The following is a 572,721-nucleotide window of genomic DNA, read 5'->3' on the forward strand; positions in this document are numbered from 1 at the left end:
GCATGTTCCCTAATTACCATTTCTGTTGACCACCTTATAGCATCATTCATGGTTGCAAACTGCAAAGCCTTTAACCAAAACAAGACCCAGGGAGGCTTTCAAGGACCAGGGTAGCAAGTATGGGCTCAATAGGAAATGAGAATCATAACTTACCGTTCTGGAGTGCCTGAACTGGAGAGAAGGGAAAGCTATCAGCCATGGACTACCTATTTTCTTGTCTCCACGGGTTTGTACCATGCATAGTGGGAGGTGCCTGACCCCTCCCCTTCCCAGCACACGGACGTGTAATATTTATATTAATATCCACACATCCGGCCATTCAAGCATCCAGGCATATTTACACAAATAGAACACACTGGCACATAGACCGTGTGTGAGTTCCACACCACTGCAGTCTGTGCTTTGTCTCGCTTGGGGTCACCCATTACTCGAGTAAGCACCTGCCCCTGTGACCGCTTCCCACCCTGCAGGGGTTCCATGTGAGCAGAGAGCTGGCAGGGTCAGGGACTTGAGAAAGCCCAGCTTCCAGACAGGTCTAGGCTGCCCCGATGGAGGGGGCGGAGAGGTGGAAGAAAGGAAGGGGCGGTCCGCAGAGGACCACGCCCTTCTATGTCCAGGCCCTTTGCAGAGCCAGACTTGGATGTGGCCTGGAGGAGGTAGGGTGATCCTGAGCGGCCAGGTCCCGCTGCTTTGAAATGAGGAATCTCGAGTTGGGGTCTCCAGCAGGCCAAAGGGCGAGAATACAAACAAAATTACCGTGTTTTTAAAAATTAAATATTCGGTCGTCTGCCCCCCTACCCCGCCACCCCAAAGGGCCGCTTCCAATGTCTGCCTGTGAGCCTGGCTGTCTGGCCCTACCAGGCATTGAGGAGATCCCAGAGCCGGCCAAGTTTCCTCCTGATGCTCCTACTGCGCCCTAAGCTTCCCCTGGACCGGAGTACTGAGTGGGGGTAGGGGTCGGGTAGCCCTGCCTGGTGGCTTCCTGGAAGTCAAGTGAAGTTAACAGTCCGTCCCTGGCCCAGGGATAGGAGGCAAACTCTCCCCGGCAACCGCGGTTCAGCACTGAAAATCCTTGTCTCTCGGGACCGGACTCGGGGCACCGCCCCCAGGTGCGCAACGCATAGTCACGGCGACTAATTAAGGACGGGTGCCCTTTCCTTCACTCTCACAAACTCAGAGCCCTGACTTCCTCCAAGTACCCGCCCCTGGGGGTGGCTTTATCTCCTCCGACCCCGCGGCGCAGCAGGACCCCGCCCTCCCGGGGCGCTTCAGCCCGCCCCCGGGACGGAGTCGTGCGCCGCTCCCGCCTCCCCGCGCGCCGCTCCCGCCCCGCGTTCCGCTCGTACTCCAGCCACGCCGCCGCCGGCACTGCAGCACCGGGAGGAGGCGCAGGCGGAGGAGGGCAGGAGGACCGCAGCGTGTGAGTCGGGAGCCACTTTGCCGCCCCTCCTCTCGCTGCTGACACGCTTGGAGGAGTCACCACTCCGTGCGCTGCAGGAGAGCGTGGCAGACGGAGGCGGCCCCGGAGAGCGAGCCGGAGCGACGCCCGCGCGGTGGCGGCCGCAGAGCTGATTGCACCCAAGGCAGGGGGTCCCCAGCGGCCGGAGCGGTGAGTGAGGGACCCCGGCAGCGGTGGCGGGATTTCCCGCCGCTGCTTAATTTTCCTTCCGGACCCAGAGGCCAGGTGCCGCAGCCTTGGGAACTTTTGCAGCCTTGTGGAAGCGCAACTTTGCCCCGCCTGTGGGCGCCAGGTGCTGCCCAGCCGGGCACCTTTGCTGGGGCGGGACCGGGGAATCGGGGTATATACGGCTGGTGTGACTTTCCCCACCCTCCCCCCAGTTGCCTGGGGTAGGTCAGGGGAGGTGGGCTCGCTTTATCTCAGATTCCTGGGGGGAGTATGTGGGCAGCAGCGATGCGGGGGCCGCGCCCTCCTACTGTGGGGACCTACACGATCCTTGCTTGCCTGGTTCGACGGGCAGGAGGAGGCTGATTCCGCACTAGCAGCTCTAAGTCCCAGGCTGGGTGTTTGTCCAGTACCTCCATTCCAGCCTTGGGCTCAACTTTTCGGCGGGGATCCCTCTGCAGACGTGAGGGTGGCGGGAGAGCAGAGGCAGCCGCAGTGGGTACTGCGGGAGCCGAAAAGAACACGGGAATTGAAAAACTGTTCCAGTAAGTCCTCGACGCGCCTGTCTAGCGTCTAGGGAGGGACGGAGAGAGGGAAACGCGCGGGGCTGTGGCTGTAAGTGCCTGCGCGTCGCTACACTGCGCCTGCATTCAGAAAAACCCTACCGAGCGCCCGCTGGGCTCCAGGTGAGGCTGAAGAGACGTATTGGCGTGGGGCTCCGTGGGGGAGAAAAACCCATCACATGTAAACAAACTACCGAGATAATTTCCAGTTGTGGTGCGGGCTTTGGAGACGATCACCCAATCCATTGACCCCTGTCTTAGAGGGCTCTTTCCCCTGGCCTGGGTTCTAGAACTGGGAAGACATGTCTCCAGCGTGTCGCGGGGAGCCCCCGGGCTGGGCCCACGAGGACTGCGGAATACGGTGATGAACTTACGGGGAGGTGGGCACCCCGCCGCGAATGCACCACCCAGCGCATTTCTGTGGGCTTGCGGGGACCTCAGACGCCCGGCACCCGGGGACGGAGGAGGAGGGGCTGAGTCACTGGGCACCGGGGCCGGAGGTGCCGCCAGGATGGCCCGAGAGGGGGGTGCTCGCGTCACCCGCTACGTGTGCGAGTGATGCAAATGCAGACCCACGAGGGGCAGGCGGGGGTGGGCGGCGCAGGGGGAGGCAGGAGTCTCCGTCTGGGAGCGCGCGTGTGTGCGTCAGAGGCTCTCTGGTGATGGATGCCCGGTAGTGCACCGCTGCGACCCACGGGCAGGCGGGGGCGGATGGACTGCGGCCGGGAGGGGGGGGGAGCCGGGGGGTGGGGGAGTCCGCAGCGGGGGCGCGGGCGGCCCGGGAAGCCCCGCGGTCCGGGCTGCGGGCAGGTGGGCGGATCCGCAGTGCGCCGCAGCGCCGGGAAGGCGCCCCACGGGCCGGGCGCTCCCCCGGGGACCGAGGACAGGGGGCGTCTATTAAGGCGCCACCATAGGGACCCTATGGTCTCCTCTCTCGCAGGACCTCCTTCCCGCATACTTAGCTGACTGACAGCGCGAGAAAGTTGTTTTCCTTTCATTCTTATCCTTAATCCTGGAGGAGAATTGGCGTTAGTTAATCTCTTTGGCGTTCACTCGCAGGGGCAAATTACGGAAGGCCTCCTGCTGGCGGCGAGTTTTCCTGTGAAAGCTTCGGTGTTGAGGTGCATGGGATTCGGAGGAGCTAACTCGTTCCTTCACTGTTCTTCGGGCGTAAGCCTGAGAATGGCTTACAAAAAACAATGTGCTGCATCCTTCTTTCCTGACGTAAAAATATACGTTAACAACAGCACTACGAATGCATTCCCTGGTAGAAAATAAAAAGCACAATCCGAGTTTCATTCTGTTTACTAGTATTATAATTATTATTTTTTTAAAGACCACACTTTCTGGAAATCGAATGGCAAAGGTTTTTTCTGCTGGTTTTACTGAGTGAGCCCCAATCTGCAGTGTGTGTGGCAAAAGGAATGAAAGTGGGGGGCGGGAGGGGGGAGGGCAGAAAAGCAATGATCACACACAGTCCAGACAAAGATCCCAGTTCCCACTTTACCAGGTATTATGTTATGTCACTTTGGGCGAGTGATTTACCCTCTTGGGTTCATTTTGTACATGTGAGGAATGTGGAAAATAGCTCAAACTAGCTCGGATTACAGAGTTGTTTTGAGGACAAAAGAGATGGTCTCAGAGAGCTTTGGACGTGCAAATTCTTTATGAATGCAAAATATTATGAAACACCGTCTCTTTAAAGAAAAAGAAAACAATTTTATCTTTTAAAAAATTCTAGAGACTTTCTCCAGTACTGTTCCTTTAATGAAATTTGGCCTTCAGACTCAGCAGATGTAGACAATAGATTTTTCCTAATCGTCCAATATAACATCAAATGCCATTAGCTGCTGTCTGGAGAAGGAAAGGGGGGCGGGAAGGGAAGCTCTGGATTACACCTCAGTGTTGTGGTGATGTAGTGGAGAAATCGAATTTATTTTTAATGACCTAATGACAGTAAAAGTAGCTTCTCTGGTCCAACCAGCAGACTAGCCTAAGAGCTTCTAGGGGGAAATCCTACTCATTATTAAGTCTATAAGATTTCCTAAGTGTGGAAGGTGCCTCAGAGAACGGGATACAAGTTCTTCCCCCAGATTACCGCAAAGGGCATCACAATGGGCATCCACAATGGGCGTCACGTGACTGCAAGTACCAGAAAATCCATTTCCTATCATTAGGGATTATTAGTTTTTACTCTGAGGTAAGCAAGCTTGTTGACATATTTCATAAATAAAAACATCTGATTTGTCAAAATGCTTCCTAACCAGCTCGCTACGTAGTTATTCATGTTATTCATACATAATAACCAATATCTGTGAATAGTGAAAGCAGGAGGCTGCATCAGGGGAAAACCTAGCATTCGCCTCTGTGCTTCTTGGTTCTACATTGCTGAAATTTCTGTCTGATCTGGTTTAGAACATGTATTTCATGGCCAGTTAATTTCACACAAAGGTATCATTTCTGTAAAGTCTGTTTGTAAACTTAGGAGAGGCAGTTCCCCAGCTGTGTGCAGTTTTGGTACAACATCGCAAAATTGTTTTTGTTTGCTTTGTTTTTTTCAACTGCCAGCCCTACTGAGCAACCAGTGTACAATGTTGCAGTGGATAGAATTTGGAGCTTTTTTCTTTATTTGAGACAGCTGAGAGTATCGATGGGGGAAGAGCCACTACTTTAATTCTTTCTGGAAATACGTCTTAATGGGATCTACATACACCACTTAGTTTTATCCTGATGCCCCACTTAGGGACTATGATGATGGCTTCCCTGTTGGGAAGAATTGAACAAATGGGAAGGGGTGGATTTGGATGGCTTGGTCTTTTCTGGTCCTAATATTCTTTCCCTCCATGAAATGATGAAATATTTGATGAGTTTTATTTTAAACTTGAACTTTGCTTATAAGTAGAATGTAGGAAGTGATTTTGATGAAGTCGGATTGAAATTTTACTTGGAGCTATGGGCTCTGTTTCTGTAGAGGAAATGGTCTCTTGGGTTTTGTATTATGCCATTGGGAGCATTAATTAAAACATTTTAAAAGGTCAAATTTGAAAAACAATAATCCCAGCTTACTGTAAAGCAGATATTTAAATCAATTTAACATGACAACATTTAAAATGTTTTCTGTACTGCACACCATGCCTGCTCTATCTTTTCCCATGGACAGTATGTAATACAAATCATTAAGACCAGACACTAAGAACTATATTGATGAGCTTTTGTCTTCTCAGAGCACTTGGGCCCTCTTACAATTCAAGAGCACAGTGAGATTTAGGACAGGTTAGAATAAGTGCTTCTCTTGTCACTTGTCACTATTTGAAAACCCTATGAATTAGAATCTTAGAATTGTCAAATAGACCAGTGCTTTTCATATAGTTGTGTGTATCATCCCTTCCTGGGAAGCTTGTTCAAATGGAGATTCTGAGCCCTATCCAAGACATTCCAATTGAGTGGTTTTGTGGGTGGGCCCAGAATATGCTGTTTATCAAGCTCTGCCAAGTGGGTTGGATGCCATCGTTTTGGGACCACACTTGCAGGGACCCTTGACCTAGGCAGTGTGGCATAGAGCCAGAGCCCATGGACTTACTAAGCTATGTTGCTCTCTTTAACATTATCTCCTTGACGCCCTTAGAGAAGTCACATTCTAGCTGGCAAGACCGATTTGAAGATGACTAAATTCTTTGGTAAGAGTCAATAAGGCAGGGGATTGGAAAGGACTCTGGAGACCATTGTGTAGTAGATGACATCAAAGAAGGGAGGGCACAGGCAGGAAGAGCATCGTGTGTGACTGGCCAGTCTATTAGAGTAAAGACTGAAAACCTTAACCTACAAGGCCTGCAAGGCTCTGAACAGTCTGGCCCCTGCTCACTTCCATGACCTCATCTTGCAGAACCTCCCAGACCTTTCCCATCCTGGCACCCTTCACACGTCAGCCTCTTCCTGCTATGGCAACCTTATCACCTGCTCCAACCTACCTTCACCGTTTCAGCTCCTGTGTTCTTCAGATTCTAGGCCGGCCTTCCGTTTCTGGGTACGCCTCCCAAACCTCTCTCGTGAGGTTAAAATTCCCTTTCCTCTCACAGTGTACTTTTGCTTTTAGTAAGGCTGTCAGAGAAAAACAGGATGCTCAGTTAAATTTGAATTTAGATTATAAACAAACATTGTTCTTAAGGGTAAGTTGTTGTTTTGTCTTGCTGTGTTGTCTCTAGTGTCTAAAAAAGTATCTGGAACACAGCAGAAGCTCAATAAATGTTATGAGATAAATTAATGAGCTATTTGGGGAAAAATGGACAAGTTTCTTAACCTCTCTGAGCCGTCATTTTTCAGCTGTGTAAAGATGATTTTTGTGCCTACTTTTTAGGATTGTGTATGAAGACTAAATGGGAAAATATACATAAGCATGTTATTTTGTAGACACTGTACTTTGAAAAGTGGCTTTTCTTTCAATGTCTTGTAAAATGAAAGGATTCCTTCTTAATGTAAGAAATCCAAATTCCTTTTTATTATAATTAAGTCTTGCTAGCAGACAGGTGTTTCCTGAACATTTACCAATGCAGGGTGCTCTGAGATTTAGCTGGGCAGTTCTGGAGGAGTACCCATCTGCAGACGGTAGCACCCAGGGTCGGCTTCATGGGCTTTCGTCGCTGTGCAGTCACACAACCTCACATGCAAAAAGGACTCTGTGGCCCGTCTGGTGTGGCTCAGTGGTTGAGCATCAACCCATGAACCAAGAGGTCACTGGTTCGATTCCTGGTCAGGGCACATGACCTAGTAAGGGGCCTGCAGGGGACAAAGCAGGCCAATCGAAGTTTCTCTCTATCCCTCTGCCTTCCTTTCTCTAAAAATCAATAAAAAACAAAACATATTAGAAGGGCCCTGTGTTTGATTTATATGCTGCCATCACTACTTGAAATTCTTGGAACAGGGGCCCCATGTTTTTCTTTTGCTTTGGACCCTGCCAGCTATGTCGCTGGTCCTGGTGACCAGTACATGTTTGTATATAGCACATGCATTGGGAACATTATATTTAGTCTTCCTAATGACTCTGGGCCTCTCATTACTTAGAGAACTTGTGCTTTTCCCCCGATATGGCTTAGAATTGCCTGAACCAAATTCAGTGCCCTTTGCACTACACCAGGATGGCCCCCAGTGTATCTAAACCTTTGCCTGAGCATCAGGGGCTTCTAAAGGACTAGCCTTCGGTCTCTTATTTTAGGTCACTCCTCTGGATCCTCCCATCTCTGCTCCTGAAGTTGCTGAATGATTGGAGCTTGAAGTTCCAGGCTGCCTTTGTAGGAGCACCAGCAGTGTGTTTTAGACGAGATCGCCGCAGTGTTCAGGTTTTAAAATATGCGGATTTACGTAAGATAAATAGTGATCTTGAGGGGTTGAACTTTTCTAAGAGAAATATGAGATGTTTGTTCTTTGCTTTAAATGGCCCAGCTGAGTCATGCAGCTCGGGAGCCTCCGCAGCACCGAACGCCCTGCGCTTTGGCAGTGGGTAGAGAAGGTGACCCACTTTATCATTTCAGGCTTTGACGAGCTTGTTTTAGATGTACTCATTTTAATATTACTTTTTAGATGTTTTAAGTAAGCCATTTTTTATTCCATTATGCACTTAAGTGTGTTTGTATTTAAGAAGCAACATTCTAATAATTCCACGGGGCCATACTCATGTTTGCCCTCATACTGTTATTCTTTCCAACGCGGGAGAGTATGCTCTAGTTCATGCACATCCAACACATTAGGAACTGCATTGAACACAAAAGTAAGCTAAGTATAAGGATGACTTTTGAAGTATCCAATTAAATCTGCAGCCTGGGTTTCCTGTTGGCCAATCAGTGTGGAGGTAGAGAAACATAGACCCACCGTAGATAGCACCCAGTCATTCTCTGGCTCTATTCTTAGCCCAGCTGTGGATTCCCAGGCTGCTGCAGAGATTCCTCATGAGTTCTCTGAGTCCTCAGGGATCAGCTGCAGTCTGTGTTCCGGTTCCCTGCAGGGTTGATGGACTGCCTCTCACTGCCCAGCATGCCGTGGCCCCAGAATTGCAGAAACTGCTGATGCTACTGAATCCTCTCATATCCCCAGAGAGCTTAGAGGACTGCATGGAGACTGGTGAGAGGACACTTCAAGTGACACAGCATCCTGTATTTTTAATCAGCAGTCCCCTCTGGCCATTGTCCTAGGAGCATAAATAGTGGGTCTCAAATTGCTGTTCACTTGGGATGAGCCTTTTCTCAGGAGACTTCGTAGGTCCTCCCTTCCACACATGTTCAGAGGTATCACAATATTAAGATAAATCATCAGAATTTTGTACAGGATGTTTGTGGCATTATTATCTGTGGTAGTGGAAAGCTGGAAACATCCTAAATTTCCATCAGAGGGTAACCAGGTCAATAATGAAATACTACATAGCCACTGAAACGAATGAAGTGAACCCCTATATGCAATTAATATGAAAATATTTTGAAGAAATGTTATGAGTTTAAAATATAGCACTTTATTGACTAGAATATGTGCTATGCCTATATTTTTAAAAAATTAAGATATATTTAAAAGTCTGGAAGGATAAAGACCAGACAGTTATCTTGTGGGAGCAAGACAGAGAGAATCTTACACTTAGTACTTTATATATTTCTGAATTGCTTGAGTTTTCGACAATAATCACATATTACTTTTGTAATTAAGTCATTAGTAAAGGTGGTAAAAATTAATTTCAAGATGCTCCTAAGATGCTATTTTTCAAATATGTCTAAATATTATTTTAGTGGCTAAAAAACAGTGCTAGTTTTTCCCATGGAAAATTTTCTAGTTCATAATATGGGCAAGGTAATCAAAATTGTGAGAACATAAATTATATTGGTACTCAATAAAGCCATTTTCATTTTGAATGAAAAAAAAAAGAACCCACTTATAATCATTGAATGCAAGGACCCTTGAGAGGGACAGCTCATTGCTGACTTAGGTTATTAAAGCTTCCCCTACTCCCCCACCTCTGTTCTCAATAAATCTTATGTGTTCAATAGCTGTCAAAAGCCTGTATTACTACTCAGAATATTTTGCTTTTAGGGACATTTTTCATTCTGCTATGTCTGTGTATTTGAGGGAATTGGAGATGGGCAATTTTTTATCTTCTCTTCTCATGGGCCTAGAAAGTCCTCCCTCCCACTATTGATCCTCCCCCACTACTAACATTTGCCTATGGGAAAGGCTCCTAGCTGTTCTTCGAGCCTCAGCTTAAAATTTCATGACCCTCTATGGTAGAATTCAGGGCCCTTTATCTTTCTCAGTCCCTTGTAGCCACCACTGTGGGAGAGCTTCCCCTGCTTTGTCATCATGTCCTCTCTACATGTGTTTTCCTGCTGCATTCTGAGTCCCTTGAACCTCAGGGGAGAGCGCCAAGTCACTGAGATCTTTGTAACTCTCAGTGCTGGACATATAACAGCTAAAAATATTTTAAATAATTTTTAAACCTTTTAAATTGAAATCTAGAGGTAAAAGTACATGTTTTAAAAGGGTATATAACTCAATTGGTTTTCACAAACTGGGCATATCCCTTTAACCAACACCCAACTCTTGAGAGAGATTATTCCCAGTGCTCCAGAACCCTCTTGCATGTCCTTTCCAGCCATAATTCCCTTCCACTTTCCTGACTTCAGTCCTTTGGCAATGCCTAACAACGCTCTCCTGCTCCCATGGACTTTTTTCCTGCCCACTATCTGGGAAACTGGTTGGCAGAGCCTTACCACTGCTGATGGACATGACAATGCCCAGGATGCTGTCTCTAGATGCCCAAACTTCCAACCCACGAGGTGCCAGAGGCAGAGTAAAGGTCCCTAATTTATTCCATCCTCCTCTGGGCTACAGAGCAGCTCTGCTCCCGACCTTAGACTTCGTCCCTCATGAGCATTTCTGTCATTTGACTTTCACTTGTATCAGAACGGATGTTTCCTTCTGTTTCCAATTTACTAAAATTTCTTATGAATGTGTATAGAGTTTCATCTAATGCTTTTAAGTCTCTAATTACAAAATCATTTCTTTTTAATAGCTAAAGTCTCCAGAGTTTCTGTTTCTTCTTATGTCAGTTTTGGTAAACGACATTTTTAAAAAAGAAATTTGTCAATTTTTATCCAGGTTGTCAAATTTATTGCATAGTTATTTATAATCACTGTGTGTGTGTTTTTTTTTTATTCTGTGAACTCTGTGATTCTTGCATTGAATTGTGTTTTCTTCATTGCTTTAAATACTTAGAAGCTCAATCAATTTTTTAAAAAAATATATTTCATCGATTTTCTACAGAGAGGAAGGGAGAGGGATAGAGAGCCAGAAACATCGATGAGAGAGAAACATCGATCAGCTGCCTCCTGCACACTCCCCACTTGGGATGCGCCCGCAACCAAGGTACATGCCCCCGACCGGAATCGAACCCGGGACCCTTGAGTCCGCAGGCCGACGCTTCATCCACTGAGCCAAACCGGCCAGGGCTCAATCAATTTTTTTGTATAGACTCTAGAACTCGAGAGTCCTGTGGCATTACCTTACGACCTTTAAAAATGAATATGAATTATTTAAGATGTGTTACTTCCTACTTTGTAGGGACTGTAGTGGTCTCTTAGTTCTGGCAAAAGATTAATTTCTCTTTGAAGTCAGATAAGTTATCATGCAAGATACTTTCTCTAGGAAGCCAGAGAGCAAATTATCATGTTGGATATTTTTAGTGGTCCATAGAATGGCTTCTGTCAATATTCTCTTATGTAAAAAGAATGAGAACATATATCAAATGGTGTATCTTTGTTGCTCAATACATCTTTGATATGTTAAAAAAAAAAGATGTATTTTCTATTTAATTTGAACATGGAATAATTTCCTTTGGTTAGATGCAAGTTTTTAAACTCATTATTTCTTTATCATGGAATAACAGCTCTAATAATAACAGAACATTAATAACCAGATAGGATGACAGATAAACTTAATTAAAAAATATCTAAGTGAGAGAACCCAGGTTTGTAGATGATACCAATTTATTTCAAAGCAAAAATGTTTGATAAAAATGAAATACTCATGCCCTGGCCCATGGCTCAGTTGATTGGAGCATTGTCCTATATACCTAAAAGTTTCGGGTTCAATCCCCAGTCGGGGCACCTATGGGAGGCAACTGATTGATGTTTCTCTCTTACATTGATGTTTCTCTCTCTCCTCTTCCCCTTCTCTAAAAATCAATAAAAACATATCCTTAGGTAAGGATTAAAAATTTTTTTTTTTTTTTTTTTTTTTAATTAAATCTTTATTGTTCAGATTATTACATTTGTTCCTCTTTTTTTTCCCCCCCATAACTCCCCTCCTCCCAGTTCCCGCCCCACCCTCCGCCCTCACTCCCCACCCACTGTCCTCATCCATAGGTGCACGATTTTGTCCAGTCTCTTCCCGCATCTCCCACACCCCTTTCCCCCCCAGGAATAGTCAGTCCATTCCCTTTCTATGTCCCTGATTCTATTATAATCACCAGTTCATTCTGTTCATCAGATTATTTATTCACTTGATTCTTAGATTCACTTGTTGATAGATGCATATTTGTTGTTCATAATTTGTATCTTTACCTTTTTCTTCCTCTTCCTCTTCTTAAAGGATACCTTTCAGCATTTCATATAATCCTGGTTTGGTGGTGATGAACTCCTTTAGCTTTTCCTTATCTGTGAAGCTCTTTATCTGACCTTCAATTCTGAATGATAGCTTTGCTGGATAAAGTAATCTTGGTTGTAGGTTCTTGCTATTCATCACTTTGAATATTTCTTGCCACTCCCTTCTGGCCTGCAAAGTTTCTGTTGAGAAATCAGCTGACAGTCGTATGGGTATTCCCTTGTAGGTAACTGATTTTCTTTCTCTTGCTGTTTTTAAGATTCTCTCTTTATCTTTTGCTCTTGGCATTTTAATTATGATGTGTCTTGGTGTGGTCCTCTTTGGATTCCTTTTGTTTGGGGTTCTCCGCGCTTCTTGCACCTGTAAGTCCATTTCTTGCACCAGGTGGGGGAAGTTTTCTGTCATTATTTCTTCAAATAGGTTTTCAATATCTTGCTCTCTCTCATCTTCTGGCACCCCTATAATTCTGATGTTGGTACGCTTGAAGCTGTCCCAGAGGCTCCTTACACTATGCTCGCATTTTTGGATTCTTTTTTCATTTTGCTTTTCCGGTTGGGTGTTTTTTGCTTCCTCGCATTTCAAATCATTGACTTGATTCTTGCGCTCCTCTGGTCTGCTGTCGGGAGTCTGTATAATATTCGTTATTTCAGTCCGTGTATGCTTAATTTCTAGTTGGTTCCCCAATATAAGATCAAGGGTCTTATTAGTTTTCTTGTAGATCTCATTAAGTTTATCGGCGGCTTCTAAACAGTTCTTGAGAGACCTTAAAAGTGTGGTTCTGAACTCTATATCTTCCATTGACAATTTTGTCCTGTTTCTTTGTCTCCGCATTTTGTTATGCTTCCTTGGTGCACCCCCTAGTGGTCTTTGTTCGCAGTCTTATAGTTAAATCTTGATTGTTGTAGCTAATTCCAGGGAGGGTTTGACCTCCAGGCCAAGTGGCTATGAGAATCAGCTGTGTCAGCAGTGAGAGAACTTCTGTCCTCTAGGGAGGTGCTAATCTGGCGTTTGCCTGAGGCTATCTGGCAAATGCCTGTGTGCAGGGCTTGGGCGGGGCGGGTCACACAGGATCAACAGGGTGGGCCGGAGAGAGCAGTTATGGCGGCTCTCAGTCCTGTCCCCAGGGGCTCTGCCTCTCTGAGTCCCAGCACCCGCTGCAAAGCTCAGAGAGAAAGCTGCACTCGCTCTGACCGAAGCCAGACAGTCCTGCTTCTCCCGTTTGAGTCTGGGTCCCTAAAGACTTGCCCGGATCTGGAGCTCAGAGTCTGCGACTCCCTCCCGATTGAAAACGCCAACCGTGCCCTCCGCCGCCAGCCCGCTCCACGCACTCCGCACCTCAGAATCTGACTTCAGCACTGCGCCTCCTCTGAGTGTCCGTATGCGTTTCTCTTTCCTCCTAGTTGTAGGACTTCCACTCAGCCAGCGTTCCTATGGTTCTGGGTGATGTCCCTTCCGTTTTTTGGTTTCACTTTTGAAGTAGTTGTTCAAGGCAATACTCATGGGCTTGCTGTGGGTCTACTGCTTATTTAATGCTATATGTGTTTATAATCTGCAAGGGTAAATGAACCATGATTTGAATTTTGATGACAAGGGTTTTATGTTGTGACAACCATGGATCTTATTTAATCCTAATTACATCTCTGCATGCCTCTATATGAATCTGTCAGGATATGGCGAATTTTGCATATTCTGTCCTTCAAGGTGATTGTAGGGGAATCTGAGCTCATGGAATACCCATTGCAATGGCTTGTTGGAGGGCCCTTCTACATCTCAGCAACTCATAAGGCTAGTGACTCAGCATTGTATGTTTACATAGAACTGGTTATCTTCTGCCTTTTCCCTGAACCCCACCCATTCCTTCTTTTTCCTAATATCCAGCAATTCCCTGTCCAACATCATGAATTTCTCATTGACTTTTCTATTCCTCCTTTAACCATACTTGCCTCCACTGGGCTGGGTGGGCAAGTATTTGTCAGACATTTATTGCTACATCAAGATGCCTAATCAGACCCTCCAAAAGTTGCTAACTTAAAGCACTAATAATTTCTGTTCCCCCATGCACCTGTGGATTGGCTGGGGGCTGGATGGTCTAGGTGGAGCTTGCTGAATTTTCTCCAAGTAGCAGGTTAGGTTCAGGTTTTTAATCCTAGTTGGAATAATTGGCTGTCCAGTTCATGGTTTGTTTGTTTTTTGCATGGAGATGGCGGAAGTACAAGAAAGGTGGGTGGAAACATGTGATGCCTCTTAAGCCTAGGTTCAGAACTGGTGCCTGCCACTACAGCCCATGTTCCACTGATCAAAGATGTGCAAGGCATAGCACAGTTCCATAGAGCAAAGCATTGCCTCACTTACGGCACCGCTTTCCAATGTCCCAGCAGACGTTCATTTAGGTGAAAATTGTTTTTCTAATAAGTGAAGCCTGGAACTTTTTCTGTTTTATATATAAACACAAGTATTTTACTCATAACATTTTATATAGTCAAAAATATTTATTTTTCAGTAGTGAAACTACTAATAAATCAAGGAAAGATTGTGTTTTGTTTTGTTTCAAGTCATTTTAAAAATCACATCAGTGGTGACAAGCACTGTGATATTTAAGTTGCTAATAAGCTCACCTCTATTTGTCTGCATTGGTGTTTGTTGCATTCATGGTAAGTTTACATTTAGAAGCAAACAGCTGATGTCTTCACTTTGTATTCTATAGTTGTTCCATGGGATATTTACATATTTAAAAACATGATTTATTATTTCTTCTATTTCTCCTTATTACTGTTAGGGCATTATATAAGTATTTTGAATTTATGTCTGCAGGTAAGGTTATTTTATCTATGAAAATTATTTAATACAGCTTTGCAAAATACATGTTTTTGGTAGGGCTGTTGGCTGTTCTAGATTCTCCATTTTAGCAGCACGTGTAATGAGCTGACTTATGTTTGGGGGTGGGAAGGGGCAGGTTGTGATACAAGGAGGGCTTTTCCATCTTAGCATTGTGTCTGAGATGGCTGTGAAGGGAGGTAGGATGTGGGGGCAACCTGCCTACAGAAATGGTATATCTGTAGAGAATATACAAGCCTTTATCATACTTCTACCTCGAGGCGCACCCCTAATGCAAGCAGTCGTGGGGACTTGGGCTGTGAAGGCACTGAGTGTTTACTACGCTACTTGAATCTTGATTGTGAAGGGTGAAAATAGGGTAGCCAAGTGGTCGGCAAACTGCGGCCCCTTGAATGTGGCTCTTCCACAAAATACCACATGCGGGTGCGCATGTACAGTGCGATTAAAACTTCGTGGCCACACTGAAGGGGCCAAAGAGCCGCATGTGGCTCGCGAGCCGCGGTTTGCCGACCATGGGGGTAGCCAATTGTTCCAGGTAGAATTAGAAAGCTGAACCTAGCCTGCAACTGTGAGAAAACCCAGAAGAGAGAAGAAGCAAACGAAGTGTTCCAAGATGGCTGCTCCAACAACTGCGGGAGATGCCCAGTGGTAATCTGGTGGTTTCTTCCTAACCGTGTTTTTAAAATCCCATTATTCTCTGAGGTCACTGCCAGACAGTGCTTCCTGTGGGGTTCTCCTGCCAGAGTTTTCTGTGTATGAGGGTGGGAGCCCCCTGAATTGCTTCCAGAAGAGACTCTGACAAAAGAGGGAGTGAAAACTTGGCAACCTATCTTGGTCCATAGTTCAAGGATCCGAATATTTTCCTATCAACTGAAAATGCTGTGAGGGTAATTCAGAAGAAACAAATCAGAAGATAGTGAAAGAGGGATCCAGAAATAATATATGATGCTCTGTGTGCCTTTTAATTTGAAGTTGGAGTATTGATAAGGGCACACACTCTTTATCTATGGCAAGCAGAGGACATTGTTGTTGGGACAGGGCTTGCTTCATTTATTGGTAAATACATTACCACTGATTGTTTGCCCAAACATTCATTTCTGTGAACCTGTCTATGTAATGATCATGCCTGCCTTTTGGGATACAAATGTGCATGAATAAAAAGGTTTGATAATATTCAAAGGCAGTGAATTAAAAAAAATCCAAACTTATAAAGGTCAACATTCACTTCCCAGCAAGCCCAAGGAGAAAAGCCAGTGTTTAATATATTTGATGTGAGATGTAGGGATATAACCTATCTTACACCTACAGCTTTATCTAACATCAAAAGAATTACGTGATTCTTCTTAAGGGCAGACAGCAGCAAAACCTACTGGGAGATTTGGGGACATTTGAGCTCCACCCATGTTACACAGATGGAGCCTGAGCCAAGATTAAAGGGATATTTTATAATAAAGGTCTAATCCAGTTTAGTCCCAATTTTTTGGTATTATGCACTCCCTAATTGTTATCATACTAGAGGCCTGGTGCATGAAATTTGTGCACGGGGGGAGGGAGGGCGGGGAGGCCCATCAGCCCAGCCTGCACCCTCTCCAATCCGGGATTCCTCTCACAATCCTGAACCGTTGGCTCACCTGCCTGCCTGCCTGGTCTCAGGCAGCTATCTTGTGAGGATGTGAGGGTTAATTTGCATATTACCTCTTTATTATATAGGATTACACAATTGCTGTGCTGATTACCACATCAGGCATGTGGTGTGTAACATCATAGTCATTTAATAAAGCTTCTAAATAAGATGGAACTTAACATTTCGTGCTATATGCAGTTGCTGGGTTAGAGATTTTTTTTTTTTTCACTTAGACCAGCGGTTCTCAACCTGTGGGTCGCGACCCCTTTGGGGGTCGAACGACCCTTTCACAGGGGTCACCTAATACCATTGGAAAACACATATATAATTGCATATTGTTTTTGTGATTAATCACTATGCTTTAATTATGTTCAATCTGTAACAATGAAATTGGGGGTCACCACAGCATGAGAAACTGTATTAAAGGGTTGCAGCATTAGGAAGGTTGAGAACCACTGACTTAGACGATTTTGAAATTGGGTACTACAAAATTTTTAAAAATCAGATGATGAACTATCTTTGTCTAAAATTAAAGTGCAATAGAGTGTGCACTTGAGTACTTGGGGCCCCAGTGATTTTTCTGAAGTTACTTCTACCAACCTCCTACTGGGAATATTAGCACTTTCTTTTGCTGGTGTGTGTCCGTGGGAGAGTGTGTGTGTGTGTGTGTGTGTGTGTGTGTGTGTGTGTATGTGTGGTCTTCATTTCCTCTACTGATACTGATGGGTTGTGACATCTTCACTCAGGAAACCATGACAATGTTAAGTGCCTTCTCAGGGTCTTCTGACCGGATTGTATCTTTCTGGTAGGAGGGGTTTGCGCCCTCCCTCGAAGGATAACTGACCACTGATTTTCAGTTTGGCTGACATATGACAACACAAAATTCTCTTCTTAATGGTTTTCACTGTCTCTTTGACTGACAGTCTTGGAAATCGGTATGTCTAGTTTCTCAGGCGGCACTCTGCTTGTCCTCAGCCCAGAGGCCTTTTGGGTTTACATTCAAGAGTGTTCAGCTTACCTTCTATTAATGGAGAGAGCAATTTATGATGATCTTTTCTGATCATAAAAGATTTTCCTTCTTTTTATCCAAGCTGAATTTTTCATTCAAAATTCCAAACTTAATTCTAAGAATTAGCCTGTGTCTCTGTGTGTATATTTCTTTGGCTAACAGAATTCTCATGTCTTAGAAGAGATAAAATGGGGAGTTGGCAGTCAGATGTGAATTCTGGTTTTTAGCTGGATTTTTAAAATGTGCCAAAAGTCTCTGAATGGACAGCCCTGTCAGCAAATTGGCCATAATATTTTATTTGTAAAATGCTCAGCAAATATTTATAATGTCAATAAATTAGCAAATGCTTATTAACGTTGTTCAATGTTAGGATAATTAGAAAAGGAGGAGCTTTAGATAAATCCTGACATTTGTTATTTAGACCTGGTTCATGTAAATCTGCCTTTTTATTCATCAGGGGGCTAACGTTAACTATTAATTTATTTGTTTTGTTTGTTAGCTCAAAAGCTACAGATATACTCAATGAAATAAATGCAGCTTTATAGTACATAATGAAAACTGGCAGCAAAACTACTTTAATCCAATTTAGCACAGTTATTGGTCTTAAAGAGTACACTTTCCTATAAGATCATAAAAGGTACTTGAACTTATCTGGAGATAAGAAGACAGATATGTTTTCTTAATAACAGTCTTTGAGTATTTAAAAGTTAAATGCACAAAAGATGGTGCCTACCTTTTCTTTTCTTCTTAAGAGGAAACAGGAGAAAATAGACGAGTAGAAAATTGAAATATTTTTTTAATGAAAGAGAAATTTCAATTCAATTTTAGTCAACAAATTGACCATCTCCCTTATGCAAGGTATAGTCTGTGCTCCTTAGGAAAAATGAGATGGGTGGGGTATAGCCTGGGATCTCAAGCACATAGACCTGGGATGGGGGCTCAGATGGGTTACATAGCAGAACTGTGAAAGGAAGAGTGGGAGTTCAGTAAAAGCAACCCAACACGCTGTGGTGGTCAGGACATTTGCTTAACGAAGGGTTTCTCTGTCTCAGCTCTATTGACATTTGGGCCAGACAATTTCTTGTTGTAGGGGGCTGTGCCGTGCATTGTAAAGGATGGTTAACAGCCCCTCTGGCCTCTACCCATTAGATGCCAGTAGTCGAGTTATATTCTCATTTAATATCGGAAAACATTTTAAAAAATATTTTTATTGATTTCAGAGCGTATTTTCCCTCCAGTTTTCACAACCAAAAATATCTCCAAACATTGTCAAATGTTCTCAGTGTAGAAGAAGGTAGTGTGCAACATCGCCCCAGTGGAGAATCACTGATTTACGGAATAGAGATAATCTGCAAGAACAATCACATTTGAGATGTACCCTAAAGGGCAGATGCAGGTGTTTGGGCATTTTGATGGAAGGGAATTATCTTTATCAGAACTGCACATTTAGAAAGATGAATTTGAAGTCAGGTGTGCAATGGCTTAAAGTAGAGAGAGTCCTGAGGTAGAGATACCAGCTGGGAGTGGCCAGTTTTGGTGACAGCACATTGATGGACACCATTCTCCATTTGTTCTGTGAAGCAGCCCACACCTCTATTGTGCCTCCATTAAGTGGTAGGCACTGCTCCAGCTGCTGGAAGTAGAACAGCAAACAAGACAAAGTCCCTGTTCTCTGGGAGCTTACATTCCTGAAGAGGAGGAGACCAACACAACACATAAAAATGAAACTCAAAATACTTATAAAATTGTAAAACAGTTTATGTGATCATTGGTGATTAGAGAGGCTGCTAATATTAGTGACAAAACTTATAATTAAGATACAGTAACAACTTTGTTGCAGTGAAATTACATTTATATCAACATTTATTAGAAATCTCTTCCCTAGGTGACCAAAAATAGAGGTAAAATAGAATGTATTTCTTCCCTGTTGACCTATGAAAGTATCTGTTTTGAAGAACATTGTTTTCTAAGTTTATTCAATGGAAAGGGATTTTACTTGTGGCTATTGGACATTTGGACAATTCCTTTTAAAACAGTGTTGTCATATGTCAGCCAGGCTGAAAATCAGTGGTCAGTTATCCTTCAAGGGAGGGCGCAAACCCCTCCCAGAAGAAAGAAATTATCTACCCAAAATACCACTAGAACATATACCTGGTCAAAATAAAACTGATAAACAGTAACCATAGGTATTGCTTAAATATCTTAATTTGGAACAGTATGTTCTTGCTGATAAATATCACACAAAAAATCACTATATTTGGATATACTTAAAAATAATCTCATGAAGGGAAAAGAAAGACTTCTTATAGATTCTGTGTGGTGTGTGTGTGTTTAACATAACCATTTCCATTTGGTGATAGTTATCAACCTTCAGTGTAAGGTTATTATGGTTCCAGCACATGCCAAGCCATGCTTCTAGGCACTTGTTATTTAGTTTTTATTGCACCCGGAGTCCAGGCCACTATAATCTCTCCTGTGGAATACAGATTCCTAGGAGGCCATTAGTTTTGTCCTTCTTTAATCCATTATATGTTGTAAAGCACAAAAAGACCACATTCATTTTCATGTTAAAAATCATTAATGGCCCTAGCCTGTTTGGTTCGGTGAAAAGAGCATCAGCCTGCGGACTAAGGGGTCTTGGGTTCAGTTCCAGTCAAGGGCATGTGCCTTGGTTGGAGGCTCGATCCCCAGCCTGGGTCAGGCGCGTGTCTCTTTCACATCGATGTTTCTCTATCTCTGCCTCTCCCCCTCCCTTCCACTCTCTCTAAAATTCAATGAAGAAATATCCTCAAGTGAGAATTACACACACCCACAAAATCACTAATGGCCCTGGCCAGGTAGCTCAGTTGGTTGGAGGGTCATCCCAGTATGCCAAGGTTGCAGATTTGATCCACAGTCAGGGCACATACAGGAATCAACCAATGAATGCATGGGTGGGTGGAGCAACAAGTCCACGTGAATGTTTATGTAGGCTTTACTCGTGTCTCCAAAACTTGGAAACAACCCAAAGTCTTTCAGCTGATGAATGGTTAACAAATTGTGGTTTATTTACACAATGGAATACGAAATAATAAAAAAGGAACAACTACTGATGGGTGCAACAAGAAGGATGAATCTCAAATGCATTATGCTAACAGAAAGCAGTCAGACACCGAAGCTACATAGTGTATGATTATCGTTACTTGACATATTGGAAATGGAAAAAAATGGTTGCCAGGGGCTGGAGTCAGGGGAAGGGTTAATTGCAGATGGGCTTGGGGAATTTTGGGGGTGAGAGAACTTGTTCTATATTTTGATTATGATGTGTGTTTGTCAAACTTGGAACATTATATACAAAAAGGGTGAATTTTACTTCATGTAAATTATACCTTAACAAAAGAGCCTAAAACAATTTAATGTGTTGTGTCTCCAAGTAACTTTTACATATCACCTAGATTTGTTCCTGATTTGGTTTCCCTGTCCTTGGCGCCTCCTATCCTTGTCTTCAATAACTGGCTCGTCTCCCAGCTCCCCCGTTGCTCTCTGGATGGACTCTTGCTCCTGCTAATTGACTTTAGCTCCACCAGGCACTCTCCTCTGATCAATTACATAAAATTGACTTCCTCAGAGCTAATCCCAGCAAACCCTGTGTTTTGATCTCATTATATTCTGATCGGAAACCAGTGAATGCCAGTTTTTTACTCCTTACCCATTTACCTAGAAGAGCATAGATTCCTACCACCATTCTCCTTGGCATGTTTGCTTCCACTGGCTCACCCATGCCCCTGAATGATGGTGTCTGGCTTTATCTAGGTTTTCAATGGACATATGGATGAGTTTTTTTAGCAGATTATAACTTGGGTCATGATATAATTTATTGTTCAAATGAGAACATTTTAGTTTAAAAGGTGGTGGGGTACTATTAATTATTCTAGGACAGTGATGGCGAACCTTTTGAGCTCGGCGTGTCAGCATTTTGAAAAACCCTAACTTAACTCGGGTGCCGTGTCACATATAGAAATTTTTTGATATTTGTAACCATAGCAAAACAAATACATATTTTTGATATTTATTTTATATATTTAAATGCCATTTAACAAAGAAAAATCAACTAAAAAAATGAGTTTGCGTGTCACCTCTGACATGCGTGTCATAGGTTCACCATCACTGGTCTAGGATATCAGGTGTAAACTACAATTGTCTCAGGAATCTGGAACATATGGTCACAGTAATTACATGGCACAGATATACTATATAGGTATTCAACAATTATATTCACTTTTAAGGTTGTTAAGTTAAAAGTGGCTATATAAGCAGTTCTTCACCCATTTTTCTTCATGAATTGCATGGCACACTGCTATGGGCATACTCAGCTACAATTCCTGGTTAAAACATGTAATTCCGCTGCTTTTTATCCTACTCGAGGAGCTATGTCAGAATGCAAATCAATGTGAGTTGATACTTTAGGACAGTGCTTGTCACATTTTACTGTGTGTACAAATCATCCGAGGATCTTGTTAAAATGCAGATTCTGATTCAGTGGGCCCGGGTGGGGCCTGACATTCTGCATTTCTAACAAGGTCCCAGGTAATGCCAATGCTGCTAGTCCACAGAGCAGTCTTTGAGAAGCAAGGAAAACTTTGAAAGCACTGGCCAGTTTGGAAATTTGATTTGTTGATAAGGCAAAGCACCTGATTGCTTATCTGATGGCTAGGCACTCAAGTATCGAGACACTAAAACAAAGATCTGTTGATCCATTGTAATTAAATGTTTTGGTCCAATAAAAAAGCAGGAAAAAGTCACTCTATATTTCTTGATGAGGTTTATGCAGCCAAAGGCAGATGAGACCATTCATTGCTTCTCTTTAGTATAAGAAAGCTTGAGGAAAATAGCTATATTTTGCACACAAAAAAAGAAAATGAATGGATTGTTGAAGAAGTTTCTCTTAAAGTAATTTTTAAAGAAAATGGTTTTCTGATATTAAATTGAATTAAATTAAAATGTTTTCAGCCCAGCTGGTGTGGCTTAGTGATTGAGCATTGACCTATGAACCAGGAGGTCACGGTTCCATTCCTGGTCAGGGTTGCAGGCTTGATCCCCAGTGGGGGGCAAGCAAGGGGCAGCCAACAATGATTCTCTCTCATCATTAATGTTTCTATTTCTCTCTCCTTCTCCCTTACTGTCTGAAATCAATAAAAATATTTTTTAAAAATGTTTTCAGATATTAAATGAGAATATAACCTCCATTATAACCTTACATTGAAGGTTGATAACTATCACCAAATGGAAATGGTTATGTTAAACACACACACACACACACACACACACACACACACACGCACATGTGCGCGCGCCACACAGATCTATCAGAAGTCTTTCTTTTCCCTTCATGAGATTATTTTTAAGTATATCCAAATTTAGTGATTTTTTGTGATATTTATCAGCAAGCAACATACTGTTCCAAATTAAGGTATTTAAGCAATACCTATGGTTACTGTTTATCAGTTTTATTTGACCAGATATATGTCCTAGTGGAATTCTAGTTAGATAATTTCCCCACAGATTCTGCATTTAGTACAGTGTAGAAGAAGTTCTATTGGGTGGTTTTGATCCCTAAGAGATGAATCACAAATGTAAAAAATGAAATTATGGATGTATAAAAACTCAACACAAAGAAGTTAGGACTCTGTGTTTCCTCATAGAGCTAAATTAGATTAATGACCTGTCCTACATTGATTTATTATATGCATTCTTCACATTGTTGTCTTCTTTTATCAGTTTTAAGCATGTGCAGATATACACTAACTGCTTTCTGGTTCTGATTTACTATCTAGTTTAGACACATTAACTAGTTTATTTCTGAGAAAGTCATAGATGCCAAGTAAATAACAAGTAATAGATTTAAGTGAGGTTTTTTAAAATTTCACTTTCAGTGTTTTAGTTTTATATTAGCTTATAAATTTGTTGAGTTCTGTCACTTCTCTGTGAAAAATGCAAACCATTTTATAGAGCACAAAAGTAATAATTTATATATTGAAGTAAAATCCTCAACTAATTGCTACTCTCAAAATTCATAGTAATTGCATAATAACACTGATAACCATTCATGCCAACTTTAGTATCAGGTAATACAACTCAAAAGCTGACAGTTTTTTGAGATCTTTTATGCCACCTTTCTAATTAATAGGTGAAGGAAAACAGAACAAAAGCTGCTAAAACACTTACCTAACTATGTAACCAGTTAGTGACAAAGGCAGTACTGGAATCCAACATTCTTCATTCATAGTTCAGTGCTGTTTTTACATGGCCTCCTGTTTGTTTTCATTTTGTATTATGTGGGTTTTTTTTAATGTTCAACGTGTCACCATATTTGATAAATTTTAATTTAAAGAAAAGCAGAAATTATCTACAGAAAGTATCAATGAGGTATCAAGGATGCATCTAGGTCTCTAAAATGGGCATTGAGTTTGCTCAAGGTTTACCAAAATGATTTTTCTCTACTACTTTTACTTGCCTCTGTCACCCTCCAGAGAAATAGAGGAAAAGAACATGAACATCTGCTTTTAATCATCCATGGACTTCTTACTGAAATTAAGTAAGAAATGTTAACATCAAAATAGAACTCAGCAGGGGGGAGTGACAGGCTATGTGGTGGCTGTGGGTAGCACTGTGAGCATTTGTATATGGCCCCATGGACATAATGGCTATTCACTGTTGTCATGGCAGTCAAAATTAGACAGTTTGGAAAGGAGCTGGCCAGAGTGCTGAAATGCCTGCTTTTTTTGGGGGGGGGGGGGGCGGGGCCAACAACAACAACAACCCCTAGAACAGCACTTCCTGAACTTATTGATCATGGAACAGCTGGAACTAAATCCAGTGGACAGTTACCAACTCTTACCTTTTGTTACCCATCAGCAACTTTTGCCACAGTTGATCATTCCCTCCTTGTGCTAATTGTTAAGATACGGTCTCTCATTAGAAGTGACAGTTTCTTCCACTTGCCACCTATGATTCAGAGGGAGATGGCCTTGCTGACACCTTGCTTCCATGCTTCTAGTCTCCATCCGTACTGTGAGAGGATACATTTCTGTTGTCTTAAGCCACCAGGTTTATGGTAATTTATGGCAGGCCTGGGAAAATAATGCCCTGCCTCATCATTGCCCTGTCAGAGACATAAGCGCCAGGTGGCTGACAGCCCTTTTTAGAAAAGTGTTCCCAGACCTACGAGGTCCCTCCTTTTAGCTCAGAGACATGAGCACCAGCTGAGCAGCACCTGCTTCTCAGGTGTCTGAGCTAATCTCTGTGGGACCCTTCCTCTAGGCATATTTCATAATTCTTCCAGCCCTAGAGGTGCTTGTTTTTTTTTTCTTGCAGTCGCTACTCATTTTGGAGATCTGAGGGGCAATGATTACAGGAAAACATTAATTAAATGCTTTATAATTCTTAAGTAGAATCAAATGTAGGTTCATTTCATATACAGCCGGTTTCCTAATAGAGTGGGTGCTATGGGTTAAATTGCATCCAGCCCTAAAGAAGTTGAAGTCCTAGCCTCTGGTACCTGTGAATGTGACTACTTGGAAGTAAGGTCTTTGCAGATATAATCAAGTAAAGGTCATTAGAGTGGGCCCTAATATGACTGGTATCCTATAAGAAGAGGGACATTTGGACAAAGAACACAGGGAGACTGCCCTGGGATGACAGAGGCAGAGACTGAACCGATGCAGCTGCCGGCCAAGGAGTGCTGAGGGGTGGTGGCCACTGTGAGAAGCGAGGAAAATGCAAGGAAGGAGTGTCTTCTACAGATCTTAGTGGGAGTGTGGCCATTTTATAGAGACTGAATTTTGGAAGCCAGAATGGGATGAAAGCAGGCACAGTGTTGCCTACTTGCCATAAAGTTGCCGAGAGCCTGCACTTTGCAAGTTCAGCGCTGCTTGGCCGCTGAAAACCAGCACTCAGAGCCGGAAGGCTTGGAGTTGGTTTCCCATTTCTTAGAACTGGCCCTCGGTGGCCCTGGGCCATTTCCATTACATCTCTCAACCTCAGTTTCTAGATCCATAAAACCTACTCTAAGTACAAATGAGGATCAAGTGAGATAATGTATGTGAAATTACTTTGTAAATGTTATTGTGCTATACAGATGACACGCCATAAATGTATGTCCCTGAACACCACTGAGGGCTAGAAGTTGAATACTGCCTTACTGTGGTTTCCGTATTAAGCACCGAGTGAGGAAACATTGGGGGGAGCGGGGAGGGGAGAGGGACCAAATAAGCCAGATTGATTCTGCTTATATTTAGAGAACCTTTTAGGATCTTTTAAATCATTAGGACCCAAAGCTCTTACTTAAGTAAAAAATTCAATTTAGAGGAAAATAATCTACTTATTGCACTTGTTTGTTTTGTCCTTCCAGACATGTTGGCTCAGTCCTCAAACCCAGAGGTCCCAAGTGCTCTGTTAAAGCCCAAGTCACTGGTCACTTTCCTAATGAGTCTTTCAAAACTGGCTCACACACCTACTGGCAGTGCTTGAGCCCTTTTCGGCCCAACGTCGAGGCTGACTCGACAGACCAGTTTCAAAAGATACCACACTATGAAATGTTTTAAAGAATAAACTCTTTGATTGAACACACTTAATAATATAACCAGTGAATTTTTGGTTTAAACTTTAAAATAAGAACATTAAAAAGTTCAACATTCAATCGCATCAATTAATTTGGACCAGACTGTTTGAATTCCAAAAATAAAATTGGACCGCAAAGGGTTAAAGTAGCAGAATCAACTGGAAGGCAGCGTCTACTCTGAGCCCATAGGCCTTTCTGCCTTCCAGCAGGCTGGTGGAAGGACCCCTTCCCCACTCCTCCTGCCCTGGCCCCGTGTGTACAGCGTGCCCTGAAGCGTGGTGTGCAGTCCACCTGGTTATAATGCAGTCAGAGGCCCATGGGAAAGTGACTTTAGAGGAAATAAACTGCGCCCCCCTTCTCACTGATCTCCCACCCCCCCTCTCCTATCACCCGTCCCACCACCACTCAGCTGCTACTTGCCACAGGCACTTGTGAATATGTTCTGGTAAATGTCACCATGGCCAGGAGTTGTTTTTTGTAAAGGACCTTTAATGATAAACTCCTCCACTGACTCCTTTTTGTTAAAATCTAGGCCTGTCTTTCTTGACGAATCACATGTGATGTCCTTTGGATGATAGAAAAGGTGATTATTAATGATGAATACTTACAGTGACCACTTGTGAATTATGTGAGCTTGAGAGAGGGTAAAGTGAGGCCTTTTTCCAGAAAGGAAATGAATGTGTCCTTCTCCCTCCTCCCTCATATGTCCAGCAGTGTATTCCATTTGCAGAGTGACCTCTGGGACTGTTATAATTAGATCCCAGTGCTGATGGAGACTGCAAGACGAAGGCGAGCATCTCTCCATAGCCTGGGTGGCCATGGCAGAAACAGTTCACTCCTTACTGATATCATCAAACTGATTTGCCTCCCCTAGATTAGACCAGGAAACATCAAAATTAATTTGCTTTCCTGGGATCATACTAAGAGGCAATGGCGTCTGTCCTACCCCTCTCCTGTAGGAAGTGCACCGATAGCCCGTGCAGGCCTCTGTCTTTCTTGAGGGAGCCTTCTGCTCCCTGTTGGCGGCCCTGGCAAACATGTTTTCTCCCCGATGCGGCTCGCCCTTGATGAGGGTTCCCCAGCACTAGTCCTGGTAATGCTTGTTGTGGGTTCAGATGAGTTTCCTGCTTCTTGGAAGAAAGATGCACACAATGCCTGCTAGCAGATTGCAGCTCTGACAGGCCTTGTAACAACAACAACAAAATCCATTTTGCTTAATTTAGTGTTCCATTCAGTGATTTAACAAATAATTTTAGAATGGGTCAGGCATTCCTCTAGGTGCTGGGAATTTAGCCAAGAACCAAACAGAAGTTCCTTACGGAGTTTATTGTTTGTGGGGAGAGTCAGACAATAAAAAAGAACAACAAATAAAAATATATAATACATTGTGAGATGATGAAAGATGATAAGGAAAATAGCATAAAGGGTCAGAACATGATAAATGAGGGGACTGTCTTAGATAGTGTGGTTTAGGGGTCTACATGGAGGTGGGAAGAAACTGGAAGGAAGTGAGGGAGGAAGGCTAGCAGTTATCTGCGGGGGCGGGGGCGGGGGGGAGAACATTTCAAGCAGAGAGAATAGCAAGTGCAAAGGCCCTAAGGCAGAAGAGTGTTTGGCACATTGGAGTAGGCTGACGTGGATGAGGGGTGTGTGGTGGTGGAAGATGAGCCCAGAGAGGAGGTGGGCTGGGCCATGTAGGGACTAAGGAAGTGGGAAGGAAGCCATGGGGCTTCTTAGCATGGGAGTAATACTCTCTACCCTACCTTGGGGAAGGGTTTCTCTGGTTGCTGTGTGGATAAGAGCCTCTAAGGGGCAAGGGTAGAACCAGGAAGAGCAGCAAGGCGGCCATTGCAGTATCCAGGTCAGATAGGATGTTGGCAGGACCAGGTGGGATGTTTGTGGGGCCAGGTGATAGGCAGTAAGGTGGTGAGAAAGTGCTGGATATATCCCATCTTATTTGTCTATAAACTCTTTTTGAGGAACACTTTTTAATATCTTTTGGAATGCATTTTAGGAAACACTGTTGTAGATAATCAGAGGTTGATCATGTATTTCTGTCATACTTTCCTCTCTGCGCTATTTAATAGTGGATCACATGTCAGAGAGGTGAGATACCAGAAAGCCAATGGAAGAAACTGAACATTGTAGTTTTAACAAGTATGGTTCAGGTTGAGTTTGATGTTGGCCCCAGAGGTATGACAGTCAGAGAAAGCATTGGAAATCTATTTTTGTTTTTACTTTTGTTCTGGATCTCAGAAAGGTTTTTATAATTATTTCAACCGATGCTGAGTTGCTTGTATGGCCTTTATTAAGCTAAGTCCTTGGTGAGTAAATGCTTTCCTTGTTTATCGTTTGCCTGGTAAACACAGTTTAGAATCCACTCTATCCCATAATATCATACTACCAAGTGCCAGCACATATCTCTTTTCACATTTTAAGATACTTATCTGTTTGGTAGCTGGAGGTTACATCAAGTGGAAAATTCCTTGATGGCGAGGATGTGCCTTTAATTCATGTATGCTTAGAATCAGAGTCTACTCTAGACCCTACTGGTGAGTAGCTGAAATGTAGCTGTTAGTTGAATGAGTGAGTGAATGAGTGTCCGGCATTGCCTTGAGCACCAAGAATATGAGATGAACCAAAACAAGGTCTCTTTCTTTAAAGAAATGGCAATCTGGGGAGTGGATGGATGACTTCTGACTTCCCTTGTGACCATGGCTTTCGGCCCAGATCTGTTCTCATACACTGGTAGGCTATTCACTTGGGAGGATTGAAATCAAGAAGTCCCTCCTGTCCCCCAGTATCTCACTTATCAGCCCAATTACTGAGCTTGAAATTCCTCACTTTAATTTCCTCAGACTAAGGAAGGGTGGAGTATTTCCAGAACTCCTTAGCCCTTTGTTTGCATGTTGTATATGAATTCGTGAGCAGCTCTTTTCATCAATGACAGTAAAGGAGAAGGCTTTGTTACAAAAGAAACAGAGGAGAGACCAGAGCACCCATTCTCCCGTGGCTGCCTTGATCACGCTGAAGCATCTGGTTCCAAGGGAACCCTGGGCAGAACATGGAACACCGAGTCAGTGAACACTCCAGTTCTCTTGCTTGTGGGTCATGCTGCGGGGACTGCACCACTAAACACCTTGGTCTCTAAGCTGCACGGCATTCAGCCACAGAATGCTGGTGGAGGTGCTGAGTCTCTGGTACTGCCCTCTGAGAGGCCACAAGCAATGGGAGCAAGGAGCAGAGCAGCCCTTGGGGAGCATGCTCTGGGGAATTTATCTTGAGCTTGGAGTTGATGAAGTAAACAAAGGCAGCTTTTGTAGCCATCACCCTAGGAACCTTGCAAAAATGAAATATTTTCTAGGGAAGGCATGCACAAAGCAGAAAAAACACACATCATTTTCAGACACTAAAGGAAATACAGTACAGGCCTGGGGGGAGGGTGGGGAGAGAGGTGGGGCTCTGTCCCCTCATCCTGTTGACATCCGAGGGAGTTAATTAACTGAGGTCCAGGAGAGTGTTTTGCTGTTATCAATGTAATATTAGCGAGGCAGATTTGATAACTCTGGCTCTGCCTTTGAATTGCATTAAAAACTCTGCCAGCATGCTAATCACATTGCCGGACTTGCTCAGCAAAGGCAAGGGGACAAATAGGCATGCTTCCTGGTGTTCTCCTTACTGCTCAACCTCAGGGAGTGTATCTCTGGCAACAGCCCTAAACACCCAGGCTGAGCCTGTTCTGAAAGAGAGGCTGCTGCCTGGAGACTCCCAGCCTATGCTCCTGGCTACAGCAGAGCACAGCCAGCCCATGGTTAATAGTCATTTTTCCTTTCAGAAAGGGAGCTGGCCCTGTCACTGCTGGACGATGGATTATATTGATAAAGGACATTCTTCTATTCTTCTATAATTTCAAGCCAACTAATACTTACTGAGTTAGGTACCAGGTACCACGCTTTGCCTTTTGATGTTATTTTATTTAATCCTCCAAGAGCACTTTTATTTTCTGTTTTATAGGCAATGCCATGGAGGACTGACGTCCATAAATACCTTGCCTCGTGTCACAAAGCTAGTGAGTGGCAAAAGCAGTATTAGAACCCAGGTGTGTGAACAGGATCACTTTGTGTCTAATCATGCGGGTCATTTTAATATGTCTCGGACATCTGTTTGCTCAAGGGATGTCCTGGTGTTTCTGTATAAACTTAGGAATAATCACGTGTGTGCTCCCCCTGGGATATGGATTACACAGCTCTTTTGTGTTTCAGCGTTGGGTCTAAATAACTGCCCGACACCAGTATTTCACTGGCTCCATGGCCAATGTCTAAATACATAAGATATAGCTATCTCATTTATAAAATGCCTGGATCCATTTCTTTTCTCTCTGTGTCCAGAGATGGGCAAGCAGAGAAACTGAAACAGTCTCATTTTGAAATAGCTCTGATGAGAGAGAGAGAGTGAATGTGGAGTGAATGTGGAGAAGGATAAATGGTCACAGATCTTACTTAAAAAGGCATGTACAAATAAGACCTACCTTTTTCTCTTGATCACTTGGTCTATACTGAGGAACTTTTTTCCCGCTGTCCTTCTCCGTCTTCGAACCTGTCCTTAAAGGTATTTCACAAATGCTGCCTGTATTCTGAAGTTGTCATATTATCAGATGATTGTAATCTGAATAAAGATGTGAAGGAGCAGGGCTAATGAGAGTTAGTTAAAGATGAGGTATTTCCAATGTTCAGGTAAATAAGGCTTTATTAAGCTCCATTCTTCTAGATCCCTTACTGCAAACCCCTCTCACCTAGAGGAAAACCCAAGGCCCTTACTGTGGCCCTCAAAGCCCTTTATGATCTGTCCCCAGCCACTTCCCTGTGATCCCTCCTCAACTCTGCTCAGCCACTGGTCTCCTTGCCATTCTCCACTGAGGCCTTTGTTCTTGCTGTTCTGTGTGTCCGGAAAGCTCTGAGTCCCTGGGAAACAGCATGGCTTATGCCCTGGCCTTCATCAGGCTTCTACTCAAAAGGCTCCCGCCTTGACCACTTCCCTTAAATAACAGCATCTCCTGCACGCTCTGTCCCTGCGCTGTCCAGTGTGGTAGCTACCAGCCAGGTGTGGTTATTGAAATGTAAATCTCTGTCCTGCTTTTATTGGACCGAGGAGATATAGAACACCTCTGTCATCACTGGAGGTCCTGTGGGCCAGCGCTGCTCCGACCTCTTACCCCTTGATGTTTATCTGCAGCACTCAGCACGACTTGAAACTATGTATGTATTTGTTTTGTTATCTGCCTCTCACTAGAAAGGAAGCTCCCTACACTTAAGGACTTTGTATGATTTGTTCAATCTCCTCTTTTCAGCTCCTTGAAGAGTGCCTGGCACATAATAGGTGCTTAATAAATACCTGATGAATGAGTGAGTGGATCTTTTGGGGGGCTTTTGTTGTTGTTGACAGTATTACAGATGTCTTCCATTTTCTCCCCTTTTCCCCCCTCCACCCAACCCTGGTCCCACCCCAGGCCTTCCTGGGGGTCCTTTTATAATTGCAGGGGAGATGAGAGTTATTGAGGGAAGTCACCCTTCTCCTACTCTTCCTGCTCTGGAGGGCATGTGTGTTAACCCATAAGCTTCCAGGAAGGAATTCAATTCCTGGCTTTGTTTCTCTTTGAGTCTTCCTCCCATGCCTGCATAAGGCCCATGAGAGAAGAGGACTGACCACATTCACTCAGGGGGTGTTTACCACATTTGTAGATGGCCAGCCTCTGCAATGCCAGGGAAGTCATCTGTCAGAATGCCTTTGGCCATTTCAGAGAAGAGAGTATTTTGCTGCTACTTAAGAGTAGGAATTGTGCTGCCCTAACCGGTTTGGCTCAGTGGATAGAACGTCAGCCTGCGAACTGAAAGGTCCCAGGTTCGATTCCGGTCAAGGGCATGTACCTTGGTTGCGGGCACATCCCCAGGAGGAGGCGTGCAGGAGGCAGCTGATCGATGTTTCTCTCTCATCGATGTTTCTAACTCTCTATCTCTCTCCCTTCCTCTCTGTAAAAAAAAATCAATAAAATATATTTTTTTAAAAAAAGAGTAGGAATTGTGAAGGGCAGTTTTGTTACTGACGATGCTTAATGATGCAGATTGCTTCGCTGCTCAGGCATCTGATTTCCCCTTAGCGACTGGAATCCAAGAGCACTGCACTCCTTCGGGCTCCACTGAAGACACCCCAAGTCTCTTGCCAATTCTTCTGTAAAGTTGCTGCTTCTTTTTTTAAATTTACTTCCCCCCTTTATTTTATTTTTCCCATCACCATTTATCCCCCATATACTCTCTTCCACCTCCACCCATACTTCCCCCTGCAATCACCACACTGTTTTAACACTTTACCAGAGAAGGGTCGAGGTCAATAGAAGGGTCTAGAGAGGAAAGCTGGGCTAGCACTGTTTACCTGATTCAGAACTTTCCCTTTCTGAATTGTCCTCTAGTAAGTTAGTCCAACATATGCAGCTCATCTGATCTATTCCACCATCAAAATTCTCTGCCCTTGTTCCCCACAGCACACTTCCTGGCCCACTGAATGGATACAACAGAAACTAAAGTTTGTGGCAAAAATATATGGCATGGTTCTGAGAAACCAGTAAACAAATATACAAGTAAATAAAGAATTAACAAATATGTATATGTTTTTATATGTATTTGTGCATCTTATTTATTAAATAACTGGCATAATAAGAAGAAAACATAGTAACAGAGTCACATAAAAGATTTGAATAGATAGAAAGATACAGTTTTGGATGAGATGACTGTTGTAAGACTTTTACCAGTTCCCTTAAAATTGCCAACAGTACAATTCTCATTAAAATTCAAATGAAAATTTTAATATAAAATTCTTAGTATAATTTAATTAAAATTCTAATGAATAGTTCATTTGGAAGAGAAAATAGACAAAAATAAATATTTGCAAAGGATGAATCATGAGGTCTACAGGCACTAATAGATATTAAACTTATAACAAAGTGATAAAAATTAAAGCTAAATGGTAGGAAGGCAAGAGTAGATAAACATATTAGACAGAATTCAAAACTGAGGAGGTACTAATGCATATAGGAATTTTGTCTCTCATAAAAGGGGCATTTTAATGAGTGTTTCTGAGATATTTGATTACTCATTTTTTAAATTTCCCCTTTCACACAGTATAGCAAAATAAATTCCAGAACTAAGCATTAAACAATGAAACTAAAATGAATTAGTTTAGCTGGAAATTTTGGAAGTTCGGGAGGGCCTTAATAAATGATTAGGGCGGGACACATGAAAGAAGAACCTATAATAAACTCTATAATAATAGTTTAATAGCTTTACGTAGCAAAACCCCATAGACAAGTCCGTCTGAGAAAAGTATTTACAGCACGTATGACAAAAGAGTTTAGATCCTTACTATATAAAGAGCTCTTAAAATTCAGTAAGAAAAAGACCTTGTATTAGGTTCCTGAGTTTGCTTAACAAATTACCACATTGGGGGACTTAAAACACAGGCATTTTTTCCTCTCACAGTTCAAGATGTTGTAGGGCTGTACTCACTCCACAGAGGATTCTCCTTCCTTGCCTCTTCTAGTTCTTGGTGGCCCTAGGTACTCCTTGGCTTATGACTATACTAGAGGCCCGGTGCATGAAATTTGTGTGTGTGTGTGGGGGGGGGGGGGGGAGTGGTGTCCCTCAGCCCAGCCTGCACCCTGTCCAATCTGGGACCCCTCGGGGGGATCAGGCATAAACTGGTGGTCGGACATCACTCTCACAATCTGGGACCGCTAACTCCTAACTGCTCGCCTGCCTGCCGGCCTGATCGCCCCTTAAATGCTCCCCTGCCAGCCTGATGGCCCCCAACTACCCTCCCCTGCAGGCCTGATGGCCCCCAACTACCCTCCCCTGCTCGCCTGATGGCCCCCAACTGCCCTCCCCTGCTCGCCTGATGGCCCCCAACTACCCTCCCCTGCAGGCCTGATGGCCCCCAACTACCCTCCCCTGCTCGCCTGATGGCCCCCAACTTCCCTCCCCTGCTCGCCTGATGGCCCCCACTACCCTCCCCTGCTCACCTGATGGCCCCCAACTACCCTCCCCTGCCAGCCTGATGGCCCCCACTACCCTCCCCTGCCAGCCTGATGGCCCCCAACTACCCTCCCCTGCAGGCCTGATGGCCCCCAACTACCCTCCCCTGCTCGCCTGGTGGCCCCCAACTACCCTCCCCTGCAGGCCTGATGGCCCCCAACTGCCCTCCCCTGCAGGCCTGATGGCCCCCAACTGCCCTCCCCTGCTCGCCTGATGGCCCCCAACTGCCCTCCCCTGCTCGCCTGATGGCCCCCAACTACCCTCCCCTGCCAGCCTGATGGCCCCCAACTACCCTCCCCTGCTCGCCTGATGGCCCCCAACTACCCTCCCCTGCAGGCCTGATGGCCCCCAACTACCCTCCCCTGCAGGCCTGATGGCCCCCAACTACCCTCCCCTGCCAGCCTGATGGCCCCCAACTACCCTCCCCTGCCCGCCTGATGGCCCCCAACTGCCCTCCCCTGCTCTCCTGATGGCCCCCAACTACCCTCCCCTGCTCGCCTGATGGCCCCCAACTACCCTCCCCTGCCAGCCTGATGGCCCCCAACTACCCTCCCCTGCCAGCCTGATGGCCCCCAACTACCCTCCCCTGCCAGCCTGATGGCCCCCAACTACCCTCCCCTGCCAGCCTGATGGCCCCCAACTACCCTCCTCTGCCCGCCTGATGGCCCCCAACTGCCCTCCCCTGCCAGCCTGATGGCCCCCAACTACCCTCCCCTGCCAGCCTGATGGCCCCACTGCCCTCCCCTACTCACCTGATGGCCCCCAACTACCCTCCCCTACTCGCCTGATGGCCCCCAACTGCCCTCCCCTGCCACGACCCGCCTCCTCCGCGTGAGGTGGAGGAGAAGCCGGGACCGGCCTCCTCCATGCCGTGCAGAGCCGTGTGACCCCCAGGCCTCACTGTGTGGAGCGGCCACCGGGTCCGACCCGCCTCTGCTGTGCGTGTGGCCATCTTGTGGCAGCCGTCTTGTGACGCTGTCATGCGAGGGCGTGACGCCACCTAGGCTTTTATTATGTAGGATAACTCTAACGCCTCTGCCTCCATCTTCATATGGCCTACCCTTCTGTGTCCGTGTCTTCTCTCTTTTATAAAGACACTTGCCATTGGATCTAGGGTCTACCCAGATAATCCAGAATGACCTCATCTCGAGGTCTTCAACTTAATTACACCTCTTTCCAAATAAGGTCACATTCATAGGTTCTGGAGCTTAGGAGACATAGATGTATCTTTCTGGAGGCCAGCGTTAAACCAACTATAAACCTCAATACAAAAGTGGGCAAAAGATAAAAGATTTTACAAGGAAAGAGATGTTCAGTTTCACTAGTCATCAAATGGAACTTACAATGAGAAAACACCATTTTTCTCTCATTTGCCAGAAATTTCAACTTAGATAACCATTTGCCATGTTCCTATTGATCTCTGGGATGAGCCCAGCATTTTTTCATTTTTCCATTTACCAGGGAGAGACATAGCCATAAACTACAACTCCTCCCCTGAACTTGTCTGCCCACTAGCAAAGCAGCTTACACATTTTCCGAGATTGCTTAGTAAAGCTGGTGCAAACTTATTTTCTTGTTTCACATTTTATTTGGGTATCATTGTAGATTCACATGCAGTTGTAACAAATAATACACAGAGATCACCTATATCTTTCACCCAGTTTTCTCCAATGGCAACGTCTACAAACATCTGCTTTTACACAGACTTTTTAAATAAGTATTCATACCTGCCCTTATTTATACAGAAGTATGGAAAACTCTTCTTTGCTTTAATGAGACTACAAACTACAAGACCCAGTCTCTCTCATCAAGATCTGAGAATCAGCAGGCAGGGGTGGGAAACCTTTTCCTGTCAAGGGGCATTTGAATATCCATCCCTCCCTGCCTCCATCCCTCCCTCGCAGCCTCAATCCCATGGCTGCAGCCCTGGCTTCGTCTGGAAGGTTGTCCAGATGGGCTGTTTGGTCGATTTGCATATTACGCTTTTATTATTATAGATTAGCTTCTGGGCCACACAAAATTATCAATTTAAAATTTAACGTGCTATATTCGGTCAAACACTTAATTAACTCACCCCTAATTCCTTGGCAGGGCCAGGCCAAATGATTTCGTGGGCCTTCTGTGGCCTGTGGGCAGGCTGTTCCCTACCCACCCCTGACAGAGCCTGTGTTTGGGGCATGAGGAACCTCGAATCACAGAAAGAGCTTATACACACATTCCCTGTTTGGGGCCTGATCAAGACTTTCACAAGAAGTGTTTTTTCAAAACTGAAAAGTTGAATCATAATTTTTCTTTTTCTTTTTTCATTGCTCACATGATTAGATCAGTTAGGGGTTAGAATTATCTAATTTTCTGTCATAATTATGCCATTGGAGACAGCATGCCTGCTTTCTGTCTAGAGGTGGCCCCAGGACAGGGGCCTTTCGGGGGAAGGGGTGAGAACCCCTTTAAGCATGAGGTTAAAATATTTGTGACAGAGCAAAAGCAGGAAAGCCAGTGCAGTGAGTTTATTTACTATTGATTAGAAGAAGCAATTGCAGAAGCTTTCCTAGCCGGCACTGCCCCGGGGGTGGGGATGGGGCGCCTTAAGGCGGCTCGGCCCGCTCTCACACTGGCCAGGCGCCGGTCGCGCTCCGCCGTGTCCATGGTGCTCTGTGCACAGTCGCGCTCCGCAGTGTCCATGGTGCTCTGTGCACAGTCGCGCTCCGCCGTGTCCATGGTGCTCTATGCACAGTCGCGCTCCGCAGTGTCCATGGTGCTCTGTGCACAGGAAGCAGCTGCTGTGCAGCGTTTGACATGATCGTCCGTTTATGGGCAGTACAGCCGTTGGCTTCATTTATTGTGTGAAATGTTTTAATTTCACTTCCAATTTTTAAAGTAGAAAATGTCTCTCCTTCTCCAGCATTGTTCCTCATCGTTCTCCCTTCTCTTTTTCTTGCCCCCTTGAGTTCCTGAGCACCCCATCCTCACCCTCTTCTCACTGCCTTTCCTTTTTTTCTGACTCTCCTCGCGGTCTTTGCATCTCTCCCTTCTTCTGCCTCTCGGCTCTCCAAAGAGAAAGAAGGAAGAGAACAAAGAAGAATCCTTTAAGACACTGGGCAGAAAGCCTTGTAATCACATGTTTACTTTAATTTCATTCTGTTGTTTTCCAAAACACAGGTCTGCAGAGCCACGCCTCTGTCTTGCCTGTTACAGGGCATGTGTAGGGATTCGGCGGTAATGAAGCGCAGTCCATTTATAAACAAACATCTTTTTGTCTTTATTGTTGGGTTTGTTAGTGATGTCTGAGTGAGCAGTTTAAATGTATGTTTGTAATAGCCACTTACCAAGTATTTTATACAAAAGGAAGAAGTAGAAATGGCCATTATATAAATCGATGTTTGGAATGCTGCCACAGCACAGGGCTTGGGGGTTAATGATGGGGCGGCCCTAACTGGTTTGGCTCAGTGTTGCCCTCTGACTGAGTGGTCTCAAGTTCGATTCCGGTCAAGGGCACAAACCTCGGTTCAGGGGCATCTGCAGGAGGCAACTAATCAATGTGTCTCACACATCTGTGTTTCTCTCTGTCTTTCCCTCCCTCCCATTTCCCCCACTCAGTCTAAAACTCAATGGGAAAAATATCCTTGGGTGAGGATTGTCAGCAACAACAACAAAAAAATGGAACAGAATAACATTTTCACCTTTATATCATCTATGTACAAGGGTGGGCCTGACATTGGCTCACTTGGGCCACCGAAGGAGATAGCTCAGTGGGCAAGTGAAAGATTGGTTACCATGAGGTCAGTTCAAATGTAATGAGCCAAGCCCTAGCCGGTTTGGCTCAATAAATAGAGCATCAGCCTGGGGATTGAAGGATCCTGGGTTTGATTATAGTCAAGGGCACGTACCTTGGTTGCCGGCTTCTCCTCAGTCCTGGCCCTGGTCGGGGCTCGTGCAGGAGGAAACCAATCAATGTGAGAAACACATTGATATTTCTCTCTGTCTTTCCCTCTCTCTTCCACTTGCTCTAAAAATCAATGGAAAATATCCTTGGGTGAGGATTAAATAAAAATAAAAAACAAGCCACATTGTTAAAAAAAAAAAATGTAATGAGCCAAGACCTAGGAGGCTGTCATTGAGAAAGAAAACCAAGTGATGGGCAGGGCAGACCACTGACCCTGGTTTCCTAGACAGCAGTTAACTGGAGTGGCAGCAGGACAAGATGAGAGGGAGGGTGTGAGTGTGGGAGTGGGGCCAGGGTGTCCAGAGATGAAGAAAGTAGAGACAGAGTACTTACAGGGTGGGGATGTGCAGGGACATTGCATGTGGCTTACCTGCCCCGCTGTCTTGGGGTGGTTTCTGAAAGGGCAGACCTCCCACTAAACAAGCAGATGTTCTGACTCATTGATTACCAAAGGCGTCTGCAAAATCATTTGATGAACTCTGCCTGTTTCCTAAGGACATGGCTGCTATACTAGGGGAAAATGCTCATTGTCCGTTTAGGGTGCCCTGTGAATCTCTGATATGTTTATAGGAAGGAAATGCAATGAAAGTAGAGGGAAAATACATTTTACAAATATATATACGACTTAATAGCACTGTATATAGGGCTGCTTGCCTGCTTTTTTTTGTTTTCGTTTTTTTGGTGTGGGTTTTTTTTTTTTTATGTGAGGAATTAAGGTCAGATAGGATTATTCTCATATTCTGGTTTTGCTTTTGTAGTGTGTGTAGATGTGTGTGAGCAATATTATTTTTCTCAATCAGGATATATCTTTGTATTATTTTCAATATGTGTCATATACAATTTTTTTAATGTTTTATTGACTTTGAGAGAGAGAGGAAGGGGGAGAAATAGAGAGATAGAAATATCAATAAGAGAGGAACGTCATCGATCAGCTGCCTCCTGCATGCCCCCCACTGCAGATCGAGCCAACAACCTGGGCATGTGCCCTGACTGGGAACCAAACCAGTGACCTCTTGGTTCCTGGGTTGATGCTCAATGGCTGAGCCATACCGACTGGGTGCTGGATATATATTTAAATGTGACAGATGTCCTATTTGCATTCTATGCAAAGTTACCTCATGGTCAGAGTTCCTTAAAACAAAACAACAATAATAATAAAGACCCTAAATGCTCCAGGTGCAGAGAACCAGCATCCACTGTGCATGTGTACAGTGATATCAAAGAAAGGAAAGGCAAAGAATGTGTTTTAGCCTGAGGAGACAGTGAAAAGACAGCAAGAAATAGATGGTGAAAAAGACGTAGAAAGGAATAATAAATATCTCCTGTGGTTTTTCTTTTTTTGCAGTTCTGTTTTGAACCCAAAGTGGATGATGCTGTCGGACTGAGCCACTGACCAAAGTTTATAAAAAATTCCCATCTTCTCATTGGCTATCAGTTGAGACACGATGGAAGACTCTTACAAGGATAGGACTTCACTGGTGAAGGGTGCCAAGGACATTGCCAAAGTGGTGAAGAAACAAACAGTAAAGAAGGTGAATCAAGCAGTGGACCGGGCCCAGGATGAATACACCCAGAGGTCCTACAATCGGTTCCAGGACGAAGAAGAAGACGATGACTATTACCCACCTGGAGAAACCTACGGTGGGGAGGCCAATGACGATGAAGGCTCCAGTGAAGCTACTGAGGGTCACGATGAAGATGATGAAATCTACGAAGGGGAGTATCAGGGCATTCCCAGTACGAACCAAGGGAAAGACAGCATCGTGTCAATGGGGCAGCCCAAGGGTGATGAGTACAAGGACCGACAGGAGCTGGAGTCAGAGAGGAAAGCCGATGAGGAAGAACTAGCTCAGCAATATGAGCTGATAATCCAAGAGTGTGGTCATGGCCGTTTTCAATGGACCCTTTTCTTTGTCCTGGGCCTGGCCCTCATGGCGGACGGTGTGGAGGTGTTTGTTGTTGGCTTTGTGTTGCCCAGCGCTGAGACGGACTTGTGCATACCAAATTCCGGATCCGGGTGGCTAGGTGAGTGCTTCAGGTCAGAGGGACAAGTTTTGAAAGGGGTTTCTCTGTTGATCATAGTTAACAAATAGGATGAATACAATTCGTCTAGAGCACTGTATTTTTTCCCCCAACACTTTATTATGAAATATTTTAAACATACAAAGAAATCAAAAGAATTGTCAATGATGCCCATATATATATCCACCACTTAGATTCTATTGTTAACATTTACTATATTTTCTTTTTTAAATATATTTTTATTGATTTCCGAGAGGAAGGGAAAGGGAGAAAAAGATAGAAACATCAGTGAAGAGAATCACCCATTGGCTGCCTTCTGCACGCCCCCCACTGGGGATCGAGCCTGCAACCAGGGCATGTGCCCTTGACCGGAATCAAACCTGGGACCCTTCAGGCCACAGGCTGACGCTCTATCCACTGAGCCAAACCAGCTAGGGCTCCTATATTTTCTTTATCACCTATCTGTCCATCCATCAACCCAACTTATATTTTCATGCATTTCAAAGTAAGTTACACTATTTTAACTTATACTGTTATAAATGTAACATTGGTTTATCCTTTATCAACTTCCAAAGGTAAGCTGTTATATGAAACTTACTTGACATTTTCCTAAATACAGAGGTTAATTATACGAAATTCTGACAAATGTGATTGCAGATTCCAAATAGTTTGGTTAAAATACTTCAGGACCCTACTAATTTTTGTTTTTTCTGTAATTTATGTGTATGTTTTCATGTTCATTTTTTCAACTAGTCTTATTCATAGATTTTTCTCTACATTACTTTTTCTATCTTTTTCAAAGTTCATACCTTTGTGCCTAAACTGGAAAAACTTCATTTTTCTCAAAGGATTTAAAAATCTATTTAAAATCATATTATTATTTCAGTGATATGTGTTAAAAATAATATGACCCTCCTATAAAAAAACACCTAGCAGATTTGAATTTTATTATACAGTTGCCATGGACTCAAGGTTCATATTGTTAAAAGCTGTGGTTAATACTTTCACTTATTTCCATTGGGCAGTGAATGTAAGAAGTTAGAGAAATGTGTACACAGTGGAATATCCTCAACAACTTAAGAGTCTATTTCAAACACTTGTACATTTTGCTAAGCATGCCACAGGGAACATGCTTATGTGCGTATTAAATCTTTACGAGTTTCAGAGTCTGTGAAAGAGAGTAAGAATACCTATTATCTCTATTTCCAAGAGACTTTTTCAACTAAAGTTTGAAAAACAAAAATATGCAACTCCTTTTGTGGAAACCTTGCCACTCTATTAAGTAATGCTATAATCATGGATGCTGAGAAATTTTCTGTGTGAAAAACAATTAAAGACCGTTTCCTAACCTGCTCTGTGACAACACGAGAGGGATAGTCATGAGTGAAAGGATGTGTATCTTACTCCTTTCACGCTTGTTAATTTCTAGCATTGGCTTCTTTGAAAGAGATGGGACCATGAAAGAGGACTGTGAGGTGGAAGGTGTGAGAGGGGGGCATATTTTGCATAATTTTTGCCAGTAGTAGACACATTTGGATGTTCAACCATCAAAATGCACAACATGCTTCAAAGGAGGATCCTTAGTCATTTGTTAAATTGATATTCCAGCATATCTGTTTCAAATCTAGCACTTTATTTTTTTCCCTTTGGAGAGAAAGTAGACCCACTGTAAGCCTGGGCATCAACATAATTATCAAGATTTTGTTAAAGGAATATATCAGCAGAATGTTTTAAGAAGATAGATCCTTAGGAATACATCCACACATATATTTAATAATTGCAGGCTTAAGTTTAGAATACACAATCTTTTCATGTTATGATCCCACCTTTTATATTGGAAACATTTCAGGAAAATCTAAGCTGAGCTTGCCTTTGTGCCTTTATCTTCACGGTGCCGGATGGAAGCACAGTATGGCACATGGTTCTTATTTGACTGTCCTATAGCCTACCATCCCTGAGGCGGTCACCCCCCCAGGCGGCATTCAGAAGTGTAGATAATGCTGTGGAACAACTGGAGCGCAGACCTTTTGATTTCTCCATGCATGTTGCCAGCTTTCGGGAATTACAAATGGGTCCCCAGGAGTGTCGAGTTTCACTCAATGTTGTGAGTCCACAAAGAAGCATCTTAATGGTTTCATAGCTGTGCCTTCCAGACCTGGATTTCAGTTATTTTGCCATTATAATTTCACTTATAATTGCATACTAACCAAGTCCTTTTTCGACAGTCATTTAAATTATTTTGTCATTTTCATTTCATCGAATAATAGCTTTGTAATATAATTATCACACTAAGTCATAGCCATGGAATCAAAATGCAGGAAGGAAAGATTCATGACCCATGATTGGTGGCATTTTGAGGACATGGCTTTGCAAAATAATTTCTCATTTGTTACTAAGCATTGTGTCATTTTCCTCAGGGCCGGCCAGGAACAAAGAATAAGAACCAATTTATGCTTTCCTTATTTGGGAGATGGATCTCTTTGTGTTTGCTGGAAGATTAACTTACTAGTAAAGGTAGCTAAGGGCAGATCGTGTATGCATGTGTATGTGCGTATAGTCCGTTTGCATCTATAAGATTGTTAATTGTGCTGGGAAAAGAGGAAATATTTAATTGTCTAATGAGCTGCTCTTTGGGGGAATGAGTGCAGTCACTTTCAGATAACCCATTCTTTATTGCTAAAGTCTAGTTATTGCATACTTATTATGTGCAAATCCCAGGGTTACCACAGAGGAAAATTGGACAAAAAAAAAAAAAAAGACAAGGTTTCTGTATCTAAGGAAGTTATGGTTAAGTATGAAGAAATCACAAATCTCTGTGGATTACTAGTGTCCATAGCTGTAAAAAAAAAAAAAAAAGAAAAAAAAAGTGTCACTAAGGAAACTTCAGGCGGCGGGGGGGGGGTGGGGGGGGGGGGTGGGGGTGGGGGGGGGTGGGGGGTGGGGGGGGGTGGGGGGTGGGGGGGGGGGGGGGGGGGGGGGGGGGGTGGCCTTGCAGGAGAAGGGCCTGACTGAGGCTGTGGAGAGAAGGCGTGGATTAGAGAGCTGTCCAGGGGCAGAGGCAGTAAGGATTAGGCCGCCAGTGAGTTTGGAAAGGGGAGGAGGTGGGCGGTCAATGAAAGGAAGGCAATTCATCAATCTAGGTCATGGCAAGTAGAGGCTTTAGTTGGAGGAAAAAGATGGAAGGTTTAGTTGTAGACTTTCCACTTGGAGATCCTTGGGGACATCTGAAGAGGAATTCCCAATGGGCTACTTCCCATTTGGGCTGAAGCATCCAATGGTTGGGAGCCATCTCATTTACGATGAACCTGCCAATGGCCTTAGCCAGGGAGACGGTGGTTTCCTGCTGAGCACTAGTTAGGGACTGGTGGTGAGGAAAATCTCATTGAGGAGACTGGTCTGGCATTAAAGAAGTTACTGCTGGAAATGACATAAGATGAACACATTGATCAATGATCATGCTAGAAATTTTTTTTGTTTTGTTTTTGTTTTGCTTTTTATCCTCACCAGAGGGTGTTTTTTATTGATTTTAGAGAAAGAGGAAGGGAATGAGAGAGAGAGCGAAACATCAATGTGAAAGAGAATCATCATTTGGTTGCCTCTCTCTCATATGTGCCCCAATCAGGGATTGACCCGCAACCTAGGTATGTTTCCTGAGTGGGAATTGAACCTGAAGACTTTTGGTGTATGGGACAGTGCTCCAACCAACAGAGCCACCCGTCCAGGGCAAGGCTAGGAAGTTTTTAAAAGAAGGAGTCTGTGCACTGAGCGAAGTGACAGTATGACCTCTGACTCCGCATGCCCTCCCCTTTCCCGGTTCACATGGCAGGATTTCCTCAGACACCACACATTCTCCTGGTTGCTGTAACCTTACAGTGCTGGGCCTCACACCGAGTGCTCTGTGAGACCATATCTTAGCTCCCGTCCAAGAGCTGTTGGGGTTGGGTGGAGGGTAGGTTGAGTTCTAAGGCAGGAAGGATGCTGTAACCATTTTAGCCTCAAGCTGTGATCAGGCTCAGTCCCACCCCAGCTCTCACCTGTCAGAGCAGAATAAGCACCTCACTGTCTACTTTTCCCTTGTGTTCTTCCTTCAGAGGAGCTGGTTTCTCACTCAATGGCCTGTTTCCTCCTAAGACCCATCTAGTGAAGCAGGGAACCTAATCACTATTGGTTCAAATGCTTTCTTGCTGGGGGTTACAAAGCTTTAGTGATATTTAGAACCTAAAACATTATCATGGCCAACTGTTCTCTAAATTTTAAGACCCTAAAAGTGTACACTGCAGATTTCAGGGTCAGCAGCTCTGTACTCTGCCCAGTGCCCTGGTCCTTGACCATCTGCCTCGTTATCTCAGAGGGAGGTTTGGTCTCTGTGGTGGGTGTGCCCTGTGGCTCTGTTTAGCCTTTTGGCTGTCACAATGATCCTAATTGGAATTAGAAAGTTATTGGCTTCTAGAGAACATCCTGTCCACCAACACTAGCAAAATCTTATTTGGATTCATTATTGTCAAATTGGAGAAGACGACTCAGTAATTCATTATGTTCCTGGGCCTTGCTTCCTCCGGGCTCCCTCACTCTCCTGAGAGAAGAGAGGTTTCTGACACGACAATGGAGTTGAGCCAAGTAGCCTGAAAAGATGTCTCCATCCAAAGAGTGTGCGATTCATTTCCAACGGACAGGAGTGAACAGAACTCCCTGCCACATTCCTGAAACGTGCCAATAAGCAGCGTCCTGGGACTAGGAGCCTGTGGTAGTAAATGCCTTTCTGTACCCCGGAGGGTCACTGGGAGATTTCCCACTGTACAGCTTTGAACCTGAAGGCTGATTCTCGCTTGCTGAATCTCCATATCTACACTATGTGCTACACTCCTGGGTGAGGGTTCTGATCCACTGTTAGTACTGGCCTTGTGTGTCCTAAGTCAGTCTGGGATCCCCCTGAAGTCATGAGAACTGGGTGATATGTTGTCAGTCTGGAGGATTTGTTAATTTTGGACTTTGGTTTAAATAAGGCAATCTGAATTACTAAGCATCTGGTAACTGGATCAAGCCAAATACAAATTGTAGGTTTGAATTCCACACATCAAGATGCAGTTGCACCCTTTATGGGAAATCTAGCCCCTCAATAGTCTCAGCTAACAGGAGCTTTGCAGGCCGTCAGCTTCCTGCAGAATGCTACAGAGTCGAGAACCGTTGGATTATTTTCAGTTTGAGGAATCAGCCTCATAAATAACCTAAGTAAGTATTTCTAATTCACATATTTCCAACTGACAGTCTTACCTTAAACTTAGAAATTTCTTATTGGCCTTTAATATTGTAAGAGAGGAGTAAAAGAGGCCCTGAGATATACAGTTCTTACCTTCAATTTAATTTAACTATTTTTAATTGTACGATGGACTGACTTTAATTACCACTCTATCTTTCCAAATTTTTCATCACTGCAAACAATAACTCCCTATTTTCTTTCCCCGCAGCCCCTGGTAATTCTAATCTATTTTCTGTCACTATGAATTTGCCTATTCTAGATCATTTATATAAGTGGAATCAGATAGTCTTTTGTGCTTTTGTGTCTGGTTTATTTCACCCAGCAAAATTTATCCATGTTGTAGCATGTATGTAATTTTATATTATATGAATGTTGCCACAATACAAAAAGAAAAGAAACAATTAGAAGGAAGTGCTTCTGGAGATGGGTGGGTGCTCCTAGCTGGCTTCAGATGGAGTCAGCCTGTCTCCTGTGTTTGAGGAGATGCTGGAACTGGTGGTGTGTCCTGTGCAGTTGAAAATGTAATAACAGGGAAGGGCTCAAAGTTGCTGGATTGCTGATCGGGAATGGAGGTGAAGGTCCCTAGGAAGGTTATAAATGATATTCTGATTTTAAACAGTGGGAAGGGGGTTTTATAATGTAAGTGAGAGTGTTTTCCTTACTCACCAATATACAGTAACATGCATTACAAGGGAGCTTTTGGTATCATTTTTTGAGGAAAGGTTTTCTTTCCAAAAAGTAGATCCTTTATCAACAGCTGCAGGATGTGCATTTGGTTTTTTCCTACTGAAATGGGTATTGACTTCTTTAGGCTGGTCTTTCTCCTACACAGTGGGGGGACCACAGTCCCCGACTACATTTACAGCTACACATCCCAGAATGGACCCCGACATGCGGGGCACAGTGTGACTGTGATAGTGTCTCAATGCCGAGCTGTGCTGATAAAAGATAATCTGACTCCAGGTTTGTTTCTTCTTCCTGTCTACGTGAAAGTAAAAGGCTTTTCTGAGAGAAGCTTAGTTTTCTCAGTAGGATCTAGTTAAGTCAGAAATATTAAAAGTATTACTGTGTGAAAAGAACTAATTGAAAATGGAAAGAGGTAACTGACCTGCTCACAGGAAGAAAGACCTGCGGTTAATGCTGGCTAATTCTGTTTGAGGGAGGAGTGGATTTAAAAAGCCTTCAGGAGACTGTGGTAGTTGAGCCAGGCTTTGAACTGTGGGTGGAATTTGGACTTGCCAAGAAGAGGGTGGAGAAAGGATGTTTCTGGGAGAGAGGACAGACTGAGCCAAAGCACAAAGGCGTGAAAATCTTGAATTGAATATTGTGAGTACATTGGGGTTCAGGTCTGTTCAAGTGAAACATACATGGTGAGGAGCAGTTGCAAAGAAGGGCAGGCACCTACCTGTTCATGGAGAGCTTTAAATGAGCTTATTCTGGAGCAGGTGGGGAGCCTTTGATGTATGAGCAGAGAAGTGGTGTGGTGAGAACACTCCATTGAGAGACTGCTGTGCTCAGAATGGATTGGAGAGGAGCAAGCTGGCCAGAAGTTAAGGTTCATTTGCATTTGAATGATCTAGCCTGTGGGTGGTGAGAGCTGATGGCTGAGGGACTGGAAAGGAAAGAATTTTGGACTTTCACTGTGGATTAGCTATGGGAGCAGGGGAGAGGAAGCTATATGGCACTGAGGCTTCTTGCCCAAGTGTTGTATTGGGTGGCAGTGCCTTAAGTAGACACTGGAATTCTGGGGTTGGTCGGAAAGAGGGACGAGCGGTGCATGGGAGGAAGATGAGTTTAGTTACACCAGACTGTGAGCACAAGAACTGGATGTCTATTCACAGGCTACCCTTGGTACCTAGCACAGAGCCTGGGTGGTCAGTGCTGTACAGTGAATTTTTGTTGAGTTTGAGGTGGCAACCAGGATGCTCGGGAGAAATGGTCCAGGGGGGCATTTGGAGGTGGGTTCTGTGGCTCATGGGGAAGCCCACCCTAGCAATGGACATTGGAGAGGTCTTCGAATAGAGATGCAGAGCCCACAGGAGAGGACGGTGGGTTGAGGGGGGGAAACACAGGAAGAGAAGGGGGCTAATGCAGATCTTTAGTGACTGCTTTAAGGGATGAGTAGAGAAAAGTCATAAAATAAGTGATTGGAAAGATAGGAAAAGTCTCAGCTGCCTGGAGGCCAAGAGCAGGGGGGGTTTCAGGACAGAGGGGGTGGTCATAACTGAGGAGTGCCTCAGGGGGCATGGCCGAGAAAAGGACGTTGGCCATGGCAAGGAGGACTGCTCCAGAGAGTGGAAAGGATAAATGTCAGATTAACTGCCAAATTAAGTTTTAATGTATATTTTTAAAGGGGAGGACACAAATCAGTGTTTAAAAACAGGTTATAGGGTAGTGAGATACATTTGTCTGGGATAATACACCTAATAACTTAATTATACTATAGACTGGAGCAGCTGAAACAAATACTAACCATCTCTTCAAGGGGAAAATTGCAGATTTGTAGCCATTACTTCTGCGTCATCGTGTGCCAATAATCACATCCAGAGTATATCTGAGAGATAAATTGGCAAACCAGGAGCAGATTGGGTTAGCTGCTCCTATCTCATTTTATTTATTTTTCCAAATTGAAAACAGTGTTATTTACTGGTGCCTCTGGATTTAACAAAATAAACTTTGTTGAAATGCTTACATTTAAGCATAAAATAGCAATGATAAATAGTACAGAACTGCCCAGGGCAGGCGAGGTGAGGGGGAAAGGCAGCTCCCAGTTGGCCACTCCCTGGGGGTGAGCTGACTCAATCAGAGGGTCCTCTATGACCACACACTACAATTCTGTCCCCTAGGATTCTGCTGGATCAATAAAGAAGGCTCCTCTACGCACCCCCACCCCCACCCCACACTGGGGACACTAAATTTTGTTGTTGTTGTTAATCCTCACCAGAGGATATTTTTTCCCATTGATTTTTAGAGAAGGTGGAAGGGAGAAGGGGGGAGAGAAAGAGAGAGGGAGAGAGAGAAAAATATTGATGTGAGAGAAATACAATGATTGGTTGCCTCCTGCATGTGCCCTGACCAGGCTAGAGATGGAACCTGCAACCCAGGTACATGCCCTTGACTGGGAATTGAACCTGGGACCCTCCGGTGCACAGGCTGATGCTCTAACCACTGAGCACACCAACTAGGGTTGGGCATACTACATTTATAATGTAGGGACCCAGGCATGTGATGGTGGCTCCCGCAGACTCCTACTGTACATCGCACAGTGTGTGGGGTCCCAGGTCATGTTTTCTTGGAGTCACAACGCAATGCATTATAGTATATGTATACACCACATTTTAACAATTCATTCATCTGTCAGTGGACATTTAGGTTGTTTCCATGTCTTTGATATTGTGAATAATCCTGCAGTGAACATGGGAGTGCAGCTATCTCTTAGAGATATTGATTTTAATTCTCTGGAATATATACCCAGAAGTGGGGTTGCTGGATCATATGGTAGTTCTATTTTTAATTTTTTAAGGAACTTTCTCACAAAGTTAGAAATGGAATTCTAAGTCCATAAATAAACATATACCTAAGGTTAACTGATTTCAGCAAAGGTGCCAAGACCATCCAATGTGGAAAGAATAGTCTTTTCATAAAATGGTGCAGGGACAACTGGATAGTTGCATGCAAAGGGATGAAGTTTGACCCTTTCCTCACAAAGATTAACTCAAACTGGATCCAAGACAAATGTAAGAGGTAAAACGAATTCTGAAGAAAACAAAACCCTTATGATTTTTGATTTGACAAAGGATTCCTAGATATGACACCAAAACACAAGAAACAAAAGAAAAATATAAATTTGATTTTATCAAGATAAAAATGTTTGTGCTTCAAAGCACACCATCACAAAAGTGGAAAGACAACCATAGAATAGAAGAAAATATTTTCAAAACATATATCTGATAAGGGACTTGTATCCATCATATATACAGAACTCTAAAAAGACAAAAAAACGGAATTAAAAAATGGCCAAAGGACTTAAATAGACATTTCTTCTAATGATGGGCGGAGGTACTGTCAGATAATGATACTCTTGTCCCAGTATACCTCCCCCTGCCCCCGCCCACCAGCCCGAAATATTCCATGAATGCTTCGAAAGAAATGGCTATATATTTTAATATTGTTCTTATTTTTATAGTGTGGTGTTAGAAATACTGTAATGGACTTGAATGGTTCAGTAATTGTCATTTAGCACCCACAGTATGCTAAATGCTATGAGGAGTACATAACAGACAAGAACTTATTCTGTAGGGGTTTTGGGCGGGGAATCAGAGCCCAGGGTTTCTTCAGAGTCAGGTCGCTGATTAGCTTTGTCCAGACTCATCTGTAGAATGAGAAGATAGTACCAGAAGTTTCCCAACTTAACAGTTCCAGCTCTCTGTGATGCCGAGATTCTACGAAAGATGAATTATCTCCATGTTTCTTAAGCAGAAAGGAAGTTGGTTATTAACAAAAGGGCATTGCAGACATATCACATGGCATCCTATCAAATAATTGGATTATAGGGATATTTCTGGAGAGGTAGCTGGCTTGCATGGATTGAGCCCTGGAATGTTTCCTGGGACATGATCCTGTCTTTTCACTGTGGATGCCTGTGTCCCTCCACCTCCACCAGCCTGTAGTCCTGAGAGCAGTGTTGCTCAAACTGGTCCCAGGAAGTATTCAGATCTTTACTGCAGGACTTCTCAGAGCCTAGAATGTGCAAAAGTGACATAATCAAGATCGTATTTCCAAAGTGATTTGACTGTGAACCCCTTTGCTTCATAGAACATGTGTTCATACTTCACCAAGCAGGTATTAATACTTACTGAACTAGGAATCCAGGTCAGGGGTTGTTGGTTCGATTCCCAGTCAGGGCACATGCATGGGATGTGGGCTCAGTCCCTGGTGAAGGGTGTGCAGGAGGTGGGTGATTGGTGTTGTGCTCTCCCATGGATGTTTCTCTCTTCTCCCTTCCTCTCAATCTAAAAAACCAATAAGCTGTAAAAAAGAAATCCAACCACCTCCTTTCTGAAAGTGAGAACAATTACAAATGTTTAAAATGTCATTTAAAAATAATTCATTTCAGAGAGGAAGGGAGAGGGAGAGAGAGATAGAAACATCAATGGTGAGAGAGAATCATTGGGTGGCTGCCTCCTGCACACCCCCTATGGATGATTGAGCCTGCAATCCAGGCATAGGACCTGAATGGGAAATGAACCATGAGCTCCTGGTTCATAGGTTGAAGATCAACCACTGAGACACACTGGTCTGGCAGAACAATAAATTTTTAAGGTATCATGTTTTCTTTAAATATTCGAATCTTTTTTAGAATTATTAAGAGTTATTTTATTGGCTTCTAATACTTTTCAGGAACTCATAGATTGTTAGAGAATTACCCTATTCCCTTTCTAGATACTCTCAAGACCATTTCCATGCAATAGTCATGTACATTAGGGACTGTTGTTCCTATCCGAAAGAAATTTATAATCTGCACGTAGAATAAGAACTATATGGTGGAAAACACTTGCCAAAGGGAAAGCCAGCGGATTTGAGTGATGTGACACATCTAATTTGAGCATCACCTCTAGTTTATGTGCCTCCTGTTTGAGTTCTCCCAGCTGAAGACATACCACAGGTTAAATCAGGTGACTTACCCAGTTTGTTTTATTTTCCTTTTTAATGCCAAGTCATTTTCCACTTGACACTAAGTTCCATATATTTTCATTAAGAATGTCATGCAAATGAGTTACTGTTTTGGCATTCTGCTTGTGATTTTTTGTTCTTTCTTGGGATGCACTGTTGCTGGGGATGGAACTCACAGCCGTATTATTGGGGATATATATAGTTTAAGACTTGCAAGAAGTTGTAAAAATAGTACAAAAAGTTCCTATTTACCCTTCCCTCAGCTTCCCCCAATAATAATATTTTTCAAAACCTTAGTGTATTGTCAAATCAGGAAATTGACGTTGGTATAATACTGTTAATTCAAATACAGACCGTATTTAAATTTCATCGGTTTGTTTGTTTGTTTTTTGCATTCACTCTTTTAGAGGGTGGGTGTAGTTCCAAGAAATTTTATCACATATATCAATTTGTATCACCTCACCACAGTTATGGCCCAGAATCACTGTTCCATCACCATAAAGAAACTCCCACATGCTTCCTAACCCCAACCCTAACCCCTGGCAACCACAGACCTGTTCTCTATCTCCTTCATTTTGCCATTTTGAGAATTTTATAGAAATGGAATCATATAGTATGTAGCCTTTTGCTGTTGGCTTCCCCTCACTCCCCATTCAGCATAATGCCCTTGACATCCATCAGTGATTGTGTGTATTAATCATTTGTTCCTATTTATTGCTGAGCAGTATCCATTGAGCGTGGGGTTTTTGTTTGTTTGTTTGTTTGTTTGTTGTTGTTGTTAGGTTAAGATCAAAGTAAAAAAACCAAGCCAGTAGCTGGGAGTAAATAAGGTGAGGCCAAGGAGTGGGGGGAAGTGGGAAGGAGAGAGGCAGCAGGACAGACTGAGGTAGAAAGCGAGGACAGAATCAAGATCCAGAGTGAGAGGCACAAGGCCTTGCTGCCTAGCCCAGCCCAGGAAAGTGATAGCTGCACCTGAGACGCGTCAGGCTTAAACTCACATCTAGAATTGGGTGTGGCCAGAAAAAAAGAGTAGTGTGTGTATGTGTTGGTGGGGAGTTGGTGGGTGGGGTGGGCGACATAAATACCTAATGTCTCCTCCACCTGTCCCTGACTAACCCTAGGGCCTCAAACCCGCTATTCCCCAAGTCCACTGATACTGTTTCAGCCCTGTGGTATCTTGTGTTAATATCATGCCCAGAATAGAAATGAAGGTACAGCGTAAGGGTTCAATACTCTCATGGGTAACAGTTTTAGGCATTTTTTTTCAAAGTAAAGGAAATTCCTATCAGTTGACTTAGCACATCATGACACAGCAGCATCCCACATCCTGCACTGTGGGCTCTGAGGTGATTTGGCTCCAATTCCAAAGCTTTTTAAAGGCAGGGGAGAGGAAAGAAATAGAAACCGGGCTTCTTGATCCCAAGTTTATAGTTAGAATCAACAACCCTACGTGAGCTGTTCAGTATCTTTGCTTAGCCCAGGTTCAGCTGTAAAATGGTAGAAGAAATGGGACTCGCAACAAATTAAAATAAAAGGCACCTTCGTCGAAGTCACCCTTGGATATTATCGTCAATAAATCCTGCAAATATCTATGAGCTGGGGTCAAGCTAATGGACAGCGGTGCCAATGCATGCTGCCTCAGCAAATGTTTCATTGAGTTACTTTCCCCACACCTTCAGGTTTGGGACTGTAGCAGTGTGTGGGCCTGCGTGTGTGCTCCTTCGACAAAACGACAGAAGTTATTTGGATGGCATTGATTTACAACAGAGCCCTTGCTTTGGCACCCACAAACCTCCGTCTCTTCTGCACCACAGGCCCAAATGTTCTTCAGCAGAGCTCTTCTCCCATTTCAGTAGAATCCAGTGTTCAAGGTCAAGTTTGCCAGTGTAAAGCGTTCTTCTAAGATGGGATGCTTGGGCCTGGGGTTCCATGAAACAGAAGGTCTCCTCTCTACTTGACATACACCATGCAGAATTAGAACACTGAAAGAGAACACTTTATCAAGAATATGGTTATCTAACCACTATGCTGTACACCTAAAACTAATACAAAATAGTATTGAAAATTAAAATTTTTAAAAAGAATACTGAAAGGAAGTCCCCACTCTTAGTATAAGAAAATTCTGCGTAATTATATAGTGACCCTTTTCTGCAGAATTAAGGCATTTTCACATTTGATCATGGTACTGAATTACATTCTAATAAGCGTGCATTGTAAAGTCCAGAGAGCAAAGGTTCCCATTCAGATTTTCTTATAAAACATAAAACAATCTATCTTTTCTGAATATATGTGGGCTCCAGGAGTTTTAGTAGCTCCTCAGTGATGTTCCAGTGGCCAATTTAACCCTGAAAAGAAACCCCCTGCTCTGCTCCTTTGCTGTGCTCTGACTCTGCCCTATGGACACCATCGCTTAATTAATTCTTCTGGTGTGACATTAATCTCGAGAAACTAATTTGGTACTAACATAGCTGTCGTAAGTAAGCCTCCCTCTATTTTTCACCATTAATTAATGAACTGTTATTTAAAGTATTGCTGACTTAACTGGGTTCTTGTGTCAGGCAGTTCTCCTAACTCATCATAACAGAAAAACATAACAAAATAAGAGCATAAAATACATTTTACTGAACGAAGTAGATGAAGAATGAACAATTCAAGGGGGTCCCATCAACCCCCTTGGGGGAGAATTCTGAATGTATGTTAAGAATGAATTAATCCAGGAACAGTGGGTAGTTAGTTGGTGAAATTCAGCTAGTGATTCCATTTAGAAGCATGCTGGTCCCCAGAATCACTGTGGCAATATGATGACTGTCAATCCAATTTGCTGGTGTGACAAGATTAGCTCAGATCTCTGTGACTAGCATCTAAACTTGACATAACATTCAGAGGAAACTTCTTATTTGTGGCTGGAAACTGTGGCAGGGTGGTGAAAAACTAGGAATTAGGGGTATTACAGAGGCTTAAGTCGATGTATTTTTATCTCAGGCTTGTCAGTTAGAATTTTGTTCCTGAAGCTGAGAGACCTACTGGATCAAAGAAGATAGAACAAAAGTGGTAAGTCCCTCAGTAGCACCAGGGGAATCCATCAACTACATCAAACCATTACCCGATTAGCAAAGGTTTGGGTAAATCCTGTGTCAACTGCAGGTTGGTGATAATAATTAATGTTTTAAGCTAGTTTCTTTACGTGGAACCAATTAACGAAGCTGCCAGGCACTGCTGATGCTGCTTGGAAACCAGTCCCAGCAACAGTAGCACATGAATTTGGCTATGAAACCGTGCTGGTGGAAGAGCGGTATTGATTTGTGGAGAAATATTGTGGTTTGTAGGAAAGAAGTAGTTTTCCAAAAGGTCAGAGATGCTTCTGTAGGGCTGGATGGCGGCTGTTAGAATCTCACAGTTCTCAAGAGAAGCTGGCGGGAGGGGGATGGGGGGAGTGGGGAGGTGTGGGGACAGGAGATGTACATGAGAAAACACATGGAAGAGAAAAACGATCCAAATGAAGAGATAATTTCCCACTCCAACCACATTAACCTCATTTTGAAGTCTCTGAAGTTTCCCATTTTGTTCTACTCAGATTCAGAGTTCTTCCTTACTGGCAAAATGAGGGGGAGTCTTTGGCTCCTCCTAGAGGCTAGAGTTTGCCAATAACAGTTAATGAACCTAAACAAATTGTCATCTCTTATCACTCTTTGTTATAAAACAAAAGGAAATTTGACCATGACTAGATTTTATTCACATGGCCCAGGGATAACGTGCATAATTCAATAAAAGAGATAATTTACTCTTTAAAGTAGAAGAATATATATACAGTATATTATATAGTTTTAATAAGAAAAATTGACAATAAAATTGTGAATGTTTACACATTAGTGACAATTATTGAATTGCAGAAAACAAATTTGGTCTAAGAAGGGTTAAATAGTGCTAAGTTTTCCCTGTATTCCAGATAATTTCCTATGTGAGACTTGAGTTGCTGATGGGATTCTCTTAACCCTAATCCTGAGTGTGCTTAACTTTAGGAAAGTTACCTGTATTTGTCTTTTAAATTACTAAACAATTTAGACAGATCTAGAAACCTACATACAACTCATTAATTCTAAAAGCTGAAATAGGAACTTTTGAAATGAAAACTAACCATACAACCTGGAAGTTTAATGAGTCAGATTCTCTTTGGGAGAGAGACACAGGGTTGAAATCCTATATAATAAAAGCCTAACATGCTAAGTGTTCATTCTACTGGTTGACCAGTTGCTATCATGCACACTGACCACCAGGGGGCAGACGCTCTGACTGGTAGGTTAGCTTGCTGCTAGGGTCCAGCCAATGGGGACTGGGCGAGATGGGCCGGACATGCCCTAGAGCCTTCCCGTGGTTCCTCCCAGGCCCCGATTATGTACCCATGGGGTCCCTCTGCCTGGCCTGCGGGGATCGGGCTGAAGCCAGCTCTCCAACATCCCCCAAGGGGTCCTGGATTGTGAGAGGGCACAGGCCAGGTTGAGGGACCCCACCTGTGCACGAATCCATGCACCGGGCTTCTATCTGTAATAAAGGCAATAGTCAACCCTGTGAGATTTGTCCCACGGCATCCCTGCACCTCTGTCAGCATCTCTCCATCGGGATGGGGCAAGTCGCAGGTGGGAGGTGGTCGCACGGTGGTGTGAATGAGAACTGAATGTGGCACAAAGCCCTCTGATCCCTCCATGAGACACTGCTCTGCTTGTCTGCACACATAGCTGTGAGGCTCCAGCCTGGCCCCAAGGAGCAGTTTGTTACTTGTGCCAACCCTGTAGGCATCTGCTCTCTTTCCCCCAACCCCCTCCCGCCAGCGGTGAGTCAAAGTTCAATACATCTAGTGTAATTTGTGCTGTGAGATTTAAATGATCACTGATTTACCCCCTTGTGGAGACCCAAGATGGGAAAATGGGAAGTTCCTGGAGGATCTCAGCTCAGGGGAGGGCAGTTGTGCAGAGAAAACCATGATGGTGAATCTGCTCCCCAGTTTTCAAGAAGAGCTGCGATTCTGCTTCGTCTGCCTCCAAGCTTTATTAATCAGCCACAGTGCGGTTGGCATGCTCCAGAGCACACGGAATTTACGTCCTCATGCTCTTCCCTCTAGGAGCTAATGAATACATTTCATTGGGGAGAATGTGCTCTCTCTACATATTTCTTCTCCTTGCAGTCATGATCAAGTCTCCGATCTTAAAACCAATCACCCACTACCACCTCTACCCATAAAACAACCGCTTCTTCAATCCTGGCCCCATTTACTTAATTCCTCTCCTTCCACTATGTTTAAAACCTACCAGTTAAACCAAAACAGTACAAAACAGAAAAAGACTTGACAGTGGTCCCCCACTCACTGTTTAGTTTATGACTGGAATAAAGGTTGGGGGGGCGGGCTTAGTAGATTTGCCTATTATGGGGTTTTTTTGAAATGATATTCAGTAGTAAAAGAAGTATTAACAAACTATGTTGATCTTCCTTAAAACTGAAAATGAAGAAATATATGTGATTCTTAATATTGCATTTCTTATAGTCTGGGTATCCCAATGAATAAAATGTTTTAAAAAATGTCTTAAGGAATATGTTTTTCCAGACAAGTCTTATTGTGTAGCATATGTCTTATTGTGTTACTCAAGAACTTAGCGATTTTAAACAATACCCATTTCATAATATCTCACATTTTGTGGGTTGGAAATTGGACAGGGTTTGGCTGGGTGACCCTCCTTTATGGTGCCATCGGAGGCCACTCAGTGGTGTCTAGCCCAGTGGTCAGCAAACTCATTAGTCAACAGAGCCAAATAGCAAACAGTACAACAATTGAAATTGCTTTTGAGAGCCAAATTTTTAAAACTTAAACTATATAGGTAGGTACATTGTTATTAACTGAATTAGGGTACTCCTAAGGCTTAGGAAGAGCCACACTCAAGGGGCCAAAGAGCTGCATGTGGCTCGCGAGCCGCAGTTTGCCGACCACTGGTCTAGCTGGTAGATAGGCTGTTCTGGAAGGTAGGAGATGGCTGACACTTTGGCAGGGATTGTGGAAAGGCTGGGCTCGGCTGGGCATATTGAGGATGTAGCCTACCTGTGACCCCTCCCACATGGCATTCTCAGCTTCTCAGCGTAGTCAAAGTTCCTAGGTGGTGGCTTAAGGAAGGACCTAAGAACAAGTGTTCTATTGGGCAAGATGAAGCTGCATGGCCTTTTATGGTCCAGTCTTGGAAGTCACCTAGCATCTCTTCTGTCAGATTCTATTGGTCAAGCAGCTACCCAGAAAGAAGGAGAGGAAACATAGATTCCACTTCTGGATGGGTGGGAGGAGTGTCATGTAGAATACTCACCATTCATGCACGCAGGAGACATTTCTAATTTCTTACTCATTTTATGAGCTATGGTTTAGGAAATTTCTTTCCTTAGACTTTTTCCAGAATGCAGTATTTCCAAAATATTGTGTCCACCATTTAGTGTTTTATACTAGTGTCTCTCAGTCTTCTAGGTTTTAAAGTCCAATTTTTTTTTTTAAAAAAAAAAATGAGGATTGACAGAGGGAAGCCAACTTTTTATTTTACTAAGGAGCTTCATTTAAAAATAATAATTTCAATGACCCACACTATTCTTTATATCACCATCATTTCATAAAACAAAAGGCATGTTCACATCAAGAAATAGGAAGGACATATCCTTAGAATAAAGGACCTACCTTCAAGTTGAATAAGCTTATTTTTATGAAAAAGGTATATTATTTTCCTTGTGGTTTTTTTTTCTTCATTTCACTATACACTGGTGGAAACTTTTTTATGGAGCCTCTTCTGAAGATGTACATTTGGGAATTACTCTTCTAGGCCAAAGGTCTGAAGTATGCCGCTTATTGGACTTTTGGGGGACACTCAAGATTTTGTGGTAAAAATTTCAGATTTCTATTAGTTGCATAGTTATATGTGAGGACTAAGGTTTGAGTTGAACCTACTATGTCAATTCAAATTAAATTAGCTAGGTTTTACTCATTATTTAAAATATTCCTATAATATAGCCTATTATTCTATTACACAGAACAGTGGTCAGCAAACCACGGCTTGCGAGCCACATGCGGCTCTTTGGCCCCTTGAGTGTGGCTCTTCCATAAAATACCACGTGCGGGCGCATATGTACAGTGCAGTTGAAACTTCGTGGCCCATGCGCAGAAGTCGGTTTTCGGCTGGGCGAGTCTATTTTGAAGAAGTGGTGTTAGAAGAAGTGGGGGTACGTTCGCTGAGGTCGACCCCTCAGACTGAGGACGTTTTTAGCAAAGGCCAGCTTAGGAGTACCCTAATTAAGTTAATAACAATGTACCTACCTATATAGTTTAAGTTTAAAAAATTTGGCTCTCAAAAGAAATTTCAGTCATTGTACTGTTGATATTTGGCTCTGTTGACTAATGAGTTTGCCAGCCTCTGACATAGAATAATGTAGTCTCATGGAATTTCCTAGTAAGATGTCATAAAACATAGTTTCTATAGGGGTCAAATTACCAATTGGTTGTAGATATAAGACTGACAAATAATACAAGTCAGAATGTGGGTGAGAATCTGTAGAAGGTACCCACGAAAACTAGAGCAGTTTAGGGTGTTGTCACAAAGAATGTGAAAGTGAAATTCAAGTGGATGAAAGGTTAGAGAAAGATGCTTCTGGAAAGGTTATCTGGATAAGGGTTCAAAGATAAGAATGGCTGTAGCATGTTTAAGGAACGTCCAGAGATCTTTGGGTGGGTTGAATTTTAACATGCTTTGCTTTGGGAGTTTGGAGGAGAAAGCAAAATGGATTCAACATTCTCGGTTTTGTTTTTGAGCTGTAATATAATAATTGATTAGAATTCCTACTTGTTTCTTACTCTCAAAGCGATTCCTTTTCCTTCCTAATCTGAGAAGCAGATGGCTAACTGCTCATGCTAGACACAAACCAATTATAATCATAATAAAAGTAATCAGCCACTAAATAACAGCTTCAGTACTGTGGGTCAGCGCCTGATATTGGGCGACCGCTGTCCTCTGACAGTTTAGGGCTGAGGAGCCCTGGTGTGATGTTTCGTCACTAATGACAACATAGATCTCGGGTCAGGAAGTGCTGCCCTGAATTCACCTCAGCTTCCCGGGCAGCGGTGGACTAGGACCAACGTCCATTAGCCCAAGGCTGATCTCCGTCTCTACTCACTCATGCTCTGGGCTGGCAGCTTGGGTGTCTGCCTACTTAGGGAGACAAAGGGTCTGTTGGAGCAGCAGAAATGGGCGGCCCGTTTTCCCTTTAACATTTACTGGAACCTGTTACAATCGAATCTGCTTTTTATTGTTTTATTTGCCACCTAAACTTTAAAAATACAGCAGCAACAACAAAAAAACATATACATAGTTTTCCAAGAAAGGCGTTTTGGAGGACATGTGTCATCACCTTCCAGTCAGTGCTGATCAAGCTCGCTGTAATCTTCGCGTCCCCTTGCAGACCTGTTTGCCTGCCACACCGTCACATCCCCTGTGTCTGGAAATGGCCCGAGTTAAGCTGTAGGAGTCCTTCCTCTCCAGACCTGTCTGTTGCATAAAATATCGAAAGATATAATGTGGACATTGTCCAGAGATTGCTTTCTTACTCTGTTCCTCTCAAATACCACTTCCATTTAGATGTGTATGCTTTATTTGTTCACTGTGCTGATAGAAAAGAAAGTTCTCTGAAAAATAAACCGCCGTGCATTACTCACAGGTGCACTTAAGCTTAAGGAGATTAGTACATTTCTCATAAGCCTATTTTTCCTTCTTTTCTGGAAGCAAGACACATGGTCACACTGGGCTTCCGAAATAGCTCGCTCCTCCGTCCGCAGCCGCCTTCGCTGTGCTCTCTTGGGTCTGTGGCTGTGGTTTCAGGGCAGCGGTGCTCACGTCAATAGCTGATGTTTTCCTGTGTTCTCTGCTTACCGTGTTTGTCCCGGTGTCTCTTGCCGCCCGCAACCTTATGCCCCTTTGCGCCTGTGAATGGCAGTTGTACTTGGCCACACGCCCTGCCTCCATGTCCTCACAGACACTCTGCTTTAGTCTCCTTCTCTGCCTGTCATGGCTACTGTGCTGAGATGGCCCCTTCAGCCGCCACTGGTAACCTCTTCCCAGACAAGCCAAAGGCCTTTTCTCAGTTTCTGTGTCTGGGCCCTGCCGGGCAGCCTTTCCAGTCTTTCCAGTTCTCCCCTCTATCCAGGCCTTCTTCTCATCTCCTTCCCACACTTTCTTATCTCTGACTTATCTCAAGTCAGTTAGAATGGGGAAGTAATATTGCTCTTTAACTAGATACTGAACTAGGCTGTAAGCCCCCGAACTTGCCCACCTATCTTCCTTCTCAGTGTAATCAATTTTACATCTGTTAGCTTGTTAGTTAAGGACTTTCTCTTACTGATCCAGCTTAATTGTACTTCTCCACACACCTAGCCCAGCCACTCTTCTCAGGCCCCTACTCTCCTGACCTTCCCAACCTCACGCTCTCGCAGTCCATACCCCCCTGCCTGGACGGTGTGTGTCTGAGAGTAAGCGAACAGTACCATTCTGCCCATTCTCCTCTTCATATTCTCCTTGTGTGTTTAAGGCTCAGCTCAAGCCTTGCTTCCTTTATGAAGTGTTTCCTGACAATCAGCTATATTGATCATTGCCTTATTGATTTGCATGCATCGCCAGTCCTGCCCCATCCTGCCCCGTTCACATGTGGCATAGTGAGGGTTCCTGATGTGAACATCTTCCTCCCTTGTGAAGGCATGGGCCCTGGCAGCCTGCCCTCCTCTTGTGCCCTCTATTTTATCACAACCTGCCCCAAGCCTACATTCTCAGTGTCAACTTCCACACTTCCTTGCCTCGTCCCTCAGTTTACAGGAACTGTGGATTGGCCATGGAAACACTTCCAGCCTGGTGCCTCTTCCAAGGCTGTCAGCAGTCCTTCCTTGGGCGGCCGCGTTACCTTCTCGGTGACAGTCCTCCAGGTGGTCTTCTTCCCAGGGCCAGGACTAGGATGAGGAGAGCAAGGTGCCTGAGCACAGCATCGAAGGAAGCGCTCACTCACAGAGTCAAGCAAGTGCGGGGTTGGCACCTGAGAGAGAGTGCTTCCTTAGATTTGGCCTAAGCTTGGTCCCAGCCCTGCCTCCCTCTGTCGTCCCCCTGCTGGTTTTCCTCCATCTGGTTACTGAGATGATCTTTTCAGGTACGAACAATGTCCAGCCCGATTGTTAGTTTCCCAGAGGATAAAATTCAAGTCTTTGGGTTGACTTCCATGTATCTTCTAGCCTCATCTCTTGTCACTCTCACTGCCCCCACCAACGAACTCTACATTCCACCCACCCTGGCTGACCAAGAGTCCCTTTAGTATGCTGTGCCCCTGACCTCCCTCCAAACCTTTAAACTTGATTTTCTTCCCTCCTTTCGAACTCTCCCCTTTTTGGTGAATTCTTATTCATTATTCAAAACTCAGCATGGCCCCGTGTTACCTTCTATGTGAGGCTTTCCAGAATTCTCTGGGACAAATTAAATCATTCCTACCCCCCACCCCCACCCCTAAGCATAATGTACTCACTTAATTATAGCATATGTTTCATTTAGTGGTAAGTAATTTTTTGTATATTTTTGATTCCCCAGGAAACCAAAGGGTTAAAGTCCCAGGTTCATATTAGAATCGTTTGGAAGTTTTTTCTAAGTACTGCTGCAAAGTTCTACCCCAGAGCCGATTGTCTGGTGTGGCCTGGGCATCTTTGTTTTTTTTCTTAAAGCTTTTGGGTGATCCTAAAGTGCAGCCACTGACTAAAACCACAGCAGTGGGCTGTGAGCTGCTTGAGAGGGAGGGCCATGTCCCTCTCATGTCTGTGGACTTCTCTCCTCACTGCTCCATGTTCTCCCTCCTCCTCCCCTCTCCTCGGACCCTGCAAGAGGCCTGGCTTACAGCAGGAAGTCATGGAGAGCTGTGGAATTAGTGACCACTCACTTCATTGGTTGGCTCGGTGATTGGGGTTATTGAAAAGGGGGTTCAGTCAGCATGGGCTTTGGGGTGAGGGAGTCTGCAGAGACAGGGGTCCCGCCGGTGTGGAACTGATATGTGATATCCAGGCGCACCACCAAGTGACTTGCTCTAATGCTCTTGACTCCTAAGACTTGCCTTTCCTCATTGCTTTGAACACCAAGTGAGCTGTAATTGCCCTTTTTTGGTTCTGCAGAGCCATACATACAAAACATACCTTAATATCTCCTCCCCTATCCACTGGACGTGCAGTTTGCTAGCCATTGGAGGAAAAATTAGAGACCACGTTGCACTTCCTTATTAGGACTCCCCTTCTGCAGTTGGCTCACTGGACTCAGGGAAGGTGTCCCTGGACCTTTACAGGCTGTGTAACACCCCGGGGGACTTCGGTAACAAGTAATAATATTACTCGATATGGCATTACCTGCCTATATAAGCAGCTCCCTCAGTCGGCCTACTAGACCAACAAACTTAAATGTCAGACTTTCCAAATGTAACCGCCAGAGAGGTGCTATGGACTGCATCTGATATTTACAGTTCTTTCCAGCAAAGGTGAGCTGACTTTTGTTGCAAGTGTTCTCCATTGCAAATTAGAAAGGGCTTTTTTTTTTTCATTTGTACATATGCCTTTGATATTATTACTTTCTTTACTTTTATTTGATTTTTGTGAAAGTCCATAAATGTATTAGAACACATAATGGCCCTTAGCTGTGGCTGCTAAAAATAATAATTGAAAAAAGTGAGGGCTTAGTGTTTGGAGAAGCCTAAATAGTTTAAATAGTTTCAAGCCTGGCTGGGCATGTCTCTGGTTGAATGTCGATCTATGAACCAGGAGGTCACGGTTCGATTCTAGTCAGGGCACATGCTGGGGTTGCAGGCTTGATCCCCAGTAGGGGGCATGCAGGAGGTAGCCAATCAATGATTCCCTCTCATCACTGATGTTTCTATCTCTCTCTCCCTCTCCCTTCCTCTCTGAAATCAATAAAAATATCTCTTTAAAAATTTTGTTGTTTTAACCTAAAAAAAATTCTCTTATAAAAGGTTTGTGTGATCATCACAATGAAGATCATCATTGAACTCACAATACCACCACAGAATGTTTTTCATCGAAAATCACTTTGTAAATAAATGATGCCATGAATTATAGAATAATGCATTAGCCATAGGTAACTGCAATACTTAAGGCAATTTTTTAAAAAATGTATTGGCTAATACCAATGGACATGGACAACAGGGGGATGGGAGCATGAGTTTGTGTGTGGGGGGGAGGTTGGGGGTTAATGGGGGGGGTGAGGACACATTTGTAATACCTTAACTAATAAAAAAAAAATGTACTGGCTAAATTACTCTGAGAAAAACACTGTAGACCATTACTTAAAATTGTTCTGTTTAGTTTGCAGGTGGTTTAAAATGATGCTGGGGGGAAAGATGTGGCCCCTGAGGGATTGTCAGGAAGAATCAAAAGCGGCTTTAGCAAAGAGACAGATATGGAAATGTGATATTTGTCAGGGGAAATGAGGCTAGATTAAATAAAATGGAATCGGCCCCATGATAGGAAATGCCTTCATGGGAAATCATGCTTGAGGCCTCCTTTGTCTTCTGAAAGACCAAGAGCTGAGCGGGCCAACAATGGCCCGAAGCCCAGCTGTGGTGGGGAGTGGAGTGAGCCTCAGGTCCTGTTTGTTTCTCAGGTCAGGTTCAACCTCCTGAAAGCCCAGCTGAATTAAAATCTCCCTAGACTCCTCAAAGGCTCCCGGAATCACAGCCTGGCCTCTCTCAACATGGAGGGCTGCCCCCAGTCCTGAGGAAGACAGGTGCCAGGAGGGCCCGAAGTTCCTGCTTGCCCTTTAGAAATCTCCCTCCTGTGAAGGGAGATCTTGCTTGTTCTGTGTCTTCGGAATTCCAATATTCCATGGCCTGCATCTTCTCCTCTCAAACATGTATTAGACGAATACAAACTTTAAGTAAAAAAAAAAAGTATTGGCGAGGTTATGTGTTTCAGTGGAAAGCACAGCAGCCTAAAAGTGCTTTCAGATTCTAGGAGGCCGGCAAGGGTGCACCCAGATGGGGTGGGGATCTTGTTCCAATGCACAGTCTGTGTCTGCAGGTCCCAGGGGAGCCCTACCGGCTGCCTTCCTAGCGAGTTCCCCCAGGGAGCCTGTGCTGTTGGTCCAGGGCTTATAGTCCGAGGAGCAAGGATCTAGACCTCATTTCAAATACTGACTTCTCACGGCCTCCGTTTCCTGCCTGTAAAATAAGGGACTTTGAACTAAAATACCCTTTAATTCTGACCAACACCAGCAGCAGCAGGAGTAGAGAGCTGACAAGGCTGGCCCATGTCAAGAGCAGATCTCTGCTCTGAGTTTTCAAGGACTCCCCATTCAGCACCGTGAGAGCAAAGCGGAAATGGGAAAACAAGACAGGAAATACATACAGTTTTTATTCTGATGGTCCCAGGGTTTCCAGGTTTAGTCACATGGTGCCTTTACTAACATTGAAAAGTCTGGCTTTCATTAGATCATAGGATCAACAAATAACCTTCCAATTGTTTCATTTGTTTTAAGTAAGCTACTAGGTAGGCTTAACGCTCTCCACGGCATGCCCAATGGAACCCTAATTACCGGGCAATAACCCAACGTAGGCACACAAGGTTATCACCTTAGAATCTGAAACCTATTTTTAACCAGAGTAGAAGTGAAGATACAGCTTAATACTACCTTTTCTTCTAAACCTCTCAGGGGTGGAGGAATTTAATTCCTCAAAATCATTCTTATCCTTCAGGATTCTCTCAGATGTTCCCTCCTCAGTAAAACTTTCCCAGAGGCCACAGTCAGAATCAGTAGCCACCTCCCGCCCCTCGGGTCCCAGTTACGCACCCATCAAACCACACACCTCACCAAACCACACACCTCACGGTTGGGCTCATTCAGCTATCTGCCTATTGTCTCCCGCACTGACTTACAAGCCCTTTGAGCCATCTTGATGGTGTAGAGCAGTGGTTGGCAAACCGCAGCTCGCGAGCCACATGAGGCTCTTTGGCCCCGTGGCATGGGCCATGAAGTTTCAATCGCACTGTACGTGCACGCCCGCACGTGGTATTTTGTGGAAGAGCCACACTCAAGGGGCCAGTTTGCCAACCACTGGTGTAGAGACTTGGAGCCCAGGCACCTGAGTGAACTCTTCAGCACTGTTCTGTCTTGGTCATATGTCCTCAGGAGGCCATGGAAAGTTCTGGCCCGGATGCCCCTCTCTGTAGTGGCCATGATCAGATGGGGTTGTTGGAGGGTTGTGTGAAAATAATGGGTGTGACACCAACTCCCTCCTCTCCTGAGTAGGTGTCTGATGAACATTTGCTATGTTTTACCTTCTCTAAGGTCAGGGAACATGACTTATAATCCTTACATTCTCACACTTCAGGAAAAGTCATGTAGAGTGGGTGCTTAACAAATTCTTTAAAGTTGAATTTAATATCCTGTCATTTAAGGAGATGGAGTGTATTTATTTTAGGCACAGCAATAATACGAGATGGAAGCAGAACTGTTTGGTTTCCCCCTAATAGCTGGTAGTGATTGCGTTTCTGAAGTTTATGAAATGTATTTTGAAGTAGTTATTAAAATTCTGACAGAGATTTATTTCTGGTTTGCTTAGTTGAGAAATCCTGAACACAAGTGGAAAAAAGATAAACACTATACAGGAAAAAGAAACTGTATTAACAGGTAGTTCTTATAGGATATCCATTTTTATATATTTATATGTATAAAACTTCTGGAAGAGTTACAAAAAATTGGTAATAGTAACCTTTGGGAAAAGGGTCAAGGGTAGAGGAGAAGGAACGTTTTATTTTCATTTTATACGTTTCTATATGGTTTGAGTTTTTGGCCACGTAGGCATATTTGTTTGTTTAATAAATGTTAATAGGGATATCTGGGGGAATTGAAGGATGGGCCATTTTAATTTTGCTCTTTTGTATATTAAAACCCCTAATACATTTTAAAGTTTTATTTTTAAATGGCTTAAGTACCAAGTGCTAATGAGAAATGAGGGTTTTCTGCCCCTACCAAGTCCCTAAGCGTCTCCATCACAGAAGTCCAGGGTGAGCTCAGCATTGACTACCTCCTGGGATGGGCTGTGTCCTCACACTACTGCTGGGTGGGGGAGAACTAGCACCGAGTTAGGAGCCTTAACGTACTGAAATCATCGCTTCATAAAGCCATGCTCTGGCTTAGTGAATACGAGGCTAAGCGACTGCCTGGAAGAAGGGGGATGACAGGATGTGGAGACCAGTCCGGCAGGAGTATCATCCCTCCCCCACCCGAAAAGCAGGGGAGTTGCCCTCCTTGGACCAAAGCATGGAAGCCAGTACTTTTTAACAACAGATTGGATTTTCATTTTCCCTTTAGCACCACAGAGCTGTTTTCAGCATTGACCCCTGACCCCCACCAGGGTTGGGAATGTGCCCCTTTGAAGTGTCTTAGAAAGAGTAGTGCACCCCTTGTTCTATGCGAGGGTAGAATGAAGCAGCATTTCCCCCTAGCTCCTGTCAATCATTTTCTGTTACCCCCGACTTAGCTAACTCTACGAAGGTGATGCCCAGGGAGAAGGCACCTCAGACATATTGAGGTACTGCTTTCAATCCTAGGTGGTACCACCCACCACACAGGGGCCTGGACAAACTGGGATGTTTTCACAGGAGGCCAGCCAGGGTGTTGGAGGAATCATGACCACACTATACAATGAACTGCTGACCGACTGGAATGTAGTCACCACTCACTTTTCTGTGGTCAAATCGTTAACTTCTCTGTACCTCAGGCTCCCCCCCATCCCCCCTCCAGTGAACTGGGCTTCCATAGTATTAACCTCCAAGGGTCATCATCAGAGTAAATGAGTTCATTCATGTAAGCACTTAGAATTGGTAAGGGTTCAGCAAGTGCTAGTGATCATTGTTTTTGTTGTTGTTCCTGGGGCTGGGGCTCAAGAAAGACTCCCAAGTGCTCAGATTGCAGCAGCCACGGGCCACTCTTAATCTGTGGGAGCTCTCATTCTGATTCGTAGGCATTTTTAAAGACACAGACATTATTATGAACAAGCTTAGCTACTGAGTATTCTTCTGAGAATAAACGGAAGAGCAAACTTGAGCCTCTTATAAATAAGAGCTATTGCATATGCATTTCCCTGGGTGGGTCTGTCTGCTTTTGGAATCCCTTTGCCTTATGCTGATACATTCCTTTGCATTGTCTCCTGGACATGCATTGAGGCCCATGGTATGTGTAGTCTCTTTATTGAAAAGGATGATCTGTGTATGGTCAGCCCCATAGCTCAGAGACGAATATACCGTCCCACCCAGGCGAGGCTGGCCAGCCACCTCTGCAGTATCCGAGCCTAAAGGAAAGCAGCTTTGTTTTGCCTTGTTCTGCAATTGCTCCAACACTGGCCGTTCACTGTAGCTGTCTGAACTTGGCCGTCTGCAAAGCAGCATCCACATGTCATTGATGTGAGGGTCACCAGATTGTCAAGTGCTCTTTTTCTGGGTCTTATATTGATCCATTAATAGTGTGGTAAGCAAATGAATTCAGGACGAATTAAGTGGGCTATTTCCCAAATGAATCCAAAGCAATACATCAGCCAGTGGTTTGTTTGTGTGTGTTTTTAAGCCTACAACTTAGATGCTGCTGAGTATCTTGAATGTGCCTTTGAAAAGGGGCTGTTCAAATGGTGCTTTGGTGAAGCAAGGGAAAAGTTAGAAATAAATGAAAGGTGTGTTCGCAGCTTTTTACTACACATGATCTTAGCCAAAAGGCCGAGAAGCAATATGTTCGCAGCTTTTTAAACACCACATTCAGATATAACTAACTTTCATTGTTAACTATGCCCTTTCCCCTGGACACTGCGCACCCTTTTGGAAACCTCCCTGAAGTAACATTTGCCACATCTAATGTCATTAAATCCTGAGAAGGAACCTGGACAGGGTTTACGGGGCCGGGTCTTTAGAAGAAGCAAGTGAATTAGAAAATTCAAGTGTATATACTCACACTGATGCAACAGGGACATCTACCTAGCTCTTGGTTTTCCATTTGCTTCCTTATGGAAGTGAAGCCAACTGTGATGAGTGGCATCATTTCCAAAGTGCTGACAGCGATTTCCCCTTCTCCTTACACTCCAAGAAAAAGTTTCCTGTTATGCACGGAGCGTGAGACTATTTTCAGATTAAATCTTGTAATCTCTGAACTCACCTTCCCCAGCTTTCTTTCCTCCCTAAGAAAAAGCCAGGGCTTTCAGAAGAGACTAGAGAGAAAGCACCCATGGAATCCTAAAGGGTCCCTAAGGGTCTGACCTTGGCCCAGGTCATGTGCTACAGGCAGAGACTGGAAGCAGACTGGGAATCCACTCTGACCTGGGAGCCCTTGACTCAGTCCCTCATCGTGGCCTTGTCATGGAGGTAAGTCAGGCATTCCGACCAAAGGGGATGTAACTGTGAGTCACATTATAGACTTGTTCTGTGTGGAGACTCCTTATGCCTGCCCACTCTGTACCCATCCCCACAACTGGCGAGAAGGTGACTGTTGTGTTTTTTGCCCTTGCCATTGGTCATGGCAGCCAAAGGTAGCCCACAGAGCTTACCCCCCAACTTGAAAAGGCTGATCAGTGTGTCCTAAAGGATATGTTTTTAGAGGAAACTTTTGCCATGCAAAATGCTGGAATGTATTTTGCTCCTTGTTCATTTGCTGTTACATGTGTCGTTTACTCTCAATCGCTGACTGTTTCTTTGTTTTCTGTGTGTTGCAGGCAGCATAGTCTACCTCGGGATGATGGTGGGGGCGTTCTTCTGGGGAGGACTGGCAGACAAAGTGGGAAGGAAACAGTCTCTTCTGATTTGCATGTCTGTCAACGGAACCTTTGCCTTCCTTTCTTCGTTTGTCCAAGGTTATGGCTTCTTTCTCTTCTGTCGCTTACTTTCCGGATTCGGGTAAGGTTTTCTCCTTCATATTTTATAGTAAAGTGTTTATTCTTCATAATTATACGTGTTCTCTACTCTAGAGGACCTCATTACCAAGAAATCATCCCTTAACACATCTCCTTCCCTATCTTCATGTCAGCGTTATGGACCACAATGCTGGTTCTTAGAAATGCAATTACCAGCATTTACATCCAGAAGAGAAGGGAACATATGTCCATGTTCTCATGGCTGATTCTTTTAGTATTTTACTTCTAGGAAATGGGTATTGTTTTAAATGGAAAGCTGTTTCCATGGCAGAGCACATTCATAAATGTATTTTTCTTCTGAAAATTTAATTCAAGCAAGAAATAGCTCTGGTCCTATATTATGGATAATTAAAAGTTTGAACCATTCAGGCACTCTCTTAAATCCAGGACGAGAGTGTCTCCAGTAAATGTTGTTTTATTGATCTATAATAACAGCATATTTAACTAGGTAGGAAGCCTGCTTCCTGAGATGGAATAGGTTTTTTTGTTTTTTTTTTAAGTTCTTGACTTTCTGTTGAACTAACAGAAGTTGTGCTGTTAGCCAAGTGCAATGGCATAGTACAGCCAATGGTGTAGTCATTTTCGTTAAAGAACTTGAAGCACTTGCTACTACTAAGCCAGTCCAAGCTTAGGAACCCAGAAGCTCAATTAGGAGAGTCCAAGGAACTCTGCTTGAATAAGGAAAAAAAAATAGTAGAAATAAAAAATTTCTGATTTGTGCTTGAGCACTTTATTTTCATTAGAGACATTCTTTCTAAAGTGCATAGCATAAGATGAATCTATAGGAATCATAAAAAATAAAATAAATAAATGGAGAAAGGGAAGGAGACAGTGCTTGGTTATGAATTTGAGCAGCATATCAGTTGTGGTTGTTGATGGTAAATGTACCCACAGAGCAAAACATAGTTTTGCCAGAAGAGAAGGTCAGAGAACTACAACATGCTTTTTTATTAATTACATAGAGTAGTACTTTAAAATCAGAGCTAAGATTAGCAGGAATATAAAGCATCAGAGAGAAAGTGCATAAGTGGGTTACTTCAAGAGCACAAAGATTTCCCCATGCAGACTAATGGGTCACTTTTATAGCTCATTCAAAATAATTTTAAATTTTTATATGATTTTCTTCTACAAGATTTGTATACATACTGAGATTGGTGTATTGTCCACAAATTTTTATAAACTTCTTTTTTAATCTTCTTACAGCCCCTCACATGCTACATTCTGCACACAATGGGCACTTTGCAAATATGAGACTAAATTGCACAAATTTCAGGAAATTTCATCAGAGTCAATACATTTCAGTAAACCATTTGAGTAAACCTAGAGCAGTGGTCCTCAACCTTCTGGCCAAGTGCAGTGGCATAGTACAGCCAATGGTGTAGTCATTTTCGTTAAAGAGCTTGAAGCACTTGTTACTACTAAGCCAGTCCTTTAAATACAGTTCCTCATGTTGTGACCCAACCATAAAATTATTTTCGTTGCTACTTCATAACTGTAATGTTGCTACTGTTATGAATCGTAATGTAAATATCTGATATGCAGGATGGTCTTAGGCGACCCATGTGAAAGGGTCGTTCGACCGCCAAAGAGGTCGCGACCCACAGGTTGAAATCACTGACCTAGAGGGTTAGAAAGTTTGGGAAAGTATAAAAATATTTTCTCCTTGGAAAATAAATGATCAGAATCAATAATTTGCTTTGAAATGGTGGCGGAAAGGAGCTTTTCCTCAGTCTTTGATGTTCAAAGCTCTGTGTGAGACTGGCTTGCATACACCGCTGACGTGGGAAGGTAATTTGGCTCATGGATTCAAGGGCTGCAGCATTCCTAATTCTGAGCAACTTGAGACACCTGAGGAAGAACAGGTGTTATTTGCGGCTCTCTGTTAAAGGACCTTCTCAAAGTCCATGGGATAAGACAGTCTTGCCCCCAGGAAAGGCCACGTTTCCCTCTGCTTTCTACCTACGTAATAGCAATAGCCTGTCTGGAGAACGCTAATAGCCTAAGTTCTGAATTTTCCAGTCCTTTCCATTTGCAGTCTTATCCAGGAAATTCCAACCATATCCACAGACTCAAAAGTACCTGACGGTGGCCAAATTATTATGGCAATAGTAATTGCCAGTCTGATGTGATATGATCAGCCCAGTTGACTGCAGAGAAGAGGGCCATTATGGTGGCTGCAAAATACTCAAAATGAATGGACTGTCCAGAAGCTAATTCAAGGGCAGTACAGAGCAGAGACTACTTGGGTATATTCATGACATCATCTTCTCTGTTGCAGATAAATCATCCTTCTGCTAGCAGGATGACCTCTAAGTAACGTAATTTACCTGGCAAAGCACAGACAGTGTATTGATAACTCAGCAAGCTCTCTAAGTTGTGATGCCAGAGGCAAGTGCACTGTGCCTTTGCGAAGTTGGCACAGGACTTGGAGTCCAGAGGCCAAGTCCATCTACCCTGCCCTTTACTGTGGGCCTCGGGAAAGCCACTTGGGTTCTCCAGGCTGATTCATCTTTTGGAAAGCTAGTATGAGGACCAAGTGAGATAATGTGTTAAAAGTACACGGTAGAGGAGGAAGTGTGGGATAATGTTTAGGAACAGTCCCCTATGGTTTGGCACTTACTGTCCTTTGTTCTTCATCCCAGTCCTGCCTGTGCTCACTGCCTCTGGATGACAGCAGAGGGAGAGTAAAAAAAGAGGCCTCTTTCTGGCTTTGAAATTTCAAGTCTTGCCCATGAGGGAAATAGAAAGGAGGAACCATAGGCAAAAGACTTGGGAGAAACCAGGGCAAGTAAAGTGGCGCCTCCCTGCTCCCCAGAATAGATGGAGATCCGCTCGCCTGGGGGCAGGGCTGAGAGGGGCCGCCACCTGAGCTTACTCACCTGGCCCACGTGACAAAACTCCCACAGTTCTGTGAGATCCAGCAATTAAGGGGACCTGGGAAATGAAGTTAAAGAAAATGAAGAAAGATAGTGATCTTTCTTAGCTGAGTTTATGGGTCATGTTACCAACATGTAACATGTAAAGTCGATGACAGAGGATTTTTTCATAAGTTTTTATTTATGTATAGTTGGCATACAATATTATATTGGTTATACACAGTGTGGCAAAAGTAAGTTTACAGTTGTTTGTATGGAAAATAATACAGTAATTAATAAAAATGCAAGAATAAACTCCATATTACATGTATTTCAACTGTAAACCTATTTTTGCCCCACCTGTATTTCAGGTGTACAGTATAGTGACTCAACATTTTTATACCTTACATTGTGATCACCACGCTAATTTTAAGTGACTTGAGTTACTAGTAATCATCTGTTACCACACACATTTATCATAATATTATTGACTGAATTTCCCTTTCCCGTTTCACCCTCCCCCCCCAACTTCTCCCTTCTGGTAGCCATCCCTTTGGTCTCTATTTCTATGAGTCTGTTTTTGTTTTGTTTTATTTGTTCATTTGTTTTGTTTTATTGTTAGATTCCATATATAAGTGAAACCATATAGTATTTGTCTTTCTCTGCCATACTTATTTCACTTAGCATAATACCCTGTAGATCATCCATGTTGTCACAAGTGGCAAGATTTTCTTCTTTTTTAATGCTGCATAATATTCCACTGTGTGTACACACACACACACACACACACACACACACACACACAATATCTTCTTTATCAGTTCACCTGTCAATGGACACCTAGGTTTTCCTCAGTAGCTCTAGAGTTCATCTGGATACTCTATCTCTAAATTGCTGGGTGGTCTCAGCCAAGTCTCTTTTTTTCTCTAATTCCACTCCAGTTCACCTCAAAAACCACTTCAGCACCTGCTCTACCCCTGAAACCATGCTGGGTCTTTCATGGATGTAGGTGAGCCCAGGCCCCGAGAAAGACCCGGGGAGTTCTTTTTGTGTTCTTGGTAGCACTTATTGATGCCTTAAAATATTTGCTTTTTATGTGTTTATTTTCCTCTTCCCCCAGCATGTGAATTCCAAGAGGATAGGGATTGACAAGACAAGTGTGTCTGCTCTTTAACTGCTTAGTTGCCCAACGTGGGCGTGGTTACTATAAAGGGTGGAGTCAAAGCAGCAGACTGCACAGACCTATATGGAGGGTGCACCCAGAAGTGAAATAGATAGGAAGTGAAATAGATACTAATTCTTACTTCATCTGTATAAGCAGAAGAGTTCTAGTCAAGTGAACAAAAGTTTAACTTGTATAATAAAAACAGAGAGTTCAATTACAAGACTTGAGCCAGTTTATAGATGAAGAACCCCTTGGATGAAAGATCCCGGGTCCCCTCGAGGAAAGATCCTGGTATATTACTGAAAATTTATACTGTTAATCTTTCAGCCTTCCTCAAGATACCTACAGCCTTTTACCAGGTAATTGTGCATGAGGGAAAAGAAAATAATCAGACTTTTCAGGACTTATTACGGGGCACTGCTTCTGAACTGACACTCCAGGAGACCTAAATTGTTACTGTGGCCTGGCCAGTGTGACTCAGTGGTTGAGCATTGACCTATGAACCAGGAGGTCACAGCTCAATTCCCAGTCAGGGCATATGCCCAGGTTCCAGGCTCAATCCCCAGTGTGGGGTGTGCAGGAGGCAGCCGATCAATGATTCTTTCTCATCGTTGATGTTTCTATCTCTCTCTCCCTTTCCCTTCCTCTCTGAAATAATAAAAGTACATTTTTTAAAAGTCAGGGTAAGGATTTATGGAAGACAGATAATCATTGGAGTTTTAGCTCAGGTTCATCTCAAAGTGGGTTCAGCGGGTCCCTGAATCCATCCTGTGGTTATTTCCCAGGTCCCATTCTATCACAACTGAAAGAATCTTCACATTGGTACAGCACCTGCCTACTGGTTCCATACACTGGGAATCTCAGAGGAGGAGGAGAATTTCTGGGTCACAGTCTATTCCAGGGGTGGGCAAACTTTTTGACTCGAGGGCCACAATGGGTTCTTAAACTGGACCGGAGGGCCGGAACAAAAGCATGGATGGAGTGTTTGTGTGAATTAATATAAATTCAAAGTAAACATCATTACATAAAAGGGTACGGTCTTTTTTTTTTTTTTTAGTTTTATTCATTTCAAACGGGCCGGATCCAGCCCGCGGGCCGTAGTTTGCCCACGGCTGGTTCTAACCATCCAGTAATGGAACCAGGAATCCCCCAGCTAGGACTTAAGTTGCAGTTAAGTTCTTTTGAACTAGCTACTCTGTGGGTCCTAAAATCCAAGGTTAAGATGCCTTCATGTTGATTTTATTGAAAACACTGTAGGTTGTTCTATCTTATTTTATTGTTGAAACATTTGCAGCACTAGGTTATATTCCTGTTTCTGCATATAAGGAGACGGGATGGAGCTCTGGTTTTAGCCTGATGACTATCAGGGCTTATGGTTTCATTGCCTCTAACTGTGCTTTCTGCTTAATTTACCACACCAAGTCATGAATATATCTTCTTAGTAACATAAATATGTCCAGCTGCTATATTCTGTGTGACTTTCAATATTTATTCAGTGCCAAGAATAAATTTCCTGCCAGGGACAACAGTGTTTTTGCGGGAATGAGGAATAAGGCATCACCAATTATTCAGCTGTCTCTCACTTTCCTAAGTGAATCTCACTCCAGGGAGCAGACACTTCCTTCTCCTCTTTTGTTACAGAAAATTAGAAAGATGGAAAATGGAATTGACACCATTGATTCATTTTCATTTGCCCAGGATTAAATTATTTGCTTCCAGTCACTGTTAATTATGGGGATGATAATGCTTCAGATGCTGGGCGATGTCCAGGTTGGGAGCTGCTCACTGAGGGCCTGGAGCTGCTGAGCATGAAGGTCAGGAGAAAAATATAATAACAACAGGAAGTGAGATGCAATTCCAATGTGTCTGTCTATCATAAGTGAATGGATAGTCACTTCTCCCTCTGCATACAGAGCCTCACAAATGCATACTTCATAGCTCTTGGCAATGTCCATCCACTAGCTAGCTATATTGTTACAATAACCAGAACGCCTTTGTTTTGTAGAAATGATCACCATTAACTGGAATTCTTCAAAGTGTTCTATATCTAGCATCTCATTTATGTCCACAAAATTTTTAAATAATTAGGAATGCAAAAATATTATGCCTTTTTAAAAATATATAATTTTATTGATTTCAGAAAAGAAAGAAGAGGGAGAGAGAGATTGAAACATCAATGATAAGAATCATTGATCTGCTGCCTCCTGCACACCCCCTACTGGGTACCAAGCCTGCAACCCAGGCATGGACTCTTGACCACAATCGAAACTGGGACCCTTCAGTCCCCAGGCCAACGCTCTATTCACTGAGCCAAACCAGCCATGCATGCCTTTTTTTAAATTAGAAAATTGAGGCACAGATAGATTGACTTCCAAATGTTCGGTAGACCCCCACCCAGGTCTTCTGCATCTTAGTCTAATTCTAAGCTATAAGATTTTCCTTCAAAAGTAGTCTTTCTTCTCCTAACCGGTTTGGCTCAGTGGCTAGAGCGTCAGCCTGCGGACTCAAGGGTCCCGGGTTCGATTCTGGTCAAGGGCATGTACCTTGGTTGCGGGCATATCCCCAGTGGGGAGTGTGCAGGAGGCAGCTGATCGATGTTTCTCTCTCACTGATGTTTCTAACTCTCTATCCCTCTCCCTTCCTCCCTGTAAAAAATCAATAAAATATATTTTTTTAAAAAGTAGTCTTTCTTTTAAGATATGTTTTACTTCCTTATCATATTGGAAAAATACAAACCCATTAAAAAATTTTCAAAACTTACATAGTACTCACCCTGTGAGAAATGCTGTGTTAAGCACTTTATAAATATTGCCTCATTTAAACCTAATGGTGACCCTAGGAGAAAGGGACTATTTATTCTACCAACGTTATAGATGAGAAAATTGAGGCACAGAGAAGTTAAATAGCTGTCCAAGGTAAGTGGTTTCATCGTAGCCAGTCAGTCTGGTTCCAGAGCTCATGTTCATAACCACCAGACTGTGCTATCTCAGATTCAATGAGCAATGTCTCTGATTTCATAGGACACAATGCTCAATATATGATAGGCACTAAATAAATGTTTTTGAACTGACCAGTTCAGGAAGATTTCTGATTTAGAGAATCAAAATGGAAAGAACTCCCCCAATATGGAAGAAGAGGCAACAGACTAAACTAGCTTTAATCTAAAAATAATCATAAACCCAAATTGTAAACAGAGAGTCAGTGTTTTCTTATGCCTGTGTTGTCTGACAGGCCACATGTAGCAGCCAAGTACTTGAAATGTGGCCAAATTAAGATATACCGTAATTGCAAAATGCATAGCACTAAATTTCAGAAACTTAGCACATATAAAAGAACACAAAATATTTCATTAATTAATAATTTTATATTGATCACATGTCAAAATGATAATATTTGGATATATTGGGTTAAATGAATATATGTAAAAAATTAACCTCATCTGATTTCTGCTGTATTTTAATATCTTTTCTAGAAAATTAAAAAAATATATGTGGTTCATGTGGTATTCCTATTGGAAAACATTGTCTTAGACAATGACTTTTATGAGAATTTCCAACATAAAGTTGATCTTTTGGACACACTTTATTTCCTGTACACCCTTTCGTAACGGTGCTGCTGGTCTGAAGAGAGAAGTAACAGAGCAAAAGTTCTTTTAGACGCACAACCTGTAATTGTGAAAAATTAGCTATATGCGCTCTTTAGAATTGGCCCTGTGAGCTCCTGAGAGCAAGAACTTGTGATCTTCAAGCCTGTACTCCCAGCGCCTGGTGATGTGCCTGGCTGAGTACGGCTGGGTTAGGGGGTGGACGGGGAGATGATGGATGGATGGGTAAATGGTGGATGGGCAGGAGGGTGAGTAGAGGAAGGAATGAGTAGATATGTACAGGCTGGAAAAGTCTGCATATTTTTATCATCATTTCTTACAGTTCATCATAATGATCATCTCTATTCATGACACTATTTAGGTGCTGTAGGAATGAATGCATTCTTCCAGCTCTCTCAATAGGTAGATTAATTTTTTTCCAGGCAGCATTAGAATTCTGATCTATGACCATACCTATTCCCCCAGTGGTACCAGGTCTGCTGCTATCAACACATAGACTTCTGTAAGTTTGGGGGCTTAGGGCACCAATCTGATAGCAAATTGAAGCTACGTTTTCTTAGAAACACAATTGTGTCAATTTAATTATTCTTTTACATCTCAATCTTTTTAAAGTAATCACTTTCTACCAATTATTCTATTCATAGTTTATATAATATTGAACAACAGCAACTGCCCATATTAAAGACTATTATTCTGTAAACGGTGGCTTTGGAGATTGGAGGACAAAAGCTATCCAAACCACCCATCAGTTTAGCACTGCCACTGGGCCTAGGAGATCCCCACTCTTGATGTGCTGAGTGGTTTAGTTACTATTTAGTGTTCTCCTGTTACTATCTTGATTACTCACAATAGCCATATGACTTCTAGTCAATATAGCAAGCTCATTTTCTGTGCAAACCCAGCTCATTCAGAGCCCGTTAGATCTCTGTTCTTTCATCTAAGCCTCTGAACAACCTCCTCTGTGATAGCCTATTTGCTTTCATGAAGAAGTCGCTGAAAAGCCCATCCTTGGGGCTGCTGCTTTTAAATGTTATTTCTGTGTCCAATTTAAAACATAATTAATTGCTTCTGAATTGCTCTGCAACTTGCCTGTGTCTTCTTTCCTCTTTTGTTGATTCTGAGTAAGGATTAAAAGGGCGTTTTTCATGCAAATTATCTGTAACTGTGATTTCTGCATAGGCAACATCATTCACTATTCTTCTTATAAACCCATACTACTGTCTAGAGAGCCCTTGGTGGATTTTGCCCTCTGTGTTTCACCTGTATGAACCTGTGACTTTACAACAGTTATTCTTCCTTATTCATGTTCTCCCTTAATGCCCGTTTCCCAATGGAAATGGGAAGTGGAAGATTGAGGTAAGGGACTGTTTTGAAATCACGTGGTGAAATAAGTTAGAATGAAATTATTCTGTTACAGGCTCACTGGAGAATGAAAGCAGAGCAGAATTACTCAGTAGAATCCCTCCTCGGGACAGAAAGTCATCAGACATCCCATAATTTCTCCCCTAAGATGTCACACTTCAAGCCATTTTAAGTACAATTATTTTGATCTGCAACCTCACTCTTCCATTGCAGAAGCCCGAATTCCCACCCATCTCAATAGCCAGCATAAGTCAGTGTGATGAGGGGCAGGGACAAACAGTCCATCCCTAAGCTGCCACCTGAGCCGGAGGTGTGGCTGTGAAGTGTACAGGCCTTAGGACCACCAGGCTCCCAGTTTTTCCTCATGATTTGTGGAAACAGTGATATTGGTCGTTCTCCTTCCTCTTGCTGTGATAAACTGATTGAACTTACGTGCCTCATTCTCCCGACAGAGGAGAAATCCTGTCTGTAAAGCTGATACACCCTTTGCCTTACACAGTATCCCACTCATGAATTTGTCTTAAATTACTGAGGAAAATCTATGTTTCATGATATTCACCAGATGCCTAGTGTTGAGTCAAATACAGAACGTTTGAGGAACTTGTGTGTGTCTATGTGCATGCTCATATGTAGAATGGGGTGGGAGAGGTCTCCCAACTCATTCTAGGAATGTTTTGCTTTTGTTTATTGATTTCAGATAGGAAGGGAGAGGGAGAGAGAGAGAAAGAACATCAATGATGAGAGCGAATCATCGATTGGCTGCCTTCTGCATGCCCCACACTGGGGATCGAACATGTGCCCTGACTGGGACTTGAACCGTGGTTCATAGTAGATGCTCAACCACTGAACCACACCAGCTGGGCAGGAATATGTTTTAATACAGTTTTATTTAGTTTCTTTATATTCCTATAATTAAAGTTGTACAAACCTAAAATTAATATTATTAGGGTATAATCCCAATTCTGAAATGCCAGATATCAATGTTCTATTTCATTGTGTCAATTCAACTATTTGGAATCCACCTATGTAGAATGTGGATTTTCATTATTCCTCTGTGCCTCCTATTGCCAAGAATAATTGAGATTTGACCCTTTTGACAGCTAATGAAATAGACTTAATATCCAATTCTGAGAAAATTCCTTCATAAGCACCCTGATCTAATTGCTTCATCATTGTAAACATAAATTATGTAAACGACACATAAGCATTCTGATGGGGAATGGAATAGTAATAGTTAACATCATAGCACACTGTAATGTTTTTCTCGCCTAAAGGATATCACAGTAAGAAAAGGAGCAATGTTTTCCCCAAGAAATGTGAATGCTTGGGTTGTTTTATAGGTCTCTGAATCTGAAGGACTTTGCAAAGGATTTACATAGATTCCCTCCCTCATTTTCAGACTCATTCATCCACTGATATTGGAGTTCCTTGCTGTCTGTCTTACAAACATAATCTCTTGAAAAAATAATCTCTTGAAAAAAGAGGCATTGAATCAAAACCAGCTGGATTGCTCATATGCCCTTATAAGTTGGTAATCTCTTTTATGCAACATGATTTGTTTAAAACTAATAGGTGAGTCTACAGCCTTCCACTTGCCGTCTTAATCACCCTGGAGTACATTGATCTCAGTTCAGCATGGCCTGGCATATCCTGACATGCAATTGTGCCTTCACGAAGTGTGAGTTACTGCTCTTACATATGAACTGTCCAGAATCCTGATGAAACATTAATTAGGATGTGGAAAGTCATAAAAACTGGGACTCTTTTTAAACATTGAGAAGTGAGGCCACAGAAGTGGGACCTTATGGTGCAGAGAAACGAATGCATCACATCGAGTGGAAAAAAAAATAGTGTCAAATGATTCAAAATGCAGACATTTTATTTCCCATTAAAATTGTGTGTTGTCATGAAACCATTTTAAATCTGTTCAAGATTTTGTTGAATGTTTCAATTCAACTAGCTGTCCATGGTTTGAGGTCCTCAGCAAGCCGACAGAGGACTGTGTGCCTGACGTGGTGAGGCACCGAGCCAGCTCTGACAACTGCCACTCACACTTGTTTCTTGTTGGGGGTCTGGTTGATGGACTGGGAACTGTCTGGCTACCCTGGTGTGATGTCACTAAATTGTGCTGCATCTGAAGTCATGTGGAATCATATTTCTAGAAATTTTAGTACAACTGCCACATTCATAGCCCAAGGAAACACATATAGATGCTTTCAGCTAGTGATTTTTAAACTCTTTGAACAGCAACTCTCATTAAGAAACACACTGGGACCCTAGCTAGTGTTTCTCAGTGGATAGAGCACTGGCCCCCACACCAAAGGGTCCCGAGTTCAATTTCTGGTCAAGGGCATATACCTGGGTTGCCATTCGCACCTTGCCCCTGGTTGGGTTGCATGCGGGAAGCAACCAACCAATGTGTCTCTCTCATGTCAATGTTTCTCTCCCTCCTTCCCTCCTACTCTCTCTCTGAAAAAGCAGTGGAATAAAATAGACACAAGTGAGGATTAAAAAAACACCAAAAAAAGAAACACATTGGGACTCATTATACATTTTCATGTGTATACATACACATGAAACATTATAAATATGTCTGTAATGGAGACAAAAGTTTCATGAAATGATACTTATCCTAATTCTTGAGTGTACTCAAATATCTTTATTTAATTTTTTAAAAAGTTGCTTACAGATACTACATTAATTTTGTAGCCCACAGATTGAAAAATATTGGCCTAAGTGGTCTGCCCATACCCAGCAGTACCCAACTCCCACATCACTGTAAGCAGGGCACATTCATGAAATGGTGCCATATTTTGACCTACCCATTGAGGTGGAATGACATTACAAATCCTGCAGTCTCCTACAGATGTGGTCTTTCTCCACATTGCATTTGCTAAGCTCACTGCCAATACTTGTTGATCATACCAAAGGCTCCAAAGAAATCAGTTATTGCCAAATGGAAAAACACATATTTTACTTCTCACCATCAAATTTGCATGAAATGTCAATACCAATTTACCTTACAAAAATCTGAATGAATTTTTAAAATTATATCACTAGGTTTTGTCTCTATGACTTGCATACATTGTTCACATCTTTAAAAAATATTTAAGAATTCATATATTGTTTGGAATGATAGAAAGTAATGTTTTCTCATAAAACCTTGCTTTCTGAGAAAATGGTTATTAAAATTTGGGGGTCAAGACCTATTTGAAATTCCGAGAGATCAATGGCTTCTCTCCCTGGAATGAACAAAATTTCTATTCAGTAAACCCACATTAGAGAACCCTTACCCTGAGAAGTCATCGATCATATCTTCTCTCCAGAACTCAGTCAGCATCTCTGGTAATTACCCTGACTGGAAAGAAGCTTCATACCTCATTCTGTTGGTATCTAAACCATTAGCTCCTTAGCTGATTCTCTCAGGGCCCCTTGCACATGCATTCATTCAGCAACGAATCTGTTGGATTGGACCAGAATCATTCTAGGAAACAACCCTGTTTGTCAACACATCAGTCTGGTTGGGAGCAGCTGCTGTAGGGTAGCAGTGAGTTGGTATAGTTGGAGACAGCCTCCCAGAAGAGTTTGAATCTGTTTCCAAAGTCATCACGTCATGGGTGGGACATATCATTCTCATATTCTCTCTCTCTCTCTCTCTCTCTCTCTCTCTCTCTCTCTCTCTCTCTCTCGTTTTTGGCTTAAACAACAGACATTGATTTTCTCACAGTTCTGAAGGCTGGACGCTGAGATCAGAGTGCCAGCATTGTTGGCTCTGGAGAACTCTCTTTTCCTGGATTGCGGGCAGCTGCCATCTCCCTGAGTGCTCACATGACCTCTTCTTTGTGTGTTCTCCCCGAAAAAGCTCATCATACTATCTCTTTTTAATGCATTTATTAAAATATTCACTAGATTGTACCAAATATTGTAATTTTTGACAAATATGTAGAACATTCAAATATGTAGAACATTGGAATCTTAAACTGAGATCTGTAAGCCACGAGTAGGACACCACTGCCACCTTTTGGTAACCTGGCTTAATTGCAGGTTCAAGGCATTAGAGGAGCGGTTCTCAACCTGTGGATCGCGACCCCTTTGGGGGTCGAAGGACCCTTTCACAGGGGTCGCCTAAGACCACGGGAAAACACATATATAATTACATATTGTTTTTGTGATTAATCACTATGCTTTAATTATGTTCAATTTGTAACAATGAAATTGGGGGTCACCACAACATGAGGAACTGTATTAAAGGGTCGTGGCATTAGGACGGTTGAGAACCATTGCATTAGAGCGATAACAAAACTATATTACGTAGAAGTTATAATATTAAAGTTATAAAGTGATAGAAAGTATACATTCTCTGATATGCTGGGATAGAGAGCATGTGTTGTGAGAGCTTGCTTTGGTTCTGCCCTTTGTAGCTCACATGACGGCTCGGCCCTGACTTCCCATATTCTCTGTATCTCTTGGCAGGATTGGAGGAGCCATTCCCATCGTGTTCTCCTACTTTGCGGAAGTGCTGGCCCGAGAGAAGCGGGGCGAGCATCTGAGCTGGCTCTGCATGTTCTGGATGATCGGCGGCATCTACGCCTCTGCCATGGCCTGGGCCATCATCCCGCACTACGGTAAGAGGCTGGCCTCGCACAGCCGGTGGTCACCTTGTTTTAAATCGGCCTCCATTCCCATTCCTTTTCTCTCTTCTCCCTGCTGGTTTGAGAACAGCACTGTCTTCATCATGTTTCTCCCTGTTGCAATGTCTAAGCTTTTCCCCCATACAGAGATCTGTACAAGGTAAGACTGTGCCAATGGGTGTCTAGGGATATGATTGCATTTTGCTATGTGCTATCAACTCTGGGGTCCCTGCTCATATGGATGGGAGAGGATGCACAGAGCATACTCAGCATATAAGGCAACATGAGGTTTGGGGACTGTCATATACACCAGGCACACACAAGTGCCTTTATTGATCCCCTCTGGGCCCAGTCCAAAGCTCAGCCCCCATCAGCCCCACCCCTTCTGGCAGCTCAGACCTGGGATGGCAGCAGGGAGGATCCCGTCTTGTCGTGGGCTGTCAGTTTGCAGAGCCTAAGAGGTAACTACTGTCCTTGCTCTGCAGGTACCCTCCTCAGTTCCTCCTCAGTGCTTACTGCTCCTGCCCCCTCAGCAGACTTAACGGTTTCATGCTTCTGAGCAGAACTTTCCTGCTCATAGGCCACAAGCTCCCAAACAGCGCAATTCAGAGAGAAGTTAGCATTATCCAGGAACCAAATTCAATATATAAGGAAAGGGATGGGGAGATGTTCTGGGTGTGTGTGTGTGTGTGTGTGTGTGTGTGTGTGTACACAAACAGGCTCAAGTTTGCAAAATATGAATACTGTATAAATTATAACCACATGTGACTCAAAAACTCATTCTTTGTTCTGTCTAAAATCTAATCCATCTGAAATTAGATTTCAAAAATCCACTCTTTTACTCATTTTCTATTTTCCTGCCTTTTTTTTTTTTTAGAACAGAGAAATTTTTCATTATAGAGCGTAGTTCTGTTAGGAAACAACCTTAAGTGAATCCAAGTTCTTGTAAAATCAAAGACAAGACAGACTTTAGTATTCTGAGGCAGTGTCATTTGTTTTACTATACTGAGTTACAAAATTCTTGTTGTTGCACTCTTTCTTTTAATAACCTAAAATGTTGCATGCAAACCGAAATTATATTTTGCAAGAAGAACAATACATAAGGAATTGGGTACTTGGCCTGAAGAGAACTTGTCTTTGCCAAACATTTGAGTGTGGGGTGCCAAGCTCAAGGGATGGGCTCATCCTTTTAAGACTGTTCACTTCTGGGCCAGAGATGCCCTCATACAGGCAGTTCCCCACATCCATCACCAGGCTCATCTTCTACCACCACGTGAGGAATTAAAGGTGTTTCTCCTCATTCATCTGGAACATTCCTTTGTAGAGCTGCATCTGACTCCCACCTGACTCTGCGGGCTGTTGCGAATGGAAAAGCCACTTCTCTGTTGTGTAAGGAATTGCAACTATGTTTAGGAGCCAAAGAAGAGGTACAGAGCCTGGGCAGAGTCCAGCTGTACCAGCTTTGCTCCCAGAGCCACTGCTAGTCCATATGCAGCCTTTGTGCAAGTTAAAATAAGGTGCCTCGCTCAGGTGGACACAGTTGCAGGCCCACAGGGCACCCCCTGGCAGCTGCACTCCTTCTGAGCCAGCCTTGTCCTGTGTCTCGGCCTCTGGTGACAGACAGCACAGCTCCTTGACTGTGGCCACACGTTCCCCGGAGAAGCTTGGCTCTGGGTTTATTGCTGTCGCCTCCCTCATCCTCCCTTCCCATCACATCTCAGAATTTCTCCTGCTGGCCTTCCTGAACTCACAGCTCAGATTGGCTTCTGCCTATTTCCACCAGGCCTGGGCGTGGTTGCTCTTGTTTTTGTTTTGTTTGTTTTTTTCACGAGGCCTTCATTCCTCAGGCTCCTGCCTTTTATATATCCCTGCCCAGGAGCTGTAGGGGGCTCCAGATTTCATCTCTGGCCTTGCCGATTATCAATCAGTGGCTGACCCACAAATATTTAGCATGATCTCCACCTTTCTTTTTCTCAAGTACACATAAGATATTTTTGTTTATAGCTTAACAGGGCGGCTTCATCCATATATAACTGGGAAAAGGGAGCTTGTGGATCACAAACAATGCATGAAAAGTTATAAAAACAATCACAGTACAACAAAATTAAATGTATCTGTGGTACCATTAATTTCTATGTTGAAGGAACCTTGAAAAACAATGACCTGGTGAAGAAATCAGTAACAGTATTGGAGATTTTGTATGGCCAGAAGTGTGGCAAAAACAGCAAATTATTACAATCAATACAGTATGTATGTTAGAATCAACAGAGAAGGTTTCTTAAATGCCCATGCTTTCATTGTTAATACTCTTGCAACTTGAAGAGTTTTAATTTTTTCAAAATAAAAGAGTTTTAAGTTTAAAAATCCTGCGCTGAGGCCTCTGGATGATGATGTTCTATAACTTGATGTGGGGGGTGGGGTGGTGGAGTTTCAGATTTGTGCACATCACTGCATGGATGTTATGCTTTTTCATGAACACTTTTTTTTTAGTGGTGAAGCTAAGATTTTTTTTCTCTCTGAATATATATATATAAAAATTTCAGAGAGAGGAAGGGAGAGGAAAAAAGAGATAGAAACATCAATGATAAGAAAGAATCATCGATGGGCTGCCTCCTGCACGTCCCCTACTGGGGATCAAGCCAGCAACCTAGGCATGTGCCCTGACCAGGAATCTAGACATGACCTCCTGGTTCATAGGTCAACACTCAACCACTGAGCCACTGGCTGGGCTGCTTTTATTCTTTTTAATTAAAAAAATTTTAATTACATGTGACATTCAATATTATATTAGCTTCAGGTTTACAGCATAGTGGTTCGACATTAACATAAGTTATAAAGTGATCCCCCAGTAAGTGTAGTACCCACCTGGCACCACACATAGTTATTACAGTATTACTGACTACATTCCCTATGCTGTACTTTTCATCCCCATGACTATTCTATAACTACCAATTTGTATTTCTTAATCCCTTCACCTTTTTTACCCAGTCCTCCCCATCCCTCTCCCATCTGGCAGTCCCTCTCCCCTCAGTTTGTTCTGTGTATCTGTGAGTTTGTTTCTGTTTGTTTTTTTAAAAAACTTTTAAATAAATGTTTACCACTTCCGCCACCCCCTGAAAACACCCATGCTACCTCCCAAGTTTCTGACCAATTGGATCCGATTCTCTGGGCTGGGGCACTGGTGGTTCTTCCGTGCAGCGTGCAGCCTGGTTTGAGATTGTTCAGCTCCCACCCCCGCCCCGCCCCCCCCCCCCCCCCCCCCGCCTCTCCCAGCGGGTGATTCAGACGTCCCAGGTCTCCATCACATACATCAGGGAGGCTGTGAACGCAGCAAGGAGGAAGGCAGCCTGACCTGCAGGGTCGCCCTGTGTTGTTGATTTCATTCAGGCTAAAGGGCTTTCCCCCTCATGAGGTTTAAAGTCATGCTTTGGAAGTAACTGTGGCATCCAAATAGCTCTTCTTTCCCGTGAGACATCTTTTTACTTTACCCAAAATAGACAAGGGGTTAACACTCCATCTGCTTGCCATGCAGCCTCTGGAAGCATGCAAGGCTTTCTGTTTCCCTCTGAAATTCTGCAGTGTGTACTAGTAAGTGGTGCCTGAGCCCACAGGAACAAGAGCAGGCAGGCCCTGCCCCCTCCTCTCTCACTCAGGGGACCTCTGAGGCCATCACCTGCATAGTGCATTGAGCTCTCGCCCAGCAGGGGAAGCATTCCGCCCATAATAATACGACTGAGAGTCAGGTCCCGGCCCTGCTCACATTGGATTAGGATTTGCTCTTGAGGGAAGGAATCTATAATTGGCATCCCCATGGCAAGTATTTCAAATGACAAACGCCGCACGCGGTCATGAGGGAAGGATGCGCTCTTCCGTGCTTCTGGGTGTCGCCTTCTGCGTCTGTGGCCGAGTGGTCAGCGCACAAAGCCTGAACCCGATGCCACGAGACTTGAATTCTGGCTCCAGACAAGCACCTGATGCAAAGCAGACCTTGAGCCTGGGAGGGTCCTTCTGCAGTCAGACACGACAGCAGAAAGGGGGGCGAGCTGAGGCGTGGGCTGCGCCAGGAGTGCCTGAAGGGCAGTGGGACCCGCCTGGCCTGCGGAGGCCGAGTTTCCGAAGCAGCATCGGACAACGATGGTGCTTTATCTCCATGTCACCACTCTTGGGGCTGAAGTTTCCCTGGAGACGGAGGGCCGCCAAGACCTGAAGGTTCCCAACATAAAGCTACCTCGCCTGCTCTGACAAGACCTTAGGAGGGAGAGTGCTTGGATGTCATCATGCCGCGTCCCTGTGACAGGTCCACCCGTTCAGGGGCCCCCGGGCTGTTTCTCCCCCTGTGGCAAAGCGTGGTCCCCAAAACGCAAGGGAGGGCAGGAGAACAGTCAAGCCAGAGGAAGCACCTTTGCCTCAGGAGCCAGGTGCCTGCAACAGCTGAGGCCGGGTGTTTAGAATGTGGCTCTTCGAGACCCCACACCTATTCTCAAGCCCATGACGTCTGACCCACAGTGGGGATCAACCAGCGATTCACAAAAGAGCAAGCACTGTGTGCGAGAGCAGACAGCTGTGTATAAGGACGGTCCTGCAGCCTTGTCCCCTCCCCCACGCCCCCTGGTGATCAGGACACCTCAGCATTTACTGAAAGTCCCAGAGCCTTAAGGGGAAAATGGGGCAGGGCGCTGAATCACAGGCTCCTTCCTCCCTGGCTGAGAGCTTGCACTCAGGCCCAGGCTTTGGCATTGCTGCCGATGGCAGTGCTGTCTGTTCCATTAAACCCTCTGTCGTCATTTTCTCTTTTAAATCTGTGTGCGCATCGGATGAGGTGGTGGCCCCTGCCAGGATGCGCGACCGTGGGCAGCAAGGGCATTCCATTAGCTAAGTGGGAAGGTTCTCGGTTCAGCAGGAAGTGCCTCAGCTCTTAAAGCCCTCAGCTGATCAACCGAAGTGCGTGCCCTTGACCGGAAATCGAACCTGGAGCAGCCCCAGGGCCTCCATGTGGCCCGCCCTTCACTGCAGACCTCACAGGGCCAAGCTGGGGACACCCACACAGCCAGACCCAACCCAGCCCTCCCTCCAGCCACAGTGAGACGCCCGGGCTTAAAAATACACATATTCCCGAGGTTGTCTAAGGACCAAGATGTCTTTGCTCCCTTTAGTTACAAGATGTGCGAAGCTAATGCATTTCTGCTCCCTCATGGTGAGACTGGGGTGAAGGGAGGAGGGGGAGCCGAATAGCTGTCTGGCTAAAGAAAGAAGCAGGAAGGCCCTGTGGCCAGGGGAAGACCAGGCGGTGAGAGCTAGTCTCGAGTCCCATGGCAGCCCCTCTGCTTCTGGGCGTGTGAGCTGTGTCAAGCTTTTCGGCCTCCCCAGCCCCATTTCCTAGTCAGCACTGTGGTGGGGATTAATGATCACCCAGTGCACAATTAATGCTCAAAAATGGTAGTTATTATTGCTGTCAGGTTCAGATCTACGTCAGATACCAGACTCTGTCAGCAAAGCCCAGTGTGCGCTTAGGGCTCCAGGAAAGAAGGAAAATGAGCTGAAATGCCCAAAATGTGCCCACCTCGCCCGGAGGGTGAGAAGAGCAGAGTGGTCAGAGGAAAGTCAAAGTAGGATAAAAGTTAATGACAGAATCAAGGAAAAAATAATATTGTAATACCCTGATTACCTGGAACCCAGTGAATCAGAGTCTCTCATTCACTTATTTGTTGGATGAATTTTTATTCAAAGAGCACATCCTGTATAAAGACCTATTTTAAAGGCCATAGTGCCACTCTCCCAGGTAGAAAGAAGGAGAACCTGACACCCTTACCCCGTGGTCGGCAAACTGCGGCTCTTTGGCCCCTTGAGTGTGGCTCTTCCTAAGCCTTAGGAGTACCCTAATTAAGTTAATAACAATGCACCTACCTATATAGTTTAAGTATAAAAAATTTGGCTCTCAAAAGAAATTTCAATCGTACTGTTGATATTTGGCTCTGTTGACTAATGAGTTTGCCGACCACTGCCTTAGGCACATGATCATAAAGTGGAGATATGGGCTTTAAAGAGACGGCATTTTTCCTGCTCATGGGTTGATGTGAAGGAACTGTGGGGTCCTGTGCTGCTAGCACTGCTGGGCAACACTGCAGAGCTGGGTTAGTAATCCATCACCCTCAGGGGGCCAGGCCTCCTTTCAGAACAGCGTTTTTAAATGCAGAAAATGTAATAAACAGGATTATAAATTAAACCAATTATTTTAAAACATTGTTGTCAAAATGTATTAGCATATTAAGCAACAACATCTAGTAACAACATCTGTCATAGTCTAGTAGCTAGCATAATTTTGAAGTAGAAATGAGTGTAGAAGTGAGAAATTAACAAACTTTTAAAAAAATTCTAGGAAACCACTAGACCTTTGGTTGTCCCCAGAATCCCACATTCCATTTTTTCACCATCTGTATGACCTGATATAAAACATAAAATAAATTAACAAGCATAAATAGGATATAAAATTGTTTGCTGTAACATAAAAGAAGCCTGGATGGAGGCAGCCCAGCGCGTAGCCAAGGTGTCCTCTCACACCCGTCTATGTTCTTTGCACACCTCTCCCTTATTTTGGGACCAGAATTTTTAGACTTTCCTTTACAGCGTCAATGAATAACAACTCTAAGCAATTTCTGGAATCTTTGAAGCCAGAGATCAGGCTTAGTAATCTTTATAACCCCCACAGTACCAAACACAGTGCCTGACCCAGCCGAGCCCACAATGAGTGTGTTGTTGAACTGAGTCGAGAGCCGTGTGATAAATGACCTGCCGGGGCTGTTAGACCCCTCCACACATCCGATCCCCGTTCTAATTAGTTTTATTAAGGAAGCCTGTGCTGTGCGGCTATTGTTTCCTTTGTGAGTCAGCAGTTTTAGGAATGCGTTCCTACCCTGATGACGGTTGTGGCTGATGGAGTTTGGAGGGAGGAACTGTGGTCCCATCACATTTCACTTGTCTCAAACCTCCGTAGGAGCTGCTACTTAGAATAGCAGAATTGGAAGTAGCTTGTCCACTGCCCGAGATGTTGCCTTTGCTAAACTACGGCCGGGTTACTGTGATTGAAAGTGGTTCTCAAGCTTCTGGGTTGTTTTTCTTTCTTTCTCTTTTTCTCTCGCCTTTTCTTTCCCTGGCCTGGGACTCCCATTTCCATCCTACAGCACTGTATCGGGCCTTCGCTGCTGCAGGAGGGGGCCAGACTGCTGTGCTTATTTGCGAGTGTCAGGCACTCACTAGGCACTGAGCGCAGGAGACTTTCCCTGCTGGTAGGAATCAGCTCCAGCCGCATCAGACCCACCTGGCGCTTCTCAAAGGAAGGCCTGTCAACACGGTAATGTTTTGAAGAGCACCGAGCGCCTGATTGCGGCTGGCCTGCGGTGACCCGAGAGTGTGGCTCACAGCAGAGGAACCTCTCAGTGGAGAGGCCTCTGGAAAGTTGCTGTCATGCGAGGAGGTCCAGCTCGGGCCAAGGAGGGCTGGCCCCGGGCCGAGGAGGGCTAGATCAGACTGCACTCCAGGACTCAGCAGCAGATGGGGAGGATGGAAAACTCCAGAACTGAGCAGCTACAGTTAAGGCAAGAAAATTACCAGCTTGCCCTCCAGACTTCAGTGGTTTTATGTTTGAGGCTGAGGTTGCTCTCCCAAGGGGAGTGGAGGCCTGAGAGGTGGAAGCAGGGGGGAGATGCCCCCACTCACCTCCTGGAGAAAAGAGTTGCTGATTTGCTGTCATTCTCTTTACTAACATTTAACAAGCACTTATTCTGAGGAGTGAACATATGCTAATTCTTTAATTTTTACAACTGTCCCAGGAAGCAGTACTATTACCTCATTTTACAGGCGAGGAAACTGAGACCCAGAGAAGTTAAGTGACTTGCCTAAAGGTCTCCAGCTGGCAACGTGGAGGAGCTGGAATTCAGAACCACGCAGCCTGTCCCCAGACACCACACTTAGTGGCTTCACTTCACTGTCTCACATTCTATTGGTGTGACACCCAGAAGCCACTTATACTCACTCTGGCTCATGCCCAGCTTGCCATCGAAGACTCCAAATAAAGAGGCAATGCCTTTCCTCCTCTTCCCCCTCCTCCTCCTCCAGGATGGCTTGTCTAAATGGCCTAGCCAGGAGCGTGGAGAAATTTCTAGAACCAACATTAGTGTAAACTATGGCTGAAGTGGAAACTCCATTAATACCTGCTCTTTCCACCTTCATAGCCTATGTTTGCCGGCTGAGGATTCCCATTCTGATGAGAGAAAGCAACTCCCATCCCATCTGACTTTGCAGTGCTGTTTGTTGCTTCAGAGCCTGAGAATCTCCTCCGGTCAGGGGAGGTTTGCTCCTAGCTTCCAAGTCCCTCCCTCCTTTCCTCCCTCCCTCCCTTCCTTCCTTTGTTCCTTCCTTCCTCCCTCTCTTCCTCCCTCTCTTCCTCCCTCCCTTCCTTCCTCCCTCCCTCCCTCCCTTCCTCCCTTCCTCCCTTCCGGGTGGCAATTAGAAATGGGTAGAAAGATAGTGAAATGGACAAAAAGCAACTGCCCCTTCCTGTTAGTCAGCCCAGGCTCTTGCCTCTTATTTCCATTTGGACTTGGATTGCAAGCCTCCAGGAGGGTTGGATACTAGGAGCCATGTCCACTGACCCTTACTCCTTTCACACCCCCTCCCACCTTCACACTCACCTGCATGAAGTCCCTTCTCTTTCAGTTCCATGCTAATGTGTGGTCATCCCTTCCTTGCCTTATCCTGTTTGGAGAGGACAGGACGGTGCCCAGCAGAGCGGAGAGGATGTGTACCAAGTAGTGATGCATGTGAACAGGGCCCATAGCCCACAGGTGTCAATGGCAGGAGACAGAGCCCTCTCTCCTCTTCAAAGCCATGCTCAAGCTAGGGCCTTGATGACTAAGCACTAGCAGTGAGGGAGAGGGCAAGGTTTGGGATGTGGGGAGGGTGGCTTAAATTGGCATTCTTCTAAAGTATGTAGGGGTGTCATTCTGGAGAAAATCAGGTGATGTTTGTGAAAATATGTACACTCTGACCTCGCATACTTCACCCCTGGCATATACACAGAGAAATTCATATGTCAACCCATAAGGGACCATATCTGAGGATGTCCTCAGCAGTGTTGTTTGTGAAAGGAGAAGGTGGGAGCAATCTGTGTGTCTATCACTAGGGGAATGGGTATGCAAAAGGTGGTGAAATAGTTTGCATCCATTAGAAACAATAATGCTAAAAAAAAAAAAAAAGAAAAAAGGAAAAAGAATGCCATAAAAACAATGCTGAGTGAAAAGAGTAAAAAAAGTGAGGACTCTAGCATGTTGCCATTATGAAAATAAAACGATACATTACTTATTATATAAAGGTTTTATTCAAATTCGAATCTACAGTTAAAATACATTGGCAGAGGGCGTGGAAGGAAATGTTGATTAAAGAGGAAGATAAAGTTGTACATTTGCATGATGCTGTTGATATGTGGTGTCAGGGAAGTTAATTCAGCCCTCTGCACATAAGATAGAAAAAGAAAAGAAATGTCAAGAGTTTCATTGTCGCTCATGTTAATTATCCATTTACTAAATATTTTCTGAGCATGAGATATACAAGGAACAGAGAAAGTATCCCAAAGAGTCTCAGACTAAGACTCAGAGGCCATCTGACCTATCCCCCATGCCCTGGGGTTCTCCAGCCTCCTCCCTGACACACAAGCACTAGAAAATGCTACTACCCCCTTAATTCCCATTTAGCATTTTGCTGCCCTAGAGCAGTAGTCAGCAAACTATGGCTCGCGAGCTACATGCGGCTCTTTGGCCCCTTGAGTGTGGCTCTTCCACAAAATACCACACACAGGCGCGCACGTATAGTGCGAAGTTGACTTAAAACTTTAAGTAAAGTTTATTAAGTTAATTTTAGGGAACGTTGTGGAGTGAAAGAAGATGTAGTGTCGAGGATTGAGAAAGGTATGTTGAGATGGTTTGGACATATAGAGAGGATGAACAAAAGGAGATAGACGAAACAAGTATACAAGACTAGTGTGGATGGGAGAGTTGGAAGGGGTCGACCTCAGCGTTTTTAGCAAAGGCCAGCTTAGGAGTACCCTAATTAAGTTAATAACAATGTACCTACCTATATAGTTTAAGTTTAAAAAATTTGGCTCTCCAAGAAATTTCAATCGTTGTACTGTTGATATTTGGCTCTGTTGACTAATGAGTTTGCCGACCACTGCCCTAGAGCAAGTCCAGACTGAGGAATGGGTTAGGAGCTCTCTGAGTGAAATTTCTGTCCAGGGCAGTAATCTGCAGGGTGAATTAGTACCTGTGAACATGGCAGAGTTCAGTCCTTGCCAACATTCCCCAACAGCTGCCTTCAGTTCAGGTGTTTTTCTTCTGGTCTTCAGAGGTGCAGGTGTAATGTATTCAAGCTGCTGCAGCTCAAAGCTGATTTTTTTTTTTTGGTCTTGTGAAGTTTGTTATTGAAATAATTTTTATGTCAAAAAAATGAAACTGCTTTAATTCACAACATGGAGGGACACACTCTATTAGCAAGGCTTCTGTATATATAATTATTTTAAACAAATGCTGTTTTATTTCTTTAAAATGTTGTGCATTGTTATAAGCTAGGATGTAAATGGGCATATTAGTTTGATTTGTATGACATGACATGTTTACTTGGTAAATATTTAAATTGAATGGACCCAGTGATTTAGAAGCACCTATTTCCAGACCAGTCTAGCCATGGTAATTTAATACTTGTCCATTTTGCCTCCCCCCAAAATTAAGTGTGTGTATCAGGAATTCACACTGAGTAATCAGTCCCTATTATACCAGTCTATGCTTATTTCTGAAGAAAATTATGATTCAGTTTCTAAAGCACAATTCCAAATAGCATACCCATTTTATCACACTCAGTGCAGCATATTCAAGGTTTGCCTGCAATGGCCTTGTTTGAAAGGTACAGCAAATTTTTAGAGGAAAAATTTTTGGGGGGAGTTTAGCTCAAAAAGAATCAAGTGCTCTGTGTGTGGTACCGTGATTTCCAAATAAGTGAAGTTTTGTTCTGATCTATTGTCCTCCTTCCTCAATAAAACAGTGTTTTGAGCAGCAAATAAGAAGCTGATTTCAGGCTTCGGTTTTCATTGGCTGCCCGTAGCATCACTCACCATCCTGGGAGGCGGGCGCCCTGGCACCCTGTAAGAGCAGCATAAATCACAGTTTCATTTTAGGGGGAAGGTTATTGATTTGCTGACTTTTTTCTCTTCTCCCTCCGATGCAGACGTTAGTGGGAAATGGAAGCTTCCTTTATGCAGTTTATTATTGCCAATCAAAAGGGCGGCCTGTGCTTACCTGGTTTATAATGAAAGGTGATACGGGTGAGTGGTTTCATACCACTCATCTTGCAGTGACTGTAATCAAGAGATAAAAGCTAGAGCAACTACACATGCTGGCCAGACCTCATCAGCGTTATTTACCGCCTGTCCTACGGCTGGGGCGTTCAGCAGCGGAGAGGGAGGGACTGATGTAGGTAAATAACAGTGCATTCATGTTCAGTTTTGCTTTTAAAGCCAGCTAACATTCACTTTTCCTCTGGTTATTAATTTGGCCTTTCAGGATCAAAGCACCTAAATGTGATTTGATGTAAGTGGTATTTTTCCATAAAAGGGTTAGAAAAAAGACAAAACAAAGAGATTTATCCATGGAAAAAGGGACAAAAGAAAAAAAGTAAATTAAAAGGCGATGAGATATTTTATGATGTCTTAAAAGACACAAAGTCAAGGAATAAATGCTTTAGTAAAATGCAGATATGTCTTGGCAAGGTAAACCAGACTTGGTTAGATTTTTTCCCCGTTATGTTATGGATTTTTTAAAGACATGATATACATGAGTTGGTAAAAGGAAACACAGCAAAGCTTTCTGTATCACTGTGCTGAGAGAAAACATTTCTAATTTGGGACAATTGTAATATGATGCTAAATATATTTATGAAGAGAAAGATTGAAATTACAAAAAAATAATAAAAATTCAATCAATGTAAACATCTCAGTACAAACAGTGCTACAGTTTGACTTGGACGTGGCAGAAACTCAGGACATAAGATCTTGTCATTGAGGTGTGCTGTGAATGCTTATATCAGCTATCCCAGGCCATCAGTCTCACTTGGCATTTGCTTAGTGCAAAAGATGAACTAAGTTAAAAAAAACACAAACATAATAAAACGTCTTTCAACCCATTCTCAGGTCCAGAGAAAAACATGATTTTACAGATCCACATTTGTTTCTTTTCTATTTAATTTACAGATACATTTAGTGCATTTCATTAATTTTAATAACTTATTCATTTAGTCTAATAAATATCCAAAAATGTTATTTCAACAAGAAATCGATAACCAAAAATAAGATATTTTACATTCTTTTTTTGGTACTAAGTCTTCAACTCTAGTGTGTAGTTTCCATTTACTGAATATCTCAATTGGATGCAAATTTTTATTGGAAATGCTTGCTTTTGTGTTTAGATTTCATAAAGTTTACACACTTGAAAAAGTAGATTCATACCCAAGTTGTTCTAAACATATTTAAGTTTTCTAATAACTGAATCAAGCATCAATTTTTAAACTTAAATTTGTTAAAAATAAAACTAATTCAGTTCTGTTGTCACACCAGCACCATTTCAAGGGTTCAGTAGCCACATGTGGCTGCCATATTGGACAGCACAGGTCTCTGGTGGGATAGGTAAGGCATATAAATCCGGGAAGTGAACACACTCATGGAGAATTCATATAATGAGGAGACCCAAGGTCTGAACACTGCCTTTGCACACATTCTTTTTCTGACAGTTTACCTTTATCTTTAGGAATTAACCTTATGTCAGCTCTACCAGGCAGTCTTTCCTAGTACCCTCAAGTTGAATTGGATGCCCTCAGCTGTGAGCTCTTAGAGCTCCCTGTACATCTTTTATCATCAGTGTGGTGTGCTATGTTCTAATTATTATCAATATAATTATATTGGTATTTCCAACTAGTTTGTAAATTCCATGTAGCCAGGAAGCTGTCTTTGTTGATTTCCCAGTGCCTGGCCCTCAATATATATGTGTGGAATGAATAAATTAATTATGATGGAATTAATTGAATGGCCAAACCTTGGAGGAAAAGGCAGAAGGACTAACCCTGTTAGAACAGAGAAGCCAGGGTATGAGAGGGCGCCAGGATAGTGTGGTGATGGGGGGCAGAGACAGAAGCTCAGTTCGTGCAGGACACTGAGCCACCTGTCATATGCTTCTGGCGAGTCAGAGAGGATGAGAATTAAGGAAAGCTATTAGATTTGTAACCAGGAGATCATTTTTACGGGCGTCCACAGAGGCAGTCAGACAAACCTAAGCCCCACGTTTTTCCTGTAAGTTCACTGGCACCCCTGATTTAAGAGTGGTAGATGTTTTGCATGTGGTGAGCAGATTGGGTTCCAGGGCCATATCCAAGTCCTAAATGTTTGGTCAGCTGCGATGCTTCCAGTTACTGCAGTTCCCACTAATGGCAGCTATTAAATCTGTATGCTAATTGAAATTGTGAGGGATTCATAGCTGGCTGGGGGCGCTGTGTGATTTACGGGCCTCTGATCCAAAGATACTTAAAGCATGGAATTATTGGAGCCAGGAAGAGAGATGTGATTAATCAAAGAAGACAATTTACTAAATGGCCCACTAAAACACACTGCAGTAAAAACTAAAAAAGGACTCTAGTTCCGTCCATGAGACAGGTGTGTGTGTGTGTGTGTGTGTGTGTGTGTGTGTGTGTGTGTGTGTGTGTAAGATAAAGTGTACACACAGGACGTAACAGGATGTTTTCCCAGCACACAGAGATTGTGCTTGGAGGTTTTCAAGGGCATATATTTATCTTTTAAGTTTGTTTACATTGTGAGCATCACCATGAGCAAATATCAAGTTCCTGACTCCATGTTTGCATCATAAGAGCTCTTGGGTATTGGGGAATGGCTACCAAACCCCGCCCCCCCCCAAAAAAAAAACACAATTCCTTTTATTTACATTTAAGGCCCCATTGTGAGTCTAAGCCCGCCTATTCCCCTGAGTATTCCTTTAATTTTCTCACACTCTGAGGCCTGTGGTTCCCTTTGCCTAAATTACTGGCACTAAGAAATCGAGATGCAAGTCAAAAAATTTCTAGTATTTATCTAAATGGAAAACTGACAATAACATAAGTAATTGTCTTGAGTAATCACTGATGCATGCCCTCAGAGTTAGGTGGATTTTGTGTTCCTCCTACCAGTGGGCTGTCCTATTTATTGTTGAACACCTCACATGGACAGCCATTTACACATATTTTTTTCAGTTGCTACACTGTCAAAACAACTGGTCAAATTCAGTACTTTCAGGAGAAAAGTCTGTCAGGTTTGGTGGTTGAGTCTGTGCATCTTCTGGGTACATGCTCACAAATGCTGAACATGGACACACACACACACACAAGCACACACACACATACCTTGCATGCAACCCGGGCAGCATGGAAAGAATTCCAGACTGCAGAAAGGGCATTCTGCTTGGAAAATCAGGATGAAGAGGAGGGGGCCAAGGGAGTGCTTTGAAGTACTTTGTATGGATCCAAATTACCCAACTACCAACTAGGCAGGACATGGTGGTGCTGCCCCCCTGTTCCCTATAGACACTAAGACTCAATGTCTCACCATTGTCACACTTCTCCAACCCAAAATACACATGAACACACATACACACTTGTATTTTCTACCCTACACCACCTACCTGTGCCAGCAAAATTGTATTAAAATTAGATCCTGGGTTAGTGAAACACCCACAGAACTAGGACCCATGAATGGATGGTAAAGGTAGAGGCTCCAAAGAAAATCAAGTGGCATCCTCAATGTTCCTTTGAAACTACCTAGCTAGGAAATGATTAGAAATTATTTATTTGCTGAGAGGTATACTGGTGACCTTTTCAGAATGGAAATTGAAGAATTAGACCTTAAAAAATCAGAAACTCAGAATCATCTAAATACCAGTGTCCCGATTTCCAACAAGGATTCACTAGTAATCAGAGTGCCAAGTGAGCTAAGAAAAAACGAAACACGAGGGGAAATAACCAGGTGAGAACAGTGTGTCTGTGACCTGCTGTGTGCAACAGAGGTGACCCTAAAATTTTGCAGGCAAACACTGGTAGAGTAATGTTTTTCCATGGCATATGCTGCAACTATTTGTATCCATTCACCATGTTTACTTCTTATCGATCTGTAATTGTCACTCACTTAAAACCAACTTTCCTTTCCACATTAGGGATGCACGTGGGTACTAGGAGCTGTGGCAGAGAAATAGGGCAAAATCATTTTTACTGGGTACAGCTCATTTTCTCCTTTGAGGTGATTATTATCTGTGTGCTCATTGCAGATTATGAGTTAACTACTGCTAATGCCTGTTCCTTCTTCCAGTTGACACACACTGGCACGCATAAGCTGACATAAAAATTTGCTACATACACGGGGTGGGAGGGCAGTAACAACATCTGGGAACTAGGTCAATTTTGAAATCTGTTGAGCAGTCAATCTGTATACTTGAATTGTAAATTTAACTCAGAACTTTTAAAAATTGTGGAACAAAAGTAGTTTTTCTTTTTCTATTAAAACTGAAGTTTAACCATCCAAAGTCCTCACAATGTCATTATCATCAGCTTCTAAGATGAAATTTGAAAATCAAAGACTACATGCGTGTTGGTGCTTTATAAATAAGTAGATAGGAAAGTGTGCAATTTGAGGTGTCAGCCAGTCCCTCCTCACCTGCGAGGCAGTTGATGGCCGGATTGTTAAATGGCTGGAAGAAGAGATGCGAGGCCATCTCAAGGGAGAAAATGAATTGCCCAAAGCCTGGAGAGTTCTTGATGTAGAGCTACTGAGGGCGGAGTTATATTCATGACCTTGACTTCAAAAGGCTACGAAACTGGTGACATTCTTAAGGGAAGAATTCTTAAGGGAAGAATTCTGGACTTCAGCCTTCCACACTCATACCTTATCAAATGATCATCCTCAATCATTCGAATGCATAGCATGCATGTGCAGTGGGGCCTTGACTTATGAGTGTCCCGACTAACGAGTTTTTTGAGATACCAGCTGTCTCTCGGCCGATTTTTTGCATTGAGTTGATAGAGTAATTTGAGTTAACGAGCTCGGACGAATTAAACTCGTAAGTCAAGGCCCCACTGTATATAAGGCAGTGTATTTGTTTGCTAGGGATGTTATGACAAAGTACCACATACTGGATGGCTTAAAAGAAATGTGTTTTCTCACAGTTCTGGAAGCTGGAAATCTGAGGTCAAGGTTTTGGCAGGTTGATTTCTCCTGAGGGTCCTCTCCTTGGCTTGTAGAGGGCCAGCTTCCACGGTGTCCTAACATGGTCATTCCTCTGTATTGTCGGCGTCTGAATGTACATACTCCTTTTCTAAGGGCACCAGTCATATTGGACTAGAGCCCACCCTAATGACTCCATTTTAACTTAATTACCCCTTTAACGGCTCCATGTCAAAACAGTCATGTTCTGGGGTACTGAAAGTTAGCGCTTCAACCTTTGAATTTTGGGGGGACACAAAATTCTATAACATCACCCAACTGTCCAGCCCAATGCCCTGCACATAGTAGGTGTTTGATAAATAATTGTTGAATGACTGAATGAAGAACTATTAACCAGACGCTCTATGCTAAAAGGAAAGGGCAGGTATTAGAAGCAAAAGTATGATGATGCTGTGGCTGCAATTTGAGCCACTCAGAGAAAATAGCAATCTGATTTTAAAAAATAATTATATTGCTATTAAATCTTTAAAAATTAAATTCTAGATCAGCCATAAAGAGACAAGGATAAAGGACTGGTACAGTCTCTCTTTGAGGGACACAAATGAAAGTACACATGCAGGAGGTCTCCAAGATTGCTTGCATCATATATTATGATTCAAAGCTGATGGAGCAATGAACAGATGGTCCACGTTTATGAAAAGGTTAGATTGGAAGCTCCTGTAGTAGATGTTCTAGAGCAGCCATTCTCAACCTGTGGGTTGCAACCCCTTTGGGGGTTGAACGACCCTTTCACAGGGGTCGCCTAAGGCCGTCAGAAAACACATATATAAATACATATTGTTTTTGTGATTAATCACTATGCTTTAATTATGTTCAATTTGTAACAATGAAAATACATCCTACATATCAGATATTTACATTACGATTCATTACAGTTATGAAGTAGCAACGAAAATGATTTTATGGTTTGGGGGGTCACCACAACATGGGGAACTGTATTAAAGGTTCGCGGCATTAGGAAGATTGAGAACCACTGTTCTAGAGTCTGTTGTTATTTTTAACACACTCAAAGAAACTGAAAATGCAAAACATTTATCAATTTTTCATTCCTCTCATATTCACAAAGTTAAAAATACACCATGGGAAGTAAATTGTAGAAGATGCACGATGCAGTCCCACTGTTCATTAAATATTCAACGTTGGCATTGAAAAATACCGTAACATTATAATTTCAAGCCAGCTTGGGGGCATTTTAACAGTATCTGAGGCTTTTGAATAATCATGTTAATACCAGCAGCTACTTTGACTAGTAGCTACTTTGATTAGTGAGATGACTAATTTGATATCTTTAACAAAAATACCCTGAAAATATATTTACCTGGTGATTAAGATGTCCATTTGAACAGACTTCTTTATAAGACTTCTTTGTGAGACACTGCCTTACTCTGCTATCATGAAAATGATCCCAGGTAGGTATGTTAACAACGCCCGTGGCTGTTTTTGTGTGGTGTCGGTGGTAGCACTGAGCTAGGCCTAATCGATATCCCTGCAGAGCCAGGGGGATATAAATCTCCAAGTCTCAACTCAGTCAACCGTACAGCAACTCAATTTTGTGCCACAGTCCTTGTAATGAGATTTTTCAATGGCACTGGCTTAATGTTAGCCCTCAGTGGCATTAGCTGCACAATCGGAATGTTCTATTTTGATCACTTGGCCTGTAGAGTGATCTTCAGTTCTCTTTCAGAGTCACTTCCTCTGAAAAGTAGAAATCAGGTGTGAAAATAAAATGGTTGATGACTTCAATTTCTCTTTGTGTCCCCATGTTTCAAAGGTTACCTCCTGGGTAAAGAAATGTCAACAGATGCCCAATCTTTGTCTCACTCTCCACTCTGTGTTACGTTATTTTGGCTGTTTGTTTATTTGTTTGTTTGTTTGTTTGTTTCAACCCTGCTCTTTTTCAAGTATGATTTTTTTTAAAAGTCCAAACCTAGCTAGTTTAAAAATAAAATGCCACAGTTTTATTTAACTTGATTTTTTTATTTCTTACATGTATTGCTAACTAAAACCTTGTTATATTTTAAAAAGACTGTATTAGTCAACCTATCAGGGATGCTCTGAGGGAAAGCTTGCTTCTCTTCTCCAGTCCAGGATTGCTGCACCATTTTACTTTGCTTCCTTTGTATTAAATAAGCACCCTGTGGAAATACCATCCAAACCCCATTTGCATCCAGTGTTTCCGAACCACCCACCCCTTTGCCTTTGTTTTCCAGACGCTTTGAATAGATTTTATTCGAGTAAAGGAGCTATACATCTACCTGGACAAATAGCTACCCTTTTCCTCTATGAGCCATCATGGATTGGGTCCAGCCCTGCCACTCTGGGGGAAGCTGCTTTGCATGTGCTTGGGGTTGTTTGAGAGCAGACTTTCTGGGTCAGCGTCGGGACCCTGGCGGCTGATAGAGGAGGGCCAGGCTACCCTGGCACAGCTCTGAAACAGAAACCTATTATCCAGAGCAAAGCCCAGTTCTTCGTAGCCAGATGGGCACAGCTAAATCTCCCCTGAAATCTCAATGGATGCTCTTTGCTTCTGATCCTGTTTCTCTCTTTATAAAGGGAAGGCCAAATGGACTTCTTGTTCTTACCCACAAAAGGGAGCAGCCATTAGCTTGTGTATCATAAAAGCTCTTAAGTTATACTCTGAAAACTGCTGGGGAGTCCCCAAGTCCCCTTCCCTGAGGTTCTGGTGTTTCCCTATAATATGAAGGAGCACTCTCAATCTCTGGGCAATTCAGTGGCTTGTTGATACATAACTAATTCCCTTTAAATGCTCCTGCTGTGTTCTCATGCCACCCAGTCTTCAGGGAAATCCAGTAGGGCCCCCACACTTGGAGCTTCCTGAACAGCCTGTTCTAAGACTTTGGCATGTAGCAGAGTCACCTGGAGGGCTTGTTAAAGTACAGGTTCCTGGCCGAAACCGGTTTGGCTCAGTGGATAGAGCGTCGGCCTGCGGACTGAAAGGTCCCAGGTTCAATTCCGGTCAATGGCATGTACCTGGGTTGCGGGCATATCCCCAGTAGGGGATGTGCAGGAGGCAGCTGATCGATGTTTCTCTCTCATCGATGTTTCTAACTCTCTGTCTCTCTCCCTTCCTCTCTGTAAAAAATCAATAAAATATATTTTTAAAAAAAAAGTACAGGTTCCTGGGTCCCACCCTCAGAGTTTCTGATTCCCTAGGACTGGGTGGAGCCAAAAAAATGTGCATCTCTCTAACAGGTTCCCAGATGATATTCATGCTAATGTCTCAGAGACCACACTTTGAGTATTAGAACTAGCCACGAACCTATTCATTGTTTTATTTTTAGAGGTTCAGGAGACCAGTGTATTGAACTTAGCAACAAGGTTTCCTTATTCCAGGGATTGGCATTGCTGTGTACATGACCCTGGGTCTTACTGTTACACTTGGATTATTGGCATCAAAAGTGCAGTGAAAAAACAGTACCTGACATTGTCAGAGAATTTTACAATTTACAAAGCAGTTTTACTTCCATTACCTCCTTCGAGCCTTCAGACCACCCCTAAGGCTTATTATTACTATTGCTACAGAATGTTATTATTAGAGAAAACTGAGGTTCAGAAACAGTAGGAACCTTGTGTAAGGTCAATGAGGTGGTAGAATTAGGACTTTACCAGGCGAACTCCAGAGCCTTTTGTTCTTCAAACTAGGGTATGCAAACCCATTGTCCAAGGAGGATGCCTGCAATGATGGTTACAAGAAGCCAATTTTAAGAAGCTCTACTTCCGTCCACAGCCTTTCCTTAAATTGATCTACTTGAGAACACACCCTTCTCCTACACTGCGAGACAGGTGTAATGCCCACCAGGGTCCTCAGCTGGTCACCTCTAGATTCTGAAGAAGGGACGATTCAGAATGTCGGTGTACATGGTGAGAAAGTAAATGCCTCCAATGGGCTAGTGACAAATCCTTTTGCCATCAGGTGGCTTCTAATTCTTTGCTTTCAACAAAATTGAAGAAGATTCTAATCAAGTAAGCTGGCAGGTGATTACCAATGTTTGATAGGTAGCTAAGAGAACTTAGAGTTCATAAAATTGAAAGATAGAGCTATAAGTAAAACTCCCTCCATTCACATTTACTTATTAATATGAATAGGAATTAATGATAAATACTATCTCACTTTAGCAATAAGTAATATTCATCCATGGATAGAAGAACCAGTTGGGGGGAAAAATCCCCCTCCATTTTATGTTATTAAAAGATATACTTCCAATAAAACTTTATTTTTTATTTTAAAAATTGTCACAAACTTACAAACTATATAGTACATTTTTATACTGATGAATTATGTGGTAATTATAATAGCTCAAGAAATAATAATGTTTTTTATCACTTAGAAAGCTTAAGGTCACAGGATATTGTTTTACATTTAAATTTAGAATATATGTTTGTTGCAGAGAAGTATAATAGGTTGATCAATAAAATCACAAATGTATGATTCATACATAAATATATGCTTACATTAGGTTAGAATTCTGTGGGGAGAGTGGAATGAAATTTCGAGTTCAAGGACAAAAGGGAATCTTGTAAATTTCCTGTTTAATCAAGAGCTTTTCCCTGTGATTATTAAGTGGCCGATGATGATTCCAAGTTTCTGTGATATTTTGATGGCACTGGTTCCATTTTAAGGAGTGAGGTCATGGTTTTATTTAAAGTTGCCATTATTTACAATAGGCCAGAAAGTTTACCCTTAGCAATATATATATATATATATATCCAGAGCTAAGATTAAAATGTCAATGTCAATTTAGAAATCTGAGAGGGGAATAGGTTCTCAAAATTCCTTGGAATTAGATGAGCATAAAGTTGGGTTTTACATTAATCTCTGACTCCTTGGTGCGGAATGAGCTGCAGACATCCCCAGAGAGTTGCATGTCTCTGTTCTCTTTCTTTTCCCACCATATTTCCTTTCATCTGCCCCCAAATCTTACTGTTCTTGCCATGAAAATTTCATCTTTGTTAAGCAAATGTTTCTGAATTATTTATTATCACTGTGATATTGTGATTTATAATAAGAAATGTATATTTGGTCTTCAATCCCATTCCTGACAGGGTTCCTAAAGCCCTTGAAATTTCCTAAGTGGTGCATGATAAAGGTGTCTTCATTAGATTAGTGAAGTGAATTGGAAAGCCCCTAAGGATGGGGGCTGGCTGCAGTGGAGTAAACCTTGTGATTGGAACTTTGAGTCCCACTCCCCTCACCCCCAAACCTCTGGGAAATAGAAAAGGGTCTAGAAATTGAGCTTAATCACCAATGGCCAATGACTTGATCAGTCATGCCTTTGTAATGAAGCCTCTAAAAGCCCAAAGCTTGGGGTTTGGAGAGCTTCGAGGTTGGTGAACACGTGGAGATTTGAAGAGAGCAGTTCTCTAGGAGGGAGTATGGAAGCTCCGAGCCCCTTCCCCATACCGTGCCCTATGCATCTCTTCCATCTGGCTATGCCTGAGTTATAGCTTCTATAATAAACCAGTAATCTAGTAAGTGGACTGCTTCTCTGAGTTCTGGCAGCCACGCTAGCAAATTATTCAAACCCAAGGAGGGAGTCATTGGGACCTCTGATCTATAGCTACTCTGTCAGAAGCTCAGGTGACAACCTGGGCTTTCAACGGTACCTGAAGTGTGTGTGTGTGGGGGGGGGGGGGGGGATTGGGGGCAGCTAGTGTGACCGACCCTGAACCTGTGGGACCTGATGTTATCCTTGAGTAGATATTGTCAGAATAGGGCTGAATTGTAGGACACCCAGCTGGTGTCTAGAATGGCTTAGATGTGTGGGGAAACAGCCGTCCCCCCCCCCCACCTCCTCCCCCATCTTAGTTGGTATCAAAATCCTTAATCACCAAGTTTAAATCTTTAAGCTTTACCTACAAGCATAATTTACTTTAAAAACAAGCATTTCTGTGTATCATAAAAGGAAATATAAAGAACTTTATTCCTCTGTTAAGATGGAAAACTACTGCAGAATATTCTCATTGATTTTTTAAAAATCTGAACTGCTTTCCTCCTCAGATTTGGCAGGAGGTCAAAATGTAATGCACCTGCAAGTCGAGGCAGCTGTGTGGCAGCTGTGTGGCAGAGTGGCAGCATTCGCGCACCGCTCCCCTTTCTTTTTATTGTTTTTGTGACTGGGAGACAATCGGGAGCACTGGTGGAAGCAGGTTCTGAGAAGCCTGACTGGAGTGAGACGTTGGCAAGCATTACTCCGGGCTCGTGTGTAGCTTCATGAAGTGTCTCTCTTGATCTGACTCTCCCAGCCCTTATGAGCTGCCTGCGATCCATGGACATTTCCAGGTACACAGGCAATGTCCGATGCAGATAAGCCCTACTATTCAATGTGAAATACACACGTTGCCCCAAAGTATTGTGAACCAGCATTCATACATCAAATGTTAGTGAATGAAGTCCTTACTTTCCCTGAGCCTCCCACTATATCTTCTCATGGCTTAATACTAATAATTGTACTAAACCCAAAATGTAAATTATGTTTATCTCTGGGTGATAAAACTTGGGTGACTTGCCTCCTTTTCAGTTATAGTCTACGTTGCTTGCATTTGCTACATAAGCATGTATTGTTTGTATAACTGGGAAACAGCAACAATAACACAGCTGCTATTTGAGGGCCAAGAAAAGGATCAAAGGAATCCTAGGCAGGTAACGGTGACTCGAGCTCACCGGCTTTCCAGGCCCCGAAGGGTATTTGTCCCCAGGTGGGTGCCTTGCAGGCTGAGCTGAAGAGTGTGGCCAGCGGACCTAGCATGTGAGTGAACGAGGACTCCAGAGGATGGGCACGAGTCCGAATTGCTCCAGGCTTCCCCTCAGACTTGCAAATTAAAGTCACTGCAGAGGCTTTGAACGCACCTCATCTTTATGTATCTTATGGACCCAGGGTGCCCCCCAGTGTCGGTTAGGGTTAATCACAGCTCACCACTTGTCAGGACACTAAAATGGAGGAGACGATGCATTTTATTTAGCTTTGTGATCCCTGTCAGATCTAATTTTCTGTCAGAAGCCCCTCCTGTCACCTCTGGAAATTCAGCCGGGGGCTGGGGGGCCTCATGAGGTATTTTTTTTAAAACTCACTTTGGTTTCCCTTTGTGCAAATGGGGCTCTGCAGGAGAGCCGTGTCCACAGAAATTCATTTCTTGGCCAGGATCCCACCCACTCCAAAATCTTTTTCTAACCTACTTTCCCGTTAAAACGTCACTATACTTATCTTTTCATATCACTTTGCTCTCAAAAGTGAAGGCACTTATAAAACACACATGACCAACACGTTTTTCCTGTCATCAGACAGGATCCTCCATAATTGCACCTGGACTTCTACCTGCTCCTGCCAGATGGAAATGACTTCTAGATTCTGAAAACCTTTGTTCTTGTAATTTTTCTGAACCTAGCGTTACATTGAAGCCCCCTTCGTTTTTTCTTTTACCCAGGCCCGTTGTCAGACTTCGCAGCTCAAGGGTTCTATGTGCACCAAACTTCCAGAGCCACTGAATTAAGCAAAGAAATTTCTGGCTTTCCCTGCTTAATCCTATTAACTGTCATACAATGTTATTTGTTAATCTCACATTTATTACTGCCTCCGGAGATAAATATTCTCTAGAGCTCAAGTGGTGTGTGTGTGTGTGTGTGTGTGTGTGTGTGTGTGTGGTGTGTGTGAGAGAGTGTGTGTGTGAAGGAGTTTGGTCGTGAGGTAAATGGTGGGAGTTGAAGTACTCCGTCAGAACTACCTGTTTTGTGTCTTGAACCCTTAACAGCAACTGTGCTGCCTAACCCTTCTGTGGGCTGGGTGGTGGTCAGCAGGCTGTAGTTTGTATTTGATTCATAAAGATGACGACTGAAGTCCACTCGGAAGGTCGGCAGCCTCAGCAAATCTTCCTTTGGCCGAGAAGAGTGGCCTGAGCTTCCTAAGTGCCTGGGACTGGGAGCGCCCTCTTCAGGAGTTACCCTAGTCCAGGAGAGCTTGGTCAGGGGGTGGAAGGAGCTGTGGGATGGAACCTGAGCCCTGCCTGACCTTTGGTCATCTCGGGTGTGAAGAGCAAAAAGAATGTTTTCTGTTCAGATGCAATGAGTTGAAATAGTGCAAAGCCCAAAGCAATAGAATTTGAACACTTCCAAATCAAACCAGTGTATTAAGTGTCTTAGTCTGGTGCCTGGAGCATTGGTGTGTTGCCGGTAATGTAATCTTGCTGCTGCTATTGTCATCTGACCACTTGTTTTAAAATCGAGATTTTCGTTTACATAGAAAAAGATGCAAGAATCATAAATGGATAGTCAGTGGGTTTTGACAATTATATACACCCGTGTAACCACCACCCAAATCAAGATAATAGAACATTTTCATCTCCCCCCAAAATTCCCTCATGCCCATTTTTAGTCTCTCTGCCCGCAACCCCAGGGGCAACCACTGTTCTGATTTCTATCACCAAATATTAGTTCTGTCCTTCTTGAGATTCATAGGAAGTGTGGACCCTTCTGGCTTCTCTTGGTTTTATTAATTCACACACGTTGTTGCATGTATCAGTGGTTCACTCCTCTTTATTGTAAAATGGTATCCCGTTTATAGACACACCACAACGTGCTCCTCCATTCTCCTGCAGATGGACATGTGGCTTGCTTCCAGGACTTTTTGTTGCTTTTGTTTTGTTTTGGTTTTGGTCGGGGGAAAGTTTGAGGGAAGAGAGGGCTTAATTTTAATTTTTTAAAAGGCTGCTTTCTGATCAGTCTTATAAAGACTTTTGAGCAGCCTCAGCCCTGCTCATGTTTTTATTTTTTGGGGGGGTAAGTACCCAGGAGTAGGATTCCTGGGTCATAGGGTAGGTGTATGTTTAACTTTATAAGAAACTGCCCATTCTCTACAGTTGGACCATTTTACACTCCCACCAGTAATGCATGAGAGTTCCAGTTGCCCCCCATCCCTGCCAACACTAGGTGGGTGTGCAACGGCATCTTATTATGGTTTTAATTTGCATTTCTCTGAAGACTAATAATACTGAACAATGGTAATTAAATATTAAGGCTAATTTTTTAAATCTCCATTATTTCAATCTACAAAATGGCATTTAGCAGTGTCTGCGAGGAGGGCTGAGCGTGCATTATCTAAGCATATCTGAAAGGCTGGTGGGCGGGCCCATGAGGACTCTCACTGCTTAGAGCAGGGGGAGCCACCTGGGATAGAAGGATACTGAGGACAAAGAGAGAGCCACAGAGACCAGCCTGGCCCAGCGGCCAGTGGAAGAAGAGAGGGCCCATGGGAGATAGTGCCGTTTCTACTCCCTCAGCTTTTGCTCCTCCTTTTTTAGTATGAACGCCAGTGAGAGGAAACCGCAGGTGAACTAAAAATGAAGGAATCATTCGAACTTAATGGAGGTCAAGGTAGGAGAAAGGGAATTTAGTTACTGGTCAGGGGGCCAGGCCTGCGAGTGACGTTGGCAGGACCTGTGTCTGGCACAGCAGAAGCAACCTCATCGCTGCCCAGCACTGGTTATAATCCTTTCACATTAATCCTTACAGCAGCCCCATCATGCAGACAAGGAAACTGAGTCAAAATGGTAAGTCAGTGTGGTGGTTCCTCCAAAAATTAAACACAGAATTATCATATGACCCAGCAACTCGACTTCTAGGGATCTACCCCAAAGAATTCAAAGTAAGGAATTAATGAAATATTTGTATCCCAGTGTTCATAGCAGCATTATTAACAATAGCCAAAGGTATCCATCAGCAGATAAAAGGATAAACAAATGTAATATGTATATATATATTATTCAGCCTTAAAAAGGAATGCAGTTCTGACATATGATATAACATCGATGAATGGTGCTAAGTGAAATAAGCCAGATACTTGAGGAGAAGCAGGATGGGGCCAGGTTGCAAAGGGCCTTGTACTCCAGACAGATGCATTCAGCAGGTAGATCGAAGGGGAATAACTAATGGGCAAATTCTGGGAAAGGTGGGAGGAGGAAGGCAATGTGGAGGCTGTAATAAAGCATTTCTCTGTTGATACGGTTTTATTGAGCCATCCTCCCGGAGACTGGATAATTAACGAGGGGGTCCGAGGAGTGACCGTGCAGGAGGGGAGAAGAGGCGAGGTGTTCCGGATGGTGGGTGTGAGTGCTGAGAGAGGGCAGGGGCGCCATGATAGGTGGGAATGGAACAGAGAGGAGGACTCCAGGAGGCAAGAGCTGAGGTGGGCCCGAGAGAACACCTGCGTCCCAGAGTTCTAAATGCGGGTCCATGGGACCCAGTGCGGCCCCTCCCGCTGACCTGCCATAGCTTCGTTGGAGTAGCCTTTCAGGGACGTGTGCAGGTATTGTTACCAAGGACACTGCTTCCCCATTCCTGAGGATTAGCAGGGCATTTTAAGAGCAAACTTCCCCACCCTTATGAAATACGAATGCAAAAATATTTTAGGAAATACATGGTTATTACCTTTCTCGTGGTAATAACCGTTTATCAGCTGCGGGTGCTGTCGGAAAGCATTGGATGGAGAACGCAACATTCTACCAAGGCCCCGGGGGGAAAACATTTCTTTGCTGTTCTTTTTTTTTTTTTTTTAATATATTTTATTGATTTTTTACAGGGAGGAAGGGAGAGGGATAGTTAGAAATATCGATGAGAGAGAAACATCGATCAGCTGCCTCCTGCACATCCCCTACTGGGTATGTGCCCGCAACCAAGGTACATGCCCTTGACTGGAATCGAACCCGGGACCCTTGAGTCCGCAGGCCGACGATCTATCCACTGAGCCAAACCGGTCAGGGCTCTTTGCTGTTCTTGTGGTGCACCACCTTCACCTGTTTTTCAGGGTGCATTTAAAAGTATGTAAGGAGAAAAATGACAACCCTATTAAACCAGTTTTATAGCAAAAAATAATAATAATCAAAAGAGCTTATACCAACAAAAACTAACAAAGGATACATTCGTGCAGGAATGAAATCTAAGGTCTTCTGGAAGTCTGTTTCCAAACCTCTGTTTGAACACAAGCTTCAAAGTGTCTGGATGCATTAGCTCTGTTAACTGTGAGAACTCGTGACAGGTGCAGTGACTAACTTATAGCAGGAGCTCTCATCGGGGCACTGTTGAGCACCTGGGCTGGGTAACTCTTTGGGGGTGGGGGAGCTGGCCCATGCGTTGTCTGACATTTAGCCGCATCCCTGGCCACTGCCCACTAGATGCCAGTAGTAACCCTCCTCCCCTAAGCTCACCACAATCAAAACCGGCTCCAGACATTGCCAAATGTCTCCTGGGTGTGACTACCAGATTTAGCAAGTGAAAACACAGGGTACGTGGTTAAGTGTGAATTTCAGATAAACAACAAATAATTTTTTTAGTGTAGGTATGTCCCAAATATGAGACATACTTACACTAATTTTTAAAAATCAGATTTAACTGGTGGCCTGTACTTTATCTGGCCCCCCTGGGTGGGGGGATGGGAACTGGGCAACAGGACTGTTGATGTATTAAACAAGGTGATGTGTGTGAGGTACCTGGCCCATGGGGGAGGTGCTACCTGTGTTCTAGAAATCTGCCACAGACCTTGCATCCACTCCATCCTTGTCCTTCCTGGAGGCTACAGTCGATGCTCAAAGCTTCCTATCTTTTCCAAAACTGCATATTGAGTGGGTGTGCTGTCATGAGGGGGAAGGGGGCCTGCATGTGAATCTGTAAGGCTGGGAACCGGCATTCTGGTCAAAGCTGGGTTTGCAGCTGCCCCTGCTGGAGCTGCAGTCTGCCGGCTCCCTGGTGCTCTGTCCCTGTGGCCTCCCTGAGTTACTCGGTCCTTTCTCCCGCATAGCAGCCAGAGAAGGTGACATGGGATGAAAAACTGCCGCATCGTCCAGACTCAGGCACTCTGGGTTTGATTTTTCTGGCGCCATAGCCCTGGGATGCACCAGGACCAATCATGTCCACAGTTGGTAGCTGTGAGGAACGTCTTTCTGGGCCAAGATTGATGACCCAAACTGTCAGCCTTTCCAGAGAGCAAAGGTGAAATTTAACTCTGGGTGGATGCCTGACATTTTGCAACAACAGGGAATGGGGGGTGGGTGAGGAGAAATAGCATTTGTATGTCTCCTGCAGGGTCATAAATCAGCGATGGACAAAAGTGGATTAGGTTCTGCCAACAACTGAACTGATTTGGGCTCCTACATTTTATCTTCAGACATTCTGAAATGAAACATGCTTTAAAGATGTTAGCAGTGCCCCTATGGGTTACATACCAGCTTATTAACTCTTGAGAGTTTTATTTTTCCAAAAGGAAGTCTAATTCATGGGGGGAAGCATTAAGTTTGTCCATGAGAAAATACATCATTGCTCTAAGGGAGCCTGCTTTCCCATCTGGCTGCCGGTGAGACATAACATTAGAAGCTGGGGAAATGGGGAGATGTTGGCCAAACTTTCAGTTATAAGATGATTACATTCCGGGGGTCTAGTGTGACTGTAGTTCTATAGGTGTCATGGTGAGTATATTGATAATTCTGTCATGTATATTTGAAGTTTGCTAAGAGAGTAGACCTTGAAGTATTCCTGCCACACCATTAAAAAATGTGAAGGGTATATGTGTGAATTAACTTGATTATGGTAATCATTTCAGAAGGTATACAAATATCAAATCGTCACATTGTACACCTTAAGAAAACACAATTTTTATTTGTCAGTCATACCTCAAGGCAGAAAAAAGCAAAAATGGATCACACACACACTGTGCTGTAAAGCAAGTTCCAGTGTATTTCAAAAAACTGCCAAGCATGTGCATTTTTTCACAAGGAAATGAAACTGAAATCCTGTTACAAAACCAAACCCAAAATCCCCATATATTTGGAAATTAGGAAATATAACAGAGATATATTTCCAAAAACATAAAACTTTAATGTACTAGGCAGACTGGCTGGTTTAAAAGGAATCCAAGAATGGGTTATTTATTAATTAAGTAAGCATCTGTTGAGCGACTACTCTTTGCCAGTTTTTTTTTTGTTTTTTGGGTTTTTTTTTACTAAAGATGACAAGACATGACCCCTGCCCTGAAGGAACAGACTTGCGGATAATTACTCTCTTGTGTGGTTTTTCTCTGTGTCAGGCACCATGCTAAGGGCTGTGGGAATTCACAGGATACCAAAATAGCTCATGGGGAGAGTGAATACTTCTTAGTGTGTCCAGAATAGTTAAGGAGGATGTGCCTCTGTACTTGGTTGGTAGAAGACTGAATCTAGGAGTTGACAAGGGTGGGGAGTGTTAAAAATGCAAAGCTATTACACACCAGGTAGCACAGGTTGGGAGGAGGGATTTGTGGGGAATGGGGCTGGAGAGAGAGGCAGGAGCCAGGTCTTGGAGAGCCTGGTGACCACACTAAAGAATCTGGACTCTATCCTGAAGGGCCAGTGCAGACCACTGAAAGGTTTTAGGCTGGTTAGTGATGTGATTTTTATTACAGAAAGATCTCTTGAATGTATGTGGAACATAGACTAGAAAGGCAGATTGGAATCCGGGAGCTCTATTAAAGTGGGGTGGTATTAAAATTATTTAACAACTATAGGCCCTGGCCTACGGGGATTGGGCCAAAACCAGCTCTCCAACATCTCCCAAGGGGTTCCGGATTGTGAGAGGGTGCAGGCCAGGCCGAGGTACCCCACCAGTGCACCATCAGGGCCAGGGAGGGACCAGGGCCGGGGAGGGACCATGGGAGGGCTCCAGGGCGTGTCTGGCCTATCTCGCCCAGTTCCCACCGGCCAGACCCCAGCAGCAAGTTAACCTACCGGTCAGAGCATCTGCCCCCTGGTAGTCAGTGCACATCATAGCAAACGGTTGAATGGTGGAATGGACAATTAGCATATTAGGCTTTTATATATATAGATAAGGCCCTGGCCAGTCAGAAGAGAGGAAAGCCAACATGCTGGAGCCTGGTCCCCCAAGGCCCCCACTGGGCCAGGTGCTACCCCTTTCATTGCTAGATGGTGGCTCCAAGGCCCCAGGCCTCAGAGCAATAACCATGACATGCATACTTTAGTATTCCAGCAGTGGTCACAACCATGCAGACCCCTGCTACATTGTCATAATATTAATACTATATTATTGTCTGTCTACAAAAGAAAATGCCAAAGGACATTTCTTTAAAATGAGATGCACACACACATTTTATACTATCATTTTTTCAAACACTCAGACCCATCATTTTTCTCAGTGGACCCACACGAGGGATGGATGACAAGGGCATCGACTAAAGCAGGGATGGAGAGGAAGGAACAGGTTTGGGAGAAATACAGAAAATACAATTGCATTTCTCAGTGACCCACTGGCCAGGGAAGGGAAGTAGAGGCTGACTCCCACATTTCTGGTCTGGGAGGCTGTGAGGAAGGCTGGGTGTCTCCACTTGGGTTGGGGGCTTTGGGCAGCATCTGATGACAGTGAACCTCAGGAACTGGAGATGTTCTGAAGGCTGTTCTCTTGGTGGTTCAATTGCATACAAGGAGCAGTATCTGGCTCTAGGGCCAATAGAGTGGACCACCCCAGAGCTGTATTTCCATCCACTGTACTTGGAATGAGGGTGTGATGTCCCTTCCTTGAGGCACAAAGCCTGGAAGCCAGAGCTCCCAGGACATTGTGGTTGCATGCATTTCCCAGCCCATTAGAATGGAATTTCTTTGGCGTAAATGACAAAACTTTTAGGGTCATTTTGGGCCTGCATCATGGGCTAGGCAGCTGTTTCACTTGTCAAGTGTTAACTGATTTGTTCTGGATCAGAGGCTACAAGGCAAAAAATGAAGCTAGAGAAAAAGGAGCAGGTAGAGAGGTCAAAATCAGCAGAGATGTACGAGCGTGACCTTTGGTGTTAGCAATAAAGAGCGCTCAGGCTGACCTCTGTTGTCATAACACTGGAAATACTACAGCCCTCACCCAGGAAAAACTCTTTCCCTAAGAATGAATTCCATCGGCATTTTTGTGTCGTATCATTAAAAGTCTTCTGGGAATGGACAGAGCTTTTGTTGATCATGAGCAAGATCTTGCTGAGGCCATGTGCAAAGAACAAAGTGAAATCTTGACCTGGAGTAGAATAGAGACCATGACGTTGTATGGAGCACTGTTTAGGCCAGTGATGGCGAACCTTTTGAGCTCGGCGTGTCAGCATTTTGAAAAACCCTAATTTAACTCTGGTGCCATGTCACATATAGAAATTTTTTGATATTTGCAGCCATAGTAAAACAAAGACTTATATTTTTTATACTTATTTTATATATTTAAATGCCATTTAACAAAGAAAAATCTACCAAAAAAATGAATTCGCTTATCACCTCTGACACGCCTGTCATAGGTTCGCCATCACTGGTTTAGGGGGAAAAGTGTTTTCAGGACACCTACTTTGAAAGCAGATTGACTGAGTTGTTAATACACAGAATAAGTGTCATTTATCTTGCTACAAGTCCTCTAGCAACCTTTATGCACTTATGTCAGAACTAACTGCCATTTACCAGTTTGTTCTGTATTGTTAAATTTTGGAAGTGTTCCACTTCTTACCAGGGTTCAAGAGAGATTTGTTGCCTCATCTGCTCCAGACACAAGAACTTAGAATGAGCTTTAGAGGCTGTTAGTCTAATGCTCTACCTAATATAAGAATTCTCAGTCTTTACTTTTGTTGGTTTTCAGTGTCCTAAGACTATACCTGTTCACAAAATGAACGTAATTGGTTTATTATTTTTATCAATGGGCATCAGCTTATATAAGAGTTTATTTATTAATATAAATCTGCAGACATACACAGTTCATCTTAAATTATTATTTATGTTAGTAAAATAGCAAAGGAAAGTTAATGCATGCCCTTATGCTATCAGATAATAAATATGAATGTACACAAAGTGTATTTATAGAGTGATGAGCTGCCTTTACATTTATAAGTTTCATTTGTATATGGTCAAAATTGGACTGTCCTATAGGCTATTGTAGGATATATTTGTATAAAAATCTTTGATGAAGTTTTGACTGAGCTACATTATCATATTAATTCTATATTTTTGTTTATCTACAAAATAAAATTCTAAAGGACCCTTGTTTAAAACAGACGCACACACACATTTTATGCTATCATTTTTTCAAACACTTAGACTTATCATTTTTCTCAGTGGAGTTTGAAAGGCATCATGCTTGAGTGAGTTTTACTGCTGCAAAAAGAATTCTTTCTGGCCCTGACTGGTTTGGCTCAGTGGATAGAGCATCGGCCTGCGGACCGAAGGGTCCCAGGTTCGATTCCAATCAAGGGCATGTACCTTGGTTGTGGGCACATCCCCAGTGGGGGGTGTGCAGGAGGCAGTTGATCAATGTTTCTAACTCTCTATCCCTCTCCCTTCCTCTCTGTAAAAAATCAATAAAATTATATTTTTTTTTTACAGAAAAGAATTCTTTCTCGAAAGTTCCTCTCATTTGCTCTTTTCATACTTAGAGCACTCCAGATAATATTCCAGGAAAAAAAAAAAAAAAACAAATAAAAAATAAGCCCATGAATTTCTGAGTTTCAGAAGCCACCAGGAAATATGTTTCTTTGGAAGCATGGGTAAGGCCACAAGCCAAACTCCGCAGCCAGACGTATAGTGTGACTTCCTTCGTCCATTGACAACTAACTCACTGTGTGCATTCCGAATGGTAGGACCCGAGCTCGGAAACAGAGAAATTAGCTGGAAAGGTCGGCTTGTTGCTTGGGCTTTCTCTCAGAGACATGACTACTGCACTTGATTGGAATTTAACCTTAGACCTGTTCCCTGGGCTGTGTAATTCCAGTTGAATTGGCTCTGATTTCTTGAAGGCATGATTCTGTGCTGCAGGCAGATCCCTGCCAGTTTTTTGTTTTTTGTTTTTTTTAATCATGCGTGATTGCTTTGTGTCTCACTGTTAGCAATGGTGCTTACATGATTTTGGCTCAAGATGCAACTGGCCTCTGCCCCAAGAATCCACCATTAGAATGTGACTGGAGTTACAGGTTTAAAATGAAAGGCCTGTGAAAGTTTTGTTTCCCACCCAGAGAGATACCAGGGTAGACTCTGCCACTTCCTCATTGCTATCTCTAAGTGAGCCCTGTGGTGTCAGTGTTTACATTTGTCACAATCAGAATTACTAACAGTAGTTTAGTTCCGAAAATTGTGTGGATGTGAAGAGTGTCACAATTATCATTCCAGTTTCCTTATCCCCTCCCTTTCCCCATCAGACCTTGTATTTCAGAAAACCAAAGGCTTGCAATTCTTTGAAGAGATTTCCCCCCTTTTTGAGTGAAAGTAAGACAAGGTGACACAAAACTCAAAAAGTAAAGAAATCACGTCAGAAGTGAAAGCCCTGCTGGTCCCCACTCCCTACCCAAGTAACCATTTCAAGTAGTTTAGTGCAGTGGTCGGCAAACTGCGGCCCCTTGAGTGTGGCTCTTCCACAAAATACCACGTGCGGGCGTGCACGTACAGCGCGATTGAAACTTCGTGGCCGCACTCAAGGGGCCAAAGAGTGCATGTGGCTCGCGAGCCGCAGTTTGCTGACCACTGGTTTAGTGTATTTTCCTCCCACTTGTTTTCTAGTTATAATGTTATGTGTTATGTGTATATAAAAGTGCAATCTCCCTGGCTGGTTTGGCTTAGTGATTAGAGCGTCGGCTTGCAGACTGAGGGGTCCCGGGTTCGATTCCGGTTGGTGGCAGGTGCTCAGATTGTGGGCTTGATCCCCAGTGGGGAGCATGCAGGAAGCAGCCAATCAATGATTCTCATCATTGATATTTCTATCTCTCTCTCCCTCTCCCTTCCTCTCTGAAATCAATAAAAATATATTTTAAAAAATGCAATCACTACTACTATCCTGTTTTGAAAGGAGTTGTTTTCACTGAGTAATGTAACTTGGACAGTTTCTATATCAGTTCAGAGATCTACCTCATTCTTTGCCAATAGTTAACGTGGTATTCTGTTGCATGGCTGGACCATAGTGTGTTTAACTACAGTATTTCCCTCACACAAACTTTTTTTTTATTTTTTAAACAAATGAGAATGAGGCAAAAATCTCTGCTGACATCAGCTACAGGGACTTTCCAGCTGCATCTCGTTAAGACTTCTGGAGTCACAGACGATACTAGATGAATGACAACCTGAGTTTCCTGTCAAGGATTAATGTTTCATGCTGATTGGATAGTATTCATATTTTAAATCAGTGACATGTTAAGGGGATAAAATTTTATTTCTGTGAGAATAAAGTCAGAAATTCATCTAATCATGGTTCCCTTCCTAAGCTTATTGAGAAAATGGATTTTGAGCCACTTTTCCAAAGAGAATTTTAATTAGCTTTGTGTCTTATGATAAAGACCACCAACAGCCCTAGCTGGTTTGGTTCAATAGATAGAACATTGACCTGTGTACTGAAGGGTCCTGGGTTTGATTCCAGGCCACATGCTTGGGTTGTAGGCTTGATCCCCAGTAGGGGGTGTACAGGAGGCAGCTGATCAGTGATTCTCTCCTTCATTTATGTTTCTATCTCTCTCTCCCTCTCCCTTCCTCTCAGAAATCAATAATATATATATATATATATATATATATATATGTATATGTATGTGTTTTTATTTTTTTAAAAGACCACCAACAAATAAATAGGTTATTTACTTCTTAACTATTGAAAACTGATTTCACATTTAATATGTATTTTTATTAATGTTAATTAATATTATATTCATTGGATCTGTGTCTTGCACCTAAAATCTGTCTTCTTGCCAACGGTTGTCATGGATGATATCATGGAACTGGCAACCAAATATGTATAGATCAGTGAAGTGGGCGCTATTTCACCAGCGCATCAGGGACAGAACCGGGGGCCAGCGTTCTCCTGCAAGCATCACATACTCCTGCCTCTGCACCTTGAGAGAGTGCAGACAGTCAGGCAGCTGGGGAGGCAGCTGGTTTCTGCATTCAGAGCACATCAGCCTGAGGTTGTGAATGGCCTGGATCATTATGCAAGACTCACAGCGCTCTTATTAGCACCACACTGATTATCGCTGTGCAGTAACTGCTTTCCAGAACACCCTTAATTGAGGTCTTTCCTTGCATGGAGTTGACATTATGTTTAGATAAACCCTCAGTATGACATTTTAATAGGTATTTGTAACAAAGTCCAAAGGACAATTAGAACCACCATCCACGCAAGAAACCTCTTTTTTTTTTTTCCAAGACAAGGCACGGTGCTAACATATAAAAGGCTCATTTTACTAAATGCAGATGAGTGTCCTAGAGCATAAACCTGCTTTCCCAGTTACAGGCGGCTTGCTTTTACACTCCGTTCTTCACTTCATGTTGACGTCTCCCCTCTTCCTGAAGTTTATGGTTTATGTTTTCTGTCACTCTTAAATTCAGATTTAAGCCGTCTTGCAATGGAGCTGGGGAGGGGTCCCAAGCAGTCACAGCTTCATAGCTACAGTGGTCAGTGTTTCATCCCTTCATTCTTTTATTCGTTTTTAATTCAGATAAGGATATGCTTATTTACATATCCTTACATTACAAAGTATACATTACAAAGTATATGGTAGGCCATTTCTCAATACCCTCACTGTGTCCATCCTTCATTCAGGCCACAGGAAGGATATCATCCATCCGTCTCTGGCACAAGCACACACTCCAGGGCACGTCCTAAAAGCAGAGGAGGGTTGGACTCCCTCTGACCACTCTAGGGCTCCCCTCTCTCTCTCTCTGAATCACTGGGTTATAAAACAGGTGGAAAGAATTGGGGATCTGGTATGGCACAATCCATCCTGGCTGGTCTCATCTACTTCTTAAGAACTTACTTGAATTGTACCTCTAACTTAGATGTTAGATATGTAAAAGGGATTAAGCAAAAAACGAACAAATTAACAAACAAAAAACTCATGGACACTGGCAACAGCATGGTGATTACCAGGGGAGAAGATAGCTAGGAGGAGGTAGAAGAAGGTATAGGGGGTATAAATGGTGATGGAAGGAGAAAGAAACTTAAGAATTTGCTCTTTTTGTTCATGAACTGAAATCAGAAAAGAAATTTGGCTGTGCTTGTTGAGAGAGATACCTCCACCTCTTCTGTACTCCCAACAGACTTTCTTCATAACTTGTTATAGCATCAGTAATACCATTTATCATATCTATTAACAACTATGCCTCTTCCACTGGAGTCTAATCCTAGAGGGCAGGGGTAAGTCTTATTAGCCACCACATTACAGCATTATGATTCCATGTATATGACATTCTAGAAAAGGCAAAACTATAGGGACAGAGAACAGACCAATGGGTGCCAGGGCTTAGGTATAGAGGACAGGTTGACTCCAAAAGGGTGGCAGGCCCACTCACCACTCGCCCACCCGGCATGGCCGCGCTCTCAGATCCCATTTCGGCCCCCAACGCTCGGGGAAGGGCAATGGCGATGGCGATGGCGCGGCCCGTGTGGGTGCTGGTGGACATGGACGGCGTGCTGGCCGACTTCGAGGGCAGCCTCCTGCAGGCCTTCCACAGCCGCTTCCCCGAGGAGCCGCACCTGCCGCTGGAGGAGCGCTGCGGCTTCTTCCCCCGCGAGCAGTACCGAGCCCCATGGCCGGACCTGGCGGACAAAGTCGCTGGTGTGTATGAAAGCCCAGGCTTTTTCCTAGACTTGGACCCCCTGGAGCCTTGGAAGCCATGCATGGGATGCACACCATGCACGACACAGGTCTTCATCTGCACCCTGAGGAAGTATGACCACTGTGTGGGTGAGAAGTACTCCTGGGTGGATAAGCACCTGGGGCCCCAGTTTGTGGCTCGCATCATCGTGATGAGGGACAAGACGGTGATCTTGGGGGATCTGCTCATCGATGGCAAGGACACCATTCTAGGCAAAGAGGAGACCCCAGCCTGGGAGCACATCTTGTTCACCTGCTGTCACAACCAGCACCTGGCGCTGCCTCCCACAAGAGGCGGCTGCTTTCTTGGGGTGACGACTCGCGGAAACCGTAGCCATGGCCCCAGGGCGGTGGACAGTACTTAAAGGAAGGGAAGACAGGCCAGCAGGAGGGAAACCCAGCAGAGCTAAGTGACAGGGCAGCATCGTGCTGCGACCCCAGCGCTGGGGAGCAGGGAGACACAGTAACCTCTACTCTCACAGGCCAGCCACCTGGCACCTCCCAAGATGGCGGGCATGGAAACACGGTGGGAAATCAGTCAGGGACCTTTTAATAAAACAGTTTGGCTCAAAAAACAACAACAAAAGGGTGGCAGGAAGGACTGTTTTGTGGTGATGGAACTGGTCTCTGTCCCAATTATGATGATGGTTACATGACTCTCTGCATTTATCAGACTCATAGAACTGTATAACCAAAAAGTAATAATAATAATTTTACTGCATATACGTTACTAATTTAATGTGAAAAAGTTAATCAAGGTTATTTTGCTGTTTAGCATGAATTCAGAAAGAAAATGAGTTAAAGGGATACTTGAGTACCTACTGTCTTAGCCTGCAGTGATTTTGCAGATGTTCATGTACACACATGCTTAGTGTGAGCGGATCCATTGAACAAACATTTGAAGAACATTTGCTGTGGACCAGGACTTCTGTAGGCACTGGGGATACATTGGTGAGTAACCAAAGCAGAGTAGCTGCTCTCATGGTGGGTAGAGGAACAGATAGCAAAGGTGTAACTAATTCAATGAATATGACAGCTTTAGGCAGGGAGACAATAAAAGAGGCCTTAGTGACAGAGAGTGGGATTGAGGGTTTGGGCCTCTCTCAGGAGATAACCTTAAACTGAGACCTGGAAGGTGTGAAAAAGGCATCCATGTGTGAAGACATCCAGGCAGGGAAAATATCAAAGGCAGAGACCCTGAGGGGACTACATCAGGACAAGATGCACTGAAAAACCCTCCCACTTCAAATCTCAGAGAAAGACGGGGTAAAATACAACAAACAGCTTTTTAAATGCATCCTAGGCTCCCAAGGAGCTATGGCAAAGCCACTAGGATGGAATTAAGCTTTGTTATGTTCAAATAACTGACAGCGGGTCAATGGAACCGGCCCAGGCTGAGTGAGGGGACCCGTAGGAGATGAGCTCAGATGCATAGGTAAGAGTCAGCTTCTGTCAGCCATAGAGGCCACAGTAAGGCCGGTGGATTGATTCCAGACCTATTAGGAGCTGTTGGAGGCTTTCAAGCAGCAGAGTGAAGTGCTCTTGTTGACACTTTAAAAGGATGAGTCTGGCTGCTGTCAGGAGGGTGGGCTCTGGAAGACCAGGGAGGCAGGAAAAGGAGAGTTAGGCTCCTGCTGAAGGTCAGAGGCAGAGTGTTGCCAGCAGGAAGCTTTGCTGTGCCGTGGAAATTGGGAGACATGCTAACTTTGAGATATATCTTGAAACTGGAACTGGCTGAGAGATTGGACATTGAGAGTAGTGAGAGAGAATAAAGAGGAATCAAGGACGAAATCTTGGTTTGGGGCACGAATGTCTGGGTGTATCATTTGCTGAAATAGGGAAGATTAGGAGAGAAACAAGAATTTTGTTTGGTAGTGGAGTAAGAAATCCCAAGTTCCATTGTGGACACAGTAACCGAGATGCCCTTAGGCATCTTTGTGTAGATATAAATAGGATGCTGGAGCTCTGGGAAGAAATGGGTGGATGATACACCCTTTATACAAAGCGAAACCACCACATTGCATGTCTGTGAGCACACGTACACACATGCGTACACACAGCCCCCAAGCAAGGGGCCAGGAGACAGACTTCACAGCTAAGGAAGTGAGAGCGATCTGCACAGAGGCCAGTGGACTGACTTTCAGCCAGCAAACAGGAGTCTCCACCTGAAGAAACTACATCCCAAACTGAGGAGAGTGGACTCCGGACCAGCTGGTTCTCTTCTAGGTTTAGATCCTATTTGTCGTCTAGTTTTCTCTGTGGACTGAAAACTGCTGACCTGGCATCACACTGCAAACTGTCTCTCCACCCACGGATGTGATGTTTGGGAACAGGAAGAGCGAAGGGCAATATTTCTAAGACTATCAGGAAGGAGCGTGAAGTCCTTGGTGAGGCATCTGGAGAAGTCCAAAATCAAAGGGCCTGAGGTTTTATAGAGAATATAATTTCAAGTAAACTTATATCAATCAGATTAGCGATAGATCTATACCTACAAAGAGAGGTGTGTTGCATTCCTATTGCTGCTGTAACAAATCACCACAAATTGATTGGTTTTAAACAACACAATTTATTACCTTACCATTCTGGAGGTCAGAGGTTTAAATGGGTTGACAGGGCTACTGGAGGCTTGAGGGGAGAATATGTGTTCTTGCCTTTTCCAGCTTCTACAAGCCTCCTACATTCCTTGGCTTGTGGCCTCTTCCTCCAGCTTCAAAGCCAGTGCTGTAGCATCCTCAAATCTCACCCCTGTCTGACCTCAGCTCCCCTTTTTACATCTGCTCTCACTCTGACTATCCTGCCTCTCTCTTTCCCTCCTAAGGACTCTGGTACTTATGTTGGGCCTAGCCATATAATATGGGGTAATCACTTTATCTCAAGATCCTACACTTAATCAGGCCTGCAGAATCCCTTTGCCATGGAAGGTTTAGAGCATGAGGGTGAGGACATCTTTGCCAGAGAAGGAGCATTGTTCTGTCTAACACAAGGAGTTTTCTGCTATTTATTGGTGGGACTTTCTCCTTAGTTAAATAACTTCATTTAAAAAAACAAACCAAAACCCTCCCATTTTTGTTTATAAAACTGCATCTTCACAGCTAATTTATTTTAGCAGAGGCACCAGAGACCTTTCCCTCTCTTGTCTTTGCTCTTTCTCCGTGTACTGGGCTGTAGCCTGAAATTAAAACCCTGCATTTTGCCTCAATCAGCCATCTAAGGCTTTTATTTTTCATCTAATGTGTAAAATAATAGCATTAGGAGCTTTTTACAAAGAAATTCTATGACCCTCTCAGATCAAATTTGAACAAGGTATGTTTTCTGTTTCATCATAGAATTTCTTCTGCCTTTTAGATATTGGAGACGAACTTCTGCTGCATAAAACATTGAGAATAGATATCCCTTCCTAAAGTTTACGATGTAGTTAATTTAGCAATTCGCATCATCCTCATATATTAAGTTCCCAGAAAATGTTGATTAATCTAAGATTGATAGAGCGGGTTTCCATCATTTGTCAACAGAGTCTGTGTTTAAGAGCAAGTGTGCACAGAAAGGAGGCCATGTGTGCTGTAAGATTCTGCCTCAAATCCGGGTGGGGAAGCTTCTGATATGTAACTTCAGCTTTGTGGCCTTGAAGTTACATCAGCCCAGAATCTCGCTGGCTCCTATGTAAACAGCGATTAATTATACTGCTTTCCTGGGGTGTGGTGTAGACTATGACTTTGTTCACAAAAAAGCCTTATAATACCAAGCATTGCCCAAAATTAAATTTTTGCCTCCCATAATTCATCTATGCCTCTATAAATTTCCTCTTTTTTCAATTGGTTTTGATATGCCTCATTATTTCTCATTTAGAATCATGTTTGAATTTTGCTTTAAACCATTTTATATTCATTTAAATATAAGACTGTCTTTCTTTTAGTCCACGAAGAGATTTCTATTTGTATCCCATTCAGCTTGTTCCTATTATAATAAAAATGCTGTTTGGGAATTTAAAATTCTCTTGATCTATTGGATGACATGTGCATGTGGAGAGAGATACCGCAACTGGCAATTCTTAATAATTGCACTGGTCAGGGTGCCGGCAGGCAGTGATGATGCTCTCATGGGGGCCATTTGAAAAGAGTGATGTGGGAACGGTAAAGAGAAACCAAGAAGGAGTAATAAGCACCTGGGAGCTGGTAGCGGAAGGGCATCCTCTACCCACCTGTGTCTCACAGGGCAAGAGGAGGGAGGGGTTGCCAGAACCTGACAAGAGGTGTGGCTACAGAAGGTTCCAGGGGATGGGCATACCCAGGGTCAAACCTCCACCCAGCCAGGGAGATGGGAGAAGGGAAGCAAGGGAAATAAATATCCTGAGCCCCACTCCCACTCCCTGTTCTCCTTCCTCTTTTCAAACCCAAATGGAAGAGGAGGACATGGGAGCCAGTTGATGCAGTCCACAGACATCTGTTTCCTGGCACACGCTCAGTGGAGAGTGGAGAGTGATCTGCAGGAGCAAACAGAAGATACCCAGCAGAGTAGTCTATTGGGGAAAATATTATCCCAAGTTAATTTTTCTTGGCCTTCAAAATTTGGTTGTTCGTAAACATACTTAGGCCCTGACCCCTTTGGTCCCAAGCATCTTTCTTCTCAGCACTGCTATTGGCAGTCGTGTTGCCACGGGTGGTGCTGTTGGTGGTAATGAGGTTGGTGGTATTGAGCTGGTCAGCCCAGGTCAGCTCATTCTTCTGTGGGTCCAAAGGTCTGACGAATGAACTTGAGGTGTAGACTCCACAGTGACTGTGGAGTCCCCGTTTCTCAGCAGGCGGTCTGAGGGGCACTCTCCCTCACCCTCCCCTCCTCCTTTTCCAGGATGGAGCTTCAGCATGGGGTCGGCCTACCAGTTTCACAGTTGGCGTGTGTTCGTGATTGTCTGCGCCCTCCCCTGTGTCTGCTCGGTGGTGGCCCTCACATTCATGCCTGAAAGCCCCCGGTTCTTGTTGGAGGTAACATTTGTTATTACTGATACTCAAGGAAGCCACATACATTGGAGACAGTAGCTTGTTAATTCTAGAACAGCATGCCTGCCTCTTTGGGAGGTATTTTTTCCTTCCTTATGTGGAGGGTTTGGTGTGATGGGGACATGCTTCCAACAACCAGCATGTGAACAAGCTGCCTCGTGACCAGAAAGCACTCATGTTCCTCCTCAAGCAATTTACTCTTTGCTCAATGAAGAGAACATGGCTATTGTTCTATAAATGAAATTCTACCATCCAAAGGCACTATTTCTAGTTATAGGCACATCCATTGAACGGCTAAGGTATTCAAGGATATCCAAGTAGTCTGTATGTTCCAATGGGACACACCTAAATGCATTTTCACAATGGCACCAAATTTTATTTGGCAATTGAAGATGGTTATTGGAAAATCAGGGAGTGTGTTTCACCTCTAGCACTTCACTGTCTACTCACATTTGCTAGGTTGGAAAACATGATGAAGCTTGGATGATTCTGAAGTTAATTCATGACACAAACATGAGGGCACGGGGTCAGCCCGAGAAGGTCTTCACGGTGAGTACTGCTCCTCAGAGAATCATCTATGCCAGGGGTGGGAAACTGTTTCTGGAAAGGCCCGATTGTAAATTCCTCTCTCGCTATACCTTCCTTTCCTCTTTTCCTTTCCTTACCCCTTTTACCTAAGCCTGCCACACTGCTGCTGTATGTGCTGCTCCCTCTGCATGAACGTTCTTTGATTCTCTTGTTACAAAGTTTATTCTCAATGGGGAAACCAGTCTAACTTAACGAAAATTGGGTGCACAGAATTCTTTAGAAGGAACATGGTTTTAAAATCTTTTTTTATATGCAGCATATAGTTTGATGAAAAATGTTTTGTCTAAAATGGGTTTAATACATAAAGACAGAAGTGGAACAAAAGTAAGATCTTAAGTGTCATAAATGATAGGAATTATAGTTCTTAAAAGTGAAATAGTCCCTAATTAAACAGTCCCCTCGCATCTAACTTACTTTATTTTTATTTAGGAAATATATTTTCATAATGTAAAGATAGACTTCAGTATGTCATCTGTCCAAATTATTATAGATTCTTCATTAGCAAAATTTTTATGCAGTGTAATGGAGAAAGTAAGGTCAGTAATGGAGGGCCTGGAAGCTTTGAGTAGGACATTCTTTTGAGGAGACGCACAATAGAGGAAAGCTGTTTTTAAATTAAAGGAACATGAAGCTGGAGGATTCTCAAGACATTAGCTAGACACTGGGTATCACTCAATCCTTTCAGCCCGATGAGGGTAAACCGTTTACCAAAGACTCCTGAGAAAGTGTCTTTGTAGGGACTCATTGTCCTGCTTACCTGCTTTTCTTCCAGTAGTTGGAGTTGCCAAGTCCAGCCATGACCATTCATGGTAATATTATTATGTAAAAGGGGAATAATGTGGAAATGATCCAAAAGAATGGATAATCTCAAAATCATTTATATTGACTTTCAAAATCATGACATGATTCTACCATGACAAATCTGCCTTGTTCCTTGTTATACGAGTGTCCACCGCACAGTGAATATACATGGGTTCCTTCCAGGTCTCCTGCTTACGCTCTTTCTCCTATGCCCATACCTTAAATACTGTTTTACAGGGCTAATTTCAGCTAATTTTTCCTTTAAGTCTAGATACTCTCCTTAGCTGTTCTCATCTACTTCTGCATCTCTATTGCCTAATGGACAAATCTCCTGAGCTCCAGATATGCATGCTGAAGGGCTTTGTGGCCATGAGTCTATGAGCTATAGGCCCTTTAAGATCTGAATTTCTAAATCTTAACTTTCCACCTTAAGAGTCTCCAAGCCTCTTCCTTGTCCTAAATTCTATCAGCAAGTACCACCAGCACCACCTAACCTGGAGCCCTGAAAACTATTCTATTTCCTTCTTTCCTTTACCTTCATTGTATTAAAAAAAAATCACTCTGTCCTATTACTCCCCATCCTAAATATCATTCATCGTTATTCCTTACTTTACATCCTCACTGCCAATGATTTGGTTCATCCCTCATTACTCACTGCCCTTTGTTCTTGGACTATTCTTCAGGACTGCCAAACTCTTTGTAGTTGTCTAATAGAGTATTTTTAAAATATATACATTTTTTATTGATTTCAGAGAGGAAGGGAGAGGGAGTGATAGAAACATCAGTGCTGAGAGAGAATCATTGATTGGCTGCCTTCTTCATGCCTCCTACTGGGGATTGAGTCTGCAACCCAGACATGTGCCCTGACCAGGAATTGAACTGTGACTCCTGATTCATAGGTCGTGCTCAACCACTGACCCACACTGGCCAGGCTAATACAGTATTTTTTTTAATCACACCCCTTGATGTTTGCAGATAGTATTCCTCCTACTTGGAATGGACTCCAAATAGTTTACACAAATGGCAAATGAAAAATTTCTCCATAAACTCCAGCTCAAATTCTGTAGTCCATGAAGTCTTCTCTCTTCTCTGTCACACTCCCAGGTGAACTTGGGTGTTCTCTACAATATTTCTCTCCAATCTGATATACACTTCCATCAGAGTACTTTTTATTTTGTGTGGTAATTGCTTGATGTTTGCATCTCCAGGGTCCATTGTCAGGCCTGGCACCCTATGGGTGCCAATGCATTAATGAACAAACAAACACTGATGAGTGGAGAAGAGGAAGCCTCCCAAAAGTAATATATTGAGTGATAAGAACACCCCTGTGATTAAAAAAAAAATTAGGTAAAGCATCACAAAATACTGTCTACATGGCATGTTTTGATTTGACTCTATTTGGAATCCCATATTTAACTCAGACATTATTTGTGTTAAATATAGACATCTTTGTTTACATAGTCAGGAAAAGGCTACTGCCTACCTGGTATAATTTGAAAGATACAAGGGTCCTCAGAGCACCTCCATCAAAAAACAACCACGGTACCTGGATTTTCACAATAGAAGTGCTGCTTTGGATATTGGAAGAATCTCCAAAAAATATATATATATTCAAAATTTATCCCTGGCAGGGGTAACGTGTGTACATTTCTGTGCCTCTCAGATTTATCGAAAGCAAGTAAATAGTTATTCATAGGATAAGAAAGGACAGATCCATAAAGGATCCATTATTCCTCTTTTTCTTTCTCTCTCTCTTTTCAGGCTTCATTCTCGGTTTTGAAAGCATTACTTCTTTTGACTCTTGGTTCTTTTCCTTAGCAAAAAGAGGCTAACTTAAGTCATAGATACAGCTTTTCGTGCCAACCCTCCATCATTCATTCCCCTTCAGTGTTGATGCTTGCCATTGAAGCTCATTCACTTGACCTTGCACTATGGTCACCTGTAGATACTTGCTGACCAGTCACTGTGAGCTAATTAGGCTGTGGGAGAAGGAAGAGAGGGCAATAGTGATGCTCCAAGGATAAAAGTTTGATGGGAAAGCTTTCAGAACTATGGTTAGGGGCCAAATTCATCAAATAAGTAGGTTTCAAAGAAAAGTATGTACAACCACTTTAGTCCAAGCAAATAATTCTTAATCCAGAAGCTGACCTATCTGGATGTTTTATCTGCTAATGTGTGCCTTTGTAGTAATCATTCAGAGAAAGGCATTTTAATTTCACACTATTCCATTACTACTTGCCCTTCACCTACTTCCCTATGGTATTCCTTCCCATTCATTCTTTATTCAGTTCCTTTAGGTGCCCTTTGGGTCTCTGCACTTGCATCATCAGTCTCATATATGTATGACGTGATTATCAAATGCCTGCTCTTTTGTTGGAGTCAACTTTTGCTCCTTTAAAAACAGATGGTAGCCTTAACCGAGCAGCATCAGAAAAGAGAACTCAGCACTTGGCCCTCTGTTGCTCTTTACAGGTAAACAGAATCAAAACCCCAAAACAAATAGATGAGTTGATTGAAATTGAGAGTGACACAGGAACATGGTACAGGAGGTGTTTCGTTCGGATCCACACAGAACTGTATGGAGTAAGTAACAAGCCCTTCTGAATTGTTGGCCAATAGTCAATAGTCTATTGGTCAATTGTTGCATTTGAGGTTAGTCAGAAGCAGGGTTGACTGACCAGTTTCATGAATGGGTTTCTCACCACTTCAGACACCTGACTTCTGGACTGGGACCAGATAATAGGATCCCGTTGGGATCATCGGGGAAACTAAGATGCTTCATCTTTGGGAAAGGAAGGTGTTCGGTGGAGTCTTGGTAGATCTGGGTAGGCTTCAGTTACTTTGCCCATTGACCTCAGGAAGCTGGTAAATGAAATTTCCAGTATTTGGTTTTCTCTAGCCTCTAGCTTTTACATTTTAAGGTCAAATGAATCCAGTGCAAAGAAAACTCAATTTTTTAATAATTTGTTGGAGGGAGTGGGGTGTGGGGTTGACTAGATAACTGTATAACTAAACTAACTCTCTAATATTTTACAGATTTGGATGACTTTTATGAGATGTTTCCACTACCCAGTTAGGGAAAATACAATAAAGCTTACAATCGTTTGGTTCACCCTGTCCTTTGGGTAAGTGATATTTAAATTCTTGGTAAGTGAAATCTTTATATGTCCACACTGTAATTCCTAGTCATGCTGCTTTCTTTTCTTACGCTGTTTGATGCTGTTAACATTTAGGAAAGAATTTTATCCAGATTAGATTTGCTAACAGTTATGATTTTATAATCCAGTCATTTCACTTATCTTGTCATAAAGCTGTGCTGGCAAAACCAGTAATATTTGGAAAGCCCAATAAAACCCTGGGTGATTTGTCCCCCATGACTTCTCCTCCCTCCTCTCCTCTTGTGGTTGGCCCCAGCCACAGCAGCCTCTTTGCTCTTCCTTGAACATGCAAGAAAAGTATACTACACTTTCAGGTCAATAGGATCTTCGTGTCTGGTGGAGCCCCACATTCCTGCTTTAAGTTCCATGTCTTAACATCCCTAAATAAAAACAGGCAAGTGACCAGACATGACTGATCTTTCCCAGTGCTCTGAGTTGTAATAAAGGGACAAACAAGAAAAGTGACGGTCAGGACACCTAGCATCTTGTTCTGCATGTGACTTAGGGCATTACTGAGTTTTTATTCCTCATTTCTAAGTTGAGAGGATTGATTTAGAATATATAAGGTAACCCCCACCCAAGTTCTAGGATAACTACTAATCTATGAAGGATGAACATTAGCATGTATTCAGTGCTTGCTGTGTGCTAAACACTAAGCGAGGTGTTCAGTGAGACAACAGTTCTACTCTCAAGATGTGAAGAGTTACATGATAATAATTATCTGGTTTGTTTATTTTGTTTAACAATTTATTATTGACCACATCTTAAGCTTTATGATTTTCTTGCTGATGTCCCCATAACCTCAAATAGTGAGTAGCATTTAGTGGATATTCAGTAAATGTTTGCCAAATAAATGAAAACTGAGCTAAAACTCCTCCATGTCATTGATTACAGACACCCCAGGGTAGCATGCTTCCTCGCGGTTGCTATTTTTAAAGTTTTTTGTCCTGTGTATATGACTAGAGAGCAGTGCTATGGATGGTGCATCTCTGAGTTATTTCTTATTCAGTGGCCACCACTCATACCCTCACAGTAATTTCATTCATGATTTATGAAGAGAAGGGGTTGGAATCTGGGATCCTGAGCCAGTGATGTTTCCAGATTCCTGAAGACAATGATCATAAAACTACACACACTGTCTTCCGAGCACTCCCTGTGTGCTGGGTACTTTGCATCCCATTTCATCCAAGCAACCACCCAGGAAGGTGGGTGCTATCATCAGTCTGACATGAGAGATGAGGTACCTGAGGCTTAGAGAACGGGCTGAAGATCACACAGCTGGCAAGGCCAGGATTCGAACCTAGCATGTCTACCTGCAACAGGATAAACTAGAGCAATGATTCTCAAAGTGTAGTGTGCATCAGAAAAATTACCTGGAGGACTCCATCCCCTGAGTTCCTGATTCAGCAGGTGTGGATGGGGCCTGAGAGTTTGCATTTCTAACAAGTTCCCAGGTAACGCTGATGCTGCTGGCCCAGGACCCCACTTTGGGAACCACTATTTCAGAGGATTGTTGTTCAGTAGAAACATAATGGGAGCCACACGTGTCATTTTAAATTTTCTGGCAGCCACGCTATAAAAAAAGGTAAAAGGAAACAGGTGAAATTAATTTTAATGTTATATTTTATTTGACTCATTATGTCTAAAATGTTGTCCTTTCAACATATAGTCAATATAACCATGATTCTAAAGACTTATTTTACATTCTTTTTTGTTAGTCGTTCAATGTGATATTTTATACATACAGCACATCTCAATTTGGGCTAGCCACATGTCAGCTGCTCGGTAGCCACACATGGCGAGTGGTTGCTGTATTGAAGAGCACAGTATTTACCCGTTGGAATGACACATGTGAGGCCAACAGGCAGAAACTGGAAATAACCTGGATTTTCAGATAATCGCCTGCACGGTCCTTTTCCTAGCCTTGAACTGCTTTGAGAAATGGGGCTGTACCCGCAGGCCAGCAGTGAAAGAGTAGTGTGGGAACCAAAAAAAGATTCTGCCCTCATAAAAGAGGTCATTCTTTAAGGGCTCTCATGGTTTTTGGATACCAGGCGTGTGGCAGACTAGGTGATGGGGCTCCTCGGTGCAGCCTGGGGTGATGAGAAAACTTCAGGACCAGCATGCCACGTATGGGTACAGGGTGGGATTCTTATACAATGTCACCTCCCAAAGCACCGGCTTCAGGAATTATGTACCTGGGGTTCCCCAGGGAACCCTAGGCCATATGTCTAGGTTGATTTTTGCAGACTTAATTGTGGTGGGGAGAGAGCAGCGCAGATGACAGCGTGATGATTCATAATGTTTCAGGGAGCCGGTCATCATCAGAGCACCTCTCCGGGAACCGATACCTCTCTGAGCATGTCAGGGAGGCAGGCATGCATCGCCTCTCGTTGCTGGCACCTTTACAAACTCGCACTTCTTTGTCTTTGCAGGTACTATGGATTATCTGTTTGGTTCCCTGATGTCATTAAACATCTGCAATCGGATGAATATGCATTACGAACTAGAAATGTGCCGAGAGAGAAATATGCCAATTTCAGTATTAACTTTACCATGGAAAATCAGATTCATACTGGAATGGAATACTACAATGGCAGGTCCAGAAACTTTGAAATAATTTAGTATGCTATCTGTTCACAAAAACTTATTTCTTACTAGCCTTCACTGCACTGAAATATGTATAGTATTTTAGTTTTGTTTTTTAATTTGTACATTTAGTCATTTCTGGCTGAATATGAATACTTCCAAATGGGCGTTAAAGAAAAGGGATCTGTTACTTCACTTAAAACTACTTCTGAAACTGAGTTGCTTTGCATTTATTAAGTAGTGGGATTGACTGTTATGAAATGAAAGTTTAGAGAGACCCTGGAGAAAAATGAAAAAAATAAGTCACAGAAGAAAAGAATGAGGAGTATGATAAAATAAAATGGGTTATAAGGTTATTTAATTCAGAGAAGAAATCTGAAGTGTAATTTGTTGCCTGTCTCCAATTCCTGAAAAAGGGGACCATTTTTCAGAATTCCTTCTTTCTCCATGATGCTGAATCAAAAATTGAGGTTACATTGAGAGTTTCAATTAGAGTTTCAAATACAGGAATGATTCTCCACAGTTGGGGCTTTGGAAATACAGAATACGTTAGCAAAGGGTATTTTTGAGACTAGAACCTGGAATGGCTCTTGATGAGCACAGAGAACTGGCTCAAAAAGATTCTGGTTCATTCTTTCAGGAAAGCAAAGAATGGACAAGGTCATTATTTACATCCATTATTTGTTGTCTGAGCAAATAATCGTTGCTATGAGTTCCAGTGGTTTACATCATTCTTAGGAAATTGTCCTAATTTCAAAAATGTTAAAAGTAAAAAGCTAAAATAATCAAAGTTTCCCAGGGCAAAAAACCAATTTGGAAAGATGAAAAAGAATTTGTGGGATGTTTATGGTTTGTAATGAAAAGGAGAATTGCCAGCAGGAGATAATTGTTTGAACTGACAATTCAAGGAGGGGCCTAATCCTAATCCCAGCCACATAGAACCACCTGCACTCTCCCATAGGACACCCCAACTCAGAGCTGCACTTGGTTCTCTGTAATTCTAGATTGAAATTTACTTTGTTTATTTAAAAAAAAAAAAATACTCTTACTTGCCCTAGCTGGGTTATTTAATTCAGAGAAGAAATCTTCTAGGTTCGATTCCAGTCAAGGGCACTCACCTTGGTTGCAGGCTCCTCCCCAGCCTGGGCCCTGGTCGGGGCTCATGCAGGAGTCAACCAATCAATGTGTTTCTCTCACATCAATATTTCCCTCTGTCTTTTCCTCTTTCTTCACTGAGGATAAAAAAAAAATTCTGTTACTCCATTAGAAATTTCTAGCATGTTTGTATTTCTGACAGTCATATTTTAAATAATATTTGTTAAAATTTTAAGATGGGTATTCAATCATGACTAAGAAATATTTTACATTAGCAATATAATAATTAATAGTTTTAATAGTACTGAAATCCTTATAAAATATATATTTATTTTAGAAAGTGGTAGAATTTTTTTTTTCAAGGAAATTTGAAATACCACTAGCTAACTCATTTTTTAAAAAATAGCTTTCCTGTTCAGCATATAAATGGCACCTCTTTCTGCACTGATATGGAGTCCAAGGTAGACTACCAGGAGACAGAGCAAGTTATAGAATAACGTGTCTCATTTGCTAGCACTTTTCATAAAGAATGCTCCCGGAGAGCACCCAAAAAACTAACACAAAAGAACAGGGTGGTCTGAGAAGAGGTCAGAAAAAACTCACTTTTTCCCTTTTAAATTTTTGATTTTGTACCAGGTGTACTCTGTGTATATACTGCCCATTCAAAAAATTGTTTGCCCTTTCTAAATTCAGTTCCATTTCAGAAAAATTGATAATCTTAAAATGTCCCATTATTTACCCTCCTTTAAGTGGGTAAATTTACCGTTTAGATGGTTTTTCTCTGGACCCCTAGAGCAGGGGATTGACATAAGATTGTTTTTTAAGCCGGTTGTTCTATTACACCACAATGCACAGTCAATCCTTAGAGTGAGAACAGTTTTGAAAGTATTACCCAATAATTAGTGAATTGCTCTAGGATCAGTCCCTTTCTGACCCTAATAGGAGTGGCATTTGATATCAAAACTTCTTCCGTGGTTGAATAAGCATTTTCCTCCCGGTGACTGTATAAGTATATATTCATGCTCTCTTAATAAATTACTGAGACACTGTTGAACATTTATTCATGTCTCCTGAGATCCTTATCAACACAGATCTGAGTCATAGATTCTTCTACAATGTTAGGATAATTATGACTGTTATCATTTTTACTACCTAGAGTTTCCCCTTCAGCACCCAAAAGTGTGTATGAACAGATTTCATCATTCTACACATTTACAAAAATAAGCAGAGCTCTCATCATTCCATTTGGTTCAAGGAATAACTGCTGGCTCTGAGAAGAGAAGTATTCTTGGAGTGAGTGTGGCTATGAGTTTCTTGACCCCTGAGTCAGTCACTCCTCATGTCCTTTCTTCAGGATAATCCCTACACTGGAATGAAGAAACCTTGGGTTTTGGGCTTGGGGAACAGGCTCGCTTTAAAAGTGTGTTTGGGAGCACATCCTCCAGTTAGAGCCATGAACCCCAAATAGAGAATTTTCAAATAAAGGCATATGGGAAGGAACAAGAAGATAGGATTGAAAAATAAAGAATTAATAGTCACAAGTAATCTCCAATATTTCTACCTGCAACTGCCTACCCCACAAAAAATCTTTTACCAACATTGCAAAAAGCTAAGTGAAGTTATCTTGAATGCCACCTCTTCTTCGGATAGGAAATAATCTTGGCAAGCAATGGATAGCCAAAGAACAGGCTGGATGAGGAAAAGGGGGGAAAGCTAAGAGATTAGAAAACCCAGAAACCAATGTCCTTTGTAATTAAGAGTGTCCACAGAGGGGCAGCCCATCACTAAACCTGTTTGACTTACCTTTAAACCCTGGTGGACAATCATTGATATGAATTTTTTGTGTGTGTTGAGCAGATTCCTAGGGGTCAAGTTCAAATCTGTAACTTTCAAGGATTCGCTTTTTAAGGCCTGCACTTTTGAGGATGTGACTTCAGTCAACACCTACTTCAAGAACTGCACATTTATTGACACTGTTTTTGACCACACAGGTAGGTGTGCTACTTAGTCCTGCTGAGGCCTCCTCAGAGGGCCTGGCGCTGGGCGGAAATGGGATACGCATGTCACAGTGTGGGCAGAGACTTAAGGGGGAAATGGAGATTAAAGTATAAATTAACAGATTCCCTAAATCAGGTCGGATCAAAGTTACGCGTGTATTGTTTGTTTTGGTCAGATGTAATGCAAATGGGACTTGCAGAAGATCAAAGTTAAAAAATAAATGGTTTGGTGCATGATTTTTAAAGCAAAGCATTAACCTGTAGTTTATTTGTTTTGATAATCTTGGCTTCTAAATCTGGTGTTTCTTTAAGTCAGCATGTCTGAACTACAGTCAGCAGAGATGGCAAGCATATGGCTGATTCATACATATTTTGAAACAAATTGTTTTTGGTAATTGTTGTATGGAAACTATTAGCCCTATAATGATAGTCCTTCTATAACATGATAATTAGAACAAGCTAACATCATAAAGGAGTAAACAGGTAACGAAATTAGCAATGGCGAATCAAAAGAAATCGGAGGGTAACTGGATTCTTTAACTTAGCTTATTCCTTTTTCAACCCAGGTATTCCTTCATTCTGCAGCTGTGCCTCAGCACCAGGGGATGGGTTCCAGGACACCCATGGATACCAATCCCATGAATGCTCAAGCCCCTGATATAAAATACTGTAGTATTCGCATAACCTCTGCACATCCTCTGTACACTTTAATCATCTCTAGATTACCGATAACATCTAATATAACATAAATACTATATAAATAGGTGTTATACTCTATTATTAGGGAATGACAATAAGGCAAAACGTCTGTACATGTTCAGTACAGATGCATCCATCATGGGCCTTGCAATACAGTACACATCAGCAACAACATTTTTTTCCCCAATCCACAGACGTGGAATCCGTGTACATGGAGGGCCAACCATGCTTTGTAATGTAAAGTCCTAGACCTTGCACTTTGTCAAGGCAAAGATACTAAAAGTCAAACCAGCCCCGGCCTTGAAGCTCTCAAGGAGAGTAGAGTATCGTGATTCCTTTCCGTATTCTCCATAGGCTTTCTTATCCTGGTGTATAACTATTAAGAGCTTGATGAATTATCTTTCCTTATGTCCACAGATTTCGAGGAGTACAAATTCATTGACAGTGAATTTCAAAACTGCTCCTTTTTTCACAATAAAACGGGATGCCAGATTACCTTTGATGATGACTACAGTGCCTACTGGATTTATTTTGTCAACTTCCTGGGAACATTGGCGGTGTTACCAGGGAACATCGTGTCTGCTCTCCTGATGGACAGAATCGGGCGCTTGACCATGCTGGGTAAGTGCGTTGTGTCCTGTAAAATAAAGGAGCTGCCCTGCCATCTGGAGGGAGCCCACTTCCCACGTGCCCTCTGCCCCCTTGGGGATTTGCATCCCACAGAGGTGAGAGAAATCCCTTCAGACCTTTCATTAAGACACCATCTTAGTGAAAATTATGTCTAATTGCATTTCATTTGAGCAGCTTCCATGAGTTCACAGCCGAGAAAACTAATTATGTGTGACTAGTGTATACTTTTCCACTTAAGTAGCTGAATAATTGATGATGTGCGTTTCATGCTTGCTGTGTTCAGAAGGCAGTTAGAGGGACAAACCTTTCATCCAGGTGAGCAAACCCGCACCTGAGCTTTGCCAAACCCAGTCTGCAGCTTCCCCGTGGGATCTGTGTCGCTGTGAGACCTTGAAGACTCAAGGGTCTTCCTTTGCTCTACCAAGATGAGGGGAAACATCCCAGCCTTCTGTCTGCTTCATTGACAGGTGGCTCTATGGTGCTTTCGGGGATTAGCTGTTTCTTTCTCTGGTTTGGCACCAGCGAATCCATGATGATAGGTATGCTGTGTCTGTACAACGGATTGACCATCTCGGCCTGGAACTCTCTGGATGTGGTCACTGTGGAGATGTACCCCACGGACCGGAGGTACGTTGACATGGGTGTCTGGGAAGAGGTACTCTGAGCTCCACAGGGCCACTGAAAGTCATAGGAAACAAACCAAATTGTCATGCTTCCAAGAAAGTAGAAATCCAAAACTATCTGGCATATGAAGTTGTAGGTTTCACTTGTATACATTAAAAGGAAAGTGCTGGGGAATGTAGCTGCTAGTCGGCGTTAATAGGACAGTTATTACTGGCAATTCGGCCTCTCGGTTCTTGACTTTGTGCAGGAAAAATTTCACAACACAAGTCCAGGCGATTTTGAAAGTAGGTTTACCAAAGGTGGGGACAGTGAAACAAAGGAAGGGCTTAAAATACAAGAGACAAGATCATAGCAACAGGAGTGAACCTAGGCGGAGCTGCCTTGGCCCTCTGAAATGTGAGGGATAGTGGAGCCTGAGTGTGGCCGCGTTGGCCCTTTAGAAAGAAAGTCACAGAGGCAGACGTGAGCCCGCTGGGTTGGGTGGGCTCAGGAAGCAAATTACTGAGGCAAAAGAAGGGCCTTTGGAGAAAGAAAGCAAAGATACACCCCTTAGGAAAGAGGAGGCAGGGGGAGCCCAGGGAATGCTCTCGAGAGAGAGTGCACACTTATGCATGCTGGGTCCTTTGTCTTAAGGGTTTTTATCTGTTTTCTCTATGCAGGAATTTTGGGGGAGGTCTCAGGGAAGGATCTCAATAGACTATTCGTCAGCTTTCCAGGTGTGTCCTTTCAGGGTTGTGATTGGTCAGTGCTAATGCAGGGGGTCATTAGTCATTGCATCTGGTGCTGATGTCAGCCATGGCATGGCTTCATCCGGTTTTGCTGCTTTTCTGGGCCTGGAGCTGGAACACAACTGAGACCTAGATGTTATCTCTGGTTTAACCTAAACTCTGTCTCTGGGGTCAACAGACCCGAGGCTTTGTTCCTAAGATTATTTGATGCGGGTCAGAACCTCGTTGTTCTGAGGGCTGAGTGTTTAGGGGAGTGGGTATGCGAGAGAGAAGAAGGCAGAGAATCAGGGTGCTGGATGAGGCCAGTTTGAATCAGCCATCTGTCTCAATTCCTCCATTCCACTCACCGAGGAAGTTTCCTGTCTCCTTACTATCCTGCCTCACAATGAAGCCAGTGAGGGAACGTAATTGTGCCCATGACTTAGTTTGCTGACTAATAGTGTGAGGAAGCTGTAATTGGGTGGTGAGGAGTAGGATCAAATAGCCGGTTGTGGCCCCTGTTTGGAGCCACTACTCAATCCTGAGAGGGTCCTTATATTTGAAGTGTCTGCATGAGTTCCTCAGTTAGGAACCCCAAAGACGTCTCTAGAATTATCTCTTGACCTTCCTGGTCTGTTGGAGGAAAAGCCCAACGCATTTCCAGTTACCAAAAGAGGTTGCTATTAGAAGAAAATGATGCATCTTGTCCCAAAAGGGAGACACAGAGAGACTTTGTACCTCATATCAGAGAAAGGGCTAGAAGGGATTTGGGGTAGAGCTTCAGCAGATGAATAGTTAAAAGAATGGAAGTCCTGTTTTGCCATTTGACATGTGTGAAGACAAATGCTCTTGCCTTCTTTTATTCTGTGTGTGCTTTGTCACCATGGAAGCCCTCACTGAGGGAGGGTAGAGTCAGTATTGTCTGGACTTTGAAATGGAGGAGGGTTTTCTTGGGCTGAGGAGAAACATTTGGGATATCAATTTTCATCTGTTGTCCGAAAGGTGAAGTGTCAGCTAAGATAAAAACAGAAATTGCTGTTGATGTTAGCTCAGGTTTTCCAAGACGCAGAGGTCAAGATGGAACTAAACATGCACAGAGTGATCAGGGGAAGCGCCCGTGTGAGAGAAAATGGGAGAGGTGAAGTCTGGGGCCCCGCAATGCAAGCCTGAGCCCCAGCGAAGGCGCGAGGATGGGTGGTTGGGTGGAAACGTCCCAGACCAGCGATCTAAGGAAGGCCTGGCAAGGCTGCTGCGGGGGAAGAGGGTTGACAGTGTCCGCTTCAGAGGAGGCCTGCGGGTCCCAGGACCCAGCCTGTCACAGGGACCCTGTCATGTTCAGTTATTGCAACAGCGAAATGTGGTGATGAATTTCAGAGCACAGCAGCCGGACAGTGACTTGGAGGTCTGCAAGGTGCATTCTCACAGCTGCTGGCTGACATTCTCCAGCACGTACGCAGATGTTATCAGACAGCATGCAGGTCTCACTTCCTTCCATGGTTCAGAGATAACGTGTCCTCCAGAGCAGCATTGCCAAGGCCCAGGTGATGTAGCTGGTACCACCCACTCTGTTTCCGGCGAGAACCTTCTCTTCCGTCTCTGCCATGTTGCTGTAGGTCAGGTTGGGAGCCTCTGCTGACCGCAATGGTGTTGTGTGGAAATACCGAATAGTCTCTGTGTGGAGACAGGGTAGAAGGTGTCTTGACAAGGATTCTGGTGAGAAGCTGTAATTTTCACAGTAGAACTCCAGCTCTGCCAGCTCCTTGCCCAGTTTCTGGAATCTGTCCTCAATAATCAGAACAGAACACTGATGCCGGGCTCCCAGCTAAAAAGGAGCCTCTTGCACCATTTAACAGCCAACTTCTATCAAGAACCCAGTCAGAAGAATTACATTTGGGAAACATAGTTTAAGGTATAGTCTAACCACTACAGAAGTTGTAGCACTTGAAAGCCACATTTGTCAACCACATTACAGATTTTACCTTTAATGTTATACCTCTGACTTTTACTAGGGGTCACACTTGCATTTCCTGTGAAAACACCGTGAGGACAGGGCAGTGCCCATGACAAGGCACCTTTTCCTCTCTGCAGAGTCCTGCCCACTCCCCACCCCCCAACCTCTGGCAACCACCAATCTGTTTGTGTGTGAGCTCGGTGTGTTTTTTTGTTTTGTTTTGTTTTGTTTCAATTCCACACATAAATGTGATCATGCAGTATTTGTCTTTCTCTGTCTGACTTAGTTTACCGATCTGTTGCCATTCTGTATCCTCTTTCACTTTTGCCATCCATAGACTTCCGGGTCTTTCAGCTCTCAGCTCCCCTTCCCCATACAGCACAGACTGTTGGAGAATCTCTTCCTCCTCTTCCCCACCTTCTCCATCAGCAGCGTGGAGGAGACCAGAATTCGGGGGAAGGTGCTGCCAGGAAAGAGCTGGGTAACTTTAGGTTAGTCCTGTCACTTTTCTGGGACTTGGCCTTCCCATCCGAGAAATGGAGGGTGAGTCAGGCACTCTACTGAGTCTTTAAATGGCCTCATTTAACCTTATATATCCTTCTTCCAACCCTACAAGTGTAGGTAGTTTTATTCCATTTTCAGGTTACTAGACAGGGCTCATAACTTGGCCTGGATCACGTAGCCTCAAACTCAGATGGGTGACTCTGTGGTGCCGCTTTCCATACAGACAAATCTATCCCCTCCCAGTAGGTCCGGGGTGAAGGTCTAGGAATATGTTCCTAGGAAGCTCACCTGGCAGTTGGGATAGACAGCCATGTTCATGAACCTTGGCCTTAAATGAACTGCAATTTGCCTCCCAATGGTCACTTTCATTCCATCATTACTTACCTTGGCCCAGGCCCTCACTTCCAAGCTAGGTTTACCAGATAAATGATAAGACACAAAGGCTTTCATTATCTCCTGTCCATGAGTATTTGCATTTCAACAGGAATGAACACTGGGAAGACCTGTGATGGCAGTGGGGGTGGGAGGGGAATGGAGGGCTGCTTTGGGCCCAGAGGTTCCTCCCAGCAGATAGGTAAGGCCTTCTCCACTTACGTGTGAGTGAGGAGGGCCCTGCTTGTAGTGGTGACGGATGCCATCCTCCCCGGGCAAGGAGGGCACACACAGGCTGCACACATACCATTCGGCTACTGCATACTTGGATGAGACAAATGTCCCCTTTCTCTGAGGATCAGAAAACAATTCAGTCTTTTCTGACTTAAGAATAAAAAGTTAGATTTTCTTTCCTCTGAAAAAGCAAGATGATAGTCTGGCAACAATAAACAAATATGGCCCAACTAGTGCCCATTAAAATGTCCATTACAGAAATCTACTTCCAACCTATTTTTTTAAATATATTTTTATTGATTTCAGAGAGGAAGGGAGAGGGAAAGAGAGACAGAAACATCAAAGATGAGAGGGAATCATCGATAGAGCCCACAACTCGGGTATGTGCCCCAACCAGGAATCGAACCGCAACCTCCTAGTTCATAGGTCAACGCTCAACCACTGAGCAATGTCAGCCGGGCTACTCCAAACTATTTTAAAGATATCGGGAAATTCCTTAGTTCCCTTCACAAGTGTCATGTGCATCCCTGTGCCAGTCCCAAAGGAGTTGTGCTGAGTGACCGTAAAGACTGCATGGCCCCATTCCAAAGACGAGGCCGGGATCTAGCTGAGGCAAACTCCAGTCAGGGTGCCCTGCCCTCGACACAAGCCAGCTCTAAGGGGAGCAGGAATGGGGCCTGGCCCACCAGGGAAGGTCTCCGGGGCTGCCCCAGTCCAACCTACAGCTACTGAATAAGGGTTGAAAGAGAAGGAAAGGTTCAGGATGGGTGAGACACTGCCTCTGATGCAAATGAGCTGATACAGCAGGACACACACACACACACACACACACACACACACAGGAGAGGTTAAAGAGCGGGAGCAGAGAGGGAGGGAGAAGAAAGAGGCTGGTAAGGCCTTTGTACTGGATTCCTCTCCTGCGGCCACAGCACCACATCATAAACATTTTCCTGGCTGTGCAACACCGCCTGACCCTCCCTAACAAACACGCCCCGACCAAGGGTTATATGTGAAGGTGCTCACTGCGGCATCATTTTTGTCCCCCCAAGTTTGGAAAGCTCCTAATTATCTAACAGTGTGGTTACAGAAATAATGGTTATATGCAAAATCACTTCACTTTAAACAAAACATAAGTGACAGGGGACGAATGGTTATATTACTGATTGGAAAAGGCAGAATGCAAAATTCTATAAATTCTGTGATTTATAAAAATATGGCTGATTGGAAGCACACTAAAGGGAATTCAGAAATGAAAACCACTTGTCGGAGGGGTGGAGCGGATGTGTTGCTTTGGTAACTTCCTGTGGTATGTACCAGTAAATCCAAGTCAATTCAGAAACGCAGATGTCTCTGGGAGACTGCAGGGCTCTCAGCCCTGGGTACCCAAGTTGAGAACAGCTGCATGAGGAAGTGGAGACTTGTCTGGGGACTGGAGGGAGGCAGGCCATCTGGCACTTGAGAAGCCATTGGGGGGGGATGTCTACTAAGGCAGACCTGAGTGGGGTGCCACACAGATAAGTCAGGAAGATATGAGGATATTTTGAGGCAAAGAACACCTCTGCCCACATTTCATCCTTCACTTGGTAAGCTCCTCCTCTTCCTTCAGTCCAATTCTCTTCTCATCCATCCTCTCTGGGCCCCCATCATACTCCGTGGGTATATTTATCACTGCACTTAGTAGGTTGTGTTATCATGATCTCTTCACATCTGTCTAGTACCAATGGACACTTCATCTTGGTGTCCCTGGTGCCTAGTGCCTTACTGAAACGTAAAAGATGCTAATGAGTGATTGTTGAATGAGAAATACATAGAAGAATATGTAAATTAGGAGTTCAAGAAGGACAAATTTGCTTATTAGACAAATATTTAAGAGGTGCTAGTGTTCTTAGCATTGTAGTTTGATAGCTTAGATGGGTTCAGTATTAAAATAACTTTGAATGTTATTTAGTGTTATTTTAATTTTTTTAGCCCTGGCCAGTGTCGCTAAGTGGTTAGAGCATAGGCCTGAGACCCAAAGGGTGGTGGGTTCGATTCCCAGTCAAGGGCACAAACCTGGGGGTGTGCAAAAGCCAACTAATCGATATATCTATCTCATCTCTCTCTCTTTCTCTCCCTCTCTCTCTCTCTTTCTCTCTCTCTCTCTCTCTCTCTCTCTCTCCCCTTCTCCCCCTCCCTCCCTCACTTCCATTCTCTGAAAATCAATTGGAAAAATTTCCTTGGGTGAGGATTAACAAAAACACACACATAAATAACGTTTTCAGGTTGATCCAAGACCTAGTCATCATTTGTAATATTCTTTCTGTAAGAGAAATGAAATTTATTCTGTGTTTCAAATAGCCAACTTCCAGATGAGGCTTTAGATCATGATGTATTCCTGATTTAAGGACTGCCTGTACTTTCCAAAATGCCCCATGCTGAGGCACTTCCACCAATGATTGGACTGAGTTGTCCAGGGAAAGTTCCTTTCCAAAAGTTTAGACTAGAAAAAGGGAATGCTCACACTTTACCCTTTAACAGGAAAGTTCCATGAGCTCAGTCTGGATCTCCACCATTTCAGTCCTTTACAGAAGGTAGCATTTTATTTTCTCCCCTAACAATGCCGTCAGTCGATGGGGCAGATGTGTCAGCCAATGTTTAAAACATGACTGACACTCACTGCCTGAGTGCTGCCTCGTCAGCATCCCTGTCTGCTCCCCAGGAGCCTCACAAGACCCCAGCTGACCCTGCCCTGGAGTCAGAAAAGCAAAAAAAGAGGCTGGATGGGAGGGCAAAACTACCTCATTTTATTCAAAATGGAGTTTCCTTTTCTTGGTCACCAATTAGTACATAAAATTATATAAATGAGCTAGAACTTGCTAAATTGGAAAGGCCCTAAAGAAGGAGACACACTCCAGCTTCAGGGAGAGAAGCTCTGGTGGCCACATCCCACATCAGCTGCCTGCACCAGCACCGGATTCTCAGAGAGACTTAATGGTGCAGGGAGAAGGGCCTCCTTAATGGAACCAGGAACAAACAGGACTGCTGCCATCATTTAAAAGATTTAAATAAATAGGTTGAGCAATAACTGAAAACAAAGGATCTGGCTGAAGAGATGGGGGAACAAGGGATAGAGCTTATAGAAAGGTAATAGATCATTTCATTCTTTCCCTTCGGTGCTTGTTGGTCAAGAGGAGGCATGGGGCATTTGGGGGCTGATCAAGAATGCGGTAGCTTGCCTGGCTGCTAAGTTAGCAAGCAGGGGGCCCTGCAAGTTCTGAGCTCCCCACCCTCAAAGGCCTTTAGGAGCACAAGGTGACTTGTGTTTTGAGTGTCTGCAGAAGTTAATGCCCTTCCTTGAAGTAAGAACAAGGGAATGAATAAATGAGAAGCTTCTTTGCTTTACAAACAGATAACCCCCAAGGGAGGGCCACTTTGAGAATGATTTTTCTGAGACAGCTGTGCCTCCAATGCACAGAAAATCACCCCCTCCGGTATTTGAAGAAATAATTTACTTATTCAAGGAAAGGACAGTCACGTTTTCTTGAATGCCACCATTGATTTAAGGAGGCGATATGCTTTGCACCCAATCTGAAGAACCGCCTCTGCTTGGTAAATGGAAAAGGAGTTTCTTGGGAAGTAAGGATTTTTGACCATCGTGTTTTAGACGCTTCAGATACCAGATGCTCCTGATGCGTTTCTCTTAGTCCTGCACGGAAATCTCAGAAGCCATCCTTCCCTCCGTCACAGCTTCAGTGATACAAGGAAGTAGCCGCCTGTATTTCACACCTGTTCTGAGTTACACCAGAGGTTTATAGCTTGGGGAAAATACAGTTACTTTAACACAGATGTATAGTCCACGTGGGTCGTTCGGCAGGCTCAGTGTTGACAGACTTCTTCATGCAGAAGAATGTTTTTCTTTCTTATCAGCAACATACTTACTATACTTACTACCCAATTTTTTCCAGAACAATACAGCTTATCTTACTACCGCAAAATGTACTTGGTCATTTATGAAATGAAAATATAGTTTAAAAAAGTGAAAGAAGTCAGTTGAAAAGGCCACATACTGTATGATTCCAATTATATGACATTTTGGAAAAGGCAAAACTATGGAGACGGTAAAAAGATGAGCAGTTGCCAGGGGCTCGGGGGATGGAGGGATGAATGGGGGAAGCACAGAGGATTTTTACAGCAGTGAGACTATTATTCTGTATGATGCAGTAATGGGTACATGCCATTATACATTTATCAAAGCCCATAGGATACACAACATCGAGAGTGAACTCTAATGTATGGCTCATCAGTTATAACAAGTGTACCATATTAATAGGGAAAACTGGGGTGGGGGGAAAGGGGGTGCATAGGTACTCTCTTTACTTTTCACTCAGTTTTTTATAAAACTAAAACTGCTCAAAAAAGGGTTGTTATTATTATTATTATTATTATTAATTTAGAATAGTGCCTGGCACAGCACTATTGAGTAATTTACTGAATACATACATACAATTTCCCTGATGGGAGTCAAAGGTCCCAGTTAATGGGACTAAAAAAAGTCTATTTATTTCTTAAAACTTCAGCCTCATGGCATCATCTCCCTGGACATGGAGAAGGCGGTGAGGTGAGTGATGTTATTCTACGCTGGTAGCCAACATACAGCCTCCAGCAATTTCATTTGAAAAAAAGTTATCAGTATATTGAATCTTCTTATCTTTCTGGTGGTGGTGATTACTAGTCTCTTTGTTTAAAAACAAGCCAAAAAGAAAAAGAATACCAAGTCAGCTTACCTCTTCTCAAGAAGTTCCTGTTCTCTCAATTGGAGATTCCGTTACATCCCTTCCTTACTCTACTTTCTGGTGCTGCTGCCCTAGCCTAGGTCTGCCTGTCCTAATAGCGAAGTCACTGGCCCTGCACTCACTGTGGTGTGGGAAGGGGGATGGTTGGATAACCCCAATCAATATCCACACATCGAAGAAAATATCTCGAGGAAAAGCACAAGTAGTGATGAGGACTTGTTATGACTGGCCAGAGGAAAACCCACTCTTACAAATTTACACGTCAATCAAAGAAAGCTGTGTACTAAATGCTGCATTTTGCAGCATATAAAATGCATTTCCCTCGGGTGGGGAAAAAATGTACCTAACAATTACCCTGCATTTAATGTGCCCTTAACACGTGTGTACCCAGTGACAGACACCAAGCTGAACTGGCATAAAGCCGGGGAACTTCATATTATCTCATGATGTAAGTGGTGTCGGTGCTCTCATGAACAAAATTAAGCCTCCTCCCAGAAGACTACAGTAAAACCACACTCAACACACGTAAAGAAGCACAGGTTTTCTTTTCCAAAGACAGCCTTAAGGAATGGGATGTGTCTGAGTGACATACCACCTGTGCCTCTTAAATGCCAGCAGAGTGAGCAAGATCTCCAGGCCCACCGTCTGATTCTCCTCTGTAATTCTTCTCGGGCTTGATTTCCCACCGGAAGTCGGACGAAGATTGGGAAATGTGTCACTAGCTCACGGATGGACCGCCCCCTCCGTGTTCAGCTTCCGCCGGCCACCAAAAACAGTTGGGAAGACAGCATGAGAGTCCCCCTCCAGGGTACCGGAAAGATGGGGCATGCAATCCAGTCATTCCTAGTTTTCTCTGAAAATAGGCTTCAGTTATTTAAAACCTCACACATTAATTAAGCCAGGAAAAAAAATAGGGAGAAAAAAATCTAAGAAATACACTGTCATACATTTTCATTTAAATCTGGAAGAGAGTAGAAACTTTTCTTACTCCCTGAAATTTTTTCTTCATAAATGGGAACTGTTGGGCAGAATAAGAATCAGTGGCGAGAATGTCAACAGAGGGCCGAAGGAACAGTACCAACAGCTGGGGTTCTCCATCTCCAGATGTGCTGACAAGCGTTTAGTTATTTTCTCTAATGATACCCCAAACATGGAGGTCATTAGAAAGTACCTTATGGAACCTTTGTGTCTAAAGTCGGAATCTTGGAAGTCACTTTCTCAACCTTGTCCATGTCTCCTTCCTTCGCAGGGCAACAGGCTTTGGCTTCTTGAACGCACTCTGCAAAGCTGCCGCGGTCCTTGGGAACTTAATATTCGGCTCCCTGGTCAGCATCACCAAAGCAATCCCCATCCTGCTGGCCTCCACCGTGCTCGTGTGTGGAGGACTGGTGGGGTTTCGCCTGCCCGACACACAAACCCAGGTCCTGATGTAACGGGAAACAAGCCATCTGCCCGGTGTTTCTTTCTCCTGCCCTGTGTCAACTCTCCTGACCGACTCAACACTTCATGATTTTTCAGATATAAAAGGTGGTCAGATGTCAGAACACTAACTCCTGCTGTGACTGAAACTTAGATGCATACCATCTTGCCCCTTAAATGTGATTTTGCAGAGGGTCTGGGTTAGGTTTTGTTTTCCATGCATTGTCATCTTTCCTAACTGTGATGCTACTGCCTCCCCCAAATCTAGTGGAAGCATTTTCTTAAATGTCCTGGTCAGCCGGGCCTCCCTGAGGTTCTGCTCGCTGGAGGCCTGGGAGCTAAGAAGAGGACTGCGCAGCTATAAGGCATAGATCCTGCTCCTAGTTCAATGTTCACAGGAAGTATAAGTTGGCGTATTATTGCATTTGTGCTGAGGAGAGGGATTCTTTCTCTCTCTCTCTCTTTTTTTTTTTTTCAAACAGAGTGACATTTCCTGTTTACTTAGAAAAGGACACCCAGCAATTCTAGCTATAACAGCAGAGCCTTTCAAAGAAAACCATGTGGTACCAAACAGGGCTGGGTGGAGCCCTTTCAGGAGGGACAATTAAGGTGGCTCTACTGACAAGAAAAATAAAGGCTCTGCAGTTAGCAGCAACAGTCTGAGTGAGCTGCAAAAGCAAGATTTCTGCCAGAAAGCCCAATGAATTGCTGAAAATGTGAGGAAATAGTGTCTGTGATTGTGGCATGTGGTTCAGAATGTTAGAAAATGAGGGAGAGATCTTTGGCCTCCATTCATCCCTCCTCCCCCTGCCCCAGCCCCAGATACCAGTGATCTTGCCCGAAAACAGATTCAGGAAAAGAAAGCCTCTTTCTAAAAATTGGGTCTGCCTACCTGATTCTGCCGTTCATCTAAACTGTCTCTAGTCTGGAGATTGTCAGGCATCTGCATTGTTGTAAATTTTAAATCGGGGAGACATTCACACCTAAAACCATTTGGAAATGCAAAGTAATACCTTGAGGGACAGTGGCCCCAGTGACATTGGACTTCATAGCTGGCATCCCTGAAGCAGGTCCCGTCTTCTGTCTTCCTCTGGGCTGGGGCACCCGTCAGGGTGTTCTGTGTGGGATCACAGCCTGCCATGCCCAAGGGGCCCTCTGGCAGGCACAGCAGCCTCTCCGGGTGGTGTTTGGCTGCTCATTTCATCTGTGCAATCTGCCTGGGCCTGGAAGAGAGAGGTCAGCAGGACATTCCTAGGGGCTGTCAGCTACATGACCTTCTCACCCCTCAGGCCCGCCCCTCCTCCAAGCTCATGCTTTTTGCTCATCTTTGAAATCTGAAGCTTTCTTGTAGATGTGCAGCAATGACCAGAAGCCAGGAATAAATCCCATATTAAAACAATATTCCTTTTTTTAACTCTCTCTTTCTTGTGAGAGGGGTACCTCTTACTTATTATAGGCATTTCCAGCAGGCCTCAGCCCTGGGGCCTCACTAAGGAGAGCCTTTGTTTCCGATAGTCATTACATTCAAAGCTGTCTTAACCCCAGAGGCCCCTCTGCCTCCCTCTCCCTCCCTAATGATCCTGGTAGAGCTCCAGACTGTGGAGTTCAGACTCCCTGAAAAGCTTCTTTCATTAACATAAGCCATTAATCGACTCCCCCTTGAAGTAATTCTGGTCTGGGGGGGGAGGGGGGGGGGCAGCCTGGGGTTGGGGCTGGCAGGAAGAGGGTGGTTCCCTGGGGACAGAGCTTAGGGCCAGAACATCAGGAAAACTCAAACCAAAAACTGCTAAGGTGGCAGGCAGAAGGAAAATCAATAAAGACTAGATGAGATCTATTAGGCCGATAGCAACAAAGCCGGGAAAGAAACAGGACATACCCTCCCTTCTGCCTGTTGTAATATTGCGGGAGAACAAAGACAGCAGTCACAAACCAAGAAGGGACCCTGTGTGTTATTCTTCCGTATGGACTTGTTTCTCCACCTCTCTACCCCTTGATTCCTCTTCTTAGAAAAGACATATTTGGAGACCTGAGCAGGAGTTTTGTTTTTTTAGTTGAATGTAGCCTGTGCAGTAATAACAGCAAACGTAAGATGTGTGTCTCCATTGACTCATTCAAACGAAAAGCAGAGATGTGCATGGATGTCGTACTCTTGTCTTCTGTGACCCCTAACTTTGCTTGCTGGACCGCCTTTCCTTTTAGAAAGGTCTCCCATGTCCCCTGTAGCTCTGAATGCGTAAGCCATCTCCCGAGCTGCGGAGCTCAGTTTCCAGGGAATTTTATTGGAACGCTGGGTTGGGTCAGAATAAGGTAAACCAGCAGAACCCCACCGGCCATGAGACCGGCCATCAAACATCCCCTTCCTAAGGGCCTTTCTTGGCCTTCTTGTCACCTAATCCAAGCCTCCCAGGTGGCCCAAGAGGGACCTATTCTAATCTCCTGGACAGTCAGTGGTCACAAACCTTCTTGGTCACCACCTTTTCCACCTTTTGTGCAGTTTTCTCTGCCTCCCGTTGTTCCCACCCCCTGGATTTTCTATGAGAGCTCAGGTTCTTCCCAAGGTATGCGGTGTGGCCTGTCTGGCTTGTTCTGGGGTTAGCTAGCTTAAGATGGAGCCATGTGATTGAAGAGAAACTCTCCGCTCTATCAATGTAGAGACTGCCGGCACATGGACACACACCCAGCATCTCATTTCAGCTACAATAGAAGGAAAATGAGAGTGTGTGCGAAAGCAAAGGCCCGGGAAACAGCCCCACTTGCTCCTCTTTTTCTAACTTCTTTTCTACCTAAAATTTCCTCATAGCTGTTTAGAATCAATCCAGAATGTGCCTGAATCCTATTGTTATTGCTGGGTCCTCGCAGTAGGAAAAAAAAAACCCCAGCTGCTCCAAACTGTAAATCCTGTACCATGTTACAGCCCCAGCTCCCACGCAGGCCTGTGCCTTGGAAGCCAAACCCAGCAGCCAAGGGGCTTCTCAGGCCCAGAGTGCCAGCCCTGGGAGAGAAGATAGATGGGTCCTTGCCCAAGCTCCACCACTAACCAACAGTGAGACCCAGATCTTGATGGGGAGAATGGCAGTCATCGAACAACCCTAGTCCTCAGTTTCCTTGTCTATAGAGTAAAGGATTGGGACTAGTTGGCAATTGGGACCATTTCAGGATTCTAGAGAATCTTCATGAAAAGGGGGATTACCTACCTTTCGATGCTAAACTCATCTTTATACACACCAAGTAGGTTCAGTTTTGAAACTAAAACATCGGGAAATAGGCATGTATACAAGAGCTCGAGAAGTTGTTTGGGGAGCCCCCGTGGATGGGCCAGAGAACAGAGGTCTCATGTTGTTTGTGCTTCCAGCCTCGTAGGATCTGGAGCATTATCTTGATTTAATGCTGGTGCAACACTTACCTTTGCCCAGGAAAGGACCCACCCTGTCAGGCAGATGACTCTCCAATCACACTGCTATCGCAGAGGCTGTATCCTATAGTTACCTCTTCCCACTTCTCACTTTATTCTTGAAACTTGGTCTTAAGTAGATCTAGGCCTTCAGAAACAGAGTTATTAAGTGATTTCACCTAAGCTGGCAAATGTACCTTCATTTACAGATCTCACCAAATCAGAATTCAGGTTTATGCCAAAAACTACTGCGCTGCTCTTCTGAGATAACAAGGGAGAGATGAGAAAAGAATCGTAGTGACAGAAGGGAGAGTCCAAGGTATCATAGAGAAGGTTCCAGTGAAGGATTAGGGCACCCCTGAGACTTTCTGAACCCTGGGATCCTTTCCAAAGCATCTCATGGGCATGCCTTCTGATTCGCTCAGCCAAAATCGAATATGGTAGTCTAGGTTTTTTCTATTCAATATCAAAATGGCCTTTACTTAGTTCTTCACTAAAACACCTCACCTGTTTGTGCACTAAAGGCTCTGAAAGCAGGGACGTCTGAATTTGGCCTTTACCTGATATACCGAAAGATAGCTGGTTGGTTGTTTAGGTGCTTATCGGCTATATAATTGGTTTTCTTTTAACCTCTATATCATGTTGAACTTAGTCCAGCTACCAAACCCACAGAAACCCCAGTCACGTTGCGACAGCAAAAAGCAATCTACACAATGGGACACTCTAAAATGAACTGTTTGTTTCTGCCAAGCAAAGTATGTTTTGAGTAAAGCTTCTCTCGCAATCTGTGTAATGCAGACAAAAGAAAATTGTCAGGATCTCCTAGGTATTTCGTGTGTCCCTTCACTGTGTCAGGTGTGGAATGACAGCTCTCCACGAAATGCCCTTTTGCTCTAAGTATTGACAGTGTCTCACCTTTGGTCTTTCTCAGACAATGTCTAGATGTAGCTTAGTAATCCCAGGATTTTGAGTTCACAGGTCTGCTTAGGCCCGTGTGTTAGGCTAGCAGGGCTGGGGCAGGAGGGAGGGCTGGGCAGAGCATTCGCTGGTCTCGTGTCATCTCGTGTGATTATTCGATAAATATTTATTGAGCACCTCCCCTGTGCGTGGTTGAGGCACTGTGCTTCACCTCAGGAAGCTGTTTGGGGAGCCTCATACTGACCCCACTCCATGTTGGAACCCCCTCCTATAAACACAAAGTGTTGTTTTTTTCCAAATTTAAAAGAAGTCATTGCCTACAGTGGATAGTGCAGGGGGTCCTTGGAAATTGGAAATACCTCTAAGAGGAGGAGGAAGCCCTCAATGTCTGGACTTTGTTGAAGGGACTCCTACCTAGTACTGGAAAAATGGAGCCACGCGTGTGCTGTTTCTTTAAATGTCTCGGCAGGAAACCGCCCTAAGGTAATATCCCGGGAAAGGAATCAGCAGCAAAGATAGCCCCATCTGCATAATGATGTTCATTTTTAAAGTCCCAGTGTCTTCCAGGACATTCTTTTCATGCCCTGAAACTTGAGGGGGGCGGGCAGTCTGTTCCCAGAGGGCAGTGCTGGCGTTTTCTCCCCAGCGGAGTCAGCAAAGCCCTCAGCTGCTGTGAGTCCCCTGCCCTCAGCTTCCGGATGTTTCCTTTCTGATTTTGAGGACTTGTGACTGAGTCAAGTGTCTTTGCAGATATCCTAGAGCAGCTTTTCCCCTCCACCCTCCACAGATAAGCCACCCAGAAAATAAGTTCTGACAGTCCGTGGCAGGAGATTTTCAGATTTCAGTTTCAAACCAGTGCATGGTTGTGGCAAAGGGTCTTGGAGCTGCTAAGGGCCTTTGGGGCTCTGCGGGAAGGCGGAGCAGAGAGGGAGTTGGTCATGACCCTCCCTCTCCCCCTCCCCTCTGAGAGCTCTGATTCCTTTTTAACCCACTAGCACTGCTGTCCTCTCCACCTGCCCTAGGCAGTGCATGCTCAGCTTCCTTCCTTTCCCCTCTGTTCTTCCCTCTCCTTTCCTCCTCGTGTCACTCTGACTCCGGCAGTATACAAGGCAAGGCCCAGCCTGACTGGGGCTAAAGAATGTGCTGATCGATCTGCGTGCGGTGGAGGCCAGAGAACAGAACACATGAAGGACGTGAGTGGGAGCAGGGATGTGAGCTCTAGACTCTTGGCCTTGACTCAGCTCCCTGTACTGGGCCAGATGTCCCACTGCTTCTCAGTTCCTGTGGGCGATAGATAGATGGGCACCACTGGCGTGAAACCTCAGAGAGGCCCATCCCTCGGAACTCATTGGCCTGTGGCAGGTAGACCCGCCTCTCCATGCCCACAGAGGGTGCTACTTGGTGCAGAAGGCTGGGTGCTTTTCATTCCGATGTAAATGCTGATGTCGCAGAGCTTGCCTCTTCTCTGCCTGCCCTACCACATTCATGCTCCCCTTAGACTCAAGAGGGCCCCGAACTAGAAGGAGAAGAAGGCAGCCTCAGCCCTGTGTTCAGACTGAGACAGCGTTTAACGCCAGGCAAGCGGCCCACCCTAGAAGCAGGGATGCAGGGTCCTAAGCAGCTCTCAGGTGCCAGGAGAGTGGCTGGCCAAGCCTGCTCAGACCCAGGCCACAAAGTGAGCACCGTGGGTTTGCGGATCAGCATGGCCCGTAAGGCGGAAGGAAGGAAAGGCCTAGCAAGCTCAACCTCCTGCCAGCACACACAGGGTTTCTTGCTGCATTTGTATTGACTCAGAAGAGGACTCACAGTGCAGAGAATCCACCGCTGTCTATGGGAATTGTGCCTTCAGGGAGAACACACAGAAAATTGGCTATTTTATTATGTGCAAACAAACATAAATTTGTTTGAAGTTACAGAGTATCTCCCCTCTCACACCCAAGTAGGCGTCCAAGAAGGAAACTCCGTCCTTGCCTTTGACATTCGCCAGGCCTGTCTCGATAGAACAGGACAGATTCATGGCTTGATCTCATTTCCACCACTGTTGTTATACATTCATTGAACTGCATCTATGTCCTAAATCAAGTGGAAGAAAAAAAGAAATGTTCTTTCTTGCTATGTGCGTTCACAGCATCCAAAACGCGGCCGTGTGTCCTCGCCCTGACCCAAGACAGACTGAACGGATTATGTGTCCTTCATGGATGTCTAGATCCTGTAAATAAATTCCTGGAAGAGCCTTGCCTTTCAGGTGAACCCCCATTTCCACAGGCTGAACCCACAATCCTCTCTCCTTGCACTGAGATCTTGGCAATGGTCCTGTCCTTGGTTTTGGTGTTTGGGCGTCTTGTTTTGTCTTGTCTTGTGTCTTTTCTGTTTTTACTGCTCTGTAAGACCTCCTGCTATGAATGTCCCAGTTGCCCCAATTGTACTCTCTCTATATATGTGCTGCATGTGTGAACCCCAATAAATTCTGTTTCGGGTTTCTGGAGTCTTCCTCTTAAGTGCAGCTGGTCTTGTTGTGAACTCATCGTTCTGGTATGCTCCTCTGTGTCTGGTTCCTGATTGCCAAAACGTTTGACCAAGTGTGTTTTGACGAACATCCCGAGACAGCCATGTGTATCCTTGTGAAAGGGCATGCTCTGTGGGGCTGACTCATGTACAGCATAAACCCATCCAGTGTGGAAGTGTGTATACATTTGTATGCCAGATACTTAACATTCATGTAGCAGCTGCACAGATATGTCATGTACATCCAATTAATAAAAGAGCAATTTTTTTTTTTTTGCTCCATTATATTCAAATAAAGATTGCCAAGTGACTGGCTTCCCTTCCAAGCATGAATTGACCCTTAAAAAAAAAAGTCCTTTTTTAAATGGACAGCGTGAGAACCTGTTTCCCTTGCTTTCGGCTGGCTTGAATTGCTCCTGTGGGCCGGTGTCATATTGATGTATTGTTGACTTTACAGGAACACTTTCTGATTGTTAGCCAGGACCACTGGGAAGAAAATGTTTGCGGGGGAGTTTGTGGCAAAGCAGATGCTTGTGTTCTTTAGCCCGAGAGCAGGAATAGCAAACAGATTTGTAACTGGCATGTGGTCTCCAATTGATTGGTAGTGGCTGCTTGGAACATGCGTGTGAGAAGAATGATGAGAAAAAGTGCTGTTTTGTAACATTGGCATCAGAGGCAGAAACATGGACTGTCTGCCACGGATTTGCTGAGTACTTTTGACTTCATTTCAAAGAAGACCCAGCTTCAAACCTCTTTAATAATAAAGGGAATTGTTATGCACATAACAAAGAAGATAGGACAGTTCCAAGGTTGGCTATGATGTGGCTTGGCAACATTATCTAAGACCCAGGTTCTTTCTGTCTTTTGGATCAGCCATCCCTAGCTCACTGCCTATTGTCTCCTCATGGGCTTGAGATGGTTTCAGCAATTCTAAGCATCATTTCGTCACACAAATACCTTAAGGGCCAGAAGAGGTACCATCCCCTCTTTACGACCTTTTTTAAGGTTTAAGGGAATCATTCTCAAATCCTCCAGCAGACTGCCCCTCTGTCTCCTTGGCTAGATTTGCATCATTTGCCTACTCCTAAACCAGGCACTAGCAAGGGGAATATAATTCCCACCACTGGCTTAAACTAATCAAGATTCCCCTCCCCCAAGAGAACTTGAAAGGACCTCACCCTTCCTTGAAGCACATGGCTTCTGACTACGTGAACAAAAATTGGGGTTTAGCGAGCAAGGAAGAAGGGAGGTAGCTAGTGAGTAGGCTAGCAACCATGGGCTCCAGAACTGAGCCATTTCATGCTGTGACCACATGTCGCTATTTATATTTAAACTTAAAATAACTAAAATTAAATTCAGTTCCTCGGTCACACTTAGCCACATTTCAGGTGCTCAATTACCACGAGATTTCTTTGCCATAGAACATTTTATCATCAACGAAAATTCTCCTGGAAAACTCTATCCTGGCCTGGCCAGCGTGGCTCAGTGGTTGAGCATCGACCTATGAACCCGGAGGTCACAACTCAATTCCCAATCAGGGCACATGCCCAGGTTGCAGGCTCGCTCCCCAGTGTGGGGCGTGCTGGAGGCAGCTGGTCATTGATTCTCTCTCATCATTGATGTTTCTTTCTCTCCCTCTCCCTTCCTCTCTGAAATTAAAAAAGAAAACACGACGCTGGACATTGTGCATTCACACCCCTCTGCAGGCTGTCCCTTCTGCTGGGGCTGCTCCCACTTCCTCTGGCTTCTCTCTCCCCGCCCCCCAACGCGCCCCCCCCCCCCCCCAGGCCAGAGCCCTTATTTTTGCTACAGCAGCTCTGTTTCCTGCTCTTCCTCCAGCAGAAATGCCCATCACCCACAGTCTTCCCCCTTTCCCAGGCCCCAGCCCACCAGGTCCAGGACCTATTTAGTATTCAGGAAAAGTTACCATCTGCCTCCCTTTTCTGTCTCTCCTGTTGCACGATGAGGTCTTACATGAAGGGGGAAAGAAGTCGCCACAGGCAAACACCCCCAGGAGTGTCGGGGATGGCGGCAGGCATGGAACTCAGCAGATGCTGGCTGTGCCTGGCAAGGATCCCTGGGAGGGCGGAAGGACGCATCCACAGGCCTGGCCTGGACCCGCGGCTGCAAAATCCCAAATGTGAAATTCCTAACAGTCGGTGTGTTAAAACAAGGCAACAGAGGTCCTGAAGGAGCAGCTTTTTCTCCTGATTGATGTCCCGTGCAATGCAGTCACTAACATCTATGTTAGTTGGCTAGGGCTGCTCTAAAAAAGCACCACAGACGGCTACAGGCCACCACAGCAGAAACGGATTTTCCTACAATTCTGGAGGCTAGAGGTCCAAGACCAAGGTGTAGGCGGGGTTGTTGTCTTCTGTCTCCTTGGCTTTAGATGGCCGTCTTCGCTCTGTGTGGTCACATGACTTCTCTTGGTACAAGTCTGTGTGCTAATCTCCTCTTCTTATGAGGGCACTAGTCATGTTGGATTAGGACCTGCTCTAATAACTTCTAGTAACTTAATTGTCTTTTTAAAGACCCTGTCACCGAATTCAGTTACATTCTGAGGTACTGGGGTTAGGAGTTCAGCACATGAAGTGGGGGGGGGGGGGGTGCAAGATGCTACATGTGTAATTGTGTAGAGTGTGTTGTGTACATATACTTTGCACAGAATGTGGTTGAATATGCTTGTGGTCACATGGAAGAATATAGCACAGGCTATGTGTATTGTCAGCATAAGAACACCCAAACCTGTAGAAAATTTTTATAAAGGCTTATTAGAGCCAAACAGATACCAGGTCCGGAAGTAAGATTTCCATAGACTGAGAAAAATGCTTCTGAGAATTGTCATTTGCAGTTTTTTTTTAAACATTTGGAATGAAGGAGGGAATGTAGGGAAGATTACATGAAGATAGGAGAAAGCAAGGCAGGGAAATCTTTGATTGAATTACAGGGGCGTTAACAAGATGTGATGCTCTCTGGAGGACAGGGATCTGAAAAAAAGGGCATTTCAAAGGTGTATTAACACAGATGCACAAAAACAATGGACAGGGCTTGCATACGGCAAAGATAACATCTCACTAGGGAAGTTATAGGCCAGAGGCGTGACTGCTTACCGTGTCCTGCCCTGGAATTTATGGTCAGATCACCCTACTGGCAGTTAGAGTTATTTCAGAGCCCCCTTTTCATCTACAGTGTGTGTTAATTCTTGTGTGAGGAATAACTCTAGGGCCCTGCACTCATGAGCCAGAAACAGATAACTGGGGACAGCCCAGGGCAGCCAAGCCAGGCTGTGAGGTCCTGCAGGGCTGTTCTCAGACCAGTGATTCTGCATCCTTCCGCCTCTCTACGTATTAAATTCCAAACGAGACCTCGCTCTCCATACAACAATTTTATTTTATCCTCGAGTTGCTGAGTGCACTGTGGCCTACTCTGCACCACAGCCTCTGAGCAAAGCAGCCCTTCTGTGGCCTGTCCCTGGCGCAGCTTCCTCTGGACCGGGACCAGCTGTGCCCTGCTTCGATGCGAGCATAGGCAGGAGGAAGGCATTCCTGGAGCTTGGGTAGACAGCGTCAGCCCGTCACTACCGCCCTCTCTTTGTTGAGTGGGGAGAACAGATGCATCGTCATCTCCTGCAGTTTGCTGTCCAGACACCAGGGGGAGAAGTGAAAGCCACAAAGGACACAAGTTCCTGCAGCCAAGGCAGGTTCCAGGCCGGCAGCCACCTGGGCTCCCTGGGGCCAGAATGAATGAGGCAGTGTGGTCTGGGATCAGGGAGCACACAGTCAGCGCCAACCCTGACTCGTGTGCACCAGCGGCCACCTGCCTCCAGTCCTGTTTCTGGGTCCAGTGCCCCAAAGCTCACAGGAGGCAGAATAGACCCGAAATGCATCTTAGCCCTTTGGACTGAGATGTCCATGGGAATCTCAGCAAATTCCGTTTTGGATGGGCCTGTAAGGAAAGCTACTGCACACGGCAAAAGGATAAACAACTTCTGAGTTGCCCCCACCTCTCTCTTGGGCTTTGAAAACACAGCACATATCCAACCACAGGCCCACCCTTCGCTGCGGTGTCGCACCCTCTTCAGCCTCCTGCCTCCAGGAGAGGACTGGGCAGCCTCCCCCCAGAGCCCACCTGCAGCACTTCCGGAAGTGCAGGGAGCTCGGGCTCTCCAGGTCTCTGTCCACACTGAGGACAGTGGACCTTCCAGTGCAGGGGGCAGAATATATCCGCTGCTGCGAGTATGGCTTTGGGCAGAGCCAGCTCTAGGTTTGGGATGGGAGGGACCCTCTTTAAGAAAAATGATACAAAAGTATTTATTTGGAATGAGAAAAGAAGCTACCACAATTTATGAACTTTTATCATAGGCCATAACAAAATCCAGAAAAAGACAATACTAGTTTTTATTGAAGAACTAACTGCCTGACACACCTGTATAATTTTTTCCCTAAAGCATCCTCTTTGATTGCCTTTTTCTGTGACAACGGTTTTGCGATGTCAGTGTCACAGAATAGGAATATAAAATTAGTTTCGATTACTAAGCTGCTGTTTTTTTGACAGTTTCTTGTTTCTTCACTCCCCACATACTTCCGGTGCTGAAGTCACAGACCACATTGGACTTGCAGTCCAATCTCTGGCTCTGCATTTGAGACACAGGCGAGTGGGCAAAGTGGGCAGCACGAGTGTTCAGTGGGACAGCCAGCATAACTTCACCATCACAGGAGTGATTGCAAACCACAGAAACATAAACACACACTGAATATATCCCCAACTCCAATGCTTCTTAGCCAGAACCCCAAGTGCCCAGCTCCACCCAAAACCATGCTAACTTTGAGGAAAGGAAGACGGAGTGAAAAGAACCAACAGTTTTAACTGACTAAGGAAACAATCTATTCACTTGCAGGTTTTTTGGTTTGTTTGTGTGGGTTTTTTTGGGGGGCGGGGGTTGCACATTTTTAAAGACCATATGATCAGTGCCTTGTAAGGGACCCATGAAAATGGGCGCCCTGCCTCTTAAGCTTCATTAGTTTCCTGGTAACACTCCTCTGAGTTCTGGAGTCACACAGATGTGAGTTTGAACCCTGACCCTGCCACTTAGCAGCTGCGAGGGCATGGAGGAAGCTAAAATTAGTCTTTCTGAGTTCATTTCCACAACCATAGGTTAGAAAGGATGACAGTTTGTATTTCACTGAGGTTTGTGAGAAAATGTAAAGAAAAGGCTGAGCAAAGTGCCATGAGTCCTAAGGAAGCGGTAGCCACTGTGATGCGCATGGTCGGCTCGAAGCTGCTCCTTCACACTAGGATGTTGAGATGCACTCAGATGGGAGCCAGATCCCGTCGTCAGGCTCGGGTGGGGTGGAGTCCTGGCATTTCTAACTCTCGCAAGACTTGTGACAGGACCATGTAACTTTAGCTTCTATTGTCGTCAGCATGCATAGCAGGGACCTTGGCCTGTGGTGACCCTGGCAGCAACTCCAAGGGACTCACCCACAACCCCCAAACCCAGCTGCAGTTCCACTTCTCACAAAGGCAGCCTCACAGTGCCCTGCCAGATGCCCAGGTGCCCAGCTCCACGGGAGGGCCTCTGGCCGCCGGGAAGAGAAGGAGGAGAAGCAGTGGCACACACAGGATGCCGGGACCTTGCTGACTCCAGCCACCCATGAGTACCTGGTGCAGGGCTTGGCGGACCTGGAACAGCCCATCAAGAGCTGCCTCTTTTCCTGTTACCCGGGGCTCTGCCATTCATCCTGCCGGATCGGAGATGCTTCACAGAATGGCAGTTCAAGTCTCTCCCAGGTGCAGCTGTGGGGAATACACCCAGAGGAATCTTGCTTCCTTGAGACTAAGAAAAAACCCAAAGAGCAACTGTTCCCAGCGGGCACGCTTTCAGAACAGTGATGAAGGAAATGAATAATTTATAAGGAGAACAAGGGCCATGTTAAGTGATATCTGAGCACAGGAAGACACCATGGGAAGCCAATGGCAAGACGTGTCTGGAGCCCAACATTGTGCCAGGCCCCATGCTGGACACTTTGGAAATAATAAAGGAGCTAGGAGCTTGGTCTCTAGATTCAGCCAGACCTTACTAGTGCTTCTGCACTAGTAAGCTGTGTGGTCCAAGGCAAGTGCATTACCTTCTCTGAGCCTCAGTCCCCCATCTGTAATATAAGGATACCTATATCCCACTTCAAAAGGATTGAATGAGATAATGCAAATGCTCAGCACACTCTCTTAATGGAGCCTCTGACGCACAGAACTTCCTGATCTTAAAGTGGTCGAATTATCAACCTTTCCATTTGAGGTTAGTGTTTTGAGGAAACACTGTTATAAAGAAATCTTTGTCTACTCCAAAGTCATGGAGACATTCTCCTCACCTAGCTGCTTTATAGTTTTTCATTTCACATTTAGATTACATTCAGCTGGGATTCTTTTGTGTGTGTCTTCAGTATCCATTAGAGGACACCATTAAGGAGTGAAAGGGCAAGCCACAGAGTTGGAGAATATATTGGCAACTTGGATAACCAACAAAGGACTTTTATACAGAATAGAGGAAAGACACTATGAATCAATTTTAAAAAATACAGATAACCCAATAGCAAAGGAGCAAAGACTTAAATGGAAACTTCACAAAAAAATGTCCAGAACAACATTAAACATACTAGTAGGAAAACAATTCATGAGTCATCAGGGAAACACAAATAAACCATATTATGATATCACCAAGTATTGGCCTGGAGCTCTCATCAAGGAACTCCCACTGCTGGTGGGAAGGTCAATTGATGTGATCGCTTTGGAAAAGTGTTTGGAAATATCTGCTAAAGCTGAAAGCATGCATATCTTACGGTACATATCTTTGTAAATGCCCATCAGAAATGTTTGCATATGTGCACCAATGACATGTACAAACATGTTTGTAGCCAACTCTGGGAATGCCAGGGCAATACTGCCTTCCCCAGATCTCCCTATACTCACCCATTGATGATCACACCATTGATTATGCTCTCTCCCAGTCCACTTTCTGGCATTCATACATCCTTCTGAACTCCCCATGAACATTCTGATTTCTCCCTATTTACCAGCATTTTTATGATTTTTTCTAAAATAGATTTCACCCCTAGTTTTCTAAATAAGTATGATTTTAATACCAAGGTCACTAAAGATAATTCAGAAAAAGTAACTTGCACATAATGGTTACAAAGAAATTAATTTCTATGGGAAAGGGACATTCTCTTTTCCAAAACTTCCTTATAATACAATGGCTACCATTGGTTGAGCCCCATATATAGGGCTTAGTGCTTTATATACATTACTTTTATTAATTTACTAGAGGCCCGGTGCACAAAAATTTGTGCACTCGGGGAGGAGAGGGGGTCCCTCAGCCCGGTCTGTGCCCTCTCGCAGTCTGGGACCCCTCAGGAGATAACGACCTGCTGGCTTAGGCCTGCTCCCGGGTGGCAGACGGCAGGCCCAATCCCTAGGTGCAGCCCCTGGTCGGGCTCAGAGCAGGGCCGATTGGGGAGTTGGGGTGCCGCCTCCTGTCATGCACAGAGCAGGGCGGATCGGGAGGTTGCGTTGCCACCCCTAGTCACGCTCAGGGTACGGCCGATTGGGGGGTTGGGGCGCCGCCCCCTGTCACACTCAAGGCAGGGTCGATAGGGAAGTTGCGGCGCCACCCCCTGTCACGCACAGAGCAGGGCGGATCAGGGGGTTGGGGCGCTGCCCCCTGTCATGCACAGAGCAGGGCCCATCAGGGTGGTTGGGGCACTGCCCCTCGTCACAGAGCAGGGCGGATCAGGGGGTTGGGGCGCTGCCACTGTCACACTCAGGGCAGGGCCAATGGGGAGGTTATGGCTCTACCCCATCACACACAGAGCAGGGCCCGTGGGGGGGGGGGGGCGGAGGGGGGGTTGGGCGCCGCCCTCTATCACCCACAGAGCAGGGCCAATCAGGGTATTGGGGCGCTGCACCCTGTCACACACAGAGCAGGGCCGATCAGGGGGTTAGGGCGCTGCACCCTGTCACGCTGATCCTGGTGCTGGGAGGCCTCGCGGCTCTGCTGATCCCGGTGCTGGGAGGCATATTACCCTTTTACTATATAGGATAGAGGCCTGGTGCACGGATGGGGGCTGGCTGGTTTGCCCTGAAGGGTGTCCTGGATCAGGGTGGGGGTCCCGCTTGGGTGCCTGGCCAGCCTGGGTGAGGGGATGATGGCTGTTTGCATCTGGTCACACACCCTTTAGGGTGGGAGTCCCCACTGGGGTGCCTGGCCAGTCTGGGTGAGGGGATGAGGGCTGTTTTCAGGCTGGGACTGAAGCTCCCAACTGCTCCTTTTTTTCTTTTAATTCTGGGCCAGCTTTAGCTTTGAGGCCTCAGCTGCTGAAAACAGGTTTCTGGCCTTTGTATTTGATACAATGTTGCGGTCCGGCTGGCTGAAGCCGGGCTGAGTAAAGCAGGTTTCTGGGGGTTTGTTTATCTTCTATATTTGCAACATAGTTGCTTAGAGTTGCAGCTGAGAGGCCGGCAAGTCAGGCGTCACTGAAGCAAGCAAGCCTCCCTGTTCGCATCAGCTGCCTGGCTACCGGCCGCCATCTTGGCTGACAGTTAATTTGCATATCACCCTGATTAGCCAATGGGAAGGGTAGCGGTCGTATGCCAATTACCATGTTTCTCTTTTATTAGTGTAGATTTAAAAATGATTGTATAATTTATTATATTTATATTTTAAATAGTTTAATTTATTTAATTAACAATAAGTTATTTGTGCCCTAGCCAGTTTGGCTCAGTGGATAGAGCATCAGCCTGCGGACTTAAGGATCCTGGGTTTGATTCCAGTCAAGGGCATGTACCTCGGTTGCAGGCCCCTCCCCAGCCCAGTCTCTAGTCAGAGCTCGTGCAGGAGGCAACCGATTAATGTGTGTCTCTCATTTCATAATTTCTCTCTGTCTTTCCCTCTCTCCTACACTCTCTTTAAAAATCAGTGGAAAAATATCCTCGGGTGAGGATTAACAATAAATAAATAAATATTATTTGTAACTCATTATAATTTACTAGAGGCCTGATGCAGGAAATTCGTGCAAGAGTAGGCCTTCCTTCCCCTGGCTGCTGACCCCGGCTTCCCTCTGGCACCCAGGACCTGGGCTTCCTCGCAACTGCAGCTTCGTCCGGAAGGTCGTCCAGAAGGACATCCAGTCTAATTAGCATATTACACTTTTATTATTATAGATTGTATCTTAAGTAATTTATAATAAATTACTCTGTAATAATATTTTATAGTCTAATAGGTATATCATTATCCTCATTTTTCAGAAGAGGAAACTGAGACTCAGGGAAGTTAAGTAACTTGGCCAAGGACACACAGCTAGTAAATAACCAGCAACATTGCAACCAGGTCACTCTGATTTTAGAGCCCCCAATCTTAAGGACTAAGCTCTGTATAGGATTTGCATATTTACTAGTAGGACTGGCCTAGCATCCATGTTACTCATCCAATAGTCTCAGTTTTGTCCCTTAGGCATCACGTTCTAACAGGAGAAGGCAGAGCGTCGCATTCTGGCTTATTAGAGTCCATTCACTGAAGGGTAAGCGTGCTTTCCATGTGTCTGCTCCCACACGGGGCACAGGACAAGCAACAGTGTTTTAGGAAACCAGGCAGTCTCCGCCTTCACAGAGCTTTACCGAGAAGAGTCTCCAGAGAGGCAATAAGCATTCGTTTAGAATTATTTAACAGCGTTTCTTAAACAGTTGTCCTGTGCCTGGCACTGGGCTGGCTGCTGGGGACATGCAGGGTAGACATGCAGGACAGAACCAGTTCCTCTTCTCCCGGCCTACAGTCCAGCTGGGGAAGGCAGACAAGGAAACAGGCAAGGATCATATGATATGAATTATTACGGCAGACATCCGGGGCATAAGGGAACTTCGGGAGGAGAACCAGGCCCTGACAGGAGGGCTTGGGGAAGGCTTGCCATCCTGGCCTGGCCTTACGTTGGAGGAAGGCCTAGAGACTGCTGAGCTGTCGTGACTTGTCCAGGCTGCCAGGGTGACTTCCAAAGTGCTCTTTTATCTGCCAGCCAACTCAGAGATAATAGCTAAAAATTATAGCGTACTTAACGCATGCCAGGCACTGCTTTCATGCTTCACACTTATCTTCTTTACTCCTCACGGCAACCCCATCTGTTTACCTGAAACCTGCAGCACAGGGAGATGAAGCCGGCCACCCAATCACATGGCTGGAAAAGGGAAGAGCCGGTCAGCCCCGGGCAGAAGGCCCCTGCACTGCACCCCTCCACCACACTGAACTGCCTCTCCACCTAGAAACCCCCAAACACCAGGTGCTTAACATCACTGCTCAGAACTGTCGCTGCCCCGATGCTCATGTTTTTTACACAATAGACAGAGGGATGTAGCCAGAGGTGTGTTGGCAAATATTTAACATCCATCTCTCCAGATGTGTAGTGTTTGCAGGTTTCCTTGGTGTTAATACTCCCACCATGGCTGATTTCAAGCTACCAGTGTGATGGCTCTGAGTGTAGATTTGCAAATAAAGGCTCAATCTCATCCTTATACATAAAGCATTTGTATCATACAGATGCAGCAGCTGTCAATAACCTCAAAAGCATAGGTAATGGAAAGCGCAGTAAAATAATTAGGAAGTGATATGTTCTCAGTAGTTACGACCTTTGTCTTTAATATAACTTATTTAATTTTATGTTTATGTAATTTAACTTTTAACAAGGACTGTGTGCTTAACAACAGCTTGCAAAATTTGTGAACATTTGGCAATAGGCTTTTGCATGCCTGTACAACACACGCCAGCATTCCACTGGTCATAGCCACAGGTTCTCTGACTTGATTCTAAGCTCGAATTACCTGCCTCTGCCTCCTGTGCAGCCTTCAGTCCCCACCAAGCTACCACCAGAGGGAGAAAGGAGAAGGAGAAGGGAGAGATGTTAGCAAGTGCTAGGCACCTGGTACTGTGGCAGTCACTGAGGCCAGGGCTTTACTGCTGTTACTTACTTCACGCTCCCACTAACCTCAGAGGAAAGAGAGGAATAAATATCCTCATTCTGTTTCACTTTTGCCATGGTATCCCCAGTGCCTTGGACCATGCCTGACACATAGTAGGCACATCCTTACTATTTGTTAAATGAATGAGTGAACAATCTGAGGATGCAGTCAAACTCCTGAGCCAGCATACCAGGCTCTCTGTGATTGTGGCCCTGCCTCCCTCTCCAGCCGCCTTTCCTACCACGGCCAAGTGCATACATCTCACTGGCACATGGCATGCTGGGAGACACTGCCAAGACTGCTCATGCTGTCCCCTCGACCTAGGAGGCCCTCCCCTCTTACTTGCTTTCTCGAGTCAGGCTTCTCCAGAAAGACAATCTGGGAGACAGATTCTCATGAAGGAAGTGTTGGTGAGGGCTCTTAATAATAACACCATGAAGGTCCTCTTAGTAATAATAGCAGCCTTGAAAGTGCCCTCAGTGGTAACACCCACGAAGGGGTGAGGAAAGCAGGATTGACTGCAGTGTTGCTCTATGACACATCACTGTGAAACAGAACCACATTTACAGGTGTCTCTATTTCTAAAAATAGTGGAGAAATAATGGGGAAGAAAGAGCAGGGTGCTGGAGCCACATTTTCTGGATCCATTTCCTGGCCCTGTCACTTCTAGCTGATGACCTCAGACAAGTTGCTTAACTGCCCTGTGCCTCGGTTGCTTCATCAATAAAAAAGAAAAATAGTAACTACCTTTTAGGATTGTTGAGTTAATATAAAGCACTTAGAACAATGCCAGGTACATAGTAAGCTTCCAATAAATGCGAGCAATTATTACTAAAGACGCATATTTTCAGCAACTCAGTTTAAATGGTCAGGAAATGACTGACGAGGAGAAAGATCCTTGGCATTCTTGGCTCTCAACAGAAGCACAGAGGAAGGGGTGGATTTTTGGCCTTCATGTCAATCACTGCATTTTTTTCACCTTCACACACTATGAGGCATTGTGTCAGACCTTCCACAGCAATAACTTCAGGTAGTCAGTTGAAGACTTTCTTTAGCATGTGCTTCTAAGAGAGCATTTTCTCACCCACCCAGCAGGAATCAGCTCCCAGTTGATAATGGCACCACTTCCCATCGATGTTCAGATGCTAAACTCCAGTTTTGTGGGATGAAGGAAGAACATGTGTTATCTTCTTTGTCTTGAGCTATTTTGTGAGCCGTTTAAAATGATGTAAGAATTAAACAACCACCAGTCTTCATGTCCTGAGTGACCACATCCTCCTGTCCTACTCTCCATGCATTTAGTTCTCCTTTCTCAGGGCCCCACCGCTTCTAGGGCAGTGGTTCTCAACCTTCTGGGCCTTTCAATACAGTTCCTCATGTTGTGACCCAACCATAAAATTATTTTCGTTGCTACTTCATAACTGTCATGTTGCTACTGTTATGAATCATAATGTAAATATCTGATATGCAGGGTGGTCTTAGGCGACCCCTGTGAAAGGGTCTTTCAACCGCCAAAGGGGTCGCGACCCACAGGTTGAGAACCGCTGTCCTAGAGACAAACATATGGAGAACTTTCCCGCCTATCTGCCTTTGCTTACCTGACTGCTAGCCCTCATTCTCCAGAAGACGCAAAGGGAAGGACAGAGAGCAGGGAGAGGAGGGATATGGGAAGAGAGGGAATTCCCCAAGGAGGGGAAATGAAACAGGCTCCCCATTTTCCCCAGAGCAACCCTTTTCCTGGGGCCTGAGATGCTCCTGCTGAGATTCTAATGAAGCCAGCAGCCAAGTTCTGCTGCCTCATTCTCCTGTGTGAATACATTCGTTCACACCCAGATGGGCTGTGGAGGTCCAGAGCCCCTGAATTGCTGATTATTGCAAATTTGTTTATTAATTCATTAAATAAACACCAAGGAACCACTATGTACCAGAAATCATTATAGACACCAGTAGGAAATAAAACAGATGTCCCCATCCTCAAGGAGCCTACATGATAATGGGGAAAGACAGACAAGCAAACAAATGAACAAGGTTCTGTGGGATGGTATTCAGAACTCATACACAGAACACAAAACAGGGTGATAGCCCTATATCACTATAGCAGCTACCTTAGGTTGAATGGCCAGGGAAGCCCTCAATGACCATTGACAAGGCTATGTCTCAAAGCTCAGTCTGGACTAGATAGTGTTTGCTTTGGAATCTATAAGCCAGGCACCCCCTCTTCCCACAAGGAGACAACAGCAAAATTAGGTAGGGCTGCATCGGGAAGGGTGTGGGGAAGTGTCACAGCAAAGGGAACTCTCGGCTCTTCTGCACCCTGCCATGACGCAGCTGCAACTGCAGCTTATGGTCCAGCTGCCTCTACTCGAGCTGCCCTTAGTTTTCTGTCCCAGTCAGTGAATCTGTCTGTAGTGCAGACACTAAAACCATGACAAAGGCATCTTGCTGTTCCATAGCTCCAGGTGGGTGCGAGCCAGACCATGCCCCTGTGGACCCCACTTGCGTATTTCTCACTATTGCACAATGAGCTCAGCGCCTGCAGAACAGCTCTGTCCCACTCAGCGGTGTCATGAAGGGATGGTACTTCACAGGTGGTAAACCTCAACTTTAAAAAAAATCTGACATGTCAAGAACCATATGATTTCACTCATATGTGGGATACAAAACTGAAAAGCAACAAATGAACAAACAAGAGAAATAAACAAAAACTCATAGACAGGGACAACAGCATGTGGTTACCAGAGAGGAAGGGGGTGGGGGTGGGTAGTAAAGGATAAAGAGAGTCAAATACATGGTTACAGAGGAGATTTGACTTTGGGTGATAAACACACAATGTATCATAGAATTGTACACTTGAAACCTATATAATTTTACTAACCAGTGTCACCCTGATAAATTCAATAAAAACATTTGGAAGGATCTGACATGTAAGCCAAGTTCAGAAAAAAAATTAAAAATCCATTGTGAATGTAAGCAACTCCACCCAAAAAGAGAGCTGACTGGACACGTTCTTTTGTGTCCCTTCAGATTTTCTTTTGGTCTTTGTTAATGTGCAGCAATACCTTGTCTACAGTTTTGGTCAGCATAAATACACAGTTCTGTGTCCTTTCTTTCACTTTTTCATATAATACATTTTCCCTCATTAATATTGTCTCCATGGGTCATTTTAACAGCTTTTTGTTTTTCATCTTAACAGTTTTTAAGAATCTAAGCACATTGAAATTATTTTCATTCCATTTTGAGGATTAACATTGTCTAACATTTTTCACATGCATTGTACAAAGCTATAAGACCCTGCTAAGACCATTTTGGTAGGCTGGTTGGTTGTTTCCCCCGCTCTTGTGCCTTGTAGAAATATTCCACAGAGTGAAGTGACCATGTCAACGGGTGTGAACAGCTTTATAGCTCTTGTTAAATTTACTGGACTGCTCTCAGGAAAGACGGAGCCAGTTTATGGCACCAGTCAGTGGTGGGTGTATGCCTCTTTTCTCAGATCTGTTTCTAAGCTGGCTATATCAACAGGAAGAGATAAAGTCGTTGCAAACAATTTGGAGGAATTCTTTGTCTCATAAAAAATTCTCAAAGCCTTCCTTTAACCCCACTAGTAGGTATAAAATCTTAACCTTCACCCTGCTACTCTACAAAAAGGCCACTTTATGCACCTGCCTCGGCCCTTTGTCTTGATTTCCTCTAAAATGCTCTTTCCAGATCATTGCATGGCTTGCTTCCTTCCTTGAGTCTCTGCGCAGGTAAAATTCTAACAAAGAGGCCTTTCCTCTCCCTCCTACCTGAAATGCCGCTCCGCCCCACCTGTCACCCGCCTGTCACCCTCCTTCTTCCACACTCACATTGCCCTCATCGCCACCTGACATTATAGGTACCATTTTTTCTTTTATGGATATTGTCTGTGTCCCTCCACTAGCATGTGCATTTCATGAGAACAAGTACTTTGTCTCTTTTATTTGCTTCTCTATTCCCCGTGCCTCAGACATAGTAAAGGTTCACTAACTAAGAATGAGTGAGTGAGTGCCAGGTGTCTTATGGCGTCACCATTAGTTGCCTGGCGTTCTGAAAAGTAAGTGCTGGAAACCTGTGCTCAGTTAACTGCTGCATCTTAAAAGTCTGCAGGTCCTGGGTTCTTAACTCTCGTGAAATTTGAGTCATCTCACCCCAAAAATGTACACTCACAAAAGTTAGTGTGTGATTTCTGGGGGGTTTGAATCTGCTGAAGCTCCTGATGGGCCCAGAAATCTCAGCTTTAGAACTGCTGCTCCAGTGACTACAGTGTAACCCAGAAATCATAAGTGGGTGTCCCTGGAAACTACACCTGTTTCAGTTTTGCCTATACAAGATTGACTGGCAGAGTTTTGAGTTGTCCCCAAATAAGAAAAGCAGAATGTTTCCCATAAGAAAAAAAAACCCATATTTCATTCTCTTGAAAAAGCAGAAGACCTGGCAGCACTTAGCCCACACTCCTCACTGAAGATAAACAACAGCAGCCCCGCCTGGAAGGCCTGCCCTCTCAAGGTGACCCCAGTCCCCACTGCTCCCTGTGGCTTCTCTGGATTAGAAGTTGAGTGTTGGTGACCATTGCTCAGTGGGTTCACACTGTTATTTTTCTTAAACCTGAGTGAAGAATAAAGCAATGGACTTCTGCCTTGCTTTTTCTTAAGCCAGGTCCGCTTCACTTATCTATGTTGCATGCCTGGCCCCTTTAGGAATTTGACTTAAGACCCCTTATCTAACTCAATTATAAATCATACAGTTGAGGAGGTTAGGACCCCAAAAGGTTAAGAGACTTGCCCAAGATTACATGGGGGCTGACTTGAACTAAGGTCTCCTAACTCAATGCTCTTTCTACCACACTGCCTTCCCAGCTGAATAAAAAGCAAAAAAAAACTTAGAGTGTCATAGAGACCATGGCCACCTGCAAATCTGCCAGAACTGAGCCAGCTTTCAAAGTCACCTTCGTCTATCTGCCAGGTGCTCAGAGACATCCAGGCCATGCTTGACCCAGTGAATGAAAAAACAAGTGAATGAATCCGTTTCCAAATGATAGTTTCATCTGGGGGAACATAAGATTCATTGAAGAGTCACTTTTCATTGAGAGTTGAAGGTATAGTTTTATTTCTGACCATTCATTTTTATTTTCAATGGAATTGATTCTATCATATAAAATACATGGCTCTAGTTCACCAGGTGAGGTGGGTGCAGAGCAAACTGAGTAGGGATCAGCCACTCGTCCTCTGGAGGACACAAATGTGCTTCGTAACCCTCATAGGCTCATTTGATTTTAAATACTGCAGGTCCCTTTAAATTCCCCACAGCTCAAGTTTCAAGTCATCAAAACTCATGATTTGTCCTGATTCCAAGAGATAAGAAGCAGGTGACTGAGCCGCTGGTGCTGGGAACTGCTGCAGAGGTGACTGTGTTTCTCGTCTGATCATTGACGCTAACCAGGCTAGACATGGGCCCTAGTTTCCTTCTGAACCTCCATCCTCTCTGTCTCCAGCTAAGCACTGCCTCTCCTTGGGAAGTTGTTCTCATCCTGACCAGTGGCAATGCTGTGCCCTGAGTAATAAATGAGCGCCGCTTGACCTTTTCAGGAAAGTCATTATCATTATTATAATGTAATTTAAAAAAGCATTTCCTCCTGAATATTTACATCATCCAACCCCTGAAGACACTAACTGCCACTTCTAGGGGCCCCTGTTTCTGTTTTCTCCTTTTTTTTTTTTTAAGCAATAGATGCCCTGTGTTTAGCTAGATACATAGCCATAGAATAAATACCACATTTCCCAACTTCCCTTGTAGACAGAAGTAACCATGTCTAAGTTCTAGCCAAGAGGGTATAAGTGGAAGGATCATGTGTAACCTCCAGAAAGGTCAGGCTGCCTGGACTGTGGGCATCATAGCTGAACCTCAAGCAGTCGTCTCAGACCAGGGGGTGTAAGCCAACCTGGGGATGGCAGAGCAAGAGGCTAGAAGGAGCTTGACTTCCTAACGATGATGGAGTTTTCTGCCATTTTTAGCTGAGTCTGATGCTAATTAAAGCCACTAAAAATGGTGATGAAGACTGAGAACCATTTTTTTGAGAAGTATGCAGTTAACTATGCTTAGCTGGGAAGCCAGAGCCTACCGAAAACTTTCTCACTAGAGAAGAAGAAATGGATTTAAGGGGAGAATTAGTACGTTTCCACACCTTCTAAACTTTCCTGCCTCCTACCTGACCCATTGCAATGTGTTCTCTGTATTTTTCTAAAACACAAGTCTGATCATTACACAAGTCTGTTTAAAGTTCCTACATGGTACTTGATGGCCTTCAGGATAAAGGTTAAGTCCTTTGCTAAAAGCACGAGCTCCGCCATGGCTGCCCTCTGCCTACCTCCTCAGTATTATTTTCTGCTTCCCCCTACATAGAGCTGCTAAAGTGAGCAAACAAAAGTATACACGCTAGTTAAATTGGCAGATACTTATTCTCAAAAGTTATTTATTGTTTATCTGAAACTCTAATTAACTGGGTGTCCTGTATTTTTATCTGATAACCCCACCCAACACTCACGGTTACGTTAGCCATCGTGGAAAAGCATGCTTGTGATCTCCTGAACAGGTAGTGCATCGCAGCCCTGTGTTGTTCCCTTGGCCTCAAAGGTCTTTCCTCTGTTCCTTTATCTGCTTAATTCCAATTTGTCCTTCACACTCAGGCCAAGGGTAATCTTTTCTAAGAAATTGTCCTTGATCATCACCAGGCAGTGCCTGAAATCTGACTCAGCTGCCCCGCCTCCGCGTTCCTATATGACCAGGGCACACCTCTAGAATGGCACTTGTCGGTCTGTTTTGTCACCGCTCATGCCCTTGTCTTGTTCCCCCCCCCCTCAGCGACAAACCTCATGAGAACAATGTCAACTTTAAAGTTGTATACCCCCCACACAGAAGGTACTATGTAACATGTATTTCAACGGACGAACGAGGCAGCAGAGAAGAGCAAAAATGACCATGGAGATGGGAGAATGACCTGGGTCTAAATGCCGATTCTGTCTTCTACCAGCTGTACACTGAGGTCAGTTTAGTACGGGTGTTCTACGGACAATTGATATTTTGCCTGCACATGTGGGTCCTAAGCAGTATAAGTGTCCCTTCTCCCTCCATCTGGCACTGACGGTTATTAGAGGGCACAGAGCTGGTGCTCATGTGAAAACAGCAAGGCCACATTTCCGGATAACCATCACCATGACCTTCCTCTCAGCACCGAGGAATGCTGATAAGACCCCAAACCAGGCACAGGAGCTCCTGCATCTCAGTGAATGAAGGAGCGAACACTCACTAGAGTCTTTCAAACACAGCTTTCTTTTCTCATTATTGAACACCTGGTGTTTGTTTAACCACTGAGTTCTTTTTTTCATGGTACTATTCAACTTTTAAAAATTGAAATATAATTGACATATGACATTATATTAGCATCAGGTGTACAATGTGATTTGATATATGTATCTATTATGAAATAACCATCACAGTAAATCTACTTAACACCTGCCACCACACATAGTTTCAGATATTTTACTTGTGATGAGAACTTTTAATAGCTACTTTCTTAGCAACTTTCAACTATGCAATATAGTATTAACTGTAGCTGCCATAATGTACACTACATCTCCATTCTTTATTTATTTTATAATTGAACCCCTTCATCCACTTTGCCCACCTCCCACCCCCTGCCTCTGTTAACCACCAATCTGTGCTATCTATGAGTTCAGTTTTTGTTTGTTATGATTCCACATATTATTAAGACTTGCCTTTCTCTGTCTGACTTTTTTGCTTAGCACAATGTCCTCAAGGTCCATCCATGTTGTTGAAAATAGCAAGATGTCCTTCTTTTTATGGCTGAATAATACGTGTGTGTGTGTGTGTGTGTGTGTGTGTGTGTGTACATTTTCTTTATCCATTCATCCATCAATGGACACTCAGGTTGCTTTCATGTCTTGGCTATTGCAAATAATACTGCAATGAACGTGTGGATCTGCAGATATTTTTTTGAGTTAATGCTTTTGTTTCCTGTGGATAAATACCAGGAAGTAGAATTGCCAGTTCTATTTAAAAATTTTTGAGGAACCTACATACTATTCTCCCTAATGGCTATACCAATTTACATCCCCGCCAATAGTGCACAAGTATTCCCTTTTTTCCACTTCCTTACCAATCCTTGTTATTTCTTGCCTTTTTTATAATAGCCATTCTAACAGGTATGAGCTGATATCTCACTGTGGTTTTGTTTTGCATTTCCCTGACAATTAGTGATGTTGAGTACCTTCCCATGTACCTGTTAGCCAACTGTATGTCTTCTTTGGAAAAATATCTATTCGCATCCTCTGCCCATTTTTTAATCACATTGGTTTTGCTATTGAGTTGTATGAATTATTTTCAATACTGAAAAATTTTTTAAACTGGTAGGAAATGGGCAAAGCCAGAAAAACTGATTCTAAGGCTGTGGCTTAATCAGCTGGTGTAAAAGTAAAAAATTAGCTATTTCACCTACATAACATAGCCCACTTTATGGAGTCTGGCTCTCCAGTGGTAAGAAGCAGAATCCAGTAGGTGAGTGAGGTTTGTTGTAGGGGTACATAGAGGGCGAGGAAGGCAGGGTCTTCGACCCCACGTCCAGGCCTCAGAAGATGGAACTGTGCTTTGGGCACTGAAAGACCCTCAGAAGTAGGATTTGGGGGCCTCCTACATTGGCAGGGTTTCACCATCACATTGTCTGGGAAACTCGGCCTGATTCTCCTGCTCCTGTTGCTGTTGGCTGACTTTAACGCCTCATATTCAAATGCCCCAAGGGAGACACTTTTAAATATATGTTTTTATTGATTTCAGAGAGGAAGGGAGAGGGAGAAAAAGATAGAAACATCAATGATGAGAGAGCATCATCAATCGGCTGCCTCCCGCATGCCCCCAACTGGGGATCGAGCCCGCAACCCAGGCATGTGCCCTTGACCAGAATCAAACCCAGGACCCTTCAGTCCATAGGCCAAGGTTCTAGCCACTGAGCAACACCAGCTAGGGCTGTGCTTCTTTCTTAATAACTAACAATTATTTGTTTAATGCCTGTCTTTTCTATTGGATGAAGCTCAATGAGGACAGGAACTTTTCTTGGCACTGTTTCTCCTCAAATTGTCTAGCTCCAACTTATTCAGGGGAACATAATTATTCATAGAATGAATGACCTTTTGTTATCATGCTCTCTGGACAGAATGTTTTTCATTTAAGAAACATATATGCACCCCAGCAACCTCAATGTTGAGCAGAACCAAAATAAAATGGTTTCAAGTTTCAACGCTGTAGAAAAATTGATCTTCTATCTGGGCAGGTGCAAAGCTTTCCAAGTCCAATCTTGGGAAATGACTCAGGACAGTGAATGGCTGGCAGGCAGGTCAGGAGGGGCCAGGCCCTGGGGTGGATCAAGTAACAAGCTAGTGGGGAGCCAGGGGTGCTGGTCCTCCGCCTGCACAACATCCACCTCTGACTTTCCACCTCACCCCCACCGGCTTCACAGCAGCCGCTCCAGGCCACACCGGAATAGCAAACATGGGGTTTTGTTTGCTGACTTGACTAAGCAACAAGGCTTGCTCTGACCTTTTCCCCACACAGTAATAAAGGGAAAGGGTGCATTTAAAGTGGAATTGCACCAGCTTCCCGTAAGTATTGCCACACTTTCAAGCTGAGCATCGCTGCCTGGAATGGGCAAGGATGTCTACCCCAGCACCACCCTTGGCATTGCCCCCAGCGCAGGTGCCTTCACCACGGGGAGCGAGGGCCAGCACAAGCCAGTCCCTGGGAGCCTCTGCAGGGCCAGGGGGCCAGGCTGGCTTTTGTCTTCTATTGTCCAGCACCTTTGTTGAAGGGGCCAGAGAGCCCTCGGTTAGCTGATGGCAACTAAGATGTGCAAAGAACTAAGGGTACAGGACTCAGCCACATAGCAAGGCTTCCTGGCTGCCCAAAGCATCAATGGAGAGCAAAGAGCAGCTCTGCTAGCCCCACAGCACCTCTCGTATTTCACCTGCAGGCCTGGTCATCCTCTGAGACTGTCAGACTGAAGTTTCTCCTCTGTTCCGACAACTCAGTTCTTCTCTGACTCCACTTCCATTACTTCTTTCCCTGCTGACTAGTTCTCTCTGCTCCCTTCCTCCCTGCCTCCAGCTTCTGCTCCTTTTCACTGTGGCCCCTTTCTCTAATCCCATCCTCCTCCGCCCTCTCTGTGTCTCACCACCTCCCCAACAGTGGGCCCCGTGTGTTCAGCCTGTGACCATGACAAAGGTCTCATGTCAGACCCCCTTGTAGGCCATTGCCCAAGCAAATGGGAGGCTGCCACTGGGTTAGGTTAGGGGCCAATTCCTGGCTTAACCAATTGTAACTGGATCCATCCGCGTGGAGTCACATGGTATAAACCTCATATGCAGGCTCTGTCCTCGCAGGGAGAACACAGCAGTGAAATGAAAACACAAGCCTCTGCCTTCCTGAACCGCGAGTTCTATTGGAGGTTGAGGGGACTGACAAGAAAGAAGCCAAAAAGGAAAACATAGGACAGATGACGGCTGTGATGGAGAAAAGCAAAGCCAGATTGGTGCGTAGAGAGTGCCTGGAGCAGGGCCGTGTGTCATTTCAAACAAGAGTACGAATGAGACAGTGGCATTTGCGTCATTAGGGACATCATGAAGGGGAGAGGCCAAGAAGGAGCCGTGCAGGGCTCTGGCCTGGTAGACATGACGATGCTTCTGGACACACGGCCTTGACACATGGTCAGCACCAAGAATCATAAGAAGCGCTGCCCTCTAGGGCCTCACAGAAAACAGAGAGATGCCTCCATAAGGAACATCGTGCAGTGTGTGATGCTGACTAAGTCCCAGAAGGACCAGAGCCCAAGAGGCGTTGCAGAAGGGAAGCAGAGTGCAGGCACCCACTCTCTGTCTGCACCTGTCCTGCTGTCCCATCCTTACAAGCAAAGACGCCGTGAACGCCCCTTGGGCATGATCGGATTCAGTGGGCTTTGGGTGCGTCCAAGTCACGGGGGCTTGTGAAAGCAGCCCGCCAGGCCCAGCCTCCCAGCTCTGGCTCAGTATGGCTGGGCTGGGGCTGGGCTGGGGCTGGGCTGCTGGGCTGGGGCCGACAATTAGCATTTCTAACGTGTTCCCAGGTGATGCTGCTGCTGGCCCAGGAGCCACGCGGTGGGAGGCGCTGCTATCGTGGCACTCTCCTTGCTCCCAGCGCCTCCTATTCTTCCCTGGCTCTGCCCTCTGCAATGGCTGCTTCCTCTACCATTTTCCCTTCAAAGTCCAGCCGCAAGCCACTTGCTCCAGAAACCTGCACGGACTCTCCAAGGCCGAATCCTCGGTGCCCTCCTGAGAATTTCCCCCTTCCGTGGTCACTGCAGCTGCTTACTGAGCTCAGCCTGCCGCTCTGGATTGGGAGCCCTGGAGGACGGTCTCCAGTTCCCGCTCCCTGCTCCCTGGTATGTGTCCCTCTGCCCTCATCTCCCTGCCGTGTGAGAGGGAGGCCCTTCTGGGGGAGAGTTCCCACCTGCTCCTCCACGGGCTTTCCTCACCGTCCAAACCCCATCTCACCCTGGGCTCCCTGGCACCTCTGAACATCCTGGTTCCAGCAGGTTCGGGCCCACTGTTGTACTGACATCTGGCCATCAAACAAGTTGAAATTCTTTCTCTGACAAAGCAATATGCAGTGTGAAGTTTTTAAAAGGCCTGTTGTATCAAGAGGCTCAAATAAGCAAAATCAAGCCCCAGAACGGCAATGCACACAGCGGTGGGTCAGGGGCCAGGAGGCTCAGTGCTGGGATCCTGCCTCCACGGCCAGGTGAGTGGCCTTGGGCAAGTCACTCTGTTCCTTCCTGCGCCAGGGGAGGGAACTGGATACGTGATCTCTAAGGTGCTTTCCAGCTCTCAGATTCCAAGATTGCAGAATCCAAGTGCATCTAGAGATGCTCAGCTAGGATACCCAGACTTCTAGCATGAGACTGCCAGGTCTGGTGGGAAATCTGCTCTTCCTGTGAGCTGTTTTCTAGTTTTATCTCTGCATGTGGAATCAGAGGCAACTCCCTATAGACTCCAGGTGAGTCGAGTGATCGAGGTAGCTGCAGAAGGAAATGCTGGAACTAAATGGTAACACACAGAAAAAGGTATATAGACCAGGGTTTCAATCAGCATCACTACTGCGTGGCTTTCACCAAATTATTTAACTTCTCTGAGCCTCAGTTTTTTCATCTATAAAATGAGAGCAAAAAACAGTATCTACCTTATAAAACTACTATGAGAATTAACAGAAAAAAATTACTAGCAAATACCTAGCACAGCACAGATGTTCAGCAAGGGTTAGCTCTGCTCCCTCCGGACCCTTTCAGTCCATCTCTGCTGCTAGGCTGGCCCCTAGATGAGGAAGACATTTTTGACTCTGAACCCTACAGTCCTTCTGAGGAGCTTCTGGCCACTCCTATGGCCTTGCTTGTCATTCATTCATTCATTCATTCAACCTGTGTTTATTGAGCTTTTACTGGGTGCCAGATAGGATGAAAAGGGTAAGTACAGATAGTTAAGACACAGCCCCTGTCCTCAAGGAACAGGAGCTCTGCTTTAGTTAGGGATAGGGACAAATCAACAACTATGATATGGTGGGATAAATGTTACCAGGGCTAAGCACCGGGTCTAAGCACATAGGAGAGGCCAGAGGAGACTTCCTCGGCCGAGTTGATATCATAAGGGTGAGGAGTATTGGCCTCGCTAAGTGGTGACAGGGAAGAGAATTCTGGGAGGAGGGAAAATGAATCTTGAGAGGGGACCAGGATCATACTACCAAAGGTCTATGTCCTACAATATGGAGTTTAGTCTTTAACTTAGGAGCAATGCAAAGGCACTACAAGGTTTTAAGCAGGGGAGTGGCAGGATCAGCTTTGTATTTATAAGGACCACTCTTGCTGCCGTGCAGAGAACGGATGAATGGGGAGGCTGGCAAAACTAGAAGAACGGAGAGTAGTCCGGAGAGCTGATCCAAAATGATGCAACTGAAAGTGGTGACAGTAAGGAATTTGAGAGACGTGCACAGGACACTATCTACAAAACTCAGCAATGAATTGGATGACAAAGTGACAGACGGAGGAATCCAGAATGATGAGATTTCTGGCCTTGTCACACAAATGGGTACTGATATCATTAACTGAGACGAAGAACACAGGAGAGAAGGGGCAGACTTGGGCGGGGGGGCGGCTGGGGCGGGGGGTGAAAACAGTTTTAGGAGAGACAGGACTGGTAAGTCTGGAGGAAAGAACTGTTAAAGGTGGGGGATACCTGACCCTACTCAATATTGCAGAGAAAGAACCAATAGAGGAAAAGGGGGTCAGTAATCCGTGGCATGAGGCTCCGGAAGACAGTAAAGGGCATGTGACCCAAAGCAATGGGAGATGACAGCGTGAGGCCATCTCACCTCTTGGGATGGCAGGAAGGAGGCAGCCACAGGTATGCAGACACCTCAGGTCTTTCTTGCTCCAGGAGCCATGCCCTTCCCCTCGCCCATTGCCTCTGATCCATGCGGTTGGTCCTCATAGAGACCCTCAGGCAGTTGGTAAGTTAGTTCTTCCATTTAGTGAGACCACCTGGAACCAATAGCGGGTCTTAGATAAGTATACGTGCTTCTGCTTCTCATCTGTGAAATGGAGACAGACAACTCAAAGGGTGGGTTGTAAGGACTCGGTGAAGCCATGTCTGAACCTGTGAACGTGCCCAGAACAGTGCCCAGCACACAGGATGCTGTCCTCGCTGTTAGCTAGCCTCCTTCCCAGGCCCCCAGTGTGCGGTGCGCGCTGAGGACACTGGTTCACCTGGGGAGTTCCAGGGGCGCCTCCTCGTCCGAGCAGGCTTCCTGTTTGTCAGCCCCTTTCAGAGCCGGACTCCTTTTTCAGCTGCCCATTAAAGTCCTATTTCCAATTTTCTGTTCATTTGCAAATTCACTTCCACAGTACATGGCACCCATGGGTAGCCTCTTTGAACTTGAATCTTAACATTCTCAGATGCATTCTTATTTTGGGGTTGCAGTTTTTTTACCGCTATAATCCTGGGTTTGCAGGGCTAAATGCAGTGGCTTCCTACAGATAAAAGGACTCTGCTTTGCCCCCAGTGAACTCTCAAACCCTTGGGTTGCCTCTGTTTCTCCTTTACACACATTCATCTTGTATTCACTCCCTGCAGCCTGACTTCAATATCATGAGTACTCGTGGAATGATCAGTTGTTGGTTACTCCCCAAGCACGGAGCCCTCTTTATTTATGTTTTTATGCTTTTGAATGGAAGGACTGAGCTGAGCTCTCAGGTTCTCCCTCAACAGAAGGTCCAGCCACTCTGTCTTGTGCCTGTGTCGTTTGTTCGGGTCCAGCAGTCCTGTCGGCCACTGTTGCACCCAGTGCCCCGTGCCAGGCCCAGGGAGGTGGGCGTCAAGGATGGAGGGCGTCCTGGAAGCTCTGGGCCTTCAGTCCCATCACGGCCGCCAGGAGCCAGTGGGAAGCAGAAAGGAGAAAAGTGTCCCAGTGGGGTGGGAAGAGCCATCCTCATTTAGTATTTAGACTCTAAATTTTCAATTATTTATTCGCTATGAGCCCATTTTCAGGGTAGCCACTATGACCCTGGGTCCTTGGTGAGTGATGAAATGGAAAGGGTATGACCGCGCAGCCCCCTGGCAAGTGAGGCGACCAGATAATGTCATTCCTGGCTTAAAGCACCCCTGTGGCCTCCCATCTCCTTTAGGAGGAAATCCAAAGTCCTGCCCAAGCTGCCCCTCCTGCAGTGTCAGACTGTCCCTGGCCTTGCGCCTCCCACCACACCTGCCTAAGGCTTCTGCGCTCTCTGTGGCTGCCGCCTGGGCAACTTTCCCTTCTTGGGGAAAGTGTGTGTGAGACAGAACTTCCTACTGGTTCTGTTTCTCTGGAGAACCCCCAAATAATACATGCACTTTGCAGGATGTTATAGGACTCATTGTTACTAATAATCACCGTAATTTATTGAGTGCCACCCACCTTGTTAAGGGTTTACCATGCATTCCCTCATTTAATCCTCACCATGACTTTATGAGCTGGTACTATTGTCCCCTGTGTATAGTGAGAAAGCAGATACTTAGACTGACATCACTCACAGTTAGTAAAGGTGCAACCACAACTTGACTTTTAACCACCCCCTCATTCCCTCTCCACTGAGTGCCTAACTAAGGGATGCTTTTCCTGCTCAATAAATGTTTTTCCACCCCCACCCTAAATAACTGAAGCATGTTCAGTCACTTAATTCGGGCATTTGATTTTTAACCAGAATTTTGTTTTTTATTTTTTCCATCATCTGGTTCTATATTGCCTAGGAGCTTCCAGGAGAGGGATTGGGGAGGAGGGTGTGTGCAATCCTCAGACCACCTCACATAGACCCGACCCCCCCAAGACTCAAGTCTGCCTGCCCGGCAGGAACGCCCCAAGCAAGCCTGGTCTGCAAGGCCACAGGCAGCCCTGGGGCGAGGCCGGCAGAGCTCCCTGGAAATCAAACTCTCTTGGTTCCCTCAAGGGAGCCTTGTTGCTGCAGAATTTCTAGGTCCCCGGTTTCATGGGGAGCAAACAGGCTTGATGGTTGGGTTTATGGAGGAGAGAGATGTGTGCGAGGCCAATTACTCCGACTTTGACAGTCCCATTTCGAACCTGTCCACTTGCTTCTCTTTTTCCTGATAAGCTCAGACACTAAAGCGAGCTGCCCGAATGGCCTGCTTCCAGGGAAGCAGAAGGTGGGGGAGAGCTGGGGCCTGCAGGGTGCTGCGGCTGTGGGGCAGGTGCCAGAGAAATGCCGCTCAGCATTCACCACACGTTTAACCCCACCTGCCCTGGTGTCACCTGGGGTGGGGCCCTGGGCCTGCTCTGGGGAGCAGGAGCCCTCGGTGAGAGGCCACAGTCCTTCTGTAACGGTGCTCCTGACTCTTGTGCTACTGCATGCTTCCCAGAAAATCCCCTGCATCCATGAACGAACTCTTCTTCTAAGTCAGAAAGAGAAAGATGGAGTAGAGGTGTTGTTGTGTCTGATTAATAAAAGCTTTTGGGGACAGGTAAATATGCAATTTTCTTGTATGCAAATTAGAATGAATTGTACAGCAGCAGGTTCCACTTAGCACTTGGCTAAGAGCTTTGCCTCCATTGTCTCCTTGGACATTCCCACCGTCCTATGAAGCATGTACTGCTGGGCAGACGATGGCCCAATGGCTTGAGAGATGCAGGGACTTGCCCAGTGTCACATGGCTATAAGCAGCATAACTGCTACTGTAGGCTTGCACCAGCAAAGGAGCCTCAGCAGCAGTGATGTCTTGGCAAATATGGGGAGGGCTTGTGACTCTGATCATCATTAGCTTCTGCTGGGAAATGTGCCTAAAGAAATGCTAGAAACAGTGAAGTCATTCCCTCCCTCCCTCCCTCCCTCACTCACTCAGTCAACAAACACAGGCACTTACACTGCATGGGGTCTAGATGCTAGAAATAAGACCTAGTTCCGGTCTGACCAAATAACAGGCTGCCATTGTATGGGAGGTAAAACACTGTAAATGCCGAATTCAGCAAAACCTTCCCTGATGGATCTCTCTTCTCCTTTGTCCTAAAAACTCATAACACTGGTTTTTGTTTTTAAAATGTTTTTATTCTATGGACTTCTGACTTTGGTTAGCAGATGTTTATTTTGTTAGTAATCCTTCCCATGCCCCCTTAACCCATATAGACTGCAAACTTCTTGAGAGTAGCGCTTCTGTACTTACCAGCCACTCAGTAAACATGCTCTGGTGTCATGCAAATCCTTTCTGATACCTAATACTTTCCCTCATAGAATCAAAATGTCTACCTTTCAGGAGATCATCAGTTTCATTTCTGAGCATTGAGTTGCATGCTCTCATTTTTCCTATCACTTTTCTTTCTCTTGGATCTAAAGAATGATAATGTATAAGATGACTTGAAATTAAGCTCTTTAAGTCTTCTGTTCCTGCAAACCCAAGGAAATTAGGAATGTTTTTCAGGGATACATTAGCTTTAAGAATTTGTTTCCAAACTCTATATGTGTTCTCTCTCTCCACACCCCCACCCCTTCTTTCTCTTGCAGTCTCTCAGATCACAGTATGATTTTTTCAAATTCATACAGTTCCTTCTGGGCTGTGAACAAAATCTAGGGGACTGAGGGAGATCATTGCCCCCCACCTATTATTCCTTAGGGTTCTCAGGCCCTGGCTATGTTCTTATTGAAACCCAAGATTCATTAAGTACTTCCTAAAGCTAGAGGTTTGGAGAAGGAGAAGGGAAAGCTGTAGGAACTAAACCAGCTGCCAGTTTGATGATCATAGTACAGAGCCAATAGAGGGCCAGTCATGGGGCGGGGAAAGGCAGAGGTGAAATTGTAAGAAAAAGAGCTCCCTTCCTCCCTGGGCAGAGGGAGCCATGCCCATTGGCCGCCCTCCAGCCCAGTATGACCTTGGAGCTGGAGCTGCGCAGCGAGGGAGGAGCCAGTTGTTCCCCTAAGCAGTGCCTGGTACCTGGCCAGGAGGCCCAGCACCCCAGTGGCATCACAGGTGGCTCTGTTGGGCCTCTTACACATTTGATTCCTGGTCAGACTGGCCCGGCCTCAGAAAGAGGCCCTGGGAGCAGCTCCTTTGAGGGAACCTGTGGAGGTGGATACAGGGCGGAGAGCCCTTCGCTCCTGTCGCAGGATGGCTCTCAGGAGAGGTGTAACTGCTCCATCACCTTCCACCTAATTACAGTGCTCAGTTCTTGGGTCGGTCCCACTCTCAAGAAGGGCCAGCACAGCCCCGGGCTGGCACAACAGGCAGTTTGCCTGCACCAAAGCCTCTCTCCACCTACCCCTGCTCCCCGGTATAAAATTCATACCCCCGTACTTTTTCCCTCCAGACAACCCCTGTGAGGAGGAAGTGTCCTCTGAGAGGGTAGGTCTCAGCCTGGAATGTCTGGTGTGCGGATCCCACCTGGAAGGCAGGAGGGTGTTGGGAAATAGAGGACTCGCAGGGGTGAGTCTCAATGCGCAGGTGGGTTAGAAGAACCTGCAGCACCAGATGCTCCCTACACACTGAGGCAGGTAAAGGTCGGGGAGGAGAAAGTTTGCGAGAGTTGGCAAGAACAGGCAGGGCACGTAGCCCTGGGCAGCAGGGCCTGAGGGCTCTGGCTGAACTGGGAGCTTGTGTCCCATGTAAAGAGGCAGCCACTGACCCGTCCCAGGCCTTTGGTGCTGCGTGGGAACATGGGCCCCCCCTGCCAGGTTTTTGCTGTCTGCTTTTTGAGATTCTTTTTTTTAAGAGAAGAACAGAACCAATCAGTTTTTTTCCCCATGTTGACAACTAATTTAATCATTTTAAACACTGTGTGGCCCTGCAGAATACAGGCGAAGTGAAATAACTATGGGCCCCACTTGGTTACTAGGGAACACTGAAGGAAGAGTCCACTCAAGGCCAAATCTGCTTCCAGGGGCGCTGAAACACCACCCTTCCCAGCTCTAACACACAACACACAACCATTTAACCTGCAGGAGGCCCTTAATCAATCAAGCCAGGAGCAAAGTGCAACATTGTCAGCCTCTTTATACCTCGGATCCATATCTTCACCCTGAAAACAGTTCAATCCATTCTTTTTTCTTTTTCCTCTTCTAGCTGAAAAAACAAAACAAAAACAAAAAAACAACAAAAACAACAATAAAAACCTAAACCTGCAAATCTTTCCCCAGAAAGTTTCTCTGGAGAGGCAGCACTTAATTTTAGAGACCTTTGCTTCCAGGTCATTAGTCAGGAATGTTCCAGGTGGATCCCCAAGCCAACATGTTTTGAACTTGGACAAAAGCCCTGAATGACCTTGGGCAAGGTACTTAGCCTATCTGATTTCCTTCTTCTGCACGCTAAGAAAAACTACTGCAGTGGGAGGAAAGCACAAAACCAAGAGCTCTGATGGTTCATCTTTCAGACCCTGTGGGCCTCAGTGTCCCCTACAAAAATATTCCTGGAACAGGTCTAAGGCCCTTGGGGGCTCTACCAGGCCTCTGCTCAGAGCAGGCCCCTCTGGGAACTCAGGAATGCCCCCTGGCCAAAGTGTGAAATGGGTGATGTTTGAATTCTTTGAGCTTTATCCCACCTCCTGTTATCTGATGCCCTTGCTGAACTCTCCACACCCCAGGGACACTTCATTGATTCAACAGCCTGGTTATTTTACTAAATGACAAGCAAGGTATATGTATACAGACACATAAAGAAAATATTAGGTACATGTGAATATCACTTGTACCAAAAACTACGGAGTGAATTTGTGCCCCCCTTTTTTTCAAGGTTCAGGAGGTACCAATGCCCGCTTTTAGAGATCACATCCAGGACTTTCATGCTGAATGCCACGAAGTGTTTAGTGTTTGGGACTATCTCCTCATCCTGACTTGGAAGCAAGTTTATTTATTCAGCATAAAAGGAAGTATTTGAACTCACAGAGTGTGATTCTCTGCAACTTTTCAAAGCAGCAAGACTGGACAGACAACTTTTAGGACAATAAGACATATTTCCCTGTTCTGAGTACCACCTTGCTATTTGGAGAGCCAAAGATTTGCCACCCTGAAGCTGCCTTTGGGGATATTGATTCTAAGCTGTTTATTAAGAAACAAAAGACTCAGAAAGAACCTTTGACCCCCTCCCCTTTCCTGCCCAATAGATTCAGAGAGAAAACCCTGCTTCCGGAAGGCAATCTTAGGCTGTGCCTAAGCCTACTGTGAATTAAGTATGGCAAATAGGAAGACCTCAGGAAACAGCCTGTCCACTAAATTCCTACCCCCGTGTGCCATTGCTTCTGAGTTGCCCAAGAATTTGCCTGCCATGTGTGTTCCTTCTTCCTCAACTACCAGTAAATCACCCAGTCTCATTTCTGAAATTTTCTCCTTTGTCCAAAAATGCCAAATATACCCAATGTTGCCTCACCGTCTTTGGGGTTTTCATGCTTGTGTGAATTCCCCATGCACATGTACTGAAAATTTTAATTTTCTCCTGTTAATCTGCCTCTGTTAATTTGATTATTAGCCCAACTAGAAGAACTTAGAAGGTGGGAGAAAAAGTATTCATTTTTTTAAAACCCATACACTATCTTACCTAGACAATTATAGCTATATAGGAGATCAACATTAAAAAGGACATGAAGTTTAGTGAATATAGATGATATATATTTAAATGATAAAAATGAGCCTTTCCCCCCTAAAAGTCACTTCTATTGCATCTTCATTCAGTTTTGAACCACTCTTTCATGGAACTAAACATGTAAACAAGTTTTTGTGAATTTCACAATATTGCCTAGGTGAATGGAACCCTTTTCCCATCCTATTCTTATTACTTTCTTAGGTTATACCAGCCGTGGGCAAACTACGGCCAGCGGGCCGGATCCGGCCCGTTTGAAATGAATAAAACGAAAAAAAAAAAAAAAAAGACCGTACCTTTTTATGTAATGATGTTTACTTTGAATTTATATTAGTTCACACAAACACTCCATCCATGCTTTTGTTCCGGCCCTCTGGTCCAGTTTAAGAACCCATTGTGGCCCTCAAGTCAAAACGTTTGCCCACCCCTGGGTTATACAGACCCAGCTGGCATTTTGTAATGACAGATTTGCACACACAAAAAAGAATTTAGGGCAAGAACAACATGGGGCTGTAAGGTACTATAGGGCATGCATTGCACATGGTTTATATTTCTTTCTTTCTACCCCTCCTCAACATTTACATGGGACACCACCCCCCCACCCCCACCCCCACCCCCTCCTAAAGAAGGTGTCAGAGAAATTGCTGAATCTGCAGAAGAACTGAACAGAGGGCAGTCCAGCAAATGCTTTAGTACATGATGCATGAGAATTAGAATCAAACAACAGGCAGGTGGAAAGGCTGTCTGCAAGCTGAACCCCAGCTACTCCAGCTCTGGGCAGAGGGCACAGCAAGTTCCCTGCACCTCACCCGCGTTCATTTGCTGTATTGGAGCTCCTTTCTGATACTGTTTTCAGGGCACAGTTTCACTATGTTCCCAACTCATCCCCTCTCTAAGAAGTGAGTGATTATCTGAAAGCCCCTCCTGGCTTCTTTTCTCCCGAGAAGGTACTCATTGATCACTTCCCTCTGGATTCTCCCCTAATACTTACAGCCTTGCGTTATTCACTTAGACGCTGCTCATGGAGGGAGGACATGCAGAGTGAATTCCACGCAAGCTCTCTTCTAAGCCAGTGAATGGAAACCGGCACCATGCTATCTCAGACAGTGCTTGGTGGATGCTCAAAGCCTCCCATGACCCCTAGATTTTTTGTTTTTCTATTCTTAAGCATAACCCATCATTCATCCACCTTTATTTATGCAGCTTGCGTTTTTCCTGACCCTTCTTTTTTGCCCTGGTCCCTACCTAGACAGTGGAGCAATTAGAACATGCTAATGTAACTTTTACACCTGTTGTTCCTGGAGCTGGAGCCAGTATGACCCGCTGTTACTACTGGGTTTTTCCTCTAGATCAGTGGTTCTCAACCTGTGGGTCGCGACCCCTTTGGGGGTTGAACGACCCTTCCACAGGGGTCGCCTAAGACCATAGGAAAACACATATATAATTACATATTGTTTTTGTGATTAATCACTATGCTTTAATTATGTTCAATTTGTAACAATGAAATTGGGGGTCACCACAACATGAGGAACTGTATTAAAGGGTCGCAGCATTAGGAAGGTTGAGAACCACTGCTCTAACTGGATGCATTCTCACCACGTGGTCCTGTCCACCATGGGCAGCTCCTGGAAAAGACAAATCCATACTTGTTTTGTTTCATAGGACTGTTTCTAGGAATTGAACGGGTTGACTGGTTGGAGTGAAGGACCTTGCGTTGAAAGCATGTAAGTGACTTTCCAAGAGACTCCAGTGTCTTCCCTTCTCAGACATGTCACAGTTGCCACTCTCTCTCTCTGAACTCCATGCTAATATTACACCTATACGAGCTTGTTGTGCTGCTGCTCTGTTCTTTTCTGGGTGGGAGATACTGCGATGCAGGTATTTGTTAATTTACATTTAGGCCATTTGCCAACGTTTAGCTCCCTCCTGTAACCAGATGCTGTTTCACATATCTACAAGTTAGTGTAGAACTTCTCCTTCACAACGGGGCTTGTTGGAATCAAAGACCCAGGGAGAGGCAAGGAGTTGATTTTAGGACCCCAGTTTGAGGAAGGCAAGTGACGGAGGATGCACCACAAAATTAATTTTGGAGAGAATTGAGATTGAAGTTAGTAATTCATTGGTATAACAAATATTCATTGGATATATAAGCAATGAATAAAACTGGAAAGTGGACAAACTAGAACAGCAGACAATTAAGAACTCTAAGTCATGGAGACCCAAGAACTCTTTGAGAAGAAATGAAAACTATCTGGAAATAGAAATTTTATATATCAACTCTTTTCTTCTTTTTCCTTTTTTATGTTCTAAAATAGGATTCTTTCATCAGAGGCATCAGTGAAGCCTGATGGGGGCATCATAGGAGGAGAGTCAATGCTGTAATGCTGTCCAGGTACAAGGTTACAGAGGAGGAGGAGAGGGAACGTGTGGCCTCTTCCCGTGTGGCCCTGCCCACTAGATCCTGGGTTGTGTGTGTTGTTGTTTTAAGGGACTAAGAAACCATATCAAGGGAAGTCAACAGGAATGTAATTCCAAAACCTCATTTTCGAGGCCAAGTAACTGACCAAGACCCTGCCACAGAGTAGATACCCTGTGTTAGCTGAATTCTATTAAAATGTGTATTATCTATTATCACAAAGAAGCACTAACGTAAGTAGCAGAATTAGAAAACATTCTAATAATGCTAAAATAGAATGAAGAATGAGCAAGTCACTTAAGATTTAAAAGTGTTATTTATAAATTTGTTTAAAAATGAATTAGTGTAGAAATTTATTTTAAAAAATAGTGTAGAAATAAACTAAAAATGAGCTTAGAACTTCTGGCCCCTGGCGGGTGGGGTAGAATCTGAGGTGTATGCTTGGAATTTGCCTGCCATGTAATCTTGAAAAGAAATTAGCTGTGAATGGGCCACATTTTCAAAATTTTGATCAAATGTTTTATGGCTTATTGAAAAGGACTTCCCACTTAATGGACCAAATCCTTTCTATAGCATTTCCAGCTAAATGCTTTCTTCCTTTTTTTTAAAAAAGCACCACATACAATTTCAAGGAAGCATTATTTTAAGGCTCAAGTTTATACCAGTTAACAAATTTTCTGAGAAGATATAAACTCCAGACATTCAAAAGAGTTTAATGTAACCACATTTTAAAGGAAACTTAAAGTTAACATTATAGTTTGCTAAAGAAATTCCTAATTCTGTCCTATTTTGTTTAACTTTACCTCCTGGGATGTTTTCAATTATTTCAAGAGATTGTAGAATCCACTCTCAAAGTAAAAATAATTTAAATTCATTTAAAAATAATTTAAATAAACATTACTAGATAACATGTAGCACTTGGAATGGGAAGAAAGACTAAGGGTTTTGTGAACTTTAACAATAAACACTAAGGGTTTAAAATGACTGAACATTAAGCAGTGTTTTTCTGGTGACTGTCATGCCTCCCCTCCCCCGCTCAACCTTGTGACTGATCAGCGGAAGGTCCCTGTCTTACACTTCAACAACACCACCCTTACTCTATACGTGTTTGCTCATAGTAAATTCTCACAAAAATATGGACCATAATAACTCGGATACTCCAACATGCTTAGAATACAGAAATTTTAGGAAAACGAAAAGAAGCTGCTATGGACTGACTGTCCTCCCACCCCCCATCTCTCTCCCCTCCCCCCTAATTTATATTTTGAAGCCCAAACCCCAATGTGATGGAATTTGGAGGCAGGGCCTTTGGGAGGAAATTGGGGTCAATTTAGGTTCTGAGAATGGGGCTCTCATGATGGGATGAATGCTTTTATAAAACCCTGGCTGGTGTGGCTCAGTTGATTGAGCTTTGTCCCATGCACTGAGTTGTCCCATGTCCCAGGTTACTGGTTTGATTCCAGGTCAGGGCACATGCCCAAGTTGTGGGCTCGATCCCCAGTCGGGAGCGTGCAGGAGGCAGCTGATGGATGTTTGTCTTTCACATGCATGTTTCTCTCCCTCTCTCTCTAAATTCAATAAAAACATATTAAATTTTTTTTTTTAATAAACAGAAGACACAGGAGATTCTGTCTTCCGCCCTGTATGCATGCAAGCAGCAAAGAAAGGCATGTGAGGACCTAATGAGATGACAAACCGGGAAGAGGACCTCCTCAGGAACTCCATCAGCTGGAACCAGGATCTTGGACTTCCCAGCCTCCAGAATTGTGAGAAACAAGTGCCTGTTGTTTAAGCTACTCTGTCTGGTTTATGATATTTTGTTATAGCAGCCAGAGCTGACTGAGACAGAGGCCCTCACAAACCAGCTGTTTTTACTGACCTGGCTTAGAAATTGTAGAGAACAAATGATCATCTTTATATGTAGTAGGCAGACCCTATTTGTTAATGTCATTACTTGCCCGGACCCTAGATCTCTACTATGAGTGTCAAATCTTTATTGATCACCTACTTATTCTGGGCAAAGGTCAAATTCCAACTGTATGAAAGCTCTCAATTTTTAAACTACAAGTCTCTAGAAAAAAAATCCTAGCTTGGAAGATCAGTAGGGTTTCAACAGCTGTAACTCCCCACACTGCTGTCTTAGACCCTCTGGGTTACTTCTTTTATTTACTACTTGGGGTGTATACATGAAATCTTAGTACAGTACTCCAAGTGCTAACTTTTTTTAAATAATAGGAAAACATAAATATTAAATAAATTAACATTTGCTAAAGTCTCAAAGGAGGGCACGAATAAAGATATTTGATACAGAATTTCAGAGGAGGAAATAGTCAAGTTAAATTGGAAAAAGGAAAAAACAACACAAAAATAGCCATCCAACAGCCCAGGTAAGAGCTTGAACCAAAGTAGTAGTGGCGATGATGAGAGTGTAAAAAATAATATAAACAGAGCCAATCCAAGTGGAGTCAGAGCTGCCATGCCAGAGGATCTGCCTTCTACATCTTACTCCTCAAACCTTGGGAATGTTCAAACTGGACAAAATAACTTTAGACTGGGCCTAAAGAAGCATTGTTTGCAAAGATAGCAAGAAAACAAACATTATGACAACCTACTGAAAATAAAGACATTCTTTAGAATTAGCATCACTATGTTAACTTATTTGCACCTACAGAGATTTCTTCCTTAGCTTCATACCCATAGAAATTCCTTCTACTCCTGTCATTGATCTCCTTCCCTTTCTCATAAATACCTCCAGCCTTCACCTCCTATTCAGAACAGTACTCAGGTCTATACCTGAATCAGTGCTTCCCAAACTGCTATATATATATTTTTTAAATCTCAAATTCTTGTTGCTTCTCACTTTGGCCTTTTATTTTTAGGTTAACAAGAGCAAAGAAGAAAGAAGAGACATTAACCAACGATAGAGATATTCAAAGACCCACCGAGTCTTAGTGACTGAGTGGATGCTAAGGGATGGTCCTAGAGCAGTGGTTCTCAACCTTCTGGCCCTTTAAATACAGTTCCTCATGTTCCACATCTAAATTCCAACCATAAAATTATTTTTGTTGCTACTTCATAACTGTAATGTTGCTACTGTTATGAATCGTAATGTAAATATCTGATATGCAGGATGGTCTTAGGCGACCCCTGTGAAAGGGTCGTTCGACCGCCAAAGGGGTCGCGACCCACAGGCTGAGAACCGCTGTCCTAGAGGAATCCACAAAGATTGAGGTTTTGAATCTAAGAGACTGAACTGTATATACTAATAGGGTATGGCAATGGGAGGAAAGAGCCATTGGTAGATCAGGGGGTGAAGTGGAAGTGGATGATTCTGACTTTTTTACCTGTTGAGTTTGAGATGACAGTCATGTTTATAGCATGACAAAAGGCAGGCATTGGTGAGACCTGCTTTCCACACCGATGACTGGTGTTCCTTGGTTCACTGTAGCCTTTTATATTTGGGCTGAGCAAATCCAGATGTGAAGTTAACTCTTGACTAACTGAGCACCCGAACTTTAACAGCTGGTTAGCGACAGAAAGAAAAAAAAAAAAAGGAGAGGCTTTAAAATAAAACAGGTCCCCACCAAAATGTTTAAGCAGTACGTTGTGAAAGTGTGGCAATTTCTGCTTAGAGAATAGACCATCCTGTGGTCAACCTCTACCTATACCCTAAGTGAAGAGCTAAGAGAGCTAGGAGTCACTAGCAAATCCCCACATGGAGAAGCCAGTTACCAGGAAGTGTGTCCTAGCAGTCCCCGAGGGAGCCGCCGGGTTTTGGAGCAGAAGCCACAATCCCTTTATCATATAATAAGTACTTTCCTAGAAAGATGTGCATATTTGCACATCTAAATTGCTAGCCTATTATTTCAATGAGGCTTTGTTTTGAAATAATATAGATTTGCCTTAATCAAGAAAATTAAATGAATCTGAACTAAAAACTGGAAACCAACAACCTAAGACATTACTTCTATTTTGACTATATTAACAGGTTGCATGTTTCTTTAAAAAAAAAATATTTGAGCCCTGGCTGGGTGGCTTAGTTGGTTGGAGAGTCATCCCGTGCACCAAAGGGTATGGGCTCAATTCACAGTCAGGGCACATACCTGGGTTGCGGTTCAATCCACAGTTGGGGTGCGTATGGGAGGCAATTGATCAATGTTTCTCTCTCACATCGATGTTTCTCTCTCTCTCTCTCTCTCTCTCTCTCTCTTCCTTCCTCTCTCTCAAAAATCAATAGAAACATATCCTTGGGTGATGATTAAATATCTATCTATCTATCTATCTATCTATGAAAAGCATTGCAAACACAGAGAAAGTTAGAGAAGATAAAATATCAAATACTTAGAGTATATCTACTAGAGGCCCGGTGCACGACATTTGTGCACTGGGGGAGCGGGGGAGAGGGCGTCCCTCAGCCTGGCCTGTGCCCTCTTGCAGTCTGGGACCCCTCGGGGGATGTCCACCTGCCAGCTTAGGCAGGAGAGGCAGTAGAGGCAGTAGAGGCTTCCACCACCACCACTGCGCTTGCCAGCCATGAGCCCAGCTTCAGGCTGAGAGGCACTCCCCTTGTGGGAGTGCACTGACCACCAGGAGGCAGCTCCTGCATTGAGCGCCTGTCCCCTGGTGGTCAGTGCTCATCATAGCGACTGGTCGTTCTGCCATTCGGTCGATTTGCATACTTGCCTTTTATTATATAGGATCACTTGGATGCAACAAATGCCATATTTGCTTCAGTTTTTAAAGGGAAATTAAATGTTATAGATATATTTGATGTTCCTTGTCTACCTTCTCAGATTCTATTTCCTACCCTAGTTTCTCAGGGGTTATTGCTATTCTGAAATTGGTATGTTTTTCCTGTGCATGTTTAATGCATACATATGTCCCAATATGTACCCTGTAATATTATTTTATATGTTTGTAATTGCACATAAATGAACATTACATTGTATTTACCATTCTCTATCTTATTTATATATTTTAGTGTGCTTACCCATTCTGCCACTAAAGGACATTTAAATTGTTTCCAGTTTTTCCCTGGAATATCAGAATTCTTTCTTAGCCAAAACTCAAGGACTCAGGTCTAACATCTGGTGCCATTCACCATTAACATCTGTACGAGTTTTCCTCTGTGTGTGGGGCTTTTCTAGAGGATCTTAGTAGATGTGGAATTGCTGGGTTTCAGGAAAGGTACATCTGTCTTTACCTTAACTATTCCTCAAAATGATTGCTCAAAGTACTCACCTCCTGACATTGTGTAAGGGCTCCTGATAGCCTTCACTTGTTGAACATTTAAATTTTTGTCAACATAGGGGTGTTTTCATTTTTATTATCCAATAGTGAAGCTTCTTTCAAAATATCCAAGCTTTCCTGGGTCAGTTAGAAGTTTGTTTGCCTCTCGTTAACTAAGACAGAGGGTTCCAGAAGGGCAATATATGAGTCAGGCAGAGCAAATTAAGCTAGGACTAAGAGCTCCTGCCAAAGACAGATCAATCTGAGATTAAGATAAAGCATACTTGAAGTTAAAACCAATGGGAAAGAATGAATGATTTTTAAAAATTGATTCAGAACAGGTTTACAGGTATGTGGTAGAGCTCTTTATTGAGCGCCTTTCAGATCTTATCGCATCAATACCTATGAGTCCAACAAGAAACTTCCAGGAAAAATCAGTGAAACTATCATCAGAGCTAGTGCCTGGACACAAACTGGACCTGTCCCTAAAGCTTTGTGATGGCAAATAGATGGTGATAACTTGGGGCATTTGTAGTGGATCCTTTAGCATTCACCTGGGAGAAGAGAACACATATTTAATAGAAGGTGAACATATTGAAATTTGTAGTTCAGTTTATTAATCTAAAGAATAGGAGTTTGGCTTCTGTGCTGGGGAAAAAGTTGGGACTCAGATAAACAACAATTCCTAGTTAGTATCAGATATATTTAGTATTTAGTAAGTTCATAACTGTAACAACTAGCTGAGCAGCTACTACATTCCAGGCATTGCAGCAAGTCGTAGGCAAACAGCAGTGAAGAATTAGACCAAATCTCAACGGTCAAAAAGCTCACTTTCTAGCACAGGCTGGCGCGGCCTGTGGTTAGAGTATCGGCCTGAGCACCCAGGGTCGCAGGTTCTGATTCCTGGTCAAGGGCATGCGCCTGGGTTGCAGGTTTATACTTGGCCCCAGTGGGGGCACATTTGGGAGGCAACCGATCGATGCCTCTCTCTCACATCACTGTTTCTCATTCTCTCTTCTCCTCCCTTCTTCCTTTCCATTCTTTCTGAAAATCAATGGGAAAAAAATATCCTTGGGTGAGGATGTAAATTTTTTTTTTTTTAAAAGCTCACATTCTAGAAGGAGAAGACAAACAATAAATAAATAATCCACCATCTGGTGTGTCAGGTGATAGATGCAATTGAGAAAAGGCAGGGTAAAGGGGTAAAATGGGAAGTGAGCCGCCTAGTCAATGCTGCTTTCTCCTGCTCATTTCCAGGCAACGGTGGGGATCATCTTCCGAGTCACTGAACTTCTAACTTTCTTAAGCTGTGAAATGGGAAAAATAATAATGGAACTGTGCATGGTTTCACTTATTTGTGTGCTAGAATGCAGGTTTAAACAGTCTTTCCAAACTTTGATTTGTTTAGAACTTTAAAGCAGAGGAAAAGGCAAGATTGCTGGAAGGCTTGCCGATTTAACATTGACAAAATATTTGGAAGTCGTCCAAAATTATAGGCTTTAGTGAAATGAAAAGGGACTTCATTGGGAAATTACACACACACACACACACACACCTACGTACACTAGAAAAAGCAATGGGCAGAGACCCTCAGGAGGCTCAGAAGGTAGTTTAGGCTCTATTCTTCCATAGCCGTGGAAATCCTGCAATCTCTGTGCCTCTCTGTTTTCTTGTCCATCAAATGATGTTAAGAGGCCATCAGTCCTACTTTTTGTCTCCCCAGACACTGCTACTCCCGCTTTTGTTTTTGAGAACCGAAACACTGTTGTGTATATTTCTGTTGTGATTCTTTTTTTTTTTAAATCCTCACCAGAGAATATGTTTTTTTATTGGTTTTAGAAAGAGAGGAAGGGAAGGAGAGAGAAAAACATGGATGTGTGAGAGAAACATTGATTGGTTGCCTCCCATACGTGCTCCAACTGGAAATTGAATACACAACCTAGGTATATGCCCTTTCTAGGGATTGAACCCACAATCTTGGTGTATGGGACGACGCTCCAGCCAACTGAGTTACTAGGCCAGGGCCTGATTTTTTTTTTTTAAATTTATGTTGGACTGTAACAATTTCCTTTTTAGATATAGAAGTCTCCTTTGCAATAAAGTGCAGCCCTGTTCCTGCTCAGTGTTTCTCTGATCTGGGACAGGGAGAGAAAATCCTGACAACCCAAGGCTCCCAGGACTTTGAAAAAACCCTGATTCATTTCTTTCCTGTCGTTTCTTCATGCCTCACTTCTGGCGATGCTTTGAAAGCACACTGGTCACTATTCTGGTAAATATGTTAAAATGATCAATAACATGATATTATTGGAAAATCACCAAGTCATTTCAAAGGTAAATGGAATGTTAAAGTTGCATGCCAAGATTTCTACTCAAGCATACCTTTTTAATCCTGTTTGAACCTCTTGATATAAATAATCTGTTATTGTTATAAAAACAAAGCTGCATTTTTTCAAACACCTTCATGCTTATGTCAACTTATCAAAAGGAGAGAGATGGGCCTTAGGAAACAATCCTTTTTTTAAACAATATTTAAAAAAATGTTTTACCATATCTAGTAGTTTTCCAATGTCATCTTTTATTTTACATTAAAGAAAAATCTTTTTGCTTTATTAAAAAACATTTTTTCACTAGATGGCTTCAGTTTTTGCTTTTAATATGATGGCAAGCCCAGGGAGATGGCAAAATAAGCTGGCACATTGCCTTGTATCAACCTCCAATGTCAAACCTTAAGAGAAAATAGCCCAGAATTCTGCAGATGAGTTTCTTTTTTGAGATTCTGTGGAGAAATGATCTGTGAATAGTACCGTTGCCCAGTGAATGCAGACTGGATGGCGAAAGACTAATTTCAGCCCTTGCAAAAAAATGGGAACATTTGCTTTTACTTACAATGTCTTCTTAGTGTTAATTTCTCCATAGAAACATTAGTCATGATAGAGTCTTGAAAGCTCCCTAGAGCCTTCAGAGAAGAGCTGACCAACTAGAACATGAAGTTAGAACTACCCTCCTGCAGATCACACATATATGCTTCAACCTTCACTTTCTACTATGAACAGATAGTTACTCTCTTTATTACGATCTGTGATCTCTATCTGTGTTGATGACACCAACTTTGTATTAAAATTCCCCTTCATCACTCTTACTGGTGTCAACCTCATTGAAGCACCCCTTTGCTTTTCTCTTCTACCTCTGCCACAGCCCCTTCACCAGGTGTCTGAACTTCCAAGACGCCTCACTCTAATCCGCCCTATAATCTCCTGCAGACTCACCTTCCCTGAACTCCCTTGCATCATGCAGTATCCACGCCGGAACCCTTTAAGAACTCTCAACTGATCCTATGATAATGTCCAGTCTTCTTAGCCTGACGTTCAGTGCCCTTCATGGTCTGATACCAGTTTCAAGGCTTCTATACTCTCCCACTCTCATGCCCCATCCCTTTGTCACTTGTCCCTGCTTGTCTTCCAGGAGTGGACATTCTCCATCCAACTCATCCATTTTTCAAGGTCCACCTCAAGCCACGCTTTCAAATGCTATTACCTTCCTTGACCATTCTAATTCACAGTGATTTTTTACCACCTCCAAAAAACATAGACTACCCATTGATTTGGCCCTAAATCACACACTGTACTAAAAATGGGTATGTGCAAGTATAGGCTTGTTAGTACTTAATACATGGAATCGAATCATAGAGGTGGGATGAACTTTAGATATCATTCAAGTCAAGTCAACATCTCCTGAAATACAGGAAATTCTCTCCCTCTGGGTGAACACTGGCTGATGAGATGCTGTGCTTCAAAATGTGGCCTTTTCACCTTTGATTTGCTCTTAAAATGAGTGGCAACTGCTTTTTAAGGAAGAAAACACCCCACTCAACCCATTCCAACCAAGTGAGAATCTAATGCTTGGGAGGTTGGGGGGGGGGGGAATGGGTGGTAGTTAGAATCCTCCTGCTGTCACTCTGATTGAGATTTCCCCAAGTCCAACTGAAACGCCTTGTGCCTATTTTTTAATAACCACTCTAAGCACGGTCTGCAGCTCTTTGGTGTCAGCATCATCTGACCGCTTGTTAGAAATGTAAATTCATGGTCCCCGAACCAACTGAACTGGAAACTCTGAGGGTGGGGCCCAAGAATCTGAGTTTCAAGTTAGAGAAGGACTACACCGCCCATATGAAACGGAAAACAGGTGGCCACTTTCTGTGTCTTTGCATACTTAAAAACGGGGCCACTATGCCACCTTTTCTTCAGCTAAATCCCTTATCACTCTACCTGTTTCTTATTTTGCATCCAGCTGGTCACCCACACACTGCACCTTTGACAAGCAGCTGAGGGCACAGGCATAGAAGAGCCCCCCATTCCTCCAGACCTTATCCCTCTGAGGCACAAAGAGAAAAGCAGCTCCAGGTGACCGCACGAAAACCCCCCTTTTTAGACGGGCCCCATGTGGTTTAATTTCCTTAAAAGCCTCGCCGGAAGAGGTTTTGGTGTGTGCGACCCCAGCTGGGCTGGGCCGTAGTTTTTTACCGCGCGGGAGAGAGGCAGGGCGGGCCGAAGGCGAAAAGAGGGTGACTCCTAGTTGTGTTTTGAGTGGTTGCTTGGGTATCTCGCCCCTCCAGCAAACACTCTGTTTCTTGTCATGAAAGGGGAACCCTGTATTTTGTAGACAAGGAGGCAGAGAAGCAACTTTCGAAGGGGTAGGGGGGGGGGGGGCGGGGGAAGACGAGAGATCAAGGCTCCATCTCCCCAGAGGAAAAGGAACCGCGCTGTTTGTCCTGTAACAGCAACACGCTGGGCGACGGGGGCTGCCTGCGTCTTCTGCGGTTTTCCTTGCTCTGGCGCGCGGGGGTTCACTTCCACCCTCTAACGCTCCAGACGTGAAGCGTCAGGCGGGCGCTGCAGTCCTGGCCGCCAGCTCTGCCCCGGCCCCAGCTGCAGGGGATCCCGGCCCCGCGACCGCGCAGCCACTTTCTCCCCGGCCGGGCAGGGGCGGGTCCTCGCGGCCCGGGCGCTGCGCCCCACACGCGATAGGGGTCGCTGCGCCGCGGCGCGCTCGCTGCGCGTTGGATAACGGGGCCGGGCTGGAGGAGAAAGGAAACCTGCCGAGGGAGGCGGCGGCAGCCGAGAGGGAGCGAGGAAGGAGAGTTCACTTTGGCTCCGGTGTCAGCGCGCGGCGGCTGCACGGGCGCTGACGAGGGAGCAGCGAGGGAGCCGGTCGCCCATCCCGGGACGGCTCGGGGAGGGCAGCGAGAAGCCGGATACGAGCGCGCCGGCGGGGCGCGGAGCCGGCGAGCCTGGCGAGCGAGGGAAGCCGCGGGGGGCGCGCCCGGGGCGGGCCCCCGGAGCCGCGCAGGATGCCCCACGAGGAGCTGCCGTCCTTGCAGAGACCCCGCTATGGCTGTAAGTGCGCCGGGCGTGCGGGTTCCCACCGCCGGGGAACCCTCTCCCCGAGGAACGCGTTGGAAAAGCCGAGGGAGCCGGGTGCGCGCCGCGGGGAGAGCGGGAGGACAGCGGCTGTGTGGCTGCAAAGTTGGGAGGTGGAGTTGCAAAGGGGAGGAAGCGACGCCCTCCCACTCTCCCCACACATTTCAGATCCCCAGCTGGCAACACCTACGCTCTACCCGCACCCCCCCCCCCCCCTCCCACCCCCGCCCCGGGGCGCGCCGGCAGCGCTGGGTCTGCGCGCTGGGACCGACCAGGTTGGGGGCTTATGGGTATCAGGTGAGGAGCCCGCGGGGCTCCAGGCCGCTGCCCGCTTGGGCCAGGGGGTGGCGTAAGGGACCGGATTCGGCCGACTCGGAAGGAAAGGAAAGTTTGTTTGCTGCGGCTACAGGTGGGCGCCGAAGTGGTGTGCCCGCGCACTGCGCTCGCGTGGCCAGCGCGGCTTTTCTGGAAGGCAGGCATTTCCTCCTATCGCGCTCCCTCGGGCTTCACCTGAGCCGAAGGAGCCAGTTTGGGCCCCACAGATGTGAACCCTTTCGTGCTGCTGCCGAAGGGAACACCTCCGGCCCCAGCGTCTCCTCGCTCCCCTCTAACCCCGCGGGGACAGTGCCGTGACGCGGGAGGGCTGCCGCGGAGAGAGGAGCGCGCGTGACTAGAACGAGACGGTGTCCATTACCCCAGGGCCTGCCCTCTGAGAGAGGTTGCTTTAGAGGCGGGTCGGGGGTGGATGGAGCCAGATTAGCACCAACCACGTGGCTTCGTGTGCAGAGTTCAGAGTCTTTACTAAACATGTGCCAGGAAGTATTTCTTCTAAAACAAACAGAAAGTTGGCGCTCGTTTGCGCTCTCTCTCTCTCTCTCTCTCTCTCTCTCTCTCTCTCTCTCTCTCTCCCCCTCCCTCTCCCTCTCCTTCTCTCTCTCTCCAGGGTTGGTCCTATTAGTGAGGCTTGGCCAAGGACCACAGGTTAATCTTTGTGGAGGCTGGCCTTGGTGGCAAAAGTACCAGGTTTTGGGTAAGGTGGAGTCGTAGGGTTGTTTTTTTGTGGTTTGCCTGGTTGGGAGGCCCACACACTTGCCTAAGAATAAAAAGGGGAGTAGTCAACTTGTGTAAGTTCCCGCTCCCCTTCCTTGGAATGGAGTGTCAGAGATGGCAAGTTCATTTTCCAGCGTGACCCTGCTGGTGTCAGGCAGTGAGGAGGAGGCCTGGGGAGTCGGCTGAAGCCTCCGTGCTCTAGGGAAATGCATTCAGCAGTTAACCAAGACCCAGTTCTTTGCAGCCTTAGTTTGCACTTTGGTAAACCACACAGACAGCAGAGTTCCTTGGGTGCAAGGAGGCATGCTGGGCTCATCCAAATTGGAGAAAGCCCTTTATATATGTGACAAGCTCCCAGAACATATAGTAGCACAAGCATGTCAAACTCAAAGGCTAACACGGGCCAAACAAGGTTTGTTTATGTGGGCCGCAAAAAAAAACACAAAAGCTTCAATTTTCATAGAAACGTAGGTTTATTTGGATAGAGACATGCTGAATACGAAGGGCTGAAATAAATGAGTAATTGTTAACATAAAATAATAGAACATTTTAATAAAATTAACATTTTTTCTTGAACATTCACTTACCAGACACTGAATAACTGCACAAATTAATAAGTGTAACAAAAATAAATCTATTTTTCTTGTTCTCCGAGAGCAAAATATTTCCTGTTGCGCGCACCAAACAAATCAGTCCAAGACTAATGATGTGACAATCGGCTGCTAAAATATTTGCTGCTAGTATTAGTGGAGAGAAATGGTGCACCTGCATGTAAGGCGTGTAAGGGAAATGGATGCAACATTATCATAGTAATCAGTCATTAGCGAACGTTGTAGTTCGTTATTCATAATTATGTATAACAGAATATTGTAAAAATTAAGTTAAGACATTTTTATTAAAGCGTTTCTTACATAACATTATATTGGCTGGGCCACAAAAAATCCATGTGGGCCGCATGTGGCCCCTAGGCCGCGAGTTTGACATGCTTGTAGTAGCATCACTGTCAAATTATAAGATGACCACGAAGTCTGGAAACTGGGTGAATATGTCACCTTTTAAACCATGGTCTGTTCCGTGTGCGGCCCTTCACTAGTTCATTGTGGTGTGAAAAGTTGCAGTGAGTGGAGTGTGTTCATGCAGCTTTCCATCTGTCTCTGCATGTGCATCTGACATGTTGCTTCGTTTTCATTAATCACACCCCTCAGAAGCAGCAGTCGAGGAAGTCAGATCCCACGGGCATGAAGAGCGCTCCACATGGCCACTGTCTTAGGAAATCATCATCCAGCTTTCCTCCCGATTCTGGTCCCATAAGCCACCTTGTCAGAATCACTCCTGTTTCCCTTCCCCCAGGTCATGAAGAGCTGGCATTCTTTGGTCACTTCATGTAGTAGAAAGTGGGAAATATTTGCCAGTTTCCGGACTTTTGGACCGCCCTGAAATGTTAAAGCTTTAATGCCACAGCCTGTAAGGTCCTAAAATGAACATTTCTCTGATTTTGATACCAGTTGTGTGACTGGCACATGTTCGTAATCTATTTTGAAAGTATCTGGTGGCATATACATTAGTGTTAATAAGTGCTACCTAAGATTGACTATTGATGCAAAAGAGGATGATATGATGTCTTAGGATAGATCATTTCTGGTTGTTGTTGGCTTTCTGGGCTTCTGTCAACACAAGGACAAGGCAGGCTTGTCCTTGTGTGTTGCATGATCGGGCTTCACGTTTTACTTTTTGTGGGTTTGGTAAGTACAGGTTCAATAAAACCTCAAACTATACCAAACAGACTTTATCCCAGACATTTAAAAATAAGCAAAGTCCCGATACATTCCCTGTTCATTGTTACCATTTCAGTTCCAGTGTTGTACACTTTGAGTAAAAGGAACTTGAGACAGGGCTTTAAAAACAGCATTTTGGTAGTTTGAATTAAGTTGTTAGAGTTGTTTCAGGTCTGGTCTTCTGTTTGCCATCTCTCCTTCTCCCCTTGAAATGCCTTTTAATTTAGTAATTCTTGTACAGGGTAAATAAGCTCAGCTCAGACTGTTAGAGTATCTTTCCTCTCTGCCGGGCTGAGTGTCTGTAAAACACTGTGGAGTGAGCTGTACTTGAGAGATTTCTCAATGAGTTCTCCAGGAAGGCGCCCTTCTCAGATTTCTCTCTTTCCTTCTTCTTTTTTTCTGGCATGAGAGATTGCTGAAATCTTCCTGATTACACATTGGTGCAGTGAATTAAAACGAAAGAGACCACTTTCTGTTTAATTCCTGCTGCTTTCATGTTGGCCACATCCCCTGCAACCTGTGAAGTTATTTTGTGTGGTATTACTACAGAACAAACTTAAAATATCAGCTTTTCACTAGATGCAGTTCTGCAGGAAAGAATAAAAAAAAAAAAAAAGGGAAAGGTGGAAACTGCTGTACTAATTTAGACAAAACTAGAAGAGTATGTATTATAACCAGAATGTTTTTTTACACTCAAAACCAAATTTAAATGACACTTTAGGTATATGTTCAGAAATGACTTTTGTGCTGTTGTAATGAATTATGATGTATTTTCAAAGTAATTCTTAAAATAACATTTCTACCATGATCTCTCAAAAGTTTTGTTCTAGTTAAAATTGAGAGTTAAAAAGGCCAGTAAGGGCAAAAGTGGGGCTTTGGGACCAGATTTATCACTAACTCATTCAACATTTAAGTGCCTACTGTGGGTCTGTAATCAACGTTCATGTAGTAGGAGCTGTGGTTATCTACCTTTTGCATTCCTTTCCTCTCATGAGAAACATTGTAAAATTAATAGTAATCAAGGTTTCACTGTTGGTTTCTTTTAAAACGAGCAACATACACCCTGTGTGTGTGTGTGTGAGTGTATGTGTGAGTGAGAGTGTGTGTGTGTGTTGCAGAGGAAGGAAGGTTCTGGCCGATGCTTTGAGCTTTTGAATAATGCTCTTGTCTGAATAGTGGGATTTCTAAATCACCTGGTAACTGGAATATTGGAGTTGCCCACTCCAATAAGTAAACTTACCTCTTTACCAGCATCAGCCGGAGATGAAAAAATGTCAGTTCTGAACTAGTTAAACTTGGGTGTGTAAAACAGGATTGAATGCATCTGTGTTTAATGCAGCATGGCTCTAACATTCTGTTAGTGCTTTCATTCGAACTGCAGAAGGTTTGAGATGTGTGCAGTGTCCCTGTGATGCTGTCTTTGGGAGACAAAAAGTCAAGTCACTCCTTCATATGCTAATGTTTCGGTTGAGCATTGCACGAGGAGCTTTAAGGTCAACAGCTAAAGTGTTGTTTTAGTATGCTTTTAACTTTAATTACACATGTTGTTAGCCAAATGACTTGTTTGGGAGAGTTGAAGCTTGCAATACAGAGTTTGTTTTAGATTTTAGTGTTACTTAGGATGTTAGCTAACCCCTTTGCTGTTACCCCTCACCTTTCTACTCCAAAAGCTTTTAACAGCTCATTTTATTTAAAAGGTTAGTATCCACACAAAATAACCAAGAGAGAAACAAAGGACACTCCGCTTCTGATTTGGTAGTCAGATAAGTCGGACAGGGTGGTAGGCAGTTCAGCATGGGTGTGGAATTAAGGTGTGTGAAGTATTCCTAGCGGCTGCTCTTCCTGTGCTATTGTTATCAGCTGCTCATTATCTTTGAGCAGGCCACTAGCTTCCCCATTTCACAAAGAAGCTGAAATCCAGGATGTTGTCTCCTGCCGTTAGCAGGTTACAGTGGGAACTGGAAAGCCAGCGCTTGTCTATATTCAGAACCTGAAGCTCATGGGCTATGGCCAGTTCACCTCCCTTGAATGGACTGTAGGTGTTTCACCCCTTGTGTCTGTTTAAGGCGTTTGCCATGACTTCATCAAACTTCAGAAACCTGTAGCCATTTGGATAGTACGAGCTTAAAAGATGATGCATGGGATTCTCTAAAGTTGATCCCCCAACCCACCTGCCCCAAGGAAAAGCATAGAATACGTGGGCTTTTTACAGAGTACATTCAGGCCTCATTAAAGGATTGCACGTCTATGTAGAGACTTACCATCGCACTTCGAGGCACTGAAATAAAAGAAAGGCTTTTCCATAACATAATGGCATGCTCCAATGACTAGAAATACGATAATTTGTAAAACACACTTTATTACATACACTGACCATGCCTTAAAGTTTGAGGTTGATGAGAAATCAGGCAGAAGCTTGCAGTGAGCTGACTGACCGATACTTTTTCACCTTCCTGTTCTATTTCAGTTTTCTCCCTTGAAAGGCATGATGGTGTTGATGAAATGGCAGAAGCGTTGGAGTTGAGTAGATGTGGGTTCGAATTCAGACTTGGCCATTGACTGCCCTTGTAGCCCTGAGGGTTTCTCCTGTAGTTTGAAAGGTGTTTTATATTCCTGTAACAGTGGCTGTTGTGGGTTCCTGGCACATGTGTGAAACAAATAGCAGTCATTCAATTAATTGGGCACCTAACATGTACAGCCTACTATAGATAAAGGAAAAATGACTAAGATGTTTACAGCTTATAAGAAAACCTGGAAGGTAAAGAATAGCGCTTATACTAGAGGCTTGGTGCATGAATTCATGCATGGGTGGGGTCCAGCTGACCTGCCCCAATGGGGGCCCATCAGGCCGGGCTGGTGGGGATGGGCCGTCATAGCCACTGGTCATTCTGGTGGTTCTGGTCGTTCTTCTGGTCCGGTCGCTGGCCTTTTATATATATAGATTAGTGTACCTTCAAGATCTGTCGCAGTGAAGACATGAGAGTGATTGACCGGTTTAAATGGGGGCAATGGGGACTGCCACAAAAGTTTTGAGTTTGAACATGACCTTGAAGGAAGGTCAGAGGAAAACTGAAAGGCATCTCAGTGTATTTGTTGTGTGGGTAGTTTGGTGAGGTTGAAGCTCAGGGTGTATGGATGGTGCTGTGGAACAGAGTTGTAGCTGGAATGGGTTTATCATGGAATCCTTTATATGTAGGCAACTAAGGGCAAGTTGAGTTGTCTTGGGGAGAGAAGCTTGAGCCACTCTCTCACGGAAGCAAAAGGATCTTTTTTTCCTTTTAAACTTTTCATTACACTTCCATTGATGAGTGGTCCAGTGAAGTTGGGAATGGTGGGAAGGTTAGGTGTGGTTGGAGTGCATGGTGTTGGGAACTGAGGGAGGGTGGGTGGGGCTTGGGATGGGTGCCTTTGCTGCCCTCTTCTCTCTCTCTTTGGCTCAGAGGCATCTTAGCCATGCTTCTGGGTTTGGGAATTCTTTTGGATGGGCTGGTTTGTCAGGTAGTTCTGCTTAGGATAGACTAGAAGTTACTGTACAGTGATTATGCTTTTGGAATTGATGCCATTCAATGATACGAAGAGAGGTAGGGGTAGACTCTCTTGCTGGAGCCTAGCAGACTCCAGTCAGGGAGACAGACAACTAACCCTAAACTATCCCAGAAGGTAAATTCTTTGAGAGCAGGTAAGAAAAAAGGGGTAGGCAAGGATCTTGGCGAGGACCCTTGTGCAAGGGGGAAAAAACGCCTCTGTGTGGTTACCTCTTCACTGTGCTTGCAGGTTTTTGTCAAGTAAGTGTAAACACACAGCACATGCCTGCATGCTTATTTACTGAATTCACTGTGTTTTTGATTTGAGCATACACATGGACCACATCCAAACCCAGGCATTGATTTCTATACAGCTTTGTGTTTATTTTGGTATGGCTTTAAGGTTGCTTTTCTCCCTTCTGGGAAACAAATGTGATTTGGAAGATCAAGTCCAACATCCCCACTGACGAAGGGATTAAGTGAGATCAGCTCCTTAAGGATGGAGGTGGAGGTAGTGCTCTTAGGAGCCACTGGGAAGGCTAATGAGCTGGAGAGACTTTTTGTATAAAAGGGAGGCTCCAAGCCTGGCAATTCTAATCCTTGCAGGGGTGTCTGGACAGTAAGGGTTGTATAATGTCCTCTTCCTCCATTTTTTTTTTCCCTCTAGGACAACTTAAAGTAAGTGTTTCACTCTTTCACTTATTCACAGTTTTTGGAACAGTTGAATGTTAGCGAAATACTGTTTGATAGGCTTACGTGCACCAGGTCATCCCCACATTGCAGGGAAACTACAGATTGTTTATTCTGCTATTGCTTAAAGATAGAAGGATATCCCTATGATATTGCGTGGGATCCCCCCAAAGATGACTTTTAATTATTCTCCTTTTCCATTACTACTAAATCTCTGATGGAAGACATTTCATATCATTTAAAAAAAATTAAGGTAGATTAGTTCCTGATAATTTTGTCTCAATTCTCATATTTTACTGCCAAAATGAATTTAAACTTAAGCAGTGTCAATGCATTTCCTTAGTCATCTCCATATAAAAAAAAGACTTGACTTGAATGTGATTGAGTCAACATATATTTCAAATACTTAAGTAATGTTTATGCTCAGTAAGCAGCTGGTAGCCTGGTACCCTGGTACCGTGGCACCTAGAAGAGGCTTAATACTTTCTTTAATATTTGCTGTTATTACAGCTCTTCCTTAAAATATCTACACTGTACTGTTTGTGCAAACGAGGAACATGCTTCTATTATCTGTCAAATTAAAGATAATCTCAGTAGCTTTCAAGTGCCAGGCAAATATTTAATGTTGAGTTTAGGTTTACTTTCACTCTCTGTGGAACCTATGCGAGTTATTTTGATTTCTCTGTGCCTCCATTTTTTTGTTTGTTTGTTAGTTTTTGTTTATTTTTTTACCTATAAAATGCAGGTGGGAAAGTGCATGTTCAAAGGGTGAAATGGCTTAATGCATGAAAACATTAAGATGTGCGAATTGCCTGTTACAAAACAGTCACGGGGATGTCAAATACAGCATAGGGACTATAGTCAATACTATTGTAATAACTCTGTATGGGGTCAGATGGGTACTCTACTTCCTGGGGTGATCACTTCATAAGTTGTATAAATGTTTAATCACTGTGTTGTACACCTGAAACTAATATAATATTGTATGTCAACTGTAATTGGAAAAAAATCTTCTTTTTAAAGAAAGAAACTTTACTGTTCAGAATGTGCTTCCACAGAGTCAGCACTTAAACAGTGACGGTGATGACACCAAAACCACCCTTACCACCATAGCCCCTCACTGTCTCCCATTCCCGCGTCCCTTTCTCACTTTAACAGGAAGGATTTAAAATCTTGGCTCCATAGTCTCTTGAAAGCATATACGCATGGGGAAATTCTTCATCTATATGGCAATGGAGCCCATCTCAATGTGGGTGGAGATCAAATTTAGTATTGTTGATATACGTAAAAAAACACCCCAATGTAGATATTACTATTTCCAAAGGAAGTTGGATGGGGATTGAGTTTCTACACTGCTTTTTGGGTCATTTTTGAAATGATCGTGGTAGGTTTGGGTTTGATCCCAGGGCTGGGTGTGTGCCTGAGGCAATCGATGTTTCTCTCTCACATTGATGTCTCTCTCTCTCCGCCTCCCTCTCCTTCCCTCTCTCTCTAGAATCAATGAAAACCATATCTTCTGGTGAAGATTTTTTTAAAAAGAAATGGTTGTGGTAGTTGTCACTACCTTAGTGAGGAATTGTCACTCTGCAGTTACTAGCCATCCTGTTGCCTCCTTCATGGTTACATGGCTCATTGCTGCTGCTGCTGGTTTGAAAGCCCAAGGGTTCTTTTTTTTTTTCTTTTTCTTTATTGATCAAGGTATTACATATGTGTCCTTATCCCCTCATTGCCCCCACAACCCCCCACTCATGCCCTCATCCCCCTGGTGTCTGTGTCCATTGGTTAGGCCTATATGCATGCATACAAGTCCTTTGGTTGATCTCTCTTCCTTACCCCCACCCTCCTCTACCTTCCCTCTGAGATTTGATGGTCTGATCGATGCTTCCCTGTCTCTGGATCTGTTTTTGTTCATCAGTTTATGTTGTTCATTATATTCCACAAATGAGTGAGATCATGTGATATTTATCTTTCTCTGACTGACTTATTTCGCTTAGCATAATGCTCTCCAGTTCCATCCATGCTGTTGCAAATGGTAAGAATTCTTTCTTTTTTACAGCAGCATAGTAGTCCATTGTGTAGATGTACCACTGTTTTCCTTGTATAGATGTACCGCTTATCTGTTGATTGGCACTTAGGCTGTTTCCAAATCTTAGCTATGGTAAATAGTGCTGCTATGAACATAGGGGTGCATAATGCTATCAAAATGGGAAGGAGCTACTTGAGTAAGTTCATCTTTGTGCCTGGTTCAGATTGCAGAGCTTGACTTGGCTACCAGGATCAGCCAACCTTCTGGTCAACCTGGTGTTTGAAGGGAGGTGGGGAAGAGGAGGGGGAAGTACAGAGTTCATCAGACACCCCTTAGGGTTTACTACCTCTAGAAAGTTAGTGAAGTTTTAGTTCCATGGCCCCAATGAAGCTCAACTTACAGGAATAACTGGAACGTTGGAACCATTAGAAATAGAGAAACTGGGCTGCTTTTCACTTGCTCACTTTGATTCCTCATTCATTCTACCTCCCTCCCCTTTCTGCCAATTTGTTTGTTTAGTTCCGGCAAGTTTCATATAAATGTTTCCTGTTGACCTGTCTACTCACTTCCCCAAAAAGAGATTATTGGAATCAGCCAGACTTGGCTGGTTCCTACCTGGGTTCTTGGGTACACCCATCACTTTGGAGTTCTCTGCCTCAGCTCTGGGCTGACCAGGTAGGCTTTACAGGGTGTGGTAGGGGGCCTGGCAAGATGTCAGTCATACAGAGTCTGAGTTCTCTCTCCACCCACCCCCTAAGCTTTGGTCCCCCCCCCCCCCCCATATGATCCATTGTCTTTCCAGAGTCTTGCTCCTATTAGGAAGTTTGTCTGAGAAACGGTCAAATGCAAACATGTTTTCACTTTCATTCTATCTCTGAGTTTTATTTTCCAAAAAAAGAAAATACTCATTAAAAAATAGATATTAGATAGATACAGTTCTCTCTCCACGAGAAGCAGGGCCACATGAGTCCTCGCCTTGCGTAGGCACTGACTGTGTGACGGTCCCAGAGCTTTCTTCCTCAGTTCTCCAATACTAGAATGTTTGCTGTTGTCAGTTTGAATTTGCCAACAGTTCAGAGGATTGTACCTGCATGTTCCTCATTGACTCTGGCTATAACTTTCACATTCAATTAGGTGAACTCTGAGAAAGAAATGAAACTTTTAATGGGCTTCCATGTAGCAGTTTTGAAATCTCTGAAAATCTTTAATCTGTACAGTAGGACAAACAACATTTAGCAACCAAACAGGGAAAGTACACTTAACCTGTGTACCTGTGAATATCTCTAGAAGGTTATGCAAACATCTCTTTAAAGGTTGCCTTTGTGTGGGGGACTGAGGGCAAGGGTGGGAATACTATTTGAAATTGTTTTTTTCCATGTGTTACCTTTCAATAAAAACAAAGCCAGTGTGTTTTGAAAATACTACATGGATTGCCCTGAGGAAAGCACGGATAAAATAGAACAGCAATATAATCCCTGAGGGTGGGGACCGTGTCTTTTGGTCTCTGCTATAGCTCCAATGTCCGGGTACATAAGTCAGTCAACATGTCTGCAGTGATTCTTTCTAGATCAGTGACTTTCAACCTTTTTCATCTCATGGCTATTGTTGTGTTGGCTGTTGTTATTTTTTTTATTTGACAATCGAAGGGAAAAGAGGTCAGTACCCCTGACTAAATAGCCAGGCATTGCATGTTTTAAAAATTCTTGTGGGCCCTGGCCAGTATGGTTCATTGGAGTGTTATCCTCTATACTGAAAGGTTGAGGGTTCAGTTTCTGGTCAGGGCACATGCCCAGATTGTGGATTCCATCCCCAGTCGGGGTATGTTCAAGAGGCAACAGATCGATGTTTCCCTCTCACATCGGTGTTTCTCTCTCCATTCCTCTCTCTCTAAAAAATCGATAAATAAGTAAAATTTTAAGAATGCTATAAAAAATTCTTGCGGTGCACCAGTTGAAAATTGCTGTTCGAGATCGTTGATGAATGAAACACTTTTTTTCCTTCTCTAAATTTCCTACTATAAAAATGTGTCTATAGTTAGAAAAATTACAGCAGTTACCTTTTACTGCTCAAGATACAAAGTTCTCATTAGCTATAAACTGTGTCTTGGGAAAATTAAGGTCTGTTATTATTGGAAGGAGGTGTAATTTTCCAGGTGTATATATGTGTGTGTATGCATGTATGTGTGCATTTGTGCGTGTGCATGAGAGAGAGATTGAGAGACAGAGATGGAAAGACTGAAGTGTTGAAGGTCCAGGACTCTGTCTGTTACGCTGTATAGAGACAATGAGAGGTTCGATTAAAAACATAAGGAATCAACATAGTGAAGTTAGCAATGGTGACATACTCAAAAGCCCAGGTGCGCAGTAGCTACTCAAGGTTTTTAAAATTTGTGGAGAGAAAGACTATAGGAAGCTTATCTGTAAAAGGCAATAAGGAATCAAGAATAGTGTCCACATATAATAAAGGTTGCTGACATAAAAGGAGGGGATTATTCTCTGGACTCAAGGAGAACCTCAAGAGCCTGGAAGGACATAGAACACCCATGACTTCTCTTTCATGCATTAGGAGGTGCAGGGTGCTGTGTGTGCATGACAGGACTTACATGGGGTTTGCAGACCCAGGGCCTTCAGGGGTCAAGTGTGACTGGAGCCTTATATAAACATGATAAGGAGCTTTGGAGAGTCCCTCCACTGGAGATGGCCTTTGCTATCTTAGTCCCTCAACTTGGTAGGAAAATATTTGTGAACAGTGAACAGTCAAAACCAGATCCGTCTATGGCAGCCACGGGCAAACTACGGCCCGCAGGCCGGATCCGGCCCGTTCGGCTGTTCTATCCGGCCCGCGGAGCCGAAAGAGCGGAGGGTTCTCTTGCTCTCCCCTCCGCTCCTTCACCAGCAGCAGTGTTAACATGTATTAGTTCACACAAACACTCCATCCGTGCTTTTGTTCCGGCCCTCCGGTCCAGTTTAAGAACCCATTGTGGCCCTCGAGTCAAAAAGTTTGCCCACCCCTGGTATGGGCTTCTTGGCTTCTTGGAAGCTGCCATTGTCCCCTGCCATTATGTTGTAAACTCAGGTAGCTGTGATGAAGTATTGTCACCTTAAGATGATGAGAGACATGAAACACCATGATGGCAAGGTCAGCATCTAGCATCCGAAGTCTTAGATTGAGGTGTCACTTTGTGACATTGGGTATGACTTTTCTGAGCTTCCGTCTACATCTGAAAAAAAATGAGTTTATATTATTTGCATGACCATTTGATGTAGTCTTAATAGTGTTGGAAAGGGTTTATCACTTAATCACCTATCTCAAAATAGTGCCACTTTAGTTTTTGTGACATATGCTGTTTGGAATGGGACTTCTTTCCCCCTCCTCCAGCTTTAAAGGCAAGTTCTTGGCTTTTGGTAACAATTTGTTTGATATATCCATTTTCCAAATCCTAATATATAATCTTTGGCCAGGTCCTTCCTTGTCCATTGGAGCATTTCTCTTACTAGGAGTGTAAATGTTGAAAACACAGGTGAGTAATAGGATCCTGAAAATTAAAAAGACTTATCAAGAATTGCATCTTTGAGACTCTGCTAGGAGAATGTTTCGTGCAGGGAGACGTCTTTGTGACACAGGAAATCTGCTTTTTTAACAACTCAGCGATGAAACCTGGAAAGGTTTACCTTTTGTCTCCTACTCTGCTGATAGAACTCATTTCTTTATAAAGTTGAGGTTGTTGTGGTTTATTGTTAAATAAAAGAGGGGTGAAAGGCAGGACAGTTGGGTCATCTGGGGGCCCGAGAAGATTTCCCAGAGGGCCAGCCTCCCAGGTTAATTGCACGTCTTTGACTGCCATCCACACCATCGTCATGTCACATCCTGGCTTAGAGCTCTTGTAGCTTAGTTGTCAACCTGGTTGCCCATTAGAATCTCCAGAGGAACTTAACAAATAAATCTCTGATTTCCTAGGTCTCATCCCCAGATGTTCGGTGTATTTATTTTGGGGTAGGGTTCTGGCATAGGTATTTATGGTTTTGTGTTTCTATTAAATATTTTTGAACCCTCAACACCTCAAAGAGCAATACAGTGAACATCCATTCATTTCACTTAGCTTCACCAACTGTTAGCACCTTGTCACACCATTCCACGTGCAGACATTAGCAGCTCACCACTAAACGCTTCAGCACGTGTCTCAGGCACCGACAAGGACGCTCGCCTTCACAACCACATCCTCAGTACCCCGGGTTCAAGTTCACCATCCAACATAAATTCCACACCAAGATTTTCCCCATCTGTCCTTGGTTTGGATCCAGGGTCCAGTCAAGTTTCTCACGTTGCCTTTGGCTGTAATGTCCCTTTGGTCCACCCCTGGCTGGAGCTCCTGTATCCCTCTCCATTCAGTGACGTTGACTGTCCTGAGGAACCCAGGTCTGCCTCCTGGTATGAGTGCCTCCCGAGTGACACTGTTTCCTTTGGCTGCATCACATCGGGACCACCATGTCCACCCTCCCACTAGTGGCAATGAATAAATACTTTAAAAAATTCCCCTAGGATGCCCGGCAGGTGTGGCTCACCTGTTGAGCCTCGACCCAGGAACCAAGAGGTCACCAGTTCGATTCCTGGTCAGGGTACATGCCTGGGTTACAGGCTCGATCCCCAGTAGGGAGTGTGCAGGAGACAGCCGATGGATGATGTTCCTCTCTCATTGATGGTTCTATCTCCCTATCCCTTTTCCTTCCTCTTTCTCTAAAAATCAATAAAAAACATATTTTAAAAAGTTCCCTAGGAGATTCTAATGTACAGCCAAAGTTTGTAATTCGTTGAATTAGTCAAAATCCCTCACTCTGTATATGTGTGTTTATTGTAAAATATACATTAAAGTACTATTTTAACTATTTTAAGCATACAGTTCTGTGGCATTAAGTACATTCACATTGTTGTGTAGCCATCACCACTTTTTTGTCTTTATAACTCATTGAACAATAACTCCCCATTCCCTTTCCCCCCAGCCCCTGGCAACCAAACCACCCTTCTACTTTCTGTTTCTATGCTTTTGATTACTGTAGATATCTTACATAAGTGAAATCATACAATGTTTGTCTTTTAGTGACTGGTTTATTTCACTTAGTATAATGTCCTCAGAGTTTACCCAAGTTGCAGGATGTGTCAAAATTTCCTTCCTTTTCAAGGCTGAATCATGATCCATTGCATATATATATCACATTTTGTTTATCCATTCATCCCTCAGTGGACATTTGGATTGCTTCTATCTTTTGTCTATTGTGAATAACACTGCTGTGAACATTGGCGTACAGGTATACATTTGAGTCCCTGCTTTTACTTCTTTTGGGTATATACCCAGAAATGGAATTTGCTGGTTCATATGGCAATTCTATGTTTAATTTATGAAGAATGGCCACACCCATCTTGTGTGAATTGTGTGTGTGTGTGTGTGTGTGTGTGTGTGTTGTTGTTTTTTTTAAACCAGTGAAGATGACAACTCTAATTCATTCTTATACACAGAGCACTCTAGGGCTAGATGGGTGGAGGTGGCCAGAGGCCAGCATCCTCACTGGTCATGGGGCTTGGCTGGGTGATGAATGGGCCCAGGTGTCACAGCACAGGGTTTGGGGGGCAACAGACATGGGCATTAGGACACACACTCCTCTTATATTTCAATGGAGTGAGTTGAGGCAGCCTCAGAAGGGTGAAATATCTTTGGGTTCAAGTAATAACGCAGAATGCAGGCCTCCTGACTCCTGTTCAGATTACCTCCCCAGGGGCATGTGTGGATCCATTCTTCAAAAGGGACAATGGTAAAGGGTATAAAAATCTAGCTGTTGTAAGATTTACTTCTTTGTGACCTTAGGTGGTATGTAGCACAAGGTTTAGCATGTAGTATTTCATTTATATTATGTACAACTTTTTTATTTATTTATTTTTGCATATGTACAACTTTTTAAAGAGTTTAGTTTTGGGTTAGTAATTTAAATAGTATTAGAACATAGGCAATAAGTTGCTTTTGGTCTCTCTATAAACAGTGCTAATGGAGGTAACATGTTGCCTCTCTGGGGTGTATAGGATTTTAAAAACAGAATATTGTTTTAGTTGTAAACCTGACTCCTCCATATACTAGCTGTGTGACCTTGGGCAAAGTCTTAACTTCCCTGGTTGTCAACTGTAAAATGAGGATACTAATAGTAATCAGAATCAAATGAATCAATCTATATAAAGTCCTTGGTGCCTGGTACAGAGAACCTACTCATTCAGTGCAAGGTCTTAAATATATTTCCCATCAATTTCAAAGATATTACTTAGATAATCCCAATTATCCCATAGATAATCCCAATTATCCTCAGAAGTATTATTTGAAATGCAGGTACTTTTAAGTGAGTTATTATGGTTTTGCTGGACTTGGTATTTCTATTTGGCTGTCTTGTGACCGACTGGCAGCATGAAAGCTAGCAAAAGCATGAAAGCCAGGCCTCTAGAACATCTGTGGACTGAAAGTAAGGGAAAGGAGGAACTATTTCCTGTGGGTGGGTGTTGGTCGTTTTAAATACTGCTTAATCCGGGTCCAGATTAAGAAAGTGTGGAGGATCCCAGCTTCATTGTGCCCGGCCAAGGTGGACCCGGACTAGGGAGCCTGCTGTTTTGGAAAGCTGGTCATTCTTCTACCCCTGTTGGAAATGAGCTGAGAATTATAACAGTCTAACTCCACGTAACCAAGTTGTTGTCTCTTAATGATTAGTTTAGAAATGTGCTAAGTATTGTTTATGGAGTTTTATCAAGAGAAAATGTTGGCTCTGCAGAACAGCCTAGGAAGCACTGAAGCTGGGACAGTCCTACCTCAGTGGAAGATCCTGATCTGGGAGAGACACCCTGTAGTGCTTCATGCCTGGGAGGACGGGACAGGACCCCGAGAGGTGGCTGTTGTGTACACAGTTCTAAAAGGAGGGGACTGGTTGCTACCTTTGCTGTTAGTTTAACTCCTAGTGCTGATAATAACAAATACATGTAGTGCTTATATGTGCCCTATATATGTTCTAAGCACTTTACATGAATCACCTAATTTAATCCTCATAACAACCCTTGAGGTTGGTAATATTGTCTCCATTTTATAAGTGAGAAAACTGAGGTACAGAGATGTAAAGTAACTTGCCCAAGATCCCACAGCCAGTGAGCAGCAGATTTGAACCCAGGCAGTGTGACTCCAGGCTTTGTGCCTACCATACCTGTTGGGTACAAGGAAAAAGTCAGTTTTGGTTACTTGTACTCTGTCTTCTGGGTAAAGCATTTAGCCATTGTATTAGTTTCCTTTTTGTAGCAAATTAACACAAACTCTGTGGCTTTAATACAATAGAAATGTATTCTCTCATCATACTGGAGGCTAGAAGTCCAAAACCCAGTTGTCGGCTGAGCCGTGTCCCTCTGAAGGCTCTGCTGGAGGCTCCTGCCTCCCCTCTTCCTGGCTTCTAGTGTTACTGGTAATCCTTAGCATCCTTGGCTTTTAGATGCATCACTCCAATCTCATCCTCCATGGTTCCATGACATTCTCCTGAGATGTATGGTTTTTCTTCTTATAAAGACACCAGTCATTGGATTTAAGAATGCAGTGTGTCCTCATTTTAATTTATTGCATCTGTAAAGAACCCATTTCCAAATAAGTTCACATGCTGTGGTTCTGGGCACACATGATTTGGGGGGGATACTATTCAACTCAGTATAGCCACTACATTTGGGAAAAGGAAGAACTTTAGACATCCTGATTTTTTAGCCCTATGACGTTGGCTGATCATGAATAGTATAGCCATTGTGTATAGCCGTTGGTGAGTTAGCGGGGTTGACCGGTGCGTGCCATTAAGTCAAGGGCTCGGCATTGGCAAGGCTGAGACATCATCATGAAAGCAGATGAAAGAAGGGCAAGTGGGGAGAGTGCAGGCAGCAAATATCAAAGAAAGGATTTGGAAGCATCAGAAGGCAGATGCACCGTGGGCACAAACCGAGTAAGCGAGAGAGACAGACAGAAAGAGAAAGCGAGCAGTAATAGCATCACTGTGCAGGAGCAAGCCCCTCATAATGATCATTTAAACCCTCTCAGTGACCTCACGGCTATTCAGTGCATTCTGAATAAGAGAACTGGGCACTCTGTGGTTTTTTTTTTTAGAGCAGTTTCTATCAATTTACTTTGCAGTGCCTGTCCTTTAGCCAACAGTTAAGCAGAAAATAGGCTCATTTAGAAGTCCTTTGATCAGGCTAGATGGCTGAGACATACATTGTTTCCAACATAATTTCTATGGTAACAAGACTTTTTGACATAAATCCATAACTCAAGTTTATGAATATCCACTTTCTGTTTTTATGCTTTGGCTGATAGAAAGCACAGAACTAAATTTGGGGCATATATATATATATATATATATATATATATATATACACACACACACACACACACACATGTATATATATATTATGAAGGGCTTACTGATTGTTTTTTTTAAAATATATATTTTTTATTGATTAAGATATTACATATGTGTCCTTATCCCCACGTTACCCCCTATCCCCCCGCTCATGCCCTCACCCCCTGTTGTCCGTGTCTATTGGTTAGGCCTATATGCTTGCATATAAGTCCTTTGGTTGATCTCTCCCCCTTACCCCCACCCTCCCCTACCTTCCCTCCAAGGCCCGACAGTCCAATCAGTGCCTCTCTGTCTCTGGATCTGTCCTTGTTCATCAGTTTATGTTGTTCATTATATTCCACAAATGAGTGAGATCATGTGGTATTTTTCTTTCATTGACTGGCTTATTTCACTTAGCATAATGCTCTCCAGTTCCATCCATGCTGTGGCAAATGGTAAGAATTCCTTTTTTACAGCAGCATAGTATTCCATTGTGTAGATGTACCACAGTTTTCTAATCCATTCATCTGCTGATGGGCTCTTAGGCTGTTTCCAAATCTTAGCTATGGTAAATTGTGCTTCTATGAACATAGGGGTGCATATATCCTTTCTGATTTGGTGTTTAGGGCTTACCCATTGTTTTGGTATATTTAATATCCCTTCTGCCTTCATCTTTCTTCTCTACTTTCATTTTTCCATTTACCCTATTTATTTCTTTATATTTATACATTTTTTTCTAATATATCTATCTTTGTTTACCTGCTCCAACACTTTTAGGAAGGAAGTGAGATATATGTAAAGTTCATTCAACAAAGGAGCACTTTGGACTGATCTCACTGCCCTCTGAGAGTGGACCTTCTGGGAGGGAGATGGCACAGTGTTGCAAAGCTGGGCTCTGTTGCTTACTACCTGTCAGCCCTGGTTTCCTCTCCTGTGAAATGAAGTAAGGGAACCCATCTGATGACAACATTAGGACAAAGTAGGATAGCAAATGTAAAGCACTTATCACAGCGCCTCGCGTGTAGTGAGTGCTCAGTGGGTGGGGTAAGAAGCGTTCCAGAAGAGCCCGTGTGAGCTGAGGCCCAGGGTTGAGAATGCATGTGGGGTCGGTTAGAGGAGAGGAGGGCAGAGTGCGTGGAGGACCGTGGCTGCTGCGAGGGTAGGGATTTTGAGACACTGAGGAGGCCCTGACCATGCCTGCCTGCCTGCCTGGCCGCTTCTTCCCGTGTATGTATTAGCTTGTTCCATCTCACTGTGCAGTTAAGGCAGGAGCCTGCCCTCTTCCCTGATTCCAGCAGAATCCAAGGGGAGGTTCGAGACTGGTGACCAAGACTATTTTGGGAGATGGATTCTTCATTAAAATTTTATTGCTGTAGTATTTCTTTTCCCCATCCTCTTTATTTACTACCTTATGTTACACATAAACTTTTGAAGTCTGAGTAGCAGACAGCTGTTCATGTTACCATCGGAGAACCACAGACAGCTTAAAATAAACCGATTGGTTTCTAATGATGTGGAGAAACGCTTATATAATAACGTGGAAAGCAGGATACCCCGTGGGGAACTTAGAACTTAAATCCTGTGGGGGGAAGGACTGGAAAGACATGCATCAAATTGTTAACAGTTGTTTTAGAGAGAACCATGTTTCCTGTTCTGCAGTCGTCATTTTTCCTGAAGAGCCCTATAATCATTGTAGGGGGGGCTGGGGAGGGGGGAGCTCACCCGCACTGGTTTTCCTATTTTTCCTGCTGATTGTGAGAAATGTCAAGTCTTGCCCCATCTGGACTTGATTGACTTGGGCCAGTATAGTCTCAGGTAGAAATTGCTGGTGTGACAAAGAATTGCCAGTGACTCGTCTTGCCTGCCCTGCTGTGTGCTACCCTTCCCCTGAGCCTCTGAGCTCCATAAAACCTCTTAGGCCTCACAGGTCAGTGTGTGCGCCACACGGAAATTGGTGTTTTCCTTACGTGCTGGTGTTAGAAGTTGGAAGATCGACTGAGTTTGAATTGGAACTTGTTGTGTAACTAACTTCATGGGTCAGGTTGAGAGCAGGTTTTCCCAGGATCTGTGCCAATAACCTCTCTCTTGACACCCTCAAGTCCCAAGATTAGAGTGTGTGGGCTCGGTTCTGGGTTTCCCTTCGTGGGTGAGCAGAATTCCGGTCAGCTGGCACGTCACCGGCAAGAGCCAAATGAGACATAATTGCTCATGGGCTTAACTCTCACGTCTGCGGCTGACTGCTGGGCAGAGTACGTCAGGCCTGGAGCTCCGTTCTCCTTGGGAATAGCGTGTCCCAGAAGACAGCCTACAGTGTAATCCATTGTCCAGACCTAGAAACCTGGTGGAAGAAGGGGTGTGTGTGTGTGTGTGTGTGTGTGTGTGTGTCTATTCATTATGTCAAAGCAACGGTGTCAGCGGGGCCGTTTCTGGACAGACTGGGACGTGCGGTCTCCCTGCCCATCGGGATGAGTCTCTCTCTGTTCTGTGAAATGAGCTTCACTTTCCTAGACAGAACTTCACAGCAACCTTTGGAGGCGAGGGGAAGCCAGAGTGTTGGAGAGGATACTGGGGTACTGGGGGAAAGGGGAAGCAGGGTGCCTTTTCAGGAAAGATGAGCTAAAAATAGAGCCCTGCCATTCAACAGTTGCTTGGGCGCTTCAAGCACTGGGGTTTGTGCTATTGTTCCTCTCTCTGCGTTCCTGTGAGCCCGGCTCCTTTTCCTCTGTGTTACAAAGGAAGCGGGCTGCGAGCTGAGTGGCAGGCCAGGACGCAGCCCCTTTAACACGCCTCTGAGGGAGCCGGACCAGAGGATCAGTGAGGCCCCCACCCTGCCCATGATTTTATAATAGGCAACCTAAGGCCTGCAGTGCCTGAGTGACGAGGAGGGGCCGAGCGGGGCCCTTCCTGCTGAAAGGACAGGGCCCTGGCTCCTCTGTCCCTGCCTTTCTGAGGGAAGGGGGGGGGGGACCATTGAGCAAGGGGAGTGCGGCTTTTTTACTGGAGGTGGGGGGTGTCTTGGTAGGGGGAGCAGTAGGTAATGGGGGACACTGAGAGGGAAGAGCAAATGACACTATGGTTAAGTCTGAAGGCCAAGGTTTCTCAACCTCAGCACGAGTCACGTTGTAGACTGGACAGTTCTTGTTGGGGGCTGCGTGTTGTAGGATGTTCGGTAGCATCCCTGATGCACCGGTTGCCAGTAGTACCCCCCTCACTTGTGACAACCCAGAACGTCTCTAGACGTTGCCAGACGTCCCCGGTTGAGAATCGTTACGATGGTAAAGAAACAGAATTGTTTTCTGGATATTTCTTTTTGTGCTGTTGTGTTGTGTTCTGGCCAAGCTCCCACCGTAAGCCTTTATAATACCATTTACTGGACCAATTAGTGTTTGTGACCGTGGGAGGTGATTTAAAATGGAATAGCCTCACTTTCATGCTCTTGGCTTTGGCTCTGAAATAAAGTGAGCTGAGCTCTGCCCCCTCCCCTTTCAAGAGTGCATGAATAATGAGGTCTTTCTGCTGGGAATGCGATTATGCTGTTTCCCACCACTTAAAACTACCTTCTCAAAATTTCTACCGTGACTAGTGTAATGGGGTTTATACTGACAACACCGTTACATTGTAAATGAGGTTCTCCAGTGCGTGCTTCTCACACTTTGACGTGCTGTACGTGGTCTGAGGATCCAGGTTAAGCTGCAGGTTCAGGAGCTGGGCTGGGCCGGAGACTGTGTGCCTCGGTGGTGCCCGTGCTGCTGGCCTGTAAACCACACGTCCAGCAGTGAGGCTCTGATAAGGACCCACTCTTGGCGTTAAAGATTGGCAATATGTGCAGGAGGAGAATGGAGCACCCTGAGTGGGGGGCAGCATACGGCGCTTGGCAATCTGTTGTGAGGGGCTGCCCACAGACCTGTGTGTGGGCGGGACTTGAGCTTGAGCTTTGCAGGCTGTCAGGCAGCAGAAGGACCGGTGCTTGCAGCCGCTCACCTGGCGCTGTGAGGAGTTTAGCAGGACGGCCTGAGACAGATGGCTGCACCCCTTGAGTGGGCATCGAAGGGGCAGACTGGCTCCAGAAAGGCAGCAGATTGGACCATTTTAGACTCCGAGCTGTTTGCTCGCTCCCTGGGTTCTGTTTGAGCAGAGAGAGTCGCACAGGAGAACCAGCCCCTCAGAAGGGCTTTGGCACAACTTTGCAGTCACTCAGCTGGTCAGGGATGACAGGCAGCCAGGTACTCACTCTCTTAGCCTGGGGCTCTCTCCCGGGTATTGGGCAGCATGCGGAGCAGTGGCTACTCCTCTGGTTGCCCTTTGTGTCTGCAGGGCTGCTGGTCCCAGGGAAGGGCATGGGAGGTGCTACTGGGCAGTGTGGGAAGTAAGGGAAACATCTCAGACTGGGGATGCAGAGGAAGGCACAGAGCCCAGGCCTCCCACTGTTCTGTGGCAGGTGGCAGGTCCGCATGTTAATCTGCAAGGATAGCCTTGTCCTTACATTGCTTATTCAACTGATTTAAGAAAAATGTAAAATAATCTTTAATGTCATTATCCCAATACAACCATTGTGAGCATTTAGGCATATTTCTTTCTTGTTTTTATTCCCTCCCGTATGTCCTTTTGTTTACTTTTTGTCTGTCTGTATTAAAATTAGTTAATATTCCTATCACGTTGATGAGGATGTTAAATTTTCACTATTCGTAACTTTTCAAAATTAGAAGAGTGCCCATCTGTGAAAGTCTCTGTGGGAGAATTGAAACAAATAAAGTGCCTACATTCTCCATCCGGAAGTGAGATCCTGACTAAATCTTAAACCCCAAGTTCACTGGAGATTTGCATTTGAATACCTTTGCTCCGGGGAATGAAAAGGAACACACACACACACACACACACACACACACACACACGTAGTTCTGTTTGTTAGAGTTTTCACACATTTTTAGTTCTCACAGCATCATTCTATAAGAGGAAGTAGAGTAGATATCCCCAGTTTATAGGTAAGGCCAGGAGAGTTTATAATGGTTTAAAGACTAATCTGAGGACCTAGTCCAGACCTCAAAGTGTTTAGACAGTAATAAGATTTGGGATGAGAGAAATGTCACCTGCTTGAGCTAGGCATGCAGACCCATGTACCACTGATTCTCTTATATAGTGCTCTAGTATAACAAATCACCCAAAACGTAGTGAATAAAACCACCACCATCTTCTTATGCTTACAGATTCTTTGAGCTGGGAATTCAGGCAGGGAAGAGTGGAATGGCTTGTCTTTTCGCCATTTACTGGACCAATTAATGTGCTGGAAAGACCCAACTTCTGGGGGAGGTGGAATCACCTAAAAACTTCTTCATTCATATGCCGGGTACCTGGACTGGAGTGATTTACAGGTTGGACTCAGCTGGGGCTGCTTACCAGAGCACCCTCAGGTAGTCTGTCCTCGTGGCCCTCCTAGCATGGGGCTGGCTTCCAAGAGATGCAGAGGAAACTGCATGGACTTCGATAAGCCAGCCTCAGAAGTCAGGTAAAGTCCCTTCTGCCACCCTCTATTGGTTGAAGCTCTTGAGTGTTTGCCCAGATTCATGGGGATGGGGCATAGATCCCACCTCTTTTTATTAATTTTTAGAGAGAGAGGAAGGGAGGGAGAGAGGCAGAGAAAGAGAGAGAGGAGGGAGAAGAGAGCAACATTGATTTGTTGTGCCATTTACTTATGTATTCATTGGTTGATTCTTGTATGTGCCATGACTGGAGATCAAACACGCAACCTTGGAGTATCAAGATGGTGCTCTCTAACCAACTGAGCTACCTGGCCAGAGTAGATCCCACCTCGTAATAGACAGAATCAAAGCATTTGTAACCACTTAAAAAAGTCGCATCAACTATTTAGTCCACTCTATATTGTAGCACTGATTCAATAGAAAATTAGTGTGAGTAGAAGTCAGCAAAGCTATATCAAGAATGAGTTCATTATAAATGGGGAAATAAACGATGAGCTGTGTATATTGTAAAGAATTAATGAGCCCTGGCTTGTTTGGCTCAATGGATAGAGCGTCGGCCTGTGGATTGAAGGGTCCCAGGTTCGATTCTGGTCAAGGGCACGTGCCTGGGTTGTGGGCTTGATCCCCAGTAGGGGGCATGCAGGAGGCAGCCAATCAATGATTCTCTCTCATCATTGATGTTTCTATCTCTCTCTCCCTCTCCCTTCCTCTCTGAAATCAATTAAAATATATATAAAAAAAGAATTAATGAAAAAAACTAAGATGAAGTTAACTTAAGTGCCTGACAACTAGAGAGTGGTTTTAATAAATTGAAATATGTATATTAGGGGGGAAAAAGGAATACTATGCAGCCTTTAAAAAGAATGGCATAGCTCTCCATGTACTGACATGTATTAAGTGACTATTATTTATAGAAAAAAGGTATTCAAAAATTAATGTTTTAATATAGCATAAGCATATATGTAAAAATTTAGTAAACAATTTAAAAGGAATCACATCAAACTGTTAGTGGGGGTTTCTGGTGGGGAAAAGAGTAGGACTTGAGTGGGCATTAGGTATGAAGGAGAATTCACTTGTTACTCTATAATTCTATGCAGTTTAAATTTTTAAATGAATTATGTATTCCTAAATTGCTCTTATGAGTTGCTGTGTGAGATTTTAACTTTTAAAATATGTTAAAGTTGACTGGGTAAATATCTAAAAATTGGGATGTTGTTATACTTTACCTTCCTTGTATTTTATTATATGACCGTTATGGTAATAATGGTTTAATATTTGCACAAGTAGGCACTAGTCTGCTTAGCATGCACTGTAGTCGGCAGAGAGATGTAAGAAAACCAGTCTTTTTGTTGATTTGTTTGGTTTTGTTTCTCTTCTCGCTACTTCGCCTAGAAGTCTCGTTGGTGGCAGGCAGCATGGTTCCTGAAATGCGTGGTCATTCTAAGTGACCTTTGTTAATGGCTTTCATATTTACGAAGAGTGGGCATACTCATGTTGGGTTGAAACATTTAAGCTTGTATTATCTCCCAAATGGAATTAACTGTATTCATATAATCAAGTTGGGGAAGTTCTGCAGGATTAGAAAAGGCTTATGGCTTTAATATGATTTAACCCGGTCTATTTCTGAGCTAATATTCTGGGGTGGGTTTTTTTGAGCATCACACACCCCTTGAGCTAATAGAACATGGTGGAAGCATGAATGGAGATCTGGATCTGTGTTTTAAATATATAAGCCCCTTGCTTATTTCCTGTGCTGTACGGCAAACCAATCATGTTTCAAACAATGATATTACTTCAGTAATATCCTAATGAGAGGTAGTGAGAGTGACTTACCCAGTGTCAGTGACTGAGCCATGTCCTGGCTGGGCAGTGCTATAGGTAATACTTCCTGCCCACATCAAATAAGTGATTATGAGAGGACTGGCTCACAACTTTGTGAAACGCCAGGCAGGATGTCCTCTGCTTGCCCTTTCCAGTCCATCCTGCTCTGTGTCCCGGGAGGCACGCTGTTATAGGTATGGGCGCCTTGCCCTCCTGTTTTGGAAGGTAAGTCAAGGTATTTATTTTCCTTGCTCCATTCTCCCCCAGGCTGGGGATTGGAGATGATGTGGGTTCCTCTGCTGAAAGTCACAGCTCCTCTCTGGTCGCTCTCCCTTGCTAAATTCTTTTAGCAAATACTCCTTCTTCTTGTTCCTTCAGATCTGGAGAGGTGAGGGCTCTCTGCTTCTGTAGCTCCTGGGGACCCCACAATCCTTGCTCATTTCCCTGAACTGGTTTATGCCTCTATAAATAGTGCTTTCCTTAAACTCGTTTCCATTTTTCTGTTTGAATACCATTTCTTCCCTGCCTGTACCCTAATTAGATAATATCCCATTTTGCTAATAGAGAAGTTGAGGCTTAGAGATCAGTGAACATCAGAACTGGGATTAGTATCCAGGCTTTTTTATGTCAAGCCTCACCCGAGAATATTTTTCCATTGATTTTTAGGGAGAGTAGAAGAGAAAGGGAAAGACAGAGAGAAACAATCAACGTGAGAGAAATACATGATTGGTTGCCCCCTGCATGAGTCCCAGCCAGGGCCTTTGACTGGAATCGAATCCGGGACCCTTTGATCCATAGGTTGATGCTCTGTCCACTGAGCAAAACTGCTAGGACTCAAACGTAATTCTTAAATCCAGTGTTTTACTATTTGCCTATAGTGACTAGGGGTAAGTTCTCATTGTCATCCTCAAATTGAGGAAGGACTCAAGGGAAAAGTTTCTTACCTGTTAAATGGAACTATGAAGTTTGGAGGCTGGACAACAAACAAGGTCTTATACATTTAAATAAGCAATATCCTTCAAGTCAGCTTGTACTGTTTAGAGTTTTGCTACTTTCTTTTGTAATTGCTGGCAGAATCATTTTATCAGCCAGGAAGAAAAAAATCATCTACAGTCTGAGACCTTCATTTTGCCACCTTGTTTTCCAGACTAGACTCAAGTCGACTGCTGGTTGTTTTCAAACATTTGATTTCATCTCTGAAGACCAAGTTTCAGGATATTTGAAAGAAATGCATAATTGAGTTGAATTCCAAAAGAGGCATCTAAGAATGTGCTCAGTCACGGCAGCCAAGTTGGAATGAACATAGAGCTTCTCAGATGGCTATTTTGAAGGATAGAATACTTACTTCTCTGTGCAGTCTCTTGACTTATAAATACCAGAACTTAATCATGTTACTTGAGTCTCATCTCAACTGCATCCAGACTCCGGATTCATTTCCTTGACCTGCCGAGGAACTCTGGGCTAACTGGGATGACAGTGAGGACTGCCATATGATTGCTTTATAAGCAGAGCTGTCTTTGAGGCAACATAGCGTAATGGTGAAGAACTGGGTCCTTGAGCCAGACCACTGGTTCCAATCCAGGCTCCACAAGTGACCACTCCTCATTTGATAGGTGGAAATTATAATACCTGTCTCACGCAGTTTTTCTGAGGATTAAAATAATTATGTTAAGGACTTAGGATGACTATCACAGCTGTATGTGCTCAATAATGGCTAGCATGTTTTTGGTGTGTTTTTTAATCACTGTTTGTCATCATCACTCATCTTCAAGTCTGAGATGCCCATTGATTTTTCCTCCTCCTGTATAATCACATCCCTCTGTGGTCTCATCTTTCACATTTCAGTGAACTCTTTTTTTTTTCCTGGATAGAATACAGAAATTAACTCTCTAATGTACCTACTTTTGCAGAGGTGTGTCTCAGTGCTGGGATATGAGAAAAAGAACCAAAGAAGCAGGGATTAAGAGCCTGGTGGGAAAGTGAGCTTTTAGGGAAGAGAAGGGACCACTCTAAGAATGCTGTTTCTTACAAAGCCAGTGGTTATAATCTGGTGAGTCTCAGCCACATGTTTGGGCTGGTTTCTAGTCTGCTTCTGCTGTTAGTTTGACAGGTACCCTTTCAGTCACTACCTTTTGTGCCTCTGTGTCTTCAACTTGCAAAGTGTTAATCCTATTACTTTCCTACCTTCTATAACTTGGTGGACCAAATTGTTGCAGACAAGCATCCCTCTTACATCAGACCTGTAAAACACATCAAAATGAAAGAAATTTTGCTTTTCTTAAGGAAGCATTTCCGTGTGCCACAAAGAGAGTGTTCAAAAGCCCGGGTGTACAGGAGTCGCACACAGGAGGACAGCACATGTGAAATGAAGTCAGGCGTATGAGAAACAGGAATCTGGTACCCAGTTCTCTCTGCATCAACTCCAGGAACCATAAAGAGCTACTCATAGCATGGGGAGTCGGAAAAAAACTACCTACTGGCTAGGGAATGGCCATGGAAAAAAGAAAGGAACTGGCAATAAATAAAGAAAGAAATAATTAAATAAATAACAAAATAAAACAACCTGGGACTCAAAGCCTGGGACCCAAAGTTGGAAGTGAGGTGGTCGACCTCTTCTCCATATGATCTGAGCCCCTCCAGCTGAGATATTAACACAAAGTTGTCTAAAGCCAGTGGAGAAGGTTAAGGGAGCAATAAAAAGGGATTCGAGTATAAGGCACTCATTGATTATTTCTCAGATTTTCTGTAGGGGATGTTGTAATTCTCTTCTTCCCACCCTTCCTATTAAAATAAAACCCTATGGTATATTTATTATAAGAAATCTTTCTTAGCTCCCAATAGTCTGAACTCATTTCCTTGAATGAAAATGGTACCAAGGTAAGCTGGATAATAACATGTATAGTCTCTCATTATTAGACCAATGGATTGACTTCACCCACTAAGTACCTCTAGTGATGAATAAGTAAGCTGTGTGCATGGTGTGTGTGTGTGTGTGTGTGTGTGTGTGTGTGTGTGTGTGTGTGTTGGGGAGGGGAAGGAATGTGAGTCCTTTCCCACAAACTAAACTGACCGCAGGCCTGTGAGGAACTGTTGTGGAGCCACAGGGCAGATATGAAAACACACCTGGCCACTTATGTTCCCTTCACGTGGGACAGAGAGTTGAACGTTGAGTGTGTGTAAACATCTCACCTTGCCGGAGTCACTAAGTTGGAGCCCCAATTCCTTCTCTTTTCCCTTAAGTTGAAAACTGTCTAACAATATAACACCAGAGTAAATACCAAATTCATTCTGCATGTATGCCGAAGCAATTTCTTCACTGATACAGCTCTTAGGGCACTTGAAACTAAAGAAAAAATGAACAAATGGGACTACATCAAAATAAAAAGCTTCTGCACAGCAAAAGAAACCATCAACAAAACAACGAGAAAACCCACTGTGTGGGAAAACATATTTGCCAATGTCATATCTGATAAGGGCCTAATCTCCAAAATTTATAGGGAACTCATACAACTTAACAAAAGGAAGATAAACAATCCAATCAAAAAATGGGCAAAGGACCTAAATAGACACCTTTCAAAAGAGGACATTCAGAAAGCCAAGAGACATATGAAAACATGCTCAAAGTCACTAATCATCCGAGAGATGCAAATCAAAACAACAATGAGGTACCATCTCACACCTGTCAGACTGGCTATCATCAACAAATCAACAAACGACAAGTGCTGGAGAGGATGTGGAGAAAAAGGAACACTTGTGCACTGCTGGTGGGAATGCAGACTGGTGCAGCCACTATGGAAGACAGTATGGAGTTTCCTCAAAAAACTGAAAATGGAACTCCCATTTGACCCTGTGATCCCACTTCTAGGAATATATCCCAAGAAACCAGAAACACCAATCAGAAAGGATATATGCACCCCTATGTTCATAGCAGCACAATTCACCATAGCTAAGATCTGGAAACAGCCTAAGTGCCCATCAGTAGATGAATGGATTAGAAAACTGTGGTACATCTACACGATGGAATACTATGCTGCTCTAAAAAGGAAGGAACTCTTACCATTTGCAACGTCATGGATGGAACTGGAGAGCATTATGCTAAGTGAAATAAGCCAGTCAATGAAGGAAAAATATCACATGATCTCACTCATTCATGGATAATAGAGACCATTATAAACTTTTGAACAATAATAGATACAGAGGCAGAGCTGCCTCAAACAGATTGTCAAACTGCAGCGGGAAGGCCGGGGAGGGTTGGGGGGCAGGAGGTAGGGGGGTAAGAGATCAACTAAAGGACTTAGTTGATGCATGCATATAAGCATAACGAATGGACATAAGACACTGGGGGATAGGGGAGGCTAGGGGACTGTCTAGGGCGGGGGGATAAAATGGACACATATGTAATACCCTTTGTAATACTTTAAGCAATAAATTAAAAAAAACAACAAAAAACAAATTCATTCTGCATGAATCTATAGAGATATACAACGGAAGTTTAAATAGCCACATTCTAGCTGAAAATATTTTGCTGGAAGGAGCTGTTCAATGGGACGGCCATAATTTATGGTGAGAAAACATGTACAAGTTAGTCATTTCCAGAGTTTTAAATCATCTCATTGTAAAACATTTTAATATAATAGTTATCTGACATATAAAATGGATGGAAGCAAAGGTTATGGTAGATGTACAAGTTCAACTTGGTCCTGCTTAATTTATACAAGAGGACAGGGGCGTATATGGAAAGCCTGGGTTCTAGAACCTACACACCTGGATCTCGCCTCCCTAGCTCTCTGAGCCGTGTTTTCCTCCTCCGTGAGTTAGGATTGTCTGTCCAGCAGATCAGTAGTTACCTGTCAGGCTGCTAGCACAAAGCCTTGTAAATTAACGAATGGCAGCTGCTGTGGGACGTAGCATTTTATGTCTGAAATACACTCAGGGTTTTAACATAGAGCATGTTTTCAGCTGTAGACTTCATGGCTGAAGTTTTAGCACATAGATGGGCAAACTCTAGACTCATTTTGCATATCATTTTAACCCTTTCCCCGGCCGACCCGCCCTCTGGTCGAATTCCCAGAAGAACTCTAGTTGAGGGGACAGTTTGCATACTATGCTTTTACTATATAGGATATATTCTCAAAGTGTTTCCCTGCAAATTACTTTCTATTACAAAGAGAAAAACAGTAAATATAGAGTGGAGAAACTTGGCACACATCCCCTTAACCAAGTGATTAAAGTTAACATTACATAATGTCACATGTTGATACAAACCAAATTCACATGCCTCCTGATGGGAGTTTTGGGTAGTTTTAAGTGCCCAAAGTGCATGAACAGCATAGAATCATGGGGAAAGATCAGACAAATCTAAACTGGTGGGCATTCTCCATAATTAATGGTCTGTAATCTTCAAAACCATAAGCTCAACAAAGACAAGGGCTGATAACTGTTTGAGATTAAAGGAGGCTAGAAGGACAGCAGCAAAATGCATGGGACAAAAAGAAAGCTGTAGAGGACATGACCAGGACAAGTGGTGAAACTTAAATATGGACTGTGAATTGGATAATAGTGTTGTATTAGTATTAAATTTCCTGATTTGGATAATTGTTCCGAGGTCATGCCCTTGTTCTTAAGGAACAATAAAATAAAATATACTGGGGAGGAGGTGGGGAGGGAAATTGTAGCCTAGGGCTAGGGATCTCACATTTGTCATTATATTCTTAGCTATTGGTCTTCTTACCCTTGTCCCAGCATGCCCTTGGGAGAGGCATGGAGGCTAACAATAGGGACAGGCATTTCCTTTGAGCAGAGGTGGAATGCTAAGTAGAATGAGAATGTCTCATTATTACCTTTAGAATGGATGAGTAAGCATTGTAAAGAACTGATGAGGACCCTAGGAACAATGTTTGAGACCTGAATGTGGTAAGTCTTGACTTCTCTGTGGAGTATTTTATTCAGTTTTATTTTTAACAGCCTCCCAAGTGAATGGAAATATGAGAATAGCATTTTGCCTTTTTGAAAGTATTTTTCTATACTGAAGCTAATCTTAAGCCATTAAATACTGTTAAAGAGGAGGCAGATTTAAAAGTGTTCCCATTTAGGAGGTGAGGAAGTAAGACCCAGAGAAGATGAGTGAGTGACTTGCTCTAGGTGGTGCCTCCCAGACTAGACATTTATCCCTTGGCCTTCTAGGACCTTGGTTCTGTATATTTTTTTTTCTAGAAACTTAAGAAAATATAAAAAAGCAAACATACCTTCTCTGGTATAGATTAACAGTACTTCCCATCTTAAAAAGAGGATTAGACCAGAGAGATGCCATTTTTAATTGGAAACTCCTTGGTTCTATGAAATTGGTTAGCAAAGCTAAATTTGATTCCAGACCTATGTGCTGAGCCCTCTGGATATTCCCAAATTCACCACAGTCAGGCCTGGGTAGTCTGGTGTCTTAGGACCCTTCCCATGGTGTGTGAGCCACAGGGTGTGTTGTTCTGTTTCAGAATGAATTGAAGGGCGAGACCCTCAGACCAGTAGTCTCACTTGCTGGAAGCCGCTGTGCAGAATGGTGAAGGGTGAGGTGATGGAGCTGGAGCGCCAGCCTGTGCATCTTGGCTGTGCCACTTGCCAGCTGTGGACTCTGGGCAAGGATAATAATGAAGACCACGGTAAAGATAATAATAGAACCTGCCTCATAGGGTTAATATTTGGAATTAAGTGAGTTGATATTTGCAACAAAGTTAGGACAGTATCTGGCATATAGAAAGTGCTATGTAAGCATTTTATGAAATTGTGGTAAAATATACATAATTTTACTATTTTAACCATTTTTTTAGGTGTGCAGTTCCATGGAATTAAGTACCTTCACATTGATGTTCAGTCACCACCCATCCATCTCCAGAACTTTTCGTCTTCTCAAACTAACGCTTTGTACCCATTAGACACTTCAGTCCCTACTTATACCTCCCGGCAGCACCTGGCAACTACCACTCTACTTAACGTTTCCATGAATTTGAAATACTATTCCAGCCTGAATACCTCATGTTAGTGGAGTCATACAATGTTTGTCCTTTCGTGACTGGCTTATTTCACTTAGCATAGTGTCCTCAAGCTTCATTCATGTTGGAGCATGTGTCAGAAGTTCCTTCCTTTTTAAGGCTGAATAATAATCCATTGTATGTATTGTCCACTAATGGTCATTGGCATCAATAGGAGCCCCCGATTTGGGTTGCTGTGACAAAGGAAACTTTATTCTGCGCAAACAGTCGAATTGTGATACAGCAGTGCTGCGAGAATAGCACAGCTGTGGAACAGCTCACAGCATGGCTGGGAGGCAGCTTGGGAACAAGCAACCCTGGGGCCAGGCCCCTCTCCAGCTATACAGCCCTGCTGTGCTCTGGTCTCTCCACCTGCTCTGCACTGGTCTGCTCTGCTCCTGTGAGACATCTTTAGTGCTTCATTCAGCTCCAGCCAGGAAACAAAGTCTTTATTCTTTGGTGAAGAGGGAAAGTGCACTCTCCAAGCCAGAGGACCTATAGACAGAAATCGTTGCCCCTGGTCCCTGATTGGTCCCTCCTCATGCAAATGAGCATTCCAAATCCTCACACTTTGAATGGTTCAAAAGGCACTGACTGTCCTGACTGGTCAGAATGCAGATGCTCTGATTGGTCATTGAAGAGGGATGGGGATTATAACTGCACAGCTCCAATTGGATGGGGAAAGCCTCAGCCCTATTAATTGAAATACTGGTCTATGAATTCCTTTACAAGGACTGGCTCCGGTGGCAGGAACACAGAGCAGGCAGGCAGTTCAGAGTCTGAGGCAGGCAGCTTAGTGCTGGCTTTCCTCTGAATTATGGGTTGTGTGAGAGGCCCCTATTTAGGAAAGGCTACTAGGCTCTGCTTTTAAATATAAGCCCAGTTAGCCTCTGGGAGTCCTTCTTGGCAAGTGTCTTCTTGCACGGTCTATACCACATTTTATCTGTTTATTTGTTGATGGGCACTTGGGTTACTTCTACCGTTTGGCAATTGGAAATAATGCTTCTGTGAACATGGGTGTACAAATATCTGTTCAAGTCCCTGCTTTTGCTTCTTTTGGATATATACCCAGAGTGGAATTGTTGAGTCATCTGGTAATTTTGTGTTTAGTTTTTTTGAAGAATCACCATACTGTTTTCCACAGGGTTGCACTATTTTACTTTTCTACCAGCAATGTACACAGGTTCCAGTTTTTTCACATTCTCATTGATACTTGTTAATTTATGTCTTTTTTTTTTTTAGTATAAGTGTTCTTATATATAAAAATATTAGAATTTTTTTAACAACCAGTAGTCTAGTATTTAGTGTCTGTTAAGTTGTTGCCTTAGTCTTTTTAAATATTTTAAAAATAAAATATTTTTACTAGATAAGATTTGGGAAATCTGGCTAATCAGATACTGGTTCAAATGTTTACCAGCAAAACTTGTACCAGAACCCTTATTTTGTGTTTCCTGCCAACCCGCCACCCCCCGCAGTATATGCACTGCACTCTAGTTTTAAGGAGAAAGACAATTCATAATAAATAAGCTTATGGCAAGAACTTACTTAGAAACAAAGCACTTTTGGGTTTATGTGCTGTAGTCTGTAAAAGGTAGGTTTACGCAGTTTTATCTACCAGATTGGACCAAACCTACCTTCCAAGAGTTTTGTACAACCTGAGTGAAGAACAGACGTGGGGCACCCAGCGTAAAACCAGTCCATCCCTGAAAAAAGATGTGGAAAAACAGATGGGATGAGAAAGTTCTGTTCCTCTTTCCCTCTTGGCATGCTTTCCTACTGTGTCAGCGGGTGCTGTGGGCACCACTGCGTTGAGAGGAGTACATCCATTCCCGGTTCCAGAGAGTGCTGTGGGTCACAGCGAGGGGTGCTGCAATGGGGCATAGCCAGACCCTCCAGGGCAGCTGGAATAAGTGGGTGGAGTGCGTCTAATGAGATGCTTCCCAGAATGACACCTCCCAGCTGGTTCTCTAAGCTGCCTGCACATTTGTAGCCAACTGTGAGCTAAGCTGACGTCAGTGCCTGATACCCCCATACCACTGACTTGGTCACTGGTGGTATGCGGGCTGTGCAGCCTGCAGGGTACCCATGGACATCTGCTTGGAATGCCAATTCTACCAAGTCTGGAGGTGGGAACTCCTTGTATTTTAAATACCGAAACACAGTTCACTTGTGGAGAAGAATGCAAACTGGATGATCTTTTTTCAAGTATGAGACTGAAATGAGACAATTCATGTTTATTGGGCATTGAGCTGTGCCCCTAGATACTTCTCCTCACCCCCAGTTCTTTCTATGTGTTTACTCTCTTCTGCATTATTTTTCTATGGAAAGGCTCACTGATGTACGGCTTGGGAAGCCTGGAGGTATGTCAAGGTCAAAGAGGGCCCAGAAAGGCTGGTTTGCATCTGCTGAAGGCAGCGTGCTGGTTAGGAGTCCAACTACTGCTAGACTATGCTTTCTTTCTGCATCAATTTGTTATTTCACTTATATGATTGTATGTGCTCTGTTTCCTCCCGACATGATAAGAGGGAGGGAAGGCTGGGTTAGGGGAGGGTTTGGAGTGGCCCAAGACCATTCCTAAGGAATCCACACCAACTGTGTGCTGCTCAAGGCTCTCGGGTAAGTGGTAACATCCGATGGCAGTGGGTGGAGCACTGGGAGAGGGAATGAGGAATCAAAGATGGTGAGGAGCAGATTGAGGGCTGTTTCTTTAATCTTCATCCCATTTCCCAGGATGCAACTCTGAAGATGTTCCGAGGGAAAGCAAATCCTTGATGACCCTGAATACTGGTGACCTGGAAAAAGGAGGAACTTGGTCTGGGTATTTAGATTAACAGTTATTACAGTAATTGACGTCACTGATTTAACAACCTATGCCCAATGAACTCTACATGTTCTATAGCAATTATGTGTGTTATTCGATGTAGCAGGTTAACTTTGTTGAATGAGCTTTTAGCAATAAAAGGAACTCTGCCCAGCTTCTTGATTGTGAGCTATCATCTGGTCTATGCACTGTCATCAAACAACCTGTAGTCTTTTCAACTGCACTGCTGAGAAACAGCTGTGAAATGTCCTGGGCAGCCTGTCTGTTCTTCTCAAGAAGTTTAGAGACCTTTGGAAGGGTGGGGAGGGGAGGAGTGGAGACTGTGGGCTGAGGGAGGGGACAGGAGACAAAGCACAGAAATGCATCTTGAGGTGAGTGTAGTTTCCACATTCTTATCTTTACTTCTCTAGGTATGTTGCCCAACTTTCTCTCACCTTCTTCAACCCCCACTTCAAACTCTTAATCTAGAAAACTGGCTCTGATTAATCCCATCATGGAATAATCTTTCTTTCCCTTGGTTTTTCTGTTCTTTGTCCTATAATTAGTTTGTCTTAAAGGGGTTTTCTAACCTTTCTCCAGTGTTGAATATGTGTTTTGTTAGATGGTAAACTATTAGGGGCACAGAGTCTTTTCTCCCACCCATCTCATCTCTTCTTTCTACCCCTGACCTGCACTGCATTATTTAGCCATTAGTTAGAGACTTTGCCACATACCAAAAGAAACACATTCTGTTGTTGTATTTATTGGTTTTAATTATAAGACACTTGGAAGCATTTTAGGACTCTGCATCTCCATAATTCTCTGCCAGCATTTTGCACCTAGTGGATCAGTAATAAGAAAAAATTTCTTTCCTCATTTGGCTTTATAATCGTGGCCACTTCTGCTGCACAAATGCTAGCAGGGCTCTCATGGCTGGAGTAGAAACAATGACTTAATTCTGAAATTGTATTCAAATCCTCTAAGGAACTAGTGGCTGATGCACACATTGGCTACTTCCTCTGACCTGCAGGAGACCTGCGGGCCAGGGGATTTACCTACAGAACCATGGGCCATTCCCAGCCAGAAAGAAATGCCTGAAGAAGATCAATTACTTATTTGAATCTGAAGCAGAAGAAAATGAATTATATTTAAGGTCGTTGCTGTCCTGGCTGTTGTCTAAAGTTTGAGCTTTGGGCTAAAGAAAACCTTGGCATCTTTCATTGTGTTTACAAGGACATCCATTTTTCTAAACTCAGGACAATGTACTTTCTAAGGGCAGTGGTACTTCATGTTAGAACAAAAAGCTCACAGCAAACCAAAGCCAAAATGTTTCTGGCTTTGCTGCCCAATGGGATAAATTCTTTTGCACAAGAGAGCTCTTCCCAGGGTATTCTATACACTTTGCAAGCAATTTACAAAATCATGGTTTGTGTACATTCTCCTCAGCCTGCAGGCTTGATGTTATGTTAGCTTCACTCACTCTTGCCAACTCAACTCCCTTCCCACATTAGCCATTCCATTTCTTCCTATGGCTCCCTGTACTGTTGACATAAAAGAATAAAAATGTGTTTGCTCTAATATAATAGGGGACCTCCGAAAGTTCAGTAAAAACTAAACAAACACCAAGAGTTGGTTTTAAATACAAACAAGCTCTGTACTCTAGTTCTGGGGCCTTGAGCAAAGCCCTTACCCCGTTTTAGTCTTAGTCAAGTGGTCACAATAATAGTTGTCCATTTATCTGATGGGGCTGCTGTATTCATATGAGATCACTTACATGGTAGCACTTTATAAATGTACATATGATTTGTATGAAACAGGAGAGCCCGGCATTTTTGGTTCAAGTCCTGCTTGATGTTGGCACCATATGTGGTGTTTTATGGTTCCTTACAAGTCCCAATTCTCACAAAACCTAAATGTGTGAGCTGATGCCTGTCCTACTTAAAACCAGAGAAGCTTTTTTGTTCATGAGAATTGACCTATACTGCTTTAGTCCAAAGTCAAGTTGAATTGTATTCTTGATCCATGACTCTGTTGTCATCATTTCTCCATTTGCATAGCATGATCCACTTGAGAGCTGAGTTTTTGGCATTTTTTAAACATTGACTGCCCTGAATCATGTGTTAATTCACACTCACTAACAAACAGCATATGCTTGCATTAATAGTGTCCTTCTGTTCTACATCACAGCCTTTTAATTGAGTCTGTTATATTAGTTAAACTTCTCTTCTAATAGAAGTTTAGTTTTAAGTCAGCTCCCAAGTATAGCCCTAGGACAGTGGGGTGCTTCCATGTTTTTTTTTTCTCTTTAATTATATAGACACTTCTCTTTCTGGGAATTGGCATATTGGGGTGACTTCCTGGTGCTGAGCCATGTGCAGTTGCCACCTCCACCATCTGAAGTCACAAAATGAGTTGGCTGCAGTTTGTTGACTTCCCTTTTCTTCCCCCGTACCATGCTCTTCATCATCCTGTTCATTCTGTTGCCAAAGTCTGCCTTGCAAAGCATCACCGTGTTTTTCTCTCTTCTTCCTAATTCAGACTTGTAAGGTTTCATGGCATACAGGCTTGTTGCACCTTCTCTTCTTTTTCCAATTCAGGTTCCTACATTCATTCCATCTCACTTATGTCTTACCCTACCTGTTCTCTCTCATCAACTTATCATACCAAGCTCTTTACACTGTTAAGGCCTTTCAACAGAATATCAAGCATTAATCATATTCCCCTCTGCTGTCTTTGAACTGTTATTTTTTTTTTACACAATCTGACTATATATTCATTGTAAATCTTAAATGACTGATTTTTTTCTTAAAAGTTCAAATGTACCAATTAGCTGCATGAAAGGCCTTTTTTGCAATGGATATGGCATTAAGGCATACTCGTTATTTATATATAGAGGCCTGGTGCACGAAAATTCGTGCATTCGGGGGTATCCCTCAACCCAGCCTGCTCCCTCTTGCAGTCCGGGACCTCTCAGGGGCTGTCCAATTGACAGCTTAGGCCCAGTCCCTGGGGGATCAGGCCTAAGCTGGAAGTCAGACATCCCTTTGGCAGCCCTGGAGCCCTTGGGGGATGTCCGAATAAGGGAACAGGCCTAAGCCGTTAGTCAGACATCCTTAGCACTTCACAGAGGCGGGAGAGACTCCTGCCACCACCCCCGCGCTGGCCAGCCATGAGCCAGCTTCTGGCTGAGTGGTGCTCCTCCTGTGGAAGCACACTGACCACCAGGGGGCAGCTCCTGCATTGAGTGTCTGCACCCTGGTGGTCAGTGAGTGTCATAGCGACCGGTCATTCCCTGTTGTTCTGCCTTTAGAGTCAATTTGCATATTACCCTTTTATTATATAGGATATATAAATGTTAGTTACAGAAAATTAAAATATTTTTCTGTAATTGAACATTAAAACTAATTTAATCTTTTGTTACTTCTGACATACACATACTATGATATAGAGCAGTGATGGTGAATCTATGACACGCGTGTCAGAGGTGACATGCAAATTCATTTTTTTGGTTGATTTTTCTTTGTTAAATGGCATTTAAATATATAAAATAAATATCAAAAATATAAGTTTTGCCGAAACCGGTTTGGCTCAGTGGATAGAGCATTGGCCTGCGGACTGAAAGGTCCCAGGTTCGATTCCGGTTAAGGGCATGTACCTGGGTTGCGGGCACATCCCCAGTGGGAGATGTGCAGGAGGCAGCTGATCGATGTTTCTCTCTCATCGATGTTTCTAACTCTCTATCTCTCTCCCTTCCTCTCTGTAAAAAATCAATAAAATATATTTAAAAAATATATATATAAGTTTTTGTTTTACTATGGTTGCAAATATCAAAAAATTTCTATATGTGACACGGCACCAGAGTTAAGTTAGGGTTTTTCAAAATGCTGACACGCCGAGCTCAAAAGGTTTGCCATTACTGATATAGAGTATTTAGAAAATGGGTGATGGCCCTGACTGGTTTGGCTCAGTGGATAGAGCGTCAGCCTGCGGACCAAAGGGTCGTGGGTTCGATTCTGGTCAAGGGCATGTACCTGGGTTGCGGGCACATCCCCAGTAGGGGGGTGTGCAGGAGGCAGCTGATCGATGTTTCTCGCTTATCGATGTTTCTAACTCTTTTAAAAAAAAAGAAAAGAAAATGGGTGATAATCAAAAAAGTTAAGGAAAAAAACCTTGGAGTCCTCCTTTTGGAAACAAGTGCTTTAATATTTTGGTCTTTTCTTTTAGGCTCCCTCCCCCTGAATTATAATGCATATAATAACATACCCTTATATAATTATAATTAAGAATACACACACACACACATTCAATGTATGTATATGTGTGTGGAATTAAAATTGTGGTGCTTTTCACAGTTTAACTTCAAATACATTCAGTTTGCAAATTATATGGGAGATAGATGCTAAAGCCTCTAAAATTGAGTGTAATCAATTTTAGCTGATTATCTGTTATCTTTATTATATATAAATTTTATATTTTATAATGCTTAATAGTTGAATTAATTTAACTATTAAGTAATTTATAATATATATTATTTTAAAATAAGATTTTGAAAAATACTCATACAACAGATTACTGGAGTAGGTAGGATTATTCCCATTTTACAGATGAGGAAACTGAATGTGTACTTAACTCATCCATGACTGTGACACTAATTATAGTCACTGCCCTTTCCACTCAGCCAACTCTTTTATATCAGGTATTTTTGTCAGTTTAGGCAGAAATTCACCTTTTTTGGGGAAAGAGGAGGACGGCACAGATAACAAAGGTTAAATTTTCTCAAATGTGTTCTCAGCATTTATTGATCATATCACTTTGCTTATGATATACCATGTAAGTAGCATCATCTTTCTGCTGATTAGTGAGACATCAATAATAACTTTAATGGTGCCCTCAGAAGCGCCAAATGGTTGCCGGACCGATCATCCATTTACATGCAGGGAAGCTGTGGCACTTCAGTAGAGTAGAAAGATCAGAACCTTGAAATCAGAGTTGTTTCCTATTCCAACTCTGCCATTTAACTGTCTTTATGATCTTAGAATTACCTAAACCTAAGTTAGCTAACCTCTCTAAGACTGTTTCCCATCAGAAAAATGGAGACTGAAATTCCCATCTTAAAAGGGATTGCAGGTTGTTTATAAAATATCTGACACATAGTGAGTGCTTATTAAATGTAAATCCCTTCTGTCTGCTATTTTTCATGCATGCATCACACAGAGCTTACATTGACTAGAGAAATATGACGTAAGTGCATGAAACATATGCAGAAAAGAGTCCTATTCATAACCAAGAGGTTGTTTTGTTTTCTTACACCTACCTTTGAACTATTTGTGATTTATTGTGTGTGTCTTTTTTCTCCTAATAGGCAAGGAAAAATTAGGCCAACTATTATCTTTTATGGCTCCTAGCTTTGTAGATACAACTTCTGATATTCTGGCTTATTTGGGGTAGTTTTTGAGAGAATAGGGACAGTGTTAGCCCTGACTTACTGCTCTGTGGGAATAGCCCTGGGGACTGTCATTGTATAAATACACCTGCTAAGTCTGTTTAACAGTTGTAAAATATCATCATTCCCATGAGGTATTAAAGTTTAGATAAACGTCTGTGTCTTTAAAATATTCATTATCTATAGGGAACAGGGAGAATCATTGTAGGACTGGTTCTAAGTAATTTGAAGTCTTTTGCACTGAGCATCTTAAACACTAAAAGTTCACACCTAAGTAGAGGTGACTTGAATTCCTTTTCCTTTTAAAAATAGTAGGAGCTCATCTAGACTAAAGATATTACAATTGCATTCTGTAGTTTTAACTGTTAGACTTAAAAATCTTAAAACTGGTCTTAGAAACTTGATACTGTACTCCATTCTTCCTTATTGAGGTCTGTGTGGGATGATGGAGTGTGTAGGAGCAGGCAGTGAGCAAATGGAATTTCCCCATGCCTTCTTAGTAGCAAAAGAGATGAGTTTTATCCCTGAAGTGTTTTCTGAAATTATCATTGTCTAAGAAATCCCAAATCTAGGAATCATTGCCTTTAACTCTTCTCCCAAATTGAGCAAAGTCTTAGACCCCTTCCTCCCATCCTAATCTGCACTCTTGTCCACCTCTGTATATGGGCTTTAATATCCTATGGTCTGCTCTGAGTTTCTAGAAAAAATATATATATGTGTGTGTGTATATATATATATATATAATGTTTTTGCTATGATTAAGAATTTCTCAGACGGCCCCGGTGAGGTTGCAACGGCCCCAGTGAGGTTGAAACGGCCCCAGTGAGGTTGAGACAGCCCTGGTGAGGTTGAGACGGCCCCAGTGAGGTTGAGATGGCCCCTGTGAGGCTGAGACGGCCCCTGGGAAGCTGAGAAAAATACCACATGAACTCACTCATTTATGGATAATAAGGACCATTATAGACTGATGAACAAAAATGGATACAGAGGCAGAGCAGCATTGAGCAGACTCTGAAACTACTGTGGGAAGCCTGGGGAGGGTTGGGGGTGGGTGGGTAGGAGATCAACCGAAGGATTTGTATGCATGCATATGAGAATAACTAATGGACACAAGACACTGGGGGGTGGGGGAGGCCGGGGCAATGTCAAGGGGGAAAAAAAAAGGAGACATGTGTAATACTCTAAGAAATAAAAAAAATTAAAAAAAGAATTTCTCAAACTTATAACCTTGGCCTCCACTTTGACAATAGGTCATGAATGAAGGAAGGTGAGGCTAATGTGTGTAGTTGGAAGGACAGTGGGCCATATATATAATATGACAGACATTCTTGTTCAAATATATATTAGACATTCTTGTCCAAATTTTCACAGTAAACCAAAATTTGTTTTACTCTCATGTGTGTGATTTAGCAATGAGATCCCTGTTCTGAGAAGGTGTCCTGAGTTTTTTTTACCAGCTTGGTAGAAACAGGTGGCATCTTAGGTGCCCAAGCATGATCACATGATCATATTAAGGGAGATGACCAGCCCCTTACACCTGTGTATAACCTGAAAATCCTCTGAAGTGTGTATTGATTTACAACTTTGGAGAATTAGTAGGAATGTGTGATGGGGGAGAAGTTCCAGGAAAGGGGTGAAGGTCGGGCTTTAAATAAAGTTCACCTTCCCCTGGGACCAGGACTGTATAGCTGTGTTACCATCAGGGCATTGGGCTTGGGAGAACTAACCCTGTGAGAGAAACAACATCTTTGCCTTTCAAGCTGTGCACACCACTCAGCAGCCTTTACTGAGCACCTGCTATAACCTGGCGCTTGTTAAGGATGTTGCGATGGATGAGATGTGAGCCCCTGTACTGAATGTCTCATAATTTTGGTGACTTGATGAAGCCGCCTGTGTTTTTAACACATGAAGGAGCAGTCTCTATCGTTTCAGATTTTTTTCCGTGCCTGTGACTATGTATCCGGTTGCTAAAAACTTTTAGGTTTGCTCATTTTTCAAAAGAAATTCAGTTCAGGGAAGTTTGATCATGTGGTTCTTTAAAGTTTAAGATTAAGTGCCTGTGAGATGCTTGGGGAGGCTAGTGTGAAGCCAGAATATATTACAGGGCAAGTTTACTGAGTGTATCAGCTTACTGGAAATTTTGGACTTTGGATTCTCTCATTTTTATATTCCAGTCCCGTCTCCTGCCCCAGTTTTAGGGCCTTGGAATCAGGTTTTTTCCTTTTAGTGCCTCCTTTGGGATATACTGTATGCCATCTCCGGTAGCCATTTTTTAAGTAGTGAGAGGGGAGATTTTCATTTAGATATTTTTTCCCAGGTAAGAGCAGTTCCCAACTCTCAAATGGTTCAATACACGTTTGAATTGAATTACATACCCAAGGATATTCAGGGTTCCTTACAGAAATTTTGAGGCATACAAAAGAATAGTGTGTACATAAAATGCTAAATTGTGGCATGTTTCCATAAATTAGTGATTCATATCATATTCCTAATCTGCTTTTCCTTAAAGGGACATGCCTTAAATAATACTGTTTCATGAAACAGAGATTCCCAACCCTAGTTTTTGTGATTCTTGCTGACTCTCCCTCCATTGTATCCCCACCTACCTAAGCCTCCTGTAATTATGCCAAACTCTCCATTGTTTATAATTTTAAAAAACTTCATGAGGGACCTGGTGTGTCATTTCTATCACTTTGTGTCCAGGCCCTAGAACAGATTAGCACAAAGCAGCCACTGAAATATTTGTTGAACAAACAAAGGAATTTTAATGCAAAGGCCGTGGTGGCCTTGGTTTCTTTGTGTATAACCTGTGAAGGGAACAGATAGAATAGCTGAAATTAACAAATAACCATGCCACCTCCTTAATAAATGAGGTAGGTCTTGGGCTATTTTTACACTGGATTTTGTGGGTGTTCTTTGGGAGATGGACTTCTTAATGTTCCTTCGGTCTCTAACTTATATAATTCTATTTCAATACCTTCTCTACCAACTCACTCTCATTCTGCTTCTTAAACTTTGTGTAGTCCCTATATTGTGATTTCCATGGAAAGTTATTGTGCCCTGGCTGGTTTGGCTCAGTGGATAGAGTGTCCCAGGTTTGATTCCTGTCAAGGGCACATGCCCGGATTGTGGGCTCTATCCCTAGTAGGGGGTATGCAGGAAGCAGCCCATCAATGATTCTCTCCCATCGTCAATGTTTCTATCTCTCTCTCCCTGTTCCTTCCTCTCTGAAATCAATAAAAATACATTTTAAAAAAAGAAAGTTATTGCTTTAAAATACCATCTTTTAGCCAACATTAGCTAACATTACAAATGGCATTTTGTGAGTTGATAATCCTTCAGGAAGTTGTGTTCTTCACAATGTCCTCATGTTTCTTAGGATTCAGAGCAGCCAATAAACATGAAATTTGAGAGGAAATTGCAGCTAATTAAGTTGTTTTAAAATAAAAACAATTCTGAAGGCACTTAAATGATCTGACCTTAGGTTTGGCCTTGAGGAGCACATTCCCCGGCTCACTCAGATCTGGCAGTAGCATGGCACTGGGCAAAGCCGGGCAGCGGTGCGGAGGGACTTTCATCCCAGCCCGGGCTCTGCCGTTGACCCAGCAAATGACCACAGGCAGTCCCTTCCCCTTGAATGACCCCAGTTTCCCCATTTGTAAGAAAGAGATAATGCCTATCTCTCAGGGTGATTATGAGAACTACACAATAACATGGAAAAGTGCTTTATAGATGGTAAAGTCATGCTTAAGTGAATTCCTTTATCAGCTTCATGATGGCCCTTTAAATGGCAGGGTTATTATCCATACCTGTGGCTCTTATCAGAAGTTACTACTTAGTAACTCCTGAGTAATGCAGAAATATTTGCAGGCAACCTCTGTGGCTCAGAAGGAGCTGTGTTTGCTATGATTAAGACTTTCTCAAACTCATAACCTTGGCCTCCACTTTGACAATAGGTCATGAATGAATGAAGGAAGGTGAGGCTAATGTGTGTGGTTGGAAGGACAGTGGGCCAGGTATGTGATCCAGTGGACCAGATCAGAAGGGAAGGAAGGGCGGGAGGGTGGGTAAAAGGAAACCCCATGAGGGCAAACATGTTTTGTTTGTTGGTTCACTGGCCTATTCCTCGTGCTGTCACTCATGCCTAGTCCATAGAATCTGTGAATTAAACATTAGTTAAGTGAAGTCTGTGTAATGGTGCTATATTTGCTCCGTCAGTGACCACACCCTTATTTTATTCAGTGTAAATAGGCAATTAAAACTTCCCCACATAGATACTTTAGAGCCCTTTTATTAATCTTTCATAATAAGGAATTGTTTGGTCATTAAATATTTTTATGGAGCATGTAGCCTGTGCTGGACACCATGAGGACACAAATTTGTTTTCTAGGAGTTTATTTACTATTTAACAAGGCAATGCAGGAGGTGCCTGGAGGGAGGGCATTTTGAGCAGGAACAATGAGAAAAGACTGGGAAGGAAGTGGCCTTTGAGTTGAGTGTTAAACATAGGTAGAATTCTATCAGCTGTGGTTAGTATGTGCAATTGCAATTTAAGGTTTTGTGGATGTTTTAATTAAAACATTAAGTCAAATCTTCTCATTGGACAGGGTGATGTCAGAGTTTGAGAGCCCCCTCAGTCTCTCCTGGGCTAATAGAATCTTGCATAGGTTGCGGAATCTTACAGTCAAGAGCAGAGGCCTGGGGACTGAGTGCTGCTAGGGCTTCTGCCTCCTAAGGTGGGTTGGCTAAGGCTGGAAGGAGCAGCAGCTAAGAGGGAAGATGGCAGTGAGATTGCCTCCGTTGGCCCACACTTAACAGTTGGGGAGAGTAGACTGAGCACATGGACTCCCACTAAGAGTTTTGTATTATTTCCAAACTTAGATGTGCCAGAAGGTACTATAAAATGAAAATACCCTGTTAAAAATGGGAGACAGATTTGGACTGAAATTAAAATGAGAAACTGGAAGTCCTGGGGATTAACCATTAGGAACAGTGGAGATGGAGGATTAGGTGATACTATATGGGCATGCAAGGTGAGGTATCGTCTGAGAAAACACAGGATGAGAAAAATCATAATTTGCAAAGTATACTCATTAGCAGTGGTTCTCAACCTTCTGGCCCTTTAAATACAGTTCCTCATGTTGTGACCCAACCATAAAATTATTTTCGTTGCTACTTCGTAACTGTAATGTTGCTACTGTTATGAATCGTAATGTAAATATCTGATATGCAGGATGGTCTTAGGCGACCCCTGTGAAAGGGTTGTTCGACGGCCAAAGGGGTTGCGACCCACAGTTTGAGAACCGCTGCATTAGAGGGTGATGGTTAACTCATGTAGTGAGGATTCGCTGGAACATAATTTTTCAGCAAATATTTGTGTGCTCTGTGTGCAAGGAACCATGATTGATGTGAGAGAGATGTCAAGGTGAATCAGAAAGAATCCTTCCCTCTAAAGATTCCCCACTTTGGACAGGCAGACCTGACAGTGACAGTGGGGGCTTTTGTGATGAGTGATGTAATAAAAATACGAACCAAAGTACTCAGGAGAGTGGATGGATTTTGACTTTGAAATCCTCCAAGATGCTTGAGAAGATGTCAAAGATGTCACGCATAGAAGGAGGGACAGGGCTTTCCAGGCAGAGACAGGGTGGAGAGCAAGAGCACTCAAACCTGAAAGGTTGTGGTGTGGCCCTGAAACATGGCACTGCTTGGAAGGGGTGGCTGAAATGTCAGCTTTGTGAAGGGGTGGAGAGGGAAAGTGTTCTAGAACTTTGTTCTGTAGGAAATGGGGATCCATTGAAGGTTTGAGACAGAGAGTAGCATCAGTTGGACTATGTATTAGATGTTTCTGGTGGCCCTGGGGAGAATGGGTAGAGGAGGGGGTGTGGCTGGAAGGCTACCTGAGAGTTGTTGAAATTGAGTTCAGGGGAGAGGAGGCTGGAATTTTGCAGGGGAGGGGCAGAGGAGGGTTGTTTGAGAGCTTTTGTACTTTTCCTAAACCTGAGCGCTCTCTTCTAAAATTAAATCAGATTCAGTCTATTAAGAAAAAGAAGTTGCTTTTGACAAATACAAATCTTTGTATTGGTATCATTGGGCTGGGAGGAGGTCTCCCTGTTAAAAGGAACGGAGCCACATGGGTGGAAATTCCTGCTCTTGTGGGCTGGCTCTGGTTGTATCCCAGCCTGTCCGGGCGCTCTTCTCACCTCTCTCGGCTTCCGCTGGTTTCTTTTCCTCCTTATCCATAAACAGAGGCTTTCCCCAAAGTGCTTCCAGGCATTTTTATTTTTTTCATCCCATCCAAGTATTTCTAGCCCTGATGTTTCTGCCTTCCACCTGGGCAAATGAACTCTCAAACCTGTTGCCTCACCTGGAGGGTGGGATGAATTATCTACCTATAGAATCATGAGACTTGACTGAGAAACTGCATAGAAAACATTTTGCCTAAGGCTTTGAAACAAAATACATGCTTAACAAGTAAGTATCTACTACATATTTTAGTCCTTTGGGGGTTTGGTATTATTTTTAGTTCTTACGTGTTTAGCATTGTATTTGCTCCACTTGGAGTTCAGAATTCGATCTAAATTTCTTTCGACTGCCAAAATGATATTTTGGACTCCTCATCAGTAGGTCTTTCTTACGGATGGATGGGTGACCTTCGCATTCTTATCTCTTCTGCTTGGGACCAGGAGTCTATTTATGAAAATGGGTGACTGGAACTAGCAGCTAGGGAACAAAAAAGCAAACACTGACATTCCTACCCCATATGATTGTCCTGCTATACACACACATTGTCTTCCTCAGATGAGTAATCTGACAAACAAGGAACCAAATTCATTTCATAGCCATCAGTTGAGGGTTGAAGAGAGAAAGGGGGTCCTGTTTATGAGAAAGGAGCGTTGCCATGTAAAGAGACAGCGGGGCTCGCTGATGTGGCCATTGGCTGTGGTGGGTGCTGTTGAGCTTGTGGCCGGAGGAAGTGTAGTCAGGAAATGGGGAGGCTGCCTTCTCTACAGAAAAGCAAAGCTGCAGCATGGACTTTTATATACTAGGCTTGTGTTGGAATAAAGAGGGTGGGATTGAAAATTCTCTTCACTTGCTGTATCCATTGCTTTTTGCTCTGGATAGCTGTTGACCAGGAAAGTTAGTCTCAGAAAGGCTGAGAAATAAGTGAGGGAGAAATTTTAGAGCCTTTGGCATCTGTAAAATAGGATTTGGGTTGGAGGCGAAGCCTTAATTCCTTCTAGGAGTGGGAAAACACAGGTCTTTGTAGATTCTTTGTTCAATAACAGAATTTTCAGGATGGTCCCAGCTGAGACACTGGACCAATTCCACAAGCTTGTGAATGGAAGTTGTTTTAAGTAGACCATGGTCTAATTGATTTGAGGTTGTCTAACTCCTATGGCATCATGTTTGTGAAATCTGATAGCTGTTCTCATCATGTTATTTAGTAGTTTCAACCTGTACTTTAGTATTGCTTTTTGTTGTTGTTATTGTTAGAGATAATATAATATTGTAAAACTCAAAGCAAATTTGTTTCTATGCTTGGCATTACAGTACCCTGTGTCTCACTGTTCATTGAACTGCATGTGAGTTTTCTAGTTGATTATCTCGGGTGTTTAGCTGATGAACACTGTCCCGACAGTAATGCAATGTTTTCCTCTGTTTCCAGCTATTGTGGATGATGAAAGGCTCTCTGCAGAGGAGATGGATGAGAGGCGGCGGCAGAACATCGCTTATGAATATTTGTGCCACCTAGAGGAAGCCAAAAGGTGAGATCCAGACTTGGCCTATTTGTGTACCTTCTCTTGGAGATAAGCTTTGGGGTACTATACTTTTAATAACTCATCTGCACTCTTATTGGTAGGAGGGCAACGGAGAACTACCTATTTTTTGTAAATGATCAAGCAGAATTGAGAAAAAGTTACTACCACAGCCAAGGCCAAGCCACCAGGGAAAGAACTGTTCCTTTTCCTTCTTCAGGGCCTCCCAGGAAATCTCTGGGCAAGTTGCAGATTATTTCAAATTTCTCATCTTACTCGCTTGGATGTGGGGGAGCAGCAAAGACTTACATCAACTCCCTTTCCCCCAGAGCTTCCTCAGATCTTTTCCCCACCTTTACCCCAATGATTATACTAGTAAATGCCCAATAGGACAATAGCATTTTGGACTGAAGTCCATTGGTCACTAAGCTAGAGGGTAGGTTTATGACAGCAATCTCCTTTGTAATTCATGGGTGTGTGACTACTTAGGATATGTTCTCTAAACACACACTGACTCTTAGACTTCTTAGATTATAAGTAAATGTTGGGTTCTCCAAGGAGAAAGTGCAGATAAAGAAGATATTTGCACTTCGGCTTCTGTGCCAGAGGAATCGGAACTTTGTCCTTTGCATACTGCAGTGCTCATAGGCCATGAGTTAGATTCTGGTTAATGGTTTGGCCTGTATTGGAGCAACATTATTGTTCCACAGACAAATGGCATATTCCCAGCTCTCTTATCTATAGAGAAAATAAACATTTAGTTAATGGTCAGTGGTGTTAATTACCTCTGATCACTAATAAATAGCTATCTACAGAGCCAGAAGAATGAGTTTTTTTCAGTCAATGTTGTGTAGACCATTTAGTGACACGTGCTAATTTGACTTCAGAATTATTTAAAAGAGCACTTCCCAGGGTTGTTTCATATTTTAACAGTGTCTTGTAACTCTAAGCTCTAAAGACTAAATTTTAAAGGTTATTTAACATGTCTTTGAAATCTACAGTTAGGTTGCAGGTCACTGAAGACTCATTATCAGTCTAAGATGGTTAAGAACATGCTTTTAGTCAAGTTGCTAAAAAAGTTAGATAAGGAGAGTGATTCATAGACATTCAAAAATCAACATGTTTTCAATGAAAACGTTTAGGGGAGTTGGTAGAGACTTCCTCCTGACACACACTTTGCAGTCTAAGTTTTTGCCTCCTGTTCTTGGTGAGTGGGAAGCAGTGTCACACAGAGAAGGTGTGTCATTGGGAGTCAGCAGACTGAATTTCCCGGTCCCACCTTCAACACTTAGGAGCTGTGTGACCTTGGGTGAGTCATCTGTTCTGTGGAAACTTCAGTTTTGTTTGTTCTGTAATGGGATGATAAAGATGTTATACCATCTGACCTACTTACTTCATGGATTTTTCCTCCTAAAATCAACTAAAATCAAGAAGGTGTAAGTGTGTAAACTATAGTGCCAGTCAGGTGTATAGTTATAACATGAGCACAGTTTACGCCTGAGTGGTATCAGTATAGCTTGAAAGCTTGTCATATTCTTTATGTAGTTGAATATTGTTTTAGAAAAGTCAACTTAACCATTAGCCCGGGTTCTTTAAAGAAAGCTTCCTTAGAAATAGTTTCATTGAAAGAAAAGACTGTATACAGTTTTTCCTCTTAGTTTTTATAAATTCATTTTACAAGGAGATTTTGAAAAATGTGTACTTATGAATCTTTTATGGAGATCTGAACACTTTTTGTGACTTTCAGGAAAGCTGGTTTTTGGTCATAGGGTATGTAAAAACTATGTGGCTATTAATAGATGTATTAATATGTGTGCTATGATTTCAGAAAGCATAGTATACAGAATTCTGACAATGTTAATGCCTTAGGAATTTGTCATACTGAGTTTATTATAGTGCATGCTTATGTCTGTGTTCATATGACTATAGTTGGCTTAGAATATTGAGTTTGTGCTAAATGGTACACTTAGAATATGTAAGTTTAGCCAGGAATTCTTTCTTGTTTCTTATTTCAGTTGAACTGACTTTCATGTATTTTAACTAGAAATGTGTTGGTTCTGTCTTTGTGCCTCTTTTCTTTCTTTCCAGAAGTGAGAATGGAAGGATTTCTAGTTTATATGTATTAAAAATTCATAATTATAATAGTTTACATATCTTTAACTTTAAAAAAGAAATAAAAAAGACAAATACTATGAATAATTATATGCCAACAAATTACAAAACCTAGGTGAAATGGACAAATTCCTGGAAAGACACAAACTACCAAAACTAACTCAAGAAATAAAAAATCTGAATAGACTTATAACAAGTAAAAAGATCCAGTTAGTAATAAAAAAAAAAAATTCCCACTCTTACAAAAAATGTGAGAGGAGACTTTCCAACTTACTCTATTGAGACCAGATACCAATATCTTTGTCTAGTTTTGGTGTCTGATACTAAAATCAAATAAACATACTTCAGGAAAACTATATATCAATATTCCTTATCAATACAAATACAAAAATTTTCAGTAAAACACTAGGAAACCAAGTCCAGCAGCATATAGAAAGGATTATAAACCACCAAGTGGGATTTATCACAGGAATGCAAGCTTAGTTGAACCCCAAATCCAATTAGAACAATTCAATGGGGGAAAAAAGTCTTTTCATATACAAAAATTGTCTTAAAATAGGCTGTTAATCTAAATGTGAGAACCACAACTATACATTTCTTATAAGAAAACATAGGAGTAAATCTTTATGACCGTGGGTTAGGCAATGGTATCTGAGACTGAACACTAGAAGCATGAGCACAAAAAAGAAAATAAATTAGACATTCTAAAAAACTAGAGGCCCGGTGCACGAAATTTGTGCACTGGTATGTGGGGGTGGTCGGGGGGCACAGGGGGTGTCTCTCAGCCCAGCCTGCACCCTCTCCAATCTGGGACATCCCTCTCACAATCCAGGACTGCTGGCTCCCAACCACTTGCCTGCCTACCTGCCTGATTGCCCCTAACCACTTCTGCCTGCCAGCCTGATCACCCCCTAACCACTCCCCTGCCAGCTTGATTGACGCCTAACTGCTCCCCTGCCAGCCCGATCACCCCCAACTGCCCTCCCCTGCAGGCCTGGTTGCCCCCAACTGCCCTCCCCTGCTGACCATCTTGTGGCGGCCATCTTTTGACCACATGGGCACGGGTCATTTTGTGTGAGGGTGTGACGGTCAATTTGCATATTATCTCTTTATTCTATAGGATAAACCTTTTGATTTAAAGAATACTATCAAGCCGAAACCGGTTTGGCTCAGTGGATAGAGCGTCGGCCTGCGGACTGAGGGGTCCGAGGTTCGATTCCGGTCAAGGGCATGTACCTGGGTTGCGGGCACATCCCCAGTGGGAGATGTGCAGGAGGCGGCTGATCGATGTTTCTCTCCCATCGATGTTTCTGACTCTCTATCTCTCTCCCTTCCTCTCTGTAAAAAATCAATAAAATATATTAAAAAAAAAAAAAAGAATACTATCAAGACAGTGAAAAAATGCTTAACCATCAGTCATTAGGGAAATGCAAATCAAAACTACAATGAGATACCACTCAAACTAAGATAGCTATAATAAAAAAGGTTGATAATAACAAATGTTTACAAGGATGGAAAGAAATTGGAACTCTCATACATTGCTGGTTGGATTGTAAAATGGTGCAGTTATTTTGTAAACAGTCTAGCAGTTCCTCAAAAAATTAAATATTGAGTTACCAAATGATCCAGCAATTCCATCACTAGGTGTATACCCAAGAAAATTGAAAATCTCTGTCTATGTCCATATAAAAACCTGCACAAAATGCTCACTGAAACATTATTCATAAGAACAAAATTGGAAACAACTCAAATGTCCATCTTCTGATGAATGGATGAACAAAATATGGTATCTATAATAATAAAAGTATAATATGCAAATGGACCGAATGGCTGAACAGCAGAATGACCGTCCTGACCACCACGCTATGGCATGCACTGGTGCCAGGCCAGCCAAAACAGTTGCAATGTGATTGTTTGGGGGGGCACAGCCATCCCCCCATGATTGCCCTGCAGAGGGAGGCCCATGCCACTGGCCGGTGGGGCGATCAATCGGAGGTGGGGGGCTCCGCGATTGCCCCAAAGAGGGAGACCCAGGCCACTGGCCAGCGGGTTGTGGCGGGTGGGTGGGGCCTCTCTGGAGCGATCTATCGTGGCCAGGTGGGTGGGGCTTACCCCTTGTACAGGCCGGGCTGAGGCACTCCCCCGCCTCCCCCCCCCACCACCACCCCCAGTGCACGAATTTCGTGCACCGGGCCTCTAGTATCCATATAATGAAACATTATTCAGCTATAAAAAATGATATTAGCAAATCAAAACTAGTAGTGTATAGAACTATATAAATCATGAGTGAGATTTAGCCCAAGTATGCAAGGCTGGTTCAACATTTGAAAATCAATCAATGTGATCCATCGCATCAACAGGTTAAATAAGAAAAATAACATAATTATATCAGTAGATGCAGAAACACCATTTGGAAAAAAAATACAATACCTATTTATGATTAAAAAAAAAATACTTCATAAACTAGAAATGGAGGGAAACATCCTCAACTGGATTAAGGCTGTTTTACAACAAACATACAGCTAACATCATACTTAATGGTGGGAAACTCAAAGCTTTCCCACTAAGATCGGGTACAAGGTAAAGATGCTTCCTCTCACCACTCCTTTCCAGCATTATACTGGAAGATTGAGCTAATGCAATAAAATAAGAAAAGGGAACAAAAAGTATAGTTATTGGAAAAGAAGTTAAACTGTTTTTGTTCACAGGTGACATGATTATGTGTCTCTCTCACCTCGATGTCCCCCCCCCCCCCCCGCCGCCTCTCTCTGTCTCTTCCCCCTCCTTTCTACTCTGTCTCTCAAAAAAAAAAAAAAAATCAATGGGAAAAATATCATTGGGTGAGGATTAAAAAAAATCTCAGCAAGTTATTTTGTAGATATTGACAACCTGTTTTAAAAGTTTATATGGAGAAGCAAAAGAACCAGAATAGCCAACACAATAGTGAAGGAGAACAGGGTTGGAAGACCCAACTTCAAACTTATTATAAAGCTACAGTAATCAAGAGAGTGTAGCATTGTTGGAAGAATAGACAAATAAATCAATGGAACAGAATACAGAGCCCAGAAATACACCCTGGTACATATAGAAAATTGATTTTTTTTTTTTTAAAGGAGCAAAGCAATACAATGGAACAAAGCTGGTCTTTTCAACAAATGGTGTGGGAACAACTGGACATCCACATGTGAAAAATGAATCTAGACACTAACCTTAATACCTTCACAAAAATGAACTCCAGTAGATCAGACCTATGTATAAGATACAAAACTATGAAACTCCTTAAAGATAACAAAAAAAGAAAACCTAGAACTTAACTATGGCAATGGCTTTTAAGATATAGCACCCATGGCATGATTCATGAGAGAGAGAATTGATAAGTCGGGTTTCATTAAAATTAAAAATTTCTTTCCTACAAAAGACAAATATCAAGAGAATGAAAAAAGCTACAGACTAGGAGAAAGGAATGTTACCCAAAATATATAAGAACTCATAAAACTCAACAATAAGAAAATAACCCGATTAAAAAATGGGCCAAAGATATTTTACCTGACACCTCATCAAAGAAGACATACAAATGGCAAATAAGCATAGGAAAGAGTGCTCCATGTTCTATGTCATCAGGGAAATGCAAAATAAAGCAACAATGAGATCACTAAACACCTGTAAGAATAGGTAAAATCTAGAGTACTGACAACACCAACTGCTAGCAAGAATGTGGAACTACAAGAGCTTTCATTCATTGCTTGTGGAAATGCGAAACAGTACATCCACTTTGGAAGACAGTGTGACAATGTCTTACAAAACTAAACATACTCTGACTATATGATCCAGCAATTGTACTGTTTCTCTTTACCCAACAGAGTGAAGGCTTATGTCCATACAAAAAGTTGTACATGGATGTTTATAGAAGCTTTTTTTCATAATAGCCACAACTTTAAAGCAACCAAGATGTCCTTCATTAGGTGAATGGATAAATAAACTATGGTACAGGCAGAGTGTGAAATACTATTGATCACTAAAAAAGAAATGAGCTATCAAGCCATGCAAAAAGAAAAGACAAAGAAGAGCCTTAAGTGCATATTATGAAGTGAAAGAATCCCATCTTGAAAGGCTACATACGATATGATGCCAGCTATATGACAGTATTGCAAGAGGCAAAACTATGGACACAACACATCAGTGACTGTGGAAAGGAAGTTGAATGGACAGACTCTGGCAGTGAAAATACTCTGTATGATACCACAATAGATAAATATTATTATATATTTGTCCAAACCCATAAAATGTATAACACCAAGATGAACTATAGTGTAAACTGCGGTCTTTGGGGGATTAGGATGTGTTCATGTACGTTCATCAGTTATAACAAATGTTCCGCTCTAGTGGGGGATATTGATAATGGGAGATACTATGCTTGTGTGGGGGCAGGGACATATGGGAAATCCATTTAAATATATTTATTGATTTCAGAGAGGAAGGGAAAGGGAGAGAGAGATAGAAACATCCATGATGAGAGAGAGTCATTGATTGGGTACCTCCTGCACGCCCCCTACTGAGGATCAAACCCACAACCCAGGCATGTGCCCTTGGCCAGAATCGAACCTGGGACCCTTAGTCCGCAGGCTGACGCTCTATTCACTGAGCCAAACCAGCTAGGGCAGGAAATCCATGAAATGTCCAGAACAGGCAAATATTTAGATATAAAAAATAGATAATTGTTGCCTAATATTAAGGGCTAGGGATAGGTGGATGGGGGAGTGATTGATAATAGGTATGAGTTTCTTGTTGCAGGGACAAAAAGGCTCTAAAAATGACTGTAGGATGGTTTCATGATTCTATAAGTATAATAAAAACTACTGAATTACATACTTTAAAAGGATGAATTGTGTGGTATATAAATTATATCTCATTAAAGCTGTCATTTAAAGTTCCTTTGATCAGACTGACACGGAGAGGAAAATAGTAAAGCTGTGAAATAAGATTAAGTGGTATTGAGCAGATAAAATGCATATAGGAGGTATTCCTAAGATATGTGAGGTATCTAAACACTATTCATTTTACAGATGTTTTTGGAGCATCCATTGTAGGGTCATCTTGGAAGCTGAAGAACAAGCAACTAATAATGTTATGCTCATAAAAGCTCACTATTTGGTTAAAGCTTTTACTCAAGAGTTTCAGATTCTTTCCTTGACCTTTGTTCTGTTAATATCTCTGTATGTGCATGCGTGAGCATCTCCCTGTTTCTAGCCCATCTTCATCCTAATATCTCTCAGATGTTCACCTCTCTATCCCACCACCAAATTACTGAAGGCTTTTAACATCTCTTGGTAGATTACTGCAATGACCTCTAATTGGTTACCGCATTTCTCTGGTCCCCTTCAGTCTTTTATCTGTATCATAGTCAGATGACTCTTTTTAAAACCTGATCTGTTGTGGCCAATTACTTCTCAATATTCTTGGGATAAAGACCAAGCTCATTATTATGCTAAGTGAAATAAGCCAGGCAGTGAAAGAAAAATACCACATGATCTCACTCATTTATGGATAATAAAGAACATTATAACCTGATGAACAAAAAGATAGATACAGAGGCAGAGAAGCATCAAACAGACTGTCAAATTACAGCGTGAAGGCTGGGGAGTGTTGAGGGGGGTAGGGTAAGAGATCAACTGAAGGACTTGTATGCATGCATATAAGCATAACCAATGGACACAAGACACTGCGGGGGGGGGGGGGGCTAGGGGAGGGGGAGAAGGTCAATGGGGAAAAAACGGAGACATATGTACTACTATTTTTAATACTTTAAACAATAAAATAAAATTTAAAAAAAAGACCAAGCTCATTTATAGGTCCCACATAATCCAGTCCTCACAGCCTCTCCAGTTTCATGTCGTGCCCTGTTCTCTGTTCTGTATTCCAGCCACACTGACCCCCTTTCATTTCCATGTTCCCTCCCACACAGGACCTTTTCCTATTCTTTATCTAGTCGGACTCTGCTCAGTGTTCAGATCGCAGCTCACTTTTGTAGTGAGTCCTTCTCTCCCTGACATCCCCATCTAGGTCAGATACTCCTATTACATAAGGTTCATGACATCAGATCCTTCACATACTTGAATGAATTACTTAGTGCTCAACCTTGGATTATCATTTGTTACTAATAAGGATTTATTGTACTCCATTTCTCACGTTTTGGTTCTCCTGGAGGTAACAAGTAGAATATGGATTAGATTCATGGTAGACAGGATTCTGGGTGATTTGACTAGACTATCAGTCTAGAGGTAAAATTTAACCATTGTCTCAATGGAAAATTCTGTATTGCAGTTAGGTGATACAAGTCCTTCTTGCTTTGTATGTAATGGGTTATAAAGCTGAGAATCCTAGATAATTTAATGATCCCACAGTGAATTAGAATATATCCAGAGAATGGCATAGAATATTTTCCAGTGAATGAATGAATGAATGAAAAGAAGATGAGGTAACCTGTGTATTAATATGATTTATGGCTGAAATTATTGCTCATAGTTTATAAAATTATGAAGCCTGTGCATATAGATTTGTTAAGTATCACAGTACTAATATTAAGGGCAAGGAGGGGCAAATGAAAAAGGCATACTTTTATGGCAAAAAAAGAGAGAAAGTTGTTTTGTAAAGTGACTCTGCACCCTAGGGGTGTGTTCCTCCATAGGCAAAAGGGTTTAGATGATGTCATGAAGAGCTAATCATAATTGCATTGGGAGGGAGAGCATGTCTGGCATATGTATTAGTTATCCTTGACTGTGTAACAAATTACTCTAAAACTTAGGGGCTTAAAACAACAAACATTTATGTCATGATTTTGGAGGGTCAGGAATCTGGGCTTAGCCGTGGGTCCTCTGGCTCTCAGTCTCACACAAGCTTCAGGCAAGGCAGACGGGCTCCAAGCTCACTCATGGAGTTGGCAGGATTCCATTCCTGTGGGCGTTTGGACTGGGGACTTCATTTCTCGCTGCTGTTGGCCAGAGGCATTCCTCAGTTCCTTGACATATGGGTCTCTCTGTAGGGCAGCTCCCAACATGGTAGTGGCTTCTGTCAGAGGGAGCCAACGAGACCAAGAAAAGGCAAGTAAAATGGAGGCCAGAGTCTTTCTGTAATCTATTTTCAGAAGCGGCATTCCAAAGTCTGGTGAATTTTATTCATTAGAATCAAATTACTAAATACAGCCTATGCTCAAGGGGCAATTGTATAAGGGCATGAATTCAAGAAGGCTGGGCCACCTGGAGGCCACCTTAGAAGTTGCCTTTTACATGTTGTGTACATATCCTTTTGAAATTGACCCAGGAAAGGGTATTTGCTGGGGGGAGAAGGGGGTGGTGGAAATCCTTTTTGTTACTGTCAGAAACCAAATCAAGTCTAAATGATTAAGGTACTAAGATTATTTATGCTGTGATGTTTTTGAATGGTGAGCTTTTTAAGCTAAGCTTTTCGTTCCTCTACCATTTTAAATAACACTAAAAGTGTGCTTTTAAGTTTTCTTCTTGGGTAGGCCCTGAAAGCTAAGTTGATAGTTTCTTTGCTGTGGTGATTTTGCTGAAATGAGGCTGTGTAGACAAGTCTGCTACTCATATGGGCTTTGAAAGTTTCTCTCGGATGCCAGAAATTTCACTGTTTAAATTATAGGAGTTAATTTTCTAAAGGAATTAGTACTGCTGAGTAGATTTCACGTTAGCTCTGCAAAATATATTTGAATAATGAAAATTAATCTATTTTATGAACTTCCTTTGTTTAGACTTTTAGGACAACTGTGCAATTTTAAGATAGAGAGTTCTCTTTGGGAAAACTGAATTGAGGAAGGAAATCCAACTGCAGCTATTATGAAGGTCAGGGGATGGGAGAGGGATCTTGGCAAGAAATGGAGAGGGAATTTGTAAATCACAGTTGAGCGAATAGTTATGAATGAAGCTGCTATTGTGTTCCCCAAGGAAAGTTCCTGAAATATTATATTCCCCCCCTTTTTTTTAAGGAAAGAGAAAATGCATACAAATCTTTTGCTGTGCTTACTTTTTCTGTCCTACCTCTGAAAATAAACAAAGCAAAAAAGCCTTCCCTTGCTGATGGGCTTGTTTAGAAATATTATCTTCAAAGGGCTTTTTATGTGAGCCAAGCTATTCTCTCTATTAGTGAGTCTGGGACAGTTTTGTATGTACTCTAGAAAGGAAACAAAACAAGGGCGTGATTCCTTTTGTTTCAGTGCTTACAACTCAGATACCAAAAGGACACCTCATTGATTAGATCAGACCTCAAGCTCTGGCCTTACCTGGTACAGTTATGTGCCGCATCCCAGCGTTTTCATCAATGATAGACCACATGTACAATGGTGGTCCCATAAGACTGTACACAGTGGAGCTGAAAAATTCCTCTTGCTGAGTGCCTAGTGGCGTCAGAGCCTTGGAAGTGTCTTAGAGCAGTGATTACTGTGTTGTGCAGGTCTCAGTCTAGCAGTAGTAATGCGATGGCTAAAAATGCCTGGGGGCACTCACCTGTGTGGTTTCCACAGACATCTCTCCTTGCTAAACCAGTGTTAACACTGGACCGACCCTTGTGGTTTTTATTATGATTGCAAGATGCCCTTTAGTGATAGCCATTAGGAAGTTCTGAAGAAGAAAAAGTTTACTACTTACAGGCCCTAGGTCAGCCGTGGGCAAACTACGGCCCGCGGGCCGGATCCGGCCTGTTTGAAATGAATAAAACGAGAAAAAAAAAAGACCGTACCCTTTTATGTAATGATGTTTACTTTGAATTTATATTAGTTCACACAAACACTCCATCCATGCTTTTGTTCCGGCCCTCTGGTCCAGTTTAAGAACCCATTGTGGCCCTCGAGTCAAAAAGTTTGCCCACCCTGCCCTAGGTACTCCAGGGGGCACATGTCAAGGACGAGGGCAAAGAAATACATAGTGCAGGAGCCTGGGGTTCTGATTTTATTGGGATTGGGGGTAGGAGATGGCTGGGGGTTCCTGGGCTCTTAGTGATGAATTTAAAACAGAAGAGTGGGAATTTAAAGCATGGGAAAGGGAAAAACCTAGTAGCCCAAATGGTCAGTTATCAAAATCAACCAAGATGTTTAAACCAGAGGTGCCTCAGTGGGGTGCAGGGGTGCCGCCTGACTCTTTAGTGTGTGGCTGGCAATTGTATTTATTCTAGATAGTCTTCCTTGGAGTGGATGCCTTGCCAATCAAGACTAAAATCAGGCACTTGCATTACAAAAAGAAAAGCCATCTGTCAGGGCTGGTGTAAACAAACCCCCTGACTGCCAGCCTAAGAGAAGTACAGCACATCCAATTACAGCCGTAGGCTATACCTTCTAGGTTTGTGTAAGGGTGCTCATGGTGTTCCCAACAATGAAATTTGCCCACAGCCGAATGAATTTCTCAGGACCTATCCCCATGGTTAAGTGGGTGTGTGACTAGTGACTTGAGAATTGGATTTGAAAGAAGTGTTTGAAATGTTTCAGCAAATGAGACCCATTGAGTGTGGATTGGCTTACCACTGAGTATTTGTGATTACTTTAAGAAAAAGAATCTTATGACTGGGAAATTCTTTAGAGAATCCACTGGATTTCCTCTATGCACTGGGACTTCCCTGTCCTTATTTCCAAGTTTGCCGCCCAGGGCTGTGCTCATAAGCAGTGCTGATAGAAACTTGGAATTTGGAGGAAAATGTCTGTCTTAGTAATCAACTCATTAAGTAAGACATGTCATTGCTCTACACAAAATATTAATGAAATTTTAAGAAATTCTTAACTGCATCTTCTAAGCATAAATAGTTTTGCTGTTTCAAAGGTAACTGCATTTTTCTCCTTGCTCTCTTACTGCTACTGACCTCACTTCTGCTGTCCAAGGAAATAAGATGAAGTGTGGGGTTGTTCTGCACAGCGGCTGGCAGGCTGGTGGCATAGGGGGCATAGCTGGGTTGAGAGCAGGGGTCCTTCTCAGGGTTTGGCTCCTGGGCGAGCTTGCCCTGGGAGAACCATATGCCGGAGAGGTCTAAGACCTTTTGGGTGGGCCAGGGCTGTCACACTACAGGGACATCCCACCAGAAGGGACAGGGAGTAACCTTTAAGGAGAATGGGGTCATCAGGTGTAGCCTAGGAGAGGATGAGATGTGGTCTTAATGGTTGTCTCCATGGCACCCAAGGAGATATGGTACCAGCTAGCCAGGCTGTGGTGCTTGCAGCTGGGGTCTTGTGGGAAACATTGGTACTGAGGTCCAGCTGGGTGGTGACCAGGAATTGTGCCATGGAGCCTGGAGTAAAAGGGTCAGATATTATGGATGTAAAGGGAGAAGTCACAGCATTTGGCAAGGGATTGGATGTGGAGAACAGACATTGGGAGGTCAGATGCTTTGGGACAGATCCAGGCACTGCTTATCTGACTCAGTGGGACACACTGTGTGGTCTCCATCAGCTGAGCCTGCCGTTGGGAGACTTTTTGATCTTAGTTTCACATATTTTGTATTCTAGCCTTAGGTATGTGTTGGACAGGTACCAATCAGCTGTGATCTGACAGATAAAAGCTTAACTTCTTAGAATGCTGGTATTTTAAAATAATTGATATTGATCATCTCCAGCCAAAGAGTTCATATTTGTTTCTCAGGCTCTTCGAAGTGGGAGAGCTGAGAGAGGTTTGGAATTTTCCATGATTTCAAATGTACTTGACTACAAAGGTTATCACATGATTGTCCTTTCACCAGCCATGGTACCCAGGCACTCAACACAGGGTTATCCCCATTTTATAGACGGAGAAACCAAATCCTGGAAAAACTTAAGTAATTTATCCAAGATCACGGCCAACAGATGACTTCATCCAACCCAGGTCTGTCTGACTTCAAAGCCTGTGTACTTCAAAACTGACTCTTCTTGATGTGTTTTGATTATATCTGTATTGTAAATTCAAAACTTTGGTTTTGGTAGTCTTGGTTTTCAGATTCTGTATGGACTAACTTTGTCATGACTCTTGATCAGTTCTCACTACCTGAGTTTTGGGGAAATTAGCACATCATAACTATCCATTGTCATTTTTTGGTTTCCTTTTCCTTTTTCCTCCCCCCATCTCTTTTCTGTTGGTTGCTTGTTTGTTTTTGTTTTAACTGTCACTATAACTGGTAGTTCTGGGAAGAATTTGCCTGTGTTCTCCCTCCCTTCCTTCTGTCTCTTTCTCTGTCTTTTTTCTATTAGTCTTTTAAAATTTTTAGTAGGAATTTGCCCTTTTCCGTGATGTAGACTTTATTCTCTTTTCACCCAAGATACTTTTGGTGCTTCTTCTTGGTTAGCTCTGATTTCTACATTCAATTTATCCATTGTCTTTTTGGTTCTACCACTATTATGACTGGTTTGGAAGAATGCTTTGCTTTTTTGTTGAGACATCAAAAGGTATGAATAGCAAACACCACAGAGGTCTCTTCCTTCCTGTATGAACCTCACCACCAGATGCTGCTCCATGCTGAGATGCTTAAAAGTCATAAAACAGTGTCATTTTTTCAAGGCATAGAGGGACTGGAAGGGGGGGACTGGCAAGGGAAAAACATTTGTACAAGTTTTGTCACAGAATGATTTTTTTTCTTTCATTTGTAGAATGAAGAATGTTCTTCCATTGCTCTTTTGGTCTGAACACTTACTTTCCTCTCACAGAGTGCAAATCCCCATTTTGTGTATGGGTACACCAAAGCGCAGAGAAGTTCATCAACTCCTAATCCATGGAGTTAGTGGTAGATTTGGGATTAGAAGACAGGTCTCCTGACTGACACTTGCTCTTTGCTCTCGTGATTCTCTCTAAGTCATGTTGATTAGAAAAAGTATTAGTAAGAAGATCAATGGTGAAATTATAAAAAGAATAAAAATGTTAAACTTATGTTGTTTGGTAAATTCAATTTAAGTTTACTTTTAGTTACATATTGAATTCATAGTGTGGAGGGAGTTAGCCATTGTCATATATCTTTTATTTTTTTGCCAAGTAACTTGAATCTGTTTAAGTGCTAGGACAGGAATTCAAGAATGAACAGTTCTAGTCATTTTCTTACTCTCCTCATTCAGTCTTGTTTGACTTAAATGTTGAGGGGTTTTTTGCTTCAATAATTGTGATATACATGTTTCTGCCTCCGATATTTCACAGGGCAAAAGTTGAGACAGCTACGTCATCTGAGTGAGAGAGTGACTTCGGACAGTGATTCTCAAATTCATTCACCACCTGCATCAGGGTCACAGGGGTGTTTGTGCAAATGCAGGCTTCTCATGTTTACTCCAGCCCCTGCAAATCCATCTCTGTGAAGTGGGCTCTGGGGTCTGCATTGCAACAGATCTCTTGGGTAAACATTGATGCGCACTTAAGTGCAAGCATTACACTCTCAGGAGGGAAGGAGCAGCATCTACGACTGATGCTGTCTCAGCAGCTCCAGTGTTTCCACCCCAGCTCAGATGAAAAGAGCATGCGAGGAGGAGAGGAAGGGTACCGAGGATTGTCTTATGCTGAAGAGAGGAGGATGGGAGGATGGCGGAATGAAACAGCTGCTGTAGCAGAAATGATAGTGCATCAGCCAGGGTTGGATAGAAAACCTGGGCAGTTTTTTTGTTTGTTTTCATTTTTACTTATTCATTTATTTATTTTATTTTTAAGTATAGTTGGTATACAATCGTATAATGGTTATATTACTTTCAGTTGTACAATATATATCAATTCAGCATTTTTATACCTGACAATGTGATCACCCCAGTTGTTCTAGTAATCACCTGTCACAGTGTAAACTTACCACAGTATTGTTGACTATATACCCCTTCCTCTTTTCACCCATGCCTCTACCCACAAGCCTGAGCAATTTTGAAGATTTTTCCTTGAGGAATCAATCAGCATTCTCATGTGAGTTTTTCCAAAAAAATGAAAAAGGTGAATGGGGTAACTAACTAGGCTCAGCAGTTGGCTATTAGCTCTGACAAAGTCATGGAAACAAGGACCCTGGGGTGTTAATGTGAGCATCGCCTTGAGGTCCCATCTGCATAAGGAGGCTTGTGAAGCCAGATGAATAAAATGGAGTGGGGCAATGGATGGGGAATTAGGAACCACCTATGATGAGGATGAAGGGCAGGACCAATAAGAATAAGGAAGTAGAGAAGTGGGTAAATAGAAAGCTACAGTCAGAGATTTGGAAGCTTAGATCTCAAAGGTGGAGTATTTCTGGGAAGTGATAAGGTCCAAGGTGTGGTGGGGCTTGAAGTGGTGAAGCCTTCAAATAGAGGAGGAATTCTTTAAACTACACCTTAGGTGTTCCCAAGGTCATCCACATTCTTGAAGCCTCCAAGCAGGGGTCAGTATGGCAGGAGCACAGTGATTGTGGCTCTAAGAAAAGAGAATCCTGGAGGTCAGAAAAAGAGTGACAAGGTTTGAGTGAGATAGGAGTGAGGTGGGGGGAGAGGACTTGGAACAGAGGTGAAAGGGCATGGCCTGGAAGAAAGGAAGTCCGACTGGAATGGTTATGACCCTGTCTTCTTTGGGCTCTGAGTTAAGGAAATTTGGGGAACGACCATCCTTGGCTTATGAGAGGAAAAGCCAGATTTCCACTAAGACAAGTAGGTGGGGAAAAGTATAAACAAGAAGTTGAGAATATAGAAGAATTACATTTTTACAATAGGTCAAGAGTTTCAGAGGCTCATCAGAAGGAGGTGGTAGATTTGGAGTGTGTCTAGAGAGGAGTGAGATGAATTACTGTGTCCAAGAGTGTTTACTGGTCAGCACTTCTCTCAGAGTTAGTAGGAGACTGAAACCATTGCAAAAACAAGTTTAGATTTATTTAACAATGTAGGGTGCCCATTAGAGATCTTCTGTTACTAATTTATTTCTAACTCATTAGCTGTCCCGTACACTTTAAGCCCATGTGACCCAGAATAAAAGTTTTACATGTTCCCGGCTATCTGTGTGACGAAGTGTGCATGTATGTCTAACTACTATAAACAACAGAGATTCACAAAGCAGCACTTCACGTTACCAGTGCAGCATGCTGTGACAATTACTGCTCTGTTCTAATTTATTTTCTCAGAAAATGCTGGTTGTGATCCATGCAGTTGATTTCATGAAGCACACAGGGTTCCGCCTGCGGCCGGACAAACGTGCTGACACTGTCCTGAGCCTGCCTTGGTAATATACCAGGTGCTGTCTCCTGGTCAACCCTTGGTTGAAGAACATTAATTTTCTGTCTCCAGATCATACTTAATACTTAGGGGTCATTATATGGTCAGGGAGAAGCCAGGAAGTCAAGTTTGATCAAGTCTTTCCTGCTAAAAATCTTTACTGGCTCCACATGGCCAATAGGCTGGAATGGCACCTCCTGCCTCGCACAGCAGCCCACCCTTGTCTTACGCTTTTGAAGTCTTCCTGTGATGAATCATCCCTTCTCGGTTTTGCCTTAGGTCCTTGTCCCGCTTTCATTGTACGTAATCCCGTTTATGGTAACTTTTACTACATGCTGTCCTTCCCCAGCTGTCAGGGAGCTCTGACTGTACCCCCAGGACATGGCACAGAGTGGGCAGATGGATTTGCCTGACTGCATGGTGTAGTGATCTCAGAAGTTCATTGGAAGCAGAGTAAAGCTCTAAGAGGGTCAAAATGGAGAATTCATCAATGAGGTGAACTTGAGTTTATTCTCCCTTAATTTTCTTCCCGTATTCACATTTGGAACAAAAATGAACTTGCTAACAGACTTAAGGGAATACTAAGTGGCATGCAATTTACTCTCTCTTTCTTCTGTTTTTAATAATTTTTAATTGATTTGCTTTTAGATAGAGGAAGGAAGGGAGTTGGGGTGGAAAGAGAGAGAGAGAGAGAAAGAGAGAGAGAGATCAATTTGTTGTTACACTTATTTATGCATTCATTGGCTGCTTTTTTTAATGTGCCCTGGCCAGAGATTGAATCTGCAACCTTGGTTAGTGTATGTAGACAATGCTCTAACCAACGGAGCTATCTGTCCAGAGCCTCTTCTGTTTTTAGCTGTACATGCACCCTCCTCACCTTTCTCAAGGTGAGTGGATCATACAGCATCTTTGCGGGGCGAGGTTGTGGAGGAGAAATGGTGACACCAGCCACTTCATCCTCTGCCTCTGATCTCTTGCTTTGTCTATGAAGTTAAGTAACCAGAAAGGTTGCTGATAAAGTGGTGATCAGAAAGTCACCTCTGGTCAATAGGCCTTTCTGTGGGCAGCTTTTGTCCTTTTCTCTTACTTAATAAAGGACTTAATGATGGACTGGGACAAAATTGGCTGTCTTATTTTTAGACTCAACAGAGTTAAATGAGGACCTGTCCACAGTGCTTAATTTTAAAAGGGTGGAGCTGAAGGGAGGAGGAGGTGGGTGGTACAAACAGAGAGAAGATGGAAATGGGCCCGATATCAACATTTTAATACCCGGGACTAAACACAGTGTCTCTACAGTTACGAAGGCCCGGAAGGATGCTCACTTTCTGACCTGGCAAGCGTCTTCTAAATTTCATTCACAGGGAGATTCATTGTGTACAGCTGCAGAAACAAGAGAAAATGCAGAGCAACCTTATATAATAAAATGAGCAGGCTCAGTGTTTTCATTTGGCCTGGACTCAAAGTTAGGTGTGGAGGTGACATGCTGATTTTGTTCTTAAGTGTGTGAACCTCAGTTGATTCTCCCCCCATGCCCCCCCCCCCCCCGGCTCTGTTAGTACCTGAGTGACCTTGAGCAGAGCACAATCTCAATGTCTCAGCCTCCTTATTTGTGAGCCAGGTCCAGGAATACCTTTCACACCTACATCATAGCCTGATGTGAAAAGCTGGCTGAGAGTCGAGCACTATATGGGTGTAAATTATCAAGAGTTGAAACATGGAACAAAATGCCTCTTAAACTCCATTGTTTATTACAAAAACATTTTCAGTAGGTAGAAACAGCTGTGAGCCAGGCATCCCCAGCTTAATTAGAGTCAAAGAATGTGTGCCCTCAGCAGCCTTTTATTGACAGTTGGCGCGTTTACTTTCGTGTGGCATAAACAGAGGTGGAGTAGGTCTACGTGGGGAAGAATGAGTACATGCGAACAAGCGGGGCTGGACTCTTCTTTCTGTAAACAGAATTTTCAATTCCAAATGCAGGGTCCTCTTTTATAGCATAAGGAGAGTAGGAAATTGCTTTTTAAACCTGGACACACATGTTGATTAGTTACACCCTTTTACAGTAGGGCATCCATCGAGGAAATACTTTGATCACTGTTGGCAGAGCAAATCCAGGTTTTAAATATAATTCTTACTGAAAAGTTCATCATCTCCTTGAGGAAGAAAACATGTGGTTAGAAAGTGTTGACCTTTGCCCTGCCGCCTTGGGCAGGGCTGGAAGTTGGTCACTGGCTGTTAGAAGTGACTTGGGCAGCAGGTAAACTGGACTCCTTTGAGTCAGGTGCATAAAGCTGCATGTTTTCTCCTGCCACCTGGAGCACTGAAGCAGGACGGCACCTTTTCTGAAATCAGTCTCATTGAGGCTCATCTCAGTACCCCCTCCTCCACCTCCCCCCAACTGCCCCTTAGGTCAAGTGTAGATGTATGTCTGCTCTTCCAAAGGAGACAAATTGTGTCTCCTTGTCCTAGTCCTGATGGCTCTTCTCTCCCCCACCCACACATCCATCTCCACCCTATGTCAGTCAGCAGAATTGGGGTTTTGGAAATGACTCCACATAACAACTTTTTAGCCCTCAGAGGCCTGCCAGGAGGAGCTACAGGATGGGCAAAGGGTCAAGGGAATAACAATAACAGCTTTTCCATCCTCCTGTGAATCCTTCTGGAATTAGGAGTCATGATTATTGTATTGAGGTAACAGGGGGCTGCAGTGTGGGTAGAGGGGAGAAGGCCGCCTGACGAAAGGCTGTCGGGAGTGCAAGTTTTTTGAGGGCTGAGACTGTCTCATTGATTACAGTTTCTTCTCCTGTTGTTCTACAGGACATGTTTTCCAGCAGGTTCTTGTCAGAGGTGTGGCGGTTAAAATGACTTCCATCTTGGGCCCAGATGTGCCATTGGATGGGCCTTGGCTTTGAAACCTAAGTTGAAGTTCAGCCCCAAAGAAAGCAAAGTCAAACTTCAAAGAATCCAAAATAGAGGATGTGATTTCATGTGCTATAAAGGCTATGGGGGCTGCTTCACCCAGGTGCTAACCTTGACTTTGGTTTATAGAATAATCTAATCCAGCTGTTGTTACAGATGTGGGCAGGGCAGGTTGTGACAGGTGGCTCTGGAAAGCCCCTCAGGTAGTGTGGAATGTCTGGAGCTCTGACTGGTCTCTCTCCACCTGCCTGATGCTCTTCTTCCCACTCTGAGCACCATGTGTGCATTCCTTTCTGGGGTGTTTCTCCATCTCATTGGTAGGCATGAGAATATGGAGTGCGTTTTCTGCTCCACCCCATGAAGCAGTGGCTAAGTGCATCAGGCTTAATTAAAAAAAATGTTTTTATCTCTTTAGCACTCTAAGGTGGGATGCTCATGGGCAAAGAGGCAAAAAAACTAAAGTAATTTTTAGAACGTAGGCCAGAATCCAGTTCTTCAGATGATAATGCTTCTTGTGTATTTTTTGTGGAGTATTTTGAGCCCTTTTGATATGTAAAGATTTATCACACAGCATGCATGCATGCATATACACATGTACAAAAAAACACTAGCTGTAATAGCTTTGAAATGTTTTTATATTAGTTGTAGGTCCTGATTCCCTGTGGCAGTGATGGCGAACCTATGACACGCATATCAGAGGTGATACGCGAACTCATTTTTTTGGTTGATTTTTCTTTGTTAAATGGCATTTAAATATATAAAATAAATATCAAAAATATACATCTTTGTTTTACTATGGTTGCAAATATCAAAAAATTTCTATATGTGACACGGCACCAGAGTTAAGTTAGGGTTTTTCAAAATGTTGACACGCCGAGCTCAAAAGGTTCGCCATCACTGCCCTATGGTGTAAGGAAAGAATTTTCAATGGCTACATTTTAATAGTGAATTGCAATAGTGAATAAACAACTCTTAGAATCTGTGTGTGTGTGTGTGTGAAAATTCCTAGTATTAACATTTGCAGTGGTTCGTTCTTGAAGTCCTAAGTGTGGGGTCCTAGTGACTGGGGTTTTTATAGTCGTGTGTCTGTGTGGTCATAGGAGAAATGGCCAGAGTTGGGTGTCAGAGCAGCTCTGGGCAGATCCCTGAGCACCATTCTGCCTTGAGCCAGGCGCTCCTTCTCTTCAGTGCCCCCGGGTGGCTCCATTCAGGGATCGGATGTGTGCCATCAGGCAAGTCATATTCTCTGTGGCTTCTGGATTCGGAATTGGGGGTATGATCTTTTCCAATTGTTTTTTAGACCTTGAGTCTCAATTTTGAGTTTCTCATAGCCTAGTAGTAGGATTGTCAATGACTTTCTGAGAATATATGTACATTTTTTCTGGTTTATAACATTTTTGTAAAAACTTGGTCTGGTGCCCTGGCCATTGTGGCTCAGTTGGTTGAGTGTCTTCCCATGCACCAAAAAATCACTGATTCGATTCTTGGTCAGGGCACATCCCTGGGTTGCAGGCTCAATTCTCGGCAGGGGGCCTGCAGGAAGCAACTGATCGATGTTTCTCTCCCTTTCTGCCTCTCTCCCTCTCTCCTTTTTCTTCTCCCTCTCTCTCAAATCAATAAAAACATATTAAATAAAAAAAGAAAAACTTGGTCCTTAATGTTTAGATTTATCTTTTTCTCCCCTTAAAAATACAGTCAAGGCCAAATTTGTGGGAGTTGCTATGGTAACTTTGGAGAATTTGAGAGTGGATACTAATTCAAAGACAAAGATGCTTGAATTGCATTTCAATATAGAGGCAGAATTAGCTTTGGTATAAAAACATTCAGCTGAATCTCCATGGAAAATTAAGGACAAAAAATACAAAAGGTTTATAGCTTGAACAGCTTATAATGGGAATTTTTAGCCAACTTTTAAGTAAAATAAATCTCATTTGGTTACAAGTTCATCCTATGCAGAAACAGTATCAGTTAGATTCTGCTCAGGTCTACAAAACATGGATTTAAAATTCTGCCCAATTTATCTTCTCCCTCCAATACGATTTTACCCATAGATTAGCTTACAATGTGAGTTGTATTTTAGGATTACATTAATATACTGCTTTATGTTAAAATAAACTCACATTTTCCCCTGAAACATAAATTTCATCAATTTCATGCTCTGTGGCACAGTTATCAGCACCTCAGATGCTTCTTTATGTTTGTCTTTGACTAAGTATTGCTGAATACCTATCAATTAATTGCGTGGAAGTTTCTTAAATGAATATTTTGCCAATTATCTGAAATCTTATTGATCTTGGCAGCACAGAGGAATGTTCCAATTCAGTGATTAAAAAGAAAAACACAGTTGGGGATGGGAATGGCCAGGGAGAGGTCAGTGGGGGGAAAAGGAGACACAGGTAATACTTTAGACAATAAAGAATTTAAACACACACACACAAATACACAATAATATTGAATATAAACTATAATTTAAAAATTTTAAAAATTGCCCTAACCAGTTTGGCTCAGTGGATAGAGCCTCAGCCTGTGGACCAAAGGGTCCCAGGTTTGATTCTGGTCAAGGGCATGTACCTTGGTTGCAGACACATCCCCAGTGGGGGGTGTGCAGGAGGCAGCTGATCGATGTTTCTCTCATCAATGTTTCTAACTCTCTATCCCTCTCCCTTCCTCTCTGTAAAAAATCAATAAAGTATATTAAAAAAATTTTTAATTAAAAATACTATTTAAATTAAGGGTCTTAAGAGAGGAGATTTTCCTGGATTATCTGAGTGGTCCTCCCTGCAGTCACAGGTATTCTGGTAAAAGGAGAAGGCAGCCATGCCCAGAGGAAGGGACTCGAGTGATGTCACAATAATCTTAGTTAATCTTAGTTCTCTACTTCTCAGAAATTAAATTTCCTGACTTTCAGTTCTCAGAAAGCTCAGGGTTCATTCTGTATGAGGGCTGGGAATGGGAACACCTGGGTTGGGGTTGGCGACACATTTGCCAGACACTGTGTATGTTCTCCACTCTGTCCTGGTGAGGAGGCTGTGTGGAGCGGCCCCTTGGAGAACTGAAATCCCAAAGCTGAACGGAAGCAATGATTTAGAAAACACATCCGAACACTCAAACACATGGAATGTGCCCAGTGATTTCAAATTCAAAATGATGGAACCATATTGGGAAGCCCTACATGGGGAGGGGAGAAGGCTGTAGCAGGCCCCAGAGGAAAGGAGCTCAGAGCTCTGTGGAGGTGCAAGCACGTAGGAGCCTGGTCTCACATCTGGGGTCACCTTTTTCTAGGCACCTGACCTTGAATGATTACCAAACCTCTGGTTTCCTAACAGAAGGGTGGATAATGCCTACATTATAGGACTGCTGTAAGGACTAGAAGTAGCAATGGATATAAAATCTGCTGTAGCAGTTTGCACACGGTTTCTTTAGGGACTTGGTGTCCAATGTTTGTCAGTTCCTAACCCCCCTTTAAATTCTTATAAGTATGAGTTGAAAGGAAGGAGAAATTCCTGTGAGTGGCAATTACTTTATTCTTCAACATCACACTATCCACGGCATTTGTGTCTTATATCTGTTAATCCCAGCTAAGTTCAAACCTTTATTCTTTTAGAGACTATTCTCTTTTTAAGAATTATCAGTTGATACCATCGGGAGGAAACAATATACTGTATAGTGAATTCCTATCTTTTAAGACTGGCGTGGGTAGTAGGGTAGGATCTAACTTAATAATTGCCCTATAAAGGCTTCTCTGGTTCTGGATGACAAAATTATTCTAGTCTGCAAACATCCCCATTTAGGAAAAGGGAAGAGAAACTGAGATTCAGTAATTCATGTTTCTGGGCTCTATCCTGTTTGTGTAAAAAACATTTTGGGGAGCAGTTTAGAGTTTTGCTTCAGTAAGGGTGGCGTGAAGGTACAAGGTGCATGTTGCCTCAGAGGAAGAGGCAGTCGGTCTGCTCGTTCCCTTTCACGCCAGGTGACTCCATCAGCCTGTGTTAGGAGGATTAGCCATCTGTTAGTTTCAAAGCAAGCAGCAAAAGTCTCTGCTTCCAGATTCTCTTGGTGTGTGGGTTTGGGCAGGACGGACAGGAGTTAATAAACATCACATACCTTGAAAGGCAAGCTCCCAGCTACGTTTCATGTTCGTTCGTCATATCCAGTCCCACAGCAGTCCTGTGACATAGGTGTTATTGCTGACATCAGTTGGGAAGCCAATGAGAACAGGTTCAGTAATTGTTCAAGGTCACATGACGGGGAAAGAGTGACCTCCAGCTGTGAGGCCAGACCTCCGTCTCCGCGCTCTTCTATCATGTTCTAGGCTCCTTTCCAGCTGAGGCCTGATTCAGCTTCATTCCTGCCTCCCTCGTTGCCTCTTGGTGGCAGACTTGCAGGAAACACCCATTTTCACAGTCTGACCTGCGAACACGCTGTTCAGATGGAATGCCTGGTGGGAGCAGAAAGGGCCCTTCATTTCTACCACCACACACGGTCCTGCAGGGAGTGGCCCCCGTTCTGTTTTCCTGGTTTAAACTACTATATAGTTTTGCCTTATACCCCGCACCCCTTGCTTTTCTGCCACTTCTCAAGTCAAGAAGTCAGTTTGCAGGGAAACATCTTTTGCCAGTTAAGATGTCCTTTCATCTTTCTCTCTGACCTCTCCTACATACACAGTTTGAAAATAATACTCGATCTTGATAAAATTCAGTTGAGCCCATTAGAGGTTGAATTAAGCTATTGTTTTCATGAGTATTATTTCTGACTCCTATTCCTCATGTCCCTTATCACCCCCACTCCCTTTCACACACATCCACACCCCACATACACATACTGCACGCACACACCACCTATGATCAAGACTCGCTTTAAAATGAGACTGTGTGAACCGGGCTGCAGGGAAATTTCTTAGCTCTTCACATACCGTGTAAAGAGAGCTCTGTGGGCAGCCCACCCTGGTATTTCCCGTGTTTGCCTCAGTTTGTGCTGGATGGAAAGAACAGTTCACTCCAAGCAGTATTTTTCATTGAAATGTAAATCGCCTATACCCATTCTCATTCTGGTAGAATTCCCGAGGAGAAAACAGGTTTTGTGTTACAAGTTTTCTCCTCTAGTCTCTTTCTTTAAATACGTAACAAGATCGAAGGCGATTCATTTAGTCAGCTCTGATCCACTGTAGAGGTTTGCATATCTAACAATAGAAAATATTCACAGGATTTTACATAATATTATGGGATTGTTAGTAATTTAAGGAAGGAAAGGTGACTTTGTACCAGGATTTAATTCCTGAATTAACAAGCCACCATCACCCTAGAATGCCAATTTTCTTTTCAGTTCCTTTACCCACCTGTAAACTACGTTAAGGCATTTACCAAATAGTGGTTTAAATCTAAAAATAAAACAAATGCCGCAGGACTTAATGTCCTGTGTTTGGAGTGCTTTTAGAGAGCATTAGGACTTGTAAGCAGTGAGGTGGGCATGGAGGGAATGAAAGATTCGATAATAATGGCATAAGACCTCAAAGCACAACTCAAGTGGCCGAAAATGTGGCCAAAAGCATAATAGAGGCTGTTTAGAGAAAAGCTATTTGGTTGTCGTTGTAATAGCCAGCAGGTGCTGGATATATTATACTAGTAGGTCCTTTTAAAAGTTTCCTACTGAATACTATTTTATTCCTATTCAAACATGACCATTCCATTTTTAAAGTACTATGGAATCCGTGAAGCAGAATATATTTTAGATGCACAGATTACATTAAAAGGCTCGGGACCCAAGGATTGAACATCCTTGAGTATTTTTCTTTAAATACACAAGCTTAAAAGTGCATTCCTTAGCATCCCTGGAGGAAAAGCCCAGGAAAATGAATATGACATTTAGAATACATAGCATTCGACATTTGTATCCCTTATTTTTTAAGACCTGGGGCTTATTAGTTGGAAACTTTCAATGGCATTATCACATATTATGTGGTAGTGAGTGTGGGGTGGTTAATGTGCTTTGAAATGGCCTCACTTCCTCTACTTCTGCCAAGTTTGCTTTCTGTCTCGTGTGCTGTCCTTGCTGTGTTTTATGTTATGCATGTATGGACAAGAGGAAACCATTCATGTTATTGCTAGTTTCCCCAGTGGTCAGCACTGACTCTTTTTGTGTGTTGTAATTATTTGTTAAACCTTGGAAAGTCTCATTAGGTGGAAGAGAATGGGAGAGATTGGGAAGATGCATTTTTTCCCTCATACTTTTTTTATAGGGAAAAAAAGGAAACAATCTAATGTGATAAGCATTTCTGTAAATTGTTCTAAATTGAGTTAGTTACAGTACTGTAGTTCTACTAGAGGCTCGGTGCATGAAATTCATGCATTGGGGGTGGGGAGGCCTCAGCCCGGCCTACGTCCTCTTGCAGTCTGGGAGCCCTCGGGGGATGTCTAGGGAGTGGGCCTAAGCCGTCAGTCAGACATCCTTAGCATTGTCGTGGAGGTGGGAGAGGCTCCCACCGTGAGCACGGCTTTTGGCTGAGCGGTGCTCCCCTGTGGGAGCGCACTGACCACCAGGGAGCAGCTCCTGCGTTGAGCGTCTGACCCATGGTGGTCAGTGCATGTCATAGCAACGGGGTGTTCCGCTGTTTGGTCGATTTGCATATTAGCCTTTTATTATATAGGATAGGGCTTTTTATCTGTTTGTGAAGATTGTCCAAGATTCTATCTTATAAATGTTTCTTATGTTTCTGTAACTTAGTTCTTTTGTATCCTGACATGGACTTGAGCCTTGACGGTCCTCAATGGATACCTGGCTCCCATTGATACTCCATCCCCCTTTCTTACTCTCCCACATGCTTCCAGCCTTACGGCAGAGTGAGCTCCGTGTGGTTCCCTGCCTACTTTGTATGTCTCTGACTATCCTGTCCTCTCTGCTTTGAATATCCCTTCTCTGCTTGCATAGCTAACTCTGACATGGCCCTGAGGACGTTTGAGTTGGGCCTCCGCCTCCAGAAATTCACTCTGGTTTTCACTTCCCGCCTCCCATAGCTCCCCACACACTGTGTCTGCTTTGCTTCCTCTTAGATTCCAATGACACCTCATAGAGCTTTCCTGTCCCTTTCTGCACTGGGCAGTCGCTGTTCACTTGCTCACCTGCTAACCTTGCCCATTTCCGTGATCCCTCAAACACCCACATAGCAAAGTCTACAGTCAGACGCAGCCCTGGTCATTAACTTGAAATAACCTCACAAGAGCAGGTTGTCAGTAAAAACTACCAACTGTGTGACTTGTTGAGGCTGTGAAAAGGGATTCAGAGACATCTGAGCTACATTTGGCCCCAATCGTTCTTACTTGGATTGGGGAATAAGGCAGGGTGGGAGCAATCAGCTTGGTGGCAGAGGCAAGAGAGATAAAGTACCCCCCCATCCATGAGGGATACCTTTCAAGACCCCCTGTGGATGCTTGAAATTGAGGATAGTACTAAACTCTATATATACTATGTTTTGTTTTTTTCTATACATATATACCTATGATAAAGTTTAATTTATAAATTAGGCAGTTTCATGGATAGATTTGTTTTTAACTAGCAACATCAGCATATGATTTTTTTTTCTTATTAAGTCAAGAACTTCCACATTTTTGCTTAAAGGAAGCACTCTATGGCTTCTCTTTGGCATATCTGAATTGCCAGCATCACTACTCTTATACTTTGGAGCCACTGTTAAGTAAAAGAAGGGTTACTTGAACACAGGCACCATGATATCAAGACAGTTGATCTGCTAACTGAGATGGCTAACTAAGTGACTAACGGGCCAGGAGTGTGTACAGTGTGGAGACACTGGGCAAAGGGATGATCCATGGCTTGGGTGGAATGGAGCAGATGGTGTGAGATCTCATGTTACTGACAATAGCATGCAATTTAAAACTTAATAATTGTTTATTTCTGAAAATTTCCATTTAATAGTGTTGGACTTTAGTTGACCACGGGGAACTGAAACCATGGAAAGAGAAGTTGTGGATAAGGGGGGGACTACTGTATTGCCTTGGGATGAATAGGATTTCTATAAGCTGTGGGAGAGGATGAGGTGGAGCACAAGGGAAAGATTCGCATTGAGAAGGGACAAAGTATTTGGGCAAAAGGTTGGGACAGAGATTTCCTGTGGGAGGGAAGGTGGCAAGATATTCGAGAAGCTGGTTCTACAAAGCCTTCTCTGCTGGGCCAAGATGTCTGGGTGTTACCCTGGGATGCAGAAGAGAGTTTGAAGGTTTCAGAGCAGCAAAGTGATGGAAGCAGAGTTTTAGTGATAAGAGGGGTTCCTCTCATTACTAAACCAGTGGGGGTGGGCAGGGAACAAGGTTCTTGAATAGTCTAAGCAGGAAGCATCCCAACCAAAAAAACGCGAGTCCACTATTCACTCAGTCAATAAAACTGAGTCCTGTGTTTCAGGCAATAGGGATTCAAAGGTAGTAAAGGAGGGTCCCTTCACAACAAAGGGCTGTGGAAACAAAGCCACCTCAGTTATGTCAGGACCGAGAAAATTGCAACCTAAAGGAAAAATGCATGGCTAGTGACAGGTCTTAGTTAACTGATATGAGCCGTGGCAAGGTTGCAGGATGCCAAGATCACAAATTGCGGATTTGGCCTTTGTTCACAGTGAAAGGAATAGTAGCTTCTGCCAGGAGTCTTCCTGATGCTATCAGCTTCGGTCCCTTTTAACTGGTCTTCCTGCTTCTTCTCTTGTGCCCCACCGTACTCTGTTCTCAACACGGCAGCCAGCATGGTCCTTTTCAATTTAAGTCAGATAATGTTACTTCATCTCATGCAGGGTAAAAGCCAGGGTCCTCCCATTGGTCTAAAGGACACTCCCATCCCCGCCCCCGCCCATCACCTCTCTGTTCTCATCTTCTCCTGCACTGCTCACGTCACTGGACACACTGGCCTCCTTGCTGGCCTCAGATCTGCATAGGATGCTTGCCCTTGAGGCCCCACCCCTGCGTATCTCTAAGTCTAACCTCTCACCTTTTCAAAGTCTGCTCAAATGTCATCCACCCCCTATTTAAAGTTGCAACCTGTCCCCAAACTCTACCCTTGGCCCTCCTATCCCTCTGACACTACTCTACCAATTTTGTCCATGAAACTGACTGCCTTCCAACATGATGCATCATTTATTATTATTATTATTATTTTATTTATTTATTTATTTTGTCAGAGCCCTCCACTTGCCACCACTCTCCCCCCCCCCCCCCCCCGCCATATGTAGGCTCTTCAAAGGCAAGAATCTTTATCTGCTTTGTTCACTGATGTATCACAAAAACTTAAGTACAGTGCCTGGTAGGCCCGGCTGGTGTGGCTCAGAGGTTGAGCTTTGACCCAGGAACCAAGAAACCACTTGTTTGATTCCTGGTCAGGGAACATGCCCGGGTTTGGGGCGCCATTCCCAGGAGGCAGCCGATCGATGATGTTTCTCTCTCATTGATGTTTCTATCTCTCCCTCTTCCTCTCCCTTCTTCTCTCTCTAAAAATCAATTAAAACAACAACCACCAAAAACAAAACAAAACAAAACACACAAACAAAAACAAACAAACCCAAAAACAAAATAGGAACTCAGTAAGTATTTGATTTATGAATTGTGATTTAGCTGCTATTCATAAGACCTAGTTAACTTTTTTCCCTTCTAAAAAAATGGGTTTTGGCAAGTGATAGTTGATCCTGTCATGTCTAAATCCCCTGTATTTTACCCAGGTTTTGTTTGTTTTCTTCAAATGAACTATTTTCCCTCTGAGATTTTTAGAGCAAAGTTTTATGAAATATGTACAATAATTAGAGAAGAAAATTTGAAGGCAGCTTTTCAAATAAAAGAAACTTGGCAAAGGGGCCCAACCACATTATATCCTAGAGGATTTATGATCTGCAAGTCTGCAATGGACTTTGCTGTAAAAATCTGCCAATGCTAGAAAATAGTCCTCTGCTTCTCTGGGTTTTCTCTGAACACCTCTCAGTTACTCCTGACAGCAGGATGAGTTCTCCCCCAGAACAGTCCTGGGGAATATGTCAGTTCCCCCTGCAATTATGTATGCTCCTTACCGTTTCATTACGGCTTAATTCTGGAGTGAAACACACACATACACACACCCTGCCCCAAACCCCCCAAGTAAATAACAACGTAGAATATAAAATGGAGAAAGGATACTTGCAAGAAAAGGACAAGAGTTTGAAGGTTTGTATGGGGTTTTATTGGTCACCTGACCTATTTTTCTCCCATGCACACAAACACTGACACACTCACTTCCCTTCATCAAAAAAAGCGGTTGAAGCATCCCGAACTTCACGCCTGCCTGCTGTGAGGCTTAGGTGGTGAGTATGAGTGTGTGACATAGGTGAGCACTGCATCAGCGTCCCCATGAGCATCTACTTAGACAACAAATTTGAAGTATTGTTGAAGCTTATTAAATTAAAGCTTGTCTAATGCCTTAACGTCAGGAAGGGGAAAGGTATGTAGACTTTTTGAGTATCTCCAAGATGGCTCTTACAGCTCAGATGGTCTCTCTGCTGAGATTGTGAGAAGCTTGAGGGGAGAAACTCTGTTATTTTCACCTCTGTTTCTTCAGCACCTAGTACGGTGTCTGACACACAGAAGGAACTATTTCAGCAATTTTGTGACCTAATAGTAGTCTTGTGCATGGCAGAGAAGATTAGTAGTTCTGAAGATTTGAACATTATCACAGGGCAGTTGACACATTTCTAGTCCTTATGTTATACTTTATTTCTGCATCTTAATATTTAGTAGGTTACTTTTAAAGAAAATTTTCATAAAAAAATTTCTGAGCATTAATTATGAAAAAAAGATTGGAGGGGAAAATGAGTTTATGTAACCCATGTAAGACAAAGATGAATCTCCTTAACACATAAAGAGCCTCTTTCAAATAAGTCAATAAGGAAACATTCCTTATTTTGGAGCTTTTTTTGGCCTACTTAATTTTTTTTAAAATGTATTTTATTGATTTTTTTACAGAGAGGAAGGGAGAGGGATAGAGAGTTAGAAACATTGATGAGAGAGAAACATCAATCAGCTGCCTCCTGCACACCCCTACTGGGGATGTGCCCACAACCAAGGTACATGCCCTTGACCAAAATCGAACCTGGGACCCTTCAGCCTACAGGCCGACGCTCTATCAACTGAGCCAAACCACTTAGGGCTTGGCCTAATTTAATAGATAATTCAGCCCTACCCTGGCTCAGTGGATAGAGTATCGGCCTGTGGACTGAAGGGTGTCTGGTTCAATTCCGGTCAAGGGCACGTGCCTGAGTTGTGGGTTCGGTGCCCAGTAGGGGGCCTGCAAGAGGCAGCCGATCAATGATTCTCTCTCATCATGATGTTTCTATCTCTCTCTCCCTCTCCCTTCCTCTCTGAAATAAATAAAAATATTTTTTTAAAAAAAGGATAATTCACATTTAAAAAATAAGCATCTGAAACATGTTCAACTCATTAATCAAAGAAAGGCAAATTCTAAAAGCATCCCATTTTACCTACCAAATTGACAAGGATTAAAATCTGATTGCCACTGTTAGGGTTAAGAGAACAGGCATGCATACCTCTCATGTGGGAGTATAAGTAATATGTAATCTTTTGGGAGGATGATTTGGCAACAGATATTTTTATGACACAGCAAATTCTTCCACAAGGGTATTTATTGCCACATTATTTACAAAAGTGAGAAATTGTAAGCAACCTGCATGCCTAGCGATAAATGATTGGTTAATTAAATGTTCTAAATACAAATGATGGATTTGGGACATTAAAAATAAATTTTTGAAGTCTAATGATATTGTGTAACTGAAACTGAATCATACAAGATAATATCTAAAGTTTATGTTGTATTCATTTAAAAACATACATTTTCTTAATGTAAGTTTTATTCATTGCTGGAACAAACATTTTAGTTTTTTTCTGATACTTTTCAAAATTTCTTGAATTTTTATAATTACTTGCACAATCAGGAAAAATTATTTAAAGAAGCAAAGCACAGTATGTGGGAGTGAGAGCAAGTCTTCACTGTGTGTGCTAAGTGCTGTTGAGTTGGCTCTGGTTCCTGGCAGCCCTGTGAATGAGTGATGTCCACAATGTCTTTTCCTTAAGAGCCCTACTCAGCATCTGCAGGCTCATGCTTCTTTTATATAGTCAGTCCATCTCATAATTAATCTTCCTCTTTTCCTGCTACCTTCTATTGTCCCCAGCATTATTGTCTTTTCCAAAGAACCCTGCCTTCTCATGGTGTGCCCAAAGGAAGACAGCTTTTTTAGTCATTTTTGCCTGTAGCAATGCTTCAGGTTTCATTTGCTCTAGGACTCACTGTCTTTCTGGCGGTCCATGGTATCTACAGAGCCCTCCTCCGACACCATATTGCAAACAAATCAATTTCTTTCCTATTAGCCTTTTTCATTGTCCAACTTGCACATCTGTACATAACAATTGGGAATATGGGGGTGTAGATGACTGTGGTCTCCAAGGATGCATCTTTGCTCTTTACTTAATGGAATACACATCACTATAATGCTGTAATGATTACTTTTTCCCCCAAGGGTTCTTCCCCAGTGGTTAAACAAGGAAAAGTAGTTTGATAAAATGCTCCAAATGTTAACTATACTGTTCTACGGGTTATTCGAAGAGAGAAACAAGTAGAGGCAGCATGGAATAGCGGGAGTAAGGATTTCTCAATTAGATGATCCTGGGTTGGGACCATGGCTATAGCTGTGAAACCTTGGGCATTGGACCTGTAGCTTTCCCATCTATGAAATGGGTATATTGACCATCTCTTTCTTCACAGGACTGTTGTGGGGAATAATGAGGTAGTGCGTATGAAGCACTTTGCACAGAGTGTGACTCACTGAACAGGGGGCACTTATGAGGTGAAACCTCTCAGGAGGGGTATAGCATTTCCTTTAAGAGAACCAAACTTGAAAATCATGAATTAGGAAGTGATTGCTCACTTTACAGAGAATCATTGTTGTAATGGTGTAGTTGTTTTCTATTACTTAAACTTAGCAGCTTAAAACAACACACATTTATCATCTGATGGTTTCTGTGGGGCAGCATCCAGCCACAGCCTAATGGGGTCCCTTACTTGGGGTCTCTGGAGGCTGCCCTCAAGATCGTGACTGGGTCTGGGTTCTCACCCAGAGGGTCGATTAGGGAACCACCGACTTCCCTGCGCATGTGGTTGTTGGCATCATTCAGTTTCCTGGGGTTGTAGGACTGGTAGCAGTTTGCTTCTTCAGAGCCAGTAAGTGGGCAGAAAGAGAAAGACAGGTACAAGTGGCTAGCAAGACAGAGTCTTCCAAAACACAGCACAGTCATGAGGGTGACTGTCCCCTTTGCCAACCACAGGTCCTGCTTGCACTCAAGAAGATGATGCAAAGGTGTGAACCCCGTGATGGAGGGTCATGTCAGAGGGCTCTATTTGCTACAAGTGGTATTCACAATCACAGGTTTCAAACACAGTAGAAGCCAATGCACTATTTTAGGAAATGATTTGGTTGGGGGAAAATTTTGGCTTATATCTGAATAACATTGATTGGAAAGCAAGATGAAGCCACACTGTGCTGTAATATGAACTGTTTAAGGCCAATAATTCTGGCTTCTGCAGTGTGGAGCTTTAGGACATCGCTTTCTTCTTTGAAAACTGTGGTTATCTGAGATCTTCCGACCCAGGAAGTGTTTTGGGATCTCAAGAGTTACTATTTTGTAAGTAATGGGTAATTGAAATATCACTTCAAAGGTGATTTTTTTTCATCTCTAAAATGTGGGCGTATTTTCATTATTTGTGAAGTCTTTATAGTAAGTATTGACTTCAATGAAAACAAACATTGCTTGTCTCACCCAGATCCATTACGTTTGAAACTTTCATTTGTTCTCTAGATTTTTTAAAAAAGCCATTTGCTTTGTTTGTTTTTAACTTGGCATTTCTCAAGCAAGAAGTATGGCACTTGGTGTTCTCTGTTGGCTGTCCCTCCTCACACCAGTGGTATTACAACTCTCCTCTGGATAGGAAAATGATGACTCATGCTAAGAATTTTATGGGTATTATAAAAGCCCAAATGAGATTGCTGTTTGAGACAAGTACACTGAAATGCAAAACAATAATGTTTTAGAGGTACATTTGTAATCCAGAAGACGAGGCAGGATGAGTGATCACACCCTTAAACCAAAGGTTAAGAGGCCCTGATGAATATCGGAACTTTTTTCCTGTTGGGAACAGATGTGTTAGCTACCACATTATGGTGCTTCCATGGCTGCAGGTTGGGGGTGCTGGTGATTCAGCTCTAGGATATTTTATAATTTCCACTCTCTCATCATCTCCTGAAGTCGGGCTGATAGACCAACCTCAACAAGACAGTGTTAAGTCATCTTACACAGTGAAACTCCTGTACGTGGGAAAACCAAACCTCCCAGCTCTCTGAGCAAAGAGCCTCTGACTGTGCATGGTGTACCTATTAGATTTCAGAACGGAGAGATGCTTCAGCTTTCTCTTAGGCCAATTGTTTGCCAGAACATGAGGTTGGATAAACAAATATCTACACATTTCCATTTTTCTTAATGCCACATGTTTGGATAATGCTTAACTTATGGGAGCATTTTTATGTCTCTCTCTTTTTTTAAACTTGACTTTGAGAGAGAGAGGACAGAAGAGAGGGAAAGAGAGAAACATTGATGTGAGAAGGAAATATCTATCGGCTACCTCCTGCAGGCCCCCTACTGGGAATTGAACCCTCAACCTTTTGGTGCCTGAAACAAAGCCCAGTCAACTGAGCGACACAGGCCAGGGCAATGCCTCTTCTCAATAGGATGAGTTCATCCAAAGTTTGGAGGAGATGAGGAAACTAAGGCTCAACCACTTGATTTGCTGAGGACCATGTCACACTTTTGCAGCAGAGACTGAAATAGAGCCATAGACGACTCCTCATTCCAAACCTCAGGCACCTTATTAATAAATTGTGCTGGATCTCCATTTCTTTTCTTCATTCAAAAATGAAGCATCTCTAAGAGGAGAGACCCGTCCGCATTCCTATGTGTAGTTTTTCCAAGCATGTAGTCATCACACACATACACACATGCCTACCAGCGTTTGATGAAAGGCTACATTTTCAAGGTAAGATAGTAGCAAGGTGTCCAAACAAGGTAGTCTGCTTTCTAACCCAGTTTAACTCTTGGGTAAGTTGCTTAAACTTTCTAAGGTACCAGTGAAATGGGAGTAAGAAGAGGTGCCTCACAGAATTGTTACTGAGTAAAAACCCAAATGTTAATCTTTAAAAAAACAACAACAACAAACACAACAAAAAAACAGCCCTAGCTGGCATGGCTCAGTGGATAGAGTGTCTGCCTGAGGACTGAAGGGTCCTGGGTTCGATTCTGGTCAAGGGCACATGCCTGGGTTGCAGGCTCGAACCCCAGTAGGGGGTGTGCAGGAGGCCACCGATCAATGATTCTTATCATTGATGGTTTCTATCTTTCCCTCTCTGAAATCAATAAAAAAATATATATTTAAAAAAAATAAAACAACAGAAGCACTTGTTTCCCTTGCTTCTGTTGCATGTACCCCACTTCCTGAGTGTGGACAACTCCTAATTAATGAATGGCAGATGCAGATGCTGGTTAGAGAGTGGTGCCTTCTTCCCATAGCAGGACTTGTCATTGTAGCATTGTCATAACATAATTCGTTTTTTTATTACAGAAAGCTTAGAAAATATTGAAATGCATAAAAATACATTTTATTTGCAACCTTACCTTATAGAAATAATAAAACATTTTGGTGTCTTTGCTCCTTCTTTTTCTAACCTTAAATATTTTTGCGTGAGAAATATATCATGCTTATAAAAGTATATAGAATATATATGCATAACTTAAGGAATACTACTTATGTGGGCACCTGTCACCCAACTGAAGACCTAGAACATTGCCAGTGTCTGTGAACCCTGTGTGCCTCACTCTCCATTTATTTCATTTTCCAAAATCGAATTGTTTTACTTATGTAGTTTCCTATTGTGTTCTTTTTCTTTCTTCCCCCCCGTTTGCCCACCTTTATTATTATTTTTTACTTTTTTTAAAATTTAAATTCTTTATTGTTTAAAGTATTACATGAGTCTCCTTTTTCCACCATTGACCTCTCCCCGGCCACCCCCCAGCACATGCCCTCACTCCCTCTACTGTCTGTGTCCATTGGTTATGCTCATTTGCATGCATACAAGTCCTTTGGTTGATCTCTTACCCTCTCACACCCTGCCTTCCCTCATAGTTTGGAGAGTCTGTTCAATGCTTCTATAACTTTGGTTCTATTTTTGTTCATCAGTTCATGTTGTTCATTATATTCCACAAATGAGTGGGATCATGTGATACTTACCTTTCTCTGACTGACTTATTTCACTTAGCATAATGCTCTCCAGTTCCATCCATGCTGTTGCAAATGGTAAGAATTCTTTCTTTTCTATAGCAGCGTAGTATTCCATTGTGTATGTACCACAGTTTTCTAATCCGCTTATCTGTTGATTGGCACTCAGGCTGTTTCCAAATCTTAGCTATTGTAAATTGTGCTGCTATGTACATAGGGATGCAAATATCCTTTCTGATTTCTTGGGATATATTCCTAGAAGTGGGATTACTAGGTCAAATGGAAGTTCCATTTTTAATTTTTTGAGGAAACTCTGTACTGTTTTCCAAAGTGGCTGCACCAGTCTGCATTCTTTTTCTTACTTTATCATAATCATTTTCCCTACATTGGCATCATTTTAACCTGCTTTTTTATCTTGGTAGCTAAATCACAGACTATGGACTACCAGTGGTCAGCAAACTGCGGCTCACAAGCCACATGCGGCTCTTTGGCCCCTTGAGTGTGGCTCTTCCACAAAATACCGACTTCAGCTCATGGACCACGAAGTTTTAATCGCACTGTACATGCGTGCCCGCACGTGGTATTTTGTGGAAGAGCCACACTCAAGGGGCCAAAGAGCTGCATGTGGCTCATGAGCCACAGTTTGCCGACCACTGGACTAGCCTTATCCTAATGATAATTGCTCCTGGTAGCCTAATGTATACCAGATACTGTGCCTTGAATATTTGTCTTATTTAAAATTACAGCAAGCTTACTAGTAAATTGAGCTTCAGAAAGCTTAAACTGCCAAGGTGATATAATAAGCAACAGGACTGAGATTGGAGGCCACGTCAGTTTGTTTCCAAATCCCTTGCCATTTCTACCCACAGCAGGTTGCTTTCTGAGCTATGTATTAAAAGCACAACACACACTGGCCATTAAAAGTAGTATTTCTGGCAAATTCTAAGCAAGAATAACATGCATGACAAGGCTCTAGTTTTTAGATGGTGCTGGTGCCACAAAAATGCAAACAAGAAATGTGGGGGGGGAATTGGGATAATTTCTTGATAATGAGAAGAGTATTACATGTAAAAGTTCTGCTTTTATTTGAAGGGTCTACTTGTTGGGTTGTCTGGTCCTCCCTAGTCTCCACCCCCAAAAGCTGTGGAGTGGAGCCTGAGCTTTTGTGTTCTGAGCAGCCCTCCCGCTGTGTTTTCTACAGTTGTGCATCTGTGATTGTGGTGCAACCTGGGAGGCAGCTGCTCTCCTTTGCTTTGCCCTTGGAGACATTGCCCTGTCGTCTAGAAGAATGAAGTGGTTGCTATGGTTGCTGCGGCGGCGACAGTGTTGAGCTCTAAGTTGACTGGAGTCTGTGTGGAAAGAGCGGGATTCTATTTGGCACAGATGCAGTTGCTCATTATATTCTGCAGGTAGAGTCACCGTGGCATCCTTGGTTATATTCCATGGACTCTATGATGTGTATAGAAATAGAATGTGAATAAGAGGCTGTTTGTTTAGGTAAAAAACATCTTTCCTGTAGCAACTTTTAGTTCTTGGGTGATGCCAGGTAGCTCTTATTAAATTTAGTGAGGCGGCGTGGGTCAACTCTTCAAAGTTCATTTACATAAGCCTCCTTCAGCTTTGCGACAGTTTCTTTTTGAGGTCTGGATGGTGAATAGCAAAACATTATTAGGCGTTTTTCAAATGGCCATTAAATGCCAACAGCCACCGCCATTGGTGAGGACATAAGTGGAGAGGAGGGAGGCAGTCGCCACTTGTATATATGTTTGGATTCTTACACGGTGGGAGTCCAACCTAAGTAATGCTGTAATCAGTTTTAGTTCAGTTAATCAATCTTGAATTAAAATAGGTGTTTCAAAACTTTGTGGGAATAATGCAACATAAAAATATTTTGTGTCCTGAAGTATATCATGTCTGAAGTATAAAATAGTTTGTTTTATTTTTTAAAGTTGCACTTCAGAACGTCTTCTTATGAGAGGTCACTCAAATATAATCAACCTAATCTGAAGTTCAGATTGACTGTATTTTTAATTCTGTTGTTCAAGTTTTATTTCCTTATTTAATTAAAATCTTATATTCATTTTATTGTGGTAGAGATTGAATATTTTTTAGCTATTCACAAAAAAGCCAATATCTTATTATTATCATCATTAATATCGTTATTTTTATCTACAAATACTCCTTTATTCTACCTTAGAGGAAAATTGTTTTTTAAAGATTTATTGAGAGCTGTTAACACACACACACACACACACACACACACACACACAAAACTGAGATTAAAATGTAACAGTCAACTTATTGAATATTTATTTAAAATATTGTACAGACAGAACTTTCTAATGGGCTATAATTCTTATCACAAACACTCCAGAGCATTTTACCATATCTGGTGTTTGATGTATATGATTGTTTTTATGTCTTTTCCCACTTATGAGGCTGAAAAATCCTGATGAACATGGTTATCTTTGATGTTTTTATAAACGCAATAAAACCTAGAACAGTGTCTTGTATATACTGGCACCTGGAAAGAAGAAGATAGTAAACAAGGGCTCTAAAATAAGTATTCATTTAAATGCTTTTTTTGTAATGAATGTTAATGTGAGGTCATACTTTGCTGTTTCAAAGGTTGTTGTAATCACCTCTTGTTCCCTGCCTTTTTAAATTACTACTACAGAGTACCCAATAACACAAACTATTACCATCAGTGACAAGATAAGGAACTTGCACAAGGATATAAATTAGTCACTTTCTCAAAACATGGCTCCCTTAAGGGGTACACACACACACACACACACACTTCTACTAGAGAAAAGTCAGCTAGACCAAACAGTGTGATGAATGATAGGTGTTCTAGCACAAGTTCCTTAGCCCATTGTTGACCAGCAACAGTTTGCAGATGGCACAGGTCCATGGACCAAGCTTGGAGTACCATTGCCCTTTTTTTAATTTGTTAAATTTATTGGGGTGACATTGGTTAATAGGATTATATAGGTTTCAGGTATACATTTCTATAATACATGATCAATATATTGCTTTGTGTGCCTACCACTCAAAGCCAGATCATCTCCCATCACCATATATTTGGTCCCCTTTATCCTTTACTACCCCACCACCTCCTTCCCTCTGGTAATCATCATACTGTTATCTGTGTCTGTGAATTTCAGTTTTCTATCCCATATATGTGTGAAATCATATGGTTCTCAGCTTTTTCTGACTGACTGATTTCACTTAGCATAATATTTGTTGCAAATAGCAGTACACTTCATCTTTTCTTATGGCTGAGTACTATTCTATTGTGCATATGTACCACATGTTCTATTATATGGCTTTAAAGGGCCAGAGAGACTTTTGATACCAGGCCTTCCTATGTTGGTGTGGGGTGTTAGTAAGCATGGAAGTCTTACCATTGCTTTTCTCTCAAGCTAGGTATTTTCATGTGGGGCATTCTCCTATTAGTTAGAATCTTGCATTTCATAAGACTTTATCCAGTTGCTAGGTTCCTTCCAAATGCTCTGCTAAAGCTGCCGCATCCCTAAATGATCAGCGCTGGCACTGACTTCAGCAGTGGCCTTGACTTTTAGAGTATCATGTGCTGACAGAAGAGCATGCCTCACCAAAACAATATCAGGACAATGTTCAGGCGTCAGGCCTATGAGTGTGTTCCTCCCACGCAATCCTCCCCACACTTGCCTTTCATCTTCCTCTGCCACTGACTTCTGTCTGACAACTCATCCTGGTGAAGGGACTGGCAGAATAGTTGGGTGCAGCTCAGCTGAGTGCCTTCAAAGTGAGTGAGGGCAAGGGAACGCGTTACTGTGTCTCTCCACTGCTTGGGGTGTCTACTGACAAGGTCCCTTTCACCTGTCTGATTCATGTTATTACAACTATTCTCCTGCCACTCTCCCCCTATGTGTGCTACTCTGTGCAATCAACGTTTAAGTGGCAGTTCCTCAAGACTCAGTCCCTGGCTTGCTCCCTCCTCAGTTTGTTCTCCCTGCGCTGCAGATGGATGGAGGGGAGATTTCCTGAGGACTCCCAATTGTGCATCCCCAGCCCAGGCCATTTCTCTGAGCCCAAGATCTGTGTGTGTCATTGCAAATTCAATATTCTCCACATTTGTGTCCGATTTCACACTTTAAACCTTCGATCTAAACTCATGACTTTGTAACACCCCCTCCTCCCTTCTATAACCCTTCCCGCAACAACAAAATCACAGATTTGGTCTCCTCTTAATCCTCTTCATGTGAAAATCACCATTATCCACTCAATTTCACAGCCTGGGAGTCCACCACCTTCTCTCCCTCACCCTCTATACTTGAGTGCCCACATCATACCAGTTCTGACTCTTAAAGGTCTCTCCTTAATAAGGCTTTAAAGTTCCGGCATGATCTGGTTGTGCCTCACTCACTATCTCCAGCCATTGTCACCATCTGCCTAACCCCCAGCCATGTACAGTCACCTCTGTGTCTCTTGGGTGGACCCTTCCCACACTAAAGCCCTAACCAAAGATCCCAGTTGCTAAAGTGCCCTCTTCCTGGCTACTGCCCTCCATCCTTCTGATTTCATGTTGAGGCTCGTGTCCTTAGAGGAGCCTTCCCACAATGTTCAGGTGAGGTCAGTCTCCAAGGTATAAGCTCGTAAGGGCTACATGGCTCCCTCAGAAGAGCTTTGGTCCCATAAGAATAGGACCATGTTTTTGCTTACAGCCCAAGGCATGCTCTTGACAATTATTTGTCTAGTGAATGAATGACAAATAATTACCAGGCACTGTGTCAAGCATTTTACATATATTATCTCACTTAATCCTCAAAACAGTGCTCAGAGAGTTTAAGGAGCCTGCCACTCTGAAGCAAGGCACAGTGGGGTGGGGGTCACCCAACTTCCAAGTCTAGTAGAGTGCCTACTACACAGAAAGTGCTCAATTAATGTTTAACTAAACAATAAGGGTCTACACATTTTGTATAGTCAAGACCTCATTATATAACTAATGATGGTTCCTATTAAAAGTGTGGGGGTTGCTGAGAAGAGGGGCAGTGATGGGGAAATGTTGACAAGAGATAGGAAAAAAGCTTGGTCCCAGCAAAGGCTATTTCTGCTCCTATCACTGGCTTTCTCGAGGAAGAAATGGTTGCTGCTGTGTAGTTTTATTAATAATACAGTTGTGGCGATAAAAAGAGAAAGACACAGAGCTTCTTCTCATAAGGGAGATTCATGGAGAGTCTGAAGAGACTTGCCTTTTATGGGTGCAAATTTCCTTACCGTAGTTTCTTTTTTTAAAAAAATTCTCTTAAACTATAAGCTTGGGGAACTGTAGAATTGGATCAGCAGATTTTGCTGCCAAACCTCTTAAGTGACATTCCAAGTCCCTCCCTCCACTGCTTCCTGAGATGGGGTGCCCTCCAGAGCCACACAGGTTTATTCTCGATCTCCGGGGCTTACAGCTTTTAATCAAACTGCTTTCAGCTCCTTTCCTCTCTACCATTTTAGTTCTTTTTAGACCCCATTTATTCACTCAAGAAATATTTACTGAGCACCCAGTATGCTCCAAGAAAGTTTTCCAATGTAGTGTTGGTAATGGCAATAAAGAAATGTCTTCCTTAAATGAATGTGTAGAGATGGTTGGCCCATGTTCCTTCTACAGAAATCCCTAAGGCAAGAGCATATTACATTTCAGATCATCTCTAGGGGGCTTTGTAGATGGAGTCTTCTCATTCTCCGTCCGAGTTAGAAAGACAAACTATTTGAAGAAAGAAATTTTAGAAGAACTTGACCATTAGCCAAAAGGTAGAATTTGCTCTTGCTGGAGAGAATCCTGAATCCTATCTCAATATAGTTGCTGGATATCCAAGCACAGAGAGTGTAAGACAGATTTGAGATGTGTAATTCACACTTTGGGCAAGGCTTCTGTATCCTAAGCAACACGGTACTTCATATGTTCCCTATCCCTCCTCCATGCGGAGCTGACTCATGCTAACCTTTCTGCTTTAGTAGCTAACTTTCCATTCCATGAAATTGAAATCTTTTAATTGCATTCTTTATTGGTAACCTTTAAGTGATAACTAGGGCTTCTTGGTGTCAGTCTTTAAAGAAACCAACCTCTAAGATGTGGTATCATCTGTTGAATTAGGCAAGGAAAAAGCTAATTAGAAATTCAGTGCTACTGGAATGGTTCTCAAATGTTACCTAGCCTTCAGTCAGGATGTGGATATTCATTACCAGACTCATCAAGAATCTATATCATAATTTCATTAAAAATATTTTCCTAACAATGGCAGTATTTTGCCTCTAACAAATATTTGCTATGTATATGAGAGGGTTTTTTTGTTGGCTTTTTATTTTTGTATATGAGTTTTATAAAATGTTACCTTTAAACTGTCATAGCCTTGGCCAGTTTTTTTCTTCTTGTTGTTTTTTAATATTTTTATTGATTTCAGTGAGGAAGGGAGAGGGAGAAAGAGATAGAAACATCAATGATGAGAGAGAAACATGGATTGGCTGCCTCCTGCATGCCCCCCACTGGGGATCGAGCCCCAAATCCCTGGCTTGTGCCCTGACCGGGGCTTCCTGGTTCATAGGTCAGTGTTCAACCACTGAGCAACATTGGCCAGGTGCCTTGGCTAGTTTTAATGCTTCTTTGTTGATAGAAAACTCAGTGATCATGAAACAATTAATAGTTACTACTACTGAGTGCTTCCTCTGTACCAGGCACTGTTGAATATTTTGAGCATATTATCTTGGTTAGTTAGTCCTTAAAGCACTCCTTTAAGGAACATGGTATTGTTCCTAAAATACATTTTTTTTAAAACCTCTGAATTTTCAGAGTTTAACTTACTGAGAGTCAGAACAGGAACGGGAAGATTTGGACTTGAACCAGTTCTATCTGCCATCAAAGCATTACTCTTTATAGGATGATGTTCTGGAACAGTGGTAAAATCTTGCATATTAAAACGCTTGAATAGGTTTGTGAAGATGTTTAAAATTGCTAAAATTTCCTATAAAAACATATTTGTGACACTGAGGTTCACTAACTTCTCATCTTTCAAATAAGCCACAGAAGCATTGATCAGACATAATGAAAGAGTTAGTGGAAGCTGTTGGGCCAGCTGGCACCTAAAAAAGCTAAGCCCAAAAAGGCTGCATATGACATTCTGGAAAAGGCAAAACTATGGAGACAGCCGAGAGAGCAGTGGTTGCCAGGGACTCAGGGGAGGGACAGAGGAATGAATAGGTGGAACACATATTTTTAGGGCAGTGAAACTATTCTGTATGATACCGATGATAGTAGATATATGGCATTATACATATGTCAAAACAAAACCCATACAATATACAAGAGCAAGAGTGAACCCTGATGTAAACAGCGGACTTCAGTTAATAATAAGGTCTCAATGTTGGCTCATCAGTTGTAACAAATGTACCACCCTAATCTAAGATGTTAATGATAGAGGAAACTGGGGAGTGTGTGGGGGGGTATTTATGGGGAATATCTGTACTTTTCCTTTAATTTTTCTGTAAACCTGCAACTGCTCCAAAAAGTAATTCTCCAGCCTTTCCCTCCAATTTCAGGATTTCCTTCACTTTTAGAATTACTGACCCTAGGCCCTAAAGCATCCATCACATTTAAAATTTCACTGTCCTTCACCCCACACCTGATCTTTTGCTCTCTCTGTGTGTGACCTTTTCCATATTTGCTTTCCTTTTCCAGCTGCCAGTATGCAAGCTGCTGGCATTTGTTCTACCCACTCCCAGCCTGTCCTACATGTGGCCATCTGATTGCTCTTCTTGAAATGTGGCCTCGATTATATCACTCCCCTGGCCAAAAACCTTTGTCTGCGCCCCTCTCCCACCTCAGTTTCTCTGCCATCTGCATCAGGTGGCCTGTGCTCCATGACATTTTGTTAGAAGCAGTGTTCCTTGAAATCAGAAGTGACCTCTACTGGCACATTGTTTATCACTTTGTTGACATTCGTTCCAATGATCTTGTGTTGCACTGTACCGGTCTCTCCTCTCCCCACCCAATTGGTCTATGATGTTTGATGGCAAAGACTGTATTTTCCCTCCACCATTGTTTTAGAGTCACTGGAGTGCCTTGAATACAGAAGCAAACCCTCCAAGAATGCACTCAGCTGAATTCAATGTGTCTGTGTGCCCAGTCTCTTTATCCAGAGCTCTGCTGTTAGGTGAAGCGAAAGAGAAACCCATTGCCCATGTGACAGGCATTGTGAGACACAGCACAAAAGCTGAGATGTTCCTGACATTAGAATGTTATAATTTATTGGTGTTTGTTTGCTGGCACATTTATTTGCTGTGGCCACTACTTTGGCTGCCCTACTGTGTCTTGAATTAAGAGTTTAGATCAGCTTTACCAATTTTAACCAATACATTTTGAGCCAGACAGACATCTTTCCACATGCCTTTCCGAAAGAAATCCTTATTGCATTATAAATGGGTGCCTTTGCTATCTTTCCTGTTAGAAGATTGGAAATGACATATAAGTAATGCTGTTGCATTGATAACTGTTTATATTCTTTGAAGACTGAGGAATCTGGTGACTATTTTGTCAAGTAATTCTTCTGAAAAAATTTTTTTAAAAATATTTTATGACTTAATTCCAGTAAAAGATGTTCAACAGAATGAAAATGAATGGCATATATCTCCTAGGTCTTTATCTGAAGTAAAAGGTGCGATGAGAGAAATACTAAGTAGCTCAATTATTGCCTCCAACATTTCAGAATTCAGCTTGAAAAATAGTTGCCTGGAAAGATTATTGCTTGAGGACAGTGGTAAAAAGTATGCATCGATAGGACCAAATTTGTTTCTCATTTGCTTTCAAATTGTTTAAGCAAAGCACATTTCACCAAGTTGAATTTCAACTTGAGAGATGTCCAGATGTTAAATGGCAGAACTCCAAATACTGAATGTGCTGTGCTTTCAGAAAAATAGTCATCTTTTTGTTTTGTTTGGTTTTGTTTCTTTAAAAATAAAGGTCAAGAGAGATATCAGCAGGAAAGTTAGAACAGAAGTAGACTTATAGATGTGAATGTTCTCGTTGAGGAACAAGGGGGTGATCTTTGAAAAAGGAATAGTTCAGATTTCAGCTGACTATAAACTCAATAAAAAGCAATAATGCAATTTGGCTACCAAAGAAGTTACTAAAACATTAGGTTGTTTTAATATTTTATTGTTTTGAGGAAAGATAAGCATCGTATTACCTTCATATTTCAGGGGCCACATATTTTTAAGCTTTTATATTTGTTTGACTTACAAAAATCAGAACGCTGTAACAAGACTTAGATCATCTCATACTATTTGTCTCGTGAAATTGGATGTCTCTCATCAAATTTCAGGATTATGTTTGAATTAAAATTATTTGTAAATTCTCCAGGATGATAGATATGTTATTAATTTGTCAAAAAGCCCAAAATGTAATGGGAATTATGGAAAAGGTGTTGGGGGCGGGGAGGGAGAAGATTTGAGATGGAAAGTTGTCCAAAGATTCTTAGTGCTTTAAAATAGAGCAGAAAATAGCTATAGAAGATGTCAAGTGACTATTTGATATCTGTAATTAGATCTCAGAACATTACAAATGGATTTCCTTTGCAAGTGGTAGTGCTCTATAGAGAAGAAAATGATGTGGTCGCTTTTGGTTGTCTGGTTGCTTTTCCCAAGAAAAGTTGTCATCTTACCTTGAAATTTTGTTTCCAGGGCCAATTAAAAAAAAAATCCACTGCTGTTCTGACTTTCCAGCTGCTATCTCTCTTGACCTTTGTTTTTAAAGAACAAGATCTTTCCATTTGTAAAGGCTTGTTTAAAAAAACAACAACATACAGAAGGTAGGATAGTGGGCCCCCTTCCGTGTTAATGGAATTCCTAAGCAGCTGACGAGAGGGAACAGTTATTAAGAGTTGGTAAAGAAAATGGCAGCCATAGACCAAGTCTTGGTGAGCAATAATAATTTCAGTGCTCTCTTTAATCTATCTACCAAGCAAGATAAAATAAGTGTTTTCCCCTAAGGCAGGTTAACACTTAAAGTGTGAAGGAAATACATTAGGGATCTTTTATGCCTTTAGTCCAGAACACCTTATGTATCTCTGGATGCATCCTCTGTGTGATGGGATTCCAAGGAAGTGAATACACACTCATATACTCCTTTTGAACCTACTTCACTGTTATCTCAGATTTTGTTCCCTCTAGCTGGAATCACCTCTTTATTAAATAATTAGAAGATATAATATGCAAATACAAATAACAGTGATGTTTTTACTTGGATTTATATTCTAATCTGTTACAGTTCTGGGAAAATTTAAAATATTAGCTATATAAGAGAGACAACTTAAAGGTTTTTCATTTCTTTATCCATTACTGGAGGAGTTGGGGATTGGGGAAAAGGTTGGGTAGCAATAATTAGAAGTTAGATCTATCACTTACAGAATTGTGTGGTCACTGAATTATTTCCTGAACTGGAAAATGAGCTGTTACAGGGTTAAATGAAAAACCTATCTGAAACACCTACTTTATAGTAGGAGCTCACTAAAATGGTAGTGGCACACTAAGTGGAAGAAAGGATATCAATAGGGAGAATTTGGATTTCAACTTTGACATACATTCACACATGGTGGTTCTGCCTGCTGATGCTTAGTAGTAATTGGACAGACGTTATTTGCCCAAAGTCACCTTGAATTTATCAGCTATCTACTAAAAACTATTGATGGAGTTGGTGGAACCACAGAAAAAATTCATTTAGAATATTTACATCTGATTCTCAATTTTTAAGAAAATAACAAACATTATTTGAGAGAGCTTGAAAATTTTACATTTGCATTTAGTTAACCAACACATCATTTGGGTCCAGTGTTAATTTTTGTAAATTAAAATGATTGAATTTCAAGGTTTTGGTTTATACAAATTTTGTGAATTAGGAAATTCCTGTGAGAAATATAGCATTTTAAAACTAAGGTCCACTCACACACAGAGGTTATAAGATAATGACCCTGCTATCCCAAGAAACTAATTTTCATTATATTTTAAATTTGTATACACTAAAATTTTTGCTGTAAAGTTCTACAAGTTTTAACAATTGTATATATTGGTGTAACTGCCACCACAATAATGTTACAGAACAATTAATCACCCCAACAATCTCCCTTGTGCTTCTCCTTTATAATCAAATCTTCTCCTTACTCTAACCTTTGGCAACCAGCTCCTTGATCTGTAGTTTTGCCTTTGCAGAATATCATATGAATGGAATCATAAAGTACTAACCTTTGGAGATTGGCTTCTTTTACTGGGCATACTGCATTTGAAAGTCGTTCATGTTGTATATAACAATAGTTCGTTCCTTTTCTATTATAGGGAGCCAGGGCAATTTGCTTGGGAGACATTTGGGATGGGTGATTACAAATAGAGCTGTTATACACAATTACAAAGGAGTTTTGTGTGAATATAGGTTTTTATGTCTCTAGAATTTGTATCTAGGAGTGGAAATGCTGAGTCATATGGAAAGTGTATAGTTAACTTTATAAGAAGCTGCCAAATAGTTTTCCAGAATAGTTGTACCATTTTATATTTCTGCCTGCAATGTATGAGAATTCTAGCTGTTCTGTATCTTCCTCAGCACTTGATAGTGTCAATTTTTTGTTGTTTTGTTATGCTTTTTGTTTTAGCCATTGTAATAGTGTGTGGTAGTATATCAGTGTGATTTCTTATTTTGCATTTCCTAATGGCTAATCTTGTAATGTACTTATTTGGAAAAGTATCTGCTCAAACATTTTGCCCATTTCTAAAATTAAACTTCTTACTGTTGAGTTTAAGCATTGTCCTTTACACCAAAAGGTGTCCAGGTTTGATTGCCAGTCAGGGCATATACCCAGGTTGTGGGTTTGATCCTGGATGGGTCATGTGCAGGAGGCAGCCAATCAATGTCTCTCTCTTACATCAATGCTTCTCTCTCTCTCTCTCTCTCTCTCTCTCTCTTCTTTCTAAAAGCAATTTTAAAAATGTTTTTTTAATCTGATTTAATTTTCCTTTTTTGCATTAGGAACACCAGGAAACTCAATCATTTGTCCAGATTTCCATCTTATTTAGTGCTTGACCCAGGCCCCTAATTACAGAATGTCCCCTTGATAGGGCAGTGACCACATGTACCAATTCTACCGATCAAGCCATCTTCTCATAAGTTACAACAGAGCAGAGTGTGTCCTCTTGTCACTATTTCCTATTTCTCTCCTATTTTTTAAGTTAAAGTTTCTGTCTTTGGGGGAAAGCAGGCAAAATCTAATTTGTAATGGAGAACCAGTTGTCTATTAAACAATAGAAAACCGAGTCATAAAATCTGTCTTCATAAAACTCCTCCATACTTTTGGAAAATGACTCATTTTTAGGCAGCGTCTGCCATAGGAAGTTGCCAGAAAGTGATGTAACTTGGATAAGCTTGACGCTTTGTACAAGTTTCAAGGCCCCTGTAGAGAAAGCATTAAGAACCAGAGACCATTGTACACATGTCTGTGTGCCAGGTTATCAGTCCATCAGCACAAGTCAGTGTAGCACTTGGAATGTTCTAATTCAGCTTTTCTTAAACCTTAGCTGACTTCAGAATCACCCGGAGAGCTTGTTAAAGCACAGGTTGCTGTGTCCCATCCCCAGAGTTTCCAATCCAGTGAGTCTTGGGTGGGCCCAGGTTTTTACATTTCTCACAAGTTCCACGACTTGTTAAGGCTGCTGGTTTGGACACAACTCTGAGATCCATTCCTCTGGTTTATCTGTCTGAGTCACTAAAAAGAATTGATAATTTTAAAAAATGCAGCCAGCTGAATCTCCCTAAGATCTTACATGTTTACAATGAAATCATTCTCACAAGTGATGGCATGGATTGTTTCTCAGTCATCTTGGGTTATTGAATGGAGACAGAAGCTCCTGCACACAGGAGCCCTGTGTATTGCAAACGGGGGGTGAGGTAAGAAAAGCTATGCCATGTTGTCTGCCCTCGCCTTTTGTCAAACCAGGATGTGCGAGATCCCTAGAAATTGAACAGATTATTATTTTAAGATTGGATCACAGGTGCTCTTGCCTGTAGAAGCTCTAAGATGTTTCAGTTTATTTCTTTCATTTGGTCAAAGAATTTCATGCTAAAATTTATAGGTTTGAATGTAACTAACATTTGAATCCAACTTAACTTGGATGCAGGGAGAAGAGTTCAGTAGTATTCAACAAGAATTTGCAAGGTGACTCAGCACTGAATGAAAGGTTGACTCCACTGTGTCTTGATAGAACATAGAGAGTATGGTAGAGTGGAAAGATTGATCATTAGCCAGGGAAATCTGTGTTCTTGTTCCTTAGACATCAATGTAGTGGGCTTGGGTAAGTCATTTATTTGAGCCTTAGTTTGGTCAGGAAATAAGAATTTTTGGAATAATTGATTTTAAAAGTTCCTTTCTGGCCTTGGGATTTTATATTTTTATGTTTTTATTTACTTCCAACTAAGTAAATGATGCCTTTTTCCCACTTCACCACCATCCATACCCATTCTAAATTGAATGCCTGATAACTGTATAATACCCTGATATCAGAAGGAGAAAAAATATAATTAGCAAACTCACAAATTTCCTTTCAGTGTTATTTTTTCAGAAGAAGAGAAATTTCAACCATTCTGTGTCCTGTTCATTAAAGATCTCGCCGTATCAAATTCTTGCTACCTGTGTTGAAATAGGGAATTTGTGAATTTTCCTAAAAAGCACACACTTACTTTTGTCTGCAGATGTCTAGCAGCTGAGTGACAGATGAAAATGTAGCTTGTTGCAAGTGTAATATGGGGGTGGGGGTGTTTCTAATCACTTTCTGTGCAATCAGCTATGCAGTAATGGCTCAGTTTTCATCATCTAGCTCTGAGCAGAATGGGAGAATCATCAGCAGTCTATTCTGGAGCCTACTTTCCTAAAGTACTAGGAAGAGAAAATTTTTTATCTAGTAAGTAGTGAAGAGTTCCTGATTAATAATCGCATTTATTTTTACTGGCTTAAATTGAGATGATTAGGAGAGAATAAAGGTGGAGTGAAGATTCAAGATTTCAAAGACTGTGACAGCCTGATTCAGGTGGTTATTCACACCTTGGGCTTTATTTACCTGCTCTTTGAGGCAGACACAGTTAGATCCCAAATGCCCTTAACCCAGTGATCTCTTACCTATAGATTTAAGAAATCATATATTCAAGCAGGAACCTGCATACTGTAAGGTCTCTTTATGAATCTGTCAATCTGAGGCATCTGCTCTGAGATGGGTCACTGTGAGGAGGCCCCCCTGTAAGGGATCAGACAGCCCGCTCTCAAATTCACCTTGAAGCCCAGCAGAATTCTGGTCTTGATCATGTAGGGAGTCAAACAGCCGTTGGAGCTGAATGAAATGCAGTCCCTTGTCGAAAAACCTGACTCCCCACCTGCATCTGACTATGGTTTTATTATCCATGCTACCTGTCCTAAACATTTGACTTTTCAAGACTCATGACAGCTGGACTAAGTGATGTACGTGGTAAAGCGATTTGAGAGTCTTTTAATAACAAAGCTAGAGACCCTGCGAGGGCCTTCTGTTGCTGCTGTTCTCCAAAGGCACCTTGTATTTGAGAATCAGCTGGTGCTAATCCAGTGATGTGCAAACTGAACCTCTGTGATTATGAGAAAAGAGTTGAAGGCAGTGTTGACCAGCCAAGCCTTGTCTGGAATAATGGAGGCCACAATTTCTCACTTTGCCTTTAACATGGAACCACAAAGAATTTCTTTGTTAAGAATCAGAAAACATAGAACTGAACAAGCCAAAGGAAGAAATGATATCCTGGCCCAATTGAATCCACTAAAAGATATTTTTATATTGAAGAAATTCTTTAACCTTATAACCGCAGCATTCACATTCTTGAGTGTATTGAATGGAAGATCCATTTGATAAAGAACGTTAACATAAATGTCCTCATTGAAGATTTAGAGAATATTTTTAATGTAAGACTCACTATTAAAAATCTGAAATATGTGGGGTTTTTTCTCACTAATCTACAGGTCAGTGGTAACATCAGAATGATGACATCCCTGCAGCTGTACTATATCCTGTCACAAAGGTGTGCCTTGTGCCAATGCATTCAGCAAGGAAGCTCTCTTTTTCTGTGTTTTCTTTGAGGAAGCCCACGCCTGTCCATTATGCAAGTGCGTCTGGCATGTTGTTTAAGTGCACTCCCATGAGACTGCCCTTAAGTCTGGATTGGGGAGAGCTGTGTCTTTGCATTTTCAAATATAAGAGAGAGGTGTTGTTACCTGATACTCAGAGAGACTTGGCTGCAGTTGAGCATCCGTCTCTGGATTAGTTTACTGTTGTTTTATAATGCTACTTTTTTGTTTTAACCAATTGTGCCATTGTTTGCTGAGGGAAATTGTTTCATGCTGGCAGGAAATTGTTAGGCAGTCTTAGAATTGCCAATAAATGGAGTACCCATGTTATTCTTTGCATCAGCAAAATGATAAGTTGTTAGGTTTTTTTTAAATTCCCATCTCCCACCCCTCTCCTTTGGCAACCATCAGCTTGTTCTGTATATCTGTGGTCTGTTACTGTTTTGTTGATTCATTTAGGTTGTTTTTTAGATTACACGTGTAAATTAGATCATAGAGTATTTGTCTTTCCCTGTCTTGACTTATTTCACTTAGCAAAATTCCTCTAGGTTCATTCATGTTGTCACAAATGGCAAGATTTCATTCCTTTTGAGAGTTGTGTAATATTCTGTTGCACATATATACATCACATCTTATTTATCTAGGCATCTATTGATAGACATCTAGGTTACTTCCATGTCTTGGCTGTTACTAGGAATGCTACAATGAACATAAGGGTACATAATATCTTTTCAAATTAGTGTTTGATAATTACTAGTAGGTTTTTGACCATCATAGTTAAAGCTAATTTGAGACTAAAAATCTAGAGGCATGCAAATTTATAAATATAAGTGCTACTTAACAGCAAATAGTGCATTTGTTGATTCGACTGTTGAATTTTCAAGGATTGCTACTTTTTTAAAAATTTTATGTGAGGAACTATTTTTTTAATAGTATTTTTATTGATTTCAGAGAGGAAGGGAGAGGGAAAGAGAGATAGAAACATCAACGATGAGAGAGGATCATTGATTGGCTGTCTCCTGCATGTCCTCCAGTGGGGATTGAGCCCACAACCCAGGCATGTGCCCTGACTGGGAATGGAACCATTACCTCCAGGTTCATAGGTCAAATTGCTGATTCAATCCTTTGCTTTATCTGATCTACTGTTGAGTCCCTCTAATGTATTTTTCATTTCAGTTACTGTATTTTTCATTTCTGCCTGGTCCTTTTTATGTTTTCTAACTCTGTTTTTATGTTTCTATCTCTTTGTTAAAGTTCTCACTGAGTTTATCTACTTATCCCCTATGTTCAGTGAGCATCCTTATAACTAGTGTTTTGAACTCCTCATCTGGTAGATTGTTTAGTTCTTTTGCTGGAGTTTTGTTCGGCTTTTTTTTTTTTTTTTTTTTTTTCATTTGGGACAAACTTCTTTGTCTCCTCATTTCGGCTGCCTCTCTGTGTTTGTTTCTATGTAATTGGTAGAGCTGTTAACATCTCCTGTTCTTGGTAGAATGGCCTTACATAGTAGGTGTCCTGTAGGGTCCGGTGGCACAATCTTCCTGGTCACCTGAGTCAGGTGCTCCAGATGTGTTTTTACATGGGTTGTGTGTGCTCTCCTGTTGTAGTTGAACCTTGATTGCTGTTGGCATGTCAATGGGAGAGATTGACCTTCAGATCTGATTGGCTGGGAGGACTGACTGTGACAACAGTGGAGGAGCTATTGTGCAGGGGCTGACCCCCTGGAGCAGGATTCACTTTTGCGGGCCTCTGGTGCCTGCCAAGTCCACCCTTTGGGTAAGTTGTTTGTGGAGGTGTTCTGGTGTGATCTGAAGCTGGCCACCTGGTGTGTTGGTTCTGGGGCGTCTTGGGAAATGGTGCAAGCCCAGGTCAGTCACTGCCTGTGCCCAGCTCAGGCTGCCTGGTATGAGCTACAGGGTGGTCTGTTGATGGTTGCCACTGTGCTGGGCTTGGAGGCACCTGGGAGATGTTAAGGTACGAACCAAGGCCAGCTGCCACTACTGCCAGTTTTGGGGCCACTTAGAAAGAGGTACAGGGAATGCTGAGGACAGATGCTCTTATTTGGGATTGTGAACCTTTGAGATATTTTAGTAAAGTCTGCAGCCCAAGCCAAGATAGGCCATTTGTGTGGAAAAACTGTTGTAAGCAGCTTGGGTGGCCTACAAATTGAGTGGAGTGGGATTTCAGGGAATCACCAGGGCAAGGCGAATTGTGTTCGGTTGATGGAGACTCAGACTTGACGCCTGCCTGCCAACTCTGTGGGAACATGGTTCATCTAAGTAGCAAAATGACAGAGAGAACCTCCCCTCCAGCGCTGAAGCCAGACGATTTAGTTCCTCCCCATCTGTCTCTGGCACTTTTCAAGCTGCTGCCCCAGTGCTGGAGTTCGGACTGAGTGAACTTGTCAGCAAGGAAATCCATGTGCAGTCCTTTGAAAGGAACGCCTGGGACTCCAACAGCCCTCCGTGTCACTCGCCCACAATCTCCATTGGTTTTCACAGCCAGAAGTTATGGGGACTTTTCTTCCTGGCACTGGAACTCTGGCCTCGGGATCCTGGTGTGGGTCTGGGACCTCTCACTTCTCAAGGGAATCTCCACAGCCAAGATATCTCTCCTCGTTTTTAACTGCCACATGTGGGTGTGGGGCTTGCCTGTTCCGTGTCACCACCCCTCCTACCAGTCTTGAAGTGGTTTTTGTTTATCTAGTCTTCATGCAGTTCTCAATGATGGCTGTTCTGTAGTTTAATTGTAATTTTGATGTGGTTTGGGATGAGGTGAGCACAGCGTTCACCTATTCTGCCATCTTGACCAGAAGCTCCAAAGCCTTTACTTGCAAAGAAATAGCCTCTTGGTCATTATAAAGATTTTTACAGTAAGTAAGAGTGGCATTGTCACCCAGTCCATTTGGACATGAGCTTTTTCACTAGTCCAGGTCTCCTGATGACTTATTTGCCTGCAGGGTGTGGACATATTTTGGCTGCTTCTAGAAGGGCCAGGGACACCAGCTTTTCAGATGACACCTCCTGTACCTGCAATCATACCTTCTACACCTGTAGAGTGATTCAAAGTCAGGTTACTCTCTTAGTTTCCAGTTTAACATGTGAATTCTAGTCTAGTGTTATTACTTGATTTAGGAGAAACTCAGAAGGGTGGATACCCTGGTTTTCTATGCATAGTTTTTAAAGCAAATGTACCTATAGCACACAAGGGTTTGTCCTTTTTCTGGCTGGTTATATGAGTAGGTCTGTGGACAGTCCTGAGCAATCCTTTTTTCTCTCCTGGCTTTTAAAGGCCCAATACTGTAGGGTTTGATCCTTCCCTTTGGCAGGGTATAAAATCTGTGAGGCAATGGAGTTTCAGAGTTTCGGTGTCCCCTGGGTAATACTAACACCCCATTTAATGTCTCCTTTTCATCAAAACCAGATTTGTGTCTCACTTATTTCCCAGTGTCTGGCCAAGATAGTGATCTTTATGAAAACAAACTGGCAGTAACTCAAGCCAGATAATATGGGAGCCCTCTGCCTCGGCAGAGGGAAGCTGTTAAGGGGAACAGATGGAGACAGTGTCTAAACGTCTTGAAGAAGGTGTGTGCTTGCTAGTTTAGAGGTGCTTCCTGTCTCGCAAGGACTGTTTGTATCAGGAGAGCCGGTGGGGACCTGAAGGCCTTCCCAGCCTCCCAGGGGCCCTCCCATAGCCCCACACTCTGACCACACTTGATGCCACATCAGATGACACTTCTGATATAGAAGCAGAAGTGGGATGTAAAGAGCAAATAAAGTGAACTCTTACCTGGTGTGATTAGAAAGCCAAACCTGTGAAGAACTTTTATGAGTTTGAGCCCAAACTCTGATAACATATGCCAGGGAGCAAGATCTCAAATACTCGAGAGAATGACACCTTTGCAGTTTCTTTTATGCATTTGAAATTAGTGAGGGGATGTAAAGAAGATTACATGGAGGTGGGAGAAAGTAAGGTGGTAATTGGGTTACCTGATGGTTAACAAAATTATGTGCTCTTTTGAGGGTGGTTATGCTTTTTTTCAAAGATGTGTTAACTTAGATGCACAGAAACAATGGACAGGACTTGGTTAAGGCCAAGATAAACCTTTTACTAAAAAAGTTACAAGCTTTGGACGTGACTACCCATTATGACCTGCCCAGTTAAGAACTTATGATCAGATCACCCCGTGAGGTTAATTCTATAGAGCCCCTTTTTTATCCACAGAAGGTGTTGTACTTTCTAGAGAATTGCCAAATATACTGTGTACAGATTACTAATATTCTATGTGTAATAATTTATTTAACCATCAAGCATGAAGACTGTAATTGTCATATTAATCTCTGAAAGTATAAACAGGACTTTAGGAGATTTCTGTGCATTAGCCATCATTGTGATTATTTATTGTTACTAACCAGTTTCCTGGCTATGTGTGGATGGTAAGCATTCGGTGCAAGGGAAGGGAAGAAATCACTTATCTGCATTCACCAGAGCTCATGTCCTGGATGTTGGCAATTTTTTCCTCTTCTTTTTCTTTACTCTAAACTTCAGTGTATCTAAACTCATGGCTTATCATGTATTAACTTGCTGACTCACCTCCTTGTCTCATGGTTTTCTTTCTTCTGATTCAACTTGTGCCACCAGAAGAAAGATCGTATATTCTGCAAGTGTTACTTTCTTCATGTCTTCCTCTTCAGAGTCTTCCTTTTGCATCCCTCTCCAGTCTCAACTCTCTGGCCATCAAGCCCTCAGGGGATGTCCTTTTATCTTAGTCAGGAGTCAGTTCTCTGATCACCAGTGTGGATCTTTGGCTCCTTAAGGTGGCTTGTTTATTGTCAGATACCCCTTGTTCCTTTATGTCTTTGCATTTGTGGGATTTTCTCTCAGCCAAATTCTGTTCATTCTTCCAGGCTCAGCTCTGATTTTTTTCTTACATCCTGAAGCTGTTATATCTTGGCCCACACTGCCCACATCATCCTCGCGTTTTTCTCTCACTGTGTCTCACACACATTTTGGTCATTTGGTAGTTTATGTTTGCTTTTATTTTTAATTTAATTTACTTTTTTATAGGTTTTGTTGTTTGTTTGTTTGTTTTTGGTAGATATGGCTTTATATTGGTCTTTTGTTATTTCATATGTAACTTGTTTATCCAGCAAGTTAATGCTCCTCAATAGAGTAGACTCTGCTCTGTTTATTTTATATATATTACAGTTGCTGGCAAGTCACCAACACACAATGAGTGTTCAATAAATACTTAGAGGAAGCAGGTAAAATGTGCCATGAGTTAGATATGTTATAGGAGGAGATGGAGCCTTTGTGTGGTCACCAGCATTAAGTGTGTCTGTTTTACAAAACCAGAATCTCTATTTTCTCCTATTTTATTCATAGTTAATCCCGGCGGAGGGAACTGATTCATAAAAACAGGTCCAGTTAGTGATTGCCTATTTGTTCACAATGAGAAATCTAACTTCTGGACAACTGGAAGGTCTGTGTCAGCTGCTCAGTGCAAACTTGTCCTTTGGCAGAGTTTCCAGAAGGTTGCTCTAGGGCCATGGACAGCCAAGATGACTCATTTGAAGCAGCTCCGAAATCCTCGTGTGTGATCTCTAGACTCCAGGACACAGTGCCAGTTCTTGCTCTTCAGTTTCCTATCTTCCTTACATAGTAGATGACTCTGCTTTTTATGAATTAAAGGGCTGATCTCTGGACTTGGCCAGATTCAATTTGCTTGAGAAGCAAAGGGAAAGCCATTTAGATAGGAGCAAAACCACAATCACAAGGCTTTCAAACAGAATTGCCCGAGATATAATTGGGCATGTGACTAGTTGAGTTTCGTGGATACAATAAATAGTGTTAGTGAGCTGAGAGAATGGTTCTTCTGAGTACAGGCATACCTCATTTTTGTACTTTGGTTTATTGTGCTGCACAGATATTGCGTTTTTTACAAATTGAAAGCAAGACCTTCCACCAGCAAAAAGATTAGGACTCACTTTATTGCCGTGGTCTCAAACCAAACCCACAATATCTGTCTCTGAGGTATGCCTGTACACCTGTACAAGGGACAGGACAGTTTTGAAGGGGCAGGTGGGAGTGCTGAGTGATGCTGAGGGAAGTCAGAACTTTGAAAGAGAAGTATGACTGATGTCTGGTTAGTTTCTTTATTTTGTTTTTCCTAAAGCTGATTTGTGTGTAATTTACATGTGAATAAGGGATGCCATTACTAAGTTATTGTCAAACTAAATTGACTCAATAATTTTGTATGGAACTTAAGAGTATACAGAATAATAATACACAGTAATTCCCTCTTCCCCATCCTCAGTTTCACTTTCCACAGTTTCAGTTACTTATCAACCATGGTCTAAAAATATTAAATGGAAAATTTCAGGATAAACAGTAAGTTTAAATTGCACATGATTCTGAGTAGGATGATGAAATCTCACACTTTCCCGTTCTCTCCTGCCTGGGACACGAGTCATTCTTTTGTCCAGGTATCCACACGCTCCTCACCTATTAATCACTTAGTAGGCATCTTAGTTACAGATCAGCTGTCGAGATGTCACAGTGCCTGCATTCAAGTAACCCTAATTTTACTTAATACTGACCCAGAACTCAAGAGTAGTGATGCTGGCAATTCAGATATGCTAAAGAAAAGCTGTGATGTGCTTCCTTTAAGTGAAAAGTATGTATGCATGGGGAAAAAACATAGTATGTATAGGGTACCATAGTATCCACAAGTTCAGACATCCCTGGGGGTCTTAGAACGTATCCCCCACAGATAAGGGGGTATCCTATATACAGGCATAAAAGTGATTATTTTAAAGAATGGCTTCATGTGAATCCTAATGAGATTTCTTATACTAACAGGATAAAAGCTGTGAGGGTGTGGGGCATAATTCGTGGAATAAACACTGATCGATGGCCTGATGTAGGAGTTTATCATCTCTGAGCAGCTGATAACCACTCGAACATGTATAATAAGCTGAATGGCAGCTTGTTGCAGCTGTCAGTAATGAAGTTCACATAATGCCAATGGGGGTAAAGAGGGTTCAGTTGGTCTGGAACCCAGGTTGGCTCATTTTATTTCTGTAAAGGGTCAGATGGTTTTTGAGGTCCATGGGGTCTCTATTGCAGCTACTTATTTAACTCTGCCTATATAGCAGGAAAGCGGCCGTAGACAATACAAAAACAAATTCATGTGGCAGAGTTCCAATATGACTTTATTTATGGACTTGACATTTTTTTTTTTCATGAAATGCTGTGCTTTCAAAGTTTTCCAACTATTTGAAAATATAAAGAATATCCTTGACTCACAGGCTGTAATGCACCAATTCCTGGTTATAACATAGAAGTAGGATGGATTTAAGGGCAAAATGGTACAACATGCAGGCTGCTATACCTTTGCAATAGTGTGAAAGGGAATGTCACCATTTTCTTAGCAACTGGTAGTTTTTATACCGTTCAATTTCAAAACCCATTATTTTCTTAGCTTTTTTTTCCCCCAAACTAATTATTAGCTCTTCTAAGATAGTTGGTCTATAACCAAAGTACTGTTTTTCGTCTCTGGATTTTAGAAGCTGTGGTTAATTACTAGGTTTCCTGCTGTTTTAAAACGAATTGTGTGCATACACAAATGTGCATGCATATGTGTGTACACACACACACACACACACACACACACGAGGGCTTTACCTTAACTTCAAGTTCTCCTAATCTCCTTTTTTATTCACCACTCAGTGGTTCTTTGTTCTCCATGTTTCAGTTTATTTCTGGATGTTTTGGTTTTCTTTTGATAAAGTCCTGTTTCTTCCTACTCTCTCTGATAGAGGAAACCACGAGAAGGACTTCTTAAAATTAAGAACACAATGTAACTTCAGCTGTGAATCTTGTCTACTTTGAGGAGAACCAGTCTGAGGTCCATGGTTGACATCCTAGCCCCAGAGGCAGGATTTACGTCCATGAGAGCGTGGTGTAGGGAAAGCCAAACATTGTCAGATGGACATTATAAAACAGCCCCAAGGTGTGCTCGTCTCCTGAGGTGAGAACCTTTGCTGATCTGTGACTAGTAGATTAAGGCTGACAGATGGAATCTGTTCCTGGGAACAGTGCCTCCTCCTCCTCCTCCTCCTCCTCCTCCTCCTCCTCCTCCTCCTCCTCCTCCTCCTCCTCCTCCTCCTCCTCCTCCTCCTTTCTTCTTCTTTTTAATGCATTTAATTATTCAAGAAATACATGAATGTGTTCTTGTCTTTTCAAATAATATGGATGAATTGAATTCCTATTTGACACTGGCCACCCTCAATACTATTCCCCTTTATAGAGGTAATCATTCTTTTAAGTTCTTGTCTTTCTCATCATTTAGTGTGTATTTATGTACATAAATGTCCATGAAGTATATTTCTTAATATAAACTAGTTGTACCATCTAGATTGGAACAAAAGTTGTGTTCTCTTTAGTTAATTCATCTTGGAAAACACAGGTTGGCATCATTCTTTTGCCATGCTTTCCTGAGGATGGGGTGGGAAGATGGCAGAGGGGACAGGGAAATGTCTGTGACTGATACTATGGTAAGACAGCCTTTGTTCTCTAGACCTGGTGGAGTGTTAAAGCTGACTCCCTCCTGGGGTGCTCTTCAAAGGCCCTCATCCCTTGCTCCCTCTCACCCCTGGGAGCCCAGTGGTCCACCTCTAATTCTGCCTGCTCAGGTCATGTTGCCCCCTCCGGTCAGCACCAGAAGCCTAGACATAAGACAAGCCCTGCACTGGCTCATTCTTGCCTGCGGACCACCCCCGGCCCATGGAGGCATCTCCCACTCTTTTCTCCACAGATGCTGCAAAGATGAGCCAGTCCCAGTGCAGCCACAACGAACCTCCACTCCCTGCTCCCCAGGGCAGCTTGCCTCTGTGTTCTGGATTCTCCGGGCAGGAGTCCGACACCTGCTCTCAAGGACTCCTGTGAAACTCCCCAACTGGTCTCACCAAAAACCCTCCTCTGAGGCAAGAAGGTGATATTCCTACCCATCACCCAAAGAGGAGAGGGGGCTGTGTGGGGGTCTCTCAGCAGCTCTTTCCAAAAATCCCTCCTCAGAGCTTTCTCGCGACTCACTGTGGGAGAGAGACACAAATCCGGGTTTTTACCTCCCTTTGGCAGGGTTTCCCCAGTGGACTGTTTTATAACTCACTTTGATACCTGATATGGCTAGTGTTATAACAAGACTGTGATAGCCAGAACTTCCAGGGTAGCAGCATCCTGAATACAGGAGAGGGCAGGTTTTTCTCTTCACTAGAGACAATCAGAATGGTTAGACCGTAGGGGTTGTCATAGAGCGATGGCGAACCTATGACACGCGAACTCATTTTGTTGGTTGATTTTTCTTTGTTAAATGGCATTTAAATATATAAAATAAAGATCGAAAATATATAAGTCTTTGTTTTACTATGGTTGCAAATATCAAAAGATTTCTATATGTGACAAGGCACTAGAGTTAAGTTAGGGTTTTTCAAAATGCTGACACGCCGAGCTTAAAAGGTTCGCCATCACTGCCATAGACAGAAGACTGTCGAATTGTTCGCCAGCAGGGTGTCTGCTACATGCCACACACTTGCAACACTTTATAAAATTGATCTTTAAACGTGTTGCCAATCTATTAAAGAAAAAGTCTTACTACTTTGATTGTTTTTCTTTACTAGGCAGCTCTGCATATATGTTTCAGGCATTTTTATTCTTTTCTTTGAATTGCCTCTTAATATCCTTTGCTCAGTTTTTTTTTTTAATGTCTTTTCTTTATTGATTTATAGTTTTTTGGTGGTTTTTTTTTCTGTTTTTTTTTTTTTTTTTTTTTTTTTCCAGAATACTAATCCTTTGTTCTGTGGCAAATATTTTCTCGAAGCCTGGCCTTGTCTTTTAACTTTGGGCAATTGGACTACATCAAAGGCATCATAAATAATTTCCCTCTGCAGGACTGTTTTGTTGTGTCTGATTTAAGAAGGCCTTCTTTTTCCAAGGTTATAAACATAGTCCCCTATATATTTTTCTAATGTGTTCATAATTGACATTTTTAAATGTTTTAGAGCCTTAATCCATCTGGAATATTTTTGTGAACAGTAGGACTCTAACTTAATTTCTTCCCAAGTAGAGAGCCAGTTCTCTCAACACTCTTTTGTGAAAAGCCAGCAGCATGTTCTGTGGCCGTTGGCATGAAATTAATCAGAGTCCGTTAAGGGGATGGTGGGGAGAAAGACAGGTCCTTGGTAAGCATCCTAAGTGTCAAGATGAGGTGACCACTCAGAGCAGAGGATGCTGCTGACCTGGAAGAGCCCCTGGCGATGAGTGTTGCCAGAGCGTTCCAATAGAGGCAGAACCAAGGCCGCGAGTCTCTGCACATTGAGAGCTCATGAGCAAACAGTGGCAGGTAACTTGTTCATAATTGTCATTTGTTTCCAAGCAAAAACTTTTTTTTTTACTTGAACTTTCCTGTATGAACTTCTTATAGTTCATTGTCACCATTGGGAACACATCCCAAAGCAGGGTGTGAGTGAAAAACGTGTACTAAGAAGTGCAAGCCTTTGTAAACCCCTCTGTGCTTCTTTCATGATATTAAAGCCAGTAATGCAGCGGTTCTCACCCTGTGGGTCGCGACCCCTTTGGGGGTCGAACGGCCCTTTCACAGGGGTCGCCTAAGACCGTCGGAAAACACATATATAATGACATATTGTTTTTGTAATTAATCACTATGCTTTAATTATGTTCAATTTGTAACAATGAAAATACATCCTGCATATCAGATATTTACGATTCATAACAGTAGCAAAATTACAGTTATGAAGTAGCAACGAAAATAATTTTATGGTTGGGGGTCACCACAACATGAGGGACTGTATTAAAGGGTCGTGGCATTAGGAAGGTTGAGAACTACTGCAGTAATGATTGTTGGTTTGGGTCCAGGATTTTTGCTTGATTTTCTTTACATCCTTGGACATGCATAGATGGAAGTATTTGTCTCTAGGGCAGAGAGGACAGTAGGTGCAAAGGCTCTGAGAAGGATGGCAAGTGGCACATTCTAGAAACTGAGGGAGAGCCCAGGAGGCAGGGACACAGGAGGCCAGGAAGGGGTGAGGCCAAGCAGCAGGCAGGCTGGAGCTCAGGGCCTGTGGCCAGGTGAAGGCTTTGGGCCTATGGATGCCACTGAAGTATTTTAAGCAGAGTGACAGCATCAGTTTTGTTTGAGACAAAACTTTGATTGTATGAAGACAGATTGTCAGTAGGCAAAAGTGGATCCCAAAAAAGAAGTTTAGAAACTTTCTGCAGCGATCCAGGGGGAGGATGCTATGTTACCTTGATTTGAAACTATAAAAATATTGGCATCTATGTTGTCAAATAAAATCCCTGTAAGTTACAACTCTGGTATAAAATAAAACTTTTTTTAAAAAAGAACCTCATGCCGGGCAGACCCGCATCAGGAAATAAAACCCGAACGGACTTCCCGTTTGGTGTGCTTTGCCCATGTGCCCATGATTTCCAGTTGGCAACAGCACCCTTTTGCGCAGGAGTAAATTTGCCGTGCCGATCCAAAAAAACAACGACCAAAAAACAAACAAAAAGACCATCAATGCCATTTTTTAGAAATTAGATCTGCAACTATTGATAAGATCATGTGATTTTTATCCTTTGTTTTGTTAATGTGTTGTATTGCATTGATTGATTTGCATATATTGAGCCATCCTTGTGCCCCTGTAATGACCCCCACTGGATCATGATGTATTATTTTTTTAATGTATTGTTGTATTCGATTTGCTAGTATTTTGTTTAGAATTTTTGTATCTGTATTCATCAGATCAGCTGTCTCCTGCAGGCCCCCTACATTTCTAGGAAAAGGTCTTGTGCTTACTAAACCAAATCTCTTTCAATTTCCAGTGACTCAGAGCTCCGATATTTGCATAGTGATTCAACCAGCAAGGGACTGGCTGCAGAGATAATTTGGTTAAGATAAGTCTTCTGGTTAAAACGTGTGAAAGGTTAATAAAGGCCTTTCCTGAGCAGTGTCCTGTGCATGGCTTTCAGGAACTTTTGACTTACCTACCATGCTACCTATCAAGCTGGGTGCGATGGTGGGATGGAAATATTTTTTTTTTTTTTCCCAGAGAGACCCACAGGCCAGTTCTGGACAGTTGACATTAAACACTGCAAAATTCCAAAGTGCAGACGGCTTGGCAAGTTTGAGTTCTGTTCAGAACTAGTGCATTCTGTTCAGAACTAGCTTTTTTTTTTTTTTTTTTTTTTTCAATAGTGCTTTTGTCTTCCTGCTAAAGGTCACTCTGCTGTTGTCCAGGACTGGCGTTGTCCCGTCATGAGAGTTGCTAGGGAAGAGGGTGGACATACTGATTTAGTTTTTATATTTATAATAACTTAACACACCATCAGGTTTTACAGATTTGAAAATGTAAATAAAACGGTGTGCCTTTTTAAACTGCTGGTGAGCAGCCGTCGTTCTAAAATTGTTTTGGACACGTGAGCTCTCCTTTGGGCTCCTTTCAGCCCCCACCCCACCTTCGCTCTTCAGTGCAGTGGGATGGAATCAGCATGGATTCGGTTCAGTTTCAGGCTTCATTGGAATGTCATTTGGACCATGAATGTAACTTAGATGAGATAATCTCTGTAATATAGAAGTTCCACCGCTACCTACCAGAACTGTCAGGTAAAATAACCAGTGTATTGCCTGCTACAGAGTGGGGGTTCCATCCATGTTAATTTACCTGACGCAGCACCTAGGAGAAGGGATGGAAGTTCAAGTGCAGACCTCTGCCCTTCACTTCCCAGGAGCATGAGGTTGGCAGAGGCCTTAAGCTGAAGCCTGCTCCTTGGAGAGCGACAGGAGGAGCCTACAACTGACCCTGGCCTGCCTCGAGCTAGAGTACAACTTTGCTGAACTATTTTTCAACTGCACCGTTTATTTAGGGGGAGTTTGCAACTTATGTGTACTTAGCCCTACTGTTAGTGTGGCTGATTTCTTGAGGAGCCTCACTCAGTTCATTGGGGCTAACAGCATGAAGTGACTTTAATTTTTTCCAAGGAACTGCTTACAATTGTGCTCTGTCAGATCCCCCGGGCCAGCCGCTGGGCATTGGGTATGTTCTAGAATTCCTTTCCAAAACTCCTAATCTCATATCCAAGTCAAGCACCTTCCCTGTCTCTCTCTGGGCTCCAGCTCCTCCCAGTGTGACAGGAAATAGAATGCACAGCTCCAGGAGTTACTGAATTTGGCAAGTCGTAGTCGGTGGTGAGAAGGTACATCCACCTGGCTTACTCTGGTGCGGGTGATCACGTCACAGAGTTTGTGGTTCTCTGGGGCCATGTTAGCTTCTTCATAGGGCGCGGTGTCTCCCTTTGGCATTGCTAGGTGTTCATTCCCCGTTCACACTCCCGACTCCTCCTTGGAGTCGAGAGTGTCCTGCTGCCTGGCCCAGCAGCTGCCTGGCAATCCTAGGGCTCCTGCCTCATTAACCTCAACACTCCTTCAAAAGGCACTACTTAAGAACTGGGATCCCGTCACACTCTGTCCAGAGTTGTAAAGAACTGGCATGGAGCAGGAGTACTCCCATCTTGTTTTCCAGGGGTACTGCTCCTGGGTCACTTTAAGGTCTGCTTGCAGAGGGCTCCTCCAAGGGGGCTTCCCACCTTCCAAATCTCTAGCTCAGAAATGGTGTCAGCATCTGTGTTTATGAGTGTCCAGCTGATGGATGCCACCTTCTGTCAGCTCCCTAAGGTGCTCCATTCTGTTACAGTGTTAGCCCAGGGTGGCCTGTGAGGTTTGCAGCTCAGCCAGCACCCAGATAAGGAACAGGATGCCCCCTTCCACTTCTTGCAGGTACCTTAGTCTCTCCTTGAGATTCTCTTAGAAACCCTCCCATGCTCTTAATTTTTGGGGAAGCAGGTAGTAACTTGCATAGACACTCACCCTCCCCGAAAAGCCAGCATCAACCATTCTTCCTTTCCTTGGGGGCAGGGTGGAGGGAGGGGCTGCAGTCAGGCAGTTGGACTGGTCCTGTGATCTCTTGGTAGAAGTAGGGGCGATGTCAGCCTTACGTGTGTATGGCATTCTAAGAAGGGTTCTTGGTCCCATTGTCCTCATTGTTGGGTCTTGGCTGTAATTCTAAGAATAATAAAAAAATCCCATTCAAAACTATGTTTCTTTATATTAATAATATTCTTTTTCTTTAAATCCTCACCTTGCACTTCCTTGGATTTTGTTTTTCCCATGTATCCTTTCTTGCTCCAAAGGGCAGGGCCAGGTGAATGCTATTGGTACTTCTGTAGGATTTGAGTTGTGGCCTAACATAGATCTCACTTTAGGAAGGTAGGGGGCTTCCTGGCCAGTGCTGAATGTTTGTGTCGCCTAAGAATTCATATGCGGAAATCCTAATGCCTGATGTGATGGTATTAGGAGATGGGTTTGGGAGATAATTAATTCATGAGGGTGGAGCCCTCAAAAATGGGGTTAATATGTCCTTAGAGATGAGACCCCAGAGAGATCACTAGCCCCTTCCACCATATGAGGACACGGCGAGAAGGTGCCAGCTATGAAGCAGCAAGAGTGCTCACCCCTGACCAGCCCTATTTTTGGACTTGACAGCCTCCAGAACTATGAGATACCATTTTAGTTAGCTATAGGGATAGGAAGCCCAAGGTCCTCTAAGTTTTCTTCAGTTTCCATCTACTAACTCCTTGCCAGGAACGTGGAAATATAAAGGTGTGTTCAGCTGGAAAGAGGGTTTGAATTGCTGCTGTTTCTTCATACTCACCTGAGGAAGGGACAGTGAAGATAAACCGATGGTCTCGCTTTAGCTAGTAGAGTTGATTAGGTGTGAGTGAGCTACTTCATTGTACATTTTCTTTAACATACAGGAGAGGAAAGAGAAACCACTGAAGGTGTGTGAGTAAAATGGTGAGATTGATGTGGGGAAAATTAGTCTGGCAGCAGTCTGTAAACTGGATCATGTGGGAGGGGTACTAGATCAAAGGTAAAAGTTCAGACCCGAGGTCAAAGAGTCTCAGTGCGGTAAGTGGCAGTGGGAGTGGACAGGGAGGATGAAGGGTAACAGAAGCAGAGTTGATAGAAACCAGTAGCTGATTGGAATAACACTGTAGTTTCAATCTTGGATCGATGACAAGAGAGGGTACCATGAACAGAAACAGGGAGTTAGAAGGGAAGACCACTGTGAGGGGAGGGAAGATCAGGGCCACTACTAGTCTATAGGGCCTTTGTGAAAAGGGGAAGGCGTCCCCTCAAGATACAAGGCCTGGCCAGTGGAGCACAGGCTGGTCTCCTGGGCCTGGATGCTGTGCTCTGTGCCACCTGTACAGCCATGCACCATGGCCCTGTGGGAGATTTCTATCGGGCAACAAGATTCCTATAGTCACAACAGCCCATTTGGGCCATAGCCAGGCTGTAATAGCTAAGGGGTTGGGGTGGGAGCTGGAGGTCCGTGTACCTGAATTGGCTCCTGAGAAAACCAGCAAGTAGCAAGGCACCTCCCTTTGATTGTCTTCTCCATCTATATCCATATTATTCTTTCCCTTATTGTTTGTGGTATATATGACAGAAATTTACTATTTTAGTCATTTTTAATATACAGTTTCTTGGCATTAAATATATTTACAATATAATACAACTCTCACCACTGTCCTTCTCCAGAACATTTTTTCTTACAAAACTGAAACTACACCCATTATTAAACACTAAAAGCCTCATTCCTGTTCCCCTAGCCGCTGGCAATCACCATTCTACTTCCTGTTTCTATGAACCTGACTATTGTAAGGACCTCCTATAAGTAGAAGCATACAGAGTTTGTCCCTTTAGTCTGGTTTATTTCACTTAGCATAATGACTTCAAGGTTCATCCATGTTGTGGCATATATAAGAATTTTATTTTTAAGGCTGAATAGTAATCTATTGTACAGGTAATGCCACATTTTGTTTTTCTGTTTATCTTGAGTTGTTTCTGTCTGGCTATTGTGAATAATGCTGCTATGAATATTGGTATACAATTATCTGAGTCCCAGCTTTAAATTCTTTTGGGTATTTAACCAGAAGTGAAATTGTTGGATCATATGTAATTTCATGTTTAACTTTTGGGGAACCACCAAACTGTTTTTCACAGTGGCTGCACCATTTTACATTCCTAGCAGTAATGCATGAGGGTTTCAGTTTATCTATATCGTCCCCAACATTTGTTATTTTCTGTCTGTTGTTTTTTAAACAGCCACTCTAAAAGCAGTAACGTTTCTTTTTTTTGCCCTTCCTATTTTATGCTGCTTCTTCTAATGTATTTGTTATCATACATTTAGTAATTATGTAAATATAGTGCCTTGCTATTTTTTTAAGCTCTATTTTTTTAAAAATGTGCCGAGAAAGACAGCTGCTAACCCTGTAAATTCATGGCCAGCCTTTTACCCATCTGAAAACATATTCACGAGGCATATTTTCACTTCCCTTTCAAATGTTATAAAAGTTTAAGATGTGTTTCATTCAACAGGCAGAGTGTTTAACTATTTTTAAATTAGTTCTGAGCATTAAAAATCACAAGTGCTCATAAAAATACCTGGATTTCTCACTTCTAAGGAAATGGTGAAGGCAGGACCCCAGTGGTCGATGTTCCCACAAGACGGCAGTGGGGCTGGAGCCGGACAGCTTAGCCCTTTGCCAGCGTCTGCTTCGCCCCTGCAGGCATCTGTTTGCAAGCCCTGCTAGAGTTAGTCTGGATTTATTCCAATTCATATTAATAATTTAGGTATTTAGAAGTGACTAATACTTCTGCTCTACCTAGCTACTTAATACCCTCACTGACATTTTCTCTGCCGATAAAATCTGAAATCTCCTTGTTATCTATCCTTGCATGCCTCAGGCCCCTTGGGGACAGGTCTTGCCAACAGATTGGTCTCTACTGGTTAAAAGTCCCTTTAAATTTGGATTTCCCCTTAGCCGGAACATTTTAAACTCCAGTTTCTCTAGGTGCATAAGGCACCCTCGCTCTCTTCCAGCTCCGCCATAGCTGACTAAGTGGCGCTCAGCGTGTTGCCACCCAGTTCCGAGTCCTGCTTGTTTTTCTCGTCCACCAGGGATCGTATCAGAACATCTGCTTTTCACATATGCTCGCTGTATGTTTATGTAAGGACGGTGTGCCCATCCATTTCATATTCTGGGTATGTGCTAGAATTAAGCTCTGTTTCTGTGGTCTGGAAATACAGTTAGTGATGCCTGTAGATAGATTGTAGAGATGATAATTGGTCGGCTTCAGATCCTATGTCTTACAGATAGGCAGGCCTGGAAGGTGTTAGGTGAGGCTCTGGCAGCCCCGAAACGGAGGCCCGTGAAACCCAAGCCAGCCCAGCACGCCCTCGCTCCATGATTTGTTATTGCACCGAGCTGGCTGCACTGTCGGTCAAGCCACATTTCCTGAAACCTAAGAAGACCGGGGTGTAATAGTGTTCTCTTATAACAGCTCCTGTTCCCTAAAACCTTCGCGTGACTCTCCTTGCGGTTGGCAGCCTGTCTCTCTCTGTGTGGTCGCTAATGACTTCACTGAAGGTGAAACATTTACATGAGCGCGATGGTGGTCACAGAGGACGTGAGGGTGCACGTGAGTGCTTTCGGCAGCTCGCCTCCAGCCTCACCGCCCCTCCAGCAGGTCCCATCTCCGAAGCTGTCCTGGTGGTTTGTCCAGGCAGCCGAGCTGGAAACCTTGCTGTCAGTCACTAAGTCCGGATGATTTGTGCTTCCTGTCAGAGGGGGAAACTGTGGGAGTGTGTGTGTGTGGGGGGGGGGGGGGGGGGGGGGCGGGTCTCAGCCAGTTTCTTTTTGTGTCCATCACTCTTTTCCTGTCTTCTCTTTCCTAACTGGACATAATATTCAGCTCTGGAGTTTGAATTCTGATGTTCTTATTACATAGAAGTTTAGTTTCTGGCTTCTCCTTGCCCTTCCCCCTAAAGGCCCCACTTGTCCGTTGCTTTTTCCCCAAGGTGGGTGGGACGAGATTGCTTTTTATTCCTGTGGTCTTTCACTTCCCCCCTCTGTAAGGGTTTGTCACAGGAAAAAGGTTTTCTCTATTTCTGATGTCTATTTCAGTACAGAGCAATGATGAAGTTGTTAGACAAGTAAAATGGTACTTAATTATCTGTCTGGAAATTCTTACTCATCTCCAAGTCTCTCTGAGTGAGAAATCACTGTGGATGGCAATGAGGGTCCCCAATTCCCAAACATGCTGTAGGGTGGCTCCCTCCCACAGGCACCGATTTCCAGCCGGTCTGGTGGCCCCCTCTTCTCCTCGTCTTGCTTCTATGGCCACGCCACCCCTGGTAGCTGCTGTTCTGACCCAGGAGCTAGCAGATGGTCAAGAAAAGGACCTTAGTTTTAAAAGGTCTTAACTTGCCTTCTTTGGTGAGGTGTAAGGACTCTGGAGCACCCAGGGGTTCCTGTGTTCAGCTAGATCACAGGGGCGTCTGTGCTTCGCAGAGCTAAGAAACGTGGAGACTCACGTGTGGGGCCATTTGGCAGAGGCAGCAGTCCCCAGCGGCCTTTGGTGCTGGGAAGATATTCTGAGTGGCGGAGCTCTAATTAATTATTAACCTACATATAAAACCAGGGAAGCCCAGGCCAGCACCGCTGCAGAGACTGCCCCCTGGTGGGATGCTTCTGGTTGAGCAGGGAGAAAGGTATCTAGCCAAGGGAACCCCGGATATAGCTTTGAGGGAAGGGCTCCTTGGACTCCTACTGGTTCTGGTATAATTGGGACATTTTGCTTGGTAAGCTTATTTTGTAATAGTATGTGTACAGAGTGGGTGGTTGCTTAATTAAGTGCTTTAAAACTTGTATTTGGTCATATATGCACATGGTACAAAATTTAAAAGAAGAGTACACAGTGGCAGTTGTCTTCTTTCTATCCACTCCTCCGCCCCAGAGATAACCACTTTTGCAGATTTCTTTTGTAGCTTCCAAAGGATAATTTCTGAATAGTTATATTTCTGTAGCTATATATATATATAACTATACACACAAATGTATACAGGTATGACTATACAATTATTGTTTAATTGTGTAACACAGTGGTGTACACGACTGGCAACATGATGAAATATTTTTCAGAAGAGATCATTTCCTGCAGTGTTTTCATCTTGTTTTAAAACAGAGGAAAAGTAGAACCTGGGACTAAACAGAAATGGTTCTGTATGAAGCAACTTCTGCTTGGGAGCATGGCGTATATGATGGAGAGGAAATATCTGGCTGTCTGAAATGGTAGCAGTTCACTTCAAAATCTTAAAACTACGACTTGCCATCCTTGTGCAGAGGTTGAGTGCGAATGTTGAGCCAATCACACTCCCAGGGTATAGCACACGGTCTCACTAGTCACATGGTGGTTACTGGGTCCCCTAAAAGTTACCTCCTTTTATCCCTAGTTAACTTCCTCCCATCGGCAACCATTCAGATATGTATAAAGTGTTTCATTTAGGTTTGTATGTATTCTTGCAGTGTAGCTCGTCTTGTTAGTATTTTCAATTTATGCAAATGGTATGGCTCTCATTCTGTGCCTTAGCTTTTCCCCAGGCTCTGAGTGTTCCGTCTTTGGTGTTAGGTGTGCAGCTAATCTAGTTTGTTGCAACCTATACTTGTTCGGCAGAACTGAGACTTTGAAAATAGTTGAAGCATTGCAGTAACCTTTACTCCTATTTTTCTTTTATCTTAATTTTTGTTATCACAAACAACACTTCAACACAAATTTAGGAAACCCTAGAATTCCACCAACCTAATATATCAACTTTCATATGTGCGCACACCTGACATGGCTATAACAAAAAGTCCGTATATTTTGTATTATTCACCTTGTTACATCACCGTTCCTCCATTTTGCTAAGTTGTCCTTATAAATTTTAATAATTGCATAGTTCATCTATATTATGCACCCAGCTTCACAATCTTTTCTGTGAAACAACTTTAAGTCGTTCATTTTTAATATCACTGTGATTTAATACCCTCATGCATGTAGTTTTTTTGTATTTGTTGTATGTGTTTTCCTCTTATATTATTTAGCCAGAATAGATGTGCACTAGGGGATGATGGAGTTAAACAGAGAAATTATTCAATGGCTTATGATACAAGTTGCCCCTCACTATATTCCCAGAAACGAATGCAAGTGTCTTTCACTTAAAGCAGCCTTCTTTTATTTTTAGAGTGTTATACTTAGAGCTGTTGCCATAGGAATCGATTTACCAATTGTCAGTGGTCAGCAGAGAAACAAGGAACTCCTTTTTGCTGTCCCCAGAACAAGTGGCAGAGTGTACCATCTGCTACCTATGTTGTGCATCCTTTCTAGTCCGCATCCCTCCTGACATGCGTGCAGCGCTGGTTTACTCATCTGTCCTTCCACTCACTGTGGTCTGGGTGGGCAGGAGCCGGTCGGTGTGCAGCCCTGCTCCGGTGTGACCCGGGTCGTGTGTGAACTGTGAACTGTAAATATGGACACACATATGGGAAAGAATGGTGCTTGGGCTGCTTCTACTTACTGCTCGTCATCCATTTCCACTGAAGGGCTATTAAAACGTGGCTTGCTGCTTCTAAAGATTGTGTGCCGGTGGAGAGGAGGGGGAGTGGGAGTGGAGAGTGGGAGGCATTTGCGAGAACATATGTTGGGTTCTTTTCATTTTCCTCTTAGTGACAATGATTGATGGCATCCAGTGAGTCCTCGTTTGTCACTTTCTCGGTACAGCTGGTAGTAGGAGTGGGGGAACCAATAAGTGCTGGGCAGAAGATGGAGGTAGAGAGGAAGAGGCTCTTGATATGGTACTGAAATGACATTTCTCACAGTTAAACTTTCCAGTAGTGTCTTCTCCTGATGTTATTCACTACTAACTGCTGAGAGCTCTTTTGATCTTTTAGACTCTAGAAAAATCAGTCTTCCTATCTCTTTCTAATTCCCCATTTCCAGGAAAGGATCGCCTTTCAGCACAAGATACCTATAGTTTAAGGGGTGGAAAAGAAGAAAGGAAATCCATGCTGGATACAGCTTGTGCCCAGTTGGGTTGCTTATATTTTGAAATATGCCCTTAGCTATGGCATTCTCCTGGTGTTCCAGAACGTTCATTATTTACCTATTCCATATTGAATATTGGGTTAGAGGTAGGAAGGAGTCGTGGCAAATTAGTGACTTTACCATGGTCTTATCATAAGCTTGCTGCTTTCATTTTCTTGCCTCTGTTGGGCAAATAAATGTGTAAAAGTGCAAGAACAGTGATTACTCTGTGGTTAGATCATGTGCACAAACCCAGGAAGGAGAATCTGCCTCATCAAGCCCTCCGTTGTTATTTAGGTCAGAATTCATGCAGAAGCCTCAGATGAGGGTTGGTTTGCCAGGAAACTGCTGCCAACGACTTTCGGTTCATTCTTCTTCACTTTTTTCCTGCACCCCAGCTTGTGGTTACCTTGTCAAGCAAAAAGTGCTTTGCACTGCAATTGAACGTTACTGTCTTGCCACCGCCCCCCCCCCCCCCACTCCACCCACCACCTCCTTAGTAAGTTCTAGGGAAGCCAGGTGGACAGAGCCCACTCCAAGGCACTGTGGCCTGCTGGTTGTCCTGCACAGTGTCCTCTGCCCCACAGTCTCCACCCTGAGGACTTTGGACCTTACACGTTCATGTCAGTGTGACCGTGACCATGCTGCTGTGGAGCCTTACTCTTTAAACTGATGCTCTCCTGCCCAATTCATTTTCTTCCTATTTGTGAACAGTTGTTTCTTGAACACCTGCAACCAGGTGACTCCACACATGGTATCTGTTTTCACCCTCAGGACATCCCTGTGGGGTAGCTGTGTTGTACCCAATTTCCAAAAGGGCGAGATTGCGGCCCAGGTTGATGGTTGCATGCCACGGTCATCACAACTTAAAAGTTGCAGAACCAAGTTTGAAGCCAGGGTTTTTGGGACCCGGAGTCCAGTGCTCAGCTGCACCCCACAGACAGCTCTGAAAGGGCCAGCAGCCCCTTCAGCCAGTCCCAAAGAGGATGTTCACCGCATCCTGTATTAAGGCACAGGCGCGGCTCCCTTGGGAAAAGCATCATCTGTGAAGATCAGCCTGGCTTATTCTGCTTTGAGAAAGGGCTTCCCTGTGAGTTTCTGCTTACGAAGTGACCATTCCTAGGAAGTGAGCTGATGCCCTGTTCATCACATTCATCTTGAAGAATTTGTCCTAGCAGAATGGCGTGTGGAGGACGGGTGTGCTGTGAGGGGACAGCCTGCATTGAAACCTCAGCTTACCTGCTGGTCCTGTATTTCATTAATTTCTGTTATTGAAAATAATACTTGCTTATGATAAAAAATTATGAAACAGGACCAGATGAAGAGTTTCACCAATACAGTGAAGAACTTCACCAGGAAAACCACTGTTAACATTTTTTGCTACATGTTTTTCAGTCTGTGTACATTAATTTAAATACATATAATTTTAAAAATAAAATTATCTTCTTCTATAATTTTGTATCCCATTCTTTTCTCTTAATTTACCACAAGTATATTTTCCATCTTCTTGAGTATTCTATGAAAATAGCTCAAGTGACTGTATGACACTCTATCCAATAGATAAACAGGATTTTCTTAGACACTTAGGTGGTTTCCAGTTTTACTTTTACACAAAAATCTTCAGCCATAGCTGTGTTTATTAAGCTATATTCACAAAGGAAACTATCTAGCTTGTATTTTAAGTTTCCTAATGTGTTCTTTCAAGAAGCAGTAGAGTATGGTGGTTAATGGGCAGAGTTAAGAGTGCTATTTGGGTTCAAATCATGCTTTTTTTTCACTTATACATGAGCTTGGACAAGATATTTCATCTTTGGTATCTGGCTCCTTATTTTTCTAAAGGAAGATGCTAACTCATAGGGTTATGAGAAGAGTAAATAGAACTTTATATAATACCATGCCCTAGACGTAATAGGTGTACAGTGATTTTTTTACTGTTACCTCATCAGAGTGTTTTCCAGAAAGTTTGTACCAACAGTTTATAACTGTTCAAATATATTGGGGATGCTGTGTCGCTGAGAACTACAGGCACATATATAGGCGCATATATAATACACCAGCAGAGGGCGGAATACGGAGGATTCTCATCCTCACCTGGATCCCTGGACACTCCAAGACTGTTTTCCTATGTAAGCATTTCCCTTCAGACGTGTATATTTCTTCAATCATCACTTAGGTGTCAACTATCCTGTATATTCTTAGCTTTTGGGGTTTTTTTTCCAGTATATGAGTGTAATTTCAGAAAAAGACTTTAAGTGTTATTAAAGCACTATTAAGTATTTAACACTTAAACCAGGTCATCTAAGATATCCATGATATGGAACACATTAAATATTGTCTCTCCATTTTTTTTCTCTCCCAACCAAATGTTGAAGCTTAAGACCAGCTTTTGCTTAACATTAAAAATAAGTACATGTTTGTTTTTTAAAAAAATTGTTTTATTCTCTAGGCTCATTGCTTTATGCAATGTCTGCCTATCTAGAAATTTTAGCACATGCAAATGTATTCTTTTGTGGTTTGTATATGTTAAGCCAGTTGTCTCCCCAGGTATGTTGTAATAGTATAATACATCCCAGGTAGATGATTCGTTGGGCCAAACCTAATTAGAAGTACAGTAAGTATCTAATTGGCTCCTGGAGTTAGGAAGAATTATGAATAGAGCATGTATTTGAGCAACAGTGAATGCTGTGAAACATTTTCAATGTTTTTCAAAATTTATTTCAAAATTTCCAAGAATTAATTAGACCTATTACCATTGTGCTACAAAGTTTGCAGGCTTTCTTATATTTCAGGTGCCTCGGGCCATTCAGCTTATTTCTCTTTTTTCCTCATCCCATGGCTAAGGATGCTTTACATATCCATCTTTAAAAAGTTTCTCACCCAAAAAGATTCTTTGAAAAATTTGTTCCTTTAAAGAGAAGGGAACCATATGAGTGATATCAGGGGACCGGCTGTCTGCTGGGTCCTGCACTGGTACTGGGTCATTTTATTACCGGAAGCACTTTGAACTAGTGGCACCCTAACATCGGTAAGAATCTGAGACTTGCTGCTCAGTAAACTTAGGGGTGCTGCCTGGTGCACCACTCACAACAGTGTCTGGAAAGTACTAGATGCTCAAAGGTATTAGCTGGAATAACTGGTTAATATGTCACGGTTACACATCTGGTGAGGGGCTAGGCCAGGTTCACACTCGGAGACATGCTAATCATCGTGGTTGCTGGGTTCTTAATCAGTGTCGGGCACAGTGCTAAACATTTTACACAGATTCTCATTTACTCCTTCCAACAGCCCTCTACGGGTGCATACTTAAAATATCCTTATTTTGCAGAGGAATCACTAGTATTGTGCTAGAACTACACTTTGAGTCCAGAAAGAATAACCCCAGATGCTGTGGTTTCAGTCACCAAATTGTATTGCCTCTGTCAGTTCCCTGCCATTTGATGATACGGAACGTTACCAACCGGGTATTCTGGAGGAATGAAGTTCTGTGATCAAAACATTGGGGAAACTTCGGGTTAAGAGAATTTAAACTTGGTTCCCTACTTCAGGAATTCTCTGAGCTTTTAGGATGCTAATACAACTTATGAGTTGTATTAAGAGGGGATATAGAAGGTAGTATTTTCTAAACTTATTTGGCCTCCTTCTCCCCACCCTTCCCCAGGACACTGTTAGCATCTCACTGAACCAGCATTCTGTGGACGCAGGTTGGGAAATGCTTGCCAAACTCAACATATTCTGCTCTATCATCACCTCCTAACGAGAAATAAGTCCTCAGAAGTCTGCTCCATTCCTGTTAGGTCTTGGAGTCATATATTGATTCTTTTCGTGGTATTATGTATCTGTATTTTAAGGAAAATAATTAGCATCATTTTCATATTTCATGCCATTTTTTAATACTGAACCAAGTAAGTTTTGTATGAGAGAAGGTTGGGGACCTGAGGATGTCCATTCAGTGATGCAGTGTGGGTTCTCCTGCATCTCTGCTCCCCTGAGCTAATATGGTGACATTTTTGCAAGCAGCCTCTGGGAATGAAAAACGTTTCCTGTGAGAACTTAATGTAGTCCTCCTGACATTTTACCATCTAGTGACACAAAGGGTGACCAATTACACTGTATGTATAAAAATATCTGGTCTTTTTTTTTTCTTTTGTAAAATATTGCATATGCTGATTTTCAAAACATTTAGGGAGAGAAATTGACTTGTAACACTTGAAAGTTCATGGAACAGGGCACTGCATTAAAACGGTTTGTGCAGAAAAAAACACACTTTCTGGGTTCTGGCCAACAGTTCTACTTTCGGGACATTTATTCCATACGGCGCTGTATGATAGAGACCAAGATTTATAGTTGGTGATTTCCTGAATAACAACTGAGATAGCAAATGTCTCCGTGAAACAACTTTCATATGCTCTGCAAGGCACAAAGTAGCATACAAGCATGGATCGTTTGTCTTGGGATTTTCATGAGTTTGGTTTTGTTATCTCTTGTGAGACAAAATGACATTATTTTTCTTTTTGGCCTAAAGCATTTTAAAATTGGAAAAATTTCACCTTTTTCTCCCCTTTATCCTTCTCCCAGCATCCTCGCCCTCCTCCTTCTTCTCCCAGTCTCACTTGGATCAGACCTTGTACTTTCACACATAGAGCTACTTATGGAAACTACCTCAACTCAAAAAAAGGAGGGGGGCGGGCGATGATTGAAGACAGACTGCTTGAATGGTAAAAAGGAAATTTCTTTTACCTCCATTTTGTTTCTCTGTGCCTGGAAAGTGATCCAAATTTTCCCCACGGAGAGAAGAGAAACCTTGCAATACTAATAGGAGAAGTAGCCCCAGGACAGGGGAGGAAGGTGTTCTGCAATGACCATTAAGATGCTCATATGAAATGACTTTGACTTTTGTTTGGGGTTAGACATTACATATCGGTGCTGTGGTTCAGTAGGAGTGATCAATAGAAAGAATAGGGAAGAAGCAGTAAATGCAAGGTCAACAGGAGGACACACACAGCAAATTCTGGTTTTCTTTCCTGTGGATTTTTGGGTCAAATCTGAAGATGGGCTTTTGATGACATATGAAGTCTTTCCAGCGTGATTTTATGTATTCATACTTTATGTACTATCATACATAATTCATAGACATATGGATCATTGGGATAGAATTGAGAGTCTAGAAATATCTTTTCACATTTGCAGTCCATTGATTTTCAACAAGGGTGCCAAGACAATTCAGTGGGATGAAGTATTCTTAACAAGTGGTGCTGTGCTGGGACATCCGGATATCCACATGCAAAAGAGTGAATTTGGACTCTTACCTCTCACCATATACAAAAAATAACTCAAATTGGATAAAGGGCTTAAGCATAACAGTTAACAGTATAACAGTAAAGCTCTTAGAAGAAAGCATAGGTAAATATCTGTGAACTTTAGTTATGCAGTGGTTTCTAACTTTGACACCAAAAGTACAAACAACAAAAGAATAGATAAGTGGGACTTTGTCAAATTAAGACTTTTTTGTACCTCAAAAGATACCATCAAGAAAGTGATAAGCCAACACACATAATGGAGAAATTTTCAAATCATATATCTGATAAGGGGCTTTTACATAGAGTATATAAAAACCTCTTATAATCGATTGTAAAAATACAACCCAACTAAAATGTGAGCAATGGATTTGAATAGACATTTGTCTATAGAAGATATGCAAAAGGACCATAGCACATACAAAGATACTCAGTATCATTAGCCATTAGGGAGATGAAAATCAAAACATCTACTAGAACAGCTATAATTAAAAAAGACAGCTAATTGTTGGCAAGAAGGTAGGGAGATTGGAATCCTCATACACTACTGGTGGGAATATAAAATATTGAAGCTGCTTTGGGAAATAGTCTGGATGTTCCTAAAAAGATCAAACATCCTACTTCTAGGTATATACCCAAGAGAAATGAGAACATATGTCCATGCAAAAACTTCTATACTAATGTTTAAGCAATATTATACTAGCCAAAAAGTGGGGGAAACCCATATATTGATAAAATAACTGATAAATGGATAAATAAAATGGAATATCCCTATGTAGTGGAATATTATTCAGCAATAAAAAGGAATGCAGTACTAATACATCCTATACCTTAGATGGACCTTGAAAACATTGTGGTAAGTAAAAGAAGCTAGTCACAAAAGGCCACCTGAGATAGCAAATGTCTATTTGTGTGATTCCATTTATATGAAATATCCAAAAGGCAATTCATAGAAAGATTTAGTGGATTGGGAATCTGTGGGTAAATGGGATGTGACTGCGAATGAGTAATGGGTTTCCTTTTGGAGTGATGAAAATGTTCTAAAACTGGGAATAGTGATGGTCTCACAACCCTGTGACTATGCTAAGAAATCATTTCATTGTACAGCTTAAATGGGTGAGTGTATGGTGTGTGGATTATTTCTTTATAAAATTGTTAATAAACAAAACAAAATCATGTTACATAATTACACTGTCCTTGAATTCCATTATAATTTTAGACTCACGGACTGAATTGAATGCCCAGGGTTTCAAGTGACCTGTCCCAGTACAGTAAGCTGGGGACCACAGAGCCAGACTTCCTGAACATCAGGCCAGGTGTCTCTACACTGTGACTGCTGTAGGAAGTTTGACCCCAACCGACCATAAAAACCACACTTGGAGTTTTTATTGGTTTGTGTTAACAGATGAGCTACTGAGGTTGATGTTGGTAGGAGTTTAATTCTTTCTCATGTAACCTTATTGAGAAGATTCTTTGCAATCCTGTCTCTGTTTGCAGGAGTTCTTGAGGAGGTGCCTATATCTGGATCAGCTTTAAGCTTCCCATATCTAACTACTGCTTGCAACAGCACCCACTGAGGCAGTGCAGGCCATTTACTATTGCAGGGTAGATAGCAAAGAAGTGACAAGGAGGAACTTCTAAAAAAAAGAAAATAAGAAACCCCAGGAAATTTACTCAACTCTGAGAGTGACTATACTACCCTCTGACCTTACATTAGAAGAGTGATATCTCCAAACTATGGAACTCCTACTGCTGCTCCGGGAGTAGACTGGAGTGTTTGTTATCACTTTTGTTTTACACGGGGCTGTAGGACTGGACTGGAGGATTCGTTCTGTTTCTTGAGTTGTGAGAAGTTAAACGTTGAAATTGGAGCCCGGCCAGTATGGCTGGTTGAGTGTTGACCCATGAACCAGGAGGTCACTGGTTCAATTCCTGGTCAGGGCATATGCCTGGGTTGCAGGCTCCATCTCCAGTAGGGGGTATACGGAGGCAGCTGATCAATGATTCTCTCTCACTATTGATGTTTCTATCTATCTCTCCCTCCCCCTTCCTCTCTCTGAAATATACATATTTAAGTTAAAATAGGAGGAGCAGAAGCCCCTGGCAGTTTTTTTATATTTATCAATTACTAGATATGTGGCCTTGGGCTTTCTGAGCCTCAGATTATCTGTAAATGGTGACCCTAACAATACTTTTTCCTTTTGGGGTGCTCTTAAGGATTAATCCCCATAAAATATTAAATCCCAGTCCTAACACAAAATAGTACTTAATAAATACTAGTTATCATTGATGATAATAACATCACGTTTTGACTTTCAAGGCAGTGAAAAGGTATCTCCGTTGGTGCCTAAAGTTGAAAAATGCTGTATTTACAAATCCTTGGCCACATCCTAAAAGGTTTTAACTGTGATGCTTGAAACATTTTTCTTACGTAGGCAGAATCCTTTATTTAATAACAATTTATTAGGTGCCTGCTGTATGTAACCATGTTGGCAGGCACAAGGGATTATAAAGAAAAAGATGCTTTTCGCCTTGGAGCAGTTTGTACTGTCATTAGCATTAGCAATGGCTATATTCTAAACTAGAGGTGCCTGTGCACAACATTCGTGCACTGGGCGGGGGGGCGGGGGGGGGGGAGCCTCAGCCTGGCCTGTGCCCTTTCACAGTCGGAGAGCCCTCGGGGGATGTCCATCAGTCGAACATCCTTAGTGCTGCTGCGTAGGCAGGAGTGGCTCCTGCCACTGCCGCTGTGCTTGCCAGCTGTGAGCTCAGCTTCTGGATGAGCAGTGCTCCTCCTGTGGGAGCGCACTGACCACCAGGGGGCAGCACTTGCGTTGAGCATCTGCCCCCTGGTGGTCAGTGCACATCATAGCGACCAGTCATTCTGCTGTTCGTTCGATTTGCATATTATCCTTTTAATATATAGGCTATAGGATAGGCTGTAGCTAACCTACGTTTTTTGGTGTCATTGGTATTTGAAGCCAACTGCATGTCTATTCTAATATAAACAAAAATAAATGTGATTGTCTTTTTTTTTTCAACAAGTCCGTGTCTAAATCATCATACTTCCGTGTTGTTGGTATTTTAGTTTCCAGCCCCTGGCTTCTAATTAATAACTTATCTCCCCCGAATGCTGCTACCAAGTGTCCGTTTACCTGTCCCCACTCCTCATGCTTGTACCCCAATTACAGGATTGTTATAAAGCAATTATGTATTGCTGTGTAAAAAGACAATTTCCTAAAATTTTTAAGATAATTGTTTGAAAATACATTGTTAATGCTATAATTTGTAGTGGAGTTAGATTAGAAACTCAGTCTAGTGCAGTGGCTTTTAACTTGGCCAGATTTTTATTAAAAAGGCAACATTATTGATTTCTTAATTGTTTTTAAAATTTTCAAGTCTATGGCAGTCTTACTTCAGTTTCTTTGAAACAAGGCTCATATAAACCAAACATCCCTTTTTTACCTTGTGTATGATACATGAAAGCCAAGTTCGTCATCTCCTTTTACCTGTTCTGCTCTTCCAGTCTCATAGTCTTGCTAGAATGTTAGAGCTGGGGCACCATCCCAGCCTTCTCACTCTCCCCCGCTTTAGCAGAGGAGAAAACTGGACCAGGGCAGTTAGGGAATGCTCGGGGAAACACAGTGGACTGAACCGTGGTGTAGAGAGCTCCCTTCACACCAGGCCCCTTTCCCTGGCTGGTAATGTTTCTTTTCCTTCGACCCCCTTTTCTGAGCTGTCACCAAGTCCTGTTACTGTTTCCTTGAAGTGTTTCTTGGTCTCCTCCCCGTTTCTTCCTGTCTAATCTCGTCCCCCAGTTTCTCACAGTGGGGAAAGCCTGACAGAGCGCTTTGTCTCTGGGACATCCAGCACACAAGATTAATTTTCTCTAATTACCCCTGTCAGCATGTCGCCCCTCTGTTCCCAAGCTGCAGGAGCTCTGCTTCCTGTGGCAACAAATATCAGCACTTCTCTTACGGTGCTCCCTCCTCCAGGCCCAACTCCCCTGTATGTGCCCAGCTTCATTTCCTTTCTCCTCTTGAACCCCAAAGGCCCCAAGTCTTCTCTGGGTTCTCTCCATGAGGCAGCCATGTGTCCTTTATGCCCTTAGTCTGTCCTGCTCCCTGGCTCTGCTGTTCCTCCTGCCTTTCCAAATACTCATTTTTCTAGTCCGAATTGAGATTCCACCACCTTTGTGATGTTTTCCCTACTACTCCAGTGATAACCCCCCACACCCTGTTCCCCAACTTTTTCCTCTTATGAACCAACACGTAGCATTGAGCATAATTGCCTCTTGTATATGATTCTCGGGTTTTTCCTTGCAATATTTGATGCTTTTTGAAAGCAGGGCTTATGTTTTTGTTTTTCTCATATATTCCATGTTTTACAGTGCCTAATAAGTGGTTAGTAAATACTCCTTGCTTATTAGGGGCTCTTTGAGCTTTTAAAAGATGCTGTCCAGAGCTACAGGCAGTTCAGACATTGTACAGGGTCTGCTGCTTGGATCGGGATCACTTGTTAATATTGCAGAACAGTGCTCCCGTGTCCACCAAAGTTGATAGGATTGGCCGCTGTTGTGTTAATGATCCTCTGGGGGACTGGCTATATGGTATGGGGCTCACACTAGGAGTTTATGATTTGTTGGTGGATCGGTTGCAGGGAAGTGGGGGGCTCCCCCACTGAGAGCCTGTATACCTGCCTCTTGGATATTATAGTAGGGAATATAGTTCCTTGAGCATGGGTAGGAATGGCATTATCCTCATAACTGGCAGATTCTCGGCACACCAGTGTGAAATGGGAACTGGCCTGGCTCCCTCCCACTGTGTGTCCTTGAGCCAGTAATGACCGTGGTGCTCTCTTCTCTGCAATACTGGCTCAGTGTCCTAAGATTTAATCTGATCTTGTTCTGAATTTTTTTTTTTCAGAGCCCGGTAAATACTGTATCTTTCCAAAAAGGTTATGTAGTAGGTTCCTGGTATTAGAAAAAGGAATGTGTATGTTTTAAAGAAGACCAAGTCCGCTTTCTGAATTATAATGTTCCTTTCCCTTCCTATCTGTCCCGGTAGTCATTTCTGGACTGAGGCAATTGCAGGTTTCGCAGCACCTTGAATTATGCTCTCCCAGAGGCATAACCCCCTCTAAGAATCTCGTCCACAAAAGGCTTGTTAACTGGAATTATTTTTTTCTGTAATGTCAGCAGGACTAATTCCACCCATACAAAATGGTTTGGCCTTTTCCCCCTTTGGTACAAATGAGAATTAGTAAAAACTCAGACTAAAGTGAAGTTGACAAGCTCTGGCAGGCTGTGAGCTCAGAGCCTCTGGGCTTGGACCCCTTGTTCACCTTGTGCTCTGAGACCCTGCCCCACCCAGGAAGTCCTCTCTTTCCATCTGTGACACCTACAGCTGTTCCCTTTGTTACTGCCTCCATCACACCCAGGGAGACACTGCAGCTCTTCACTTTGGAAAGTCGCCCAACTGGAGTCACTGTAACGTTTTGTTGTGTTTTTTAATCCCTGTAGGTGGATGGAAGTCTGTTTAGTTGAAGAATTGCCACCAACCACTGAGCTGGAGGAAGGGCTCCGGAACGGAGTTTACCTGGCAAAGTTAGCCAAGTTCTTTGCCCCCAAAATGGTATCGGAGAAAAAGATCTATGACGTGGAACAAACACGCTATAAGGTAACTGACATCTAGTTGGTTTTGGTTTCCATCTAAAAGTGAAAGTCCAGTATTTCCTTTCCTTTCCCTTCTTTTAGTGTTTCTACAAGGATTTTGAGGGAGGCGTCCCGTCCTTGGTCTTTGAAGCCTGTTAATAATCATTCCTGAGGCAGCAGCAATTTTAAAAGCAAAGCGTTTCTGTTTCTGGGCTGAGGCTGAGAGACATCTGATTTGTGGGGCTCCCCCCATCATTCCTTCACGGAGGTCATTTTTATTAGCGCCAGTAAATGTAAAAGGGGGGGCACTCTACCCCTCCTTTGTTTCACTACCACACAGTTTTATTACTCCCCTTATTCTTATCAAGGAATAGAGTACCCAGCTGGGACTTGAACTTGTGGCCTCAAAGAGTTAGGGCCAGTGTGATAAAATGAGTAGTAATGTTAAATACTCAGGTAGGAATTCCTTTCCATTTGGCATGTAAAACAAAATAAGACTAACCTTTTTGTATGCAACTAGTTTTCAGAATTATTTCATAGCTAATTAGAGACAGCGTGTGGGGGAGAATATAAAACCAAAATAAACACCAATCGTATATCAATAAAAAAAATTCTGATATTTTAGAGAACATGTCTAAGTATTTACAGATAAAGTAATATATCTAGGATTTGTTTCAAAATAATTGGAAGGAACTTGGATAGATGATGCAAGACTGGCCATGAGTTCATAATTGTTAAGGTTGGATGATGGGTGCACAGAGATTCATTACACTATTCTGTCTACATTTTTAAAATTTTCTTTATTGATTAAGGTATTACATATGTGTCCTTATTCCCCCAGTGCTCCCCACCACCCCCCTTACTCATGCCTTCACCCCCCTGTTGTCTGGGTCTATTGGTTAGGCTTATATGCATACATAGAAGTCCTTTGGTTGATCTCTCCCTCTTACCCCCACCCTCCTCTACCTTCCCTCTGAGGTTTGACGGTCTGATCGGTCTGATCGATGCTTCTCTGTCTCTGGATCTGTTTTTGTTCATCAGTTTATGTTGTGCATTATATTCCATAAATGAGTGAGATCATGTGATATTTCTCTTTCTCTGACTGACTTATTTCTTTTTTGTTTTTTATTTCTACAATGCTACTTTATTTTTTTTATTGTTTTATTGCTTAAAGTATTACAAAGGGTATTACATATGTGTCCTTTTTTTTCCCCCGCCCTTGACAATCCCCTGGCCTTCCCTACCCCCCAGTGTCTTATGTCCATTGGTTATGCTTATATGCATGCATACAAGTCCTTCGGTTGATCTCTTACCCCCCTCCCTCTTGCCCCCCCAACCCTCCTCGGCCTTCTCGCTGCAGTTTGACAGTCTGTTTGAGGCAGCTCTGCCTCTGTATCTATTATTGTTCAGAAGTTTATAATGGTCTTTATTATCCATGAATGAGTGAGATCATGTGGTATTTTTCCTTCATTGACTGGCTTATTTCACTTAGCATAATGCTCTCCAGTTCCATCCATGCCGTTGCAAATGGTAAGAGTTCCTTCTTTTTTACAGCAGCATAGTATTCCATCGTGTAGATCAGCTGTGGGCAAACTACGGCCCATGGGCCGGATCCGGCCCGTTCGGCTGTTCTATCTGGCCCGCGGAGCCGAAAGAGCAGAGGGTTCTCTTGCTCTCCCCTCCACTCCTTCACCAGCAGCAGTGTTAACATGTATTAGTTCACACAAACACTCCATCCATGCTTTTGTTCCGGCTCTCCGGTCCAGTTTAAGAACCCATTGTGGCCCTCGATTCAAAAAGTTTGCCCACCCCTGGTGTAGATGTACCACAGTTTTCTAATCCACTCATCTGCTGATGGGTACTTAGGCTGATTCCAAGTCTTAGCTATGTTGAATTGTGCTGCTATGAACATAGGGGTGCATATATCCTTTCTGATTGTTGTTTCTAGTTACTTGGCATATATATTCCTAAAAGTGGAATCACTGGGTCAAATGGGAGTTCCATTTTTAGTTTTTTGAGGAAACTCCATACTGTTCTCCACAGTGGCTGCACCAGTCTGCATTCCCACCAGCAGTGCACAAGGGTTCCTTTTTCTCCGCATCCTCGCCAGCATTTGTCATTTGTTGATTTGTTGATGATAGCCCAGTCTGACAGGTGTGAGATGGTACTGCATTGTCATTTTGATTTGTGTCTCTCAGATAATTAGTGACTTTGAGCATGTTTTCATACATCTCTTGGCCTTCCTTGTGTCTTCTTTTGAAAAGTATCTATTTAGGCCCATTGCCCATTTTTTGATTGGGTTGTTTATCTTCATTTTGTTAAGTTGTATGAGTTCCCTGTAAATGTTGGAGATTAAACCCTTATCGGTGATGACATTTGCAAATATGTTCTCCCATGCAGTGGGCTTTCTTGTCGTTTTGTTGATGCTTTCTTTTGCTGTGCAAAAGCTTTTTATTTTGATGTAGTCCCATTTGTTTTCTCTTTAGTTTCTATTACCCTAGGAGCAGTATCAGTGAAGAAATTGCTTCTGCATATGTCTGAGATTTTGCTGCCTGTGGATTCTTCTAGTATTTTTATGGTTTCCCGTCTTGTGTTTAAGTCCTTTATCCATTTCGAGTTTATTTTTGTGTATGGTGTAAGTTGGTGGTCTAGTTTCATTTTTTTGCATGTATCTGTCCAATTTCCCCAACACCATTTATTGAAGAGACTGTCTTGACTCCATTGTATGTTCATGCCTCCTTTGTCAAATATTAATTGAGCATAGTGGTTTGGGTTGATTTCTGGGTTCTCTATTCTATTCCATTGATCTATATGTCTGTTCTGGTGCCAGTACCAGGGTGTTTTGCGAACAGTGGCTTTGTAATACAGCTTGATATCTGGTATTGAGATCCCACCTACTTTGTTCTTCTTTCTCAGGATTGCTGCAGCTATTTGAGGTCTCTTTTTATTCCAGATGAATTTTTGGAAATTTTGTTCTAGGTCTGTGAAATATGCCGTTGGTATTTTAATGGGCAGTGCATTGAATCTATAGATTGCTTTGGGTAGTATGGATATTTTAATGATGTTGATTCTACCAATTCATGAACACAGTATGTTCTTCCATCTGTTTATGTTTTACTCTATCTCTTTTTTCAGTGTCCTGTAGTTTTCTGCGTACAGGTCTTTTACCTCCTTAGTTAAGTTTATTCCTAGGTATCTTTTTTTTTTTTTTTTTTTTTTTTTTTTTTTTTTGTACAATGGTAAATGGGATTGCTTTTTTAGTCTCTCTTTCTGTAAGTTCACTATTGGTGTATAGAAATGCCATAGATTTCTTGGCGTTAATTTTGTATCCGCTACATTGCTGAATTCATTTACTAAGTCTGATAACTTTTTGATGGAGTCCTTAGGGTTTTCTATGTACAGTATCATGTCATCTGCGAATAAGGACAGTTTTACTTCTTTTCCAATTTGGATGCCTTTTATTTCTTGTCTAATCACAATGGCTAGTACTTCCAGTACTATGTCGAACAGGAGTGGTGAGAGTGGGCATCCCTGTCTTGTTCCTGTTCTTAGGGGAAATGGTTTTAGTTTTTGCCCATTGAGTATGATGTTGGCTGTGGGTTTGTCATATATGGCTTTTATTATGTTGAGGTATGATCCTTCTATTCCCACCTTACTGAGAGTTTTTATCAAGAAAGGGTGTTGGATTTTGTCAAATGCTTTTTCTGCATCAATTGATATGACTTTTATATGTGATTTTTATCTCTCAATTTGTTTATGTGATATATCACGTTTATTGATTTGCGGATATTGTACCAGCCTTGCATCCCTGGGATAAATCCTGCTTGGTCATGGTGTATGATCTTTCTGATCTACTACTGGATCCGATTTGCTAGAATTTTGTAGAGGATTTTGGCATCTGTGTTCATGAGGGATATTGGCCTGTAATTCTCTTTCATTGTGTTGTCTTTATCTGGTTTTGGTATTAGGGTGATGCTGGCTTCATAGAATGAGCTTGGAAGTGTTCCTTCCTCTTGAATTTTTTGGAATAGTCCAAGGAGGATAGGTTTTAGTTCTTCCTTGAATGTTTGGTAAAACTCCCCTGTGAAGCTGTCTGGCCCCGGGCTTTTGTTTGCTGGAAGCTTTTTTGATGACTGCTTCAATTTCTTCCATGGTTATCAGCTTATTGAGATTTTTAGATTCTTCCTGATTGAGTTTTGGAAGGTTGTATTTTTCTTATGCTTGAAATTTTCCATTGTAACATGAAGGAGGAAAAAGTAAATGCCGCCCTAAAAGATCCCTTCATGAGATGTGTCTTCAAAAGGTATGATGTTTCTCTTGGAATATGTGGTCTCTTGTCCACTTCAGATCAGGGTTTCTAAACTGTTTTTGAAATTTGATTCTTTATTTTCTTAATAAGTACTTTCTGTCAGTATTCTTTATTTGAAGGTTTTCAGGTATCCTTAAAAGTTATTTCTCTTACAGTTGTAAGGACAACATTAAATATAGTTGAAAATGGAATGAGTTCCCATTTATTGCATGATTCACAGTACCCTTCAGTTGTTATTGAGACAAAATTTATTTTTAAAATATGTACAGTGTATTGAATTCAGAGGAAATGTTTGAATAACCATGTAGACTAACAGTAGACAAGATGAATTGACAGATTTTTTTGGACAAGTCTGTTTTCATGGTCTAGTCTAAAAGATAAGTCTTAGTTTATTAAGTCATGTGTCTCACTCCAGAGTTTTCAGCCCCTTATAGCCTTCATAAGATTTTAATGAAATGATGACTTAGCCAACCAAAATTAAAGTTGTTTTTTTTAATTTTGAAAAATATTTTTAGAAGTTCATAAAAGCACATAAAAATTATTCATATAACCCCATCACAGAATAAATTAATATTTGTCCACATTTTAGAGTATGATTTTTCTTTTTTTCCTTGCTTCTACAATGGTTATTACCAAGATCCAGGCCTATTAGTATTAACAGCCATGTGCAGTTAATGACAGAGTTAAGGTGTAGTTGGGCTTGTCTCCGGCCCTCCCTGAAAGGGGACGGTGGGTATTTTGTTTTGACATTATGGTTGGTGAGAGTCAGGGAAGAAAGACAGACCTTCAGTGGAGGTGAGCCCCAGAGCAGGGAGTAGGCTAGTTCTTCCTCCTCCTGTCACATCAAACACCGTGAGTATAGGTGTCTCTTTTCAGTTCAGTTGTGGATACCTTCCTGGCAACTTAAACAGGTCCTGTGTCCTGCTGTCTTTAGAGATCCTACTATTTGAATAAGTAGCTACTTGTCTCTGGGATGGAGATGAGAAATATTTCCAACCTTTCGTTACAAAAGAAAATACCTGTGGAGCCTAGGCAGGTGAGTCATCCCTAAGTTGAACATGGTGAGAGAGGAAGGTGCTGGGTTTTGCCATCCTCCACCCAACCAGGCCCCTGGAAGGCTGGGTTGCCCAGAAGAAGAGAAGCTAGGAGAGGGGCAGGAGGAAAGGAAGAAGCAGAAAGAGGGGGTTGATGCCAGCTGTGATGTGGGAGAAAGCACAGGGACAGATGGAAACTACTCCTCTGTTAAGTCGTAGGAGAAAAGAGGTGTTTCTCTTTTTCCTTTCATTAAGTTCCTGAAAGTGCCTAATGTCCCGGAATGGAAATGTTTCATGATTTGCCATGCAATCATAAAATTTTATTTTAAGCCCATTTCATTTCTCTTACCAAAAATGAAAGGAGGCAAATATTAGTGAAGAGGAGACTTAATTAACTTCCTGCTCTTGTGTTCTTCAGGACTAAAGCCCTTCATGTGCGCCTTTCCCAAACACTAAATCATGGGACTGTGGCAAAGATGTTGAAACCCAAGGGAGTGCTCAGTAATCCGGGCCCAGTCCTTGATGTGCCATCTGGAAACCATGAGTTCAGTGAGCACGGGCTCTCCCTGCAGGATCTGCCTAGACTGCAGCTATAAAATATGAGCCGCCTGTCAGACAGTGTGTCCCTCAGCACGAGCTTCGTCCCGGGCTCTAAATTCTTCAGTTGGGGCACTGGCGCCGTTGAGTGAAGCTGATGAGAGCTTTCATGCTGCGCCACCTCTTTGCCAGCTTATATGTAATGTTGGCTCCTTTTAATTTAGGGTTAGAAAGATGTCCTAGGTATTAGCGCTAAGCCTTCCAATGGTGAGTTTTCTTTCTCTGGCCACCTCCACCCCTCACTCCAGGTCTGAGTTATGTGACCACGCCAAGTTCACAGTGGCGCCTGGCCCTGTCCCTCTTGATGATATGCTGTAATGTATATCATGGTATACTGTAACGATTGTCTTGTCACGAAGGCAAAAACCATGTGTCATCTCTGCCATATCCTTGGTGAATGGTGCAGGATCTGGCCATGGTCATTGCTAGAGAAACAGGTGCTGGGTGAAGAAATGAATGACAGTCCTTTCAAGGAACCAAAGGACTCCATTTCTTTTCTTGTCTTCTATGCTTTATTCAAAACTTAATCAAGGTGCTTCGAGTTTGACACCCTTCCTTTAAGTGTGATGCTCACACCTCCAGCAGAACCACTTGATGGTTGTGTATAAAAAGTGGAGCCTGGATCCCAACCCAGGCTTCTGCGTCAGGCAGAATCTCTTGAGTAGAGACCCAGGAAGCACTCAATAATCACTCCATGTAGTTCTTTTCTTATGTGCTACTAAGTTTTAAGAACCACTGCTCTAATGGTAGATAAGATGGATATAATACATTTTAATAAAGTTATAGGGAAAGGCTGTAAAGTTGTACTAAGATTTCTAACTAGGGTCAGACTCACTCATCCATGCAATATATACCAACACCTACTATGTGCTAGGCACTCAAGACAGAGTGGTGAGCAAGGCGGACATGGTTTCATGGTGCTTACAGTTAGACAGACTGCAAGTGAATATACATTGTGAATTGTGGTAAGTGTATGAAGGAAGAAATTGACAGCAACATACAGAAGATGAGAAGCCATTTAACTCAGGCTGGAAGAATGAGAAGAAAATCATCATGAGCAGAGTTCGGGGTAGAGAATGAGGAGAACAGTACAGAGAGAGGGGCCCCATTTGTGATCGGCTCCTCAAGGAAGAATAGAGCTTGGCCAAACTGAGTGGCTAAGAGGCTGCAGTGAGGGGTCATGAGGAGAACTGGACCAGGAGGGAAGCAGACATAGATCAGGAAGTCACACGTGGAGGATCTATGATTTCATACTAAGTATAGACATTGGGGGTGCAAGGAAGCCTTTGAAATGTGAGACAGGCATCACAGTGCAGTGTGCTTTAGAAGATCTGTCTGCTGCTCTGTGTGGGTCAGAATAAATTGGAGGGAGGACGAGGATGGAGGCAGAGTGTCGTAAGGGGGTTATTCAATCCAGGTGACAGTGGCCTGCGTAGCCAAGAAGTCAGTGGATTCAAGAGGGGGAAAAAGGGTGAATCCTGGCAAGAAATTGGAAGTGGGAGGAGGGCAGTGAAGAGAAGACAGCTGGGTAGACAGTTGGAGACAACCGAAAAGAGAGAGTGTTGCTTTCTAAAGAGGGTGGGGGTGCTGAAGAAGCCAGAGGTTTCTGTGGTGAAGGCTTGAAAGATGAGTGTTCCCAAGCAGACTAGGATGGCAAGGGGAAGAGAAGGAGAAGGAAGGCATTCCTTGTAGAGGACTCAGCCTGACAAGGCTCAAAGACAAAAAAGAGAAAAAAGAAAAAAAAAGGTGTTTTTCCAATACTGCACAGATCATTGTAGACTTATTATAAATGATTGGTGAACATTTAGTGAGCCTTAGGGGAAGGATATGCACCGTGGTTATATACACAGTAATATGAGTTGTGAATCAAAATGTTTGAGTTGGGCCTCACCACTAAGTTTGCCTCTGTGAGCCTCAGTTTCCTCACCTGTAAAGTGAGAAGAATAATCATAGTATCAGCCTTTGTGGAGATACTGTGAGGAACAAATGTGATCGTCCATGCAAAGCATTTGGCACAGTGGCTGATAGCAGTAAGCGCACTGTGAATGTTTGAGGTGGTGGTTCTGAGGCTCGATGTGCAGTTAATTGAACAGAATATTTGGATTTGGAGTCATAATTCTTGCAAATTAGAATAATTACTGGCTTCTAAGCTACCTCATAGTTCTAAAATGCTTTGATTCTACTATGTAGGTAGTTACCATCCAAAGAAAACTTACACAATTTCTTATCTACTCAGTTTAAGCAAGAATGGCCTTGCCCTTTCACCCCGAATGAAATCTCTACTAATTATGTAATGAATATTTATGATTTCAGACGTAATACAACCTATTATTTTTAAAAGATTAAAAAAAAAATAACCTTGCTTGCTGTTGTTGTAATAGTTCAGCAGTAGAAAATCAGCATACACTTCTAGTCTAATACCTGAAAAAAATTAGGTCGGTGGACAATAACAACCATTGGCTAAGTATGACCACAGGCATGCCTCCTAGTCTAGTGTCCATATGTAGGATGTGTGTGTGCGGGGGGGAGAGGGAGAATGACAAGCTAAAAATGGTTATAATGGACTGAGATAATTTGGAGCCTGTTGAGGAGACCATTTTTGTTCTAATTAAAGTAGATTAAAGATGTTTGATACACTTCGTCCTCTGAAGCTTCTTAAATATGCAGCCGTAGATCAAAGGCCTCAGGTATTTAAAGTGGATGAAGGAAAACATCTAACCACTGTGCTGTACACCTGAGACTAATATAATATTGAATGTCAGCTACAATGGGAAAAAATTTAAATAAGGTAAAATGGGTGAAGGATTTGAAATCTGTCCTTTTATTTACTGCAGGAATATAACCAAGATAACCACTCTTTCTTTCAGTGCCTCTTACATGAAGGGCTAAACATTTTTTCTGATGTTAAAGGTGAATGAGAGTTTCAAGCCCAGTGTTGTAGCGTAATAACTATAATAGCTAACATTCATTGCATTCTTAAGTGCGCTTTGCAACGAAGCACTCTGTGAACATTCTCATTTAATCTCTCCAACTCAAAGAAGCAATCCTACTTTTACTTTATGGCTAAGGAACCAAGGTTCAAAGACATGTATAACTTTCTTGAGGTTGCCTCGCTAATAAAACCACTAAATGGATGGAATACGCTTGTTACATGGTTTGAAATTATTGAAGCCCACCAGCCAAAGACTCTCCAGAAACACACCTGGGATCAAACAAAATTAGTTTTATTTCACTCATTGTAGTAAGAAAAAAATGCATACCCTTGGAGTCAAGAGGAGGAGAAACGAGGGGCTTAGTGTGGCTCTGGGCTTGTGCTGGGTGGTCTGATAAGGACTTAGGGAAGCGAGGACTGTCCCGTTTTCTTTGCGTGTCCTCAGGAAGCGGATCCATTTGGTGGCTTGGTAATTTTTATCTAGGACGTGAGAAGACTGAATAGAGACTAGATGGACATGAGTCAAGAGCAAGTTGTTCATCTTAGTTGGAAGAGAGGTGTTTTAGTTATTTTTGTGGCGCCAAAGGGCCTTTTCTCTGTCTTGACGAGATTGCGGGTTGTTTCCAAATTGCTCCTCCATGGCCACGGAGTGACCATATCTGAGAATTGTCTGGTTCTGCCTACGTTGTTTATGCTGAGTTACAAACCCTCAGATGCTGCAGCCTGGCTGGTAACTGTCCGGCTGCTCTTGCTCTCTTTCTTTCCTCTCACCCCTACCCCCTTGTTATTTCATAGCAACTAGCTTATTTCTTCCCTCTGAAGAATAATCCAACCACCATTGGGAACCTGTGCTCTCTGGGGGTTTAGCATAGGGAAGGCTTACAGATCTGGGGAGCCCTCATCTTGAATCCTAGACCAGCCACTTCACTGCCTTTTGACTTTGAGCAAATCACTTCTTTATGGGGGCGGGGGGAGGGTGCTACCTTTCTTCATCTCTAAAGTATGGGAATGATAATCACCTTGCTGGGTGTTTTGAAAATTAGAGATAATTTACATAAAGTGAATTTATCTAGTCACTTTAGTGACTATTTGAACTATTTGACACGCATAGTTCATTCTCAGTAGACAGTGACACCGGAATTGAACCTGGGACCCTTCAGTCTGCAGGCTGACACTCTATCCACTGAACCAAACCAGTTAGGGCAAATCATTTACTCGTAAGTGTCCTTGGCTTAGGGAAGATAGGATATACTAGATGGCTCCAAATTGCTTTTTAACCATCTCAGTTTCCCTATTCTACTTGTCCTGGTTTACTGGCCTGTGTCATTTATACAATTTCAACATTTCTCTTCACAAAATTCTACAACTTTCACAAACTTTCTACAAATGTTAATTTGCTTATATTTCTTAATTTCTAACAGCAACAAATATACTTTTTTTTGTTAAATAAGCTATTAAATTGTAGGTCACAGAAGATAGAAAGAACCAGACTTTCTGAATATAATTATTGTATGTTAGTCATATGATGACACTATACTCTCTACTTTTTTGTTTTCAAATAGATAACATTGTGCTATTCGTTTAACTAATTAAAAATACCAGACCATTTTAAGCTCTCAGTGGTTCATTACCTGATACAACTTCATGAGATAGAGGCAAGTATGCTGTATTTATAGAATAGGCAGAAAAAAATGGTTGGCCAAATAGGACTGTAAATAACAGAAGATATAGAAAGACTATTTTTATTACATGGGTAGAAAAGGTCTTGTAAGACATTCCCACAGAAGGTTTACTCTTTACACAAGGCCAAGATTAGGGTTAAGTTACAGAAGGAATAGTGACTAAAATTAGCTCCATGTTGTGTGTGGGTTTTTATCTTTGTATATTTCTACATTTTCCACAGAATATTACATTAACGATCAGAAAAAAATGATTTGGCAGAACCAGAAACCACACACACACACACACCATTCTATTTAGTCTTCTAAAACCCTGTCTGTTTTCCCTGAAGTCACTAGGCTTCTCAGCTGTCGTTGCCAAAATCTTAACACCGTATATGTGTGTATATGCGCACACACGTGTGCATGTTTCATACAGTACCCATGTGCTAGACATTAAGTGTCTTTGAGATTCTACTTCAGAGTTACCTCAAATGTGTGATTAATGGAAACTAGTAGAATGGTCTATTACAGATGGTCAGGGTGTTGCTGAATAGTGTAGTCTCCTTTACTGTGTCTTTAGTTTTTATGTGGGCTCTAATAATTTTATTCTCGGAGAAATACAATTGAAAAACTTTCCACTAATGACAAAATTATTACAAATGATTCACTTTTTGTGTGTTTCCTTCCCCCCCCATTAGAAGTCCGGTCTTCATTTTCGACACACAGATAATACTGTCCAGTGGTTAAGAGCCATGGAGTCTATTGGTCTACCCAAGGTAAGCCTTCAGATACTGGATCCTGAACCAGAAAGCCAAAGGGGGAAATGTACAAATTTCTTCTTATAAAAAACGAGAGGCCTGGTGCACGAAATTCATGCACTCGCCAGCGGGGGTTGGGAGGGCGAGGGAGCGGGGGGGTAAGGGGGACGGGGGGTAGGGGGATCCCTCAGCCTGGCCTGTGCCCTCTCACAGTCTGGGAGCTGTCATCCTTAGCCCTGCTGCAGAGGCGGGAGAGCCTCCTGCCACCACTGCTGTGCTCGCCTGCCTTGGGCCCGGCTTCTCGCTGAGCGGCACTCGCCTATGAAAGTGCACTGATCATCAGGGGGTAGCTCCTGCATTGAGCGTCTGCCCCCTGGTGGTCAGTGTGCGTCATAGTGACCGGTCATTCTGCCATTCAGTCAATTTGCATATTAGCCTTTATTATATAGGATGATTGGCAGACTGGGTATGTTAATGCAATAGATTGCCTTATTGCCTCAGGAAAGGCCTATACAAAGTAATAAATAGCAAGAACTCAGAATGAAGTATGTGTACAGGTCAAGAGCAGCCATGCAGAAGTGAATATAAATTAAACGAGGTCAGAACAAACTTTAACTGGTAGATAGTTGATTTAAAATAGCCACCTCCCTTTTTTGTTTGCTGTTTATACTTATGATTCCTAATCTCATTGCATCACTACAAATTATTATTACAAATATATTTTTTATAAATTATTGCTACAAATCATTGTATCACTATACATTTTAAAGGCCAGGGGGTTATAGCTCTTACTCCTGAAATAGATCATTTAAGTAAAACTCGTTCAGCAAATATTCAGAGCTTGTTAAATTCAAAGGGCAGGCACCCATCAGCCTGTGCGACAGACAGGCAAATAGGGGAAATGAAGAAATAATTACATTTGATAGAAATTGTAGAGCTATTTCTTAAACATCTTATTTTGAAATAATTATAGAATCACAGGAAGTTGCAAAAATAGTACATCTGCGTGTACTCTTTATTCAGCTTCCTCCAGCAGTGACATCTCATAACTGTAGTAAATCATAAATTGGCATTGGTGTATTAATGTTAACTAGACTACAGACATTATTCAGTTTTCACCATTTTATGTGCATTCATGTGTATGTATGTGGGGGGCTCCATTCAGTCCATGAACAGGTTAGTGTGACCATCATAAGGTGCAGACCCCACAGAGGAGTGCCCTTTATATTGTGTCCCTCTCCCATCCCTGTCCCCAGACCACCACTGATCCGTTCTGTCATTATGACAATGTTATAAAAATGGAATCACACAGCCCTAACCGGTTTGTCTCAGTGGATAGAGCCTCGGTCCGTGGACTGAAGGGTCCCAGGTTCGATTCTGGTCAAGGGCATGTACCTTGGTTGCGGGCACATCCCCAGTAGGGGTTGTGCAGGAGGTAGCTGATCGATGTTTTTCTCTCATCGATGTTTCTAACTCTCTATCCCTCTCCCTTCCTCTCTGTAAAAAATCAATACAATATATTTTTTTAAAATGGAATAATATAGTAGATTACCTGCAGCAATTGCCTTTTTTCATTAAGCATAATGCCCTCGCTGCCCTCGAGATCCATCAAGGGTTTTTTGTGGGGTTTTTTAAGTACATTTGTATTGATTTCAGAGAGGAGGGGAGAGGGGGAGAGAGAGAGAAACATCAGTGTTGAGAGAGAATCATTGATCAGCTGCTTCCTGCACATCCCATACTGGGGATCGAGCCCACAACCTGGGCATGTGCCCTGACGTGGAATCAAACTGTGACATCCTGGTTCATAGGTCAGTGCTCAACCACTGAGCCATGCTAGCTGGGCCGTCAGGTTTTTGTATGTATCAATAGTTCATTCCTTTTGTATTGTTTAGTATGGACAGCTATTTCAAAGAAACTAATTTGGAGTGGTTTAGCTTGAAGACAAATCAGTAGCTACTGACTAATTAAGACCTGTGTTCTTGTTGTTATTATTAATCCAGGTTTGCAATTTTAAAACACAACAACAACAACAAAACAAAAGATTCATTAATGTAAATTATACTTGGCTGTTTTTAATATATTTTTTGCTGATATCTATTTTAGTTCAGCTTATTTCATCTCAAAATAGTCAATAGGGATTTATTTTATTCTGCCATTTTTATTCTTTTCCCTTCTCCTAAAATGCCCAGAACATTAAATGCCATTCCATTCTAGGCACTAGTTATAATACAGAATTCATATTTCTAGATTGTGATTTAGCAAGTACTAACTAGGGATTAGGTGTAAACAGATTAATAAAGCAAGAAATTCCAATAGGATTTTATTCTATGTAAGGCAACATACTTTAGATTAGGGTAATTTCATTATGTTTGATAGATTTGATTAAAACCTTTTTCAATTGTGTATATGTAGGGCCAGGCTTCCCTTGATTTTAAATCGAGCAAGTAACCCACATAGCAGATTCTATTTTTATTTTAGAAGATTCTATTTTAACATTGATTTTTATTGTGAAGTCATTGATTCATTACATTGCAAGATGAGAAACCAACAGTGTACTGAATGAACTGATGCATTCTCTATTCAATCTTCATTTATCAGAATTAAGTGCCTACTCTGTGCTCAGCATCATGCCAGGTGCTGGGGACACAGTGCTGAATAAAACATTGTGAACCATGAACTGATCCCATCTCCTTGCTTTATAATGACTTTCCAGGAGAAATAAGTAGAAAAGTAATTATTTAAAGATATGGGAGGGACAGTTGTTGTCCTGTGCTTACATATAGAACTTTAAACCTGGTCACATTCTCCTGAATCGAGAGTCCTCCTCTCATTGGCACTTTGTTAGCAAATGTGTTAAAAGATAGTTGGAAAGACCTTTGAAATCGCCCAGGCTATAGGCATTTCTTTAAGTGCTCAGTGACTATACATTTGTATCTCAAGAAACTTTGCTTTCTTTCTTTTCTCAGCTTTTTTCCAATGTCCAACAGAACATTTCACTTGAGTATCAAATACCACCTATGGTACATGACTTAATTTTTATTCCAAATTTTATAAAATGTTTACTGAAAGCAAGTAATACCAATATGCTTATCTTAATCTTCGAAGCTTCGAGCCTCGTTATTCATTTTGTAGTGCTTAGGAACAGGTAAGTTTGGTGCCCCATTCTAAAATGTTTCTTATTAGGCTTTTAATTTCCAGCTTAAGAATATTGTAAACAGCCCAGCTGGTCTGCTTCAGTGGATTGAGCATCGTCCCATGCATACCTGGGTTGCAGGGGGGTTGGGGAGGAACATGCAGGTGGCAGCCAATCAGTGTTTCTCTCTCATCGATGTTTCTATCTCTCCCTTTTCCTTCCCCTCTCTCTAAAAATCAATTTAAAAAAAATTTTTTTTAAAGAATAGTGTAAATAGGTTTTAAAAGCCTTAATGTTCTAACCTTTCAATCTAGTAACTCTATATTTAGATGTTTATCCAAAAGAGCTAATTAGGTGTTCAGAAAACGCAGGGATGTTCATTGCAGTGACTTATAATAGAGGAAAAATTGGGGACAAAAAAAAGTGCAACCATGGGGAACTGGTTAAATAACAGTTAAAATATGAAAGAATCATGCATCCATTAGAAATAATATTCTTACAGAATATAAAAGGGGTCATGTTCTATGATGTGTTTTAAACAGGTTATGATATGTGCAATTTTATTTTAAAATGCATCCATGCAAGCATTAAAATATCAAAGACATATATAGAAAAAGGACTGGAAGAAAGTACCCCCAAATGCTAATAGTGACAGTCTGGAGGTAGGATTATAGGTATTTTTCCTTCGTATTTTACCTATTTCCCAGAATGTATTCAGTGAATATATTACTTTAAGCAGAAAAAAATTATCCATGTATGTATATGCATGTTTATAGAACTGGGTAGCTAAGTTCTTAACAATGTAATAAAATGCTGAAGAAGAACATCCTTCTCAAGCCAGTGGACCTCTGGGCAGTCACAGGAGTGACTCCATTGTAGAAAGTAGAGTCCAGATGGGCTAAAGCCTTGTTAAATGAAACTGCCACGGAACTAACCATGTGGACACAGCCTTCTTGGAGTGGCCGGCTGGGAACCTCCCAGTCCTATCACCCCATACGCACACTCTCTTGAACCACTAGGTGGCGCGCTGTCAGGCAGGGGACCAGATGCAGTGATTGGTCCTCCTGTAGATGAAGATGAAGCAGTAACTAAGAGATTCTTCTGCTTTTAAATAAATACAGAACATCAAGGACAATCAAAGTAGGATCGTTTGGGAGAAGTACAATAATTTTGTGAAAAGCAAAACATAATAAAAACATTGTTTCTTTTGTTTTCCAGATATTTTATCCAGAAACAACAGATGTCTATGATCGGAAAAACATACCAAGAATGATCTATTGTATCCACGCACTAAGGTGGGAAAATACACTAAAAGTCTAGAAAGTAAATTTAAATAAAACTAAAATTTTAATTTTAAAAGAGATCTTAAATTATTTTAATGACTCAAGAACTTTTATTAGGTTGAGTTATTTTAAATTTGCCAGTACAAAATTAAAATAATTGTCATGTAAAAACAGTCTTTGAACTTGAAAAATATTTTGATGATTTTTAAATCTACATCAAAATAGAAAACTAGAACATGAGTGAAAGACGTATAAGTATAATAAGAAAATTTAAGTAGAAACTTCTAGGAAATCTAATAGAGCGCTACAATATTCTTCAGATATGATTAAGTTTATATAGCAAAAATATATCAAATGAGCAGCTATAACGGTCATAATTTTGGTTTTGATACTCTTAAAATTATTAGTTTGGTTAAATTCTTTTCACAGATTAATAAAATTCCATATGATTTTTGTTTGCTTTGTTTGATACCTCTTGTAAGGGTAAAGAAGACACATAGAAGTTGCTTTAAATCAGTCAAAGGAAGATACATTCATTGTTTTTTTGTGTGTATCCATCTTTGTCTTTTGTTATCTTTAAATCTATTTTGTCAGCTATAAGTATGGCTACACCTGCTTTTCTGTGGATGTTATTTGCTTGGAGAAAAATTTTCTACTCTTTTACTTTGAATCTACCTTTGTCTTTGCAGCTTAGATGTGTCTCTTGTAGGCAGCATATGGTTGAGTTTTGTTTTTTGATCCACTCTGCTACTCTGTGCCATTTTATTGGTGAATTCAGACCATTTACATTTAGGGTAGTAATTGACGTATGAGGATTTCCTATAGCCATTTCATCTTTTGTTTTCTGGTAGCTCTGTGCCGCCATTGGTTCTTTTCCTTTGTGTTTCTGGCTGTTGTTTTTGTTTGGTGGTTTTTATACTTCTTTCCTCTGTTTCCTCTTTTTTTAAGATATGTAACCTGGTTTGGGGATTTTTGTGTGTGGTTACCATTAGTTTTATAAAAAATAAACTTGCCTATATATCATAGCTTTTTTTCTTTTGAGTGTATTTGGTCTTCATCTTCCTTTGCCAGTTCAGACCTTTACCCCTTCCCTTTTCATGTTTTGTTGTCACAAATTATTCCTGTTTATGCTGTAAGTTTTAGTGATCTTACTCATAGTGTTGTGACCTTGTATTCTTTGTTTCAGGTATAATAACTCCCTTGAGTATTTTCTGCAATGAAGGTTTTCTGATGATAAAAATCCCTCCGCTTCTGTATGTCTGGGAATGTATTTATTTCTCCTCCATATTTAAAGGATAATTTTGCTGGGTATATTATTCGTGGCTGGTAATTTCCCTCTTTCAGGTGTTTGAATAATTGGTCCCACTCTCTTCTGGCTTGTAGAGTTTCTGCCGAGAAGTCAGATGATATTCTGATGGGTTTTCCTTTGTAGGTCATTTATTTTTTTCCCCTGGCTACTTGGAAATTTTTTTCTTCGTCATTAATTTTTGACAGCTTTAATTACAAGTACCTTGGAGATAGTCTCTTTGAATTGAGGTAACTAGGTGTTCTGTTTGTTTTTTGGATTTGAGGATCTAGTTCTTTCCAAAGGTTTGGGAAATTCTCATCCACCATGTGTTTGAATAGACTCTCTGTTCCATGCTCCCTCTCCTCCTCCTCCAGAATCCCTATAATTCTAATATTGCTTTTTCTGATGGAGTCAGTTAATTCTCACTGAGCTCTTTCACTTTTTAAATGTTTTATGCTCAGGTCTCTCTCTTCTTCCCTCTGCATCATTTCAGATTTCTATCCTCAATATCACTCATTCTTTCCTCCATCTGGTTGACTCTGTTTTCTGTGCTCAGTAGTTCACTCTTAATCTCCTTAATTGCATGCTTCATTTCCAGGATTTCTGATTGTTTCTTTTTTAAAGTTTCAATCTCTTTGGTAAAGTACTCATTTTGTTCATTGTTTTGTGAGTGTATTGAATTGCTTCTCTGTATTATCTTGAGTTGAGTATTTTCAGAACTACAATCTTGAAATCTCTGTCATTAATATCACATATGTTTCAGCTTGCTTTCTGGAGATTTTTTATTTTCTTTCTGGTCATCCATGTTACTATGGTTATTCATATTATTTGCTGTCTTCCTTTGCTTATGCATTTATTTCTGAAGAGGTCTTTCTACTCATTTCCAGTAGATGGTGCTGAATCACAAGATTTTTTTACCTCTGTGCTCTTCCAGTCTCGAATCTCTGGAGCTTCGGGGGTGGGGTTTCTTTTGCCCTCACCATAATGGTGCCCCACCCCAAGCACCCCTCCTGGGGATCAGTCACAGAGGGAACAGCTATTCTATTGCAGCAGCTCTTGGTTTACAATAATATGCTCCTGGACCCAACTCCAAGGGCAACGGGAGGTGAGTTTTGTAAGTCCACATGGAGGCAGGGCTCTGTGGGTTCGTTTCTTTCTCTGAAACACCACCGCCTGGATCGACAATGGAGAGTTGCATGGCAGAACCCTGTGCTCTGTCAAGCATCTGCTGACTTAGACACTGTTCTCTCCCTTGCCACTTGCCCTGCTGGGCTGCCCCATCCCTGCAGCTCTCTGTTCCTCCTGGCCAAAGGAAGTGCCTGTGACAGCCGGCTTTCTCCCCTCTTCCGGCTAAGCCGTGACTCCCAGCTGCAGGGCTGCAGCCCATCTGCGCTTTGCTCCCTTCTCATCTCCCCCTTTATTCCCAATTGCCCACCTTTAGATGTTTCAGTGCACAGGTCTCGCAGGCATGCACCTGTGTTCAGCAGGGATTTCTTTGTTGGATTATAGTTGGTTAACTTGTTGACATTTCAGGGGGAGAGGACAAGGGGCTCTCTCATGCCACCATTCCTGTGACGTCACTCTTCCCCATTCATTGTTTAAAAGCAGTTGTTTGAGAAGTTAATTTTTGAAATGTTGACATTTCTGCTAGGTCACAGATCACTTTTTTATCTTAATGGCCTAGAAGAAATGTGATTTTTACATGGTAGCAAAAATGATTTTAAAAATGCATTTTGTGACTCTTGTCTTGTGTGTACACAGGTAATGGCTGGAAGGCTTCATGTCTAATTAAGTTCTAAATTTCTTTTGGAACATCTGCCTTATGTTTATCACACTAGAAGTCATTTTCCTGGCAGAATCTTCTGCCTAGAGGTTTATATTAACTTCTTCCTGGATCCTTCCTCTCCAAAGGAAAAGGTTTCTATAATAATTCATTGCAATTCTGGCCTACTAGAGAAGAATTTTAATTATGTCCTATAATTTGACTTTTCCCCGATCAGTACTTATGAGATTTCTTTGGAAGATGGCAGTTGCTAGAAAGATAGACCAAATGTAGGTGCCTTTTCTATGACTTCTTTTCCTAATAGTTTAGAACTGGGGGAAAAACACTTCTGTGCCTGCTTCCTCATCGGTGGCCAGTGTATCATTATGCCAGCAAGTTTTCTAAAAGTTTTTTTTGCAAAAGTGCTTATTTTGAGGTATATTTTCAAATGTGTTGTCCAACATTTTTTGTCACATATTTTTTCAGCACTTAGTATGGTCACTTATCACTATGGTTAGTACTGTTTTGTGACCTGCTAAGCCGGCCACCATTGGTTAATGTCATTATCATATCCACGCATCGTTGTGCTGATGTCCAAGTCTGCAGCATGCTCTTGGGGTGTCTTGTAGAAGCATAAATTGATGTCCTGAAGTGGACCCTGGGGCATTACTGTTAAGCAGCTTGTAAAGAACTGGTGTACTAAGTTCCTTTCTGGTGTTGTCGGTGTTCTACAGAAGTTATGTAGAACTGCACTGTTGCTGGCAGTGTGTTTGCCATCGTTTTAAAGATAGCGTGAACAGTTTGGTAAACAAAGACAGAAGAGCAGCTTCTTCCTTATCATTGCCAGTGGTCTGCTAATGTTGGTGTAATACGTTCTAGGACTGTTTTTCTCAGTTACTCAGTTACTGATCATGGAGTTTCCGTTACTGTTACTTATCCAGGAGCAGATGCCTGTTGAGCCTGTCGTTCACCATATCTGATGTTACGTAGGATCTCCTAAAGCAGTAGTTACTTGATAAACAGCATTCCCTGGGAGAATCTCCTTTACTTTTCTCAGCTCTAAACTTAATGTCTGGCTGCTTCTTGATATGGCATACAGATGTCTCAATTGTATCTGAATTGTTTTTAATCAAACCTTTTTCCTATGATGGTTGAGAATGCAGTCAGTTTACCCAAATGAGACTGATATCCTGCTCTGTTGGGCAAGACACACTTGGAGGCTGGGCAGCAGAGCCCTTTAATAAGCACGATGGATTTGCCCTTCCTGCATAATTAGAAGCAATGCTGGGAATGAACATTTATGTCTTCAGCCTTTATATCCTGGTTACAGATATAACAGTAGTGCTGGTATAAAGCATTGTTGTTATCTGATAAAAAAAATTAAACAGGTCAGAAGTTCTGATTATAGATCAGGAGCCAGGCAGGCAGAGCCCCCCGGAACCCAGGCACTGCCTTCCTCTTACCCCAGCCTGTGGGCCTTACTTGATCTACAAAGTTAGCTCTTGGCCCTACAAACGTGTCTCTGTCCCTGTCTTTTAGATTAGGATCTAACTGCTCATCACAACCCCCTGGCTTCCTGTTTGTATCTGCCTGCCCCTTCCTTACCTTTCTATTTTACTTCTGACCCCAGGCTCCTTGCCTGCCACTCATTGTACCTTTTGTCAGTTCAGCTGGGTGACCTGAGTCCAGACACCAGTGAATGTTAGCACAGGGGCCTCAGAGGAAATCCTCAATCTTTGCCTAATGTAGAGACCTCAGGCATGGGTGGCCTCGTTCTTTTCTCAAAGAAATGCTTTTTTATTTTCTTATTTAAAATATGCTCATTGGGGAAATATTAGAAAATTTTAAAAGAATATTAAAGAAAAAGCCAAAGTACCCATTGTTTAAACACCGATTGAGAACCACTATGTGTGATGGGGTATCTTTGGACTTAGAATGTGTATATGGCATGTTTTCCTTTTGTGGCTTCATTTGGAATGTTTTAAAGTCTGTGCCATCAAAAGGAGCCAGTTCAAGAAGTGAGAACCTTGCTAATACTATGGATTTTTTTTTCTAATACTATGGATTTTTAACTGTCTGGAGGCTGTTTATACCTGTGGAAGAACACTTTTGCATGCTGTTTATTTATTAGTATGTTGATAAACTATTAAATGTTGAAACCTGCGTTGTAAAATTTAATTCCTTTAAACAATTAAATTTAGTAGACCTGATTTTTTTGAACACTTCACATACCTGAAAGTACAGGTGAAATGCCCAGATACGTTATTACAGACTTACCACACTTCAACCTATTCTAAAAGATCCACTCTACAACTTTCACTCATTTCATTATACACTAATTTTGACTCATCCGAGGACTATAACATTTTGATACCTACCAAGAATTGACATGCTCTTACGGGCACCAAACACAAAGAAAACCCTATGAACTTGCCCAGGTTACAGAACATGGTGCCAGTTTGAGTTCCCAGGTGAGTCAGACCCTGGCTACAGTCATCGGGCTGAACTTGATTTGTGAAATCAATCAGACCTTTTTTTCTTTACTTTTCAGTATATGGCTTTCAGGTAGGTTCTTACCCTCCTCCCCCCACCCCCCCCCATTCCCCGTCACCCAGAAATGATTTACTTCCATGCCTTGTTTGGCCAGTGTTACAGAACCCATTGTCCTGTCATAATGATGCATTGGCCTGATCTGTTAACGTTATTAAAAGCTTATGTATGCCTTTTGAATATTTTCTCAAAATTAGCTGGGCTTTCTAGAGGTTTCTCCCTGAGGAGATGAGGGATGGACTCTACCTGATGCAGTTTGGGTCATTTGGCCGATCGATCTCAGGTCATGTTTCTGGATCCTTTCTCTGCTTGACCATCAGTGCCAAGCCCTCTTTCCACCCGGCTATTTTTGTCACCACCTGTGCTCCTCAGTCCTTATTTGGGACACTTCCATGGTTTTTTAAGACTGTTAGGCTTACTCAGAGTTCCCGGTTCTTACTCTTTTTGTAGCGTATATGTAGTGTATACCGTATAGAAACAAGTATATATCTATACTCTGAGGACAGAAAGAAGCACCCATATTTTAATAATACTTTACAACTTGTAAAATCAATGTAAGTGATAATGTGTGTCTTATTTTTATCTATTACAGCTTCCTTTTTGTGTACTTCATACCGTTCTCTTTTGATTGGCTTTGAACTGGCCTTTCCTAGACTTCACCAACATGCATGTTTTCTTTTCCGATGGACCACACTGGTCCAGCCTGGTCACCCTTTGTTTTTGGAGCACTGTCCCTGACATTCCTTGCAATATCCTTGCTTTGTGCTCGCAACGGGCTGCTCCTGTCCTGTCCTGATTATTCCTGCTTTATAACGTGGAATCAACTACTCTCCGAGGAATCCTTTGCAAGTCGTGTATCCAAAATGATTTTTCTGGTGTAATTGATTAGGGTTCTGGATTCTGCTCTTTTTACTACATAAAGTTTATTTGACCATTAAGAGTCTACTCCACGGACGACAACAAGCTGAAGATGTGTGTCTCCCCTCTGTGTAAGGACACTGCTCCTGCTGCAGACTTGGGAGCTGCTGTCCCCGCAGTGTTTTCAAATGCAGCGACGATGCCTAAAGGGCACATTCGGGGCTTGCATATCTGAAACTGGCTGTGGCAGACTCACTTCTGGTTGGCCAGTTCCTAAATACCCGACTGCTCTGTGAAGAAGGGCTCCTCTACCCGCTCTCACAATGCCAAATGGCTGCCTTGATTAGCAGGTTGCCTTTGAACCCGTTCCTCAGGCTAATGTTATTGCATAACTTCCCTGCCTTCTCCCTTCTTCCCTTAAGACCCTTTCCTAATAAGAAACTGATGGCTACCTTTTGCCAGATTGATTGCATCTCTGAGAGGGGACATATTTGCATGTATAAATAAGCTTCCTAAAGATAGTGCCTTAACCCAAAGGATAGACTCCTCTCAGGAGGGATATCTGCAGGTGGCAGTGTTTGGGATTAGGGTGTGGAGGGCAGTTGCACCTTCCATATCTTTCAGGTCACTTCCTGTTCATACTTCTCTTCATGCTTTGCACCGTCTCTTCTCTTTCTATCTCGCGTTAGTACGGTGGCTGGCTATCTGTCCTGCTAAATGCCAGGCTCGGTGAGGCTGTGAAGCATGTCTCTACCCAACACAGCACATACACCACTGACTCCCACTGACGCCTCTGCGTCTGTATCTTTAATTTTCCAGTTGGTTTAGCTGATTTCCCAATGATGAGTCTGCCTCTGGATTTCTTTGATTTTTTTTTTTTTTACTGAACATTGGATTTTGACATGATACTGGCAGTGATGTATGTAACTAAGATGGGAAAATAATTTGGTTCAGTAGATAAAGCCATTTCAAACATGGAGTCAGTGAGGGGAAATAGTCAAAGGTTCTTAGTATTGAGAGTGGGGAGACCACTGTGGTGGGTTATTAAGTGTATAGGAAGGACATTTATTTAACGGGATAATAGTAATAATAAAGACAAAGGCTAACACTTACTGAGCTTTTCATTATATGCCTGGCCATGTTCAAGGTGCTTTACAGGTGTAATCTCATTTAATCCTTCTCACATACCTATGATTACATACTGTTGTTAATCCCATTTTATAACCCAGACAAATAAAGCACAAAGAGGCTACCCATGGTCACACAGCTAGTAACTGGCAGAGTCGAGACTGCAAGCCAGGCTGTGACACCAGAACCTGCACTGTTGCTGACTCAGCCTGTCATTGGCTTCAGAGGGGAGTCAAGTGTTTCCTACTGCGAAGAAAATAAAAAAGAGCAGTGGCATCAGACTGGAACTTCAGCAAGGGTCTCTAAACTGTTATATTTAGGATTAGAGGCCCAGTGCACAACATCTGTGCACTGGTGGGGGCGTCCCTCAGCCTGGCCTGCTCCCTCTCACAGTCTGGGACCCCTTGGCACTGCTGAGGAGGCGGGAGAGGCTCCCACCACCTCCGCTGTGCTCGCCAGCCATGAGCCTCACCCTGTAGGAGCGCACTGACCACCAAGGGGGCAGCTCCTGCATTGAGCATCTGCCCACTGGTGGTCAGTGCATGTCATAGTGACCGGTCGTTTGCTGTTCAGTCAATTTGCATATTAGGGTTTTATTATATAGGATAGTTTTTAATGAAGACTCACTCATGGAACTTAGAACTGGAAGGACCTTGGGAAGTTATTTTAGTCCAGATCCTTCACTTCCTAAATGAGGGGCTGAAAGCTTGGGCTCTGTGATTTGCTGAGAGTCGCACATCTAGGTATTGCCAGTCTTGGGGCCAGGATCCCGGGCTTCTGATCCCAGTCCTGTGCTCTTTCAAGTCAGCCATGAGGCTTTCATTTACAAACATCTCACATATTATAGCATAAAATGAAGTGCACATGACGTGATCCAGAAAAGCTGAAATAAATTCAGCTCTTGCCTTTTAAGTTTGCATTTCATTACTATAAACCTTTTAATGTATACATTGAAGTACTAGAAAAAACCCTAATAGAACTTTTTAAAAAACTTTCCTGCTTCCTGGATTTAAACTGATATTATTTGTACCAAAAGGAGCACATGGGCCGGTGCGGCTTAGCCACCTTGGGAGCACTCCCCTGTTGCTGCCTCACTCAGCACACAAGTGCACTACCTTGTTGTAGGATAGGAGGGTCGCCGTTTCACACCAAGTGTTTTCCTGTACGTGGGGAGGGATGCTGACGTTAACTCCACAGCTTTCTTTGAAATGCTCTCAACCTTTTGTGTTGGCTGTTAGGCACTAAAGGTACTTAGTAAGTTCAGTGTTGAAGAGCTACAAGAAGTTGGTGCTTTTATATTGGATGGTGTGTGTGTGTGTGTGTGTGTGTGTGTGTGTGTGTGTGTGTGTGTTTAAGATTAAGACACTGAATTTACTGTATGCTTCAGGTAATGAATGGCTCATCTGAATGTGAATGCTTGGGAAGGGGCCAGCTGCTGTTGCTGATTCTTTTCAGCCTGGGAACAGTGTCTAAGTACAAGTTTCCTAGTAAACGTTGCCCCTTTGAGTAATCTGCTTGAAAACACCTCCCATACAGAGATTTGGTATAAAACCTCCACACTGTGAAAAGCAGTCTTTTTAAAGAATAGTTTAAACCTCAACATTAGAGACAATGTTGAAAACTGAAGCCAAATAAAATATATACATTAACATTTGTAATAACTTTCGTTGGTGAAAGTATGTATATGCAAATGAGATTTCTACCTAATCCATACTAGTTTAAGAAAATCTGATTTTAAACAAATTTAAAAGCGAAGATTCTTCCATCTGAAAGTGGTAATTTCTCAGCACCACCTAGTGGTAATTTTTAACTAAACCAGAATATTTGCTGATTGTGAGATTTATATTAGTATTACAGTGTTCAGTGGAGAAGTAAAGAGTATAATTGGAAACAGTCCTAATAGCTTTATTGCCACAGAAGAAAATGAACACTTTTGTTTAGTAAATTGTTTAGTTCATTTTACCAACAAACCTATGTTTTGTGGGAGTCTACTAGTAAGTACCTTTATTTTAGGGACATCATAGTAGAGAAAAATATTTTTTATATATAGTAGATATTCCATAACTAGTATTAAAAGAATGACTGGATAAACAAAGGAGATAATGTGAAAAAACAGTCATGTCAAGATCACTGAGCATAGTTTTATTATTCCCTTTCCAAACTGATATGAAATTACTAATGTAGTAATTTTAAAAAGTAATAATTTGCCATCAGAAAGAATGCCATCCACCGACCAGGAACTCATCTCAACGAAAGCAAACAGATAGGATTGGATTGATGTGGGAACAAAGAATGAGAAGACCGTAGCCCCCAGAAATCACGGAGGATGCAGCAGAGCTAGGAGCTGTTGTGGGGAGAAGGAGACCCTCAAAGCCAGGGTTGTGAACAATGAAAATACATCCTTCATATCAGATATTTACATTATGATTCATAACAGTAGCAAAATTACAGTTATGAAGTAGCAACGAAAATAATTTTGTGGTTGGGGGTCACCACAACATGAGGAACTGTGTTAAAGGGTCGCGGCATTAGGAAGGTTGAGAACCACTGGCTTAGACCAAAGCGGCAAGTGCAGATGCTGATGGCACCCTCCTGACATCAGCCCCGTGATCCCCCTAAGGGTGGCTTTTGTTGTGAGGACCTGTGATCAGAAGTGACAAATAGCAAATCTTGAAAGTCCAAGATGAGCCCAGATTAGGAAATGCCAGACATTTGAGGGAAACCAACACTACGAAAGAGGCATTAGATTGAATGAACAGAATCAACAGCCAAGGAACAAATGAAAATATTAAAATATGTGCAATTACCCTGGCTGGAGTGGCTCAGTTGGTTGAACCAAAAGGTTGCCGGTTTGATTCACAGTCAGGGCATGTACCTGGGTTGTGTGTTTGATCCCTGGTCAGGACATATACAGAGGGCAACCAATAGATGTTTCTCTCTCACATCTCTCTCTCTCTCTCTCTCTCTCTCCCATCCTCTCTATAAGCATGTACTCAGGTGAGGATAAAAAATAATAACTAAATGAATAAATAAATGGTTAAAAATAATAAAATATGTGCAACTAGTGATTTATTCAATTTATATATTTGGTTAATATTGAGCACTTATATACAACAAAACCAAAGGTAAAGCTAAGAAAGGAAAATTGGATAGATGAAATTAGGAAAACACTAATAGAATGTATAGTTATCTAGATTTTTGGTACATAATCTATATAATAAAAGCTTAAGCGACCATTATGGCGGAATGACCAGAACGACCAGTCACTATGATGCGCACTGACCACCAAGGGCCAGATGCTCAATGCAGAGATGCCCCCTGGTGGTCAGTGCACTCCCACAGAGGGAGGACTGCTCAGCCAGAATCCAGGCTCACAGTTGGCGAGCACAGCGGCAGTGGCAGGAACCTCTCCTGCCTCCGTGGCAGTGCTAAGGAGCAGCAAGCCAAGCGGTAAGGAGTAGTGAGCAGACAGGTGGTAAGGAATGAGGGGTCCCGGACTGCAAGAGGGCACAGGCCAGGCTGAGGGGATACCCCACACACACACACCAGTACATGAATTTCATGTACCAGGCCTCTAATATGAAAAATAAAAGCTAGTGTGTAAAATTCTAGATGATCTCAATATTACATAGGTGGGGGAGTAGAAGTGGAAATTTATTAAAGGATAATAGATATTTATTAGCTTAGTCTTTTATACAAGAATATAAGTTTAACATCTGTTAAAACTTTGGCAGAATGCTAATGTAAGTAATACAATATATAACACATTACTTGAGGCCCTGGCTGGGTAGCTCAATTGGTTAGAGTGTCATGCTGATAGGCCAAAGTTGTGGGTTCAATCCCAGGTCAGGGCACATACAAGAATGAACCAATGGATGTATGAATGGGTAGAACCAACAAATCTATGTTTTTCTCTCTGTCTATCTCAAATCAATAATTTTTAAAAATAACACATTACTTGAAATAATTTGTGTTAAAAGACATTTTATAAGTGTCTCCTACTTAAATTTTACTGTCACATTTTCAACATTTCTCCCATTGAGTTATTTTTATAGTTTTCTTTGTAGATGAGTTCAGGTATATTTTGTAATGTAGTTATCAAAAGGGAAGAGGAACAGTCAAGTACTGTGAAAGGAATTGTAGTGATACAATAATACATTTTTATTGTTTATGAAAAATATTCATAAGGTCTGTATGGCTTGATTTTATTTTCTTCAAATTCTTTTGCAGCTTTACCATACCTACCTGTTTAATTCTGTTGATTTTTTTTTTTATTTCCTGTTACTAGAAAGGAACAAATGAAGAGGTTAATATTTCATTTGTTCCACATGATATGAGTTTCCTTTTAACTGGAATCTTTTCCCCATGTAATAATGAGTTGAGAAGTTCATAAAATATTATGGTTTTGAAACTTTCAGCATACAAGTTTTAATTATAGTGACTTGTTTAGCATCAACCTTGGGTCGTAAAGTCTTTCAAGGCTGTGCAAATAGCTTCATATCCCTGATAATCTCTAAAGATCTAGAATTTAATAGGAATGTATCCTGTCTGTCTATGAATTATGAATACATAATGCCTATTTTACATTGAAGATTGTTCAGAGTCTAATATGTTTTTCCTTTGTGGATCAGATACGAATATCATGTTGGAATTTAATATTCACATTTCCATATGGTTAAAATGTCATTTGTTCTTTGTATTTTGGTTGTGGTTTTGAAGGAAAAGTGGGGAAACCAGAGAAAAGTAAATGCCCCAAAAACAACCCTAAAAATTCATTAATTGGTATTTCCTGAAGAAATAGAAATGGCCAATACATATGTGCATGAAAAAATGTTTATACTCACAACTACTAAAAGGAAATGGAGACTTGAATAATGGTTTATTACTTGTGTTTCTTATTCTGCCTATACGTGGATGATAGTCAGTTTAGCCTATGGAAGTGCTGTGTACTACAGAAGGCCAGTTTTGGGGACTTAAACTGGGTTCTGATTCCAGTCCCACCAGGGACTTTGTGACTTTGGGGCTCAGTTGCCTCATTTATAAAATGAATGGATTAGATGAGACAATCTCTTAGGTCTTTCTCAACTAAAAAAGCCTTTCAGACTTAAGCAATTTCTAACTCTTAAGATTTATAATAATAAAGTTTCTGATAATTTTATGTTTTCTCTTTCAGCTTATATCTGTTCAAACTAGGAATAGCACCCCAGATCCAGGATTTGTTGGGCAAAGTGGACTTCACAGGTACTACTGTGTATCTTCATTATTTTTTACAATGTCTAAGAAAATGGACCGTACTTTTTTTTTCATTGTGACGGTATTGACTTCCTTTACTCCTCTATGTGGGGCAAGGGAAGAAACATTATTTTGTACTCAACCAGTTCCTTTCCCCCATGTTTGGCAAATGAGAAGCTAAGGCTGGCTTCATCCTAAGGTTCTTATTTAGAAATGGCCCCACCTTCTTGATAAAGACATTTTTTAATAATGACATGCACTTTTTTATTTTCTTTAATCAGAAGAATAAGCTCCACGTATCTGGGAACAGGTCTCTAGGATGAAAGCATTTCTTGATACGAATATACTCCTTCCTGCCTCCATCTCCGTGACTCTCTCTAATTTGTTGTTCTTTTTCAGAGGAGGAAATCAGTAATATGAGAAAGGAACTCGAGAAATATGGAATACAGATGCCATCTTTCAGCAAAATAGGGGGTATTCTGGCTAACGAACTGTCTGTGGATGAAGCTGCACGTAAGACTTTAAAATCTGGACCTGCCATTCACATCAGACTGACCTATACTTTGTTGGTTTTGGTTACAAGAAACAGAATTTTTAGATGATACTTTAAACCTCTCTGAAAGCTTTTATTATATGTATTGTAGATGCTTAATTTGAGCATATCAGAATATAGGTAATTAATTGATTTGGGACTTTAAACAGCCGCTTGTGCAATGTGGATTAAGGGGTTCTGGAGATATCTTCATTCTTCAAAATATTTCTTTACTCTCTTTGTCCTTAGATTTTAGTGGCAGGGCACATTGTCTTTTAGTGTTGCAAGTTAAGTTGCAGGCATCTCTTGGAATCAACCTGCTACTTTAAAAGTGTCCATGTTACCTTTCGAGCCCCCACGTGGTTGTCATAGCACTTGGTTCACTTGAGTCATTTAGTGCAGGTTGAATAAATGAATGGGGATTATGTAACAGATGCTGAGGCAGGACCAGAGACAGATGGGCAGGTGGAGAGGCTTTCAGAGGGGTGCTCTGTGATGCGTCTGAGGCCTCTTTTTTGGTATGTTTACTGGGAGCCAACGAAGAAAGTAAACCAACTTAAGTGTTTGCAGTGTCAGTGCAACTGTCCGTGTTATCTTTTGCTGGTAAAAATCTTTTTTTCTCTCTCTCCTCAGTGCATGCTGCTGTTATCGCTATTAATGAAGCTATTGAAAAAGGAATAGCAGAACAGACCATTATAACACTAAGAAACCCAAATGCAGTTTTAACTTTAGTGGATGAGAACCTTGCACAAGAATATCAGAAGGAACTCTGGGCAGCCAAAAAGGGAAAAGAAGAAAATGCAAAACTGAAGGTATTTAATTAGGTTCTCAGTAATAAATATGGTTATGAGTAGCTAGTTTGAAAAGGGGCGATATTTTTAATTCAACTGTCTGTGGTCTCTGTAGCCACAGGCAACTGGTTTGGGAGAAGGGTAAGGGTGAAAAAAGATCTTGCACTATGGATAGAAATTGGGTTTCCTTTTGTGATGAATATTGTAAGTTGCAAGGTTTTTAAGGTTATGCCATAAACTTCCTACCTCTCTGAAAGGTGTGAAAGTAGCAGCTAAAGCTCTTTCCTCGTTAGCACCACCTGCAGACCTTGTGTTGGCTGAGTTACCTGTAGGTTTATTAGTAGAGGTTAATAATTCAGTGTGGTGAAGTTTAGAAAGGATGTTTTGAGTCCACTCTCTTTCTATTTTCCCAATATCCACCCTCAACCTGGAGGAAGATGTTTTCTTCCTTAGCAAGGCAGCCTGCTCCTGTTCCGAACTCCGCACCCCACTTCCTGCCTGGCTTGTGTTACTGAAGACTGTCTGCACTCAGCTTCCACTTGCTGCTCCTGTTCCGAACTCCGCACCCCACTTCCTGCCTGGCTTGTGTTACTGAAGACTGTCTGCACTCAGCTTCCACTTGCTCCCAACTCTCCTCTCCTTAGGCTCTTGCCATGTCAGCTTCTGCTCCATTACCAAAAATGTGGCTATGGTTCTCTGCATCAATGAGTGTCTCTTCCTCCTCCCGCTAAGTGCGGGGATTGACATTGGCATTGAGTCACTCCTGTCTCTGTTCTTCCTCAAGTAGGCTCATCCACTTGTTGAAGAAATCGCTCTCAGCTTCATAACAGGCCCTGTAATGCCCCTCCGGATAACTTCATCTCGGTCCCTCCGGCCTTACCGTTCACCGTATCAGAAGGGCGTTCATCTCTACCCTGCCCTTCTCCACATGTGCCCTTGCTGACTTCCCTTTGGAAGGACTTTCACACTGCTTCGGAATGCTTTCCGTGTCCCCTGTGTCCTATCCATCATTGCATTCTGTGGCCTTTTCTTGCCAGGCTTACATCCATCCACCTACCTCTAGTCTCATCACTCTTGCCTCAGCCCTGCCTCGCCTGACCTGGCCTCAGGACTCCTGCAGCACCTTCCTCAGGGGTCTCCGTGCTTCCTGTCACTCTCCAAGCCAACCCTTCTCAAAGCTAGAGGTTGCAAAATTAATCTTTAGCTACAGATCTGGTGTCATTCCACTGGAAACCTCCCCTGAGTCCCTACTGCCTACTGGGTTAAGTACAGGTCCTTTTCTTGTCCTTAAAAGGCCTCTAGGATATGCACTCTACCTCACCGTGTTTTGGACTGGCCCTGGACCCCCCCCCCCCCAATTCTGTTTGCAGCCCAGTGTGCCAGGCTTTCCCACGTTTTTCACCAAATCCTGCTGACTATACCCTGCTCCCATTCTGCCTTTAACATGACTCTCTCCCTCCAGCACTTCCTCATTTGCTGTCTCTTTTTAAAATTTTCTTTCCAACTACGCATGTACCTCTCCTATAGAATGTATTCCATTGTACTATGTATATTCACTATTTGTGTTCTTGATTTTATTATTGAATCAAATGAAATTGCCTATATTTAACTGGTTTTGATATTCAAAAATGGCAATATTAAGGGGTCCAACATAATGTTTACATTAGAAAATTGGGCCTTTGCAGAAACTCACAGGGTCTGTTCATCTTTGCATTCCTTGCTGGGCATATCTAATCATAGAGCCCTGCACAAAGCAGACGCTCTGAAATGCTTCTGTTGTGTTCACGTGGATGTTAGTGAATGGTTTTTAATGCTCCTTGCATTTTTGCTTTTGAATATCGAGCTTTGGAAACATTTAGCCTCAGGAATCAGTGAAGACTTTGTTTTACAGAATAACTGTATTTCAGAAGAAGAAAGAGATGCGTATGAAGAACTGCTGACACAAGCAGAAATCCAAGGCAATATCAATAAAGTCAACAGTAAGTAATGGATTCTACGAAAGAAATGGATACTTATCTATAAGATATGAATATTCCTTGTCAGAGTCTCAGCAAAACTCTCAATTTGTACCCTTGTAAAACTGCCCTTGCATGATGAAAAATCCGCTAAATGTCAATGTTGCCCTTAATTAAGGTGTATCATCTGACAGTTTCCTATGGAGCATTTTTTGGTGATCTTGTCCCCAGTCCGTGCAGAGTAGCTCAAGGTGTTTCCTCGTAGGTACAGTGTATGTCATATTCTGCACCTTTCCCTGATTGGTATAATACTGGAGGTTATTTAGTAAAATAGTGTGACTTAAAGACTGTCATTCCTTGCCCATGATTATGTGATGGCATTCGATTGGAACTATAAAAGGTATTATTAACAGCTCTACTCTTTATTACTTCCCAATTATTAGTCTACAGTTTGTAAGAATGATTTTCTTACATCTTGTGTAGCTTTTATCCAAGTGAGTGAACTTGACAGACCAATGAAATTGCATAGTGACAGGTTTACATCCATGTCCCTGAGACTCTGTGGAGTTGTACAGTTCGTTCTTCTTGTTACTTGGTGCAGTTGTATGACCAGAAAATGCGGGTAATTAAAATAAGCATATGCAAGTTTAGATACATTCATCTCTTTATTAGTCTTTTCCCCCTTCTAATAAAATGTACTTTTACTTGAACCAGTAAGGAATTGTATTTGACATTTATTTCCCGTAGGTTAACCTAAATAATCCATATATATTACAAAATGAATACATGAAAGACCATGTAGCCCATTTAGTAAATCATGTGAAATGTCTGCCAAACCTAAATGTGGAGTATTTCCTAATCACAACAGTCCTAAACCTTTTCCTTGATTTAACATCCTCTATGAGCTTTGGAGGTTCCTTATCGCTCTTAACACCTTCAAAACAATGTAGACCTACCTGTAGGTGTAACCCAGACATTTGCTCCTAAGTTGCTGGTAGAGACTTCAAACAGTAATTAAAGAGGCCCAGAGAACCCTGATGTAAATATGTAGGAGTTAACAACTGAGTAGGTTTGAGAAGTTATCTCACACATACACTGCTAAGAGCTCTAGGGTAACATTTTTTTAAGGGAATATCTTAACCATGTGGGATGTGTATTTCTATTCTTATTAAATATTGAGCATGTTGGTGATGATACATGAAGCACAATTTTAAGTTTTTCTGCTCTGTTTAAAAGCTGACAATTTCATTATGCTTGACATAAATGAATTACAGGAAGAAATTAATATTGCCAGTAAGACATCTGAGGTCCATAAGCTTAGTTCCCATAACCGTTCGCCATCCTTTATTTTGAAATGTTTATATCCACTAACATTGATTTATTTTTCATGTTAAATAAAATGCCTTATGTAAATGTTTTAATACTTTACTCCATGACAAATTCATACTTATTTTCCCCATTTTTAAATAAAAAGCCAAAGAGCTGATTTATACTGATATGATTTATAACCAGCTGAAATTATGAAGGGCATTGCAATGTTTGGTGGTTTTAAAGGTGCAGAACATGATTATTCTGAAGTTTTTTATCTCTTCCCATCTGAAAATGTATAGTCCAGTAGAACTAAACATAGTCTTGGAAAAAAAACTCAAAAGCATGTTTTAGTCCATGACATGACAATGAGACAATTGTATGCTTTAAAATATGTACGTTTACAGCTACTTGACAAGCTTCTCCCCAACCATTGAGGTTATGATATTAAAATGTTAAGGTGGTCCACATTCGTAGCAGCCATAGTTATGGCATAAGTGACCGCTTTGACGGTAATGCCACCAGCCCTGTTGTCAGCTTTGTTTGAACTACAGTTATTTAACTTTTGGGTTTGGCATTCCATTCATTACATGGCCTATTTTGTTAAGGTCGGGGCTGGAAATTTTGTTAAATGCACCATGTAAAAGAGTGGTTAAGCTTACTTCATTTTCTTTTTAGAAGTACTGATGCATTAAGAGTGCTTTAAGGGTGTAATTTTCCCGGTAATATTTTACCCTCCAGTTGTGTAAATTCATCTAATAGAGTTTTCAGAGGTGATGCAGGATCCCGTCTAAAGTAATCAGAGACACAGTAGAAAGGTCTCAGATAACGTTAACGGGACAGCAGACATAACAACCAACCCCTGACCCTCCTTTCTGGAATTCTTTCATTTGTCACATTCATTCTAAGAATAGAAACAAGTGTTTGGGTTCTTAGGATCCTTTAGAATAAGTGTATGTTTTCTGGGATTGTGGCATGAAAGATTGCATTCGTTGTATTTCCTGATTTTGAATGATGTCTCTTAGTTGAAAGGTTATTAAGGGTAGCTCCTTGAAAATTTAGTTAGAGAAGATAAATGGTTATCTGTTGGAAAGGGTTAGAATAATCTTAGTTGTGTATTAGGGAGACAGACAAACCCTTGAAAAGCTCTAGAAATGTATGGGGTCTGTGTTTTTTCTACTACCCTGACGTCTTCTTTATGGGGCAAAATCCTGCCTGTTCTGTCTGCTTTGCTGTTGCCTGGTGGCTGAGTTCACTACTCATCCTTCCATTTGGTCAGCAATTCCTTTCTGTTTTCTGAAAATGACGCTGAATCTACTGTTTCAAGCACCCTCATTTTGGTCACTAAAATTCAGGTCTTGTAATCTAAACATTGCAGCTGGAAGAGACATCACAGAACTTACAATTCAGGCAGCTCATGTCCGCCAAGGCATTTCTGTGACCAAGGCCTTTTTATTTAGATTAACTGATACTAGCATAGACTTATTCAATCATATGGATTTTTATTGTAATATTTTTAAAAAAACATACCTGAACTATTTTTTCTTAAGAATCACAATTCAGCTCGGCCAGAGTGGCTCATCCTGTGCGCCGAAAGGTTGTTGGTTTGATTCCTGGTCAGGGCACATTCCTGGGTTACCGGTTGAGGCATGTGCAGAAGGCAACTGACTGATGATTCATTCTCTCTCTCTCTCTCTCTCTCTCTCTCTCTCTCTCTCTCTCTCTCTCTCTCTCCCCTCCCCCCCCCTTCTCTCTCTACCCCTCTTCCTTGCATCCCCTCTCCCTCCTTCTTTTCCTCTCTCTAAGCCTTGGGTGAGGCTTTAAAAATAAAGAACCATAATTCATAGAGCATGCAGTTGAGGGGGAAGCGGCTATTCTGAGAACTAATACCATCAGTCTCAAGCAGCAGCGTGTCCGAGTGCTGGCTGCGGGTTTTCCATGGTTCTGACTCAGAGGAAGGATACAGCAGTAGGGCAAGGCTTCCCATAGCTTCAGTCTCCCCAGGGAGGCTGAACACATAAGGAGCATTAAAGAGCAATGCCTGCAGGATCTGTATGGCCCAGCTCCAATACTGTGTGGATTCCCAAGGTGCAAAATCCTCGGGACTAGAACCATGTGAAGGCTTCATGGAAGAGGTGCGCCCACAAAGGGAGAATTTTGTAAGGAAGTCATGCTAGGCAGGAATGCCCTCTAACTCCAGCTCCGTCCGTGCAGACGTTCTCTTAGGTCCTACCTCCAAGCATTGGACCAACTTCCAGTCACTCAGCTACCGTTTCCAAGGTTTGGCCTGTCCTCCAACTGCAGCTTCTCCGAGTTCATGGACAGTGACTCCTTTGGTTCTAATCCTTGGACAGCTGGGCTGGATGGGTCAGGCCACAGTGGGAATGTGGACATTCTGACGGTGTGACTCCCACCCTCAGGGCTGGCTGCAGTGGACCACATCAATGCTGTCATCCAGGAAGGTGACCCCAAGAGCACACTGCTCGCACTGGAGAGACCGGAGGCCCAGCTGCCTGCTGTTTATCCCTTTGCAGCTGCGATGTATCAGAACGAACTTTTCAACCTTCAGAAACAGAACGCTGTGGTGAGTCAGAGGAGACTGCAGTTGTGGAGATGTTCGGTATGGGTCCAAGCCATGAGGAAGGCTGTTTAGGAGGTGAACAGGGGTGAAGAGTCTTTAACTTGTTCCAGTCCCCATCTTGTAGGCCTCCCTGTACCAATTTCATGGCTGCCTTCTCCTTTAACCTGCTTTTCATCCACGTAACGAATCTAAGAGCATAGTTAGGAAGTGCAGACAGAGCTCTACACAAATACCCACTGAAAACGGGTGTTTCTTGTTCGCTGTGATTTTTTAAAGTTTTTTGGATCATTTTTAAACTTTACTGAATTTTTAAATGTGTTTTTTTTTTTTAATTTACCTTTATTGTTGAAAGTATTACAGATGTCCCCTTGGTTTTGTTGGTGGTGTTGGTGTTTTTCCCATTGACCCCTCTACTCTGCACCTGCCCCTCCCAGGCCTTCACCACATTATTGTCTGTGTCCATGGGCTGTGCATATCTATAATAATAAAAGCATAACATGCAAATCAACTGAACGACCAAACAGCAGAACGACTGTCCGGACAACCTTCCGGACGACCACGCTATGACACATACTGGTGCCAGGCCAGCCAAAGTGGGTGTCATGCGATTGGTCGGGGGCCGGGGGGGCCTCGCCATTGCCCCACGATTGCCCCACAGAGGGAGGCCCAGGCCACCCTCTGCCCTGCGATCGATTCGAGCCCTGGCCAGGTGGGCAGGGCCACCCTCTACATGGTGATGGATTGCAGAGCCCCCACTGGGTGGGCAGGGCCTCCCTGTATGGAGCAATCGATCACAGAGGCTGAAATGTTATGTTTTTTTAATAGAAAAATAAGCTCAAAATCAGCGTTTATAGAAATCTACAATTAGAACATTAGCACCATGGCTTTAATTTTTGTAAATGTATGCGCCTTAATATGTGAATAGTATTAAACAGTAATATTCACATAAGGTTAGAGTAATTAAGAGCATGTGTACTACAAATTCAGCTAAACAGTGGAACAGAATGAGAAGTACTGGAACAGAGCCAAGAATTTAATATATGAGAGAGCTAGTATTTTAAAGGTGGGGAAAGGAATGAAACCCTTAACAAATATTTCACCACTTGGAAAAGAAAACATTACCTCACTGCACATATCAGAATAAATTTTCAATATAAAAGGTTAAATGTGAAAAAAAATTATCTTAAATTAAAATTTTAAGGAAACATAAAAGGACATTGGCTCTTAAAAATTAGAAACAGTACTGATCCACCAAAAAAATGTGGGAGGGGGGCAAAAGCATAAAAGGGCAATTCACAAAATATCTGATATTCATAATGACAAACACACAAATAATGTTCAAACTCAACCAGAAGTAACTAAATGTAAATTAAACCAAAATACAGTTGTTTTTAGAAATCAGGCTGGTGGGGAGAGGAGAGATCTAACCTAGTGCAGGCACGGATTTGGGGCAGCAGGCACCTCTTACACAGTTGACAGGAGCATGAGTGGTGCAGCCTTTCTGCGGGGTGATCTGAATGGTGTGTATCGAAGGCTCTTACCCATTTCCCTGAAAATCACATTCCTAGGAAAAGAATGTGAATCAAAAGTTTGTAGCCACAAGGCTGTTTCATAGCATTGTCTCTAATACTGAAAAGCAGGAAACAAATGACATGTTTAAGATTAACTGGAAAATTAGATTAAAATAGATTAAAATATATGGCATTATCTTGGGTTTTTTTGTAATTAGAAAAATAATAAGTTGGTTTCAAAACACTTCTGTAGTCCTGGCTGGTGTCACTCAATGGTTAGAGTATTGGCCTGTGCACTGAAGGGTCAAGGGTTCAATTCCTGGTCAAGGGCACGTAACTGGGTTGCAGGTTTGATCCCCGGCCCCGGTCAGGGTATGTGCGGGAGACAACCAATTGGCTCTCACATCGATGTTTATCTCTCTCTCTCTCCCCCCCCCATATCACCTCCCTTTCTCCCTTTCCCTCTCTCTTAAAAAAATAAAATCAATGGAAAAAATATCCTTGCATGAGGATTAACATAACAACAACAAAAACACCTCTATAAATGTTTGCATAAATTAAAAATAAATAGAAGAACATACTGGGGTGGTAGGACTTGCTTATTAAGACTTTCTATGTTGTCTAAATAGATTCTATTTTTTTAAGTATATTTTTTATTGATTTCAAAGAGAGGAAGGGAAAGGGAGAGAGATAGAAACATCAATGATGAGAGAGAATCATTGATCAGATGCTTCCTGCCCGCCCCCTACTGGGGAACCTAGACACAACCACAACCTGGGCATGTGCCCCGACCAGAATCAGACCATGACCTCCTGGTTCATAGGTCAGTGTTCAACCACTGAGCAACACCAGCTGGGCAAAAGATGCTATTTTAAAATAAAAGAAAAATAGGTTATTTCCTCAAATTGCATTAATATTTCCTGCTACTTCTCTAGCTTTGAAGCCCAAGGCTACTGGAACTCTACACAGTCATTCATCCCCGTTTGGTCAATAGGCAACTAATGACTATTTCTTTATCTTCCCTTATCATTTCTGTTGTGTACCACTTTAGATATTTGTGGATAGTTCACTTGAAAGGGTAAATAGGTGAATCTCAAATGATTCCATTCTACCTTTTACTTGTAATTTTATACTTTCCCTATGTGTTAAACTTATAGTCAATATAAGATATTTAGATAAAATTTAGTTACATGTTCCCTATAATAACCTCTTCTTCCCATTTGCTTTGGAAGGGAAAATTACGCTTTGTTACTCTAAAATCATTTTGTTGCAAGATTTCTGTGGATATTCAGAAATCTATATTATAAATATTACATACATATAAAATACATATAATATCCTAGATGTAAAGATATATATCAGATTTTTTTATTAATTCATTTTTATGCCCCCTTTGTGTTCCTTCAGTATATGGAAGAAATAACCTTTAGGAAGTTAGGCCAAGTTAGTATAAAATGGTTTAATGGAAGATAAAATTGAAGAGGAAAAGTGTTCTAAAATCTAAGATGTACTTTTTAAATAAGCCAAATTCAGATTTGTAAATCTGGAGATTCTTATTTATTTTGCCAAAAGATAAACCTCACATTTCTTTAAACATCTAGATGTTACAGTACATTTTAAAATGTTTGCCTAGTTATAAATATGTGACTAACTTTTTGAAGCTGGAATCAATATTCTTACCTTAAATATTTTTATTTAGTTTTCTGGGGCTATAACTTTTAGGTGAAATTCTATCCTCTTTCCCTTACCCTTAATTCAAATTGAAAATCATTGGTTATCCTAACATCTTACCTCACACTCTCAGACAGTGACAACATTCTCTAACGCTTGGCTCAATTATTTGGTGAGACTGAGCCTGTGAGCAGCCAATACGGCTGGGAGTAGGAATCAGCTATGGGAATGCAGTTGTTTTCTGAATCATAAATGTCGGTTGTAATGAACTCAGTTGCCAAAACCACCTAAGAAAATCCCGGAAGCCAATTTACTTCTTCTTTAAAGTCGGTGAAGAATAGGTGACCGGGGAGCTCTTTTTCTCCTGGGTTGTCAAAATCTTTGACTTTTCATCATTTTTGAAATGTGCATTCTAAACCCCCATCGTACCCACAAGGTGTGTGAACTTACTGCCATGTTTCCCGACAGAACCACTTGGCCCACGAGGAGCTCTTGATTGCGGTGGAAATGCTGTCTGCGGTTGCTTTACTAAACCAGGCCTTGGACAGCAAGGACCTGGTATCTGTGCAGAATCAACTTACAAGCCCAGCGATAGGCTTCAACAATCTGGACGAGACGTATGTTGAACGGTAAGATGTTTTCCAAAACTCTTCTCAACGCAGAAATGTATGTTTGGCAGATCTCACAAATAAAGGATTTGTTACGTATTGAAGAAATCCATATAGCCATGCTCATTTTCTTGAACGTGAATTACCTAACTTACTTTCAAGAAAATGAGAGTTAGTCTACTTTGTTTTAAGAGTGCAATATTATAGTCCCTCCTGTACATTCTTCCTTTTAGTGAAGCAGAGGTCTAACAATGATCATCCTATGGAAATTGCTGACTGACTTTGTCATTAGCAAAGATTATATTTGATAGGCTAAAAATGCAAGAAATGTTGAAACCATACCTTCTCCATACCTTCCTTTGGGCTTCTTTGGGAGATGACAATATATAGAAAACTGGGAAGGAACCTTAATAATCCTCTGGTTCAATTCTCTTTATGTTACTGATGAGGAAACTGAATCTGGATTTATCAACCCAAAATTTGGCAACTGGGCCCCAAATCTCATTTTTCTGGTGGTTAAACCAAAGGAATGCTGAGATCACAGTGGACCATGGCAGTGGGTAACAATCTCAGTTTAGTATTTTTTGTTTCGTGTTCCTTAAATATGGTACTAGATAATACAATCGACAGTATTATAAAACACTAGAGCAAATCCAGAGAGAACATTAAGGGCCTGGAATAGGAACCCAATGAAAGATTCAGGCAAGACAAAAGCCTAAATAAAAAACCAAGTGATTTTCCATCCTTGTGACCACCAGGGGGAGATGTCTGCTTAGATCTTGACAAAACTCAACTATTGTTTCTGGAACTGCTCAAATAGAAAGGTTGAGTAATTCTCCTGAGTCAATATAGTTGTACAGGAAAAAAAATTATTTTAACTTGGTGTTTGACCACTTGTCCATGTAGAGAATAGCCCAAAAGTAGGAGGACACTGGATTTTCCTTGTTTTTAGTCTTTTTGGAGAAACTGATGCTCTTACACTACATATATTTGGCCACCTGGTTCTTTATGCCTCAGAGTCTCTTTCCAAGGTAATTTATTTCTACTATTTCTACTGTTTCTGTTCATGACACCACCCTCTCCTCCATGCTTAGAAACCTCAAGTTCAGCTTGAGTTTTCCCCTGCCCTCTGCCAGGCAGCCTCCTGCTGTAAACAGCCCACTCACTTCTCCCCCTGTCAGTATCCAATCTGTGTGCAATACCTCTGCAAAGTGTCTCCGTTTCCCAGCGACCACCTCGTTTTCACTTTTGCTTCTATATATAATAACCTCCAGATTGGTCTTCCTAGATCTTATCTGTCCCTATTCTTACCTAACCAGGCTTTGCTCTGCTCTCTCTTAGAGTTGGAGTAGAAGACAGAGCTGGTCACTTCCTCATGAAGCCTAACAGCCTACTGGGGCACTCATGGGGAATCTGGCTGAGAGAATTGTCAAGGCTGTCCCACAGATTTAGCATCCCTGGCCACGCCCTCTAAAGGACAGTCCCCCCTCCCTCCAAATCACCCATTTTGATTTTCAAAAATCTTCTCTTTCCCTATTCCAATTGACAAATAACCCATTGAGGAAGAAGTCCCACATTCTATTTGAGAACCACTTTTACACCTGTGGTTTTCAACTAGGGCCTACAGATACAGCCTCAGCCTCAGAGTTCAAGTATTCTGTATGTTTTAATAATATTTTTAAAAATTCTTGAGGGAGCTCACTGCCAACCCTGGTGTGTGGTGTCATGTGACTAGGTGCACTCCTAGCTCTCCCACTTGCATGTGTCCCAGGAGGCCACTGACGGGTTTGCGTTTGTGCCGAGCGAGGTGGAGAGGTGGGATGGAGAGCTGCGGGGTCCCATGAAGGGGGAAAGGGGAGAGAGGGCCAACTCCGGGACGACGGGGACAACACACGCAGTGAGCACCCAGGACCAGTGGAGGATGCTGTGGTTCCAGGGCGCCATCCTGGCCGCCATCCTGTTGGCCAAGAGGAGCGCACGGTCTTCATGGTGTTCATGGGAAGTGATGGCTGCAAGTTGGGAAGATGAGCAAGTGACAAAAGCATCTTCAAACAGTTTTTTGCTATTAAAGTCAGTACCAAAAGTAAAGCCTACCTACAATTTTCACAAATCTATCCTCTAGTACAGCTGTGGGCAAACTACGGCCCTCGGGCCGGATCCGGCCCGTTTGAAATGAATAAAACTAAAAAAAAAAAAAAAAAAAAAAAAAGACCGTACCCTTTTATGTAATGATGTTTACTTTGAATTTATATTAGTTCACACAAACACTCCATCCATGCTTTTGTTCCGGCCCTTCGGTCCAGTTTAAGAACCCATTGTGGCCCTCGAGTCAAAAAGTTTGCTCACCCCTGCTCTAGTATGTATTCCACCCAGTTTCTTTATTTTAAAAAAAAGTGTTTTTAACTGATTTTTAGAGAGAGGGAGGGAGAGGATTAAAGAGAAACATTGAGGAGAGAGAAGAATCATCTCATCAGCTGCCTCCTGCCCATCCCCCACACTGGGAATCAAGCTGGGAACCGGGCATGTGCCCTGACCGGGAATCGAACCAGTGACTTCACGGTTCATGGATTGGTGTTCAGCCACTAAGCCACACGGGCTGGTTCACCTAGTTTCTTTATTGGAGACAGTAGAATTCCCTTGGCAGTAATAGAAGGAAGTGTTTCTGCAGATGAACTTGTTACCAAAATTCAAAGTCCAGCAGATGCACTCATTAAAAGGAGAAACTTCAATGGCAGATGGCAGCCAGTCAACAAGTTCAGTCTCTACTCCGTCCAGCTCATTCAACCTAACAACACTTCTGAAAACTCTCAGTCCAGAAATGGGGAGCTTTGTGGGACACCACCCGCTTCTGCTACAAACTCAGATTCTGCAACAGGAGAAAGATCCAGCCATGCCCTTCCGTCTCAGGACCTAGTGGGTGTTCACATCAGAGACCAGCGGAGGACCTCACTGCCAGAGCAGAGACCAACCCAGACACTTGAAAGGAAGTGAAGAAAGAAGGAAAGAGGAAGAACACAGAGAGAGGTTAAGAAGGAAATTGAGAGGAGAAAAACTGGAAAAGAAATGTTGGAGTATAAAAGAAAACAAGAAGAGGAATTAGCAAAAAGAATGTTCGAGGAAAGAAACGGAAAAGTCAGAAAGAAGATAGGGCAGCTTGAGAGCGTACAAAACATCAGATTGCATTGGACTGTGCAGAGAGCTACTCATTTTCCAAGTACACAGGAAGAAGTAGAAGCTGCTAACGCTGCTGCCTTGCTGGCTACACAGGCTGAACTGGAAGTTAAGAGGGACGCTTCTGCAAGAGAAGGAAGCAAAGTTGCAAGAATTCAATTCCATCTTTCTGGTGGTTCTCTCTTTACAAATCAGTTCCCTTCTGAGGTTCCTCTAGAAGAGGAAAGGCAGTTTGCTACACAGGCTGTTGGCAACATTTATTGTAATTTTTCATCAGCAACCATTTTCCCAGGAAAGAGTTTACCAAAGAAGTGTATAAAAAGAATTTATTGGATGTGAAACTTGCCCCCAGTGCGTCAGTGGTACTGTTGCCCAGTAAGAAGGCCAGCTACATCCCTGGTACATTTTCCAGTGCAGACTTTTGGACACTGTTGGGGAGAGTATTTTGCCATTCCTTGCCATCTGGGGATTGATTAGCAACTTCTTGTTCAGTAATCCTTCCTCTGCATGGATCTCAGTGGGAACAGCATCTTGGGAACCTTCAACCCTTGCATTGGTTAGCAATTCAGGGGAAAGCATCAGAAGGAGAGTGCTTGAGAAATGGGGGGAAGATTTTTTTAAAAAAGGAGGGGAAGATACATAGATTGAGGGGCCCAAGATGATGGTGAAGATGAAAACATTTGGGATGGAAATTCTACTCAACAGGTGTGGTGTGACAAGTACATTAGGTGCAATGATCATTGTTTCTTATATGGTTTAATTAAACTAAAATTCTACTGGAGAAGTGGGACTGCTTTATGTCTTCTAACCAATCTATAAAATGTCTCTTTATTCCTGCTTAGTGGGTTAAAGTTGTTTAACTCAGACAAGTCAAGAGATAAAGTAACTCACTGCTATAGTAACTCAGTTGCATATAGTAACCAATTGCTAGAAACCTAAAAGAATCAAAAGAGCTGCCACAACCTCCCTTTATCAGATTTCTTATTCAGTATTTCATATATCCATTCATTGGCCCTGTGCTCTCAGATAATACGTTTTGTTTAGAGCTATTTTACTCCTAAGTCCACACGAAGTAACTGGTATGGCACGGAGTAATTTGACTCTAAGTTAGAGCATTTTAACTAGCCAATCAGGTGATTAATGGTTTATTTTTCTCTTTCCGCTCATCAGCTGCAAGCAAAATCTTATAGTTTTTAATCTTAAACACTGAATAAATATTCTTTTTTATTTAAGCATTTTCTGAGTCACCTGGACGACCCAATACCGATTGCGTTTCAGGGCCCACTTTGGTTCCTGTGTTGACAGTTGCATTGGCCTCCGTGAGCTGCCATAGCCTCAGCAGTTCACTTTTAGTGTCAGCTTTTCACCCAAGTTCTTGGAAGCCCGGTTTACAGGTTTTCAAGTTTAAGAAACGTTGCTGGGTCTGGGCCACTCCTTGTGGCTGTGCAAGTTCATAGCACAAGAGTACGAGCATGGCCGCCTGGATGAATTCTTAGAGCCTGTAGCTATTTATCGTGGCTCCCCCCCCCCCCCCCCCTTGGGACTGTGTTTTCCCAGAAAGATTCTTTTGTCTAATTCTCAAAAAAGTGATGTAGGATTGGCATGGCTCTAGGTGTGTGCTGTTCCCAGACTAAATGTCCTAAAATGTAGCTGGGTTTACAATGCTTCTATGTTTAAGTGTTCCCAGCTCTCGTCTGAATTAAGAACAGACTCACTCTAAACGTGTTCTGCCCTTAGCTGCAGCTGCATCTTTCCTTGCATTTTGCCGATCGGCCAAGCTGGGTCCAAGCACACTGTACTTTCCAGCTGTCTCCTCCTGTGTGTGCTCCTCTCACCGCCAGGAACATACCTGTCTGCTGGCACGGTATTGGAGCTGCCAGGCCCTGCCTACCATGGATTATACGTCCATGAATATTTCCATGCTTCTCCCCACCCCCGCTAATGTCATATCATATCTCCTGAGAATCAGCATCATGTGGTGAGGAACACAGTCTTGGAACCAAAAATAAAATTTTTATTCTTCCTAGTGAAAAACTTCCTTGGAGTTTTTGTTGTCTTATCCACTAGGCTGGTAGCTCCTTGAAGTATAAAGGCTGCATCTTGTTCATTTTAATATCCCTGTGATGCCTGCAACATATTTTATATATAGTATGTGTTTAATAAACATTTGCTGAACTCAATTGGAATTTTAATCTCAAAACTTTCCAGTCTGTTAGAAATATATTGTTACTAGTTGGCTCATGGGAGATGGTGAAGAGAGCTCTGAGAGAGGTGGGGTAAGCCGCAGAGCACTTTCCAGAGTTCACGCCTTTAACTCTCAGATGGAAAAGCCTGCGGAGCTATGTCTTACCCCTAAAGTCGGTTCCCTTTGATTAGTGTTGGTTCATTGCTAAAGAAATGATGGGTGATTGCCATTTTTTTCTGTGTTTTTCCTCATTTTATTCCCACTGGACTATCATTTAGATATTAAGCATGTGAGATGCCCACAAGGATTCTGCACTCTTTTTTAGAAGGGATGCTAACTACTGGGAGTTGCCATTTATCCATATTTTTTTTATGCTCAGTATTATATGTTACTAGTGATGCAGAGTATCTTCGTAGGCTTATAATTCTTGGTAAGGGGAAAATCTCACACGTGACAGTTAACCATTTTCAGGCCTGCATTTGGTGATGTCTCATTCGGCGACAGATAATGCATCATCACCACTGCTTCCTATTTTGAATGTTTTTCTCTCTCAAGCTACTCCGTGGAAGACACCTCAGTGTCATCTAGAGCAGTGGTTGCCAACCGGTGGTCCACGGTTAAGGGGCTGGAATAAGGAGCCCAAAGAAAGATTCAGGCAGAGGCATGCAAAACTTTAAGAAAATTTGTCACAACAAGAAAACAGTTTTAGGCTTAATGCAATGTTCATTCTTTAACCTCTGTTAGGAAATCTGCAGGTGCTATTCAGAAGTCAAACTGCATAGTAAATCAATAGGCACCTAGAGGATTGGTCTTTATTTCCCTGGAGTAATGCAAAAGCCAGCTAAACTATGGCATGTCATTACTTTGGGCTAGACTGGCTCCTGTTAGCTTATGGATCTAACACTGGTTCTATAAATTTTAAATAGGAAAATTGAGTATTGGGAAATGAAAGTTCCTTAGTAATATATCCAGATGGGTGTCTTTTCCTCTAAAATTTCTCCAGATAAGAACAATAACTGGAGTGATTGGCCAAACTCTATTTTCCAGAGGACTCCGCTGAGTGAGGAGGGCCAGGGGCCAGGACTGAGGTGTGAGAGTGCCGTGGCCGGGAGGGGACACGAGGGTTTTGAGTAGTTGCTCTGAAGCCTTAGGAGCAGTGGACAGGTGAGGAGGAACTTTAAGATATTCTGATTCAACTCATGCACCACCTCTTCAAGAAAACATATAGTGAAGATGTGTGTCATTTAGGAGGGTTTTCTGGAACTACATTTGCATTTTATTTGATTCCTCAATAGGCATATTAAATCTTAGGGTAACCCAGCTATGTTAGGGTTACAGTAGAAAGGACTCTTGCAGCTCACATTGTGGGAGGAACAAGAGTAATAAAAAGAACGCTTAATGGAAGGGTTGAGGGCCATGGTCCTTTAGAGCCAAGATGTGCAAAAGGGAAGAAAATTAGTAATTAGACAAAAAGCAAAATCACAGGCTTGAGGACATCTAAGTTATTTTTGTTTTGTTTTGCTTGAGTTAGGTACGAAGCTGGGTTTTGAGGAACTTTCATTAAACAGCATTTGTACATAAAGTATTTCTAAGAAAAAGAACACCATTAGTATACATGAGCTTGTTGTATGTTGACAAAGCTGCACGCCAGTTTTAGTTGTCTTTCTACTCTTTGTCTCACCTCCTAACAAACACTTTTGGCCCCTCGTGTCAAATAGAAGAGGCACAACTTGAACAAAGAATGAATGTCTCTTTGTTATTAGTGTCATGATCCTTCTCTCTTCCACAGTTATGCAGATGAACTACTCTCCATTAAACTGGACGTTTTGTCCCAAGGGCAAGAGACCTTAAGCTGGAATGAAATTCAGAATTGTATTGATATGGTTAATATTCAAATTCAAGAAGAAAATGACAGTAAGTATGGAATACTTTTTTTCTCTAGGTTAGTGGGAGAATAAGGTGTCCCGACACCTTCTCTAGATTAGGGCTACAGATTTTGCTCATGGAGCCTTATGAAAGCACACTCCTCTAACATGTATGTATGTATTTATATGTAAATTGTATGCTTATACTATTGTACCAACATATTATAACGTTATAAAAATATATAAAAAGACATGAAAGGACAGACTAAAAATACATGTAAGCGGGGTGTGGAGAGAGCAGAGCGCCTGAAGGACGGCTCCTCTGTGTATAACACATCCAACAGCAGCCTGGGCTTATTCCGCACGGGTGGCAGGATGCTGTGGCCTTCCTGTGACATTACGCCCTATACATGAAAAAAATACAACAACAACCATACATAGAGGTCCTACTAACTTTTATTTATTGACACTTCACAGTTGACTGCTCTACATAACTCAGTTGTTTAGGCACTCAACTTTATTTTGACTTTTCATTTGGACATTTTCCTGAAATATGACACATGTTCCTGCCCTTGGAAGAAATTGGAACATAATCTAACTGTCGCCTTATAATCAGAAGTCATGGTGATTTGTTGTGTTTCTAGAAATTATGAACTATGAGCATGAAAGCAGGCAGTCCCAAGAGGCTATGCCCTGAAACATGCTTTCTTGAGTGTCAGCTGCTTCCTTATCATTTGCCTTTTGCATATAAAAACAGTGGGGAATAAGGAGCTGTGTAACTTTAGCAATCAGTTATTCACTAATTTCTGTAGCATGAATTACCAAATTCAAGCTTTAAGCAGTTTTTTCCATCATAAAAACCAGCAGCCCTGGCTAAGGTGGCTCAGTTGATTGAGCATCGTCCTGTGCACCAAAAGGTTGCTGGTTCAATTCCCCGTCCGGGCACATGCCCCAGTTTGGGGCTTGATCCCTGGCAGGGGGTGTACAGGAAGCAGCCAATCCATGTTTCACTCTCACATTGATATTTCTCTGTCTCTCTCCCTCACCATTCCTCTACAAAATTAATAAAAAAAAAAAAATACTTTTAAAACAAACAAAACAAAACCCTGGTGTTTGTGTCCTGTTACAAAGCTCAGTGCCCCAGCCCTCTGCCTTTCAGCCTTCCTCCTTGATCCCCCGCTATAGCACTTGGATTCTCCTGCACCAATGGTTTGAGTGCTTTGGCTAATGCCACCCAAGGATGGACTCTTTGGGTAAGCAAAATAAAGAATCATGTCTCATCTTTGTTTTCTAGCTTTTTCCCAATTCTTTATTTTCTTCACTCTTAAAATTTTTTTTATTGAATTTATTAGGATAACTGGTTATTAAAATTATAAAGATTTCAAGTGTACAATTCTATAATACATTACCTGCATATTGTATTATATATTCACTAGAGGCCCGCTGCACGAATTCGTGCATGTGTGGGGTACCTTGGGGTGGCCTGTGGGGATCAGGCCAAAACCCACAGTTCAATGCTGCCTGCAGCTCCTACCTGCCGCTCCCACTCATCCCGGCCCCACTGCGCCTGCCGTGGGCTTGCACCCAATCAGTCCCGATCAGGAGAGGCTTGCAACTGCCTGCAGCAGTGCTCACCATCCATAGCCCTGTGTCTGGCACCCTCCCCTGGGGAGTAGCCTGCGGGATTAGGCTGAAACCAGTTCTCTGACATCCCTCGAGGGGCCCCGGATTGTGAGAGGGCACAGGCCAGGGCGCAGGACCCCAACGGTGTTGACAGTTACATTGGCCTCCGTGAGCTGCCATAGCCTCAGCAGTTCACATTTAGTGTCAGCTTTTCACCCAAGTTCTTGGAAGCCCACTTTACAGGTTTTCAAGTTTAAGAAATGTTGCTGGGTCTGGGCCACTCCTTATGGCTGTGCAAGTTCATAGCACAAGAGTACGGGCATGGCCGCCTGGATGAATTCTTACAGAGTCTGTAGCTATTTATCGTGGCTTCCCCCCCTTCCCCCCAGTGCAGGATCGGGGCCAGGGAGGGACCGTGGGAGGGCTCCAGGGCATGTCTGGCCCATCTTGCTCAGTCCTGATAGGCTAGACCCCAGCAGCAAGCTAACCTACCGGTTGGAGCATCTGCCCCCTGATGGTCAGTGCACGTCATAGTGACTGGTTGACCGATTGACTGTCTGCCCCCAGTGGTCAGTGCACATCATAGCAAGTGGTTGAGCGACCTTAGTATATCATTAGCATATTACGCTTTGATTGGTTGAACAGTCAACCAGTCACTGGATGACCAGACACTTAGCATATTAGGCTTTTATTATATAGGATTACCCACAGTCAAGGCTCTTCCCCTTACCATTTATCCCTTTACCCTCTTCAACTTCCCCTCACCCCCCTTTCCCTCTGGTAATCACCACACTGTCTGTGTCTATGAGGTATCTTGGGGTTTTTTTGCTTATTCCCTTCACCTTTTCACCCAGTCCCCTAACCCCTCTCCCCTCTGACAGCTGACAGTAGTTCTCTGTATCTGAGTCTGTTTCTGTTTTGTTCATTTATTTTTGTTTATTAAGTTGCACATATAAGTGAGATCATATGGTATTTGTCTTTCTCTGACCTATTTCACTTAATGTAGTACTCTTCAGGTCCATCCATGCTGTCATAAAAGGTAAGATTTCCTTTTTTACAGCTGAATAGTATTCCATAACTTTTCCCCAATTCTTTCTGACAATACCTGAAGTCCAGTTCTGCTTTGGTGATTGTAGTGTGTGTTGCTTATGAAAGTGAAGGTGTGTGAGTTCTCAGTGATAAACAATTGTAGTTTTACTCTCATCCTTGACTTTGATTTTACAAAGGGGAGGGAATGCCATTTTTGTCCCAGAATATCTTAAGAGCCTTTACTTTTATCAGGAAAAGGGGGGGAAAGTAACCTGTGTATAACTTCAAAAGAGAGAGGTCTTTTGTAGGTGGTTATCATTTTTAAAGAAAAATCTCTTTGGATTGGTATGACATTTCTCTAGTTAAACTGGAATACTGTCATTCTCCATGAGATATGTCACATGGCCACTATCATATTTCTTTTAAACATCTTGTCATGAAGGGCACATGCAATAACCGGCAGAGTTATTTCAGATATTCTATATCATATTTCCTTTCTAGTATTTGAGGAGTTTAATACAGAACATTTAATTTCTTTCTTTTGGCTTGTTCTGTTATTCTGTCAAAATGAGGTATTTTTAAAGTTATTTTAAGTATTGAGCTTGATAGCATATATTTAGGTGATTGCTTAAAAAGCTAAAGTTTAAAAATACACCATTGTGTATTCCATGGCAGGAATGTTACAGTGTAGTAATTAAATCATCTGAAAACGCTGAGAATTTTTCATGGACATCTTGAACGTGCTTTACTCTCCCCAGCCCACCCCTGCCTCGTGCTCTCAGGTCTCATCCTCTGACTGATTTGTGATGTGGATAAAGGTATGCAGCTAATGGGAAGTGATAAATGTGGAAGGCGAGTTTAATGGAGAAGCTGCTAAATGCATTTTCTTGACTTGGATGCTCTCTTGGTTTCTCACTAGAAAGTTCACTGTTCCCTGTAGAGCCCCAGAGGAGCATTTATGTAGCAGAGACAAGGAAGTTCTCTTCTTTGAATTGCTTTTTACATTTGGTAGGTACCATTCTTTGTAGGGTACCTCCTCTGCTGTCTCAAATACACAACCTCTAAGAGAATTCCTGCCCACTCCCTCATTCTGCCCACATTCTCGTGCGAGATGTTATAGTCTCACATGATGACTTAAGGAAGTGGGCCATGAACTGAGTGAGGCTCAGCAATCTTTGTTAAAATGGGATTTCCCCTGGATTCATAAACAGAGGCAGTGATACAGATGCACTGGCAGCCGGGGGGGGGGGGGGAGGGGGACTGCGTAGGTCTCTCAGCTCCTATGAGGTCATTTACTATGACCTCAGCAGCTTGAGTCTTAGAAGCATGCCAAACAAAACTTAAGCAGGTGATTTCAATCAAGTCAGCTGGCATGCACTCATCCTCAGGTGAGCAGCCAATGGGAACACACATTCTTACAGTGTCATTCCGATTCTTTTTGGATGGGGTGTTTAAAAGATTTAGAACAGTCTACCCAAGGTAGGTGTCTAGAGAATGAAATGAAGTAGTCTGTGCTCTCCAGTTTATAACTGCAACAGGGTAAATGATAATACCTTGCCCTGGCCAGGTGGCTCAGTTGGTTGGTGTGTTGTTCCATACACCAAAAGGTTGTGGGTTTGATCCCCAGTTGGACACATACAAAAGGCAACCTACTGGTCTCTCTCTCTCTCTCTGTCTCTCTCTCTCCCTCTCTAAAATATATAAAAAAAACATATCCTCAGGTGAGGATCTTTTTTAAATGATGATACCTTGTATATAGATAGTGCTTAGACTTTCCTGAGTTCTTCCAATGTTTTGAGGTAATGTAACTTGCATGTTAGGAAAGTACTTTTACTTTTTCTTCAAACATATTTAAGTATGTACTATAATCAGGAATAATTTCTAATCATTTTAGATTGTCCCTTCCATCCTCCAGATAATTGTTTCCATTCTTAGCAAGGTGGTATTTATGGAGTCATCTATTTGGGGGATACTTAGCTCAGTATTTTACTTTAATTTCAAATATCTCAAGATGCAGATACTCATTAAAAATTAATAGTACGTATTCTGTTTCATAGCATATCACATTTTTAAAGTGAATTGTGATTGTTTTGGTTGAAAGATATGTAACTGACAAAATAAGAAGTAATAAGTTTGGCTTTAAGAATGTTTATTTTCTAAGCTTGCTGCTTGTTTATGTTTAAGTTTTGTAGTAGTTCTGGTCCATCAGCACTAAGCTGGGAAGCAAAAGCCCCCTGTTAGTATATATGTATGTGTGTACAATGTTTATATACACATGTATACACATATTTGTACATATACTATAGTTTTATAAGACTGGTTGATAGTTTATTTTTAATAACAAGGCAGTGTTGAGAAATGACCTCCAAATGGATCCCTTTTGCTAGTTTCAAAAACTCTCCAGATTCCATAGCTTGGTTTCTGTGCTTTCCATTCCTGGACCTTATACTCTATGTCCTAAGATCCTATGCTAAGGTAGAGATGGTGGAAGGTTAAACTGGTGGAATGCTTATTCTTCCCTTAGTACCTCCAAGACTTAAGGCTCCAGGTGTTATCTTACCAGGTGGCATTACTGAAACAATGACATTCAGTAGCCATACTTGAACCTTAACAATATCCCCAAACATGCATGACTATGGAGTTTTCCTATACTTCCAAGAAAGTATGGGTATCTTAACTGAAATTAAATAAAATTTCAAAGTATGTTTTTCACTTACACTAGCCACATTTTAATGGCCTAATACTTACGTGTGGGTAATGGCTACTGTATTGGAAAGCCCAGATACAGAGCATTTCCATCGTCACAGAACATTCCATTGAACATCACTGGGACTATATTGACCTGGAAATTCACTGTAACACTGTAGGGAATTGTTTGCTTTTGGAACTCTCTGTTTTGGCATTTTTTACAGAGTGGTGAAGTAGAATAATCCAAAGAATAGAATATATATCCAAATGTGTTTGCATTTCAGTTTTTTTTTCCCCCTGTATATCTCTACATTAAATTCTTCCAGCACTGGTATTCTGTGATTCCATCATCCACTGTCTAAGTGAGGGTTGCCTTAGAAATTAGCATTCCTGCTGCTACTTGTATGTAAAGCTAAACCCTTTTTTTATAGCAGCTTCATTGAGACATAATTCATATACCATAAAATTTACCTTTTTATTGTTTTTATGTATTTAAAAGTTGTATAACAGTTAAAAGACTCCTGTTCAGCTAGTCTTCAGATGGTTATTCTGGTTGATTTTTCTGTACTTTAGCTGCAACCTGATATGGTGCTGGGAGGAGGTGAGTGTGAACCTCCACCTACTTCACCACCATCTTGTTGTCTCACCACTGTCTAAATTCACAACATTTCATCACCCCAGAAAGAAGCTTCATACCATTAATATCCCCGCCTCCCATCCCTTAATCTACTAATCTACTTTGTTTCTCCGGATTTTCCTGTTCTTGACATTTCATATAAATAAAATCATGTAATATGTGGCCTTTTGTGTCTATTTTTTTTTTTCACTTAGCCTAAAGTTTTCAAGGTTCATCTATGTTGTATCACATTTCAATATACTTCATATTCCTTCCTAGGTTAAATAATATTTCGTTCTATGGGTAGACACTTTGTTTATTCATTCATCAGTTGATGGACATTTGGGTTGTTTCTATTTTTAACTATTATGAATACTCATTCTGTAAATATTCATGTTAAGCTTTTGTGTGAACATATGGTTTCCGTTCCCTTGAGTACATACCAAGAAGTAGAACTGTTGGATCATATGGTGGTCTGTGTTTACTATTTTAAGGAACTGACTGTATCATTTTCCATTTCCACCAGCAATGTATGTCCAGTTTCACCACATCCTCATACCACCTGTTATGGTTTGTGGGTATGAAGTGGTATCTCATTGGGATTGGGTTTTGCTTTTTGCTAATAACTAATGATATTGAGCATCTTTTCATATGCTTATTAGCCATTTCTGTACCATCTTTAAAGAAATGTCTATTCAAGTCCTTTACCCACTTTAAATTGGATTTTCCTTTTTCCTTTGAATAGTAAGAGTTAGTTGTATATGTGGCCTACCTGTGTAGAAGGTATACAAGTCCTTAATCAGATACAGGACTTGTAAGTATTTTCTCTCATTCTGTAGGTTGTCTTCATTTTCTTTGATGATGTCCTTTAAAGCACAAAAGTTTAAAGTTTTATAACATCCCATGCATTTCAATTTTTCTTTTGTTGTTTGTGGTTTTGGTGTCATAGCTAAGAAGTAGTGCCTACTTCAAGGCCACAAAGATTTATTCCTATGTTTCCTTCCAAGAATTTTATAGTTCACTAGAGGCCTGGTGCATGAAATTCGTGCACGGGGGCGGGTGTCCCTCAGCCCAGCCTGCACCCTCTCGCAATATCCCTAGGACATCCCTCTCGCAATCCGGAACTGCTGGCTCCTAACCGCTCACCTGCCTGTTTGCCTGATCGCCCCTAACCACTCTGCCTGCCTGCCTGATTGCCCCTAACCCCTCTGCCTGCCTGCCTGATAGCCACTAACTGCTCACCTGCCTGCCTGATCACCCCTAACCGCCTCTGCCTCAGCCACCGCTGCGGCAGCGAAGGATGTCCAGAGTGACGTCTGGAAGGTTGTTCAGCTGTCTGGTTTAATTAGCATATTATGCTTTTATTATTAGAGATGCTTTTACTTCTAGGTCTGTGATCCATTTGAGTTATTTTTTGTGCATGGAATAATATAGGAAATTTAATTTCATTCTAATTCATGTGGTTATCCAGTTGTTATAAAAACTATTATTTACCTGTTGAATTGTCTTGTCATCCTAGTCAAAAATCAACTGACCATAACTGTAAGGGTTTATTTCTGAATTTTAAATTCTATTCCATTGATCTGTATATCCTTACCCTAGTACAATGCAGTATTAACTGTAGCTTTAGTAGTAAATTTCAAAATTGGGAAAAGTCCTTCAACTTTTTCTTTTTCTTTTTTTTTCTTTTTAAAAATTTTTTTATAGTTTAGATGCACTAATATATATATATATATATATATATATATATATATATATATATATATATATTTCAAAGAGGAAGGGAGAGGGAGAGAGAGATAGAAATATGATGAGAGAGAATCACTGATCGGCAGCCTCCTGCATACCCCACGCTGGGGATCGAGCCCACAACCCTGGCATGTACCCTTGACCAGAATCGAACCTGGGACCCTTTAGTCCACAGGCCGATGCTCTACCCACTGAGCCAAACCAGCTAGGGCAACTTTGTTCTTTTTTTCAATATTGCATTATTTTATTCTTGGTCTATTGCATTTCCATATGAGTTTTAGAATCAGCTTGGCAATGCCTGTTAAAAAAAATAGGCAGCTGGGATTTTGTTAGGTGTTGCATTGACTCTGTAAATCCATTTGAGGAGTAGTTCCATCTGAACAATATTAAGTCTTTAGAGCCATGAACGTGAGATGATTTTTCCATTTACTTAAGTCATTTTTATTGTTTTTCAATGATCTTTCATACCTTATGCTTTTTTTGTTAAATTTATTCTTTTTGTAATTATACTGTATTTGTAATTAGAATCTATTATATATGGATTTTCCCCTTACTGTTGTTTCAGATTGCACATTGCAAATATATAGGGATACAATGGATTTTTGTACACTGATCTTATCTCTCACAGCCTTACTTGTTTATTAACTCTTATAGGGTTTTTTTTTGTGTGTGGATTTCCCACCCCACTTCCTAACTCCATCTTTGCAATTGCTGATTCTAGAGAACTTATAAAGTACTGTGGTTTAAAAGAAAAACTTTCTTCATTTTCCAGGAATTGTGGCTGTAGGGTGTATCAATGAAGCTATAGATAAAGGAGATCCTTTAAAGACACTAGAAACTCTGCAGTTCCCTACAGTTAAGATTAGAGATGTGGACCCAGAGCATGCCCAGCACTACCAGGATGTTTTATACCACGCCAAATCACAGAAACTGAAGGTAAGTCTCAGTAAGTTCATTTCCTTCACATTTACAGACTAGATAAAGGAAAAGGTTGAAGGGAGGATTTTTTTTTTTTACCCATCTTTTCCTAAAACTTATGAGCCTCTTTTTCCAGCAATTGCCTATGAATCAGAATGGAAGTAATAGCGCTGTCATTTCCAGGCGTCAAACAAGCCAGCTCCGGAGCTGATGACTGCTTCCACTCTTTTCCTAAAAACTCAGTTGTGAGAGAGCTTTTGTTCAGAGTCCAAGTTCTTGGATATTTTCTGAGCACATACTGTGTGCATAGTGCAGTATGTAGCATCTGGTCCGGGAAAAGGGATCCAAGGAACACGTGACACCATTTGAATGTTCTGTGTCCTTATCCTCAATGCTGAAAAATTGATTGAGGCAGTGCGCATTCTCTGATAGAATAGTTAAATAATAGTAGAGATAGGCATGTGGCCAAGCGCCAAAATGAGGAGTGCACAGGGTGACTCAGAGGTGGTTGGGATTGTTGCGGATTAGAATCCTAAGAACATTGCAGTGGAAATGGAATAGAAGCTGTGCCTGAAAGGTAAGGAAGAGTTGGTTAGGTGGGTGGAAAGCAGGATGATTTAGGGAGGAACCAGCATGCTTTGTTCTGGACATAGGACACTGACCTGGCCAGAGTCCCCATAAAAAGCAGACGGTTTATCTGGCTGTGGAGCTGGTACTGATATTATAAGGAGTCAGACAGACACTGGCCACTATTATAAGGGTACTGGGCTGAGTGTTGAACCTGTCACCTGAGAGAGGTAGTGATCCTACCTGGGTGCTAGCCATTCATACCTTTCATGTCCCCATGTACTAGCCAACCCAAAAGAGGTGAGCATCTCCTCTATATGAGGCTTTGGAACCAGGAACTGCCTTATCTGAGATGGGAAATACATCCTTGGTTAGAGCAAACATTTATTCATCACCTGATATTTGCTGGGCACAATATTAGTATCTAATATTCTCACATAATCCTCATAACAGCTCTCCAAACTATCGTTATCATCTTATAGATAATGAAGCTACGACCAAGTTGTCCAATGTTACCCCCAAAAAGTAATTATTTCTGGAACTATGCCCCAGTCTGTGTGACTCAGAAACATATGTTAAGGCAGATAGAAAAGGATGTTTATTGCAGCATTGTTTGTAATAGCAAAAGACAAAAAAAAAAACTAAAATGTCCATCAGGAGGGGCTGGTTAAATTGCAGAGTATCCATACAGTGAAATACACAGAAAAGAATGAACGGTCCTATATTGGACAATATTTAATATGTGTGCTAAGTGTTTGTATGCTTCCACATACACACACAAATGGCATACACACCCATATATATGTGGGCTTATATGTGCGTAGAATATTTATGAAAGAAGACACCATCTGGAAGGTGAACCAGATAGAAAGTTTGATACTTCTTTTTCTCTCTTCTTGTACTATTTGGACTTTTAAGTTTTTTGCAGAGTGCATGTATTACTTACTCAATGTTTCTAAACTTTCAAAATACAAGGTAAACAACTCACGAAGGGCCAATTCCCCCAGGAACTTAGTCTAGTTTCTAGAACAGGACTGCTCCAGTTCAGGTGTTCCCTTCAAAGTAACTAACTTTGTCTCAAAGCGTTAGAAATATTTTGGCATCATGTAGTCTCCAGCAGCATACAGAAGTGGTTGCCTCTGGAAGAGCACTGAGTGACTAGAGAAAAGGAGGGAAAATTTCCTAATCTTCTAAACTTTGTACTATGTATTACCTGTGCCAAATAAATCTTTAATAAATAAAAATTCACTAAAACTAGAAAAAAAAATAAAACAGTGTAAATCCTGTTCACTCCTCATTAAAGGTGAAGAAAACTGTTCCCTAGGGTGGGGGCCTTCTGTGCTGTTTGCCCTCTGATTGGCACGGCGGTGACAGGGCTTACCCCTACCTACGCTGTACAGGTGCCCTTACGCGGATCTTCATTTAAGCCCCACAGCAACTGGGGGGCGGGGGGTGCTCTCTCACCTGATGTGAATGAACCTGAGGCTTGGGTTGAATGCCAGGCCAGGGAGTGAGAGAATGAGACTCAGATCCAAGCCTTGTGTTCCCACATCTCAGGGGAGGAGAGTAGACCTGTCAACCAGGAAGGGGAGCTGCCACCTGCTGTTGCCACTGATGTAGCTGTGGCCCTGGCACAGGGCACACTTACTGGCATTTTAAGATAAAAGTTGTTTGCTTTGGACACAAGGCACCATTCAAATCTTGGTTTTCCCAAAAATTAGGGATTTTAGTCAAGTCACCAAAATTCTCTATGCTTCAGTCTACACATGTAGTACCTATCTTACAGGGTTATAAGGTAATGCCCTGCCCGCAGCCACTTGGGGGTTTGTCCTTGAGGTGAGCCTGACTCCACAAACGTTTCATAGCGTTTCATAGGCAGGCGGTGGAGGTCCCCCCCAGAGCATCCCATTGTGAAGGTTCTGAATCAAGGCAGAACCACATAGCACCCTCCAGAGCACCCCAGAGCCTTCCCTGAGTGATCATGAGGTGCCAGCTCTCTGTTGGGCATCCTTCCTTAGTGTGAAAGCAGTGGCTTTAATAGTGTGATTAGAGCATTACATATGAGCCTAGAGAGCTGGGTTCTAGCTCAGGCATTAAAGTACTCTGGCCAGCCCTGACCGGTTTGGCTCAGTGGATAAAGCGTCGGCCTGCGGACTGAAAGGTCCCAGGTTCGATTCCAGTCAAGGGCATGTACCTTGGTTGCGGGCACATCCCCAGTTGGGGGTGTGCAGGAGGCAGCTGATCAATGTTTCTCTCTCATCAATGTTTCAAACTCTCTATCCCTCTCCCTTCCTCTCTGTAAAAAATCAATAAAATATATATTTTTTTAAAAAGTACTCAGGCCAATAAAATTAGGGGCTTGAACTGTATTGGAACAGCTAACAGGCTTAAAACAATTCTACGCAATGAATCCGATTTGGTTAAATTCCTATTTTTTCAACATTTTTCTTTCTCTGCCCATTAGTTTTGAAACTTTCTTTTCTCAGCCTGATCTCTTTCCCTGGGGGCGGGGGGAGGGGGGATCTGGTTCTGTTTATTTGGTGGGGTGTCTGCATTTCTTTTTCTTTTCTTTTTTTAAAATATATGTCTTTATTGATTTCGGAGAGGGAAATAGAGATAGAAGCATCAATGATGAGAGAGAATCATTGCTCAGCTGCCTCCTGCACACCCCCTACTGAGGACCGAGTCTGCAACCCAGGCATGTGCCCTTGGCTGGAATCGAACCCAGGACCCTTTAGTCTGCCGGCCAATGCTCTATCTATTGAGCCAAGCCAGCTAGACCTGCATTTCTCTTTTAAAACCTCTCTTGTTTTGATAGCTAGAAGTTTCCAGTTGTGTTTTATGGTGGTATTTCTGTGCCTTGCCTTCCCAAGGTCCAAACATGGAAAATAATAGAAGAAAATATATTACTTGTATTGTCAGTATAAAATAAAGCTTGTAAAATATATAGTGTTAAAGGTCTCAATGATAACATCTTCAAAGAATGGGTGCTGAGTTTTATCAAAGATAAGGGACAGTGATGTAAGTTGATGAGGATTACTTGGCCATATAAAATATCCTTATATGGTAAACATTACTTGGTAATAGTATTTCAAGTACAACGTTGAGTAGGCACCAAATTCCTTTTGTCTCTTGGGGAAAGTCTGGGTAAAGGGCATGTTGGCATACACTTAGCAGAGAACACACTTTGTTCACCAGAGGCGGTGAATTTTGAGCTATTTTTAAATTGAAGGCTTTGCTTGAGAACATATGAATTATATCCCCACAAAAAGTTCTGTTTTGCTACGTGTAATTTATTGCATAAAAATTAAGTGTGCTTTTAACAAGTGAATATTGTTTCATGTTTTCCATAGATAAAACTGTATTGCATTTGATGACTTTATTTGCAAAAACTAGTTACATACATTTACCTTTTTGTCATCTTGAGACTTATTGTAGATTTGTTTTTCTTGCTTGCTTTATTATTTACCTGATTTTTGTTCTTCACACAACTGCACACATGCTATAAAGGGCCTTTATGGGCATGTGTGTGTGTGTGTTTTAACTTCAGTCCAATGAAATAGGAAACTCTTCACATTAAAAAGTATGCATTTTAAATTTTTTATTGTTTTGATGGTCACTACAAGTATATTGGTCAATGCACATTCTTACAGACTTGAAAACTCATGTCAGCAATATTTCATGCCCTTAACGACTGATATCCTACCTCCTGTCTAATCCCTTTACCTACAGGAAGATGCTGGGCGTCTATATTTAAGCCACAAAAGTAATGGAGGCATTTTAAACTTCTATATGACTTTGAGTATATTCATAGCTTAGCTTCCTGATTTTTTTTATATGTCCAACTAAAAATGGTGTTGCCCCTTGTCATACAGAATACCTTGCTTTCTCTGTTGGAATTTAATGGACTTTCATGCTGCTAAGATGCTTTGGGATTTTATTCTTTCATTCAGCCACATGACAATGTACTAGTAAAGTATGGAGCTAGGCCCCACAGACCCTGAAAAAACTTGAGCCTGGGGTTGCCATAAAAAGCACAAAGAAGGGACAGAACAAGCCCCTTCTCTCCTATACATGGTGCTTAAGTGTTTATGGAACTAATATTTGTATATAAATGAACTATATGTAAGTACTATAATAAAAATACAATAAAATGCTTTGAAAGTTCAGATTAGAAAAATGAACTTCTAGCTTGAGAATCAGGGAAGAATGGTCCTTTGGGGGCTTTAACAGATGGAACGAATTAAGGCAAATATGTTAGAAATAGCTTTCCAGTTAGAGACAAAGGCAAAAAGAGGAGAAATCACATCACAGCAAAGCAAGAAGCTTGGCTAGTGTCTACATCACAGGCAAGGTTTACTGGGAAGTGAAATAGAAAGTTAGCCCTGAATGCCAAACTAAAGATTAATCATTTATTCTAAAACAGTGGAGAGTCCATGGAGGTTTTCGAGCTGTTTTGTGTGTGTGTGTGTGTGTGTGTGTGTGTGTGTGTGTGTGTGTGTGTTGGTTAGACAATCATATTTTATGTAGTGCTCCCCATGATATTTCCAAGTACCCCACTGGCACCATACATAGTTATTGCAATATTATTGTCTGTATTTCCTATGCTGTAGTTTACATCCCTGTGACCATTCTATAACTACCAACTTGTGGTTCTTAGTCCCTTCACCTCTTTCTTCCTGTGTCCCAATGCCCCCTTGCTCTGGCAACCACCAATTCTCTCTCTGTGTCTATGAGTCCATTTCAATTCTGTTCGTTTGCTTATTTTGTTCTTTAGATTCCACATACAAGTGAAATCATATGGTATTTGTCTTTCTCTGGCTTATTTCTCTGAGCATAATGCCCTCTAGGTCCATGCTGGCCCAAATGGTATGATTTCATTATTTTATACGGCCAAGTAATACTCCATTGTATATATGTATCACAGCTTTTTTATCTGCTCATCTATTGAGGGGTACTTGGGTTGCTTTCATAGCTTGTTTGTCATAAATAATGCTGCAGTGAGCTTGGGGTGGGGGGAGGGTTGAGTGAGGTATTCAAACTGATATTTGAGGAAGAAAAATCTGGCAGTGGCCTGGTGAAGTGGAGGATAGGCTGGACAGGAAGAGAATGGTTGGAAGGCAAAGATGGGACTAATGGATCCTAGTAAGAGATATTACAAAGGTAGAATCAGCTAATGAGGCGGCCCCAGCATGCAAGTGGAAGAAGGCAGAGGAATAAAAAATGACACCAGGTACCAAAAACTGAGATATTAGCTTCTCTCCATGCTGTATCATTGTCCCTTGTCCCATTCCCCTTCAATTCATCTAGAGTAGAAAGCTCATAGAAGGAGGGATGATAGAGCTATAAAGAGCTTAAAGTACCAGTCAGGTAAATGTATCCACTGCCATGAAGAGAGTGATGATATCTTTTCTCCTACATTGATGTTCTTAAAATACTGATAGTGTTGTTTTTGAAGCACTATCTCTTAGGAGCTTCAAAGGGAGCTAGAGAATGGAGCTCCTTGCACTTACGCGCATGTGGTCCCAAGCATGTATGTTTGCACAGATAGCTTCCATTGTTCTCTAAGGTGATTTCACTATTGTAAGATAAGCTGTGGAGTTATCTGTGATTTTTGACATGAGAAAATAAAGGAATGGATCTAAGCAACTATTCAGACTACCAAGGCACAAAGCTATGAGATAGATAAAGTATAAACTGTCGGTGTTGTAGTAGTAGTTGGCATGGTGAATAATAAGTATAATATTGCTGGGAGCAAAGCAAATGGTAAAAATCACAAGAATGAGGAGACTCGTCTTAACATACCACAACCACCTATGATCATATGCATTAAGTGTCCGAATGATGACTGTGTAGCAGTAGATAATGACCACAAATGGAATTAAGAATCCAAAGAATGCCAAGGAGATGAAGTAGTAGAGTTGGAAGAGTGATGAAGACTCGCATGCGTTGTGGACATCATGGCAGGTGGTGATGTCCCTGTGGACAAGATAATACTCTTGCTTCAGAATGAAAAATGGCAGCATGTACAAGAACACGGTTGCCCACACCAATCCACATGTGATCAAGGCATAGGTACGCCTGGGCAGCCCCCGGTAAGTAAAAGGATGGACAATGGCTAGGTAGCGGCTGATGCTGATACAGGCGAGGATCAGAATGGAGCAGTACATGTTGCCATAAAAGATGACTGTGGTAGCCCGGCACATGACCTCTCCAAAGACCCAGTTGTTTCCATTGAGATGGTAAGCTATTTTAAAGGGCAGTGTGGCACAGAAAAGAAAGTCTGCAGTGGCCAGGTTGATATAGAAGATGGTCGTACAGATGGATCTGGTCCTGAAGAAGAGCATCCACAAGGTCACAGCGTTGGCCGGCACACCCACTGCAAACACCAGGATGTAGATGGCAGGTATCAGTTTGGTACTTAGGGAGCTGCTCAGATACCCCATCGTAGCATTATCCACATGGAGATTTGAAACACTTTCTTCAGGGCACTTTATTTTTACAGTTGTGCTTCCTGTCCAGCCGTCTATAGCAGAAAGGGGGATCTCTTCAAAAAAACTTGTGGGAGCTCCACGGAAGGTCCTAATAGATAATGTTGGCTCTGCCAAGTCGTCTGCATCATTTTCCATACCTGTAATTGAAAAGAAGTATTAACTTATGATATTTTGCTGAGCCATATCTGTGATTCAGAAGACATAAAATACACTGTGTGTAGGGTCATTTATGTTGTTTATTTAAATATATTTTTATTGATTTCAGAGAGGTAGGGAGTGAAAGAGACAGAAACATCAACAATGAGAGAGAATCATTGATTAGCTGCATCCTGCACACCCCAAAAGGGTACCAAACCCGCAACCCAGGCATGTGCCCTGACTGGGAATTGAACTGTGACCTCCTGATTCATAGGCTGACACTCAAACACTGAGCCAGACGGGTCATTTTTATTTTTAAAAAATCACTGTAGATCAGGCAATCAAAGGTTTATCATATGCCTAGCACCATGCTAGCCAATGCGGGAGCAAAAAGTAGACGTAAGAAATTTATAATATTCTTAGAGGAAGCAAAGTAGCACATCAGACAATGTCATATAATTATAAACTGTATAAGCATTTAGTCAGTAGTTGACAGTTGTTTGAGTAAAATGTCAATGAAAAGATGAATGTAAACAAAGATAAGCAAGGTTCATAAAGAGATGGAATTTAATAGAGGCATAAGCTTCTATAGATTATGAATGGGCAGAGGCATAGTATGGGCTGTCATGGGATCTAGGAATGTCAGATAAGTTAATTCAGCAAATGTTTATTGCCTATTTTACTGCATAAAGTTTTAAATAAACTCTCTCCCTGTCTTCAACTCTCAGACAAGTGAGAAAGGTTATACAAAAATCCACTGTCTTATACTAATAAAGTTCATCTGAGAGATGAAGTTGAAAGATTAGGTTGCAGCCAAATCTCTGAAGGGCCCCTAAACTGTCCTACGGAATCATGTGCCCATTGATAGATGCTGGAATTGTACACATAAAAAAATTATGAACAGAGGGCTGACCATTGTAGTAGACAGCATAGTGGCACCTCAAAGATTCCACCTGCTGATGCCTGGAGCCTGTGAATGTGTTACCTCACATGGAAAAGGGACTGCAGGTGTGATTAAGGATCTTGAGATGGGGAGGTATCCTGAATTGTCCGGGTGGCCCAATCTATACTAATAAAAGGGTAATATGCTAATTAGACCAGGTCAACCGGCCATCTTCTGGACATCTGACTTCCTTCTGGACAAAGCCATGGTGGTGGGGGCTGAGGCAGAGGCAGTTAGGGGCAATCAGGTCAGCAGGGGAGGGCAGTTGGGGGCGAGATCAGGTCGGCAGGGGGTTAGGGGCAATCAGGCTGGCAGGGGAGGGCAGTTGGGGGGTGAGATCAGGCCAACAGGGGAGGGCAGTTGGGGGTGAAATCAGGCCAGCAGGGGAGGGCAGTTAGGGGCAATCGGGCAGGCAGGCAGAGAGGTTAGGGGCAATCAGGCAGGCAGGCAGGCAGAGAGGTTTGGGCAATCAGGCAGGCAGGCAGAGGCAGTTAGGTGTGATCAGGCAGGCAGGCAGGTGAGCGGTTAGGAGCCAGCGGTCCCAGATTGCGAGAGGGATGTCCGACTGCCAGTTTAGGCCCAAACAGGGATCGGGCCTAACCCGGCAGTCGGACATCCCCCAAGGAGTCCCTGATTGGAGAGGGTGCAGGCTGGGCTGAGGGACCCCCCCCCCCTGCACAAATTTCGTGCACCGGGCCACTAGAGTAATCATAAGAGTCCTTAAAATAAGGAGGCAAGAGGGTCAAAGTCAGAGCGAGATATTTGAAGATGCTATGCTTCTGGCTTTGAAGATGGAAGGAATCATGAACCAAGGAATGCAAGCAGCTTCTAGAAAAAGGCAAGAAAACATTCTCTTCTAGAGCCTTCAGAATGAACAACTTGACTTTAGGACTTGTGACCTCCAGAAATATAAGATAATGTTTTATTTAAACCACTGATTTATGATGATTTGTTATAGAAGCAATAGGAAACTAACATAACCATGATTTTACTTGTGTTTGAGAAGACCTTGGTGACAGTGTAGAGAAGAACTGAAAATGAAAAGATAAGAAATTGGACGCAAGAGGGGCAGTTTCAGAGTCTAGTGTAATCATTTAACCTCAGGATGGTGAGTTACAGAACTAGAGCAGTGGCAGTGGACAGGGGAAGATGAACACACGAGACTGTGATGGAGACTCAATGGGACTTGGCATCTATTGGGTACGGAGTCGGTGGGGGAGAGGCAGGAGGCAAAAATGACTTGGAGGAGGATGCTCCAAAGGAAAGGGGAGAACACAAAGAGAAGCAAAGATCTCGGTGTTGAGTATTCCTGAGTTTAGGTTGCTGCTGGGATATTAGAGTGTAAACTGTCCTAGAACAGGCAGAAAGCCTTAGGTGTGGAGTCCTAAATTTCAAGAATCTAAATGATAAGTACAGACTTTTTAGTCCGCATAGAGGCTGTGGTTTAATTTAGTAGGAGTGGCTGAACAGCCTAGTGAGAGATGTGAGAAGAAGAAAAAAATTCAAATGTCCTATTTTTAAGGGGACAGGAGACAAAGGAAGAAAAATCAGAAGATGAAATCAATATGATGATCTGAAAAGTTGGAAATGGGGGGGGCGGAAAGCATCAAAACACGACCACATACTATAAATATTTGGCATTACATGTCCTGTTGATATTACTAACCCTAATTCTTGAAAGTGCAGTTTCAAAAACAGAATAAACCTCAATACTCAGACCTGTTTATCATTAAAGAAGTTTTCCATAAATTAATCTTTGACATGGATAGAAAGTAGATCCTCTCAAATTTGTTACCCGAGGCAAACTTTTATGCTGAATTTAAACTTCATACTTGCCAATTTTAAAATGCTATTTCTCTGCCAGTTCCTTTTCACATGACCTCTGAATTCCTATGTGTTGAATACTTGAGGTTAGTGTTCAGTAACCTGGTTCTCATCCTGCTTTCACGTCTGTCATTCGCCCCAGGTGAAATTGAAGCCTTCCTCATAATCCTCAGATTGCACAAACGGAATTAATTCAGTGTGTCACAAAAAGGGAGAATTTTTTCTGAACATACGGGGGCAGGGAGGTGCTTGGGTGCTATTTAGGGGAGAGTAGATTAAAGAAAAGAAAGAAAAAATCTGAGAAGTGGCAGTGGTTTGTGCCTGTTGAGAGGTGAACTGTGAGGCAGGTTGAGGCACGTGGTGTGATACTTGAGTTTAGTCACACAAACCCTTTTGCTCAGCTTGCATTTCAGAAAATTTCTGTACCTGACAATCCCCCAAATAGAAGTGCCTTCCCAGATAAGCGTGAAGCTGGTAAATGGTGGCTGAAGAATACGTCTTATGGGTTGTTGGCCTTGGGGATCTGATAAGAGAGCTTTTGGAACCAAGTGTTTGTCAGTTTTCAGAAAATTCCTGTGATTGAGCAAGACATCAGGCCAAAAACATGCTCAACACTGACTCTGAAAGTCTGGATTCCATTTTCCACGAGAATGTCAGCTGATCTGATTCAGCTTGAGCAAGTCTTATATGGTTTTCCTTAAGAACGGTACTCACTGTGAAAACAAATTTTAATTGATTTTAGAGTGAAAGAGGGAAAGAGATTGATCTGTTTATTCCACTTGTTGATGTATTCATTGGTTGATTCTTGCACGTGCCCCGACTGGGGATTGAACCCCCAACCTTGACATATATTGGGAGGACGTTCTAACCAACTGAGCTACTCAGCCAGGGCCAAATTTTATTTTTTTAATTTGCTGAATTCTTTATACAGGTTTCCATTTAACAAAATGATTCTAAAATGTTTGCCAACCCGGGAAAAGGCCTGAAAGAGGCACTGGTCCAAAGGGAGTGGACTTGAGTCACGTCTCGTTTCTCCCCCACCCGATTGAAGAAAGTCAACTTCCTGCCTTTTACTTTGTCACATTTGAATTCTTCCCCCCTTTTCACTTCCTCCAAACCCCACCAGCATCTTGAAGGAACATCCACAAGCCTCATTTTTCTTATGATTCCCCTGCATTTTGGTTCATCCACTCCTAGAAAGAGCATTCACTGAATCCTATTCATAAACCCCACATGTGCTACCATCCACTAATTCTCTTAGGGTTCTCCTACAACCACCTCAGTGATTCCAGCTATGAATGTTAGCAACATTCCTTAATAGAGGTCTGGGGGTTTTATTTAATTTTGGGGTTTCCCCCTCTCGTTGTCGTTTCTCTGCCCAGCTCTCCTGTTCCTAACAATGTTGACTATATTGTGACCTAATGGTAAGAGTTGCAGATGCAGATGTACCCTGAACTGGTGTTGAATAAAATAGAAAAACGTTAAGAGTTAAGTAATAGTATTAGGGAAATTTCATTTCTAAAATTTAAAAATCATATATGAGGGCAGGGAAAACTATAACTCTCTGATACACTGAAAGTAAAAAATGGTATATTATTAAGAAACACTAATTTATTAGCCTTGTTGATTATTGAAAGCAGACCACTTGATCTCTGAGAATATTCTTTTTCCCCCTTTATGCCTCACCAGAAAGTAGAAACATAGGATTTTTTTTAAAGTGCTATCTTTGCTGAATCAGAGGAAATGCTTAGAAAATCAAAAACTTCTCACAAAGAAAATTCACTATTGAATTAATTGTAGAGACCAGCCCTCCCCTCCCCCCCCCCCACCCCGGACCCCATAAGAAAAGGGCTTACCGCTTTGACAGAATGTGGGTGACAGAAGCATGGCTCCAGCCGCTGCAAAGATGAGAGCTTTCATTTTGACCACCTGCATCCTGTTTCCCAAATGTTATCAGACGTATAAAATTAGGGAGCACGGTTTCACCCCAATTCCATGTGGGTAACAGCAAACGGGAGCTGTGCTCTGTGAAGCTGCTGCTGTGCTCTGCAGGCAGGAAACGCCAGTCCCAGGACCTCTTCAGGGAAGGAGTGTGACAGCACTCAGGTTTCAGTGCGTATGACTCAGAGGGAGCCCTGGGGCACGTGACACTTAACTCTCACCCACCCCTAGTAGTCCATTCTGCATGGGTGCTGTAAACCCCTCCCACATGCTTATGTGCATTGAAGGAATGCAGAGCGTGTACAGCCCTTTACAGAAGTAAGAGAAAAATACAGCCGACCAGCGGTTAGTTCTCACGCTGTCCCCTGTCTCCTTTTATCCATTTTAAAAATGGGTTTCCATCGCTTCTCGGCCTTTTGGCTAAGATCAAGTGTAGTATCCGTTCTTATCAGTTTAAAAATGGGTTTCCAGAGTGCGATTTCTACTTAATCATTAGCTTTTAGAAATCATCCTTTTCTTTATCCTCCCAGCTATTTCAAATCTTAATTCTGAAACTCATTATGTAATTACAAATTAAATACATTATGGAGAGCAAACATTTTTTTATGAAGTTAAAATTGACAAAGCTCCGATTACTCTGAAAATTCTTCATCAATGTCACAATGACCCGAAAGTGTCATCAGTGGTTGGCCAGAACTTTTGCCATAGCTCATCATATTCTGAGCCATTCAGTAGGGTCAGATAATGTGTGTGTGTGTGTGTGTGTGTGTGTGTGTGTGTGTGTGTGTGTGTGTGTGTGGAGGGGGGCGGGGGCGGGGGGGTGTCAAAGTAAGGGGGTAAAACCACACTATTTGATTAAACACAAATCATAATACATTGAAATGCAGAGGACTCCCTTTATTCCATGGGTGTTGGTGAGCAGGTCTACAATAGGCTTTGATTTTTTTTTAAATTGTCATGAAATATACATAATATAAAATTTACCATCTTAACCATTATTTAAGTGTTATCACATTAAATTTAACACCACTCAGTAGTCACATTGTTGTGTAACATAGAAGCTTTTATGAGTAGTTATATTCTGAAGGATATGATTTAATATTTAGAAAAAATACTGCCTTATAACAGATTTTTTCTATAATTAACAAAACTTAAGGTTAAATGCTAAGCCAGGCAACCCAACAGCCTATTGCCTATAAAATGCAGCAAGAATCAGAAAAATGCAAATTTCACATGAAACTTAAAGGCTTAAGGGATAAGCTAAGAAGGAATTGATCTGCGCAAACTTTTCACACCTTGATAAATTTCACCCCACCAAGTTTTGCAATCAAAAATCAGTCTTTACATATCTCTATATGATTTCAGAAGTATATACGCATTTCGTAGTAGAAATCCCCAAAGTGTGCTTTGTACAATTTTGCGTTCTCTATATATGTTACATAAAAGATCTTTTAACAAATAATAAATATTACCTCTGTGGAGGAGAAAAAGAAAGTCTTTAAGATTGTCTGGTGTGGCTCAGTGGTTGAGTATTGACCCATGAACAAGAAGGTCATGGTTTGCCCTAACCAGTTTGGCTCAGTGGATAGAGCATCTGCCTGTGGACTGAAGGGTCCCAGGTTAGATTCTGGTCAAGGGCATGTACCTTGGTTGCGGGCACATCCCCAGTAGGAGGTGTTCAGGAGGCAGCTGATCGATGTTTCTAACTCACTATCCCTCTCCCTTACTCTCTGTAAAAAAAAATAAATCAAAAAGAAGGTCATGGTTCGATTCCGAGTTAGGGCACATGCCCGGGTTGTGGGCTCAATACCCAGTTGGGGGCGTGTGCAGGAGGCAGCTGATCAATGATTCTCTCTCATCATTGATGTTTCTCTCCCTCTCTCCCACTCCCTTCCTCTCTCTGAAATCAATTTTTTTTAAGTCAGTCTTATAACATATGATAACACACACTGAGATAGAATGCTATTTTATTGTAGAAATAATAACCAAAAGACCACAAAATATTGAGGAGAGAGTACTTTTTTTGTTTCAAATTTCCCAGGAATCACCTAGGTTCAGGAATGTATGCAGATGGCCGAGTTTCTGTTCACTTGCCTTAATCTATTTGTTACTCATATGCTGAACCTGGCTGTTTAGCTGAAGGTGGAGCCATGGCCATCCTGTAAATATAATAATTCCAATCTTCTACAGAGCTATTAAAAAGAGGATGTTCCATTGGTAGGATTTGGTTTTCACTCTTGGTTTTGCATGTAACTCTAGCAACCTTTATTTCAAGAAGACATGATTTAAACTGTTGGCTTGAATTTATTTGATTTGCAGAGTCTCTCTTCTGTTTAGCTTTTAAAACAAATACCATCAGCTTTGAAGTGGGATTATAACTTCCTTTTCATCTGGGTAAAAGTTTGTATGGTTTGTCTGTTACACTGGTAAGTTATGAAGGAATTTGGTAAATACCCACACAAAAAACCTGAGACACACTTCAATGAACTTGTATGGAGCTTTGTTTTTAGGCTGTACCTTATAGGTTCCCTTTGGTCTTAGAAACAGAAAAAAAAAAAAAATAGCTCTTGTTCCCCTGTCTCTTTATTCCTCCTCTAGTCTTCAACTTGCCATCGTACTTCCTGTTTGAATCTTCCCCATTCATTCTGCCAAGAAATGGGAAATCTTACTAACAGCTGAGGGTTCCCATATGGCAGATCCAGCTAGAGAGGATTGGGGAAGCAGGCGCCAGGCCTTCCTCGGCAGTCTCCGTTAGCCCAGACGCTGCAGGATTGAAATAAAAGATAGTGTTTCATTTTCAGAACCCCTTCCACCTACATTATCTCATGTTAGTGTCTGAGAGAAGCAGGGTTGAAGCCTGCCAGAGGAGCTGGTAAATGTTATTTCTCCTACCTGCTTCTCGCCATCTTGAGTCCTGATTGATGAAGCTGGTTCTCCACGGCTCCAATGAGCTGCCTTCTCTTCATCATAGCCTTGCTTCAGGATTTAGTACATGACGCTTATTTCTACACATAGGCAACGGTTCCACCCCCCCTTTTTTTTTTAATGGAACATTCATCCTTTGCCACAATATTTAATTTCTACTGATAAAATTTTACTTACAATCTTAGACAAGTTTATAGAAAATACAGTTGCTACCTGGAAGTCCCAGTTAATGAGATGCCAGCACTAAATTTGTAGCAAGAGCATAAGAATCAACCTCCAAATTAAAAAATATTAAATGTAATTCAATACCTTTTATTGCTTCCATCACTTCCTTTCTGAGGCTATTCTTTACCTGGCCTTTTCTCCCCCTGTAACTCAACCCCCCCCTCTTCCCCCCCCCCGACTTACTATGTTAATCCCATCTTGGCTATTTCTAGATTGTGCTTCTACAGCTAATGTCCTCATCACATTGTATTATAATTATTTTTTGTATATCTGTCTCTACTAAACCATCAGCTCCTTGAGGGCAACCTCTGTTTTTGTTTGATTTTTTAATGTTTGTTTTATTTTTGTCTCTGTATCTGATAAATGGTGTCATTGTGTTTCCCTCAAATTTAAAGTATCCCATGGCACTCTGGGCTGCCTTGGGAACCACAGTTACTGAGTGACCAAAGCAGAGAGTTTGTGGCGAGGGTGGCCAGAGAAGTCTTTTTTGGAGGGCGTGGCAGTTGGATTAAGGCCCGAATGATAAGAAAGAATCATAGCCATTTTGCTGGGGTAGAATGTTGTGATCTGAAGGAGGCTGGTGTGAAGGTCAGGAATAGAGAGTAGAGGAGTGTGAGGTGAAGCCAGTTCATTAAATCCCCACAGTCCGTGGGAAGGGAGTTTTGTTTCCTCCCAACTTCAGGGGAAAGCCTTTGGAGGAGTTTAAGCCAAGGAGTGTTGTCATGAGATGTCCATTTTGAAGAGATTATTTGGTTCTCTGTAGAAGACCACTGTGGTAGAGGGCAAACTTGAAAGCAGCAAAGCAAATAGGAGACCAGTACAGAGGCTCAGTTTTGAGATGCTGGTGGGCTGAACTAGAGGGGTGGCAGGGGAAGGGAGAAGTGGTTGTGTTGGGATCTACTTCATTAGTAGCTTGTAGAGTGTATTGGCAGAACTTGGTAGTTGCCGAATAAGAGCTTATGAAAATTTTAATAAGCTGGTTCCTTAAAAGCAGTTACTCTGTTTCATCATTATTCACTATGTTTTTCTTTTATTCTATTCCCAGGACCCTGCTTCTAAAATTCTTTGGCTGGATGAGATACAACACGCAGTCTATGAGGCCAACAGGGACAAGGACAAAGCAAAACAATGTAAGCCCTCACCTCCTTTTGCTGGCCCATCTTGCCTTGCTTGTATCTGCTTATGCTTCTGAATTTTTATTTTTATTCATAATTTTTTAATGCATAAGTTGTAATTTCTGAAAAGGTTGGACTTTTCCTACCAATTTGAGTTCTTGAATACATATGTATACAGCAATAGGATTCATTGGTTGCACTATTTTCAATGACTTAGGTGCTCTTTCCAGCAAAATCTGAGAATGTAACCAAACAAAACCCAGGAAGCAAAAAATGGTTTCTAAATTTTCAAATTTATAGTTCAGTCAAGTCCTTTTTTACCTTAATCTTTAAAAACTAGCCCATTTTTGCTCAATAAATGTTCGTCCTCCCTTCCAGGCCTTTCATTGTATTAGTCAGGGTTTTCCAGAGAAAGAACTACATAAATATTTTTCTCTGGAAAAAACCAACTACAAAGATAGATAGATAGATAGATAGATAGATAGATAGATAGATAGATAGATAGATACGTAGTTAGTTCTGTTTCTCTGGAAAGTGTATTGTATGTATACATCTATCTATACTGCACATACATATATGGAGAGAGAAAGGGAGATTTCTTTTTAGGAATTGGCTCATGAAATTATGGAGAGGCCGGCAGAAGCTGGGTGGCAGCACTTAATCACCCAAAGACAAATGGATGCAATTTATAATGAACAGCAGAGTGAATGCAGTAATCAGAACAGTGTAACTCACAGAGACCTATGGAATTGGCTGTTTGAACATGGTGCTCCTAGAATGAAATAGACAGCCTACTAAATTCTTACTTGTCTAAGCGAAAGAAGAGTTCTAGGTCACGTGAATAGAAATATAACTTAGATTATAAAAACAGGAAGTCATGGCTCCTTAATCGGTTTATAGACCCAGAACTCCCTGAGGAAAGGGAAGGCGGGGTCCTCTTGAGAAAGAACTCTGTTACACTGACACATTTTTATCCTGTTCATCTTTCTCCCAGGCTTTCCCCAAAGAGATCTATGGCTTTTTTCATGTGATTGTGCTGGGAGAAAGAACATAATCAGACTTTTCAAGGGATTACTGAATCCTGAAGTGACACTAATTCCAGGAGACCTAAAATGTCATTGTGATCAGAGTAGTGGCTTATGGAGGCCAGCTGATCAATGGAGTTTCAGCTCAGGTCCGTCTCTCAGGGCCCAGTAGGTCCTCAAACCCATCGTGGGATTTCTTCCCCAAGTCCAGATTCATAATTGGAATGGACATACTCAGCAACTGGCAGAATCCCCACATTGGCTCAAATGAGAACAGTTTTTTTATGCTATGCCTCTGTTTCATGGAGGAATAGTATGAAAATTCACATGGCAATCTAAAATAGCTTCAAGATTGATATACTAACACTTTACATATATGAACAACCTAGATAAAATAAGATTCCTAAAAGGCTCGTTCATTGAGCTGTCCATTCATGGTATAGCTAGAATCTATCCTGAGCTATCAGGTCATAGATTGCTATTGAGATGCCTTACTCTTGTTCCAGAGATAGGCTTTTAAACTTTGGAAGCATCTGTGAGGAACATCTGGTTTTTATTTCCTTAGCCAGGAAAAATATGTGTATTTCTCCAACCTGAACTTTTATAGCCTTAGGATCTTTGAAGTCTTTTTGCTCTAGCACTGTAATTGTTAAGAAAAAGAAAACAAAATTGAGATGTGTACATAAATGATTTAAATATAAAACTGAAAGCAATGTAGTTTGAAGAAAGACTTTCAAGAAATTGGATTATAATACAGGTACTCAAGTAGCCTAGAATTTTTCTCTTTTATTCCTTTTATTCTGTGTTCTTCTTACATTTGGCCTGCAAATGTTGATTCTGTTTTTCACATGAGACTCAAGGTTCTATTTATTGACTATGAAAGTAAGAGGTTTCCTCAGATGTATGGTTTTGTACTCTGCACTTGCACATTTAAAATCCTACCTTCTACCTCGGTCCCGTCCCTCAGAGGAGCTGATACAGTTTCTTCTGTGTTGTATGACAACAAAGAGATGTTCTGAAGATAAAACCGCTGTCTATTCTGACACTGAGATGAGAATTTTCCAGTTTCTTAACAGGAATTTAATCTTACTTTTAAAAGCATTTTTTTTTCAGCCTTTGTATGAAGACTTGAAACAGATTCTGGTCACATTTTATAAGCATCAACCCCACTCCCAGATAATTTGATCAAAGAAAATGTGTTGGCTCATATACTTTACCTTGGGCAAGATCTAAAAGGGCAGAGGAACTCAAGTCTCTTCATTTTGGCCCAGTGTTCATGTTCACTGAGCACCTTGCTTTCTTAAAGTAGGTTTCTCTACTTTTGACTACCTTTTCCATTATTGCACCCTAAGGAATCTTTCTAGACATTGGTTTCTCTAATTGGACCTCACCATGAAATTTTTTTTCCCACCAGGAAATGGTAATACCACAGATACATTGTATATATGTTTATATGCCATATGTAGATCTGTGCTTTATACAAAAAAATATTTTTTTTACCTTCTTCCCCTAAGAACCAATATTTGTTCTACTGGGTGTTATATCACTTCTCTTTTGAGAAAGGCTGCTGGTATATGGCATCAGATGTAAAGCAAACATGTTTTTGGATTTCTGACATGATTCGTGGGCGGTTTCCTAATTGTTTCTTGGTAGAAATATGCCTGACGTAATGGAGATCCTTTACCTGACATCCTCAGCTATCTGGAATTTAACCACAACCCACAGATTAAGCCAAAAGGCCATCAGAATAGATATCAAGAAGCCTGTGTCCTGGAACTGATTTACTCTACTCATTGGGGACCTCTTGGACACACACTTTGAGCCTGTTTATTCTTATCTCAGGCATAATGCTGATATGCTTGGTTGTTTCTCTTCCCAACTCCAAGCACATCAGGAGCCATGAATTAATTACCAAACAGTTAAGTTTGGGCTGCCGTCTGCAGGCACACAGCAGCGAGAAGTGATAGCTGACAGTGACAATAAGGGAAAAACTAAAAAGCATGGGAATTTGAGGCCATTTAGTGCAGGAGCAAAGAAGCCCAAATACCCCTGTAGTGCTTGAAAGCATCCCTCACTGTATTATAGTACCATGCAATTGTAATGACATGAGGGACTCTTCTGGCAGCTCTCGGCAAACATTAAGCACCTTCTGTGTACCAGGGACTGGGGGTAAAATGATGAGCCGTGTACAGACTGTTCTGTTAGGGTTTTCTCCAGGGCTTTAGATTTTCATGGAAAATGGTTCTGTTAAGATTAAAAGTAAGCTTCAGTTAGCTGGAAAGTTAAACTATGGACCTACTCCTTGAACATAATTACTCAATAATAAAGCGCATTACTATATGCAAGAAATGTATGACTTTAACACCCATCTTTCAAGGAAAACAGCATTTTACTGGGTTGGATGAAACTATCAGATGTAATTCATGTAACAATTCTTTGACATTTACTTGTTCCTTCTGCTGCTCTCAGACCACAAACTTCTCAGACACTAGTACTGCATTTTTCTCATCCTACAAAGACTTGCTGGGGTAGAGGAGAGGGGGGCAGCTCCCCCATTCCTGTTAACTCCAGCACAGGAACATATTGCTATACCTTTTGTTTGGCAACAGTTGGGGTCTGCCACGGAAGTTCTCCTTAATTTTTTCCATGCTCCTCCAGATTTGCGTGACTTTGACTCCAGGCTGCTACAAGTCAAACTCTGTGTTTTTTTGCCCTGTCAGCCTTTTTAGTTCTATACACATGTGGACATAATTTGATAACAACAATATACCATTTAGCATTTGTATGGTAGAGTTTGATGTGCATGTGTTTTAAAAAGTAAAACAAAACATATCTCTCTCTCCTCTTTTTATCAAGATCATTTTCCACCTAAACAGTATTTTAAATTAGTTTCTTCCATTTTTTTGTTCTACATTTCTAACTCACTGCATTTACAGGTTGTGAAAATAATAGTCCATTTGGTTCGGCCAGAATATTTTTTTTTAATCTTTATTGTTGAAAGTATTATAGATGTCTCCTTTGTTTGTTTTTCTCATTGATCCCCTCCACTCTACATCTGCCTCTCCCAAGCCTTCACCACTCTATTGTCTGTGTTCATGGCTTATACATATATGCATATAAGTTCCCTGGTTAATTAGTTCCCACCCTACCTTCCCTCTGAAACTTATCAGTCTGTTCCATGCTTCTATGTCTCTGGACCTATTTTATTCATCAGTTTATTTTGTTCATTAGATTCCACATATGAGTAAGAGCATGTGATACTTATCTTTCTCTGGCTGGCTTATTTGGCTTAGCAGACAGAATATTCTTACCTGGAACTAAAGTGGATAATAAAGAATCTACCATGTTGTTCTGACCAGATAGGTCAATAACTATCCAGCCAGAGCAATATGGTAAATTCTTGGTCCCAGTACACCAAGGTTGTGGGTTTGATCTCTGGTCAGGGCACATATAAGAAGCAACCAATGAATTCATTAGTAAGTTTCTCTCTCCCTTCTCTCGCTCTCCATTTCTCTATATATAAAATCAATACACTTTTTAAAAAAATTTAAGAATTCACCATGCTAACTTTCTTCAGACAACCCAGAGTTCAGTGTGGTTTTATTTAAGGAAGAGGCAGAAATTTAAAATGTGATAAAATGCTTTATAGGTCTAAATTGATTTCAGAATTAAGTTTCTGGACTCCATTGCATATATTGACTAGCTGTGCCTGTTGCCTCTCTAGAACATTTTTTTTTTTGCTTGCTAAAGACAGTCTTGGAAGTATACTTGCACTATACAGAAGAATATCAGTATTTCCAAAGCTTAAATAGAATTTTACTTATTCTGAAATAAGTAAGTGTCTTCATAAAGCTAGTTCTCAAATACCAATTAATGACGTGTCTATTGATTTGCATTAACCCAATTTCAAAGATTATCACAGTGAACAAAATGATGACCACACACGAGTAACCAGGAGATGCTGTGATTTTTAATAAACCATGCTTCCATGGGATCTTTTTTTTTTTTAATCTTCACCTAAGACATGTTCATTGATTTTCAGAGAGAAAGAGAGGGAGAGAGAGAGAGAGAAAAAAATAATTGATGTGAGGGAGAAACATTGATCAGTTGCCTCCCACACAGGGATCAAACCCGAAACCCAGTTATGTGCCCTGACGGGAAATTGAACCGTGACCTCCTGGTTCATAGGTTGATGTTCAACCACTGAGCCACGCAAGCCAGGCTGGGATCTTACTCTCACAGCCTACTGTTGGGTGAATTGATGACTGTCTTTTGGGCATATGTGGTTCATACTCTCAAAGGGTAATAAGGTTTGATACCAGTGTATTCCTAAAAGGTGGAATTATAGCTTTACATGCCTGCAGGGTAAATAGAAGATAAACTTTAACAGAAATACTTTTTTATTATTATCCAGGGGTTACACTGGTCGTTGATGTTAATCAGTGTTTGGAGAAAGAAAAGAAAAGTGATATTTTGTCTGTTTTGAAATCTTCTGTTGGTAATACAAATGATATAATCCCCGAATGTGCTGACAACTACTATGATGCCCTTACGAAGGCAAAAGAGCAAAAATCGAGAAGTGGTAAGCATTTTTGTCATTTAGCACAAGCTGAATATCATTTTGATTATGACAGTTTCTGTGGTATTGTATATTCTTAATTTTAAGACAAATATTGCTTTCAAATTGACATTTCTAAAATGATTTTTATCATCTATGGCAAAGGGAATTATTTAGATGTTTCTTTTCCTTTTTGTGTTTTAGAAAGTGTAATTAACTTGGTGGCTATACATGGTGGCATTATAGACTTGAGAAAGTACAGTATTTAAGGAGATTTTATATAGGTCTCGCTTGTTGATTCATTCCTCCAGTGGTAAAAACTGATGTTTTGCACTAATGTTTCTCTCTATCCTTTTTGACACAAATGATACATGATTGTACAATATTTAGTAGGGGTAAAGAGTAATTTTGAAAATATGGAATAAAGCGCAGTGAATTGGTCTCTAAGGGATTAGAGATCTAATCATTAGATCAATAACCTTGGCAGATATTTATGTCTGTTCAAGCCAATGGCAGATCATGAAATGTTAGCTCTGGAAAGTATTTTTGAGAGCATGAGTTTAATATTCATTTTTCAGATTTAGGAACTCATATTCATGACATCTTGGACAGAAGGAGAAAATGACAAACCCAAGGAGATAAATTTTGGAGAGTTAATCTGTCATTTCTTTAGTAGCTTTTTACTGAGCACCTCTATATCCAGGATCCAGGTAACTCCTGGCTGTAGCTGGTGTTTATTTGCACCACCGCTTATAGGTCAGGTATATAGTACTTTTCACCTTTAGGAAACCACTGTGGAACTTGAGGGGAAAACATGTTTTGTTTGTTTTTTTTGTTTTTAATATATTTTATTCATTTTTTAAAGAGAGGAAGGGCGAGGGATGGAGAGTTAGAAACATCGATGAGAGAGAAACATCGATCAGCTGCCTCCTGCACACCCCCAACTGGGGATGTGCCCGCAACCAAGGTGCATGCCCTTGACCAGAATCGAACCTGGGACCTTTCAGTCCGCAAGCCAACGCTCTATCCACTGAGCCAAACCGGTTAGGGCGGGAAAACATGTTTTTAGTTCAACTGAAAGTCTGTTCAGTAGTATCCTATGTACTTACTTTATTATTTTAAGGTTCAAGACTGAAGGCTTTAATTTTATTTTTTTCTATCATATATGTTTTCTCTCTCCTTTTTTAATTAATTTTTTTAAAATTTCTCTTTATTGTTGGAAGTATTACAGATATCCTCCTATTTTTATCCATTGACCTCCCCTTCACCCGCACCCACCTCAGGCCTACCACACTATTGTCTGTGTCCATGGGTTATGCTCATATTCATATAAGTTCTTTGCTTAATCTTTTCCTGCCCCCCACCCCTTCCCTTTGAGATTCATCGGTCTTTTGCATGCTTTTATGTCTCTGGATCTATTCTGTTCATTGGTTTATTTTGTTCATTAGTGTACTTACTTTTTAAAGTTTGATATTTTTCCAGTTGCAGATTAGACCCTCCAATTCAGCAAATTTCCTATTAATGAGATGTGAGGAGGGCTAGTGGCTACTCTCTCATGGCATCTAGTCACTTTTGAGCCCCTCTCTTCCTTTCATATCTCTTCATCAGGAGTTACCATAGTGTCCCCTACCTTATCCTCCATGGGAAAGAACTGCACAACATTGTTAATTCAGGGGTTGAGTTCCTAGAAATGACCCATCATAATTTCAAATCCATCCTGGCCCCAAATTAGTTTATCCTCTCTTCCTTAAACTTGCCTCTTTCTCTTCCTATTGCTGTGTTTTGGTGAATGGAGTCAGAATATCTCACGGTATCCAGTTCAAAAACCTCCGATTCATTTTTTTTTCCCAAAACAATTTTAAAAAGTTCTGGGGGTTTTGTTAGGGATTGCATTAAAACTGTAAATCAGTTTGAGGAGTATTACCATCTTAACAATATTAAGTCTTCTGATCCATGTACATGCAATGTCTCTTCTTTACATTAGGTCTTCTTTAAGTCTTTCAACAATGTTTTGTAGTTTTCAATGTTGTATAAGGCTTGCATTTCTTTTGTTAAATTTATTCCTATACGGTACTCCTACTTTTGTCCATCCCTATATATTTAATTATGTTGATGCTATTATAAATGTTTTTCTTAATTTCATTTTGGAGTTGTTTATTACTACTATATAGAAATACAATGATTTTTTTATTGCGATATAATTTACATACTATAAAATTCAGTTTTAAGGTGTGCACTTCAGAGGCTTTTATATTCATAAACTTGTATAGCCAACACCACTAGTTAATTCCAGAACATTTTCATTACAGTAAACACCCCCCCCCATGTCTATTAGCCATTGATCCCCACCCCTCAGCCCCAGACAATCACTAGTCTACTTTTTATCTCTATGGTTTTGCTTGTTCTGGACATTTTATATAAATGGAATCATACTGTGTCTGGTTTCTTTCACTTAACATACTGTTTTCAAAGCTTATCCATGTTGTAACATATATCAGTTCTTCATTCCTTTTTGTGGCTGATAATATTCCATTGTATAGGATATGCAACATTTTGTTTATCCATTCATCGGCAACATTTTGGTTATCCATTCATCGATGAATGGAATTTGGATTTTTCACCTCCCACTTTTGGCTATTCTGAAAAATGCTTCTGAGAACATTTGTGTACACAGTTTTACATGGACACATTTTCATACAGTTGATTTTTGTATTTTGATCTTACACAACCTTGCTGAACTCATTTATTCTAATAATTTTTTTAGTGGATTCCTTGGCCACCACCTGTCTGTAAATCAAGTTTTACCAGAACCCAGCCACCCTCATTGCTTTCTGTATTTTCTATGGCAGCTCTTATGCTGCAGTGGCAGGGTTGGCCAGTCTCAGAGACCTAGAACCCACAAAGCTGAAAATATTTACTCTCTGGCCCTGTATAGGAAAAGTTTTCCAACTCCTGTTCTAGAAGGACGAGGAGACACTTTCTAGGCAATTGAAGACTGACTTTCAACACCAGATAAACCTATGAACATTGTTTGGATCGGGGGTGATCAGGGTCATTCTTAATCTCTTTCACCTCTGGTTCTAGGATGTGTGTTCTTTCCCAAACTGAAGTGACCGCTCCTAAGTGGATCACCGAGCCTTATAACTCAGTTTAGCTCTTATATAGAAGTATAATTTTGGTCTAGAAGGCATCTGGAAAGTATACTTCCTTTTAGATTGCTACCACCTCTTAACTAACTGGAATCTTTCTTTTTTATGGTTTTCTCCAAGGTTCATAATTAGTCTTTTCTCTTAGTAACAAGCCAACTACATTTCTTAGGAAAAATACTTGGACCATGGACTGGAGACACCCTCTTCTGCCTCTTCTCTGACTAAATTCAAACTTAATTTGAAAATGATAACAATTCTCTTTTTCTATTATCCACTGAGACCATCCCAACCCAAATCAAGTCTTCTAATGCCAACTAAGGCCTTTTTACATCTCACTTCTTATGCAAATAAGAGAATATATCTGGGTGTGTTCGTTTGTTTTTACCACTTTCACTCCTTCTTTCCTTCTCAATGAGAGAGTTGCCTTGAAAAGCATTTGTGGATCTGACAGCTACTGGTAATTGAAAAAATAATTACTTGTGATCATCCTAATTTGACTGTACAATATGTTTTTGAGGACACCAGTACTTCTAAACATACAACAGCTGTCTGACTGTCCATTTGAAAAGAGACACATCTCTCTTGCTGAGCACTGACAAATAGAACAGTTGAGGGCCACTTAGAGCCAAATTAAGAATCAACACATAATAAAGGGCCTTAACCTTAACTCTGCTTAGTCTAATGTTCACTTGGCAGCAGTTGGTTTAGCTTGGTCTAGGTCAGAGCTTTTTTATTTTTATTGTTGTTTTTAGCTCTCTGGTCTGGGACAGCAAGCATGACCATTCATTTAAATAAACAGATTTCTAAATAGAAAGGGTAGCCCATGGATTGGTGAAGAGGAGATATCCTTCTTGACCAAGTTAAGCCATGACTGCCATAGCATTTTTCCTAGTACACCCCTACCCCCAAATTAAGTTCTTCCAACATTTTTCCCTTGTTTTGTGTGGTTGTATAGAGCAAAGTGAGTCAGAGGAACCAGAATTTTCCTTCTCCCTGCTTAGTGACTTTCCATATGCCATTGTGTACGTTGGATGAGTTGTCAGCAAAGATGAGTCACTGCTGCTTTGGTTTAATGCAGATCACTGGCCTTCTCTAAATAATGGGCTACAGTCCTTGCAGGTCACTTCTCATAAAAGTTGTGGGAGGCTTTCTTGCTCATGGGCCTCCTCTGTCTGCTGTGATGCTGTTCACATTTACCTGAGATGCATTCCTGGTTCGCTTATCCTTCTTTTTGGCCATTTGTGACTCCCACCATCCTCATGAAAAGCTTGGGATCCAAATCTGGCATTAGACATCAGTCTTTCCTTCATCTTGGCTTAGCAGAGAGCTGCTACTAACGTACATAGCATTCATCCATTTTAGTGAGTCGTTTCTAACGATTTTAACTTTGACTATCTGAGTGCTTGATGAAAAGCATCTTCATTAGGTTATATTACACATTGAAGAAACAACATTAAAAAGCTGATGGTGTTCAGTGCTCCTCTCTAGAATGTAACACACTTTTTTCTTTAGTGTCTACTGAAGGTCCATGGCTCAAACTTACCCTGCAGGAGAAATATGATTACTACTACAACATCGACTCAAAAGAGAGTTCCTGGGTCACTCCGAAACCTTGCTTGTGTAAAGAATCATGGCTCATGGAAAAAGAAATTAAGGTAGGATGTTATTGTTTGATGTAAAACTAGACTGTATAAAGATAAGTGTGATTTGTTTTTCTATTTTTTAATCATGGACGTGGTGGGAGGAACTAATTGATTTATTTGAAGGCTGGATGTAGAGCAAAGTCTTTGTGAACTACAGGTGGAAGTGGCAGCGTGGTTAATAACTTTAAGAATTTTTTCCATGTTGGCATAACACCATCAAGCAAATCATTCGTGGCTTATAATCAATCAATCTTCACGTGTTCCTTGACATGAAAGTTCAATTAGGGATAATTCCTTGGTTGTCAGTATTCAAATGTCATTTCTTTCCCCCTCTCAGCCTACAACACAGCTATGTAAGATCCTTTAAAAAGTGAGTGATGGTTCCTGGAGGGAAATACTCTTGAAGGAATGTTCACCAAGATTACTTTGGACTTAAGAACAAAAGCTGTTCCTAAAAGATGTGAAAATTGCTGTTTGAGCCAGGCATTGTAATATATTTAAAGAGAAAAATCTGAGAATAATTGAGCTCCATTTTGAAAACATAAGTAGATCTCACAAATGTAGAGTTTACAGAATTGTTCAAAGTCACAGCACCAAAGATATAGCAGTACTATGGACAGAATCACCAGTACTGTACTTACTAAAACTCAGAGAAGACTGTGGCCTGGGACTACAAGGCCACCAGAAATCCTGGCTGATAAGAAGATAGTGAAGAACATAGTTTATTAACTGATTTCAAATGTTCAAAGTTCCCCACAATTTACAGGAAAATGGCATTGTGGCAATGAATTACAAGTGCTACTTTGTTGGGGGGAAAAATAAACTGTGGGCAATATTTAAAATCCATATGCTATAAATGAGAAGATGTATCAAACTGTGAAGAAGCAGCATCGAAGGGTTAAAATTCAGAGCTGAAAACTGGACATGTGGCATCCAGAGACACCCTGGGCTTACCTTTGTGAAATTGAGCATCAGTCTGTTAGGATTATTAAAAAATGAGGGCCTACACCATACATTTAATTTCTTCTACACAATCTAGAATTACTAATTTTATTCAATCAGCGTGCATATATGTCTTCCCTTAAAGGTATTTATGCATCTTTTATATGATTTCACTTTCAATTATTTTAAATTGAGCACCCATTGATTTCAATCACACTGAATAAGAGGCATCAGCCATGAAGTGAGTCCAGTCTCTGCTTGCGTCTCTCAGAGAACATAAAGGTACAGCCAGTCACAGTCCACATAAAGACTTCTCATCTTCCTCCTTCTTCCTTTTTTCTCATTCATCTAGGTTTTTCCTATCTGCCCATAATGGGGCTTGTCTTTCCTTCTGACACCCAGTCTTTTATTTTCCCTCAAATTTGAGATTTCCTCAAGTCATTGCAAGGGTCTGTCTTCTCTGTCGTGGTCGAGAAAGGCAGCAGAGAAGCCTACGGACCTTGTGGGCACTGCAGTCCTTTCCTTGGCAGCTTGAGGGAGAGCGGAGAGGTGCATATGCTTACTGTAACCTTTCCTGTCCCTTTTATACTCTGTGGAGCTCAGGCCTCACCGCTAGCCAGGGCCAGCGTCATCGGTACATCTCCACCTCCAAATCCTGCGATCATTCAACACCGTTCTCATGCCAACTCAACACAACGTTTAGAGGATTCCAAAATCATGTTGCTAGAAAGAAACTAAGCCAGCTCATCCCTCGGCTCTGGTCAGATCTGTTTGTAAACCAAGCCAGAAAGAGCTATCCGTATCATTTTCTGAAACATAAAATTTCCAGCAGCTGTTCTGTATGCTTCTTTCACTTGATGTGTGAGGAGTAACCATAAGAAATGTCTCTTGCCAGGACATTGTTGAGGAAGTCACAACAGGTTACATCCGTGAGAAGATGTGGTCTGCTCCCGAGGATTTCCTCCTTCGCCTTCAACACACACGCTCAGGAGCCCTCCTTAGGAAAGAGTATGAAGCTAGGAAATCATTTTTGTATGAACAAGAAGAACATGTGGTCAAAATACAGGTATGTGACTCACCTGCCACTAGTTACAGCAAACTGTTCTCCCCCCTGAGAAATGTTTTCTTTGATAATAGGACAATCGACTGCCAGCATTCTAATAAACAAATCTGACTTCAGATTTTTTTCCTTAATCAGTGCCCCCAAGGCTGCTTTCTGAAGGCTCCAGAATGGGAAGGATGTTGAATGACTTCTCACCTGTGGTTTTCGAGAGAGGATTCGGGGGCCCCGTGGATCCCACAGGTCCCCCTGCCACCAGCCTAGTCAGAGCCAGAGCAAACCTCAGATCAGATTTGAAATCCTGTTTCTCTTAACAGCTGGATCTCCTTGTGTCACCTACTTTGCTGTCTCGGTTTCCTGATGAATTGGTTTTTTTAGTGGTTAGTGGATGTTGAGTGGCATCTGAAAAAAACAGAAGAACTAATGAAATAGATTTAGCATCTCCAAGTGTGCCCTCTCCCTTATATAATCTGTCATTCCTCCTTTAGGTCTGCAGGAAAATCCTTAGTCCAACCTGTTTGTTGTGAGTTGTTCTTACCCTTGCATGACTTGTCAGGACTTGCTGGTTGGCCAGAGAGGACCTTGCAGATGTAGATGTTTCTCCTCTGTATTCCCCTGCACCTTCTACCAGCCACCATGCTGGCTTCCAAAAGGCTGTGTGCTTGTCCTTGTTGTTGCATCCAAAGTGATACTGTTATTGATGGGCAGAGTTTGATGAATTTTTGCTTTGGCCAATAACTATGACATTTCCTAACTTGAAAGTTTTTCGTTGAGCTTCTTTTGTGAGACCATTGGTGTACTTATCTGCTTCCCCCACCTAACTATAATATCATTCAGGACAAAAAATGAGTCTTTAAAACTTGTATTCTAGTGTCTTGCATATGATAGGTGCTCGAATGTGTGAATTTGTCAGAGCATAAGATATCAGAAGGCAGAAATGATTAATTTTTTAAAAGCAATTTCTCCTATAAACCTGATACTCCAAAGGAGTTTTCTTATTTTTCAATACGTTTTTCAGTTTTTCCTTCTTTAAACAAATGGCAGGCAAAACACATAGGAAGTGAACAAAAGCATAAAAAGAGAATCATCTACACTGATGCTAAGGCTCTACTTTCATACAAAATTCAGAGTGTCGGATGATGTGACACAATTTGGACCAGCCCTAAGCTCTCCAGTCTTGGGGCATGAAGCAGTGTTGCAGTTGGAAGAGATTCTGAGGAGCCCGCCATGTAAAATCCATCTGATATTAGGACTCAGGGCTAAAGTCATGAGAGGGCTGGGGAAGGACAGAAACAATTATTTGGAGCCTTTTTCCTCCACCTCAGCTGAGGCAGCAGAATTGAAGAAGCCAGCGAACTATGCCCTGCCATGCCTTTCTTCACTTCTCTGACAGTTTTCTAACAAGGAAGGGATGAGGTCTAAAGGCAAGCTATAGACTGGAGATGAATGTGTAGTCAACAGAAACCTGCTAACCCACAAAACCAAAGGACCATGAACCACAGGGGATCATGCTAATCTCATTTCTTGCTAAAGTGGCTGATTGACCCTGAATTAGGGGAAATGATCTGAATGAAATCTAAAGACTTCCCTCCACAGAGCAGCTCAACATTGCCAGCTGGCTGAATCAGCCCCAGACGCAGTAGTCTTAACAAATTCAGAGAGGAAGCTCCCAGGCTGAGGAAAGGACACTCCAGCTCTACCACCCTCCCCCCCCAGTCTCCTCCCAAGAAACTGAATAGTGGTACAGAGAATACATATCCTCAGTAGCTAATTTTATCTCAAGTGCTTATGGAACAAATCAGAAGGTGTCCACGTAAACATGGAAAGTCAAGAAGAATCTATATGGCCATTTTGGGGGTTTTTTCTTCTTTTGTCTTTTAAATAATGGACATTTTTGTCTCATTCTGATTTTTAAAGGGAATAGCTCTTTCATTTCACCATTAAATATAATATTATGATTTTTCTGAGATAGTATTTTTCTGAAGGTTAGGTTAAGGTTAAGAGTATCCATTTATTTTTAGTTTGTTTAATTTATTTAAATTGAAAAGGGGATATGAATTGTATCAAAAGTGTTTTACACCTATTGAGATTATTTTTTTTTATTTTAATTGATTAATTCATGGCTAGGCTTTTTATTTATAAATCTTTGTGCAAACGCAGCTTTGTGTATCTGTTTTCAAACACATTCCTACTTGCATTATATGTGTGTGTATCTAAAAGTACATAGAATTTATATAATACTTTACTAATGTTTTAAGATTTTTGTTTCCATATTCATTGGTAAGATTGCTTATGATTTTACTCTCGTGTCTTCTTTTTGTGTTTGTCATTCTTACAAAAAGGTTTGTCGATCTTATAGGTCTTTTTAAAAAAAACTAGATCTTTGTTTCATTGACATTCCTTACTTAGCTGATTTCAATGTCATTAGTTTCTGCTATTGTTTTTATTCTATTTTCCATCTATTTGCTTTGGGTTTATTTTACTCTGTTTTTCTAGTTCTTGAGGTGGAACCTGAGATTAGTGATTTGAAAATTTCCCCCTGTTCTAATGTATGCATTATTGCTCTGGCTTTTTTTTTTCTTCTGTTTTCTTTTTCCTGCTTACCTGTGGATTACTACATTAATATTTTTAAATTCCATTCTAATTTAGCTATAATGTTATTGATTGTATTTTTTGTATAGCTTTTTTAAAATGTGTTTCTGTTATTTTAGAGAGAGAGGAAGGGAGAAGGATAGAAAGAAACATCCAATCAGCTGCCTCCTGCATGCCCCCTACTGGGAATCAACCCATGCATGTACCTGATTGAGAATTAAACCTGAGACCCCTAGTGTGCAGGTGGACACTATAACCACTGAGCCATGATGGCCAGGGCATGGCAGATTTTTTTATAGCAACCTAAACGCACCAGGAGAAAGAATCACAACATGTATTTTAAGTGCTGAAAGGAAAGAGCTATCACCAGAGAATGTGTTATCCAGCAAAAATATCCTTTAGGAATGAAGGGAAAATCAAGGTGTTCTCAGATGAAGGAAAACTAAAAGAACTTGTTACCAGCATACCTGCTTAATGAGAATGGCTAAGAAAGTTCTTTAAACAAACAAGGAAATGATAAGCAATGAAATTTTGGAACACCAGAAAAGAAAAAAGAACAACCAAAAGAGTAAAAATATGGGAAATATATTTTCCTTTTCTTATTGAATTTTTAAAATTATGTTAAACAGTTAAAGCAGAAATTATAGCACTGTCGAATATGATTCTAAATATGTGGAGGAAATATTTTTAAATATATTTTTATTGATTTCAGCAAGGAAGGGAGAGGGAGAGAGAGATAGAAACATCAATGATGAGAGAGAATCATTGATCGGCTGCCTTCTGCACACCCCCCCATTGGGGATCAAGCCCACAACCTGGGCTTGTGCCCTGACCGGGAATCAAACAGTAATCTCCTGGTTCATAGGTCGATACTCAGCCACTGAGCCACACTCAGCCAGGCTGGAGGAAATATTTAAGACAATTGTATTATAAATGGGGGAAAGTAAATGTATGTGAAGTCAGGTAAGTTTTCCACACTTTGTCAGAGGCCAAGATATAAGTAAAAATGAGGCAGCAGTTTTCATCTATCAGTTTGGATATCAATCTTTTTTTTTTTCTTATATATACCTGTTCAGTGAGACCTTTGAGAAAGAGGTCTCTATCATACACTCTTTGTAAGGCAACCTGACAGTAACTATCAGTTTTAACTTATCAACTATTGGCACAGTAATCCTCTATGTCAGCGATTCTCAACCTGTGGGTCGAGATCCCTTTGGGGGTCGAACGACCCTTTCACAGGGGTCGCCTAAGACCATCCTGCATATCAGATATTTACATTACAATTCATAACAGTAGCAAAATTACAGTTATGAAGTAGCAACGAAAATAATTTTGTGGTTGGGGGTCACAACATGAGGAACTGTATTTAAAGGGCCAGAAGGTTGAGAACCACTGCTCTATGTATTAATCTCTCAATGGAAACATTTATAAAAATGTACAATAATGTGTGTACTAGGTTATTTACTGGAAAAAAAAAAGATAACAATGCCTACCAACAGAGGTATTATTAAGTCATAGTAAAACTGTACTACGGAGTACTGTGTGGTCATTAAAAGATAATGGGGAGGATCTGTGTTTTTATTTGAAATAATATAAATGCTATATATGATTTAGAGGGAAAATAAAGCAAACCTTGGCATAAGACTGGATCCCATGTTGTCAGAAATAAAGGATACATAAACATTTATACACACTTATATGTTTATAGTTTTGTGTACAACAATAGAGTGTATATGTATGCATATATGCTTTACCTATTTCAAAGGGTACATAAAAATTGGGAATTCCTTTAGAAAATAGCCGGGTCGAAGTAAGGCTAGGTACATAGGCACGTTTTACCTCATGCCCTTTCTCTGTGCTTGTTGTTTATCCTAATAGATCTTCTAGGCATTGAGTACAGATTGTTTGCATAGAAATATGTACTATTGCTTTATGTTTTCCTTTTTTGTCAACATGTCGTATCATAGTGTGTATGGTGAGGTACAATTTCCTCTTTGGCTTATGTTGGAGATTTTGCTATTCCTCACGATATAGAACATTTTCACAGTCAATATATAAGACTCTCCCTCATTCTTAACTGTCATGTAACATCCCTGAATATGAGTGCAATCACAGTGTATCTAATTGTTCCTCTATTTGTAAACATTCTGCTTTATTCATATATCTGTTTTAACAAACAGTGCAACAAAAATTCTTATATTTACTCTACACAGGTGCTTGTATTTCCTTAGGCTAGATAAATTGGAAATTAGAAACGCTAGATAGAAAGCTAAATAACTTTAAATTTATATTGCTCAATTCGCTCGAAAAAGGCTCTACACTCTTGTGCTTTTCCTAATTCCCCTCTCCCACCTACGCTTTTGATTCACTGCTTGGCAAGTAGATAAGGTGATAACTTCCCCAAAATTATTCTGACTGTAGTCCAAGGCTTTTTCAAGCTTAGTACCATCCAACATTTTTTGTAGATGTTCCCACATTTTCGTAGAATTTTTTTCTGTGGTTCCTCCTTTCAGTCCAGTGCCAGCTGCCTTTTCTCTTCCAGGATCCCTCTTGGTTTCGGATCCATATGCCTTCTCATTTTTTAGCATTATAGTAGATGTCCTGAGAAGATGTTACCATTGAGGGAAACTGGGTGAAGGGACTCACATAAGACATAGAACTCAATGTATGATTTTTGCAGCTTCCTATGAGTCTATAATTATTTCAGAATTAGAGGTTTTTTTAAGGCACATGTGTCATTTCTAGGGATTTGCATTGAGAGGGGAAGTCTGGAGCTGGTACTCAGTTAATCATTTTTATTCCGTCCTGACTATTTTGTTTTGAATTATTACAAAAATGTATATTATTTTTTAAGTGATAATAAATTCCACATATAATTTTAGAAGAATAAGATAGATTGATATATGCAACCTATTTTTTTATAAAAATCGTATAATGTTTCTATTTGTCCTTTTTAACAAGAAACTTGTATTTCATTTCTAATTTGAAAAATCAGAGAATTGGAGTAAGTTACAAGGATATGCATCAATAAAAAGAAACTCATAAATGGCCTGGAATAAACTTGGAATTGAACAGCTGTGGATTTGATCCTTCTACAGATCTCAGTTTGTGTCCAGCTTTTTTAAATGTTTCCTATAAAAATTATCTTTAATGCTGATAACCTAGTAAAGCTCTGTTGCTGGAGCACCAGTACACTTGGTGCAGGAATAGATGAAATAATGCCTGTCCCATCTCAGCCCTCCTGTTTTCAAGGATCCAGAGTCTCAAGTTGGGAGAGCATCTTCCTGTCCAGTCTGGGCCACAGTGGTCACTTGTTGGATTCAGATATTTATTAGTCATTATTTTGAAGCATCTATATTGTTACCAAAAAAAAATACCAGCACGCAGTTAATCTCTTTGTATGTTTTGGGGTAACTCCGATTTTTTACTACTTCTTGTCACCCAGGGCCTTGGTAAAATTAAGCTTTTGGATGGGACACTGGGCTTCTCAAGCTTGGGATAAGCCTCACCTGTGAGCTGGTGCTCTCTGCTCAGTTTAATGTCCACCCCAGAGATAGTGTTCAGATGCGATTTCGGGGGGAAGGGTCCCGACAGCATTCTCACTCAGTGTCTTGAGAAATCCTCTATTCTTGTGCTTTCTGAAATAAACTGGAAAAGTGTTGTACATAATTAATTCTGTAGCTCACTCTCTTCCACAGGCTTTTTGGAGGGGACATAGACAACGGATGTCATATGTCAGCAGGCGGCAGACATTCGCTGATCATCTTCCCTCTATTGTGAAGGTAAACATCCTTTCTTACCTTACCAAGTGCTTGACTTAAACATTTTCCTTCTGTTTAGTTTTGCTTGTGGAACACAGACTATGGAAGGAGTAGGTATGAGCCTTGAAGCCAGAAGCAAGTCCTGAGTTTGAGTCCCATCTCCACTACTCACTTAGCTGATCATCTACAAGCAAGTCCATTAAACACAATAGCTGGCTTGCGTCCTTTATGTGGTTATGAGAGTCAGATGTGCAAATAACTGGGAAATGCTCTTTCTCCAGAAAGTCCAAATTGATTATTTAAAGTCTGGCAGAAACCCAACTTTATTTCATGTTCCTCTTATCATATTTTCTAATAGTATTTACAGTGCTCAAACTTAACAATACGAAACCTTCATGGGAAGGTAAATGCAAAAGTTAGGATCTGAATCTGGGTGGTGAGCCAGTCCCCCTCAGCTTTGCACCAGGGTGATTGCTCTGACCTCAGAGAAGGAAACGGCACTGTGATGGCCACTGTCTCGGAGCTGGAAACCAGGGGCCCAGGCAGAAGTGGACGGATAGACAACTTAGGACTCCTGGTGAAAGTCAGAATGGGGGCTGGAGAGAGACTGGGATCAGATGAGGTTAGTTTAAATTGTGAGGACACAGAATGACATTTTCTAGATCCATGGTGCTGCAGCTCCTTCATGTCCTGTGCTCTCCATGGAGCATAGGTCTGCTCGCTCAGAAAACTCGTATTCACAGTTGGTCCCTCATGAGAACGCGTTAAATGTTTCTCTGTAAAGACCTCAAGTATATTGGATATATTTAAGAAATGTTGGAAGAAACCCTGGACTTAGTTTCATTTGATTCCCTGACCCACTACAACTTTCAGCAACATGCTTTTCATTTATGGGGATGAAAGCAAAACAGCACAAGGCTACCTTACCTTCCGTACCATAAAGTGTAAAATGTTTTCAGCCCTTAAGAGAAGAAGCAGTGAAAGAAGTAGGAGATGAAGATCAGGCTTTAGGTGTTTACTATGTGGCAGGCTGCTAATTTTTACTTTTTTATCAAATAAAGTATACATATTATTTTTTTTAGAGAGACTGCATAAAAAGACATTAAAGTTCTTTGATTTCTCTGTTTAACGTATTTTTAGATTCAGTCCTGGTTCCGGATGACCAGAGCTCGGAGGAATTACCTTTCACGGCTGCAGTATTTCAGAGATCATGTAAGAGACGTGCATGTGCATTTTTATCCCGGCTGAGCATGAACTAAACGAAGCTTTGTTTCATGTTAGCCTTGAATGATTTTTGTTAAATGGTGAGAATGAATACTAGGACAAAAAAAAATAGGTCTTAGAACACAATGTGATAATATTTGGAGACGTAACAATTTTTATTCAGAACTCAAGTTCAGAGTGAGCCTTCACCCACCAGACTGGTTAGGAAAAACAGAAGAGAGCAAACTGATGTGGGCTAGTTGCCCTAAGAGAAAAGATCCTAATGGAATCTTTTCCAACATCACTAGAACAGTTTTTCCAACTGGTAACTGATTAAATTAGAGAGAAGCCCACAAGGAGGAATTCTTTCAAGATCTTTACAGAAGAGCCAGGTGAACATGCATTGGATCATCTAGGTTTGGTGGTAAAATTCTTTTCCCTTTTTAGAGCTCTTTAACAGTCCCCGTACAATCTTGTTTATACTTTTAGCTGACTTTATCTGACCCTTCATTCAAAAAAAGTGGAAAAATAAACATTGAATCCACCACATCAAAATACTATTATTTCTAAATAGTGTCTATTCTTAAATACCATCAGTTCTTAAATAGGTCTGAATCCTAAAATAGTGGAGTAGATGGGACTCTGGAAGGCCATGACCGGTCTCATTCTTTTGCAGAAAAGTGAAATCGTGAAAATACAGTCACTACTGAGAGCAAGCAAGGCAAGAGATGACTACAAAACACTGGGTAAGTGGGAGTATCCAGAAACAAAGTATGGATCCCTTATAAGCCAGGGGAGGACAAATTATTTCCAACTTAGTCACTTCAGAGACTGCTCCAAGAACAGAGATGCCCATTGTGTCCAGAGGATTTGGGTCACCTTCAGCCCCAGACTCTGAACTGGTATACAAGGGAACGTAGGGTGACATGTTTCCTATTATAAGTGTAAGGGGTAAGTGGAGTGGATGTTATTTCTTCTTCAGAAAGAATGGGGTTGGCATAAATGCTGATATTTTTATATTAAATTTGAGCTGGAATCCAGAATACAATGCAAAAGAGTTAGCCAGAAGATAAGCTTACATTTCAGCTGTTTATTTGCTGGCCTATGATTTTCCCTCCTCACTATAAGAGTAAAACATATCGCTATAAGAAATTTTTGAAATCATATAAAAAGGAAAAAGACATGTACTCACCTCCCAAAGATAACTACAGTCATCTTCCTGTAACTTTGTTCTGGACTTTTCACAGTAGCTATGGTTTTTAAAATAGCTTTTCTTATCTATATATATAAAAGGCTAATATGCTAAGTGTCCCTTCCACCGTCTGACCGGCCGCTATGACACACACTGACCACCAGGGGGCAGACACTCAATGCAGGAGCTACCGAGCTTCAGTGACTTGGCAGTGGCGGTTCTTGGGTGATGCACCACCCCCAAAACCAGAGAGGAGGGAGCCCGATTCCTCATGGGGCCACGCGATTCCACCTTTGGCTGTAGGTTATGTTGTTGCTGGGGCACTGTTGGCCCCAGATCTGGTTTACTGCACACTTGCGTTTGGGTTCCACACCCTGTATGACAGCAACTTTGCAGAGTGCCCTCTCGCACTCCGGGACCCCTGTCGGAGAGCTGGTTTCAGCCCAATCCTCGCAGGCCAGGCCGAGGGACCCCACCTGCCGGAGGGACCCCGGTCACTCCACAGAAGCCCTTTGAGCCACGGTACTACCCCAGGTGCAGCCAGCCAGAGAAGGGACCACAGGAGGTTGGCTTCAGGGTGTGTCCAGGCTGTCTTGCCCAGTCCCACCCCACCGGCCACCTTCTAATTAATTTCCTTTCAATATGCATGAGTCCGTGCACCGGGTCACTAGTAATAGTATAAAGTATTTGTAGAAAGTTTGAAAAAGCAAAATAAAATAAAAAGTCACCCAAGAATAGCAGTCACATTTTGTGCTCTCTCTTTACAGTTCCAGCTCTACATATGTTTCTCACTGGTTTTTACATAGTGAACATTATTGGTTTTTACATAGTGAACATTATTCTTTACGTGCTGAATTTTCAACATTCTAATTATCGCAAGAACATGCGATAAATTAAGAACATGTCCTAGATTAAGTCGAAAATAGTTTGTTAATAAATTTATGAGGATTGCCCAAATTTTTTAAATATTTGACTTAGGCCCCACCAGCGTGGCTCAGTGGTTGAGCATCAACCTGTTAACCGGGAGGTCATGATTCAATTCCTGGGCAGGGCACATGCCCAGGTTGCAGGCTCATTCCCCAGTGTGGGGCATGCAGGAGGCAAGCTGATCAATGATTTTTCTCTCTCATCATTGATGTTTCTATCTCTCTCTGCCTCTCCCTTCCTCTCTGAAATCAATAAAAAATATTTTTTAAATAAATAAATAAATATTTTATTTAGGTCATTCAAAAATAGCTTTGAGAGTGAAAAAAAAAAAAATCATTGCTTGAGTATCTTAGTAATGAAACTGGCCATTGTATTTTCTCTAACTCTGCCTTGTTTTTAAATTTGGGGTTTTTTTGGAGAAAAGTAAAAAGCTGTTTAGAAATTTTCCTAGCATATGCCTAGTAAGTAGTTTAGCCAACACCCTTTATTGCCTAAAGTCTATCTGAATTATGAGAGGAAGTGCATGGCTCCAGAAAGATCTTCCCTGGTCCTTGTTAAGGAAAAGTCTTGGGAAGCTTTAGAGGCCAGGCTCCGCCCCCAAATCTACTGGATAATGCCTATTCCACTAAGTTCCAGTAGGCAAAGCGGAGTAAGGGTAGGTCAGCCAGTCTCTTCAGTGGCATACTTCTCCACTTTGAATTCATGAGATTCAACTCTCAGTGGGTATCTTCAATGTTTTTCATGAGAAGTCTAAGTAGAGGGTTTGTTTTCTGAACCCTTACACACTAAAATGGGCTTGTTTTTGCCTTTGCATGTGAAAGACCATTTAAGTAAAAACAGATCCAGAGACAGAGAAGCATTGATCAGACCATCAAACCTCAGAGGGAAGGTAGGGGAGGGTGGGGGTAAGGGGGAGGGATCAACCAAAGGACTTGTATACATGCATATAAGCATAGCCAATGGACACATTCACGGGGTGGGGGGCAATGGGGGGATAAGGAACATTTGTAATACCTTAATCAATAAAGAAAAAGAAAGGATTAAATTCTCCAAATGAACACAGGCTGATTTTCATTCTAGGTAACATGTTTTTGTGGGTAATGCTTTTCATTTACTTACATTTTTTAAATTACAAAAACAAAAGTAATTCCAGTTTAAAAATCTGGGTGATTTTATTTAACCTGTAGAGGTGGATGAAAACTATGTTAGTGAATAAGTTAGATCTGAGCTTCTCTGGCCTTTGGCAAATAAGGTGGTTTCATGGTAACTGAAATGTAAATTGTCATTTCTTTCTCAATTATCTTTACAAAGCTAAGGCATTTTTTTTCTGTTCTGAAAAAGACCACTTTTCTTAGTCATCCTCCATTTTCACCCATTCCCTCTGGAAAGATATTGAATGAATTTAAGCTTGGAAGTTGCTAGAACTGCAGTGAAGCCAGTAAGTGCTGACCATGAAAGTCTTTGATTTTCTAACATTAAACCAGCACAGGGTGGTATGAAGACGCCAAAAAAGCCTACTGTTGATTGGAGAAATATTAAATGTGAACCAAAATAATTGGTAATGCTAAAATATTTGTTTCTAACTGGCCTATTCGAATATGAAAAGATACACAGTCCTTAGGAGCAGGGATAGACTTTAGACACGAATGAGATGGCCCAGTTCTCTCAATTTCTCCACATGAATGAGTTCTGGTGCATCGCGCAGGCTTTCTCAGGAATGGTCCTGTCAGCAGCAACATCTTTGGTAGAAATGAGAGGAAAATAAATTCACAAAGGTCCTCATGATCCAAGGTAACGTCTCCAAAAAAGATCATCCAATGTGGCAAAATAGTAACCCAGACGTCTCTAGATTTGGTGGTTCATGCCATGCTGTTAATTGTTTGTGGTGTTGGTTGAGCGCTTTTTATTTTTTGAGTGTCAGAACAGCACACAACCACGCTGGGCATAAAAAAAAAAAAAAAAAAGAGATGGGCTAGGGCCTTCCATGTAAAGGAGAGGATGGCTGTTGAGGTTGCCATGACTGGGCTGGACTAGCAATCATCATTGAAGGTCCAGTTTATTCTCACAGTTTACCAAGATCTCACTAAACACCTTAAGAAATATGCTTTTTAAAAAGTCTGTGCCAGCATAATTAACGTTCAAGGCATGAAGGGAAAGGCCCTTTAGAATTTACATAGATGCCTCTGTCAGCGAGAGAGAAGCTGGTCTCCTGGGCACTGAGCGTCTTCCCTTGGTCCATGAAGAAAGAACAAGAACCAAATTTCAGTTATTAAAATCTTGTTATTTCTGCCAAGTAGAACCTGTATCCTCCTTGTCATTCCAGTGGCTTCTGTTTGGCCTTATAGTTAGTTCTCCCTTCAGCAGCCTTTTCTAATTCGCCTATCACCTAGTTCTTGCTCCTTTCCAGAGGTCTTCTGGGCTGAGAGAAACCACATTCTGCTTCCTGCAGCAAAAGCACAAATCTCTTATCTGGCTGAGCCACAGGCCCTCAGAACCGAGGTAACTTAAACACTGACATTCTTTCCCAGGCTCCTCATCAGTAAGGCGCTATCTTCTCAGTGCATGAGTCCTGGAAACAGTGTAAGAGGCGGCTGATAAGTGAGTGTTAGTAACTGGAAAGTAATGAGGCCAGACATTACCAGTGCTTTGCTTTTATTTACATGATCAGTTTTCTTGTCCAGATTTTACATGGGACAGAACAATTCATTCCAAAGCCCAAGTCATTCCATTGCTGTATTTTTCTGGTAATGCTTTATTTAAAGACCTGGTTTCTTTCCTATTGGTAGTAATCCCAAGCATGCCCAAATAAAACATGCCTGTTCTTTTCCCTGCAGTTGGCTCTGAAAACCCACCATTACCGGTAATCCGCAAATTTGTGCACCTATTGGACCAAAGTGACTTGGATTTCCAGGAGGAGCTGGAGGTTGCACGATTAAGGGGAGAAGTGGTGACCAAGATCAGGGGCAATCAGCAGCTGGAGAAAGACCTGAACCTAATGGACATCAAGATTGGGCTCCTGGTGAAGAACAGGATCACACTGGAGGTGGGTAGGGGTTGTGGGACTGCCGGCTCCCAGAAGAGGGAAGATGCCTGTGTACTGGTCCACAGCACTCTGGTCCAGATGAGCTCATTTGAAATCCAGAATGAGTAGTTCAAAGTTCAGTTCCATTTGCATTACAGAGTAGTGGTTCTCAGACTGCGAAAGTCTCCTGCCCCCTTTATAGCATTTCGTCAGGCACCAGTCGGAAATGAAAATTCTATGAAATTAAACCTACTTACATGTGTACCTTCATAACAAGACTAAGTCCTTTATATAAGTAAAAGAGATAAATAAGAAGAAAGTAATTTACAATTAACACATACTTCCAAACAAAAGCACACAGGCCCGATGCCGTTAGGAGATGTGATGAAGTGGCTGGAGGCTGGGGCCTCTTCCCAGAATAACCGCAGAGGGAGCTGCAGAGGAGCCTGGCCCATGGGGTGGTGGGGCTTTCGTTTTCCAAAATGGACATCAACTCTGCAAAGTTCAGAATAGGCAGAGTGTTTATGTAGAATTATGGTCCTAGAAAATTAAGTGTACGTTAAAATTGTGGAGGATGTGTGTTGTGCTTATATGTCAAACAGTTAGGTTCTAGGCTCAAATAATTACCCGGAGAATGTTTGCCTGTGAATGACTGGCCAGCAGTACATTCAGACTCCAGCCATGCCAGATGTGGGAAAGTTATCTACGCAGGACAGCAGGGCACCTGTCATCCCTCACCCACACCTGCTAGAAGCCTATCGTGCTTTCCAGTCGTTAAGTTATTAAAAAATATTTTTACACATTTCCAGAATGGTCCCTACAGAGTGGAACTGCCCAGTCATAGACTCTAACTAAAGAATTCTGTGCTTTCGGGTCTGTGTGAAATAGGACCGTGTCAGAGCTCCTGGAAACAGTGAAAAGCTGTGTCCCTCTTTCTGTGCTGCATTCATTTCCAGGGAACTGATAGGACCTTCCTGAAGCTCTGAGCAGGCTGCCCTGGGGCGGATGGGGAGCTGGCTTCAGGGGCCGAATATGTGCTTCTGGAAAAGTGGGAGGCAAGCAGCCATGGGAGCTACAGGCTCATGGAGATAACAATGACATAAATAGTTGAAGAGGAAATAAGGAAACTAGATTTAATGTTCTTCATTTAACTCTATTTTCATTATTTTATCCAGAAAATCAGCAATACTGTTTTTCTTATGAAATGTTTATATTGTCTGACGTAAATGAGAACTTTTAAAGTGTCATATAATCCAGAAGGTCTGTCGGAGAATGCCTTTTTTAGCCATGAAGTTGTAAACAGGAAGTGCCTTCCCAAAAAAAGACTTACTTACAAAACAGAAAACAGTAGGGATAATATGTAGTTGTGGAAATACAATCATAACAGATTGTCAGATCTTCATGAATGTTATAAGTTTTTTTAAGTATTTCTAATTGATAAAGGTAATTTTCCAGCTTGCGTTTTCAAACACTTAGTATTTATCAAACACTTATTAGAAGTTAAACTAATGATTATTGAATATGTAGTCGTTAGCCTTATCACTGTGATAGCATGTTTAGTGTTGATGACATTCAGAATAGTGCAGTTGAAGCGTGATTATAGTGGTGAAGCAGTGAGGAAACAACCTAACACAAATAGAATTCGTTTAACATGCATGTTATGCAGTGTCTAAAAATAATTTTTTTGAAGAACATTTAAGGGCAGGGGAAACAGTTCGCAATATAATGGGGGGAAAATAGTACCCAAAACAGGACAATTTCATTTATTGTACTATATTTTATATTTCAGAAAAGCCAGAAGAACAAAAGTTAAGTGATTTTTCTTTGGATGATAGAACTAAACTTACCTTCTTTATCTTTTTTTAACACTGAGCATGTGTTTAGTGAGAAGAAAAGATTGTAAAGGGAAGTAGACTAGTTCTTATAGAGCAACTCCAGCTCTCCTAGTAACAATGTGTCTTACAATACTTTTAAAATTTGCATTCCTCCTAGAAGTCTGAAAAAGTCAATCATATTTAGTATTATCACAAAATTGTGCAACTATCTAGTGCTAGAACATTTTTATCACCTCATAAAGAAACCCCAAAGAAAATGTTCAGGAATTAGATAGTATTGATGGTTGCACAACGTTTTGAATGTACTAAACACCACTGAATTGTACACTTGAAAAGGATGAATTTATAAAGCATGTGAATAATATTTCAATTCAAAAAACAAAAGAAAAAATACCCATATTCATTCACTGTCGCTACCTATTATTCCCTTCCCCAGCCACACAACCAATAATCTGCTTTTTGTCTCTATAAATGTGCCTGTTCTGGATATGTCATATTAATGGATTCACACAATATGTGGTCCATTGTGACCAGCTCTTTCATTTAGCATAGTGTTTTTGAAGTTCACCTATGTTGTAGCATGAGTCAATATTTCATTCCTTTTTCTTCATGAATAACATTTCATTGTTATATACCACATTTTATTTATCCATCCATCAATTGATAGACATTTGAGTTGTTTCTTCTTTTTCACTATTATGAGTAATTCTGCCAAAAGCATTCATGTACACGTTTTGTGTGGACATATGTTTCAGTTCTCTTGGGTATATACAGTGATTTTCAACCTTTTTCACCTCATGGCACACATAATTACTAAAAGTCTGTAGCACACCAAAAAAACATCTTTTTTGCCCATCTGACCAGAATATAGGTATAATTTTGATTCATTCACATTGGAATAGCTATAGTTGTGTTGGCTATTGTCATTTTTTTTATTTGACAGTCTAAGGGGGAAAAGGTCAGTGCTTCTGGCTAAATAGTCAGGTACTGCATGTTTTAGAAATTCTTGCCGCACACCAGTTGAAAATCACTTGTATATACCTAGAGTGAAATTAGTGGGTCATATAATAACTCTGTGTTTAACTTTTGAGGAACGGTAAACATGTCTTTCTAAGTGGCTGTATATTTTACAGTTTTACCAGCACAGTATGAAGTTTTCAATTTATCCACATATCAACATTTGTTGCTGTCTTTTCCATTGTAGCCATTCTAATTAGTATGAAGTGGTATCACATTATAGTATTGATTTGCATTAATTTCCCTGATAATCATTAATATTGAGCATCTCTTTATGTGTAGATCTTCTTTGTGAAAATGTCTGTTGTCATCCTTCGTCCACTTTTGATTGGGGTTTTTGGTCTTTTGCTTTTTTTGAGATGTAAGAGTTCTTTATATATTGTGGATCAAGTCTCTTATTTGATATATGATTTGCAAATATTTTCTCCCATTCTGTGGGTTGTCTTTTTACTTTATTGATAGTGTCCTTTGAAGCACAAAGGTTTTAGTTTGTATGAAGTCCAATTTATTTGTTTTGTCACTAGTGCTTTTGGTGTCATACCTAAGAAACCATGGCCTAATCCAGGGTAACAAAGACTTATACCTAGGTTTTCTTTCAAGAGTTTTATCGTTTTAGCTCTTACATTTAGTTACTTGATCTCTTTTGAGTTAGTTTTTGCTTATGGTATGAAGTAGGGGTCTGACTTCTTTCTTTTGAATGTGCCCATCCAGTTGTCCCACCATCATTTGTTGAAAAGACAATTTTTTCCTTATTGAATTGTCTTGGTGCCTACCTTAACGCTTAAGAGCAAATAAGTGAAACTTTGGAGAATAAATATTACAAGAGCCAAGTTCACCTGCAAGCTGGATTTCCTTAATTTGTTTAACATTCTCTATTCCCTTGTTTCTTCATAAGGGAAACATGGAAAATTAATCTTTTCAACTATGGGTATGTCTGGTGTATGTGATGGGAAGAGGTAAAGAGTATCAAAGTATAAAAATATTTTTATAAAAATTTTTTCCAGGATGTAATTTCACACAGAACGAAGCTGAATAAGAAAAAAGGTGGAGAAATGCAAATACTGAATAACACTGACAACCAAGGAATCAAAAGTTTGAGTAAGGAGCGGAGAAAAACACTAGAAACATATCAGCAGCTGTTTTATCTTTTACAGGTGAGAACACTTTATTTCACTACTAGAGGCCCGGTGCACAAATTCATGCACCAGTGGGGTCCCCGGCCTGCCTGAGGGATTGGGCTGAAACTAGCTCTCCGACATCCCCCGAGGGGTCCCAGATTGCGAGAGGGCACAGGCTAGGCTGAGGGACCCCACTGATGCACTATTAGGACCAGGGATGGACGCGAGGTTGGCCAGCCAGGGAGGGGCCGTGGGAGGGCTCCAGGGTGTGCTGGCCCATCTCGCTCAGTCCCAATTGGCCGGACCCCAGCAGCAAGCTAACCTACCGGTCGGAGCGTCTGCCCCCTGGTGGTCAGTGCACGTCATAGCAACTGGTCAACCCGTTGACTGTCTGCCCTCTGGTGGTCAGTGCACGTCATAGCAAGCGGTTGAGCTGCCTTAGCATATCATTAGCATATTACGCTTTGATTGGTTGAACGGCCAACCAGATGGCCAGACACTTAGCATATTAGGCTTTTATTATATAGGATGAGTTTTGGGTAGATACTGTGTTCTATGTTTGTGGTTTATAGTGGATCTTTCCCCATGCTAAAACTGGAATAGAGTTTAATCTTATATGCTTTGAAAGCCTAAGTACCAAGTACTATTCTAGGTTCTTTACATACATTATCTCATTCAATTCTTACTGCAACCTTAGAAACCATTAGGAAGTAATTGCTGTTGTTTTTCCTAAATTACATATGAGAAAACTAAGAGAGCCAGTAAGTGGTAAAACAAGGGCTTTGGGACCCAAGTAGTTTGTTTTCAGAGCCCATTAGCTTCATGACTATCTTATACTACAGTTATCTACAGAAACGGAATAAATCTGATAATAATATAAGCAGATGCTGATAACCATGAAAAAATTAACTATCTGAAAAACAGGTGTTTACCAGAATCAGTCTGTCCTTCTTCTGAGCAAAGAGCCAAAGAGTTTGGATTAGGGAAATAGTGTATCTTTTTATTTCATTGATTTCATGGCATACCTCTAATCTGAATGAACAGTAATTCTCCGTTGCTTCCAGAGTGCGGTTGTGAGCTGATAAGCTGAACTGATTATGGTTGGACTCTGGTGGACCAGTTGCTGTTTTATTTGACCATTGATTCAGCTTATCTGCCCAACCACAAGGTGCTAAAGGAAACTGAGTAAGCGACAGTGATAGATGTAAACAAAGCCTCCCCTTCAGCAGGAAAACTTTCCCACAAGACTTGGATCAGCAGTTCTTCCTGGAGAGTCAGGTGTTCCTCTGTGTGGGCAGCTGCTGTCAGTGGTGATGCCTGAATCTGTGTGTGAGGGTGCCACTGACATGAGGTGTACACAGAACATGTTAGCCAAACCATAAATAAGGGGTGACTAGACCCAGTGAGAGAAGAGATGTTAATTTTGATAATTCTCTATTTCGAATAATAGCTTGGAAAAAGAGATGTAGTGCCACAGAGGGCCACAGTGTGGCAGCATAGAAGGGGAAAACAAAAAAACACACACGTTAAAACAGAATTGTCCATGGAATCCAGGGCTTAATACCAGCAGCCTTTCCAGAAAGGAAGGGGGTTCACACTCAACAGGGAAGGGTTTTTGGCTGCCTAAATCAGGTTAGTAGTTATCCACCAGTTGGAAATTTAATCTTAGACATTTGTCATTTTTCACATCCACAAACTTCTAAGTGTATGAAGCTGCTTTGATAGAATTTGTGTCACAGGGAAAGTCATAATTTAGTCATTAGCCTACGGCTTGTATTGTTTACCCTGTTACATAAGTGGAGGCAGATGAATGGAAAAGAGGAAAGACACAGGAGCATGTTTAGATTAATTCTACCAAATTTTATTTCCCCCAAAATAAAAAAACTGATAGTCCCAGGACACGACCATTTGGTTGAACCCAGTGAATTGTCTCTTCTAATCATGTATTTTCCTTCACCTTTTCTTTCTCTCCTTTGGAGACCTTAGCCCAAGATCATTGAAGAAACCATATAACAGCAAATGACCTGGATTCCTTTGGCCTTTGGATTATGCCTTGGCAAGAATTATTAGCCACAGTAACCAATCAGCTAATATAGGTTGGGTTTGTCTCTGCAGTGTGAGCCTAAATTTAAAGGTTTTAGGGCATCTGAGAGCAATGAGCAGTGGGCTTCTTTAGCTTTAGAGTAACTTTCTCAATCTCATATGCTTTGCGTGGGAAAAGAATCTCTACAGAGCTATAAAGAAACAGTTGTCCTGAGCTGCTTATGCATAACATTTCAGCCAATTTGTTATAGGCTTGAAAGTAAATCTAGGTAGTGAAGTAAGCTAGCATTTGGATTTTCTTTAAAACACTAAAGCCAAACTGCTTGAGCAGAGTTGTCTCTTGATGTCCACCAGGGATTGATTCCAGGACCCCCAAGGTTACCAAAATTCACAAATGCTCAAGTCCCTTATATAAAATGGGGTAGTACTTGCATATAACCTAGGCTTATCCTCCCGTATACCTTAGTCATCTCTATATTACTTATAATACCTAATGTAAATAGTTGTTATACTATAGTATATGGGGAATGATAACAAGACAGAAGTCTGTACATGTTCAGACTGTATATGGCCATCATGACCTAATTATAGAGTTACACGTCAGCAACAAAGTAATGTTTTTCCGAGTATTATGTATCTGGTTGGTTGAATCCACCGATGCGGACCCTATGGATATGGAAGGCCGACTCTATTCCAGATGAAAATTAGTTTCTGTGTATGGAAAATGTTCCTTTCTCATCACAAGGAAGATGAAAAGTGCCGGGGTCCAACCCCAGCATGTCCAGGGGTCCCCAAAGGTGTGGATGGAGTCAGCGAAGAAGGAATGACACAGAGACAGCGTTCAGTTGATCAGCAGCCTAGCCAGGATCTCTAGCCAGGATCTCCAGCCAAGTTCTGGTCTGGATCTCCAGCGAAGTTCTGCTTAGGATCTCCAGCCAGGTTCTGTGTCCATGTTCTCTTGCTAGGTTCTCCAGGTTCTCCAGCCAGGTTCTGTAGCCATGTTCCCTCGCTAGGTTCTCCAGCCAGGTTCTGTCCAGGTTCTCCAGCCAGGTTCAGTCACCAGGTTCTAGTCAGGTTCTCTTGCCAATTTCTGTAGTCAGGTTCAGTCCAGGATCTTTTGCCATGTTCTCTCGCTAGGTTCTGTCTCTAGGTTCTGAGGCCAGTTTCTGTCCAGGATCTTTTGCCATGTTCTCTCCAGTGAAGTTCTTCTGTCTCTAGAGAACGTTCTGTGTAGGTTCTGTGCCTAGGTTCTGTCTCTCTTCGTTCTGTCTTCTTACATCTGTATTTATACCAGTTGATTCCAATCCTATCAATCTCTATTTCAAAGGTTAGGGCGTTTCTTATCTCCATTCCAGGGAGTAAAGATTATGTAGCTTAAGCATGATTGTTCGTAGTTAAAGTGATTAATTACCCACCTGGCACTTAGTTAAGAGGTTTTATTCCCTCCCTAACTTCAGGGGAAAATCCCTACCTGGGGAAACAACCTTTCTCAGAGACCTTGGTTAAAACACATAGTGCCAAGAAGGTGAGCAAACATATTAAGAACAGTATACCATATATGCCAGGTCCCTTGAAACAGCAAGCATGGACCGGCTCCCGGCAGAAAAGGAGGAGGATTTCTCTGTAACCTAAGATTTATTTTTTTCTCTGCTAATTACCTCCATCTGGTTGGTGTAGCTGCTGGAGAAAAACCCTATGACTGGTACTACATCTCACAGACTCCAGCTGAGCACTCAGGGCTCCATTTCAGTGTTTTTTAAATTCTTGTCAATATTTAAGTTTTCTTTTTTTCTTTGTTAATTTCTTCTGGCATTTCCCCCATCAGCTGTCCTGACCTTCACCTCTTTCTTTAACCTGCCTGCTTCACGCCTAAGTTCTCATTCCTTGTAACGCATTATGGCCATCCCACTGTCTTCACATTCAAACATATCCTTTTCTTTTTTATTTTCAGTCTCAGAATAGGGGGTGTTTCCTTTTATTCATTCATCACTTCTTCTAGGACAGTCTATTTAGCTGGGCCTTTTCAGATACCAGATTCTATTTGCCACCCCCTCTCTCTTCTGTGTTTCGAAAATAAACATTCATGTGTGGCTCAAAATGGGTAACAGTGTAAAGTATGTATGTTTCATTAAATATATCACATAGCATATAAAATTTAAATCCTCTCATAACTTTCTAATGTAACTTCCTATATTATTACTATGATTACTATTAATATTAGCTGATAACTTTTAAAGTCTTACTTTGTGCCAGATACTCTTCTGTTTGCTGTATACACATTAAGTCATTGACAGGGAACTGGATATTCTTCTCTGATTTAATAATATATTAACATACAGATTTTAGATGGTTTTTTTCTTTCTCCCTCTTTTGTTTCAGACCAATCCTTTATACCTGGCTAAGCTGATTTTCCAGATGCCACAGAACAAGTCCACTAAATTTATGGATACTGTTATTTTCACACTATACAACTATGCTTCCAATCAGCGAGAAGAATATCTACTCCTCAAGCTTTTTAAAACCGCTCTGGAAGAAGAAGTAAAGTATGTATATAAATAATCCTTAGAAGTTATTTATACCTATTAAATATATCAAGTTTCTTAAGAAATTTCTACATCATTATAAGTTATGCAGGTACAACTTTCCTCCACCAGCGATATCTTTTCTAATGCTAAACTAACTTTCGATTCTATACAACTGAAAATCTAAAGCTTTTTTGAAAGTCAGTAAGAAAATTTAGCTTAATTAAAATTATGTAAGTAATAAAGCCACAAGATAAGGATCTCTGCTAAATAGTGTTCCCTTCTTACTGAAACTTAAGCTTATTTTTGCTAATTTGCTAATTTGTTTTCTCAGTAAATGTAAAAAAATAAAGTGTAGGTAACTATAATGAATGGACAAAAAATAATAATAATAACACACACAAAAAAAAAATCAACACATGAGGAATGCCCTTAGCCAACTAGATGGACCTTAACTTTCTTCCTGACTTCTTGACACCTAAAGCATATTAGCTAGGCCCTCTGCCCTCAGGGTGTCTATAAACCAGCAAGAGAAATAGAATTCATGAGAAATAGTAATGCTGGGCCGAAGAATAAGGTAAGAACTAAATGAATAAAGCATACAGTGTAACATCAGAGGGATGGTAAGAAGTTTCAATTCGGTCAGTTGATAAAGATATTATGGAAGGGGAGGTAGTTGGCCCAAAGCCTTGAAGAATACCTATAGTTTTATAAGAAGAAATGGAAAAAGGAAATAAGGCACAGTGATGATAGAAGCAGCATGGGCAGAGGTACAAGAAAAAGAAGATTAGTCTCTCCAAGATGTGACTTAATTAGTGACTATTAGTGGTTGAGCCAGATCATGGAAGATAGTGAGGACAGGACCACCTGATGAGCCTCTTACTCCCCAGGAAGCTATAAGGTTTTAGAGAAGGGATGTGGACATGACCACATTGGGTTTAGAAGATTGACCAGCTGGCCATGTATGAACAGGGTGAATTGGCACTACACAGATCAGAGAATGAGAAGGAGAAAGATAGTTTGTGCTTTTAACATACTCAGTAGGACATGGATGAAAATATTCAGCAGAAAACTGGAAATTCAAGACTAACTCCCAGGAAAGAGATGGGGAATAGATATCAGATCAAAGGATAGGCTGCAGAGATATGGTCATTGCAGTTGTGCCTGAGCGAGATCTGAGGAGAGAACATGTAGAAGGTGAAGGAAAACAAGCCAAAGGTGGGAAGAGGAGACAGCAAAAGAAACAAAATGAGTGACTAGGTAAGACCCTGGCACTCTGAGACCCTAAAGGGAAAGCCAGTGGAAAAGGGAGACAGTGGTCCAGTGGGAGGAGGGGGAGAGGTTGCTCAGAGATGGAAGGTTGGAGAGAGGGAAGGTCAGAGAGTTGGCAATCAGAAATAAAGATTTCTCGCAGCCCTGTGATGGAGCCAGAAGCCACATAGCCTAGAATTTGAGTGGGACTTAAAGAAGTGGAGATAGTCCATTCAGTCAAGAAAGTTATTTTTGAAATTTGGTAACTAGAGAGGACACAGTACTTGTACAGTGTCCCCCAGTGTTATTAGTCTTGGTCCATTTTCAGTTCCTTCCTGCCTCCTAGATTGAGATTACGGCGGAGAACCTATTTTTAAACCCTTAAATTTCTCAAATCAGAAACGTTCATCTTATAAATGATAGCTTCCTTTTAAGTCATACTATCTTTGATCGTCAATGGAGAAAAATATAGCCCCAGGAAGCCCTCGCCTGCCCGAGAGAATATACATTGTTTAAAACTATCCACAGAGGCAAACCATTTTGTTTTGGGTTGGGCTTTTTTTAGATCAAAGGTGGACCAGGTACAAGACATCGTTACTGGGAACCCTACAGTCATCAAGATGGTCGTCAGCTTCAACAGAGGCGCCCGTGGGCAGAACACGCTGCGCCAGCTCCTGGCTCCCGTGGTGAAGGAGATCCTGGATGACAGCTCCCTGGTCATCAACACGAACCCTGTGGAGGTGTACAAGTCTTGGGTGAACCAACTAGAAACACAGACTGGAGAAGCCAGGTAACAAAGCCAGGAAGATGTTGTTTTCCAATCATGCTTCATGATCATTTTTACATGTGTATTACATATATTCTTAAACTCTGTCAAGCTCTGTTAAAAGAACAAAACGTACTGTACAAATTCCATTCAATCCAAGATGTTACTACCTCCCTTTAACTTACGGTGCAGGTCACATTCTTAGAGTACTGCTCATCTTGATAGTACACTCTGTTGTAACATTTCAGTACCAGTTGATCCCCCATAATCCTCTCCCTTGGTTATTCTTTGTGTGTTTCTAAACTAGATCTAGAAATGGTACACCTGACAATACATACTTTTTTAGACTTACCAAGTGAGTAACTTTAACGCGTAAGCATCAACAAGCCAGGGGGTTTTTTAGATCTAAGCAATCCCAGTTTTTATTGCCTGCAAAAGGATGCCTTGTGAAATCATGAAGATATGCACAGAGAACTCTGGTTGTCATAGCAGCATTTGTAATAGCAAAAGTTGGGCAAAGTCAAAATATTTAGCTTTGGGGAATTTGTTAAATAAAGGTTTGTGTGACATAATGGAGTAGTCAGTAACTATTTGGAATCATGGCACAGAAATCTATTTATTGGCATGGATAAATGTTCACAATTTAGTTTTCAGTTGCAGTTAAATACAGTGACTCATTTTCTTTAAAAGGAAATACTTGTACACACACACAAATACACAAGTACACATAGGATCTGTATGGGGAGTGTATGTACACGAACTGCATTTTTCCCATGAGTGTGAGAGGCCCATATACACATGTGCATAGATGGAGGACCCAGAAAACTGTGGACTAAGATATGAAAAGTAGTTTTCTGTAAATTGGTATTTTTTTTCTTGTTGGCTTATATGCAGTTCTTTTCTGTAAAGGAATTTTTAAAAAGAGGAAGAAAGTTAACTGGATCTGCCAGTTACTTTGCCCGAAGAGCTCAAAGGGAGAGCCTGGAATGCCCTGCTCCCCTACTGGCATGTGAGGCTTCCCCTCACTTAGCAAACCGTTCGTCCCTGGAGTCAGTGGGCAAAGTCCAGTTCACTATACAAAGCTTAACTATAGGATCAACTTGGCAAGGATACAAATGCTTGTACCTACACCCCATAAAATTGCAAGCCCTTGTGTTTTCAGCAACCTGCCTTACGATGTGACCGCAGAACAGGCTCTGACATACCCCGAAGTGAAAAGTAAACTGGATGCATCCAATGAGAGCCTGCGCAGGGTCACCGACAAAGTCCTGAACTCCATCATTTCCTCCCTTGATCTACTGCCGTAAGTTCTGTTATTAGCAACTTTAGCATTCTTTGCTGAAAGTTCTTGAAATAATACGTAAAATAAATCCCAGTAGTGAAGATAGGAATTTTCTCTCATATTATATTTACCGTTTTAAACATTTGCCTACATTTGCATTTTAAATTCATGACTATTCTCCAAAGAGGAAAGTGTACAAACCCGTATTAAGTTACTGTCATCCATGGAAGTCCTTTGATTCTGTTACCATCTCATGTTATGTTTAATTTTAGGAAAATGCTCAGCTTTCGTTGACTGGAACAATTGCTGTGTATTCCTTTCTCACTTAGGTTTTTTTCCATTACTTTCTTTTGTCATCTGTTTTACATGTAGTTATGGATTGAGGTATATAGCCAAAGTACTGAAGAATTCAATCCATGAGAAATTTCCCGATGCAACAGAAGATGAGCTATTAAAGGTAGATGTTCAAGGGTAATCTCACCATAGCTTCTCTTGGGGGTATGAGCCAAAATTACCAACACACCATTTTGTAAGATTTCTTTCACCTTCTATGACTATTTATAATAAGCTGCAGGTCTATTTCTAACAATTATTGTAATTATTGATTAAGGAGATCTTACACATGATTGAGATTCTTTATATTAGATCATTTTGGGGGCAGTAGCATATTTTTCACCAAAAATAATTTTGTTAGCTCTATTAATGAGTGATTATATTCACTACCTTTATTTAACTCCTTGTATTAGAAAATAATTTGCTTTCTTGGGAAACGTCAATCAATGTTTACTTTCGAAAAAAACCCAAACCCTTGAGTTTTCTCTCTTAAAATAGTCTTCTCCATCACTCCAGATTGTTGGAAACCTCCTGTACTATCGGTACATGAACCCAGCTATCGTAGCTCCGGACGGCTTTGATATCATCGACATGACGGCCGGTGGTCAGATCAATTCTGACCAGAGGAGAAACTTGGGAACGGTGGCCAAGGTCCTTCAGCATGCGGCCTCCAACAAGCTGTTTGAAGGAGAAAATGAGCATCTCGCATCTACAAACAATTATTTATCAGAGACGTATCAGAAGTTCAGGTGAGAGGGGTCATTTTGGAGAAACTTGCAAAGTGGTGCCAAAGAATAATGTATGTTCTGTGTTCAGAGCTAGAGTTGGGGGGCAGGAACCTCGGGTGGCCGCGTGCACTTCTACAAGTGAGCGCTGAGGGGAAGAGGAAGAGGGGCAAGCAGGCTGGGTCACTTCTGTCTGGTGCTCCACATCCCACCTCCAGAGCCCTGTTACATTGATTTATCCCCCTATGTATGATTTTCACTCATTGACAAAATGAAATATTTACTCTTGGTGGCATGCTATAGGCCAGTGATGGCGAACCTTTTGAGCTCGGCGTGTCAGCATTTTGAAAAACCCTCACTTAACTCTGGTGCCATGTCACATATAGAAATTTTTTGATATTTGCAACCATAGTAAAACAAAGGCTTATATTTTTGATATTTATTTTATATATTTAAATGCCATTTAACAAAGAAAAATCAACCAAAAAAAATGAGTTCGTGTGTCACCTCTGACACGCGTGTCATAGGTTCACCATCACTGCTGTAGGCTTATAGTAGTTAGAATTAAAATAGCTGATTTTTGCTTTTTTGAACTTGAGGGTTTTGTTTGTTTTTAAGAACTTGTTCAAGCAGGAGAAACTTGCCTTATCTTCATCAAACAATAAGTAGGAAACTGAGTAGTTGGTTTGAATGGTTGGGGAGGTCCAGCTTTTGTGCTTGTGAGGGTCACGTGTGTGGATGTGTTCTGTTCTAGTCTCAGACCTTTCCTAATTATTCACGTAAGACTGAAGCCTGTTGACTTTCAAAGCAGCTCCAGAGCCCATCACTGGTTATTGCACAGGGACATGAAAGGAGTGAGAGTAGCAGGAAGAGCCCCTCATGTGCTGCTCTCTGAGGAAGCATGTTCATCTTGGCCTTCAGTTTTCTCTTGTCTGCCATTCAGTCAGAGAAGCATGACATAACTGTGGCCTCTTCCACTCCTCACTTGGAAAATGATAACTTCCCATTCCTCAGTTGTGTTCTGGGTCGTGATTTATCTCCTGACAAAGATCGTTGCTGATTATTGATCTCTATTTGGAATTTGTGGCCTCCTATTAAAAACATCCCCCAAATCCTCCCACTATAGGAAGTTTCGATTTCTCAAGCTGCTAAGGTTAGGTCTTCTCACTGACCGAAAAAATAATATCCATTTCCCTGCAAACCCTTACTTGCTGTGTCAGCGTCCCTCTACTTTTTTCTCAGATTATACCTGTTAACCATCTATGCTCCCAACTCTTCAAAACCCTCCCCTCAACGCTTAAATTCCTCTGTTTTTCCCTCTTCCTCTAATACTTGGTCTTTATATACTTCAGCAACTCGTGATAAATTATAGACAAAAAAGTGCAGAAGACCAGTTGTCAGATGGGAACATGCTCCTGCCCACCCCAGCATGGCTGCCTGCCATTCACCTCCCCCAGCCTTGGGGTGGGAAGGCAGAGGTCAGTTCTTGTGCACAAAAGCCTCGGGTACCCTTAGGATATACACCAAGGATCCTTTGAGGCATCTGAAATATTTCCAACTTTATGGACTAGAACACCTACTCTCCCTGTGCAGAGGATCACTCCAAAACCGTGATGCTAGCACACCTGGCTTTCTTGCTCTCTCTGTCTAAACTTCCCATAGCTTAAAATAGCAGACGTTTTAGAGTCTGGGTTCTGGAGGAATGGGGCACTGTACGCAGTTGTGTGTCTATCCTTAATAGTATTTCCATCAGCCACAACTGTTGTTTGGATCAACTGAGTAGACAAGACGTAACTCAAACTTTTGTCAAATTGATAACAGAAGCTCTGAAGGGTTGTTAGAGTATTGAAGGTCTAGGACAGTGATGGCGAACCTATGACACGCGGGTCAGAGGTGACACGCGAACTCATTTTTTTGGTTGATTTTTCTTTGTTAAATGGCATTTAAATATATAAAATAAACATCAAAAATATAAGTCTTTGTTTTACTATGGTTGCAAATATCAAAAAATTTCTATATGTGACACGGCACCAGAGTTAAGTTAGAGTTTTTCAAAATGCTGACACGCCGAGCTCAAAAGGTTCGCCATCACTGGTCTAGGAGCTTGTGACCTTTAAAGTAGAAAATTTGAACTAGCAGGCATGGGTCAGTGGTTGAGCGTTGACCTATGAACCAGGAGGTCACGGTTCGATTCCCAGTCAAAGCACATGCCTGGGTTGCGGGCTTGATCCCCAGTGTGGGGCATGCAGGAGGCAGCCAATCAATGATCTCATCACTGATGTTTCTCTCTCTCTCTCTCCCTCTCCCTTCCTCTCTGAAATCAATAAAAATATATTTAAAAATAATAAAGTAGCAAATTTGGTTGTTTTTTGAATTGTTTTCTGTAGGGAGTCTTGATTCTTAGATCAAGGATTAGTAGTCTTGATATTTTTGTTTAAATTTTAGGGCCATTTTTAAAATAATATATATTAAATGACCTGCCCATAATTTGATTATATTGAGTCACTAACAGGGCCCATCTGAGGAGCTGGGTTAAACATTCAGAAACATGGACTCGGCTTCCACGGTCAGGAGCCATCCTGGAAGATGCTGTAACAACTCCCCCCTCCCTCCCCCCTCGCCCCCCTCACCACCACCACCACCAAGACAACAAAGAATTAGTCATCATTCAAGATTTTTTCACTATTTATGAGACTGTTTAACTCACCGATTTGACTACCTTAAGACTTTTTTTTCTTTATTAGGAAATATTTCAAAGAAGCATGTGATGTCCCCGAGCCAGAAGAAAAGTTTAATATGGATAAATACACAGATGTGGTGACAGTCAGCAAACCCGTCATTTATATTTCAATTGAAGAAATCATCAACACACATTCAGTAAGTGGGGTTAGAAAAGGCTCTGAGTTCTGACGTCTGTGTCTTGAAAATGCTTAGTCTTTCTGGGGGCCTTATGTAAGCATGTGCGAACGCTCATGTTCTTAATTCTACGAAACATTTGATTATTTATTCCCTGACTCTTAGGCATTAGTAAAACTCCTTCTTCCAAGAAAAGTTTACTTTTTCCATGATCTGTTTGCAAAGTCAGAGTGTGAATGTGCTGTTTAAGCCCTGAGCCGGGGCAGGACCTGGTATTTTCCCCACCCACTAAGGCCACACTGCCTGCACCGCCATATACTGTCTCTCTCCCTTTCAGGAATCCTCTCAGCTTTTCCAGAAATTCCATGGGAAAATGAAAATGTTTTCTCCATTCTAATTTTGGACATAAAGAGGAAACAGACAGACTACTCAAAGTTAGGGAAAAGAAGACACCCCACCCCCCACCTACCCACCCACCCACCCACAAAAGCCACCTACCAAGAATCACTTCTATTCTGGAAACCCTCATTTCTTAGAAATGGCAGTTTTAGTCTGTGCTGTGTCACAGTGTCTCCATCTGGTTCTGCAAACAGCAGCACCATCGCCTGTGTATTAAGTGCCTGTTGGGGGCAGGGCAGTAAAGAGAGGTTAAGCACTGAGAGTGTTTGGTGGGGGGCTTGGCGTTTTCTTTTGCCTTTTTAAAAACAAGTTTGAACTTATTTCCTGAAAATTCTAAGTTCTTAAAAGGTAACCTTTTCGAGATTAGTTTTGCACCTTGCCACTCCAAGCCAAGTTGTGGAGATGAGTTCCAGATGTGCCCCAGACCTTCCAAGTCAGAACCTGCATTCTAACAAGATCCCAGGTGGTCCAGATACACACTAAAGGTCAAGAAGCCATGGTTGAGGATACACCCAGCTTGGGATGCTACACACAACTAGGAGGAAAATATAACAAATACACACTTCTTAGAGGTCCTACCCCTGCCCCCATCAAACAAGCTATGCTAACAAGTGGCAACATTGGCTGCTCAAAATTCAGTCATTATTATTAAGCTCTTCTAAGAAACTACAGCTTGAGGTTTGGAAGAAAGATTGGATCTACTTTTGATTTCTCTTTTTCAGAGTTAGAGCAGGGAACCTCCTCAACATTTCAACAAGCTCTCCATGAAAACTGTGAGTGACCCCAAACAAAGGCAGGTCTGAATGGCCAGCTGCAGGAGTGAGTTGGTTGATTAAATGAAGAGGCTGTGCTTCTTTTCTCTATATACAAACACCCAAAATCACAAAGGAAACATGTCCACATCCAGCAGTGTATCATTTGCAAAAGTGACTTTCTAATAAGCAGGTAGACTCATTCATATTTGAGCAACACCCCATTTGTCCATTTCTACGGTAGATCATCCACCTCAAAGAAAGTGTCCACATGGTGGCTCACTTTTCTGAGGGCATCGCCCTCCTGCAGAAAGTGTTGGGAGTCCTATTTTAGAAGGAGGGATTCTTTCCCAAGGACAGCAGAGAGAACACTGTTACTGTATTCATTTGGGCAGTTCCTTTTTAAGGAAAATTAGTCTGTTCCTTTTGTGATCGAAAATTGAAAACAGAACCCAATCCTGGGAAACACAGCGCGTGACTGGAGTCCCTCCATGCGTTAGGCTGGAAGCAGACATAATAACGTGGGAGTAATGTCCTTTCAGAGGAAGACTGTCCTGTTTACTGTCTGTCTCAAGTGAGGAGGTGTCCACATGCGGACACAAGCACGCAGCAGCGTGACGTGCCAAGCCTGTGGCCACATGCCTGCCCCTTGTTCTCTAAGGAACATGTACACAACCTCAAAATAAGCTCTTTAATGAGACATTTTTAGTCAATTCTTGTGTTCTGTAAATATCAGAATAGAAGGTAGCAGCTGGCCCCCCTTCCAGGGACAGTAGCCAGATCACCTGTCCTGTCTCATCAGAAGACAAGAACACAGATTTCTCCAAATTGCTTATTTTGTTCTTGTCTCTAACTTGTCTTCCCCCAAACATATCCTATATGTGGTCCTTCCATATTTCACTGTGTCTTTATATTGCCTCTATTATTTATATAATGTCTTTCTTTAAATCAACTCACCTTTTTTTTAAACATAAAACATATATCTTTGCTTTAAAACAAAATACCTCTAATTATAGCGGGAAAACTATCGTGCCTTACAATAAATAGACACTTTAAAAGTAAATTAATGCAATGAAAACTGAGGAGTTGGATATAGTTGCTTCCTTGAAGCTGTGCACCTTGAGACCTCCTCTCCCTTTCTTAAAAATCCAATTAGCAAGTGTCACGAAATGTTAAGGAAAGCTCAGCATTAAACAGACACTGTCTCCCCCACTGATCCTACCGACTAAAAGAGATTGGAAAAGGAAGTAAGCAAGGCAGTGTGGAACTGGCATAAGGATAGACATACCAGTCAATGGGATGGAACTGAGTCTAGAAATAAACCTTCAACTTTACGGCCCATTCTGTTTTCAACAAGGGACTAAAACAGTTCAGTAGGAAAATAATGCTCTTCAACATATGGTGCTGGGGCAACTGGAAATCTATATGCCAAGAATGAAGTCGGACCCCACCCTTCAAATCTACTCAAAAATGAACTCAAAATGGATCAGAGCCCGGCCAGTATGGCTCAGTGGTTGAGCATTGACCTATGAACCAGGAGGTCACAATTCGATCCCCAGTCAGAGCATATGCCCAGGTTGTGGGCTCAATCCCTAGTAGAGGGCCTGCAGGAGGCAGCCAATCAATAGATGTTTCTCTCTCTCCCTTCTCCTTCTTCCCTTCCTGTCTCTCTAAAGATCAATAAAAACACATTTTTTTAAAAAAAATTTAATGGGCAAATGATCTGAATAGAGATTTTTCCAAGGAAGATATATAGGCATACCTTGCATTATTGCACATTTTTTACAAATTGAAGGCAAGACCCTCCACCAGTGAAAAGATTGCAACTCACTTTATTGTAATACTCTTTATTGCGGTGGTCTGGAACTGAACTACAGTCTCTGAGGTTTGCCCGTAGTCATGGTCAATAAGCCCATGAAAAGATGCTCAAATTCACATCAGGTAATGTGAATCAAAACCACGGTGAGATATCAACTTCGCACCCACTGGGATGGCTAGAGTAAAATCAAGTAATAATACGGATGTGGAATAATTGAAACTCATATACTGCTGGTAGAAGTGTAAAATGGTACGGCCACTTTGGGAATCAGTTTGGCAATTCCCAAATATTAAACATGGAGTTGCTGTATGATGCAGCAATTCCACTCGTAGGTATGAACTCAAGAAAAATGAAAACATGTTCACACAAAAACTCATACATGAATGTTCACAGTATCGTTATTCATAATAGACAGAAAGTGGAAACAAATGACAATCAACAGATGAATAATGTGTGATATCTCTATATAATGGAACACTGATTATTCAGCCATAAAGAGGAATGAAGTACTGATCTATGCTACAACATGGATGAACCTTGAAGTCATCATGCTCAGTGAAAGAAGCCAGTACAAAAGGCCACAGATTGTATGATTTCATGCACATGAAGCAGCCAGAACAGCCAAATCTAGAGAGAGAGAGAGTAAATGAATGGTTTCCGGGGACTACGAGGATGGGGTAATGGAGAGCGACTGCTAATGGGTAGTTTCTTTTTTGAGTGATGAAAATGTTCTGAAATTAGATAGTGGTGATGGTTGCACGATTCTTTGAATATACTAACAATCATCACATCATACATTTTAAATGAGTAGATTTGATGATATGCTAATGATATCTAAATAAAGCTTTTAAAAACAGGTTGAAAATGGAAAAGATGAATTTTATCATTCTGACCCAGTTTTGTAAGATAGTTATGCAAAACAACTAAAATTATTTTCTGTCACCAGGGGTACAAGTCCCGTACTTTGGAAACATTGTTTTAATTTAATTCTGAATACAAACAAAAGCAGCTGTGCTGTTCTTCAGTTTTCCCCTCCAATGCTGCTGCTGCTCCAGGTTAAGACTGTTTCTTCTAAGACTTGGCAAAACACCCAGCAGTGTTACTCACCTTTGATCTTTTTGGAGGGGGTGGTGAAAGGGAGAACCAGCTGGTACGTCTGGGTCTCAGGCCAAAGAACCATACGGGTATTTCTGCCATCCCGACCCGTGAAGGATCTTCAGGGCCATTCAGATTAAAATAGCTAATAGTGGTAATTTTTTTCTATGTTTTTATTGATTTCAGAAAGAGGGGGGGAGAGAGAGAAACAGCAATGATGAGAGAGAATCATCAAGTAGCTGCCTCCTCACGCCTCCTACTGGGGTTTAAGCCGGCCACCTGGGCATGTGCCCTGACCAGAATCAAACTGTGACCTCCTGGTTCTTGGATCTAGCTCAGCCACTGAGCCACACCAGCCGGACAACAGTGGTGATTTTTTCAAAGTAGCTGTAGTGTTTGATTACTGCATGATTCTTCTCTGAAAAGATACGGAAATGCCCTTCCAGTTGGCTACCAGTGTTAACCACCTCGACTCATTTTAGAATGTTTCCCCCAACTTTGACTTTCTCTATAAAGGAGTGGAGCACCGGGATCAGGTGGAAGAAGGCTGCCGCTCAGCAGACCCTGCTGAAAGGGGGTTTATGAGCACCTTTCACAAAGCTACAATTTTTTGACAAGAAGTAGACACTTCCCTCTAAGATAAAATAATAACTGTACCTCTGTGGTCTCTAATTTTAATAAATATCAGACTTGTAATTAAGATTCAAACAATATCAGAATAAAATTACCATGAAAAACTGGAAACTGTATCAATATGGTATCAGCTAAGAATTTACTTGTGTGTGTTGCTTTCTCTATACAGCTCCTGTTGGAACACCAGGATGCTATTGCACCTGAAAAAAATGACCTACTGAATGAACTGTTGGAATTGCTGGGAGAAGTACCTACTGTGGAATCTTTTCTTGGTAAGAGCGTATCCCTTCTACTTACTCTCTGGCTTGCCTAATTGTTTGTTTGGTTGGTTGGTTGGTTGGTTGACTTATTGTCTTTCGGATCCTAGATCAAAAGTTTTTTTAAATTTATCACTTAAGCTTATTTAAAGAATAATAAGTACAGTAGCTACTTCCTACATTAAAGATTCTATAACTTGTAGTATCCTATAGTATAGAACACTTTGATATTCTTGAAGGTAAGTTCTAAATACATCATAAATAATATCTGTCAACCTATTTCATAAAGAAAGAAAAGAGTCAAGTTTATTAGAAATTTCTTGCTGTATTTTCAAAATCTCTAAGGATTTTGTTAACAATTCTCCCTTTTAGTAATTTTTCATATTTTGAATATCTGTGTCCCATGTTGTTTTAACTTAAAATCTAAGTTTTTTTTAATCCTCACCCAAGAATGTATTTAGAGAGAGGAAGGGAGAGAGAAGGAGAGAGATAGACATCCATGTGAGAAACATCAATTGGTAATTGGTTGCCTCCTGTACGCCCCCTAGCCGGGGATCAAACCTGCAACCTAGGTATGTGCCCTGACCTGGACGAACCGGCAACCTTTTGGTGCATGGAATGATGCTCCAACCAACTGAGCCACCTGGATAGGGCAAAATCAAAGACTTTTTTTAAAATATATTTTTATTGATTTCAGAGAAGAAGGGAGAAGTAGAGAAAGAGAGAAACATCAATGATGAGAGAGAAACATTGATTGCCTGACTCCTGCACACCCCACACTGGGGATTGAGCCCACAACCCAGGCATGTGCCCAACCAGGAATCAAATTGGGACCTCTTGGTTCATAGGTCAAAGCTCAACCAGTGAGCCATGTCAGCCGGGCAAAATCAAAGACTTTTAAAAGCCACTTTCAGTGTATTGGGATGTGGGGGTTTTTTATGAAGACTATGATCTCCTGTCTAACTACTGAGCCTACCTTTCCCATGGAACCTTTATCTTACATTGTTGATGCACCATCACAATGAGTGAATTGGGAGAATAACAATTTTTTTTTCTACAGGGGAAGGAGCCATTGATCCCAATGACCCTAACAAGGCGAATACACTAAATCAGCTCTCAAAGACTGAGATTTCCCTTTCCTTGACAAGCAAGTACAACTTAGGGGATGGTGAAGGTATAGATGGCCAAAGCCTCATGATAAAGTAAGTTTGGGGCTTAAAGGGCACATGTTCCCAATTATGCATCTTAAACCATGCAAATTCAAACAAGGCTAAATCCCCAAATAATTCATTTCAAAATGTCTACATATTGAAATGCATTATGGTTACCCATCAAACAGTTAACCAAATGACAATAGACTCTTTATAATTTAAGAGGGAACTAAATATTATAATAGTGTATGAAGCCTGTCTTTTTTTTTTTCTTATTGTAATGTGATTATTTTCCTTTAAGAAATGAAGTGATTAACTCAGCCTGTAAAAGTCTTTAGCTAACCCAGGGGAAATATCTGTTTCAGAGTGGTCAGAAGATTAGTGAGGAAATACCATGAACCAAATTTGATTTGTGGTATAAAATAGTTATGTAAAAGGCACACACATGATATGACATAATGGCATCATCTGATTTATTAGCCTTCTTTTCTATTAAACTAAGCCTGGATACACTTATCAGCTTTGACTTAATTTTTACCTTACTTTCCACTCCCAAAGATTTCAAATGAAGCATTCAATTTTTAAATAATAGGGTATTCTTTCCCTCAAGGCTTCCTAGATATTCCATACCAGTTCTTTACCACAGAGTAAGAAAGAATGAGATCCCTGGTGGCAGCATAAATTCAAACATAAACCAGGAATACTTGCTCACAAAACAATACAGTTTTTAAGAACTCACATAAACCAGAGGATATGTGTTTGCACATTAGAACAGTTGCATATTGGGGTGAGATGGAGACTGGACATGGAAATAGAGACACAAGAAGTAAATGTGTCTTTAAATAATACTTCACACAGACTTCCAAACCGCATGCCCTGAGTTATGAGGTTGCTTTCATTTGTGACAGGAGCGTCTATTCTGCCCCTGACATGCTTCAGACAGCACTCATTTCCAGTTGATGTTTTTCCAGATATTCAGACCATGGCCATAAAAGTGTATTCGGTGTGCTGTGTTGTGATGTGTGCTGCTTCCATTACGCTTACTTATTTTATCCTCCTATCACCTAAGGCTCTATTCGTTCATGTAGCAAATATCTGAGTACTGATGCTGTGTCCACAGCACTGAGCTTGATGCTGGGATACAGCAGTGAGCAAGCCAGGACAGGTCCCTGCCCTCCAGAGTCTGAAGTCTGATGGTGGAGAGCACAGCTCAGCTGCAGGACAGAGGACAAGATGCAGGACTCATGCATAACCTTGGCCTCAGCGCATTGAGTGCAGTTCCTTTAGACTACTGATGACCCAGGCAGATTAAAGTTGTGCAGCCAGAACACAGGGCAGAGCAACAGAGCAAAGGGGGGAAATGGTGCAGTCTACTCCCTGGGTTCCTCTGAGCAAGTGGCAATTATAAAGGTAACTGGAAATACAGATTGTGTGTTCCCGCCGTGCAAATTAAATTAGGTCAAGTATCCTATGATCTCATAAGCTTTGTGCTTAGAAATAATGCAAAGACATTTTTTTTCATGATTGGTTTTGTCTGGTATTTGAACATCATTTTCTAAATGCGCTCAGTGAAATGCCTGCATTCATGAGTGTAAATCACAATTTCAATAGTCTAAAATATTAAATAATTTAAATATCATATGTACTTATGCTTATTTCTGAATGTGAGTCCCGTGGTCCTGCCAGTTTTGGGAATTCGCGTTTTTAAAAGCAAAACTAAAAAAGTCGGGCCCATCTGTCTTAGTCAGGGAAACCTGGGCCTTGTCCTGCTTGCCCCAGCCCTGGAGGGGTTCCCTCCCAGCTCCCCACTGTGTGCTGAAAACAGATAGTCTGTCCCTTTAATATCCATGCTAAGTAGAGCCAGCCAGTGGTTTTATTTCAAGATTCTTTCGGCTACTTGGGTTCTTTGCAATTCCATGTGAATTATAGAATCTTTTCCATTTATACAGAAAAGGCTGTTGGGCCAGTGTCTTAATAGACTTGATAATTCACTGCTTTCCTAGACCTCTGGGGGTCTAGTGAGCCTTTCTTTGGGCATGCTTCAAGATCCTGTTGTTGGCATACTTCACTAAATAGCCCAGTGATCAATGAGAATATTGACTTGAAGATTGGCCAGTCAGCTGTCCCTGAAAGTGGAATTTGGGTATTGCCCAAAGATTCAATAGAGTTAGCTCCAGAGGTTAGGCAAGCCTCACTTCCAAATACATTATATTTTAAGCATATATTTTTAAATCTTGCTACTAATAGATAATTATAAAATGTGTCATGACAGGGAGCTTGGAGACCGTCTAGTCTGAGTCTTTATCTTTGAGGTGAGGAAATTGAAGTCTAAAAATTCTAAAAAGCAAGTAGCTAGTCACTGACATGCTTTAAATTCATTCAGATCATTGAAGTTCTATTAATATACACTTTGAAATGCTGATTTATGGGGATGATTTTTTCCAAGCTAATAAGCCAAATTCCTAACTCAAACATACAATGTAGTTTTTGAGACTCTTCATTAGAGAACCAAATTTAACTAAAATCTGACAATGCCTTCAGAAATTACTATGAAGTTTATAATCATGGAATGTAAATAGTTGGAACATGAAAATACCTGACTTTTCTCTATCAGAAATTATTTTGCTTCCTTGTTAAATGAGTTGTGTTTTTCACTTTTAGAAATGCCCTTTTATGATTCATTACAAAATCACTAGCTTTCCAGTAATGAGAAACTCGTATTTTTGGGGGTCTCTACAGTAGCAGAATTTGAGGCATTGTTCATCCTTATGCCTATAAATTTAATTCCATGCTAGTTGCATAATTCTTACTAATTAAATGAGGATGAAAATGGTAATGCTAGCAAATAACCTGCATAGGGACTGTCCTATAGATATAGATAGATAATAGCATAAATAATATAATAACATATATAATGACATTTATGTCATGTAATACTCTCAACAACTCCAAGAAGTAAAGGTTATTAACTATATTTTACAGATGAGGAAATTAGGCACAGAACAAACAAATAAAACCTTTTCTAGGGAGTGTAGCTAGTCAGTGGATCATAGATTCAAACTTAAAAGATCTTAAATCTTCCAGGGACCATTTTCTTGGTCACCAGGTTTTACATTCTTTGTTCTCTCAAGAATCTTAGCGTAAATATCGAGAGCAATAGCAGAGCAGTTATTGCATTCCTGATGCTGGGGCATCTTTCCAGGCCGAAGAGAAGGAGTGACTGACAGATGGGAGGGACATGAAGGCATGTAACTGGAGCAGGAAGAAACATTTGATTGTCTCCCTTCTGTGTGTCTATGGAATAGGGAGCCTCAGTTTTGGTGATTGCCATTTTGTCAGTGCTAGCAAGCATGGTGATAGTAAAAGAATCAGCAAAAAAAAAGGCCTGGTTGAGGAATCCTAGGAAAACCTGGGATTACAGGGATTACAGCCTCAATCTGTCACTTATTAGCCATGGGACTCAGAGCAAGTCACCTGACCCTCAGTGTCCTCAGCCATCAATCAGAGAAGAGGGGGAGGAGGAGGAAGGGCTATGATGAGCAAATGAAGTCATGCATTAACACCTTGTAAATTAGAAAAAACTACCCAATTGTAAATCTCATTATAACTTATAATTCATCTTAAAATATGTGATCCGTATGGCCTTTGTTATTAAACTTCTTTTTCTACAAAAGTATGTGTATAAGTAGAAGGAAATATTTGTGGTTTTTAATCATACTTAGCTGTCTGAGTGCTTAAGTTGTCATCTCTTAAGAATTTTTTCCTGTCACATGATTCTGTTTAGGCGTCCATCATCCCAACTGAGAGCTTTCCTTGCTTTTTGTCCAAACTGGCATGAGAGCTTAAATAGCTAAGGTGATATTTGAAGTTGGGCGATCAAATGTGTAATCATGTTATTAGAATTTTAAACAACTGGAAATACTCCTGAGCTTCCTGAGCTTCCACGACACAAATTTCTTTTCAACCTTGGGTGCACTGTAAGGCAGATGGCAGAAGGGGAGGCTCAGAATGCTACTGGTCAGAGTGTAATACCAGATGCTGTATGAGTGGAAAGGCCAAACCTAAGGGGCCACACCAGTTTACAAGCGTCATGTAGTCTCATGTACCGACAGTGGGATGTGAGCACAGCTATGATGAATAAGCAGCCTGGTGTGTGTGTGTGTGTGTGTGTGTGTGTGTGTGTGTCTGTCTGTCTGTCTCTCTCCTTCCCCTCTCTCTCTTCCTCTCTCTTCCTTCCTCTCCCCCTCCCCCCTCTCTCTCTTTCTCTTTCCCTAATTCTTCCTCAGAGTTAATACCTCCCCATTCAGATAGGGCGCCAGAGCCTTTGGTTTTGTCAGCCTGCCTTACATATCGTTTGAAGTCATAGGGCCAGTACTCTAACCAGATGATTTATGGGGTCAGACCATATCGAGAATATTGTGCTTGCATTGGGGTGGGGAGCAGGACGCGCCTTTGGCTCGCTGGCAAACTGAAATGTGAGCAGAACTGTGAACTATCTTTAAATTCAGTTGTGAGGGGCTTAAGGAGCTGAGGGATTTCACTTGGGAAAAGAAAAGTGGTGGGAAGGGGATGGGACACAGTCCTGGCACCCCACCGTGAGGAAAGGGAGCTCAGCTTGTTTCCCGCAACTCTCGGAAGCAGGGTGACCTTTGTAACCACTGGCCCTCTTAGGTCTTAGTCACCTTATTTGTCAAACCAGGGATTAGAGTCTTTCCCAAAGGTGCCCCCTTGTGCTGAAGTCCTGAGACGACCAGGCCCAGGGAGTGGACATCACGGGAAGGCAGGCCTCAGAGAGCTTCCCGTTTAAGAAGGGAGCATTCCAACGCTGCTCACCAAAGAAATTGAATGTGAGCCACGCAACTAACTTTAAATTTTCCAGAAGCTACATTTTTAAAAGAAACAGATGAAATTAATTCTGCTTTAACCCAGTATGTGCAAAAGTGTTGTTTCAATATGTAATCAGTGTTAAAAAAATGTTAATACATTCTTTTTTCATACTAAGCCCCGAGAACCCGGTGTATGTCTCACACTGGCAGCACGCCTCCGTTTGGACCTGCCACGGGTCAGGGGCTCGGGTGCCCCGGTGGCCAGTGGCTGCCGTGTTGGGCAGCACAGCTTTCGTGCTTGCGACATGTCAGACCCCAGTGAACCAAGGGCTTTACGTAAGCTCTTCATTTACTCCTTGCATCAGTTCTCAGGGAGATTCCCATGATATCAGGGGTTTTTAAGTATAGGGATAATATAATTCGCACAAGTGCACACAAGCCACGGGAGCCCCAATTTGACCCCAGATCTGTCTCATCCCTGTGTTCTTAACCAGTAGGCATACGGGGGGGTTGGGGGGTAGTGAGTCCCCATCATGAAGCTGGATGGATGGCTACTTCCATGTAAGATGGCAGGGTTAGAACTTGGCAGTGGATTCCACAGGCCTGACATACAGCAGGCGTCGAAGGAAAGGGAGGCTGTATGTGCAGCTTATCTTCCAGCATCTCCTGGACAAATAAACATTCGTTAGCCCTGGCGGGCACGCTTGAGCGGCCCCAGTCATTTCGGTCATAGATAGCTTCTCTGCAGAGATGAGCTGGGAGTTTCCTGGAAGCATATATCATTAAGTAGTTCCTAGAATATTACTTTAAATAAGAAATGTCACTGTGCGTGTGTTTTTAAAATCATCCAAAGGTTTTATTTTTAACCCGATGTTCCTGTTTCAGACAGTTATAATGATGATTGGGGGGAGGGCTTGTGTGGGGAGCCAAGGCGGCCTCAGGAACAGCGCCATCTCCCACGTGGCTATAATTAGCTGGGTGCCCACCTTTGACTCTTGGCAGCGTGTTTATCTGTGCACTCCCAGACAGCCCATAAATCCCCAGCAGGGAAGGGTCATGGGCCAGAGGAAATGGCTGTGATCATTCTTCTGGTACAGACTTGCAATAAGTTAGAAATGAGAAAAATGATGTTTACAAATGGCTTATTGGATTTTACCCTATTTTCAAAAATAACATGTTTGGAATTAATTTGGAGGGTTTCCTCTGTCGTTTGCGAGCAGTTGCCCAATGCTTTGGAACGTGAATGTGGTTTTGTTTTCGTTTCCATTGTCCATGCTGTGTGAACATTTCCTGCTGCAGTTGAGAAGTTCAGCGTCCAGTGAGACCATGTAATGCCTTTGAAAGAACTGAGGTCCAATGCAACCGTAGGACCGCACGAAAAGTGAAATTTCAGACAGTGACTAGACCTGTTTGTAACGTCAGGCAACTTCTCTTGCTTCCTTTGTTTGGAAGGGACGCTGTATCCAGTAGCACTGTCCCCACTTAGGGAAAAGTGAGCCAACTTGACCATTTGCCTTTTATGTTAAAACTAGAGGTCCGGTGCACGAAATTTGTGCAAGGGGCTTGGCCCCCAACCGCCACGGCGGCTGCCTCAGCCTCGGCCCCCACCACCACGGCTTCATCCAGAAGGTCGTCCGGAAGGACATCGGGTCTAATTAGCATATTTCACTTTTATTATTATAGATCCGTGTACATAATTACATAACCTGATCTTTAATTAGGATGGGGTGGCCGAATACCATAAAGAAGGCACTTCCAGAGGAGTTTTCTAGGTCTTAACTCTTTACTGAGCAGCTCTTCCATTCTCCACCACCTGAAGACAGGAACCCAAGCCAGTCTGTTAGTTCCTCCACCAGATGAGAGGTTCTTCAACACCCGGCTGCTGTGTCGGCCAACAGACAAATCATGTTCCCCCACTCCCACCCCAACCTCACCCCACAGCCCACACAGGACGCCTGCTCACACTGGCCTTCCAACCATTTCAGAACTTTCTCAGAGCAGGAGAGATAGCCCTTGGGCTGGCTTCTAAAGTCCTGCAATGTATTCAACAGGCTCCGAAGTTTTAAAGTTATTGAAGTCAGGAAAGGGGGATGTTAGGTGTCATTCCCGCACCCTCCGTGGTAGCAGCCAGATCAGCAGCACTTTTTCCTCCTCCTCCACAAAAAGTAGCCTCACTCTAAAAAGGAGGAAAAATATTTAGATAAGGAATCGTTCGGCATACTTGTGCCCATGTTACTGACAGTGTAATCCTACTCTATCAGGCATAGAAAATCCAGGCTTCGATTATCAGGCGCTCACAAACTTTCCGGAGCCTTAGAGCAGATGTGGTGAATTTCTGCGAGACGGTGTTATTTAAAGGATTATCTTCGAAGCTTTATTTCTGTATGTGTTGTGCACTCCCTCGGAGAAGCAGATTTCTGTACCTTAGGGCTGCTGTCTGAGTCTGTCTCTTCTCTCTCTGTTTTGAAAGGACCAAAAAACTGATCATTGATGTGATCCGGAACCAACCAGGAAACACATTGACAGAAATCTTAGAGACACCCGCAACTACACAACAGGTAATTGGTCTTTGAGTGTAAAATAATAAGTACCATAGATATGAGTTCATTTTATTAATCTTCATGCCAAATGTTTACAACTATCTCAGAGCAACTATATCTAAAATGATTTGGAAGTAAGGAATTTTTATCTATTACTCTGGCCAACTGAGTTCAGCTATATAGGAAATCCATATGGAGAATCAAGGAAGTAGAAAATGCAGCGCTGAATTTAGGCTGAAAGTAATTTTGCCCTGGACTAGGAAGATAGTTCTGGGTTTTTCAAAGCATCTGAATATTCATCATAAACTTTATCAGTCAGTAGCTAAGCGGATAAGTCAGTTAAGAGATAGTTCTGGTCGGCAGGATGTAGACAAATACCTTTCATATTTTATGTTTGCTAACTCGAAGAAACGAAGTGTCTCACATTAAAACTTTTCGAATTCTTCAGAAGCAAACGTCTTGAGCCTGTTGGGTCATGGTACCATTATCCTGGTGTAAGTAACTGAAGTGTCATAACAATCTTGCATTAAAATCTTTATCAGCATCTTTTAAAATGCATCAGTGCCCTGGCCAGGTGGCTCAGTTGGTTCCAACGTCATCCCACGCACCAAAAAGTTTTCAGGTTCCATCCCCAGTTGGGACACGTATGGGAGCCGACCTACCTATGTTTTTCTGTCTCTCACTCTCTCCCTGCCAATAAACATATCCTCAGGTGAGGCTTAAAAAAGAAAAACATAAAATGGATGTTGTTCAGTTAGTTCTGAATTAATTTCAGTGTTGCCTTAGTATCAATAATTGCCACTCCCTAAACAAACGTTGACAAAATTATTTAATTAGTTCTTTCATAGAAGAACTACACATAATCTTCCTGAATCATTCCTAATTAAATTGGTTGCCAAGAAATCATTCTGTCACAGTTTTTAAAAATATAAAATAAAATTAAGTTATCTGATGTTGGTTAATGTATGGATATTTTTAAAGCAATGTAGGTAGAACATCCTACTAATTTAATATGAGAATTTTAGTCCTTATTCATATTTCATTTTTCCCCATATGTAGCATAGTCACTAAGAACACAGACTCCCAAGGTCAAGTATAGCTCTGTACCTCCTAGCTGTGTAACCCTAGGCACCTAAAAATATTTCCGTACCTCGCTTTCCTCAGTTGTAAAATGGGAAGAATAATAATAGTACCAATTCACAGAGAGGAATAAACGAGTTAAAACATGTTAAGAGGGTAGAATAATATCTGGCACGTACTAAGTGCTCAATAACGTTGGCTGCTACAGCTACTATTGCTGTTTACTGCCGGCCTGGTAAATTGTTCCTGTGCCCATAATGGTGACCTGTGCACTGTGTGTCTAATAGCATTTGTGTCCTTAGACTTTATCTACTATGTCAGTCAATTGTCTAGCACAATGAAATAGAAAGATTGCAGTCCCTTTTATTACTGTTTTTTAAAACTATCCAAATTACATTCATTCATTTACTTATCGTTTATTTAGGAACTTACCACTTGCTAGAATATTTTTATTCCCTTTGGTTCAAAGAAAGCCTGTAACTTTTTCAGAGATGGAAGTTTGAGAATGATTCTCTCAGTCTCTGACTGCCTTCTCGGCTTATGAACCTCCATAAATAGGGCTGATGCGTGAGGGTGTAGCTGAGTTCTACATGTTCAGAGTTCTCACAGCCGTGTGTGTTGTTGTTTTCATGGGTAATTTAGTTTTAATTTCTTCAACTGGACTATCCAGGAATTCTAATCCTTCCATCCAGGGAATTACAAATATCAGTTATCCATTGTATTATGTCCATGATGAGAGCGATTTGTTACCTTAGCAGGAAAGTAGCTATTGGACTTTGTCCCCAGAAGGCCTGACACCACTGCTATCCCCCAGAAGGCCTGACACCACTGCTATGTTTCTCAAAAAGGTGAAGTAATTCCTTCCCAAAGACCTACCTCAAGACCCATGAAGAACACATCTGGTCTCTGGACTTTGGTTTGAGGACGTCTTTCATTTTGACATTTGCTTGCCTTGTGCAGGTTCTAAATCTGTGGGATTAGGGAGTCAGAGAAAAAGCAACATCTTGATATTTTTCGCTTTCCAGGAAACAGCTCATGCCACGGACATGGAGAGCCGTGCAATTAAAGATTCCAAGGCTCCAGAAGAAATGAAGGATGGACAGTCTATGATGGAAGATGCACAGCTGCCCCTTGAGCAGAAGAAGAGGAAAATCCAGAGGAATCTTCGGACATTGGAACAGATGGGACACATGTCATCCACAAATAAATACCAGGACATTCTCAATGAGATTGCCAAGGTTTTTGGGAATAATATTCTTTCTTAGCAGACATTTGCTAACCATGGGTCACATTCTGAGCGATCTGGGAGGTGACACGAGGGATTCATACTTGTATATGCCATGGTCAATATTACAGATTGTTAAGGTTTCAAAGCAGTTGATGACTTTTAATAATGATCATAATTCCCCCAAGTCAGTATAAGAGTTGACACATACGGGAAATAAATGCTCCGGAAATGTAATAGACACGTTTCATCTTCTGAGCAATACCTCCTGGTCCCAAGGTGACCCTTTTAGGAGAGTTCTCTCTGGAGCTGTTAGTTGTCTTATTGCCCACTTGCTCTTAGGACCTGCTACTGGGGTGGTAAATTTACGTCCCGGAAAATGTGCCTCTAAATGCAGTTCTGACTTAAAGGTTAGCTTCTGTTTTCTCATCCCGTATTTTTACAGTTGAGAAACTTCCTGAGCAGAGGCTCTCAAATTAGTGCAAGGAAACATCACAGGAACTGGCTGAGATCTGTTTGCCAAGGATAAGAAAGTATATGGTTTCAAAGGATATTTGGGTTCAAAGGACATTTCATTCTTTTTATCCACACACGCTCTTTAAAATGGGTCTAGAGGTTAAGAGCAGTTACGTGACCAGAGAAAAACATTTCTTACTCCTGGGAGGGAAGTGCACTCAGCTCCGTGCTTCCGTGGAACATCATGGTCAGTTCTGGCAGCGGCTGTTTTCTCGCAGCAGATGACTCAAGGGAAGCAGTGCTTCTTTCTGTAGCTCTGGGTGGGAAATTTTTCTCTGTGAGAACGTGTAGTAGAGAAACCAATGCTTCTTTGCTTTTCCATCAAGAAAAAAATAAACCTTAGCAACTCTCTTAAAGTGAAACATGGGCACTTGCCAGTTCAGAAGTGAAGAGGGAAGGGTGTGAGAGATTACAATAAAGTCACTGAGATAAACAACAAGTTAACAGTCACAGATTCCGGTTTGATACTTGATGCTCATCTTGTCTCAAATTGGCAAGATTGTAAAGCTCACTTCTGCTTAAATCTCACATAGCTTTTACTTGCTTTAGGATATTCGAAATCAAAGAATCTATCGTAAGCTTCGAAAAGCTGAATTGGCCAAGCTGCAGCAGACCTTGAAAGCACTTAACGAGAAGGCAGCATTTTATGAAGAGCAAGTTAATTATTACGACACCTACATCAAGACTTGCTTGGACAACTTAAAAATAAAGTAAGTTAAAATCAGACATTCACTTGCAATGTCACAAGTTACATGGGATGTCAATTCTTTTATAGTCTTGCGCTGTTGGGTTGGGTTTGGAAGCATCTTTTTGCTTTATTTTATAACCAGAAACTAGAATCTCAATTTTATGAATTGGCACTGTGAACTAAGATGTCAGGACTGAATTTAGAAATGTTGTAATTCCCCATCAACATAATTTTATACCTGAAATTAAAGTAGCTTAGCTTTAACACTTGGGGAAGAACTTTCATTATTTTTTTTTGTGTCTTTTTTAGTCAAAAATGTCTTTTAAGCACTTTTATAAAAAATAAAGCCTACTCTTGTTTTTTGGAATGTTTACAATAAACAATTTATACTCTTGGTAATGTTAGATAACACCAGATATTTGCTAATTGCATAGCAGCCTAATGATTTTAAATTGCTTAGAGGTTTTAAAAAATCATTATTTATACAAAAGACAAAATTTGGCAGTTCTCTATTATCCATTAGCATACATAGCATAGATTTTCGATATGCATTATAGCTATTTTTAATGAGTATTATTTGTTCATAATTATTCTTATCATTAGACTAAGGTCAGTACTTAATAAAATTTTAATTACCCTTTTAAAAAGATAATACAGGCCGAAACCGGTTTGGCTCAGTGGATAGAGCGTCGGCCTGCGGACTGAAGGGTCCCAGGTTCGATTTCGGTCAAGGGCATGTACCTGGGTTGCGGGCACATCCCCAGTAGGAGATGTGCAGGAGGCAGCTGATCGATGTTTCTCTCTCATCGATGTTTCTAACTATCTCCCTTCCTCTCTGTAAAAAATCAATAAAATATATTTAAAAAAAAAAAAAAAAAGATAATACAGTATTTTTGTGTAATGCTTGTTGTCAACCTGACAGTAGGAAATGGTTCTGTAGGGAAAAATATATTCCATTAATCTTAGAAGCTTGATTAAGGGAAATAACCAAATGTCAGCCACACTCATGTGGGCCCCACTAGTTCTGAATTTTAATTCATTTGCTTGTGGCCTGTAAATTACTTTTACTCTATCCCTGGGAGGAAAAAGTTGGTCAAGTTAATATTCAGTAGAAATATTAGAAGTTTTAGAAACTTAAGAAATGTTAGAGGTTTTCTTTACATATTTATTGCAGACTATGTCAGACTTCAGTTTGAATTACAGACTAAACTACTTGAAGGCATTTTACAAGCTCTGCAGCCAGATGAGCTGGATTTGGGTTCTGATTCTCTCGCACATTGTGTGATCTTGAACCTGTCCGATGAACTTCTCTGGAGCCCCAGGTGTCTCATGTAAAGGTGAATGAGGAGTGCCAGCCTCAGAGCTAAGTGGCATAGCATATAAGAAAGGAATTTTATTTCAGAGCATTATGGAAATGTTAATCTTGCAAATGTGAGGCAATACCTATAAAGCTCTTAGAACAGTGCTGGCTACAGAGTATTTGTTGAAGGAATTAAAGCAGCCCTAGGGATACATTTATTCAGGAGTACACAGTTCATGTGATTGCACCAACGCTGCTTGCAAAATGACTTAATAGGGCCGCTTCGAGATGTCTGAAAAATAGAGTGCAAGTTTTATGAAAAATATTAGTCTGTAATTCAGACTCCGTCACTTTGAAAATAGTTTCCCCTTAAGCAGTGCATAGTGAGGTTTTACTGCACGGGGAAAATTGTTGCCTTCTACCACAAAATAGAAAGTTGCATATCCGGGGCCATGGGGGCCAGTCTGCACAGTGGTGTACACCTGGGGCATGGTTATTGCATTGCCAGAAACATCCGGGTTTGCCATCATGATGACAGACGTCTTGTTCTTCTTTTGCTAGAAATTCTCGGCGGTCAATTAAAGTAGACGGGAAAGGAGAGTCCAAGGGGATGAAGAGGGCGAAGCCAGTGAGGTACACGGCTGCGAAGCTGCATGAGAAGGGTGTGCTGCTGGGCATTGACGACCTGCAGACCAACCAGTGAGTGTGATCTGGAATCCGCACAGAACACGCACCTTCTAACCGCCCCTAACATCTCACTCACATTCCTTGGGTTCCTGTGGCCTTAGAGGAGAGCTTCATTTGGTCTGTCAAGGCTTACCCTTGGTGACAGGTGATGGGGAGATACATGTATTGTCATCTCTAGTCTTCCCAGCCGGCCTTGAGCATCTGGTGGGTTGTATGAAGGGCTTATCAGGTTGTGTTTCCCATGGCCTGGCCAGCGTGTCTGGATTTGCCAGCCTCCCTGATCCCTCCAAAAGAACAGAGTCATAGCAGTGAGAATGAAGGCTGCCTTCTGGTCTCGATAAATTAGATCAGGGGTCCTCAAACTATGGCCCGCAGGCCACATGTGGCCCACCGAAAACATTTATCCGGCCCACTGGGTGTTTTTCCTGCCGCTGTGTGCATAGGAATTTGTCCATAGTTTTTTTTTAAACTATAGTCCGGCCCTCCAACGGTCTGAGGGACAGTGAACTGGCCCCCTGTTTAAAAAGCTTGAGGACCCCTGAATTAGATGATTTACCATTGGAAAATAGTGCCTTTCTAATTTCAAAGCCACGGACTGTGTGCCAACGCCTGGGTCTGACACGCCAGCCCCATGCTATTCGGGGGTGCCTTTGGCGTGGAGGAGAAAACCACACCCTCTGCATCCCCACCCCGGGTGCCATCAGGTTTTCCATTTTGAAGGGACCTGGAAAGCACCAAATGAACAAACAAGACAAACACAAAAAGGCATGGACACAGATGACAGTATGGCGGCTATCAGGGAAAGAGGGACCCAGGAGGTAGTAAAGGGTAAAGAGGGTCAAACATACGTTAACAGAAGGAGATTTGACTTTGAGTGGTAGGCACAGTGCAATATACAGGTCATGTATCATAGACTTGTACACTTGAAACCTACATAATTGTATTAACCAATGTCACCCCAATAAACTTAATTAAAAACAAAAATATAAAGGGACCATGAACCTGATGCCCCATCACTCCCTTGTTCTTTGTCTGAGGGAAGCCAGATTCACTGCTCCTAACTCCTCACCTTCCTTCAGGGCCTGGCTTCTATTCCATTTCTCCCATCAAACCTCCTGACTGCACTGACTCAGAGAAAATGCTTCTTCCTATAAAATGTACCCCCTGAAATACTTAACTAGCCTGTCAGTGCTGTAAGTCAATATTCAGTTCTCATATTCTGCGAATCCCCTGTATTTCCAACTATATTGTATGCTCTTTGAGAGCAAGGACCATAGTTTGCATTTCTTTTGTCATAAAACACCTGCTCCGGTGCTCTGTGAGTTACCTCAACAAGAGCCATGAAGCATCGTTCTGGTGAGCAGAATGGGGAAAGGATGGGGGGTTTGGGGTGACTTAGACCATTCGCCGAGAATGATAACTGAGGATTCCGTTCATGTGTTTCAGCTGTAAGCATGTATTTGTAGTTCCACCTATGTGACTGTCCCTTTCTTCATTAGGTTTAAAAACGTTACATTTGATATCTTATCCACTGAAGACGTGGGCATCTTCGATGTCAAATCCAAATTCCTGGGTGTGGAGATGGAAAAGGTGCAGCTCAATATTCAGGTAAGCTGGGATTTCTGAGAACGGAGGGTGAGCCCTGAAATTGCCTCTTCACGATGACAATGAACTTCAGCAAAAAAGGCCAGTGTAAGCCTTATTAGCCAACATTAGCTTTGGATGCATTGATTATTTTTTAAAGGCTGTGATTTTTCAAATTATTGGAATTTAAAATGCTTTTAGGTGGTAAAACCATGTTTCCATTTTGAAGCATAGAGAATAATATGAAAGCATTCGGAGCTATTCGGTGGAGGCTGGAGAGTTTCCTTTTATTAGGAATTTGCACTTCTTTCTAAGACTGAGTGTGCCCAGGATTGGAGATTTCCCGTTTGCATTTCTCCTCCTTTCTCCCTCCTCCCTCCTCCTTCCTCGAGTGTTTTTTACATGTTTTTTAAATCTATTCATTTGTTTGGGGTCATATGAATGAACGACTTTGTGCAAAACAGGTCACTATAAATAGAAAAATGACATTTGCAGCCCGAGTTCTTGTTATTTTCTCATAAGAACTACATTTAAGCCAAATATACTTGAACAGAAACTGAGAAACCCAGTCTGTGTGTCACCGTCCTCCAAAAATGAAGGGAGGGTACAACCAAACATTTAAGTTCTTCTGCTCCCAACTTTTTAATTCTTAGCACAGAATCAATTTAGAGAAATAAGTGAGTTTTCTTTTTTGTATAAGAATTTTTAAATGGCAATGACGCCTATTTACCTGGGTCCCAAACTACTTGTATGAAATGGTTTTCAGGTATTCTACATGAATCATCTTGACAAGCCCCTGGGTATGATGTATGTCCCAGCCTCACTGCCCGCCCAGCCCAGCCCAGCCCTGAGAGCCCTGACATTACCTCCCTCCAGGGAGTAGATACCAGAGCCCTCTTTTCTATCTAGCTTTCTTGTAACTTAAAACGAAAATGGGAGCTAAGTGGGCATGATAAAAACAATGAGATAATGGAGTAAATTAGAGTATAGAGAGAGAAATAAAAGACTCTATGTAATTATGAAAAGTATACTTAAATAAACAGTATTGTTTTCTAACTGAATTTAAATATCACTAACTGTATCCATCTAACACTTTGACAAATATGGGAAGAGAAAAGAATGCTCTTTGGTTACTGATTCTTCTCCAGAGATGGCAGACATACCATGGGATTGCCAGGCAGGCAAGGACCCAAGACCAATCAATATCAACTGGACGGATGAATGCCAAGTGACCAAGAGACCCCTGTTTAGAAAGGCCTCAGAAATTCCATGCCATTTCCTTTGAACACGGGTGCAAACACCAAATTTTGTTAACGATTTAGTATGCAGTGGGATCAGCTATTCATACCATTCATTTATCCACATAATTGTGAAATGTTACTCCTTAGCTAATAAGCCCCAAATTTTTAAAGTCATTACCATATCATCAAGACCACCTATAAGATTTGCAAGGCTCGATGTAAACTGAAAATAATATTCGTTTTTATAATTATTGAGAATTTCAAGATGATGGCAGCAGCACATTAAAGTACAGGGCCCTTCTGATGATGAGACCCTGCACAGGATGAATGTCCAAGGAGCTGGCCCTACACATATTAGCTGTCAGACATAAAGTCGGGCTTCTATACGTATAGCTTTCAGACAATCACATTATCAAGTGAATTACCAAGAGAAACATGATGGCCAGATCTTTTCTCTGAGTCAAGAAGTTTCTAACAGCCCTAGCTGGTTCTGCTCAGTGGGTAGAGCGTCGATCCAAAGGCTGAAGGGTCTCGGTTTCCATTCCAGTCAAGGGTGCTTACCTCAGTTGCAGGCTCAACCCCCGGGTCTAGTCAGGGTGCATGCGGGAGGCAACCAATTGATGTGTCTCTCTCACATCGATGTTTCTCTCTCTGTGTGTCTCCCTCTCCCTTCCACAAATCAATGGAAAAATATCCTCAGGTGAGGATTAACAAAAAAAGAAGTTTCTAACAGGTCCAAGGAAGAGGCCGTGTAGCATTGTGTCTAGGTTTACTTCAGCCCACTCTTCCCTTAGTTCCTAAAGGTTATATCCTATAGCTATAGGCTATATACATAACAGGAGGGTGAGATTTACATGAAGATGTTCTGCTTATACAAATAGTGGCTTGTGCTTACTGAGGCTGCAGGGTTGGCATTCTCCCTTTCCCAGTTGAAGAACAGAGGTGCAGAGAGCTGATTAGGGAAGGGGCAGCTGGAGTCCACGGTCTTCATTGCTCTGCTCCACTGCCTCTCTCACAGGTTCCAGCCGATCCCGACAAGAAAAGGGTGTGCAGATACCTTGATCTCATATGCCCAGTAACTCTCCTGTGAGGTTAAGAGCGTTACCCTCAGTTTACACACAAGGAAACAGGGGTTATGTGACACTGCAAGATCACAGGATAGCAAATGGTGGAGCTAAGACTAAAATCTGGTCTTCCAATGGCAAGTGTAATGATGTTCTCTGCTCCCCACCTGGGGGGCCCAGCTAATTCCCCTGCATTGGCCATTCCTTCTCAACTTAATTCTATTGATTTCTCTTCTAAGAGATTTGGATGAACAGACTTTGCCTTTCCCAAAGGAAGAGTGAACCACCAGTACACTTTAGTAGGTAAAAGCATTCTTGATGGAAGAACTTCAGTTCCCTATGGAATTTCCGTCTCAGACGCATATCTAAATAATGTAAGGGTTTAGTTGAGTGCAGTTGGAGGTAATTGAAGAAGTAGAGGAGGAAGCTAACAAGAGCCAAGTTCTCTCAAAAATTATTTCAACTTCTTCAGGTGGCCTTCCTTAAGACATTGTCATTAAGAACCAAGAAATTTCCAAAGCTAGAAATAAGAAACGAGACCTGGGTATTAGTCTGGGGCAGTTCTGTTTGGCAAAGGTCTCCTGTCCTGTGTATTTTGAAATGTTACTGCTTAGTCTCATGCATATGGCTGGTGGGACCCAGTTATGAATTTTAGCAGGTGATTTTATTTTCTTTGTTATATGGTGGCAGGGGAACACAGAATGATAGACTGACTTGGGAATGAGGGCCTGTTCTCAGTGTAGGAACAGAAGTAGTCCGGGTCAGAAGGAGTTAACTTTGTACTGCAGGTCTCCAAATTTCAATCATACAACTTCAAAAATAAATAGCATGATCATCTCACCCCATTTGTACATATTTATTTATAAAGTATACTTGTATCTATCACTATACTAAAAATATACTTTATAAAATATATACAAAATTTAAATGTTTAAAAAGTAAACAAAATAAATAGTTCTCTATTATTCTTTTTACTCCTTAATGAATTGTGTTGCTCAGTTCACTTTAGAAAACACTGTTGTTCTAAAGGATATACCCCATCTTGCTGGAACATTGGTTTCGAATTTTTCAATTAAAAATTAAAATTATATATCTGAATTAACTTAATCATAATGGTTTTCTTCCAATGGTCTTTATCAGTTCTAAAAATCTATTTCCTTTCATTTAGGTAAGTGATTCTCAAAGTACGGTACCCGGTACCCTGGCCAAAAATATAATCATCATGAATAGGCACTTGTTAAAATGCAAATATTGGGGCCCCACCCCAGAGCTACAGAATCAGGAATTCCTGGGTGTGGGGCCCAGCATGTTTTAACTAGCCCCTGTTTTAACCAGATGATTCCGACACACGTTAAAGTGTAAGAACCCCTACCTAGGTCATTAGGTCACTTGAATCTTATTTTTGTCAACAAGTTGTTCTGGAATGTTTTTTAAATGTGCTAAATGTCAAGTTTGAGATTTAATGATGTTCCTTAAATTTCAGGATTTACTTGAGATGCAATATGAAGGAGTAGCTGTAATGAAAATGTTTGATAAGGTTAAAGTGAATGTAAACCTTCTCATATACCTGCTGAACAAAAAATTCTATGGAAAGTGAAGTGCCTGCAGAAATTTCGTGGATTCGGTATCACCTGGATCGGGAAATGAATCTGTTTCGTATTTTTGTTTTTAAACATGATTGGAATCACTGCTCATAAACGTGTGATTTTTTTTTTTTAAAGACCAAAACTGTTCCGAAGAATGTACCCATTGTGCCTTTTTGATAATTTGATACTATACTAGAATGACACACAAACGAATTAATGTAAACACTTCCACATTATACTGTGGAATAGGTACTCTGATTTAAAACTTTGGACATTCTGTGATTTGTGTTAAAGTAGGGAGAAATGAATTTAACTGACTAGGGACAAATGTGTAAACCTATTTTCCTATGAAAAAATTTTAAGTGTCCCATTTGAATAATGTAATTCTTCATAGATTTTTTTTTAATCTGTGAAGAAATGGAAACCTAATTATTTGTAATGAATTATTTAGACAGATACTTAGTTCTAAGCCCTGTCTTCTGGGAGTTATCAGTTTTAAAGAGAACTTTTGTGCAATTTTAAATGAAGTTTTTATAAGTAATTGAAGGTGACAATAACACTTTCTGTATAAAAGTATATATTTTATGTGATTTATTCCTACTAAATGACGTGCACTAGTGCCTCATGGTAAAGACTCTTGTACCCAGAGCCTGTAAGTGACTAAAGAACATCGTGAATAGCGATTCTTAGGCCCCCACCTCTACCCTTCACAATTTATTTGAATACTTCAATTGTGCCTCTCAATTTTTGTAATGCAATAAAATCAGTATTTAGATGGTTTTTAAATGTATTCTTTGAAAATTGTTTCATGTAAAATAAATGTTACTGAATTCATTAATTTGGCTTTTTAGTTGTTTCAATAAATCCAAACAGTTTAGTGGAGAAGTTTCGTGGTGGGGCTTATCAGGGAAAGAAGGAATACACCTATAGTTGTATGCATTAGGGTACAGAGTAAGCTGCTGTGACCAAGAGATCCAAAACCCTGTGGTTGAAACAAGATAGATGTTTTTCTCAAATTCAGTACCTCCAAGGCTTTCCGGGGATCCGGCTCTGTCCTTGTCACTGATTCCTGGCCAGCAGGAAGAGGGGAAGAAGTCCAGGGCGAGCATTGTAAGTTACACATGTCACCTCTGCCTATATCCATTGACCAAACAAAACTTTAGTCATGTGGCCAGAGCTAGCTGCAAGAGAGGCTGGGACATATGGTCCCTAACCAGGCAGCCAGGTCCCCAGTTAGAGCCTGGGGTAGAGAGGGCAGTGGTTCTATTATTAAAAGAGAGAGTGATTCCTGGGGACGGTTTAGCAGTCTCCACCACAAAACTAATTCAGACTTTCGGGTTGGAACCTCCCTGACACTTCGTATTCTGTTCATTCACTCAACAGGCTTTATTTTCAACAGAGATTACCAAATATTGAGAAAATGGGCTAGCTTTTGCACACTTGGCACAAATGAACATTCAGTATTAAACCAATAGAATTTGGAAAATCAAAACTTTAAAAAGTAGAATCTGCTACTTTAGTGATTGTTTCAGGCTATACATATTTTTGACAAAAAGATAAACACTTCAAAACAATGCTCATTGTCTCATCAATTTGTGGGTGTGTTTCATTGTTGTTGTTGCATTAACCTTAATACAAACTTCTGTAAAAGGAATCAAATGAACAGTTAAGTTTCACCTTGAGAATAAACCTCCTTTTCCCCTACAGCCAGTATTAGCTGAGGAACAGGAGCTGCGGGATAGTAGGAGGTAGGTGAAGCTTCCTTGTTCATGCTGCAGAAAGGACTTTTTGTGGATAAATGGTAAAAGCCAAAATTAGGGAAAGATATCTGGAGGCAAAAGCTAACTTTTGTAGCCTCTCTAAAAGGTGCTTGTTGCCTGGCTGGTGTGGCCCAGTGGTTGAGTGTAGACCCATGCACCCAGAGATTGCTGGTTTGATTCCTGGTCAGGGCACATGCCCAGGTTTTGGGCTCGATTCCCAGTAGGGGGTGGTGCAGGAGGCAGCAGATTGATGTTTCTCTTGAATTGATGTTTCTATCTCTCCCTCTCCCTTCCTCTCCCTGAAAACAATTACAAATATATAATAATAATAATAGGGGCTTGTTAACTTATTCTAACAGTGAGTGACCTGCTTGAGTGTTATTTGTATGACTAAAGATCTTTGTGTATTGCCAAGCCCTACAAGGAAAGCTGTGACTGTTTTCTCTGTTGGCCCCCAGATGAGGTTATTTTTCAGGGTATTACAATGGCTGGTGAATGGGTGGCCCGGAGGAGAAAGCATTCGAAGAGGAGGAGCATGAACAAGAAGCCAGTGGAGGCACGGAGACTGTGCCTCTTCCAGGAGGGGGGAGCCACTTCCCAAGCCAGGGACCGTTGTTCCTTATAACCCTGAGCTAGGGCTTCTGATCGATGCAGGGAGGAGAAACAATTGTCCCTCTACCCTTCTGAGTTCTAGGCTGAGATCCCCTACAAAAACAAAAACACACTAGCAGCAGAAAACACGTAGAAGTTTATTAGCCTGTATGCCGCATGTGCAGCGGGAGGGGCAGTTGGTGGGAGGTAAGAGAGAACCAAGGCTGCCCTGCCATGTGGATGTCCCCCGTTGCGACTGTGGTCTCATAAGAGCTCTCTTCCTGGAAGAGGCCCCCTTTCTACCGCAAGTTCCCTTACCAAAGGGTGACTTCTGCTCTGTCCTCCGCGCTTCTCCTGTGTTTGTAGTTTCAGAATAATCAGCTAAAGGTAAGACCTGGCTAAGAGGCATATTTTGGGGTGATACATTTTGCTATCCTTGTCCAGCTTCCTCCACTTGGCAATTGGAACAGTAACTTGATCTTTACATAGCTTACTCCTGTTTTGATATGTGTTTCTCATGTTTCCACTGTTACAAAAACGGCCTTTGGTCTGAAGGTACAGAGGGTCTACCCTCCCCTGAACGCTACTTTTTAGCCCCTTGGATGTAAAAAGGCAAAACAGACTTTAGGAGAACTCTAGCTACTATGAGGGAAGAAAAATAATTTTCCTTTGGTGGTTCCCTAAGAATAGGGGACACCAAGGCAAATTGGGCAATTGAAGCTTATACACAGTTCTGGACTAAGGAGAGAAAGGCAGGAGTCTGGGACTTCGAAGAGGAAGTAGACCGTTCACGGAGAGAGGAGAAAGAGCAGATGTTTGGTAAACAACCTCTTGCTGGGGCCACTGGGAAACAATGGGCACAGAGGCGGAGTTTATCAAACAGCTGCTGGGTTCCTTCCTGTCTGCACCACTGATTCAGGTTAAGCTGAGATGTTCCTTTGAGGCAGGTTTCTATCTGAATTCCTTTTGGCAGGTAAGCGGGAAGGTTCTTTTAGTTTTTTGTTTCTTAAAAATAACCAACTTAAAATAATCAATATCCCAAAAGGCATATTGTGGGGTGGCAAACTCAACTTCCCTTTGTTGGTGGTGAAAACGACACCATTGTCAGACACGTGGAGTCAGACCAGACCTTGGGCCAGCAACCTCGATCCAGCAACCTTGGTACTTAAGTTCTGGCTAAGAAATAATTCAGGTGGGGCGGGGGGAGGGGTAAGGGGGGATATGGACACATATATAATACCTTAATCAATTACAAAATTGAAAACAAAAAAAAAGAATTCAGAGCCAAGACTCAAACTATGAGAGAGAGTTTGCTTAGAAAGTCACAGAGGTTGAAGAAGTGAGCAGTAGAAGTAAGCTATAGAAGAAATGGACTCAGGAAACCTATTACAAAAGCAAAAAAAAAAAAAAAAAAAAAAAAAAGGAGCTTAGGAGAAACCAGGAAAACACCTGGGGGATGGGGCGGGGACAGGCACAGGTGCACTCCATAGAAAGAGCTGACCTGGCTCCTCTGGCTTGAGGGTATTTATCCCGGAGGTCTCGGGAGAGGATTCCAATAGAACATTCATCAGCTTCCCAGGCGTGTCCTTCAAAGTCGTGATCTCTACTGATGGTCTGCACCAGGGCTGGGGATCATTAGTCAATGCAGCTGGTCCTGATGTCAGCCGTGGCTTCCCTCGTTTGGTTTTGCGGCTTTTCTGGACCTGGAGCTGAGACACACTGAGGCCTAGCTGTGCTTGATGCAGGTCAGAACCTCATTTCTGTGGGGGCTTAATGCTTACGGGCTATTCTCAGGCCCCTTTGTCAGTCCCCCCCCCTAAGGGGACTAACCCGCATGCCAGTGGGGAAAGGTCAGGGGCGGGTCCTAACCGCATGAAACCAGTGAAATGCTGGGGTAAGAAAGGTTACCCTGGGGGAGAGGTCCTTGTTTTCCCAGTTTTGCCTGTTGCTAGGCACCTGGGGCTTTCTGTCCTGGTGCCCTTCTGCACTTGGCCGATCATTCTTTCTCTGCTCACGTCTAACTGCCTCCCACACCCTCTCAAAGGATATGCTCTAGTGATCTCCGAGAGAGGGAAAACCAGTGCACGCTGGAATAAAGAGGACAACTCCGTTTTCTGACATGCACCACTCCCTTATGTCACTGAAAAAACAGAACCATAATGTGTGTGTGGTTGGGTAGTAATTAGAGGTGCTATTCATGATGTACGTTTTATGTCTTGGACTGCGGTTTAGTAGGGATTTGTGGTACTCCTCTAACATCCCAAGAGGCAAACCACAGAACTCTAAGTGGTGAAAGTTGTCTATATTTTGAGAGATTCTAGTGAGCATTGGACGGTCTTACTGCTGATCGGTGCTTTGAAAAATCTATTGCCTCTGTTACTGAAACCAGGACTTAGTAAGAGGTTGAGATAGAATCCTTTTAACTAGTCTGTAAGCCACGGAGGACAGAAACGGTTTCAGTCCCTCTGTGAGTCCAGAGCAGAGGTGGAGGCCCCGAAGGCAAGCTGAGGAGGAGACAGGTGGTCTTACTGTCATTTTCCTTAGGGTACAAAATCTCTTTAATCCATTGGAAGGTGTGATGGTTCATTTTTCTGTGTCGACTCGGGCAGGCTAAGGGGTGCCCAGACAGCTGGTAAAACATTATTTCAGATCTGTGAGGGTGTTTCCAGAATAGATTAGCCTTTGAATGAAGACTGAGTAGAGAGATCGCCCTTACCAATGTGGGCAGGCATCATCCAATCTACAGAGGGCCGGTTCTCTCTCCTCTTGAGCTGGGACATCCATCTTTTCCTGCCCTGGACGTCGGAGCCCCTGGTTCTCAGGCCTCCAGGCTCTGGCAGTTCCACTGTCACTGTCCTGGTTTTCAGGGCTTTAAACTCACACAGAATTATGCCACCAGCTTCTCCAGCTTGCAGACAGCAGATTGTGGGGCTTTGCATCCTCCACAACCACATGAGCCAATTCCTATCATCTTCTCATATATATCTACATATTGGTTCTGTTTCTCTGGAGAACCCTCACCAATGCAGAAGGAAAATGAACAGATACTGGAAGTAAAAGATATCAAGTTCACTTTATATAACTCAAAAGCTTTTTCACTTGACCTTTACCTAGCATAGGGATAGTCTAGCATCCTATCCATAGTATGTAATTAGTGGAAATACTGTCGTTGACCCATTATGAGATTAACTGCTAAGCCCAAAATACCAGTGCAGGTTTATAACAGCACAAGGCAGAAACAGGTCTCCTGCTGGGTAGCTTGTAACTTCATTACAGACCATCTGTTTACTTGCAAAACAACCGTGGCGATAGCTGCACTGAGTCTGGAGTATCGCACAGCTGCTTTGAATACAACTTGATTTCATTTGAGTCCTGGTATCGTTGCCATCAGCTTCCACAAGGAAATGACCAGGCAGGTTCTTGGGAGAGATACACTGTTGTCCTTGCAGGGCTTGGAATAGAGGAGTGGTGGTGAGAATACCTGAAGCAGGTAGATCATCTGTGGGTTTAAAAGAAACTGCTTGCATGTCTGGGATTTAATCTGGGATTAAAACTCTCACAATTGTCATGTCATGTTCAGTCATAAACACTACTAAATACCACAAACACTATGAGCGGGTAGTTAATGACTCATATTATTTAATGCCAGGCAAGTTCAAACAGAGAAAACGTAAACTGACATCAAGTGGTTCCAATACAAATGAGAGTTCCTTTCTGAGGAGTATCAGTGTGAGGCGACCCGCTCTGGTTGGGCAGACTGCCTGCCCTGGGTAAACCACCCAGGCTTGCTCTAAAACTGGCAGCGAGGAGGTTTTTGTGTGGGTGACATGGAACAAATGAAGTAGAGAGCGATAGCTTTTTCAAGAAGCTCTAAAGAGCATACAAATATTGTAAGAACTTTGTAGAATCTGAGGGGAAAACAACAAACAGAAAATAGAAGGTCACCAACAGACCACAGCAAGAAATTAGAAATCACAAAAAAAGCCAGTCAAAACCTCCAATAATTTATGAGTTGAAGAACATATAATGAAATTGACAAAATATTTAGACCTGACTATACACATCAAAACTTGCAAAATGCAGCTGAAGTGGTCATTTGAAGGAGGAGTGAAAATTAATAAGCTAACCTGTCAGTTCAAAATGTTAGGAGAATAAAACATGGGGAGAAAGTTAGTCCCCTGGGCAAGAAAAAGAATGGAATTTAAAAAGTGTACAAAAAAGCTTAACTGGTATAAGATGTATATGTTATACTTACATATATATGTTAACGCTGGGTTAGGCTGTGTGAAATATTGGACTCTGTACTTTTCTATGCTTGAAATATTGTGTCATTTACTATATGAAATCCTGTTCAGTTCTTTTACCTCTCAAAGCAGTAGTTTTCAAAGTGTGTCCCTTCCACTTGTCACCACCACCACCACCATCCCCTCAGCTTCAGGAATCTGCACTTGTGCATGAGAAAGTTAAAACCACTGATTTTGAAGGTGGCCACTCAGTGAGGTAACCACACCCTTTTAGAAACCCTACAGCAGTGGTTCTCAACCTTCTGGCCCTTTAAATACAGTTCCTCATGTTGTGAACCAACCATAAATTTATTTTCGTTGCTACTTCATAACTGTAATGTTGCTACTGTTATGAATTATAATGTAAATATCTGATATGCAGGATGATCTTAGGCGACCCCTGTGAAAGGGTCGTTCGACCGCCAAAGGGGTCGCAACCCACAGGTTGAGAACCGCTGCCCTACAGTGAAGAGGACATACCTCATTCTGTACCACTCACCCACCTTGCTCATTGTATTTCAGCCCCAGTCTAAAGAAACCAACTCAAGATAACATAGGCTGTGTGATTCAGTTTACATTCCTAACGGGTCATTCATGAAGGCTCTATTTTAGAGAAATAACTATACTCGGCATTCTCTGTAGTTAATATGCAAAAAGAAGTTAAGCATTTCATTGTTTCAGCAACCCTCTTTTATGTCAGTAGAGGTACATTCTGTTCTGATAACTAAACAAAAAAATTCCTTTTAAACTTAACAGTTTTGTAAAATGGTTAAAAACATTTTCCACCAATGAAGCATAACATTTTAAAGTGGTGTAGCCAGAGTATTGTTCCATTCTTATTTTAAGGATTTACATGCTTAGATGCCTATGCCTGTATGTGGTTACAATATCTTAAATGATGAACAGAAACTTTTAACAGTGGCCATCATGGAGACGTATGTGGTTCTTAGAAGAGCAGGTGGAGATACTTTATATCCTTGATCTGTTACAATCTCTTGCCAAGTGTATTGATTATGTTTATATTTTACACTGTAAAGCCCTTTTTGATGTTTAAACAATCCTGAAATTGAGCTGTTACTTACAATCAATATGTCACAATTTAATTGACAGCATATTTTCTTATTTGTGGTACATAAATGAAAAGGATGAGTCTTTAAATCAATGGCATCTTTTTTTAAAATCAATGGTATCTTAAGATTGATGACAACAGTATCCCTTAATAGGGAGTGGAGAAATGCACCATTTTAATGGTTGACATCCACTGGGAGAAGTGAATGATGGCACTTGTGAAGCAGCATTCTATCATTGGGTTATGCAGTCACCTACTGAGCTGCTTCTATATCTATACACAACAAGGCGCTGTGCTCTGAGGAAGATGGGGGACATGGGGAAGAACGAGCATCTTTACTGTATTTTCTTCACTGGTTTCCGTGTCAGGGCTCGTGGGGAATGACCCCCTCCATGCGCAATTCCCTTTATAAAACGCTCAGAAATCTGATCAGTGACTCAGTGCAGTTTATCGGCCACGGGGTGCAGCGCACACTCGCACATCTGCGAGGAGAAGGGCTGCGGTGAACTTTCCCAGAAGCGACGGGTGGAGGGGACCCACTTCCCGCTGCGGTCGGAGACGCGCTCACCAGAGACGCGCTCTAAGCAAAATAAGCTGCGTGCTCCTCCCCACGGGCCGGCCGGCCCGGCGTCCTCCTGGGGCCCTCGGAGGGCAACGGGAGAGTCCCCTGCCCTGTGACCTAAACTGGCCCAACTCTATGAAATCCATGGCAGACGGTCCAAGAAAATGGGAGCACCCCTTCACCAGGGCACGTCGTCCTTTGGGCATCCGCCTCGCAGGCGGCGCCAGGGACTGTCCCAGGCACAGGGGGTGCCCAGCTGCTCTTCTCCTGGGAAAGGCTGCGCAGGTGGTCCTAACGGCCCGGGGGTGGGGGCCCAAGGGCGATGCCGTGCGGGCGGGCTGGGGCAGAGGCTGCCCTCGCAGCCACGGAGCCCGTGAAACAGGTGCTCTACGTGTGAAACGTCTACCTTCACCGAATGAGCATCCCTGGGGCAACCTTGTCACTCCAGCCTAAACCTTTAGATCCGCTATTCCTAAATTACCACAGTATGAGTCACTTGCAGATTTTCAGCTAAGTCGCGAATTTTCCCGCGGGCCGCAGCGCTCAGCCTGAGGTCCGAGGCTCTGCTCGGGGCTAAGGGGCGGCGCCCTGGGGCGCATTCCTGACCTGGGGAGTGGGGGTTGGGGGGCCTGCACGCGGCTCTGCTCCCCGGAGGATCAGGAGAGACCCAGAGGCAGCCGCCCAGGCCACGGGGCCCACTTCCAAGGCCCCCGCCAGACTGAGTCACTGAGTGCGCGAGTCAAAGGCTCCCAAAGGAAACAATGTCTCGTCTGGTTTCCCCCGTCGGGCAGTGGCCGGCAGCCCGGGGCGGGAGGGCGGGGAAGACCCGGCTCGCTGCGCCGCTGGGCGGGACCTGGGGGAGCGAGGCAGGCGCCCTAGGGCTCGGGGTCGCCCAGCCTCAGGAGCAGCTCGGCAGCTGTGCAGCGACCCGCGAGAAGCGGGGCCCGACGACTGCGTCGAGGCGCACACCTGGCGCCGGGGGGCGCCCTTCCCTCTCGCGCAGCGCGGCGCCCGGCCCCGCCCCTCCGCGCCCCGCGCCCTCTTAGCGCCACCGACCCGCCGAGCGAGCCGCGGGCGACGCCGACCCTCCGCTTCTCACCCGCGGAGAGCGCTCTGCCGGCCGCCCGCACCTCCCGCGGCTGGACCGGGCGGGAGCGGGGAGAGTGCGGAGCTCCAGCCTCCCGCAGGCGGGACCGTCTCCGGAGCGCGCCGCGCGGTGCGCGCCCAGCCTCGGACAATGGGGCTGCGGCGGCTGCTGCTCGTGGCGGCGGGGCTGAGTCTGTGCGGCCCCCTGCTGTCGGCCCGCGCTCCAGGCCGCATGCCAGGTGAGCGCTGCCCGCGGGCTTCCTCCGGCCACGAGCCCGGACCCCCTCGGGCATGGGGAGGGCGGGCGGCGGGGCGTTGCCGGGAGACCCAGTGGGTACAGGTGGCGCCTTCTCCTAGAGGGGGGTGTCCCCGGCTGGCCCTCCGCCTCAGTTTCCTTCAGAAGCCGAGCAGGCGTTGGGGCTGAGGTCCACAGTCTCCCCGTCTTATCCAGGCCGGGCGTGCGCATCACCCACCCCGCTTCGGGGCTCAGCTGAGGCCCCTTGGCCCTGGGTTGTGGAGGGTGCCCCGGCCTGCGAGCTGGGTGCTGGATAGGGAGGAGTAGGGGCCGGGTGTTCCTGGGGAAGCTTGCGCTGCTTCATTGCATTTGTCGTCAGTGTTCCTCCCAGGACCCCACCCAAAAGAAAGTCTCCCGTTGCCCCAGTGAACTTTCTGCCCTTTTCAGTATCAAGTGGAGACCCGCTCCCGCTGAAGTTTAGTTTTGCTGGAATTGTGTTTCTTGAACATTTTACAGGTGAGGAAAATGGTATAGAGAAAAGCTCAGTCGCTTGGCACGTTTAGGAGAAAGTCAGTACCAGCAGCCCCTGGCACAGGCCTTGAGTGCTAAAGGGGCTGGTGTCCAGGTGGGGTGGTTTGTTACCTAGAACCCAGTTCCGGGGAGAGTAGAGGAAAGAGATCACAGCTCAGCTCCATCAGACACCGTGGAATTTCGGTATTTCAGTGTCTGGTCTGCTGCAAGGTGGAGGTTGCGCACTAGAATACATTTACCAGGAGGAGTGTGTTTTCAAGTATCTGGCCACTTGACCAAATAAATGTATTTTCCAACCTCTGCCCCCTAAAAAAAAGCAGCGCAGAGAGGTTGTTTGTAGCCTGTAAAGACAGTAGTTACAAAGTGAGGGGGGAAAAGATGTAATGTCTTTATAGTAACAGTGCTTTATAAGTTTTCAGCCACTTTTCTTCACACAGAAACAAATCCTGGCTGGTTTGCTTGTGGTCTGTGAGAGTGTGCACCCATTGTTTCCACACTAGGAACAGTTCAGAGGCATCAAGATTAAGAGGTGACAGCATCTTCTCTGCTGCCTTTGCTCAGAGTAATATTGAGGTGATGCTTTTAGGAAAAGTAAGAGTCCCAGACAGGAGCCCAGAGTTTTGCAGCAACTGGCGGGCCTGCCTGTGGCTAGCATGAGCATGATCTCTTGGAGTGTTTGGGGAAACAGGGAGAGCTGAAACATTGTGTATGCTGATGTGTGATGCCCGACAGCACTTGGTAATTGTATTTTGGGACAGGCTCTTAAGAAGACACATTTTTGTTGGAGATTGGGATGGTGCATCCACCTTAGTCTCCTTTCCTTAGTCAGTGGTTCTCAACCTTCTGGCCCTTTAAATACAGTTCCTCATGTTGTGACCCAACCATAAATTTATTTTCGTTGCTACTTCATAACTGTCATGTTGCTACTGTTATGAATCGTCATGTAAATATCTGATATGCAGGATGGTCTTAGGCGACCCCTGTGAGAGGGTCGTTCGACCGCCAAAGGGGTTGCGACCCACAGGTTGAGAACCGCTGCCTTAGGTGGAAGATGTTTGGCCTGCTGGGAGGGAAAGTAAGGCTGCTGTTTCTGCCATGCCTCTTGTTTTCTCATCACCTTAGATGGTGCGTGCTAATAAGATGCCCAGAGCTGATGTAGACAGAAAGATAACTGAACAAACACTGGCTGAGTTATCTACACTGGGTCTGGAACTGTCTGGGGAGGAAAACAAGAAAGGAGGATGACAGGCGACAAGGAACACATGTCAAGCGCCATATTCTGTGTCAAACTTTGGGCCAGGAGGCATTTTTACTTCAGATTATCTCATTTCACACTGTTACAAAGTGAGGAGGGGGGAGATGTTTTAATGTCTTTATAGTAATAGTGCTTTATAAGCTTTCAGCCACTTTTCTTCATGCAGAAACAAATGCTAGCTGGTTTGCTTGTGATCTGTGAAAGAGAGTGAACTCATCGTTCTCAGAACACACTGTTAGGTGGGTGTTTATCCCCATTTGCCAGTTCTGAAACTAAGGCTCAGAGACAGCGTACGAAAATTCCAAATGGAAGACGGGGCCCTGGGCGCAGGCAATAAGTGGGGCCTTGACTTTAGAGGGTTTGAAATCACTGAAGGTCTGCTTTTTATCCTCTCTGTACATTGGCAGTTCTAGTGCCTGTGACAAGCAGCTCTGTGAGACCCAGCCATAGATACCCCCCAGGGCTGGCTCTGCCCGCCAGTCTGAGCCTTGCCAAACCCCTGTCCCACTTTTTGTCCCCACTCCTGTGGCATTTCCTGCGCTGTCACTCTGTGGGTCTGTCATCTCCCTGGCTAAGATCATAAGCTGCCGTTTATCCCCATGGAGCCTGGAACAGAAGTTCACCCAGCAGATATTTACTGAGAAATTCTTAAGTTGATAACCAACCAGTTCACAGTCCTCTGTCCAGACAATTTAAGTGAGATGACTTGCCTTCATCCAAGAGGACCCGTGTCCAAGAGGTGATGTTTGTCAATTTTATAAGGACCTGGAGGGTGAAAAGGTTCAAGAATAATGATGGTGACTGTAGCAGAGGGGATTGGGTGGGAGACTCCACTTGCTGTCCTCCTGCCCACAGGGTCAAACCCAATTTCTTAGCCCAGGGTGAGGCCCCCTCCCCTTACAGAATGGGTCCCCGCCTCTGCCCAGCCTCATTACAGATCCTCTCCTATTACGTACCTATTATATTACCTGCACTTCATCCAGCCCCCTCTTTAGTTCCTTCCCCAAGAGCTATGCTTTCTATGGCTTCTGCCCTCCTGCCACTCCCTCTGGCCAGAATGCCCTCCCCACACCCCACATGTTCACATGTAATTTAAAACAGCTACCTTATATCGAGAACCCATTACAGCCAACACTTGCTTAGGTACATTACATATCCTACCTTATTTATTCCTCATAACAACCCTCTGAGTTAGTGTCGTCCCATTCTACAGGTAAAGAAACTGAGACCCAGAATGGTTAAGTCACAAGTCCAGTTAGAAGTGGAACTAGGATTTAACCACAGGCCTCTCTTAAAGGCAAGCTTTCTCTACCACCCCCTATAGAGAGGAAGCTTTCCAGACCAGAAGCTCCTCTTGCAGTAGAGAAGTAACTCCACTGTGCTCCCCAAACCCCCTAGAAGGCAAAGACTGTGCCCCATTGACTTGGTAGCCCAGGCCTAGCACATGGAGGAGTTTAGTAAACATTTATGCTCAGACTGTGGTATCCTGCCATTTGCCTTAAAAAACAGATGATAAAACAGGCTATAAATAGATCCCTAGCATGAATATACTAATTAATTGACTGTTACTGAGAGGTTGTGGTCTTAAGCCCAAACAGAAGACATAAAACTGGCCCTGGCCAGTGTAGCTCAGTTGGTTATGATTGTCCCATGCACCAAAGGGTCACTGGTTTGCAACAGTTTGACTCCTGGTCAGGGCACGTGCTGGGTTTTTTTGTTTTCTCTTTCTCTTTCCTTCTCTCTCTCTCTCTCTCTCTCTCTCTCTCTCTCTCTCTCTCTCAAAAAAAAGGACACAGAACTCAATAGCGATTCTGCTTAAAGTAGACCAAAAACCTTGAAAGTCAAATTTCTCATTAACCAGCAAGCAGTTCTCTAATATTTATCTAAATTCTTCCTTCCCTCTCTCCCTTTTTTCCTTCTCCCTCCATTCATTCATTCCCTCCTTGGTGGTTTTGGCTTTATTTTTATAGGGCATATTAAAATAGTAGGTTCACTCTTCCTTGGTGTGAGGGCATTTTTGAGGCATTCCTATCCCTTTGTCAGGAATATTCTCATGTTTTTTCTGCTGGTCACCTTTCTACCCCTCCATCTTTCTAATTCAGCATTTCTCAGTTTCTTACATCTAAAAGGAGCAGTGTGGCCCTAGCCGGTTTTGCTCTATGGATAGAGTGTAGGCCTCTGGACTGAAGGGTCCCAGGTTCGATTCTGTTCGAGGGCACATGCCCAGGTTGCGGGCTCGATCCCCAGTAGGGGGTGTGCAGGAGGCAGCCAGTCAGTGATTCTCTCTCATCATTGATGTTTCTAACTCTCTCTCCCTCTCCCTTCCTCTCTGAAATCAGTAAATATATGTATATATTAAAAAATAAATAAATAAATAAATAAAAGGAGCAGTGTGCTGTGACCCTAACCTACAGCTTTTCAGCAGCTCGGAATCCGCTCCTTTTCCGAAGTGCTTCTGTCCAGTCTCCTTCCCTGTGCCCTTCTCCTCCTCCCTCAGTCCGCTCACCTCTGTCCTTGTCACCCTCAGAGACTGGAACTCAGGGGAGCCTGGAGCTGGAGTTCCACGGAGACAGTGGAGCCACCAGCACCCTGGGTTCCTAATCTTCCTACTCCTCATGTTGGACACACATCCCTTTTCCCCCTTGAAATTCTCTCTTTCTTTCTCTCTTTCTTTCTTTTTTAAATCGAGGTAAAATTTACATAGCATAAAATTAACCACTTTGAAGTATGCAATTTTGTGGTGTTTATACATTTGCAATGTTATGCAACTATCACCTCTGTCTAGTTCCAAGCCATTTCATCACCCCAAAAGGAAACCCTGTATTCATCAAGCCCTCGGCCCTCATTTTCCCTCTCCCTCGAAACCACCCATTTGCTTTTTATCTCTGTGGGTTTTCCCTCTGCTCAGTGGTTCATATAAATGGGTTCATGCAGTGCGTGGCCGTTTTTGTCTGGGGAACTACCCTTTCGTTTTCCTGAGAGCCTGGACTCCCCTTCCTAGAAGAGTCATTAGGAACCACGGCCTTAGTTTATTTTTGACCATGATGCTAGGCCACAGTTTTAACATTCAGAGTTTTCTGGGTTTGGTTTTGTTTTTCCTATTTTGTGGTTTCTTTCATTTTGCTTTTTGCCCTCTCTTGCTTAGACCTACCAGGTCTGGGGAACCTTTTTTCTGCCAAGGGCCATTTGGATATATATAACATCATTCCTGGGCCCTACAAAATTACCAACTGAAAAATTAACCCTCTATTTTGGTCAGGCATTTAATTAACTCACCTCTAAAGCCTTAGCAGGTCCAGACCACATGATTTCTTGGGCCTTATACGGCCCGTGGGCCGGACATTCCCTATGCCTGTCTCTGTAGGCTCAGGTTGTTATTTCTGGATTTGAGCTTCTACTTCCCCCAAATACCCTCTCCCATTGACCTTGTGATGTGGGTGGAGAAACCCACTGTAGTTACCTCCTCCCCCTCCATCCCAAGGTATCCAATGACGTTTACCACAAAAGGTCATCACAGGCCTTTGCACATTCTTTATTTGCTTTCAAAAGAACCTGCCTTTTTAAATAACAGGAATAATCTGCATTTGCACTTGAAAACAAACTTATTTAGCTTTAGGAAATTTATTTAGACACTGCATAATCTGTATTTCAAGTTTGTGATAAATTAAAAGGCAGATATTAAATTATTATAGAAGAATGTTTTCCAGTATTTCCTTTTATTGCTAAACACCATTAAGAACTATAAGAAATACACTTTTTCTTGTGACACAATAGCTGTATGCGTGTGTGTGTGTGTTTAATAAATATGCATGGACAATCATAGTATATATACAGATATACTCAATTTTACCACATACTGTGCAACCTGATATTTCCTACACTATTCTGTTTTTTAAAATGCGTGTTACAACTCTGTAAATTGATTTCATAACCACTGTGAAGTTTTTACCATCTTTTTTTTTTTTCTTTCTTTTATTAATTCTCACCCAAGGATATTTTTCCATTGATTTTTAGAGAGAGTGGAAGGGAGGGAGAGAGACAGAGAAAGAGAAACATCAATATGAGACACATCAATTGGTTGCCTTCCACTCGCTCCCCAACCAGGGCCTGGGATTGAGCCTGTAACTGAGGTACGATTCCTGGACCAGAATCCAAGACCCTTCAGTCTGAGGGCTGAAGCTCTGTCCACTGAGCCAAACTGGCTAGGACACTACCATTTTTTAAAACCTAGCACAGCACGTACAATGAATTGTCCCCGGTTAGCAGAATGGAAGGCCTTATTTGCTGTGAGAGAAAAGTTCCCTCTTCCAGGAAGTGTTGTTAATGATTGTTTCTCTCATTATCTGGAACCTGATTTGCTTGAGTTCAGGTTTACAAAGTGCAGTAGCACTTGGGTGGGGTTGGAGCTGGAGACAGCTTGATATCGGGAGGAAATGGTGATTATGACCAACTTTTACGGTAAATTCGTTTTCATTTTAACTGGAGGTTTTGGAGGGCAGAGAGCAACACTCCCAGGACACTGAGCTCAGGGCCTGTGACTTTGGGTGAGCACTGGCCCAGGGAAGTGTGGACCACTGGGGAATCCGAGTAGTTCCCAGAGTGGCCAGATGGTGTCTTGGCCCCCTGTGCCAGGCCCTGGCTCCCCGGAGGTTCCAGGCAAGCCCCCCCCCCCCCCCAACACACTTCCCTTCTGTCATCTTTGCACCCCTCCCCCAGGTCTTGGGTACAGGGGCATTTACATTTTCCCTTTGTCTTTACTTTGCACTTCCCTGTAAGGCCTCTCTCCCAGCTTCGTCCTAGGTTTGCTTTCCTGTGCTTCCAGCTGAGTGGGATGTGGGATGGGAGGATGCAACCTCTGATACTGGCAACCTCTTACTCTGCACGGCAGTGTGTCCCACTTCGTCCTTTAATTCTGCCTCTTCCACAGCCAAGATTTTTGTTCCCTTTCTGCTCTTGCTTCTACTCCATCTTGAGCAATATTTTAAAGGTTTGTTTTTCTGTTTTGTTCTTGAATGTCTCTCTAGGACATCTGTCCTGTCTGTGAGGGCTGGGCTGTTGGTATGTGGTCGGTGGGCAGCAAGGGTTAACAGGACTCCTGAGTTCTCCAGCAACAGCTGTGGGCATCATTGACTTAAGTTACACATTCACATGGCCATGTACTCCCTGCTATTGTTAAAAGGATGGGCAGGTTCATTTGCTGGGTGAAATTCTTAAAAAAAAAAAAAAAAAAAAAAAAAGTACTCTTTTAGGAGGAGGTCCTGAATTCACAAGTTGTTTTTTGTTTGTTTGTTTGTTTGTTTTAAAGAGACTGGGTAGAGTGGTGTGGCTCAAAGGGATGAGCTTTGGAGCCAGGCAGATCTACATTAAAATCCTGGCTCCTCCGCTTACTAGCTGTGACTTTGGACGAGTTACTCAGTCTCTCTGTGCCTCCGTGTTGCCCATAAAGTGAGAGTTACAATGCTTATGAAAAAATGTTAGCGCTACACGAGGTGAGGTAAGGAAGTGCCAGACACACCGTAGGTGCTCAACAAATGGGAAGTGTTTTTCAGACACCAGTTCCTCTGCAGTCCAGGAAAAGCCGTAGGAGTTGCGATCAAATTCTCTACATGTAAAACTGTGCTCAAACAAATGTTCAAGAACCTCTCCCCCTTCAAAACAAAAGAAAAACGAAAGCAAAAACCCTTGCCTTAGATTCCAGTGGCAAGTAAATATGCAAAAAAAAAAAAAAAATTGGGGGTTTTACATGTACTTTTTATTATGAAATTTTCAAAGATACCCAAAAATAAACAGTATAATTACCGTTCATATCTTGTTTGTCTATACTCTTGCGTTTCTTCTCCACAAACTGGACAAATTTTAAAGCAAATGCCAGACATATCCTTTCATCTACAAATATATCAGTGTATATTCTTAGAGATATTACCTCCTTTTTTTCTCACATCACCACAGTACTATTATAACACCTACAAAACTGAACAATTTCTTAACATCGTGTACTGTTCACTCAATGTTCAAATTTCACTGATTGTCTCATAAGTACCTTCTTTGCAGTTGGTTTATTTGAATCAGGATCCAACAAGGCCTTCTACTGCACTTGGTTGATAAGTCTCTGAAATCTTTTTTAATCCGTAACTGTTTCCCCTCTCCTCCTTTTTTATTTGTCAAATAGCTGGGTCATGTCTTATAGACTCTCCTACATGCTGGATCTAGCCAGCTGCATCTTGTAGGATTGCTTCATAGGCTCATATGTCCCCTGCACTTTTTTTTAAATACGGTCGGTACATTTAGAAACTAACCAAATTCAGGTCTGGTTTATGCAAGCGTACCTCAGCAGTGGTGCTCTGTACTTCCTAATTACATCACCTCCAGGTTACCTCTCTCTCTCTCTCTCTCTCTCTCTCATCTTAACATTGCCCAGTGGATTTGGTATTGTCAGCTTGATCCAGCCAAAAGTTCTTCACCCTTTCACCTAACAGTTTTAGCAAGCACTGGTGATCACTGAGCTAAATTCATTATTACACTAAGAGCTTCAACATGAGGCTTTTCTAAATCTGTTATGGCATCTGTGTTTATGAACTAGAATTATTTTATAAGGAAGAACTTTTACTGACTATTTGGTTTCCCTGAAATATTGTTTAGATAGAAAAGGCAGGATAAATGCTTGAAACTGGTCTTACTTACCAGTTTTCAGGCCTGGTCCTCTAATTTCCCCCAGAGTTGACCCAAAGGGCTTTATTTTCCTTTGAGTATCATCATGAACGCATGGATCGCAATGCATTTGTCATGTTTCAATTGTTTCGATGCATTTCCGCCATTATTCTTTTGGTGGTTGATTGTCGCACCTTGGCCAGTGAGAGTCCAGTCAGAATGACTCCGGAGCCTTTCTGACCTGATCCTAATATTTGTTGAGGATGCTCAAGGCTCATCTTGTGTATTTCCTACTCCAGATCTGGGACCCACCATTTCTTTAAGGAGCACTGGTCCTTCTCATTGGAAAATGGTGTGTGGCATTCCAATAACACCACTGTTTTCCCTCAATGGAGCTATAGTGGGAACCTAGCCAGATTGAGGACTCTGTCATGTGTGCAGGGACCTTCCCCCAATGGAGCTGCTTTTCTTTTTTTCCATCATCCTCTGTTTTATTTCTCTTTAGCTTGTAGTGTTGATTCACTTGTGGAAAAGTGCAGGGTACAACTGTCCTGCTCTGTGTGGGCAAGGTCCTGGAACTTCTGCTTTGTTAATTCCCAAAAAGCCCTCCTGGCAGAGCTCTGCGTCAGAACCGAGGCTGGCATGTCCCTGGAGGCTGCCCTGGCGTGAATCCATGGGACCCTGAAAGAGCGTCTCGTTACCATTCTGCTGCGAGGCCAGATCTCGTCCAAGTCAGAAAAAGCATTGCCTGGTTTGCTAATGTTTTCAAATCTCTGGAGCTAGAGAGACCATCTTTAAGCTATTTAGCAATATGCTACATTCAGTAACAAAATGACTCTTCTAGAGTCATTTAGAGAAAGCTAAAGGAAGTGCAGTTTAGCAAGAAGTGTGAGAATTGAGTTTAGGACATGGCTGCTTTTTGTGTGAAACCATAACTTAACAAGAAAAGCACCAATGAGTTACAAGCGCTTCTGGCGTGCTGACAGGCACTTTCTTCCTGACCTGTTAGCTGTGCTGGGACCGGAGGAAAAGCCAGATGCCCAAACCTCAATTTCAGCCCTTAAGGGCCGTGAGCTGGCTGGATATATCTAATCACCTGGAATTGGTTTTGTTCTTCTTTTGTTTTTTTTAAAGAAAAAGTTTATTTGGAAAGTCACAGAGGTAGGGAAAGTGAACCAGTTGGGTATGGGCTTAGGAATCAAGTTACCGAAGCAAAAGTAGGGCCCTGGGAGCTTAGGAAGAGAAAGGAAAAGGTAACACCCTGTGGGGGGAGAAGGCGGGGAGGGAGAGCTGGCTTTCTTTTTTTTTTTTTTTTTAGCGCTGGTACATACTTAAACAAGCAAAGAAGTTTGCTGACATTCTTTAATTCTACAAAAGCCTTTAGAATATCAAACCTATAGTGTCAAGAAAAGGTGACATCTTGGGCAGTAATATTTAATCAACAGATTCTGCATTCTGAATGGGCTCCAGCCCAGCAGTTTCATGTTTCAGTGGGTATTAGTGATTTTGTCATAAACACCATAGAGCCCAAGATGGCCTAGCCAGGGGAGGAGTTTTTTAAAACAAATACTTATTGCCAAAGTACTAATTATAGAGTAAATATAATAGTTTTATTTTCAGATCAAGTGATAGTATCTATGAAGCTTAGTTATGACTATCCACTAGTTTTCAAATTTATCACTCCTCTCGGTAGTGTCTTAATTCGTGTGTGTGTGTGTGTGTGTGTGCGTGCACACGCATGCACTTTTTCACCCTGCACACATGACAAAAGTCCTTAATCTGGCCAGGTTCCCAAAACTGCAGAGGAGATCTGTGTTATTTTACAGTTCCTCTGGGTCAGCATTTTTAAGGACACATATCTCAGGGGTACTAAAATGCCAGCACCCATTCATTCTTTCTTTCAGCTCCCACACATTTGTTTTGACCTTGAGGGTAGCCCCCCGTTCCCCGGGGGCTGTCAGTAGCAGTGTCAGACCTCCGTGTGACTGGGTCAGGATGCACACAGAATAAGTTAGGTGCATCACAGAGGGAAGAAAGTGATACTTCTAGAAAAGGCTGTGAATTTGAAATCTGATTTGCAGCTCTGAATGCTGGGACTACACACTTTACAACCTGTCCATGTCCCTTATCATACGGGAAAAAAAACTAAGCATTGCTAAATAGGAGAGAAGAGCAACCTAGATTCCATTTTAATTTAAAATAATTGAGAGCGAGTCTAAAAGCAAGCTACATTGAAGTGAGTGGGGCAAGATAATAATTTCTTACATTGATTAATCTTTATAGTTTGCAAAGTGAATGCATGTCCTGTTTCATATTTGTAGACCAGACAGGTATTAGAATCACTTAATGGCTCTGAGACTGAGTTCAGAAGGGGCAAGTGACTCCTGAAAGAAAGGGCCAACATGAGAATGCAAATCTGTAATTAAAAACCAGTTTAAGGAACACTTACCGTGTACCCGGTGCTGGAGATCCAGAGATGAATAGGACCAGTTTCTTACCCTTGAGGATTAATCTCGACATACGTGTACTCAGAGGCTCATCACGAGAGACATTTGTCCTTTCCCAGTGACAGATCTCCTACAACGCTACCCCTTCACCCTCAGGGGCCCACTCATGATCTGGCTGAGGTAGTTTGACCTCAACCCCTTACTGCCAGGCCCTTCCCTGCTCCTATCTCTCAGTTGGTATTACTCTAGATTTAATCTTTATTTTGGAAATATATGCCTATTTATTGTATTTTATTTTCTGGTTCTAGAATTTTCATTAATTACTTTCTTGGTATTTTCTACTTTTTCATTTATTTCAATGAAATATTTTTCTTTACTTCGTTGAGCATCGTTGCAATACATCCTTTAAAATCTGCTGAAACCGGTTTGGCTCAGTGGATAGAGCGTCGGCCTGTGGACTGAAGGGTCCCAGGTTCGATTCCGGTCAGGGGCATGTGCCTGGGTTGCGGGCATATCCCCAGTGGGAGATGTGCAGGAGGCAGCTGATCGATGTTTCTCTCTCATCGATGTTTCTAACTCTCTATCTCCCTTCCTCTCTGTAAAAAATCAATAAAATATATTTTAAAAAAAATTAAAAAAAATAAAAAATAAATAAAATCCTTACCTGCCAATTTTAACATTTGGTTCATCTTGGGATTGGTTTGCATTAGTTATCTTTTTTCTTAAGACTGGGTCACACTCTCTGATTTTTTTTTTTTTTAATATCAAGTGATTCTGGATTGTGTGCTAGACATTGTCATACTTTAAAGACTCTGAATTTTGTTTTATTCTCACAAAGAATTTTGGTGTTTAACTTTTACAGACAATTAATATCTTTGGATTCAAACTGCAGATGCTTCCTCATGAACAAAAAGCTCTAATAGCACCTAAGTTGTCTTATCTTTCCAACACATGCATGGTTCATTCAAGAGTCATCCAAAGCCTGAGGCAGAAATTACATTGGAATTTAGGGCTGCCCCTCTCTGGGAATCTCATCTCACTTTTCAGTTCCCATGGTTGCCCTGAACTCTGTCCTTTGGTTCATTAGGGTAGAAAGACTGTGGGCTTCCTATCTGAGTCTTAGCCATCCTTTATGTCACTGACTTTGACCTTCTTTCAAGCTAAACACCAGTAAAAACAAGAAACCCAGTGGTGTCATCCTTTCAATATCATTCATTCCTCCCCTCCCAACACCACCCTGGGAATCTCAATGTCTTTAGGTCATTGATTTCAGGGAGGAAGGGGTTTGTAATTTTATTCTAAGGGATGGTTGAGCCTGGTAGGACCTCACAGAGCCATAGCAGAAGCAGAACTATCTTTTTCTTTTTTCTTTTTTTCAGAGAGGAAGGGAAAGAGAGAGAGAGAGAGCTAGAAACATCAATGATGAGTGAGAATCACTGATTGGCTGCCTCCTGCATGCCCCCTACTGGGGATCAAGCCCATAACCTGGTCTTGTAACCTGACTGGGAATTAAACTGTGACCTCCTGGTTCATAGGTCGACGCTCAACCACTGAGGCACACCGGCCGGGCCAGAACTATCTTTTATAGCATTATGCCTTTGTGTGAGTTTCTGTCTGCAGGAAGGTTCCACCCTGAAAAACAAAACCAAAAGTTTGAAAATCCACTATATTTATCCCATTTCAAGCCAGTTTTTAAATTTTCTAACATCAGTAATAGGTGACCTGCAAGGCCAGTCTTTGTTGTGAACACTGCCAATGTCGGAGACCCTGCCCTTTTCCCTCTAGGTGTCTCTCCCCACTCCTCAGCTTCCCAAGACCCACAAAGGCCCTCTGTCTGACTCTCCTTAATGGCAGAATTTTAGCAAAGCTTCTTGGAAGGAAAAGCTGGTTGAATGCCAGCAGCTAAGTGTTGCATTTCTTTGATGAACATTTAAAATGGATGATTTTGGTGGAAGAAAGTTATAAAAGGAGGAAGCCTACAACTGAGTCTTTATTTTGACTTCTGGCTGATACTCAAAGAGCCTGGCTGGCCTGGCATCTGCCACAATGCATGTAGCATTCTGGAACTAAGCCAGGGAAGGCCATCTGCCCGGACCATCTGCTACTCCACTGACCTCCTGAGGAAGGAGACGAGGAGATAACAGGGTTCCTTGTGGTTATGTTAGAAGATAACCCGAGTGACCGTGGTTGGGCCCAGATAGGATGAAAGATTTGGGGCGCTCTGTTGGGTAAACAAGCTAACGATAGTAGAGGAAAACTACAGTCACATGGATAACGGTCATGGCAATTGGAGCCCTTGGTCCTACGCTGAATTTGCCTGTCACTCCATAACCTTTAAGAAGTCTCCTTGCCCTTGCTGGTTTGGCTCAGTGGATAGAGCGTCGGCCTGCGGACTGAAGGGTCCCAGGTTTGATTCTGGTCAAGGGCATGTACCTTAGTTGTGGGCACATCCCCAGTGGGGGGGGGGGGGGGCGTGCAGGAGGCAGCTGATTGATGTTTCTAACTCTCTATCCCTCTCCCTTCCTCTCTGTAAACAAAATCAATAAAATATATTTTTTTTAAAAAAGAAGTCTCCTCAATGTTTGATGTAATTTCCCATTGAATGGGATAGGTTTCAAGGAGAAACTAAATGGAGAAAACGTAGACATGAAGGCATGTGGAGGTAGGAGAAGTCATATAGCCTGGAAATGATTCGTTTAGGTAGATGGTGGTTACTATAGTACAGAAATCACTTTTTCCCTTCATGTCAGGTTCTCAGGCCAGATCTTGAAAAGTGTATCATTCACCTCTGTTCCTCTGAGGAGCAGAGTTTTGAAAGTGTTCGCTTGTGTCAAAACATAATGTTTTTTGAGTTAGCTAATTCTCTGATAAAGTCTGCAATCCATCTGTGCATCACCTGTTGTTTCCCACCCACTCTCCTCATAAGAAAACAAAAGCAACAGTAAAATGCACTCTCTATTTGTCTCTTGAGCCTTTTTAATTCATTCTCTTTTAAATTTTATTTAAAAAAATATTTTTCAGATTTAAAAGCAACAAATGCTACTGTGGTTCCCCGGTCATTTTTTCTCAGGAATTCCGAGGATAAATTTGAGCCTTTCCCATTGGACGACGACGATGAGGACAAAAATGGAAGTGGGTTAACTGAAGACAGATTAAGCTCCATCAATCACAGCAGGCCTCTTCAAAAACCACCCCATGTGTTCATCTCAAAAGATGCCTCGGGATATCTGACCAGCGCCTGGTTGACTCTCTTTATCCCCTCCGTCTACACTGGCGTGTGTATAATCAGCCTTCCTCTAAACATCATGGCCATCGTTGTGTTCATCGTGAAAATGAAGATCAAGAAGCCTGCCGTGGTGTACATGCTGCACCTGGCCACGGCAGATGTGCTCTTCGTGTCTGTGCTCCCGTTTAAGATCAGCTATTACTTTTCCGGAAGTGATTGGAAATTTGGGTCTGAAATGTGTCGCTTCGTCACCGCAGCATTTTACTGTAACATGTATGCTTCCATCATGCTCATGACAGTCATCAGCATTGACCGGTTTCTGGCCGTGGTGTATCCCATGCAGTCCCTCTCCTGGCGTACCATGGGGAGGGCGTCCTTCACCTGTATGGTCATCTGGGCTATGGCCATCGCGGGGGTGGTGCCACTTCTCCTCAAGGAGCAAACCACCCAGGTGCCTGGGCTCAACATAACCACCTGCCATGACGTGCTCAACGAAACCCTGCTCACAGGCTTTTACGCGTATTACTTCTCGGCCTTCTCTGCTGTCTTCTTTTTTGTGCCGTTGATCATTTCCACGGTCTGTTATGTGTCTATCATCCAGTGTCTGAGCTCTTCCACAGTCGCCACCCAGAGCAAGAAGACCCGGGCTTTGTTCTTGTCCGCGGCTGTTTTCTGCATCTTCATCGTTTGCTTTGGACCCACAAACGTCCTCCTGATTCTGCATTACGCGTTCCTCTCTCAGAATCCCAGCACAGAGGCTGCCTACTTTGCCTACCTCCTCTGTGTCTGTGTCAGCAGCATAAGCTGTTGCATCGATCCCTTGATTTACTATTATGCTTCCTCTGAGTGCCAGAGGTACCTCTACAGTATCTTCTGCTGCAAAGAAAGTTCTGATCCCAGTAGCAGCAGTGGTCAGCTGATGGCAAGTAAAGTGGACACCTGCTCTACTAACCTGAATAACAGCATATACAAAAAGCTGCTAACTTAGGAAAGCGGCTGCTGGAAGGTTACACAGAAATATTTGAAAAAGCAAAGAACCTGAGGATTCTATTAGTCCCTGCCAAAAAATAGTATTTACTCTTTTAAACAATAAATGTGTGATTTGCATGCCTCCTTCTTAAGAGGGCCATTAAGGGTATATATTTATTAGTAACAGAAAAGGATAACATGAATAGAAAACAATGCTATTGCCAATGCTACAATAATAACTGAATATTACTTTTTGATATATTTAGGTGACTTACATATATGTGTGTGTATATATATATACTACACATGTTTGCAGTGCAGTATAGAACAGACACTTTGAAACCCTCTTTTTCTCCCCAAGAGATTATGAAAAAGAATTATGATTCTCTGATTTAATATGCAAGGTCTAGGTTGGCGGAGGTTAGCCCAGAGCATCTGAAGATGTCCATCTATAGGGAAGGATTCTGTAGTTTGGACTTACATGGCTTTTGCAAATAAGTTTATTTTGAACTTGGTCAACAGCTTTAAGTTATTAAGAGAGAACAGTGCTATCTATGTGTAGAAAAAATTCTGTTTTTCATTTTAAACATATCAAAGTTTGAATTCTTTAAATTATGGAAACATGATATGGGTAGCATTTTTTAAAAAAATATGTTTTTATTGATTTCAGAGAGGAAGGGAGAGGGAGATAGAAATATCAATGATGAGAGAGAATCATTGATTGGCTGCCTCCTGCACGTCCCCTACTGGGGATCAGCTGACACTCTATCCACTGAGCCAAACTGGCCAGGGCTGGGTAGCATTTTTGATGTTTTACACATTGTATAGTGACCTGAGGTTGGCCCCGGATAGCTCCAAGCAGTACATACTAGGCAGGGTCGCTCCAGACCCTGCAGCTGAGCCTCCCAGAGAGCAAGGGATCCAGGACCACCACATTCACTCTCCTGGGGTTCCCTTAGGGGTTGGCTATGAATGACCGAGTTCAGTAGAAATTGGCAGAATAAGATGTGCTATCCCAGGAGATAATGAATATGAAACACTTCTCTGCCCAATCCTTTTAAGAACAGAAAGAAGGCACGTTCACTTCCAGCAGTTACCCTGCAAGGTCCATTCTCAGATGGAGACACCCATGCAGCAAACATGACCACCCATTATGTGCTCCGGGCACTCTGATGGGCGCTGGGCAATAGAGGTGAATAACACTAGGTCTTCCCCTCCAGAACAAAGCAGACCAGACACAGAGTGTGATGTGTATATAATAAGTACGTCGTTATATAAAGAAGTGTTCTTAGCCAGATGTCATCCAGCCAGTTTCACACAGCCTGTCAGTTGAAAAACTTTGAACATTTGGATTACTTGTTCAAAGTTTTGGATTACTGGTACAAGTGGTCATAACTTGAGATTAAAACACAATACAATACAGGAAGTGTATTTTTGTAAATAAGTCCTTCAGTCTATATACATGGACACTGTTTATTTACAAATGTTTTTAATAAATTACCCAAACCAGGTTTTAAAAAAGAATTATGTCAGTCTGATTAAAAATAACTGAAGAAAATTAAATTGACTTTCAGTTCTAGCAAAATTATTCTATATTTTCCATTCACTTTTCTTAATCGTTAATGAGATTATTTTAAAAGCATTTTTTAGCCCCATATTGAGTGTCAAGTATAGAAAATCCTCATGGATTTGACAAAATAATTTGAAAATTAAGTTGAAATGTATCTTTTTTTCCATATGAAAAAAAAAATGTTGGCATCTTAAATCAAAAAAATGGAAATTTCCAAGGCAAATGCTTATTTAAAAGAACAAACTATTTCCAAATGCCATAGAATAATTTACATTAAAGTGTATTGTAAGTAGAAGCTAACATTGATTTTATTAATTTTGTTGCTATATTCATTTTATCTAACTCAGTGGAGATTTACTGTCATTGTTTATTCAGTCTGCATATACATATTAAAATTCCTCTGACTTAATATGACCATCACTACTTTATTATCAGTCTGTACTTGTAAAATATTATGTCACTGTTTTTATGTTCTCGCTTTTTAAAAAATGTGTGTAACCTGTATTAATAAACACAAAAGTTTGCTTGGTACCTGTTTGGAACAAATCTTTATTGGTATCTTTCAGGGCCCTGACAGGAAGGCCAGTGTAAAGGTTTGGCTGAAGAGCGTTTAACGAAGAGGTGATTTGCAGAGGTATGGACTGGGTGAAGTCACCCACGGGTTAGTGAAGCTCCTCGGGGACTAGCAGTTGGGGAAGCTGTTACCAGCCCAGGACCACGGGTGGAGGATGGATACCCTGGCCCCCATTCTCTGATTTTTCACTGGTGCCTCCCATTGCTCCTGATCTTAACCCAAACCCAGAGGTCAAGAGAACCTGGGTGACGTAGTCCATAGAGGACAATGGAGAAGGGATGGGGGTGGGGGAGCACAATTTCTACCGAAGGCATTGGGTGGTTCGCTTTCTGGGTCTTTTTTTTTAATCCCTTCTTAGGAAAATTCAAGGTTATATCATTGATAATATGTTCAGGTTCTTAGGTTACAGGGACAGAGGATAGAGTCTACAGTTCCTTCTTAGAGAGAAACAAATGTCAGAGCCAGGATGATATATTGAGACCCAAAAAAGGGATATCCTTGAGTCACGATCCTTTGCCATCAACACTCTCTGGGGTAGAGGGAAGGAGGGGAAACCTTAAGCAAAATGAGAGTTGAAAATCAATAAAACTTCTGATAATGTATTTCTAGATTCATAGTCAACAGGAAAATTATTTCAACTAAATAAGAGTTCTGGGAACACAGAAATTTTAAGTTAACACTCGTAGGTTTCTGGGGCCTGGGCCCCACACATACTTCAGGAGTAGATATATTGAAGGAAGTCGCCCAGCTTCACCGAAACAGAATCCCCACTCTAAGCAGAAAGGGACCTTTAAACTCTTCTATTGTTAGTTTTCAAAATATGTTTGAATTCAAAAAAACACACTTGGATTTTGTTAACACAAAAATGTTTTGTTTTTCCCACCAAGTCAAAAATACAACTTTTAAGGAAATGGAATATTTGGTTGTTGACTATATAAAGTGGAAAATTTTAGGTTATACTTCTGAATTTAAGAAATTAAGAAAAATGTTGGCATGTCCTTCAGGAAGTCTGAGTTCGGAAAACAAGTGGAAAAAGTTAAGCAGTGTGTGTGTGACCAAGCTTTTTAATTTTCTGAGGCCTGCACCCTACACTAGTAACTTATCTCCACCTAGATGTCAGAGTAAAAATGAAGGGGGAACACAGTCACCAACAGTAAGTTCCTGGCAGATTGGCATAGCTGTGAGGCTGTTCCTTTCAAAATTACGGGGCCTAGGGATCAACCTAATTGTGTTTTATGAAGGAGTTGCAATTAAGTAAGCTGCAGTCTGAGCTGCATGGAGCAGTGTTCCAATGCAATGGTTTTTGGAGTCCTGGAGACCCTTTCAGGACACATACAAGGTCAAAACTACATTAAAACACTGAGACATCTGTCCTTTCTCGGTCTGATTCTCTCACGAGTATACTGTTGAGTTTTCCAGAGGCTACAAGATACTTGATAGTGTGACAGATTGAATAATGAAGCAGATATGAAAATCTGACTGTCTCCTCTTCAGCAAGCCATTAAAGAGATTTGCAGAAATATAAAACAGAGCAACTCTTCTCATTAAGTTATTGCTTGGGGGAGAAAATGCTTTTGCAGAAAATATCTTTGTTAACATGTAATGGGTTTACTGTTATTTTTAAGTAAAAGAAATATTTTCCCAAGTTCTTTATTTTAATGTGGTAACTATTGGTAGATATAATCAGTGGTTTGCTGTTAAATCTGATCTCCAAAAAAAGCCCCTAATTTTTAGCATTTGCCAGTTTCCATGATGTATATATACTCTCTCTATTGCCAATTTTAAGCTTCCAGTGGTTTAACAGTTGGCCTGAAAATTCCTTTAATTCTCATGAGCTGGAACAGCCCCTCGATATAACCTACACAAATGAAAACGTTTGGGGGTTTTAAATAATTTTTAATATTAAGGTGATCTGAGCTAACAGTGTTTTAGAACCCTGCTCTTATGCAAAATTTCCCAGTGGCATCACTTTCAAGAAGACATGGAAACTGGTCACAATTATAGAGCACAGAAGGGGTGGCCAGTTGGCCCACTGCTGCAGGCCCCCACATTGGGTTCTGTCAGCCCCACAGCTGAGGGGTCAGTAACTTGCAGCAACAGAAACTGATTCAAGGCAATGGGGCCTGTGTGGCTGGTGTGGCCCAAGGTTGGAAAGCTGTGTGTGAGGCCTGGTCTCCATCCAGCTGCTGTGCACCACCATGGTGCCATCACTATAAGGTGAGCATCAGGCTCCACGCTTCTTGCCCTGAGGACTGTGGTGACTGCCCGCTGCTCTTCTGGAGACAGAGAAAGCCAGAGGTCAGAGTCAGCAACATCTTAGAATTCAGATAGCACAGTGCTTTTCTACCCAGCTCTCTGTGTGTTCATCACTTCAGGAAATGACTCATAAGCCCCAAGGAGATGAGCTTTGAAAGCTGCATTTATAGTAGCTGGAGACACTGGGTGGTGGCAGGGCCTGTTGGCCGTTTTGTCCCTCTTAATAACCACAAAATTGGGCACTTTAGTGTGCTGCTCTGTGACCCACCCAGAGGAATGAGAACATGACCAAAGGTGGGGTTACCAATACTAAGATGCATGTAAGGGCAGGTTCTCAATTGTCTTTGCGTTTTTTTGTTGTGTTTTTCTTATCCCGAGGTACCTAGCTGCTCTTGAAACTGACCAACGTGATGTCAAAAAAACCAAACTAACATTTTTTTAAAATAGATCCCTGTCCTCCAGGAGCTAACTGGTTTTTTTCATTTAATTATACAATAGTTAAGAAGCATGGAATTTGAAGACCTCTGATTTTAGAGTTTTATCAACTCTGCCTCGTTGGAAGTTTTAGAAGCTTTGTAAGTCACTGCTCATGCCTGGCTGCACGTAGAGCTTCTAAACAATTCCAGTGCCCAGTCCTTCTGACCAATAGGAATCGGAGTCTTTGGGGGCAGAGCCTGGGGGTGTTGTTTACAAGCTCCTCTGGCTATGTGTAAGCCAGAGTAGATACCTACCACTGCTTCAGGAGAGTGCTTCTCAAATGTAACATGCATTCGTATTATCTGGGGATCTTGTTCAACTGCAGACTAACGTAGCAGTGTCTGGGGTGGGGTCTGCATGTCTAACAAATTCCCAGACGATGTTGACATAGCGATTCCTTGGGTCACAATTTGGTGTAGCAGGGCCCTAAGATACAGCCTTGAGGCAAAATATAGCCCTCGCCAGGTTGGAGTTCTAAGCACTAAGAAAATTCATCTTTCCTATCTTTAAAGTCATCTTCTGAGACAATTTTTACAATTATGATAAAATTGGGGCAATTTTAATGTAGCAGTAATATTGGTGCTTATTCAAAGTTTGTTTTAGGTGATATATACTTTGCTCTATATTTTCTCCCCTCTTGGGTTCTTTTCTAGGGGGAAAGATAGCTTAAAAGGTTCTAATCTCATACATAAAACCATTGCCAAAGAGTCTGGGGGTTTACAGTGGCGACTCCACTCCAGTTTGTAGAGATAGTGCCTGGCAGATAGCAGCAGTGCCTGGTTACCAGAAAGCACACGTGGATATAGTCTCATCTCTGGGTTTAGCTGAAAAACCGTGACCTCAGAAACATGCTGGGGGTGGAAGTCCAGTCTGCCTGGTGCTGGAATGAGTGGCTTCTATTTTTAAGTTTTGTGTTTGACTTTTAAAAACTTCATTTGACATAGAGATACAGTCAGGTATTGCTAAACAACAAACCACACAAAGCCCAGAGGCATGTAATAATGAGCACTATTGCTTGTGCTCTGGGGTTCTGCTGGCGTATCTGGGAAACTCATCACTGATTTAGGAAGGCCTCAACTTGGCTGTGCTCTGTAGCTCTCTCATCTTCAAGCACGCCAACCCTGGTACATTCTCCGGGCAATGGCAGAGGAGCAAGAGGGGAGAGAAAACAAGCAGGACGTCCTGAGGTCTAGGATTAGAAGTGGCACATCCTCACTATAGTCACATTCCATTGGCCAAAGCAAGACCCAAGGCCATCCCAGATTCAAGGGGATGGAGAAGTAGACACTGCCTCTTTAGTGAAAGGAATTTTGAAGTCACATGGCAAAGGCGTGGCTACAGGGAATGAAGAAGAATTGAGGCCATCACTGAACTCTACTGAACATAATGTCTGAAAACGTTATAGTAATGATCCTTAAAGGAATGGCTCAGCATCCAAGCATTGCACTTGTTTAACACACAGCCGTGATTTCTGAAGCTCTTGCAGTTGTTTAGTTTTTAATATCAACGGAAGGATTTGAAGAACATCCCAAGGCCTGGGTCCTAGATCACGTCAGGCAGCGCATGCCTTAACACTGTCATATGTGTGAAAAGAGGGAAAGATGAGAGCTGACCCGAGGGCAATATTTGAGTAAACATGCTGATGCCTCCAGCCCTACCAAAGAAGAGGGGCATTTTAATTACAAATTTGCTCTTAGCCATGCCGGTGTGGCTTGGTTGGTTGGGCATCATACTGTACACCGAAACATTGCCAGTTTGATTTCTGGTCAGGACTCCTGTCCAGTTGCAGGCTCGATCCCCAGTAGGGGGCATGCAGGAGGCAGCTGATTGATGGTGCTCCTCTCTCATCATTGATGTTTCTATATCTCTCTCCTTCCCTTCCTCTCTCTCTGTTTAAAAGAAAAAAAATCAATTTAAAAAATCTTTTAAAAAATAGACTTACACCCTGTCTGGGTAGCTGTTAGTTAGAGCATCATCCCGTTATGCCAAGGTTGCAGGTTTGATCCCTGGTCAGGGTACATATAATAATCAGCCAGTGAATGTACAAATATGTGGAACAACAATTGATGTTTCTCTCTCATCCTCTCTCTACAATAAATACATTTTTTTTAACTTAAAAAAATATTTGCTCTTAAATATCTGATTTCCTCTGACAGGGTGCTGATGTACTTACAAGCCGCTTGGGGAAAGTAGTATGATCCAGCCCAGTTTTCACCCTTCTGTGTCAACATGTCTTTTTGAGATTTAATGTTTCAGCCCTGGCCGGTGCCGCTTGGTTGGCTGGGCGTTTCCTGTGCCTTGAAAGGTTGCCAGGTCGATTTCCTGTCAGGGCACGTGCCCAGGTGGGGGGCATGCAGGAGGTAGCGGATCATTGTTTCTCTCTCTCTCCCTCTCCCTTTCTCTTTCTCTAAAAATCAAATCTTAAAATCTTTTTTTTTAAAAAAAAAGAGAAAGAGAGATTTAGTGTTTCAGTACTGATTCAAATCTTGGGATTTTTTAAAATAAAAATAGTCATGCTCCCAAAGTGACCCTAAAAGAAAGGCTTATGAAACAAATGTCAGGGGTGATGTTAGTTTCTGCTTCCAATTTAACTTACTTTCTATTGCTATTTTCCTTATTTTAATGGATAAACTTTGTTTCTTAAGATAACACTGCCTCAGATGCTATCAGTAGCCTCATCCAGATTTTTTAAAAATAACCTTTTTAAATAGAATTTTCAAATACTTTCATATGCCTGTGGAATTATTTCAACATTTAACATTTCTTGACCCAACCACATTTACTCCTACTGATTGTTATGAAGTAATTGGAGTAACTAAGAACCCTCAGAAGGAGGTGAGAGGTTGGAATTTGACACTGAGTAATCAGGTCATAGTGTGATGAGGCTAGAGATGAACTTACAGGTTGAAAACTGTTGTGTAGGTTTGGAGGTGGGACTTGGACCTGTGCTAGCACTTGATGGAACAGGTATTTCCTTTGTAAACTGCTGCCGGTCGACATCAGATTGGGGCGACCAGCATGCTCCATGGTCTTAGATGCAGAGAGACTTTCTCTAGCATCATCTGTGTACCGTCATGCTGATCATTTTGTTTCTTCTCCACTTTGTCCTTTCCCTTTTATTGGCCACTGGTGCCCAGAGGCATAGTTTAGAACCCCTCGCTGGTGGCCCTCTGGGCTCCAGAGGAAGTCAGATTTCCAGATGGGAGGATGCCGGACAAGGATGTGAAGCAACTGGGACTTTCCTACGTTGCTGGCAGCAGGTATATGTAAAGTGACGCAGCTTCTCTGGAAAATAGTTTGGCAGTTTATTCTTATCAAGTTAAGCATACACTTACCTTATGACCTTGCCATTCTACTCCTACTCGTCTTCCACACAAAGACTTATTAAAGAACATTTATTATCGCTTATATTCCTAACAGCCTTAATAATGGAAACAACCCGAAGGTCTATCAAAAGATAAGTGGATAAACAAACTGTGAGGTATCCATACAATAGACTACTACCTGGCAATAAAAAGGAACAAAGAAATTAAAAGGAACCACTTGGGTGGATCTCAGACATATATGCTGAGTGAACTGGTGAGGGGAGACGGGCTGGAGGTGGAGCCTGAGGCAGGGCCAGGGCTGGTGAGCTTCAGGGGGTCCTTGCTCTTCCAGAGCTGCCCCAGCCCCTCTGACCAGCAGTTCTCAGTTTTTCCCAATCAACCCACAAACATTTTACACTTACATCCCATTTTCAGAAACATTAAAACCTCACACCCTTTTAACACTTCAGAAATTTCAAAATAAATTACCTATAACTAAAAACAAATCAAGGCATTCCTATTGAAGAACATTTTTTTCAACCCCGCCCTCTCAGGTCTCTGAGACCCCGGCTCTCTCTCTCTCCTGTCTCCTCCCTAACCGGCTGGGATCCTGTGCCACCGCAAGCACAAGAAGAGCCACATATGAGGTCAGCCTGGGCTATGAAGATCACATTAAACAAATCTCATTTGGACTAGAGCTTCCGTGGGTTCTTAGAACCATCGGAGGCCCTGGCAGGCCCCCACGCCAGCAAGGACTTCCCTCCCCTTCCTCCTGGATGTGAGGACTATCCGCAGGAGGGAGCACACCTGACCAGCTGAGTTCTGTCTGTAAGATCCGGCGGCCTCTTCCTACTTTCATCCTTCCCCGGTGAGCCAGCTCAGGGGAGTCCCCTGGGAGCTTGTGGAACAGATCCCGGCCCCTCCCTGGAGGCGCTGCCTCCGGAGTGCACCAGGTGATTCTTAACAACCAGGCAGGCTGGAGAGACCCATGGAGACAGCTGCTCTGCTGGAGCCGTGGCTGCCACCCTGAGAGGGAGAAGGTGTTCACAGCATGGCAGATGCCGAGCCTCTGTCAGGGGCAGGGATGATGGTTTTCACTCGGCCACGCGTCCCAAGACAGGACAGGCGGGCCCATAGAGGCTTCTGCAGGCCGAGAGGAATGAATGCAAACACCACCCACGCAGCCTCCTGTGGCCCAAGTTCCCCAAGAGGACGGGGAGCCGGCAGCTCAGCCACCAGAGCCATAGGGGACACCTGAAAACCAGCATCCAGCAGACACCCGAAAACCAAGATCCAAACAGCCAAGAGGAGAAAAGCCCGAATATGCGGACCTGGCTGTTTTTAAGACGGTTCAGTTCTGGGGCCTGGGAGAATGCAAAGGAAAATGCCTGGTTGTCCCTAAGTAACCTGTGAGCTGACTTGCTGGGAGATAGAGGGAGGCAGGAGGGCAGGGGAATTTATATTTCTATAAATTTACATATAAATGTAATTACATTTATAAATATATATTTATATTTTAATTTCATGTAGAACTATAACTACATAAATTTATGTGCATAAATGTATATATTTACATAATTTATATGTCTAAGAGAGAGAGAGAGAGAGAGAGAGAGAGACCACGCCCAGGGAAAAGGTGGGTGGTAGGAAAAGCATTTTGTTTTTTCCTGAACAACTCATTTGTGTGCAACAATGGAGAAAAAGTCTTGTTTCAAATATATGACTGCTTCCATAACTGAAGCTAACATTGCTGCATTAGTGTAGACTTTTCCAGAGGCGGATTCTGAGACAGGATGTGAGTACAAATAGTTTATCTGGGAAGCACAGGGAAATGATACCGGCTGGGACCTCAGCCACCAAAGGGCACGCTATTAACCAGGTTCCCACAGAGGGAAACCGGAGCTGCCCCAGGGGAAACTCTGGGGCTGGGGGGCGGTGGGAATGGCGCCCCTGCAGTGGCAAGGAGCCGGTGGGTTTCTACACCAACATCTGAGGGTTACCGGTGGGCTGCTGCTCCCAGGGTGGGCGTCTTACTTCTGGGCACTCCTGTACCTCTGAGAGGGACCACATTCAGGAAGGCCGCCTTCTGGTTTCAGAAAACCCCTCAGTGCTGATATGGACAGTTGGACGTCAGCCAGAGAAAGGAGAATGGATCAGTGAGTCCAAGCAATGTGAGCAGGCAACGACAGCGTCTGTGGCATTTTATTAATCCCAAAACGCCCTTTAGCCCTCCCGAAATTTTTCAACGCAGTACACGGAACCTAACTTAATCCTTGCTTCATGGTTAAGCAGCATCATAAAGAGCATTCGTTATTTTAGCTTCTCTGTTATAGCTGCTATGGAGGTGGTAGAATGGTTTGCTTTCAACAATAGGGTTGGGAGCCTCTGGAAACCCCTGAACTCCGTGTCTGTGCTTAGAGGGCTTCTGTCTCTTCCTCTCTCACCTGTGGTTGTGAGCAGACTGCCTGCTCCTACAGCTGCCTTCCTCTCCCCCAGGGGCTCGGGTCTTCTGGCAGCAGGAACATAGACAGAGAATTGAGCTCCTTGGAACTGTGAACAGAACAGGAAAAGATGGCGATACAGCTCTTTCCCTGCCACCGCGGAGTTGAGTGGAGGCCGAGGCTTGGGTGCATTCAAGATGCGGCTCTACCCATAACCCACCGCCATGGCCGAGGAAGGCCTTGCTGCTGGAGGTGTAATGGGCGTAACACTGCTTTACAAGAGGAGCTGCAGGCCTCAGACCAGCGCCAAGCCCACCTTTGTGTACTTGCATCCACCGGTGATGAGCCTCTGTCCGTCACGTTGGGGGAGGCTCTTTGTGCTGAACCCCGAATCTCCCTAATTAAGGTTGACGACAAGAAACTAGGGGAATGGTGGCCTCTGTAAAGTCAACAGGGGGGGAAACCCCATAAAGTGGTTGGTTGCAGCTGTGTGGTGGCTACGGACTATGGCAAAGAGTCTCAGACAAAGGATGTCATGGAGGAGAACTTCAGATGCAAGAAATGAACAAATAAACTTGGTTTTTGTGTTTTTTTTAATTAAAAAAAAGATGGCAAAACAACCAAGAGAGCTCCTGTGGGCTTGCTGGAAAGGTTCGGTGTCATCCGGCTCCTCAGAAGCCATTTCTGCCTCTTCTTTGAAAGTTGGCCGTTCTTTGTGTCGAAGAGGTGGCTTTGAGACAAGTATGGAGTCTGAACAGGTTTGTGAAGAGAGAAAGAATGAAGAGCAGGGAAGGGAGGGGGCACTGAAAGCAGGAGAAAGTCAGGAGGAAAGAGAAACACGGAGGGAAATCCAGAGTGGACCCGAGGTCGAGGTCTGCCTGTATGGGGGCCCTGCCCTTGAATGAACCTCCCGTGCGAGCCGGGCCCTGGGATTCGCACTGTGCTTTCCAAGTTTCTTTGGCCTCCACCACTCTCCCCTTCCTGTGCTCCTCCTTCTCGGCTGTTCTGGTGTCGTGACCTCTCCCAGCGCCCCATTGTAGTTCCAGGCCTCAGCCGTCATCACCAGCCCAGCCACAGGTGTTAGTGACCTAATGTAGGAGTTGCTCTTCCGGTTTTTACTTTTGCCATTTCTCCTGGAAATTCCACCCTCATTTAGAAGCTGTTCGCCACCTTCCTAAGTGGGCAATACCCCATCGTCATGTCCTCAGGTCTCTCCTCAGTCAGGTGTGGCTCCTGCCTGGTAAGACTCGGGTGGGAGAAGGGCATTGGCTCAGTGGTGAATTCACCCGGAGGGACCCAGGTGTCATCTCTCTGCTGGGAGGGACAGTAGCAGGGGCGGGGTTTGTGGAGAGCCTCCCAACTGGGGGTCATAGGCAAAGAGTCCCAAGAACCAAGCTGGGGCTGAAAACAGTAACGATGCCTTTTCTCTCAATGCATTAAGAAATTCCAGCCCAGCTGGTGGGGCTCAGTGGTTGAGCATCGACCCATGAACCAAGAGGTCACAAGTTCGATTCCCGGTCACAGTATGCCTGGGTTACAGGCTCAATCCCCAGTAGGGGTTGTGCAGAAGGCAGCCAATCAATGTTTCTCATCTGTTTCTATCTCTCTATACCTCTCCCTTCCTCTTTCTCTAAAATTAATAAAAAAAAGAAACTCCAGTGCAGGAATCTGGGGTAGGATGGATTCCTGGGTTGGAATCAGCAAGGCCAGAGTCCTGCCTACAGGGACAGCGTGAGGAAATGGAGGGGCCAATGAGAACATAAGTGAAGCATTGCCAAGGCGTCCAAGCAAGTGGGAGAAAGAAAAGAAGCAGGAGGGGCTCAAAGGTTAGGATGATGGGCAGGAGACAAGGGACACAGGGTCAAAGAAGAGCCTTGATGGGAAAGCAGGGGGGAAAAAGCAAAATACCTGAAGGTGTGAACAAAGGAAGCAAGAGTCCCAAGTTTCAGAGGTGGAGCTGTTTGAGGACATGACACGGTGGCAGGTGACCACAGAAGCGGGTCACTGAGGTAAAGTCCAGTAGCAGGGAAGAACCAGTGAGCTATGAGGCTCAGTATAGGTGCTGGGTGCATGGGTGCAGCAGACTGGGTAGTGGCTACACATTCTTCACACCACAGGGACCACACTTTGAGTTTCACTTTCATCTTGACTAGTCCTGTGTCTTTAAGCAAATCCATTGAGCACTGGATTTCTAATTTATAAAATGGGGATCATAATACCTGCACTCACCACACTGTTTTAAGGATTTAAATGGAAAGATGTCTGTAAAACACAGCATTTGGCAGACATCAAGATACAGCAGCTAATGTTTTTAGCACTGTTCGTGCCCAATAGAAAAAGAAACACCAGATAAAACTTTCTGACCCCCAGAGCCAGGAACGGGTCTGACAAGTGTAAGTGCCATCCAATCCCCTGGACCCAGCGGTTGCTTAAGAATGGATGCGTGCCCTGATTAGGGCCAATGATCTACAAGGGGAGGGATCCTAGAAATTTCTGGGAAAGACGTTTCCTGGATTTGAAAAGGACGAAATGTCCTCTCTTGCTCCAGATGTTGCATCATGTGGATGTAAAGGCTTTACTTTCATAGCTTTCTTCCAGTTCCACCTTTCAAAGACCGAATCCCGCTTCAGCCATGTTTGTCTTCAAGCTCCATAGCCCTAAGTAAGCACAACAAGATCAAGGATGTCCACATCTGGATGCCCCACAAGCCCAGGGATAGAGACAGGAGCTATGTTGAATGAATACATAGGCAAGTATTTTCATTCATTTTGTGCAAAGAGGGAAGGTGAAGGGTGAGGGCCGATGTTGGGTTTGGTTTCAGCTTCGTGGGTGTCTAAAGGGGAGCACCACCACCACACCCGCCTCCTCTCTGGTCTGCCTTCTCCAGCTGCGGCCCAGAGCAGCAGTGATATGAAGGAGTCTCCACCAGATGGCAGCCGCTCAGCCTCTCCCAGAATCCTGGCCCCAGAGAGAGGACCGACCTCAGCCGTTGTTTTGGGCAGAGTCCTCCTTTACTGGGAGGTTTGATAACTCAGAGCTACACCTAACAGCGGGGGCAGGCCTGCTGGCTCTCAGTCTAGCGTTGCACCGCCTCTCCCACATTTGTCCTGTAAACAAAACTGGCCCACTGTCAAAGCAGCTCACCCTCCTTCCCACTCACAGCAGAAGCTCCCCCCGAATTGCTTTATCAAAGCCTTTTTTTTTTTAATGATATTTTAAAACTACACTTTCAACTTTTTAAAAAAGTGAAAAGTAAAAATAGAACCATTCCGAAGTTACATGTTTTTATATTTTCAGAGTACTTCTGAGTGATTTGATTTGGGGTGGGGGGGGCACCTCATTAATAAGAGGACTATCGCTCTGCCTTATAGAACCAGAGACCACGCAGTGGGCATGTATGTGCATGTGTGTGGTGCTAAATTAGAGTGTTATCTGCCTGGGGATCTCTGCAAAGGCCCAGAATTAGACTGAGGTGACTGGTGTCAGAATGACCTAGAAGTCAGCGGCATCTCACTCCAGTTCAGAGGCAACAGGTTCAGAGTCAGATCAAGAACCATGCACTAAAGAATGTTAACTTTTGCCCTAACTGGTTTGGCTCAGTGGATAGAGCATCGGCCTGCAGACTGAAGGGTCCCAGGTTCGATTCCAGTCAAGGGCATGTCCCTTGGTTGCAGGCACATCCCCAGTAGAGGGTGTGCAGGAGGCAGCTGATTGATGTTTCTAACTCTCTACCCTTCTCCCTTCCTCTCTGCAAAAAATCAATAAAATATATATATTTTTAAAAAGAATGTTAACTTAAAAAAAAAAATCCTTCCTGCTTCCACTAAGACTTCCACAGAGAGGAAGGAAGAAAGGGAGAGAGGGAAGGAAGGAGAGACAGAGGATAGCAGCTTTTGATAGCTGAGACTGTAAACTCTTACCAGGTTAAGACCTGGGTCTGTGGGTTTAGTTTCCTGTAACACACACTTCAGAGTTGGTAAACTCTCCAGGTGTCAGTTCCTCTGCAGAACAAATGACAAAGCATCCAAAGAACCTAAGCTCAGATCTACGTTGTGACATCCACAAAGACCCACATCCAGCTATTATTGAGCTGTTATTGAAACTGCTCGCCTGCGTTCTTAGTCACTCTGCACCTGATTTGCGGGAGGATAAGGACAGTGTTTCAAGCTGTGCATCTGACAGACACAGGCCAAAGCAAGACGGTGCAAACAGAAAGTTCGGCCAAGATTTGTTTTTAAAGCAGAATTTCTACCCCACAAACTGCATGTTGTTCGGAAGGTCATCCATTCAAGGCAGTGCATTTGACTTTCTCTACACCACTTTGCAGATGACCTAACTTAGGAAAGAATCTCGTCTGGGGTCAGTTTCTTTCAGGGAACATTTGCTTAGCATTTGAACGAGTTGGCCTCCCTGGAGAGCCAGTGGTTTGACCTTGGCCCCTGGTCTGGCAAGGACTTTTGGATTGTTCAGGGTGTCAGTCTAAGCTTTGCAGCCCTCTGTCATGTTCTCAGGAGAGGTGGACAGAGCCCGGGGTCTGCCTGCCTGCACGCTCCGGCTGTTGAAAGCTCCTCGGTGCAGGCACACCTTGCACCCCACCAGCACCCCCACCACCAGTTGAAATGACAGGAAACAAAACTCACGGTGAAAGGTTCTGGACTGTGGAATTTGCAACCATTGGCAACTAGCCAGAACCTGGGTCTGGGGTGAGGGAGAGGTTTATGTTCCTTCACTTACTTAGTTTTCATTCTACATACAAAGCCCCTTCCCAGAGTTGGCCTGGAGCCAAACTGGGTGTTTGTGGAGGGATGCTTCTTGTTAGAGGACTGCCGTGGGGAGCACGGGCTTTAAAAATTCCAGCAGTAAGACCCGAGCAGTACCCCAAACACCACACAAATGATAAAACAGAAGAGTGACTGACGATCCAAGCACAGCGCTCCGCTCCAGCAGAGCAGGATTCTCACGCGGAAGCAGACGTGAGCGAGCATCCCAGCTACCACCTGAGAGGCGGCAGGCCATCCTCCGTTTGGGGGTTTTCCAGCCTGAAAGAGCCCAGTGGGGTTTCCCGAAGCTGGTAGTTGTCATCCTTGACCAGTATCCGACGGGGCTTGTACCTTCCGCCCATAAAGAGGAGTCTTCCTACAGGCAATTCAAAGAATTTCCTCATTCTGTAGCCCTGTTTTCCTTTCCTCTCTGGACACGGCATTGTTTGCATTCCGAAAGAGGTGACATACTTTTCCACTCCCGCCATCAGCTCCCTGTGGGTGCCAGTCCCAATTGCTCCTTTTAAAAAATTTTTTTTTTTTTATAACCGGGGGAATGTGCCCTGACTGGGAGTCGAACTGTGACCTCCTGGTTCATAGGTCAAAGCTCAAGCACTGAGCCAGGCCTCCATTGCTTCATAGTTTACAGGTGAGCTAACTAAAGGTTAGAAGGGTCTGACTAACAAGAATAACAGGGTGGGATTCCCTCGTGGTTCCCGGGCTGGGTCGGGGCAGGACTGAGTCTGCGTAGACACCTCTGGACCCAGCCGAGCTGTCTCCTTCCCAGGCGGCCACACCATGAGCAGGGTCCCTGCTGCTGCTGTGGTCGCCCAGGCAAGACTCCATTCAGCTTCCCTTCCTTTCTCCAGCTCAACTTTCTAAGGAAGGGAAGAAATCAACAGAAAATGTAGTGGCTGCATAATTTATGTCCCACTTCACTCTGTTTAATATTTAAATCAATATGACCTGGTGTGAGAAAGTCTGTCTTTCCTCCCCTGGTCCCTTTCCTGGCTCAGTCCCGGAATCCCAGGGGTGCCCACTTAGTCTAAAGGGGTCAGCCCCAGTCACTGTCGATGCAAACTCTGGTTTTCCACCAAGGGTCCCATTCTCCCTGCTCCTCCAGCCCCTCCCCCCCCCGTCCCCATCCCCCCCCCCCCACACACCCACAATGGCTAATTCCTTGCTAAAACATTTTTAAAGGAAAAGTGTAACAAAGTCTCTTCTCCTACAAAGCACATGCCATAGATTGAGACCAGGGTTTCCAGAAAATCTTGAGGAAGGCATGGACCTAAAATATTGACTGGAATTATCTTTATTGTAATGATCCTCTCACAAAAGTAAGTTTAAATACCTTATGCTTGTCCAAATATGAAAATAAATTAAATACAAACAAAACTAAATGATCACAGTAATTTAACAATGTTGATGTACCACATCAGATGATATTGAACTGAAACTAATTTCCAACTTAAACAATAATTATAATAATAGCTAACATTTTTTGAGCAAGAACTATGTTTCTGGCCAAAGTACTGTAAATAGCTGTATTTATTCAGCTCACACAGCTACAGAATATGGCATTATGTCTAAGGAGAAGAAAACAGTAATTGCTCAAAGCAAAGAAGCTAGGCTTTTCTGTGAGCAATATTTACATTGTCATAATGACATAATCATGCTTTACTGAACCTCAACTTTTAGATCCTACCCAACAGGGAGAACTTGATGATTATGGAACAAAAGGGAAATGTCAGCTTTGATCATTTAAGGCGAAGGTACATCTGCAGAGGTTGGAGATGGAAGGAGGGAGAGGAAAGATGGAGATGCTAACATCCTCATTCTACATTGTGGGGAGTCTTGGGATTGTGTCTAAAGTGGATGGAATAACATTTGGACATTAAAGTATATTAATTAGATTTATGAAAATAGCCAGTTGCAATAATGTAAAACAATCATATAGCTATCAACAAAATTGAGGTGAGGGAGGGGAAAGGTAAATTTTAGTGTTAGTAAATATAATTTTAATCTTATTGGTAGAAGTCAATAGATACTTTTAAAGTTAAGAATAAAAAAATAGAAATAGAAGCTTTATGGTGGTAACATCTAGAAACACTAAGACCAAATGTTGTTAAAAAGTGATTGTGTCTGACAAGTAGGAAGAAATGGAAAAGAGAAAACAATTGTTTTTTTCTTAAAAATCTAACTTGGTGGGTTATTTTTTTTAACCATGTCCATTGTGTACTTTGATATTTTAAAAGTTTGCATGTAACGTTTGAATTATGGCTACCTACTGGCAATTTGACTTGTAAATCCATCTTTGATGGATTGTACTTGCCTTTACGTAGTTAGCTCAATGAATTATAGCTTTTGGTTTACTTGGTTTCACAGCACAATTTGGAAAATTAACCAGAAAAAGTGATGCATGGCTTGAACTGGCTTTTAGTGAAAGAAAATTAAATTTTGCTTTGAAGCTTTTATAACTTCCCATAAGGAAACCATTAACGTTGCGGGGTCCTGAGTGCACCCTGAGATCACAGGTGAACGTGGGACACAGTGGGAATTACCCTTGCACCTGGACACTCATTTCAGAGCTAGGGAATCACCAGCTCTGGGAAATAGCAAAATGGGCTTGTGAGGACCCCTACTGTCCTGCTGACAAACTACATCTTCTTGGCCAGCATTCCAGTGGGGAGGGGATTTAAAAACAAGTGAGGGTGTTGGGAGGATCCTTTGAGCTTGGAGAGAGACCTATGAAGGTAGCGGCAGGAAAGATGGAATTCAACTTGGACCACTATGTGCATTTATTTAAATCATTTGTTAAATATTATTTCCAAGATTAGTTACATAACAATTTAGGAAACTTGAGCATGACAGGATATTAAATTATATTTGGGCTAGCGTTAATGCTCTAATACTGACACTGTGGTTATATAGTGTCCTTATTTTAGGAGATGCATGCTGAAGTATTTAGGGATAAAATATAATGTCTGCAACCAAGAACCAATTGATAACTCTCAATGTCTGCTCCTCTTATTCAGAGTTAAAGACAAAGCCCTACAAGACCATTTCCCCATCAAAATCCATTCTCACCTTCCATGACAACTGATTTGTAGTTGGGAAGCGGCTGCTCAGCCCAGGACTACATTTCCCAGACTCCTTGCAGTTAAATGGCCCAAAGTTACCACCTCTCCCCAATGAAATGTATGTGTCACATCCACGGCAGGGCCTTTAAGAAGCAGGTGTACACTCAACACATCCTTACCCCCTGTGCAGGCTGGATGCCCTCTTAATAGGAGTATAAACCGGTACAGCGTTCTGGGAAGCAACCTGGTTATACTTAGTGCAGTTAGCGATATGCATGCCCCATGACCCAGAGGCTTACTTCTCAGTAATATAAATCCTAGAGAATTGATCACACAAAACTATAAAGACAGAAAAACAGGAATGTTTGTTCATCATTCCTGGTGGTCGTGAGAGTCAGAAGTAACCTAGGTGACCATCACTGTGGGAACAGAGAGTAAAATGTGGGGCCCACAGTATGAAACACTGTGCAGGTCTTAGAAGCCCCAAACTACGTGTGTGCAGAACAACATGGAGAAAACTTAAACACTTGGTGATGAGTGGGTGCCTATAAAAGGGAGAAAACAAAAGACCTGAGCAGGAGCTGTCACTGATTCCTTCCCCCACAGCAAACCAGGTCAGGCACCACCTTCGGAAGTTTCCTCTGGCTCTCCCACACGTCTGCGCTGGGTGTGTCCTCCCATTCCCCCACCCACGCCGGCCCCCAGCGGTCTCACAGCATCCTTGATGTGAATCTCGCCCAGCATTTAGTCTTCTGGACGCCAAGGGTTTACTTGCCTGTGTCCTCCTCTTAGGACGGTGAGCTCCTTGAGTTCGCTTCATGTCATTAACCTTTATGTCTGGCCTAGTATTTGGCAAATAGTGAGTTCTAAAGGGGTCAGCCCCAGTCACTGTCGATGTGAGTTCTTAATGTTAAAATGAAAAGAAAAAAAAATAAACTTTCTTAGGTACCTTTCCTATGATCAGGATACTTACAGACTGGGCTTCAGAAAAGTCTGGCTTCATATTTGGGAGAATCTTGTCACCAAACTATGTGAAGACTGAGCAGCAGATGGGTATTTGCTAAGCAATACTGATAACAAATTTAACCTGAAAATCAGATGAGATGGGCAATATTTAGTGTGCTACCTAGTGCTTAGGCATGATAATAAGACAGGAGGCACCAGAGCCGAGCTCCACCCACTTCATAGTTTTAATAAGTTTGTTTGTTTGTTTTGTCAATCTAACCTCTAATATTGTATCCCAGAGTCACTGTAAGTTCATCTCAGGCTCTGACTTAGAGTCCATTTTAAAAGTAATACTTTCTTTTTGTTACCTTTGTCAGTTTTTTTCCTGACTTTAAAACTTCAGAGAATTTGCAACGTCATGGATGGAACTGGAGAGCATTATGCTAAGTGAAATAAGCCAGTCAATGAAGGAAAAATACCACATGATCTCACTCATTCATGGATAATAGAGACCATTATAAAAAACTTTTGAACAATAATAGATACAGAGGCAGAGCTGCCTCAAACAGATTGTCAAACTGCAGCAGGAAGGCCGGGGAGGGTTGCGGGGCAGGAGGTAGGGGGGTAAGAGATCAACTAAAGGACTTGTATGCATGCATAGAAGCATAACCAGTGGACAATAAGACATTGGGGGATAGGGGAGGCTAGGGGACTGTCTAGGGCGGGGGGATAAAATGGACACATATGTAATACCCTTTGTAATACTTTAAGCAATAAAAAAAAAATAAAAAAATAAAAAAAAATAAAAAATAAAACTTCAGAGAATTCTAAAAAAAGAAAATAAAAATTACTCATAATTCCATAAACCTCATAAAACATTAACATTTATATCCTTCCAGATCTTTTATTTTTATATATCTATAAAAATATGTGTTACAAAACTGCTGCATTCAATATAGTTTTGTACTTTGAATTTAATGTCTTGTGAGCACATATACATATTCATAGCTGCACATCTTAATTCTTTGTCTGACTATTGAAAACTCGGGTTCCTAAGGGACAGCAGCATCTGGGTGCCGCCTCCCCTGTCCAAACCATATTAATATTACTGATTGCACACTGGCGGGTGCAATAGGAAACAAAACCAAACCAAAATGACAAAGGCATGGAAGAGTTTAGTAACATTTCAACCAGAAAGAAACTATCCCAAATGCAAGGAATCAGAAAAGTAAAGCAACCAGCATCATTTTGCAAAATAACCATGAAGCAGTAATGTTATAGCAGCACGTGGCCTGGTAAAGCAAGCAAACAAACAAAAACCCCCAAAAAGGAACAGCTGGCTCTAGGACCTAGAGTCTAGGACTAGGTCATCATCCAGCTCAACCCTGACCCCTGGTGTGATCCTGAGCCCCTCAGCTGTCTGGTTCTTGGCTTCGCCAGCTACAAGCTGAGGAGCTGGACTCCACGCACCCTTAGGTCCCTCCACTGCAAACTTTTTCTGATCCTCTGGGACCAGGTCTTCTCTGACTCATGAAGCAAAGGTCAGAACACTGGACATTGGACTGGCTGACCACCCACCCCTCTGGTAATCTGTTGGCCAAATAACAATGAATCCATCACAGAGCCCCCTAAATGGGTCAATGTGGATGCCCAGCAGGTGCTTCGAAAAGCTACTGATTTGGGCAAATTAGCAGGACGGGCAAGGCGTTACCTTGGAGATGCAAGTGGTGTCGGGTAGGACTGTAGATCACTGCCTGCTCTGGACTCCCTTTCCTTTTCCCTCCCTCCTCTCATGGCTTCCAACCCGGGAGCCATTTTCAGGCTGAGCAGAGGAATCTGGAGATTGTTTATGTGTTTCTATAATTTGCCACCGCAATCTTTCTTTTCATTATTAACTTGAATATCTAACACTCCCTCTTAAAACCAGGACTCAGGATGAAAACTGTTTCACACTATTTGCATTATCCCCAAACTAGAAACTCAAATGCCCATTAAAAATTGGGTGGATAGGCCCTGGCTGGGTGGCTCAGTTGGTGGAAGCATCATCCATACACCAAAAGGCTGTGGTTTCGATTCCTGTTCAGGGCACATACCCAGTGTAATCGGTGAATGTTTCTCACATCTCTCTCTCTCTTTCTCTCCTCTCTGTCTAAAAAATCAATAAAAACATATCCTCGGGTGAGGGCTTTAAAAAGTGGATGGATAAATAAGTGGTGGTATAGCCACATAATGGAATGGTACTCAGCAATGAGGACAAGAGAAACCACAACTGCAAGCGAGCATGTGCTGAGTCTCACAGACATACGGGAGGAGCAGAAGAAGCCAGAGAATGTGATTCCACTTCTTAAATTCCAATTTAAAAAAAACAGGGAAACCTAATTTATTCTTCCGGAAGTGAGAGCAGTTGTCACCCTCGTGGGGACTAACGGCTGGAAGAGTATGAGGGTCGGCTAGTGTGCGTGTGGCACTCCGCTTCTTAATGTGGGCGCTGGCTCACTTTGTAGAAATGCATGAGCTGCACTCTTATGTGCACTTTCTGTAGGTTTGTAACATGTCAAGAACAATTTTTCATACATTTAAAAAATTAACTTTGTGTATTTTAAAGCCGGAATTCACTGGGAGGGGGAGGGGGGTTATTGCAAACTTCATAAAAGCTTTCCAATGTTTAGGAACACACACACACACACACACACACACACACACACACACACACAGGTGGGGATAGGAGATCTTGGTATTACATTTGAAAAAAGGCTCCCATTTATGGAGTATGATTCTTTTTTTTTCCAAAGGGAAATAACATTTTTTTATTGATTAAGTTATTACATATGTGTCCTTATCACCACATTACACCCCCCATCCCCCCACTCATGCCCTCACCCCACTGTTGTCTGTGTCCATTGGTTAGGCCTATATGCATGCATATAAGTCCTTTGGTTGATCTCTCCCCCTTACCCCCACCCTCCCCTACCTTCCCTCTGAGGTTTGACGGTCTGATTGATGCTTCTCTGTCTCTGGATCTGTTTTTGTTCATCAGTTTGTGTTGTTCATTATATTCCACAAATGAGTGAGATCATGGAGTATGATTCTTAAAACAACAAAAAACACCCTCAGGAGATAGGAAGGAAGCATGTCTGAGGAGGAAGAGGAATTATTCAGCAATGAAGTCTGACTCACACAAGAGCACTGATAATGCGGCTCTGTGCTATATCATTTGGACTCTGAACAAAAGTTTGTGAAGTTTTATGAGGTGGAGGTGAGAGAGGGGTGTGCCCTGGGGCATTATTCACTCAGACTGGTTTCTGCTCTGTGGGAGAGCAACACTTTGGGGAACTTTTTCAAACACAGATTTCTCTGAGCAACTGCTCTCATTCAGGAGGTTATGGATGGAGCCTACGAATCCTCACTTTCATAAACTCTCCCCACCTTCCCCATCTGCTATTAAGATTCTGGATTTTCTCAGAGGGAAGACGAGGGTGGGTGGATGGATGGGGAAGAGACCAACCGAAGTACTTGTATGCATATATGCCTAACCCATGGACACAGACAATAGGGTGGTAGAGGCCTGGAGTGGGGGGTGGGAGTGGGCTAGAAGGGGTCAATGGAGGGAAAGGGGACATATGTAATACCTTCAACAATGAAGATCTTTTAAATAAGATTCTGGGTTTTATTGAGGACATTGTCGTGATGGTTGATTTTATATGTCAGCGTGACTGGGTCACAGGGTGCCAGATATTTGCTTAAACATTGTTCTGAGTGTGTCTGTGTTTCTGGAAGAGAGTAAGATCTGAATCTGCAGACTGAGCAAACGGATTGTTCTCTCCAGTGCAGGTGGGTCTCCTCTCATCTGCTGAAGCCCGAATACAACACGAAGAGCAAGACGGTTTCCGTCTTTTTCTGCTTTGGGCTCTGACTCAGACTAGAATTGACACCATCTGCTCTTCGGGTCCTCAGGTCCTCAGACTCAGACGTGAACTCCACACCGGGTCCCTGGAGTCTCCTCTGGCTGACGGCAGAGTGTGGGACTTCTCAGCCTCCGTAGCTGTGTGAGTCATCTCCTTGTTATATATCCCATCCGTCTGTCTCTCTGGAGAACCCAGGCTAATGCAATTGTAGTTGTATGGGTTATGAATCTCTGTTACATTCCTCTGGAGATACCTGATTTTTGATGTAGCAGGCAATTAATTTGGCTAAACTTAAACTCCAAATTGTGGCTTCCTCATGGTGGGAAGGGGCTGAAATCTCTGTTCAGGTTTTTAAATGAGTGCTTGACATACATTATCATATTTGTTACTCCTAATAAACGCCATGAGGTAAATAAACTATTATCCTCATTTTACAGATAAGAAGAGGAAAGCTCATGGAATAGTTATTAATTTGTAGAGCACACCTTTGTCTCATCCTCCTCTCCCCAGACAGCCCGGCCCTCCGGGCTCTAAGGAGAACTGAGGATTCCCTGGGCTCTAAGGACAGTCTGCCTCACCTCTCAGGTCCCATCCTCCCTTGGCCTTTGCCAGTATTGACCCATGTCCAGTGCCCAGGTGGGGGCGACCTCAAGCATCTAATACCTCCTTCAGCCTTCCCAGACACCGGTGTTTTCAGTGATTCTGGTGACCTGCTCATCACCTACCTCAAAACTACCTGGCTAGGTGTTTAAAACGCAGCATCAAGGGCTCCATCCCCGAATGTCCGGAGGTCAGCTTGGAACTCACCCACCAGGTGGGGACCGGATCCCCCAGACCAGGCTCAGCTGACCCCAGTTCTGTGCCCATCAAAGCAACTATAGCCTTCACCCTCTTCACCAGTACCCTCCATGCTGGGCCATCTCTGAGCTCTTCTACTGAGAGGCTGCGCTCCTTGTCCCTTAATCATACCCCTAATCCTAACCCTACCCTAGCCCTAGCCCTAACCCTAGCCCTAACCCTAACCCTAACCCTAACCCTAACCCTAGCCCTAACCCTAATCCTAACCCTATCCCTAGTCCCAACTCTAACCCTAACCCTAGCCCTAACCCTAGCCGTAGCCCCAACTCTAACCCTAACCCTAGCCCTTAGCCCTAACCCTGTGCATTTCCAGTGAGGCCCTTCACTGGGAGGAAGGCTGCTGCTAAGCTTTTAAAAGAGAGCTTTGGAGCTGGCGATTTCTAGGTCAGGGAAGGTTCTTAGTTTCAAACAACAGAGACCAACTCGGGCTAATGTCAACAACAGAGTTATGTCCTGGCAGGTGCTCAGGAGCTCATGGAGTGGATAGAAATGTTGGAGAACCAGGGTGGAGACGTGGGCAGGAACCTGGGGAGATGAGAAAGCAGAGCAAGAATTTAGCCTGAACCTATTACAGCAGGAGTCCAGGGGGAGCCGCTGCCAGGGGCCTGACTTGGGCTGCTCCTGACCCTGGACACTGCTGCCCTGGAAATAATCTATTCCCCAGACATCAGGGTACCACATCCTTGAGTCAAAACTCCTGGGTGAGAGCATCTGATTGGTTGAACCTTTGTCATATGTCAGGCCCTGTGGCTTGCAGAGTGGGGTACCTCCCACCACCCCGTATTTCCTCTGGAAGCAGGGACTGGTGCCAGGGGGGCCACCGCACTGTCAGAAGGAATTAATAAGCAAGGGAGGACTTCTTAACTATCTTCTGCTTCCTATAGATTTGCTTTCTTTTCGTAACATCCTTACCACCAACCTTTTCATGTAGATACCAACTATTCTGTGCATTGCAGTGAGCTGGGAATGGAAAGTATAGTTGGCTGAAACCTGTAAATGTTACTTACAAGGAAAAAGAGTCTTTGCAGACGTGATTAAGTGAAGGATCTTGCCATGGAGAAATTATCCTGGGTTATCCAGGTGGGCCCCAAATGCCATCACAAGTGTCCTTCCACAAGAGAGGCAAAGGGAAGTTAGACTCAGACCAAGGGGGAGGAGTCAATGTGACCACAGGGGCAGAGACGGGTGACAAGGCCGAAAACCCAGGAAGGCCAGCAGGCACCAGAGGCTGGAGGAAGCCAGGAACAGATTCTCCCTAGAGCCTCCTAAGGGACCTCAGCTCTGCTGACACCCCTATTTCCACCAAGTGACACTGATTTCAGACTTCTGCCCTCCAGAACTCTGAGAGAATATATTTCTGTGGTGTTAAACCACCAAGTTTATGGACAATTGTTATAGCAGCCACAGAAAACTCAAACAGAACATGAAGAAGATATGAAAGGATTTGCATCTTTAAAACAAGATGGAAGGAAGGAAAAGCGGGGGGGCGGGGGGGGCAGGGGGAGAGAAAGAAAGAAAAAAGAAAGAAGCGAAGCCAAGCCTGGCAGTTGGTGCGCTAATGAATGCATTATTAGTCATCTGCTACACAAAGGAGTGGAAGGCAAAGAAATTAATTCTGAAAATGTTTGTCTTTTGAAAATAAATCCAGGATTAGAATAGGACAGACTGAGTAACACAGACAAAAGTAATAACTCTGTTAATCCCTCTAAATCAGATATATAATCTCCTGACAAATATCGAAGGAGGGCCTATAGGAAGTTCGACTTTCTTTCCTGTTGAGATGATTTTCAAAAAGAGAAAGAGAGGGACTCAGGCTATGGATGACTCAGGAAATGAATTTGTTTTCAGATAATTGCTTCCTAATGTGGCTATGATGTGAAAGCATTAGTCACCCCAATAGCATTTTCATGTAGAGAACAAATAAGCAAGAACATGAAGTCAGCCCAACCACAGCAATAACTCAGTGGGAAAAGTTCCCAATGTAGTGCACATAATTGACTTGGAGCCGCTCTTGTGTCAAAGGGTGATGCGATGAAAAACCCTGAACCTGAAGTGGATGGAACAGCGCTAGACATTTGCTTCCTGTTGTGTCTTGTTGCCGTTGGGAAGTCAGGCACTAAGACAAACAGAGCAGACACATCTGGGGAGGAACTTTCCCAGAACTGTGACGTCACTGGCAGCAAATCAGAACCTCTCCTTTCAGCCTCCTTGAAGGGCTGTGTCCCAGAGACAATGGGTCTCCAGCTCAGCATGGCCTTTATCTTTGATCAGAGTTGAAAGGCCACTGGCAGGCCCGCTGAACTTCTCCTGAGAGATAAGGGTCATGCAGACAGAGCTTGCCTCCTAGGTGGTCCTGGTTGACCACTGAAGGGTGGAAAGTGAACAGAAAGAATGCATCCACCAGATGCCGGAGGAGTCAAACACTAAACACCGAGAATTGCAGTGAACAAATTTTCTTTTACTGATGAATGGTGCCAACCAGGAGAACAGAAAACTAATGCTCAAAAACTCAAACTCTCTGATGGCCAGTAGGTTACAGATTATATAGGGCAAAATCACAAGACACCTGTAGGTTAGGGGTTTGGGGTTATGCTGGGAGCTCATTGGTCAGAGATGAGGTAAGGGTCATAAATCATTGCTTTGGGTCTTGAGGACAGCTCTGAGGTCTGTTCCTGTATCTCTCTGGTTTCATGGGAAAGTAACCAGGAGGTTGTCCCAGTTTAGGGCTCAGGACTTAGGTCAAGATGTTATCTTTAGCCTGCAGAGGTCGGGGGCTTGTGATCTTTGCTTTGGTCAGGTCTTGGCTACTATCTTCTGGTGCCTCATGGGGGTGGGGGTGGGGGTGGTCTGATTATGGGGGGAAAGCCTAGTCTCTGAGGGTATATATAGAGAGATAATTTCTAAAGCTAGGACTTAAAGCTAAATTTAATCATTCATTAAGACCCTCAGTTTCAAAAGAAGGAGAGTAAGATTCAGACCCTGCTCACAATCCAGATCTGTAGCTAAGACGTACCCCGTTAAAGACTGATGAGAATGAAACACATGAAAAGTATAACACTGCCATGATACAGGACTCAAGCTGCAGTAGTTAGGATTGTGGATAGGAATGGTGTGTTTTTTTTCTTGAGTTAGCATGTGGTTCCTAGGATTTGAGAGGGTGGCTTTAGCCTGGACTTATTTTGCTGTGGGACATGGCTGTTTAATCAGGGAATAAGTTACCTGTGGGCACAGATTTGTGCTAAAACCCCAGAGGAATATTAAAGCATAGGATCCCTGGTCCTACATGATTTTTGTAGTCCAGCCAGGAAAAGTAGATGGCCAAGAAACATCAGTATGCAATGCAATAAAAGCAAATTGTGTTCCTGCCTGTCACTGCCCATTCATTCATTGAACTAATAGTCATTGGGTGCCTGCTTGGTACTAAACGCTCTTCTGGGCACTGGGATATAGCAGTGAACAGACCAAACCAAATCCCCTGCCTCGTAGAGCTTATATCCTAATGTATGGTTTGGAAACTCAGATACATGTGAGATACTACTAGACACTGATGGGGAGATCAGATTTATGAGTCTGGAGCTCAGGGAAGAGACCAGAGCTCAGGGTTCAGAGAAGGGTGACATCCGTGTGGGCTGGGAGTGCTTCAGGGAGCAGCAGAGGCTAGCATGGGCCTTGAAGGATGGTCAGAATTTGGAAGGAACAAGAGGAACTGGGGAGATTGTGGAAGGAAAGGCAGACAGAGTGACTGAGTTGGGATCAGGGAAGCGAAGGTGGGAGAGGTGGGTTCACGGAGGACAGAGGGGGTGGGTCAGGCTGTGGAGACCTGAAAAGTCAGGGAGAACTTGACTAATCTGCACTGGCTTAGTACAGGTGTGGGGCGTGAGTGCAGGTGTGGGCAGTGAGAAACCAAGCAACACAAAGTATCTGGAGCCACTTTGGCTAGTCCTGCCTACAGCCCCAGCCCTTCCCACTTTACCCACTGCCTCTTCCCCACTTCTCCCTCCTCATCCATTTCGTTTTTCTGGTTTGTTTTCTTCATTCTTATCTGTCTTCTTTCTGTTCCTATCTGCCTCCTTCATCCCTTCCTTTGATGGTTCCTCTCCTGCTCCTTTCATGTTATTCTCATCCCCCTATGTCCCATAATGAATGTGAAAAATCAAGAAAGCAAAAAATTATTCTGACCAATGATGACTGGAAAGAAGGGGTTCTTAGAGCACCAATCCTTGACAGAGAACTGGCTTTGTGTTAATTCTCTCAGACCGGATAAGTTCTCCCAGGACCCTGAGCTTGCCCTTGTATGTCACCTGATCATATCCTATAACAACCAGAAATAGCTGCTCTTTCCAAACACGTATATGATAAGGCAATGGAGTTGTAAGCCTCATTGTGAGCTGTGCAGAGAGAGCAGTATGAGAAACAGTGCGTGTGAATTAGCATACTTGTGGTTTTAAAGTTGCCTTTTAACAGTCATAAATTGTATACTTTGTGTGTACAGTTCGGATAGGTTTGCTCTTGTATCATAATAGTGAAGAATCTAGTAGAAAAATGCATGGTTCCTCGTGTTTTATATATTCTTTTCCCCTAAAAGTAAAGCGAGCTCATATAAATGCACCAGAAAATAATAAGAAAAAAATAAAAATCCTAACTATTTCATCATTCAAAGATGATCACAGGGAATCAATTTTTACTACATAACAACCAACTTCACAATCTCAACAGCTTATGACAGCAAACATCTCTTTTTCTCTTCCCTGGGTCCGCTGAGGCTCCGAGTAATCAGCCAGACTGGCTGGGCTTGGGTTCAGGCTGAGTTGTATTGGGTCTGCTGCACTTGCATGTGTTTTTTCATTTGCCTCAGACCAGAAGCTACTGGGAGATATTTTTTTCTCATTAAAATCACAAAAATGCAAAAGGGTGATCAGAACAACATGATGTCTCTTAAGGTCACTGTTCTACAAAGACAGACCTGAGGGTAAGTGGATAATAGTCATCTAAAGATAAATTGGGAGAAAGCAATGATAGCAGCTTAGCAAAGCTGAGTGAACAGACCAGATATTCAGCTGTTTTAGAAACAACAATGGTAGAAATGCTGTTCCACTAGACAAAATATATACACATAAAATAAATAAGTAGGCAGCACTAATAAAATCCCTCTTATATAACCTTGGAAAGCAACCCATCTGGCAAATGGATTAGTTCTAATATGTTAGTTCTAAAAAGTGAAGGCAGTGCCTCCACCTCCAAACCAGAAGGACAGTCTTCTGAATGGCTGTTATGCATATGAGATGCTAAAAATAAAGATGTAATCAGAGGAGAGGGCACTGCTAGTGCCGAGAGGTGGGTAACATACAGATGTGGGCACCTTCAGCAAATAATTACTTTGAGCATCAACTCCTTCATCTATAAAATGAGGAGGTTGGATAAGTCACTGGTTTATAGTCATTGAGCATATAGTGTAACGCAGTGTACCCATCCTGTGTGCGCCACAGAGAATCTGTAGGAAATATAGTCCCAGACCTTGTTCATTTATCCATTCAGTTAGTGGGTCCCTTACTATGTGGCTCCTAATAACAGTCATTGAATATACAACAGTGAACATAAATATTGTCCCTGATCTCAATTCCCATTCTGATGAGGGGCATAGACAGCTAACCAGGCAATTATAAAACACAAAGATGTATGTTAGTATAAAAGGGAAATTGAAGGGTGTTATGGAAAAAAGAGATAGCTAATAGCTCTTTAACATGCTCTGTGCTAAGGTACTCATTTCTAATTTCGCTGTTTACCCAGTCTTACTGATGGGAAGAGTGAGGGGTCAGGTGATAGCTTTGTAAACTTTAAAGTGCTATGAACCACCTATGGATCTTGCTAAAATTCAGATCCTGGTTCAGTAGGTCTGGGGATGAACGGCTGGTCTGAGGGCCTGGGATTCTGCATGTCTCACAAGCTCCCATTCTGAGCAGCAAGGGCCAGAATGCTTGAGTCATTGCCCCCAGGTCACCCTGCTGTAAAGGTCAGCTCCAGGCTCCAACTTAGCTTCAATCTGACCCCAAAGTCTGTGCCATATTAGGTCTCAGAGATATTGCCTCAAGAGCTCTTGCTGCGCTAAAATTCCAATTTCACCCTAGCTGGTTTGGCTCAGCGGATAGAGCGTTGGCCTGTGGACTCGGGGATAGAATGTGGAGACTGGACAGAAGGAAGGAGAGAAACCATTAGGCAGCTATTGTGAGATATAATCTTATTTGGAGATATTTTGAAATCCTAAAGGATTTGCTGATAGATTGGATATGAGAGAAAGTGAACAATTGTGGGTGATTCAGATTTTAAGGTTTTTGGCCAAAATAACTGGAAAAACTGCAATTTCTTAAGATAGGGAAGACTTCTTGGGATTGGAATTCAAAAGTTCGGTTTGGTACATATTAATTTGAGATGCCTATCAGATAGACAAGCCCTGCATTCTGGGGAGAGGCCAGAGTGGGGACAGTGGTTATTAAAGTAAATACAGTAATTAAAGCCACAGGACTGGTGAAGTCATCTGGGAGGGCAGGCAGAGAAGAGGTCTGGTCCTTGGGTCACACTAGTGTGTGGAGGGGCTGCCAGGGAGGGAGCAGGAGAACCAGGAGACCCAGGAGAGAGTGGCATCTTGGAAGCCAGTTGCTGTTAAGAGGGGAGGAAGCTGAAGGACTAGGATTAATCATGGGATTTGGCAATGAAAAGGTCATAGGGGTCCTTGACAGAGACCTGTTTAGATGTAATGGTGGCTACAGGAGGGAAAACATGGGACGACAAGATAAGAAGATAACAAGGGCAAACATCTCTTTTAAGAAATTTTGTGTAAAAATGAAATTGAGAGGGATCAACAAGGAAGACATTATTTCATAGTGTTAGGCAATGGAAATGAATCAGTACAGAGGGAAAGACTGACCATGCAGAGGAGGAGAGAATTGCTGGTCCTTCAGTTGTTGAGAGGATGGGACCCATTGCATGTGTGTAGAGACTGAGGTAGATAGGAGCCTGGGCAGTTAGTTCACCCATTGCCAGAAGAGGGAGGGCAGAGATATGGTGGGTGGATTTGTTGGTGGAATATGTGAACATTCTCTTCTGATTGCTTCTAGATTCTTCCTGCTGTTTGTATGTAGTAATGGTGCTCAATTTTTACCAATTCTAAGATGTGTCTTCATATTTTAGCATCTATGAAATTGGAGTAAATCTTAAAATCAGTGCAGTGTTTGTTAGTATTTATTCTTTCTCTGTGCTATGTACAATATCATACTACGTACAATTACATCAAAGGTGACTTGGATTCAGTAAACTATGGGTGAATTCACTTTACTTTGATCCCAACTAGAGTTTTCCATTGGAGAGAGCCAAGCAGGACCTGAAAACACTGTTTGCCTTATGAGCTTAAGGAATGATGTCAACATTTTCCATTAGAAACGGTAGGCTGGAGCTATCTCTCTGTTGCAGATGCATCCAGCCTAAGCCTCTACAGAAGGATCAAGGTGACCAGAAAGCAGGGGAGGGAGGCTGGCTCTCTGCCACAAACCTGGTGGACCAACGACAAGGCAACAAACACTTGGCCTACACTTGGGCAGACGTTCCTGACTCAGAGACCAAGCACTTCCTGTGTGGTAAAGACAAGGAGTAGTCAGAGAGTCTGGGAACAGGGAACTGTATCATGACATAGCTCTTGGGGTTCCTTCTTTAGCTTTGTGGACTGCTAGCCGCCGGCATGCCTTTTATGTTTTGGGCAGAAGAGCTGGAGTTCCAGTCCTCCTTTTCTGGAGACAAGTCTAGGAAGGTTTGGGAGATTCCCTTTGTCCCAGCAAAGAGTTGAGTGCTTATCAAATGCTGTGCTAAGCACCGGAAGTACAATTATAGGCAAACCCAGATAGGGCTCCTGCTCTTAGTCAAGAAGGTGCATTATTAAAATTATATATGCACACACACACACACACACACACACACACACACACACACACACTATAAAGAAACTATGTGCCAGGACCTATTCTAAGCACTACAAAGATTAGCACCTGTAGTTTGTACAATAATCTAAGAACCACGTGTTATTACTGTTACTTCTGTTTTACAGATAAGAAAAATTCAGGCAGAGAGATTAATTATCTTGCCCAAGGTCACACAGTTCATAAGTGGTAAAGTCAGGATGTTACTGTCATAATGAGCTATTATTATTAATATTAGTAATAGGAAAGGAGCAAAGGGAAGGCCAGGCATTATAAGCAAGGTCATCTGGGCAGCTTCACCAGGAAGCTGCAACTTCACACTCCACAGGAAACTACTGGTCCATACCCTTCAAAACACTGGGGAAGGGTCCAACAAAGAAGTATATAGACCAGGGATGGGCAAACTTTTTGACTTGAGGGCCACAATAGGTTCTTAAACTGGACCGGAGGGCCGGAACAAAAGCATGGATGGAGTGTTTGTGTGAACTAATATAAATTCAAAGTAAACATCGTTACATAAAAGGGTACGATCTTTTTTTTCAATAGTTTTATTCATTTCAAACGGGCCGGAGTTTGCCCACGGCTGATATAGACCATGGCAGTAAAGTCAAGGTGATGTAGAGAAAATACTTGCATGTCACTCTAACCTGGGGAAAAGATAATTGGCTAGAGGGAGTGGAGCCACTGCAAGTGCACGAAATCTTAGAAGGTTAAAATTCACAGACAAAGGAACTCTCTCTCTTGTTCCTGCTTCCTTGTACTAATCCATGTCCCTCTATAGCAGTGGTTCTCAACCTTCCTAATGCTGCGACCCTTTAATACAGTCCCTCATGTTGTGGTGACCCCCAACCATAAAATTATTTTCGTTGCTACTTCATAACTGTAATTTTGCTACTGTTATGAATCGTAATGTAAATATCTGATATGCAGGATGTATTTTCATTGTTACAAATTGAACATAATTAAAGCATAGTGATTAATCACAAAAACAATATGTAATTATATATGTGTTTTCCAATGGTCTTAGGTGACCCCTGTGAAAGGGTCATTCGACCACCTAAGGGGTCACGACCCACAGGTTGAGAACCGCTGCTCTATAGCCATGTGGCCCTTAAAGCTGCATGGCCCACAGCCATGCGGACCCCACAGGCAATGGACTGCATCTTGTAGGAAGCATGCCTCTGATTTGTCTTCATAGAAAAGAAACAGCATGTGGCCAGGCAGCTACTGAATTTCCCCAGAGCAAACAGGATGTGGGGGTGGGGAGAGGGTATGAGAGCTGAACCTGTGGCTGATAGCACATGTTCTATCTAGGAAGATTCCCCTAGCAGTGGTTCTCAACCTTCCTAATGCCGCTACCCTTTAATACAGTTCCTCATGTTGTGGTGACCCCCAATTTCATTGTTACAAATTGAACATAATTAAAGCATAGTGATTAATCACAAAAACAATATGTAATTATATATGTGTTTTCCGATGGTCTTAGGCGACCCCTGTGAAAGGGTCGTTTAACCCCCAAAGCGGTGTTGACCCACAGGTTGAGAACCACTGCCCTAGACAAAGGGAGGTAGAAGCAACTAGAGAAGGCCACAGCCCATTTTTTAAACAATCCAATGGGAGACAGCAAGACCTAGGTGACCTATTAGGAAATAGGTGACCAAATAGTCCTCAGCCAATGAAGAACCACAGGAGGGACTAAATAAATAGGCTATGTTCCCTGCCCCACGCGTGTTCCTGTGCAATGGGCACCCGCTCTCGAGAGTGTTACTAAAAGTCTCATTTTCGCCAGGCTTCTGTTTTCTAGTTCATCTTTTGAAATTTGGACAGGTGAGCCATTTCTCACAATCTGGACTGGACTGTGCTTCAACATGGAACGGAGGCTCTGGGCAGTGGCTGTAATCCTAGCTCTGCTGAAGACAAAATGGATGATGGGACCTTGGAAATGCAGGGGTTTCATTCCACAGACATAAAGCTTTCCGTGATACCTCATCCTCCCATGGGGGCCTCAGGAAATTCTTGTTCCTGCAGCACCCCAAGAAGCCCACTTCCACCAGCAACAGGTGGGGGACAGAGAGTACCCACTGATAGCAAAGATTTAAACCCAAGCGGTTTTGCCCTGGAGTCCTAGTTCTTAACCAATGACAGTTGTTCAGAAATAAAGCTCCCTTTGGAAATGGAAATGACTTACCGTAGAAAGAGGGAGTTTAGAATCTGATAAGCCAGTGGTGGTTTTGAGAATTACTTGGAGAGCCTTCTGGGCACTGAGCAGTGAATAATTCGCATGGGCACATCCGTGACTTCTTGAACCTTGGGCTTCTCTTCCTATCCTGCTCTTTTCAGCTCCCTCCTTTGTCCGCTCTCCCACCTCACCCTCACTCATGTTTTTAAATGTTTTTATCTGGGCATCTCAGGCTTTACTGTTGGGGGGTGCAATCTATTTTCTCTGTCAGTGCTGTGGCCGTATCCTTGGCCAAACTCAACCCAGCACGGAACCACACCCAAGAAAGGGCCCAGTCAATGTGGTGGAGGAGAGGGGGCAGGATGGTAGAGAGAGATCGAAAGTCAGATTTTAAGAACAGAGGCAGCTCCAGACCAAGACTGTCTACCCGGGCTGATGGAATGAGTCTTTGCAAAATCGTGTCTTATCCATTGGCTAGTTCAATGGGCTGTGAGTTATTCTGAACTGAACACGCTTGTTCTAAACTGAATGTTCCTTTATTACTTCACATGTTACCAAGCCTGTTAGCCCCTTTGGCTCCAACAGCAACCCCGGGAGGTTTCCCTGGCTGAATACAGCTGGCTCCCAAATGGCCTCCAAAGCCCCAGGGCACTTGCCAGGAGCAAGAGTCCCTCAGTCCTCGGTGAGTCATTTGCATTTCTAAAGTGAGTTTCATTTCAGAATGAGTGGGCTGAGCCTTGGGTGTGTGTAACTGGGCTGTAGAGCTGGCAAGACAGAGCTGGGTTCTTTGTGTTTTAAACACCACACTCTTTCACTACGTCTTTTTTCCTCTCTGAGGAGGAGGGCAAGACTGTTTTCTATGCAGTGCCTGGCTGCTATTCTTCAAGAACCCAAGCCTGAATCCCTGGACATAGTAGTACATATTGCCATCCCCAGGCTCCAAAGCCAAAATTGGCCTGATATTTTTTCCCTAAGAAATAAACCCCTAATTTCTAATTAGAGTGCAAAAAATTCAAGGAAGCGTCTGATAACACAAGCATTTAGTGTTATTAGGAATGCCTCCACTGTAAGGTTATGAGTCTGGCATCTGTTTCTGAAACTGCTTCTGAGACATGTTATTTCTAACATGACAATGTTTGTCTATTTCATAAGTATAGTGAAGGTTAAGTGAGTTTCTAATTCAACGAGTTACCTATTCCTATTACAATCACTGTTTTCTTTCCAAATTTCCTATGCTTTCTACTTTGGTCCAATTATAGAGGTAGCTGAGAACTTGGGAAGTTTTGTAAATACAATGAATTTTGGCTTTAGGTAGGGTGGAAACAGATTTAGCCCCTTCTTATGGAGTCCAGTAATTATGGTGGATCTGAATTTGGGAAATCAGGCTGATGTAAGAGCCATGACCACCCCTGGCTCCCCTTCCCCACCCCCCCACCCCCGCCCCCCCAGCCCAGCTAGCCCGCCTCCTTTTGACTCTAAAAGGCTCTGTGGGTGTTCTGCAGGCACTTCCTTCAAATGCTAATGAGAAACTCACAAATGCCAACTAGCAGGCCAAAACTAGTTTCTGCTGCCCGGAGCAGCTGGGAATTATTGCCCTATTCTTCCTCCTTGAGATTTCCCAGACCCCCCTTCCTCCACATTCCCACCAGCTGTACTTAAATGCCCAAGAACCAACCCACAGCTGTAACTTCTCTCTGGCCTGTGTTAGCTCCCAATTGCCTTTCACCTCAAACACACACACACACACACACACACACACACACACACACACACACACACGCACACACCCCCCCGCCTCTCCAAGCCACTTCTTGCCAACTTCTCGCAGGCCTTGTCATTCTCTAGTTTCACCAGGCATTTTAGGAAAACAGCAGCTTCCCACCAGCCCCCACACGTACAGAGCACTCTTGAGGGGGTCCCACTGGCAACACCCTTTAGTGCTTTGAACACTCACAACGTCCTTGTAAGGTAAATAGCACTGTCCCATTTTATAGATTAGAAAACAGAGACCCAGGGTGAACAATGACAGAGCCAAGGTTGAACCCAGCCTGTTGGACTCTGTCCTTCAGGCTAATAGCTTCTGCTTAGTCTTGCATATCGACATGCTAATCATTAGAGAAATTCTGCTTGTGGCTTGAGATGAGGAAAGTGTGTATTCTTTTTTAAAAATATATATTTTTTTATTGATTTCAGAGAGGAAGGGAGAGGGAGAGAAAGAAACACTGGGCATGTGCCCTGACCAGGAATGGAACCGTGACCTCCAGGTTCATAGGCCGATGCCCAATCACTGAGCTTCACCCACCAAGGCAGATTTGTAGGAACCTTCTGACAGACTCAACAACTAGTGTTATCAGCGGGGAGCTCGCCCTGTCACCTGTTGCCAGTGGAAGTGGGCTTCTTTGATGTCAGGAGAAAATGAATTTTCTGAGACTCAAATGGGAGGAGGAGATATTGTAGAAAGCTTTATTTCTGTGGAACAAAACCCCTAAGTTTCCAAGGTCCCTTCTCCCTCCATCCCGCCAAGGGAAAAGTCCCATCTTGTTTTCAGCAGAGCTAGGGGTATAGCCAGTGCCCAACCACAGTTCCAGCCCAGTTGAACTCCAGAGAGTTCCATTCCAGGTTGGAGCCCAGTCCAGTCCAGCGTCAGGCTAGCTTAGCTCGTGTTCCCCGCTGTAGTCCCTCTGTCCATTGCGAGGAAGCAGGGGCAAAACCAGAGGAACAAGGGAGCCAAGAGAGCGGCAATTCCTTTGTCTGCAAATTTTAGCCTTCTAAGGTTTGGGGACCTTGCAGTGGCCCCCTATGGCCAATGATCTCTGTTCCAAGTTAGACTGACAGGCTCCTTCCCTTGTCACCCCAACTTTACTGCGCATGCATCCATCTCCCCTTTGTTGGATCCCCAGTGATTTGCAGGGAATGGACTGGTGGTTTCCTAAAGAAATAGGTTGAGACTACAGAAAGAAATGTGTGCACAGGATATGTTCATTTCTGTTATCTAAAACAACACCAAAAAAAACCTTAAATAATCTGGATGTTCTATAACAGGTTAAAGAAATTAAGAACTACCCAGAAGATTAAATATTCTTCAGTACTTAAAAATGGAACTATGGAAGAATATTTAAGAATTTGAAGAAATGTTCACTATGCTGTTGATATGGAGGAAATAAGCAGCAAAACAGTTATGCTCGATCTTATTTTAAAAACTAGAAAGATGTATATTAAATTGTTAAAAGCAGTTATCTGGATTCTTCCTTCCTTCTTCCCCTTCCCTCCCTTTCTCCCTCCCTCCCTCCCTCCCTCCCTTTGTTCCTTCCTTCTTTTCATTTTCCAGTCTTTTTTACAATAAATGTAATCATCATGTGTTGGATTTGCAATAAGAAAGGAAAAATATTTATTCATTTTTATTTTATTTATTGATTTATAGAGAGATTTGTTGTTCCCCTTATTTATGCATTCATTGGTTGATTCCTGCTGTGACCAGGGATCAAACCCATAACTTTGGCAGATTGGGATGACTCTCTAACCAACTGAGCTACCCGGCCAGGGTGCAGATGTATTTCTCTAGGTGAGACTCTAAGACTGCACCACTCAGGAGCTATTGCAAGTGGCCGTGGTAGAGACTGTAGGCAACTAGTCTATAAGCTCCCGAATTGGAAAATAACTATATTCTGGGATCAAAATGTCTTTTTTTTTTTTTTTAACCATTATCTAAAGAGGATGTTGTGAATGATTTTACAAGAAAAGTTAGCAATTAGTCTTCTTTGACATCGGCTGGTGGTTAGACTAGGTGAGATCTGACTTTGAAAGCTCTGGAGAGGAGGAAGGTGGCAATGTCTGTCTTTGGCACCCGCTCCTGTTCCACAGTAAGCCTGGGGGCCCCCATCCTGCTGGACTCTCTCCCAGAAGGCCTCGTTCCCCATGCTCTCAACTGATCTATCTGAGGTGTTAGTTTACTGCACTGACATATATTAGACCTGGTGTGTGTGTGTGTGGGGGGGGAGCGCGGGGTTGGGAATCTTAGAAGCCTGCTGGTGTGAGAAAGGGGAGCCCTGGGGGGTGCCTCATTCTCCCGCGTCTCTCACTTGTCAGCAGGGGAGAAGAGGCTGGATGATAATCAAAGATTGGACCAGGAATGGAAGTCTCCCAAAGAAATAATTTTGAATGACAGTAACTTCAGGCATTTATGACTACTGTCTAGGCTTGTGATCCTTGGTTGATTTGTGTGTGTGTGTTTTGTTTTGTTTTACTTTTTAGGTGTTTTGTTTCTGCCATTCAAATGATTGAGGAAACTTTTTAAGGAAAAGAGTTATGAAAACTTTCAAATTGGGCTGGAACTGTGGTTGGGCACTGCATCACTGAGAGGAGTATAGAGTTGGTCACGATGTCATGGGAAATGCAGCCACAATCTCACCTTCCTGAAAAAGGATAATGCTGAGGGGGGCAGAAGTGACACCCCACCCTTTATGAAAAGTCAGGTGATGGCATCTGTGCCAGTGATTACTTAATGAAATGAGCACATGAGGGGAGCGAGGTATGGAGAATAGTCATTATGCCATAGGGTAATTTAAAAAGGTGGGGTCCAGCCAGTGTGGCTCAGTGGTTGATCATCTATCCATGAACCAGGAAGTCACCAGTTCTGGCACATGCCTGGGTTGCAGGCTCGATCCCCAGTAGGGGCTGCCGATGCAGGAGCAGCCTATGGATGTTTTTCTCTCACCAATGTTTCTATTTTCCTATCACTCTCCCTTCTTCTCTCTCTAAAATCAATTTTTTTAAAAAGTGGGAATGGTTAATTGGTGGGGCTGATACACTCACTTAGGCAGCACATGTAGGAGTCTGTGCCTCTTCTCTTCCCATTTCCTCTCCCTATATCTTCCACCTATGACTCCTACCTAATTTACTCTTTTTTTTTTTTTGTCCCATAAAGACCATCCTGCCAATATCAGTGCTGTAAAGATAGGGTCCAGAATTGTTGGTTCAACCTTCAATGCCCTCAGGATGAAAGTTCAAGTATCTTTCATGATAAACACCAGCCCTTCATGGATAAGTGCTGCCTATCTTTCTAGCTTTCCCCCTAGCCACTCTCCTTCATCTAGTCTGGATTTCCACCACAGTGCTCCCCAAACACGCCACTTTCTCTTGGGGAGTCTGTCCCTACCCCCTTATACCTGGAATAACAGAGACTGGTTAGCTGTCCACTGAACTCCTTTCCTCTTCCTTCTGGGTGCACAGCCTCCCTTGCAGTGAGCTTGGCCATGTGATTGAGTTCTGGTCAATGGAATATGGAAATGATTGTGCACCACTTTCAGGTCAGGGCTGTGAAACATACACACAATCCTTCCTGCTCTTCTACTTATGCTGTGAGTGGAAGATAGCAGAATCCCAAGGGAGGAGGAGCCTGGCTCATTTATCCCCACGTGGAGAAGAGCTTCCCATCAAACATAACCTTGGTTTTTGGCTTTAAGTGAGTAATAAATAAACATTTATTTTATTAAACCATTAAGATTTGGAGATTTATCTGTTATGGCAGCTAGCCTCACCTTAAATAATATACCTGGTGAATTATTCATCTTTTAAGGCCCACTTCAGATGCCCCCTGCTTTAGGAAGCCATTTCTCTCTCTCTCTTTCTCTCCCTTCCTTTTTTTCTAAATATATTTTTATTTTATTATATTTTAAATATATTTTTATTGATTTCAGTGGGGAAGGGAGACGGAGAGAGAGATAGAAACATCAATGATGACAGAGAATCATCCATCAACTGCCTCCTGCACACCCCTACTGGGGATCAAGCCTGCAACCTGGGCATGTGCCTTTGACCAGAATTGAGCCCGGGACCCTTCAGTCTGCAGGCTGACGCTCTATCCACTGAGCCAAACCAGCCAGGGCAGGAAGCCATTTCTGACTTCTCAAGGCAGGAGTGATATTTTTCTCTGTGTGTCCAAAACCTTCAAAGATTCATCACTTACTGACCCCCTCCACCCCTATCCCCCCCCCCCGCCCCCATCCAGTGCTTGACTCCTTTACTCACCTCTCTTCATGTTCAGCCATTAACACAGTGGAGGCAGAAATACTGATCTTTGCAGTTCTAGAGTCTAGCAGAATAAGTGAAAGATGGTAGATGTACTATATATGAAAATTCACTCATTCACAAGTATTTGTGTGCTAGACACTGTTCTAGAATTGGGAATACAGCAGCGAGCAAAACAGTCCTCTGCATTTTAAAGGTTGACTTTTGCAGTGTCTTAGACATTTGCCTCCTGTATCTTAACAAAAGTGATTTAAACTGGGATTTAAATAATAACTTGACATTACAGGGGTGGGCAAAAGTAGGTTTACAGTTGTTTATATGGAAAATAATTAATAAATAATAACACAAGAATAAACTCTGTGTTTTACATACTCACAACTGTAAACCTACTTTGCCCCATCCTGGATTGGGGTGTGTGTGTAAGAAGCAGTTGCCAGCTTCAGATGGTGTTACATCATCAATCCTTTTGAAAATGCTACAAACTAAAACAAATAAACAAACAAATAAAAATAAAAAACCCTCTGTTCTCCTGGAGCTCACATTGCAGTGGGGGAACTAGATAATAAATACATACATACATACATACATACATTCATGTAGGACATCAATTCTGGTGACACATGCTATAGAGGAAAATTAAGCATGGAGGGAGGATGGGAGTATGACTTTAAATCATAATTAGGAGGCCCCACTGAGGAGATAGCATTTTAGCATCTCCTCATTGAAGGAAATGAGGACGGAAGCTTTGCAGGAGTTTGAGGGAAAAACAGTCCAGGCAAAGGAGATCAAGGGCAAAGAAATGGCAAGGGGGTGTGTATGGCTGGAGCAGAATGAGTGAGGGTAATGGGGGAGATGAGTCAAGGAGGTGTGTGTCTATATGTGTGTGTGTATAGGGAAGAAGTACAGGCTGTATAAACCTTTGACAGAATTTGGTTTGAACTGAGAGGGAAGTGGGGAGCTACTTCAGCATTTTAAAGAAGGAAATGATCTAATGCACAGGTTCACTCTGACCTCTATGTTGAGAGAAGACTGTCTAAGGGTTCTGGGCAAAATGAGGATGACAAGTTACAAGCCTAAATAATCTAGGCATAAGATGATAGTAACTTGGACCAAGGTAGTATTTGGAATATATTTTTAAGGTAGGATTTGCTGATGAATCAGATGTGGAATATAAGTCAAGGATAACTCCATGATTTTTTTAAAGTTATATTTTATTGATTTTTTATCTTTAATTTCTTTATTAGTTAAGGTATTACAAATGTGTCCTCATCCTATTTTATTGATTTTTTACAGAGAAGAAGGGAGAAGGATAGAAAGTTAGAAACATTGATGTTAGAAACATCAATGATGGAGAAACATTGATCAGCTGCCTCCTGCACACCCCCTACTGGGGATGTGCCTGCAACCAAGGTACATGCCCTTGACCGGAATTGAACCTGGGACCCTTCAGTCTGCAGGCTAATGCTCCACTCTATCCACTGAGCAAAACTGGTTAGGGCAACTCCGTGATTTTTTATTTGAGTAACTGAAAGAATTAAGTTGCAATTAAGGGGATGAGAAGGCTATGAGAGGAGCGGAGTGGATCAGAAATTTAGTTTTGGACTTATGCTTGACATGCTTATGGTCATGGCCAAGTAGAGATGTTGAGTAGTAGATGGATATGCTATATGTCTGGAATGGAGAAATATGGGCTAAAAATACAAACTTGGGAGTTGTCAGCATACAGATTTATTTAAAATCACAGGAGATGAATGTACTTTAAAAAGAAAAGAGGTTCAAGGACAAACCCAGGGACACTCCAGAGTGTAGAATTCAGGAAGGTGAGTAAGAATCAGAAAAGAACCCCCTTCTGGGTTGCCAGTGAGGATAGAAGGAGAATCAAGAATGGCCCAGGAAGCCATGTGAACATGGCATTCAAGGAGAGTTCAGTTGTGTCAAATTCTACAATCCATTTTAGTTACATGAAGACTGAGAATGGACCAAGGTATTTACCATGTAAAGGTCATCGCTAACCTTGTCCAGAGTGTTGTTCAATGAACGAATGAGTGAACAAATGTAACTTTTTCTCCATCTATATTTGACGAGGACTCAAGAGTGCACAGACCATATCTTTGTTTCTCCAAAAGAGTTTGCGAAACGATTGCAGAATTGATGGAGTGAAATGACTTTTCCCTCAGTGTCTGGCCTACCCCAGGTCCTACTTTATTTCCCTTAGAATTGTGGAGTGTGGGGAACTGCACAAAGCTCCCAGTCCTGGAAGCTGGCTATCTGGCATTGCCTGGGGTTATTTTGCTGTTCAGTTCAACAGAGGCATACAAAATCCCAAGCCCGTCAGGGCAAAGGAGTCATCAACATCTAAAGAATAAATCTGTAGTCCCAAAGTCACAGGAAAACATCTGCAAACTAACTCAAATGGATGTAGTTCATCTGGTCAGGCTGCTGGGTTATAGTCATTCTTGAGATAATTAACTCATAGCATTGCTCAAAAAAAGGATTTTCTTGGGAACTTTTTTTTTTTTAATACATTTTATTGATTTTTTACAGAGAGGAAGGGAGAGGGATAGAGAATTAAAAACATCGATGAGAGAGAAACATCGATCAGCTGCCTCCTGCACACTCCCCACTGGGGATATGCCCACAACCAACATACATGCCCTTAACTGGAATCGAACCTGGGACCCTTCAGTCCACAGGCCGACGCTCTATCCACTGAGCCAAACCGGCTAGGGCTCTTGGGAACTTTGATGATTCAGAGCATATAAGATACTAGTGAAAATGTCAGTCCAAAACAGCTGGGTCTTGATGCATTGCTTTCTGAAAAGAGGGAGATTCTCCTTTGAAGGAGTCATTTTATAGTCAGTACCCTTTTTGTTTTTCTTTTTTAAACCTGAACCTGAGGATATATTTTTTATTGATTTGAGAGAGAGAGAGAGAGAAAGAGAGAGAGAGAGAGAGGAGCATTGATGTGAGAAACATCTATCAGTTGCCTCCCTTAGTGCCACTAAAGGAATCAAACTCATAACCTTTTTGGTGTACTGAACAATGCTCCAACCAACTGAACCACCCAGCCAGGGTTATAGTAGGTACCATTTCCCTGAGTATTTACTTATATACCAAGAATAATGCTAAGAAGCACTTTATGGACATTTAAAAAACATGAATTCTTATAACCACCCTATAGGAAAAGTACTGTGATTACCCCCTGATTTTATTTATTTATTTTTCTTTATTGATTAAAGTATTACATATGTGTCCTATCCCCCCCATTGCCACCACCACCCCCACCACCCCCGCTCATGCCCTCACCCTCCTGGTGTCTGTGTCCATTGGTTATGCTTATATGCATGCATACAAGTCCTATGGTTGATCTCTTCCCCTTACCCCCACCCTCCCCTACCTTCCCTCTGAGGTTTGACGGTCTGATTGATGCTTCTCTGTCTCTGGATCTGTTTTTGTTCATCAGTTTGTGTTGTTCATTATATTCCACAAATGAGTGAGATCATGTGATATTTATCTTTCTCTGATTTTAGATGTAGTAGTAATAGATTACAGATGATGAAATGGAGGCTTGGAAAGATTGAGGGGACATCACAGGGATTATCTGGCCTAGTTTGGGACCCTCAGGAGTAAACTGATCCCCACCAGAACTGTCTCCTGGACAGGATGAGGAAGTCTCGGTGCTGCTTCTAGAAGTTAACTTTTGCTAGGAGGAAGAGAGCGTAGGCTGATGCAAAACCCCAATGTGTAGGTAAGAGATCTAAAGCATAGAGAGGTTAAGAAATTTCTCCAAGGTCACACAGATGTTAGTAAGGGGAGAAGCCAGAATTTGCCCACAGGGTAACATGATTTCAAAGGCTAAGCTATTCCCACATTCCCAAAAGAACTCACTTGAGATAAAGCAACGAGAGATTCCTAAGATATGGAACTAGTGAAAGGCAGCCACTAGCTGTCTCACTCACTGGACAGCTTTCCCTGGCCATTCTGGTCTGTGTGAGTTGGGAGACAGCCCATTGCTGTTATTCAGGGAGCAATTATACTCTCATGGCAAGTTCAAGGCCAGTTGCTTTTCTTCCTTTTCAACTATTTATTTCCCTCCTCTTGTGAGCTCCCATGTCCAGGCAATGGGAAGAGGTAGAATGTGAGTGAAGAGTGAGATGTTACCAATACAATGAAGGCCCTGGGCATCCATCCCCAATCTCACACTCCTTCCCTCCCCACCTCCTCTACATACTTGTTTGGACATGGGATCCCCTTGTGAAAGAGACTCTGGTGGAAGCATTTATAGTGCAGTGATTCACAAGATCAAGTGGCAGGCAGAGAGTAGAGTTTCAGAGTGATGGGCATTTACAACCTGTGTCTATACAGCCATGGGCAAGCGTGGGCCGGATCCGGCCCGTTTGAAATGAATAAACTAAAAAAAAAAAAGACCGTACCCTTTTATGTAACGATGTTTACTTTGAATTTATATTAGTTCACACAAACACTCCATCCATGCTTTTGTTCCGACCCTCCGGTCCAGTTTAAGAACCCATTGTGGCCCTCGAGTCAAAAAGTTTGCCCACCCCAACCTGTGTGACGGTGGGCAACCTCGTCCAACCTTTCTAAACTCCATTCTCCTTGCCTGTAACATTGGAAGAGTTTTCATGTTTATTTTATCGGTCGTTGTGGGGGTTAACGTGGACAGCCTGTGTGACGGTGGGCAACCTCGTCCAACCTTTCTAAACTCCATTCTCCTTGCCTGTAACATTGGAAGAGTTTTCATGTTTATTTTATCGGTCGTTGTGGGGGTTAACGTGGACAGCGCAGTGAAATCACTAGCACTCGCATTTAGAGCGGCCGGCCCTGGAGAACGATGCTTTCTTCCTCCGAGGCTCCTGCGGAGAATTCGCCTGCCACTGGGACAAGAGGTCCGGTCCCATCGCTGCCCTCATCCTGTGTGCTCTCCATTGCTATGCAAAGGGATTCTTGTACATAAGATTTAAATAATGCGCCTATTTAAGAAATGTTGACAAATGGCAATAAATACATAAAAATAAAGTAGTTGTTCCAAGTGTTTTCTCTTCCTCCACCTCATGGATGAGATAACCGCCTAGACGAAGGTGAAGAGGTTTGTTGGGGGTCACAGCTGAGAACAGCAGGGCGGAAACCTCACCCCAGATCGCTGACCCCTCCTGCTGGGAGCTCTTCCTGCTCCCTCCGCTTTCCTGGGTGCCGCACGCTCGATCTTGCCTCCACAGATCGAAACTCACTCCTCATCCAAAGGGACCGCTCCCCTGGGGAGCCTCTACCAGTGACCGGCGATCCGTGCAGTGAGCTCGGGTCTAGGCTTCTAGCCACTAGGAAAGTGGAGGGAGGGAAACGGAAGACGCGGGTGTAATTAAAGGTTAAAGGTAGTCTTAGGCGTCGCCCAAGCCCGGAGGAACCCTCGTCCCAGCGTTCCTGTCATTTGCATTCCTGTGAGGCTACTTCACTCGGCCATCCCGGCCCGCGGGCGCCCCTGGCAGTCCCTGCAGCTGCGGCTCGGCACCTGGAGCTGGGAGCGTGGGCGCGTGGAGGCGGGGGCGGGGGGGGGGGGGGGGGGGGGGGAAGGGGAATCTTCGGGACCAGGTGGCTGGGAGCGAGGCCCGGGCGCCAGGACCCAAGGGGCGGGGCCCGGGGGCGTGGCCTCCCGCAGGTGCAGCGAGCGGCTCAGGTTTCACTGAAACTTACCGGCCCCGGGGAGGAGCGGAGCGCAGAGGCTCGGGGTACGGGCAGGTGAGAGGCGGCTTTTTCTTCCAGCGGCGAGTGGAGGGCTGAGTTTGGAATCCGTGGTGGCGAGTTCCAGTCCGCCCGGCGCCGGGCCTGCCCGAAGGATGCGGAGCCGGAGCGCAGCGTGGCTGCTGGGGGGCACCCTCCTGCTGGCGGCCTCTGCCTCCTGCAATTACACTAGCCGAGGTGAGAAACGGGGCGGAGGAGGGCTCGCGCCGCCAGGGAGCCGGGTCCGGGCAGATGGTGCAAGTGGGGCCGGTGCGCGAAGGCTGTTCTGCTGCCTCCAGCCGCCTCCCCTGCACCTCGAGACTCCTCTCGGCCGCTTTGCGGGGGAATCCCAGCGCCCGGAGAGGCTGGAGTGGGCGGGGGAGCAGGGAGGGAACCCAGAGGGCTCAGCTTCCCTTCCCACGGGCTGGCTTCTTTGCAAACACCAAGTCGCTAAGGAGCTTTCCGCACACCCTGGCGACTTCCTCCGGGCGGTCCCAGGGGACCCCTGGAGGTAGCAAGCTGGTGGCTCGGGGTGGGGTGGAGTGCGTGGGAGCCCGCGGCCTGGGACCTTCCACTTGTCTTGTTTTGCCACCCCTTCAGCCTTTGGAGCGCCCTCTTTGGGATGGGCCCATGGCGTTCCGACCCAGCGGGGCCCGCAGCTGCTCTGGCCCGACGGCTGGCCCGGATATGCCCGACTCCGCTGGGTTCCCGGGGTAACCAGCCTCAGCTTCAAGGTTGTTAGGCCAGTTGGCCGACGGGCTGGTGCTCAGGTGCCAAATTGTTCACGGCTGTCTGGTCCCGCGATTGTGCTGCCCGGGTGCGCTGCGGGGATCCTGCGGGGGGGCGGAAGCTCCTGGGCTGAACCCGCCTCGGAGCGCGTTGGGGGTGGGGTGGGGGCTGCTTGGCCTGAGATCCGCCGCTGTGATGCTAACCGACCCCCTGGAGTTGGAGGCTGCCAGGGTAGCCTTCCATGGGAGGTGTTTATTTCCCTGGGAAATTTGTAGCCCTGCTGTAAAAGGCAGTTTCTCACCTTTATCCTTTTTGTAAAGACATTGTAAAAGAGCAAATCACTGTGAATTTGAATTAGATTGAAGACCGTGATTATTTTACCTCTGGAGTTACAGAAAAGCATATTATGGTGTATTCTTGAAAACTGCACCTCTATATACATTTTATTGTCAGCATTTATTCATTTCCAGAAAGTAATGAAAGTGGACGAACATTTTGGAAGCAATGTGGTGCAGGGGATTCAGTGCTTTTATGATTCAGACAGTTGCTATAGGAAGCTTGCTCTGAGTATTGGTTTGTTCTTGTTGACAAAGTGACTGACCTGGGACTGGGGGATTCCTGGTATATAAGATGAACTTAATGTAACAGCAATAAAATCAAGTTACTTGTTAACCAGAACTACTTAATATTGCACCTTGGGTGTTTTCTTTTTCAGATGCATACTTTTATTCCATTGTAGGGTAACTTTCCTCCCAACTTGAGACCAATTTTATTTTAAGAAATAGAGCATCACTAATGTTTTTCTGGCCCTCAGCCCACGCTTTTGCTCATCCCCTTTTATTATTATTATTATTATTATTATTATTGTTATTTTTTTTAGAAAAATACATCGCCATTGACTTCAGAGAGGAAGGGAGAGGGAAAGAGAAACATTAATGATGAGAGATTTATTCATTGGCTGCCTCCTGCATGTCCCCCACTGGGGCATGTGCCCTTGACCAGAATGGAACCCGGAACCCTTCAGTCCGCAGCCTGACGCTCTATACACTGAACCAAACCAGCCAGGGCTTGCTCATCTCCTTTTAGTTGACCCTTATGCTTGCTCCTCAGTTTGCGATAGGACAGATAACAGCTTTGGTTTTCTTCCCAAAGGCCTTACTTACCCCAAAAGACTGAAGGAAACTCCGCCTCGAGTACAACCTTCTCATTTTATAGATGTGGCCCATGGAGGGGGCGGGGGGGGGGGGATGCACACAAGGAAAGTACTCCATCAGGCTTCCCTTTTTCCCTGGCACACGAGTAACTGATAATTATTTTTAGTCTGTCTCCCCACTGAACTGTGAACTCTTGAAGGCCAGGGGCCTTCTCATCCTCTTCATTGCCGTGGTCCCGCACAGTCATGACCTGAAGGACCTCTGTAAATGAGGAATGAAGTGAGGGGACGTGCCCAGAGTGACCCGATGGGTTGATGGCAGTTGGGCATGTAAATTGGTTTCTTTCAGGCACTTAGTACTTTCTATATCACAACCCTGGGAGGTCCCCTATGGCATAGTCATTCTATTTTTCTTTCGGAGACTGAAACGTCTGTTCTCTTTGCCATTGGTTCTTAATGATACAAGTAATATGTGATCACTGTGGACCAAAAAACAAGACAGATAAAAGGGAAAAGTTCAATTAAGTCACCCAAGTTACCGCTGTTCACATTTTGGTATATGTCCTTTCCCATGCTTTCATGCATCCATGCATAAAATATGTGTTCATACACATAGAAAATCTTTTCACACAAATCTGGGATTATGTAAGTATCAGTAGCATGTCAGTGATATAAAACATTTTCAATGACTCTAAAATATGTTGTCGGAGAATGTATCGTACTTTTTAAATTGGTCCTCTGTTGCTAGACACGTGGCGTATTTCCAAGGTGTTGTAATAAGAGAGAACACTGTAATGAACGTGAAGATGGGATTTTAAATTTGTGTTGGTTTCCTAGCTTGCCTTGTGGTTACTAATTAACCCTGATAGGGGCTGTTTTAGTGAAGTCTGTGTTTGCCTTTCTTATGGTTTTATTAGCTGGGCAAGTGTGGAGAGGAAAACCGTTTATCCTGAAAGAACACATAGGAATTTACTAAAGTGTACCTAGGAAGAGGTCCTCAGTAACTGAAGCTTTTTATTTTTCAGTTTCTGCTCTTAAAGGTTGGGAACAAAAGAAGATTTGGAGGTAGGAGATAGTAGGAAAAGGGATACAAGAGGAGAGTTAACACCAATAAAGTAATTGTTTTATACTTGATTTAGTGGGGAGTGCGTAAAGTAAAAAACAAGTGCTTTGAAAGTTAAAAGTTTTATATGCATTTCCCCCCACAATTGTACAAATCAGAAGTGTTAATAAAAGTGAAAATCTCCCATTTCTCCCCTTTCCACAGACTACTTTATGCACAAATATATATTGTCATCCTATACATGCCATCCTATAATTTATTTATTTAACCCAATACATCTATTCATGGTCAGTGTGTACAAATCTGTTATACTTTTTTTTAAAATCAAGTTTTTAATGAGTAAATCTGAATTCTGTCAGTGATATATACATACCTAGATTGTTTTCTTAGGTCAAAGTTGAAGCTAAATTCACTTGTAAATTCAATTTTCCAAGCAGCTGAGCCAGCTGTATCTTGACAGCCTTTCCTCCCAATGAGATGAGTCTGTACTATAATGAAACGTGGGGTTTGGGGTGCAGACTTCTTCTTGTGGGCTCTTGTCCAACGAAGATAAAAATAAATTTGTAAAAGTTTTCCTTAATAAAAATGTAGAAGTTTATTGGAAGCATATACAAACTCCATCTGGGCAGGGGTGTCCCCAAAGGGGATCCCTGGGAAGGGGCCCCCAAATAGAAAAAGCTGTTCTCTCTCTTTCTAATGGGAAAAGAAGTCTGTCTTGTGCTCCTTTGTCTCCAGTTTATATATGCTGCAGTTCTTTGTTTGAACCTGACCCTTTCTAATTGGACTTTCTAACTGGACTCTAATTTAGGACCCCTGTGCTTTCCTCATTGGTTATTTTGTTACATATCAGTTTCAAAGGCCAAAGCCCACGTGGTGCCCCCTCTTTCTCTCCCCTTATCTTGCAACAATAACAACCTTTGCTAATTCCATCATAATATTTATCACATTGTATTTTAGTTACCAGTTTATCAGTCTCCCATTAGATTGGGGTTCCTTCAGAGCAGAGATTATCATGTTCGCTTTGCCTCGTAGTAGGTTCCAAATTATTTGTTAAATGAACAATGAACAATATTTCTATTCAAGTGGTATGTATTTATTCATAAGTACAGTTTTGAGCGTTAATCTCCAAATATTCTATAATCTGATTTATTTTTAATTTTTTTAAAAATTAAATTTATTGGGATGACATTGGTTAACATGAACATACAGGTTTCAGGTGTGGGTTTCTATGTTACAAGGTCTGTATATTGCACCATGTGCAATAAAGTCAAATCTTCTCCTGCCCCGATGTTTTAGGGCCCCCTCATCCCCCACCCCTTCCCTCTGGCAACCACCACAGTGCTGTTTGTGTTCATGAGTTTTAGTTTTATATCCCACATATGAGTGAAATCATCTTAGCTTTTTCTGACTGACGTATTTCACTTAGCATAATGTTCTCAAGGTCCATCCATGTTGTTGCAAATGGCGCTATTTCATCCTTTCTTATGACTGAGTAGTATTCCATTGTGTGTATGCACCACATCTTCTTTATCCAGTCCTCTATCTCAGGACACTTTGGTTCTTTCCTGTCTTGGCCACCGTGAATAATGTTGTATTGAACATAGGGGTGCATATATCTTTGCGGATAAATGATTTTGAGACCTTTGGGTATATACCCAGGAGAGGACTTGCTGGGTCATATGGTAGCCCTATTCGCAATTTTTTGAGGAATTGCCATAGTGGTTGTACCAGTCTACATTCCCACCAGCAGTGGATGAGGGTTCCCTGTTTTCCACAACCTCTCTAACACTTATTATCACTTGTCTTGTTGATAATGGCCACTCTAACAGGTGTGAGGTGGTGTCTCATTGTACTTTTGATTTGCATTTCCCTAATTGCCAGTGAGGTTGGACACCTTTTCATATATCTGTTGGCTGTCTTCTTGGGAGAGGGGTATTTTCAGGTCCTCTGCCCACTTTTTGATTGGGTTGTTTGTTTTGTTTAGTGTTGAGTTTTATACGTTCTTTATATATTTATAAATTAAACCTTTGTGGGAGCTACTGTTTGCAAATATCATCTCCCATCTGGTTGCCTGTCTCTGTTTTGTTGGCAGTTTCTTTGGCTGTGCAGAGGCTTTTCAGTTTGGTACAGTCCCATTCACTTATTTTTGCCTTTACTTCCCTTCCCTTTGGGGTCAAGTTCATAAAATATTCTCTACAACCGAGGTCCATAAATTTGGTACCTATATTTTCTTCTATGTAACTTATTGTTTTGGGTCTTTATTTAGGTTTTGATCCATTTTGAATTAATTTTTGTACATGGAGACAAACTGTAATCCAGTTTCATTCGTTTGCATGTGGCTTTCCAGTTTTCCAAGAACCATCTATTGAAGAGACTATCTTTAGTCCATTGTGTGTTTCTGGCTCCTTTGTAAAAAATTATCTGTCCATATACATGTGGTTTTATAGCTGGGCTCTCTATAATCCGATTTAAAATCCTCAAATTAAACAAGAAACTAATCCGAGACTTTGATTTAGTTTGTGCTAAATTATTTTTTAAATTTATAGCTCGGAGACATTTTATTATAAAAAGCTGGTCCTCATTCATAAACTAAGTTAAAATTCATCATACATTTACTTCAATTATTATTATTTTTTTTTTGCTTGACTTTCCATAAATCTTTAGCTTCATTGATTTTGGCTGCTATATTAGGAGATCTTCCCTTTTCTTGGTGATTTGAAAGCATAATTCATAGTTGGCCCTGGCCCAGTAGCTAAGTTGGTTAGAGCTTCATCACAGTATGCCAAGGCTGCTGGTTCCATCTCAGGGCACATACAAGAAGCAACCAATGAATGCATAAATAAGTGGAACAACAACTCTCTCTCTCTTTCTCTCTCTTTCTCTCTCTCTCTCTCTCTCTCTCTCTCTCTCTCTCTCTCTCTCTCTCTCAGACAAATAAATAAATGCATAATATGCCCATGAGCATCTCTTATTTTTCCTTTATTGACAGTAGGGCTTACACCTAGCATTAATTCTGCTTCCCGTTTTGTCATTGTGGCTCAAACCCACCACTGTAACAGCCCCCACTGAAGGCAGATTTTGGTAGACTTTGAAAACCTTGTTTGACTTGACACTCCATATGCTTCCTGGCTTGCAAAACAAAGTGGCTTGCAAATCCTGCACCAGCAATGGTCAGTGCAACAGCTACCCTTGTACTGGCCATGGTTCCGGCTCCACTGGGCTCCTACCTCCACTGAGAGCATGTTTCATCCAGCTCAGAGGCCACAGCCACCAACACCACACCTCTACCAGAAAGCAGTGTGGCCACCACCAGCTGGGACAAACGAACAGACACAGATGCCCAGGGAACACAGCAGTGGTGGCCTGTCTCCTTTATAGGGAGACTATCATTCATTGTATAAATGCCGTAAGTTACTGAACCACAGTCACGTTCCACTTAATGATGGGGATACTTTCTGAGGAATGTAATGGTCACCAGGCCATGATGTTGTTGTTGGAACATCACAGAGGGCACGTACACAAACCTGATGGCATAGCCTGCTGCACCCCTCGGCTATCTGATAGAGACTGTTGCTCCTAGACTAAAGGCCTATGCAGCCTGTCACTGTACAAAACAACATGAGATTGAATCAACCACAAGAGAAAATGATGCAACCAAGGGACACAGAAAATAGGAGATATATAAGGCTGCCGTTGGTGTGAAGCAGTGTACTGTTTTACGCAGCAAAATAACAAAAAGTGTAGTATAGTAAATACAAAAACTAGTAACATATTTGTTCATTATCCAGTATTATGTTCTGTACATAATTGTATGTGCTGTACTTTTTTTTTTTTAAATATATTTTATTGATATTTTACAGAGAGGAAGGGAGAGAGATAGAGAGTTAGAAACATCAATGAGAGAGAAACATCGATCAGCTGCCTCCTGCACATCTCCCACTGGGGATGTGCCCGCAACCCAGGTACATGCCCCCGACCGGAATCGAACGCGGGACCCCTCAGTCCGCAAGCCGACGCTCTATCCACTGAGCCAAACCGGCTTCGGCAATGTGCTGTACTGTTATACGACTCTCAGTGCAGTAGGTTTTTTACACCAGCATCACCACAGATGTGAGCCATGCATTGCACGATGACGTCATTAGGTGTTCGGAATCTTTCAGCCTTATTACCACCTATGGAACCACCGTCTTTCATGGGGTTCATCTTTGACTGAACTGCTGCTATACCATAGTCCCTTTTTTGATGGATGTCAAGACTAACATTTTTGTTTTACCACGATAAACAAGATTCCAGTAAATAGTTTAGTATACACAGTATTTTTGTGCACTTTAGCTAGTATACGTGCAGGACAAATTCCTAGGAATAAACTGATAGGTCATAGGGCAAGCACATTTTAAATTTTGACATGTTTTGCCAAATTGCCCTCCAAAAAGATTTCACCAGTTTGCACTCCTTTGAAAAAGAAACCCAACGATATGGAGAGGTGTGGAGTAAAACAAAAGAAAACTGTGCCTTCCCCAGCCATTTTCTCCACAGACATAGAGTTTGGGTATCCTTCTCAACTTCAGATTTTGCAAATAGATTATAATTTTGTTATACAGATGGCAGTATGTTCTGCCAGTGCTTTTTTCAATGGACAGTATACGGTGGCTCTGTTTTCCATATTTATTGAATGGTATCGTGCCTACTGGTAAAGCCGAGGATTGCTGGGGATATGGTAAGTCAGGACTGGGGGCTGGTGAGCCTTGCGTGTTTCCCGCTTGTTTGTCAGTGAGGTGGGAGGCCCTGCCCTGGGCCCCAGTGGGACTGTGTCCTTGCATACTTGGGCAGGCACTGTTGATTACAGCTCCCAAACGAGGGTGCTTTTGTAGCCAGCTACTTTAAATGTGTTTAAACTTCAAGTGTGCATGTATTTAATTTCTTCTCCACTCTCTGACTTGAAGTGATTTTATCTGGTTTACAGGTGGATCATATGGTCGGGAGCTGGGATAGTCTCAGTTCTAGACAAGAATCTGGTGAATGGTATAGGACAGCGATTTTCAACCTTTATCATCTCATGGCACACATACACTAAAATTACTGAAAATCTGCGGAACACCAAAAAATATATATTTTGTCAATCTGACAAAAAAAAAGGTGTAATTTTGATTCATTCACCCCATGCCTATTGTAGTATTGGCTGTTGTCATTTTTTTAGATTTGACAATCTAAGGGAAAAGAGGTCAGTGCTCCAGACTACACAGTCAGGTATTGTATGTTTTAAAAATTCTTGCTGCACACCGGTTGAAAATCGGCTGGTATAGGACACCGTACAGGGTAAAATCCTGCACACTTTGCTGAGAGGGCTTCAGCGACATTTGAGCTGCGTCTCAACATTTGCTAGTGTTACAGCTTCAAACATATGCCCAGCCAACTAAGCCACTGCAGCCAATGCCTCAGAGTCTCCTTGTTTCCACTTTCTTCTCTCTCTCAAAATCTTAAAAAAAAAGAATCGGAGGAGTCTGATGATGACATAGGCTTTGGCCATTTTTAAAAAATTATTATTATTTATTGATTTGAGAGAGAGAGAGAAAGAAACATTGATTTGTTGTTCCACTTAATTTGCATTCATTGGTTGCTGCTTGTATGTGCACTGACCAGGATTGAACCCACAACCTTGGCATGTTGGGATGATGCTCTAATCAACTGAATTACCACCGGGCTAGGGCTGGTCTTTTGACTAAAGCTCTTTTGTAACACGTTCAATAAAAAGCTGAAGTCCGAAAAGAAGAAGAAGAAAGAAGAAAGAGAAGGAAGAAGAAGAAGAAGAGTTAGCCTTTACTGGTAGTAGGTAGTTTATTTTGTAGAGCTGAAATCCTGTAACCTCCTGCTGCTCTCACAATTGGTCATTCTGTTAACTGGTTTTGAAAAACACGTATGTGGTTCATGAAATTAATGTAGAGGGTGGTGACTGGCTTTTTATAAGGATGGAATAGAACACAATAAAAAGTATGCGTGTTCCCTGCTATAATGAGGGTAATAATTATTTTGTGAAACTTTCCTTTCTATTACAGATATTTATATTGGAAGTAGGTTACCATACAGAGTATGTTTCTTGCTATGGGCAATAGTCAAGTATATAAAGAACACTGTAATATGTAGGATTATTATTTTTATTTAAAAATCATGTTCTTTTAAAAAAAATTATAAAAGAAATTGGAACAAGACGTAGGTCTATCCTAAGTGTATTAGTTTCCTGTGCCATAACACATTGCCAAAAAAAATGGTGGCTTCACCAAGAGAAATTTATTCTCTCACCGTTGTGGCGGCCAGAAGTCTGAAATCAAGGTCTTGTCTCTCTGAAGGTCCCAAGGAGAGAATCCAGTCCTTCCCTCCTCTAACTTCCGGTGGCTATTGGTGTTCCTTGGCTTGTTTCTTGGCATTACTGCGATTGCTGCCTCCCTTTTCACACCTCTTTCCTCTCTTCTCTATTTTCTCTCTCAAATCTCCCATTGCCTTTCTCTTATAAAGACACTTGCCATTGGATTTGGGGCCCACCTGGATAATCCAGGATGATCTCATATTAAGATCCTTCATTACATCTACACAGACCCTTTTTCTCAGTGAGGTAGTGATCACAGAGTGTAGGGATTAGGACATGGACATACCTTTTGAGGGCCACCTTTCAACCTGCTATACTAAGTGAAAAGTGAAGTATTGATCTCTACACCTTCTAACCCTCCACCTAGGCCAGTGGTCGGCAAACCGTGGCTCGCGAGCCACATGCAGCTCTTTGGCCCCTTGAGTGTGGCTCTTCCACAAAATACCACGTGTGGGCGCGCACGTATAGTGCGATTGAAACTTCGTGGCCCATGCTCAGAAGTTGGTTTTCGGAAAGGAGATAGATGAAACAAGTATACAAGACAAGTGTGGATGGGAGAGTTGGAAGGGGTCGACCTCAGCAAACGTACCTCAATCAGATTGAGGATGTTTTTAGCAAAGGCCAGCTTAGGAGTACCCTAATTAAGTTATTAACAATGTACCTACCTATTTAGTTTAAGTTTAAAAAATTTGGCTCTCAAAAGAAATTTCAATCGTTGTACTGTTGATATTTGTCTCTGCTGACTAATGAGTTTGCCGACCACTGACCTAGGCCAACCACTCATCCTGCTGAACCTGGGTGCAGAGCTAGGAGAAAAAGTGATGACTAAGCATGAAAATTATCAGATAAACTTGAGTAGGTTTAACGTTCTCCCTGGTGTACTGTGGTGTACTTTGCCCTGTTTCCTCTGCAGGGTGGAAGACCTGCCCCTCCTCAGAATTAAAATAAGGTTGTGCAGTGTCCTCAAACTGTCCTTCATTTTCTTCTGCAGGTCCCTGAACACTTAGTTGAGGCAGGTTGTAGGCTGAATATGTCATTCATTTGTTTGTGGTTTCTAACGTTTAACTCATAATATAGGGAGGAGTAAGTTGTTAAAGCTCGCCATGTTACTTGCTTGAAAGTCAGAACACATATTTGTCTTTGGTGCACACACCTGTCCAGTCACCTTGACGCCAGAAAGCTGGCCTGCCTGCTGACCTCCTGCTGACGGTCTCCAGGAGGCCCACGTGGAAGGGGGCGGGGATCCCTGCCTTGCCGGAGGCTGTCCTTGTGGGTGGAGCGGGAATGTCCCTTGCGCTCCTGGGAATTTCCCTGTGTGGTGCTTTGGGATAACGAATGATTGATAGGCCCGGCCGGATCCTGTCTCAGCCAGCGTGAGATGGCCTTTATATGAACAGTTAGGAATGAATGAGTGTGGACAGTATGTAAACATAAATTGAATACTGTCAGTTTTATCGAGATTCATAGAAATCAATGCTATATTCCACACATACTCCACAGCCCTCTCTCTGATTGAGAAAATTTCACTGTAAACAAAACACCAGACAACAGAAATCCCACTAATCCAATCATCCAGAGACAGCCCCGTAAGCATTCTGTGTGCATTCTGTGTACTCCTTCTGTCTTTATCTACAGTGCTTTTACTTGCGCATACCAGCATCACTGTTGAAACATTGATTTCTGGAATGACCCTTGTCTGCCTTGCCTTTCTTGTACAGGAGTCAGTAAACCCTCTAAAGGAAGAAGCATAATTGGTAGAGTCGATGACTCATCTCGAATCCCTGGGACAGGCGTTCCAGTGGAGCCAGGCCTTTCTGTGGATGCGATTTCTGCCTCCCTCCTGACTGGAAAGCTGACAACTGTCTTTCTTCCGATCGTCTACACGGTTGTATTTGTGGTTGGTTTGCCGAGTAATGGCATAGCCCTGTGGATCTTCCTTTTCCGAACGAAGAAGAAGCACCCTGCAGTGGTTTACATGGCCAACCTGGCCTTGGCAGACCTCCTCTCTATCATCTGGTTCCCCATGAAGATTGCCTATCATATACACGGCAACAACTGGATTTACGGGGAATCTCTTTGCAAGGTACTCATTGGTTTTTTCTATGGCAACATGTACTGCTCCATTCTCTTCATAACCTGCCTCAGCGTGCAGAGGTATTGGGTGATCGTGAACCCCATGGGGCACACCAGGAAGAACGCAAACATCGCCATCGGCATCTCCCTGGGAATATGGCTGCTGATTCTGCTGGTGACCATCCCCTTGTATCTCGTGAAGCAGACCAGTTACATCCCAGCCCTCAACATCACCACCTGCCATGATGTCTTACCGAAGGAGGTGCTGGTGGAGGACATGTTCAGTTATTTCCTCTCTCTGGCCATCGGCGTCTTCCTGTTCCCAGCCGTCCTCATGGCTTCTGCCTATGTGCTGATGATCAGAACACTGAAATCTTCTGCCATCGATGAACACTCAGGAAAGAGGAGGAAGAGAGCCATCAAACTGATTGTTACTGTCCTGGTCATGTACCTGATCTGCTTCACTCCTAGTAACATTCTGCTCGTAGTGCACTATTTCACGATTAAACACTGGGGCCAGAGCTACGTCTACGCCCTGTACATCGTAGCCCTCTGCCTCGCCACCCTCAACAGCTGCATCGACCCCTTTGTCTATTACTTTGTTTCAGAAGACTTTAGGAATCATGCAAAGAACGCTCTTCTTTGTCGCAGTGTCCGTAAGGCAAAGCGGATGCAGATATCTCTCACATCAAAGAAGTCCTCCAGGAAATCCAGCTCTTATTCTTCAAGTTCAACCACCATTAAGACCTCCTATTGAGTATTCCAGCTCCGCGGATGGAAGTTTTACAGGAGGCTGTGGAGTTTGCTTAATGTTATGGGGACCAAGAGGATTTTACCACGTACCATGTATATGCAGTACCTTTCAGGATTGCTGGAAGCTTCCCTGTTTGCATGAAGAAAATCCACTAAGTTAACATAAATGCCAGTTTCAGAATTTCTCTACTCGGATGCTCCCAGAATGGAACTTACAGAAGAAGACTTTAGAAGGTGGCTCCCCGCAAAACACACACCAGACAGAAACCCAGTGACTTGCAAAAACTGGTTTTGGCATAAAGACTAAGTTCTTAGTGGAAACTATATTTCTTACACATCTGGGGTCAACCACAGTCTTGTTAGGGCTTAAGAACCCTCAGGGATGATCTGTCCAATTGATTGAGTTGATGGAGGAAGGAACTTTTAAAGAGGCGAAGGAGCTGCCCAGAGTCAGGCTTCTAACCAGTGGCAAGTTAGGGTTGGGCAGCAGCATTTGAATGGTCAGTGGGGTTCTTGCACCACTTCATCAAAGTCAGCGAGCTTTTTGTTTAAAAAGGCAGGCTCATCAGACTCAGGAATGAGAACTCAGAATCTGGGAGCAGGCCCCCAGGAACCTGCGTGCTGACAAGCTTCTGTGCAAAGCTTAGGCACACCAGGTCTGAGACCCACTGGTCTGGCTGCTGCTGCTACTGGACAAAGGGTCCTGGTAGTTTTTAAAAAGAGAAGCAGACAGAATGCTTTGTGTCTGCTTGTAATGAAACTGGTTTGTTGACTTACTGGATCTTTTAATTTCTTTATTAGTCTTGAGCTTTTATATGTATCATTATCATTTCGAGGAAAATGCAACAGGATTTTAAACTTGAAAATACAAATGTTGTGTAACTTTTTACTGACTTCAGCGAAATCTTCAGGTAGCCTGAGTTTCGCAACAAGGATCAGAATTGACCACTTAGTATTTTAAGAAATTATTGTTGGACTATTTATTGTCAGTTTTGGTCCTTTGTTATCAAATATGAAATTATAAAGCCTTCGCCGCCGGGTTTGAACCGCATCTGTTTGGGGAAAAAAAACTAAAATAGATGTGATTTGCAGTAATATATCTAAGGGATACTTGGCTCCAGACTGACTTTATATGACTTGTATTTGTGACTTTTTGAAATAATTATTTTATTGTATGATATATAAATGACTATTTTTAAAAAGTATTTTTATTGATTTCAGAAAGGAAGGGAGAGGGAGAGAGAGATAGAAACATCAATGATGAGAGAGAATCATTGTTCGGCTGCCTCCTGCCCGGCCCCTACTGGGGATCAAGCCCACAAACCCAGGCATGTGCCCTTGACCAGAATCGAACCCGGGACCATTCAGTCCGTAGGCCAGTGCTCTATCCACTGAGCCAAACCAGCTAGGGTTCACATGGCTCTTTTTTACAACTTCTTTCTGAATTGTGTGTGTGTGTGCACGTGTGTGTGTGTTTGAGGGAAGGAATGTAAAAGGGCAAGCAACATCAGTCTACTAAGAAGAAATTATGCGAGGCTCACACCTTATTTTTACATAAAAAGGGCCATACTGTACATATTGCTCTGAGGGAGTTGTTTTTCATTTACTTACAGTTCAGAATTCTTTCCATGTCTGCACCCATAGGTTGACCTTCATTTTTAAAGGATACAGACTATTAAATGTTTTGACTATATTGTGATGTACTTAGTCATTTCTCTATCTATGGCTTCCGCGCCGCCCTCTCCCCCGCCCCCCCCATTAAAATGGTGCTGCATTGAACATCTGCAGATGTTTTTTGTTGTGTTCCTAGAAGTAGAATGGCCAGGTAAAAAGTTAGACACCTATTTAAATTTTAAATTTTGGTAACTCTTGCCAGATTGCCTTCAGTAATTTATACTTCTACCAAAAAGTGCATTTGTACCTGTTTCCTGAAATGCTCATTCACACTTGATTCATGAATCTTTGGAAATTTTACCAATCTGTTTTGAAGCAGCACAGCCTCCTGGCTGAGAGTGCCAATCCTGAGCTGCCAGGCAGGGCTGAATTCTGACTCTAGCATTTCTTTATTTTTTTTGTTACCTTAGGGGAGATACTTCTGTGTCTCAGTCTCCTCATTTGTAAAGTGAGGATAATGTCTTTCTCACTGAATTATTAGGATTAAACATTTGGCACATTTATGCAGTCATACACATTATGTAGCATTATTACTATTATTCCTCTGTCTGCTAACGAGGTCTCATTTCCGGTCTGCCCCTTTTCACATCAGTGCCAGTGGTATCTGCCTGCCTTCTTGCTTTCTCTGCTTTGAGTCTCCTAGCAGGCTTGTGGGTTGTCTCCATTTTACAGGTAAGAAAACAAAAGATGGTGGACACGGAATACAAGGGAGCAGAAACAATTGGCTCACAGGCCCTGCAGGTGCTCTATAGAGGGATTCCGTGGAAAAAAATGTTTGGTATTTGCCATTTATTTATTAGTCATTTTCATAACACATGCTAAAAAACCCAACTGAACAAAAATATATAGCTAAAACATTTTCTTCTTTGCTACCCATGCGCATTCTCATCTCCCAGCATGTTAATTTTTATAATTTGTTTGTACACAATATATATGTATATTAACCCTTCAAATAAAAATGAATATGTTACAATAAGAATATGTATGTGTGTATAAATGTGTATATGTGCACATATATGTATATTGTATAGAGCTGCCCCCTGGTGGTCAGTGTGCTCCCATAGGGGGAGCTCTGCTCAGCCACAAGCCAGGCTGACGTCTGCCAGTAGAGCGGTGGTGGTGGGAGCCTCTCCCACCTCCTCAGCAGCGCTAAGGATGTCCAACTGCAGCTAGGCCTGCTCCCCGCTGGCAAGTGGACATCCCCCGAGGGCTCCCGGGCTGCCAGAGGGATGTCTGACTGTCAGCTTAGGCCCAACCCCCTGGGGAGCGGGCCTATGCCAGCAGGTGGTCATTCCCCGAGGGGTCCCAGACTGCAAGAGGGCACAGGCCTGGCTGAGGGACCCTCCCGAGTGCACAAATTTTTGTGCACTGGACCTCTAGTGTGTATATAAATGTGTATATGTGCACATATATGTATATATGTGTGTATATCTATATATACCATGTTCTTAATCAGTACAAATGGATCTTCCTCATTTTTAATGACTAGGTAGTATGCCATGTATGGATAATCAAATTAATCATTGCCCCATTAAAGATGAAGTATTTTTCTTGGTTCATTTTAACCAAGTCTTTGAATCTACATTAAGAAGTATAAAGGAAATAATTTGAGAAATACAGTCATAAGAATGTGTTTTGCTGAAGCAAAAGCTTTTCAAGTTATATTTGTTTCTTGTGCCTTTGGGAAGTGGTTCATGAATCCCTGGCCCACCTGAATGACACTCCGTAGGGCGTATGAGAACTCTGGTTCTGAACACAGAAGTGCTGGGTGCGGTGTCTTTGCTCTGGTGTTAGCGGTCTTCCTGTGGTCTGATTTTTCTGAACCACCTCAAAGTTTGAATATTTAGCATTCTACAGGCTCCATTTACCAAGAGGTTCTCTCAATTTTAAAGTAATGTGGATTTGCCTTCCACGGTGCAGGACACATTAACTAAACTGACTTGATTGGAATTGGTTTCCTGGGGATTTCCTTGAATGTTATGATTGTTTGCAGCAGGAGTTTCAGACGTAATTAATCTCCTGGTTATCTCAATCTCATAAATCCTGAGGCTATAATCTCATCAGTATGCATAGTTCAGTGATTACATCTTTGTTCCTGAAACTTTAAGCTTTAGGAGGCTCATGAGGGGAGTGGAATGAATGTATCACCAAATCAAAGGTACATTTTGTCACTGCAGCCCCCGGTCTCATTGACTAAAATTACCGCTTTGTGCTGTAGAGTTTGCAAGTCTTAAAGAGAACTCTGTGACTCCACATAGTCCAAAGCATGCCTCTAGTCCACCCCTCACCCCCAATTCTGAAATGAAAAGAGAAAACAAAGCCCTCAGGTATGGAGTTCTCCGCTGTATTCAAGGCATGGGATTTCACTGAATTCTATTTAAATGTAAATACTGTCATTGGAGTCACTCTTTGGAAATGTCTTTGTTGAGGGTGATGAAGAATTCTGTGATTTGGGTATGAGCTGCCCTGGCCTCTACCACTTGGTCAGTCTGTGGAATATTTCCCAGGATCCGTCTTTACTGGTGAGAAATCAGACACAACTGGACTTCTGGGTCACCTCCTTCTGCAGAAACCACAGCCCCAGCAGGTGGGCTCCATCATGAACGCAAAGCAAACCATCGGCACCTAACATGGTGTGAGTGGTTCATTCCTTCATCCCGCAAAGAGTTATTGCAACATTACTGCCTTATTAAATGCAAATAATTAAATCGGGATTCCTGCCTTAGCAGCAGTCCAATCATGGGGCTCTCAGTGAAATGCATCAATATTAAAAACAACCAACCCTCCAATATTTGGTTTATTCAAAGGCCTTTAAAGAATACCCTATTTCAAAGGTAGGTCTTGGGAGTGGGACAAAATCTAGTAAAATGAAGGATAAGAACATGAGCAAATAGTAAAAAGTGAACATCTCCCCTCCTGACCCACCATGTCAGAACCCAGTTACTCCCTTTGTGTTTCCTGTGAGATATTTCTATGCATGTATACGCCTGTGTACTTGTATGCTCTTTTTTAGAAAAAGAGGAGTTATACTATGTATTAGTTATATTTATACATAATCAATTACCTCTAAATGTAGTCGCAATAAACATCTACTAACTTGCACGGTTTCTATGGGCATGCATTCAGGAGCAGTTCAGCCAGATGGGTCTGGCTGGGGATTTTGTGAGGTTGCAGTCATCCATGTCCAGTGTGGCTCCCTCACAGGGCTGGCAAGTTGGTGCTGGCTGTTGGCAGAAGACCTTAGTCTCTCTCCACGTGGCCTCCCCACAAGGCTGTTCAAGTGACCTCATAACACAAAGGCTGCTTCCCTCAAAAAAAGTGAGCCAAGGGGCTATGGGGGAAGCCGCAATGCCTTTTAGAGCCTCACCCCAGGAGTCCTACAACACCATTTTTACGATACTCTTGATTACACAGTCTGGCTTCAGTTCCGTTTGGGAGGAGACTACCAAAGAGCTTTAGGAGGCAAGGATCACTAGGGGTCATTTTGGAAGCTGGCTACCACAATATGTGTATTGTCAAAACAAAAACAAATACATGGATCCACTTTAAAATGGGGCCAGGCTGGAGGAACTGCCCTGCACCTCTTGTGTCTAAAGTACTTGGAATGTTAAAACAGGGAAAAATAACCTTGGACGGCCTAAAGCAACCTGTGTGCCAGAGAACTTTTTGCAAAGATAGTAAAGCGGGGATGACCACTCCATGGAGGTGACCAGACTGACAATTAAAATCATTATTTAGAATTAATACCACTATATTATGCTATCTGCACCAGTAGAAAAGCCTTCCTTCTATTGATGTGATTTCCTTTTCTCAGAAATACCATTGCCTTTGTCTCCTGATCTGAGCACTATTTGAGCTACCGTCTGAATCAGTGTGCCCTAATACCTAGCTTTTCTTTTGATCTCAAATCAAGGCTTGTGTCTCTCACTTTGAAAAGCCCTTTCATTTTTAGGTTAATATGAACACAATTTGAACATTATGTCCGTATCAGCATTTATAGATTGACCTCGTTAATTTAAATAAATGCATTCATTGTATAGGTGTACTATCATACAAACTCCTCTAGCTTTTAGGTAGTTTCTATTTTTGTTATTGTTTTGGTGGAGTTGTTTTTGTGGTTTTTTTGTTTTGTTTTGTTTTGCTACACCTGTATTCCTACACAAGCAATACTTGAGTGAATATTTCTGTATCTTTACATGCTTGTTCATTCACTGTGCACTATGTGTCAAGTCACATTCAACAGAATAAACGAGAACTCTGTTCTCATGGAGTTTACTTCCTACTTGGAAAGAGACTGAAAAGGAGAAAAATATCCAGTAGTAATAAATTCTAAGGAAGAGTAAAGGTTAAGAGTAGTTTCTATTAAGGGATCAGAAAAGGTTTCTGAGACAGTGAAATTTAAGTTGCAATATAAAGGCTAAGTAAAAGGCAGCCGTGGGCAGATCCCAAGCAAGGGCTTTATGGGAATGAGGGGAGAGAGGCAGGTACTAGGTAACTGAAGGGAGTAAGGAGCTGGGCTTTCATTCAGATGCTGCCATAGGATTGTTTTACTGGTAATTTAAAAAGACACTGGAGCCCTAGCTGGTTTGGCTCAGTGGATAGAGTGTCAGCCTGTGGACAGAAGGGTCTCGGGTTTGGTTGTGGTCAAGGGCACATGCCTGGGGTTGCAGGCTCGATCCCCAGTAGGGGGCGTGCAGGAGGCAGTGATCAATGATTCTCAGCATGGATGTTTCCATCTCCCTCTCTCTTACTCTCTGAAATAAAAAACATTTAAAAAAAACTAAAAAGTATATCTAATATCACTAAAAAAAAAAAAGACACTGGCTACTATGAAGTATGGATGGATTATAGAAGGACAAGAGAAGAAGCAAGAATAGGAGGAAGTTCCACCAATCCAAGCGAGAGATGAGGTTGACTTGAATTAGGGTGATGATAGAGATGGAGAGAAGGGAACTGATTTGGGCAATGTTTTGGAAGTAAAGTTTGCAGGCGTGAGGAAAAGAGGAATCAGATAATTCATAGATGTTTTTGTTTGTTTGATGGATGATTGTGAAATGACGAGTGGGCATGTTTTGGGGTTGAAAGTCAAGAGTTCAGTTTTGGCCATAGCATCTAGAGTTTTGAGATGCCCGTTAGACATCCAAGTAGAACTGTTGAGTAGGGCACTTGGATACCTGAATCTGGATTTTTAAATAGAGTTGGAAATAACACTTTTTGCCATATCACTAGCACTTTTAAAGCAAAGGACTTGGTGAGATGCCCTAGGGCCTAGGGGAGCGAATATAGATAAGAGAAGGAGGCCTAGGTCAGAGGCCTTGGGCACTTAGTACCCTCTGAGAAGAAAATGAGCCAGTAAGAGACTGAGGAGGACTGTCCGCTGGGGCAGGAAGAAAGTACAGAGGATATGCTGCCAAGGGTGTAAAGGAGAGACTAGTCAATCGTGTGGAATATTAGTGAGAGGTCACGTGAGATAGAACAGAGACGTGACCATTGGATCTTACTACATGGAGAGTACTGGCGACTTTGACCAGACCACCCGTCTCAGTGGTGGTGGGGATAGGAAGCCAAAATGGGGTGTGTTAGAGAAAGAATGAGAAGGACACAATCATGGTGGATGATCCCATATAGTATAATTGTGCAAGGGAGCAGAGGATTGTGGGGCAAGAGAGGCAAAGAGTGATTGTTATCGTAAGAATATGGAAATGAGAGTGATTCATTAGAGAGAGGTATTGATGGTGGGAGTGTCTGGATATACGTGTTTCTAGAAGTAGAATTTCTGGGTTAAAGAGTATGTGTAATTTTGATCATTGCCCTATTGAGATGCCACACCAATTTACACACCTGTCAACAATGTGTCTGTTTATCCACACCACTGTAAACACTGAGTTTTCAGGATCTTAAATACATGTCCATCTGAACTTCACCAATTCTGAGTGTAATGATCACGCAGAGCTATGAGCATCGTGGAAGAAATGGAGCTATGTCTTTCCTCCTTCATTTGCTTTTGTATTTGGGGCATATTTTCCTCCTGCAACTGCTCACCGCTCAGGCAGTGACATTTGAAAGGTGCTGGTTGTGGGGAAATCCAGTCCTGTTTCTCTTTGTCTGAAAGGACACCTGTTATTCTGGGTGGGCTATAGAAAATTTCTGTACCATTTGGGACATCCTTTGTTCCAGAAAGTTTTCTATCATTCTTTTGTGGAGAATTTGAGGGCAGGGTGTTAACTACTACAGCTGGTACCTAGGAGCTTGGAGTCTGAGCAGCCCTGGAGGTGAGAAGTTAATTCTCAGCATTGCCACGTCTTAGCTCAGGTCTGAGCTCCTCACACCAGCTTCGTTGGGTATCCTGGAGTGAATGATTTAAGTCCACACAAGGCTTCATTATAGCTTCCAGGTAGCAGTGCGCAGATTTTATCACTTAATCCTGAGAAAGCAGTTTAGCCAACCCTTGTGTTCTGAGCTCTTTCAGAAGCCACCTGGGACCTCAGAGGGGACTGTCAAGTTCCTATCGGTGACAGATTTTCCTTCAAACCAAAGATTTTTGTAAAATGGAGACTTTGTTCAAAATATAACTGATTTATCAGAATTTATGGTTTAAATTACAGAGCAAGGAAGGAAATGATGGCATTTATTCCAACGACAGTTTCTGTTAATTACAACTATACTTTTTAAAAACATTATGGAGAACTTTGTGCCCACACAGAAGTCAACAGAATCATATAAGGAAGCTTTTGTACCCATCACTCATCAACACTTGTTCAGTTGCAATCCACCCACCTTCCCATCCCGTTTATTCTAAAGCAAATCCCAGAAGTCATACTATTTCACTTGTAAATGTTTCAGCAATTCTAAAAGATAAGGCATTTAAAAATCATACCTTTAAAAGAAGCAATTCTTTAATATCAAATATCCTGACAGTGTTCAAATTTCCACTTATCTCAAATGTTGTAATTGGTTTTTTTAGTTACAAAAATCAGAATCCAGCCAAAACCGGTTTGGCTCAGTGGATAGAGCGTTGGCCTGCAGACTGAAAGGTCCCAGGTTCGATTCCGGTCAAGGGCATGTACCAGGGTTGCTGGCACATCCCCAGTAGGAGATGTGCAGGAGGCAGCTGATCGATGTTTCTCTCTCATCGATGTTTCTAACTCTCTATCTCTCTCTCTTCCTCTCTGTAAAAAATCAATAAAATATATTAAAAAAAAAATCAGAATCCAAATAAAACTCACACATTGCCATTGGTCAATGATTTTATGTCTCCTAATTTGTGTTTGTTTTTTCTTTTTAAATATATTTTATTGATTTTTTACAGAGAGGAAGGGAGAGAGATAGAGAGTTAGAAACATTGATGAGAGAGAAACATCGATCAGCTGCCTCCTGCACACTCCCTACTGGATATGTGCCCGCAACCAAGGTACATGCCCTTGATCGGAATTGAACCTGGAACCCTTGAGTCCGCAGGCTGATGCTCTATATCCACTGAACCAAACCGGTTAGGGCTGTTTGTTTTTTCTTGCAATTTATTTGTTGAAGAAACCAGGTTGTTTGTAGATTTTCCTACATATTGGATTTTGCTAATTGCACTCCACTGGCAATTTAAGATCCATATTGAGGAGGAAACAGTCTTGCAAGGCTTGTCAGGCCATAAAAACTGAACAATGCACTGCCCTGGGGGGGGGGTCGTTATCGCTGGCCCCAGGAAGATCATCTGATAAGACCTGGGAACCCCAACACCTGGGGGCCTTCCTGTAAGCCCACAAGGGGGCAGAACCATATCTGCAAGACAAAGACCCCAGAAGATTATAAAAAGCAAAGACTGTATGTTACTCACTCTGATTTGGAAATTACTTCCGGGAGTCCACTAGTCACTAGTGTTAATGGGTCCCTCCCTTTCTCTAGGAAGTGTGCTTGGTTTTTCTTTGCTCTTCTGTAACAATATTACAGGTATTAAAAGATAACTAAAAACTCTGATGATCACCTGTTCATTTTGCACTTATGGGAAGCAACTAGGAATACTAACATTCTTTTGCTCTGCTGTGTGGTGGTTGCCTCACAGTGATCTTAATAAGCTCCCAAAGAGATGAAAGAACAGGACCCAGGGCACCTGGATCTGGCTGGCTGTGCCTGGGGACTCCACGCTGACAGGATCTGTCATTAGCCAGCCATGTAGACATTTCCTCATTGCCTTCTGCTTCTGCAGATTCATTCTGATGTTTCCAGAATCTCCATCATTTTATAATGTGAAGTTTGGCTCCTCTTAAATTTCATTTTTAGGGGATGAAATTTGTTGGTGCTCTTGTCCCAGCATCAAGAAGGGTTCAGCGCCCTAACCGGTTTGGCTCAGTGGATAGAGCGTCGGCCTGCGGACTGAAAGGTCCCAGGTTCGATTCTGGTCAAGGGCATGTACCTTGGTTGCGGGCACATCCCCAGTAGGAGGTGTGCTGGAGGCAGCTGATTGATGTTTCTCTCTCATCAATGTTTCTAACTCTCTATCCCTCTCCCTTCCTCTCTGTAAAAAATCAATAAAATATATATATATATATATATTTTTTTTTTTTAAAAAAAGAAGGGTTCAGCAATCTGGAGAAGGCTGTGCGTAGATTAAATAGGAATCCAGAGATGAAGCATAATTTTGAAAGGCATTGGGGGTCAGAGGAGCTTAGCTAAAGGAGCTAAGTTCTAAGGTCTTAGGTTCTCAGGTCTCAGGTTTAAGGTCTTAAGATCTCCTTGTCTCAGGACCCCATGCTTTTTGTCAACACAATTTGTCATGAGGTGAGGTGGAGATACACACTTCAAAGGGTCAGGGTTTCGTACAGTCCATTGTCAGAATGGGGGACTTAGCCTACGGCTGTTCAGGTGTTTGGCCAGTAGGAGGCAGTAACATGTAGATTAAGATGCCCTTTTAGCTGTCTGGCAGCCAAAAAATCAATTTAATGTATCCTATTCAGGTTTGGGGAAATGCCTTCAGCCATTCCCAGATGCAGCCCTGCGGTCATGCTGGAATTGGTCTCAGCAAAAATAGTTATTTTAAAAAGAGATGTTTCAGTCTTCAGCATCTATCCTAGAGTTCCTTCTTTCAAGATACTGGTATGTGTATTGGACATTTCCTGACCTGCATCTGTCCATCCCCATTTGAATGGAAGTTCTCAGGCCAAGAGTGATCTGATGGTCCAGGTCTACCCCGTGCTGGCCGCTCTGAGGGGGGATATGAATGGCTGCTGTGTCTTCTTAGGAGTGGCCTTAACTTGTTATCTGGGACAACATGAGCTGTCTAAGTTAAAGCTCCTGAGACATCTAGAGACAACAAGCCACACCTTGAAGGTTCTTCTGGATCCTTTGCCTGGACAGGAACTTGAACCTGGATTTTCCTGGTGAAATCAGACAGGAGGCCATGATGGTCACAGAAGCCAGCAGAAAATGAACCGTGTAGGGCAAAGGGCTATCAGAACCCTGGGGCTCTGAGCCATCATCACACTGTCGGCACTCTCTCTCTCTTTCTCCTTTGTGGCCAAGGCAAGGGCACCTTTCAGAGAGGCAACCACCCTCTGCCCCGCTGGCCCTCCCCAGCCCCTGCCCTGTGGCTGAGAGCCCTCCCACCTCCAACTTGGACCACTGCACTGTAGGAACAGTCTCCCCGTTTTGTTGTTTGTAAACCTTACTGGGGCCTTCTGGGGAGATAAAGAGAATGCTTTTACCTTGTTTTCAGGGCGATAAGCAATCTTCCCTGAGAGCCAGGGCAGTGAGGAGCCCAGGATGGGAACCGCACAGGCCTTAGGAAGGAGCCGTTGTGGCTGTGCGAGTCCAGACTCGGGGCTGGCGGACACGGTGGTGGTTATCCGGAGAGAAAGCAGGAGGAGCTGTAACTTATGACTTAGAGCCCATAAATCACTGAGTAAACAAAAGGTACGGCTGCGAGTTTCTCAACAAACCGCTTGAGATACACTCTCCCAGCAGCGCCCCCTAGTGGTGAAGAGCGAGCGCCCTGAAGCCAGGTGCCCTGGGATCAGATCCTCGCTTCACCACCGAGTGACTTGGGACCTCCGTGTGCCTCCGCTTAATGAGCTGTCAAGCGGGGCTAATCATTCCTCATGAGGTTTTTGAGGATGAAATGGGTGACTCCTTTTAAATTGTCTAGAGCGGTGCTTGGCCAGAGTACGTGCTAATGAATGTTAGTTCCTGGGTATGGACAGAGGAAAGCCTAAGGTGACTGGGAGCACCAGGAGAGCTTGTTGGGCTTTCCGGGGAGCCGAGGGGTGTCAGGGGGCTTCCTTGGAGGACTGATGCCTGAGCCGAGTGAACTCGTGTCCCAGGAGCAGAGTGCTCAGTGGGAGCACGGTGGAGCAGGTGAGGTAGGGGGAGCGCGTCACCGAGCTTAGATTTCACCCAGAGGTGCTGGGAATCCCCGCGAGGTTAAGGAAGGCGAAGGTCCGCTGTGCTTCCTCGCAGCTGCGGGGGCCCATTTTGAAGGAGGGCGAAATGGGTGCAGGAGGCAAGTTGGGTCTCTTACAGTAATGAAGGCCAGACGTGGCAAGGGCCTGAACCACTGTGCTTAGGAGTCGAGAGCAGGGAAAGGGAGACTAAGGAGGTAAAGCCAGGAGGTAAAACCGATTGACAGGAGGAGGGGCCAGGAAGAGCATGGCATTGAGGTTTCTAGTTTATGGCATCGTGGATGGGGGTACTGCTGTGGAAAACAAAGGAAGATTCCCTCTGGACTAGAGGAGTGAGGGGGCAGAGGGGTGAATATGATCAGTCTGATGGGACTTGAGGATTTGAGAGGCTGGTGAGTTATCTAAGGGGAGATGCCCTGTGCTCAGTTGATGTATACTCGGTTCTGTCCCAGGTAGGATTTAAAGTGATAATATAAGGCCCAGCCAGTTTGGCTCAGTGGTTGAGGTCACCTGTGAACCAGAAGGTCACAGTTAGATTCCCAGTCAGGGCACATGCCGTGTTGCCCAGCTCCATCCCCAGTAGGGGGCGTGAAGGACGCAGCTGATCCATGATTCTCTCTCATCACTGCTGTTTCTGTCTCTCCCTCTTCCTTCCTCTCTGAAATCAATAAAAATATACTTTTTAAAATGAAAAATATAGGGATATATAAGGACGCATAAAATAGTGAATTATTATAAACTAAATATTAGAGAAAGAAGCAAGAAAAACAAGGATGGAATGTAAAATGCTGGAGGGAGGTTAATACAAATCACATGGCAGAGAGCAGAAGTCACAGCCGCAGGGTTTAGTTGAGCTCTACTGTTTGAGTTGGCCTGCAGTTTTATGTTTATGTCTTTGCTTATTTTTGGTTGAGTTGTTTGTTTGTTTTTTTCAAGTTGTAGTCTTAAAATCCAGTGTCCTCAAAAATTAGGCTTTCTGGCTTTTTTCTAAAAATGATTGGAAGTTCTGGGAGCTCTGAGCCATATTCTATCTACTCGGGCAACAATTACCTGGCTCTGAAGAGCGTGCACCATGCTTAAGAGGGCATGGGGTCTCCAGTCACAGGCCCCTCAACCTCCAATTGTATCCCCAGCATTGAGGTGGAGTGTCAGTCCCATTTATCATCATGGACTGTTTCTCAGAACTTCTATGTCTATCTACTTGGAAATGAAACGAAAATAAGTTAAGATTTTTTTTTCTTATTCCCACTCTATTTTGCCTCTCTGCACTAGCTGCCTGGCCACAGAGGCAGGCTGATGCTCACTGCTGACAACTGCTGCCCATTCTGATCGGTCCTGTCTTGTACCTGCTGTGAAGCAGTTTGAACATAGATCTACTGCTGTAAGTGCCCAAGCTTATGGCAGGTGGTAAATCATGTAATTGGCCTAGGTCAGTGGTCGGCAACTGGCCCCTTGAGTGTGGCTCTTCCAAAAAATACCATGTGAGGGCATGCACGTACAGTGCAATTGAAACTTCGTGGCCCTTGCCACGGGGCCAAAGAGCCACATGTGGCTCGCAAGCCGCAGTTTGCCGACCACTGGCTTAGGTGATTCTCAGACTTCACCCTGGGCCTTCGAGCAGCCAAGAGCAGGACACAGTATCAGCCAGGCAATTTGTAGTGTCCATAAGATGATTGCTGGAGTCTATGTGGTCAAACTAGGCGATTTCATCTACTGTGATGGTTTTACCTACAAACAATGGTTCCAATAATTCCCATGTCTATTTCCCCAACCCTCACTTGAGACCCCAAGATTCATACCAGTACTGCTTCACTTCCATTCACCTAGACCAGTGGTTGGCAAACTGCGGCTCGGCAAACTGTGGCTCGCGAGCCACATGCGGCTCTTTGGCCCCTTGAGTGTGGCTCTTCCACAAAATACCAACTTCTGCGCATGGGCCAGGAAGTTTCAATCGCACTGTACGTGCGTGCCCGCACGTGGTATTTTGTGGTATTTTGTGGAAGAGCCACACTTAAGGGGCCAAAGAGCCGCAGTTTGCTGACCATAGACCTAGACTATAGACTCACAACTGTGACATGCCATTGTTGTTCATAGCCCAGTCACTTGCCTCTTACTTTTTTTTTATTATAATTTTTATTTCTTAAAGTATTACAAAGAGTATTACATATGTCTCCTTTTTTCCCCCCCTTGACATTCCCCCGGCCCCTACCCCCCTGGTGTCTTGTGTCCATTGGTTAATCTTATATGCATGCATATAAGTCCTTCGGTTGATCTCTTAATCCCCCCCACAAACCCTCCCCAGGCTTCCCACTGTAGTTTGACAGTCTGTTCAATGTTGCTCTGCCTCTGCATCTACCCCTGTTCATCAGTCTATACTGGTCCCCATTATCTGTCCCAACCTCACTGGAGCAGTCCCAACCTCTCTGGGGCCGTCTCAGCCTCACCGGGGCTGTTTCAACCTCACCGGGGCTGTCCCTACCTCACCAGGGCCGTTTCAACCTCACCGGGGCCGTTTCAACCTCACCGGGGCCATGCCGACCTCACCGGGGTCGATTCAACCTCACCGGGGCCGTCCCTACCTCACCGGGGCTGTTTCAACCTCACCAGTTGCCTCTTACTTTTATACTTACAGCCAGCCTCAGGAAGAGAAATTAGCTTTCTGTGGCTTTTATTGTTCTTTCTTTGGACTTGAATTGGTTATGGACTGCATGTTAAGATGCATTTGTTAGCAAGTATTAGAATAACTAAATAAAAATATCTTAAGCTTAATAAGGACATGTGTTATACAATATAGAGCAATGGAAAATACCCATATTTAAAGGTCAGGCACTAGAAGACAGGTTCCTGCAGAGGAAAGAACTCAGAGGAAGATGACTTAGAGAGGTTGGAGGAAAATCAGCACAGCAAGAGGTCGGGGAAACCGAGAGGCTGTGGAAGGCAGGACTGGAAGCAGTGTCAAATCAGCCCACTGACATGAGGACTTGCATATGTCAGATGAAATGTGAGCTCCCATACATATTCCCTCAGAGCTGTCATACTATAAAAATTTCCCTGACTGATCCCATTCTTGTTTTGTTTTTTAAATCCTCACTGGAGGATATTTTTTTCATTTAATTTTTTAGAGAGAATGGAGGGGAGAGAGAAAGAGAGAGAAACATCAATGTGAGAGAGACACATATCAATTGGTTCTGATGGGGGCCAGGGATCAAGCCTGCAACTGAGATATATGCTCTTGACTGGGAATCAAACCAGAGACCCTTCAGCCTGAGGGCTGATGCTCTCACCACTGAGGGCAACCAGCCTGGACCCACCCTTGTTTTTAATAACCAAACCTAGAGTATTCCGCAGGAATTTTCTTACCTGAGATTTTTAGAAATAACAAACAAACAAAAAATAGTTTGTAATAAAATTTAACTCCATGAGCTCCTAGGAACTTCTTTCTTAGTTTTTGCCTGCCATTTTCCCAGCCAACTTTTAAAATGGCTTCCTGGAAGTTCTGACCAGAATTTGAAACAATGACACCTTTTGTTTGTGAAAAGATGTATCTGCAAGAACCAATTTCAATTTGTCAGTTATCTTTTGATAGGTCCAAAGGGTGGAGCCTTTCGTGAGGCGATCAAAATGGTGTTCCAGAAGCATGTGAAACCCAAGGGCTATCCGACACAGCTGGAGTCCCCCATCACTCTCGGCCTTCTGCCGTCTACTCTCCCAGTCCAGCCAGGGCACAGACTGGCTCCGGGAGCATCATGCCAGGAGCAAGTGAGGGAAAGGGCTGGTCCAGCCGAGACCCAATGTGCCCATCATCCAAGGCCAATGAGGAGCAAGGCGGGGGCTAATTTGTGAAGAACACACATTCTTGAGAAGTAGCCTCTGCACTCACTTCAAGTATAAATGGTGTTTATAAACGAGTCAGCTCACATTCCTTTAGAGATGATACACAGGAGACAGTCCTGGTAAGGTGGCAACCTGTGAAGAGAAATGTGGCAATTTGGCGATAACAAAGACTATAAAAAATTGAAGAGATTATGCAACTGTAATCAAATAGTTTGTTTCGGCTGGAGAAAGGCAAATGTTAAGCATATGATGTTCATATAATTAGGAGCCAAATCAAGATAGGAGAAATATATCATTATTTTAGAAACTTTGGGATTCAGAGTTGACTAAGATTAAGATATTTGGGCTCTTTTTACTACCATTAATCCATTTCTGAACTGCTGGGGGGAAAGGAGTTAGCATGCTGAAAATGAGCAAACATGCTTTCTGGAACCCAGGTCTTTTGCATTTATATCGTATTAAAGTCCCCCCTCCCCCCCAAAAAAGAAAGCAAATAATGCAGGACTTTCATACCTAGGATCCCCCCTCCCGCCCCCCTACACACACACACACACACACACACTTGAAAGCTTTAGTTGTATGGAGACAAACACCACACTCCAGGGAATCTAGTGGTCTAGAAAGGTGCAACACAATAGCCTGTGGGACTTTGGTTAAGTTTGTAACTTAACCCACAACTGGCAAATCCAGTCTATCAAGACCAGCTCCCTGTGGAGCGTGGCTCTAATGCTTTCTGGACCCTGGGCATTTGACCAGCTTAGCAGAGTCTGTATTGAATGAGGAGTTAGTCAGGGCTCCTAACTGCAAGCAATGGAAGCTGTCTCTAGCTGCTGAGGCAGGGAAGGCATTCCCTGACATGAACGTGAGTGGCTCACAAAACTCTTGTGAGAGCTGTGAAGAAACAATGCTCACGGCGAATCTTCAGGAAGGGTGTCCAAAGCCGCACTACACAACTGGCTGCATGAGAAAACTGGTCCCTCTAGGCCAACAACCCCCGGAGGCCATCGTCCACACTACCTTGCAGCCATCGCTCCTGCAGCCAGTGTAGATGCTGTGCCTATACCAGGATCTCCAACCTCATTAGTGGCAGAAATAGCAGGAGAATGGGCCTCACCGCAGGTCCCACTTCAGAGACAGAAAACTTTCAGGAAAGAGGCTAGAATGGAGTCTCTCCCTGGAGACCGGGAGGGCCTACCTGCTCAGCTGCTGACGGTGGGAAGCCGGGAAGGGGCTGGTGGAAAGCTTTTGGAATTCTGGTTGCGTATCATGCAAACAGACTCATAGCAAATATGAGTTTTGGAAATAATCCGAGAAGCTCTGATAAAGCAGATATTGTTCAGGTGACACTAAAGAGTGACAAAGCAAGGCTACTTGGTGATCTGAGGCGATGCTTTCAGAAGCGGAAACAGTGACTATTGGTTAAACGGTGATTTTTTTTTAAGCCCTATGTTATTTCTACGAAGATATTCACAGAGGTCGCTGGCAGAGAAGCCATTGTAGGACATTTTTCATTCCTGCTTCGTGGAGGACGGTGCTGTAGGAAACAGGAAACAGCGCCCCTGCTGGAAGAGCTGGGCATGTGTGTCCTGAGGCCACACAGGGGAATTGCATCACTGGCATTTTTATCTCTGAGAACTGCTCATGGGAGGAACATGTTTATTTACTTTGTACCATTATTATAGTCATGTAAAAAAAATCACCTAAACCTTAACAAATTCTTAATTTTTAAATTATCGGTTGTTGCATAAAAGTTTACCCTAAAATTAGCTTGAAACAACATTTAAGACCTCCTAGGCCAGGGGTGGGCAAACTTTTTGTGAGTGCGTGCCAAAACCAGCAAAATCTCTGACTCAAAATTCATCTCCAGGAATGAGAAGTGTGGGTAAACACTTTTTATTAAGGAAAGAATGTCAACTTATATATAGAAAATAGAAAAGTAGAATCGTCTAAAGAACTCCCATGGGCCTAGCACCAGCTTCAACAGTCAGATGACTCACGGCCAGTGGTGTGTTATCTTCTCTGCCCGCTGCCCACCCTCCCACCCACCTCCCACACCCTGATTATCCTGAAGTAAATTACAGAAATCTTCTCATTTCACCCGGGGAAATAAATGTTTGACCTGCGAAAGGAAACTTAATATTCAAACGCTTGCCTTTGTAAGTCCTCTTGTTTCTGAGTCTCAGCTTTAGTGTGCAGGGAAAAGGAAAGGGAACGTGCCACTCATTTGGCACAGGAGTCACCATGTAAGGGAAGGAGAAAGGGACTCTCCTTCCTGTAGTCCTGGAAGTCGGGCATCTGCCTTTCCTGACAGAAATGTGTGACAAATTCTCTAACCCTGTTTTCCCGGACCACAGGGTGAGGAGGAAAGTGTGGTCACTGTTCTCTTTAAAGTTCCTGGAGGGGCCTCTGCCCTGCACGATCTGAACTGTTTTCTGAGGGCTGAGAAGCCCGCACACCAGCCCGCTCACACATACAAATGCACACACTGATCCTTAAACTAATTTTGGAATAAAAACAATTCCAAGGAAGGAACTTCAAGGGCACTTAGCCCAAGGCTGTTATAAAAGGAGGTCCAACTGGCACCTATGGTGGTTTATTATTTAATAGTACAGTGTATTTTTCAGTACTGTTTGGGGCATTGGTCATCATAATCTTTTGCAGACCTGGGCCAATGCTTGCTACTTAATAGTGTGTGTGAAAAAGGCTTTGTACACTGGACAGGGTCCTAGGGAAGTCAGTGAGTATTACAGCCAAATCAACATTTGGGTGGTTCAAATGCTTTTTGTCAATTTTATGACTTTTAAAGCACTTCATTAAAAAAAATTCTTTTAAATATATTTTTATTGATTTCAGAGAGGAAGGAAGAGGGAGAGAGAGATAGAAACATCAATGATAAGAGAGAATCATTGATTGGCTGCCTCCTGTATGCCCCCAACTGAGGATTGAGTAATCCAGGCACGTGCCCTTGATGGGAGTCGAACCTGGGACCCTTCAGTCCGCAGGCTGATATTCTATCCACTGAGCCAAACCAGCCAGGGCAAAAAAAAAAATTTTTTATTAAAAATGTTTAATGTTGGCATTATTGCAGGTGCTTCCCCTTTCACCTACTTCCCCCTCTTCCCCCTCCCTTGTCCTTCACCCCACTATTGTCCATGAACCTGAGTATGCATATATGTTCTTTAGCTATTCCCTTCACCCTCTTTATCCAGTCACCCCCATGCCCCTCCCCTCGGGCACCCGTCCGTCTATTCCAGTGATGGCAAACCTATGACACGCGTGTCAGAGGTGACACGCGAACTCATTTTTTTGGTTGATTTTTCTTTGCTAAATGGCATTTAAATAAATAAAATAAATATCAAAAATATAAGTCTTAAAAAATATATGTCTTTGTTTTACTATGGTTGCAAATATCAAAAAATTTCTATATGTGACGCGGCACCAGAGTTAAGGTAGGGTTTTTCAAAACGCTGACACGCCGAGCTCAAAAGGTTCGCCATCACTGGGCTAGTCCATGCGTCCATGCTTCTGGTTCCATTTTGTTCATACTCTGGCCTTTGCCCCAAGGCAGCCGCTTCGGGGAATTGCTGGCAGGCTCAGGCACGTGCGGTGTCTCTGGCCTGAGAAGGTGGCAGTCCTGTCCCACTTGGTAGGATGGCCTGCTTTTCACGTATATCCTTCCTTTCAGGCTCCATGGTCAAAGCCCCATTTTCAAACAGCTCTCCTCCTGGCTCCCACCGGTGGATTTGTGCTAGCTTTTTTCTCTCTAAAATAATCCTTACTTTCAAGCTCCCCCAGATCTGATATTTCCATTTCTCTCATGCTTTTCACACTATCTTGGGTAAATTGTATCTCTTGGCCCTCAGGGTTATGATTCATGCCAGAAATTAAAATGTAATAATTAATAGAGTAAGTGAGGTGATACAGGGACCTTCTGTTCTATAAACAGGCGTGTCCCCCCGCCCGCCCTGGGATTTAGTCACCTGTAAATATGTGTCCCACCCTGAAAGAGTCATTTAGAGCCTTTTGATGTGATCTTTGTTCCTGAAAGGCTCCTGATGGACAGAGAAGGGTCATTCAAACACTCCCAAGCATGTTCTGGGAATTAGATAGAGGGCTTCCAGATGCACTCCCACAGCCTGACACTAGGGGGCAGCATGTACAAAGGAAATAGCTCTGCTGTCGCCAGAGGATATTTTTCCGTTGATTTTTAGAGAGTGAAGGGGACGGGGTGAGACAGAGAGAAACATCAATGTGAGAGAGACACTTCGGTTGGTTGGTTGCCTCCCGACCAGAACCAGAATGGAGCCTGCAGCCGAGGCATGTGCCCTTGACCAGAATCGAGCCCCAGACTCTTCAGTCTGCGGACAGGCTCTGTCCACTGAGCCAAACCGGCTAAAGCGCTAGCTCTGCTTTTAAAGCCAAGCAGTAACCTAATGCAGACAACCTTGTTTCTACACCCCAAGAGCAAAGGATGCAGAGGCCATATTCTCATCTCTCGAATCAGATTACCACATTATAACTTTTATTGATGTATAATTGACTTATCTTCTTTTCAGGTGTACAATATAGTGATTTGATATTTATATACATTACAAAGTGATTACTATAAGTCTAGTTATCTTCTGTCACCATACAAAGTTATTACAGCATTATTGACTATATTCTTTATGCTCTTACATCACCTCCCTGTGACTTATTTCTTTTATGACTGGAAGTTTGTGTCTCTTAATATCCTTCAACTTTTTCATCCATCCCCACCCGGACCCTTAGGCAATCACCAAGTTTGTTCTCTGTATCTATGAATCTGTTTCTGCTTTGTTTGTTTGTTTGTTTTTTAGGTTCTACGTATAAGTGAAATTATATGGAATTTGTCTTTGTCTGACTTATTTCACTTAGCATAATACTCTCCATGTCCATCCATATTGTTACAAATGGCAAGATTTAATTCCTTTTTATGGTTGCGTAATATTCCATTTTAAATGTATATAAATATCACATCTTATTTATCTATTCATGAATCAATGGACACAGGCTGCTTCCATATCTTGATATTATAAATAATGCTGCAGCGAGCATAGGGATGCATATGTATACAACATTACAATGTTAATATCTATTCTATCAAGAGGTTTGCCTGCCAACTGAATTCTTCAAATGAATTAATTTATGGTTGAATTTGACTTAAATATAATACTGCTGCCCGGCTGGTGTGGCTCCGCAGGTGAGCATCGACCTAGGAGTCAAGAGGTCACCGGTTTGATTCCTGGTCAGGGCACATGACCAGGTTGTGGGCTTGATCCCAGTGGGGTCTGTGAAGGAGGCAGCCAATCGATGACTTGCTCTCTCATAGGTTTTTTTTTTTAATAAATCTTTATTGTTCAGATTATTACAGTTGTTCTTCTTCCCCCCCCCCATAACTCCACCCAGTTCCCACCCCACCCTCTGCCCTTACCCCCCCCCACTGTCTTCATCCATAGGTGTACGATTTTTTTCCAGTCTCTTCCCACAACCCCCACACCCCTTCCCTCGCCCCCCCGAGAATTGTCAGTCCACTCCCTTTCTATGCCCCTGATTCTATTATATTCACCAGTTTACTCCGTTCATCAGATTTTTTATTCACTTGTTGATGGATATGTACTTGTTCATAATTTTTATCTTTACCTTTTTCTTCCTCTTCCTCTTCTTAAAGAATACCGTTCAGCATTTCATATAACACTGGTTTGGTGGTGATGAACTCCTTTAGCTTTTCCTTATCTGTGAAGCTCTTTATCTGACCTTCTATTCTGAATGATAGCTTTGCTGGATAAAGTAATCTTGGTTGTAGGTTCTTGCTATTCATCACTTTGAATATTTCTTGCCACTCCCTTCTGGCCTGCAAAGTTTCTGTTGAGAAATCAGCTGACAGTCGTATGGGTACTCCCTTGTAGGTAACTGACTTTTTTTCTCTTGATGCTTTTAAGATCCTCTCTTTGTCTTTTGCTCTTGGCATTTTAATGATGATGTGTCTTGGTGTAGTCCTCTTTGGATTCCTTTTGTTTGGGGTTCTCTGCGCTTCCTGGACTTGTAAGTCTATTTCTTTCACCAGGTAGGGGAAGTTTTCTGTCATTATTTCTTCAAATAGGTTTTTAATATCTTGCCCTCTCTCTTCTTCTGGCAGCCCTATAATTCAGATGTTGGTACGCTTGAAGTTGTCCCAGAGGCTCCTTACACTATCTTGATATTTTTGGATTCTTTTTTCTTTTTGCTTTTCTGGTTGGGTGTTTTTTACTTCTTCGTATTTCAAATCTTTGACTTGATTCTTGGGATCCTCTTGTCTGCTGTTGGATCTCTGTATATTATTCTTTATTTCAGTCAGTTTATGCTTAATTTCTAGTTGATCCTTTTTCATATCCTCGAGGGTCTCACTAAATTTATCAGCGGTTTCTAGAAAATTCTTGAAAAACCTTATAACCGTGGTTTTGAACTCTATATCCAGTAGTTTGCTTTCCTCCATTTCTGTCATTTGTGATCTGTTTCTTTGTCTCCGCATTTTTTATGCTTCCCTGTGTTGGTAGAGTGGCTTTCTGTGCTAGGTGTCCTATAGGGCCTAGTGGCTCAGCCTCCCCAATTACCTGGGGTGGACACTCTTGGTGCATCCCTTTGTGGGCTGTGTGCACAGTCTTGTAGTTAACACATTGTTTGCGGGTAGTTTTTATCACGCGCTAACAGGTGGCGTGGGTCATATTTGCTAATTTTTTGCAAACGTATTTATACGTTACCTGCATTCTACCGCTAGTCTATAAAAAACGTATTAATACATGTCCCGCGCTCTACTACACTGGTAGAACGTATAAATACGTTTCCCGCATACAATGTGTTAAGCCTTGATTGTTGGTATTACTGGGAGGAATTGACCTCCAGGCCAATTGTCTGTGAGAATCAGCTGTGTCTACAGTGGGAGAACTTCTGTGCTGAAGACACCCTTATGGGGCAAGACTTGCTTCAGGGGGCTTTGGTGCCCACTGAGTCTGTCCCCTGAGTGTGTCCATTATGGATCTGAGGAGTTGTAATCTGGATGGTCCCAATCTGACCACTGGGTACAGAGGCTCTTGGATCTCTAAGGAGGTACTAATTTAGCCTCTGCCTGAGGCTACCCAGCAAGAGCTATGGAGAGATCTGCAGGTTCCTCTTCCTTGTTTGGGTTTTGGAGGTGCTCAGATGAGGCCCAGCTGTGAAGCAATGCAAGCTGCTGTGGGACCTTGGGCCTTCTTTTGGATGTTCTGGGTCTTTCTGACCCAGCTGCAGTTTGTTAGGTAATTTTAGATCTCAAAGGGCCAGCCCATTCATATGCAAAAGCCTCTGCACACAGCTTGGGTGGGGCGGGGGTCTCAGGGAATCAATAGGAGGAGCAAACAGCTATGGCTAATCCTCAGTCCTACCCTAAGAGGCCCCGTGTCTCAGTGTCCCGGTAATCGCTGCAAGCACCTCTGAGAGAAAGCTGCCCTTGAGTTCCGCCTGCTGCCAGACAGTCCAGTTTCTCCCCGTATGAGTCTGGGTCCCCAGACTCGCCAGGAACTGGAGTCAGGGCCGTTGGGAGCTTGTGCCTCCCTCCCGATTGCGAAAGACACCGGAGTCCTCCGTTGCCAGCCCTTTCTGCACACGCGTACCTCTGCACATTTGAACTGAGTCTTTTTTTAATTTTTAATTTTATTGGGGTGACTGAGTCTTAAGGAGTAAATTAGCATTTCAGATAGTGGGCCCAAAACCAAGGCAGAAAAATGAGAGAACCCAACATTTTAGTCAGCTTTTGGGCATGGTCAGACCTTTGAATGCCTAGGAGTGTGGATGTTGATTTCTGTTTTATACAAACTACTCTCACCTTAGCTGGTTTGGCTCAGAAGATAGAGTGTTGACCTCCGAACTAAAGGGTCCAGGGTTCTATTCTGGTCCAGGGCATATGCCTGGGTTGTGGGCTCGATCCCCAGTTGGGGGCTTGAAGGAGACAGCCAATCAATGATTCTCTCTCATCATTGATGTTTCTATCTCTCTCTCCCCCTCTCCCTTCCTCTCTGAAATCAATAAAAATATATTTAAAAAATATATAAAATAAAGGTAATTGGTATTCAAACTACTCTGACAGTGGAATGGAGACCAGAATGTAGGGAATAGACAGAAAGCAGAGAGCAGATATAGGGAGTGAAATTTATGAAGTCCTGAAGGTGGTAAAGAATAGAGAAAAGTGGATGAGCTCAACTGATAGGACAGGCGCAGTGGTCCATTTCTGGCTTTGGTTTTTCTAGTGACATTTTTTCTTTAAGTTTCTTTCACTTGGAAATCCATGCTCCCCACCTCACATCTTCCTTCCCGCCCCTGAGCCTGTGGATTCTTGCATACACAGCTGCTCTGAGCTTTATTCTATTTCAATTTTTTGACTAAGCAATACATTCCTATAACTGAAAAAGTTAAAATCAGTTGAAAGGGTGTAAATGAGGACTCCCAACCACTCAGTCCCACCCTCTTTCCCCCTTCCCCCTTAGAGCTACCGCTTTTATTACTTTCTTACCTATCCTTTCAGTGACTCCTTGTTCAAATGCCAAGTACATACACATATAATTATTACTTTTATTTCCTTCATACACAGCCAGGGTCCTGCTTTGTGCCTTTCTAAATCAGCACAGAGAGCTTCCTCATTCTTTATAGCGGCACCACTGCCCATTGGTTTAGCTTAATTAGTCTGTTCTGAGTTAATTCCCTGGACCTTGCTATTGGCTTTGCTGAGCAGCCTCCAGGTTTACCTGGTAAACCAGTGTATTTTCTTTTCTTTTTTTCTATAGAGAATACTTTTTATTGTACAGGTATCATATACACAATTTAATGTGTGAACATTTACAGGCATGGAGTTCAATTCCAAATCTCCATGGCACCCCATACACTGCACCTCGCACTCCTGCTTGGGATTAGCCCAACAGGAATGAGACACCAAGTTATTGCTTTGTGAACAGAGAGCTTCAATTAAATAGAACAGAGCCCAGGATCCTAATTCGTAACACCCTGTGTACATATGAATAAAACCTAAAGATGTGTTTTAGATGACCCCA

The 572,721-nt window shown here is 42.7% G+C and overlaps 5 protein-coding genes, 1 non-coding gene and 4 pseudogenes across 11 annotated transcripts; 9 read left to right on the forward strand and 1 right to left on the reverse strand.

Moving 5' to 3' along the window:
• The first annotated feature begins 1,382 nt into the window (after window positions 1-1,382).
• Window positions 1,383-148,255, forward strand: SV2C (synaptic vesicle glycoprotein 2C). The gene is made up of 13 exons (XM_036310440.1): window positions 1,383-1,609; window positions 39,257-39,936; window positions 68,654-68,834; window positions 82,311-82,462; window positions 124,298-124,431; window positions 124,906-124,995; window positions 128,308-128,418; window positions 128,872-128,960; window positions 131,429-131,593; window positions 134,535-134,668; window positions 135,791-135,994; window positions 136,471-136,630; window positions 146,417-148,255. The coding sequence occupies exons 2-13, from the start codon at window positions 39,357-39,359 to the stop codon at window positions 146,598-146,600; spliced, it is 2,184 nt and encodes a 727-aa protein (XP_036166333.1). The 5' UTR covers window positions 1,383-1,609; window positions 39,257-39,356; the 3' UTR covers window positions 146,601-148,255.
• On the forward strand, window positions 119,227-119,786 carry LOC118655895 (annotated as a pseudogene).
• A 48,987-nt stretch (window positions 148,256-197,242) lies between the features above and the next one.
• IQGAP2 (IQ motif containing GTPase activating protein 2) lies at window positions 197,243-465,028 on the forward strand. Of its 3 annotated transcripts, none has more exons than XM_036308005.1 (36): window positions 197,243-197,649; window positions 245,361-245,460; window positions 327,986-328,142; window positions 339,349-339,426; window positions 343,760-343,836; window positions 356,584-356,651; window positions 357,042-357,155; window positions 357,808-357,986; window positions 359,857-359,944; window positions 363,649-363,812; window positions 367,460-367,620; window positions 374,745-374,869; window positions 383,298-383,461; window positions 399,546-399,630; window positions 405,055-405,222; window positions 409,860-410,002; window positions 411,828-411,998; window positions 418,283-418,366; window positions 419,486-419,557; window positions 420,225-420,294; window positions 424,502-424,710; window positions 428,546-428,695; window positions 433,082-433,245; window positions 435,041-435,265; window positions 436,404-436,544; window positions 436,896-436,980; window positions 437,373-437,605; window positions 440,326-440,458; window positions 445,305-445,407; window positions 446,453-446,594; window positions 453,840-453,927; window positions 456,015-456,227; window positions 457,280-457,440; window positions 459,280-459,417; window positions 460,905-461,013; window positions 464,778-465,028. In XM_036308005.1, the coding sequence occupies exons 1-36, from the start codon at window positions 197,604-197,606 to the stop codon at window positions 464,889-464,891; spliced, it is 4,722 nt and encodes a 1,573-aa protein (XP_036163898.1). In that variant the 5' UTR covers window positions 197,243-197,603; the 3' UTR covers window positions 464,892-465,028. The 3 variants fall into 3 exon arrangements, with proteins under 3 accessions (XP_036163898.1, XP_036163897.1, XP_036163896.1); XM_036308004.1 differs by lacking the exon at window positions 197,243-197,649 and adding an exon at window positions 228,940-229,079; XM_036308003.1 differs by lacking the exons at window positions 197,243-197,649; window positions 245,361-245,460 and adding an exon at window positions 304,965-305,116.
• On the forward strand, window positions 369,497-372,853 carry LOC118655896 (annotated as a pseudogene).
• LOC118657235 lies at window positions 375,104-375,232 on the forward strand. The gene has a single exon (XR_004967947.1). It is a non-coding gene; the product is annotated as a small nucleolar RNA SNORA11 (small nucleolar RNA).
• On the reverse strand, window positions 389,384-395,509 carry F2RL2 (coagulation factor II thrombin receptor like 2). 2 transcript variants are annotated; one of them, XM_036308008.1, is made up of 3 exons: window positions 395,266-395,509; window positions 393,422-394,122; window positions 389,384-390,641 (listed from the first exon to the last, which is right to left on the reverse strand). In XM_036308008.1, the coding sequence occupies exon 3, from the start codon at window positions 390,637-390,639 to the stop codon at window positions 389,575-389,577; it is 1,065 nt and encodes a 354-aa protein (XP_036163901.1). In that variant the 5' UTR covers window positions 390,640-390,641; window positions 393,422-394,122; window positions 395,266-395,509; the 3' UTR covers window positions 389,384-389,574. The 2 variants fall into 2 exon arrangements, with proteins under 2 accessions (XP_036163901.1, XP_036163899.1); XM_036308006.1 differs by lacking the exon at window positions 393,422-394,122 and having other exon boundaries at window positions 395,266-395,508.
• Window positions 395,751-395,865, forward strand: LOC118657255 (annotated as a pseudogene).
• An 8,998-nt stretch (window positions 465,029-474,026) lies between the features above and the next one.
• On the forward strand, window positions 474,027-491,641 carry F2R (coagulation factor II thrombin receptor). Of its 3 annotated transcripts, XM_036309317.1 has the most exons (3): window positions 474,252-474,470; window positions 474,914-474,982; window positions 488,369-491,641. In XM_036309317.1, the coding sequence occupies exons 1-3, from the start codon at window positions 474,383-474,385 to the stop codon at window positions 489,559-489,561; spliced, it is 1,350 nt and encodes a 449-aa protein (XP_036165210.1). In that variant the 5' UTR covers window positions 474,252-474,382; the 3' UTR covers window positions 489,562-491,641. The 3 variants fall into 3 exon arrangements, with proteins under 3 accessions (XP_036165209.1, XP_036165210.1, XP_036165208.1); XM_036309316.1 differs by lacking the exon at window positions 474,914-474,982 and having other exon boundaries at window positions 474,027-474,470; window positions 488,418-491,641; XM_036309315.1 differs by lacking the exon at window positions 474,914-474,982.
• A 35-nt stretch (window positions 491,642-491,676) lies between these two features.
• Window positions 491,677-500,766, forward strand: LOC118656248 (annotated as a pseudogene).
• A 34,815-nt stretch (window positions 500,767-535,581) lies between these two features.
• Window positions 535,582-548,953, forward strand: F2RL1 (F2R like trypsin receptor 1). Its single transcript, XM_036309131.1, has 2 exons — window positions 535,582-535,817; window positions 546,644-548,953. Exons 1-2 carry the CDS (start codon window positions 535,736-535,738, stop codon window positions 547,753-547,755), a joined length of 1,194 nt encoding a protein of 397 aa, XP_036165024.1. The 5' UTR covers window positions 535,582-535,735; the 3' UTR covers window positions 547,756-548,953.
• The last annotated feature ends 23,768 nt before the right edge of the window (window positions 548,954-572,721 follow it).

Source organism: Myotis myotis, unplaced genomic scaffold (genome assembly GCF_014108235.1).
Source record: "Myotis myotis isolate mMyoMyo1 unplaced genomic scaffold, mMyoMyo1.p scaffold_m19_p_5, whole genome shotgun sequence".
Taxonomy (NCBI): Eukaryota; Metazoa; Chordata; class Mammalia; order Chiroptera; family Vespertilionidae; genus Myotis; species Myotis myotis.

What these genes read in the sequence shown, in the direction of transcription:
- F2RL2 (XM_036308006.1), bottom strand. Translation starts at nt 395,344, where the DNA reads ATGCAGGTGGTCAAAATGAAAGCTCTCATCTTTGCAGCGGCTGGAGCC. An exon ending in ACCCACATTCTGTCAAAGCG is followed by an intron (nt 390,642 to 395,265) that starts GTAAGCCCTTTT and finishes TTTCAATTACAG; the next exon opens with GTATGGAAAATGATGCAGAC.
- F2RL1 (XM_036309131.1), top strand. Translation starts at nt 535,736, where the DNA reads ATGCGGAGCCGGAGCGCAGCGTGGCTGCTGGGGGGCACCCTCCTGCTG. An exon ending in CTGCAATTACACTAGCCGAG is followed by an intron (nt 535,818 to 546,643) that starts GTGAGAAACGGG and finishes TTTCTTGTACAG; the next exon opens with GAGTCAGTAAACCCTCTAAA.
- SV2C (XM_036310440.1), top strand. Translation starts at nt 39,357, where the DNA reads ATGGAAGACTCTTACAAGGATAGGACTTCACTGGTGAAGGGTGCCAAG. An exon ending in GCCCCCGGTTCTTGTTGGAG is followed by an intron (nt 124,432 to 124,905) that starts GTAACATTTGTT and finishes CACATTTGCTAG; the next exon opens with GTTGGAAAACATGATGAAGC. An exon ending in ATGTACCCCACGGACCGGAG is followed by an intron (nt 136,631 to 146,416) that starts GTACGTTGACAT and finishes CTTCCTTCGCAG; the next exon opens with GGCAACAGGCTTTGGCTTCT.
- IQGAP2 (XM_036308004.1), top strand. Translation starts at nt 228,977, where the DNA reads ATGGTGAAGGGTGAGGTGATGGAGCTGGAGCGCCAGCCTGTGCATCTT. An exon ending in GAGACGTATCAGAAGTTCAG is followed by an intron (nt 437,606 to 440,325) that starts GTGAGAGGGGTC and finishes TTTCTTTATTAG; the next exon opens with GAAATATTTCAAAGAAGCAT. An exon ending in TACTGTGGAATCTTTTCTTG is followed by an intron (nt 445,408 to 446,452) that starts GTAAGAGCGTAT and finishes TTTTTTCTACAG; the next exon opens with GGGAAGGAGCCATTGATCCC.
- F2R (XM_036309317.1), top strand. Translation starts at nt 474,383, where the DNA reads ATGGGGCTGCGGCGGCTGCTGCTCGTGGCGGCGGGGCTGAGTCTGTGC. An exon ending in CGCTCCAGGCCGCATGCCAG is followed by an intron (nt 474,471 to 474,913) that starts GTGAGCGCTGCC and finishes TGCCCTTTTCAG; the next exon opens with TATCAAGTGGAGACCCGCTC. An exon ending in GTTTCTTGAACATTTTACAG is followed by an intron (nt 474,983 to 488,368) that starts GTGAGGAAAATG and finishes AATATTTTTCAG; the next exon opens with ATTTAAAAGCAACAAATGCT.